Source organism: Carcharhinus amblyrhynchos, chromosome 11 (genome assembly GCF_965287045.1).
Source record: "Carcharhinus amblyrhynchos chromosome 11, sCarAmb.v2.hapA, whole genome shotgun sequence".
NCBI lineage: Eukaryota > Metazoa > Chordata > Chondrichthyes > Carcharhiniformes > Carcharhinidae > Carcharhinus > Carcharhinus amblyrhynchos.
Genome location: NC_137334.1, coordinates 69,997,269 through 70,573,984, shown reverse-complemented (window position 1 = coordinate 70,573,984; position 576,716 = coordinate 69,997,269). Strand labels below are relative to the sequence as shown.

The 576,716-nt window shown below is 42.6% G+C and overlaps 1 protein-coding gene, 1 non-coding gene and 1 pseudogene across 2 annotated transcripts; all 3 read left to right on the top strand.

Annotated features, from left to right (window-relative positions):
- Positions 1 to 63,897: 63,897 nt before the first annotated feature.
- Positions 63,898 to 64,017, top strand: LOC145350406 (5S ribosomal RNA; annotated as a pseudogene).
- A 423-nt stretch (positions 64,018 to 64,440) lies between these two features.
- Positions 64,441 to 64,623, top strand: LOC145350403 (U2 spliceosomal RNA). Its single transcript, XR_013888189.1, has one exon. It is a non-coding gene; the product is annotated as a U2 spliceosomal RNA (small nuclear RNA).
- A 147,679-nt stretch (positions 64,624 to 212,302) lies between these two features.
- On the top strand, positions 212,303 to 463,571 carry LOC145349754 (von Willebrand factor D and EGF domain-containing protein). The gene is made up of 31 exons (XM_080198288.1): positions 212,303 to 212,518; positions 261,159 to 261,343; positions 264,873 to 265,107; positions 274,808 to 274,873; positions 279,614 to 279,846; positions 292,577 to 292,666; positions 295,712 to 295,856; positions 304,940 to 305,157; positions 310,782 to 310,855; positions 329,281 to 329,554; positions 333,498 to 333,712; positions 336,291 to 337,225; positions 359,145 to 359,281; positions 367,240 to 367,401; positions 370,916 to 371,020; positions 373,576 to 373,690; positions 374,672 to 374,922; positions 379,356 to 379,575; positions 402,429 to 402,566; positions 427,029 to 427,193; positions 434,930 to 435,478; positions 436,901 to 436,996; positions 437,143 to 437,238; positions 445,141 to 445,236; positions 446,865 to 446,960; positions 447,178 to 447,273; positions 452,393 to 452,488; positions 456,365 to 456,460; positions 457,399 to 457,494; positions 459,804 to 459,901; positions 463,374 to 463,571. Exons 1-31 carry the CDS (start codon positions 212,419 to 212,421, stop codon positions 463,392 to 463,394), a joined length of 5,499 nt encoding a protein of 1,832 aa, XP_080054414.1. The 5' UTR covers positions 212,303 to 212,418; the 3' UTR covers positions 463,395 to 463,571.
- Positions 463,572 to 576,716: the final 113,145 nt, after the last annotated feature.

Sequence of the window (576,716 nt, the reverse complement as noted above, 5' to 3'; positions counted from 1 at the left end):
AATGGCGGGGCAGGCTCGAAGGGCCAGATGGCCTACTCCTGCTCCTATTTCTTATGTTCTTATGTTCTTATGTTCTTATTCAATCCCTGTACATCAATGATTTGGTCCAGTGACGATGAGAGGTTTGGTTGATATTGTCTGGGCAGTGATTGTGCAGTGTAATTGGGCCAGCTGCAGACTGTTATGTATGCTTTTTCCAAGTAAATGGAAAAAGTGAAACAGATTCGACCCTTCGTCTTGCATGTAAATTATAATCGTCTTAGTCTGTTTAAATGTTGTATCTATGAGTAGAATACACTCACAAAATCCTGTATTGTCAGGGCAGCTATTAAAACAAAATACAATAAAATAGTAATCAAATGAATTAAGCACTGATAGCAAGTGGATCCCACAGAAATTTGTTGCAAGTCTTTGTTCACATTTATCTCGGTTTTAAACCAATACAATTTCCTCTGTTCTTTTCGTAAACATTTGATCAATCAATTCATTAAATTATTAATTGTGTGCCTGTCAAGTTTGTTTTCATGCAATATGCAAACCTTTGAAGAGGAACATCGTTGTATCTCTTTAGGACAAATAATTATATAGGACATTATCTAAATATGTGCGGGTTAGGTTTGTTGGCCGTGCTAAATTGCTCCTTAGTGGTCAGGGAGACTATCAGAGTAAATACGTGGAGTTATGAAGTAGGGCCTGGGTGGGATTGTTGTTCAATAGGCTCAATGGGCTAAGAGGCCTCCTTCTGCAATGTAGGGATTCTATGCTTGACATTGGACAAATTATTTGAGCTCCAAGTCGCTTACAATGGTATTCTCAAACTCCCAACTGATGGCTATGATAATTCTGCAGCTGTTCATCAACTCAATCACTCCCTCATTTTCATCTTTGATACCCTCAATCCCAGTAAAACCCTTACTCTCTCCTAATCTAGTTGTTCACACAAATGTCAAGCTATTCTTGCTCTTTTAAGTTCAAGGGTTGCAGACATGAACGTGTACAATTGGTTTAGTCATTTATCACCAGATCAGGCTGGGCTGCAGCAAGCATTACTGTGGCCTGTTTGATGTCTGCCAAAACAGTTATAATTCACCATTAAATCTCTCAGCCCCTGTACTGCCTCTGTGAATTCAGCCGACATATCCAATATCCAGTTTATAATGAGCCATTATTTCCACTAATTGAACATTTGGAAGAACAAAGCCATTTAATTCACTACGCCCAACCTCAATTAACTCTATTCCCTTTTCATTGATTCAATCTCCATCCTTGGCCACTGCCTCAGGCTGAACAAGACTTTGCAACAAGCATGTTCTCATTCACACTGAGCAGAATTTCATAGAATCCCTACAGTGCAGAAGGAGGCCATTCAGCCCATCGTGTTTGCACTGACTCTGCAATAGAGCATCCCACCCAGGCCCTTTCCCTATATCTCCACGTATTTACTGCATTAATCCCCCTAAGCTATGCAGTTTGGGACACTAAATGACAATATAACATAGCCAATCCACCTAACTTGTATGTCTTTGGACTGTGGGTGAAAAATGGATCACACAAAGGAAACCCACGCAGACACAGGGAGAACATACAGATTCCACACAGACAGTGGTCAAAGCCGGGAATCAAATCCAAGTCCCTGGAGCTGTGAGGCAACAGTGCTAACCACTGTCCCACAGTGTCGCCATGAATCTGTATCCTCTAAAAGGTGTCTATTTCCACCTCTGTAAAGCTGAGCATTTCCAGGGCTGTCTCAAACATACATACTTTCAGTAATTCAAGTCAACTACTCCATTGCGTAACTTGTTGGCCACCTCACTCCCAGCCTCCATAAAATTGAACTCAACCAAAACTCCGATATCTTAACTTGCAGCATGTCCTATTCACAGATTGCCTGTCCTACATAGGCTGCCAGTGTTCAGATTTAAAATACTTATCTTTGTCTCCGATGCACTCCGTAGTCTCATCCTGGCATTTTCTGTAACCACATCCCACATCTCTGAGAAATCAAAGAACAAAGAACAACACAGCATGGGAAACAGGCCCTTCGGCCCAACAAGCCCGCGCCGCCATTTTAAAATTATGAGTGCCCTCCTCTACCCATGAACTTTGCCTACACCTATTGGGGAAGATTGAGGGAAGACTAGTTTAGGGACAATTTATTACACCAATCAGCCTAAGAACACGTTTTTGGGATGTGGGAGGAAACCGGAGCACCAAGAGAAAACCCATGCAATCACGGGGAGAATGTGCAAACTCCCGCAGACACCAGCCCAGATCCATGTACCTGTACAGCAAACAGTGATAGTCACTGAGCTGTCATGTTGCCCGTCAGATGGTCCAGTTTAAGCGTACACCAACGACGTGAAGCACTAGGCAACTCTCGAAGCAACATCCAAGAGCAGCCCTCGCACGACCCACCATGTGTATGCCCCTTGTTGGTCAACAAGGCAGACTGAATCTCCTGTGAAGTAAAAGAAAAGACATCAATAAACATGCAAAACTTAGACAGACATTTACAGAATCCCCAAAAGCACAGAAATAAAGCAAGTGAGCCATGAAATATGTTGGAAGGTCCATAGGAATCAATTGATTCCCAGGGATGTCCCAAATCTCTTGATCTTTATTTAGAAAAGTCTCCTGTATCCCTCCATCTGTAGTCCACTCATGTGCCTGGCTAAGTAAGCCTTAAACAACCCTAGCGTGCCTGCCTCCACCACCCTACTTGGCAGTGCATACTAGGCCCCCACCACCCTCTGCGTGAAAAACATCCCTCTAACATCCAAGATATACCTCACTCCCCCACCCCCCCCACCCCACCCTCCTCATCCTAAGCCCGTGTCCCCTTGTAATTATTGTATCCAACCTAGGAAAAAGCATACCACTGTTCACTTTATCTATACCCTTCATAAACTTATACACCTCTATTAGATCTCCCCTCATTCTGTCCTCAACTGTTCTCAAACACCAGTCTCCTGTGTATTCTTTACCGCTTCCCTGGTAGCTGTATCTTCAGCCATTTTGGGCCCAATGTTTTGAAATTCCCTCCGTAAACCGCTACCTCTCCATCAATTTCTCCTTAAATTTACTTTTCTGATCAAGCATTTGGCCACCCATCCTAATATCTCTTCTGATAGCTCAGTGTCAATATTTGTCTGATTGTGAAACTTCTTGAGACATTTCACTACATTAAAGACACTATATCAATGCAACCTTTTGCAAAAGGTTGAGAGTTAAATTACAAACATTGGGGATATAATTTGGTGGTAAATGAGAAAAAGTTTTAGGATATTTGCATGCTTCTTAAAATGTATAACCAATGTTTGTCATGCATTTCAATTAATGTCACAATTATAACATGAATACAAGTAACTTCATTGCAGTGTTAATGTAAGCCTACTTGTGACTAATAAACTTTACTTTTTACTTGGGCTGGAATTTTCATGCCAAGCCACAGCTGCAAGTGAGGATGGAGAATTTGATCCACAAATCTCTTTGATCTACAAATGTTTTAAAATTTATTCATTAGTGTCACAAATAGACTTACATTAACACTGCAATGAAGTTACCTGAAAGTCCTCCAGTCACCACACTCCAGCACCTGTTTAGGTACGCTGAGACAGAATTTTAGCACGGTTTATGGATCTAACCAGCACATCGTTTGGATTGTGGGAGGAAGCTGAAGCACTCAGAGGAACATCATACAGACATGGGGAGAGTGTACAGATTCTTCATAGACAGTGACACAAGCCAGGAATTGAACCCAGGTCCTTGGTGCTGAGGCAGCAGTGCTAACCACTTTGCTATCGTGCGGTCTCATAGGCTGTACTTTAGGTAATTAAAATGTAATTAAAGAGGAATACAAAACATGTTGGCCGGAATGTTACAGCTGTTCATACTGCCGGGATTTTCCCATCCCACGACAGTGAACAAAGATTTGACCGGGCACCAAATTATCCATCCTCGCTGCAGCAGAGAAAGGCCAATAAGATCACGCCTGTTGTTTCTTCAGAATGATTTTTACTTGGCTGAAAAAAATTGGAAACGTCAGATGTAGAGTTTTTTGCCACAGAGCAAATGCAAAGTCATTATATTTTAAACTATTGTTAAGTGCATCAATTGAAGTTAAGTACATGCAAGTGGAAGACACCAATCAGATGGTTCCTTGAGCACTTATAAAGGGATACTTACTGACATGAGTTGAGTGGAGTCAGGAGATACATACCTGTAAAGCTTCACTGATTAAATCTATTCCAGGCAAAAAGTTGATTTTGGAGTCATCCTTCACCAACTGGTTATCCGGAGTACAACTAATATTTAGAACTGGAATTACAAACCCAGGAATTACAATTTTCTATCGGGCAAAAATGAGTGCAAACTCACTAAAAACTTCATCACGGCTGATTTTTAAAATTCGCCATGAAATCTATAAATTCATATTTCCCTTCAACTGTGACTACCCTTTCACATGATAGGAACAATGGACATTTCAGAAGGTGGCACAGTCGTTAGCACTGTTACTTCACAGTGCCAGGAGCCCAGTTCAATTCCCAGCTTGGGTGACTGTATGTGGAGTTTGCACATTCTTCCTATGTCTGTCCAGGTTTCCTCTGGGTGCTTCAGTTTCTTCCCACTGTTCAAAGATATGTGAGTTAGGTTGATTGGCCATGCTGGGAATTAGCAGAGTAAATAAGTGGGGTTATGGGAATAGGGCTTGGGAGGGTTTGTGATTGGTGCAGACTCGATAGGCCCAATGGCCTCTTTCTGCACCGTAGGGGTTCTATGATTCTATGAAGAGGGATCTCCCTGAACCAGAGTACAGACACGATACATAGAAAATGAGCATTCTGATAACAGCAGCAAACAGCTTTTTGTGAACAAGGAAATTCACATACAAACTAAATAATTGTGACAAGCATGTTTAGAATTCTTTGACATCTCAGCTGTCTTCCTGCTCCCCAGTGCATGGAATGGTGTGGTAAAGGAACACTGAAAAATGCTGTTTTCTTCCTGAATATCGAATAATGTGCCCAGATGTGTGATTGAATGAGATGACAGGGAGATTGGTCAGAGAGCGAACTTTGGATATGGCCCATCACCCACATTGTTCAGACATTGTGCAGAGGAGGAACACCCCCATAATTTGATATAGTATCCACTTGTATGTATGTTCTAATTCATAATTATCTGGTTCATATGAAACCCATTTGCAGTGAATGTAAACTATTTCACTAAAATACAACAATGAAGATTTGGAAAAATGACATTATTGTTGGAATTTAATAGCAACTTTGAATTTGCCTCTGTCCAGAATGACCCTGTAGAGATAAGTTCTGATTCACATTTTAAATCAGTGGCACTCCATGCTGGAAGCAGAATGTTTAGCAACATCTAAATTCTCCAGTGAAAACTTTCTATTCGGAGGTTGGAAGTAGAATCAGGCAGCCTATTTTTTCTGCTTGCAGGTGGTTAGGTTGGAGCTGAAAAAGAAACCGAAAGAAGAACCAACAGGTAAAGAACATGGGGGGATAGAAAGCAATTGAAATGTAAGTTCATGGATGACTGAGTGATGAGCAATGATGAAAAAGCTGTGATGAACTTGGGTGACCTGTTACTGTGGTAAGCTTGATCTTGTCAAACAATGGTTAGCTGGGGGAGGGGTGGACACGGCAAGGTATTATTTCTGCACCATGAGCACAGATCATCAGACTGAACATGGAAAACAAAAGGTTCAAAGGGAAAATATGGCAGTGTGGCCCATCTGGATCAGCTGCTCTCTTCAGTTTATTTAGGCCTATATCCCTTATGGCAAGTCATTTTGCATTTTAAAACCTGACTGAAATGAGACTATGTCTGATGAGATTGGTGGAAGAATAATTTGCACAATGAAAATGTTATTAATTACAGATATAATATCTTAAGGTCACAAAGTTTTCAACTTGGTGGAACCATAAAAAAAAACAACCTTACTGTTGCTGTTGTAATCCAGTGAGAAGAGGACAGCTGATCCACTTGACCCAGCTCAAACTGTGTGTTTTATTACACTTTAGTTCTCCTGCTGACTCTAGCCATTATATTCTTTACATCCTCCTCCAACCCTCAGGCACCAGTGTATGTGGTGCATGACTGACTCCATGTAAACTGTGCAGCAATGGTTGGCTTTAACTGTCATCAAAATTTGGCAATTACTGTCTGCAATATCAACAGGCAAACACTTGATACATTTGAACAATATCCCTCTGTTAATTCCACAGAATAGATAACCCATTTAAGTAGCGGACAGGGGAAAGGCATCTGAATATGTTGAACATTCATCACTCACAGTAATTTTAAGGAACTTACCATTATTCCATACCAAGCCCGGAGACAACTGTTTAACAGCATTTTAATTGCATGTCGACATGGATTTGCTGCTCTTTTGTAGATGAGCTACCTCTAAACAATATAAAGTATGTTAATACTGCAGGGATTCCTCAGGGTATCGTCTTTGGCCCACCCACCTTCAGCTGCTTCATCAATTACCTTTCTTCCATCACAAGGTCAGAAGTGGGAATGTTCACTGATGATTGCACAATGTTCAGCACAATTTGTGACCCCTCAGATTACTGTGTCCATATCATCATCTTCTTAGGCAGTCCGTTGGGGTCGAGGATGCCTTGCTTCCCACTCAAAATAAATTCTCAGGTGACGGAGGTATCCAAAGCTTGATCTACAGTCTCTGTCACAGGTGGGCAGACGATAATGGAGGAACAGGTGGGGGTGGGGTGCCCAGGTTGCCATGTACTCCTCTTGCTGCTGATGTTTAGCTTCAGCTTGCTCTCGGAGATTAAACTCGAAGTGTTCAGCTCCTTCCTGAATGCTTTTCCTCCGCTTCAACTCGGGGAATTCCCAAGTGTCAGTGGGAATGTTGTATTTTTTCAAGGAGCCTTTGAAGGTCCTCTTGAAGCAGTTCCTCGGACGTCCCAGGCTCTCTTGCTGTGTTGAAGATCCGAATAGAGCATTAGTTTCTGGTGTCTCATGTCAGGCATCCAGATGATATATCCTATCCAGCGGAACTGATGAAGTGTGGTCAATTCACAACCTTTAAGAAAGAAATAGATTAAACCTTATCCTAGTGGAAGAACACCCAGCATGAATTAATGTTATATCAGATGAAGTGAGACGGGAATGAAGGGATAATATTACAAAGGTGGAAAAGGACAGTCTCAGTAAAGACATGGACACAAGATTGGAAGCTCATCTGGAATCAAATAGGACACGATGGTTGTGAGTAGACTGGCTGAATCAAATGGAATTACATAGAAACATAGAAAATAGGAGAAACAGTCAGCCATTCGGCCCATCAAATGAGATATGACAGGGAGATTGGTCAGAGAGTGAACTTTGGATATGGCCCATCACCCACATTGTTCAGACATTGTGCAGAGAAGGAATACCCCCATAATTTGATATAGTATCCAATTGTATGTATGTTCTAATTCACAATTATCTGGTTCATATGAAACCCATTTGCAGTGAATGTAAACTATTTCACTAAAATATAACAATGATGATTTGGAAAAATGACATTATTGTTGGAATTTAATAGCAACTTTGAATTTGCCTCTGTCCAGAATGACCCTGTAGGGATAAACATAGAACATAGAACATAGAACATTACAGCGCAGAACAGGTCCTTCGGCCCACGATGTTGCGCCGACCAGCTTTTAAAAAAAAACAACACTAACCCACTAATCTAAACCAATCCCATTTCGTCCATAAACCTATCCACAGATCTCTTAAACGCCCCCAAACTAGGCGCATTTACAACTGCAGCTGGCAGGGCATTCCAGTCCCTCACCACCCTCTGGGTAAAGAACCTACCCCTGACATCAGTTCTATAACTACCCCCCCTTAATTTAAAGCCGTGCCCCCTCGTGCTAGCTTTCTCCATCCTAGGAAAAAGGCTATCACTATCCACCCTGTCTAAACCTCTAATCATCTTATATGTTTCAATAAGGTCCCCTCTTAGCCGCCTTCTTTCCAGCGAAAACAACCCCAAATCTCTCAGTCTCTCCTCATAGGATCTCCCCTCCATACCAGGCAACATCCTGGTAAACCTCCTCTGCACCCTCTCCAAAGCCTCTACATCCTTCCTGTAATGTGGGGACCAGAACTGCACACAATACTCCAAGTGCGGCCGCACCAGAGTTGTGTACAGTTGCATCATGACGCTGCGACTCCTAAATTCAATCCCCCTACCAATAAACGCCAAGACACCGTATGCCTTCTTAACAACCTTATCTACTTGATTCCCAACTTTCAGGGATCTATGTACACATACACCTAGATCCCTCTGCTCCTCCACACTATTCAGAGTCCTCCCGTTAGCCCTATACTCAACACATCTGTTATTCCTACCGAAATGAATTACCTCACACTTCTTCACATTAAACTCCATCCGCCACCTCGCGGCCCAGCTCTGCAACCTTTCTAAGTCACCCTGCAAACTATGACACCCTTCCTCACAATCTACCACACCTCCGACTTTGGTGTCATCAGCAAACTTACTAATCCACCCAACTATACCCTCATCCAGATCATTAATAATTAATGATAAGTTCTGATTCACATTTTAAATCAGTGGCACTCCATGCTGGAAGCAGAAGGTTTAGCAACATCTAAATTCTTAGTGAAAACTCTCTATTCGGAGGTTGGAAGTAGAATCAGGCAGCCTATTTTTTCTGCTTGCAGCTGGTTAGGTTGGAGCTGAAAAAGAAACCGAAAGAAGAACCAACAGGTAAAGAACATGGGGGGATAGAAAGCAATTGAAATGTAAGTTCATGGATGACTGAGTGATAAGCAATGATGAAAAAGCTTTGACATTCAGTGCGATAAAGGCTAGTCCCCTATCTCAACACCATTCTCCCACTCGCCCCCCACACCCTTGACACCTATTGTGTTTAGATATCTATTTCCTTCTTAAATACATTCACTGATTTGGCTTCCACAAGTTTATGCTGCAGAGGATTCCAATGGTTCACCATATTCTGAGTGAAGAAATTACTGCGCAACTCACCCCTCATCCTGAGACTGTGACCACCCCACCCCCCTCCCCCCGCCACCCCAGCCCATTCTAGGCCTCTCAGGCAAAGGAAACAACACCTCTGTACCCAATTGATCCAACTCTGTCAGAACCCAGACTTTCCTGTCACTTGACATTTTAACACCATCCTGCTGGTGGCAGCACACTGGCACAGTGGTCAACAATGCTGCCTCACAGCGGCAGGGACTCATGTTCTACTCCCGGCTTGGGTCACTGTCTGTGCAGACTCTGCACATTCTCCCCGTGTCTGCATAGGTTTCTTCCAGGCTTCAGGTTTCCTCCCATAGTCCAAAAGACATGCTGGTTAGGTGCACTGGCCATGCTAAATTCTCCTTCTATGTACATGAACAGGTGTCGGAGCGTGGCGACTAAGGGATTTTTCCACAGTAACTTCTTTGCAGTATTAATGCAAGCCTACTTGTGACAATAATAAATAAACTTTAAACTTTGCTCTCCTGTCCACATGCCCATCCTTGGCTTTTTGCAATGTTCAAGTGAAGCCCAGCAAAAGCTGGAGATACAGCACCTCTTTTTCCGACTGTGCGCTTTACAGGTTTCCAGACGGAACTCCCAGGCCCAACTGCCACATTCTTCAGGTTGTCTCTAACAGTTGGTACTTTTGTTCTGCCATTCACACATTCCAATCACTTGATGGAAAGTTTAAGCACCTTTCTCAGCCTTTATCATCACTATTTACATTCCTTTCAATTATGGCTCCCCTGAACCCTCAAAATAAATTTTGTCTGATTTTCTTTGCCTTCAACTCTGATGAATGGTCATCATGACTCAAAACTTTGACTCTATTCTCTCTCCACACATGCTATCAGACCTGCTGAGTTTTTCCAGCATTTTCTATTTTTGTTTCAGATTCCACAGTATGTTGCCTTTATCTGTCAAAATTGTGTACATTTCAATTAAATCCCATCTCATTCTTCTAAACTCCATTGAATACAGACCTATCAGCCCAATCTCTCTTCTTACTACAATCTTTCCTTCCCAGGACATCAGTCTGGTGAACCTACTCCGCACCCTATCATATGTAAACATACAAAATAATCTACCGTTATTCATTAACACTCTTGCGCAGTCACAATGTATATAAAACATTCAAACATCTCTGTGAACATTCAAATATCTCCAAGAAAGATATATCTGATCTTGCATACAACAATAAACATGTAAATAGTTGCTTTAGGGCTGAATCACATCTTGCGCTCAAAGAATATTAATAAATCATTGAACTTTACTCTTGCAATTTATGACGATATCTCAACCTTTCTATGTGTTACTGCCTCAAAACACATCTCAATGATTCAACCAAGTAAAAATTATTTGACATTTCAAGGGTACTTGTATGAAAAGTGTCCATAGCAACAGTGAATTTTAATAGGAAAATAGACTAAAAGGTCAAACAAACCTATTGATTATAAAATGTTGAATGACACACAAGGCAATACATGTATTATTTAAGACATCAATACAGGAATTTTACGAAGATTACAGATTGTGATGTGTGAATGTTTGCTAACAATGCGAAATACAACTTGATGTTTTTCTGCTCCCCAGTTTTCCTGCCATGTCTCCTCTCCTCTTATGGAATCCTGACTCAACGCTGGGGCACAGTTCTGCAGTTTATGTAACTGTTCAGACAAGCGAAACATTTGTGAAAGTGCTAGCAGTCAGCGGGTCATAGAGCAATATAACATGGAAACAGGCCCTTCGACCCAACTGGTCTATGCCAAGAATGGTACCCTCCCAGCTCGTCCCCATTGCCCGTGTTTGGTCCATATCCCTTTCATCCTTTCCCATCCATGTACTTATCCAAATGCTTTTTAAATGTTGCTATTGGGGGTAGGAAGTTTCAGAACCTTGTCTGTTGTTTATATACTGGTTCAAGTACTTTTCATCAGGGCCACTAGAGAGTTATGTAAAACAGGAACATAAACTCAGCTTTCCTCTTCCCATCTCGGGAACTACCAAAAACATTTGTGGCCTTACTATGCTGTGGTAGAGATCAACAGCAAACTATCTGTCGCCCTCAGTTATGAATTGGTACTTTTCCACATTGAACACCACTTGGAAGCAGCACTATGGGTAGCAAGGGCACTTGGAGAAACCTCAATGTCCATCACTAAGAGGGGCTTGATATTTTAACACGCCATCCTGCTGGTGGCAGCATGCTGGCACAGTGATTAACACTGCTGCCTCGCAATGGCAGGGACTCGTGTTTGATTCCTAGCTTGGGTCACTGTCTGTGCAGAGTCTGCATGTTCTCTCCGTGTCTGCATGGGTTTCCTCCAGGTCTCAGGTTTCCTCCCATACTCAAAAGACTGTCATTATTGACTAAGCTGGCTGAATCTATGGGACATGGCTACCAGATCATAAGTCATAGAATCGCAACAATATAACAGAAGGTCATTCAGCCCATCAACCCTGCACTGACCACAATCCCACTTTAGCCTTACCCTTGTAATCTCTGCTAATCCCCCTGATCTTAAGGGACAACATAACCCGTACACATCTTTGGATGGGAGGAAACCTCACAACCTGCAGTAGGTGGTGAGGGAAAACAAGAGACAAAGACCTACCTGACATTTTCCTAACCGTTATGTTACAGATATATCTGTTCATTGGTAGGAGTGACCACACATATATTTTCACAATGAGAACATCATCCATCATGCTCTGTGGCATTATCACTGTGCTAAATGGGATAGATTCAACAGCTCAAAACTAGGCATCCATGAAGCACAGTAGGCCATCAGCAGCAGCAGAATTATATTCAATCACAACTGGTAACCTCATGGCCCAATGTGTCACTCACTCCACCATTACTATCAAGTGAGGTTCAAGGACAAGTCTATGAGAGCATGTCAGCAACAGCACCTGGCAAACCCAGCTATGACCGATGACTAAATGGATGTTAAAAAGCAGAAGCAGCATGCTATAGATACAATACCGTATTCTCACAACTGATGGATGAGACCCAAGCTCTCCATATCCATTCATGAATGGTGGTGAACAATCAAATAACTAACTGGAGGATGGGTCTCCTAAATAACTCATCCTCATGATGCGAAAGCACAGCATCTCAGTGCAAAAGGCAAAACTGAGACATTTGCAACCATCACGGTGCTGGAACAAATGAAATCAATGGGAATCAGGGGTTATACTCTCTGCTTGTTGGAATCATTGCTTGCACAAAGGAAGGTGGTTGTGGTTGTTGAAGGGCAATCATCACAATCCACGACACTGCTGTAGTTATTGCTCAGGATAGTGATCTCAGTCCAACCAACTATGTCTGCTTCATCAATAACCTGCTATCCATTATAAAGTAAGGAGTAGAAATATTCCTTGATGATTCCACAGTGTTTAATACCAAGAGCATCTTCCAAGATACCAAAGGAGTTCATGCTTGCAGGCAGCAAAACTGGGACAATATTAAGTTTTGAATTGATAAATGGCAAGTGACATTTGCATCACACAAATACCATGATGAGAATGAGAATGGCATTATTATCAGTGGATCCTTCACAATCAATATCCTTGGGTTTATCATTGACCAGAAACTTAATTGGACCAGCCATATGAATACTATGACTATATGAGCAGTTTGGAGAATGATAAAACTGCAATGAATAAACTACCTGCTTGGTTGAGTACCACACAACACTCAAGGGGGGAATTTTCTCACCATTCCTGCCCCATTACCGCTGCAAGTGAGAATGGAGAACTTGGAGCTCAGCCAAATCTCTGTTCATTGCAGAGGGACCGGAGAATCCCACTGGTGCGAACAGCTAGATAATTCCGGCCAATAAATACTATACCATCCAGCGCAAAGTAGCCCATTTGACCAGCACCCCATTTGTCATCTTAAACATTCACCAGTCTTGTGGATCACATAAGATGCACTGCAGCAACTAGCTAAGGCACCTTACAAATTTACTACCTCTACCTCCGAGGAAGACAAGGGAACACACCCGAATATCACTACCTGAAAATTCCCTTCCAAGTCACACATTATCCTGACCTGGGACTACTTTGCTGTCCATTCACTGTGGCTTGGTCAAATTCCAGAATCTCCCTCCCTAAAAGCAGGTCAGATGTACCTACAACATATGAACTGTAGCTGTTCAAGAATGTGGATCATCACCACCTTCTCAAGGGTAATTAGTCTTGGACAATTAATGTCAGTGATGCTCAAATTGCCTGAATGAATGGAATAAAAGTTAACACAAATGTGAAATGATGGCTGAGTGCTCCATTAACAACTGTTCAGGGTTGCTCAGGCATACAGTTCAGAAATAAAATCATTTTATTAATTTATATAATTATTTTCTAAATACAGAGGCAAAGTATGATATCTATCATCATTGGAGCCATCACATGTAGGGGCAGATGTCGAAGGAAGGCAAGGTGTAACAGCAAAATGTTGCCACTATTTTCTTCTGTCGAGTATTATTGAAACAGGAAACCTCACTATTTGAAAGTGTTCAAATAACCCACAAAGCGAAAAGCAGGCAAAATATTTGATAGGTTTTAAGGTGGTATCAAGACGTTTTGGGAATCGTAAAGGGCACTGTGAGATGTCAATGAGCACAAAAAGAAATCCAGATAAGACTCACAATATAACCTTGAATGAAAAGAATTGAGTGAGGAGCAATTTTGAATGCTATCTGCGATGCTTTATAAATTTAACATTCAGTATGATATGGTAAGTATTGACTGAATTAAAGGATTCACGGCCTATATTATTTGAGCTATAAGTAGGTCAGTTGATTCATAAGCAAGATTTTCAAACTTTGCATGAATGTTTTTATATCATAGACAGCACACAAAAACATTACAAAGGTTCAGTTTCCCCCTTAGTATAGAGTTAAGAACATAAGAACATAAGAAATAGGAGCAGGAGTAGGCCATCTGGCCCTTCGAGCCTGCCCCGCCATTCAATAAGATCATGGCTGATCTGTCGTGGCTCAGTTCCACTTTCCCGCCCTCTCCCCATAACCCTTAATCCCCTCTCTTATCAAAAACCCATCAACCCGCTTCTTAAAAATATTTAGCGAGGCAGCCTCCACCACTTCAACGGGCAGAGAATTCCAGAGATTCACCACCCTTTGAGTGAAGAAGTTCCTCCTCAACTCCGTTCTGAACCGCCCCCCCTTTATCTTGAGGCTGTGCCCCCTAGTCCTACTGTCTTTTTTGAGCGGGAAGAGTCTTTCCACCTCTATCCTATCCATCCCATTCATCATCTTATACGTCTCAATGAGATCTCCCCTCATTCTTCTAAACTCTAACGAGTACAAGCCTAGTTTATTCAGCCTCTCCTCATAGCTCAACCCCCTCAACTCCGGTATCAGCCTAGTAAACCTCCTCTGCACTCCCTCCAGGGCCAAAATATCCTTGCGCAGGTGCGGCGCCCAAAACTGCACACAGTACTCCAGCTGCGGCCTCACCAATGCCCTATACAGTTGCAGCAAGACCTCCCTACTTTTATATTCAATCCCCCTCGCTATGAAGGCCAGCATCCCATTCGCCTTCCTGACCACCTGCTGCACTTGCAGGCTGGGTTTTTGCGACTCATGCACAAGGACCCCGAGGTCCCTCTGCACCGTCGCCTGCTGCAGTTTTTCGCCACGTAAGTAATAGTCCTTCCTACCATTCTTCCTACCAAAGTGGACCACCTCACACTTGCCAACATTAAATTCCATTTGCCATTTCCTGGCCCATTCGCCCAGCCTATCTAGATCCTTCTGCAGACTCTCCACACCCTCCGCACAATTTGCCTTTCCCCCAATCTTGGTGTCATCAGCAAATTTCGACACCCTACACTCGGTTCCCTCCTCCAGATCATCTATATAAATTGCTATATTAATTGCTATATTAATTGCTATTGTTTGTACTATGAGATATGGTGTCCCTAGCCTCGTGCTATGGTTGTGCAATAGTTTGTGCTGCATCAAAGATTGTGAATTAACATTACCAAGGCCAAAAAGAGTAAAGCAATTAATGGAGAAGCAAATATTGGAAAATTTCCAATACAATTGTCTTTTTTTCTTTCTCTGATAGACTGTAGTCACTGAAATGCAGCAGTCTCAGTTCTACACAGTTCCTTCCATTCTTTGTTGCTATATAATCATCCTCTATAGAGATGCTTCAGAGTGATTTGGACAGGCTGAGTGTGTGGGCATATGCATGGCAGATGCAGTAAAATGTGGATATATGTGAGGTTATCCACTTTGTTGCAATAATAGGAAGACAGATTATTACTTGAATGGGTGTAAATTGAAAGAGGTGGATAATCAATGAGACCCTGGAATCCTTGCGCATTAATCACTGAAAGTAAGCATGTAGATACAGCAGGCAGTAAAGAAGGCAAATGGTATGTTGGCCTTCATAGCGAGAGGGTTTGAGTATAGGGATAGGGATGTTTTGCTACAATTGTACAGGGTTTTGGTAGTATTTGGTAGTACACTTAAAATATTGTTTGCGGTTTTGGTGTCCTTATCTGAGGAAGGATGTCTTGCTGTAGAGAGGGTGCAGTGAAGGTTTACCAGGCTGATTCCTGAGATGGCAGGTCTGTCATATGAGGAGAGACTAAATTGGTTAGGATTATATTCACTGGAGTTTAGAAATGTGAGGGGGTTCTCATAGAAACTTAAAAATCTTAACAGGATTAGAGAGGGTAGATTCAGAAAGGATATTTCCAACGGATGGGGGAGTCCAGAACTAGAGGTCATAGTTTGAGGATAAGGAATAAACCATTTGGAATTGAGGTGAGGAGAAATTTCTTCACCCAGAGGGTGGTGAATGTGTGGAATTCACTATCACAGAAAGTAGTTGAGGCCAAAACGTTGTCTCATTTCAAGAAGAAATTAGGTATAGTTCTTGGGTCTAAAGGGATCAAGGGATGTGGGGGGAAGGTGGGATCAGGATATTGAATTCGATGATCAGCCATGATCAAGATGAATGGAGCAGGCGCGAAGCACTGAGTGGCCTATTCCTTCTTCTCATTTCTTTGTTTCTATGTTTCCTCCACTTAAATTGATTGGCCATGTGAAATTACCTCTCAAAATGTGTAGGTTAGGGGGATTAGCAGGATAAATACGTGGGGCTACAGGGATTACAGGGCCTGGATAAAGTGCTCGGTTGGAGATTCGGTGCAGATTCGATGGGTCAAATGGGCTCCTTCTGCACTGCAGGAATTCTTGATTAATTGTAAGCAACAGAGGAGGAGAAAATGTAAATATTTTGAGCACTGCCAGGAAGGAGATGCATTATGACTGATTTGGAGATTTGACATGGTTTTAAACTGAAAGCAATGCCCTTTGTTTACTATAATACATAGGAAAGTCAGTTACACAAAAGCCTGATCATATATTTTGTAATTAAGAGCATTACATGTTAGAAACTATGAATGATGTCTTAAAACAAAATTTACTTTTCTGACAATGCTATTTTAGTTTTTTTTTTGAAAGAGCAACACTTTGGGATTAAGTACCATTCGCAAATTGTCCTTTACCTTCTAAAAAACAGGGTCAGAACTGTTTCAGATTAGCTGTTTGATAAAGACTTAGTTTATAATATTCCTAAAGGGATGTTAAGTTTCTCAGCCTTCTCTGGTGCTTTCCTTGACATATTAAAAAGAGATCACTTTTAATAAGTAATGTCTTTTGACTCATAAACTTCAACCTTCCGGAAGGTGATAGATTGACTGGACTTTTTTTTCCCACATGCTTTGAAAGAAACTGTACAGGCATATAAACCAGACTAAAAGTTGCAGTCACTCCTCAGTGGGAGGCTTAATTGTGGAACTGTCCAATATATTTTTTTGTCAATTTCCCAGCATTAATAAAATCATATTTCATGTGGACTTAGCACAGTCAGTATGTCAAAAATACAAGTGGCCTGGTTGCTAACTGTCACCTGAGAATGGAGGAGAATATATGGGATCATACAGGAGGCAGTTGATTCTCAGCGTGGAAGATGACACTAACCTTAATCAAATAATGGGATCTTTTGACTTCACTTTGCAACTTTCAATGTTTTGCAGTTTTGTCAATTTTGCTATGTTTTATTGACAAAATATAATATTAAAGCATATCCCACTTATTTAGACTAATGATATTCAAACAGGAGGAACAATAAGCTATGATGTACATCCATCATAAGTGTGCATAACTGGGCCATAAAACTGAACAAGTACTTATGTTGCAATTCATGGCAATTTGATCATGGAAGTCGCAACTTCTCAATCGAATCTTGCAGTTTTTCTGCTGCTGGCAGTTACTCAGGGAATTGAGTCTGATCAGATAGCTGACTCTTTCAATCTGGTTGCAAAGTTCACCTCTGCAAAGCCCTGGACCTTCCGTGATGTTTTCTTTTCCAGGAGTTCAGTACCCACAGGGAAAGATGATGAGCTATGGAAGGCTGCTCAATAAATTAGAGTTTGCTGAAGACTGAGAGCCTTGGGAGGCCCCAGATGGTACAGAGGCACAGAAAGGTCATGATGCAGAATGAGGCCATTCAGCCCATCGTGGGTCTGCACTATCCAAAAAAAAGGTAAAAAAGGAATGAGCTGCTTATTTTAATCCCATTTTCCAGCACCTGGTTAGTGGCCTTGACAGCCTCTTTCCCTGTCCCACTTGCTGTTGACTCTGGCATTACAGAAGCCAGAGGGAATTGACTTCAATATTTAAGATAAATTTCAAATTCCCACCAGCTCTTTCCATTATTCTGACTCCAATCTTCTTACTATTTATTTCACTTCATCATTGATGTCCCCTCATTTAGCTATTATTATCTTACTCTATGTTAAGTTCTCTTGAAAGGGAACTGAACATTCTTCTCTTTAACTGTGCCTTTCCTCTCCCAAACTAGCACTTATTTTAAAATTTCCCCTCCTGCTCAGCACATTGCACTCTTCAATATTAAGCTTATCAACGTGCATCACTGTGTTATGAGTACTTAGATTTGGAAGTTCATAGAATCCTTACAATGCAGAAGGAGGTAACTGGCACCAACCCCCTGACAGAGCATCCTATCCTGGCCCACCCCCCACCCCACACACTCAGTTCCCAATCCCCTAACCTACACATCCTGGTACACTAGGGGGTTAATTAGCATGGCCAAACCACCTAACCTGCAAACCTTTGGAGTGTGGGAGGGAACTGGAGCACCTGGAGGAAAGTGGCACAGTGGTTAGCATTGCTAACCAGGGACCAAGGAAGCTGGTTCGATTCCCAGTTTGGGTCATTGTCTGTGCAGAATCCGCATGTTCTCCCTGTGTCTACATGGGTTTCCTCTGGGCACTCCAGTCTCCTCCCACAGTCTGAAAGACACAGTGGTTGGGTGCATTGACCATGCTGAATTCTCCTTCAGTGTATCCGAAAAGGCGCTGGAGTACGGCGACTAGGGGAACCTTCACAGTAATTTCACTGCCATGTAAGCCTACCTGTGACACTAATAAATAAACTTTAAATGCACACAGCCACAGGAAGAACGTGCAAACTCCACACAGACAGTCACCCAAGGTCAGAATTAAACCTGGGTCCCTGGCACTGTGAGGCAGCAATGCTAACCACTGTGTTAATGTATCACCCAAGTTGTTTCTTATTAGTAATATAAAAAACAGCGCAGCTGTACTGTTCACTCAATATCATCCAAGATCATATCCATTTGTTAAATTATTTCAATAACTTTTAAATGAAACTGACAGTTGAAATATTTACATTTTATGGATGGGAAGAGTATATTACAAGATACCATGAATATGAAAAATAGGCTGGATGAACCCAAGGGTCTTTGCCAATTTGTTATTATTCATATGATGTTGTTATCTGTCATTATCATATTTTTGAATAACTTAAAGTTTGTGGTAATAATTGTTGGTCCAATGTAGAAAATCTATTTTTAATGCATTATTCAATTAAGCTATGTTAGGTTCCATACTGTAAGGGAAGTAACTGTTAATAGTGAATGTGTTGAAGGGTGGATCTTTCAATAATAAGTGGAGGATGATCTATTTTTAAAAGCTTTTGATAAAGCATTTTCTTCAGATGCAGTGCAGGTATATAGTTTCTGTAAGGTGCTCTGCCACATCTGAACTCAAATCAGACCCTAATGCAGCTCCTCCATATTGGATTATGTTTGAACAACTCTGAAATTCAAAATTTTTTACATCTGTTTCTCAGTGAATTTTTGAGTCGGAATTGGTAGGCGATGGCCGAGTGGAATTATCACTAGACCATTAATCCAGAAACTCAGCTAATGCTCTGGTGACCGGGGTTCGAATTCCACCACAGCAGATGATGAAATTTGAATTCAATAAAAAAGATTCTGGAATTCAGAATCTAATGATGACCATAAAACCATTGTCGATTGTCGGAAAAACCCATCTGGTTCATAAATGTCTTTTAGGGAAGGAAATCTGCTGTTCTTACCTGGTCTGGCTTACATGTGACTCCAGAGCCATAGCAACGTGGTTGACTCTCAACTGCCCTTGGGCAACTAGGGATGGGCAATAAAGCGATGCCCATGTGCCATGAATGAATTTAAAATTATATTAAAACAGACTTGATCCTGACAATGAAGGGGCACCGCTGTCAAATGCAACAAAGGTCCAGAAATTGAATGATCCTTGCCACAGAGCTGGGAGGCTGGGGCCGACCCATAATTGGACCTTTGACCTCATATCCATGACACCAGCAAGCTGCAAATGTCTTTGACAGCAAAGGAGGATATCAACTTTGGGCTGCTGTGTGGCAAGGAGTTGTTACGTAGAAGCTGGGGGGAGGTAGGATCATGTGAGTATGGGGAAAACAATTAAAGTGAGTGAGGAAGGGGACAATTAGGAGAAGGGGGCAACAATCAGGAAGAGTGAGGTGCTTAGATAAAGGGACGCAAAAGGGAGGAGGCCGCGTGGGGGAAAAGCAGCCAAGAGGGGCACGAATGTCGCACCTCATTCCAAATTCAGGTAACCTTTAAATCTTTTACCTTTTTGGTGGTTGCCTCGCATGCTCCCTTTTTCATTAAATATGTCACTGCTGCAAAAGATGATAGAAGTTTGCTGCTTAATAGAACTTAATTTACACTTGCAAATAGGCAATTGCATCAACTAGCTCTGATGCTGCCTGAATATAAAATAGAACATCAATCTAACAAGTTGCTTTCGGGTGACTCTTTGTAGTCCATTTAAACAATAACACGAGAAGCAATTCACGTCAATAAATCATTAACCTGAGTTGATAGACCTCTGTGCTCAATTCGGTTAGTTATGCAAACTCAATGTCCCTCATATCTATGCACTCTAAATGCATAAATATCCCTGTGTACAGGGTGCGCAGCACATAATTTATAAAAACATGTCATTAATGTTCCACAATGAAACTATATTAAAAAACAGTAAAATGATTAATGGATTTAATGTTCAGCAAATCCCACACATCTTGGCATTAAACTAGACCATTAACACGGCTTTTGAAAACTACTTGTTGATTTATTATCCCTCATGCATTTTTGTAAAATTATTTTCTTATGCTTCATTAGTCCTTCGTGTAGCAAGCAATTCCCTAAATTACTATGCGGGAGATGATCATCTACCAACCCCACTTCCTATACTGTTCTGCATTTGGACTGACTGAAGTGGTGCTCAGGCAAAGTCACAAGTTAGCTCTTATTCTGCACTTCACCCTCCCCCGACAACTGTGTTGCATTCAATTGGTGTTTAATGAACATTGACTCCTGACATGGTGAGATACCAAGGGCTTTAACCCATTCTCCCACTTTAAGAACTTACACTGAAGCTATAATCAATGGACTTCAGCCCATGGCAGAATCTCTACATTTAATGCCTTGGAACAAAAGGGCCTGAACTTCAATAGAGTGGCAATGGCAGTTGGATGACCACTCCACTCCTTCTCCCTTATCCAGAGTTGCACATTTTCCATTCAGACTTCCAACCCGGGCCTGGTGAGAAAGATGCAGCACAACAGACCTTTAGTCCTTCCAGCGTAGTGCAGCACGTCAGGGCAATGAATCCACGCCCCCTTTATCTTGGAATCCCTACGGGAGGCCATTCAGACCATTGAATTTCCACTGACCACAATCCCACTCAGGCACCACTCCCATAACCCACAATCTTACCCTACTAATCTCCTGACACTAGGGTCAATTTAGCCTGTCCAATAAATCTAACCTGCGCATCTTTGGACAGTGGGAGGAAACTGGAGCGCTCAGAGGAAAACCACACAGACACAGGGAGAATGTGCAAAGTCCACACAGGCAGTGATCCGGGACCAGAATTGAACTCAGGTACCCGGCACTGTGAGGCAGCAGTGCTGACCACTATGTCACTGTGCTGCCCTTTATATTGCATTAACTACCGTAAAGTGGGAAAGTTTAAAAATCCCGTCACTTTGAAGAGCCAGGGAGAAGATTACTTTGTAAGTGTGTACATTAGGGTAGTGGTGAGGGAGGTATTGCGTGGTCAGCAGGTGGGGTGGTTGGTCAGGAGGGTTGGGGTAGTCGGGGGAGGATTTTGGTGGTCGGGGAATAAGGTGATCGGGGAGGGGGAGCAGGAGGTAATAGATGGATCATTTGGTCTCAAGTGTGAACAGAGGTTGGGTGGGCAGTTGGGAGAACTGGGGGTGGTGGTGAGGGAGGGTCGTCAGGGCTAGTCAGTTGGTTGACATGGTAGTCGGAGTGTGGGGATAGTTGGGGGGGGTGGGGAAAATGTTCAGGGGCTAAGGGTTAGTCAGTGGGCAGTTGGGGATGTTGGTCAGGTAGAGAGGCCAGAAGACGTCCAGTGTGGGTTTGGAGGGCAGTGGGGGATGGGGTGTTGGGGGATAATGGCTGGGGTTAGTAGCATGGCTACTAGCATGGAATCCATCCCCCAACACCTTTTTCTATTCTATTCTAGTAGCATGGAATAAGTGGTTTCAATCCTCCTAACTTTACCTTGGTAACTACTTAACTGAGGGGGAAAATGAATGGTCCCTGGTGCAGAGGAATTGCCCATCAGAAGTTTAAACGATCCAGCCAATTGCCATGTGGTGTTTGCATGGGGACTTTTGCAGGTCCCCCAGTGCATAGTCTGGGGCATCTCCAGGGTCCCCGTGCTTTCCCGACCCCCCGGCCCAGGTAACCAAAGACTTGTGTCATTGCATCAGTGGATGTGTCAAAGGGCATCAATATCTGTGGAATAAAGGGTTAATAATTATGCTAATTCAATAATGATGTTTACAGAATAAAGAACAAAGAAGAGAACAGGACTTCCGGCCCTCCAAGCTTGTGCCAATCATGATGCCCTAACTAAGCTTAGAAATTTTACTTGTTCCGTATCCCTCTATTCCCTCTCTGTTCGTGCACCCATCCAGATGCCTCTTAAATGTTACTAATGATGACATAAGCATGATATCAAGTCTGTGTGCAGAGAACAATCATTCACCACAAGGTCTTGAAAAATCTAAATACTGACTGTTTCCAAGTCACTCATGGGTTAAGAGAAACCTCAGCAAGCTAGGAGAACAAACAAACAAAGGGAAGCCAGCACGTTGTGACAGCCCAAAACAGTACCCATGTCAGGATGATGGAATTCAGGCTCCAAAGGTGTGCAGGTTAGGTTGATTGGTCATGTTAAATTGTCCCTTAGCGTCAGGGGGATTAGCAGGGTAAATATGTGCTCGGGACTGGACGGGATTGCTGTCAGTGCAGGCTCAATGGGCCAAATGGCCTCCTCCATCACTGGAGAGATTCTATGCACTGCTTGGTCGAAGTCAAAGTCAGGTGTGTGGATAGTTGAAGCCATATTGACATTGTCACACACGATAGAGAGAATTGGAAGGGGAGAAAAAGGGAACCCAAGTGTTGATATACCAAGGGTTTGGATTTAAGAGCCAAGGGGTTATGCTACAACTATACTGGACATTGGTGAGACCACATTTGGAATATTGTGTTTAGCTCTGTCATCTCACTATGAGAAGGATGTGGAAGTATTGGAGTGCAGAGAAGATTTACCAGGATGCTACCTGGTTTGGAGGGTAGATCTAATGAGGAAAGGTTGAGGGAACTGGGGCTTTTCTTTTTAGAGCAGAGGAGGATGAGAGGTGACTTAATTGAGGTTTATAAGATGATGAGGGGGATAGATAGAGTGGACTTGCAGAGACTGTTTCCTCGGGTGGATATAACTGTTATTAGGGGGCACAACTATAAAGTTCATGGCGGGAGATATAGGAGGGATATCTGAGGTAGATTCTTTACAGAGAGAGTGGTTGGGGTGTGGAATGCTCTGCCTGCTGTGATAGTGGAATCGGACACTTTAGGAACTTTCAAGTGGTTATTAGGTAGGCACATGGAACATGCTAGAATGATAGGGAGTGGGATAGCTTGATCTTGGGTTTGGACATAGCTCGACACAACATCGAGGGCTGTACTGTTCTATGTTCTATGTTCCATGTTCTATTTTGTAAATTGTCAATTATGCACTGATGCTTCTGATAATTGTATAATAAAATGTTTGTTTCCATATCAGTGCACAAGCTGGAAAATTAAGAATACAGTCCTTTCATTGACACTGATATGTCCTTCGACCATCTGCCAACAAGGGAGGTAAAAAACTGCCATTACGCTGATATTCTCTAAATCATGCTGACTCTGTAATTTAGTGTGGGAATTGTGCTTCTGCCCTCAATCAGTGGAAGATCATCTATCAGTCCCATTATATTCTTTTGTAATATATCAGCTGCTAATTCACCATGAGTATAAAAGTACTGCCTCAGTATAGACAGGATTTGTCTGGCTTATTTCTGTTAGCAAATGAACTAGCTATAGTATTGAGCACTGTTCAAGATAGTTCATTACAACATCAACAAAGCAAAGTCATTTCCATTTATACTAAAGCTGTGGTGATGAATTTGTCACCCGTGTAAGTATGATGTGGTGTCACCTCCAATCTAAACAAACATTATCAGTGTTAAAATATTTATGTATACATTTTGGAATAACTTTTAGTACTTATTCTGTATTTTAGAATAATTTTTCAACCAAGTGGTTTGATAGAGAAATGTGATTAGCTACCAGATTGTTGGGGAAAGGGTGAGGCGGGAGTAATTAGAAAGGTTTGCTATTGGATTAGCCTGATTTTTGGGCCGGAGGGTAATGATTGGCTATTTGTTTGTGCCCATTCAGACTTCAGCAGCAGTGTTGGGCCTGAGTGGTGTTGTGGGAAATTTACCACTTTGGAGTCAGACTGGGAGGTGCAACAAAACAGTTTTATTTCGGACAAAGCTTTGGGAGAAAGCACTGGTACTCCACAGTATTACACAATGGTAGTTGAGCATCTTTATGCCTTTTAGACAATACATAGTACAGACATTAGCCGTTAACACATCATTACAAGTTGAGTTGGCAAATACAGACAATGACAGTTAACACATGGTTACGAACAGACAGGTACGGACATGAACAGTTATCATTGTAGATAGAATGGATACACTTATGCCGTATGTCCTCAATCAATGACTAGTTTTGATATATACATTTATGTATTTATGTTCCCATCAGTGGCTGATCTTATTATCAAACTCATTGTTCTGGGTCTTCTCTTATCTCAAGTCTTAAAGTACCTCAGGTCTGACCAGTTTCCTGCAGCAATTCAGATACTGCAGGTTTTAACTCTGTAACTGTCTGTGCCCAAAGTTAGTACCCATTTAATGTCCCTTTCCAGGGTTCATTTTGTGTGCCAGGTAACCATTTTGTGTCCAACACTAATTTCACCACAACAGAATTGTCACAGCCTTATAGGTGGCCAGGAATCTCTAAAGACCAGTCTCGGAGGAGACAGGTGGAGCACATAGCAAGGGAGGTCAGCTGCAGAAGTCCACTCCTGAGCACTTTGCAGCAGTGCCAAAAGAATGACCAAATGTGAACAGTGTCAGAGAACGCAACTTCTTGTGAGGTATCTGACCCACCCTACCACCATTTGTTCGTGCTGGTAAATGTACCACACCCTCATCACCAGCCCAGCATCAGTTCTTAGAACTCAGGACTCATTCTAACCCCCAGTCATTTACTCCACCTCATCCTACACACCATCCAAAGCTGCCAGTTTTGCATCCACATTTTGCTGTGGCAGGTTCATCATACAAACACAGTCCAACACAATCAATGATGTTCCACTTATCTCTTGCAGAACAAGATGGCATAAATAGAAAGGAATGGAACAGAACCAGCAGTGAACCAGGATGCCAGCATCTCCAAAACTTTATGGTGTAGATGGTTGTCTGCATTATGTAGACATCTGGCAGTGCTGAGAATATTGAAGATGATGGTCTATTTCTGCCTTATGCTGCCCCTCACCTCCCAGCTCGCTCTTGTCCTGCTGCCTGGCACAATAAGTTAGTGGCTGATGGTGTGGCCATCTTGCTTCGCATTCCACCACCTTTCTCTCAAACCAAATTTTCCTTTCTCAATTCCTGCTTTGACACACCTGCCCAACCACTAGATACATAGGTGGAAAAGGAAGTAGGAACTGTAACACAGTGCTGATGAGGAGACCCAATCACTAGATTTGGGGCAGAACTGTGACTCAGTGGTTAGCAGTACTGCTTCAGATAGTTAGGGAGCTGGGTTTGATTCCACCCTTGGGTGACTGTCTGTGTGGAGTTTGTACATTCTGCCCATGTCTGCATGGGTTTCCTCCCACAGTCCAAAGGTGTGCAGGTAGATGGATTGGCCAAGCTAAATTTTCCCTTCATATCCTAGGATGTGTTGATTAGGTGGATTTGCCATGGTCAATGTGTAGGGTTACAGGATTAGGATGGGAAAGAGGACCTGGGTAAGATGCTCTGTCAAAGAGTCAGTGCAGACTCGATGGGCTAGATGGCTTGCTTCTGCACTATAAGGATCTTCTCTGACATTCAGAGCTTCCAGCTCAGATTTTGGCACTGCATGTTCTGTGGAGACAAGATTAGAGTTGGGATCTGCACACAGCGGGCCCGATTTTACAATTGTGTCGCGCATGTTTTCGGGTGCAAAAAGGTGGTAAAGTTGGGCGTGAGGCCATTGACCCAATCTGCACCTTTATCTGCACAGTTGGCCACTTTACAGAGGCCCTGGAATGTCCATGATCAGATTCCTGCCCAAAACAGGTGCAACGGCAATTTGAATGTATTTGCATACATTTTAATTGAATTAATGAACTGCCTGCCCAACTTTGACAGCATTTTCCCCTTTACCACCGCGTTTTGCCAATCCAAAATGGGCATGCTGAATAAAAGTCTGTTTCGAGCGCTCCAGCTACTGAAGAGGTGAGTTCAGAGCCTCCAACGGCTCTTTGATTCAGATTGGTGGGGGCGGGGGGTGGGGAGGGGAGGGAGGCAGATAAGATGCATCTCTGGTGGTGGGGGCAGGGAGATCCAATCGCTCAGTGGTTGTCAGGGTGGGGGGGGGTGCGGTGGGAGGCCAGATGGATTTCTAGTGGCAGGGATGAGGGTCCAAGTGGGTCCGCTGCTACTCTGCAGACGATTGGTGGGGTGGAAGGGGACAAGGGGTCACGATCGGTCTGGGTAGCAGGTGGGGGTGTGGATAAGGGGGACAGTGATATCTGCGGGGGCCATCGCTCTCACTTTTCGTTCCTGGGCCACTTTCTCCGCTTTTCGCAGCTTGGGAACGATCTGACACGGGCATGCTTTTTCAAATTTTTTTTCTAACTGCGCATGTGCAGTGCAGTTCAGAGCTCTGATCATTTCGGGCACGCTAAGCCCTGCCCACAGCGTGATTCAGACTTGTGATTTCTTTTTCAGGTGAAGTGCATCGGGGGACACCAGAAAGCAGATTTCCAAGTCAGATCTGAATTGTGCCCAGGTTCAGCACTTAGAATGAAAATGACAAGGTCAGGCCCAGTGAGTCATGTGCAGAATCACCAGGCTGCAGTTAAAGAATGGATTGTTTGACAAATCATGGGACGCCAGGCGAGTTCTGTCACAGAAGCCTCAGGAGAAGATTTCAATGCAGTGGCATGCAGGACATTGATCGGAATGCACAACAAGATTCCAGGTGTTTTGCTGACCTGTCAGACAGCCTCCCGTTACCATCAAAGAGCAGGTGGAGTCAGGCTCCAAGTTGTTAGAGAGCTTGGTGATCTCCCTGCTGCCTCTACTCCATTTTCCTTTAGACCCAGAGGCACTGCGAGTGCTGCCGCCATACTTCTTGTGACCTTTGTACGGTTAGGTCACTATGACCCCACCCATTCTCCATCCAAAAACTCAACACCTCCATCAACATACCAGACACTTTGCAAAAGATAAAGTTATGGAAAAGAACCTGACCTGCAGTTTGGGTCCCTTTAAATAATACTTTTTCCAGCACTCATTTTGTGGTGGAATGTAACTTATTTGCAGTGTGATCTACAATTTTGTTACCATCACTTAAATGATGCTATGTCCACTGGTTAAACCATGCGAGATAGGATAGCACTGGTCTCACCTGCTGGGGTGGCCGGGTACACAGGTTTGAGCTGGTCATGCTGAGTGAGCCGCAGGTGCACATTGTCGGTACTAATGTCACAACTAGGCTCTGGGTGGCTTGATAGAAAAAAGCTGGAAACCATATTGTTGCCAACAAGTGAACATTACCTAGAAGAGGCCAATAAGTGAACATTAACTATACCACTTATAGAGGCAGACTTTAACTGGTCTCCATTAGAACCTTCTTCCCTCAGGCTCCAGTTCCATGTGATTTGGCACCATCAGCATCACTGATAATATACTCTAATATGCTACAGGCACAGTGTTCAACCAGAAAGCAGGGCTACGTCCCCGTCGCACTACCTCCAGCAGCACTACGGGAAGGTGATGGCCCTCGTGGTGCTAGACTATTAATCCAGAAACTCAACAAATGCTCTGGACCCAAGTTCAAATCCTACCATGGCAGATAGTGGAATTTAAATTCAATAAAAATGTACCTGGAATTAAGAATCTACTCATCACTATGAAGCAATTGAAAAAAACCTCTCTGGTTTATTAATGTCCTTTAGGGAAGGAAGTCTGCCGTCCATACCTGTTCTGGCCTACATGTGACTCCAGAGCCACAGCAGTGTGTTTCTCTCTCAACTGCCCTCTAACTAGGGCAACTAGGGACGGGCAATAAATGCTGGCCAAACAGCAATGTCCATGTTCCACGAATGAATGTAAAAATAACTATGCAAGGGTGGTATCTTAAAAGAAAAGGTGGAAAAGATTTATAATGGGAGTTATAAGAATGAGAGAATTTTATTCAAACCTGTAAGATCCTGAGGGGACTTAGCAAAATGGATTCTGAGAGGATGTTCCCCTTTGTGGGAGACTAGAACTAGTGGGACACTGTTTAAAGTAAAAGATCGCCCATTTAAGATGGAGATGAGGAAAAGTGTTTTCTCAGAGGATTGAGTCTTTGGAACTCTCTTCCCTAAAGACCTGTAGAGTCTGAGTCATTGAATATTTTTATGGAAGAGGTAGATAGATTCTAGACTAAAAAGGCAATCAAACCTATTAGAGTAGGCAGGAAAATGGTGTTGAAACCATACTCAGATCATCTATGATCTCACTGAATGGTAGAGAAAGAGCCAAATGACCTTCTCCTGCTCCCAATTCATATATTTGTACATTTGTGTGAAATGCATGTCTGTTTTTTTTTACATGACTGCCTGCACTCCCTCTCGGAATTAATCAATGTTTTCAAGTATCCTGTTAAATACATCTGTGCCAGAACATCTATAGCTGCAGGCTGACATATTCTGAAGTCTACTCAGGGCATACATGTGTGCTGAGTCAGTCAGAGAACACAGTAAAAGGGAATCCAGACTTGGAAGTCACTGTGCACAGTGTTTCCCCAAAGTATAAACAATGTACGTGAGTTGCTAAAAACTGCAATAAAAAGTTACTATGCAACATACTATCCAGAAAAGAAGAAATATCTTCTTAAAGCTAACTGCTGCATCAAAAAATCACTTGAGCAAATGTAATCATGAGGGAGAAAATCAGTGATTACAAAATGTATTTTAGCCAGCAGAACAATTTCATAGAATCTACAGTGCAGAAGGAAGCCAGTTGGCCCATTGAGCCTGCACCAACAACAATCCTATCCCAAGGCCTATCTCTGTCACCCCACATATTTACCCTCCTAATCCTCCTGACACTAATGGGTAATTTATCATGGCTAATCAATCAACCCACACATCTTTGGGCTGTGGGAGGTAACTGGAACACCCAGAGGAAACCCACACAACACAAGGGAGAATGTGCAAATTTCACACAGACAGTGACTCCAGTGACTTCGGTCTGCCTTGTTGATCAACAAGGGGCATACATATGGTGGGTTGTGCGAGGGCTGCTGTTGGATGTTGCTTTGAGAGTTGCCTAGTGCTTCAAGTCGTTAGTGTACGCTTAAACTGGACCATCTGACGGGCAACATGACAGCTCAGTGACTATCACTGTTTGCTGTGCAGATACATGGATTTGGGTCAGTGTCTGCGGGAGTTTTCACATTCTCCCCGTGATTGCGTGGGTTTTCTCTGGGTGCTCCGGTTTCGTCTCACATCCTAAAAATGTGCTCTTAGGCTGATTGGTGTAACAAATTGTGCCAAAATTAGTCTTCCCTCAATCTTCCCCAATAGGTGTAGACAAAGGTCATGGATAGAGGAGGGCCTCATCGAGGGCTGAAGGGCCTGTACTGCGCTGTAATGAGGGCACTCATAACGTTAAAATGGCGGCGCAGGCTCATTGGGCCGAAGGGCCTGTTTCCCGTGCTGTGTTGTTCTTTATTCTTTGTTCTTTGACTCTAGGCCAGAATCCAACCAGGTCCCTGCCACTGTAAGGCAGCAGTGCTAACCATTGTACCACTGTGCCACATTCTCAAGTTTCATTGAATTTGACGGTAAACCCAAGCCACTTTCACTTTAACTTTTTTAGGTAAATGTTGCACTGTGGTAAAATGGTTGTAGAAGGGCACAATTTGTCTTAAAAATGTAAGTGGTTGGAGGAGTTGCCTCTCCATTCCCTTGGTGCATGCATCATAAGGACTGACAACATGGAAATGTGGCATTTCCATCGTTCTTTGTTGGTCTCTCCTGTTATTCTTCCAATCATTGACATCTCTGGCTGTGCTTTGGCAGCTGCAGCTGGTGTTGATCATGGTGCATTTCCCTTCAACAAGACCAAATTGAACTGTTTTAGACAGTCTATCTGGCATATGCGTCTATTATCGGCTTTCAGCATATTATTTTGTTTTACTCCTGCCTGCTGTCTTTCCTCATCATTTGTCTGGTCCTGCCAGTGAACCAAGAATGCAAAATAATACCTTAATTGAAAAGAATTCAGACTTTGCATCTGATGTTGAGAATCTACATTTAAACTCCAGGGATTAGATTGACAGCCTACTTGGCATATCTGAAGTCAGAATTCTGCTGCTAGTAACATGAGGTTGTGGCATCATTCAGAAACGACGCTGTAATTTCACCTTCGTGTTGCATTTTGCTTAAGTCATCAGTGAAACACAGAATAAATGATGGTGCCTTTGGGAATCATGTTTTCAGTACGCTGCAGAAGTCGTTTAGCTTCAGGGAGATGGCTGAATCTTGGATTCAGTAATCCAACATTTCCCTGATTCATGGACACTTATTATACCACTGTCTTTTAGTTCAAATCTTAAGAGAGTGACCCCCATGAACTACTTTCCCCCATTTATATTTCACCTTGAGTACCATTTCTACAGGTCTGCTGGTGTTCATTATAAAATATAGGCTCCCAGTCATCATGCAGATATGCTGAGCATGAGCGCAATATCTGAGATCTTATATAATTTTTCAAATTAGCCCCTTTCAAATCATTCATAGTAAGCTTCCTCTTCATAATAGCAGATCATTTCCTGTGGGCAGAATCAACACCTGGCTGGCCCCACATATCTGAACTCTTTTTTTGCTCATTTGTGGGACATGAGCGTCACTTGGCTGTCCAGCATTACAGCTTATCCCTAGTTGCCCTTGATCAGAGGACAGTTGGGAGTCAACCACGTTACTGTGGCTCTGGAGGCACATGTAGGCCAGACCAGGTAAGGATGGCAGATTTCCTTCCCTAAAGGACATTAGTGAACCAGATGTGTTTTCTTTTCCCCCGACAATCGACAATGATTTCATGGTCATCAGTAGATTCTCAATTCCAGATATTTTTTATTGAATTCAAATTCCACCATCTGCGACGTTGGGATTCAAACCTGGGTCCCAAGAACATTAGTGGAGTTTCTAGATTAATAGTCTAGCAATAACACCACTAGGCTTTCCTTTCATAACTTGTATCATAACATAAGTCCACAGATGCACAGTATTGATTTCATAGTATTACAATATGAAGAGCACATAATAGAAAAGCAGTATAAAAGGTGATTTGTAGACCTACCCTTCCACTGGGTCCACAATACTATCAGTACACTAGTGGTTGTGTTGTTTGTAATGACCAAGGGGAGCCAATGTTGGAGGACCATAAATCTGCAATCAGTGGCATTTCTTCCAATGCCAAATTGTTTCAAGCATAACCATCAGGTGGCAGTGAAGGGTATAGAGTTGTTTCCCATTGGAACTCATCTAGTTCATGAAATATTCACAACAAAAACAAAAATGTGCATCTGTGTAACATCTTTAATGACACGAGGATGTCCCAAAGTGTTTTACAGATGTTTAATGTAGGGAAACGCAGCAGCTAATTTGTACATAGCAAGGATTGATCTGATTTATTACTGTAATGTATTGCGATAGTGAAAAGTATAGTTTCTTGCATGTTATATAAACAAAGCATACAGTTAATTGAGTATGGTGGGGTGGGGTGGGGTGGGGTGGGGTGGGGTGGGGGGGGGCAAGGAAAGGAGAAAGTGTGGAATGTAGTGTTACAGTTATAGCTAGGGTTTAGAGAAAGATCAATTTAATATAATGTAGGTCCATTCAAAAATCTGATGGCAACAGGGAAGAAATTGTTCTTGAATCCATTGGTACATGATCTCAGATTGTTGTTTCTATTTCCTGATGGAAGAAGGTGGAAGAGAGTATGTTCAGAGTGTGTGGTGTCCTTGATTATGCTGGCTACTTTTCCAAGGCAGTGGGAAGTGTACCTGGCCAAAGTCATCTACACAGTAGCACAGTGGTTAGCACTGCTGCTTCACAGCTTCAGGGTCCTGGGTTTGATTCCTGGCTCAGGTCACTGTCTGTGTGGAGTTTGCATATTCTCCTCCTGTCTGTGTGGGTTTCCTCCCACAGTCCAAAGATGTGTGGGTTAGGTTGATTGGCCATACTAAGAAATTGCCCCTTAGTGTCCAGGGATGCATAGGTTAGAGGGATTAGTGGGTATAATATATGGGGGTAGGGCCTGGGTGGGATTGTGTTCGGTGCAGACTTGATGGGCCAAAGGGCCTCTTTCTGCACTGTAGGGTTCTATAAAGGTCCTTCATATTGTAAAGGAAGAATGACTAAATCATCTTTTTCAGTGATGATGATTTAGTGTTAAATGTTGAGTTGAACACCAGGAAGAATTCAACCATTCTTCTTCAAATAGTGCCATGTGACCTTTCACATTAATGTAAGAAGCCAGATGGAACCTCAGTTTGTTATCTTAGTTAAAAGACTGCCTCTCTGACAGTTCAGCATTCCCTCAGTATTGCACTGGGGCATCAACCTGGGTTTTGTGTTCAAATCTTCTGAGGGGACCCTCTGGCTCTGAGACAAGAAATCTACTAACTGAGCTACAGCAACTAGTGGCTTGATGGTCACTGTTGTCTTGTTGACAAGACAGAGATGCTTCCCTGAAAGGTACAGCAAAGGGTGTCTTCGTTAATGAGCAATAAACAATGCATGCTCTTTCAAACGTAACAGTGTACAGCAGTACACTGGGGAGAAGCAAGTGTATTTCAAACCCAGCAGTTACAATTTTAGCCTAAAATTAATATGTATGATTAGTACCACTAGATATCCAGGAATTACTGATCTAATGATTTTGGAAAGGGCATGTTATGTGTTGAATTAATGGAATAATAGATGTATGGGAGTGTAGCAGGTCACAATTGAGGGCAGGAAGCTTCATTAAAAAATGACAACACAGGTCAAGTCTCTCAATCAAGCTGCTGCCTTCAATTATAATCTGCTCTACATGTGTTATTACAACTATATAATTTTTAGAAGAATATTTAAATTCTCTGGAGCTGTCCTTTTCCTTTATGTTCTTGACATTCACAAGTTTCACTGGCATTCTTAGGCAGTTCAGCAGGGATCAGACACTTCATAAATCTATCTGTAATTATGCCGTTAGATTTATTTCAAAACCTGTTTCATTTTGAAACGCCAGCCAAGCTGATTTAGTCAAGGAGTCACTGAGTTGTGCAGTCATTCGTAGGTTGGCTCCAAGTTCAATCTTAGCGTATTAGATTGGTACATGGCTACAGGGCAAAAGACACCTGCGGAATTGTATTTTAGAGGTGGGGGTAAAGGAGAAAATTGGCAAGAAGTAGAAAAGACAAACTATTTCCCTTCACACCAAGACTTTTAATTGCATTGAATTGCCTCAGGCAATGATCCATTAGAAAGAGTCTTGCGGGTGGGATGTGATGAGATGGAGGCTGGGGGAATGGTGTCACGAAATTAGCATTTTTTGAGAAGTACAGCTTAAATGTACTGAGTACATGAGAGGAGGTGAAACATGTTTTATAGTGAAGAAACAGAGCAATTTAAAATAGTAAGCTCAAGAGGCAAATATGGGGAAATGCACCAAAAAAAAAGACAGAAACAGAGCGGTTAAGGAGGATAGTGAAGAAAATTATAGAACTAAAAGAATGCATTGGAGTGTCAATGTTTTACAAAGGAGACAGTTTTAGGACTGGCTGATGGGATGATGAAAGAGGTGCTCAGTTGAAGGGCCTGGCCTTTATTCAATACAAATATTGAGTTATGATCACACATAGCCAGTGACACAGTGGTTAGTACTGCTCTCTCACTGTGCCAGAGACCCAGGTTCAATTCTGGCCTTGGGTGACTGTTTATATGAATCAAAGAACAGTACAGCACAGGAACAGGCCCTACAGCCCACCAAGCCTGCCCTGATCACATTGTCCTATCTATGCCTGTGCCCCTCTATTCCCTGTCTATTCACACAAGTATTGGGGCGGCACAGTAGCACAATGGTTAGCACTGCTGCTTCACACCTCCAGGGACCTGGGTTCGATTCCCGGCTCGGGTCACTGTCTGTGTGGAGTTTGCATGTTCTCCTCGTGTCTGCGTGGGTTTCCTCCGGGTACTCCACTTTCCTCCCACAGTCCAAAGATGTGCGGGTTAGGTTGATTGGCCATGCTAAAATTGCCCCTTAGTGTGCTAAGATGCTTAGGTTAGAGGGATTAGCGGGTAATAATATGTAGGGATATGGGGGTAGGGCCTGGATGGGATTGTGGTTGGTGCAGACTTGATGGGCCGAAGGGCCTCTTTCTGCACTATAGGGTTCAAATGGTTCTATAAGCCTTAAACGTTGCTAACGTGTCTGTCTCAACCATTTTGTTTGGCAGTACATTTCAGGCCACCACTCTGTAAAAAAAAACTTTCCCGGCACATCTCTACTGAACTTTTCCCCCCTTACCTTGAACTTGTGCCCCCTTGTAATTGTCATTTCTGTCCTTGGAAAAAGCTTCCAACTGTTCACCTTTCCTGTGCACCTCAATTTTATAAACTTTTATCAGATGGCCTTGTCAGCTTCGTCTTTACAGGGAGAACAATCCCAGTTTATTAAATCTCTCTTCATAGTTAATACCCTCCATACTAGGCAGCATCTGGGTAAACCTTTTCTGTACTCCTTCCAAAGCCTCTATGTCCTCCTGGTAGTGTGGTGACCAGAATTGGACAGAGTATTCCAATAGTGGCCTAACCAACATTTTACGTAACTTTAACATAATCTGCCAACTTCTATACTCGATTGCCTAGCCGATGAAGGAAAGCATGCCATATGCTTTCTTCACCACTTTTTCCACCCATGCTGCCACTTTTAAGGATCTGTGGACCTGTACTCCCAGATCTCTGTGTGTCTATGCTGCTGATTGTTCTGCCATTTATTTGATAGCACCCACCTGAATTGGATCTACCAAAATAATCTACCTCACATTTGACTTGATTAAATTCCATCTGTCATTTCTCCGCCCAATTTCCCAGCCTATCTACATCCTGCTGTATTCTCTGACAATCTTCATTACTGTCCGCAACTCCAGCAATCTTACTATCGTTCACAAACTTGTTAATCAGACCAGCTACATTTTCTTCCAAGTCATTTGTATACAGATTATAAAGAACTGAACTCCTAGCACTGATCCCTGCAGAACACCACTCGTTACAGATTTCTATTCAGAAAAACACCCTTCCACCACTACCCTCTGTCTTTTATGGCCAAATCAGTTCTGAATCCATCTAGCTAGTTCACCCTTCATCCTGTGTGATTTAACCTTTTGCACCAGCCTGCCATGAGGGACTTTGTCAAATGCTTTGCTAAAGTCCATGTAGACGACACCCATGGCCCTTCCCCCGTCAATCATTTTTGTTACCTCCTCAAAAAACTCAATCAAATTAGTGAGCCATGACCTCTCTCATACAAAATCATGCTGTCTGCCACTAATAAGTCTATTCAGTTCCAAATGTGTATAGATCCTATCCTTAAGAATCTTCTCTAATAATTTCACTATCACTGACGTCAAGCTCATTGACCTATAATTTCCTGGTTTATCCTTGCTGCCCTTCTTAAATAATAAGACAACATTGGCTATCCTCCAGTCCTCTGGGACCTCACCTGCGGCCAACAAGACAACAAAGATTTCTGTTAAAGGCCCAGCAATTCCCTCTCTTGTCTCCCTCAGTAACGTGGGATAGATGCCACCTGGCCCTAGGGATTTGTCTATCTTAATGCTTCTGAATACACCTAACAATTCCTCCCTTGTAATGATGCCTTGCTCTAGAGTGTTTACATATCCCTCCGAGACACCACCAATCGAAGTGTCGCTCTCCTTTATGGATATGAGTGCAAAGTACTTATTAAGGATCTCATTCATTCCCTTTGGTTCTACGTATAATTTCCCTCCTTTGTTCTTGAGTGGACCAGCTCTTTCTCTAGTTACGCTCCTTTTCCAAATTTATGTATAAAATGCTTTGAGATTCTCCTTAATCCAGCCTGCCAAGGACATTTCATGACCTCCTTTTACCCTCTCAGTTCCCTGTTGAGCTCTTTTCTAATTTCCCTGTATTCTTCACGTGCTTCATCCATTTTTAGCTGCCTAGATCTTATGTATGCATCCTTTTTCTTTTTGACTAGAGTCATAATTTCCCTGGTCATCTACGGTTCTTGAATCCTGCCTTTCTTGTCCTCCCTTTTCATAGGCACATGCCTGTCCTGGGCTCTGATCAACTGGTCCCACATGCCAGATGTGGATTTACCCCCAGCCTCTCCCAAACAAGAGCCTTCAAATACTGCTTAATCTTATAATTAGCCTTCCCCCAATTTAGCACCTTAACCCTAGAACAGCACTTGTCCTTTACTGTGAGTATCCAAAAACGCATGGAATTGTGGTCACTGTTTGCCACATGTTCCCCCACTACAACTTTGATGACCTAGCTGGACTCATTCCCTAGTACCAGGTCCAGTGTAGCCCCTCTCTCGTCTGACTATTGTTCCAAGAAACATTCCTGGATACATTTAACAAATTCCTCACCATCTGGACCCCTAGCCCAAAGGGAAAATTAAAGTCTCCCACTACAATAACCTTATTATTTCTACATTTGTCTAGAATCTGCTTACATAATGGTTCTACAAGTTCCTGTGGACTGTTGGAAGGCCTGTAGTCCACCCCTATCGTAGTGACTGCCCCCTTCCTGTTTCTGAGCTCTACAGATAGCACCACGTTACATGATTCTTCCTAGCTGTCCTCTGTCTGACAGCTAATGCACAACTAAAATAAAATTAATGATCTGAGTGGAGACTGTGCAGCAACTTCATACATTCCCAAACTAGTATTGCAACTCCCCCATCTCTTTTGTCTTACCCTCTGACTCGCCTTAAACACCTATATCTCGGAAGATTTATCTGCCAATCCTGTCTCTCTTTTAACCAAGTCTTCATTACCTCCACCACATCCAAGTCCTGCGCATGAATCAAGGCTCTGAGTTGATCTGCCTTACCTGTTATACTCCTTGCATTGAAGCAGATGTGCTCCAGATCTCCAGGCCGACTAAGTTATAGAAAGTGCTTCATCATTTATATATTAATAGAACTATCAACTTCAAAAAGTTAAAAACAAATGAAATATTTACGGTTTGGACCCAGAGGGAGTGCATGCCTCTCACAGTCAATGTGTAAAGTCAGCATGCACCTCACTTCAGGTTCCACTGCTTTACATATGTATCACTTCAGTCACATCAGTAGAAAAAAGTTATGGATATGAAAATCAGCAGAATGTGGCAACCTTGCATGTGGGCAACAGTCAACAAAATTTCTCATGGGCCGCACTCAGAACCCAGGTGGACTGCATGTTGAGTCTGGGCCATAGGTTGCACACCATCCATAGTACCACCAAATTAAGATATTAAAGTTGTTGCATTGTCACCACTCAGATCATTAATTTTATTTTATTTGGGCATCAGCTGCTGGTAATAAATCTATTGCAGTCATTTATAACTCCTCTAGGTACATTGTATGTCAATTTACCATCTCTTTTTACTTTGTACCAGCCAACCTTCTGTCTTTCCATCTCTCCTGCTTTCCAACCTACTGCAAACTTTCCATGTTGTTCTTCTCCTCTTTGCTCTCCCCCTCCCCCCACACCCTGCACCTTTTACCCTGCCTCTATAATTGCTTAAAACTTATTATCTCACTAACCTATTCCAGTTCTGATACAAGTTCATCAACCCAAAACGTTAACTTTGTTTCTCTCTCCTCCACAGATGCTACCTCATCTGCTGAGCATTCGCTTTTAGCAGTTCCTGTTTTTATACCAGATTTCCAGCATTTCTAGTATTTCGCTTTTGGAAAAGAAGTAGCCTTGAAACTTGACTTCAACAAAGCCAGATTGGGAAATATATGTTCTGAAATGGGGATGAAAGGGGGGTGGGGGGGGGTGTTGATTGTTAAAAATAAAGTGAAGAGTAAATAGCTCTGTTCAAATTCACGTTACCACCAGCTGTTGTATGCCTTCTTTCCAATGCTGTAACTTATTTGAAAATATTATGTGTTGAATGCCTTCAGTATCAATGGATAGGATTTTCCAGCTGTCTGTGCCCTAAGATGGCAAATTCCCAACCAAAGTCAACAAACTTTTAAATGGTATGCCAAATATTTCAGTCCCACCCACTACAATTCCTGAGGCAGGCAGGATGGGAAAATTCTACCCAACGGGCCTGATTTTATTATTGTGCTGTGCCCGTTTTCTGGCGTGAAAATTTGGTAAAGTCAGTCATTAGGCGAGTTGTGCGATCCGTGCCCACCTCCTCACCGGTTCCCCCTTTATGAAGGCTAGAAAATGGCCAGGATCGGGAATGTACCCGAAATGGGCATGACAGCCAATTTAAATGCAATTGCATGCATTTAAATTGACTTAATGGCTGCACGCCTAAACGGGAACTGCCACTAACTGGTGTGTTACTTAACTAGTCACTGGCACTTCCCCCTTTACCACTGCATTCGCCCATCCAGAATTGGCGTGAAACAGACATGCTCCATAAAAATCCAATTCGGGCACTCCAGCTAGTGGGGAGGTAAATGCCGAGTGTCCGACAGTCTCTGCTTGAGATGGGTGGGGGGAGGGGGATGTGCGTCTAATGGCTGTCTTCTTGAGATCGGTGAGGCGGAAAGGGGCGGTCCATTGCCACTCTGCCTGTGATCAGTGAGGAGGGAGTGGGATCTGCTGTCACTCTGCCTGTGAGCAGTGAGGGGGAAGTGCGATCCGCTGCCACTTTGCCTGTGATCAGTGAGGGGGAAGGGGGTTCCGCTGTCACTCTGCCTATGATCAGTGAGTGGGGGGTGGAAGGGGGGCCCAGTGCCATTCTGCCCGTGATCGGTCTGGATGGCAGAGGCGGTGGGGGATAAGGGGGTCAGTAGTAATGTGGGGGTGGGTCAATGCCAGTGGGAGCCAGAGGGAGGCATTATCTGACCTGGGAGGGATGTGGCAAGGGAGCCGCATTCCATCTTTCTTTTCTGTGCATGCGAACTTGGAGGCATCGATCGGAGCTGCAAGATTTCGGGTACATTAAGCCCTGCCCACAAGCTTCTGCAGCGCGATTTGGAATCGCTGATATTTTTTCAGAGTGCACATGGGGATGCCCGAGAACGGGTCTGAAAGTCAGATCTGAAACATTCCCAGTTTCAAGTCCGCCTAGCACTTAGAATCAAAATGGTAAAATCGGGCGCAATGTGTCCTGTTAATGTTGCAAGCAGACCTCTGCAAATATAAGGCTGACAGCACAACAATTGTGTTAATCAAAAATACCATTACCTTGCGCTTACATTGGCTTAAAGGAATATACGTATTATATATGGAAGTGGTCAGTTCAGTTTAATAGCATAGATAAAAGAATAAAAAGGTTGTCACATGGTGTGTTACTTAACTAGTTAGTGGAGCTTTATTAAATAGGTGTTGCTTGCTTAAGTCCAAGAAGAAAGAGGGGGAAAGATCTCCCAAATACTTTGATGATGTCACTACATAATCATGTGACACACCAAACAGCAATGCATTGGTTTACAATACATCACAAGATGTCCCTGATTTTTAAATTTAATTTGAGATGTGCATAAATTCTCAAGTAATACAATCTGCGCTCCCTGTCATCTGTTCCTTCAATTCCTTTGATCAGTTGTGACACGGTTGCAGTTAAATTTTAAATAGAAAAATTCATACTTGCTTAATCCGTGACCTCTGCCCTCTCCCCTGCACATCTTGTAGATATGCATGTGAATAGTGCACATCTGCTAAAATGTGTAGCACTTTGTACAACATTTACAAGGAAAAGCAAAGAAGGCTAGGTGATTGGTTTGCTAAAGTGGGTGCTATCAAGCTAAATTGTCCAGATGCAAATATACATTCAACTGGTATTTTTAAACATTTATTTCAGCTTTCAAACATTAATAATATGATTGTGTCAGGAAAGAAAAAAGGTTAAAATGTGTCGGTGCCAAAATTTTTCAGGTATTGAACCTTAGGTTTCAATAGTAAGAAGGATACATTAATTAGTTAAAATACTGCAGTATTTAGTTCTCATTGTATTTCACTGTGAGAACTGGGTGAATGCAGTAAATCACAATGTGCTATCCTGTTATAGTATGGCTTTTGTTGTGTAATTTTTTCATGTTGCATTTATGTATTTGAAAGTTGCCTGGACCCAAATGAGAAATAGTAACAGCGTAAAAAACTAACCTTGCCCAGTGGTTTAACAAATATAACTTTACCAATGTTAAAACATAGGTCACATTTTGCACTAATTATTCAGCTTATTAAAAAAGTCCTCTATTTTTCTCCATCCCTTCTCTCCTGGTTACCACTCTATAGCTTGCAGATTCCCTTTTACGCCCTTACCCAAGCTTTTGTTCTTCATGTGCAAGGCTAGACAGGGAGTGATATTGGTTGTCTGCTGTCTGTTTCTAGGATCCACAGATTAATTAACCATCTTTGTTAAATGGTCACATGTAGCAATCCTGAATGATTTTCCCCTAGAGAACTATGATTAATGTAACACCACTGATTTCAGCCCAGATGAGAGTTAACTGAAGACAGACCAGGAATGAAACTGAAAACTTGCTGGTCTGTATGGATCAGTTACTTACTGGCTTAGCTAGTAAAATAATTATGGGAAACATAATTAAAATTTTATGTGCTGTTTAATATTACTTCCTCACATATTCTCATTGTACACCAGTTCAAGATATTTGGAAATTTGCAAGAGTAGCTGGCTCCCCTCGTGTCAGGGTATCATGGATTGCATTCAAGCTGCCAACAGAGCAGTAGACCGCAAGTCATGAACTGAATGAGTTTCTAGTTTGTTCCAAACTATAGAAACAAGATCAAGCAAAATTTTTTACCATAGCTAGACATCTAGCAGGAATCCTTTATCCTACACCACTCTCACATCCCCCAGTATTCAAGCTTTCCATCAACACGACCAGGTAACTGTTGGGGGATAAGCGATACAAAGCTCATAACACATATTTAAACCCATCATACTTGGGCCACACATATGCAATCAATGCCACGGGATAACCAGAATAAATAGAGCACAGGATTTGGGCATCTGAACATGTCAGGGAACTCACGATGATAAGCCTCACAAGCAATTTCTCCTGCCATCCTGCTAGCGCTTATGTGGGTTTCCCTGAGATGCTCTTGGTAATCAGTGTTGGAGTGCTCATCCCTTTTAGGGCCTGGCAGCAGACGGGTGCACCTTGATTTTTGCTGGGCAAGACTGGCTTAACCAGCTTGCTGGCACCATAGTTGGTAATGGTAGAGAAGGAGGCAAAGGAGCAAATATGACTTCAGGGAGTAACTCCACTGTTCTTGCTGCATCAAGAACAGCTTCTTCTCTGCTGCCAGAGTTTTGAATGGACCTATCTTATATTAAGTTGTTACTTCTCTTCACTATATCTGTAACCATGACATTATATTCTGCACCCTATCCTTTTCTCCTCTGCACAGTATATTTTGACTGTGTAGCACGCAAGAAACAATATTTTTCACTGTATATCAATACATGTATCAATGAGAAATCAAATCAAATCATATCACTGTCCCTCCCATGAGATTGAGACTAATCACTTACTGTGATGTATAGCAGAGAAGATAATGGAAGATGAGTTGTTTCATTGAAAAAAGGCTTTCCATTCAGTCCATCAATCTGTCTAAGATGAGCACTGATCTTACATAAAGCCTCCACGTCAGTCTTTTGGCTTTCCACCATAGCTGCAAATGATAGTGATATTGGACCAGTTGTCACATCCCAGGATATGGCTCCATGCACCAAGTCAACAGCAAAATACATATGCTGTGCAAAATCACGTCACATAGGCTGGAATCGGATTGCTCCACACTTTAGTCATTGTTATCGGACAACAAATTTTATGAAATTGGGCACACAAAATGGAAGCAAACTAAAGCTATCCTCAGAGCCCTCCACTAAAATCACAAAGTAACAGACACCGATCAGTAGGCAAGAGCATGCTTTTAGAATGCAAATGAGGGCTAGCACATAAGGGAAATTGGACAGGATGGCACCTGCAGGAACTAAATTGAAGAACACATCCCCACCCCATCAAAATCAGCACTTCTAAACCAAACAACCCATGGAGACACCTAAAATTAACACAGTTAAGGAAACGTCCCTGGCCCCTCAAGCCTCTTTGAGATCAATAACACACCTATGGTTCAAACCCCAGAGATTCTAGACCATTGATAACCAACCAGACAAAAACGATTAACACACACTTAAAACAATTGCTCCAACACTTGAAGACATTGAAACAGGATGGCTGAAGTCAAATACTGTAAATAAAGGATTAGCATTTGAAACGCGAAGTTCAGCCATAACTGCAGCCCGTTGTGGGGGAGTCTTTAGACCACTTTCGGGACAGTCCGATTGTATGTCCTGACGGTGCTTCTCTGTCGATGTAAAAGAAATAAAGCTGTGCCATCATTGAACTTCACCCTGAGTCCGTAGTGGTCATTTTGCCCACTTACGCTAACAGTCATGATCTTTAAACTCTTTGGCAGGGCACTCTGTGCTACAACAGGTAATGAGAATCAAGCAGTTTATTTTCATGAGTGTATTCCTGAAATCCTCATTCTGACCTACTGTAATGATGAACACTACAGACTTCATCAGGGACACAAATTAATGAGGAAAACTGTACAGAGACCCGCAGCCTCATCAGCCACCCTATAGCTATGCTAGTTCCTATATGTCTTGTACATGCCTTGAGACTGTCTTCAATCTAAGAGAGAGATCCATCCCCCCCCTCGGGTGATTATCCACTCAGTCCCAATTGCTCCCTCAGCCTAGGTGACCCTCTTCTGTCATGTTGTCCTTGAAGGGACAATCATGACAAACACCACACCTGCTCCAGGAAACTGGGAGAAGACGTCAACTTCCAGCTTTCTGAAGTGTCCTTATCATGTTTATCTGCTGTTGCTTACTTGTGCTGGGGATCCCTGTGGCTTATCAAATGCAAATGAGATGATCTGATTCGGAAGGTCTACTGAAGAAGGAAAGTATTCAGTAAATGGTAGAACCCTTAGAAATATTAGCATTGAGAGGGAGCTAGGCACGCAGATCCACAGTTCCCTAAGGTGGCAACTCAGGTGGACAAGGTGGTCAGGAAGGTAAATGGCATGCTGGCCTTCATTGTTCGGGGCATTGAGTATAGAAATTGGAAAATCATGTTGCAGTTGTATAAGACTTTGGTTAGGCTGCATTTGGGGTATTGTGTACAATTCTGGTCACCACAATACTGGAAGGATGTTGATGCATTGGAAAGGGTGCAGAAGACATTTAACAGGATGTGGTCTGGTTTGAAGGATATGGACTATGAAGGAAGGTTGAACAAATTTAGATTGTTTTCGGAGGATGAGGGGGAACCTAATAGAGGTTTACAAGATTATGACAAGCTTGGACAGAGTGGACAGTTAGAGTCCACTCCCAGTGCCGAAATGTCAATTACTCAGTGGCATAAGTTGAAAGTGAGAGGGGGAAAGTAAAAAAGGGATGTAAGAGGCAAGTTTTTCTCACAGAGGATGGTGAATGCCAGGAACACACTGTCAGAGGAAATGATGGAAGCAGGTTCTATAACAACTTTCAAGAGGCATCTGGATACCTACATGAATAGGCAGGGAATAGAGAGATACGGACCACACAGAGGCAAGAAAATATTGGATTAAAGAGGCATCTGTATTTGCACAGACTTGGTGGGCCGAAGGGCCGTTCCTGTGCTGCACTGTTCTTTGTTCAATGCTTATGTCCATGCTGGGTTCTTGAGATCGCTAGAACACAAACATTCAGGCGAATTATCCACCTCCAAGATGGTGTCTTCAGAAATCCATTTGACTCCCATAAAGATCCGAGGGGTTTAGGATGACACTGGCATGCATTAGCAAGCAGCTGTTTTGAGAATGTTGCTAGACGTCTTGATGTTTGGTCAATCATTGTTGAGGTGAAGGAAGGGTTAAAAGTAACACGCAGACACACAGCTCAACCAAATCCTCAATCTTGTTTTCCCAAATGCTTGTGGCATTTCCCAGCCCCCAGGGTTTCTTGCATTTGGAAACCTGAAACATGCTCACCCAAAAGGTGACAGGCCAATGTAAAAATCTGAGAAAACTATGGGTGGGATTCTCCAGTCGTGCTCACCCCAAAACTGAAGAATCCTGCCTGAGGTCAATGAGCCTTTGCATGGTCCATCCCCTGCCCGCTATGATTCCCGTGACAAGCAGGGTGGAAGAATCCCACTCTCTGCACCTCCTCCCCCCACCGCCCCCCCCGCCCCTTCCCAGTCCCCCACAAAATATTCCTGTCAGATAAGGACATCAGGGAATAGGAACAAGGGCTGATTAGTGGAACTGAAATAAAACTCAACCATAATCTAATTGAAGAATGTAACATACTCTCGGAGCTGAATGGCCTACTCCTGCTCATATGTTCCACTGATTTACGGCTGTGAAGTGGGATACTTTGCTCCCAGTTTTACTCCTCTCTATAGCATCATATGTTACGTCCTCTTGCAGAATGAGAAGGGTAGAGTGAACAAGTAGCTATTGGATAAGTAAGGAGAGTTATTTAGGGCTGCTGTATATAGTGTATGTGTTGACAGCCAGAGGGAAAAAAAGACAGAATGAAGATCAAGGTAGGTAATGAAGCTCCCTGCTTAAAGCTGAATTTGTGGGATGTCAAATGAGGGATTGGAGGTTGTGCAAGTGTTGGGATATGGAAAAACAATGGTGATAGTGTAGGGTAAAAAGAGGAAGAGGTGTGTTTGTTTGGAATGAGAAAGAAAGGCGTCATGGAATGCATTTATAAACGCATGTTGAAGATGTGAAGGAGTTTGAATGTAGTTTGGGGCAAAGGGTGAAAGGAGCATTGCAGATGTCATTGAGAGATGGAAAGGTGAGCAGCTGAATGCATTCTTTCTGCTTTAATGAAGTAATTGAACCTCTTCCTACACTGAAGCCAGATTCTCATGGGGTGGGATGCTGGTGGTGGCATGGCTGCATGCTCTGACCCTGTTCAACCTTGATGGATCGTGTTCCCGGGAATGCTTCTGTTGATGCAAGGGCACCACCTCTTCCTCTTTATCTGATATCTTCCACCTGGATCTCCAGGGAGCCATCCGAAATTCTGGAGACAACCCTGCGACTCATACTGCCAAGATAATTATCTCCACATTGTTTGACTGAAGTCTTCACTTTAAGAGCTGTGCTCCCACTCCCAGTCTGCTTTAGGAGACTGCCGTAAATTGTGTGGAGAAAATAAGCGCACTGCCCATTTCTCTACATCACAAATTGGCAGTCAGTCAATTATAATGAAAAGAGGCCTCGCTGTTAAATTTAGCCAGGCCTCATGGTGGCAATGTCACTGGAAGAGCTCGTCACTCCCAAAACCCCACCTTCTTAAATCTCACCACGAGTTAAAATTGGAACTATACTTTCCAAACAGTATGTTTTCTATTTGGAGCTCTATGTTCACCACAGTAATAATTTATACCTACACTAATATGAGTCTTTTTTTCTCTCTGTTGTCACCTTTCAGGGTTTTCTAAAATCTCAGGCGGCTTGAAGTTAGAATTTGAAAATTATAACCAGATGTCTATTAAAATAACCATGGAAGAAGAAAATAAAAGTTTGCATGTTTCTGAGATAGGAGTAAGTTTGTACCCCTGCAGATTTGAGTTATTCACGACCCTTCGTTATTAACGCCTTTCATATATTATCTCAAAATGAAGGGTCACTTTATATTACACACCTCTGGAAGATTTATTTGTTTTGGTTTGCCCTGATAATTATGTGGCAGAAAGCATCTTTGAAGACCCCAGCAAATATTCAATTCCTCAAGCGCACCAGTTAAAAAACAAAACCCAGTTATCCTTAAATCAAAAGCCAGTTGCGTAAGTACAGTCGGTTAAATTTGAGTCTTTCCAGAGATCCCTACAGTTGATTTAAAACATTTAATGCAGTCACTTGTACTGGAATGCCTATTTAACCTTTACCATATAACATATGGATTTCTACTCTGTTCTCAAAAGACTCTTAATCACCCTTAAGGTTAAATGACCACATGGCTCCAAGGTGTTTCAATGCCCAAGGCATAAAGGTCAAAGCTTTCCTGTAGTGATTTGCTTAGAACCATATTTGATGCTGTAAAAACTAGCAACTCATCTGAGGAGCTATTTGTGGATGAATTCTATAATGTGCCAACTTCAGGTGTTAGGGTATCAGGTCAGAAGCCCCAAGATATATTATGAAGTCAGACAAGATCCCTACAATGTGCTATATTGGCATTAGTATGACAATATGATTTTTCACTCCAGGCACAAATCTACTAACACAATTCTTAACTGCTAACCCCTCACCATGAGTTCCAATTCAAGCAATATTACTCTTATAGACTTAAACCTCCTCTTTAAAATCAGTTAGCAAAACACAGGCTTACTTGCTTGTCTCAGGTTAACAGTCCTAGAGCTTTCAGGACATCTCTGGAGAGAGAGCTTAGAGAAACATCAGTTTCTTCTGGCAGTCCAAAGAGCAACTACTTATATTTCTTAAAAATGAAACTGAAACAGTGGCCGCAATTCTCCCAGAAGTGCTGAATTGATGGGAAAATTGTTCTAAGTCCTGACTGTTCTGATAGTTCAGCTTCTCACCCAAATCTCCACATTCTGCACACTGCAGAGATCCCAGTCGTGACTATCTTTAAAATTCCGGGGGGGTGGGGCTTATTCACGACAGAGTCTGACAGTTCTGGAACTCTGCACATGCGCAGTTGTCCCAATCTGTCAGATTCCCTGTTTGCTGGCCAGCTCGATTGCTGGCCAGCCCAGGACCCCCACAGTGCTGCCCCTCCATCACCCCCCCCCTTGGCCCGATTGCTGCCCCCACAGCAATTCCCGGGCCAGCCCTGACCACCCCCCACTCTGTCCCAGGGTGCCCAGATGGGCAGCCCACCTCCCCCAGCACTGGTGATCCTCCCCTCACTCCAGCAGGCCACCCCTCCTGCAGGTCTCCCTGGAGTCAGACACCCCCAAGAAGCATGCCCTCCCAGCTGACCACCACCCCAGCCCATTCCAATTGCTGCCCTCTCTTTATCCTAGAAAGATCCTGTCTGCAGAGTGGCAGCAGGAGCCCCACCACCACCCATCACCCGAGGCCCCACTCACAATAGGCCCCCACTCCCTTGGCACTGCCCGATGCCTAATAGGTGGTGCCATGCTGCCCCCAGGGCATGGGCACTTTGCCCCTTGGGCAGTGCCAGGACACAGGTTCAGGGGACACCACTCCCCCACCATCTGACCTCCCAGGGGCCCCTGATTGCCCCCCTTCATTCTGACAGGGTGGCCTGTTAGTTCCCCGAACATGGGGAAATATTGTAAACCACATTGGAATGAAGTACCCCTGGCAAAAAGGGAGATTCAATCGGGACCTGAAAATTCCCAATAATGAACTGCTAAACATACTTAAAATACATTAAAAAAAGATTCAAATTACTTACCTTTCCACCAGTTTCCAGCGTGCCCTGGCCTGTGACTGTTTGCCGGCTCTGGAAGATGCGCATGCACAAATCCCAGTACAAGGCCAGTGACGCGCATCTCATGTTGCGACCCATCAGAAAAATTCCCTGCTAGCTTAGTTCCTCCACATGACTCTTTGTACCTCATCTGAAATCCCAGGAGAACCCAAATAAACAAATAGTCCATTAACGCTACAAACAAACACATTGCTGAACTAAAATCAATTACTACATTCCACAGATTGTATTGAAAGTTACTTTCTGCTGGAGATACCTTCTTTTACTGTAACAGTCAAACACATCTATAATCTTCGGTCTTCACAGGTGAGGTTTTAACCATGTGACATCTGACTATCAGCACCTAATGGAGGGAAAGCCAAGAAGTTTTGATCTTCCATTGTCAAAGCTATCAAGATGGCATCAAGACAGGTTGTGTGTCCTCAGCACCTTCCTTGCATGATGAGTTTTGTTCATCCCACTTTGTTCTTGGCTGTTTCTAGTGTTATGAAGTCTAGTAGCCTATTACCCTTCTATTTTCCAGGACGTTCAGACAAACGCAGGTGGAAGTCCATCAGCCAAACTGCCTAACCATGCCCCACTAGTCATCTACTTTCAGAGACTGCTAGAAAGCTGGTCAATATGTAGGTCAGATGATTTCTGCAGCCACATGTCTTTCTACTAATAGCTGTTTATTTTCCGTTATAAGGAAAGATAACAATTAATATTCCACATGCCCCATTGTGACATTTCAAATAGCAGAGTTGAAATCCATCATGCATGTCCGCAGTCATAGAATCTGTCTTGATGCCATCTTGATAGCTTTGACAATGGAAGATCAAACTTGTTGGATTTCCCTCCATTAGGTGCTGATAGTCAGATGTCACATGGTTAAAACCTCACCTGTGAAAGCCTATGATTATAGATGTGTTTGACTGTTACGTTGCAGAATGATGTCATTTGGCCCATTAAGTCTGCACTGACCACAATCCCACCCAGGACCTATCTCAGTAAGCCACTATTTACCCTGCTAATCCCCTGACACTAAGGTCAAGTTAGCCTGGTCAATCAACCTAACCCGCACATCTTTGGACTGTGGGAAGAAACTGAAGCACTTGGAGGAAACCCACACAGACACAGGGAAAATGTGCAAACTCCACACAGACAGTGACCCGAGGCTGGAATTGAACCCGAGTCCCTGGCGCTGTGAAGCAGCAGTGCTAACCATTATGTCACCCCGCATTGTCCTACTTTGGAAACGCAAAACCCAGAGTGAAATTATAATTTAGTTGCCATCTTGAAGTTGGGCATTCAAATACACAGAAATTTCTTCCAGGTTTCGCTCCCACTATCACCTCACCCCGAGCAGAACACAGTTATTAGTGTGCCCATTGTATACTGTTTGTTCACTTTGTCTCCACCTGGCATGTTTTGGTGTACTCATAACTGAAACCAAATTAGAAATCAAAATTCAGATCTTTTTTAAAGTCAAATGTATCATGTTTACATATTTCAGAGCTTGCAGTTGCAGGAATCATTAGGCTGTAGGTGATATTGCTCATATTTTGTTGTATTAGAATGAACTTACATCAAATCTCCAGTATATGGCACTGTCGCACTTAAAGGTACATGATGTATTACTGAAAGTTTCTGAAGAGTTTTTTTCCCTGAAAGTTGTTTGTCAAATCTTTTTTGGAGATGGAGGATGGAGAAAGCCTGATGAATTGTGCATTGATGTTGTCACGGTGACGTCCAAACAGTACAATATTATCATCTTGTGGAGAATTTTCTCATGGCAAAAGGTTAGTCGCAAATCATTCCCATGAAAAAGTGCCTTTTTTTTAAACTAATGTTTACATCGTGTCCGAACATTTTAACCAAACAATAAAAGCTGAAATATTTCAAAAAGTGTTTACTTAGGTCTGGTCCCAATTTCTGAGCCAAGCCAGGCAGCAACTGCTTAAGGTATAGATGTTTAAAAAACAATTACTTTCAACTTCAATTGTGAAGATTCTATTTAAAAGTGAATTAAGGAAACTGTGTCAGCTGCTACCATTTAATTAACAATCACAAATGGAATTATGGACCACGATTCTTCCAAAAGCGCTGAATTGGCAGGAAAACTGTACTAGATCCTGACTGTTTTGTCAGTTCAGCTTCTCACCTGAATCTCCCCTCCCTGCGCACTGCAGAGGTCCCGCTCACGAATCTCATTAAAAACCCGGGGGTGACACCTATTGGCGCCAGAGTTTGACAATTCTGGAACTCTGCATGTGCAATGGCCCCGATCTGTCAGACTTCCCGATTGCTGGCCAGCCTGGGATCCCCGCAGTGCTGCCCCTCCAGCCCCCTTACGGCTTGATCGCGGCCCTCGCAACAATTACTGAGCCCTTCCTGGAGCGCCCCAATGTACAGCCCACTCCCCCACCCCCCTCATTACAGCAGAACTCCTCGCTGACCTCCTCTGGGGTCAGACTCTCCTCCCAGGAGGCAGGCCACCTCATCTGCCCCAGTCGCTGCCCTCCATCCATCCCAGACTGGTCATGTCTACAGAGTGGCAGCGGGACCCCCCCCCACCGATCATCCCTAGGCCCTGCACACAATAGAACCCACCCCTTGGCACTGCCTGATGGGCAGTGCCAAGGTGCGCCCTGAGCATGGACACTTTGCCCCTTGGGCATTGCCAGCATGCCCATGCCCAGGGGCACCACCTCCCTGCTGTCCAACCCCCTGCGGGTCACCGATTGCACCCCCTTCATTCCGGCACGAGCTCCTGTTAGTTCCCCAAACATGGGGAGCTACTTATCTAAACCCCGCCGGAGTGAAGTACTCCCGGTGGGGTGGGAGATTCAATCAGGACTGGTGAGTTCCCGACAACTAGATTTAACCAACATTTAAAATATATTTTAAAAAATAATTCAAATTACTTACCTGCCTTCCCGTCGGTTTCCAGCGGGGTTTAACTGGTGACCGTTCGCCAGCTGTGAGAGAAGCGCATGCATTCCTGGCACCGGCGCAAATCCCAGAACAAGGCAGACGGCACGCATCTCCCACCCCAACCTACAAGAAAAGTTGCGAGTCGCGATGGGAGAATCGCGGCCACGATTTTAAGCAATGAGTTCAATACTTTATCAATACCTTCAACGATTTTATTTTATACCTTTGTTTAGTTTTAGTTTTAGACCCAAAGGTAGGGGAGTCTAAGACTAGAGGGCATAGGTTTAAGGTGAGAGGGGAGAGATACAAAAGGATCCAGAGGGGCAATTTTCTTCACACAGACGGTGGTGAGTGTCTGGAATGAGCTGCCAGAGGCAGTAGTAAAGGCAGGAACAATTCTGCCTTTTAAAAAATATTTAGGTCGTTACATGGGTATGATGGGTATAGAGGGATATGGGCCAAACGTGGGCAATTGGGACTAGCTTAGTAGTTAAAAAAAAAGGGCAGCTTGGACAAGTTGAGCCGAAGGGCCTGTTTCCATGCTATAAACCTCAATGACTCTGAGGCCTCAGCTTTTAACTTCAGGATTGGATTAACTGTGTGTTGGTAACCATTTTATTTTACTGGCGTGTGATAATCAATACGAAAATCATGTGGCATCAGTATTACATTTTCTAGCTGAAAACGATGTAGATCCAAGGAATCATTTACAAAATAAAATTGGAAATGAAAATGATTTTCCATCCTGTAGTTAAATATTTCAAGCTGACCTTACTCTTGTATAAAAAAAGCACTCTTAGTTCCTCTAACAAATATGACACTAAGGAGTAATCCAATAAAAGAGGATGACAAGCCAAAAAAGGATATTGTGTGTCTGTCTTGAAACAAATTGAAAGAGATCTAAATACCTAATCAAAGAGGTAGCTCTTATGCAGCATGATAAATGTGATAAGAGAGTTGGGGGAGTTTTGGAAATACCCAGAATGTGGGACCTACGCACTTCAACACAGCTGCTGCTGGTGGGATGAGCCTACGGAATGGAGAGTTTGCACAGGTTGTATCACAGACGTAAACAGTGATGAGATTATGAAGGAATTTATTATTAGATGATAAAGAAAGGATTTTTGCCTCCCACAGTTAATTAGGTGTTTTTCAATTGTAGTCACCGCTATAATGTTGGAGGACAGCAGCAGTGAGTCTGTGGGATCAGGAAGAGTGACTGTTGTTGGAGAAACTCTGGTATGATCAGATGAATGGTGAACCAAAGCAAAGGTCATTCCCTCTGAACCAGGCAAGGAAACGGAGTTTGGGAGGAGACTAACTATATCAAAGACTGCATAATTGTTGAGGAGGGATGGATCAACTGGCCTCCTTCTGCACTGTAGATTCTATGATTCTATCTCCATTACAGATGAAAAGTTTAATGGGAATGCGCTCAGGACAGCAGGAGATAAATCTCAGGAATGAGATGAACTCTGAGATAGCATAAAGGAGATGGAGAAAAAGGAGACACCAATGTCAGTTCAGGCCAAGGAAATGTGAAGTCTAAAAGGAAGCCTGACTTACTGGAAAGAGGGGGTAGCAGCAAAAGAAGCTCATCAGATGGTCTCCACCTTTGTGGCATAGAAATCCATGAGCTCTTGGAATTTGATGGAGAGGGCAGGCGAAAGGGATTTAATGGCACAGAAATGCTGGGGTTGTTTTTGCTCTCGCGAGATTATCACAGATTCATTACAGCACAATAGGAAGCCATTCAACCTCTCATGTTTGCACCAGCTCTCCTTAGGAGCAATTTACCTAGTGCCAGACCCCGCTTTCTTTCCACAACCCTGAATATTCTTCCTTTTCAGCTAATTATCTAATTCCCTCTTGAAAGGATCAAGTGAACCTTCTTCCATCACATCCTCAGCCACTGTATTTTACATCCTAAGCCCTCACAGCATGTAAACATTTTTCCTAATGTTGCCAGTGCTCCTTTTGCCAATTATTATCCCTGGGGCTATCCTTATGAACCTTTTCTGCATTCTCTCTAATGCCTTCATATCTTTTCTAAAAAAAGTGTGGCATCCAGAACTGGATGCAATATTTTGTTTGAAGCAGAGATGGTTTACTATACCAGTTTTAACTTTCATATTCTCATTATCATCATCATCATCTTGTGTTCTCAGTTCAAAGATAGGCTGTTGGCTCATGATAATCTTACACAGTGAAATAACGGTTAGCACTGCTGCCTCACAGCACCAAGGACTCAGGTTCAATTCTCAATTCGGGTCACTGTCTGTGTGCACGTTCTCCCCACTGGGCATTGGAAAGGGGAAGTCCATCCTGCTGTCCTTGCTGCCAGACCACCCCCCGCCACCATGATCCCAATAATGCAACTCCCCTCCAAACATCACTAGCCTGTGTCTGAGTCCAGGTGATCCTAGTCCTCAGGTGAGTGCAGCACCAGCAGAAACCATTATCTTCCTAGTGACACACTAGTGACCTAGTGATGGTGGGTGGGACTTCTGGCTTTGGGGTCCCGATTTCAGAGAAGGCCTGTCACTGCCTGATTGTCAATTAAGCAGGCTTTCCCAAAAAGAGTTTCTCACCAGCTCAGGGTGATATTCCCATCAACTCCATTAAATACTGCCCAAAGATTCAATTCATTGAGGATGGGAAGTTACTGACTGCAAAGCTGGAAGAGGAGGGTGAGTACCTTAGAACAAAAATGGAGAGGTTGCAGAAGATTAGTGGAGAACAAAGGATTTGATGGAGCAGTGGGAAATGTGGGATAAGGTGAGGTACTCAAAGCTAGAGAAGATGTTACAGGAGTAAAAGGAGAAACCAAGGTATTATTTAGTGATAAGAACTAGGAGCAGGTGTAGGCCATTTGGCCCCTCAAGCCTGCTCCGCCATTCAGTAAGATTATAACTGATTTGATAAGGGCCACACTGCCACTGTGAGGGCAAGGCGACTACAAAAGATCATGAAACAAGTAACAGGTAGGGAAGCCACAATAAGGGACAAAGTCTCATGTTGCATTGGGTTTCTTGACCATGTATTCTTCTATCCTGTTCCTATTCCTGAATGACATGTGAAATCCGACCTGCTCTTGACAGTTCCAGAGCAACCAGTTAAGGTAACATATGCCTTGGCGGTGCATCTGCTTTTGATTTGTCAGCAAATGATATGTGTTATGAGTGATCCAAGGAGTAAATTTAAAAAATAGGAAAATGTATGTGTGTAATTTAAACTTCTCATCCTTTGAACAGTAGATAGTCTCCTGGAAGTAGAGTTCCACTGGTATTGTTCTGCTTTCAACCATTCTTGTGGCATATGTGTGGGCAGGCTGATTGACCCTCTGGTTTATCTGTCTATCCCACCCACTCTTGCTTCTATTTAGTGCCTCTTGACAAACTGATTCTGTGAGGAGCCCAAGATTGCAAACCATATTCTATCAGATCTTAATACTGTGCATAGGAGCATCAATTTGATTTACAACCATTTGCATAGATCTCACTTCCTTCTGATGGATTAGCATCAAAAATGTTGCATATTTCAAATCCCATTTTTGTTCTATGGGGAACATGAAATGATTACCTAGTGTTTTAAAGTAATTATGTAGTAGGTTATCAGAATTAAGAATTTCAAAATTGCAGATTTAATAAAATATACATTAATAATTGAGTCCATAGTTGTGGCACTGCATATGACAGCACTTTCCAAACCCACGACCACTTCCATCTGGAAGGACGAGGGCAAGATATGAACACCACCACCTGCATGTTCCCCTCCAAGCCATTCACCATCTTGACTTGGAAATATATTGCTGTTCCTTCACAATTGCTGGCATTGTAGGTCAACGCACAGATCATAGACTGCTGCGATTCAACAAGGCAGCTCATCAGCACCTTCTGAGGGCATCTAGGGATGGGCAATAAATGCTGGCCAGCCAGTAATGCCTATGTCCTACCAATGAATTAAAAAAAACTTATACAGAGGCATCAAGCCATTAGACAACAATGACAATAACTAGTCACAGTTCAAAGTTCAGTCAGCTCCTCTGGTGCTAATGAACAGTTCAATAAAGACCTCCTTGACTTCTTTGCAACACAATACTTGTGATAGAGGTAGCCCATGTATTGGTTCTAAAATGGATTAGACCTACTCCCTTTACGCTTTCAATTAAGCCTTCATGCTGGCATATGGCTGACAGCAAACCCAACTCCAGCATCTCCTCACCTACCCCCAAATGAAAATGATAATGGCTGGGATGGAGATGGAGTCACGAGTCCAGGAAATTTCCTAAACCCTGATTCCTGTCTACAGGTTTAAAATCTGATACATGGAGTTCATTGTTTTTCAGAGTCTCAGAGTGGATTAAGTCGAAATCAAATCATCTATGTGAAGACTGAAGCTTGAGAAAAAGTGGCAACATGTTCCAAAGAGTAACTAAACATTAACTAGACTCTGTATATATTAAGTTATTCAAGGGAGCACAGCTGACATTTGTTCTAATAATTGAAAACAACATGACTTATTCAAATAAACCTGGCCTATGTTGGAGCAAAAAATAAATAAACTGGGGGAGGAAGACAGTCACAACATGGATTAGAGAGACAGAATTGAATTTTTATACCTAAAATACAGCTCAACAAAACACTGGCAGAAAACCAAGAGTTGTGCTATTCAAGTCCAGAAAAACGGAAATAGATTTCCGAAGAACTTTGTTTTATTGAAATAAATACCAATAGTCCAAAGCATTTTACATAAAATAAAAGAGGCAGAAGGAAAGAAATGAGTCAGGGGTGAATAGTGTTAAAGATGACGGCTTATTCCACCCCCTCAACCACCCACCCACCATTCTCCCCAGAATAAGACAGACGTTGACAGAACAAAATGTGACCATTCATCCTCAGGGAGGGGATTACCACCTCCTCTGAATGTTCACCTTATGTTAGTTGATCCATATGAGAAGTGTTGACAAATATAAATATAGTCTCTAAGTAACATTAAGCACACTCTTGTAAGTCTAACTTATTTCTGCCTAAATCTCTCCACCTCTCTCTTGCTTTAAGATGCTGTTTGAAACCTACCTCTTTGACCAAACATTTATCCTAATATCTCACTGCGTGCGGGCTCCCTGTCAAATTTTGTTCGTAACTTTCCTTTGAAGTGTCTTGTGATGTTTTATTATATTAATAAACTTATGCAAAATTTAAATGCAAATTTTGATTTTACCTCAGAAGAAACAGCTGGCTTTGTAAAGTGCTCTGAAGAGTCATGCAGACTCGAAACATTATCTCCACAGTTGCTGCCAGACCCGGCTTGGGTCACTGTCTGTGTGGAGTTTGCACATCCTCCTCATGTCTGTGTGGGTTTCCTCCGGATGCTCCAGGTTTCTCCCACAGTCCAAAGATGTGCGGGTTAGGTTAATTGGCCATGCTAAAAATTGCCCCTTAGAGTCGTGAGATGCGTAGGTTAGAGGGATTAGCACGTAAATATGTGGGGGGTAGGGCCTGGGTGGGTTTATGGTCGGTACAGACCCGATGGGCCAAATGGCCTCCTTCTGCACTGTAGTGTTTTTATGAAATACTATTAATACTATTGTCCTGATTTTCATATCACGTTTGCAATGCATTATTTTATCAAATACTTTCTGGAAACATATAAATATATATCTTTTCTATTCTACTTAATTACTCATGCTCAATTTGCACTTGACAAATAAAAGCAAAACACTGCGGATGCTGGAATCTGAAACAAAAAACAGAAAATGCTTGAAAATCTTACATTAACGCTGCGATGAAGTCACTGTGAAAATCCCCGAGTCACCACACTCTGGCACCTGTTTAGGTACACTGAGGGAGAATTTAGCATGGACAATACACCTAACCAGCACATCTTTCAGATTGTGGGAGGAAACCGGAGCACCTGGAGGAATCCCATGCAGACATGGGGAGAACGTGTAGATTCTGCACAGACAGTGACTCAAACCAGGGATCGAACCTAGGTCCCTGGCTCTGTGAAGCAGCAATTTTACCTGCTGTGCTACCATGCCACCCTTGTAGTCTCTTCTAATGGGACTTCAACTGACAGGCATATTGCAGCAGCATCTCCATGCAGATCAGAGTTAAAATTTCTGTGGGTGACTTACAACATGCTGACAACCTAATGTGCTGACATGAAGAAGAGACCAGCAGAAATATTGGTTTAAAACTGGCAATATTATGAACCAGGAAATCGGTGGACAGGTCTCCCATTGGATTTCAACAGCTTATTTTCCTCGTTAAAATTCATTCCCATCACAAGGCGGCATGGTGCACAATGGTTAGCATTGCTGCCTCACAGCACCAGATTCAATTCTGGCCTCAGGTTACCATCTGTGTGAATTTTGCATGTTCTCCCCATGTCTGTGTGGACTTCCTCTGGGTGCTCCGGTTTCTTCCCACAGTCCAAAAATGTGAGTGTTAAGTTGATTGACCGTGGTAAATTGCCTCTTGCTGTCAGGAGGATTATCAGGGTAAATATGTAGAGTAACGGGGATTGGGGTGGGTGGGGGGTGTTGTCAGTGCAGACTTGATGGGCCAAATAGCCTCCTTATGCACCATAGGGATTCTATGATTATATGATTCTATGACAAGTGATGTTTATGCATGAATATATACAGTATACTCACTAAACTGAATATGGGTGATGTGCTTGCAATTTTGTTGAACTGTGTAGGATCCCATTTTTACCCAGTTTCCAATGAAATTTTTAACACATTTCCCACTCCACCCACACCTCCCCCCCCACCTATATTTAACACAGATTGTAAAAAAAACCAGAATTATTTTCAGCCTCCCAGTTGAAAGCCCTGTTTGTACATTTGATCTTTGCAAACTCAATGTTAATTTTCAAAAAATGTCAATCCAATATCTTTCGCGATTGGGTTAAGCCTAGAACCAGAATTAAGGGAAGAAATAGTATTGATGTTGGGAGTGTACAGTATGACAATCAGTATTTGAGAGAAACATAAAGGTTTCAACTGTAACCCTTCTTTAGAAATGAACTGATAGGTTTTTTGACTTTAGTCTACTTTTTCAATGATGTGCAGGTACAGTGAATGTGATGTCCAAAGATGTGCAGGTAAGGTGGTAAGGTCATGCATGGAAAATGCACAGGGTTACGGGATTGCAGGGATGGGACGGAAAGAAAGACCTGGATGGAGTTGGTGCAGAATCAGTGAGCCATCTGGCCTCTCCCTGCACTATCAGGATTCTGTGGTTCTGTGATCTGCCATCTAATAAATTAATGAATTGCTATATTTCAGATCATGAGCAATAATCATTTAATGTGGCAGCATTAGTGGTTAGCACTGCTGCCTCACAGCATCAGGGACCCAGGTTCGATTCCCAGCTTGGATCCCTGTCTATGCAGAGTCTACACATCTCCCCATGTCTGTATGGGTTTCCTCCCACAGTCTGAAAGACGTGCTGGTTATCTGCACTGGCCATGTTAAATTCTCCCTCAGTGTACCCGAACAGGCACCGGAGTGTGGCGACTAGTGGATTTTCACAGTAATTTCATTGCAATGTTAATGCAAGCCTAATTATGACATTAATTTTTTTTAATCCTTAGAAGTCCTTTTGCAGACTGTTTTTATCATGGTCATTAAACCAGTAAGATTCCAGACAATTCAGAAACACAGTCTCCAACCATCACACCCCCATTGTCCCACCCGCTCACCAGGTTTATAGGTTGAAAATGGAATTGTTAGCCAATTGTGGAACAAATTAACACTCCTCCAAAGTTGTCATGCAATGAGATCATTGAAAGGTCAAAGTGATATACAGTAGTCTGTTTTCCATCTTTGTGCATATTTTTGAAACAGTAGGTTCTATAATACTTCCATGCATGTGTTTGGTAATGTCAGTTGTCATCCAACTGTTTCTAATTATGTAGTGAATCAGATTAATTCATTCATTATGTTCCACCTGCTTTTCTTTATATTCCTGACTTGATCTCATCATAGTATTAACAGAGACCCACAAGAACGTAACCTGACATTTTTCCTTAGCCACATGAGGGTAATATATCTAACGCAGAAGCAGTGTACTTTGACAAAGGTTGTACTCTTAAATGCACAAGATAGGCTCATTTTAAGAAACTTCTTCTACTCCTTTGATCTCATCTTTCCAGAATAATATTTTAAAATACTGGTAGCGGAACAACTTGCAATGAAAGCTACAAACCAAAGCAGGAAATGTTTCCTAGCAATCCATCCCTTTATTAACTGTTGGAAGAATTAAAAGAAAATATGAGATTTGCCAGTAATAACTCTAATATTTCAAATGGCATTTTGAGAAATAATATATTGCTATCTATATGCTTGTCTAAACTTCATCCTGAAAGAGTGATGCTGTTCAAACAGGGGAGGCAATGGCCTCATGATATTATCACTAGACTATTAATCCAGAAACTCAGCTAATGTTCTGGGGACCCAGGTTCGCATCCCACCATGGCAGATGGTGGAATTTGAATTCAATGAAAAGAATCTGGAATTAAGAATCTATGATGACCATGAAACCATTGTCAATTGTCGGAAAAACCCACTCGGCTCACTAATGTCCTTTAGGGAAGGAAATTTGCCATCCTTACCTAGTCTGGCCTACATGTGACTCCAGAGCCACAGCAATGTGGTTGACTCCCAACTGCCCCTGGACAACTAGGGATGGACAATAAATGCTGGCCAGTCAGCAACGCCCATGTCCCACAAATGAATAATATAAAATGCTACTGTTCAGAATTTGGAATTTAACAAGGTTAACAGTGAACTTGGGATAGAAACAAAAATAACAGACAGGTAATAAGGTTATCAGGCATCTAGAGGAATATTGAGATTTGGGCCAGAATTTTCTGGCTGAACAGTATAACTGCTAACACCCATCTTGGGGAGAGAGGTCAGTTTGCCATTCAACAGCCAGACTGGTCAATATCTTCAGAGAGGCCAGTTCCATCTCTAATCAGAACACAGAGGCCTGTTCCACCTAACATTTGCAGCTATGGCAAAGTGCAGATATTCTCCTCTAAAAGAGATAGTTTCACACCTTTGCTGAACCAGCAAAAGATGATTTCTCAGATCTGATTATCTAAGCTGTATTGTGTGGTACCTACGAGTGGATTTGACTTATAGAGTTACTTCAGTGGCTATTGTTTGGGAAAAGAAATGTCTTAGAGTTCAGGGAACATGAGTATGTTATTGAAACAAGAGATAATTTTAGAAAAACGGTGTGTTTAGTTATGAATATAATTAATTTCACAGTGTTTACTAATCATTCTTGTCATGTGTTATTCTTTTCTTTTAGTTTAATAAATACTCTATTAATTGTTTACACAACAATGGGACTGGTTCCTCATTGGGTTATTCCTCACATTATTCAAAAGAAATATACACAACTAAGAACCGGTGTTTCAAGTTATCCTTCAGAGTTTTGAGGCTCGCGCAAGTAACATCAGTGGAGATTTTAACACCATGTGTGATTCCAGTTTGAGTGGCTGGGTACCTTTTCAGGTGTTGTGAAATAAGAATGTTTTAATATTATAGCATTAAGAAAAAGAGTTCAGATTTAATGGATTTTCTTGAAGAAAAGTCTGCTGATGGTTCTAACAGCCTAATTACAACCTAGAGATGATTTTGAATCAGGGAAGCAGAAACAGAAAAGGCAGTTAGGACAAATTATTTTCAGCGTTAATCTCTCTGACCAAAAATGATTTATTCCTGATCCCACATCACATTATCACATAGGTGTACCTGATAGAAGTATTTTTGGAGAAGTAATTTCTAAACAAAAGAAAAAATGATTGGCATCGTGTAACACAGTCAAATGAGTGGAATAAAGGCAAAATCTCAACTACCTTTCTTCCATTATGTACTTCCATTATGCTTAATTTCTAGGCATTATATCAGTTATCATTTCTCTTCCTTCCCATACTCCCTGGCTCAACTACCAACCTTTGAGGAAATCTGATTAAAAGCTATTTGTATTATTAACGCTTTCTGTATATAAATTTCATCGCAAGTTATATAATTTCCAGAAACTTAAAATATTAACCTGTGTCTACTACATTCAATTTTCTCCGCACAGTTAAGATAGAAACGCAGGAGTGGATCGAAAGCCCCTCAGCCTAATCCCATCGTTCAACATTATCTGTGGCCTTAACTCCTTATAGAACACAAAACATGATGGTATAGTGTTTAGCACTGCTGCATCGTAGCGCCAAGGATCTGGGTTTGATTCCAGCCTTGAATGACTGTGTACAGTTTGCAATTTCTCCCCATGACTGCATGGGTTTCCTCCCACAGTCCAATGCAAGTTGCCCAGAAACTCTAGTTAGGCCCAAATTAAAAATAAATAAAAAGGCCCATTATATGCCTTGAACAGACATCACAGCAATGATACAAAAAAAAACCCAGCAGAGAAACAGGATTAAAATACATTCCTTAAATCCCAGTCACATCACATGGTTCAATTCTTCTTTGTTAAAGGTAAATCTCCAGTGCATTTTAGTTCTGATCTTCAGGTAGTTTTGATGGCTTGAGTGGATATTATGGCACTATTCCTAATGTCCCGCACCAAGTTACTTCTCTGAGAACTTCTGCTGTAGACAGTCATATTTCATTTCAGTTTTGATATGAGATCTTCCTGTGTAAAGGTTGCCAGTCATATTTTGCTCCTTAAAAATAGTCAATGCATCGTGCAGTTCTTGATGAAGTTGGGAGACTGCAGAATGACTTGGACAGGTTAGGAGAGTGGGCAAAGAAATGGTAGATGGAATACAACGTGGGAAAGTGTGAGGTTATGCACTTTGGTAGGAAGAATAGATGCATAGACTATTTTCTAAATGGAGAAAGGCTTTGGAAATCTAAAGTACAAAGGGTTTGGGAGTCTGGGTTCAGGACTCTCTTAACATTAACCTGCTGGTTCAGTGGGCAGTTAAGAAGACAAATTCAATGTTAGCATTCGTTTCTAGAGGGCTAGAAGAAAAGAGCAGGAATGTACTGTTGAGGCCTGTAAGGCTCCAGTCAGACCCCATTTGGAATATTGTGAGCAGTTTTGGGCCCCATATCTAAGGAAGGCTTAATTCTGCTTCTATACCTTATGGTCCTCTGGTCTTATGACCTCTTCATTCCAAGTACTTTGACCATCTTAAGGTATGGTCATATAGAAAATTCAGAAGGCACATAGCACAGTGGTTATCACTGTCACCTCACGGTGCCAGAGATATGGGTTCAATTTCAGCTTTGGGTGACTGTGTAGAATTTGCAGTTCTCCCCGTGTTTGTGTGAGTCTCTTCTGGGTGCTCTGGTTTCCTCCCACAGTCCAAAGATGTGCAGGTTAGGCACATTGCCTCTAAATTGCCCCTTTGTGTCCAAAGATGTGTAGGTCAGGTAGATTAACCATGGCAAATGCATGGGGTTACAGGGATAGGGCCTGTGTAGGATGTGCTTTTGGAGAGTCGGTGCAGACACTATGGGCCCAATGACCTCCTTTTTCACTGTAGGGATTCTACGGAAAGGGAAAAGGAATGTAACAATGCAGTGCTCAGGCTTCAAGACCTTTGATCCTCCTACTGGCGGCAATGATTCGGAAGGATGGTTTTTGAAGGAGTATCAGCAAGTCTTATTTTGAAAGTTTGTTTTTCCCCATGAAATGCTCTTCCCCATGATTATTAATTAAGAACATCCACATAGAAAAGCAAGGTTCATTTCCCACACAAATATATTATGCCTCATAAATTTGGTTATCAATTTTTAAAATGGAGTGCCTGGGAGGAAAATGTTTTCAAAGGCAAAGCTTGAGAAAAAGAGTGACTACACATCAAGCCACCACTGGGAGCAGCATGCAGTGCAGAATCAGTTACCTTTTTGCTATTCATTTGTTGACCATGATGACTGGGCCATGTTTCTTGTAAGAATATCGAACATAAAAGCTTTGGTGCACATTTGCAATGAACCAGTAAATGGAATATTTAAATGAACTTTTTTCTTCAAAGGCAAGGTCAGGACTCCTGCAGCAAGTCCATAAATCAAAAGGTGACACTCTAGCATGTGGCACCGAACTCCAAGGTTAATAATTAACAGGAACAAAAGTGCTTTCACAATAAATAAACAGCAAGCTTACAAAACCATCTCGGTGAACTGTTCCCTTCTTTCAGTATATAGAAATGAGCTTTTTCTCATTGTAAAGCTTCTGTAGAAGCACCAAAGGTAGCAGGTTGCATAAGCATTTGACCACAAAAGAGCAGATAAAGTTGTTGGCTTCTGAAATCTTAAGATTCTAGTGGTATCAGGCTATGCAAGACATTGTTTTTCAGAGTGACTGAAGTAGTGTTGCATTTTGAAGCCAAGTTAACATTGAGCAAATAAATATTATCAGCCTCATTATCTACAAGATTGTCCAGAGATAGAAAAAGGCCTTAAAGAAATTTAGCAAGACTGGGACCTTGTAACCTGCACTAAAATGACAAAACTGGGAAAAAAAGAAATTTGAAGCATCAAATAAATTTTTACTGATCTACTTTTCAATTGTGCTATTGCTGTACACTATTATTGGAATACTCCTCCTTTGAGATAATGTTCAGACCTATTCAAAATCTGCCTCTCAGTTTCACAAAATGAAGTACCTGCAGATGAAAAAATGATTAAAATGAAGGCAGACTAATGTGAATCTGAAATAAAAGCAGTAAATGCTGGATAAAATCAACAGGTCTGGCAGCACCTATGGAGAGAGAATCAGAGTTGATGATTCACCTCTGTATGACTTCAGAGCTAAAGAAAGGGAGAAATGTGATGGATCTTATATGAACGTATGAATTCAGAGCAGGAGAAGACCACTCAGCCCCTTGAGCCTGCAATGCCATTCAGTAAGATCATGACTGATGTGATTGAAACTTCCACCACACAACCCTGCCTACTCCTGATAACCTTTCACCCCCTTGTTAATCAAGAATCCATCTAACTCTGCCTTAAAAATGACTCTGCTTCCATTGCCTTTTGAGGAAGAAAGTTCCAGATCCTCACGACCTGTGAAAGAAAACAATTCTCCTCATCTCTGTTCATCCTACTTAAGAAGCCTGCAGCCATGCTAGTCTGAAAATGCCTGATCGTATCTAATCTCCAGAAGTTAAGTAGACTCAGGCCTGGTTAGTACTTGGATGGGAGACCACCTGGGAATACAAGGTGTAGTAGGTTAGATTGCTTCTTGGCTCTTTGGCTAATATCATGTGTAGTATTAAGAACATAAGGAAATAGGAGCAGGTGTAGGCCTTTGAGCCTTCCCTGCCATTCAATAAGATCATGGCTGATCTGAAGTGGATCAGTTCCACTTTCCTGCTTTCTCCCCATAACTCTTAATTCCCTTGTCTATCAGAAATTGGCATGCTGTGCTTGGTTGAAGTCATTAGGTTACATTTCATTTGAAGCAATTTTTAAAAGCAGCATCTTGGCCTTTTAGCTAAGATGCAAATGAGATCAAGCCTTGGAGGGGGAGCTATGCCTACTCCAATCAGTTTGGATCATGTAGATCAAGCCCAAGACAGGAGGTGAGAGCCCTGTATTGTCAGCTTGGATCGGGAATGTCTCAACTTGTTGGGGCTCTGAATTGGACTTGATTGGATTGAATTGGAATAGAAACAAAAAAAAAAATCTGTTCTTATCAGCTTAACATCTGAAAGATCCCCTATCTGGGGACCAAATGTTAAGCAGATTTTTGGAACAGGGTGGTGGAAAAGGGGCTTGCTCCTTCCACCCCACTCATCAGCCTGGTCTTGCAGTGCCTCCAGGAACGATGCAGCAACAAGAATGTCTAGAAGCGGTGGAGAATGTAGAGCAAAATAGAAAGTCAGCGATAGGTGTGAGTTAGGAGAAATTGCGTGTTTAGAGCACAAGACAAAGGAAGTGTTAGTAGCAATGTTAAGGACAATAGAAGATGCTGATAATGGCATTAAGGTAAGATGGCAGAATGAGTTAATAGGAGAAAGGTCAGTGCTCAGTGAAAGTACAACTTGAGAACAAGTGACAGATGGCCCTGTGTGTTGGGGGAGGGTGCGGGGTGCGAGTTTAATAGGACAAGAAATTTTTGGTACTTAAAAAGAGTCAAGATAGAAATGAATTTTCTAGTTTAAAGTTGTTGAACTCAATGTTGAATTTAGAAGGTTGTTATGTGCCTGACTGAAAAATGAGCTGTTGCTCCTCCAGGTTGTGTTGGGCTTCACTGGAACACTGCAGCAGGCCAAGGATAGACATGGGGCTTGAGAGTGAGATGGTGAGTTGCAATGGCAAGCAACTGGAAGGCTGGGGCTATGCTTAAGGACTGAGCAAAGGTGTTCTGCAAAGCAATCATCTAGTTTGCACTTAGTCTCCCTAATGTAGAGGAGGCCGCATTGGAAACAAAATTGAAGGAGGTGCTTCACGTGAAAGGAATGTTTGGGGCCTTCAGCAGTGAGGCAGGAGGAAGTAAAGGGGCAATCCATCTTCCATGATTAAATGGGAAGATGCTGTGGGAAGGGGATGAGGAGTTGGGGGTGATGGAAGAGTAGACCAGAGTGTCAAGGAGGGAGCAATCCCTGTAGAATTTTGAGGGGGGACATTTTGGCTTTTGGGAAGGAGGTAGGACTGGGCTGTGCTGAGTTAGGAGACTGTGTGGTTGGAAGCTGTGGAGGGAAATTCTCCAGAGGAGATGAGGCCAGTGAGTACCCCGGAAACAATGCCTTAATGCTGGTGGTGGGTTCATGGTCCAGGGAAAATAATAATTGTCACATAAATCATTCCTGCAACTGTAGAAAAGGTAGAATGTCAATCTTGTGCTGCGCACTGAGTCAGCACGTTTCCATAGCATTAAAGTTTACCCTGTTTGATTTGTTTCATATACATTCTATTTAATTAATGTTGTGGGATTAAGAAAAAAAAGCATAAGCACATCCAACTTCAGTGGGATTGTAAAACAGGCAATATAGTCTCCTTTAATATGACTCGTCCAGTTTGTGTGACTGGTGCTGATCATAGAATGCTACATAGGAATCGTACAGTGAAGAAAGAGGCCATTCGGCCTACTAAGTCTGCACCAACCACAATCCAATCTAGGTCCTATCACCATAACCCCATGCATTTACCCTAGTTAGTCCCCCTAACACTAAGGGGCAATTTAGCATAGCCAACCCACTTAACCCACACATCTTTGGCCTGTGGAAGAAAACAAGAGCACCCAGAGGAAACACACACAAACATGGGGAGACTGTGCAAGCTCCACACAGACAGTGACCCAAGCTGGGAATTGAAACCGGGTCCCTGGCACCATGAGGCAGCAGTGCTAACCATTGTGTCACTGCGCCGCCAACTTGGTAGAGACCAAAATCTCAGCCTTTGCCCAGGTCTAGCATCTCCTCTAACTGTGGATATTAAACACTGAAGTAGTCAGATTTCCATTTCAATCCACCCATTTGTTCCATGACTTCCAGTTCCAAATCACTCTCTGTCATGGTAAAAGAGGATTATGGAATTCAGTGTTGGAATTCACTCTTTGTGCTCAGAGCAGCAGTGCAGTGCTGGTAACCAGACCGGTACCTTCAACAAAATGAAATTTATAAACCTTGTACGTGGCTTGAATGGATTATTGTACATGAAGACTGACAAGCCCCAACTTCTCAAGTATGAAATAACCCTTGTGTTCTACTGATTGCTTCAGTTAGCAGAGAAATGTTGTGCTGAGAGATCACAGTCTCAATATTAACCTCCCATGACAGGTAAGGGGTTTATGGTGGGAAATCCTGGCCCAAAATATGCACCACACACCTCCGTCCTGTTTTATCATGTTGGACTTAAGGGATCTGGGTTTTTTGCCATGGAGTGCCAGGATACTTAATTAGCACAGAGGCATAGAAGGTAGGTGCAGGAGTAGGCCATTTGGTCCTTCATGCCTGCACCATCATTCAATATGATCATGGCTGATCATGCACTCTCAATATCCCACACCCATTTTCTCCCCTTGATCCCTTTTGCCACAAAGGCCACATCCAGCTCTCTCTTGAACTTATCTAACGAACTGGCCCTAACAGCTTTCTGTAATAGAGAATTCCATAATATTCATTATATGTGTGAAACAGAATTGGAAGCTGCCATTGTAAACGCTACACAAGGACTCGCTTTTCAGAGTTAAGAATTCAAATTATTTAATTTTGTTTCCAAACCAAGTTCTACGAGCTCCTCATCAGATAATTTATTTTACTTGTACATCAGTTTATATCTTACAGTAAAGTAGCATAAAAGCAAAGGTTTCTATATCTACAGGAAGCTGTGGAGAGAGTGAGGGAGGCCAGAAATAACTGAAGGAGCCTCAAGGCTGGCAGCATAGTGGTTCTGCTGAATTTAGTGGCAGGACATTAAATTCAACTCTCTGAGCGAAGAAGTTCTTCTTCATCTCAGTCCTGAATATCTTACCCCTTGTTCTAAGACTGTGACCCCCCTACTTCTGCACTTCCCCAACATTGGGAACATTCTTCCTGCATCTTACCTGTCCAGGCTCATCAGGTTCTTATATGTTTCTATGCGATCCTCTCTCATTCTTCTAAATTCTGGTGTGTACAAGCCCAGTCAATCCAATCTTTCTTCATATGTTAGTCCTGACATTCCGGGAATCAGTCTGGCCTTTAATTTGGACTCCCTGAATGAAAATGGGAACCCAATTGAAACTGACGGTTGCGACCTCAGATTCTCAGAGGTCAGAAATCCCAGGAGTGCAAGAGAGGCGAAAGCTGCCTGCAGCATAACTGTCTTTTACAGCACTCATTGAGAGTCAGGAGGAGCCCACTTCCTCTGAAGCCTTTGGCTTTGCCCAACCCTGATTGGCAGCCTCCGCCAAGCCCACTGTCTCCTGATTATAAGCCTTCTGCTGTCCTCCTGATCACACTCTCTCTGCTTCTTCTTGGTTGCCTGGGACCAGCCCCAGCTGCAGCGTTGTGTCACAGGTTGTTGGCAACCTGGCCATGATCAGACTGTCCATCTTCCAGCAGCTGGGCAAGAAATGGAACAAAGAAGATGGTAATGATGTCCTGCCATTAAATTCAGCAGTAGCACGATGCTGCCAGCCTTGAGGCTCCTTCAGCTGATTCTGGCCTCCCTCACCCTCTCCGCAGCTTCCTGTAGATATAGAAACCTTTGCTTTTCAGGCTATATTATATTACTTTACTGTAAGATATAAATTGATGTACAAGTAAAATAAATCATCTGATGAGGAGCTCGTAGAACTTGGTTTGAAACAAAATTAGATAATTTGAATTCTTAACTCTTAAAAACGAGTCCTTGTGTAGCATTTACAATGGCAGCTTCCAATTCTGTTTGGCACATACGATGAAAAGTTAATAAAATATCTTTCTCATCACAAGTAGCCTTTCATTTCATAACTGTTAATTTAGAAACAACTGACTAATTTTCTGAGAGGTCAATCACCTCAGTAAATTGCCCCATCTGCTTCCTCAGTTAGCCCTCACACACCACATTTCAAAAACTTAAGAGGCTTGACAAAAAAAAGAGGCAATTAATATGTTTGATGACTTCCCTCTGGGAGGTTGGATGAGCTTGAATGCTCCCGGTGAGATGAGTACGTCCTTAGACAGTGTTCATCACTTAACCCCAGACCTCCCAGCAAATACGCAGTCATTCCTTCTTGAAGGAGCCAGCAGCATTCAATTTTCAGCTCCAGCTTCACTGAAACTTAATTTATTTGCTAATCTCTGTGGTGAATGACAACAGTATTAACCATTCACTGTCTCACAGCTGCTTGTTTGGGAACCTCAAACCCTACCCTATTTTGGGAGGGAGGTGGTAGCTACTTCCTCTGGGATATAGTCACGGTTGTGATAATTAATCATATGAAAAGTAGCTTGATTGATATAATTGCTTTCCATCTTGCTCCTTGCTAATGCTGTTGATTGTTTTTTCATAGAATACTGTGTGTTGCTTATTGAATGCTTTATTTTGCTTTCTCTTGTTTCTTAATTGGTAGTTTTCTTATGCCTAGTAAAATATAAGATAATTAATTCTTTTATTGCAGCGAGCATCTCCTTGCACTTGCACAGTTAGATGCACTCTTAATTATTTTGATTTATCTCTATCTTGGAAGATCCTCGCACATGTTAGAGTTTTGCCAAGATATCCACTGCTATTATTTTCTTCCATTGATTTCATGCAAATGAAAATCGGGAGAAATGTAAGTTAGGCTTGCTGACTTGCTCTCCTCTATCGATACTAGATTCAGCATAGTCTCTGCTGCTTTCGTGTTTCCCATTTTCCACCTTCTCCCAGATTAAGCACAGCCTCTCTAGGTTGAATGTTTATTCTGGGATCTTGATCCCACCTAGATTAAATGTGGGTCAGAAGTCCACAGATGCTAGTAGTGGAACCCAGAGGTCATTTTTAAAAGACGGCCAATTAAGTGGCTGCCCATGGGAGACTCATTAAATTAAGGAGAGTGGTGTGGCTTCCGAGACTGGAGGACCAATAGCAGACCTTCCAGCAGTCAAAGATGGACAACCCAGCCGTCAGAGGCACTGAAAAATATAGGTAAGGAGGAGGGCACCTGCACTTCCGGCCATCCAAGCACAGAGACTTGGTCCAGCCTATAGGCAATACTGTTACTTGGGTCAATCTCTTACCTGTCCAATTACAAAAAAATATGTTTCAGGCCACCTAAAGCGGTGTCTACACACCCACAGACTCTATCACAAAGCCTTTAGAGTGGCATAGTAATCTAAAGACTAAGTAAGAATTCATGGAATTCCTTGAGTGTAGAAGGAGGCCATTGAGCCTGCACTGACGACAATCCCACCCAGGACCTATCCCCGTAATCCTACGTATTCATTGCTAATCTCCCTGACATGAAGGGGAGATTTACCACTGCCAATTTAAAAACCAGAGCACCCAAAGGGAACTCATGCAGACAGGGGGAGAACATGCAAACTCCACACAGACAGTCACCCAAGGCCAGAATTGAACCCCGATTCTGTGGGCGCTGTGAAGCAGTAGTGCTAACCACCGTGTTACTGTGCTGCCCATGATCCAAATGACCTTTTAGTTGCTCTGTCAATGTATATAACAATGAAAAAGATATGTACAGCAAAATGGGCTATTTGGTTGTCGAGATCGAAAACTTGTCCTGATTTAGGTAATTGCAAATTGACTTTAAATAATTAAATGCAGATCCTTTCAAACTGAATCACTTGCGTTCTTAATAGTTACAGATTTCTGCAAGTCTTAAATCTTAATAGAGGCCTTAAATTGACAGATTGTCATGACAACTCAAAGCACTCGTGTATGAATGTATAAATGGCACTGACATCATGTAATTAGAGTAACGACACATATGCTAATCAGTGCTAATTTGTCCAGCAATTATAGCAAACTAATACATTTTAACTGTACACAAATAGCATCACAAAATATTTGAAATGCCAAACACATTACAAGTATAGATGGAGATCAACCAAACTGCACAGAGTTGCAAATGAGTTAATTTAGGTTTTTGTTGCTTTAAATTTCATAAAAAGAATGCCTGGAAATTGTGACATTCTAGCCAAAGAATGTCCATGTGTTACAAAGAATTACTGCATAGTTGTTACCTCATCCTGTAGCTGGTACATTTTACAATATTCTAAACAAATGTGGTGACATTGGAGTACTTGTAATTGTACCGTATTAAAAACATTCCAATCTAGATCATGTCATAAGAGATCTATGTAAATCTCTCCGGAACCTTAAAAGCTCTTTGAATGCACATAATATCAAAAGCAAACCCTTCTAGTTCTTGACAGACGACATTTTGTGGTGACTGGAGTTATCTTGTTAATGAAGATTTCCTGGATCCCACACACATACATCCCAATGGATCACCCAAAATTCCAAAACACAGCTGGGACCTGAAATGAAGGCTGATAATAATCCTGCCTCTATTGGTTTTGACTGCTTTAAGCCTTTGGGTTTGGGAAGGTCCCAGAGTTGAACTGTTTTAGGTAAGCATTATATATGTTTATCCTTCCCGCCACACATATCTACACTCATCTTGTCCACAAGAACTAGATGTATATACATTCAAAATGGTTTTACAAAATTAGGGACCAAAAGCCTTACCCTCTGATTTTAGCGTCTCTGCTGTTTGGCCATTCATAACTTCTATTTTCTCTACGGACTGCTATTAGCAGCCTTTCACCTGGTTTCTGTGGCTATGACTCATCTTTCATTCCCTCACCTTACAGAATAAATACTTTCCACTTTCTATGCCTTTTAGCTTTGACAAAGGGTCATCTGGACTCGAAATGTCAGCTCTTTTCTCTCCTTACAGATGCTGCCAGACCTCCTGAGATTCTCCAGCATTTTGTCTTTTAATCTCAGGTTCCAGCATCCACAGTAATTTGCTTTTATCAAATGAGGGCTCACTTAATGGATGTGGAAAGACAAGAAACCAAACAAGATGTCAGAAAACTTAACCAGTCCTCAAACTCATCATCACACATCATGGAATGTATATATCAATATAAAGTATAATCAAGAACAATTGCAATCATTTATAACTATTTAGGGAATAGTGCTCCAATACTCTGTGCTGGCATCCCTGCTGTTTAAGGTCTAAAGAAATGGCTGACCTTGATTTGCTGATGATTCTCATATGCAGGTGATCTCTGCAAAGAGACTTGGAGAGATTTAAAGGATCTAAATTTTTTCCCTGCTGAATGCAGCCAGAGAATACTCGTGCTCCCTGAATGTCAAACCTTGCAAAAGATGTGAGTGCTCCTTCCACCTGGAACATCAATTTTCTTCTTCAGCTGCAGCCACAAATGACCTTGCCTTCCAGCAAGATGGTCCTGTTCTTCCTGTTTAATGTCCACTTATCTCTTCTTAGTTAATATCTCTGAATGGAATCTTGTGTCCTTCACCATGGCGAATTTGGTGGTGGAAAGACAGTTACTCAGGCAGGTGAGGACTCCACCAAGTTCCCACCCCCCCACCCAGATTAAATCCATGGCTGGACAGCCTGTTGCACAACCTTCCCACCCACCAGCAGTTGAGGTAGTTAAGTAGACAATTAATGCTCACTTAAGGGACTCATTCTGCTGCCACTAGTATCAACCAAGGGGGAATCTTGCTTTGTGGCATTGTTGCTTGTTATCTTCCATGGTGGAGGGGATATCCTTTCTTTAGAGGCACTCAGTGCCTGAATAAGAGATGTAACATCTGAAAGGGGGCAATGGCCCAATAAGGGCTACACCCCTGCTGCTTTGCTGCCAATCCCTTTCCCCCTCTCTTGTGACCTGCCATCACTCATCTGTGCTTGGGACCCTCCTCAATCAGAGGTTTTGGATGGATGGCCTAAGTGTATAAATACTTTGGCTACAAGAACAGTTCAGAGGCTAGGAATCCTGCGATGAGTAACTCACCTTCTGACTCCCCAGAGACTCTCCACCGTCTGCAAGGCACAAGTCATGCAATACTCTGTTTCCCCTGGATTACTGCAGCTCCAATAACATTTAAGAAGTTCAACACCACCCAAGACAAAGCAGCCCACAGGCATTTACCCTCTCCACTACTGACAAACAGGAGCAGCAGTGTGTACCATCTGCAAACAGGAACTCACCAAGGCTCCTTTGGCAGTAATTTCCAAACCCACAACTGCTACCATCTGGAAGAACAAGGGCATCAGATGTATGGGAACACCACCACTTGAAAGGTCCCCTCCAAGCCAAATGTATTACTGTTCTTTCATTGTTGCTGGGTCAAAATCCTGGAACTCCCTCATGACAGGCACCTTGAGTTTATCTTCACCACAGAGACTGTAGCAGTTCAAGAAGGCAGCCTACCACCACCTCCTCAAGGGCAATTAGGGATGGACAATAAAGGCTGGCTGAGCTTGGAATATACGCATCCCATAATTTTAAAAAAAAGTGCAGCAGTGATCACCTGTCTGGGTGCTGGAATCAACTAAATCACAGCACAAGAACAACACTGAAGGATAGGAGAGGATGATATGCAAGTTAAAAGGAGAGACTGGAAATCCTGAAATTGAACATTAAAGAGTTTGAAAATGTCAAAGGCAAGTTGGTCCGCACCTGAAAGAAATAAGAAGACCTTAGCTAATGTTTCAGTCAGCATCCTTCACCCATACAATACTTATAAAGGATCAAATCTAATCCATCTTTTTCTTTCTAAACGTTTACAACATCACTTGTTCTTGTCTCCATATTCAGGTTTTCTTAGCAGGAAACAGTGGCATTTCCCTAACAGAAAGCAGATGTATCCTGACACAGCCAACAGTGAATCAAAAGAACAAGCATTAATAATGGCTTTGTTAGTCACACACCCTCCAGACTGGCACATCCATCACAGTTAGTTTATTGCTGCTGAGTCCATTTGCTGGAATTCCTTTCAAAACACATTGCGAGAGCACCACTGCCTGAAGAAGAACTGCAACAAACCAAGAAGAAGGCCCTCCATACTCTCAAAGATTCTGGGCAATTGGGAATGAAGCTTATAAATATTCCCTTCACAGCACTGCCCACACCCAGTGGATAGATAATGTTTAAGAGTAGGTCTCAGCTCCACTGCTTTTCCAATTACCATTTCATATTAATCGAATTTTCAATGACATTTACATAATTTTATTTCTTGCCCTTTGAACAATGTTGCTCACTGGAGATTCGGGGATTTAAGTGAGGAAAGCTCTGTACAGAATATTTGTTCAGAAGCAGCTGTCATCAGGCATGATAACAGTCCAAAGATTTGCAGGTTAGGTGGATTGGCCATACTGAATTGCCCCTTAAGTGTCCCAAGATGTGTAGGTTAGGGGGACAGCGGACTAAATATGTGGGGTTATGGGGATAGGGCCTGTGTAGGATGCCCTGTCAGAAAGTTGGTACAGAATTGATGGGCCGAATGGCCTCTTTATGCACTGTAAGGATTCCCATGATGTGTAGGTTAGGGGGGATTAGTGAGTTAAATATGTGGGTTTATAGGGATAGGACCTGGGTCGGATGCTTTGTCGGAAAGTTGGTGTAGTCTTAATGGGCCAAATGACCTCCTTCTGCACTGTAGGGTTTCCATGGATTCTATGACATCCCTTTGCATAGCTGCTGCTATGCATTTAGAACCAACTGCCCAGGCTTCAGGTCAGCAGTCAATTAGTTGAAGAACCTTTCAATAAACTTTGACAGTTGTGGGCAACATGAGCATTGGGCTGGGAATGCTGGTGGCAGTAATTGGCTGCTGAGTCCTGATACCCTCTTCTTCTGTGCCCTTACAGGTCTACTTTGATGATATCCTCTGTGAAAAGAACGTCGGAATCAAAATAGATAGTTGGATTACCGGATCATAAGAAATAGGAGAAGGATTAGGCCATTTGACCCAGTCAGTAAGTTTGTGGCTGATCTGATTGCGGCCTTAATTCCACTTACATGTCTGCCACCCATCCCCTTAACTCCCTTATCAATCAAAAACCTGTCAAATTCAGTCTTGAATGCATTAACTGATACAGCCTCCACCTCTCTCTGCTGCTTTCAGACCTATCTTTATATCTATAATGCAATTGGTCCCTTCATCCAAGTCACTAATAGAGATCATAACTAATTGAGGTTCCAGCCCTCATCCCTATGATATTCCATTGACTACAGTTTACCAAATGGGAAATGACACATTTATCCCAGCCATTCTAATATACCTTCCACACCATGAGCTCTTATGCCGGAACATTTTACGTGGCACCTTATCAAATTCCCTTTGAAAATCCAAATGCACCACATCTTCTTGTTTGCCTTTATCCACTCCATTAAAAGAATTCTAATATTTGTCAAACAGAATTTTCCTGTCACAAAACCATATTGGGCCAGAATTTCTGAGGAGTGGTCCAATTGCCACGCTGGCCCTTCCTTTTTTTTTAACAACCTTGGTCAGGAGCTGCACATTTTGCCCCTCCATTTTCCACCTCAGGTCTTCTCAGAAAAGTGTAGTGTGACGGGTTCCCAAAGCCTTCAGTCTAGTGCAACACCATCAGAGGAAAATAAGTCATCCCCCAATTTTATCTACAATATGGCAAGTAGTGCTGTTAGTCTAAAGATCCCAGTCACTTTGGGAGACCAAGAAGAAGGTGGATGTATAAGATGAGTGTATAAGATAAACAGGTAGAATGGGGAAGGGCAGGCTATGTTTGCGAGGGGCCAGGATGGTTTGGTTCATTGGTTGTTTGGTCAGTGGGGGAGAGGGCATTGTGAGGTCCTTCAGTGGGTAGAATGGGATGGATGGCTCAAATGGTCAGTCACTTGGATTGGGAGGTTAGTCAGGGACATCAGGAGAGTAGTCAGGGGTTGGGTTATTCAAGGAGCGGCAGGTAGTCAGGGGTCAAGAGGATATTTGGGGAGTTTCAGCATAGTAAGGAGTAGTTGGGCGTATCAAGACGACAGTCGGGGGGCGGGGTGGAAGTGTGTGAGGTTTGTCAGGCGTAGTCAAGGGCTGAAGTGTATTCAAAGAAGGAAAGTTAGTTGTTGAATAGTTGGTGAGTCTGGGAGCGTAATGGGAGTCTGAGTGCTAATCAGAGGATTGAGAGGGTTGACGTGGGGGTTGGGAGCTAGTCAGGGGTCAGGAGAGACTTTGGGAATGATAGGATGACAGTCAGGAGTGTGGGGGTTAGGGGTATAGTTGAGGAAAGTCTGGTTGTTTGAACAGTAGACAGGGTGCTTGGAGGATAGTTGTAGGGGTGGGAAGTTAATTGGGGTGGGGGTGATGGGGTTAGCTGGGGGGGGGACCAAGTGCTAGTCAGGGAGGAGGAGAGGTGGTCAGTACTATAAAAACCCAAGAGTTAGAAGTGGTTATACTCACTCTAACTTTCCCTGCGTAACTATCCCGTTAGGACAGTTGAAACCATCTTAAGTTTTTGATTAAAATTGATGTATTGGATGATTCCCATCGCAGGGTAATTGCCCATCGGAAATTTGAACTGAATAATCCATGTGTAGGAAGATCTCAGGGGGGGATTCACACCTTCTAGTGCACCACCTAGGTACCATTGCCCCCGTAACACCTCTCCCCCAGAGATCAGAGATTCTGGGCCATCGACTCTGCCTGATATTGTTTATGATTTTCTAAATGTCCTGTCGAATAATAATGGATTCTAGCATTTTCCCAATGACTGATGTTGGACCAACTTGCCTGTTGTTTGCTACTTTCTGTCTCTCTGCTTTCTTAAATAGAGATATTACATTTACAGTTTCCCAATCTGCTGGGACTTTTCCCGAATTTTAGAAGATTACAACCAACACATCCACAATCTCTGCAGTACTCCCTTGGAGACCCCAAAATACAGACCATCAGATCCAGAGGACCTGTTAGCCTTTAGGCCCATTAGCTTGCCTATATTTTTTTTAAACAATGATGGTTTTAAGCTCCTCTCTCTCTTTTGTCCTTGCTTTTCCACTGTTCTTGGGTTGCTTTTACATCTTGTACAGTGAAGACAGATACAAAATACTTGTTCAAAGTCTCTGCCATTTCATTGTTGCTCAATAATTATTCTGACCTCTCGCTCTCTCAGGAACCGATGCTTATTTTTGCTGTTTAGGACAATTGGATTGCACTATTCTTTTTTTTGTTCTTGTGGTTGCTTATTATGCTGTACAGTATAAAACAGATTCTTCAAAATCTCTGCCATAATTACCACCAACCAAATTAACAGTGTCCTTGTGGTGTTATTGAAGTGTCTGGAAGAATAGAGGCATTCATTATCTTCCACAGGACTTTTAAATTTCTCAAAAATTATTTCAAAGATTTAGCTGTGCCTACAAGATTAAGGGTATGTGGCTGTCCGATCTGTGTTTAATTACATTATAGAATACTGAGAGAAATTGTATTTTATGTGCGATATATTATCAGACCACTGACCTATCATTTGTTGCAGGAAGAACACAATAAACCCTTCTCAAATGTGATCATTTTAATGATTTGCTAAGAAAACAACTTGATAACATTTTGTCTTGGAAATAAAAGCATTATTGGTAGTTTGATCAAGGTAAAACAAAAAAATTCAAAACAGTTTGAATCAACTTGTTTCTGAATAATTCAGTGTTACATCCCAGAGATGAAGGAAGCATCAAAAGATTTTTCATATGAAAAGACTTCTTGGTTTTTAGACAAATATTACATAATCCGTTTTTGTGATTAATTTGGTAGAAGACTTTTGGCTTTGTTTCTTCTGGTCATGAATACATAAGGTTCACCACAGAGATCTGCACAACTAGCTGTGAATAAGGTAGAGGTCATTTTGCCTTTTGTTAAAACAATTTGAAGAATAGCTACTGTCAAAACCCTTCCTAAACGTCAAAATAGATTTCTGCAGGTAACCAAATAAAAAAAAGCAAGGATGTGATTCATGCCAGCAGGGGGCAGGATAGAGCTTAACATCACCAGTAAAGCCAGTTGCTGAGGTTTCGGGGTGCCATTGCACAGGTGCCCTGACCTCCTAGTGCACTATGTGCCCCCCCGCCCCCCCCACACACACACACCAATCACCGCCCTGCACATTGTTCCCCACCCCCCGATATGCTACCCTGGCTGATTGCCACCCCAGCCAATAACCTCCCTCCCCACCCACCTGATCACCAACCCGCCAATCACACTTCAACTCCTGATTGCCGGCCCAGCTGATTCCCTCCTCCTGATGGAGCTCCCCCTCACCTCCCACCTATCATGGTCCTGCCCCTTCAGGTCTTGCTACTCTGGTCCTGCCCTCTTGGCATTGCCCAGTGGGACCATACGTGATCCACACCAGTGGATCAACCAGCAAGCTTAAGGGGAGTGATTATTGTTATCAGGTGATAATATTCCGTAGTCTCTTGTAGCCCCTTACTTGTTTGTTCTGTTGGCTTGATGAGAGTTCCTTTACTCTACGAGTGATTTGAAAATGATCAGGAATTAGTTTCTCTTGAAACAATTTATTTAGAACTATTTACACCCAAGACAATTGTGGTGTACAGATTGTTTTCCTTTGGAACCTCAGGCCTTGATGTTATATTTACATCATCATTAACATCGTTGTATGAATAATATGACCATTTAGGTCAGACTCTAATACTGGCATCCAAGAATCAACTCCTGGCACAGTGCACTATTAAATCCAATTCATAATCCCAACTATTGTCCTAGTTCTCAGTAGATTTAACATTCCATCATTAGGATAAAGCCAGATTTAATCATTTAAGTACTGTGCGGTAACCAACAGAATTCAACCTAGGCAATGGCCAGTCAAAAAGCAGATGAGATGTTTTTACCTCTCAGAGTTTTAAAAATTCTTTTATGGGAGCTGGGCATCACCAGTTGGGCCAGCATTTATTGCCTACCCTTAATTGCCTATAAGGGGCAGTTAAGAATCAACTTGATTGCTGTGGATCTGGAGTTACATGTAGACCAGACCAGATAAGGATGATAGATTCCCTACCCTAAAGGCCATTAGTGAACCAGATGGATTTTTACAACAATGGTTTCATGGCCATCATTAGACCTATAACTCCAGACTTTTATTGAATTCAAATTTCACCATCTGCCGTGGTAAGATTTGAACCTGAATCTCCAAAGCATTACCCAGAGTCTCTGGAATACTGGTGCCAGTGACAATACCATTAGACCACTGCCTCCCCTAACAGTGTACTGAACTATAGCAGTTTTGGCAACATGTAATCCTGAGGCCTGACTAATAAGTTAGAGAATGTGAAAACAAGGAAATTAAAAGCCAACAGCAGTAAAAATTAAGATAAAACTGTCAATTTGTCATACAAAAACATTTAATTTGCAAATGCTGTCCTGAGCAAGTCTGGCCTACTTACAAAGCCAGTTCTGCCAAAATGGTTGTCTCTTACTCACCCTCTGAAGTAACATTTAATTGCCATTCAATTACATCAAATTGCTAGGGACCCGAGATGCGAGCTCATCATCACCATCTTAATGACAAATAGGGGCAATAAATGTCAGCCTTATCAGAGGCACTCCTCCAAAGAATGAAATTTGGAAACTTGGTAAAAAATTGTATTTCTGTTTGAAGAAACTGTATTTCTTGTGCTACAGCAGAGGAGACTCCGATGTGACTTAAGCTAAATATTGCAGAGCTTAAGATCAGTAATTAGCACACTTTAAAATCTTTCTTCAGAAGTTCTGAAGAAAGGTCCTTGACGTGAAATGTCTTTTTCTCTCCCCTTGATGCTGTCAGTACCTGCTGAGTACTTCCAGCACTTTGTGTGTTTTTTTCAGATTTCCAAAATGCACAGTGCTTTGCTTTTGTACACTTCAAACCTTCCAGCACTCTCTTCGTTGAGTACCACAAGCTTAATGCATTGTATCAGAAATGCTGCAGCCAATATAATTTACTTTATCCCTTTCATCAAACTGGCATTAAAATCCCCTGCTTAAACACCAATTACATAATTATGCTTTTGCTTTGAAGTCTGGTGGGAGTCAAAGTCTTTTGTAGTGGCCTAAGGCTATTCAATGCTGAGAGAAACCAGCAAAAAAAAGCTTAGAATGATCAAGCTAATTAGTCTTTGCAAGGCTTCCATATCAATAAACGAAAGTTAATCACAGGAAAATAGACCAAAAGGAAAACATAGATCTGTGAATTTTACATTCCATAGAGTTCAATTTTATCTGGCTGTCAAGATCTAAAATGGGGCAAAGATTTCCAATTGATTGACCTCATAGCAAATTGACCATTCGATACAAATTACTGCCACTTTGAAGACAGCATTCTGATTTCGAAATGATCATTGGCAATATTTTTTAATGTGCATTCACTTAAATCGTGAAAAAAATGAAAGCTTTGCAACAACAGGGGACATCTGGCAACTTAAAGCTGCCATTAAATTCCCAGAAAATGTCACTGCATTTTGTTGCATTGAGTTGGGTCTTCACCCTTAACAACCCTTTCTCAGTTGGACGGTCTGCAATTTCCATCATCACGGCCCATTTAAACTGTACATTATTGATTTTCTCAATCTCCATGTTCTGACTGAGCTGTGCAAGTCAATGCATGATCTGAAGGGCGATCACACCCTGACGATGTTTTCATTTCAATCTTTAATATAGAACTTGAGGAACATTTGAAGGAGTGAAACTTTTAAATGCAGTTCGAATGTCATTCAGGATTCTGTTGCTTTTGAAGTCACAGTTGATTTTAACCCAAGACTTTATCAGGCCAGGAGTGCATTTGGGAGGTTCTGTAAGATTCAACGTTGTGTTAAAATTTCCTGTAAATTCTTCGAACCTCTCTTCAGCAAATCATTACTTAATTTAGCAATTTCTGAGTGTGACACCAGCTTAAATTGTTTCTTATCTTCCAGCATTGTCTTTCCTTCTTTATGGGCAAGTCATCCATTCATTTCATCAATGGTGAGAATTTCAAACTGTGGAATAAAATTACTTAGTTCCCATAGAAGAAAGAGCGCACAGATGTCAGGTTGCTGTGAGGCTCTTATTTTATATAATTATCAACACATTGGTTGATCTCAGAGAAGTAAGAATTGAGTATAGAAAATTGCATTTGAGGATCTTCCTTCTTCTCCTCTGCACTTCTTCCACCACCGTCCCCCCATATCCAATCTCCCTTCCTTCTTTTGTTTGTCAATAAGCAGATTGCGCCAGTGTAATAGATTGCATTCTTAAATTGACAGTTTATATGAACATTTAAGGAAGAAAAATTGTGATTTAAAAAAGTCACATTAACAACTCATAAAATCAAAGAATCATAGAATCCCTACAGTGCAGAAGGAGGCCATTTGGCCCATTGAACCTACACTGACAACAATCCTATCCAGCCCCTATTCCCCATAACCCCACGTATTTATCCTGCTCTGACACTAATGGGCAATTTATCATGGCCAATCCACCTAACCTGCACATCATTGATTTGATTTGATTTATTGTTGTTACATGTATTAGTCTACAGTGAAAAGTATTGTTTCTTGCATGCTATATGCCTACAAAGCGTACCGTTCATAGAGCAGGAAAGGAGAGAGTGCAGAATGTAGTGTTACAGTCATAGCTAGAGTGTAGAGGAAGATCAACTTAGTGTGAGGTAGGTCCATTCAAAAGCCTAATGGCATCAGGGAAGAAACTGTTCTTGAGTTGGGCTTTGAACATGTAAGTAAATAAATATTGATCTGAATAAACTAATAGAGACAATTAGCTTGGGTTTGAATTTGACTGGTATCTCAGTACTTCAAAGACTATTCAGTTAATTAAGCAATCTGTGAGTTGTTGACTTAAACCTGATTGATTTCTCAAACACAAGATAAAAGCTTTGTGTGAGGTTTATTTTTTGATCATAACAATATTTCATGTACACTACCCTAATTATCATAGTTTTCAAAGGGAAGTATTTTATGCACCCTCTGATGATACAAGTGTCCACAGCTCAGCAAGAGAAACATCAAATGCCAAAATTCAATGGCCCTAAAATAGAGATAGCACAATAATTGAAGACCTCAAAATGAGGGTGAAACACTCATGGGAGAGAGGGAATTGAAGTGAGGATTTACAATTCAATCTAGCCTGGGATTCTAAAACACTCCAGACTCTACTCTCCAAATAGAAATGGAAGATGCTGAAAATATTCAGCAGGCCAGGCAGCATGTGTGGAACAAGACGGAGGCAGCCCTCTCTGTGGTCCATGTTTCCCTGTGGTGGATGCGGCTTGCCATTTGCTGCCAGCGGATCTCACCTATGCCTATGGCATTTTACATTGCTCTCCCATCCCATTGCCAAGGAACACCCCCATCCCCTCTCTCCTCCCACCAGCAGGGAGTCGTCTTCAGCAGGACTGGAAGGTCGCATTGGAGGAAATGGCTGAAAAATCCTGGAGGTTCATTTGGTAGCACAAGTCACAAGATTTCAGAGCACTGCTCCTTCATCAGGTGAGTGGGAGTTCTGTTCACAAACAGGGCATATAAAGACACAAACTCAATTTACAAAATAATGGTTGGAATGTGAGTCTTTACAGGTAATCAAGTCTTAAAGGTACAGCCATCCCCTACGGACAAGCCCTCTGCATACACAGGATCTGCTCAGGTGAGAAGGGTCGCACCAGACATCTCCAGATGCTGAAAGATGCCCTCATAAGAACAGGATATGGTGCTCGACTCAGCAATCAACAGTTCCGACACATCACAGCGAGAAACCTCACTGACCTCATCAGAAGACAAACACAGGACATAGCAGACAGAGTACCCTTCGTCACCCAGTACTTCCCCAGAGCGGAGAAGCTATGACATCTTCTCCAGAGACTTCAACATGTCATCGATGAAGATGAACATCTTGCCAAGGCCATCCCCACGTCCCCACTTCTTGCCTTCAAACAACCACACACCCTCAAACAGACAATTGTCTGCAGCAAACTACCTAGCCTTCAGAAGAACAGTGACCACGACACCACACAGCCCTGCCACAGCAACTCTGCAAGACGTGCTGGATTATCGACACAGATGTCATCATCTCATGTGAGAATACCAGCCACCAGGTACACAGGACATACTCTTGCAGCTCGGCCAACATTGCCTACTTGATACGCTGCAAGGAAGGATGTCCCGAGGCACAGCACATTGGGGAGACTATGAGGATACTTGAATGAATGGATGAATGAACACCGCTTGACAATCACCAGGCAAGAGTTTTCACTTCCTGTTAGGGAACACTTCAGCAGTCACGGGCATTTAGCCTCTGATTTTGGATTTGGATAAGCATTTTCCAAGGCAGCCTTCACGACACACGACAATGCAGAGTTGCTGAGCATAGACTTACAACCAAGTTCTGCACACATGAGGATGGCCTCAACCAGGATCTTGAGTTCATGTCACACTATCTGTAACCCCCACGACTTGCCTGGGCTTGCAAAATCTCACCAACTGTCTTGGCTGGAGACAATACACATCTCTTTAACCTGTGCTTAACCCTCTCTCCACTCACATTGTCTGTACCTTTAAGACTTGATTACCTGTGAAGACTCACATTCCGACCATTATTTTGTAAATTGAGTTTGTGTCTTTATATACCCTGTTTGTGGACAGAACAGAACCTGATAAAGGGGCAGCACTCCGAAAGCTTGTGTTTTGTGCTACCAAATTCATCTGTTAGACTTTAACCTGGTGTTATGAGACTTCTTACGTTGCTTACCCCAACCCAATGCCCGCATCTCCACATCATGAAAAATTCTGCCCAGATTTATTGTTTTAGATCAAGATAATCTTACACTGGACTCAGTTTAATCATGATGGAGAAATTATTTTTTGTAGTACAGTTACAGAAGGAAACAAGGAACTTTACAGTTAAAATGAATGGAATGGAAAAATAAAGCCTTCTGCTAAAAACGTATACAGCAATAAAGGACCAGTTATCAGTATAACAGAAAATATGATATCCATCAGTTAGCATTCACAAAAACAAAATTGGATAATACTTTTAGGTACAACATGTCTCTCAGAATTACAAAATGGTTCAAAGCTTTAATCCTAAATCAACAAATAGATCATTTAAGATTGTTCTCCTTCCTTTTTTCTCTTCAAAACATTTTTTTTCATCCCATTGTGTCCCTTCATTATTTTAAAGACTGATTCTCCTTTCTTCACAAAGAATATAGCCTCTTCAGAGAAGAGACTGCACAGTGTATGGGGCATAATATCACAGTGGTTAGTGCTGCTGCTTCACAGTGTTAGGGGCCCTGGTTCAATTCTGGCCTTAGGTAACTGTCTCCCCCTTTCTGTGTGGGTTTCTTCCAGGTGCTTTGACCTCCCACAGTCCGAAGGTTGCATATTAGGTGGATTGCCTCCCATTGTCCAAAGACGTGTAAGTTACATTGGCTATCCATGGTAAATGCAGAGATAGGGTGGGATAAGATACTCTGTTGGTGCAGATACAATGGGTGAAATGGCCTCCTTCTGCACTGCAGGGATTCTATGTCGCTAATCTATTTTAATAGTTGTAACATGAGTTTGCTTCCACACAAAGAAGAAGCAAAAATCTGCAATAATTCTCTCAAATGGCTGTGGATGCTAGAACAACTGGAGCATCCAAGGTTGAGATTTTTTTATTTGGTATGGGTTTCGGGGGATATAGATTTGCGATAGAAACTCAATGGGCCAAATGGTTCTGTTTCTAATGTTCCTGTAGTTTGTGTTTCTGAGTATCAATGCATTTTCTTGCTAGGGGAAGAGGTATAAATGTCAAGAATAAATGAGCAAGCTGGGGTTCTTTCCTCTGGAGAAGTGGAGACCTGATAATGCTCTTTAAACTTATGAAGACAGATGAGAAAAAAATTATTCCAATTGTGAGTGGGTCCAAAATGAGGGAGCACAAATATAAGGTAGCCAACAACATATCAAACAAAGAATTTACTTAGATGAATTTAAGAAGAATTTCTATACAGAAGATCAGGTAACACCACTACTCGCTGAGCACTAAAGGACATAGCTGCTAGACAGGGTCTGCAGCAGGTGGTGAGGAAACCAGCATACTTGACCTCATCCTAACCAGCCTGCCTGCTGTAGATGCATCTGCTCATGAAATTATCAGTAGGAGTGGCCACCACACAATCTTCATGGAGATGAAGTCCTACCTTTATGTTAAAGATACTCTCCGTCATATTGTGTGCTACTACCACTGTGCTAAATGAGATAGACTTCAAACAGACCTAGCCACTCAAGACTAGACATCAGTGACATGCCATGGGCCATCAGCAGCAGCACAATTATACTCAACCCCAAACTGTCTCATGATCCAGCATATCTGCTCTATTATTACCACCAGGCCAGGGGATTAACCATGTTCAATGAAAAGTGCAGGAGGACATCCCTGGAGCAGTACCAGACATACCTAAAAATGAATTGTCCCACACTACTTCAGCTCAACACAGCAGATTTTCTGAATTATACATTAGTACTTGTCTATATTCCTCTCAAATGTACCTGTGGTATTCACCCATACTTTATCGGAACATTTGCATTGTACTAAGGAATTAAATTCGTACTGTCATTATTCATGTCTTCACAAAGGAAATCATGAATAATGGACCAGAAATTCAGAGAGAAACGAGCGCTAGTGTGGAGTTGAAGAAATCAGCATTAGTGGAGAAATGATTTTGGAGAAATTGCTAGAATTGAAGATAGATAAATCTCCAGTTCCTGGTAACCTTCATCCCGAGTTCTTAAAGAAATGACCCTAGAAATAATAGATCCATTGGTAGTTATTTTCCAAAATTCAATAGACTCTGGACTGGCTCCAACAGATTGGATGGTTACTAATATAAGCCCATTATTCAAAAACAGAGGTAGAGAGAAAAAAACAGGGAACTATAGAGCAGTGACCCTAACATCAGTGGTGGGGAACTTGCTCGAGTCCATTAACAAGGATTTCATAACTCAGCATTTGGACGGCAGCCCATAATCAGACAAAGTCAACATGGATTTACAGAGTGGAAATTATGCTTGATGAATCTTTCTAAATTTTTTGATGATGTAACTAGTGGAGTTGACTGAGGAGAACCAGTGGATGTCAAATCTCTGGAATTCTCTGCCTGTTGAAGTGGTGGAGGCTACCTCACTAAATATGTTTAAGTCACGGGTAGATAGGTTTTTGACAGACAAGGGAATTAAGGGTTATGGGGAGAGAGCGGGAAAGTGGAACTGATCCACTTCAGATCAGCCATGATCTTATTGAATGGCGGGGCAGGCTCGAAGGGCTAGATGGCCTACTCCTGCTCCTCCTTCTTATGTTCTTATGTTCTTATTTATTTAGACTTTCAGAAGGCTTTCAACAAGATCTCACATAACAGACTACTGTCTAAAGTGAAAGTGAAAGTGAAAGGGATTGCAGGTAACATCTTGACATGGATAGAATGTTGGCTAAAAACATAGAAACATAGAAGATAGGAGCAGGAGGAAGCCATTTGGCCCTTTGAGCCTACTCCACCATTCACTAAAGCCATGGCTGATCATCCAACTCAATAGCCTAATCCTGCTTTTTCCCCATAACCATTGATCCCATTTGCCCCAAGTATTATATTAGCTGCCTCTTGAATGTATTCAATATTTGGGCATCAATTGCTTCTTGTTCTAATGAATTCCACAGACTCTTCACTCTTTGGCTGAAGAAATGTCTCCTCACCTCTGTCCTGGTCTATCCTAAAACCTCAGTTTGTGACCCCTGGTTCTGGACTCCCCCACTATTGGGAACATTCTCCCTGCATCTATCCTGTCCAAGCCTGTTCGAATTTTTAAGTCTTTACAAGATTCCCCCCGTCCCCTCATTTGTCTGAAATCCAGCAAAAACAATCCTAACCTAGTCAATCTCTCCTCATAGGTCAGTCCTGCCATCCCAGAATCAACCTGGTCAATCTTCTCTGCACTCCCTCAAGTGCAAGAACATCCCTCCTCAAAAAAGGAGTCCAAAACTGCACACAATACTCTCACCAAGGCCCTGTATACTTGCAACAACACATCCCTGCTCCTGCATTCGAAACCTCTCACAATGAAGGCCAACATGCCATTTGCCTTCTTTACCATCTGCCGCACCTGCATGTTTACCTTCAATGACTGGTGCACAAGGACTTTGGTCTGGCTGCAGACTCACTTCTCCCAATTTACAGACATTCAGGTAGTAATCTGCTTCTTGTTTTTGCTTCCAAAGTGAATAACCTCACACTTATCCAAATTATACTCCATCTTCCATTGATTAGCCCACTCACCCAACATGTCCAGATCATTCTGAAGGATCTCTGCATCCTTGTCACAGTTCACCCACCTATCCAATTTGGTATCATCTGCAAACTTTGAGATGTTGCATGTTGTTCCTTCATCCAAATCATTCATACATATTGTGAGTAGCTGGGGTCCCAGCACCGATCCCTGTGGCACCCCACTAGTTACCACCTGCTAACTTGAAAAGCAGCCATTAATTCCTACTCTGTTTCCTCTCTGCCAACCAGTTTTCTATCCATCTCAATACAAGTCCTCCAATCCCATGCGCTTTAATCTTGCATGATTATCCCTTGTGCAGGACTTTATCAAACGCTTTCTGAATGTCCAAATATACCACATCGACTGGCTCCCCCTTGTCAACTGTACTAGTCACATCTTCAAAGAACTTCAACAGATTTGTCAAGATGATTTCCCCTTCATAAATCCATGCTGACTCTGTCTGATCCTGCCACTGCTTTCTAAATGCTCGCTATAAAGTCCTTGATGATGGATTCGAGAATTTTCCCCACTACTGATGTTAAGCTTACTGGTCCATAATTCACTGTTTTCTCTCTGTCTCCCTTTCTGAATATTGGTGTGACATTCACTACCCTCCAATCTGCAGGGATTGTTCCAGAATCTATAGAATCCTGGAAGATGATCACCAATGCATCCACTATTTCTAGAGCCACTTCCTTAAGTACTCTGAGATGTAGATTATTCAGCCCCAGATATCTGTCCGCCCTTCAATCCCATTAATTTTCCCAGGACCATTTTTCTACTAATATTGATCTCCCTCAGTTCTTCCCTCTCACTAAATCTTGCATTCTCCAACATTTTTGGCATCTGATTTGTGTCCACTTTTATGAAGACAGAACCAAAGTATGTATTCAGTTACTTGGCCATTTCTTCATCTCATCATATACATTCCCCTGTTTCTGTCTATAAGGGACCTACGTTTGTTTGGTTAGCAGATAGGAAGCAAAGAGTGGACATAAATGGGTCTTTTTCTGATTGGCAGGCAGTGGCTTATGGAATACCGCAGGGATTTGTGCTAGGACGTCAATTGTTCATATTATGTATTAATGATTTGGAAATGGGAACTAAATGTATCATCTCCAAATTTGCAAATGATATAAAGTTGGGTGGTAGGGTGAGCTGTGAGGAGGATACAGAGATGCGTCAGTGTGATTTGGATAGGTTGAGCGTGTGGGCATATGCATGGCAGATGCAGTATAATGTGGATAAATGTGAGATTGTCCACTTTGCTAGCAATGATAGTAAGGCAGATTATTCGTTGAATGGGTGGAAATTGAGAGGACTTCGATGTCTTCGTGCATCACTCACTAAAAGTAAGCACATAGATACAGCAGGGAATAAGGAAGGCAAATGAAATGTTGGCCTTAATAATGAGAGGATTTGAGTATAGGAATAGAGATATTTTACTGCATTGTATAAGGCATTGGTAAGGCAACACCTGGAGTATTTTGTGCAGATTTGGTGTCCTTATCTAAGGAAGGATGCCTTTGCTATAGAAGTATAGTGAAGGTTTACCAGGCTGATTCCTGGGATGCAGGTCTGTCATATAAGGTGAGACTAAATTGTTTAGGATTATATTCACAGGCGTTTAGAAGCCTGAGAGGGGATCTCATCGAAATTTATAAAATTCTAACAAGATTAGACAGGGTAGATTCAGAAAAAAGTGTTCCCAATGATGGGTGTGTCCGGAACTAGGAGTCATAGTTTGAGGATAAGGGGTGAATCTTTTAGAACTGAGGTGAGGAGAAATTTCTTCATTCAGAGGATGGTGAATGTGTAGAATTTACTAACACAGAAAGTAGTTGAGGCCAAAACATTGTCTGATTTCAAGAAAAACTTAGGTACAGCTCTTGGGGCTACAGGGATCAAGAGATATGGGGGAAAGGGGGATCCAGATATTGAATTCAATGATCAGCCATGATCAAAATGAATGGCGAAACAGGCTCTAAAGGTCAAATGACCTACTCCAGCTTCTAGTTTCTAATAATCCCTTAATCAAAGATTTACTTTTGCTGTCACTTCACTTAGTGCCGACGTCTTTATGAGACATCTTCTACTTGTTAGCTTCTAAGTGGGTCATACGTGTGCGGTCTATAGTAGTAGAGCAAATACAATGTGCTATGAGCCTTTCTGTAGTAAGGTAACCTTGCACTTTATAAATTATGATTTGATATACTTTGAAAACTCAGTTCCATTCTGGTTGCTAGATGGCAAAAAATATTGCAGTTATGGAATGGAGAAAAGCACAATCATTGACAAAAGAATTAGATTATGAAAATCGATTGTGCCAGTTGTTCAGATTCTAACCAAGAAAGAGATGATTGGGAGGTAATTGAATTTCTGTTTTTGGATGAAAAAGAATTAGATGAAGAGTGAATTATCACTTTGACCACATATTAAACTCCTGTCTTCCCAACTGAATGGTGTCTTCTTCCATCAATATCTGAGGAAAGATTATATCTAACATGTGGTGTAAAGTGTTAGCTTTCCTGTTAGGGTCATGAATTTACCCACTGAATTCCCGAGAGGAAAAGAAGAAACATTGAAGTGAAGTGAGGAACTGTCAAGATCTTCTTTTGCCTACAGAAGATTATCAAAATGATTATACTTTCTGCTCCAATGGAGACCATGACAATTGCATATCTGTTATGTTGCCCTATACTTGAGGCTGAAGGATAAATGCTGCATTAAATCCTTCAAAATTAGCAGCTACAACATTGTTTCAGGAAAGAATGTGATCACGGTGCATATCAAACCAATTATTAGACTGTCATGTTGGCAAACAATTCAGCTTATGGTTGCCCTGATAACCTGTTTCTGAAAATCTACCATTGCAGCAGTGAGAGTCAACTGTGCACAGTACAGGTTTAGCTTCTTGCAAACCTTTTATAATTTTGCAATGTTGACAAAGTGCCAATGCCCAAACTGATTCCAAAGTAACTGGAGTGAAATTACATCTTCCAGTAATTAGCTCTTCTCTTTATTCACTCACCTGATGAAGGAACAGCTCTCCAAAATCTTGTGATTCCAAATAAACCCGTTGAACTTTAACCTGGTGTTGTGAAACTTCTTACTTTATTCTGGTGTTAGGTTAGGGTTTGATTTGGGATTCAGGTTATGTTTACATTGGGCTGGGTGTAAGCTGCAAGAAAAGGCCCAAGTCATTTTGATCCCTGGTTGTCATTTAAATACTACAGGCCTGACTCCTTCAAGGAACTGAGCGCACTAACATCGGGGCACACAGGTGGAAATGGAGAACCCCAAGGAGAAGATCCAAGGACAACTTACCTGGTTTAGGGAGAACACCTCTGCTCCTCCTGCCTGACATGGGTTTCAAAGCAAGGTTTCTTTCTTGTACTTATCCTGGCATCTGCAAGCCAAACACTGCCTCCTGGACTGGGTTTGACATTGGATAGTTCTCCCCAAGAATCCTCGTATTACAACACTAGAAACTTCCTCAGGCCACAACATTTGAATTTAAACTACTCCCTAACTTTTCTGCAGCAGGAACCTCAGTCAGTTTGAGAGTTGATGAAGATGAAATGGTGCCAGGCAGGAAAAGGATAAGCTTCAGCCTCCAAGTGAACTCTGCCTAATCTTAATGATATCCCTGATGCCATTCAGGTTCAAGTCAAGGCCATTCAAGCAGCAGCATCAACAATAGTACGTCTTACTTTGGAGTGCTCTTTAGTCTTCAGGTGCATGCAATGATGTAGGTAAAATGTGAACTGTCAACATTGCCAATTTTAGAGGGATTAAATAATGCAAGGTTAAATTTTCCATTGCAGCTTTTTGTTTTAAGCCAGCAAACTGTACTGCGACCTTTTCCCACATCAAACAAGGCTACCAGTGTTGGATCTTCTGGAGTAAGCCCATTAGTGAAGTGTACATAACAAACTCCTGGCTCAGACTGGGTCTCATGTCAGGAGCTTGCTCAATAGGGGAAAGGTGAATAGTTAGTGCAGCTCCAGCTTAGAGCAGAGCCTAAAAATATTTGAAGCAAGAATTTAAAATTGGCCATCATGTACACCCCGCTTCACGGTTACGGTTCTAGAAAGGAAGGTCCTGACCAGGGCATCCCCACTTCCCCCCATGGGGAGGTGCGGAATTCTCATTGAAGACCCAAATCCAAACATCCTCAAGAGTATGTGTGATTTCCCCAGACTGATCAGCGGTAAGACTCTCCTGCATCCACCAAGTAAATTGCACACTGTCTGCACCATATGCCACATACTGAATCTTCCTTGCAGCCTTTCCACAGTTTCACAGGCATTGCCGCTCTGCATCTTCCATTAATACCATATACTTGAAGACAAAAATGAGAACTTAAGACAGAATTTTCTATCACTGACTTTTAAAATAAAGCCAGAACACTGGGTAGTGAGCTTTGCACATATCAAACTGAAGAAGTACGTACTTGTTGCCCTCAGTGAAAGCACAAGTCATTGCAATATTTCTTCTCTTCATTGTCTTTTTCAAGGGAAATTGAGGGTGGGCAACAACTGCAGGACATGCCAGTGATGTCCACATCATGTGAAAGAATTATAAAAACTACATCAACAAAAATGGACCCAAAACAGTATGATACATTTACCCTCGATTGTTTTAACGTTTATTTGGGTGCACCTTCTAGGTTAGGCACATTACTCTAACACTGTACACACTCTCCAAATTTCCAGAATCGCAGTATATTTTTCCGTTTGCATTCTCTCCCTTCTTAGTACCTGCGCTGCCAATATTGCTGTCTGGTGTGCTGATAAAGGGCAGCCTTCCTCTTGTCCAAAAGTCATGTGAAACATAAATTCAAGCGTAACACACAGGTTTTATTTGCAGCCTGGGTCACTGTCTGTGCAGAATCTGCACATTTTCCCTTTGTCTGCAGAGGTTTTCTTCGGGTGCTCCGGTTTCCTCCCACAGTCTAAAAGACATGCTGGTTCAATGCATTAGACGTGCTAAATTCTCCCTCAGTGTACCCAAACAGGTGCCTGAGTGTGACAACTAGGGGATTTTCACAGTAACTTAATTGCAGTGTTAATGTAAGCCTACTTGTGGTGCCAATAAATAAATAAACTTTAAAAGAGATCATTTCAGCAGGGATCCCCCCACAGTCTGAAAGATGCGCTGATTAGTTGCATTGACCCAAACAAACGCTGGAATGTGGCAACTACGGGAAATTCACAGGGTGTTCATGGCAGTGTTAATGTAAGCCTACTTGTGACAATAATAAATAAACTTCAAACTTTAAATTTAAAATACTTTAACTTTAAAACTTTAACAATGTATTGCTACCCAAACATCATGTGAAGAGTTGCTTCACAACCAGCATTGAATTTATTTTCCTCTTCAATATGAATCTTTCCAAAACCATCCCAACCTCCCAAGTATGCCTAGTGGCTTCCATCACACAATATCTCAGCACCAGCTCAGCACGGGTAAATCTACTCTTTGGATATTTATCAGCTTAATGGCGGACCACTAGAAAGAGCAAGAATATGTTGCCCTGGCAATTCTTCCATCCTTTTGCAGCATTAAAGCCCGAGGTTCAGTTTTGACAGGGTTTCTTTATGATTATTGTACATACTGACATGAAACTGTCCAGAAATCCCTGCAGGGTCTGACAGCAACCAAGATTTCATCTGGGCAGGTAATGGATTATCAAAGCTGTAATCCTGACAGATACTATACAGCAAATGCCTCTGCAATGATCTCCTGAATGTCATAAGTCTTTCACACAATGTGACAATTCCTCATGTGTATTAAGTACAACCATCATGGAGTTCTTAGCAAAATTGTGTCACCATTATACTGGTTACCTGGCCTGCAAAGTCAGCTGCATTCTTTGGCAATAAACTGAAAGTTACTTCAAGTGGGCTAGTGGGTGTCTTGCCAACTGATTGGAGAACCTGTGGGGACATCTGTCAATTCCATGGGGAAAACCTAATAGAATCAAATATCCTTCAGACATTTAAGTGGCTATCATCAGGCCTTGATGCTCCCTAGTGGCGGCAGTCCAACTTGCGAGAGCTACCAATCATGTTCCTCATGCCACTAGCACCCTTTCAAGCCTGGACCTCTGTGGGATACAAGATTAAAGGTCAGTGAAGGGGGAATGGGGTGTAGGATGGTCATGGGAGTGTAGTAGGTGATGGGGGGGGAGGGGGAGGGAGAGGCGAGAATGGTGTGGGGTCAGTCATGCATGAGTCAAACTGACATCCTGCTACTTGTGGCTGGGAATCCTCTGTTGGCCCTGTCCAACAAAATTACTGGGAGCTTTTGGCTACCACCAAAAGACTGATGCGGGGCATCTCCCATAATAAGTGGGCCCAGCCCACGATGGTTTCCACCACAAGGGCTGCAAAAGTCCAGCCCATAATGTCAACTTGGATCATAGGTCATACTTTTACTTGGGTCAGAAGGCCATAGTTCCAAGCCTCACTTCAAGGTTTTGAACAGCAACAGCTTGCTGAACCACCCTTAATATAATGAAACATCCCGAGGTATTTTATACTTCATACTAAGTAAAGAACAATGTCTTAGAGCAACTGATACATTGTAATTGGGAGGGACACAACCTGCTTTATGGAGAACATTTATGGAACTCTTAGACACAGTGGTGAAGATAAGCCCAGATTGAAATCAGGGAGGAATCACATGACTCAGCCCCTGGGTCAAATATCCCGACTTTGAATTAATAGAGAGAGAATGTCACTGGGACAAAATGGGGCAATAGCCCCAGTCTTGAAGCATTGATTCCATTCTCTCTCCACAGATGCTATCAGACTTGCTGAGATTTTCCAGCATTTTTTGTTTTTGTTTCACCAGACGAGGAGAATTCAGCCCTGAAGAAGAGCCAGCCAGACTCATAACTTTAACTCTGTTTCACTCTCCACAGATGCTGCTAGTGTTTTTCCAGCATTTTCTGTTTTTATCAGCAAATAAAGTTTCGCTAATTATCTACCTTTATTTAGTGATACAAATATTTGATTTCACAATTCATGTTTAGGAAAATAACTTATAATTTAGGGATTGAATTTGAAACGTAAACAAGTGGAAACACTTGGGGCAGGATTTTCCAGCTGCGCTCACCCCAAAACTGGAAAATCCCGCCTAAGATCAACGGACAATTCCATGGACCATCTCTCGCCCGCTACAATTCCTGTGGCGGCAGGACAGGAAGATTCTCCCCTTGGTTGAGAAACAGACACAGAGGTAATCACAGTAACCTGTGTTTACTTAGTAAAGTCAAAGTTAGAAATGAGAATGCTTCCGTTTTAAAGATGTGGACAATTGAATTTGTCATTCTTCTGAATACAGTAGCTCTGTTCTTAAATTCTTTTAAGAAGCCTTTGTCTGCACTGGGTCACCCCTGGGTGATTGTAGTCAGCCAAAAGAGCCCAAACCATGTCAGGTGGGTTGGAAAGAGAAGGAGGCAGGAGTAATCTCACTTGGGTCTTCTTTCATTTATTCATTCTTGGTTGCGCAGAGAAAAGATGCGCTTACAACGTAAAATTGTTGGCTCCTCATGTTGCCTTCCTTCTCTAGTTGCCAGAGGATCAAAATAAAGAAATTGTCCATGAATTCAAAGGGTAACTGGATTTTCCCTTCATTTCTGGAAAGGTATTTTAGCCAGGATCCCATTGTCCAAGTGGCTAAACTTAATGGTCAGTCTGAGGTGATTGCCCTAATACCTTATTAATGAGGCAGGAGATATGGGTCCTTTCTGTTCCCCAGAGTCATTATCTTTGCTGGCTTTTACAGACAAACTGTCTCCATTTCAACTGGATTGGAATACAAAATGTATATCTTTACCAATTGGAGTAGCTATCTTGGACTGTGGACTCAAGTCACTTTTGGGCTGTGATTGAAAATATTTCCAGCTGGTGGATTAAAAATCATTATTTGACATAAACACATTTCCATGACAGTTTGGTTACAGAAACACATAGTCAGAGAAAGAAGATATGACAGGAACTGTGGAACAAGGGGACAGAGGGCTATTAGAAACCCAGTTGGTTTTCTGATTTTAAAAATTCAATCGTAATAGAAAATCACTAGCAAAAATGTAGTGAAGCCACTAACTTGACATGAGGAAGCCATAGTCACAATGTTTTGAAGAAAATTTGTAGAGTTGCTTAGTCAAAGCTGATGGAGGGATCCCTGTGAAATATGGTACTTCAGAGAACAGCTGAAACACTGAGGAGAATTCCAGAGAGCTGTGGCATACTTTGTTTGTTTTCAAAGGAGAAGTGAATGAACCCTCATGATCTCATAATGTGTAAGGAAACATTTGGATGGAATTAGAAAGCAAAAGGGGAACTGGATTTATATTCTAAGACTTGACAGATCATAATGTTAAGTTAATGCTTGCTATGTTTATTTTTTAATATACAATTCATTTTTGTTTGAAAACAAAATGTCATGGCATTGTTTATTTCAGGTGATAGCTGGGTGTTCCAATTTCTATTTAAATGTTAGCTGTCTTCACAAAGATTGTAACATTTGTTTGTAGGATTCAATTGTTTGGAAATTAGGTAATGAGCTTGTCTACATAACAAAACTGACTAAACTTCATACTAATTCCCATCTCCATTTATTTTATTTCATTGTGTTTCTTTTTTTCATCTCATTCATCTACTTTTATCATTCTTCTTTCTCACTTCCATTTTTACACTTCTCCATCCCCATTCTCCATCTTGCAACTCATGGTCCCCCACCCCTTTTTAGGGCAACTGCCATATTCCTCAGGTAATCTTTTAACGATCTGTCCCTTTGTTCTGTGATTCACAAGTCTGATCACTTAATGGATACTTTTACCACATTCCTCTGCCTTCTTCATCCTCATTTACATCCCCTTCGTCCCATGACAGACCCCTCCACCCCCATCACTCTCATAGTATGCCACTAGGTGATAAGCATAGGTATATTGTCAGATGTAAAAGGCATTTAATCTAATTATATACATTTGCTGATTTTCTTTGCTCTCAACTCTGACAAAGGATCATCCAGACTCAAAACTGTTCTCTCCCCACAGATGCTGTCAGACCTGCTGAGTTTCTCCAGCATTTTCTGTTTTTATTTCAGCTTTCAGCATCTTCAGTATTTTGCTTTTCTCAGTCTAAGTCAGTGGCTTTGGGTCATGCAGATGACATTATAGACACTATATAAAGCTAAATTAGTCTTATTTGACGTGGCATACAATTTATTTCACTATTAGCAACCGAAAAATAACCATGTTCCATGTAACTTTTGAGCGATTGATTTGTTCATAACTTAAGTAGTGACCAATATTTTAAACATGATCTCTTTAATAAACTATACACTTGTCAAAATCCTTCCAGAGAATAACAAAATACTTCATGGATGCATCCACTACTTAATATTTTCAGAACTCCATCAATAATTATCCAAAATTATTTTTTCCCATCTTTGTAAATCAATAAGGGAAAATGAGATAATATGTTCTCCTTGATGAAGAGTCACAAGGACTCAATGTTAACATTGTTTCTCTCTCCACAGAGGCCGCTCAACCTGCTGGGTTTTCCCAGCATATTCTGCTTTTATAACACATTCTCCTTCTTCCTTTAGAGAATGGATTAGGATCTAACCAATCTAATGTCTCTGCTGATTATAAGGATCATCAAAATCACTTTCTTTTCAAAAATGAAATTCCTCAACTTCCTGTTCTCTCTTTTTCTCCCCTGAAGTTATTGTTTCCCTGCTGAGAGTTTGGTCCTCTGCAACTGCTTCTGTTGTCAACGCCAAGAGTTTCCTCTTCTTGTATGAACTTACAGAACATGAGTGGGCTTTTGAACCATGCAAATTATCAGCTGACTTTGATCCTGTTCTCATATCCATTTTGCATTGACTTGCTGAATAATATTTGAGAGAATCAATTCCCTTTACCTCAGCTAAGATCAGCTACCTTAGCAGTGACTGAAAGGTCAGTGATGGCCTAGTGGTATTATCACTAGACTATTAATCCAGAAACTCAGCTCATGTTCTGGGTTTGAGACCTGGGTTTGAATCCCACCTCAGCAGATGGTAAAATCTGAATTCAATAAAAAACAATCTGGAATTAAGAATCTATTGATGACCATGAAAACCATTGTTGTAAAAACCCATCTGGTTCACTCACTAATGACCCTTTAGGGAAGGAAAGCTGCTATCCTTGCCTGGTCTGGCCTATAGATTACTCCAGAGCTACAGCAATGTCGTTGATTCTCAACTGCTCTTGAGCCACTAGGGGTGGGCAATAAATCCCACGAATGAATAAAAAAAAACCTGACACGCTTCTCAGCCGCTTATCTGTTTTAGGTTACTGAGATATTAGTAAGTATCCCTTAGTCCTCATTGCAAGTTGCATGTATACTGCTCTACTTCATATTTATCCATAATGAGCTTTTTCTATTATTCATTAGCTGATGTATATAATTAGATTAAACACATTTGATATCTGATAATGTCCCTATATTTATCACCTAGTGTCATAGTTTGGCAACATCAATTGTTGCATACTGTACAAAATGGCCTCCTTAACAACAATAGGGACCCAGATCACTACTCAGCACATGGTAACAGTTATTGAACCAGCTATAGCTTTTGCCATTTGTTCTCACATTCTTTTCTTTGCCTTTGCTAAAACAGCTAACAATCCAACGAGTTAATTTGCCATGAATCTTAATCTGTTTTATAAATCGTGCATGAAGAAGTTTATCTCGTGGGAGGTACCTTTGGAATATCCAAGTAAATTACTGTCGCTCCATTTAGCTTCACAGCTAATTTAGTTGATTCTTTGCAAAGAATTCCAGTGGCATGCAAAGACATCCTGAAGACTTGTTATCATTTGGTCAGATTTTCCCTACCTGAGCAAACTTATCCCCTAGGTTTCATTTCTAAATGCCAGCAAAACATTTGCTGTCCTTGGATGCTCAAGTTTATTTCCTGTAAGTTCCTTTCTTTATGAACCCTCCGAATAAGATATTCATCAATGCCTCATCTATTTCCTCACTCATCAATCATAATAAATTGACACCAGATGCTTATTAGTTGCTTTGACTTCATTTCTTTTTCCCAAGAGTTAATATGCTATCAGCACAATATTAATGTAAAGGACAAGTCATGTCCTTTTAGTCACAGCCTGTTAGAGAATATCAAGGATGCAACAATCACACTTGTCACAATTTGCACGGCCACTATGTCACAATAGATTTACAATCACCAGGCAGCTTGTTACAAAGTTATCGGTTTAGCTTTATTTAAAATAGAAACCAAAACCAAATAAAAGTCAACATTGCAAGCTTTCTAAAACAATAAAATAATTGAGCAGAGAATTCAATGTCTTGTCAGAAGATTTAGATGCAGCATAGGTTGCTTATCGCTGTGCTGATGAATCAAATAAATAAATCCTTGCACAAGTTAAAGTTGTACTTTATAGCGATTTTGCCAGTAAAATTCAAAAACTTATAAATTTTTTTTCAAAGATGGGGGCTAGAATTTTCTGGTTGTTCAGACCCTGCCAATACTACAAGTGAGGACGGAGAATTTGGCACTCAATCAAATCTGCGTTTACTGCAGCAAGGCCAGAAAATCCCGCTGGTGTGAACAGCTGGAAAATTCTGCCCGTTACATTTTTACTTTTTCTGTGAAATGTCCTGATTACAGAAGTGTCATAAACTTACAGATCAGCCATGATCTTATTGAATGGCGGGGCAGGCTCGAAGGGCTGGATGGCCTACTCCTGCTCCTATTTCTTATGTTCTTATGTTCTTACACATTGGAACCAACCCTTTCCTACCACACCAATTAACAGCTATTGAACTTTCTATCTACTTACTAGGAGCAGCTCAGTGGTTAGCACAGCTACCTCACAACTCCAGGGACCTGGGTTCAATTCCTGGCTTGGGTCACTATCTATGTGGAGTTTGCACATTGTCTACGTGAGTTTCATCCAAGTCCTCCAGTTTTCTCCCACAGTCCAAAGGTGTGCGGGTAGGTGGATTGGCCATGCTAAATTGCCCCTTCTTGTCAGAGGGACTAGGTAGGGGAAATGCATGGGGTTATTAGAATAGGTTTAGTTATATTTATTAGTGCCGCAAGTAGGCTTACATTAACAGTAAGAAGTCCACAACATCAGGTTAAAGTCCAACAGTTTTATTTGGAATCAGGTGAGTCACCTGAGGAAGGAGTAGTGCTCTGAAAGCTTGTGATTCCAATAAATCTATAAGACTTTAACTTGGTTCTGAGACTTCTTACTGTGACCACCCCAGCCCAACGTCACATCTTGGCTACATTAACAGTGTAAGGAAGTTTACTGTGAAAATCCCCTATTTGCTACACTCCGGCACCTGTTCAGGTACACTGAGGGAGAATGTAGCAAAAAAAATTGTACACAACCAGCATATCTTTTGGATTGTGGGAGGAAACCAGAGCACCCAGAGGAAATCCACGCAGACAGGGGGAGAACATGCAAACGCCACACAGACAGTGTCCCACGCTGGGAATCAAACCCGGGTCCCTGACACAGTGAGGCAGCAGTGCTAACCACTCTGCCACTGTACCGCCGGTAGGGTCTGGGTGGGATTGTGGTCGGTGCAGGCCGAATGGCCTCCTCCTGCACTGTAGGATTCTATGATCCTATCTTTGTTTTACCACAATGGGTTAACCCACCTCAAATCTCACATCGATGGAAAATCTTAGGTCCTGTTGAATCCTAACATTCATGACTTTAGCAGTCAATCGCTGCATATTCAGAATGATTAGTGGTCAGCTGGTGAAAAACATATGGAAAACTTTACACAGGAGTTTGCATTAACACATGATGTCAGATCTGGCAAGCTTTGTGAAATGTTCTCACAGGACAGGAGAATTTTAAACTGTGACAGATCACTGATAATACAGTTGTTCAGCAACACTACCTTAACAAAAAAAGATCTTACATTGAAAAAGGCCAACAAAAACGATTTTCATTTGTTATCACCAAATATGAAGTTTTATTCTATTTTTGATCGAAGGCTGTTGTGTTTAGTCATTCCCTACAGAGAAAGATCCAGTTGGAGTGTTTATTGTTGCAAGCTTTTAAAGGTTGTAAGGCTAGATGTTCTCGTTGTAAATATTAATAGATGATCGCTTCATGATTTTGAATGGTTTTCCTTTCTCCATTACTTTAGCTAAGGCATTTACTAGTCTTGTTTTAAATGAGTTAATGTTTAAAAGAAGGCTGGTTAATACCAAATTAGAATGACATGTGGACATGTGGACATTTTAAGCACTGGTACATGAAAAATGAGTGTGCAGGTACAGCAGATAATTCAGGAAGTATCTCTGAGGGGAAAGGAATATAAAAGCTGAGTAATTTTACTACAGCTGTGTGAGGCCTTGGTATGACTACATCTGGAGTACTGTGTGTAGTTTTGGTCTCCTTATTTGAAAATGGATATAATTGCATTTGAAGCAGTTCAGGAAAGGTTCATGGGACTCATTCCTGGGAGGATGGATTATCTTATGAAAAAACATTGAACAGATTGGCCCTATGCTTATTGGAATTTAGAAGAGTGAGAGGTGATCTTATTGAAACATACAAGATATTGAGGGAACTTGGCAAGATGGAAGCTGAGAGGATGTTTCTTCCTATGAGAGAGATTAAGGGGGACAATTGTACTAAAAAAATTCAAAGTGCCAAACGAGTCCCACCACCGCCTCCCCCCACCCCCGCCGCCCCACCACCGATTGCAGTAGCAGAATGTACAACACACCCCTCTGATCTGAGCCCTACCCCCTTTGCACTGCCCAGCGCTCAGTGGGAACTGCCAGTCTACCAAATTGGCAGTGCCATGATGCCCAGTGGGCTGTGCCAGGGTGCCAGGCTGGCAATGCCAAGCTGGAAATGCTCAAGGGGAATCTCCCATGCCTCTGACCTCCCAGGGAGGTCTGAATGAGCTCTGATCACATGATCCTATGCGGATCATCGTGGTGAGGATCTTCAGCGATGAGGACGATTCCATCCCAGGCTCACTAATAATATTTAAATTTGAATATTACAATCAGCCTTGCACCCTTTTGGGGCATGAGGCTGATCTCACCAGGTATCTGGTGCCGGTAGGATCTCAAGAGGTGAGGAATCAGGCAGGAATCCATCGGCTGGCAGAGTGAAATGGTAAGACTGTAGCCTGGAACTAAGCAGCATCATTTTATGTATTTAATATGGATTGTTTTCATTGCTGAGATGGTGGTCTATCGATAAGATCTTGAGGCTTGAGTGTTTAAACATAAACACTAGACTATTAATACAGAAACTCAGCTAATATTCTGGGGCACCCGAGTTCAAAACCTGCCACAACTGATGATGGAATTTGAATTCAATAAAAAATATTTGGAATTAGGAACCTATTGATGACGATGAAACCGTTGTCGATTGTCGGAAAAATCCAATTGGTTCACTAATGTCCATTAGGGAAGGCAATCTGCTATCCTCACCTGGTCTGGCCTACATGTGACTCCAGAGCCACAGCAATATGGTTGACTCTCAACTGCCCTATGGACAAGGGCAACTAGGGATGGGTAATAAATGCTGGCCAGCCAGAGACACACATGTCCCAAAATGAATAAAAAACTTGTATTAGTTGGTTTTAACTATGTACAATTCTAAAGATGGTCTTGCATGGAATGTTCCATGCGGGCACACTGTTTACCAAGTTCTGTTCTCTGACCAAGTGTATATGGCTACATACATGTCACTGTGGGCGGTGCCACTCATTAGTTCCAAGTTCCTCTGCTGAACACCTTTACATTATATTGCCTGCAGGCTCATGCCATCACAGGGGACGCATGTTGAGAATAAAAGATCTTCCTTTTAAGACAGAGCTGAGAATTCTTTTCTCCCAGGAGGTTGTTAGCCTATGGAATTCTGTTCCTCAGAAAGCAATAGAGGATGAAGTATTGAATTTGTTCACGACTAGGTTGGATAGATTTTTACTAATGCCAAGTATACATCAATCTTCTCTACCTCCAAAGCCCAATGGAATCAAAAGTTATGAGGAGACAGGAAAGTGAAGTTATGGCCACAATCTCAGCCAAATCTTATTGAATGGGAGAGCAGCTCGAAGGGTTGAATGGTTTATACTTGTTCTTTAGCCCTAGGGTTTATACACTAATATTATGAATAGATTATAGTCACCAAATCTTTACGATTGTCACTCTCTTAAAATTCCAATATGGATTTGACAAAACATGAGTTTAGAATACAGATTATAGGTGGAATTGTCTATTTATGAGACAAAGGGCGGGATTTTCCGGCAGTGCTTGCCACAAGACTGGAAAATCCCACCAGAGGTCCCTGACCTTTGCATGACCCGCGTCCTGTGGACACAATTTCCTGGCAGATGGGATGGGAAAATTCAACCCAAGGTGAGATAATGATTTCAAGGGGCATCGTGTTGCTTGGGATGGGGGGAGCTCATGCCAGATGTATGGAAGCTAATTAATTATGCACAAGTGAGTATCGGACCAAATCAGCTTGTGGACAGGGAGTTGATCCATTCATTCACTGTTGCCTCAAGGCAGTGCCCCATTTCACTCACCAGGCCCTTGAGACTATGATCAAAGGAGTGCAAATGCACAGTTATGTCCTGCATTTCAGTGAATGGTCCAGGAAGCACCCCAGCCTCACCTGTCTAGTCTGGGATTCAGTCACACAGAAGGCGTGACTGGCGACCATACCCAAAGCACCATCTAAGAAGATGAATAATTTAACCTGTTCCGCATCAGGTTAACTCAATCAACTCCCTCTAATATCAAACTTTCATCATGAAAATGGACACCTACTCTCTTCAGGGATCTCACACAATCATTTATGAGGGACGCCTACCGTCAATGAATATATCATGGAAGCATTTACATCACCACTATCTTATCTATCATGTTGTTCACATTCCACCCCCTGATCTTTTTTAATTTTTTTTAAATCCTACAATGCAGGAGGAGGCCATTTGGCCCTTCAAGTCTGCACCAACCACAATCCCACCCAGACCCTATCCCCAAAACCCTATGTGTTTACATTAGCTTGTCCCTGTTTCACTCATCAGGCCTAAGGGTCAACTAAGCATAGCCAATCCACCTAACCCGCACATCTTTGGGCTATGGGAGAAAACTGGTGCACCCGGAGGAAACCCATGCAGAAACAGGGAGAATGTTCAAACTCCACATGGACAGTGACCCAAACCGGAATCAAACCTGGGTCCCAGGCACTGTGAAGCAGCAGTGCTAACCACTGTGTCATAGTGCCACCCCTTTCTTGGGAAGGCTCACTTCACACAGGTGGTGTGCATCTTACCCAACCTCTGCTCCATCCCTTCTCATCATGAGCATTGATGCGATGGCGATGAATACACATTGCATTTACGCCACTTATCAGACCCGCCATTAACTCATCACTGGCAGAATCACAACCAACTTTCACACTAGCCGAATTCCGACTTTTTGCTTGTCACTGGATTCGCTGCTCCCACCTGCCACAAAATCCACAGTGGGCAGGATGGGAAGATTCCACCCTATGTACTTATTTGCCAGATTTTCCCAATGGGTACTTATTATGGCAACTAAAGATCTTGGGCCTGGTAGGGAGAGGAAATTGATTTCAAATAGGCATGCTCTTAGTGGAGAAGTTTAAATACCAACACTATTCTTGTTTTAATTTTCCACTTTATAGGATAATACTTTTCGCATGTTTTGTTTGAAGGAGAAAATAAGATAGAAGAAAGAATGATTTTTGTTCTTTTTATATTCACTCTGTGTGATGTTAACACATTACTAGAACTGATATCTTAAGATTATTTCTCAAGGAAGTCAAGCCACAAAGTTAAGAATTAATGTTTTTTATTAACTGTTAAATTATTTTAGGAGCACATAGTCAAATATTAAGTTTTGAGTTAATTAATATATTTGATAATTTGTAGCTCTGGTGAAGGGTCATCCAGACTCAAACTGTTGGCTCTATTCTCTCCCCACAGATGCTGTCGCACCTGCTGAGATTTTCCAGCATTTTTTCTTTTTGTATAATATATATACAAGCTTACTTGATTAAATAATTGTTCAAGATTACAAAGGAAGCTCATAGTTATAGTAATTCAATATTAACCTCTTGCTAATTTTGGATTTGCAGTTGAGTTGTGTCAGAGATTGATAAAAATTGAAATTAATTTTGTTAGTGCTCTTTGACAGCTGATTAGTTAATTATATTAAAAGCCAGTCAGTTGAATGGATTAAAGTATATCAGCTTTTCGTTAGCAATGTTGATAGCATTTATACAATGGTTGTCCTCATGAGCTGACATCAATCAGCTAGTTGCCTTGTATTCATCTGGGAGAACTTTAGCCTTCTGATATATCAAACTATTGAAGCTTTGTCTATGGAGATTAGGGTTAGAGTTAGGGCTAGGGTTAGGGTTAGGGTTAGAGTTAGGGTTACGATCATTCCTCATGAATCATCTGCTCTTGAAAGAATTCACCTTCCCAAATCTCTCTTCGGGTACCATGCAGTAAGAGGCCATTGATAACCATGAACTTGCATGTGTCAGTCCATGGTTATGTTTCGTAGGGCACTACAATAATTTTCTGTTGCCTTCTAGTTGGCCAGCTGGAAATTCTCCCACTCTTTACGCCTGCCACAGGCATATTGGAAGAATTTGCAGGTTGATAATCAACTGTTTGGCCACCTTATAAACTCATCCTTGCTGGACATAGAGTGTCAAAGTGGGATTTAAACTCAGGAGTTTCTGGCTCAGAGGCAGGGACAGCACCCACTGTGCCACAAGACCTTCCTCTTCCAAGTAGCAAACCTCCCTTGAATGCATGAGTCTGTGTGACATACTTCTAATTTTTATTGATGGGTATGTGGCATTGTAGTTATGCCATTGGACTTATAATCCTGAAGTATACAATAATATTTAAATTCAGCTACAGTAGTTAGACATTTTAATTTCATTGAATTCAATAAAATCTGGAATACAATCATTAGCATCACTAATGGTGACCATAAATCTCCTGTATTACTCTAAAAACCCAGCTCATTTGCTAATGTCTTTGTGCAGAAGGTGAAGCCGCATGGGATCAGAGGTGAGCTGGCAAGGTGGATATAAAACTGGCTTGGTCAAAGAAGACAGAGGGTAACAGTGGAAGGGTACATTTCTGAATGGAGGGCTGTGACAAATGTCGTTCCTCAGGGATCAGTGCTGGGACTTCTGCTGTTTGTAATGTATATAAACGATTTGGAGGAAAATGTAACTGGTTTAATTAGTAAGTTTGCGGACAACACAAAGATTGGTGGATTTGCAGATAACGACAAGGACCATCAGAGGATACAGCAGGATATAGATTGGTTGGAGATTTGGGCGGAGAGATGGCAGGTGGAGTTTAATTTGGACAAATGTGAGGTAATGCATTTTAGAAGGTCTAATACACATAGGAAATTTACAGTAAATGGCTGAACCCTTAAGAGTATTGATAGGCAAAGGGGTCTGGGTATACAGGTACACAGACCACTGAAAGTGGTAATGCAGGTGGAGAAGGAAGTCAAAAAGGCAAACAGCATGCTTGCCTTCATTGGCCAGGGCATTGAGTTTAAAAATTGGCACTTCATGTTACTTTACAGATGCTTAGTTAGGCCGCACTTGGAATATCGTGTTCAATTCTGGTTAACATCATCCTCTGATGGTCCTCGTTGCTATCTGCAAATCCACCAATCTTTGTGTCGTCCACAAGCTTACTAATCAAACCAGTTACATTTTCCTCCAAATCATTTATATATATTACAAACAACAAAAGTTCCAGCACTGATCCCTGAGGAACGCCACTTGTCACAGCCCTCCATTCAGAAATGCACTCTTCCACTGCTGCCCTCTGTCTTCTATGACCGAGCCAGTTTTGTACCCACCTTGCTAGTTCACCTCTGATCCCATGCGACTTCACCTTCTGCACAAGGGCATTAGCAGATGAACTGGGTTTTTAGAACAATACAGTAGATTTATGGTCACCATTACTGATGCTAGCAATTTTATTCCAGATTTTATTGAATTCAATGAAATTAAAATGTCCAGAAAGATGTGAAAGCTTTGGAGAGGGTGCAGAAAAGATTTACCAGGATGTTGCCTGGTATGGATGGCATTAGCTATGAGGAAAGATTGGAAAATCTTGGTTTGTTCTCACAGGAATAACAGAGCTTGAGGGGCAACCTGATAGAAGTCTACAAGATTATAGGAGGCACAGAAAGAGTGGATAGTCAGAAACTTTTTCGCAGGGTGGAAGAATCAGTTACTAGGGGGCACAGGTTTAAGGTGCAAGGGGCAAGATTTAAAGGAGATGTATGAGGCAGATTTTTTACACAGAGAGTAGTGGGTGCTGGGAACTCTTTGCCGGAGGAGGTAATTGAAGCAGATACAATGGTGACTTTTAAGGGGTGTCTTGACAAATACATGAATAGGATGGGAATAGAGGGATATGGTCCCCAGAAGGGTAAGGGGCTTTAGTTAAGTTGGGCAGCGTGGTCGCTATAGGCTTGGAGGGCTGAAGGGCCTGTTCCTGTGCTATAATTTTCTTTGTTCTTTGTTCAAAGGAAACCTGCTGTCCTTACCTGGTCTAGTCTAATTCTGACTCCACACTCAAAGCAACTCTTAGCTGCCCTGCAGAATAGTAAGCCATCCCGTTGTATCAAAACCATTATGGTGGACTGTAACAGTTCAAGGAAACACCCTTTGAAAGGCAATGAAAAATGGGCAATCAATGCTGGCCTTGTCTGCACCACCTACATCCTGTGAATGAATGAAATATCTAGCTATCGCTGTTTGGTTGTATCTACCTAAAACAATCTGATACATTTTATCTCTTTCTTGGAGATGCATTTCCTGATTATCTTGAGACACAAGTTACAGTAATCCTATACCTTCAATCAGAAAGGCAATTAAATGAATAGAATTAAACTAGGAGTTGAAGACGAAAGCCTGAAGACTAAAAATTGAGATCTGATAGCATCGTATTATCATATATCATATATTATGCCATGTCATTATCATATCTCTTTATAAATTATACTATGTCATATCATATATCTTTATCCTTTCCAATGAAAAAACATCAGTTTGTGAACCAAACTGAAAGAGACATCTCAGAAGAGTTCTCCCCAGGAAAAGTATCATTCTTTATAACTGTCAACTCAATGAAGCATCCCTGTGGCACTGTGGCATTGTGGTTATTACTGTTGCCTCACAGCGCCAGGGACCCAGGATCAATTCCAGCCATGGGTGTCTGTCTGTGTGGAGCATGCACGTTCCCCCCCTTGTGTCTGTGTGAGTTTCCTCTGGTTTCTTCCCACAGTGCAAATATGTGCTGGTAAGGTGGATTGGCCAGGCTAAATTGTTCTTTATTGTCCAATGATGTGTAGGTCAGATGGATAAGCCATGGGAAATGTGTGCAGTTACAGGGATAGAACAGGGGGAAGAGGACCTGGTTAAGATACTGTCTATCAGAGAGTCAGTATAGACTCGATGGGGTGAATGGTCTCCTTCTGCACTGTAGGGATTCTATGATTCTATGATATAGGGATCAAACAGGTGGATTGGTTTAACCTCTCAGACCATTGTCAACAAGGAGATTGCCTACAGGTCTGGATGGAGCAAACATCTTTACACCTTGTTCAAGGCCTATGGCCCTGATAGTTATTTCTACAATTAGTAAGGATCTTGAGTTTCTACAGGCTATTATGGTTTAATAAGCATTAGCCCTTCCCCCTCCTAGCAACCAATGCAGTCTGACTCAATTTGGGGGACACATTCAGAGGGTATTTGTCCTACAGTCAGCAATTCTAGTTTTGGACATAGACGACAGGATTTTCTGACCTCGCTCGATCCAAGACTGGAAAATCCTGCCCGAGGTCAACCTTAGCATGGTCCTGTTTTACCTGCTGCAATTCCCTTGGCAGATGGGACAGGGAAATCCCACCCCATGTTATAACTGACTGCTAGCACTTTTTTGGAAAATTAAACTCAGTTTCAGCTGATGAATCGTCCCCTGAATTCATGCACAATTTGCCATTTTCAAACCTTTGTCTATTCTGGACGTTACAAAGTCACCTTATGTCACAGCATTGGTGACACAGTCACGGGGAATAATCAATGGCCACTAAAGGAACAAGCAGAAAATAAAACTATCCCCGGTACGCACAAAAGGATAACAGCTCTGGAAGAGTAGGGATTTTTTTTATTGATTTTCTTTTTTCTCTCAAATTGAAAATTCTGCTGCACCCTGCAAAATAAAAATTGTTTTCCAGCACACTAAATACATCTGAAAGTTTTTTTTTAAGCAGAAGCCTTTTGAAGAAAGATTAGCTTTACATTCAATTTTAGAAGCAAGAGCATCAACTGCCAGCTGTTGTCCAATATAAGTAAATCTTCTGTCACCTCCAATTTTTGTAGAAGTCCAAATAGCTGACACTTCAAATTTAATTCCAGTTGGAGATCTGCTCAGGCACATCAATGGTAAAGACATCTTTGAAAGACTCCTTTTCTATCACCACTAGGACAGAGTAAACCAGCTGTTCACGCCCCACTGCAAGCCAGGATGGAGAATTTGGCATTCAGCCAAATCTCCATTCAGTGCAGCAGGGCCAAAGATTCCCGTTGGAGTGAACAGTCGGAAAAGTCCAAACTTGGTGTCCAATTTGAGATGGGTGGAGCTTTCCTTTCAAAAAACTAAGGATGTGATCTTATAATCTTGCCCCGCCCATCCTTCAGCAAGGCAAGGCAAGGCAGTGCGATCGAGTGAGAGGCGACAGATCAGAAATGTGCCCATCCCCCAATCATACTGGCTCTGTTTTGTCAGCGAAATTAGCTTTGCATCAGAAAGAGCACAAAGCTGATTTAAGCATTTTTGACATGATTTACATTTCATTAGTGAGTCTCAGACACTATTGTTTGGGTTCACTTGCACTTACCTCCTTGCTGGTCGAGCTTCACACCGGCAAGAATCACAGTTGGTCACCACTGGTGTGATGGCCTACTGGGGGAATCAGAGGCCATTTAAGTCCCTAGATGGTCAGCGTCAGGGCTGGGCAGTGCCCATGGGGCAATGCCAACCTGGCACTTTCCATCAGGCACCCTGGCAGTGTTCACCAGGCACCCTGGCACTGCCCACTGGGCAACAGAACTATGATGTGGGTATGCCGGCGTTGGACTGGCGTAAACACAGTAAAAAGTCTGACAACACCAGGTTTTAGTCCAACCTATTTATTTGATAATATTCTCACTAGCTTTCGAGGGGACAGCCTCTTCGTCAGGTGAATGGAGAGAATGGAGTGAATGGACAGAACTATACCAGGGGCAGTGTCAAGGGTGGGGCCTGAGTGGGTGTTGGGGCTGTGATGGGGATGCAAAGAGGGAATTGCGCAGAGGTAGTGACTGGAGAAGGGTGGAGCTCTGCAAGGCTGGTGAGCAGGCCTGTAGGGGGGTTATTGGTGGGTGGTGAGATGGGGTGTAGAGTGGCACAGTGAGCAATCAGTGGGGAGGGGCTCGATGTCTGTGGGGGAGATGGGGGAGGGAGACTAGCACTGGGATTATCAGCAGGGAGAGTGGATGTTGTTTGATGGGGTGAGGGTGTGGGGCCGGGGGGGTGGTGCAGGAGATCTCCCAGTGCACTTGGACTTCAAGGTGCCTGCACAATGGTGCCCCTAAAATTCAGATGCCGACTTCACCATAAGATCACGCCCTAAGTGTCATAACACCAGAAATACCAGGGTGCTCCACACCAGTTTCACCTCCATTTCACCTCCACCCATGGATGTCGGGACTCTCTGCCGCCTCCCTCTTCATTGGCAGCAAGTTTACCCTCCCCTGCATGGGTCACTGGCCTCGTGTCATCGGGGCCCTCTTAATGGGTCACCCTGCAAGACCCCCAGCATACACTGCCCAGCATGATCCACCCCTGCATGACTATCTCGCAGGACCCTCCCCTGCATAGATCCTCCCCCCCCCATCACTGAACCCCGTTAGGTCCCACCGCTTGGCACTGCCCCTGTCATACTGACAGTTCTCAACTGGCACTGCCTGGGTGTTCAGTGGTTACTGCCAGTGGGCACTTCCTGATGGGCACTGACCGCCGCCATCCCCCCAACCACCCAGGGGCTTCAATGGCCTTCGAGCCCCCATGGAGTGATGACCTGCCGGAGATGTGGGAATATTCTAAGAGGGGGTGCCGATCATGCGCCAAACTTTCTAATAAGGTTGAAATCCAGTCAATCGCATGCTCATCCACCCTGTGCCCCTATGTGCACACTCTGGTTTGTGCCAGTAGAAAGGAGCTGGGCTGATTGCAAACCATTTGGTGCCAGATGCGGAACCAATTTTTAGGACCTTACACTATTAGCCGGAATTTACATGACCTGCAGCAGCCACAGCAAGATCGGGAAATCGCTGCCAAAGTCTCAGCTAAAGTTTATCTATCATCAGCTCCCCTTGTGTGCAAGCTGAGCAGTTATCATTCCTAAAGAGAGCAGTGAAAAAGGTTTAGATCCTCTATTCTGGCAGTATTTATTCTCCTGTCAGGCTGTGATGTGGATGATCTTACCAGCTTCATATTAATACAATTCTGAAATTAAAGTGCTATAAATAGACCCCAAGATCAGTTTAGATCAGTGAATATGTAATGTTGTAGTGTGACGATGAGTACTCAATCTTGGATTTAGGTGTCAGGCTTCAGGCTTGATGTGAATTCACAGAAATAAGGATGAAACTGTGGAAGAATTGTACCATAATTTAAGATAAAGGAAGGCTCTGAAAGACTTTATTTACTATGTATACGTAAGTGGAATATTTTGGTAATTGAGTGCTGCTGCCTTGTTTTTCAGATAAACAAATGAAAATTCTTTGAATGGTGGAGTTAAATTTGTCCAGGTAGATGCCATTTTATATGGTGATCTTATATTTCAAAATGGTGACCAACATGGACGCCAAGTGTTATAATTGGATGCCATGTGGATACAGAGATTTGCACATATATGATGATTGATTGCTGGCAATATACAGATCAACAAGATCATGGCACGGACTATGTGCAATGCTGACATGAAGCCTGTACAGACGTTTTACAACTCCATGCTCCAGCCAGTCCTCCCACTTAACATCACACTATGTTACATTACTTGAAGGTCACCCATAATCTATCCCGCCAGCACAACATAAGGGCGCGTTGCTGGCTTATTTCTTCCAGCTGCTGGTCCACTTATGTATAAAGCACACGGCTGTAAACTTGGTCTGACGTCTCCAAGAATTGAAGATCAATCTCCAGAACACTGTTCTGATTTGATCTGATTTATTATTGTCACATGTATACAGTGAAAAGTATTGTTTCTTGCACACTACCCAGGCAAAACATACCATTCATAGAGTATATAGGGGAGAAGGAAAGGAGACATTGCAGAATCTAGTGTTGTAGTTACCGATAGGGTGAAGAGACAGATCAGCTTAATAGCTTAACATATATAATAGGTCCATTCAAAAATCTGATGGCAGCAGGGAAGAAGCTGTTCTTCAGTTGGTTGGTATGTGTTTTCAGACTTTTGTACCTTTTTTCCCATTGGAAGAAGGTGGAAGAGAGTATGCCTGGAGTGCATGGGGGTCTTTGATTATGCTGGCTGCTTTCCTAAGGCAGCAGGAAGTGTAAACGGGATCAATAGATGGGAAGTTGGTTTGCATGATTGACTGGGTTACGTTCACAATTCTTTGTAGTTTCTTGTGGTCTTAGGCAGAGCAGGAGCTGTACTTAGCTGTGATATAACCTGAAAGGATGCTTTCTATGATGCATCTGTAAAAATTGGTGAGAGCTGCAGTGGATATGCCAAATTTCCTTAGCTTTCTGCAAAAGTAGACATGACGGTGGTCTTTTTTTAACTATAGTGTCAGCATGGAGGGACCAGGACAGGCTGTTGTTGATCTAAACACATAGAAGCTTGAAGATCTCCAACATCTCCAATCCTGAAGAAAAATCATTGGAATAGGAAAAAAGATAATTTTGATTCCTCCCACAGTCCGAAAGATGTGCTGATTAGGTGCATTGGCCGTGCTAAATTCTCCCTCGGTGTATCCAAACAGGCACTGGAGTGTGGCGAGTAGGGGATTTTCACAGTAACTTCATTGCAGTGTTAATGTAAACTTGTGACACTAATAAATAAGTTTTAAAAATTTAAACTTTAAGCATCATTGTCGCTGAGTCAAAATCCTGGAACTCCTTTCCGAACAGCTTTGCACCATGGGGTGAGTTCCATGGCTGTGCTGACAGAGGTGACAACCTGTGTCATACTGGGAAGAATGGGCTGCAAGCTCTGCATGAAATCCTCTGCCAAATCAGAGCTGGAAGTTGCACCTAATTTGTGAAACTGCCCATTTCATGAACTGGGCACTATTAGAACCCATTTCATGAACTGGGCAAACCCATTGCATGGATCATGATGTAGGCAGTTTGACTGGCCATTTCATGAAATGGCCAGTGCTAGGTATGAGTTTTAAACTTCTATTTGTGGAATTGTTGCTTAAGTCTGAAGCAATGTATAAGCTTAACATTGTATACTAAATTGCTCGATAACAGCATGAACATGGCACATTTGAGAAAGCAAGTTTGTTCACAAAGGCACAAACCGTGGCTGGTGGAAGATTTAAAATTTAATGTAAGTTTCAAAAGAACCAGCTCACATCTGCCTATTTGACTTCAAAGCAAGTGACGGAAAATGTGAAATTTCATGCTGTAAATGAAAATAACATGGTGTTAACTTCAAAGGTTCATATGACAAGTTACACTTAACAGTTCATTGGTGACAAATTCATCTCACCTTTGTTGTCCCCAGATGAAAAAGTGATTGCATTCACACCTCTTGTAGAACCAGTATCTAATCTATACTTCCAGCATAATCCCTGTAGACACTGAAATGGATGGTTATATAGAGAGCTGTTTTGTGATCTGCTGAATATGAATAGATGGTCATTGCTGTTCTCAAGTGCGGGAAAACTGGACAGAAATCCCCAAGAGACTAATATCATATCCTGAAAATGCCTGTGCTTACATACAATTGTGTCAATACGGTTACAAGAGCAATGGTAAGTACATAGCCACCCAGGATGCAGTCTGAGGCATCATGCAACAAGTCCATATTGAAACTGGCCATGGTGGTGGAAAGAAGACTCACAAGAATCTTTCTGAAGAGCATGCAAACATCCCAGGGTCTTGTATAGGGCAGTGCATCTGTCACAAAGAAACACATTGCAGGCAGAAAATGGGCACGGCTTCCAGAAGTGTCACAAATGAATTACTACTTATCAAGACCTTGAAAGCTTGAAAGCAGATCTCCACTGCAATAGTGCCTGTTACAGTCATACAGTCATGTGACAATGTTGACCAGTGCTTAAATATTGTATTTGTGCTGTTTTTTTGGTAAACATTGATGTATGAGCTATTTGAATTGTTCGTATGTAATCTGAATGAAATATAACAAAATATAAACCAATGAGTTTGAAATGTTTGGATGCCACAATTAATCGAAAGTGTATGTGGAATGAAGGTACATTATGCACGTATGAATTGTTTCTTTTTTTGTGTTCTAATCAATGATGAATATACATCACTCCTCTATCTGCATGATTGAATATAGTACTAAATGATACATAGTCAACATTAAATTAAGCAGAGTTTATATTTGTGAATAAAATTTTATTTTATTTTTTGCAAATTTTGGTTATTTGATGAACTGGGCATGTTTCCCAATGCTTATTCCATGAACTGAGCGATCAAACTGCCTGTTTCTTAGGCACCCAGGTGGGCAGTTTGATAAATTGGGTGTAACACTGACACTTCAATGTAGATTCACATTGTACATACACATTGCATGTTTTCCAGTGTACCAAACATTTGATTTGGTATGCTCACCTGCCTTCTTCTGTTGTCTGGGCCATCTAACACCATTGCAGCTGAAATGCTTTACAACCTTACCCTCAGGCATCCCGACACCCCTCATATCCTTACCCCAGCTCTGGTACTCAGCGACTCGCCATATGCAGACCCTACTTCTGTCATATCCACTAAAGTACACATTGTGACAGTCTCTAAGCTGATGCTTGTGAGAGTAAAATCAAGTGATGGGATCTCTTCCGCATTTGACTGGGAAGCTTCCAGTTCTTGAGCATCTTAGGTAAAAAAGGAAAAGACTTTGATTTGCTGAGGAGAAAGGAGAGAGTAAGGAATTCATGCTTGTATCAGTTGCAGGATGAGGGAGGAGTGGAAAGAAAGAAGGAAGGTTAAGGCTGCGATGACCCTCATCCCGTCAATGACCATGGTTTAACAATGTCACTTTTCATTGTGGCCAGCAATGTCTTCTCCATAGGGGTCAAAATGTTCAGGCTGTCACCTCCTGTCATGCAGCATTTTTTTCCTGTAAGACGAAGGGACTTGTCTCTGAATATGCTGCAATATATTTGGGTTATGTGGCAGAATAGCTTTCAGTATGTATGAGTTGTGAGTGTAAGGTTTGTTAATGTCCTGTGAGGGTGAGGAGAAACAAATGAATTGAAGAATTGACTATTAACTAACAGAGATTATTGGTAGGTGTGTGATGGAATTGAGCAGCGAATAAAGTTAGTGATGTACTTGGTAGGATCTTCCAGATTGAACTTACCTTGACAGTTCATCTCGAATTATTAAATCCTTCCTCCACTGCATTTCTGTCCTTGAAGCGAAACTCCTGAAATTGATCTCTGCCATTTCTTCTTTCCATTGCCCATAAGCATTATCTAGAGAGTCTCCTGCTGCCTAATGGATTCAGGACAAATCTGTCTTTCAACCTCTTGCACCTCAGGCTAAAGTGCAAGAGCAGGAAACTTGGGTGCATACACTCACATAAACCATTCCTGGAAGCTATCAGATTCAGCTTTCAAAGGATCCCTCCACTTCTTACAGCCGCAATGCACTTCCCCTTTTTAAGGGTTTGTGCTTAGCTTCATCCATTGAGGATAGAGCTGCATTTCATTTATTTTCCAGAAACTAACCACAAAAACTTAATCCTCTCTTATAAATGACTTGACCAATTATTTCACTGAAAATGTACACTTTTTCCCTTTTCCCATACCCCAGCACGTCTTCCATTGCAGTGACATAACCTCTGAATCTTGTGAATAATGGCATGGAGGATCTATCAGATACATCCTAAGCCAGTAGCTGTGTACAGTTACAAATGTGAAATAATCTGCAGAGAAGGCAAAACAGCAAGTCTCACACTATTCTTATTACCTGGCGAGAGATATTTTGAAGCAGCTACAATTTCTCCACTAATTGCTGCCAAAATTAAATATATAAACAAGCTGCACTGTACTTCTCTATCTTGACCAATATCCCAAATAGTATATTTGATCAGAGGCTGTAACGATCTGACCTGGTTAAGCATAACTGTATCTTAGCAACAAAAACACCGTGCCTATGTTCCAGGTACAGACAACTCATGAGCAATGACACATCAAATATAATTTGCATATTCTGTTAAAAAGTATCCTTTTGTGCTTTTATATCAGTTTGCGAGGCAGCAGCATCTGAAGATGAGACATTGAGAGTGGGCACATTGCTTTTAATATTTCTAAGGGCATCGGGCTAATTTATTTTCTAAATGGACAAGTTTATGCTAAAATGTGCAAAAGTTGACTACAGATGGCAAAATTTAAGACTATCAGTTGTATTCAATCATGCATTGATGATGTGTTAATACATTGCCTTCGCCTGGGTGACAGATCTCCAATTGCTTGTGCATTATCTGAGCAGCAGCACATTGCTGATGAGAAAGTTGCCTTCAGGTAATATATGTCTCAGGGTGGCTAGCCTCATTGATCAACAAGTGACAACCTCAAGCATTTAGAAGATCCCTTTGCAATTTATTTCAATGCTAAAGTGCTACAATGGTAACAGCAAGTTTCATCATTGATTAATTAAATACGCGTTAGCTCGCAAGACCTCCAATAACCCAGCATCCTACTGCAAAAGCTCAACTTTGTAATTCCGCAGTCAAGTGAAGATTCTGCATTTTCTAATGCCAAAACAAACTTGTGATGAGCACCCATTAATGACACTTGAAGTTATTTTAAAACAGCTGCCTTTTTCACAAGTTTTTGCTCAGTAATAATCACAAATAACTATTGCTAAATCAAAAGCTATGATGCTCCCCAAAATAACATAAAATTAAGATTGATTAAATAGCTCCAAACTAATTTTGTTTTTATCACAGACAATAGGTAAAAGAAGCAAGTGTAGAATAGGAATATTTTAAAGTTTATAACATTTATTTATTAGTAAGAAATAAGGCTTATATTAACACTGCAATGAAGTTACTGTGAAATTCCCCTAGTCGCCACAGTCCAGTGCCTGTTCAGGTCAATGCACCTAATCGGCATGTCTTTCAGAATGTGGGAAGAAACCGGAGCACCCGGGGGAAACCCCATGCAAACACAGGGAGAACGTGCAAACCACACAGAGACAGTGACACAAGCCAGGAATCAAACCCGGGTCTCTGGCACTGTGAAGCAGCAGTGCTAACTAATATTGATGAGACTTTAAAAACTACCTTTTCTCTAAATAGTATCAATGTCAAGCTAAATAATCTACCTTTTTTGCTCTTCTAGATAAGGGTAGAGGACATAAACTTTAAATCAGTAAAAATTACTTCAAGCAAGTATTAGGAAGAACTATAAAGCGTGGTAAGTATTTGCCACAAAATGTCATGCAATATTAGAGACTAAAACATTCTGGACATTTATATTGCCTCGGCTGTGCCAAAGTCTCCCCCAGCATCCCCGAACAGGCGCCGGAGTGTGGGAAAGGGGATTTATATGGCATAATTAGAGAGTTCCATGCAGAAAAATGTCTTGTCCTTGACCTTACCTACACCCTGGAATTCAATCATTTTATTTTAGAAATAACCATTTTGAATGCCAATATCTGAAGCTAGGTTTAATTATGTGTAACATAAGGCAATGGAGATTAAATTAGGCCTTCATACACAAACTCCGAAAGCTGAGTTGAAGACTTGGCTCTTACCTCAGTGATGATAGAGAAGCTTTTTTATGTTTCTCTTAGAAATATGAAAATACTTTTTAAGAGGTTGCACGGTTTTAACTAAAATAACCATGAAAGAAAGTACTTACATAAAAAAAAAACAGAAGCGTGATAAACCAAAGATTTAATTCTATAATCCCTTTTCAGTGCAAGTACTGGTAGATAGGACGATAAAAGGGCCAGTGACATTTTGGGTTTTTATAAGTAGGAGATTGGAACACAAATATTGATAAATGTGTGCATTTGTGGCGTTGTGCACAATACTGAGTTCCTCATTATAGTTAAAAGATTAATGCCATAAAGAACATGCAACATAGATTCACCAGGAGGCTAACAGGGATGAGGAATTGAGAAGAGATTTGAGAAATTGAGGCGATTTTTACTACAGCAGGAAAGACCAAAAGGAATTATACTGGAGATTTTTAAATTCTGAAACGATTGGAAAAATTAAACAGGACGAGGCAGATTTCCTCTGGTTTGGAATTGACTGATGTGTGAGATAAATATAAAAATGTCACTCAGGGAGTAAAGAGATAAAGTAGAAAGAAGTATCTTCTTGCAGAGGGTTGTTCAAATATATTCCGGAGGGAGTCGTTAAGTCAAAGACCATTGCACTGTTTCGGGAAAGTGCAGCTAAATATTGGAAGTAAAGGATGATACATAGTTAAAGGCAGTAAGCTGTTCACAGATCTGATTGCTCGAACAAAGAGCAAAAATAATGGGCTGCAAATTACTTGGGGGCATGGAGGGCTTGCCCACCCTCCCAAGAGGCAAAGTTGACTTGCCAGCCCACTCCATAATCCTAATGTGCTGCGGGCAGGTAAATTGCCCATCCTTCCACCACTGAGGAGGAAGTCTCACCCTCAGGAACTGCCAGACAATCAAATTGGCTGGCAGCTCCAAGAGTTATGATGTAGAGATGCCGGCGTTGGATTGGGGTAAACACAGTAAGAAGTCTCACAACATCAGGTTAGAGTCCAACCAGTTTATTTGATAGTAATCTCACAAGCTTTCGGAAACGGTGTATGTGGAACCTTCAACACACCTGACGAAGGAACACCGTTTCCAAAAGCTTGTGAGGTTACTATCAAATAAACTGGTTGGATTCTAACCTGGTGTTGTGAGACTTCTTACTGTGAGCTCCAAGAGTCCCAGCAATGTCAAGAGCGCAATAATAGTTGTTGGTGGGATTGTAACATATCCCAAGATGAGAGGTCCAATAGATAATAAGAACATAAGAACATAAGAAATAGGAGCAGGAGTAGGCCATCTGGCCCTTCGAGCCTGCCCCGCCATTCAATAAGATCATGGCTGATCTGTCGTGGCTCAGTTCCACATTCCTGCCCTCTCCCCATAACCCTTAACCCCCTCTCTTATCAAAAACCCATCAACCCACTTCTTAAAAATATTTAGCGAGGTAGCCTCCACCACTTCAATGGGCAGAGAATTCCAGAGATTCACTACCCTTTGAGTGAAGAAGTTCTTCCTCAACTCCGTTCTAAACCGCCCCCCCTTTATCTTGAGGCTGTGCCCCCTAGTCCTATTATCCTTTCTGAGCGGGAAGAGTCTCTCCACCTCTATCCTATCCATCCCATTCATCATCTTATACGTCTCAATGAGATCTCCCCTCATTCTTCTAAACTCTAACGAGTACAAGCCTAGTTTATTCAGCCTCTCCTCATAGCTCAACCCCCTCAACTCCGGTATCAGCCTAGTAAACCTCCTCTGCACCCCCTCCAAGGCCAAAATATCCTTGCATAAGTACGGCGCCCAAAACTGCACACAGTACTCCAGCTGCGGCCTCACCAATGCCCTATACAGCTGCAGCAAGACTCCCTACTTTTATATTCAATCCCCCTCGCTATGAAGGCCAGCATCCCATTCGCCTTCCTGACCACCTGCTGCACCTGCAAGCTGGGTTTTTGCGACTCATGCACAAGGACCCTGATGTCCCTCTGCACCGTCGCCTGCTGCAGTTTTTCTTCACGTAAGTAATAATCCTTTCTACCATTATTCCTACCAAAGTGGACCACCTCGCACTTGCCAACAATAAATTCCATTTGCCATTTCCTGGCCCATTCGCCCAGCCTATCTAGATCCTTCTGCAGACTCTCCACACCCTCCGCACAATTTGCCTTTCCACCAATCTTGGTGTCATCAGCAAATTTCGACACCCTACACTCGGTTCCCTCCTCCAGATCATCTATGTAAATGGTAAATAGCTGAGGCCCCAGCACCGACCCCTGAGGCACTCCACTAGTCACCAACCGCCAATCCGAATAGCACCCATTGACCCCCACTCTCTGCCTCCTATTTGACAACCAGTCCTCTATCCACGCTAACACCCTACCCCCAACTCCATGTCCCCTGACCTTCTGCAATAACCTCTTGTGAGGTACCTTGTCAAACGCCTTCTGAAAATCAAGAAAGACCACATCCACCGGCTCTCCTCTATCCACCGCCCTAGACACATCCTCATAGAACTCCAGTAAATTTGTCAGACACGACTTCCCCTTAACGAAACCGTGCTGCGTCTGCTCTATCAAGCAATTCCCCTCAAGATGCCTGGATAAGAGCAAGTCCAGGCTCCTGGGCAGGGAGGGTTCAGCCAGTTCATAGAATCATAGAACCCTACAGTGCAGAAGGAGGCCATTTGGCCCATCAAGTCTGCACCAACCACAATGCAACCCAGGCCCTACCCCCATATCTCTACATATTCACCTACGCATCTCAGGACTCTAAGGGGCAATTTTTAGCGTGGTCAAACAACCTAACCTCCACATCTTTGGACTATGGGAGGAAACCAGAACATCCGGAGGAAACCCAGACAGACATGAAGAGAATTTGCAAACTCCACACAGACAGTGACCCAAGCTGGGAACCAAACTGAGATCCCTGGAGCAGTGAAGCAGCAGTGCAAACCACTGTGCCACCGTGCCATTTAGAAAGTATAGTGCTGGGCTATGATGAGCAGGCAGGCAGGAAGGAAGGGGGCTACTTTTTTAGGGGGGACTGCCCCTAAAAATCTTAAATATGCTCATTCCTTCCCCGCTTTTAAAAAGTTTGTTTTTATAAAAACACCCTGCCTACCTCCACTCAACTACCCACGCCAACTTTGTATGGTATGCACACTGTATTATCAGAACCAATTGGCTGGTTAACAAGCTTAACTGACTCTTGATTATTTATTTAAATATGGTGTCCACCTACTGTGTAAAGCAGGTGAGCTCAGGTATGATGGGAAGATGATGGGGTTGGCGTCTGCCGTATTTTATGTGAACTCCCCCCATCAAAAACAAGTGCGGAGGAGGGCACATAAAATCCAGCTCAATGTGCTGAACACCCTGGTCTATCATCTCATGGCACATTCTGATCATTCAAAGAACAATAAAAAGTGCAACTTCCTTCCAAATGAGAAGAGGAAATTTGGTTATGCACGTGTTAAATCAATTATACTTCAACAAGGAGCAGAAAAAAAAGGTCAAAGGCAGAAGAGATTATGAAATTAGAAATGCTTACTTCGACCATAACTGCAAAAGACCTTCAGAAAATCACGATCATTAGTTTGTCATCAGGAACTTTGTAGACTTTAGTAATTCCGGAGGCATTAGCTGGAAATAGATATGAATGTTATTGTCGATAAGAAATGCTTCTTAAGTTATGGGGAACCTCATTTATATGCTTCCACTTCACACAAATAATACATTGTACCCTTTGTAACTCTACGTACTGAAAATGCATTATCTTAATTACTCCATCAACGAGAGCTATTGAATGGAAAGGTATGGAAAAATTGGATGACAGGTCACCTTGGGCCATATGTGTTATCTAATTACAGGGACTTGAGAACAGGTTTCTTGGCCATTAGCCAGCACGTAACTTGAATAATCTAAAAAAGATATAAAAACATTGAAATATGCTCCCATTAAATATAACTCCTGGAACATGAGAAATATTTCTTATAATTTTATAATTTCTTATAAAATTGGACACTCTTTAAAATTGTTTAATAAGACATTGGATAGCAGTATTTATGAAGTATTCAAGTGTATGATTCTCAGAAAGGGCGATGATACTTTGCAGGCACTTTGATTTGGAGCCATTGGGCTCAAGCGAGACCAGAAGATCCCACCCAAGAACATTTCCATTGACTGCCCCTTGCCCACTCCAATTCCATGGCAAGTGGGGTGGTAGGATTTCGGCGATTATGTTTTTGATAGCATACCAGTTTGGCTGGAATTCTCCATGAATCTGGGAAGACCCACCATTGGATTAAAATCAGGTTCCACATCTCGGCTGGGTGGATGGTGCAACCCTGGGAATAATTTTTTGGGTGTTGGCCAATTCAGAGGCTGCCACAGGGATGACTGTCTGATCAAGGATGGTGACCCACACCTCAGCATTGTCAGCCGGTCAAAAGGCTGGCCTCTCAACAGCATCTGCTTCACCATCAGTAGAGGTGGCCACTATTGAAGCTTCTGGCAGAAGAAGAGGGCTCCTCTGTGTGACGGTGCACTCAGACTTTTTTTTATTGTGCTGGCAGGCAATGTCAGTAATATGCCAGTATGGATGGTAAGAGGTCTTTTAATTAAACACTTAACTGAATGAATTGTACACACACCTCCAGTTAGCAAGGTCTGCAAGATGTAACAGGCTACAAGTTGACGGCATGTAAAATCATCGGCTCCAATGCACCCTTGTCTGATGAGTTCAATGCATTCTATGTCCGTTTTGAGCAAGAGGTCAGCGAGAGCATGCCCTCCACCCTGGAAGCTTTGGATATATCTGAGGTCACCATTGCAGATGTCAGAACAGCTTTTGCGAAGGTCAACCCATGGAAAGCAACTGGCCCGGATGGGGTACCCAGATGAGCACTCAGATCCCACACAGATCAGCTGATGGGGGTATTTGCAGACATTTTCAACCACTCTTTACAACGATCTGCTTCAAGAAGACGACCGTCATCCCAATACCAAAGAAAAGCCAAGTAGCGTGCCTTAATGACTATCGTCTGGTGGCTCTGATATCCATCATTGTGAAGTGCTGCGAAAAGTTAGCCATGGCATGAATCAACTCCAGCCTCCTGGACTGCCTGGATCCACTATAGTTCACCTACCGCTGCAACAGGTCCACAGCAGATGCCATCTCCCTGGCCCTGCGCTCAACCCTGGAACACATTGGTAACAAAGATACCAATGTCAGACTCCAACTTATTGACTACAGCACAGCCTTCAACACCATTATTCTTAAGAAACTCATCTCCAAACTCTGTGGCCTGGGCCTCGGCTCCTCCCTCTGCAACTGGATCCTGAACTTCCTAATGCACAGACCACAATCAGTAAGGATAGGCAACAACACCTTCTCCACAATCATCCTCAACACCTAGTGCCCCACAAGGCTGTGTTCTCAGCCCCCTACTATCCTCCTTATAAGCCTATAGCTATGTGGCCAAATTCCCTGCCAACTCATCATAGTGGGTTGTATCTCAAACAATGATGAGACACAGTACAGAAAAGAGACAGATAATCTGGTGAACCAGTGCAATGACAATAATCTCTCACATAATGTCAACAAAATGAAAGAGATTGTCATTGACTTCAAGAAACATAGTAGGGAACATGCCCCTGTCTAGATCAATGAGGACAAAGTAGCAACGATTGAGAGCTTCAAGTTTTTAGGTGTCCAGATTACCAACAACCTGTCCTGGTCCTGACATGCCAACACTATAGTTAAGAAAGCCCACCAACACCTCTACTTTCTCAGAAGACTAAGGAAATTTGGCATACCAGCTACAACTGGCACCAACATTTACAGATGAACCCATAGAAAGCATCCTTTCTGGTTGTATCACAGCTTGGTATGGCTCCTGCTCTGCGCAAGACTGCAAGAAACTACAAAAGGTCGTGAAAGTAGCTCAATCCATCACGCAAACTAACCTTCCATCCATTGACTCTGTCTACACTTTCTGCTGTCTTGGCAAAGCAGCCAGCATAATTAAAGACCCCTGCACCCTGAACATACTCTGTTTCACTTTCTTCTGTTGGGAAAAAGATACAAAAGTCTGAGGTCACGTACCAACTGACTTAAAAACAGCTTCTCCCTGCTGCCATCAGATTTTTGGATGAACCGACCTTACATTAAGTTGATCTTTCTCTACACCCTAGCTATGATTGTGACACTACAATCTGCAGTTTCTCATTTCCTCCTCTATGAATGGTATGTTTTGTTGTATAGCACGCAAAAAACAATACTTTTCACTGTATGTTAATACATGTGACAATAATAAATCAAATCAAAAATCAAATTGCTGCCATTCCTGCCTCTGAGACTATCCTAAAGCAGGGAAAAAACATCACACTTCCCTCACAACATCTTTTGTGGGTATGCTACCAGTCTACCTGTTGCAGGAAGGCTGGTGAAATCCAGCCTATTAGATATTGGATACAGGGCAGGTATGAAAATCTGTCAAAGAACTAATATATGGTCCATATTCAAGAAAGGGGACAAGACAGGCAAATGCCAGAATTTTACCATCTAGCCCATGACAGGAATTGGAATGGGTGAGGTACGGACAATGAGAAAGTCCATTGACCTCAGATGGGATTTTACGGATTCGGAATGAGCGAGGCTATACAATTCTGCCTACAGAAACCAAAAGAGCTATTAGGGTTACTTGCATTTCATATTGGATAATAGTATTAATAATCAGGTATAAACTTGTAGACCATTTGTGCAACAATCTAGTTAACAGAGATCAACATTGATTTTACTTCAACAGCCTTGCCAAACTCCCTGAAGAAATGACAACTCAAGTTGAACTTCAAGTATATTGAATGTTCAATCACCTGTCAAAGTTTTGTGCCAAATAGGTGGCTGAGCTGAATTTAATGGGGAAAAACAAGGTTATTTCATGTTTTGCATATTGGATCTGCTGCTATACAATGCAGAATAGAATTTTATCCAATGGATAATGTACTCTAAAGCACTTGGAGACTTTTCACTTTCATAATTATCAATCCCTTGGCAGCTTGCCAGATATCAGGAGTAACGACCTGGATAACCAATCAGGGGCATTGCAGCTTGAAAGGAGCATCTATCTGCAGAGAATGATAAGTGAATGGAGGGCACATTAACACGAATGAAGTTGAAATAACAAACAGAAATAGCAGCCATGCCCAAAACTATGAATGGCCAGGGTGGAGTGGAATGGAATGGGTGTAGAAATAATGAGGGGAATCCTTCTACTGCACGACCTTTGTCTACACCTGTGACCAGGCAAGCAGGAAGAACCTTCAGTTCTGCGTAAAGCCATACACATGTGCCATTGTGTGCCCACCTCCAGGCAGTTAAAGTGCCCTTATGTTGGCAAACTGCAAGTTGATTGGAAAATCCTAACTGCCCTCATTCAAGTGTACTTAGTATGGATCTTAATGAGTCTAATCGTCTACCTATTTCATGGGAGCTGGTAGCCTTGCGGGCTGCAAACCAATTTTGAACAGAAAAGCAGCATGCTAGTCACTGCTGGTATTTCTAGGCTGCTTTCACCTCCATTCCCTATACTGTCAGGGCGCAATAGGCACCCCTTAGTTCCAGGATAGGCTTGTTTGTGGTTCGAACAAAGTCAGGAATCAAAAATTTGCAAAAATCAAATATTAAGTCCAAAACTCACATTGGAGAACATATATCTACGCAAGCCAAAATAATGCAACCAAAACTAATGCCAAGAAGCAAGGGAAAGAACTGGTCACACTGGTGTGTTTTATAAGGGGAAGGGGGAATGATTTGCTATTTCTTGGATTAGATTTCTGCAGATAATTTGAGATTGATAATGTAAGATCAGCGAGCTTACATCACATTGAAAAATACTAACAGAATCAGTAGACGGGAGACAATTCAAGATAGAAACATTCCTTTTGATTTCCATAAGCTGTCAAGTATCACAATCATTCTAAAAATATCTAAATTACGTGCTAGTTTGCTGCTGGTCTGTTATCTTACACTAATAAGCACAGTGCCAATGGCAAAAATAAGCAGCATATTGTAACAGCCACCCCATGGAATTCTGATTTAAGCGTAGTAAAGCACAGCATTTCTGTAATACTCAAATTGCCTTGTAATCCCACTGTAGATTGATCCCACCCAGAAGGTTTCAAAAATGTACTAATGATTTGTTTTAGGCTCTGAGGAATGTCCATTATTCCTGGCTGTTTTCCAAGTTGAAAGAAATGCTACTTCAAGAAAAATGTTTTGCAGCGTACACTCAACCATACTGCAGTAGGAAGGCAAAATTACATCTCTTAAAGTTCATTTATCAAAAGTAGAATGAAAAGCATTTTGTGCACAAGTGGTAGAGATGAAGAAACATAAATTAACTGAATAAGTCCTTTGCAGATTCCAAGTTCTGTTAGGATAAGTAATGGCATAGCTCAGGACTGTTGTGCACAATAATGGTTTTTATATGTTTCTGAAATGGCTGCCTATACAGAAAAAAAAAATCGAGCCAGAAATTGCTGGGAAGTTGTGACATTCAAATATCCCATAAGCAATTTGCAGAACAATGCAGATAATGCCATGAATTCAATTTCTCTGCAATTTGCTGTAGAATGTTTACTGCTTTGTCAGTAGTCTCGACAAAGACAACATAAGTTTGTTCATGCAGTTTGCTTATTGAACCCAAATACAATGATTTGTGACATTGGCCATAACTTTATCACCCCACCCGCCGCAGGAATCGGAGCGAGTGAGGGGCGGACTATGGGAAGGTCCGTTGGCTCCGGGTGGGATTTTCCGGTTTCTGGATCAGTGAGGTTGTAAAATCCCGCCCATTATTGTGAACTATTCATCGGATCCATACAGTGCAGAAGGAGGCCATGTGGCCATAGAGTTTGCACTGATTCTCCAACAGGGTATCTCCCCCCGGGCCCTTTCCAGATAACCACACATATTTACCCTGTCAATCCACCTAACCTGCACATCTTTGGACTGTGAGGGGAAACCGGAGTACCCGGAAGAAACCCACATAGACACGGCGAGAATGTACAAACTCCAAACAGACAGTGCCCCCCCAGGCCAGAATTGAACCTGGGTCTCCGGCACTGTGAGGCAACAATGCTAACCACTGTGCCCTCATGCCACCCTGAGTTCCTGCCTGAGTCATTTAAGGATCAAAATTAGCATCATTGTGGATACCATTATTAACATGATTTATAATCCAGATACTCAAAATTGTCAATCCCTAAAGACACTAATGAAGTTGAAGGTAATGAATTGTTCCTACAGGTTTTGTAATATTTATATATGTCTTGACACCTTGCGACATTTGCTTATGAACATCATGCACAATGATTAATCTCCTTGACATACGAAGAATAGGTGCAGAAATAACCTGGTGAATAGCGACTCTAAATTTAGATTGTCCAGGATTCCCCCATCAGAAGAACAAAAGGGTATGAACAAAAGGATTTTCCGATCGTGCCTGCCACAGAAATCAGCACAGGGTGGGACAAATAATTCAACAGACTGTTAAGAGATCCATTGACCTCGGGCAGGTAGGACCAGAAGATCCTGCCCATAGTTTCTCTGTATGTCTACATAGATGATTATTTTAATAGAAGCAACGTGCAGGATTATGAAAAAGGCAATAGAATGGAGCTACTTCATAAAGCTCATCCACAGAGCTAGTGCAAACGTGATGGGCCAAATGGTCTCCTTCTGCACTGTAACAAGTCTGGTTGAATTCCATCATGATTTAAACTGCAATCATATTATATGTTGTAATATTAAAACAGCCATTGATTAAATTATACTAGATGCAAAGCATATTTTAATCAAAAAATCAAAAATACATTTAAAAAAATTTATATCAGCATGTGAGCATCACTTATAGAACATAGAACATTACAGCGCAGTGCAGGCTCTTTGGCCCTCGATGTTGCACCCACCAGTGGAACCAATCTAATGACCCTCTAACCTAAACTATTCCAATGTTATCCATGTGCCTATCCAATGACCATTTGAATGCCCTTAAAGTTGGCGAGTCCACAACTGCTGCAGGCAGGGCATTCCACGCCCTTACTACCCTCTGAGTAAAGAACCTACCTCTGACATCCGTCCTATAATTACCACCCCTTAATTTAAAGCTATGTCCCCTCGTGTTAGCCATCACCATCCGAGGAAAAAGGCTCTCACAGTCCACCCTATCTAACCCTCTGATCATCTTGTATGCTTCAATTAGGTCACCTTGTAACCTTCTTCTCTCTAATGAAAATAACCTCAAGCCCCTCAGCCTTTCCTCATAAGACCTTCCCAACATACCAGGCAACATCCTGGTAAACCTCCTCTGCACCCTTTCCAATGCCTCCACATCTTTCATATAATTTGGCGACCAGAACTGTACGCAATACTCCAAGTGTGGCCGCACCAGAGTTTTGTACAGTTGCAACATGACCTCGCGGCTCCGAAATTCAATCCCTCTACCAATAAAAGCTAACACACCGTACACCTTCTTAACAATCTTATCAACCTGGGTGCCAACTTTCAGGGAGCTATGCACATGTACACTGAGATCTCTCTGCTCGTCAACACTACTAAGAGTCCTTCCATTAGCCCTATATTCTGTATTCCTGTTACTCTTACCAAAGTGAATCACCTCACACTTTTCTGTATTAAACTCCATTTGCCACCTCTTGGCCCAGCTCTGCAGCTTATCTGTGGAAGACCAAGCTTTAATACCCACCCCTAATCCCCTTGAGTAGTTGGTGGTGAGCCGCCTGTATGAATCGCTGCATACCTTGTGGTGAAGGTACTCATACTCTAATGTCAGGGAGGGAGTTCCAAGCTTTTGACCCAGGGGCAATAAAGGAACAATGATATATGTCCAAGTGAGGAATTGTGTGTGACTTGGATTGGAACTTGCAGATGTTGATGTTCCTATGCAGCTGTAGCCCTTATCCTTCTGGGTGCTGGAAAAGTTGAGAGGTGCTGTCAAAGAAACATTGGCACATTCCCATGGTGCATCCTATAGACAGCAAACACTGCAGTCGCAGTGCTCCAGTGCATGTTTAAGTTGGTGGATCAGTTGCTAAACTGGTGAACTGATTCATCCTGATGGGTTTAGGGGCATTTGTTACAGTCGAGTCAGAGATTTTTCTAGACTATTTTAAAATTGTAACAGATCTCCAATGGTGATACTAAAGGTTGCAACTGAGAAGCAGCACTGACACATCAGAGCATGGCCTTCAGTACTAGCTTGCAACTCAAACCCCATAATTGATATAAAGTTTAAAGTTTATTTACATTACATTAACACTGCAATGAAGTTTCCATGAAAATCCCCTAGTTGACACATTCCACTGCCTGTTCAGGTACACTGAGGGAGAATTTAGCACCTAACCCGCACATCTTTCGGACTGTGGGAGGAAAGCGCAGCACGCGGAGGAAGACCTTGCAGACACGGGGAAAAGTCCACAGACAGTGGCCCAAGCCAGGAAAACAAAGCCTCAAGAAGATATAGGTGTTTTCAAACAGAAACAAAGCATCTTGAGGGACAATTGAAAATACTTTCATGTGTTAATTACATTGCAAATTGTAACACCAAAGTGCAGATGAATGAACAAGATTGCAAGAAGGTCTGGCACCATTGCAATTTAAGTATGTGCACACGCCAAATTCCTTTGTAATAAAACATAAAATTTTGGATAAACTCAGCAAGTCTGGCAACATATGTTCAGAGAGAAACATTAATGTTTTCAGTCCATATAACTCTTTTCAAAGTCATATACACAACAACTTTGGCGTGTTGGAGTGAAGAAGTTCTTTCAAACTGCTCTAACTATTGGTTTAGATTGTTGTATCTCAGTAGGATACTGTAATTAGATAATTAAATAATGAAGTCCTACTTCCAAGAGGAACCAGATCATTAGGATATGAAGCACTTTCTGAAACATTTATTTTTAAAATGAGAAATGTTAGTAACAGATATATTAAAAAAAATCAAACTTTGGGCAGAATTTTCCCACAGAGTCATAACAGCAAGAATGATAGTGCGATCCACACTGGTCTCTCAGGCACGCTCTGCAACACAGCCGTTCCACACTGACTTTTTGGGAAAACTGGGACAAGGAGGATGGGCATGAAACACACAGGAGAGCCTGCTTAAGAACTCTCGGGTGCCTTCTACATGGGTACCCGAATTGCACCGTGCACTAGGAGACACCCTCCCTCTTCACTTGGATACCGGGACCCCCTCCCCTATCGGGACATGTTCTCCCCACCCCCTCCCAGGTCACTGCATTGGGGCCCTCCCAATGGGTCTCCCTGTCTGAGTCCTGACATGCCTATCGACTGTCACCTTCTTCATGATCCACCCCTGCACGATCCCCCCTGCATGACCTCCTGTATGACCCTCTATCATAGCACACTGGCATCACCCAATCAGGAGTGTCCAACTGGCACTGTCAGAGTGCTTTGTGGCCACTGCTGGGGTGTCTAGTGGGCACTGTCAGTGGCCAGATAGACACGGCCAAATGCAGACTCCTTGATGGGCACTGACTGGTCATGCCCCTGACCACCTGAATGCTTCACTGGCCTCTGAGCCCCTCGGCGTGGCCATCGCACTTGGTCTCTGCCAAGCCTGAACGCCAGAAGGTTCTGTGAGCTGGGAGTTGAATGGGCTAGGCATATTTAATGTTATTTTAAATATGCTAATCGGTCTTGCGTCCTTTCTAGACGCAGTCTGGATTATGCCATTAGAAAGAGACCAGGACAATCGCAAACTGTTTGGCACCGGGTGCAAAGCTGATTTTTAGGTCCATATGATATGATCCGGGACTGGTGAGATCTTCGCCAGGCAAGGCGAGGTTGGAAAATTGTCCCCTTTGTATCAGGAGATAGGCCGGGGTAAAGTCTTGCCAAGCCTTAATGAAAAAAATCATGTTTTGTTTCTCTTGCACAGTAGCTTGACAAAAAGAACAATGAAATAATGTTCCTGAACTTAACAAAGCTGGGAAAACTATGTTCAGCTTTTCACTCAACAAAGAGGGTTTATGAAAGCTCACCTCTCAAAGGTTTACATTGCACTGAAACATTTACAACAGATTTTCTTTCACTGAGAAGCCAATTAATAGCCTAAGGCCCATAGTGCAGGGCACCCCCAAAGTTTATTGTTCAGTTTGTTTTTTCAAAGAGAAACCTAATCCAATTTCTCATTCCCACATGGTTCATTAACATGCAGGATTGATAAAAATGATACAAATGGCTTGTGTGCCATTCATTGCTGTTTGAAATGTGCTGTAAAAATCTTAGGATACTATGACAACGACTATTTCAGTTATAACTTCTGTTCAGAATATAGAACTGTTGCTCAGTAACTGGAGAAGAATCAAGACTGATAAAAATAAAACAGAGGACAATGAACTTCCAGATATTTACCGCATATCATTCAAAAGAAGACTAGACAAAGCTTAAACTGTACATGCTCATTAATACAACAGTTTTCTGATGGGCAAATACCTGATGATTCTATTAATGGCTTAGAAAATGGTCTAGAATGACTTAGAAATGAGATGCGGAAAAATCTTTTCAGCCAGAGGGTGATAAGTCTGTGGAATTCATTGCCACAGAAGGGTGTGAAGACCAGATCATTGAGTGTGTTTAAGACAGAGATGGATAGGTTCTTGATTGGTACAGGGAATCAAGGGTTAGGGAAAAAATTGGGAGAATGGAGTTCAGAAACTTATCAGCTATGATTGAATGCTAATGCAGACTTGATGGGCCGAATGGTCTAATTGTGCTTCTATATCTTATGGTCTTCTTACGGTCTTATGGTCTGCCATTCTGCACTGCAAATATCAAAACCGAGCTATCAAGTTCAATTTTTCTCTTTCCTTTTGGTGAGCAGGCAATAGGTCAATATCCATTCAAGCAAAAAAACACCAATCAGGTGAGCAAATTAATTTCAGTCACTTGAGATCCATTGGTTCATTTCACTTCTGTGAATTAAACTAATAACCTGCCTTTGACAACTGTTCTAATGGAAGACCTGATTGACGCAAAAACACATGGAACATTTTTGGACTTCATTTAAGAAGAAATTCCAAACCCTCAAACAGAAATAAACACAGTTATTGTCATGAATTTATTGCCCCAATTTTCTTGTCAATGGAACCAGTGCAAACGGAAATTCGCTTTTGAAAAATAACAGCCACATTCTGCAACATGCCATTTTGTTTAAATCGCTGACTCAATTACAAAAAGAAACAGCTCAGAATATGTAACTTGCTGCGGCAATGGATAAATCAGTAGTTGAGATTTGCAGAAATTTGTTAGCTACGAAACTCAAAAAGGTACGAAAACAAACTGCTAACATTAGCAATTCTTCTGGTAATTTTCCTTTGGTGATTTGGGGAAAAGAACAGCTATATTTAATGACATATCCAAATACTGACGAGCTGCTTGTTGCACTTCCTGGGTGGATTTTAAGGCCTTCGGGAATGGGCTGGCAGAGAGGTGGGTGGAGTGTTAGATGGAAACGTGTTGGACTGGTCCCCAACATCATGACAGCACAGTGGCACAATAGTTAGCGCTGCTGCCTCCCAATGCCAGGGACCCGGGTTCGATTCCCACCTTGGTGATTGTGTGGCGTTCGCATGTTCTCCCCGTGTCTATGTGGGTTTCTTCCGGTGCTCCAGTTTTCTCTCACACTCCAAAGATGTGCATGTTAGGTGGATTGGCCGTACTAAATTGCCCCTGATTGTCTAGGGGACTAACAGAGTAAATATGTGGGGTTACATTGATAAGACCTGGGTGGGATTGTTCTCTGTGCAGATGGGCCAAATAGCCTCTTCTACACTGTAGGAATTCTATGATTTTATGATCATGATGTCAGATCCCCATGCTACCTGGGTTCAATTTCCAGCTTAGATCACTCACTATGCGGAGTCTGCACGTTCTCCCTGTGTCTGCGTGGGTTTCCTCCAGGTGCTCCGGTTTCTTAACACAGTCCGAAAGGCATATTGGTTAGGTGCATTGACCATGATAAATTCTCCCTCAGTATATCCGAACAGGCGCTGGAGTATGGCAACTAGGGGATTTTCACAGTAACTTCATTGCAGTGTTAATGTAAGCCTACTTGTGACACTAATAAATAAACATGCTAGCAGCCAGAAACATCCAAAGCAATATTGTCACTACATCATGGTGACGATGATATTGAGCCCTCAGCAAGTCTGACAGCATCTGTGGAGAGAGAATGGAGCTAACCTTTCGAGTCTAAACAACCCTTCGTCAGAGCCTTCATCAGAAAAATCCAGACATGAAGTGTCAATCAGACTCAAAACTGTGGGTGCGAACTTAATGGCCATCCACACCCTGCTGCTGCAGCAAGGACAGAGAATTTGGTGCCCAGCCAACTCTCCATTCACTGCAGCGGGATAGAAAATCCCGCCCATGTGTATGGCCATAACAGTCCACTCATCAGCTCTATTCTCTCCCCAGAGATACTGTCAGATGTCTTGAGATCTTCCAGCATTTTCAGTTTTTGTTTCAGATTCTAACATCTGCAGTATTTTGCTTTCATGACATTGAGCTCATTAAGCAGGCACTTTAGACTCATTTATATGCAAACGTGAGTGACTTAACGCAGAATTTGGGTTTGAAGACACGTGCCTGAGGGCCACGAGCCCTCAGACCACTGAATGGTAGCGGAACCAGTGTGAAGTCTCAGCTCTGTCTGTGGATGACAACCATAGTGAGAGTCTAGGTAGCCTCAATTTGTCTTTGACCTGAAGTGCAAGAAAGGGGGAGGGCAGCCCATGGTCAGGTGACAGCAGCAGTCCTCTAAGGGGGGTCGGGGATGCAATTAGTCTTCTAGTGGGCTCCCTGAAACAGAGCAAATGATTACGGTGGTATGCTATTAGTAAGGGAAGTGGAGAGTCATTTCAGCCACTTCAAAGGGAAATAACAAAATCTAGTGGAGTCGTGCAGTATCCCTCAGCTAGAGTCTATTGTATCTCATGACCTCCTGTGCTCTGCACAACCTGACACTGCAAAGGGGAAGCCTTGCAGCAAGAAGGTGTAGTTTTTTTGCCATTCTTCACCTGACAAAGAAAATTTGGAGGTGGGAGCTGAGCATACGGGTTAGGAACAAGAGCTCTTTCCAATGAAGGTGAGAGCACTAAGAGACATGCTAGGGAGACTTGAGACAATATCTTATTCACCCACTTCTTGCACACATGATACTCTTTCAATGTCTGTGAAATAAAGAGTCATCCTGACATTGCCCAAATATTTCTTCCTTCATAATTACCTAGTGCCCAGATTCATCAACACATTGATACAGCTGCAGGGCTGAACAACTTGCCCAGTCCCTGCGTTGGGAGACATGTAGCTGATATCTGGCAAGATAGCAAATGCATAAATGATCCAAGTCAGTAACTGCATTTGCTGAGAAAACCCTAGATTTCAATGTGTGCCAAATCACAACACACACGAATCCTTGGTGCAACTTACTGCTCAGATTAACCTGCTTATCATAAGATATAGATATCATACAAGATAGTAGCAGAATGAGGCCATTTGGCCCATAGATTCTCCTCCACCATTCAACCATGGCTGATAAGTTTCTCATTCCCACTCTCCTGCCTTTTCCTTGTAACCTTTGACCCCCTTGCCAATCAAGAACCTATCTATCTCTGTCTTAAATATGCTCAATGACCTGGCCTCCATAGCCTTCTGTGGCAATGAATTCCATGGATTCACCACCCTGTGGCTGAAGAAATTCCTCCTCATCTTGTTTCTAAAGGGTGGTCCCTTTATTCTGAGGCTGTGCCTTTGGATTCTAGTCTGGCCTACTAATGGAGATATCTTCCTCATGTCCACTCCATCCAGGCCTTTCATTATTCTGTAAGTTTAAATAAGATCCCCCCACATCCTTCTAAACTCCATTGAATACAGACTGAGACTCCGCAAATGCTCCTCACACATCATGCAATCAGAGAACAGCTTCCATGAGGGATGATCCCCATGACTGGAGCTGAAATAGAGGCTATTTTGACAGTACTTTTTATCATCTTGTATACTTAAATTAGATCTGCTCTTATTCTTCTAAACTCCATGGAGTATAGGTCTAAACTACCCAATCACTCTTCATAATACAAACCCTTCATCTCTGAATCAATCTAGTGAACCTCCACTGAACTGTCTCTAATGCCATTACATCCTTCCTCAAATAAGGGGACAAAAACTATACACAGTACTCCAGATGCAGTCTCACCAATGTCTTGATTAGTTGCAGCAACTCTTTCTTACTTTTATACACTATTCCTTCAGCTATAAATGCCAAAATTCCATTTGCTTTTCTTATCACCTGCTGTACTTGCATATATCAGTTTTCTGCAATTCATGCACAAAGGCACCCAGATCCCTCTGCACTGAAGCAAACACCCTGAAGTTCCTCTCCACTTAGATAATAAGCTGTTTTCCATTTTTCTGACCAATTGTTAACCTCGCACTAATCCATGTTAAACTCTATTTGCCACATTTTGGCCCACTCACTTAACCAATCTGTCTTTCAATAAGATTGTGACTGATTTGATTGTGACCTTAACTTCAGTCTCCTGCCTCTTCCCCATAACCTGTAAGTTTGGTGTCAATGTCTGTCTAATTCAACCCTGAATATATTCAATGACCCAGCCTCCACAGCTCTCTGTGGAAGAGACAATGGGATTTTACAGCCTCGCCCAAGCAAGACTGGGAAATCCCGCCTGAGAACAAAGGACATTTCCATTGGCTGTTCCTGTTTGCTCCAATTCCGTGGCGGGCCTCTGCGGTAGAATTCTAGTGATAGTCTAATAACTCTCTGCTGGCTGGCTAACTGGAAGCAGAGAATTGGCATAAATGTATCTTTTTCAGGTTGGCAAAATGTAATGATTGATGTGCTACAGGGATCAGTGCTGGGGCCTCAACTTTTTACAATTTATATTAATGACTTGGATGAAGGGATTGAAGGGGTATTTGCCACATTCGCTGATGACACAAAAGTAGACAGGCAAATAAGTTGTGAAGAAGACATAAGAAGACTACATAAAGATATAGACAGGTTAAGTGAATGCGCAAAGAGCTGGCAAATGGAGTATAATGTCGGAAAATATGAAATTCACTGTTTTGGCAGAAAGAATAAAAAAGAAGCACATTAGCTAAATGATGAGATATTGCAGAGTTCTGAATTGCAGAGGGATCTGGTGTCCTAGTGCATGAATCACAAAAGGCGAGCATGCTAGTCCAGCAAATAATTAGGAAAGTGAATACAAGTTATTACAAGGGGGATTGAATACAAAGAATTCTGCTTCAGTTACGAGAATTTGTGAGCCTACATCTGGAGCACAGTATTGGTCTCCTTATTTCAGGAAGAATGTAAATGCATTGGAAGCAGTTGGAAAAAGGTTTACCAGACTAATATCTGGAACGGGAGGGGTTACTGGGGGTAGGCAAGACTGTGGAGTCAAGGTTTCAATCAGATTGGCCATGATCTTATTGAACATTGGAGCAGCCTCGAAGAGCCAAGTGGCTTATTCCTGCTCCTAATTCAAGGTGTAAGCCTGGCATGCCTTTCAAACTAGCACCTACATCAGCATCTGGTGACACCGAGATTGGTGTCATGTGGCAATGTCTCTGTAACAGCATTGGATAGGACCTGCATCCTCAAGCCTTAATTAGGCAGATGGCACACGGTTGTGCTCAGCTGGCTGCCTTTCTCCAGTGTGTTGACAGCACCCTCTTCTGGGACTGGTGCGGAGACTAATGTCACATGAATTAAATGCAGCCCTTTGTGTGCCTTGTGCAATATTAATGCTGTTGAAAACATTTGCTGGTGCTTTTCATGACCTGAGGATATTCCAAAGCACTTTACAAGTAATAAAGTGTAATCACTGCTCTAATGGAAGTGTAGCATCCAATCTACACACAACAAGCTATTTCAAACAACAAAATGATAATGACTGGAATCAATTTTTAGCAATGTCAGTTGTCAGATAAATATTGACCAGAACACCAGGGACAACTCACTTGCTTTTCTTCAGATTGGGTCGATTATGTCAATCTGAGAAAGATGGTAGAGCCTCAGTTTAACATTTCAGCTGAAAGACGGCACCTCCAATGGCACTGAGCCATTGCTAACAATTCACGCTGCATGTTTTCCACAGCAATTGGACCAATGTTAAACCCAATGTACTCACTGTTATCTTTCAAAGAGCATGCCTAATATTTGAGAGTTCAATATTTTGCCAGTTTGGTCTCAAATCTCAAAGTATGTTAAACGAGTTAGGGCATGCACAATGCAATCCTAACTGACTTGTTGTACGAAAGAATTATTTGCACACATGGAAAATGTTTCTAAAAACCACAACAACATAAGAACATAAGAAATGGGAGCAGGAGTAGGCCATCTAGCCCTTCGAGCCTGCCCCGCCATCCAATAAGATCATGGCTGATCTGAAGTGGATCAATTCCACTTTCCTGCTTTCTCCCCATAACCCTTAATTCCCCTGTCTACCAGAAACCTATCTACCCGTGACTTAAATATATTCAGCGAGGTAGCCTCCACCACTTCAACAGGCAGAGAATTCCAGAGATTCACCACCCTTTGAGTGAAGAAGTTCCTCCTCAACTCCGATCTAAACTGCTTCCCCACTTATCTTGAGGCCATGCCCTCTAGTCCTGCTATCCTTTCTAAGCAGGAAGAATCTCTCTACCTCTACCCTATCTATCCCCTTCATTATCTTATACGTCTCTATAAGACAAGTTGTGTATTTAGCACATTGGAGGTTATCTTGCATCTCTTTCCGAGGACATCTCCAGTATTTACGATTCTGAATTCCTCTTGTCACTCTCAATTTTACAACCGTGTATGACAATGACAAGGATTCCACCCAGCATAATATAGTTTTCCATTGAGAAATTCTGGAAGAAAAATAAACATTAGCAATAAAATCAATACAAAAATTACTGTTCTTTGCCCTGGAGAATTTAACTGGATGCTCCAATTGGATTCAAGTTTGCAAATGACTGCTATGATGTGATAAACTAAATGGCAATGAAGTGTACATCAAAATCATCTCGAGGGGTGAAAGCTTACTAAAAAATGGCAGAGTTGTTTCGGCAGAGAAAGTTGGAAACATATCAGTTTTCTCTCCAGATCTTATGACACTGCCTAAAAAAATCAAGGGGATGCGCTTCATGCTGTCATGTAGGGGAGGCAAGACACCAGTACATCAGCAAAACCTGACTGCCCAGACACTGGGGAGCCATCTTCAAAGGATGACCTGAACAGCAATAAACCTCCCCCTCAGCCCACTATGGAGGCCTCAGGGGCTTTTGGGGCATTTCTCTGCCCACCCCTCGATCACTGGCCCTTTCCCCCACCCCTAATCACCAAACCCCTCACCATTGATCAATGACCCCTTTCCCCACCCTTCGGTCATTGCCTTCTCCCTATCAATACTGCCCCCCCAAGCACCTGCCCCGATCATTGGTATTGCCGGTGAGGAGCAAGGAAGACCTGAGATCAGAATTTCATCAGTGCGATTTGCGGCTTCCGGATCTTAAGCCCCCGCTGGCATTTGCATAGTACAGACTCACGATCAGCTCCTTTGTACAAAAAAGTGACAATTGGTGTGAACTTGCAATAAAGCAGTGGCAATGACATTGTTTTTGTATTATAGGGAATCTAAGTTTTAACATCTTTATGAATAGAGGGGAATCCAAAATAATTTGAATCAAAGTGGAATCTACTGCATCAGTGAAACCAAAGGCAATGTACAACAATGCCTGTTACACATAACAGATGTGTTGCTCAGCAAAAATTTAGAACTCACATCCATCTTTATTATTTGTTGACATTGAGTGAACTTGTCGACATTGACCGAAAAAGTCAAAATGTATGTTAGGTGTTGGGAATCTGACGGTTTTATTTCCATATATCAAATTTGAAGGTGTTTTGATTTCCTATCTAATGTTAACATTAGGCATCTAGATGGCCTCTTCTGACTTGAGTATTAAAGTAAATCTTGAACATATTAAACAACATACTGAAATGATAAGTGGATTCAGTATTCTAAGCATTGTGGACATAACATTATATGATTAATTGAACATGATGGAACAACACCTAGTGTTATGTGACAACCACCTGCTGAGTAGAAGAGAAAAGACCAAACTTCTAACTTCGATAAGGGCAGAATATTTAATGGCCCCATGGTCAAAAGTATTTCACTCAATGGCTTGATAGGCCAAATGGCCTTTTTCTGCTCCTGGCTTACAGCTCCAACAAATCAAGCTTAGCACCATCCAAGACAAAGCACCTGGCTAGCACCCTATCCAGCACTGTGGACATTCATTCCGTCCACTGACAGCCTTATCACTATTTCTATGAAGCACCACTTTCCAGCTACCCCCAGTGAGTAAGCGCATCACCCTAAAATCCTATTACAACCAATATGTGGAAACCAGGAAAATGGTCAGTCAAAAATGCATCAGTGGATCTCATAAAGGGTTAAGCGTGCACCAGGAAGATATTTTTGGAAATAATGACTGAAGAATCTATTCACCAAAAGTGCAGATGCTGCTGGGCTGCCTCAGTGTCAGCCCCAGAGATGAACAGCTGAAGAATCAGCAGATTCTAGAAGAGTACCAGATTACTGTCCTTATTCCATCCTCCATAACTCAACAGAACATTAAAGGCTGCGCTTCGCCCGTGAAGACCAGAAAGCAAACATTACAAACTTGCTGAGTGTATGCTGACTCCCTGACAGATATCAGGACATAAGCACATTTAGAAGTGTAAGTATATAATTGGACTGAACCAGGTCTCTCCGATGCACTGCTGAGGTTATGTATGTTGTGAGAAGGCCATAAATAACAAAGCTGCTTGGTAGAAAGAACAGCACTGAGTACAAAGTGACTGAATACAATAGGAGTAATTCTCCAATCAGATGTTTACAGCTGCATGATACTCGTTTGTTGTGTTTGTCAGCAAATCCTGGGCCAATGGAAAATTCCATATGGAACTTTTCTGTGGAAAAAGCTACCATCTCCTAACAACTTTTATTCTCTGTGGTACTGCTCTGCACGTGTTCTGTTGGGGAGACCAGCTATGTTATATTTATCAGTAATAAATCTTTATTTACCTTCACCAGAAATGAAGGTAATGTTTTCAGTTTCCTTAAGGTCATGCTTCTTTAATTCCAATGCTCCAAGTGTTTTGAAAGTTTAGAATAGTGTTGGACTTGGCAGTCAACTTGGGCGATTTCAAACTGATCCCTTGTCACTAAACCAGTTCCAGCTTGAGTTTTAATGGTCCAGGTTATTAGGAATGTGACTAAAAATTGGTTTGTTCTTAGTTTTGGGCATAGGGTGGTGGGACCCATGATGTGGAGATGCCGGCTGAAGTGGGCACAGTAAGAAGTTTCACAACACCAGATTAAAGTCCAGCAGGTTTATTTAGTATCATGAGCTTTCGGAGCTGATGAAGGAGAAGCGCCCCGAAAGCTTGTGGTACCAAATAAATCTGTTGGATTTTAACCTGATGTTGTGAGACTTCTTATTGAGCAGAGGAGTCATGGTTCCACCCTGGCCCATGCCATTGAGGCAGGCAGCATACGAACTTTCCATGATTGAAGTGTTCTACCAAGCATGACCTGTGATTGGCCATACACACAAAAGAGGGTCCAGCAGCATGTGTAGTTAGGACAAGTTTCTTTACCTGCACCACTTAAAGGCAGCTGGTCCCTCTTATTAGGGAGCTACACAAATTAGAAGGAAGTTTCTGCTAACTGTCTTCAAGATACTGGCTGGAAGCAAAACACCACAAATGGGGCTACAGGAAAGAGTGAAAAAACTCCAAAGTAAAGCTGGATACCTCTGTCCAGGAAGTCAACAGAAGCAGAAAGGCCATTTTTCTGCACAAGGCCAATAGGCCTCCTAGAACCGCCCTGCAAAGAAACTATAAGCTGGTAGCCATGTAGTTTAATTAATTGGTGGTGCCTTGTCTAAGCAGTATCACAAGATGTTCAATTACCTCATACGGGCGGTCAAGATCATAGAATCCTACAGTGCAGAAGGAGGCCATTCAGCCCATCAAGATGTAGTTGCTCCAACTACAATCTCACTCAGGCCCTATTCCCATAACCCTACCCTAGCTAGTTCCCCTGATAGTCCCCCTGATACTAAGGGGCAATTTACCATGACCAATCCACCTAATCTGCACATATTTGCGCTGTGGGAGGAAACTGGAGCACCCAAAGGAAACCCACGCAGAATGTGCAAACTCCGCACAGACAGTGACCCAAGCTGGGAATCAAACCCAGGTCACTAACACTGTGAGGCAGCAGTGCTAACCATAGCGCCACTGCGCTGATAAATGAATAAGATAAATGAATGCATTTTTACATAACATCTCCTAGCCATTCAACAACAACCTCTCATTTTGGTTCAATAAACTGCACCTCATTACACACCCATCAGCACCCCCTGGTAGTCAGGCCTAAAATTCAGATGCTGTGCCACATATACGCCTTCATACCTACTTCTTGCTGCTCTCTTGTATCTCCAGCTATTCCATTGTGGTAAGCACGTGACCCAAACACGTACAAGTATAGAAAATAGAAACAGGAGTCAGCCCTTTGGTCCTTTGAGCCTGCTCCACCATTCATCAATATTCATGGCTAATCATTCAACTCTGATCCCACTTTTCCCTCATTTGATCCCCTTCACCCCAAGAGATATATCTACTCCTTCTTGAAAACATACAATGCTTTGGCCTCAACTGCTTTCTGTGGTAGCGAATCCCATATGCTTACCACTCTCTGGATGAAGAACTTTCTCCTCATCTCAGTCCTAAAATGTTTACCCCTGACATGAAGACTCCTGGTTTTGGACACACCCACCATAAAGAATACCCTGTCTTAGAATTTTGTAGGTTTCTTTGAGATCCCCCCTCACTTTTCTAAACTCCAGTGAATGTGATCCTCATCAACCCAATCTCTCCTCATACATCAGTCTGGCCATCCCAGGACTCAATCTTGTAAGCCTTCCCTGTATTCCCTCTACAGCAAGAATATCGTTCCTCAGATAAAAACACCAAACTACACACCATATTCTAGGTGTGACCTCACCAAGACCCTGTACAATTGAAGCAAAACATCCCTGCTCCTGCACATGAATCCTCTCCCTGTAAAGGCCAACATACCATTTGCCTTTTTTACCACCGACCTCATCTATGCGCTTACTTTCAGCGACTGATGCACAAGTACATCCAGGTCTTGATGCATTTTCGCCTCTCTTAATTTATAGCCATTCAAATAATTTGTTTTCTTCATTTTTTAAAGTGGATAATCTCATATTTATCAACATTATACTGAATCTGCCATACAATTGCCCACTCACTCATCTTGTCCAAATCACACTGAAGGATCTCTGCATCCACCTCATAGTTCAGCCTCCCACCCAACTTTGTGTCATCTGCAAATTTGGAGATATTACATTTAGTTCCCTCATCTAAATTAGGGGATTTTACTCGGGAATTTTCACAGTAACTTCTTTGCAGTGTTAATGTAAAGCCTTCCTGTGACACTTGTAAGTAAACTTATATTAAATGTACATTATAAACTTATTGTGAACAGCTGGAGTCCCACCGCCAATCCCTGCAGTACCCCACTAGTTGACAGCCTGCCATTCAGAAATTGACAAATTTATTCCTACTCTTTGTTTCCTGTCTACTGACTAGTTTTCTCGCCATGTCAACAGATTACCCATTATCCTATGCGTTTAATTTTACTTATTAGTCTCTTATGTGGGACTTTGTTGCTAGCCTTCTGAAATTCCAAATAAACCACATTCACTGGTTCCCCTCATCAAGTCTAGGTTACATCCTTCGAGAAGAAGAAGATTTGTCAAGCATGATTTCCTTTTCATAAATCCATGCTGACTCTGTCCTGTTCTACCACGGTTGACCAAGTGTCCTGTTGTAAAATCTTTATTGTCGGATTCTAGAATTTTTCCCCACTACTGACGTCATGGTTGCCTACTCTATAATTCCCTGTTTTCTCTCTACCTCCCTTTTTAAATACTGGGCTACATTAGCTACCCTTTAATCTGTAGGAACTGTTCCAGAGTCTATAGAACCTTGGACCCTCAATGCACTATTTCTAGGGCCACTGCGTTAAACTTTCTGCCTGCAGGTTATCAGGCCCTGGGAATTTATTGGCCTTCAGTTCCATCAGCTCCCCCAACGTAATTTTGCTACTAATACTTTTCTTCAATTCCTCTCTCTCACTAAACCATGTTCTCCAAATTTTCTGATACGTTATTGCAACATTGCAGCGCTATCACTGACGTTCCTCTCACTCTTTTGCAGGATAGAATGACATTTAACCTGAGGGGATCAAGCACATCTGCATCACCTTAGCATACTGGAGGAGACTGCACTCTTTATCATGGAGCTTATTGTGTCAATGTCCTTTGCACCTGGCACTACAAGACCATTCTGCCTTTTTCTCATTTTGAAATCCTACCCCACCCACGTCCTGCTATATGGTATGAAGTCCACACTGCAGGTGGTGCAAACATGGGACTCTTGTTTTCCACCTCATCCCAGACCTCGCTTTCCAAAGTTCTGCTTCCAGAGGGGCAAAAGCTGCAGCCACCTGGTCACTGCTGCCTCAGGGAAAAGAGCGAGAGCTGCACTAGCCTTCTGGTGGCCCATCACTTGATCTAACATGTACAACAACCAGCTCAGGTGCAAGACCTACACGTACCCGGCTGCAACCAGGCTAGCAGGATAGGACGGTACATTTGTCTCTCTAGAGTTTGAGATTCCAAATAAGTTCTGCTGCAGGGGACTCAGCCTTTTGCTGGGGTGGCTTTCAGAAGAATGCTGGTGTGGGAGCATGAGGGAAGCCTGGCTCCATGGGCGTTTCATAGATCTTCAAGATTGAAGTGGGGAAATTGGAACAATTCAACATTAAGATTAATATCAAGATTAACAGTTTTGAAGTAGGCAAATGCAGTTATGGGCATTAATAACATGAAAAGAATAGTTATTAGAGTCCTTTCTCAGCATGGTCATGTGGGAAAGTTACAGTCGCAAATTTAAATAGTCACTATTCTTCAAAATTATTTATCATATTTGAAACTGCTGAGAAATGTGAAAGGAGCTAAAAAAAGAATCGAATTTCTCTTTCTTTTTGGATATTGCAACAGAACATCCAAAAATGTACATCGTGTCATGTGATGTGTATGTTCTCAGAAATGTTTGAAGTTAAACTCTCTACTCATTTGAGACTTTAATCATACAGGCAACAGGAGAGAATTTTGGAGACGTAACTCAGGAAATGTTTAATAAGTTATTGACGAATACTTATCAAAAGCAGTGTGGGACTTAACTAACATCACAGCTCTTGCTTTCTGGTGCAGCCTTGGGTGCAGGTTGACACCCGGGATGGGATTTTCCACTTTTGGGGTGTATGTGACTGGGAGGGTCATGCAGGGGTGGAGCATGAAGGGTGTCATTAAAGGAGAACCATCACTACATGAGACATGGAGGGCAGGATCTTCTGGCCACACTCGGAAACTCCCACCCGAGGTCAACAGAACTTTGCATGATCTGCACCCCCCCCCACACACTACAATTCCCATGGCAGGTGGGACAGAAAAATATTCCCCTCGGTCTTTGCTTTCTCCCAGTAACTTTCACTTCCCTATGCACAGCAGGCTCCAGTTTTCAAGCTGGCTACGCAACTTGATCAGTGAAAGCAGTTACTGGTTAACCTTCCCATGCCACAATGGCCTAAATGAGGAGAATCTATTTTCTAACTGGTTTAAGGGATCCATGACCAATCAGTGATTGGTCTAACTGGTGCATGATCAGTTTCTAATTGGTTTCATGAGGGTAATGGTCACCTATTCATTTCATTTCCCAATGTTCCCTGACATGGCCCTCTGTGGTGTCTCATTGAAGTTTGTTTCTGTTGTTGCTAAGTTCAAAGAATGTTTCATGATATCTTCCTTACACATGTGTTCAAGATAGGGGAAAATATGCCATCAGCCTTCCCACAATTGATACCTTGAGCTCATTGCCTCAGACTTTGTTTAACTGGTAATAAATCAGATGCCTATCAGTGATGGTTTTTAGTGGCCACTTTGCTGGGTGATGTCTTTCTCTCTGGTTATTTGGAATGAGTTACTTTACTTTTGAAACAAAGGATGGGGTGGTAATGTTGTGTATAATCCAAGAAGATTATAATGTGGGTAGTACTTAGAAGTTACATAGGGCATGCATAGAATATAATAAGAGAGAATGATTTTGATATCTGCTTTATTTAAGATAAAAGAGCATCTGATGTCTGGGAATATGGATTCAGCAGTCCAGATGTCTAATCGATCTATAGATATCAGTATGCCCTGCAGACCTTCATTAAAACAAGTGCTTATCAATGTGTCTTTGTTGAAAGTATTGCTTTGTCATAATATGTTTTGGTTGCATCTGTCAGTGTTTGGTATTAGTCAATCAAAAATACAGAACAGCGTAACAAAACTTGCTGAAATTACACAAAATCTATGTAAAATAAATATAAAATCAGTGTTTGGAAGTAATTGGTGTGTTAAATACAAAACAATACATCCAATTAATATATAAAACAGAAATACAAAAGCTAATTACGTAACTTAATTCTAAAATTTCAAACTCAAGGATGTTACATTTTCTGAAAGAAAGTGACTTCTTTTAAATATCACAAGTCAAACTGCACTAATTTAGTGCACAAAGCAGAATATTTTTACACATGCTTTTTCTATGTATGATAGGTCTTTGAATTTAGAGAACACGCCTGATACTTTTAATCACTAGGGAGGTGGATAGTTCGACACCAGTATTCTTCAATTATTCAAGTATTATTCAGTATTCTTACACCAGTGGCTTAAGGACCACATGTTGTTCCTCTCTTGTCAAATTTGAGTCCGATGTTAAGACCAAATCATGCGACAAGCTTGGTTCCCAGACTTCAGCATAAAATCAATCTGGGTTGACATGCTTTTATTATTTGACTAATGCTAAACTACAGACTGATTGTAAATGGTTATCAAAATTAAAATTTCTTGCATATGGCAATGACTTTGTAATCATTTTTATTGTGAATAGAATTACTGCTTTGCATAAAAATATTTCAAACTTGAGAATTATAGTGAAAATGTGCATATTAAAGTATTGTTCATAAAGACCAATTACATCAAATGAAAGGAAATATATTCTGCAGTGTGTAGTCTTGCCTTTGGCACATACATAAAATGGCATCCTTTTATCTAGTTCAATTTATAGAATCTGTTTTCATCCGTGCTCCAAATGGGGTTTGCAGAATATCATCAGCATGGTTTCAAATGGAAAGATACAATTCCAAGAAAACAGGCATTTGATTCATTGAAATCCTCCTTTATAATTTTCAAAGCATGATACTTCCTGCCCTTTTACAAAAATAATTTCTAAATTTAAGCTAAAAAGAACGTCTGGCAACATAAGACCACTGTTTTAAAAGCGATGATTTATCATTACTGAGCTTCTCAGTGTCATACAGTTAAAGGAGATTCTCGACTGAATAATGCAGAAATGCATTTCAGATTATATCTAGGAGAAAAACTGAATGCATACTGAACAACTGATATCAGGAAGTAGTACAACTGCCAAGAATGAACAAATGAAGTTCGGTATCATAACAGGAAAAAAGCAAGCTCTTTACACAGATAAATTGCTGCGTCACAAATGACAAACAATTGCGCCTATTCAGAACAGTCGAATAGAATCCCATGAATGAGCTGAGCTGAGAGCGGGTATGGGGTTGAGAGAGATGGAAGAGAAACAGGGACGATTTCAAGTCTAGCAAAGGGGGATTCCTTCTAAGAGATGTGGTTTGGTACATAGGAGAAAGAATGGGGTGGTGAAGTGGCAGATGCAGCTGAATGATGGCTCCTGCCTTGCACGTCATTAGACCTGAGTGTTTAGGGGAAGGAGAGGCACTAAAGGAGATAATTGTGGAGGATAGGAGTTAGTTGTTCCCTTAACTCAAGGATCAATCGAGGGTCACACTGACTCCTATTATCACCCTGAAAATGAAGCATACAAAAAACATTAATCAAATAGACAATCTAAACTCTTAAGGTGATGTAGGGCAATGAACTTGAAGAGAAAGAAAGAGCAAAAGAAAGAGAGAGCAAGAGAAAGAAAGAGCAAAAGAAAAAGAAAGAAAGAGAAAGAAAGAAAGAAAGACTTGCATTTATGCCATTCTTTTTATATCCTCAGATGTTCTAAGGATAGAAGTAGTCATTTCTTCATAGAAACCAGAGGTGTTCTCTACAGAAGAAAGTTCAATACATGGGATATTGACCAGTAAACTACTTCAGTGGTTTTGGTTGAGAAATAAATGTTGGCAAAGCCATTGTGAAAATTCTCCTTATACTCAAAATGCCCCTGGGGAATTATTTCACTTAGGTCTGAGAGACCAGGGCCATCAGTTAAACTGTTCATCTCAGATATGGCACCTTCAACAATCCAGCATTCTCTCAGTAGTGCACTGAACTGTCAACCTGTAGTATGTACTCAAATTGCTGGAGTGAGTGGCACTTGAGCTCTCAACATTTTGATTCCAAGGCTACTTGGAAGGGGGTCCCACTGAGCCACAGTAGACCTGGGAGGGACAAATAGAAGCTTCTAACATTACAGTTACAGAAAAGGGGAATATTCCCATTTTAAATCATTGCAGATGTCTCCCAATTGGTGCTCGATGAATTTTCTCCCTGAAACCTGTCCACACAATAAATAAAAATATATTTGCTTAGGTGTAGTTCATCAGCATACTCGATCAGGACTGTGAGCTATATCAAAATTGGCCTCTTGATAAAAGAAATGTGTATGGTTGGTAGTTTTGAAACCCCGCAGTTTCTGCAAAATGCAGGGGCTTTCATATTCACAGATGAGGGAATCTCTGATTGACCATTGAAAAATTATTTCAATAGCTTTACTTGTTCTTGTCCATTGTTTGCTACTGCTCTCTGCTGCTTACCACTGATCACTGCTATGTGAGGATACATCTTTCTGTCAATTCATTCAACTTTCCAGTCTCTATAGATATACATCCACAAGAAGGCCATTACTGATTTGTTGTTATTTCTTTTTTCTCCTATTTTTATTATTTCACAATCTATTTGTATAGAACAGTGCTAATTCACTGTGGGTAACATGGCACCTGAGCTAGGGATAGAAAACAAGATTAAATTTGAAAACATTGGCTCTTAATGGAAGGATGAAGGAAGGAAATTGAAGTGTTCTCTCTTGTGTTTGATATGTGCTAAACATGTAAACTTGTTAAATTCACAAGAATTTCATATGTGGTTAATCAAAGAGAGATTTGAGCCACCGTCCACTGGTTAATTGGAAAGCAATGCATTTCAATAAAATTGTTCACTAAAATTCTGTACTGCTGCATTCCCTGCACTCTGGTTCAAAGTAATAGTGTGGAGATGTTGGTGCTGGACTGGAGTGGACAAGATGAGAGGTCACACGACACCAGGTTATAGTCCAACAGGTTTATTTGAAATCACAAGCTTTCGAAGTGCTGCTCCTTCATGAGAAAGGAAGGAGCAGCACTCTGAACCTGGTGTCATGTGATATCTTATCTTGTTTCAAAGCAGAGCATTCCTTTCAAGGCAGTGGCTGTTGCTGCCTGAGTCTTATATAATGGGTGTTGCTTTCACAGAATTATTAGCAGAGGGAAGTCACAGGTGCAGTTGAATTGAAATCTCCTTCAAATTGGCCACACTGGGGCTATTATAAGTGGATTCTGAATTTCCTTATAAAAACAAATTGCCCCGGATGCTGGAATCTGAAACAAAAAGAGAAAACACTGGAAAATGTCAGCAGATCTGGCAGCATCTATAAGGAGAGAGAAGAGCTGACATTTTGAGTCTAGATGACCCTTTGTCAAAGCTAAAAGGCACAGAAAGTGGAAGATATTTATATTGTAGGGTGAGAAAATGAAAGATGAGTCATAGCCATAGAAACCAGGGGAGAAGACTGATAATAGCTGTCCACAGACAGAATAAAGGAGGTGAATGGCCAAATGGCAGAGGAGCTGTAAGCTATGACAGATGGAGATGTTCATGGGGTAGAGGTGGAAATGGGACAGAGGTAAAATGTAGAAAAGGGTAAGGGAAGGGGGATGAAGTAGGGGGAAGGAAAGAGTGGGAGAGAGGGAAGAAAAATGAAGAGAGACCATGAAGAAATAAAAGGTAGAGAACAGTAAAAAATAAGTAAAATAGAATGAAAACAAAGGGCGCTGAGATGGGGTAGAGCAGATCATCTGAAATTGTTGAATTCGATGTTGAGACTGAAAAGCTGTAAAGTGCCTAGTGGAAGATAAGATGCTATTCCCCCTGTTTACATTGAGCTTCACTGGAACATTGCAGCAAACCAAGAACAGACCTGTGGGCACTGGAGGAGGATTGTGTGTTAAAATGGCAAACAACCAGAAGGTCAGGGTCCTGATTGCACAGACCAAAGGTGCTCTGCAAAGCGATCACCCAGTCTACACTTGGTCTCTCTGATATAGAGGAGACCACATTAGGAGCAGCAAATGCAATCCACCAAATTGAAAGAGGCGCAAGTGAAACACTGCTCAACCCAGTGTTAGGTGCCATGAGTGACGGGGGAGGTGTTGGGTATATAGTGGAGGAATGGATTAGGTTATCTCGGAGCGAACAGTCTCTGCAGAATGCTGACAGAGGGAGTGAAGAGCAGATGTCTTTGGTGGTTGCATCATGTTGGAGTTGGTGAAGATGGCGGAGGATTATGTTTTGCATGCGGAGGCTGATGGGGTGAAATGTGAGAACAACAGGGACTCTATCCTTGTTCTGGGATGGAGGGGAGGGGTGAGGGCCGTGGCACGGGAGATGCGCTGCATGCTGTTGAGGGCCCTGTCAACAACTGTAGATGGGAATCCACTGTTGAGGAAAAAGGAGCACATATTAGAAGCATCAGTTTGGAAAGTGGCATCATCGGAACAAATGCAATGGAGGCAAAGGAGCTGGGAGAAATGGAGTCTTTACAGGATGTGGGATGTGAAGAGCTGTAGTCCAGATAGTTATGGGAGTCAGTGGACTTGTAGAGGATATTGATAACTAGTCTGTTGTCGGAAAGGAATGGAAGGGAAGAGCATGAGATGGACCAGGTGAAGGCGATGGAGGGGTGGGAACTGGAAACGAAGTTGGTGAATTTTCCGAGGTCTGGATGAGAGCATGAAGTGACACCAAAATAGTCATCGATGTTCCGGTTTTGGGAGGGGACCTGGATAGGCCTGGAACAAGGAATGTTCCACATACCCCATAAAAAGGCTAGCGTAGCTCGGACCCATGTGGGTATCCATCGCTACTCCTTTGATTTGGAGAAAGTTAGATGAGTTAAATGACGTTGGTGAGAGATAGAACGCGTTCAGCCAGGCAGAGGAGAATGGTGGTGGGTGGGAATTGTTCAGGCCTCTTTTCAATAAGAAGCAAAGAACTCTCAGTCCGATCTGATGTGGGATGGAGATGTAGAGAGATTGCACATCCATGGTGAATAGGAGGCAGTTAAGGCCTATGAACTGGAAGCTGTCAATATGACACAGGGCATCAGAGGAATCCTAGATGTAGGTGGGAAGGGAATGGGCCAGCTGGGTGAGGATGGAGTCAAGATAAGGAGAAATAAATTCAGTGGGGCAGGAGTATGCTGACACAATGGATCTGCCAGGACAGTCCTTTGTGTGGATTTTGGGAAATAGGTAGAAGTGAGCTGTCTGAGGTTGGGAAACTATGAGGTTGGAAGCTTGGGGGGAAGGCATCCAGATGAAATGAGGCCAGTGACAATGTTGGAGAAGATGGCTTGATGTTCAGTGGTGTAGTCACGGACCAGGGGAAGGGAGGAGGAAGTATCTGAGAGTTGGGGCTCAGCCTCTGTGAGGTACAGGTCAGTACGCCAGATGACAACAGCGCCCTCTTTGTCAGCAGGTTTGATGACAATTTCAGGGTTGGACCTGAGGGAGCAAAGGAGAGAGGGTGGAATGGGTGTGGCGGGGTGGGGGGGAGGGGGGGTGGGGGCAGAAACATTGAGACAGTCAATGTGCCAGCGACAGTTCCCAATGAAAAGATCGAGGGCGGGTAATTGTTCCGGTGGGGGTATCCAATTGGAGGCATTTTCGGCACCCCCCTCCTCCTCCAACATCTCCATCTGTCACAGCTTCCAGTTTCTCTGCCATTTGGCCATTCACATCCTTTATTCTCTCTGTGGATAGCAGTCTTCTCCCCTGGTTTCTATGGCAATGACTCATCTTTCATATCCTCACACTGCAGTATAAATATGCCTTTTAGCTTTGACAAAGAGTCACCTGGATTCGAAACGTCAGCTCTTTTCTCTCTAAATTTTTTCACATTGTCTGTAGCAAGGGAATTGGAAAAAAGATGAACATTGGACCATCTGTCAAAAGAAATTCTGTTGTTCAGATTATGGTTTAGTGAGAGCTTGTTGAGAAATTCTAACAATTTGTTTCTAACTGAGGTGTTGAGATGACGTGGGTCCAGATTTCAGGTTATCCAGCGGAAATTCGGTGACTGGGATTTAATTTACCTTGCTGTGTCTTTCCCTGTCTGGGAGAGACGGCTTTATCAAGAAGTTTTCCATTGCTGGCTCTTATCGGCTCCATTGAACTTCAGAAAGCACAAAGCAATTAAAGTTGAATCGACCCACCAGGCCTGCTTCATGCAATCAATATGTGCAGCAAACTCAGTGGATAAACGCGTGCTGCTATAGAAAATGAACAATTAATAATTTTGGAAGTAATCTTTTTACTTCAGTGGAGTGAACCCGAAGAAGTGAAAAAGAAACAATGGGGGTGATTTTCCCACCTGCGCAGATCGCACCAATCCCAGAAAATAGCACGCAGCTCTAAAAATCGGTTCCGCACCCAGCGCCAAATGGTTTGCAATCACCCCAGCCCCTCTCTACTGGCACAACCCGATCACACTTAGAAAGGACGCAAGGGTGATTAGCATGAGATTGACTGGATTTCTGGAATGCTCCCACCTCTTTGACAGGATGTTACACAGACGCAAACCTGTACTGGTCTCCATTAGCGGAGACCAGATACAATGGCCACACTGGGGAGCTCAGGAGCCACTGAGGTTGGTCTGGACATGGCTGGACAGTGCCCATTGGATACCCTGGAAGTGCCATCCAGACACCCTGGCAGTACCAGTGTGCCAGGTAGCGTGCCAAGGAGGTGGGTCCTAGTGAGGGTATAGCCTGAGTGCAACATATGATGGGGGAGCCTGAGTGGGGCTCTGATTGAGAGACTATGATCAGGGGGAGGTACAATGGAGGGGGGTGGCTTTGAAGGGGTGTTATGCAGGGGCGTTGTACAAGGTGGAGCATGAATGGTGTCATTAAGGGGGGCCCATCATTACGTGAGATATGGACTGTGTAACAATGACACATATGACCGGTAAGAAAACTCATCATCAATGCCTCTGTTACCTCTTCCAGATTCAATGGAAGAAGCATCGAACAAACACTAGTGTTCTTCTCAAAGCCAGCTCCACAAGCATCCAGAGAAAAATTCCATCTTGATGGACAGGCCACTATCTCTGTCCGGCAAAAGTTCATCTCGCCCACTCAGTCCTATTCTTCCAACTCTCAAATAGTCAATGTTCCAGGGGGAATAAAAATGCATCAAAGGCACTCTGATGTTCTCCTTGAAAAGCAGGCATTGATCTTTATGACTGGGAGGAATTTGCTACCAATCATTCAGAATAATGACAAACTGTCCATCAAGCTGTGCCATACTCTGAGTTCCAACACTTTAATGAAGGAGCAGAAAGGCAGCAGAGAAGGAAAATAAGGGAAGAAAATCCTGAACTCCAGAACTGTCCTGTGGGATATTTTTCCCCATGTGCCCTTGGATCAGCAGGTCAAGATTCAACCTGTTCAGTCACATAAAGATCCACAGCAGAAATTTGTGACCCTAAGTAGATTTCATCTTCCAATTGGTGACACCACAGCAGGAGCCACTGCAAAAAAAATTCTTGGCCATTGTGGAATATTCAATCATGTATAGGTGTTTTGGAGAACTGATCTGATGTATTATTGTAATATGTATTAGGCTACAGTGGAAAGTGTTGCTTCTTGCATGCTATACAAATAAAGCATACCATACATAGAGGACGAAAGGAGAGGGTGCAGAATGTAGTGTTACAGCCATAGCAAGGTGTAGGGGAACATCAACTTAATATAAGGTCAGTCCATTCAAAAGTCTAATGGCAGCAGAGAAGAAGCTGTTCTTGAGTCGCTTGGTACATGACCTCAGACATTTGTATCTTTTTCTTGATCAAAGATGGGGGAAGAGGATATGTCCAGGGTGTGGAGTCCTTGATTACGCTGAAACCAAAGAGAAATTGCTGAAAAATCTCAGCAGGTCTGGCAGTGTCTGTAAGGAGAGAAAAGAGCTGACGTTTCAAGTCCAGATGACCCTCTGTCAAAGCTAAAAGGCGTAGAAAGTGGGAAATGTTTATACTCAGGATGAGGAAATGAAAGATGAATCATAGCCATAGAAACCAGGAGAAGAGACTGCTAATAGCTGTCCACAGAGAGAATAGAGAGTGTGAATAGCCAAACGGCTGTGAAGCTAAAATGAGAGAGTAAACTGTGACAGATGAAGATGTTAGGGGGGGGGGGGGGGGGGGGGGGTGCAGAATGGACGAGACAAAGGTAAAATTTAGAAAGGGGGAGAAAAGGTAAAGAAAGGGGGATAAAGTAGGGGAAAGAGTGGTGGGGAAGAAAAATGAAGAAAGACAATAAAGAAATAAAAGGTAGAGAACAGTAAAAAATTAAACAAAATAGAATGAAAACAAAGGGTTTGAAGTTGTTGAATTTCTTGTTGAGATTAGAAAGCTGTAATGTGCCTAGCCAGAAGATGAAATGTTGTTCCTCCAGTTCGTGTTGAGCTTCACTGGAACATTGCAGCAGGCCAAGGACAAACATGGAGGCATAGGAGCAGGATTGTGTGTTAAAATGGCAAGCAACCAGAAAGTCAGGGTCCTGATTGCGCACAGACCGAAAGTGCTCTGCAAAGCAATCACCCAGTCTCTCTGATATAGAGGAGGCCACATTGGGAGCAGCGAAGGAAATACACCAAATTTAAAGAGATGCAAGTGAACCACTGCTTAACCTGGAATGAATGACCCTGATGGGAGTTATGTACAGACCCCCTAGCAGTAGTCAAGATGTGGGGCAGAAAATAAATCAGGAGATAGAAAAGGCATATAAAAAAGGCAATATTACAATAATCACACGGGACTTCAATGTGCGGGTAGACTAGGAAAATCAAGTATGTAATGGATCCCAAGAAAAGGAATTTGTGGAATGTCTAAAAGATCATTTTTCTGAGCAGCTTGTGACAGAGCCTACTAGGGAAAAGGCAATTCTGAATTTGGTGACGTGTAATGAGGCAGACTTGATTAGGGAACTTGAAGGAACACTTCAGGAGCAGTGGCCACAATATGATAGAATTTACCCTGCAGTTTGAGAGAGAGAAGCTGGAATCAGATGTAACAGCATTTCAATTAAATAAAGGCAACTACAAAGACATGAGGGAGGGACTAGCCAGAGTTGATTGGAAAGGGAGTCTAGTAGGGAAGACAGTGGGACAGAAATGACAGGAGTTTTGGGGGTTATTCAGGAGACTCAACAGAAATTCACCCCAAGGAGGAGGAAATATGCTAAGGGGAGGGCACGGCATTCATGGCTGATGAGGGAAGTCAAGGACAGCATAAAAGCAAAAGAAAAAACATACAAAGTGGCAAAGATTAGTGGGAAACCAGAGGATTGAGAAGCCTTTAAAAGCAAGCAGAGGACAACTAAAAAAGCAATAAAGGGGGAGAAGATAAAATATGAGTGTAAACTAGCTAGTAATATGAAAGAAGACAGGAAGAGTTTTTCAAACTATGAAAGGTAAGAGCAAGGCAAAAAAGGCCATTGGACCACTGGAAAATGAGGCTGGAGAAGTAATAACAGGAAACAAAGCAATGGCAGAGGAACTGAATAGTTACTTTGAATCAGTCTTCATGGTGGAAGACACCAGTGGGATGCCAGAGCTCCTGGAGAGTCGGGGGTGCAGGTGAATGTAGTGGCCATCACTAAGGAGAAGGTTCTGGGGAAAAATGAAAGATCTGAATGTGGATAAATCACCTGGACTGGATGGACTGCACCCCAGGGTTCTAAAAGAGATAGCTGATGAAATTGTGGAAGCTTTGGTGGTGATCTTTCAGGAATCACTGGAGGCAGGGACTGGAAAGTAATTAATCTAACATGCTTTTAAGAAGGGAGGGAGGCAGCAGATGGGAAATTATAGTCCGGTTAGACTGACTTTGGTCATTGGCACGATTTTAGAGTCCATTATTGAAGCTAAGATTGCAGAGTACTTGGAAATGCATGATAAAATAGGACTGAGTCAGCACGGCTTCATCAAAGGGAGGTCATGTCTGACAAATCTGTTAGAGCTCTTTGAGGAGGTAATAAGGAAGTTAGATAGAGGAGAACCAGAGGACATGATTTATTTAGATTTCCAGAAGGCCTTTGACAAGGTGAGGCATAGGAAAATGTTAAATAAGTTAAGAGCCCATGTTGTTAAGGGTAAGATCCTGGCTTGGATAGAGAATTGCCTGACTGGCAGAAGGCAGAGAATGGGGATAAAGAGTTCTTTTTCAGGAAGGCAGCCGGTGACTAGTGGTATACCTCAGGGGTTAGTGCTGGGACCACAACTTTTCACAATGTACATTAACAGTTGGGAAGAAGGAACTGAAGGCACTCTTACTAAGTTTGTAGTTGATACAAAGATATGTAGAGAGACAGGTAATATTGAGGAAGCAGGGGGGCTACAGAAGGACAGGTTAAAAGAGTGGACAAAGAAGTGGCAGATGAATACAATGTGGAAAAGTGTGAAGTTATGCACTTTGGAAGGAATGGAGGCATTGACTATTTTCTAAATGGGAAAATGCTTAGGAAATCAGAAACACAAAGGGACTTGGGAATCATTATTCAAGATTCCCTTAAGGTTAACGTGCAGGTTTAGTCGGCAGTTAGGAAGGCAACTGCAATGTTAGCATTCATGTCGAAAGGGCTAGAATACAAGAGCAGGGATGTACGCCTGAGGCTGTATAAAGCTCTGGTCAGACCCCATTTGGAATATTGTGAGCAGTTTTGGGCCCCATATCTAAGGAAAGATGTGCTGGCCTTGAGAAGGGTCCAGAGGAAGTTCACAAGAACGATCCCTGGAATAAAGAGCTTGTTGTATGAGGAACAGTTGAGGACTCTGGGTCTGTTGGAGTTCAGAAGAATGCAGTGGAGGGGGGTATCTTATTTAAACTTATAGAATACTGCAAGGCCTGGATAGAGTGGACATGGAGAGGATGTTTCCACTAGTAGGGAGAACTAGAACCAGAGGGTACAACCTCAGGCTAAAGGGACAATCCTTTAAATCAGAGATGAGGAGGAATTTCTTCAGCCAGAGAATGATGATTCATTCTCTGTAGAGGCCATGTCATTGAATGTCTTTAAAATAGAGGTAGATAGGTTCTTGATTAATAAGGGGACCAGGGGTAATGGGGAAAAGGCAGGAGAATGGGGATGAGAAAAATATTAGCCATATTGAATGGCGGACCAGACTCAATGGACCGAGTGGCCTAATTCTGCTCCTATGTTGTGTGGTCTTATGTGGTCTTATGGTCGATGCTGGGGATACCAGGCCTAGAAAGATTGCTCATATTGGTGTGCCTGTCCTGCTAGTGGATTTGCGAGGCAATATTGGTGATATCTCTCCAGGGCTTGGAGATATCTGACGTGCATTGTCTGTGTTTCTGATGCATATGGGAAGGTCGGGATCACAGCTGCTCTGTATACCATGAGCTTGGTGCTGGATTTGAGGTCTCGAGCTTTGAACACTTTGTTCCTCAGGAGTCCAAAGACTGCACTGTACATTGGCAGACTATGAAATTACCGCAGAAGCATGCAGAATATAGTAATAACTGACAAGCTCAGTATAGTTATGAGAACAGAAGATTTATTTCCATAGTGTAATAATTAAATGGAATAAATTACTTATTTTATGCATTTGCTACCTGCTCTTCCAATCCTCAGAAGACATGAATCATATCTCTTTTCAATCTTCTTCAAGCTTAGTTCCCTTAATTCACTCACCTAATTCAGAGTTTCAGTACAAAAATACTCTGGTGATTGTCTCAGAACCCTCTCCAGTGTATCTCAGTACACAAAATTAGATCTTACCAATAAACGATGCCCAGGTTGAAATTTATTTGCTTGACTTATACAAATATTCTCGAGGTTCATTGCAAGATTTCATCAACCTTAACAATATAACATTTCATGAATCGGCACATACAAACCCAAGTGAGGTTGGGACATGGCAGGGGCTATGGGGAGGAACATTAGCTGTGTTAGGTGCCGCATGTGGGAGTTCTTGGAGGCATCACATCTCCCGAAGGCCCACATCTGCGTCAAGTGTTTAGAGCTGCAGCGTTTGAGGGCTCGGGTCAGGCAACTAGAGGTGCTTTTAGAGGATGCGTTTCTGGTCAGGGAAAATGAGGAGTTAATGGCTAGGAACCATGAACAAGCGGAGGTCCCAGGGGCTGAGGAGCAGGATGGGTGGACAACTGAAGAAGAAGAATAGTCCTGGTCCAAAGACCACTCCAGTGGCCCCCCAAAATTCATCGACAGGGGTACAAAAGGATAGACAGGAGGGCCAGAATGCCTCAGAGGGAAGGAAGGGGGCTGGCAATGAGATAGTGGTGGGGGATGGGAGGGTCAAAGGAATTGACAGGAGGTTCTGTGGGCAGAAGCGTGACTCCAGGATGGTAGTCTGCCTCCCTGGAGCAGGGGTACAGGACGTATCGGAAAGGATAGAGGGAATTTTGAAAGGGGTGGGGACCCAGGCAGAAGTAATAATACACGTAGGGGAGTGGGACGTAGGAAGGCAGAGTAGAGCAGATGTACGCAGGCAATTTAGGGAGTTGGGGTCCAAACTGAAGAGCAGGACCTCCAGGGTGGCATTCTCTGGGCTGCTGCCTAGTACCAGCAGGGCTAGGAATAACGACATCACGCAGCTGAATGCATGGTGAGGGATTGGTGCAAGGTAGAGGGCTTTACTTTTGTAGACCACTGGGAAGTATTTGTGAGAGAAGGGCACCTGTACAGGAGGGATGGGGAAAATTTGAATGGGAGAGGGACAAATGTCTTAGCAGGGAGATTAGCTGGAGCATTTAGGCAGGGTTTAAACTAATAGGGAGGGGAGGTGGGGATGAGACTGATAGCTCATTAAACACTGGGGTCGGGAGTGAGTTGGGTGATAGGGTAGGTTTGGGTGAAAGGAAAATTATCAGGGGGAAGGAGGTTCTGAGTGGACCTGGTGAGTTGGACTGCGTCTGTTTCAATGCGAGGAGTGTGACGGGTAAAACGGATGAGCTTAGGGCCTTGATGTTTGTGAGGAAGTTAGATGTGGTGGCAGTAACGGAGACGTGGTTAAGGGAAGGGCAGGACTGGCAGCTGAATGTTCCTGGGTATAAGTGTTTTAGGTGTGACAGAGGAGGGTTGAAGAGAGGTGGTAGGGTGGCGTTGTTAGTAAAGGAGCACATCACAGCAGTGCAGAGGGAGGATAATATGGAGGAGTTAGGGATTGAGTCGCTGTGGGTGGAGTTGAGGAATAAAAAGGGAGAGATTACGATGCTAGGGGTATACTATAGGCCACCCAACAGCCCGAGGTCAGTGGAGGAAGGCATTTGCAGAGGCATTTTAGATAGGTGCAGAAAGAATAAGGTGGTTGTAGTGGGTGACTTTAATCTTCCTGGAGTGGATTGGAGGGGGCCTAGAGCTGGGGGTACGGATGGGGAGGAGTTTGTAAAATGTGTGTTGGAAGGGTCCCTGGAGCAGTACGTAACTAGCCTGACTAGGGAGGGGGCTATACTGGATTTAGTGTTGGGTAATGAGCCGGGGCAGGTGGTTGAGGTTGAGGTAGACGCACATGTGGCTAACAGTGACCACGTCAGTCTACTTTAGGATAAAAATGGAAAGGGATGAGTGCTGTCCGAAGGGGAGGGTGCTGAACTGGGGGAAGGCGAGCTATAGCCAGATTAGGAGGGCGCTGAGGGACACTGATTGGGAGAGGTTGTTAGCGGGCAAGTCCACGGTTGGTAAGTGGGTGCCTTTCAAGGGCAAACTGATAATGTTGCAGGAAAGGCATGTGCCGGCAAAGAGGAAGGATGGGAAAGGCAGGATTAGAGAGCCATGGATTACAGTGGGTATCGAAGACTTGGTCAGGAAGAAGAAGAGGGAGACATATGTTAGGTCGAAACAACTGGGAACGGAGAGTGCGCTGGAGGAATATAGAGAGAGTAGGAGGAAGCTTAAAAGGGGAGTTAGAAGGGCGAAAAGAGGGCATGAAATGGCTTTGGCTGATAGGATTAAGGAAAATCCAAAGGCATTTTACTCTTATATTAGAAGCAAGAGAGTGGTTAGAGGGAAAATTGGTCCTCTTAGGGACAAAGGAGGGGAGCTATGCATCGAGTCTGAGGGAATGGGGGAGATCCTGAATGAATACTTTGCGTCTGTATTCACAAAGGAGAGGGGTTTGGTGTTGTGTAATGTCTTGGAGGGAGCTGGAGATCAGTGGAAGGAAATATCCATTACGAGGGAGGAAGTGCTAGGGTTTTTAGGTAGCATAAAAACGGATAAAGCTCAGGGGCCTGATGGTATTTATCCCAGGCTGCTTAGGGAGGTGAAAGATGAAATTGCTGGACCTCTGACGCAAATCTTTGTCTCTTCCTTGGACACAGGTGAGGTCCCAGAGGACTGGAGGGTGGCAAATGTGGTACCGCTGTTTAAAAAGGGTATTAGGGATAACCCTGGTAACTATAGACCAGTGAGTTTGACATCGGTGGTAGGAAAATTATTGGAAAAAATCCTTAGGCAAAGGATGTATGAGCATTTGGAGCGTTGCAATCTGATTAGGGATACGCAACAAGGCTTTGTTCAGGGGAGGTCTTGCCTTACGAATCTGGTAGAATTTTTTGAGGAGGTGACAAAAACGGTTGACGATGGGCGAGCCGTTGATGTCATCTATATGGATTTCAGTAAGGCGTTTGACAAAGTCCCTCACGGTAGGCTGCTAGAAAAGGTTAAGGCACATGGGATACAAGGACAGGTAACTAGACGGATTGAAAACTGGCTGGGCAATAGGAGACAGAGAGTAGTAGTGGAAGGGTCCTTTTCTGGCTGGAGGTCAGTCACCAGTGGTGTGCCGCAGGGCTCAGTACTGGGACCTCTCCTCTTTGTAGTATATATAAACGAGTTGGAAGAGGGTGTACGTGGTGTGATCAGCAAGTTTGCAGATGACACCAAGATGGCAGGATTGGCAGATACTGAGGAAGATTGTCAGGTGACACAGCAGGATATAGATAGGTTGGTATATTGGGTAGATAGATGGCAGATGGAATTTAATCCTGACAAATGCGAGGTAATGCATTTTGGAAGGAATAATGCAGGGAGGAGTTACATGATAAAAGGTAGACCGATTAAGAGTATAGAAATACAGAGGGACCTGGGAGTGCAAGTGCACAAGTCTCTGAAGGTGTCAACACAGGTAGAGAAGGTTGTGAAGAAAGCTTACGGAATGCTACCCTTTATAGGAAGGGGTATAGAGTATAAGAGCTGTCGTCTAATGCTTCAGTTGTACAGGACGTTGGTTAGGCCGCATTTGGAGTACTGCATCCAGTTCTGGTCACCTTACTGCCAGAAGGACATGGAGACCCTGGAGAGGGTGCAGAGGAGGTTTACCAGGATGTTGCCTGGCATGGAAGGACTGAGTTACGAGGAAAGGTTGGAGAAACTGGGGCTCTTCTCCTTAGAAAGACGGAGATTAAGGGGGGATCTGATAGAGGTGTATAAAATAATGAAGGGAATAGATAGAGTCAACAGTGGTAGGCTTTTCCCTAGACTAGGGACAATTACGAGAGGTCACAATTTAAGGGTGAGGGGGGAGAAGTATAATTTGGATACTAGAGGAAGGTTTTTCACGCAGAGGGTCGTGGGGGTATGGAATGCGCTACCAAGTAGGGTGGTGGAGGCAGGCACGTTGGACTTGTTTAAGGTTTACTTAGATAGACACATGAGCGAAACAGGGATGGAGGGTTATAGTAGACAGTATTAAAAAGGGTCAGAGCCTCAGGACGACACTGGAAATGTAATATTACATGTTAATGTTTTGTCTCTTTTAATCCACAGGTGTCGGTCCACCTTGTTGTCAAATGAGGGGCATGCACATGGTGGGTCGTGCGTGGGCTGCTCTTGGAGGTTCCGGGAGTGGCCTAGTACTTCGTGCCGGTGTGTGTGCTTAATCCTGGACCAGCAGACGGGCACCACAACAGCTCAGTGACTATCACTGCTAGCTGTGCAGATACATGGATTTGGGCCTGTGTCTGTGGGAGTTTGCGCATTCTCCCTGTGGTTGCGTGGATTTCCTCCGGGTTCTCCGGTTTCCTCCCACACCCCAAAGATGTGCTCTTAGGCTGATTGGTGTACCAAATTGACCCGACACTATTCTCCCCTGAATCTGGCTACATTAGGGGTACCATTCACATACACACGGGGCAGGGTAGGTGTAGGAAAATGCTTTGTTAAAATGGTGGCGCGGGCTCATTGGGCCGAAGGGCCTGTTTCCCGTGCTGGTTTGTTCTTTGTTCTTTGAATTTGATATATCTTTTGATCATCTGCATTGATAGAGCAGGTGCGAGAAAGCACGTACAATGAACATATTGCAGGACTGAGCCTGATATATGATTTGTAAGTGACTTTGTTCATCTGTGATATTCCATCTGCAGTATAAGGGTGTGGCATGTATTGGGCATAATGTTCCCACAATTTGTCAGTGTCGGGCTTTGACTGAAAACCGGCACGTTTCTCTCCAGATACACAGTTGAGTTTTCAGGCCAGATCTGCTGCCACTCTGGGCAAAAAAATATTTGGGGACATGGTTTACTGCCATGTCAACCTGTGGAGGAGAAATGCCAACCTGTGCTGGGTGAAGTGCCAGGACAGTGCTAGGGCACTGCGCAGGCATGACCTTCTGTCACTGGGGACTATCCTTGCGCTCCTGGGGGATCGCCTCGACTGATTCACGCCTGTGTATGCCTGTTCAAAACCTCATCGACATACTGTCACGTCAAATTGAATATCTGAGGGTCAATAAGCTTGACAACAGGGCTAATTGCCCTGTGAATATTCAAAGATCAACTAAGCTTGTTATCAAACTTATTGACCCTCAAATATTCAATTTAATGCGGTGAGCAGGCTGCCTATTTTGCCTCCCCCCATGTCATGGGGGGTGAGCTTGGGGCAGGCAGGAAAATGGTGGAATGGACGTCCAACCCATTTTAACAGCCCCTGCCCCATACTTGGGAAATGTATCAGTCTATTGCATATAGAATTCAGCCCAGTAACTTCTTTATCCTTGAATCTAAGTTTCTAGAGTTGCATACACATTGGAACTTGATAAGAATTTGTCTTGCTTAACCAATCCCATTGTCTCAGCTATCATTCCTGCGTCATTCCATCTTGCTGTTGAAATCCCCATTCCTCTTATTAATTCCATCCCATCCCTCAAAGAAACAGTCTCTCCAGTCAGGGTAATTTTGCTGTTAGGTTCCCTTTACTCTTCCATTTTTCTTGTTCTCCACAACTAACCCCCCGTCTCCCCATACCCCTCACCCACCACCACCAACACCCTGGCAGTGGCAAGTTCGTCACATGCTCCAGTCATCCACCCACCCCATGTTTTAAGATTTATTTATTAATGTCACAAGTAGGCTTACATTAACACTGCAATGAAGATACACACAATTTAGCATAGCCAATGCACTTAACCAACGTGTCTTTTGGACTGTTGGAGGGATCCAGAGTCCCGGCGGAAACTTACGCAGACATGGGGAGAACGTACAAACTCCGCGCAGACAGAGACACAAGCCAAGAATCAAACTAGGGTCCCTGGTGCTGTGAAGCAGCAGTACTAACCAATGAGCTATCGTACTGCCACAATGTGTGTCAGGCATTGCCCATCAAATGAACCCAACAACAGACGCACTCTTTAAACTGACCAACCAAAACAGTCTGGACAAAAACTGAGCATTATTATGACAGATTCAGGCCAGAATTCTCTGACTGTTCATGACCCCCTGTTGCAGTTGCTAGTGAGAATGCAGAATTTGTCACTCAGCCAAATCTCAATTCACAGCAGCAGGATCAGAGAATCCCAGCTTCAGGCCAGGTTGGAGAATTCCAACCTCAAAGGAACAGAAGCTGTCCCTACCACAATCTCGATATCTGTTGCAATATAATAATTGAGCTGAGGTTTTCTCAAACTGCTTGTAGAAGCTGCCTTGTCGATAGGATAATAAAGCAAACATTAGTAACTGAAACCAAAAGAAATATTATTTTTTACAGGAGTTCCACTGATAGATGACAATGAAAGATGGTAATATTAGATGTTGGTCATGCATCTATAAATATTCTGTCTCGAGGTCAGTAGAAAGTCACATTAAAATTACTTTTTCTATTAGCCCATTCACAGTGACTTTGCCTCAGAGTATCTCAGTCAGGTGTGAGACCACTGAGACAATTGAGATGAAGAACAGCTAGATAAAGGCAGCTAGACTGTGGTACATCTTCATTGTGGACCAATTAAATTGTGTCTTAGATATTTTGCCCTGATTGCATAATGTAAGGTATTAGGACTGATTGACAATTGACTCCGTTTGAACTGTCGAGTATAGATCATCAGTGCTGCATTATAATGCTCAATCAAGCTGATTTCCAAAAAATAATGTAAATCAGCCATAAAGTGGTACATTAGGACAATGATCCACCTGATTGTGGAGTGGTAGGAAACTACTGAAATGATCGGTTATATAATGGTGCATTTAACCCAATCATATCTAGTCTGATCGTTAAAGATTAATGGAAGCAATTTTTTTAGTTCATTTTCACACACACATTTTTCCCTTTGGGGAACAGTGGTGGAAACCATATATACAAATGCCTATTGATTTTTTTTAGCACCAGGAGCCCCAATTATGCTGGAACTTGCAATAATTGTGTTTCACATTGTTCCAGGTATCAGCAAAATTGATTTGAAATCCACCTATTTACAATGCAACACACATTTCATTAGTAACTGGAACAGTAGGCCACAACTGCTGTCATTTTAGTAGCTTCTGTTTAGAAGGTCAGATCTAATAGGTGTTCATTCAGCAGCTCTGAGATAATCAGGTATTTGAACGTATATCTTATTTGCAGGGAAAGGATCCCTCAATAAGAATGCCTGTCACTTCTGGCAGGTGAAAAGAATATGTTCGAGTCTTAATTGTGCCTTTTTGTTTACTCACTTGGAAGCATGGGGATCCTTTTAATCCTTGCTGCTTTCCCCATGGCAACATCTTGGTTGATCAGAATTCATGCACAAACCAATTTTCTCCTATATTGTAAATTGTCATGATCATATGAAATTTGGATTTCTTTCATTTGTCCTCATGAATGTAAGATTAAATGTTTTGGCAAAATGTCTTTCTTTTCATCAAGTTCTGTAATACCAAGTGACTATTTTTTGACTATTGGAATGTTTGACTCGCTGTCCTCCAATCTCCATAAATTTAGGCTCATCCAAATTTCTTTTGTTTGTATCCTATTCACCCATCTACCCTGTGATCACTGACCTGCACTGGCTTCCCAGCTCCCCAGCCAAAACATTAATCTTAAAATTCTTATCTTTGTTTTCAAATGCTTCAATTGTTTTCACTTTCCTTACCTCAATAACCCTCAAGAACCCTGGATTTCCTTAGCTCAGGTCTATTGTGAACCCGACAGTATAGGTTTTGAAGAGAATCTTAAAATAGGAGAGAGAGATGGCGAGATAGGAATATTTAGGAAGAGAATTCCAGAACTTAGGCCTAGAGGGCACAAGATACAGCCATTAATGATAAAATGAAGGAAGTGTAGGGTCATGCTGCTAAACTGTCCCTTAGAAGCGTAGCTTGGAGGGAATTAGTAGGGTAAATGTGTGGGGCATCAAAGATGGGGCGTGGATGGGATGCTTGGTTGAAGAACCTGTGCGGACTTGATGGGCCAAATTGCCTCCTTTTGTGCAGTAGCACAGAGTCACCAACATTTGGTTGCCCTCTCAGGCCTTCTGGGCATCTCTCAGACCCAGTTTGCTTCAAGTTTCTTCCTCACAGCTCTCTCTTTAACAGGAAGCCTGTTTCTCTGCTCCTTTCTCTCAAACTTACTGAACAAGATCTGTTTCTTACCTTTGTCCTTGACCCTTGCCTGGACTGTCTTTCAGGACCTAGAACAAAGAAAATTACAGCACAGGGATAGGCCTTTCGACCCTCCAAGCCTGCACCGATAATGCTGCGCAACTTAACTGAAACCACCTACCCTTCCGGGGACCATATCCCTCTATTCCCTTTTCCCTGTTTCTGATCATTGCTTTGTTCCTGCCTGGAACCTTCTTCTAAGACCCTCTACTGCCACACATCTTGGTTTGGTGCCTTCTTTTTTGGTACCTTCTGCCTGTCCAATGCCCTGGGTACCTTCAGCCCAATGGTGCTCTGGTTCAGCTCACCTGACTTGAAATATGAGGGGGGGGGGGTGGGTGGATCCTCCCAAAAGTGTTGATTTGGTGAGAAAACTGTTCTAGATCAGCGCTGTTTTTTCAGTGCCGCTTCACCTCGAATCTCTGCACTCTGAGCAATGCAGAGCTCACAATCATGAATATCATTAAAAACCCCAGGGAGGACGAGGCCTATTCATGCCAGAGTCTGACTGTTCTGGAACTCTGCGCATGCACTGTGGCTCTGATCTGTCAGTCTCCCCAGTTGCTGGCCAGCTCGATCGCTGGCTAGCCTGGGATCCTCGCAGTGCTGTCCCTCCAGCTCCCACCCCCCCCGCCCAAATCACGGCCCGATCGCAGCCCCTCAACAATTCGCGGGCCAGCCCTGACTCTGTCCCGTTCCTGAGCACCCTCATGTCCATCCTACCCCACCCCCAAGCCATGTCAATCCCCCACCCCCTCACCCTGACTGACCCACCCCCTGGGAGGCAGAACTCCCCCCTCCCTCCAGCAGATCACCTCCTCCCCCAGTCCACCCCGATCATCAGTCTCTCTTCATCCCAGACCGATCCCCATGCAGAGTGGCAGTGAGATCCCCCCAACTCCACCAATCATCCCTAGGTCCCACCCACAACAGGCCCTTCCCCCTTGGCACTGCCCAATGCCCAATAGGTAGTGCCAAGATGCCCCCTGGGCATGGGCACTTTGCCCCTTGGGCAGTGCAGAGGGGCACAGATTGGCACTGTCAGGGTGCCCATGCCCAGGGGGCATCCCCCCACTGCCCAACCCCCCAGGGGCCACCAAATGCCCCCATTAATTCTGGCGGGGTCTCCCACTAGTTCCCCAAACGTGGGGAATTAATCTGAACTCTGCTAGCATGAAATACTCCTGGTAGGTGGGAGATTCGATCAGGACCAGCAAGTTCCTGATAATGACATGCAAAATATATTTAAACTACATTAAAAAAAGATTCAAATGACTTTCCTGTCTTCCTGCTGGTTTCCAGCACGGTCTCAACAGCGACTGTTCTCCCACTCTGGAAGATGCACATGCATTCCTGGTGCATAAGCAAATCTCAGAAAAAGGCCGACGATGTGATTCTCCTGTCCAGACCTGCGCAATAAGATGTGGGTCACAATGGGAGAATCAGGCCCATGGTTCCCAAACTGCAAATTTGTTTCAAGCCTCGGGTAAGTAGTGGAGTTTCCTAACAGCTACCACCAGCTAAGAAAATAATTATTGTGTTCTTGTAACTTTTGGGTCAAATGACCTGTAGCAGCCATCTTCTTTGGTTCAGCAAGAAAGCTATTTGTTTGAAACTAAGTTGCAATAAGGATAAAGCTCTGGAGTTCTCTTCATGTCTCCGGGTCCCAACAAAACATTTCTACACACACACACAGAGTGATAGAAGTTTGGAATTCTCATCAACAAACAGTAATTATACTAGATCATAAAATTGAGACTAATAGTTCTTCTGTTCGGAGAGGGCCTCACTGAATGGCAGGCCAGGTTCGAGTGGCTAAATGGTCGACTCTTCTTCTATGTTCCTATACCATTTTTGAAATGTGAGCCTTATTGGCAAGGCTGACATTTATCTCTACATACACTTAAAAAGATGGTGGTGGGCCACCCTCTTGAACCATCAAAATCCACATAGTGAGTGTACTCCTGCAACGCTGATCAGTCGGAAACAAAATCAGTTTTGTGGCCCAGCAACAAGGAAAAGCAATCTTTCAGTCAGTGAGATGTGTGAATTGGAAGGCACCTAAAATAGTTTAGCAAATACAGCTTCAGCCATCTGCCTAATATGGGCAAGAGTTTTAGACTCACTAATGTTGCTAATGTTCTCTTGAGGGCAACAGGCAAGAACTTTTAGTCCTTGCAGCTTCCACAGGGAAGCACACTGAAATAACTCATCAGAAGCTGGTGTCCCTTCACCGAACTTCGATTTACTAACATTGTAAACAACATTCAGGCAGGTACTTCCTCATACAGAGTATAAACTCTGCATGTTATGTACGTATGCAGGGCTCCCTGATTGGAAAAGATAAAAATTTTTAATCTGGGAGTTTGTATTCTAAGAGATCTGCATTCTGGGCCTTGTTAAAGTCATTACACACACCTTCCTTATACATGACTTCTCAGAGAACTGGAGCTAGTCAATTCGGGGTTTATACGTGCAATCTGAAGAATGGAGAACATTTTTGAGACTTTCATCTCCCCTAAACTCCCAACTACAACTGCAGCTGGTCATCCTTCTCTTGTTGCTGCCCTCCCCCTCCACTGTTCTGAAAAAAACTTGGCCACAGAGTGTAACATACAGGATAATAACCATAGTAGGATCCATAGCTGTAGGAACCATGGAAAGACGATGGTCTAGAGGTATTATTGCTAGACTATTAGTCCAGAAACTCAGCGAGTGTTCTAGAGAACCAGATTCAAATTCCATCACGGCAGTTGGTGGAACTTAAATTCAATAAAAAATGTCTGAAATTAAGAATCTATTGATGACCATGAAACCATTGCTGATTGTTGGAAAAACCCACCTGGTTCACTAATGTCCTTTAGGGAAGGAAATTTGCTGGCCTGGCCTGCATATGATTCCAGAGCCACAGTTGCCCTCAGGCAACTAGGGGTGGGCAATAAATGCTGGCCAGCCAGCGATGCCCATGTTCCACGAATGAATAAAAAAAAGTAGGTCAAACCAGGAAGTAAAGAGTGATTTAAACAGAACTGAGAATTTTAATTTGTTTGAGCTCTCCAATTGCAGCATAAAGACTTCAAGAGGATTCTTCATTATCATTAGGAGCTAGCATTTGCTTTAGGAAATTGTCCTTTAATCACACAATTATTTTCTCGGCTAACTGAAGCCTTCATGTTGTTTAATCCATCACCATTCAATTAGCTCATCTTCAGCAGTGCAAAACAAACACATAAAATCCTTGGTTGCAGGACAGCCAACATGAAACAACATGAATTTAATCTATTAAATTCAGAAAAAGGGGGACCATGAACATAACAGAAATTATGGACAAAATCAATTCTTGTTTTTAATCAGGACTATTAGTAATTTGTTTGTATTTTTAATCAATCAGTCTGCTTAAAGTGGAGCATGGATTCAATCTAACCTACACTTGGCAGGAATACTGTTTATTAGATTATAATATTCTGATGTAATCCTTGATATTGGGTAAAACTTTAAACTTAGGTGTCAACATTATTTACAGTATGCGACTGTACACAAGAATAAAGTTCCCACCAGTAATGTTGGTGCAATCCAGACAAAATCAGGTGAACCACCTCAAAAGATCAGAGAATTTTAAGCATGAGTTACACCCAAAATCATTTATGTTCTTGTTCTCCACTACCTTTTTCACTTGTTTGAAATCCAACTTGCTGGATCAGGCCCTGCCTACATTGGCCACAATCTCAGGTTAACCTGGCAAAATTGCATTTTTCAGGGAAGGCTGCGTTTATTTTCTTCAGTGCACAGGCACACATGAATCTGTTTTTTTGAAGTTTCATTTTCATATCAAATGTAACTAATTTACTGCGAAGGTGAAGAATGTACACAGATGAGGCTAGTAAATCGTTCAGTGTAGATTTGTAATGTAATTTTCAGTGATTTTAAATGAGGTTACACACAAATGAAAGACTAAGTGCTCCCATTAAAAATGCTTACTTGTGGAAATCCATTTTCAACTGAATTACTAAAATCACATATTTAATCACATTGGGAATTTTTCTTTAAAAAAAACAAAAAGAAATAATTACATCCCATTATGTTGTCAATTTCATCACTTCATTGAAGATTGAACATTTGCAATTATGCAAATTAATTCAATCAGAAACTTGAACTGTGACCCAACCAGTGCACTTTAGGTACAATTTCTTGATTACGTTTAATGCAGAAACTCTACCCCGTCGTATTCCATGCATCAATATATTTACCTTGGATTGAAACATTTTATTTTACTTCGAAGGTGGGAAAAGTACAACAAATTTGCTTTACATAAGAGCAGAGTAATTGACATTACAGTAAATATGCAGCTGAGTTCTATGTGGCAAAAACCAATATCATTGTACAGACAGACTTACACAGACAAGCACACATAACATAAATATAATCATAAATTAAAACTAAGAAGGCAATTTTACCAAAAGATGTCTAAATGCCGAACGAACACAAAAATGGGAGAGAATTGCGCCCATTTATTTGCGAGAGAAAAATTCAGAAGTTATGCTGTTTAGAGAAAAAAAATGAGGTAAAGTGTGATTCAGGAGAGCGTACAGAGTCTAATCATGCCAAGAAGCTGGCTGATGATTGCTTGAGGGTGCTGTTGACAGACGCATGATCTCGTAGTGCACTGTGTAAAGTGTACACAGTTAGTGCACGGGGTATCTGATATTCCTTCCAAACCCCCAATCACACACCCATCCCCCTGCCCCCAGACCATGGCCTCCCACTGTCAAATGTGACTCACCACCACTGTTCACAATAACCCCAGCCGATTGCTGCCCCCCCATTCATCCCCTGGCTTATTGCCATCCCCATTCAAAGCCCCCACCCTGCCCAATCACTTCCCGCATTCACCCCACCCTAGTCAATCGCTGCACCGGTAATCCCCGATTACAGAGTGCACAAGTCCCCTCAGGCTCTGCCACTTTGTTTAGGCCCCACCCCTTTCAATTAGGCCCAGCCCTTTGGCACTACCCCGCCACCCAGGGGACCTCAATGAACTTCCGCCCCACCGGTGAGGACATCATATGTGGTCCCCATTGGAGGGGATCATACGTGATCCTCGTCAGTGACGGCCTCTACTGGTGAAGCTATTAAGGCAGTGAACCCAGACGATTCTGCACCTGGGTCACTAATAATATTAAAATTAAGATTTAAACATTTAAATCAGCCTCACACCTTGCCAGGCACGAATCTGATCACATTGGCAATCCAGTGCTGATATCATCATGACAGCTGGGTACAAATCTGTTTTTCACCATTCTCATCATCTTACCAGCTGCACACACCAATCGACTGGTGTGATGAGCTGATAAGACCACCCCCTAAGTGTTACTGCTACCCATTGCATGCTCACTGCTTATAGTGGAATAGTTGGTTTGGTATCAACTTTTTTTTTGTATGAAGCTTAGATCGTGGTACAATTCATAAGGCAAGCTCAAAGAATAATTTTCAAAACAACTGTGGTCAAATATGTGCAAGACATATCAACCATTAGTGTTTATGCTATGTTATCAAACAGAGGAAAGTGGCATTCCCCAGCCGGCTAAACTATAATATTCGGTTAAACATTTTAAGTCTTGTTGCTGGCTGCATGGTGTAATGAGTTACAATGCTGCTCTTTCATCATTGAGAGCAGATTTGCATCTAAAATAAACTAATGTGATGAAGTTCTCCTCTTTCTTTAAGTTGTAAGGCTCTTATATAAATGGAGCTTTGCTGGGTTAATTCCAGTCCCTGGTGGGTAAGTGTTGGTCCACAGCAGAAAATTATCTACAATTTGGTGCAGGAAATGAGAACAAAATGTAAGAACAAATTGCTAGCCATTTGCTTTTCTAATTGGTTGAAATAGTCTTATCTCATGGCAGGTTGTAACTCATAGAATATTTATCCAAGAAAATAACAAGTACAGCTTAAGGACCGTAATATATCAGTTTTAAGGCATGGCAGATGGTAAATGCAAGCTGCTCAAATCCCAAAGGAATTTGAAGCAGCTGCCATCACTACATGTTTCGATTTGTATATTAAGAGGAAGTTTTCCAAAATCAGGAAATGACGTGTTTGACTAATTGTGATGATTTAATATCCAAGTAAATGTATCTCCTATTAATATAAATATATATTTTACTGAATGCACTTAAACACAAAAATGGTTTTACATAGTTAACATTACTTTAAACAGTTCCAAAAAATCTTAGCTAAAACTATACTCAGAACAAACCTTTCTTTCCTGATGCTAACAGTCCTTATATGTTTTTAAATCTATAGAACAATGTCCCATTGCTCTTGGGTGCCTCTGAGGCTGACAGTAATTAGTTCTCCAGGTCCAGCCTTGTCCATACTGTCTTCTGGGATATCTGATCACTATATCCTTTAGGAGAGCCAATATTCAAGTAAATGTTCAATATTCAAGTAAATTTCAGGGAGATCTAAGCAGCTACCCCCTCATACAGGCTTCAGTGTTTTCTTAAATGCATCCCTTCCCTTTGATCTCTCTATCCGCTAATATTTTGCACAGTCTCTCAGAAAATCCTTCCCTAGAACTGATCAAATGCCTTCCTTTACTTTATAGATCCTAGATTTTAACAAGCAAACTTACCCTATTTTTGCCTCACTTACACATAATTTTACAATTTTTGTTTCATCCTGCAGTCTCTCTATCTCTTTATTCAAGTGCACCGATCACACTCTCGCCAGTTTGTTTTTCAGTAAACGAGAACTATGACAGAAATATTACCAATATAAAAATATTATGATTCCTCATTTTTCTGACATCAGTGAGAATTTAAGAATAGGACAAAAATTCAGAAGATCTGTAAATAATACACATTTTGAATAAAACATTGAATAAAGCTGCAGGAGAAAATCAAATTAACGTAGATAGATTTACAATTTAACATAAAAAGCTCACATTTATCAAAATATGTTTGTATTATATATACAAAATATATATTGTATTGATTATTTCTTTATTTTGGTTATATTTTTAAATTGATGGTTATAAAGTAATGTTAGCACAATGACACAATACAAATTGAATTATAAAGACCAAGGGTTGAATTCTAATACAATCCACTGATGAGAATAATTCAAGCATTTCAACATAAACATGCACTTAATTTTGGATTAAAATGTTTTGCTTGACATCATGACTAATAAAGGCATCTCCTATTCATAATTTCAAATGTGGACGAAGTTCATATATAACTTCCCAGAACTGTATTTTATTTTTGCAAATGAACACACACAAAGTAACTAAGATGGTTGCCAAAGAGTCAGGCGGCCATTACAACTTTAACACGGAATATCTCAAGCTTCTAGAAAGTTCTGAATTGAATCTCACTGGGTGAGGACCTCATCTTTGAATGGATGTGCCTAGATACCACCCCTTTGAGATATTCACACCTACCATTGTTCAAAGTTTACTCCAAAATCAGTAGACCTGTAGACTTCTCGTCTCTAAGATCAATACTTCACAAAACCAAGCTGAAGAGATAGGTTATCTATGAGTTAAATGTGAAAACCCACCACTTATATCTCCTGCTATGCAATGATGGCTTTGGACTGCCAAACCATTCTGGTTGGATGTTACCAATATTGACTATGTGAAGGAAACCAGCTTGAGATATGTTTTATCTAAAGACCCAAAAAGAGACATGGGCATTCTGCAGATGAACAACAAAAGCCAGTGGCTGAAGAAAAGGCACTGTCATATTTGTTGTTTAAACACTTTAAAAAGGCTTTAAAAAAATCCCCAGCCTGACTCCTAAAACCCAGTTCACCTCTGAAGAAATTGAACTTCCTGATACTAAAGTCACAAGTACCTAATGTAAGGACTTGCTGAACATTCATTTCTTTGAGGCAATGGTATAGTAATCCCGATTTCCGTTGCCAGCTATCTGAACCCATCCAAACTGGAACTCAAGAATGGAGAAGACTTCCTTCTTCAAAAGAGAATGTGCTCCTATAATGTGAGCTGTCAAAGAGTATTTATCAATTGTAAGTGTGCTCTATTCTCATTAACTATGTATTTTGAGAGTGTTGGCAAGAGTGCTGAGTGATTGATGTAGCATTTAGACTCAGTGACTGTTTGAAAAAATAATCCTCCTTATTTAAACCCACAAAAGTCTGCTGCTAGTCCTTCAGAATGAGCACGTACTAAAGAGGGCTTAGAAACATAGGTTGACCTTTCCGAAACAAACACACTGGTTGTGGACAGTATGGCAAGGGAATTGGGGGTTTCAGTTTATCACTTCTCCCCGTCCACAACACTTGCAGTTATCTGCAAGTACTTACGCAAGAATTGGGATGATGGGGTAGGCCATTCGTAAGATTGTGGCTTCTCAAATTGTGGCCTCAACTCCACTTTTCTGTCTGTCCCCATTAACCCTTGATTCTCTTCTGTATTAAACCACTATTTAACACAGCCTTGAAGATATTTAATGACTCAGCCTTCACTGGGGAAGTGAAGTCCGGGGACTAATGACCCTCTGAGGGAAAAACACAGCTATGGCCATTTGGCCATTATTTTGAGGGTAACTCTCTAAGCTGGTAAAGAATTGTCAACTAGTATATCGAACCTAGAACATAGAACAGTATAACACAGGCACAGGCCCTTTGCCCCACGATGTTGCGCTGAACATCAGCCCAGATTAAATTAATCCCTTCTGCCTGCCCTTGATCTATATCCCTCTACTCCTGCATATTCGTGTGTTTATCTAAAAGCCCCTGAAATGCCCCGTTGTATCTGCCTCTTTTGTTTACTTTCAGAGTCTTAATAAATGTATTCCTCTGTTTCCATTTTCTTAATTAATTTCAAGTGTCATTTCTTTTAATCATAAAAGCTTTTAAACCAAGTAATAAAGAAAGACAATGCAATTTTAATTTTCAAAGGTTACTTTCCTGGTTCTTTATTACAATCACTCTAAGTGCAACAATTATTTGAAAATGGGTTCCACAGCATTCATTTAATCACCTCAATGAGTAATATTTCCTAAACCAATGAGTTTCTATAGCCCCAACTTCAGAAAGGCTAATGCTATGTGGCGACATAGTGGTACAGTGGTTAGCACTGCTACCTCACAGCGCCAGAGCCGGGTTCAGTTTCTGGCTTAGGTCAATGTCTGTGTGGAGTTTGCACATTCTCCCTGTGTCTGTGTGGGTTTTCTCTAGGTGCTCCAGTTTCCTCCCACAGTCTGAAAGACATGCTGGTTATATGCATTGACCCCAACAGATGCTGGAGCATAGCATCTAGAGGAATTTCACAATAACTTCATTGCAGTGTTAATGTAAACCTTACTTGTGACTAATAAATAAAAACTTTTTGTTGACAAATGGCTGTAAAAGCTAATTTATAGGAATCTAGATCAGTTTCTTCTTCGATATATCTGGGTGTGGTACATTTCTCTCTACATACAATTTATCTGGAAACCTATTTCTGATAGCGAGGAAACATTGGACTGTACCTTGGGACCTCATTAATTGGACAATAGATACATGAACTAGTAAAAACCAAATGGACCATATTTAGTCAGCACAGTGCCAGAATAAAAGGCCAGGAATGTACTCCTGGCCAATGAATAAAGCATTTTAATTCAGTCAAAAATCTAGCTGATTGATTTTTTTTGCCAGTAGGCTGTTTGATTATCATTGTAATTAGTTTACATAGCTCCTATAATTCATGAACAATGAACAATTGATCATTGAAACTGATGATCAACAAATTGCTTCTTTAATTTGGAAATGTAATTTTAGCTGTATTTGTTACTGAGAAAATTTTAAATTCAGCCACTCGGAAATGCAAGACTATATTAAAAAATACTTATAATCTCCAGTGTGCTATGATGCCAGGTAAAGCATGGTTTTGTCATTTAATTAAAACCTCCCTTGGGTAACATTCTTCATCATTGACATCTCACACCTCAGTGAACATGAAAATTCATAAACTGAAAGTAAAAGTTGGTCTAATTTTAAAATGCTGATCTGCAAACTAGAAGGCTTTCAGAAAGTGTTCCCAATGTAGTCGATTATATGATCACCATATTAAAATTTCACTTAATTGATATGAAAATGTAATTTCCACAAACACCTTCTCCAAAAAACCTCGATTGTCATTTGTGTGCGGCCTTCCGCCATGGGAGTAAACCCACCAATCAGCAATCTGCTTTTTACGCTCTACATTCCACTTTGGTTATCTGCCCTCCAGCTTACTGTTCACCTTCCTGTCAGTTATCATCCTTTTCATTGACTTTATTTGTTCCTCACATAGTTATCTCTGCTTCTTACGATGTTCATTAATTTTCCACTTGATTATCTGCCCCCTTGCGCAGTTTATAATCATCCTACTCTTTGTAATGTCTCCTTTTCACTTTCCTCACTCAATCTCAACAATTATTTCTCCCACTCACAATCTGCATTCACTTGGCTATCTGTCAACGTTGGTGCTTTTATTCAGCTCCCTGTTGCTTATCTATTCTTCACAGTCTTGCTTTTCTCTATTCATCTCTGTCTTCCTTCTCCCACTTGGCTATTCGTCCTCCTTCCTATGTTCATGTTACCTTCATCAAGCTTCTCTCCTGTCGCTACTGCCAGCCATATTGAGTGGCTATTTTTGCTTTGTCTAGTTCATTTCCTGCTTAGTTCCCTGTCCTCATTGTTTACATTTGTTAGTTACTGGTTCTAACTTCTCAAGGCTTGGTTGTGATCAAGTTTGGTTAATTTTTAAATTTTTCTCCCTTAAAGTCTTTTTCTCTTAAATATTCTGTCAATCACTTTTTGCCTCCAAGGAGGAAAACAATTTAAAAAACTGAACAAGGAAATTGAGACAGAAAATAGAGCAAAGGATTGTGTTACACTTTTGGAATGAGCAGTCAACTTATGGACAATTCTCAGATGCATGTTAAAGACAAAAAAAGTAAATGAATGTCCACTAGTTCAGTTTTTTTTTACTGTGTTTCTGTGTTGGCTGTAGAGGCATTTGGCTCAAATCCTAAAGGATAAAGGCAAAGTGGCTCATATTTTTACTTTTAGCGGGCATTTGGTAAGATGTCTCATTTTATCAAGAAGTTTTAAAAAGACTATAATGAAATGGATTAAGTAAGGTCAAAATGCCATGGCTGTTCTGGCAGACACCTGTCATAATTTCCTTGAAAAAGCCCATTTGTTGCTGAAAAATCGACCCATGCAGGACTTGCCTGTTCCAGTGTTCTCATCACTGGTCTCCTATTGACCATCATCCATTAATTTGAGCTCATCCAAAGCTCTGTTACCAATGCCAAGTCCTGTTCAGACATCAGTCCTGTGCTTGCTGGCTAGATTAGTTCTCAGTTCACTAATCATTGCACAATTCCCATCCTCATGTTCAAATCTCTTCATGGTCTCTGTCTTTCAGACCTCTGTAACTTTTTCCAGCTCTGTAAACCTGTGAAAACTGTGCATTCATCCAACTCTGTCCTTCATATTTCTCTCTCCTCATCTAAGACTCTCTGTAAAACTACTCCTTCAGCAACCTTTCACTTGTGTCAAAATCTCTACCTTTGTCTTGCTTTGTCTGATTATGACCCTGCAAAGCAACCCAGGTCATTCCCTCTGGTAAAGGCATTATATAAGTTCACCTTTATAACTTTAGCTCAGTTTATAGTGAATAACTTTGAATATTTCCTGCAAACAGTTAAGGAAAATAATAAAGTTATATACTTAAAATTATTAGACAATATCCATGCTTGGGCAAGAAGTGGCAAGGAACATTCTCAGACAACAACCATCTCTAACAACAGAGAATCTAACCATTGCCCGTTAACATTCAATGGCATTACCATTGCTCAATCCTGAGGGTTACCATTGACCAGAAGAAATTAAACTGGGCTAGTCATCAGAATACTGTGGCTACAAGAACCAGCAGGGATCCAGCAGTGAGTAATTTGCTTTATGATTCCCCAAGGGTGGTTCTCCATCTATAAGGCACAAATCAGGAGCGTGATTGAATATTCACCCCTCACGTGGCTAAATGCAGCTCCAGCAACACTCAAGAAGCTCAACATCATCACGGCAAAGCAGCTGCTGATTGGCATCCCATCCACAAACTTTCACTCCCTTTACCGCAGTGGTCACAGAGTGTATCATCTACAAGATGCATTGCTGGAACTCACCAAGGTTATTTAGGCAGAACCTTCCAAACCCATGACCACTAACATCTAGAAGGACAAGGAGAGCAGATACATGGGAAAAACACTGCCTGGAAGTTCGCCTCCAAGTCACTCACTATCCTGACTTGGAAAAATATTGCCATTCCTTCACTGTTGCTGGGTCAAAACCTTGGAACTCTTTCTCACAGCACTGTGGATGTACCTACATCACATGAACTACAGGAGTACAAGAAGGAAGCACACCCCTACCTTCTCAAGGGTAATTAGGGATGTGAAATGCATGCTGGTCTAACCAGTGATACCTATATCTTATAAATGAATGAAAAAAATGTTATAGCAATCTGGATTGCATAGGTAGGAATAAGACAGCATTTTACTTGTTGTGTCATATTCAATTAAACCCCACCAAAAATGTCAATGCCACAGCAGATTATCTGTAAATTGCACTTAAAAATGCTTCCACTTGTTCCAGCATATTGAAATTTTACTGTCAGGTTGAATTGAACAAGTATTACAGAGGAATGTGAGCAAATTTACAACTTCAGGGGATTTCATTACTGCAAACTCTGTAATACAAGCTGCTGACAAATTCCCTTCTCTATCTGAAATATCATTATAATCAGTAAAAATACCTGAAATCTAATAATACCATTTACTTTGTTGGCCCTCATTAAGTTTGAATAATAAGAGCTGACAGTAAATTAAATGTGATATGTTTTTGAAATAAGTGGCAAATAATTGGTAAGTCACTGGATTCCAAACCTCTCATTATATCCATCACAATACCTTACTCCTTAAGAGAACTCCATTTTATTTTCTGTTTCTCTTGTGTCTGTTTTGATGATGCTATTTTCCACAATGGCATTTCCAACATGTCTTTCTTCTCCCTTACATGAGGACTCTACTCTCCACCCCCTGTAACAATGGTTGACATTTAGGCCATGAACTGTGTCTGCATTTCTGCATTTCACCCCTTCCCCAATCTTCCAGAACCACAGTAGGATTCCTCTTGTCCTCACTTCCACCCACCAGTCTCCATATTCAAAGGATTATCCTCCTCCATATCCATCACTTCCAACATGATACCACTACCAAACTCATCTTCCCCTCCTCTCTCCCGCCAGCATCCCAAACAGACCAGCCCCCCAACCACCACCCCTCCCCCCTCCTCAGGACACCCTGGTTCATAAGAACATAAGAAATAGGAGCAGGAGTAGGCCATCTAGCCCTTCGAGCCTGCCCCGCCATTCAATAAGATCATGGCTGATCTGAAGTGGCTCAGTTCCACTTTCCCACTTTCTCCCCATAACCCTTAATTCCCTTGCCTACCAAAAACCTATCTACCCGTGTCTTAAATATATTTAGAGAGGTAGCCTCCACCACTTCAACGGGCAGAGAATTCCAGAGATTCACCACCCTTTGAGTGAAGAAGTTCCTCCTCAACTCCGTTCTAAACATCCCCCCCCTTATCTTGAGGCTGCGCCCTCTAATCCTGTTGTCCTTTCTGAGCAGGAAGAATCTCTTTACCTCCACTCCTTTATCACACCAAACGCTCATTCCTTTTTCATGGCATCTTCCCATTCAATCGCAGGAGATGTAAAACCTGACCCTTTACCTCCTCTCTCCTCACTGTCCAAGGTGCAAATACTCCTTCCAGGTGATGCAGTGATTCACTTGCATTTCTTCCAATTCAGCCTATTGTATTTGCTGCTTTCAATGTGATCTTGTCTACATTGGGGAGACCAAATACAGGCTAGGTAAGTGCTGTGGAGCATTCCTGTTCAGTTTGTAAGCAAACACAAACCTTACGGTCGCATGTCATTTGAATTCATCATCTTCCTCTCGTGCTCACATCTATATAATGTTCCAGCAAAATCAACATGCTGGAGGAATGGCACCTAATCATCTGATTAGGCACTTTACAGCCTTCTGGACTCAACATTGAGTTCAACTCATTCAGACCATGAACTCTGTCCTCCATTTCCAATTTATTTTGCCAAGTGTCCCCGTTTACTTTTTTTCCTGCTTGCACACTAAGCTGATCTTTATTCTGCTATTACCACCTACTCTGGTCCCATGCCTTGTTTCTTTACTATAACCAATCTCCTCCGCCCGCTAACCCATTGTTCCCTTTAGTTCCACCTGACTTTCGTCGCCTTTTTCAACAGCATATCACGCAGCACATTTCTACTTCCCTTCTATTTCAAAGAAGAGTCACATTGGACTCAGAGCATTCACTCTATGTCTCTCTCCACAGATACTGCCAGACATGCTGAGTTTTTCCAAGCACCTTTTGTTTTTATTTCAAATCTCCAGCATCCGCTGTGTTTTGCTTTCTTCTTATCCATCCATTTGGTGAATATACCTCCAATGGCTTGCACAAGCATTTCAGCTCGTGAGATTGTAAGTTGAAAACCATTCCCTTCCTATTTTCTGTTTTACACTACATACTGTGAAGTTTGTAGAGTGATATTTTTCTGATTGGGTCCACTTTTTAAGCAGCAAAATGCCATTGCTCCTTTTATTATTGCAGCTGAAGGATAGCTGATTCCCATGTACTTAAGCAATTATCTTCAAATCTCCCACTATAATCTACTGATTACACACCCAGTACATGCTGAAATGATTGAATGATCAAACTGACCAGGAAAGGATGCACAATTCCCCATGGTTTATTCTAATGCCCTGAACTGATCTCCTGAAGGATTGTGCCATCACAATCTCACAAAAGAACTTCAGTTATGCTTATAGACCAGAATATGTCTAGTACATTTATCAGCCTTGTGTAATGTCACTTCACACAACTCATTCTACAAGTGATTTGACTTATTATTGTCACATGTATTAACATACAGTGAAAAATATTTATACAGACGAAACATACCTTTCATAGAGAAGGAAACAAGAAAGTGCAGAATGTAGTGTTACAATCAAGAACAACGAAAATTGCAGCACAGGAACAGGCCCTTCAGCACCGACCATGCTGCCCGACTGAACTAAAAACCCTACCCTTCCGGGAACCATCTCCCTCTATTCCCATCCTTTGCATGTATTTGTCAAGACGTCCCTCATAAGTTACTATCGTATCTGCTTCCACTACCTCCCCCAGCAACGAGTTCCAGGCACCCACCACCCTCTGTGTAAAAAAATCTGCCTCATACGTCTCCTTTAAACCTTGCCCCTCGCACCTTAAACCTGTGTACCCTAGTAATTGACTCTTCCACCCGGGGAAAAAGCTTCTGATTATCCACTATGTCCATGTCTCTCATAATCTTGTAGACTTCTGTCAGGTCACCCTTCAACCTTCGTCATTCCAGTGAGAGTCATAGCTAGGGTGTAGAGAAAGATCAGCTTTATGTAAAGTAAGCTCATTCAAAAGTCTGAAAGCAACAGGGGAAAAAGCTGCTCTTCAGTTAGTTGGTACATGACCTCAGACTTTTGTATCTTTTTCCCAACGGACAAAGGTGGAAGAGAGAATGTCTGGGGTATGTGGGGACCTTAATTATGCTGGCTGCTTTGCCGAGACAGCAGGGAGAGTAGACAGAGTCAATGGATGCGAGGTTGGTTTGCGTGATGGATTGGGCTTTTGTAGTTCCTTGCGGTCTTGGGCAGTGCAGGAGCCATACCAACCTGTGATACAACCAGAAAGAATGTTTTCTATGGTGCATCTGTAAAAATTGCTGAGAGTCATAGCTGACGTGCCTAATTTCCTTAGTCTTCTGAAAATATAGAAGCATTGGTTGACTTTCTTAACTATAGTGTTGTCATGGGGGTACCAGGACAGGTTGTTGATGATCTGGACACCTGAAAACTTGAAGCTCTCAACCCCTTCTACTTTGTCCCTGTTGATGTAGACAGGAGCATGTTCTTCTTTACGCTTCTTGAAGTTGATGACAATCTCCTTCATTTTGTTGACATTGAGGGAGAGATTATTGCTGTTGCACCAGATTCTTTATCTCATTCCTGTACTCTGTCTCGTTATTGTTTGAGGCCCAACCCACTACGATGGTGTTGTCGGCAAACTTGAAAATCAAATTGGAGGGGAATTTGTCCACACAGTCATAGGTATATAAGGAGTATAGTCGGGGGTTGAGAACACAGCCTTGTGGGGCCCTGGTGTTGAGGATGATCATGGAGGGGGTGTTGTTGCCTATCCTTACTGATTGTGGTCTGTGAGTTAGGAAGTTCAAGATCCAGTAGCAGAGGGAGGATCCGAGGCCCAGGCCACAGAGTTTGGAGACGAGTTTCATAGAAATAATGGTGTTGAAGGCTGAGCTGTCGTCAATAAATAGGAGTCTAATACAGGTGTCTTTGTTATCTAAGAGTCCCAGGGTTGAGTGCAGCACCAGGGAGATGGTGTCTGCTGTGGACCTGTTGTGGCGGTAGACAAACAGGTAGTCTGGGACATGATTTGTGTCATAACTAGCCATTCGAAGCACTTCATAATAATGGATGTCAGAGCCACTGGCCGATGGTTATTAAGTTTGTTTTTTCTTGGGTACCAGGATGACGGTCATCTTCCTGAAGCAGATAGGGACCTCAGGTTGCTGTAAAGATGAAGTTGAAGATGTCTGTGAATATCCCTGCTAGCTGATCTGCGCAGGATCTGAGTGTTCAGCCGGGTACCCCATCCAGGCCAGTCACTTTCCGTGAGTTAACCTTCGAGAAGGCTGCTCTGACATCTGCAATGGTGGCCCCAGATATGGGTTCATCCAGAGTTTCCAGGGTGGACGACATGTTCTTGCTGACCTTTTGTTCAAAACGGGCTTAGAATGCATTGAGCTCATCAGGGGTGCGTTGGAGCCAACGATTTTACATGCCTTCATCTTGTAGCCTGTTATGTCTTGCAGACCTTGCTATTGTTGGTGAGGGTCGGTGTGGCTAGCCTGGGACTCTAGCTTGGTCTGGTATTGTCTTTTCACATCTTTGATGTATCTCCTTAGATCGTATCTGGCTTTCTTGTATAGGACAGTGTCACCTGACTTGAACACCTCAGACCTGAACTTCAGCAAGCAGTTGATATCCCTGTTCATCCATGGCTTTCGGTTGGGGAATACACGGGTTTGCTTCTTTGGCACACAGTCTGCTACACACTTACTAATGAAGTCAGTTACTGTTATGACATTATCGTTCAGGCTGGTCACAGAGTTTATAAATACTGACCAGGGCACTGACTCAAAGCAGCCCCGTAGGAGATCATCCGATTACTCAAACCAACATTGCACGATTCTTTTTGATGGATTCTCCCATTTCATTTTTTGCTTGTAAGCCGGGAGCAGGAGAACAGTCTTGTGGTCAGGTTTGCCAAAGTATGGGTGGGCAATAGAGCGGTAGGCATGTTTGACATTTGTGTAACAGTGGTCTAAGATGAGCTACATTCATAACCCTCTGGTGGAACAGGAGACACGTTGGTAATAACTTGGTAGCACACTCTTGAGCTTGGCCTGATTGAAGTCCCCGGCCATGATGAACAAGGTCTTGGGATATTTTGTCTCAAGGCTATTTGTAGTGGTGTTTATTTTGTCCAGCACGATTTTCACGACTGCATGGGGTAGGATGTAAACTGCTATCAGGGTAACGGAAGTGAATGCCTGTGGATGGTAGTAGGGGTGGCATTTTAGCATAAAATGCCACCTAGGTCTGGGGAGCAGAAAGTTACCAGTGTTGTTATATCTAGGCACCACAAGGTGTTGATTAGGAAGCAGTCCTCACCTCCCCTAGCCTTGCCTGAAGCTGTTGTATGGTCTGTTTGATGGATTGAGAAGGTCTTTGGTTGTAGGGCACTATCTGGTGAAGCAGGACTGAACCATGCCTTGGTGAAACAGAGTACACAGCAGTCCTTCAGTTCTCTTTGGAAAGTGAGTCTGGCTCTAAGTTCATCTAGCTTGTTTTCCAGAGACTGGACTTTACAAGGAGTAAGCTGTGGGGGGGGGAGCTTTGGGACCACATTGTTTCACCCTCACCTGCACATTTTCCAGACTTTCTGGAGTGTCTGCTTCTTTTTGAGCCTGGGAGACAGTGCGAATGGTTTGTGGAGTTTAGACTAGGGTGGTGTCCAATGAGGTTCTTCAATCTGGTCGGTGTGCGGATGGAGGATTTGTTGCCTTGCCTGAAGATCCTGTGCCGGTAGATGGGTCTGCGTGGTCAAGTATCCTGGGTCGCTGTCTGACTGCGTTTTGGCTTCGCCGGATGGTGGATATCCAGACCACGCACCGGCATAGACGGATCGAAGGCTGGTAAGTGGATGATGTCACTGGGGTCGTGGTCGCAGATGTGTCCGGATACCGGGGTCCACTGGCTCACTGTCAGCTCAAGGTTTTCCTTCGGAGGTCGGAGGATCTCTAGACAGCAAGTGAATTTAAAAGAGCAGTGTTAGTGATTGGTAGGCTGTGAGAGTTTATTTTTAGGAGTGTCAAGCGACTATAGAAGTGGGGACTGGAGCCTGCAGGAGGTCAAAGCTCTCCAGGTCAGAGGGGGCTGTGGGAGGTGAGGGCTCCAGCCTCAGGGATGCAGGTCTGCTCATTGGGGACCAGCAAAGTGAAGTGTTGACTAAAGGGTTTATTTGAATTATGAAGTGAGAGTGGGGAGGAACATTTGATGATCATGCCAGAAAGTGACTGATCACTTGTTCCTTTTCAAATGTCTTATCTCTTCAGTGCCAAGGTTTTGGTCATGTTTAATTCCTGTATCAATAATGATCCAAAATCCGCCGTGCCAGCAACTTAATTTATAATGCAGAAAATCCCGAGAGCTAATGTACCATGGGTTTCTTTGGAGAAAGTAAGCTATTCTTTTCAAGTTTGAGTTAATCCTCAAAGAAGCACATATGATATTATTCATTGTGTTGTAGCTGCCACAAACAAACGCACTGCATGACACTTGCACTCTTGTTTACGGCGCCTGCGTAATAAAGGACATCTGCCCTTTATCAGACTCTGCCAAGACAGGGGCCTGGCACATCTGGTGTTAGGAATATGTATCCTTAGGCAGCCTGGAGTGCACAGATGTATCAAGTTGGTCAATTATGCTTTGTTTCTTTATGGTGAATGGTGAAATACAGTTTTGTGAACTGTCTACAGGACTGTGTGCTGCTAGTTGCAGTTTGTGCCTTCTTATTGCTTGGCAATGCATGATGAGTTTACAAGGGGCAGTAATATGGTTTAAACGCATATGGTTCTCTTCAATGGAAGCTGTTTTGGATGTCCACGTGCAGAAAATCTGGAGTGTCATCAGCACTATCAGAACCAATAGGTATTGCTGAGGCCACAGCCAGCTTTGAGGATACAGCATTGAATGCTACTTGGAGAAGAGTGAGGTCAGACATCGCAGTGAGGCAGTCTGCGGTGAGTGGGAGGGGGGAATGCGGTAAAGGGAATAAGAAACAAGACAATTAAGAGCATTTCAAAATGCATTTTTAGCTGTTTCGTTCATACTTAACACAGTGTCACAAGGACTCAAAACTAATTCAGTGCGTTTATGATGTGTTCAGTTAAGTTATAAGATTGCTTGAAAACACAGATCTGTGATTATATTGAGGATTTAGCAGGTTTGTTTGAATAGCATTTCTGACAGCTAATTAAAACAAGAAGCAGGTACCGAACTTTTCCCTGAGCCGCGACTGAACCTGTTGCACCTTTCCCTTTAGCAGCAGATGGCAAAAGATGAACTCTCTTTTATTTAGGCAATCACTTTCACCAGGAATCTCCTCAAGGATTCTCTTGATTGGTCACCATAACACCAGCAGAATGTTGGCAGAGATCCTTTATGAATCGGTCATAACTATTTTGCCCCACAGGAAATTTCTTCACTTTTGCCATTGCCTTCCTCCTCGTGCTGTCACAGTTCTTCCAAATTTCCAGCCAAGTACAAGAAACCTGAATGGCTGCAGAAGGCTTGGTCTGTAATCTCACTGGATTATAGGATCATCTGATCCCAACAGTGCACTTACATTTATGCTTTAACTTCAGGAGCCGGGATTTTATGATCTCACTCAGGTGAGCTCGTAAAATCCCACCTGAGGCCAACGGAGAATTCTGTCCTATGAGCCTTGCTGGCCTTGGAATCGGAATTGGGGTGGGCGAGGCTATGGAGGTACTTCTCCAGAGTTTTGAGATGCCTGCTGTTTAAGGGCAAGAGTAGCCCTCAGGTGAGGGTGCTTAATTGGGCGAGGGCCAATTACATCCAAATTAGACAGGAACTGGGGAATGTGAATTGGGAGTGGCTATTTGAGGGCAAATCCGTGTCTGGCATGTGGGAAGCTTTTGAAGGCCAGTTGATTGAAGTGCAGGACAGACATATCACTGCAAAAATGAAGGATAGAAATGGCAGGATTCAGGAACCATGGATGACAAGGGAAATTGTACGCTTTGGTCAAAAGGAAAAAGAAAGCATATAATAGATCTAGGCATCTAAAAACTGATGAAGCCTTTTAGGAGTATAGTGAAAGTAGGAAGGAACTTAAACATGGTATTAGGAGGGCTAAAAGGGCCATGAAATATCTTTAGCAAACAGAGTCAAGGAAAATCTCAAGGCTTCTTATGCATACATTAGGAGCAAGAGAGTGGCAAGAGAAAGAGTCGGCCCACAGGAAGTGGGTAAGATCCTTAATGAGTACTTTGTATTGGTATTCACCAAGGAGAAGGACATGATGGATGTTGAGGTCAGGGAAAGGCGTGTGAACACTCTAGAGAATGTCAATATATCAAAGGAAGAAGTGTTGAGTATCCTAAATTGCATTAAGGTAGACAAGTCCCTGGGGCCTGATGGAATCTATCCCAGGTTACAGCGAGAGACAAGGGGAGAAATAGCTGGGGTCTTAACAGATATCTTCACATCTTCTTTGACCACAGGCGAGGTTCCAGAGAACTGGAGAATAGTCAATGTTGTACCCTTGTTTAAGAAGGAAAGTGAGGATAATCCAGGAAATTATAGGCTGGTGAGCCTGGTGTCAGTGGTGGGGAAGCTTTTGGAAAAGATACTGAGAGACAGGATATATGCACATTTGGAGGAAAGTGGACTACTAGTGTCAGGTAGCATGGGTTTTGTATGGTGATGGTCATGTCTCATCAACTTGAGTTTTTTAAAGAGGTGACAAAGATAATTGACAAGGCAAGAGCTGTGAATGTAATTTATATGGACTTCAATAAGGCATTTGAGAAGGTCCCACATGGCTGACTGGTACAAAAACTAAAATCACATGGGATTCAGGGTGGGCTGGCAAGATGGATACAGAACTGGCTTGGTTTTGAAGACAAGTGGTGGAAGAATATTTCTCAGAATGGAGATCTATAGCTAGTGGTGTTCCACAGGGATCAGTGCTGGGACTTTTGTTGTTTATAGTGTTTACACATGATCTGGAGGAAAATATGGATCGTGATTAGTAAGTTTGCGAATGACACGAAGACTGGTGGAGTTGCAGATAGTGCCAGGGATTGTTTGAGTATACAACAGGTTATAGATAGATTGGAGACTTGGGTACAGAAATGGCAAATGGCATTTAATATCGACAAATGCGAGGTGATGCATCTTGGAGGATCAAATTTAGATGCGACTTCTACTGTAAAATGTAGAACCCTTGAGAACATTAACATACAGAGAGATCTGGGTGTGCAGGTCCATAGTTCCGTAAATGTGGCAACACATGTGGCCAAGTTGATTAAGAAGGCATATGGCATACTTGCCTTCATCAGCCAGGGCATTGAGTATAAAAACTGGGAAATCATGTTGCAGCCATATAAAACTTTGGTTAGGCCACATTTGGAATATTGCATGCAGTTCTGGTCACCACACTACCAGAAGGATGTGAAAGTTTTGCAGAGAGTGCAAAGAAGGTTCAGCAGGATGTTGCCTGGTCTCAAGGGTGTTAGCTATGAGGAGAGGTTGAATAAACATGGATTGTTTTCACTGGAAAGACAGATGCTGTGGGGAGACCTGAGAGAGGACTACAAAATTATGAGAAGCATAGACAGGGTGGATAATCAGAGGCTTTTTCCAAGGTGGAAATATCAATTACAAGGGGGCAAAGGTTCCAGGTGAGAGGGGAAAAGTTTAAGGGAGATGTGCGATGGAAGTTTTTCATGCAGGGAGTGGTGGATGCCTGGAACGCACTGCCAGAGGAGGTAGTGGAAGCAGGCACATTAGCAACATTTAAGAGGCATCTGGATGGGTACATGAATAGGGAGAGAATAGAGGGATATGGACCCAGTAAGGGCAGAAGGTTTTTTTGGTTTTGGAAAGGCATCATGATTGGCATAGGATTGGAAGGCCAAAGGGCCTGTTCCTGTGCTGTACTTTTCTTTGCTCTTTGTTTTTTTTAAGAATTCTCATTGCAAAAACCAATATAATACTATTTCAACATGTTAAGAATAAAACAGAAATTTTCAATTTTGAGCACAATTAGATCAATTGCGAGCTAAAACACAGTGAGCATCTTTGGAGCAATGGGTCCAGTGCTTTGCAATAGAATTATATTGGTCCCATTGAGTCATTAGTAGGCTCTTTTATAGGCATCCAATTAAGGCAAATTAACAGCAAAAGGCAAATCTCATTATCCATTCATATGAGACCATGCTGATTATCAGTGTAACAACTGAAGCCTTTCAAAATTAGTGAACTATTATTAAATGAGTATGATAACTGAACATTATAAATCATTGCAGTGACTATATCCAGTTAGGCAGATTGGCCATACTAAATTGGCCCTTTGTGTCCCAAGATGTGTAAATTAGATGGATTAGCCATGGGAATTATATGGGGTTATGGGGATAGTGTGGGGGGGTCGGGGCCTTGATAGGGGGCAGGGGCTTAAGTGGGATACTCTGTCAGAAAGTTGGTGCACACTCGATGGACCAAATGGCTTCTTCTACACTGTCGGGATTCTGTGGCTTCTATATCAGGTGATTTTCAAAACATAATTTTGATCATTACAGAGAATGGTTGGAAAGCCAAGTCCATTCATCCTGCCATGCCCATGATATGATCATTAGTACTCCAATTACTATCACAGAAGTCGGGTGTGCATTGAAATGTCTTAGATGCGTCGACAAAACTATCAATGATATTATTTTTGTAATCTACAACGTATGTAATCGACAAATTCTAGCAGCTGGCATTGTAGATATAAAATAGATTTATTCCAGCTGGGAGGGATTTGTTTTGCTAAACTTGAAAGTAATAAAAGATAATTGATTTTTTTTAAATCAGCAGCATTTCGCATCTGTTGTTTATTGTATTTTGATGCAAATTTTCTGCTTTACAGCCCAAGTGAAGGATTATTTGTCCTAATATTTTGCCAAAAGAAATAACTTTTCATGCCTTATACTTCAGCAGATGTCCTGATGGTGCTGCAACTTCACAAATCATGCAAATTTGCTGTACATGTGTGATCTGGGTATAATACGTAGAAACAGCCTGAGGCATTGATATGAAACGATGAGGCAAGCAGATCACACTGAATTTATGTTATGAGCATTATGTTTATCGGGTCTGTGTGATTTATTGGCCTAGTGGTATTATCACTCGACTATTAATCCAGAAACCCAGGTAATGATCTGGGGTTCGAATCCCCTCACTGCAGATGGTGGACTTTGAATTCAATAAAAAAAATCTGGAATTAAGAGTCTACTGATGGCCTTGAAATCATTGTCGACTGCCACAAAAACCCATCTGGTTCACTAATGTCCTTTAGGGAAAGAAATATGCCACCTTTACCTGGTCTGGCCTACATGTTACTCCACAGCCACAGCGATGTGGTTGACAATCAACTACCCTTTAAAATGGCCTAGCAAGCTACTCAGTTGTATCAATCATTACAAAGTCTCAACAAGGAAATGAAACTGGATGGACCATCTGGCATCAATCTAGGCACAGGAAAAGACAATAGCAAAACAAATAGCAAAACAGTGTCGACTCTGCAAAGTCCTCCTGGCTAACATCTGGTTAGTGCCAAAATTGGGAGAGCTGTCTCACAGGCCAGTCAAGCAACAACCTGACATAGTTATTGCCACTGAATCATATCTTACAGATAACACCCCAGCAGGCACCACCATTACATCCCTGGATATCCCTGTCCCACTGGCAGGATAGCGGTAGCGGCAGCGCAGTGGTATACAGTCGGGAGGGAGTTGCCCAGGGAGTCCTTAATATTGGCCCCAGATCTAATGAAGTCTCATGGCTTCAGGGTAAACATGGGTAAGGAAACCTCTTAATGTTTACCATGTACCATCCTTCTTCAGGTTGATGAATCAATACTCCTCCATGTTAAACAACATTTGGAGGAAGCACTGAGGGTGGCAAGGGCACAAAGTGTACTCTGAGTGGGGGGTTTCAATGTCTACCACCAAGAGTGACTCAGCAGCAGCACTACTGATCAGGCTGGTTGGGTCCTAAAGAATATAACTGCTAGACTGGGTCTACAGCAGGTGGTGAAGGACGCAGCAAGAGGAAATAACATACTTAACCTCATCCTTAACAATCTGCCAGCTGCAGATGCATCTATCCATAATAGTATCGGTAAGAGTGACCACTGCACAGTCCTTGTGGAGACTAAGTCCCACCTTCACATTGAGAATAACCTCCATCGTGTTGTGTGGCACTACCTCCGTGCTAAATGGGACAGACTTGAAACCAATCTGGCAACTCAAGACTGTGCATCCATGAAGTGCTGTAGGCCATCTACAGCAGCAGAAGTACTCCAGGTCAATGGCAAATGGCTATGTTTTCAAACCAAGTTTGTGGTAGCAGTCATGTTGCAAAGACGTTGCAGAAATGCCATTTTCAACATTACTAAAGTAACCAGTGGCACCAAAAGTGCAAATTTGCATCACCTAATTTTCTCCGTTTGATCACAGAAAGAAAACCCCTCTTCATCAGCAAGATCACAACACTGAAAACTGCTTGTCAATAACATTATTCATTTTTGTGCATACAGAGAGAATTCCTACTGGTACTGCCTCTGCGCCCACAGCATTGCACATTTACTTGAGCTGGTTTAGATTACTTGCCAGAACCGCACCCTAGTCAAAGCAAGGTTGGTCCTTGCTACATTTTGAAAGGCAATGACAGCTGGTCATGAAACTTTCATCCGTCCCTGAGATATCCAATTTTTCAAAAGGGGCAGTTTTGTTATAACAAGCACCTTTGATTTGATTTATTGCCACATATTGGTGCATACAGAGAGAATTCCTACTGACAAAACATATTCTTCATAGAGAGGGAAAGGAGAGGGTGCACAATATAATGTTACAGTCATAGCTAGGGTGTAGGGAAAGATCAGTTTAATGTAAGGTAGATCCATTCAAAACTCTGATGTCTAGTTCCAAGGGAACAGCATCCTTGTCCCAATCTTCTGCACCACATTCCATTGTTGTTACTCATTCATAGAATGAATAACAATGATGGCAAAATGTATTGTCATTGAGAAGGTCGTGGTGAGCCCTTTTTAGAACCACTGTACTATGTGTACTGAAAAAACTCTCAAGCACTCTAAGGAAGGCAGTTCCACAATTATGACCCAGTATCGATAAAGAACTGGCAATATATTTCAAAATCGAATCAGGCCAACGGGATCCAATTGGCCTACTCCTTCTTCTAATATGCATGTTTATATGTTCATATGTCAGTACAGGTATAGTGTGTGACTCCTTACCTTTGCCCTGCTTTACTTCATAGGCATCCAACTGTGCATTTGTACTCACCTATTTTATGCAAATATCTGTGACTCCAGGAATTTGGACGAGGTGAGGGGTGCTGGAGGCCAGCAGGTGGAAGTACTGCTCCACCATGCCAGAGCAGATCTCAATAGTTTTCAGGCTTCATAAAATACTGTCATATGATGAGGAATAACGGGATAAATAAAGTAAGCTATAATAATTGTAGTGGTTAATGAAGGAAGGTGCAAAATTTGCCCATAAAACTCCAGTCGAACAATTTCATAGAACTAAAATGTTTGAAATAACTAAATAATATTTTACAGAAGAACATAAGAAATAGGAGCAAGAGTAGGCCATCTCGCCCTTCGAGTCTGCCCTGCCATTCAATAAGATCATGGCTGATCTGAAGTGGATCAGTTCCACTTTCCCGCTTTCACCCCATAACCCTTAATCCCCTGTCTATCAGAAACCTATCTACCCGTGACTTAAATATATTCAGCGAGGTAGCCTCCACCACTTCAACGGGCGGAGAATATTTTGTGATTTGTGTTTTGCTCTTTGCTGTTATTGGTTCTCTAAATCTCTCAAACATTTTCATTTTTAAAAGCCCCAATGCCAGGCATTTATTTTGGACAATACATACCAGTTACTTTGTCCTTTGTGTTTTCTAAAAATAATCATGCAGTTCTGATTCTATGGCTTTTTTGCATCCTATGTAAGAGATGACAATGACCTCCTGCATCAGCAATGCTTTTTTGTTGACTATTCTCTACATTTGTAAAGTTAGCTCATCTTGACACACTATAGCCAGAATTGCAACAGAAATGTGGAAAGAAAAACACCTTACACATATTTTATGTGCACTGTACAGATTACAAATGTGTATAATGTTCTGTATTGATTTTAAGCTGGATAAGCAGGCGAACTGTGCCAAGAAAATTAAATTGTATATATTATATATCCAGTACTCCTGCCTAGTGCTTTTCTCTATATAGGGATTAGGGATGAACAACAAATTGTTTCAAAGCCTTCAGGTGCCTTCGGGCATGAGGAAATCTGGCCCAACTTGCATAACTTCTACTGTCATCGAATCACTACAGTGCAGAAGAAGGCCATTTGGCCCATCGAACCTGCACCTCCAATAATCTCACCCAATCCCGAGCCCTGTAACCTCATGTATTTACCCTGCTAATCCCCCTAACCTACACTAAGGGGCAATTTAGCATGGCCAGTCAACCTAACCCACACATCTTTGGACTGTGGGTGGAAACCGAAGCACTCAGAGGAAACCCACACAGACATGGGGAGAATGTGCAAACTTCACACAGACAGTCATCCGCGGCTGGAATTGAACCTGGGTCCCTGACACTGAGGCAGTAGTACTAACACTGTGCCGCCCCCTATATATGTGCGACAAATGTGATATCTGAATAGATTGGTGACCACAAAGGTTAGTGACCAAACAGATGACTTATTGGAACAAATTAACTATCCGCAGAGGGCTAGAAGTGTGTTACCAAGTTACTTTAGCTCCGGTCTCAGATGGACGATGAAAATCTGCGGTCAGCCCCAGGATTCGCACACTTCGGCCCATTGGCCGATCGGGTCACATAACCACCCACAACCTTACCCCTAAAAGGGACTCACCACTATAATTGTATAAGGAGGCTAACTTTGCCAAGAAAATTAACTCATATATATCCAAAACTACTTATTACTTTTGTCTATATAAAGAATAGGGATAAACTATAAATTGTTTCAAAGCCTTTCAGTGATTTAAGACCTAATGGAATCTAATCCAATTTGCATTACTTCTGCTACATGTATGACAATCCCTACTAAGGATGAAGGTAAATTCAATGCTCCGTAGTCCCTTTGTGCAGAGTAACAAGTGTCCATCTGTGCATATCTGTCATAATTTTCTATGATCCATTGTTTGTCTTAAAAATTTACAGTATTTATTTGTGGTTGGAGCCAGAAATATTGTCTATCAAAAAAAAATGCACATCTTCTCCACTTACTTTCGACTTGAATTTACCCAGGAGAAGCTGTTGGCTGGATTTGGATTAATGGACCACATTAAGAGCGTGGTCGAAAAATCAGCAGAAATCTTCCATCTGCTCTATGAGACCCGCTCAAGATCATGGCCACTGTTGCCCCACCCTCCCAATGATTGAGTTCACTGGGTGAAGGGAATCCTGTCCATTGAGATCTACTGGCCAGAGGTCAGCAGGTCCTCATGCCGCCGGGACCAATGGGAGAGGTGGCAGTTAGTAGCAATGCGCTCACCAAACGCCCAGAAATATTTGTGAGACCCTCGGCCAAAGGAGAGGGAGGACAGGAGGTCGGCTGTGGATAGAAGAATCACAGGACAGAGGGGTAGGAAAATTGGAAGCAAGGACAGGGAGGCGTGTTTCAGTGGTCCCTCCCCTACTCAATGCTGGGTCCCTCAGTTGGGCACAGGATGTCTGATAGCAGGAGAAGTAGGAATAGATGTTTGTCTTTATATGGGATTAAGTATCTGGAATTGGTAAAAACCTTTGAATAGGCTTTCATTAATGGAAGTTTTTCTAACAATTAACTTTGTACAGTGAGAGCTGCATATTTATATAATGACAACGTGATAGGCTGCAGGAAAGGATGTCCCAAGGTATGGTACATTGGGGAAACCATTCAGACACTACGACAATGGATAAATGAACACCACTTGGCAATCACCAGGCAAAAACGTTCTCTTCCTGTTGGGGAACACTTCAGCAGTCACGGGCATTCGGCCTCTGATCTTCGGGTAAGCATTCTCCAAGGTGGCCTTCACGACACATGAAAACACAGAGTTGCTGAGCAGAGACTGATAGCCAAGATCCGCACACATGAGGATGGCCACAACCAGGATTTTGGGTTCATGTCACACTATCTGTAACCCCCATGATTCACTAGCTATCCTGGCTGGAGACAATACACATCTCTTTAATCTGTGCTTAACCCTCCCTCCACTCACATTGTTTATATTTTTAAGACTTGATTACCTGTAAAGACTCGCCTTCCAACCATTATTTTGTAAATTGAGTTTGTATCTTTATATGCCCTGTTTGTGAATTGAACTCCCACTCACCTGATGAAGGAGCAGCGCTCCGAAAGCCAGTGGCTAGAGCTACCAAATAAACCCGTTGAACTTTAACCTGGTATTGTGAGATTTCTTGCTGTGTTTACCCAGTCCAACGCTGGCATTTCCACATCATTAGATCAGTGGCAGGCAGTTTGCTCACAATACGGGGAGTATATCATTGTGGGTTCATGGGCAAGTCTCTTATTCAAAAGCATTCAGTGCCTGATCGAGGAAGCTGGCATTGAGAAGGAGTGACCCACTAAGAGCCGCACTCTGCCCTTGCTGTTGACCCGAAGTCCTCCAAACACAACCCCCATCTCTCCCAGCATCACTGACCTGTGATCTGGAATCCAGCGATGATACTTGACCATAGGTGGGTGTCATACAACAGCCATAGTTGCATCACTGGAGCTGTTGCAGAATAGATAGGCTGGCCTGATTGGTGGGTGGGGCATCTACCCCTGGGGGTCCTTGATCTCGGGGGAGGCCCTCTCATGTCCTATTTAGTGCCTGAGTGGCACATCATACAGTGGGCCTTCCCTGAAGGGCTGACATGGGGGTCTTCAAAAAGCTGGAAAGACCACCTGTGCTTCCATTAAATAGTGCCCCCAATTTATGCACAGTAAGATATCACAAAGATCAATGAGATAAACAAGCAGATATTTTTTAGTGATTTTGTTTGAGGAATAAATATTGGCCAGGAAAAGGGCCCTGTTCTTATTTAAATAAAGCATTGTCACTTTTATCCACCCACAAGAGCAAGCAGAATAAGAGTTTAACATCATAATATATAGCAATCATTAAGTATTGCATTGAAGTGCCTGTGTTTTGTGCTTAAGTCTTTGGAGTGGGGATTGAACACAATACGTTCTGACTTAGAAATGAGAATGCAGTTATTGAGCCAACGTTGTTATGAACATAATTTGAATATCCATTTTATAAGTTATTTTCCATTTAACCCTTTCACCATGCACTCTCAGAACAATTCTCTGTTCTGCCCTTGTCCATTCAAAGGTGGCATGGTGGCACAGTGGTTAGCACTGCTGCCTCACAGAACCAGCGACCAGGGTTTGATTCCCAGTTTGGGTCTGTGACGAGTCTGCATGTTCTCCCCATGCCTATATGGGTTTCCTCTGGGTGATCCAGATTCTTCCCACAGTCCAAAGAACATGATGGTTAGGTGCTTTGACCACGCTAAATTCTCCCTCGGTGTACCCGAACAGGTACGGGAGTGCAGTGTCCAGGGGATTTTCACAATAACTTCATTGCAGTGTTAATGTAAGACACTAATAAATAAACTTTAAACTATATTTTCTTTTTAAATGTTAAAGCTCTTATTTAACTATATTTGCTTCCTATTAAATGATGTCATGTTTAAGTGGATACAAAACAAAACTAGTATGTCAAATGGTATTACAGGTTAGTTCCAATTGAGTAAACTCCAAAACATTAGCTTTATGCTCACAAAAATGACCCAGGCTTGTGGTTCTCCTTAGAAAGACGTACTGGTTAGGTATATGTGAGATCATCAATGTAAAATATAATACATTAACCTCCCAATCTTAGCGCACCAACTTGTCTCCTGTACAAGATCACTTCCAGCGATTACCAATCAAGCATTCATACACACTGCCGAAGACACATGAATAGAAGAAAAACTTCAAAAGAAGAAAAATAAAACTGCAAAAGCAGTTAACATTTGACAAGATCAGAGAAGGCTAGCAATGCACTAAACAGCCAATACCTTTAAAAGGAAAATACAGGTTAACATTGGCTGCACACCTTCATCAACTTTCTTTTCCCTGTATGGAAGCAGGCTGATATTTCAGGTTTTTTTTTTGTTCCTCTTTCAAAGTGATTGCTGGAAGATAAGTTATCTATTTTGTGTTATCGACTGTTTCCAAGTTTTGGCTTTCTCTGCATTCATTCTGCATGTTGGTAGCTGGAGAGTGAGAATTAACTCTTTACTTAACTGGAACTTTTTCAGTGAAGCATTCCTGTCAACAGGTTATATGATTTTTGCTGCCATTTATTTTACACTTAGAAACACGTTGCAACAGTTAAAACAGAAAAAAATGTGCATTTTTTTGTTTCAAAAAGGCAGCACGGTGGTACAGTGGTTAGCACTGCTGCCTCACAGTGTCAGGGATCCAGGTTCAATTCCCGGCTTGGGTCACTGTCTGTGCGGAGTCTCCACATTCTCCCCATGTCTGCGTGGGTTTCCTCCAGGTGCTCCGGTTTCCTCCCACAGTCCAAAGAGGTACATTAACCATGCTAAATTCTCCCTCAGTGTCTCCGAACTGGCAGCAGGCTGTGGCAACTCGAGGACTTTCACAGTGTTAATGTAAGCCTACTTGTGACATTAATAAATAAACTAAAAAAAGTCATTGCCGTCCCACTGCAAAAACTGAAAGTTAATATCCTACATAATAGCTTAGCAAATATAGAGATCAGGAGAAACTTGGAAGCCTTATAGCAAGATGGAGCCAGTGAAACAAATATCCTAAAGTTATTCCTCTTCTAATGCTGTTAATATTGGGGAAGAGCAATATGTAAGAAGAACCAGACATGTGGTTATCTCACCGTGCAGTGTGAGATCAATTGGCTAATTATTTATCAGCATCTTGGTGTTTACCATGAATCTGTACTGCACCAGCCATATAAATACTGTTGCTACAAAAGTAGGTCAGAGACTGGGAATTCAGTGGTGAATAATCCACCTCCTGGCTCTCATAGGCTTGTCCGTTGTCTACAAGGCTCAAGTCAGGAATTTGATGGAATACACCCCACTTGCCTGGGTGACTGCAGGTCCGTTTGGCATTCAAAAAATTCAAAAACATCCAGGACAAAGCAGCCCACTTGTGATTGGTACTCCATTCTTAAACATTCATGACCTCCACAACCAATGTGCAATGCAAGCAGTGTGTACCATCTACAAGATGCGTTGCAGCCATTCACCAAGTCTCCTTCAAAAAGTCACCTTCCAAACCAATGATCCCTACCACCTAGAAGGACAAGGGCAGCAGGTGCATGGGAACACCACCATCTGCAGGTTCCCTTCAAAGCTACGCACCACCCTGACTCGGAAGTATATTGACATTCCTTGACTAATACTGCATCAAAATCCTGGACCTCCCTTCCAAACATCATTGTGGTGTTCCCATGCATGTACCTATAGCACAAGAAAAATCAAGAAAGCAGATCACCACCACCTTCCCAAGTGCAATTAGGGATAGATAATAAATGTTGTCCTAGCCAGTGCTGTCCACCCCCATGAAGAAAACAAAATTGGGCCTACAGCATCCTAATTTTAACCAAAAAAGAGTGGGAGGGGCTAAAGTTTTAAAGGAATGGAATCTTAACTAAAGCCCATCTACAAACTGACCCGTTGGCACTTCAAATGATAATGGCTTCATTGTTATCCAAACTTTCAACATAACTGTGATTGGATGAGTTTCCTCAGCCTCTGGTAACCTGGAGTTACATTATGAAGGTTTGTCAGACCCAGGAAGTGTGTATATCTATCTCTTGTATTTAGGGTGCCTGCCTGGACAACCTTTACAAAATCAGGTGGCTACACTCCCAAACCTTCCAACAAGACTCCCCATCCCAAAGGTCGATTTCCTCTGCCTCAACTCACTTTACATCCCCAAGGCCTTCAATCTCCTTTCCATGCTTACAAATTCCCACCATCTCCAGACCTCCATGCTGATCCCTTCCCAGGGCTCTCATTCCTTCCCCCAGGTGACCTGTCAGGTCCATGAATCAAGGAACAACCTCACCCTGATGGACTATTCCTGACCCCCATTCCCTGATTGACCGCTTCCCCACCACTCCAATCAACCTCCTCTTTTCTGCTTTCCTTATCAACAATCCATCTTGCTGAGATCATGAACAACTTGTCCTGGTCCCCCCAGTGCTGACACTGTAGTTAAGAAAGCCCACCAATGCCTCTACTTTCTCAGAAGACTAAGGGCCCGATTTTACCATTGTTTCCCACCCAAAAATGTGGTAAAGTCGGGTATGAGGCCATTAATGTGATCCACGCCCGTGTCCGTGCAGATGGCCACTCACCGAGGCCTGGGGATGGCCGCAATCTGATTCGCGCCTGAAATGGGCACAATGGCGATTTAAATGTATTTGCATGTGTTTCAACTGAATTAATGAATTGCCCACCCAACTTTCTCAGCATTTCCCCTTTTACCACTGTGTTCGCCAATCCAGAATTGTGCCAAGATGGATATGCTGAATAAAAGTCTGTTTTGGGCGCTCCAGCTGTCGAAGAGGTGAGTTCAGCGCTTCCAATGGCTCTCTGACTCAGATCAGTGGGGGTTGGGGGGGTTGGTCAGATCATTCTTTTGTGGGGAGGGGAGGGGAGGGGAGGGGAGGGGAGGGGGGAGGTGGTGCGTCAGATGTACCTCTGGTGGGGGGAGGTAGGGGGAGAGGGGGAGGCCAGATCATTCTCTGGGTGGAGCGGGGGTGGGGGAATGAGGCCAGATCATTGTCTCGTTTGGAGGGGGGTGGTGGGGAGGCCAGGTCACTCGCTGGTTTGGAAGTGGGGCGGGGACAGACGCAGGTAAGATGTATCTCTGGTGGGTGTGGAGGACAGATGGCTCACTGGTGGGAGGAGTGGGGGAGGCCAGGTTGATCTCTGGTGGGTGGAGACAAGATGTCCGCTGCCACTCTGCAGGCGGTCAGTGGGGGCAGGGGGAGGTAGGGGGTCACAATCAGCCTGGATAGTGGAAGCGAGGGTGGAAAAAAGGGGACAGTTATGTTGTGGGGGTGGGATGGTGTCTGTGGGGGCCATCACCCCCGCTTTTTCTGCTTTTTGCAGCCTGGGAGTAATCTGACATGGGTGCACTTTTTCAAATTGTTTTCTAACTGCGCACGTGCAGTTCAGAGTTCTGATCGTTTCAGGCACACTGAGCCCCGCCCACAGTGTGATTCAGACCTGCGATTTTTTTCCTCAGGCTAAGTGCATGTGGGGGTGCCTGAAAGCAGATTTCCAAGTGGGATCTGAATTGCGCTCAAATTCAGCACTTAGAATGGTAAAATCAGGCCCAAAGGCATGTCAGTTACCGACTTTTACAGATGCACCACAGAAAGCATTTTTTCTGGTTCTATCACAGCTTCATATGGCTCCTGCTCTGCCCAAGACTGCAAGAACGAAGCTCAGTCCATCACGCAAACCAACTTCCCATCCATTGACTTTGCCCACACTTCCCGCTGCCTCGGAAAAGCAGCCAGCATAATTAAGGACCTCACGCACTTCAGACATACTCTCTTCCACCTTCTTCCATCAGTAAAAAAATACAAAAGCCTGAGGACACGTACCAAGTGACTCAAGAACAGCTTCTTCTCTACTGCCGTCAGACTTTTGAATGGACTTGTCTCGCATTAAGTTAATCTTTCTCTAAAACCTAGCTATGACTGTAACACTATATTCTGCACACTCTCCTTTCCTCTTCTATGAAAGATATGCTTTATCTGTGTAGCACGCAAGAAACATACTTCTCACTGTATACTAATACATGTGACAACAATAAATTAAATCAATTCAAATCACTACCTTACTCTTGTTGTGGACGTACCATGTGCTGCATCCTTTCTTCACCAGTTCTCCATCTGATTGGAACTTGCGTTTCACAACATGATGACAACCATCAGAATAACCCAGATCTTTACAGAAGCTGGAGAGGAATTTTAAAACCTGGATGATTGGAAACAGCATTGTGACCTGATGAAGAAGACCAGAAGTGCAGATGAAGAAGGAGATAGATAACTAGATAAACGCTCCAAATAGTATTGGAAATGGAACGTCACACTGTAGTAGAAGGCTCCAATGAATCTCTTGTAGATCCAGGTTCAATGCCTAGAGGGTGCAGAGCCAGGTCTAGCAGGGGTGGACCTAAAAAACTTAAGTCTTGATCAGAACAAATTTCAAAAAGTTTTTAAAGTCAGCAACAATGAGAACAACCGTCATGAACAGCCCGAGTCAGTTCTTGAACACATGGCCAAGCTTGCTATGAACAAAGAAAAACAGATAAATAATTAATTAACAACTAATCAGCAGATAAAAGACACAGACTAAAGCCTGGTTCACAATGCAATAATACTTAGTAACTATGGCAAAGACTCGGAAAGGTTGATCCAGGGAGTCATTGCTAAAAATCTCAAACACCTAACGTTATTTCTGCAGAAACCCACCAAAATGGACAAGAACTGAAACTTTGCTGTGAAGAAGCCAATGGCAGCGCCATCTTGGATTTCTGAACAGCATTCAAAGCTGTACACACGTTTGATATTTAATGACCATTGATCAAAAATCAACTTTTCCAAACTAATTCAGACTCATGCAAGGACCAAACCCGATGTGTAATCAGAGGAAAAAATGTTTTAACTTAATGGAGAACATCGGGTCTAAGCAGGAATTGGAAGAAGTTCAGATTAACGCAATGTTCTCCTCACTTGGCGAACATGCTGATGAAGTAATCTCAGTCCGAATGAAACATTAAAAGCCTTTGACAACCTTCTAGGTTAAAGAGAGCACAGAGAGCTTAAAAGAGGGATAAGAAAATCCCCAGTAAAGCCATGAAAGGACTAAAGTCAAGTACCAAGCAAATCATACGATGGCACCGGAGAAACAGAGAACATTCAGGAAGTCTTAAAAATAAATCTTTTTTAAAATCCCGACACATTACCTGGACTGCAATATAAGGGGCAGTGCTGAGTCACTTGACTATGATTGAAAGCAAAGCAAAGCAATTGTGTGTTCCAAACTGCAAATAGATGAAGAAAAGATAGAAGCAAAATCAAAAATTCAAGATTTACCTTGTAGATCTAATTGTAGATAAAGACCAAGGAATGAGAAGGAAAAACACCACAACATTACCGAGAACCATGGTGTCATACAGGACATTAGTAAGGCCACAATTGGAATACTGTGTGCAATTCTGGTCACCCTATTATTGAAAGGATATTATTAAACTAGAAAGAGTACAGAAAGGATTTATTAGGATGCTACCAGGACTTGATGGATTGAATTATAAGAGGCTGGATAGACAGGACTTTTTTCTTTGGAGTGTAGGAGGCTGAAGGATGATCTTATAGAGGTCTGTAAAATGATGAGGGGTATAGATCAGCTAGATAGTCAATATCTTTTCCCAAAGGTAGGGGAGTCTAAAACTAGAGGGCATAGGTTTGAGATGAGAGGGGAGAGATACAAAAGTGTCCAGGGGGGCAATTTTTTCACACAGAGGGCGGTGAGTGTCTGGAACAAGCTGCCAGAGGTAGAGTAGAGGTGGGTACAATTTTATCTTTTAAAAAGCATTTAGATTGTTACATTGGTACAATGGGTATAGAGAGATACGGGCAAAATGTGGGCAATTGGGATTAGCTTAGGGGTATTAAAAAAATGGGCAGCATGGACAAGTTTGGCTGAAGGGCCTGTTTCCATGCTATAAACCTCCAAGACTCTATAACTGAAGTGAAATCAAGAACCTGGAAAGAGAAGAGAGCATATAAGTTCTCGATGGGCTGAATGGCCTCCTTCTGTACTGTAGGGATTCTATGACAAAAGAACATGAAGAGTTTTGGAAACAACTAGCAGAAGTGCAATTACAGAATGTGAACTTGAAGGATTGTGCAGAAGAATTATGCTCTCTTGTGCAGTGTAGAGAACCAATTATCATGTAAGAAAGGTGAATTTGATACGAAAATCGGGAACGCTGGAATGTCACTCACAGGAAGTAGAACTCTTGAAAGAGCACTTGAACTGTCTGAATGATGAACTGGTCAAAGCAAATTCAACAAAGGTAGATCATCAATTAAAACCCGGTGAACTTCAATCATGAGAAGGAAATGCCTGGAACAGAAGAATTAATTATTCAAGGCAACACCTCTGCACATTGGTACTCTGCCCTCATACGATATAAACAGTTAGTTTCACTTATGTTGGTATTCTTGTGAAATGTGTGCAAGATGCAAAGCTTTGTGATGTCTCCTTTTTCAATACTCAAGTTTTGTACTACCGAATGATTAATGTAAATATGTTGGGAAAACAGGAATACGTTGTAAATACATTGGATAAAGATAGTGGCAGGGGTTGTGGGAGAAGGTGCAATATAAGCATCAGGCACAGAAAGGGTTACTGTGGGATTGTACAACTTACACTGTGATGTAAAAGAACACATAACCCGAGTCTAGAGGGCAGCCTTGTACTGGACAGAGATGTGAGTAAAGGCAAAATTGGAGACAGTTTGTAACTTACACCTTAGACAGTATACATGTACATAGTTACTGGTTACCTTTGCATGGACTGTGTCCCTCTCACTCCAATTCCTATGGCAGGCAGGACAGGAAAATTCCGCCCTTAATGTTAAACTATACAAGATTGGGAACCTTTCCTTGAGACTTATCAAACTATACACAACTTCTTACAAAACAGATGAGCTGAAAAGCCTGATGGCAGAATGATAAGTGTTTGATTGCGACTTAATCCCATCAGCCATTGGGACAGGCTGCTTTGACCATTAAACTCCGTACTCGATTTCAAATTGACAACGTGTGGATTGTCCAAACTTCGGGGGTTCCTACACCTTCCTCTCCCACACCCACCCATCAGTAAAAATCCAGATTCTGCTTCTTCGGATCAGTCCTTTAGACAAATTTAATGGCACTTCAGTGTAAACTGCAACAACAACAGGCAAGAGCTCTGGTAATAAATCCTACCTGACATGTGTCTTGGGTGGTCAGACTGTCCTACTATGCCCTGAAGGTGATTTCAGCCTTGCATTAAATCCCCTTTGTAGTTCAGTCTAGTCAGTCATGAAATATGTCACTCATTACATGAGTTTATATAGATTACAGAAGTCCAAACGACTTTTTGATCTAAGCTGTCATGAGGTCAGAAGACAATCTGAGGAAATACCACTGACCTCCTTACCTGTTTGATGCAAAAAGGCTAGATGAAATACTCAATAAATTAGTACAGCATTAAAATATGTTTTAAAGATTATCCTTCATAAATACGAGACAGAATATATTCTTGTTTTATTTTATATGGATGAAAGTTTTGACAAAGGGCTATCCTGACTCGGAAAGTCAGCCCTTTTCTCCATACAGATGCTGCCAGGACTGCTGAGATTTTCCAGCATTTTCCCTTTTGATTTTATTCTATATGGCCTGCGCTTATCAAGAATTTCTTAGAGTTGGTGGAACCATTTTCCAATGGCAAGCATAAATAAAATTCCAAAAAATTTATGTACTTCAAAAATGTTTTAAAAGGCGATCATCTGGTTTTATAGAGGTTGTATATTGTACATTTGTACTGGATTTTACATACTGCCAATAAGAGGCTGAATTTAAAGTGTGATGTAATGACACTTCCGCATAAAGCTATTTTGTTCGTGCATTAATGTGGAATTGACAGGATATCTTTGGCATCAAGTTGCAGCCTGACATCTGAGCATTCCAAAGGCAAGCAAATATCACACACAGACACACACACTGCTTCATGCTCAATTCAGCTCCTGCATATCCTGTAGCCCAGTGTGTGACCATATTTCAAAAAGGAACAGTGGTCACCTGGACCCGGTGGACGGTTTTCGAATGTCGAGTGGAATGTTTTTAATGTTATGTGAAAGAATGGACATTTCTGCAGCTGTTAGCTTGACTGAAAAAAAGAACTGTTGTGGCAGTGGACCTTTTGCAACTGTTAAGTTGTCACTGCACCTGGGTACTGGTCAGACATTAGTCGAAACGCATCCCAACAAAGGCCAGCTGATAATGCATAGCTTTGGATAAACACCAGTCATTGATCATTATTTACAAAATACTGACATTTTTAAATTTCAATATCCAAAATTTTTGCAAATATTTTGAAGATAATAATAAAAAAAAACTTTGTTTCTGAACTTCATGTATTTTGAGACATTTTAATTGAATATATTTTATATATTATGAAAATATGTTGTGAATTAACTATTTTTCATGCAACAGTTTAAAATTGCTACGGCTTTTCAAATTCCAGATGGCATTTTCCTCTCGCCCATGACTTCAATGTTAAAGTTTTCGTCTGTTCTTTTTGGTTATTTAGAATTTGAAAGGCAATTGTGTAATGTATTAAACAATCTATTTACTCCTTGCTGACTTAATTTGTTTGCAACCAGCAAGCTTACATCCTCTGTCCATTCTATCCTTTCAATCCCCAGCTAAATGAACTAAATTCCACACAGTGTGTGGACAAATGATGGATTAGCAGGATGCAGCTTCTGGCAGCTGAGGTTAATTGACAAGTGGATCAGAATACCTCACAAGTGTGCAGCAAGCATAATGTTTGTTTGGTCAAATGTTCTTTGAAAGAACCGTTCCCCTGAAGATGGCTTCTATGAGCTCTGTCCTGAACCTTGTAATGTGAATTACAGCCCAGACAGAGAAAAACATTTGCACACATCAATTAAGGCAAGAGTCAATGTCCTGTTGCACAGTAAAACGATAAAATGGTAAAGTCACCATAGTCCCAGATGGACAATGGCTGACAGGTGGTGATTTAACCTGAGGATCACCACACTTCAAGCAAGGTTGAGAAAGTGGTGCCTTCATGAATAACCTCAGCCAGTACTGGAATTGAATCTGGACTGTTGGTGTCACTCCACACCATGAACCAGCTGTCCACCCAACTGGACTAATCTGACAGTGAATTAAGTATCAATCCAATATTTTAGCAGCCTTCCATCTTGCAAAACGATGATTTGTGCTGGGGTGGTGAATTCAGTGTTAAGCATCACATTGTGTGTGGCTCAGGAATCCCACCCTGGCATGGCAGTCTCTGCATCATTTTCTGCTGAGGAAGATAGAGGACTGAGAATGTGCACAATCTGCTGGCCTCTGTTTTCTATGGACTGGATTCTCAGCCAGCTGAGCTTTTCATTTCTGATCACCTCTTCCAATGCCCTTCTAAAGAATCTCCTTCCAGAGATCCTGGTCATCAGTGACTATCTCCCAGTTGTCATTGTCGATTTCTGCCATCTTCATATCTTACCTGCAACTGTTCTTACAGCAGAAGTATGGAAGTATAGGGTGCGACTCAGTCACCAATTGATTGCATTGAACATCTTTGTGTATATGACAATCATCCATCCAATGAATGTGGTCAAACCAGTGCAGGCATCATTGGCTATACTGATGAAATCTGTATAATCCTGGATGAGGTTATTCATGAATGCATGCCTTCTCCACCTTGCCTGAGGTGTGATCCTCAGGTTAAATCATCTGCAGTCAGCTCTCCTCCTTTAAGGGCAGAGACTAAGTCAGTTAGTTTTGTATTCACTGGAGTTTAGAAGACTGAGAGGGGATCTCAGAAAATTCTAAAAAGGTTAGACAAGGTAGATCCAGACAAAAAGTTTCCAATGGTGGGGGAAGTCAAGAACTATGGGTCCTAGCTTGAACATAAGAGGTGAACCTTTTAGAACTGAGGTGAGGAGAAATTTCTTCACCCAGAGGGTGGTGAATTGTGGAATTCACTACCAACGAATATAGCTGAGGTCTGATTTCAAGAAGAAATTAGATATAGCCCTTGAGGCTAAAGGGATCAAAGAATATGGGAGGAAGGGGGGATCAGGATATCTAATTCAGTGATCAGCTATGATCAAAAAAAAAGGCGGAGCAGGCTCGAAGGGCTGAATGGCCTGCTCCTGCTTCTAGTTTCTATGTATGTTTTGAGTTTTTGCTTTGGGCACAATGGTAATGCCAGGCAGAAATTGTGCCTGATTTGAGATAGGTTACCAGTCAACTCATTTGCATTCCGCCAAAATCAAAATCTGCCAGGAAGCAGCACAATCAGGTAGCATCTTAAAACATTTTGTTTTAAAAATATTCCTTGATCTATTTCAGAGCAGTAACTTGGTACAATGTGAACCAGGTAAAAAACTAGCCAAAAACAGGTTTATCACAAAAAATAAACATTTGTGATCACACCATCAATCAATTAAAAATTTAAAATATAAAAATTAAAAAGATTAAAAATATACCAGATAATTCTCTCGTTAGGTGAGGGTGACAGTAGTAAGTTCCTAATCAATAAATGAAAAGAATAATCAATTCAAAACCTTATCTCTTAATGCCCTTACGCCCATGAGATCCAACTTAATCCACAAATGAATTGTGTACAATTAGCAGAAACCCCCAAAGATGATTAATTCACCCTGGCAGCGTGACCAGTTTTGTGGGTGGGAGCTGCTTTCAGCACAAGATTTGTAAAATCTATGCAAAGGATTGCAGGAAACTTGTGTTGCACCGAGCCCAATTCAGTTAACATTTTGCGATCTTTCACGCCAGGTACTTCGATAATGAAGGAATTGCATCCAAAAAAACCAACACAGTGAAACAGAAACTCAGAGCCAAAGCTTTATTTCCCACCATTGCTTTCCCTTCCTTCTTTAATTTCCCTTTCATGTTCCATTCTTCCTCCCCCTACATTTTTCAAATAGTGTCACATTTTTGTTTCACATATTGGAGAGCCATAAAGCTCTTTGGAGTTAACTGGATAACTTAGAAAAATAGGCTTATGGATCACAATGTAGTATAAACCCATTCAGTGCAATGGAGACAGGGCACCAACTTTATGCTGTTTACTTATTCCTATTGCTTCTACCAGCAACCAGTGCACCTTTTGCTGTTCATTGGCTGCATGGGTCAGGAAGGACACTCATATCGACAGGACCTAGCACAGCCTAAAGAGAGTCTGCATCTTTTAAAATTTATTTATTAATAGTGAGACAAGTAGGCTTACATTAACACTGCAATGAAGTTACTATGAAAATCTCTGAGTTGCCACAGTCCAGCACCTGTTCGGGTACACTGAGGGAGAATTTAAAGATTAGGCATGTGTATGTTAATCCCTTTGGGAGAATGGAGGTCAGCACAATTCCCATGAGAAGTGTGAATACATAGGGTCGGGTTTTACAGCCTCGTTTATCTCAAAACCATAAAATCCCACTTGAGGTTAATGAACCTTTCCATTGTCTGCCTCTTGCCTGCTCCAATTCCCGTAGTGGGCGGCATAGTAGAATTCCAGACATAGAATCTTTACAGTGCAGAGGGAGGCCATTTGGTCCATTGAGCCTGCACTGACAACAATCCCAACCAGGCCCTCTTTTCATTACCCCATGTACTGACTCTGCTAATCACACTGTGTAAGTGATGTCATCACGCTGTTAAAGTAACAGGGTGCTATTTCCCCTTCCTAGTGTTTTTCTATTGGACAACATTTCAGTGTAGGAGTTACTCTGCTAGATGAAAATGGAAAGATTACTCAAACATTACATTTTTGTGCAGCACATGGAAACATCTGTGGAAATTGCCTGAGCGTGTATTTCAGTTGAAGAGTTTCAGTTCCCTGTGCAATTTAAGAAACGTAACAATTCACTATACAATTAAACTTTGCTGTTTCAGACATTTGCAAAAAGACAAACAGGCTCCTTTTCCTTAATAACAAGAGTACAGTGTGATCTGTGTGATACTTCATACAATTTAACATGGAGGCAATGATCTTTTGGTCTATTGGCACTCTATGGTTCATTCTCCTTGACATAGCAGAAAGATGTTTATATAATATCCCATTTTAACACTACTTTAAAATGCATCACAAAGGATAGAAACATGTTGAAATAATCCATGCACTGGCATTCACCGATGACCATGCTACAAATTTGGAAGTTAGATTTCTGTCCTATTTGCCTTGTCAGTGAATTTTAATGCTTCTTGGTTCTGTCAGCCCTCGTATTTCTTTTGCGAGGAGTTTCAAAAACCTGACCATTGCATAAAATCATAATATTGCGACATAATTCTCCCTGCTCTTACCCTCTTTTTATCTGTTCATCTTCCTGACATTTTCACAATGTATGGATGCCCAATCTTGAAGATTCTTTCTGAGACTCAATTCTCTAACATTTCACCAGTTTTCCATCTCTTAACATGTGTCAATGTGGAATTTATTGCTCCTAATGAACTGCTCTGACAAGGTGGTTGTGGGCTGTACTTACGAACTTATGCAGTCACTGCACTGAAGTTGTCCTTGCAAGTATGTTAAGCAGGGGATGGTCAGGACTTTGTTTCAGTAACAGTGAAGGAATGGTGACATATATCCCAGTGAGGGTAGATGAATCATAGAATTATAGAATCCCTATAGTGCAGAAGCAGGCCATTCGGCCCATTGAGTCTGCACTAGGTCCCAACCCTGCAACCCCACATATTTGCCCTGCTACTTCCCCTGGCACTAAAGGACAATTTGGCATGGACAATCCACTTAACCCACATCTTTGAATGTGGGCAGAAACCGGAGCACCCAGAGGAAATCAACACAGACACAGGGAAATTTTCAAACTTGACACAGAAGTGGCCCAAGAATTGAACCCGCGTCCTTGGTGCTGTGAGGCAGCAGTGCTAACCACTGTGACACCGTGTGTATTGTGTGACTAGGTGGGAAATCCTGAAGTATTGCAAAGATATCATTGCTGTTCTTTTCCCTAGTGACACAGGTCTTAGGGCTGGGAAGTCCTATCAATGTAAGCTTGGTGGGTCACTGCAGTGCAGCTTGTAGGTAGCATATCTTGCATTCACAGTCATGAGGGGAGGGAATGGACATTAAGTTCATGGGCATCGGTACCAAGCAAGCAGGGCTACTTTTTCTAGGAAGGTGTCAAGCTACTTGGATGTCATTTCAGCTGCACCCATCAGGGTGTGTGGTGAATATTTAATTATACTCCAGAATTGAGCCTCATAGACAGTGGAGTGGCATTGACAAGTCAGGAGCGACACCAAGGTACCCAGAAGAGCTGATCTAGGTAATCTTTTCTTTTTTCTAATGTTCATACTCTGAATTAAAACATATGGCACATTTTTCTGTAAAGCTACTGTAATGAATAGCGTAATATACATTGTTGGAATGTGTTCCAAGACAGCCAAGACTTCAAGGGGCATCAGACAATGTGAATTTGATCTTATTACAAGCTAATCATATTAAGCTTATGCATTATGGAAGGTGAGGCACAAAAAAGGATGATTTAACTAGAGATCAGCTGAGGTTATTGGCCTTTGCATATCTTAAGATTTTGACAATTACTTAAGTGAATAGTAAAGAATTTCTCTGTCCCAAAATACAGGTGGAGGTACCATTGCCAATGTATTGCACAGTACAAGGGGAGAGTTGGCAGCACATAAGCACAATGCATATAGTGTTTTCATCTCCGTACTAACTTTTAAAGAAAATTTGAAATTTCAATGATAGCTGAAAGAATAAGACAACAGAACTTCATGTTTTAAGACTTCTACTACAACAAACAGACTAAAAACCTCACAGTCTAAATACCATTGTTATACACATTTAAAGTTTAACTACAGAACTGAACTTTCCCTTCTTACTTTTAACATAACCAAAAATCCACTTCACAAATATACTTTACACTGTCCAATAAGTAGACATTCAATTTTCTTGAAATCAGTCCAAAGTGATTCTCAGGTGCTGAAAGATTACTTCCAGTTTTTTCCTTTCCTAGCCTGGTAATGTTTAAACCAAGAATTACCTTTTACAGTGAGGGTGTTTTTTCTGGCAATTCTTACTCAAACTCAAAGCCCAATTCCATGACAATGCAAATCACGTGGACTTTGTATCCAGGTAAAAATGCTGACTAACTATTCTTAAGATCCCAACCCTAGTCTATCTTGGATGTAAATTGACAAACTGAAGCATAATTGTCTATAACTTAACGTTATCAACACCTTCCTGGCACTTTGAAGGCTGGTTGTCTAATCATTGTGGATACAGATGCTATTGCCATTGTGTCCGAGTGTGAACATTTAGACTCTCTTTCCAGCAAAACAACCCAGGCCCCTCTTTAATCATGGTTGTTAATTCTGCTTTCAACCAACCGTTAAGATGTATCAGCAATAATTTCTCCTGTTCCAGGCATTTTCCACAATGCTTACGAGAGACTTCCGATGCTTGAAGTTTTGATTGATGATCTACTTTGAATTTGTTTTGACCGTTCATCATTTAGGAGGTTCAAATCCTCTTTTAAGAGTTCCACTTCCTATGAGTAACACTCCAGTGTTCTCGTCAGTTCTCATATTTCATTATCAAACTCATCTTTCATAAATGATAATTGGTTCTCTACACTGATCATTTTTTTCCTCAACAGAGGATAATTCTCCTGTGCCTTCAGGCTCACATTCTATAAATGTACTTCTGCCAATTGTTTCTGAGACAGTTCACATTCTTTTATGAGAATTTCAACTTTCTCTTGCCATTCTAAGTTCTTAGTTTTCATATCTCCATACATGTATGATGGCACAGTGGTTAGAACTGCTGCCTCACAGTGCCAGGGACCCGGGTTTAATTCCGGCTTTGGGTGACAGTGTGGAGTTTGCACATTCTCCCCATGTCTGTGTGAGTTTCCTCTGGGAACTCTGGTTTCCTCCCACAGTCCAAAGATGCATAGGTTAGGTGGATTGGCTGTGATAAATTGCTTCTTAGTGTCCCAAGATATGTAGATCAGAAGGATTAGCCGAGTAAATGCGAGAAGTTACGGGGATAGGATGGGGGAGAGGGCTGGTAAGATACTCCGTCAGAGAGTCAGTGCAGACTTGATGGGCTGAATGACCTCCTTCTGCACTGTAGGGATTCTATAATCTTTTTGGAAAGATATGTTCTTCCAAGTTTTTTCCCAAATATTCAATCATTTTCTTCAACTCTGTAGTCTCTTTTATGCACCTTTTGTTTTCCACCCCATTTATAGATCATTACTGAGACTTCTCTGAAAATTGGTTCTTCAGTTCTTTCAGAGAGACATTGAACTGATTTTGCTTCTCTGTAATTTTCCAGAGGAATGAACTTCGAGCTGAGGGTTCCTTGTAGCCTGTAGGTTTTCCTTTCCTTAATGAAGCTCAATTGCTTCTTCACTTTGACTTTTCTTGTAATTAAACTAAGTCTCTTTTTTTGTTCTTCTGTTCTTCCATTCTTTTGTTCAAAGCAATTTTCATTTTTTTGTGTTGCTGTAGGGTTCTATCTTTCTTTGGCATTGATTCTTGGAGGATGATTAGCTGTTCTTTCAATTGTTCTTTTTCTTGCTGATCTCTTGGCAACTCATGCTGGGCTTCAGTGGATTGCTTTCTCACCACTGCTAGCTCCTATGCAGCTTTTTCAGAAATAGTATTCAACTTACTTTCTTGATGTTCTTCCGGGGCACTTATTGATTCTTTGAGGAGTCTTTCGGGGCAATAATCTGTTTGAGTGCATTGTCTGTCTACAGTCTTGTCTGGCTGTACTTCTGGTTGTACTTCCAACTCCTTTTAAGTTTATTTATTAGTGTCACAAGTAGGCTTACATTAACACTGCAATGAAGTTACTGTGAAAATCCCCAGTTGCCACACTCTGGTGCCTGTGAGGGAGAATTTGGCATGGCCAATGCGGCTAACCAGCATGCCTTTCGGACTGCGAGAGGAAACCGGAGCACCTGGAGGAAACTCATCCCAATACAGGGAGAACGTGCAAACTCCACACAGTCAACCAAGCTGGGAATTGAACCCAGGTCCTTGACGCTGTGAGGCAGCAGTGCTCACCACTGTGCCATTGTACCACCACTTGTATTTGTCCACAATAGATTTTAGAATTGCTATTTGTTTCTTCTGCTTTTATGGAGAAACGATCTTGTTCTACCATACGATTCACACTTTGTCTTACTGCATTTTCCTCAATATTCAACATTTTGTTTCTTTTAAAGCCTGCTTGAGCCTCTGTGATACCCAGATAGGGGCAGCACAGTGGTTAGCACTGCTGCCTCACAGTGCCAGGGATCTAAGTTCAATTCCGGCCTTGGGTGACCATCTGTATGGAGTTTGCACATTCTCCCTGTGTCTGCATGGGTTTCCTCCAGATGCTCTCATTTCCTCCCACAGTCCAAAGATGTGCAGGTCAGGGGGATTAGTGGGGTAAATACTTGAGGTTACAAAGTTAGGTCCTGGGTGGGATGCTCTATTGGAGAGTTGGGGCAGACTTGATGGGCTGAATGGCCTCATTCTGCACTGCTGGGCTTCTATGATTCTACGGGCCAGAGCCTTTGGACTCCCAGACACGTGTTTCCCGCAGGCGGGAGGTGGCGCACTGTTTACGAGCAGCGGGATTCTCTGGTCCTGCTGTTGTTGATGGGAATTCTCATTGATTTCACCCCACACCTGCGAGAAACCTGCGGGCAAGGGGATGCACTGCCGGCAGGACTGGAGAATCCAGTGAACGGCCAGAGAATTCCTGCCTACATTTTTAGAATGAATTTGTTTTTGCTCATTCTCAGGATGTGGGTGTCACTAAGATCAGCATTTATTCCCATCTTGAGAATGGGTCACTTGCTAAGCCACATCGGAGGACAATTAAGAGTCAGCCACTCTGGTATGGAATCGGACACGATGAGTAAAACACACTCTCTGTGGTCACTATTTAATATAAATATTGTCCACATCACAGCTGGATTATCCATCTTAGTGTCATTTATCTTAGTCGAAGCCTCATTAACAACTTAAGTCCTGCTCCCTCAATGCCTCCACCATGTACAGGGCTCATCAAAACCACTCGCATGGATGATTGCTGCCACAAAGCTGGAAGATCCAATTAAGGTATTTGACTTGATTAGCAGGGGCCCTGTCACTGAACTCAGTATCATTGTTAGAAGTAAGGGATAGGCTCTTATTTTATCTGTTATCAGTAATTAAATTAGTTAATGGAATTGCACCATTCAAAATTGAGGACTTTTTAAATCACTTGCAAATCAGTATGGGAAAAAAAAGGAATGTTCTCTCTGTAGAAGTGGGCAACAGACAAAATTCCCAGTAAAAAAGTGAACGATACTATGTTCGTTTTCCTATCTTTAATCTGTTTTTTTTAAATGATGAACAGAATGAAATTTACCTATCTAACAACAAGTGGTAAAAGGGGTGTCTCCTTTTGAATGGGTACGCTGAGCTTCTGAACCGTATCTGATCCTGAACATCTCTACGGGCTGGACACACGAGCACGTTTTTCCTGTCTCGGGAAATGCTAATGTGGGAATGTTGTGAGCCCTCTGCAGGATTACTGCGATCTGACACCAGCCCGGGATTGCATGGCGCCGGCTGACTGCGCTCTCACTGACTTTCCGCAGCTTTTTCTGATGATGGGACCCCACTTGGAATGAACAAGGACTCTCAGCGGTTCGGGGGGGAAGGCTGCGGCTCAAATGAAAGGCTGAATTCACCATGGGTCTCCTGTCCCCTCTTCTCCTTCCAGCATCATCTGGTTACTATCATCTCTTTGGGCTTGTTCTACTCAACGTGTGCCTGTCTCTTGCCCAGTTTGGTAAGATTAAGTTTTTATTTGAAGGCGAGAATGTTCAACTTTGGCTTGGGTGTTTTTTTTTTAAAGAAACATATCTTTTTTGCACACATTTGCGTAGGAATGCGAGGGACGATTGATGCGTTTGCCAAAAAAGATAATTATTGGATCTGAAAATGCTTAATCACTCTGCATTATAAGAGTTGGCAGCTGCATTCTGCTGTCTTACTTTAAGCGGACAGGAAAGATACTTGAGTGTGTCAATTGTTAAGTTAGCCCTCTCAGAAGGTTTGAGACAGTTTTATGGCTGTCTTTTGTTGTTTCTAAATCTTGGGAGGTCGCTGGCGCAACTTGCAGACAAACAGGGGTTTGAGGTGGGGGGTGTGGGGGGGGCAGCTGAAGAGACTCAAAATTGCAGCGAGGAGGATGCGGGGTGTTAGATAAAGATCACTGGTTACAATCGAGGTGCTGATTTTACAATGCTATTGGTAGGGTACCTTGTCAGATTTCTTTTTGATGACGAACAATGTACATGCATATCAATTCTTTAAAAGAGTGCCCTGAGATGAAACCCAATGCATTTCCCCAGATTGTAAGTTGAATCGAACCAAAACAATGTCAGCGTGCTTGTCTAAGTTGCGGACCGGGCATTAGTCACTGCAGGCATCAGTTTTATTGTTATATTGACAGTGTTGTCAGCATTATAAAATCAGAGCTATTCATTCCAAGCATCTTCGGCTGATATGTGTATATTTAACACGTCTTAAATATATAATGTCTTTCCCGTATAGTCAATTGGTTATCCCTCGCTCAAGCTAAAACTATCGCACAATCAGATGAAAGGGGCTGTTTGATGTTACACAGCCAACTTTTGAGCAAACTTCAAGGTTTGGCATACGTTCACCTTCCCCGGTATTCAAACAGGACATGGCACTAATTGGTCCACTAGAAATTGTGGCTTTTAAAATAGGTTCATTTTTCTGCTTTAAAGTTTACTGATTAGGGTCACGAGTAGGCTTACATTAACACTGCAATGAAAAAATCTTCTGGTCGCCGCACTCAGATGCCCGTTTGGGTACACTGAGGAAGAATTTAGCATGGCCAGTGCACCTAACTAGTATGTCTTTCGGAATGCGGGAGGAAACTGGAGTACCTGGAGGAAACCCATGCAGCCGTGGGGAGAATGTGCAGACTCTGCACAGATAGTGACCCAAACTAGGAATCGAACTCAGGTCCCTGGTGCTGTGTGATAGCAGTGCTAACCACCATGACACCACACCACCCTGATGGTAAAATCTAAGTTTTTTTTAAATTGTACTCTTGTTTAAACTATGGAAATGTTACAACCATCAAGTAACAATAGAAAATATCACCAGTCATAAAGTTAATCATAACCAGTGACTGATAATCTAGTCTGTTCCATTGTCAGATAGAAATTTATGGTCATTTGTAGCTGAGTTTGACATATTTGTTGATTTACACACTGGGATCTTCCAAAGCATGTGTACTTATGGTCATAAAAAGAAAGGCAATGAAAATTTATGATACATTTGTTTAGCTTGATTGTAAAACAGCAGAGAAGAGAGATTCATATTGACCAACTATCTGTTGACACAAGACTTCATATACTTATAATAGAAACAATTTATTGTGCCCAATTCTGGACGCTACACTTCAGCAAGGGTGTGAAAGCTCTATGTAGGGTGCAGAAACATTCATGAGAATGGTTCCAGAGATATGAGACTTCAGTTATGCGTGAAGAGAAGAGGAGGCTGAGAGGACATTTGATAGAGGGTCAGGAAGATCGTGGACAGAGCAGCCAGCGAGAAATTGTTTCCATTGTTGTAGGAGTTCTAAACTGAAGGACACTGATTTCAAGGGAATGGCAAAAGAATCAAAGATGACTGAAGAGAGAAACATCTTTCTACAGCAAATTGGTAAGGAGCTGGAATACCCAGCCTTAAAGTAGGATAGAGAGGCAGTTCAGTGGTGACTTTAAAATAAATTAGAACATTGCCTGAAAAGAGGAAAATTCAGGACTGTGGGGCACAAGCGGTGCTGCATGGATACGATGGGTGAAGTGGCCTTCTGTGCTGTAACCATTTTATGGTTATGGCTGGGATTCTTTCTAACAAATTCTGAGTGTCGAATTCATGTGAAAACTGGGGTAATTCATGCTAACTTTTTCAGTTGGAGTTCAAAGAAGACCCTGTACACTGCTGCAGAGGTTATTAGCATTTATATCTTTATAAAGTTGTGGGCGGAGCCTATCCCTGCTGTCAGCACCGAGATCAACACGTGCAGTGGTCCCCCCAACTGCTGGCCTCCCCGCGATCCCCCCCATTGCCAGCTCTCTGAATCCCCCACTGGCCCGATTTTTGCTGGTTCCCTGCACCCCCCCCCCCCCCCCCCCCAATCATTTCCGAGTCAGCCCCAAAACTTCCCACCCCTGCCGGCCTCCCCCAGTCTATAGCCTCCGCTCCCTCTGAAAGTTACCCCTCTTTCCCCCTTTGGCAATGCCAGGGGGGCCAGCCTTGCATTACCAGGGTGCCAGTGCCCAAGGGGCACCACCCCACTGCCTGACCATCTGGGGGGTACCCTGATTGTCCCCCTTCGCTCCAGCCAGGTCAGAGATATGCAAGAGGAAAGGGAAAATCAGGGTGGGCGCAGGGGTATAATGACATTGGGATATTGGATCAGATTTGTCGCTGCCAAGTGGCTGGGGATGCAGAGGAAAATATTTTGATCATCAGCGGGACAGAACATGATGGCCTGAATTGTATTACTGTGTCCACCATTAAGTGAGGTTTTTTTTTGTTTATATCCAATTCAACCCAATCAAAGTCCAATTCAAAGTCTCAGCAAGTGAGACATTCCTGATCCAAACTGACAAGACAGGCATCCCACTTCCTGTCTTGGGCTTGATCGACACGATCCAATCTAATTGGAGCAGGCATTGCACCTCCTCCAAGGCTTGACCTCATTTGCATCTTTGCCAAAAGGCTGAGATGCCACTTTAAGAAATTGCTTCAAATGAAGCCTTAATGTAACCTCAGGACTTCAGCCAAGTGCAGGATGCAAAACTACACTTGATCTTAGCTAAAAGGCCGAGAAGTGACATATTACTTAAGAGAAGGGATTGGAATCTGGATATCTGTTACAATTGCTGGAAATGTACCAATTGCAAAAGGATCTACTGCCCAAACTCTCTTTCCCCTCCCCTAACCATAGATGCATACCAACATTTGAAGTCCCACTATACATTGAATGAAGCCAATATCTCAAACCAGTACATGAAGAGGGCAACTCTTTCATGACCAGCTGGATACTGTATTGATTTGAATCTGATGTGCAGTTGTTGGATGTAGGAGATATTGCAATCTAGGCTGGAAGAAAAACTATTGCATGGTACACGTTCATTTGAAAAAAAAAAGAAAAATTAGGAAGAAAGTTCAGCGATTATTTCCAGTTTGTGCCCCCAGCAGAAGGCCTCATCTACCAGGAGCACATATGAGGAAGTAGGAGTACAGTGGAGAAGTGGTTGTGTTACTTGATAAGTAATCCCTAAGCCTCGACTAAAAATCCAGAGAAAGTGGTCTGGAAGTTGGATTACATTGTAGCTACTTTACAGGCAGTAGATGCCTAAGGGTCCAATATAAGAGACAGAGAGTACACACATGGACCATACTGGAAATGCTATTTAAATTAGAACTCCTCTGTAGTGTCCTGGATGCACATCTGAAGCTGACATTAGGTAACTGTATATGGGGTCTTAATTCTAGGCAGCTTGGTGGCACAGTGGAGAGCACTGCTATCTCATAGCGCCAGGGACCTGGGTTCTATTTCAGCCTCAGATCACTGTCTATGTGGAGTTTGCATTTCTCCCTATGTTGGTGTGGGTTTTCTCCAGGTGCTCTGTTTTCCTCCCATTGTCCAAAAGAGTGCAGGTTAGGTTGATTAGCCATGCTAAATTGCCCTTTAGTGTAAGTGGGACGAGCATGGTGAGAGGGTTAGAATACAAGAGTAGGGATGTACTTCTGAGGCTATAAAAGGTTCTGGTCAAACTCCATTTGGAGTACTGAGTAGTTTTTGGTCCTATATCTAAGGAAAGATGTGCTGGCCTTGGAAAGGGTCCAGAGGAAGTTCACAAGAATGATCCCTGGAATAAAGAGCTTGTCGTATGAGGAGCGGTTGAGGACTCTGGGTCTGTACTTGTTGGAATTTAGCAGGATGAGAAGGGATCTTATTGAAACTTGCATGATACTGCGAGACCTGAATAGAGTGGACTTGGAGAGGATATTTCCACTAGTAGGAAAAACTAGAACCAGAGGGCACAACTTCAGGCTAAAGGGATGATCCTTTAAAACAGATGAGGAGGAATTTCTTCAGCCCGAGAGTGGTGAATCTCTGGAACTCTTTGCCACAGAAGGCTGTGGAGGCCAGGTCATTGGGTGTCTTTAAGACAAAAATAGAAAGATCCTTGATAAAGAAGTCGAGGACTATGGGGAAAAGGCAGGAGAATGGGGATGAGAAAAATATCAGCCATGATTTGAGTGGCAGAGCAGACTTGATGGGCTGAGTGGCCTAATTCTGCTCCTATGTCTTACGGTTTTATGGCAAATATGTGGGATATCATGGGTGTAGGGCCTGGGTGGGATTCTTGTTGGTACAGGCTCAATGTGCTGAATGGCCTCCTTTTGCACTGTCAGGATTCTATGATTCCATGAAAATTGAAAAATTAGATGGCAAGTGACCACAGCATACATCATGCACACCAGTCAAATCAACAGTTTCAAAAGGAACCACTAGGGGTTGCCATTCCAAAGACATTGTAAAGTGGAAATATCTCCACATTAGCATTACAGGTAACTGCTAGTCATTGATCGCCCCTTGCTTGATTCCCCAAAACCCTGTGGTCCTTGGCTTGTATCCAAGCCCACTGACCTTATTTCCTCACCTTGTGACCAGTGAGGTGGCTCTTGGTCTTGAATGGTGGAAACAGCTCGATAATAATACACTAAATGAGATCGGCAGTTAAACTTTGTGTTAATCTGTTGGTGTACTCAGTAGGAGCATGCAACACATGCTGCGCTCTGATCTCGATAAAGAAAAATGCTCATAGGTTGAAATGTCACTGTGGTAGTTTGTGAAATTGAATTCATTTTAAAATATCTAGAAATCACAAAGCTGTAAAATATCAGCAAAGGTGACAGATTATTGTGATTAATTTGCTAACATTCTTTTGGGAAGGAAATCTGCTTGCTCCCCTTACACAGTCTGGCCTAAAGTGACTCCAGTCCAACATCAACACCTTTGACTAATAGCTTCCTTTTCCAATGGTCTTAATAAGCTGTTAAGTTGTGTCCATTCTGATCACTGGTGCTTTAAGTGTAGTGTGCATGGCTTGTAAATGCCAGTCTTGCACACACTGTGGTAATGAATGAAAAATGTTCAAAATGAAGAGGCTAGATTTTCCACCGATCAAATGAATGGGAAGAGAGTTGGACTGCCAGCACATTAATGTCTGCTAAACATTTACAGCAGGCAAAGCTGTGAGCTGAAAAGGTGGAAATTTGAACTTTGAGTTTCGATCTAACATTAAGGGTATTCCGCACAATAGGTTATGGAGAATGGTTACCAAGCTAACATAAGATGGGTAAATGGGCAATTAGTAATAGCCACCGGTGGAAAGCAATGTTATGACAATGTGCTGCTTACCGCATTGAAAGATGATTATTCGGGTGAGTTGAAGGAACTGGTAGGAAGAGATAGTTGTGAATAGGTTTCTTGGCTGAGTGCAGATGAATCACACAGGACACACAAATCACTTCAAACATCTTACCAAGATCTCCTATTTTATTCACAATAGATCCACTAGATAATAATTAAAGTGACACCTTGAGCATGTCAAAGCACTTAACCTGACACAGCTGACCATGTCCAAGTGAAGTTTCACTGGTGGTATGAAAGAAATATCAAGCACTAGGCTTCGTTGCATGACACAGCTAAGTTGTCTCCAACTTGAAGTTCGTGCTCTATATGGCCACCCAATCTACTATTCAAAAGAGCTGACTTAATTATAAAGCAGATCATATTTCATACTGTACATTGCTATTTCTTATCCAGGCAGATGTTTACTGGTGTAACACAATGGTTCAATGTAAAACATGGTTGCACTGACAAAAAATGAACTGGTGTGATGGCATGTATTTGATTTGATTTATTATTGTCACGTCTATTGTTTCTCACACACTATAGAGGCAAAACATACTGTTCATAGAATATGTTGGGGAGAAGAAAATGAGAGCGTGCAGAATATATTGTTAGTCGTATCTATGGTGCAGAGAAAGATCAGTTTAATATTTGGTAGGTCTGTTCAAAAGTCTGATGGCAGCAGGGAAGTACGTGTTCTAGGGTTGGTTGGACTGTGTTCTCTGACTTCCAATTTTTTTCTGATGGAAGAGAGTATGTCTGACGTGCATGGAATCCTTGATCGTGCTGGCTGCTTTTGTGAGACAGTGGGAAATGTAGACAGAGTCAATGGATGGGAGGCTGGTTTGCGGACTGGGCTACGTTCACAACCACTTGTCGTTTCTTGTGGTCTGAGTCAGAGTAAGGTCAGAGGGGTTAGGCGCTGGTGGAATGAAGGTCTGGCTTCAGACTTGCTGCTCTTGCCGCTGAGATCAGTGGGGGCCGGTGTGTTGAAGGCCGCAGTTCCAATATTGCTATGCTGGTTGTCGGAACCGATGGGGACCAGTGGAGAGAAGGGTTGTAGTGTTAGCCATGGGTTCCACTTGGTTCCTCTGGGTCAGAAGTCTTTGGGGCCTGGATGATAGCCAAATTTGCAAGAGATTGAGGTGGAACATTATAAGAGAGTTTAAAAGAGTTAGAGTTTTAAAAGCATCGAACGAGAGTGAAAGATAGGATTAGAGGGTATGCTGGGGACAGCTCACAAGAAGTTACCTCGCTCCAGCACCATCTTGAAAAGTGAAGAGTCACCTTGGCAAATTTAGAAACTGAATTAATTAAATCCAAAGTGTTGTGGGCTGGCACCAGATAAAAATAATCGTGAAAGGTGCTGGACTATCGAGGAAAAATAACGTGGTTCAGTAACATCTTTCAGGGGAGGACAGCATGTGACTCCAGTCCCAAATAACCCAAGATCCTCAGTTGAACCAGGGATGGTAGATAATAACCAATGATGCCCATATCTCAAGAACATATTGACATTATAAGTTCCTTTGGTTAAGTAAGGAAGAATAAATCACCAAAAAGACAGGAAAGTCTTCCTCTCTCTCACCAGTGATATAAGTCTAAGCTAGATTCAAAACTGCAATGTCCTGTGACAAATTCAAGTATTCCTTGAAGAAGTTTCCAATATCGGACCCAACGTAGATATTACGATTCTTTAGAAGGATGCAAATATTGAATCTTGGTGGACAAGGCTGAGCTGGCAAACACCTTATTTTCAGAAAAAAAACACTGGAATTCAAATTACTTGCAAAACTAGCATCAAATTTAGTAAGCCAATCAACTAAATTAGAGTCACATTGAACCTGGAATAGCAGATGCTCAGGTTTTTGAAAACGTTACCTGATTGTTCCCATGGTCTCTGGTTTTGACATGACTAGTAGTAAAAATACCACTTTGTCTCATTAAGGTGAGACACAAGACAGGAATAATAGGTGAAGAGAGGAGAGGATTGTTCCTCAGTTATGGCTTTGATCTTGTGCCTTTGGGCCAGCAGTTTTTTTTTCTGAGTCATACTTTGGCTACTAGCTTTCTTGTGCTGCTTCATAAAAGGAAACCTGCAAAACTGGCCCATGTAAACAAACGGCCGCTGCGGTGTGGTGGATCTGAAATTGGCTGAGGGACAAAAAAGCAGAACAAAGTGGTAAGTGCTGGTTTTATAGATTGGAGGGAATTGTGCAACGGCGTCCTCCAGGAGTCAGTGTTAGGACTATTGCTCTCTCTGCATATTAATGATTTGAATTTGGGTATACAGGGGATTATTTCAAAGTTTACAGATGACGTGAAACTGGAGTTTAATTTAGATAAATGCGAGGTCATGCATTTTGGTAGGTTGAACAAGGGCAGGACTTACTCAGTTAATGGTAGGGTGTTGGGGAAAAGTTACAGAACAAAGAGATCTAGGGGTACAGGTTCATAGCTCCTTGAAAGTGGAGTCACAGGTAGACAGAGTGGTGATGAAGGCATTCAGCATGCTTGGTTTCATTGGTCAGAATGTTGAATACAGGAGTTGGGACATCTTGTTGAAGTTGTACAAGACATTAACAAGGCCACACTTGGAAGATTGTGTACAATTCTGGTCAGCCTATTATAGAAATGATATTATTAAACTAGAAAGAGTGTAGAAAAGATTTACTAGGATGCTACTGGTACTTGATGGTTTGAGTTATAAGGAGAGGCAAGATAGATTGAGACTTTTTTCTCTGAAGCAGAGGAGGTTGAGGGGAACATACAGAGGTCTCTAAAATAATGAGGCGCATAGATCAGCTGGGTAGTCAATATCTTTTCCCAAAAGTAGGGGAGTCTAAAACTGGAGGGCATAGATTTAAGGTAAGAGGGCAGAGACACAAAAAGGGGTAATAAAAAAAGGATACAACAGGGGTAATTTTCTCATGCAGAGGGTGGTGAGTGTCATAGAAACAGGTACAATTTTGTCTTTTAAAAAGGGTTTAGACAGTTACATGGGTACAATGGGTATAGAGGGATATGGGCCAAGTGCAGGCAATTGGGACTAGCTTAGGAGTTTAAAAAAAAATGACATGGACAAGTTGGGCTGAGATGCCTGTTTCCATGCTGTAAACCTCTATGACTCTGTCTCTATGACTCATAAATGTGATAAACAGTGAGGCAAATAGTAAAAGAAATCAGCAAGACATAGACAAGCAAGTGAAGTAGGCAGACACATGGCTGATGAAGCTTAATGCAGAAGAGTGTGAACTGGTTCATTTTTCTAGAAAGAATGAGGCAATGTAAAGTAAATAGAACAATTATAAAAGGGGCTGCAAGATCAGAGTGACCAGAGAATGTCTGCGTACGAGTCATCGAAGGTTGCAGGATAAAGTGAGATGAATACTAAAGGCATTGATTGACTTTCTAAATAAAGGTACAGTGAACAAAAGCAATTAATTTATGTCACCCCCTTAAGAAAATATTGCTTAAGCTTCAACTGCAGTGTTGTGGCTGATTCTGGGAACCACACTGTAGGAAGAATGTCAATACTATAGAAAGGATGCAAATGAGATTTAGAAACAGCTCCTGTCACCCATTATTCAGTGAGATCGTGGCTGATCTGTGACTTATCTCCACTATGTATCTGGATCCTCAAGCACTCTCTAACTCATGCCACTCGACCAGTGTCCTAACCAGGTCAATAATTTACCTTCAGCTAAACATTTGTTTTGAGGAACATTATTAAATGCTATTCTGGAAGTCTATGTAAGTGGCACCCAAAAGCATTGCCCTGTTCATGACACTAGTCACCTTTTTCATTAAGGTAAAATCAGGGTTACTGGGATAATTGACTTTTTATCAATCCATTCTGACTTTCTGTAATCAGCTGAAAGTGTTTAAGACGTTCAGACCCTCAGACTAGTAGTTTTGCAGCAACAGATGCTGGGCTAACTAGTTTATAATTCCCTGGTTTCCATAGCTATTAGTATGGAACCAAGGCTGAAACATTTCAGCTGGAAAGACCAGGGAAACTGAAGTTCTTCTCAGAGCAGAGAAAGTTAACGGGATGTTTGATAGAGGTGCTCAAAATCATGTAGGGTTTTGATTAAGTAAGCAAGCAAGGAAAAATTATTTTCCATGACTGTAGGTTGAGAACTGGAGGATACAAATTTAAGGTTATTGGAAAAAGAAGCAGAAATGGCAAGATAATTTTTGTTATGATCTGTAATGCACTGCTTGAGAGGATAGTAGAAAGAGATTTGGTGTTAACTTTCAAAAGTGAATTTGATAACTGCTTAAGGGGAATATTTTGCAGGGCTGGGGTGAAGTAGTAGGGTGGTGGGACTAATTTGAAAGCTCTTTCAAAAGTCAGCTGGGTGATACAGTGGCACAGTAGTTAGCCATGCTTTCTTCATGGCTAACTACCCTCACGGCTTGCCATGCTAACTACTGTGAGGGAATCTAAGTCCCTCACAGTGCCAGGGACATGGATTCAATTCCGACCTTGGGTGACTGGGTGGGGTTTGCGTGTTCTCCCTGTCTGTGTGAGTCTCCTCCAGGTGCTCCAGTTTCCTCCCATACGCCAAATATGTGCTGGTTAGGTGGATTGGCCAGGGTAAATGCATGGGGATGGGGTGGAGGGTCTGGGTGGGATGCTGTTTTGAAGATTTGGTGCAGACTGGGTTCAATGGCCTCATTCTGCAATTCTCATCTATGATGGACCCTATGATTCTATTTTTCACGATTGTTCCATGTCTCTGTAAAGAAGAATTTTGATAAGCTAATCTTTGCTCAATAATTTAGGCTTTTTAATGTTTGGGCTAAAATCTATAAATTGATGAGATTGCATGAAGCAACAATCCAATTGTAATAAATCTTATTTGTACTGTTTCTACCTTGAAGCTTTCAATTAATATTTCCTTTGCTCTATATTCTGTCTTCCCAACCATCATTATATTTCCCATAAGTGTAGCCTTGATCATTGGAACTGGCCAAACGCAATTCAGAAATCAGAACTGTTCAAAATGGTAGCCAGTTTGAATGTTAATGATCTTGAATAAGTGAAGCTTTCAGGATATATAAGGAAAACCTTTGGTGAAAATCTGCTTTTTGTGATGATAATAACGGTGACACTGCACAGTGGAGACAAAGGTCTGAAAGTGTTTTGTGACATGGGAATGTGCACACCTTGAAGTGCAAAGCAGCAACGTCACTGCAGCATGAAGAATAGGTAAGTCTTACAGCATGTCTTACAACCTGTGTGAAATGCGAATGCTTCAAATAAGTGGAATTATTAGACTGCAAGTGAGTAAAGCATTAGATTTCCCTTTGTTTGTCTTGTATTCATCAAGCCTGTAGCTCACCGCATTTATATCAAACCACAGTGACCTCAACGTTTCAGCATTCAGTGTAGTTAGTGCATGCAATACAGAATGAAGACCATAATAACAGAACATGACCTTGCTGATTATGTCTGTTATCTCTTGTCCCTTGTAGTTATCTTTGGTATCTGGCTATCTTTAGTCTGGCATTCCTAATGCATTTCTAAAAGATGGCATGTCAAATCAAAATGTGCTAAACAAAATCAATTCTTTATTAGAAAACATGTATTAAAGAGTGGGTTATGTCCCTGTCATTTTCACATTAAAAACCTATTGGCTGCTTTGAATGAAACCCAAAAACCTTCTTATTAACTCTTACTAACTTGCTAACTCTCACTAACTTAAGAATCCTTACTATTTAAAGGGCTTGATTTTCATCAAGGGGACGAGTATTGGGAAGTCAGGAAAGTTCTCAACCCTGGCCCATATTTGCCCTATTTTTTCACTGGGAAAGCAGGCAATGAAGAAGTCTTGCCCCCATCTTTGGAGGCAGGTGCAATGTGGCAATGAGGATTGGCGCATGGCAAGGCAAACAGGCTAGAAGGCTCATCTCCATTTACACTGAAATCAGGCCTGTTCTAATTATGACTTTTAGATCAAGAAGCCCTCACCCCAACCCCAAAAAAGCTCCCTGCTACTCCTCCATGCCCTCTCATATCTCCCATGCCTCTTTAATAGCCCTTTTATTAACCTGTTGTCTCTTCCATGCTCTTCCATAAAGTGGGAATAGATAGCACATGTAGAGGCTTTGCACAAACCTCTCAGCTTGCTCCATTTTAAAACTGTCAATCAACTAAGGCATTCATACTATCTATTTTAGAAAGGTTTTATCCACTTTAGACTACTTCATATCATATAAATAACATGCACACGCATCAAAGTTCAGGATGCTAAAATTAATGAAGATGTTAATCAATCAAAGCTTGCACTCCCCTTTAAAGCTGTATAAACATTGTCTGCTGTGATAATTGGAATATTCATTCTTGGAGCTCAGCCAGGCATTCATAAGGTCATTTGGAGAAAAAAGAATGTCTGCTTCTGTTGATACAGGTGTTGAGAGTGGGAGAGGGGGAGCTGGGCGGCTGGCAGGAAACAGTGAGTGAGAGGGTAGGGAGAGGAAAGCAATGAAATAGAAGGCTGGGAGAGGGAAGCAGTGAACAGGTGTTTGGGGAGGAAAGGGGCGAGCAGGAGAGTCAGGAAGGGGAGAAGTGGTCAACAGGGAATGGTAAGTAGAGGGCTGAGAAGGAAGTGGTGAATGGGAGAATTAGGGTGGGAGGCGGCAATTTGCTTTAAAATATGTTAAGCAACTATGTTAAAATGAGCACACGTGATTAGAATGTGCTTTAAACAAAGTATTTGTACATGCAAAGTGAAGTAGAGGAGTATGGAAGCAGGAGACGGATCAGAAAAATATCCAAAGGGCAGAAGTCCATAATCAAAAAGTCAGAATTCCGCCAAAAGTGTTTCTCGTCCCTGCTACATGCTGAGTAAAACTAGAAACCATTGTTCAAATGTTTCATTACAAGAACATAACATAAGAAATAGGAGCAGGAGTAGGCCATCTAGCCCTTCGAGCCTGCCCCGCCATTCAATATGATCATGGCTGATCTGTCGTGGCTCAGTTCTATATTCCCACCCTCTCCCCATAACCCTTAATCCCCTCTCTTATCAAAAACCCATCAACCCGCGTCTTAAAAATATTGAGCGAGGCAGCCTCCACCACCTCAACGGGCAGAGAATTCCAGAGATTCACCACCCTTTGAGTGAAGAAGTTCCTCCTCAACTCCGTTCTAAACCGCCCACCCTTTATCTTGAGGCTGTGCCCCCTAGTCCTACTGTCCTTTCTGAGTGGGAAGAGTCTCTCCACCTCTATCCTATCCATCCCATTCATCATCTTATATGTCTCAATGAGATCTCCCCTCATTCTTCTAAACTCTAACGAGTACAAGCCTAGTTTATTCAGCCTCTCCTCATAGCTCAACCCCCTCAACTCCGGCATCAGCCTAGTAAACCTCCTCTGCACTCCCTCCAAGGCCAAAATATCCTTGCGCAAGTACGGCGCCCAAAACTGCACACAGTACTCCAGCTGCGGCCTCACCAATGCCCTATACAGCCGCAGCAAGACCTCCCTACTTTTATATTCAATATTTGTGACACTAATAAGTAAAAAAACTAGACACACTTAAAATGCAGTGCCAGAATTGTGAAGCTACAACCTAAGGTCGCATACATGATAAGCATTGGAAGCAGCATTCTTCAGGCTGTTAAGCGACCCCACAATCAATGGATCAGATCAAAGCTGTGAAAATATGGTGCATCCAATTAATGGGCTATCAAGTAACTAAGAGAAGGAGGAACAAGAGGATCCCCATCCTAAATGACAATGAAAGCCAGGCAAATCAATGCAAAAGAGAAGGCTATGCACTTGGAATCATCATCAGCCTGAAGTGCTGAGTAGATGATTCATCTTGGCCTCCTCCTGAGGTTCTCAGAATCACAGATACCAGACTTCAACTAATTTGACAGAGTTATGGACCCTGACAATGTCCAGACAGTCATACTGAAGACTATTTGTCCAAAACCAGCAGCACCTACGGACAAATTGAAGCATCACTGTACAAACGTATGAATTAAGAGCAGGAATAGCTCACTCAGCCTCTTGAATCAGCTCCGCCATTCAATAAGATTACAGCAGAACTGATTTTAACCTCAACTTCACGTTCCTGCCCACCCCTAATAATCTTTCACTCCTATTTATCCATCTACCTCTGCTTTAAAATAATCAATGACTGTGTCAAACACCTTTTGAGGAAGAGAGTTCCAAAACTTCTGAGCTAAACTATTTTCCTCATCCCTGTACTGAATGGGTAACCCCTCATTTTGAAACACTGACCCCCGCCCCCCCCCCAAGTTCTAGATTCTCTCACAAGGGGTAACATCCTTTCCACATCGATCTGTTCAAGTCATAGATCATAGAATCCCTACAGAGCACAAGGGACCATTTGGCTCATCCAGCATGCATCAAAAACAATTCCATCCAGGTCCTATCCTCTTAAACCTACTTTTATACCCTGCTAGTCCCCTGACGTTGAGGAGCAATTTAACATGGTCGATCAACCTAATCTGCACATCTTTGGGGTGTGGGGGAAAACCAGAGCACCCAGAGGAAATCAACACACAGTAATGCAAGGTCAGAATTGAACCCAGGTCTTGATGCTGTGAGGCACCAATAATTGCACAGTTCTTCAGTTCCGTTTGCAACTTCCCAACTATTGAAGGAGTCCATATCCACATGCACCAAGACTTGCCCAATGTTCAGGGCAACATTGTCCTGAACATTGACCAACATGGCTGGTGTGGCAAGTAAATGGGGTAATGACCCTCAGTGCCATTATCATAGCTGAATCTTCCACCATCAACAACTGGGGGCTGCATGATGGCACAGAGGTTAGCACTGCTGCCAGGGTGCTCCATTTTCCTCCTACAGTCTGAAAAACGTGTTGGTTAGGTACCCAAACAGGACTGAAGTGAGGCAACTAAGGGATTTTTACAGTAACTTTATTGCACTGTTAATGTATGTCTACTTGTGGCATTAATACATAAACTTGAACAAACTTTAAAACTTTACCAGATATTTGACTGGAGCAGCCAAATAAATACTGTGGCTGCAAGAAAACAGGTCAGAAGTTGGGTATTCTCACCTGAATAACTCACCTTCTGATTCTCAAAACCTGTGCAGCATCTACAAGGCACGAGTCAGGAGTGGGATTTAAGTCTCTCCACTTGTTTGGAGGGATGCAGTTCAGCTGAGAAGCACAACAGCATCCTGGACAAAGCAATCTACATGATTGACACTCCATCCGTCACCTTAAATATTCGCATCTCCATTACGATTGCAGTGTGTACTATCTACAAAATGGACTGCAGCAACTCCCTAAGGTTCCTTCCATAGCATCTTTCAAATCTATAGCCTCCACCCACAAGAAGAGAAAGAGCATCATGCACATGGGAACAAAAACTTCAAGTTCCCTTCCAAGTCACACATCATCTTGACCATTACTGGATCAAAATCCTCAAACTCCTTCCCGAACAGCACTGTGGTGTACCTGCACTACGTAGGCTGCAGCAGTTCACGGAGGCAACTCACCACTACCTTTGCAAGGCTGTTAGTTATGGTGGACCTGTTTCTGTGCTGTATGGTTCAGTGGGTGGGCTTTTCTGGCCTTGCTCGCTCTGAAACCGGAAAATGCTGTCCTAGATCAATGGACCTTTCCATGGTCCACCCCTTGCCCGCTCCAATTCCCATGGTGGGCGGGAGGGTAAAATTCTGGCATGCGACTTTAACTGGAATGGGCACTGGTGTGCAAGTGATGCCTGCATTCCATGCTTAAAGTAATAAAGAAGTGCTGTACTGAGGGGGTGCTGTATTGTTGGAGGTGATGGCTTTCAAATGAGACATTAAATCCAGACAATGTGTGTATTCCCAGAAGAATACTGAGTTTGTTTTGAAATAGTCAAAAACCAATTTAGGTTGGATTACAGCTTGTTAAAACTACATCACAAATGTAAATCTAGTAACTTAATGATGTACCACCTTCTGCACTGTTGAGTTGGGCAGAGAATTCAATCACAAATCAATGGGATTTTAAACCATTAACTAAAAATAAAACTAATTTTGTTGAACAAGCATAAACTACTTTCCATGAGTGTTAAGCCATTATGCAAATACTGTTGACCACAAGTTGATAAAGATCAAATGAACATTTAATGTGGAACTGAGAAAACAAAGTCGCAGATCATTGATTTGTGAATCATTTAAATCATTTTCAAAGTCCTATGGGAACATAATTGTTTTCCTTTTTATTAAAAGGATGTGTTGTCTAATCCTTCCAAAACTAATAACAGTGAAGATCAAGGACAAAAGTGATTTGTAGAGATGATGCAAAGAAAAATTAGGAAGCCAATAACTTAATGAAAATGAGAGAACATTACAAAATCTGTATTTATGCACTCATTTTTTTAAATCAATTACACAGATTTCCAAAGGATCATGCTGCATTTTTCAAAGTATGGTAGCCTGCAGAACTTTTTTCGTATTAAAATATCTTTGATCTGATCTTACTTATTTAAAGTTAAATGATGGGAATCTCCGGTTGTGCTCACCCCAAAACCCGAGAACCCTGCCCAAGGTCATTTGAACTTTGCACGGTCTGCATCCCTCCCCCCCCCCCCCCCCCCCCCCCCCGCCCCACAAAACGCCATCCTGTGGGGTGAGAAGGGGGCAGAACAGAAAATTCTCCCCAGAATTTTATTTATTAGTCACAAGTAGGCTCACATTAACACTGCAATGAAGTTACTGTGAAAATTCCCTAGTTGTCACACTCCAGCGTCTGTTCGCGTATACTGAAGGAGAATTTAGCAAGGCCAATGCACCTAACCAGCACGTCTTTCAGACTGTGGGAGAAAACCAGAGCATGCAGAGGAAATCCACGCAGACACGGGGAGAACATGTAGACTTGCACAGACAATGACCCAAGCCGGGAATCGAACCCAGGCCCCTGGCTTGTGTTAACAGTAAGAGACTATTGCAATGCATCAAAACGTTGATTAGGCCAAAACCACTGGAGTTAATTAATCACTTTAAACAGGTGGGATTCCACTTGCCTTTCACTGTGAGGATGTGCATTTGGTATTACATAACACTATAGATATATATTGCACAATATCTTAATTGCTGTATGTCTGTACTGTTCTTTACAAGTAATACCTGTTTCCACACAGTGATCCATTTGAGACACTCTGCATTGTTTGATTTATGAAGCAAAGTTGAATGCCCTTTTGTGCATTTCACTTCTCTCTAGTCAGGGTGAATTTTCTCTTTAATTGCCCAACTACTGCAATGTGAAACCATCTGGGACTGACATTGCACTGTTGTACAAATGTAGCCCTGTACTCTTCTATTTATGATACGTAGATTCATGTGTAGGTACCTTGTTAATATACGTCAAGATTAATTTGTGATTGGAGATTAAATGACCTAAATCTTGAGTTAATTCACAATTGCCATTTTTACTCAAGTTCTAACACCTGTAGAATAGAAGTACATGTAGCAAAATCATTTGGAGTACGTTTGAAAACCATAGTGCATTGATCAACTTGTCATGCCTTCTTTCATGCTGGAAGCGTGAAATGCTGTGACTGATGTGCTTTCGAGAAACCATCCAACCTTGTGACTGGTCAGGTATGCATAGTCATGCCACCAGTTCCTGCTGCCCCCCCTGCACCCGCATTAATCACCAACTAATAAGGAGATCTGTGCTTTTGAGTGAAAATGGGAGCCTGTGTTTCAGTGGATGGGCACTAGAACATTGCACATACAGCCTGATTGACTTGGCCTTTTGTCTTCTAATTCTCCTGTTCTACTGAGCGCCCCAGTACAGTATTCTCAATCGTACCAGTTATTATGTTGCGGGGTGAAGGGGGGGCAGATAAATTTTCATCAATAAACTTTAGGGTTCATAAGAATATACGTGCTAATTGGAAATGGAAGCCATTAAAATGATGACTGCTAAATTATATTTCCTTTTAGTTATTACTGTGTGCTTTCCATGACTTTCAGGAGACATTTTGTCACCTAGATAATCTGGATGTTTGTTTTTAAAATTGGCATTTGTCATATCAGATAGTCTGTGTACAAGAATGATAGCATATAGGAACAATAGTTCAGATTGATGCTCCCACTCTGAGGTGGGCTGTTGCTACTGCTCCAGTAACTGTTCAAATTAACTCCGTACATTTGTGTTGGGCTGGATTGTTGGCTTCTACTTAGTAAATGCCACCAATCACACTTGTGACCACAAATTAATTGGAGTTTACCTGCATTTGCCGCTGGACTGATTTTGTTTTTAAGTTTCACATCACTATATATTATTATGGCAGTATTTCTTGATGCTGTCAGGAGATTACAGTCATACTTTTTGATTATTTGGCGGGACATGGGCATTCCTGGCTAGGTCAGTATTTATTGTCTGTTGCTAATTATCCTTGAGAAGTTGGTGGTAAGCTGCAGTCCGTGTGGCCTAGGTACATCCACAGTGCTGCTGTGAAGGAAGTTGCAAGAGTTTAACTCAGTGATAGTGAAATAATAGTGATATATTGTCAATGGTGTGTGGCTCAGAGGGGAACCTACAGAGAATGGTGTACATGTACATCTGCTACCTTTGTCCTTCTAGGTGATAGAGGCCATAGGTTTGGAAGGTGCTGTTGAAAGATCCTTGCTGAGTTGCTGCAGTGCACCTTGTAAGATGGTACACACTGCTGTCACTGTAAGTCAGTGGTGCTAGAGTGAATGCTGAAGGTGGTGGATGGAGTTCCAGTCAAGCAGATTGCTTTATCCTGGATTGTGTCAAGCTAGTTGAGTGTTGTTGGAGTTGCCCTCATCCAGGCAAATGGAGAGTATTTCATTACATTTCTGCCGAATGCCATGTTGATGGTGGACAGGCTTTATCTCATTGAGTGATTGATACAAGTGCAGTGTTCTTGGAATCCGTTTATCTTTTAAACAGCATTTAGAATTCTGATTTCATGGTTTTTTTTGTTAAAAGGCTCCTTGGGGTGTGCTCACTTTGCTCTAAGCTAAAAATGGTGGTTACCATGAACCAGAAACCTAACTGGACATGTAAATTCTGAGGACACAAGAGCAGATCAGAGGCAGGAGACTCTGCAGTGAATATCTCACCTCATGACTGTCCAAAGTCTGGCCCTCATCAACAAGTAAGGAGTGTGATTGAATATTCTCCATTTACCTGAATGAGTACAGCTCCAACGACACTCTAAAAGCTCAATGCCCATCCAACGCAAAGCAGCCTGCTTGACTGACACCTAATCCACCACTTTCAATCTTCATTGTCCCCGCCACCAATGAACAGTGGCACCAATATGTAGCATACATAAGGTACACAGCAGCAACTGCCAAAAACTCCTTCAACAATATTTCACCATTTTAGATGGACAAGTGCAGGAGATGCATGGGAATGGCACTATCCACAAATTCCCCTCCAAGTCATAAACCATGCTTTCTGGTTGTATCACAACTTGGTATGGCTCCTGATCTGACTAAGACCGCAAGAAGCGACAAAAGGTTGTGAATGTAGCCTAGTTCACTATGCAAATCAGCCTCCCATCCATTGACCCCCATCGATACTTCCTGCTGCTTTGGAACCTCAGCCAGCATAATAGAGGACCTTACCCACCCTGACATCCTCTCTTCCACCACCTTCCATTGGAAAAAAGATGCAAAAGTCTGAGGTCATGTACCAACTGACTCAAGAACAGCTTCTTCCCAGCTGCCAGCAGACTTTTGAATGAGCCTACCTTATATTAAGTTCATTTTTCTCTACACCTTAGCTATAACTTTAACACAATTAGACCACACGACAAAAGAGCAGAAATTGGCCCCTCGGGGCCCATCGAGTCTGCTCCACCATTCAACCATGGCTGATATTTTTCTCATTCCCATTCTCCTGCCTTTTTCCTATAACCCCTGATCCCCTTATTAATCGAGAACCTATCTATCTCTGTCTTAAAGACACTCAATGACCTGGCCTCCACAGCCTTCTGTGGCAAATAGTTCCATAGATTCACCAGTCTTTGGCTGAAGAAATTTCTCCTCATCTGTGTTTTAAAGGATCGTCCCTTTAACCTGAGGTTGTGCCCTCTATATTCTGTACCTTCTGCTCCATGAAGGGCATGCTTTGTCTATACAATATGCAAGAAACAATACTTTTCACTGTATGCTAATAGATGTGACAATAATAAATCAAATCAAAATTGTAATTCCCTCTCTGCTGGGTCAAAATCTGGAAATTCCCTTCCAATCAGCACTGTGAATGTACCACATGACCTGCACCTTCTCAAGGGCAATTAGGGATTGGAAAGAAATGCTGCCCCAACCAGCGATGCTCACATTTCATAAAAGAACAAAATGTGCCTAAGAACATTGTAAAACCACCAGAGCAAGTTTGACACACATTCTTGGCAACAGGTTACCAAAAGTTAAATTGCAATCTTGACTCTCATAACTGGATATTTATTAGTTCACAGAGTTCATACTATAGCCTAAATGTTGAGTTTGGAATGATGGCAAAGCTGTCAATATTTGCCTCTGGCACTGCGGTTGGGTTCCTCTGACACAGGAAAGAAAGCCAACTCTGTATATATTTAAAAACTTTATCCTTATTACTACTTATTACTTTTAAACTGATTTTTTTTTTGCTGAACACAGACAATTAAAATGGTTGATCCTCTTGAGGAAATTATCCCTAGCAATCTCTGGAACAAAATGACTGTTTTCTCAGTTTTGGAAGGTCACTTGTCGTTATGCCGAAAGAACTTCTAAAATACCAACTGGAACCTTACAGACCAAATTCAAAAGGAGCCACAGGCATTTGATTTATATTTGAGAAGCTAACCTTGCTAACAGAGTCCATGCATTATTTGAAACAATGGCCTCCAAAACACCAGACGTTCGACATGAATGCAACCCCTTTATAAGCTAAAGTGGCTGAGATATTATCAATTCTGAAATCAAAGCCAATTCCGGTCACATCCCTTGTTGAAATCACTGTGGTGAAGGAAGGTAGCATGACAATTCTCTAGCCTTTTGAGCAGTTTAACATTGTATTTCTGAGTTGTGAGGCTACCTTGCTGTTTAACAGACAACTGGCAGGCTGCACAGAAGCAAGCTCTGTCCAGATTGAACAAACCAGCCCATCCAGCCTGACTCAACTGGAGGACTTTGTATCATAGCTGACAGAACTTACACCATCTCTGGTACCTCCCTCATCTTGCGATGTCAATGCCGCCTAAAATAGTGAACTTTGCAAACACCAGTCTCCAGTTAGCCAACCATAAAATGCCTACGTAAAGGCTTCCACACTGGACTCTGACTTTGGGACTCTGGAACTCACATGAACCAATATTCAGTTTCTCTTGGTCCTTGTATTATAAAACCTCTTTTTCCTCTCTCCTTGTACTGTGTGATGCAGAGTGGGGCATTGCTAGCCCTCCTTTTCATAGGTTTTGAATGCTTGCAATCAACTAATCTGCTGAGTAACCCTAACTCAGATTTTCTGTGGGATTATTAGTAAAATCAAAGACCAAAGGGTGGACAAGCTACGCCTCTGCTTATTATTTACAAAAAACTAATTCAAAACTCCTTCAATTTATGAACATATAGCAAGAGGAAACTCAGTGCTGTTTGAGCTAACCCTGTCCTGACAATGGCCTGAAACTAACAACAACTTCTGGAGTCCACAGATGTGCAGTTGAGCATGGAAATCCAGAAGTTGTTATCAGTGATTTTATGTTTCCAATAAAATGTGCTGCTTTTTCATTCTTTACTGATGCATGGGGCATGGATGTCGCTGGCTGGCCAGCATTTAATGTCCTTGAACTGAATAGCTTGCTAGGCAATTTCAGAGGGCAGTTGCAAGTCAAACACACTGCTGTGGCCCTGGAGTCACACATAGGACAGGTACAGGCAGCAGTATTTCCTTCCCTAAAGGGCATTAATAAACCAGATGGGGTTCCAATAATCAACAATGGTCATCAGTAGATTCTTAATTCTAGATTTTTTTATTGAATTCAACTTCCACCATCAGCAGTGGTGGGATTTGAACCCAGGTCCCCAGAACATTAGCTGAGTTTTTGGATTAATAGTCTAGCGATAATACCACTAGGCCATTGCCTCGTCCCAGACTGCAATTAACTTGAAACCCCTGAACTGACAAGCGCTTAAACTTTTCATGCTATTAGTCATGCAGTTAAAAACCCTCGTAAAAGTTATACCTTGTGTATGAGGGGTAACCAGATTTCAAATGGTCTCCTAAATTGTTAATTATTGCAGAAAAATAGCTTCCATCCTGGAAAACTAATCTTATATTTTTGGAATGTCAAATTTCCCTGAATGGTTAAAAAATTACATTTTACATTATTTTATGAAGCTTGTTTACAATTTTTCAGCATTACTTAAGGCCCATGTGCATATCTCAATTATTTATAAATGCAAAATTTATTTTAAAAGTGAGTGGCATCAATACATTCTCATTCCTGGTTTACTGTCTGTGGGAGTACTTCAGTTTGGTTGCATACATGCTTGATGACATCACTGCTATTACATATTGGCTAAACCTATTCAAGAGCAACCTCGAGATCTTTGTGGGCAGATTTCATTGGGAAAAGTGGCAAGCACAGTTGTTTTGATGCCGATTGTGAATCCCTGGTGTATAACAGGAACGTTACACTTAATTTTTTTTAATGGGCAGATTTTAAAGATGCCTTTTGATAAATGGTATTTATGTGAGTCAATTTTAGCTCATAATTTTAACTTGGGTGCTGTTGGGGAAGGGAGAGAAACTCCAATGGATTCTTAAAGTAAAACAAAGTTTATTTATTAGTCACAGGTAGGCTTACATTAATACTGCAATGAAATTACAGTGAAAAATCCCTGAGTTGTCACACTCCAGCACCCATTTGGGTACAGTGAAGGAGAATTTGGCATGTCCAATCCATCTAATCTGCACATCTTTGGACTGTGGGAGGAAACTGGAGCACTTGGAGGAAACCCATGCAGACACAGAGAACATGCAGATTCCACACAGACAGCGACCTGAGCTGGGAATTGAACTTGGGTCCCTGGCACTGTGAAACCACAGTACCATCGTGTTATTTAAATAATTCAGCCATGCCTTGTGCCTGAAACATCATGGCTGGTGGAAGGGCGGTAGGCTCTGCCGAAAACTGAAGGGACTGGTCTGCAACCAGTTAAATACAAAGCTTATGGGAATAAGCCGGGAAAGTGGAGTTGAGAATTATCATATCAGATCAGTCATGATCTCATTGAAGGGCAGAACAGACTCAGTGTCATAGCATCTTCATAGTGCAGAAGGAAGGCATTTGGCCTGTTGAGCCTGCACCAACGGCTATCTCATCCAAGCCTTATCTCTGTAACCCCAGATACCTGCCCTGCTAATCCCCCTGACACGAAGGGGCAACTTAGCATGGCCAGTCAACCTAACCCGTACATCTGGAGGAAACCAGAGCACCCACAGGAAACCCACGTAGACATGGAGAGAATGTGCAAATTCCATACCATCATCCGAGGCCAAAATTGAACTCGGGTCCCTGGTGCTGTAAGATAGCAATGCTAACACTGTTGCCACCATGTCTCCCTCAATGGGCGAAATGGCCTTATTCTTTTCCTACGTCTTAGAGCCTGATGGCAAATTCAAAGTTATTGGGGATAGGCAGGAGATTATAGTCAGATCAGCTATGATTTTATTGAATGGCAGAGCAGGCTTAATGGGCCAAGTGGCCTACTCCTGCCCCTTGTTCATATGGAACCCTGCAACACCTATAATGAGAAATTCTATGGGATTTCCCAATGGTTTCTTCTACCATTTATCTTTTAATGTTAAGTATACTTGACATTTTTTAATTCCTTAAATTCAGAGTTTTATGCCAGCATTTTGCAAATTAATTTTAAATGCTTCAATACTTGACAATAGAGTTTGAGCCCTGCATGATTTTGAGTTCTCAATCTCATGGGAACTGGAACTGTGTTCACGTACCTACCTTCAGAATTTCAGAGCAACAGTGAAAGAGGCCTGTGAGCTGATTGTGTTCTCTCTCCAATGCTTGGTCTTACGTCCCTTAAGACATCAGAAAGTGAAGAGAAAAATAGGAAGAAAGCTCAATCAAAATACAAAGATAAAATGGGCTGCCACTTTACATTTCACATGTCCGAGATTAACAGATTTACGATTCCCCAAAGCAGGGTTATAATCATTCAGGTTTTCAATTTGGTATAATTTGATTAAGGCAATGTAAGTGGAGGAGATTTGCTGTGAGGGGTACCTTAGGGTTTTGAATACTGCAGGAGTGTAAGTTGAATGTTAATCAAAGGCATGTGTGGATCAGCATATCCTTCTATGTTGTAAGTAATAGACTTTTGAATTATGTTATTCACTAAATACTCTACCCAAAAAAAGGTGCTAATCCCTGTGGAGTTACACTCAAGGGCAACTTGGGATAGGCAATAAATACAGGCCTAGCCCATACACTAAATTAATAAATGAAGACAAAACACTCTAGCAGCTCTTAAAAGATACTAATGTTGCAATTCCACAAAAGCTGGTAGACCACTGGGTTGTAATTCACCAGCCTCATCAGAATATCTTACATTATATACTTAGTTTGTCACATTGTTTGTACCTTTGAGACTTCATTAGCTGTGAAGACTCATATTCCAACCATTATCTTGTAAATTGAGTTTGTGTCTATATATGCCCTGTTTGTGAACACAAGTCCCACTCACCTGATGAAGGGGCAGTGCTCCAAAAGCTTGTGGCTTGTTGCTACCAAAAAAAACCTGATGGACTTTAACCTGGTGTTGTGAGACTTCTTACTTTGCTTACCCCACTCCAACGCCAGCATCTCCACATCATGGTGATTTCAGGCAGCTCTGTGATCAACACCTGCATTCCTCCCTGTCAGCTGTAACTGTTTGAAGTGGCTAGGTCACATTAATTTCCATGCTCCCATGTCTTTTAAATCACCACACTACTCCATTTGCAGCAGAGATTTCCCTTTCTGTCAGAAGCTGTAGGTGTGTGCAGACCACTTTGAAGTCCTCCAACAGAAAAGGGATGTGAACTTCACTGCAGGGGGCAAGAGCATGTTGTTCCCCTCTGAACAGTTGTTAACTTTGCCCCAATGTATTCACACAGCTCTTATTTGAAGTCTCTGACCGTTCCTACAAAGCTGAAACCTTTGAAACCCTCTCTGTTTCATTGAAAGCATTTGGTCTCTTTCGATTTCATTGTGCAATGCTTTGAAATAGGCTTTCATTCACAACTTAATGGATTTCTACTCAGTCTCCAGTCAGCTGTGTTTATTTTCCTTTCCCTTTCCACTTGAATGCATTGCAAGCACTCACGTTGTTCCTAACCGCAATGTTTGCAAAGGCTCTAAACCTGATTTACATCTGCAGTTTCTTCAAAGAGAATAAATGTTTTCACTTCCTGTCTTGCAGACCACTTGTTCCCTTACAGGCTGAAGCTGGGAAAATAATTATGGGAAACAAAGAAATGGCAGAAAAATTGAACACATACTTTGGCTTCGTCCTCACAAAAGAGGGCACAAATAACCTTTCAGAAATGTTAGGGAACCAAGATTCTAGTGAGAAGGTGGAACTGAAGGAAATCAGTGTTAGAAAATGGTGCTGGGAAAATTGAGAACTCGCGGGGGGGCTGATATTGTACTTTCCAAAGTACTAAAGGAAGTGACTCAAGAGATAATGAATGCATTGATGGACATCTTCCAAAATTCTATAGACTGTAGATTGGTTCCCGCTATTTAAAAAGGGAGAAGAAAAAGGAAAAATTCTGACTTTTTTACTTATCTTTTCTTCTCTTATTTATAGAATTGCATTTTTACTCACACTATTTTCATAGAATCCCTATATTGCAGAAGTAGATCATTTGGCCCATTGATTTTGCACCCAGTCTCTGATACAGCATCTTACCCAGGACCTATCCAGATAACCCCACATATTTACTCCACTAATCACCTTAACTTAGGATACTAAGGGGACAATTTAGTATGGCCAGTCCACCTAACCTGCACATCTTTGGACTGTGGGAGGAAGCCAGAGCACCAGGAAGAAATCCGTACAGACTTAGGCGACAATGTGAAGTTTGCACATTTTCCCCAAGGCTGGAAGCGAACACAGGTCCCTGGAACAGTGAGGCAACAGTGCTAACCACTGTGCCACTATCCCACTATTTTCACTGCCCCCTTGATCACATTTTTTTTGTCCTCTTTTGCTGAATTCTTTAATGCTTGCAATCCTTAGCCTTGCTGCTTTTTTCTGGAAATGTCATATGTCTCCTCTTTGTTACTCTGCATCACTAGTGGGAAAGATGCTAGGGTCTATTATAACAGAATATTTGGAAAGCATTAACGGAATTGCACAAAGCCAGCCTGAGTTTATGAAATCATGCTCAACAAATCTACTGGAGTTTAAGATTTAACTAGTCGATTAGATAAGGGAGAATCAGTGGATGCGGTGTATTTGGATTTTTGGAAGACTTTTCATAAGGTCCCTCATAAGAGGTTATTGGGCAAAGCTAAAGCAGATGGTATAGTGGGTAATGTATTAACATGGATCAAGAATTGGTTGACAGCCAGGAAACGGAGAGTAAGAATAAATGGCAGTCAGTGATGAGTTAGGTCCCACAGAGATCAGGGGCTAGGCTTCGGCCCTAGCTGTTCACTGGACTTGTGAGAAGGATGCAAGGAGGCTTCAAGGTAATTTAGACAAGTTGAGTGAGTGGCAAACACATGGCAGATGCAGTATAACTTGGATAAATGTGAAGTTATACACTCCAATATGAAAAGCAGATAGGAAGAATGTTATTTAAATGATGATATATTGGGAAATGTAGATGCAGAAAGAGATCTGGGTGACCTTGCGTGCCAGTCAATGAAACTGGAGAGGTAGGTGCAACAAGCAATTAGGAAGGCGAATGATATGTTCATTTGCAAGAGAATTTGAGTTCAGAAGTAGGGGTGTCTTATTGCAGTTTCATAGGGCCTTAGTGAGACCATATCTGGAATATTTTGAGTAGGTTTAGTCTCCCTACCTTTTTAAATAAAAATCCATGCCATATTGGGAATACAGTGAAGGTTCACTAGGCTGATGTTGGAGTTGGCAGGATTGCTTAATGAGATTTGTTTGACGGACCGCATTCACTAATGTTTCGAAGGATGAGAGGAGATCTGATTGAAACGTATAAAATTTTAACAAGGTTGAACACACTGGATAAAGGAGGGTCTTTTTCCTCGTTGGGGAACCAGTTGGACTTTAACCCAGTATTGTGAGACTTCTTACTGTGCTTACCCTAAGTCCAATGCCGGCATCTTCACATCATGGGGAATCTAGAACCAGGGGAAGTGTTTTAAGATATGGGGTAGAATATTTAGGATTCAGATGGGGAAAAATGTCTTCACTCAAAGGGTAGTGAAGCTGTCGAACTGTCTACCACAGAAGGCTGTTGGGGCCAAGTCACTTCATGTATTCAAAGAGTTTTTAATATTTTAATGGCATCAAGTGGTATAGGGAGAAAGCAGGAATATGGCATTGAGATAGAGGATCAGCCATGATCCTATTGAATGTTGGAGCAGGCTTGAAGGGCTGAATGGCCTACTCCTGCTCTTAATCTGTTTCTGCCTTTCAAACAAGGAGGTTCTGCATCAGGGCAAAAGTCTTCCAGCCCAGCTCCTCTGCTGTAAATGTAAGACTTGCTGAGAGCACAAAGGTATTTTTCCAAATTTAAATTTCACTTGTAAATGGTTCACATGACATTGCTTTCACCTTATTCATTTTTTGCATCAGTGTTATTTGTTGAGCTTAGTCAGAAACTTAAATGCACAGGCACACCTTGCAGTCGGCATGTATTGATAGTTACAGGAGAGTTAGGAACATTTTCCTTGATTGTGAAAGAAACAGTGTTGTAGTTTGTTCACTGTTCATTGAATATCCTCCATGTTAGTGTCCAATGACTACTCTGAGGCACAGGGATGAACTTGCAGGCTCAAATGGTCCTCCCTTCTCTGCATTTTAAAGGACATTATGAGAGATTTCTATCAGCAGGAAATATTTAAAATGTAGCGAGCTGAACTCAAAGCCCTGTGCACTGCCAGCCTGAGCAAAGCTGTAAAATCCCAGCTGAAGTCTTTCTCACTTCACTTCCTCCATGCCCCCAATCCCACCCTCTGTCCTCCCTCAGATCCTTCTTCCATTCCTTCAGATACCCCAACCCCATCCTTTCAAACCCCCTCTCTGATTCACGCTTGCCTGTCCTGAGCCTCCATGCAAGCTACCAGTCTCCTGCTGCCCAACCTTATGCCACAGAGTTCAACAAGGAAAACCACTGACCTAAGACACAGCTTCACAAAGTGCATGTCGCCTTCAAGACAGACGTAAACCAGGTCCCAGAGGATTCTCATGTGCCACAGACTTTATTCCAAGGTTAGGACTTTATAGAAAACTGTTTCAAAGTAATGAGTATTTGTGGTGTGCAAATATATTTATTACAAGCACAAACCTACCATGCATTAGTGTGATTTTTTTTTTTGACATGCCTCAGACAAGCTGCTGATTGTGGGTGAAATATTTAAGGTGTCAGGCTCAGATTAAAATTTAGCGTGAAGCCCTCCAGAGAGAGTTTTCTCTCCAGGTCTTGACCTCTTAGATTTAAGAAAATGAGTCGGTGGGGTTTATGAAGTGCCTCAGAGGCTGGAGCCTCGTAGAGCTGGCAAGACAGATTCCACAGAGATCGTGGGCAGGATTTTCCGACTGTTCACTCCAAGGCTGGAAATTCCTGCCAGAGGTCAACTGATATTTGCATGGTCCTTCACTGCCCACTATGATTCCTGTAGCAGGTGGGAGGGGAGAATTCCACCCTGGGGCCCTGATCAGAACAAAAATGATACATGTCCCACCCACAGAGGTATTGGACCTTTCCACCCCACTGCCCCAGAAATAATCACCACCAGCATTTCGTACCCCTACCCCTGACAACCCTTGCTGGCATTCCCTTTTCCTCCCCTGAGAAGTATTACAGACATTCCCCCTCACTCAATGGACGTTCTCCTCCCTCCAACCCCCACACCCCGCTCCCAAACCCCCACCAAGGGTCTCCCACTAGGGCTAGTCTGGCATTGTCCCATGGCAGTACCAACCTGTGCCAAGGGATAGTTCCAGAGGGTGCTGCCTGGGCATGTCTCTCTTCTCTTCTCCCCCCGCCCCTGGGACTATTGAGCTCTGCACCCCTGGAGGGATCAACGGGAGTGTTTTTTGTTTGGCCAAACTTGTTAATGGTACTTAACTTCGTGAATATCCATTTAAATGCAGGTTTTGCCCCTTGTGGGCGTGAACATCGTGATGTCACTGGTGAGGGGCATGGATAATCAGGAAAAGCTATTCTCCCTGAAGAGAATGTGAATCTCTCTGGATTTTCTATCTGTGTTACCGAAGGGCTGGAGATCCCCTCCCCTTTAGTTCAGCATTTCAACACTCTGCCAAAAATCAAAGAGTCATATCCTGCAAAATTCAGCCACATTTCCCACTCATACGAATACCAGAAATTTCCCCCCCTTTGTTTGGAAACAATTGTGACAGCCTTGGAAGTGGGCTGTACAGTGGCACAGTGGTTGGCACTGCTGCCTCACAGCCCCAGTGACCGGGGTTCAATTCCGGCCTTGGGTGACTGGATGTGTGGAGTTTGAACATTCTCCCCGTATCTGCGTGGGTTTCCTCTGTTAGAGTGTGGGAGGAAACCAATGTGCAGATTAGGTGAACGGATCATGCTAAATTGCCCCTTAGATGCCCTAAATTAGGGAGATTGGCCAGGGTAAATGTGGGGTTAGGGTGTGGTCAGTGAGTTGGTGCAGACCCGACAATCCAAATGACCTCTTGCACTATATTCTACAATCCATCATGAGATTCAAAGAAAAATTAATGTTGTTTGGTTGGGTTGGATAATGGATGGCTATTGCCCAGGTCACCAGGGTAACACACTGCTCTTTTTTCAAATAGTGCCAGGGGCTCTTTTAAATTCCTAAATAAATTTTAACGTCTGATCCAAAAGACAACAGGCAGGATTTTTCTCCCTCACTGTGGTGTGTGTACTGCCAGCTGACAATGGGATCTTTATGGTCCCGCCATTGACAATGGTATTTCCCATTAAATGTACCCCTTGCTGCCAGGAGACTCGGCAAGGGTGCCCTGTCGATGGGACCATAAGATCCCACTGACGTGAACAGTAGTGAGGTTTTGATGAATAGCTCTGACAGTACAACGCTCACTCATTGTTATGCTCAATAGACAGGTTAGATTGTGCACTTAGCTCAGGAATGGGCATACTTGAACATTGAATCATCTCAGCCAAGTCCAACGAAGTTCTCACCTAAGCTTGTACCTTTCACTGGGAATCGCTTGTCAGTAATCTGTTTCACTTTAATTTTTCTCCCTCACCCCTTCAGAAGTTCTTCAAGCGGTATTGCTTTGAGAGTTTAGTCTGGAATCTACTTTCATGGGGACTATTGGTCATATTCTACAGGACATTGTAATTGGCTTCTGGAATTGTTTCTGGCCAATGGGAAGTCAGTTGAAGCCAATGAAAGAAAAAGAAACATTTTATTGGGCAATACAAGCATGCTACGATAATAAGGCAACATCGTTGACTCTTAATAGAAAGGTTTTTGCTTTTATTAAAGGCACACTGATGTCTTCAGACATGGATGCAAAAATAATTCGTTTAAGTGAGTCTGTAGTCAGTTAAAGGCACTTTTGATTTGATTTATTATTGTCACATGCATTAGTATACAGTGAAATGTATTGTTTTTTGCATGCCATACAGACAAAGTGCACCGTTCATAGAGAAGGGAAGGAGAGAGTGCAGAATGTTACAGTCAGAGCTAGAATGGGGGAAAAGATCAGCTTAATATAAGGTAGGTCCATTGAAAAGTCTGGCAGCAGGGAAGAAGTTATTTTTGAGTTGGTTGGTATGTGATCTCAGACTTCATCTTTCTCCCGGTGGAAGGGAGTATTTCCTGAGTGTATGGGATCCTTGATTATGCTGGCTGCTTTTCCGAGGCAGCGGGAAGTGTTGACAGAATCAATGGATGGGAGACTGGTTTGAGTGATGGATTGAGTTACATTCACAACTTTGCTACTCAGAACTGACTGCAAATGTAACACGCCATGTTAATGATGATGTGGGAATCTGATTAACATATGCAGAACCATCCTGTGCAGTAGGAGGCCATTCAATCCATTATGCCCGTGCTCCCTCTGTGGATGTTTATTAGCTCTTCTCCCCTGCTTTTTCCCAACAACCCTGCAATTCCTCCCTTTCAACTTATTTGGAGGGTGCTACTGAATCTGGTTCCACCAGCTTAGGCAGTACATTCCAGATCATAACAAGGTATTGTCTGGAAAACAAATTCTCACTACCTTTTTGCTTGCTGTCGGAAGCAGGGAAAGCTGAAAATAATGTGGCGCATTGTCTGATGTTATCACTGAAGAAGAGAGAAAGGAAGTAACAGCATTAATGAGCTTAACATTGCAATTCTGAGGTTGGTTAGTGTACATGCAAGTTCTGTATGTGTGTTTTTTTTTGCCTTCATGATGCCCAATATTTCATTTTAACTCCACTCGATATGACATTGCTTTGGAACAAATTATACACCAGAGATTACAAAGCAGGAGATATTGTTTTCCCTGTTGCCTGAACTGCAGCTGGCGAAATATAGATCTTCAAATTGTCAGTCATTTTTAGATAAATTTTATACATGCTTTTGGAAATTTTAGCTGATTAGTTCCCAGTTGGGAGTTTTGCACACTAGGATGTTGGGTGTTGTAAAACAATTCCGGTTTGGAATGCAAAAGTATAAAAATAATTTTCTATCAATCACTGTAAACCTAATTAACACATTGTGCACATATTTTTTGGAAGTTTATCAAGCAGACATGTTTTAATTTCTCCACTAACTATATGCTATTTGTATTTTTGTGGTATAGCTATATTAAAAAACACCCAGTTCATGATTTTGCATAGAACGGCACAGTGAAGGCTTGGCAACTCTTAAAGTCCATTAATAGTGTCACAAGAAGGCTTACATTAACACTGTCATGAAGCTACTGTGAAAATCCTGTAGTCGCCACCCTCCGGCCCCTTACTGTGGTTAGCACTGCTGCCTCACAGTGCCAGAGACCCAGATTTGATTCCTGGTTTGGGTCACTGTCTGTGGTGAATGTGCACGTTCTTCCCCACTCTGGTTTCTCCGCATGTTCCAGGTCCCTCCCACAGTCTGAAAGATGTGCTGGTTAAGTGCATTGGCCATGTTAAATTCTCCCTCAGTGTACCCAAACAAGCGCCGGATTGTGGTGACTGGGAGCTTTTCACAGTAACTTTCTTGCAGTGTTAATGTAAGCCTACTTGTGACAGTAATAAATAAACTTTAAAAAAAAACTGAGTTGCCAACCCTCCAGATTTGACCTGGAGTTCTTAGAATTGAAGATCAGTCTTTGGGACACGCTTCCGTGAGATTCTGGAGGAAAATTATAGGGACATTTAAAAAAGAAATTTGTTTTTCTCATATCACTCTTAACAAAAAAAGTTTCCTGTGGCAACAGCAACAATAACATCTCACATTTATATAGCACCTATAACCTCCTAAGGTTATAGAGGCATAATTGGGCAAAAATGGATGCCAAGACTAAGGAGACATTGGAAAAAGTGGCAACAATTTGGTCAGTAAGGTGGGTTTAAGAGGGCGTTAAAGAAGGAGTACGAGGTGGTGAGATGTTGGGAACTATAGAAATACGAAGTGCAGTGGCTGAACATATGATTATCAAAGTGCATCATGTAGATGGCACACACAGCAGTCATGTTGCATGGTAGCGGAGGGAGTGAATATTTAAGCTAGTGGATTGGGTGCTGAGCAAATAGGCTTCTTTGTTCTGGAAATGCATTGCTTTTGAGTGTTGTTGGAGCTGCCCTTATCCAGGCAAGTGGAGGGTATTCATCACATCTTGATTTGTGCCTTGCAGATGTTGGGCAGCTTTCTGGAGTCAGGAGGTGAGTTACTTGCTGCAGGTGTTTAATTGTCCCTCACGTTTGTGTTTTCTGTTCCTGATTTGCTTTAGTTACATGTCATAAGGAGATTTCACCATTCTCATTGTCCTGGTGTAGAGATCTGTTGTTGTTGTTTTGACTATTGTTGCCCCTCCTGGTTGTGTTAAGTTCCCTGACTTATAATGGGAAGTAAATCCCTGGTGAACACTTGCATCTCTGTGGTAAACATCTTTTTTTACTCTTCAGAAGTCCTGATTTTACTGTACCTCATTCTCACAAGATTTTCTGATCGCTCTTGGCAAAACCAGGTGTGATAACCCTGATCATTTAAGATATCAAAAATGTCCAACCTTGTTTAACATTCTTTGACAGTTTTCAAATTGAGAGAGACACAGAAGCTAAATTACTTTTCTGCTGAGTCTGTCACAGGCATCAACAATCCTTGGTTTTCCATTTGATGGAAAAATACTTGTTCAACTTCTTTGTGTTAATGATTACCTCCGATTGTAAATTCCCCTCTCTAATTTCTTAAAAGCTCTACCAACTTCCCCTTTTATGTATCATCCTCTTAGGATGTTTACTTGGATGTCGCGGTTACAAGCTCACCTGAACAGTTATTTGCAGCTAACCTTAAGCTCACTTTTGCACTGAGCACAGTCAGATTATTCAGTGAAGTCAATGTTTTGAGGCACTTCATTCATTTGTCATCGGTTAATGAAATAACCAGATAGGGTGTAGTTGGAGTTTGTTATCCTAACTCCAGCCAGATGTCCTGGCGTTCAGCAGCTTTCACATTTTCACAATCTACGGGATACCTTCAGTCTCTGAAGAGACCCCATTTTGGAGCTGTGCCGATTTTAGCTTTCCATTCCAAAATCTGTCTTTAAAATTGCACTGTAAGAAATTTTGAGTTTGTCATTAATTTGTGAATGGATAAATGGTTATGTAAAATGGGATTATCAATCACCAATCTGCCATCTTCCCCCCTCCCATCCTGCACTTTAAGAGGTCAGTGTTTTCTACTTCTGCAGATGCACTTGCACCTCGATGTACCTTGGAAAATAATGGTTGTTGCTGTAATTGTTAGACTTCACATGGCACCCACTTTCTTCTCTTCCTATTTTTCTAAGTGAAGGGACAGAGAAAAGAACTAGAAGAACTGCAAGGCTCTTGAGAGAATTTATTACAGCATAATGTCCCCTTCTGACCATAACTCCTGGCAAAATCTTGCTGCATTTCTTTTGGAAGTTATTTTGAGAGTCTGCCCTGATTAGAAATATTGCACCTCTTGGGAACTTGGCCAATATTTATCCTTCACTCCATATCATGGATCCAGGTTATTCAGTCATTGTTACATTGCTGTTAGTCGGAGTTCATAAATTAGTGTTGCATTTCCTACAGTACAACAGAGATGACACTCAAAAAAAGAATTGGCTATAACACGCTTTAAGACAGCTGGTGGTCAGGAAAAGCACAATTTTTTCTTTTGTGCAGTTCAGTTATTAGAACTGCATGAACACAAAAGGAGGTAATCAAATTAGCTCCTTCCAAAGACAGGATGCTTGATAGAATCTGATATTTTTTTACCTGATGAAATGAAGTCACAAATCTGAGAAAAATCATAAATAGTGTGAAACTCCAAACACAATCTGGTATTAATTCCAGGATATGGATATAACTGTATAAAGTACTGTCCTATCTTGTCTGGCTACATTCCACACAACAGTTGCATGGCTGCCAGAGCACAGGGGTTATCTTGTTCCACAGGGAATTTCATCATATGCGCGTGTATTTAATCATGCGTTACTTGCGAATGAGATCTGTATCTAACTCTTTTTTCAAGAGTTCATTTGCAAAGATGAATTAATATCGTTGGGAATTTATTCCACAAATCTAGTTAGAGGCTCAATAGGTGAAAATACTATTAGATCTTAAGATTCTTTAGCTTTTATCATGTTGTATTTATCTCCTATTATCTCATAATGGAGAATACAATTTGAAGAATCTGAATATATTTGTATGACTGATGTCTTGCACTACTTGTACGTTGTGCTGTTCTGTTGGAAGTGCATGATAGGCTGAATGGGAGATGTGGAAAGGTATGGTAAGTAAGGTGAGATGCGACAAAATTCCGAATCCCCGTCCCAACTCTCAATACAAAGTGTGTTCAAAAACTGCTCAATCTCTCAGAATCACAGAATACTACAGTGCAGAAGAGACCCTTTGGCTCATCGAGTCTGCACTGATGCATGAAAAGCCCTGACTTGCCCACCTAATCCCACTTTCCAGCACTTGGCCCATAACCGTAAATGTTGTGGCATGCCAAGTACCATCTCCCTCAGGCAGTGCATTCCAGACCATCACCGTGCTCTGGGTAAAAGGTTTTTCCTCATCCCTCTAAATCTCCCATCCCTCACTTTTTAACTTGTGTCCCTTCGTAACATACCCTTCAACTAAGGGGAACAACTGCTCTCTATCCACTCTGTCCATGCCTCTCACAATCTTGAATACCTCAGTCAGGTCGCCCCCTCAGACTTCTCTACTCCAAAGAAAGCAACCCAAGCCTATGCAATCTCTTTTTATAACCTCATTTCACTGCTGCAGTCATAAGAAATAGGAGACTCTCACCCATTACTTTGGGATGTATTTGATGCAAATCGCAGAGCAAGAAGGAGAGTGTACCTTCCAATAAGTAAATTTATAATCCATGTTTGCTTGTTGGGGTATTTGTTAGGTGGTGCTGATTTGATACATATCCAAGGGAATATCCTTCGATGTTCTTCCACTCGGCTTCTGAAGCAAAAGTAGAAGATTGTCAGAAACCACAATTATTCATTTATCCAGTATCTTTCTTGTTTCTTGTGGTTTACGTACTTTGTGTTTATCTCCCTTTTAAATCGCGTTGCTTCCTTGCCTCAACAGTGTACAGTTTATATTGTATACTACACAAGGTATTTATCCTAATGCTTTTTGTAACTCTTAGTTTATGTTTCATTTCCAACAATCATGTTGCACCAAATATTTCACCACAGGAAAGGTTTGCATAATCAAATGTCACCCAAAAGAATTCTCTGAGACACTGTTAAGAGGCATTCACTTACTCACTGTAACAATAACAGGCTCAGCAAACAAAGAACCTAAAATCCTTTAAGTAAAGTGAAGTTTATTTCTTAGTCACAAGTAAGCTTACATGAACACTGCAATGAAGTTACTGTGAAAACCCCCTAGTCACCACACTCTGGCATTAGTTCCAGTACACTGAGGGACAATTTAGCATGGCCAATGCATCTAACCAGCACATCTTTGGACTGTGGGAGGTCAGGTCCCTAGAGCTGTGAGGCAGCAATGCTAACCACTACCACCATGCTGCCTTTTTATAAAAATCCAAAAAATCTTGACAGCAAACCTTGTGTCCCAGTTTCTCTGATTCCTTTCCCTTTTAGAACAATGCTGCATATAAACCTCTTACTCCCCAAACATCTTGATTACCAACTGTCCAGATGGCATTCTCTGTTTTGAATGTGGTGTAAAGGAACAAAATGTATATATGCGCAAGCTTGTCTCTTACAGTTTCTGTCAGCAACCATCACACTGAGGCTCCACAAAAAAATGCACTTCTTCATACAGAAATCACTTGCATTTATGTAGTTCCTTTCATGGTTTTTGGCGATACTTCAGTGAGTTGTTGGCAGGTTTCTTGCTATGATATCTGCAATCACAAAAGCAAACTTGAACAAATTAAGGTTATCGCAGCTGTATATGAATTAAGTGTTACTTTGAAGGAAGAATGAAGAGGATCTGGATACTTCCCTAGTGCTTGGCTAACATTCTTCCTTCTAAGTAACACTGCCCATCTGATCAGCCAGCAGTGGCCTTCGTTTAAATTCACATTGGCAAGACTACAACTGGTATTCAGTGAATCTGTTACAAGATTGGATATTCTGGATGATCATGGCACGCTTATCCAAGTTTGGGGATGTGTGGGTTCAGGTTGTAAATAAAAACAGCATATGGAGTGGATAAAAGCAAGTTTATGCAATATTGCATTTTATTTCAAGAGATACAGAATAAAAGTGTCAAGATGTGCTGCTTAAATTGTTTAAAACCCGAGTAAGATCACATTTGGAGTTTGAACGCACCACAGTGGAAAGGATGTAGGATGGAATTCTCCAGCCACTTTCACCTCAAAACCCACCTGAGGTCAATGGACCTTGATATGGTCCGCCCCCAACCTGCTACAATTCCTGTGGGGTGGGGGGGGGGGGGCAGGATGGGAGAATTCTGGCTGTAGAGTCCGACGATGTGCAGATTAGGTGAATTGGCCATACTAAATTGCCCCTTACTGTCCAAAGAGATGTAAATTAGGGGGATTACAGGTTTACAGGGATGGGAGAGGTGGACCAGGGTAAGATGCTCTTTCAGAGAGTCAATGCAGACACGATGGGCTGAATGGCCTCTTTCTACACTGTAGGGATGCTACGATTCCGTGATTTGAGAGTGGAGGATGGACAGTGCAAATTCACTACAAAGCGGCCTTGCATGAGGAAACACATGCTGGAAAAACATTGATAAACTAGGACTGTTTTCAATCAAAGAGAATCGTTGAATCTTACAATGCAGAAGGAGGCTATTTGGCCCATCAACTCTGCACTGACCACAATTCCACCCCATGCATTTACCCTAGCTAGTCCTGCTGACACTCAGGGGCTATTTAGCATGGCCAAACCACCTAACCTGTGCGTCTTTGGACTGTGGGAGGAAACCGGACAACCCGGAGGAAACCCACGCAGACACGGAGAATATGCAAACTCCACACAGACAGTTACCCAAGCCTGGAACTGAACCTGGGTCCCTAACACTGAGGCAGCAGTGCTAACCCCTGTGCCCCCTTGCCACCCTAATCAAAGATGTTCGAGCAATTTAACTGAACTACTTAAAATTACGAACTGATGGTAGAAATGGACTGTCTCCAGTGGATGAGCAATTGAGTGAGGGGACATAGACAACAAATTAAATGGAAGAGATTTAGGACAGTGTGAGAAATGTTTAACACTGAGGGCTATGAGGCAGGCAATGGCATCGTCGTATTATCGCTAGATTATTAATTCCGAAACTCAGCTAATGCTCTTGGGACATGGGTTTGAATCCTGCCAAGGCAGATGATGGAATTTGAATTCAATAAAAAAAATCTGGAATTAAGAATTTACTGATGCCCATGGAACCATTGCCAGTTGTCAGAAAAACCCATCAGGTTCAAGAATGTCCTTTAGGGAAGGAAATCTGCTCTCCTTATCTGATTTAGCCTACACATGACTTCAGAGCCACAGCAATGTGGTCGACTCTCAACTGCCTTCAGGCAACCAGGGATGGGCAATAAATGCTGGCCAGCCAGCGACACCCATGTCCTATGAATGTATAAAAAAAGAAGGAATGCGCTACTTGAATTAATAAGTGAAGAAGATACCATGGGGGTAATTTTAACTCAGCCTGCCCACTGGGAAACTGATGAGGTTGGTTGAATACTGGTTTCACATCCCCTGTATTATTCATTGGAAGAAGTCTTACAATACCAGATTAAGGCCCAACAGGTTTATTTGGTAACAAACACCACTAGCTTTCGGAGCTGCTCCTTCGTCAGGTAAGTGGGAATTCTGTTCACAAACAGGGCATATAAAGACACAAACTCAATTTACAGAATAATGGTTGGAATGTGAATCTTTACAGCTAATCAAGTCTTAAAGGTACAGGCAATCACTCCACTGTCATTGTCTGTACCTTTAAGACTTGATTAGCTGTAAAGATTCGCATTCCAATAATTATTCTGTAAATTCATTTTGTGTCTTTATAATACCCTGTTTGTTTGTGAACAGAACCCCCACTTACCTGACAAAGGAGCGGCGCTCCAAAAGCTAATAGTATTTGCTACCAAATAAACAAGTTGGACTTTAACCTGGTGTTGTGAGACTTCTTACTGTGTTTACCCCAGTCCAACGCCAGCATCTCCACATCATGACTATTCATTGGAGTCAGCACAGAGTTAAGTGGAGTGCAAAACCGACATTCCACTCCATCCCATGGGTTTCCTTTCTAGAAGCAGTGAGTTTTGTTGAAATTTCCTCCCATGTCAACCTTTAAGAGTTGGGTAGATATGGATCTGAAAGAAAGGTTGGGCTGGAGATATGGAATGAGGCAGTCTGATAACATTATGTTGACTGTTTATCCATAGTATAAATAACAGCATGGACTCATTGGGCAAGATAGCTTTGTTCTCTGTTGTAATTTCTGTGTAACATACTAAAGTTTATGACTGACTACTAATTTATTAATAAAACAGCAAAAGGTGACAAAGACAATTTCTGTACTAACGTTGGGTTCTGGTTTACATTCACAAAGGATTGCAGTAACCTTTAAGATGAGAGTGCCGCAGTATGAAACAGATTTGTGAATATAATTATTAGCCCAGATTTTCTCATTCGTGATGGAATAGGATCACTTGTCAATGACCACATTTTGAAACTGTCCCTTTACGTTTGGTATTGGAATATTCAGATCCCAGCTCCAGTTTGGATCCATCGAGGACTGCCTAGGGGAGGCTGAGTGGCAAAGTGCATTACCGCCCGCCTGCAACACCCCCCCCCCCAACAAGGTTATAGTTGTGGATAATGGAAACTTAAAAACAAAATGTCGAATCGATAATCTGCGCTGAAACAAAATGAAGTTGAGATGTCAGGTGACCTCTCGTCTACCACTATATATGAAATTACACAAGGTTGGAAGTTAGCCTGTTTGTCTGGACAGGACATTAGAAATCAAATTACCTTTTGGGACATTCCATTGAGAAGATATTAAAATGCAACAGATCTTTCTATAGATACAGTAGCTGCTATTGTCCAGATACCTGCAGAAGCGAGTGCACAATGGATCTGCAGAATGAAATTCCACAGAATGGGTGTGAGGAGGTCCCATTCCATTACAATGAAATGCAAATGGCTGAAAATCAAATTCTATTGTGTGTCAATGCTTACATCGTCAGTAAACCTTTGCCTGAGTAAAGGAACATGTTCCGCTGGCAGAAACCAGCATATGACGGGGACATTTATTGACACACATCATGAGTGTTAGTCCCTCTGGGAGACAAGGCCAGAGGGAAGAAATCTTCCCCAGCAAAGGACACACCCTACCTAGAATCCACTAACAGGCAGAGATGTGGGCCTTGCCCACATTTTGAAGAACAAAGCTAGACCTTCACTGAAAGGGCTTGTTTGCACCTTGGGTGGAGCAAAGCCAGAAACCTGCAGCTGCAAGTAATAAGCCATTGGAAATTCATGGCCAGAAACTTCCAAGCTCAATTTCTTCAATAAACCATAAGGGAATAATCAGATCTGCAACATTTCAAATTTCCATCTTTGAAAACTCAAATATAATAGCTAAGGTCCGGACTTTAAAAATATCTGAAAACATGGTACTTTTGTAACCATCTCTCAATAAAAAAAATTTGGAATTAAGAATCTAATGATGAAGGGAAATTATTGGAGAGGATTCTTTGAGACAGGATTTATTCCCATTTGGAAATAACTGGACATACTAGTGAGAGACATGTTTTTGCCCAGGGGAAGTTGTGTTTCATTAACTTTGATTTGAGTTTTTCGAGAAAGTGACAAAGATGATTGAGGGTAAGGCAGTGGATGTTACCTATGTGGACTTCAGTAAGGCCTTTGACAAGGTCCCTCATGGCAGACTGGTGTAGAAGATGAAGTCACATGGGATCAGAGATGAGCTGGCAAGGTGGATACAAAACTGGCGCAGTCAAAGAAGACAGAGTAGCGGTGGAAGAGTGTGTTTCTGATTGGAGGGCTGTGGCAAGTGGTGTTCCTCAAGGATCAGTGCTGGAACCTTTGCCGTCTGTATTATATATAAGTGATTTGGAGGATAATGTAAGTGGATTGATTAGTAAGTTTGCGGACAACAAAGGTTGGTGGATTTGCAGAAAGTGATGAGGTCAGAGGATGCAGCAGGATGTAGACCATTTGGAGACTTGGGCGGAGAGGTGACAGATGGAGTTTAATCCAGACAAATGTGAGGTAATGCATTTTGGAATGTCTAAAACAGGAAATATACAGTAAATGACAGAACCCTTAAGAGGGTTGATAGGCAAAGGGATGTGGGTGTACAGGTACAGGTCACTAAATGTGGCAGTGCAGGTAGAAAAGGCAGTCAAGAAGGCATCCGGCATGCTTGCCTTCATCGACTGGAGCATTTGAGTTTAAAAATTGGTAAGTCATGCTGCAGCTTTACAGAGCCTTTGTTAAGCCGCACTTGGAATATAGTGTGCAATTCTAGTCACCACACTACCAGAGGATATGGAGGTTTTGGAGCGGGTACGAAAAAAGATTTCCCAGGATGTTGCCTGGTATGGAGGGCATCATATATGAGGAGAGGTTGGAGAAACTTGGTTTGTTCTCACTGGAACAACGGAGATTGAGGGGCGACATGATAGAAGTCTACAAGATTGAGAGGCATGTACAGAGTGGATAATCAGAAGCTTTTTCTCAGAGTGGAAGAGTCAATTACTAGGGGGCACAGGTTTAAGGTGTGAGGGGCAGGTTTAATGGAGATGTATGAAGCAGATTTTTACACAGAGGGTAATGGGTGCCTGGAATTCATTGCTGGGGGAGATAGTGGAAGCAAATACGATGTTGAGTTTTAAGGGTGTCTTGACAAATACATGAATAGGATGGGTATAGAGGGATATGGCCCCTGGAAGGGTAGGGGTTTTAGTTAAGTTGGGCAGTATGGTCAGTGCAGGCTTGGGAGGTGGGGCGGAGGTGGCGGCCAAAGGGCCTGTTCCTGTACTACAATTTGTTTCATCTTTATGAAACCATTGTTGATTGTCAGAAAAACCCATCTTGTTCACTCATGTCCTTTAGGGAAAGAAATCTGCCATCATTTTCTGGCCTGGCCGACATGTGACTCCAAAACCACAGTAATGTGGTTGACTCTCAACTACCTCTGAAATAGCTGGGCAAGCCACCCATTTTCAAGGGCAAATAGGGATGGGTAATAAATGCTGGCCAGCCAGTGACGCCCATGTCCCACCACTGAATAAAAAAGTAAAAATGTGTTGTGTGCACATGCGCATTTGTGTGTGTTTTGGCAAATTCATTAGAGTGCTGAGAAATAAACATTTATTTGTTTTTATAAACTTTTGAGAAAACCAGTCTTTTTCAATATTCTTGAGTCAGAGCACCCTTCCTTAAAAAAGAAACACATCTATCCATGACCAGTCATGAGTTGGAAAAAGAAGGGGGGAATCAGCCTTCTCTCTGTCCGCAGGAGATTGACAGAAGCAAATCCACTACTCTTCTTGGTGTGAATTGAAGACAAACTCCTTAAGGCCTGACTTTTTTCAGTTCATTGAATTGCAGAATTATAAATTCATTGTCACTCCTGACACCACTCACTTCCCTCTGTCATGTCTGACAATGTTCACCTTTCCACACCACCTGACTATGCTCAATACAACCACCCCCTCCCAGATCAAACCCCTGACACTATTCATCACTCCCTCCCTCTCCCCCATTAATCCTCAACATCACTCACTCTCCCAACATCAGCTGGATAGGATGGGGTGACGATTGTCGAGGATATGGCAGGAGGGTGAGGTTGAGCATTGTAGGGGCATGGGAAGGTGCTGTCAGAAGTATGGCGGTGTGGGTGGTTGAGCAATGTCAGTGGTGCAGGGTAGGGGTGAGTACTGCCAAGGTTGTTGGAATGATGAATGAGAGGGTAAGCGTTGTGAGGGTGTGCCCAGGGGTTGGTAATCATTGTCAGGGGCACAGCAGCGGGTGAGCATTGTATTGAGCAATGTGGTGGGGGCGAGAGTGGGTGCATTGTCAGGGCTGTGGGGGGGTGCAGTTGAACAGTTTAGGGGGTATGAATAGGGGAAAGAATTGTTGAGGATGCAAGACTATCATATGGTTTGCAGAGGGTGCTGAGCCTTGTTAGAGCATAGGGGATGTTTTTAGGCTTTTCCTATTCAGTTCCTATTGTTCTGCACCTGAAATTAACCAGAGGGAGGACTGGTTAAATACCTGAGGAAGTACAGTGCATCGAGCTCAGAGTTGGAGGTCTTCTCAGTGTCTCAGGAAGAGTAATAGCACCCACTGGAAATTTAAACTTTCCTAGTAATTATTGCGCATGTGCAGGGGTTGAAGTTCCAGCATTTCTCAAAACACAACAGGTTTGAATATCTGAACATGTGCTGCTGTTGCCAGCAGATGGTTCGACCCATTAAAATTGTAGTGGAGTTTTAAGACACCAGATGGAGGGATTATTTTGTCTCTGCTGTGATTTATTCATAAAAATGTGTGAAGTACTTTGTTTAATATGTTTATAGAAGAAGCACTTTGAAATAATAAAACGTCTCTAATGCATGTAATCAAGTGTATTTTTTCCAAGCTACTCATCAATAAATCTTAAACTGTTCAAGGAACCCTGAGTTGGATGAAATTCATTTCTTATTAAAACAGTTCCAAACCCTTTGATTTACGAATCCCCAAAAATCCAGGTGTTAAATTCCAGTCAGTAAGAAGAGTGTAATTTATTGGACTTTCCTTTGCAAGCACTCAAATCAGTGACATGTTACAGGTTTGATTCAACAGTTGGCAGTAGTCATAGGCAAATCTTGTTCATATTATAGTTATCGTGGAGGCAGTAGTATAGTGGTATTGTCATTAGGTAAGTAATCCAGAGACCCAGAATAATGAATGCTGTGGGAATTCAGTTTCAAATCCCACTATGACAGATGGTGAAATTCGAATTTAATATAAAATCTTGAATATATGAAAATAAGAACTAGGAGCAGGAGTAGGCCATCTAGCCCTTCGAGCCTGCCCTGCCATTCAATAAGATCATGGCTGATCTGTTGTGGCTCAGTTCCATATTCCCGCCCTCTCCCCATAACCCTTAATCCCCTCACTTATCAAAAACCCATCAACCCGCGTCTTAAAAATATTTAGCGAGGCAGCCTCCACCACCTCAATGGGCAGAGAATTCCAGAGATTCACCACCCTTTGAGTGAAGAAGTTCCTCCTCAACTCCATTCTAAACCGCCCCTCCTTTATCTTGAGGCTGTGCCCCCTAGTCCTACTGTCCTTTCTGAGCGGGAAGAGTCTCTCCACCTCTATCCTATCCATCCCATTCATCATCTTGTACGTCTCAATGAGATCTCCCCTCATTCTTCTATTTTGCGGCCTCGCTCGTCCAGAAACCATGAAATCCTGCCTGAGGTCAATGGACCTTCCCGTTATATGCCCCTTATCTGCTCTGATTCCTGTGGCAGATAGGGCAGTAAAATTCTGGTCTAAAAGTCTCATGATGACCATGGTTGATTGTCATAAAAAGTAATCTGGTTCACTAATGTCCTTACCTGATCTAGTCTACCTGTGACTCCAGGCCTATAGCAACGTGCCTACATGTATGGTCAATAAATGCAGACAGAATAAATAAGAAGAAGTCTGAAAAAAAAATCATGTTGGCTTTCAATTCAGATTCATGTTGTGGGATATTCATAGATACACTCAGCTGTACAGAATCTAGGACAAAACTTATCCAGTTATCCTGTTAATTCAAAGGCCCAAGTTTTCACTCCAGGGCCTCAGGAATTCCTAGCTCCGTGAACCCTGCCTTTCGAAAAGGTGACCATGAAAGGAAATGTGCTCCAAGGATACATCAAAGGCAAACAGGAACAGACAACGTTTGCTAGTCTTTCCAATGATAATCACATCCCGTGAGCAATTTTTAAAAAAATGCTGTGTTTCCTTTATCTAGCTCCATCTCAAATTGTTACGCTGTCACAACTGGGATTATTAATTACTAACTAGCGAGAATTTTTAGTCTAATTTATAACTGGAACTTAGGTTCATGATTTTGAGGGTTAATCCTTAAAGATGCAATTTCCTTGCTCTCACCTTGAGAGAGGAAGACTGACTGATGCCATTGAGACAAAGAGAAGATTGGTACATTAATGAGTTCACCTGGAGAGTTAATGAACCAACCATTGAAACTGTTATCCATAACCATCTGGGACAACAGATAATTTGTTATCTCATTTCAGTCTTCCAGCAGGTATTCACACATGAGATGATGGGAGGAAACCCTGTTCTTGCATACAAAGTATAATACATTGCGTAAACAATATGGAGTTTTCTGGTAGGAAGTCGTACATTGGACAGCGGAAGCTGCGTAATTGGCATGCTGTACTGGCTAAGTTACAATTAATGAAAGAGTCGAGATCAAAGTGACAAACTTTCTGTCTAGGGAGGCTGCAAAGAGTACTGAGGCACATAGTAAAAGTCAGTTGTGAAGACAGTTGCAAGAGATAAAGCTGGCTGTAAATTACTGTGAATATTAGTCAGATTTCAGCCATGGCTATTCCTGAAATAGAAAGAATATTGAGTTTATGGATTACAAGTAAGATAGCTTAGCAGCTGTTGGTGTTCTATACTACATGGGAAATGTTACAGTGAAAGTTCAGAGCCTAAAATTGACTGTTCAATTCGGGCGGCACGGAAGCACAGTGGTTAGCACTGCTGCTTCACAGTGCCAGGAACCAGTGTTCGATCCCTGGCTTGGATCTCTGTCTGTGCAGAATCTGTGCATTCTCCTGTGTCTGCGTGAATTTCCTCCAGGGCTCCAGTTTCTTCCCACAGTCCGGACGACGTGCTGGCTAGGTGAATTGGCCATGTTAAATTCTCCCTTGGTGCGTCTAAGCAGGCACTGGGGTATGGCACCTTGGGGATTTTCACAGGAATTTCATTGCAGTGTTAATGTAAGCTACTTATGACTAATAAAGAAACTTTAAATGTGTGCTGTGGCATACTAGTATTTTTGAGGTTACATTGATCTCCTCTGACCTTAGTACTCATCTGTACCATCTTTCAGAAGATTTAAAAAAAAGAGGAAGACATGCAGAAGATTACACAATTGTTATTTTCACAATTACATAAAGTTTAGATCCTCCTTTTTTTTTCCTGAATATATGGAAACAGAAGTGAGCAGAAGTGCCCCAGAATAGGGTAGCATAGTGGCACAGTGGTTAGCACTGCTTCCTCACAGTGCCAGGGACCCAGGTTCAATTCCAGCGTTGGGTGATTGTTTGTGTGGAAGTTGCATGTTTTTTCCATGCCTGTGTGAGCTTCCTCCAGGTGCTCCAGTTTCCTTCCACAGGCCAAAGATGTGCGGGGTTGGGTGAATTAGCAATGATAAGTTGCACCTTTAGTGTCTCAAGATGTGTAGGTTAATTAGATTAGCCATGGTAGATATGTGGGGCTACAGGGACAAGCTGAGGGCATGAGGGAGTGGGCTTGGGCAGAAAATTCTGTCAGAGTTGGTGCAGACTTGATGGGCTGAATGGCCTCCTTCTGCACTGTAGGCACTCTATGAAAGAAGTCAAGAAAAGACCAACTGGTCCACTGAGCTTGTGCCTTATGGCCAGGCTTTGGCCCCCATTCAGGCAACAACCCACCAGTGTTCGTTCAGCGAGGGGATCACCTAGAAGAAAGTCAGCAAAAAGCTTTAGGCCAATTCAGAGTAAGAAGTTCTGTGAATTTCGTCTCCAATCCTCAAGGACGATCTGACATTGGACCACAGTACTTGGAAGCTGTACCCTTCAATGTCCGCTTACTTTCTTTAGGTCACTATATTAGTGACACTCCAATGTTTGCGTGATTTCCCTTTTAAAAGTGGAATGCTTTCTTGTTACAGAAATACTCTCTAATAACTTGGGAACACTGAAGCTAATTGATCAATTAGGGTACAATGCCTCTTCCTCCTGTTATTTATTGGTTGTTCCCTCTATGATGGAGGGAAGCTGACGTTTTTTATAGCACATCTCTGAAACGATAGCGCTTCATTAGGTTGAGTTCAGAATCATGTGTAAAAATGACGACATGCATTTAGAATACAAACAGTTAACTCACTTGTACATATTTAAAATATTAATATATTTCCCGAAATCATTTCAACAGAATATGGCACCAATTACATGTCTTTACTGGAAAAGAGTAGCACTGTAGCACAGTGTTTAGCACTGCTGCCTCACAGCAGCAGAGACCCGGGTTTGATTCCCGGCTTGGGTCACAGTCTGTGTGGCGTTTGCATGTTCTCCTTGTGCATTTCCTCCTGGTGCTCAGGTTTTCTCCCACATTTTGAAAGATGTGCTGGTTAGATGGATTGACCCAAACAGGTGCCAGGCTATGACAACTAGGAGGAATTCACAGTAACTTCAATGCAATGTTAATGTAAGCCTTACTTGTGAATAATAAATAAAATAACTAATGATAATCTCCTGTGACCATTCCCACAAAGTCAAGGCAAAACAAATTTCACTCAAAGCATATTAGTGATGTTTGTGGTGATTAAGGCATATTTAAAGGCACATGTCGCATAGCTAGCAATGGAAGTGAGAAGTTTCAGGTGTAACTTTGTTACGGAAGAGTGGCACCAAAAAAGGGGTGTGTGAAATACATGCCAAGCTTAGTACTGTATGAAATGTATCTTTAATGTAATGTCTACTTCAAAGTGCTATGGATGGAGGTTGGCAGCAGATTGATCAAACACTTGACCACAAAGTATAAAGCTGAATGAGGAGATCAAGAAAAAGAAATATCTTGATGGCAGAATTTAAAAACAAAACTACCGCAAGTATTGCCTCATGATGAGTGGCAGAGCCTAAATAGACAGCTTAATATTTGGGCAGCAACAGACCATGAGCTTTTGTAAAGTTCTTTTATTAATGTCACAAGTAGGCTTGCATCAACAGCGCATTGAAGTTACTGTGAAAATCACGTAGTTGCCACACTCTGGCACCTTTTCGGTTACGCTGAGGAAGAATTTAGCATGGCCAATGCGCTTAACTGGCACATCTTTCAGACTGTGGGAGGAAACCAGAGCACCTGGGGAGAACGTGTAGACTCTGCACAGATAGTGACCCAAGCCAGGAATTGAACCCGGATCCCTGGCGCACTGAGGTAGCAGGGTGAACCACTGTGCCACCATGCCACCCCTGAATTGGTTGTGGTTAAAAATGTAATTTGGAGCATCGTATAGAACACTAAATATGAATTATTTAATCAATTGATTGAGCTTGTAAACTCTTCAACTGTGTTACCAAGATATCAAACTTACTGTCATGAAAAAGTTAATATGGTGGTGATCTACTGGTAACAGAATTAGCAGTCATCTGCCTATGCCAGTGTTACAAACTTTGGCGGTATTAACTGAAAGTAGCATTGTGGCTTCTGACAGTTTCATCTGCATTTTCTTTCAATCTTTTGAAAGGTATCTTCCTTCCCCTTCAGGCCCTCCCTGTGGCACCCACTATATAAATTGTGGCGATGTCTAAACCACTAATGAATTTCTGTTCAGTTGATTATTACAGTTGAGTTTTTAATATGAGCTGTGTCACACTTGGAGAATAAACCACCTAACTGCAGGAATGAAATCTTCGTGCATCTTTTTCATAGCAAATCCGGAGCCGCACTCTTGGGAGCTGGTCACCTTTCATCTCAAAACAGTACTTGAGCTGGGAGAGCTGTAGTCATTAAGTGAAAACAGAGGAATGAGGGAAGTTTATAAATCACCTTTTGTTATTATCTGAGCAACTTGGGCAAGGTGGTCAACTATATCATTCCTTTACAAGGACCATTCTCTTTAATGTTAATTGTGTTACTTCAGTGGTACTAGTAATGTTGTTTAGGAAATGCCTGATATGTGATATGACTATTTCTGGCAAATGGGATTTGTCATTTTCATTTTCTATGCTAAGGTTGTAAGTTCGGCATGAACAAACTTGTGCTCTTCGCTATTTTCCCTTTTCAGCCCCAGAATGCTCCCCAGGAGGGCATCACGTTCTTCGGAGCTCTTACCGCAGCATTCACTTTGATTCTATTGAGCTACAGCAGTTTGCAATCCAGGACCTCATCTGTGATCATTCCCTGACACCAGGATGGTACCGCTTCATGATCAGAGATAAGCCAGCAGAAATGCCAACCAAATGTATAGAAGTTAGTAGTATGTGTTATGCTCTTTCCAAACAATACTGCTAAAAGATCAAAACATATTAAAATGCAATATTTGGATAAATCTTTGCAGTTCATATTTATAAATGTTTGCTTTATGTTCAATACTTTTGTATTTAATCATTTTGAGCTTTTATAAGTGTAAAGCATGGGTAGAGAGAAAAATCAGATGGGGAGTACTGCCAGCATGTAAGCAGACCTGGCAGCATTTGTAAGGGGAGAAAAGAACTGATGTTTTGAGTCCAGATGACCCTTGTCAGCTTTGACCAAGAGTCATCTGCATTCGAAACATCCAGCTCTTTTCTCTCCCTAAGCCACTCTGAATCTCCAGCTCCATCTCCCCTTTTCAACCTGCTTCGAGTTAGAGACTTTCTTACACCAAGTGATGCACAGACAAAGGATGTGCTTATGTCTTTTTCCATAACTGCTTTTGTTTCCCTAAAACAGATTGCTAGCGCGTTGCCACAGCCTATAGCTTGGGGCATGCTGTTTTACATGAAGCATGGCTGGCTCACATGTTCTTAGTTGTTGATCAACCTGTTTGGCCATATATAAATACATATTCCATGGCCATCAAGTCCTGGGCTGGGATTTTCCAACCATTCAGACTGGTGGGATTTTCCAGTTCTGCTGACAGCGCACACCCACCGTGGGCTTCCCAATGGTGAGAGGTGCATTCAATGAGAAACCCCATTGACAATGGTGAGACTAGCAAATCCTGCCACCAGCTAATGGCAGGTTGCCTTTGTTGCCACGAACACGTGGCGGGTTACATGGAAAATTGTGTCCCTCGAGGTGGACGTGAACTCGTGACTGGCTGAGATACAGACCACCTCCTGGAACACAAGACTTACCCTCCTTCCTCCTTAAAGACCTCTTCTAGCCGCCTTATCTCCTTAAAAATCATAGAATCCCTACAATGCAGAAAAAGGCCATTCAGTCCATTGAACTTGCACCAACATTTCCACTCAGGCCCTTTCCCAGTAAGTTTGTGTATTTACCCTGCTAATCCCCCTGACACTAAGGGGCAATTTAGCACAGCCAATTAACCTAACACACACACCTTTTGGGCTTTGGGAGGAAAGTGGAGCACCCAGAGGAAATCCACGCAGACATGGGGAGAACATGCAGAACTCCGACAGTTACTCGGAGTTAACCACTGTGCCACCACACTGCCCTCCTTGCATGGCTTTGTTTAAAATATTATTTGATTATGCTTCTGTGAAGTTCATTGGGAAACTTTGCAATGCTAAAGGGCCTAAATAAATGCAAGTTAACCTTGCAGTTGTTGTAAGCTGGATTACTCAATTATATTGAACACCCTACCAATAAAACCTTTCAAACTGAATAAATAAAACGTAATCTAGTGAATAATATGTGAGGGGCAAAGAAAGCTTGTTTTGAGAATAAGAAATAAATTGAAAATATAAATCACTATAGAGAACACTTCGAAAAATTGTCTTTGGAACACAGAAGATACACTTGCGTATATAACTGAATGACCACCCCACCTTTTTTCCCCTCAGAGGAGAAATACAGTTGAAAGAGAATTTAAAACAAACCAGATAACAAAATCAAGAAACATGGATTTAACTCGAGCCAAGAGAGCACATTTTCACCTTTTGTCACATGGTTGTGAAGGTTGAATCAAGAGAAACAAAAAAATCAGACAGGAGAAGCTGATGTAGACAACAAAGCCTATCCAAACTAAATGAATGAATGGGAGGTCAGGCATGTCCACTTTTTTATAATAGCAAGTTACTGCGGATGCTGGAATCTGCAACCAAAAGATAAAATGCTGGAAAATCTCAGCAGGTCTGGCAGTATCTGTGAGGCTGTGGAGGCATTTGAACACAAGAACACAATTTTTTTAAACTGAGGTGTTGTTGGACCAGAAACCAACCTAAGAAATTGAACACATTGGTGATATGTGAATAGGATGTGGAGTCTGAGGGTATGGACAGCAGAGTTTTGAATGAGTTCAAATTTATGCATGGCAAAAGATGAGAGAGGCCTGAGAATATTGAAGTAAACAGATCTAGTGTTAACACAGGCAGAGATGAAGGTTTCAGCAATGGCCCAATGGTATTATTGCTAGACTGTTAATCCAGAAACTCAGCTAATGTTCTGGGGACCTGGCTTCAAATCCCACCACGGCAGATGGTGGAATTTGAATTCAATAAAAAAAAATTTGGAATTAAGAATCTACTGATGAACATGAAACAATTGCTGATTGCCGGAAAGATCCATCTGGTTCACTAATGTCCTTTAGGGAAGGAAACCTGCTGCCTTTACCTGGTCTGGCCCACGTTTGACTCCAGAGCCACATCAATGTGGTCCACTATCGCCTTCAGGCAACTAAGGATGAGCACCAAATGCTGGCCAGCCAGCAATGCTCATGCCCTATAAATGAATTTAAAAAAAGCTGAACTGAAGTGAGGTCTGAGATGAGCGATATTACTGAAATCGAATTAGGCAATCTTGATGATGGCAAGAATAGAGGCCAGAAGCTACGCTTGAGGTAAAATAGGATGTCAAGGAACAGAATGATCTTTTTTCAGCCTTGGAGAATGATCTTATTCAAATAAATTAGGCAATTTGACAAAATGAAAATGAAATATTTTTCTCTTTAGGAAGTGAGGTCACTTTGAAACCCTAAATCATTACAGAACTTGGAAGAGTTAAGTAGGATAGAAATTATAGTCTTGCCCAATATCTGGACCAGAGTAGTTCCACTTATTCCAATTCAGTGAATACAGTCAAGCAACTAGGGGATGGTGTTCCCGTGTCCTTTTCTTGTTTCCATTGCCATCAGAAGTTGTGGGGGAAAGTTAAAAGGAAATTAGAATTTACCTCATTCCTGAGAGGTAGGTAGCTTGGGTCAAGGTCTGAACTCCACCTTTGTCTCCAAGGATTCTAAATACATTGTGGCATGGTTAAACTCTTTACCTTGAAAAATGTGTTACCAGTTATAAAGCTGGAGAAACCATTGCTCATGGATTAATACATTGAACATGATTCATTTATATTTGTCTTCTGTTTAATCAAACTCCCCAACATATGAAATGAACTGAACATAAGCCTTTTACTATTAAGAGCTATAATTTTGAACTTGGCAAATCTATTACTTAAAGTCAAACAGAAAGAAATCCCACAACACCAATTTAAAGTCCAAACAGATTTATTTGTAGCAAAAGCTGCACGTTTTCGGGACAGCCTGTCCCTTTGTCAAGTGGCTGGGAATTTCGGGACAGCCTGTCCCGAAAGCTTGTAGCTTTTGCTACAAATAAACCTGTTTGGACTTTAAAATGGTGTTGTGGGATTTCTTTCTGTTTTACCCCAGTCCAACGCCGGCATCTCCCCATCATGACTTAAAGTCAATACATTGAACAGCACATGGTTCATATATTGTAAATGAATTGAATGCATCACAGCTATTTAGAAATGTTTTGCAAAACATGGTCCTTTATAGTTACAATTTAAATCTTCCTTGTAATATTTCATATCTTCTCAGATGAATAAGTGTGGCACACAAGCTCCAGTTTGGCTCTCTCTTAAAGACTCCAACTCGCTGCCTCGTCCTGGTGAAGTAAAGAAACTTACAGCCTGTGCTACATGGCAATTCTTCATGGGCAGCGCGAAGGACTGCTGTTTATTTCGGATCCCTGTCTCTCTTAGGAACTGTGGAGCCTTCTTTGTTTATTACCTTCAACCTACTCAGGGATGCATGGGTTACTGTGCAGTCGAAGGTTAGCAGATAAATTATCAAATTTTTGAACCTATTGAAATATCCTGTGAAGCCTTTAATACATGCACTCTTACAGAGCTCATTGTATATTATATACATCATTGCTACCAATTTACAATCAGCTGAGCAGACACAGCCATAATAGCCTCACATAAAATTAACTAATGTTCTTTAAATGAAACAAAGATGTTTTAATTGTAAAACATGGCTATTGGCTGCACGCTCAGTCGTACAAGATGAGGAAGTGGGGGGAGAGGGGGCGGAGGTGGGGGCATCACTCTGGAAGTACTGCCTGGCAGTGAGAAACAAGGTGCCAGACCAGGTCCTAATTGAAGTCAGCCATCCTTTGCAACCACAGCGTCAGAGCAGGGCATGGGCTGCATTCCAGTAACTATGAGGCTGAAGGTGGCATTAAACTGGTATATGTTTGACTCCTTCCAAACTGGAGCTGAAGATACAGGCAACATTTTGCAGCTTGTCATCTGCAGTTGCATAAGGGAGAGTACTCAATGAAAGGCAACTATATTTCACCCTACAGAAAGTAGCCAACAGATCAAATATGTGGTTTCCTTAGAATTGGGGACCTGCCTATGGTGCAGGGTGCCATGGACTGCACACACATGTCTTTGCAGACACTGCATGCCAACTCCCTTAGCAGTTGCCAAAGACGAAGTTGCACAATAAATCCACTCCATAAAAATATGGAACACAAAGCTAATTACAGTAATGGTGACTGTGAAATTATCATCGATTGTTGTAAAAACCCATCGAGTTCACCGCTGCCCTTTAGGAGAGGAAATCTGCCATCCTTACCTGGTCTGACCTACATGTGACTAGATGTCCACAGTGAAGTGGACTCTTAACTGTCCCCTGAAATCGCTCAGCAAACGCTTCAGTACAAGGGCAATTAGGGAAGAGCAACAAATGCTGACCTTGCCACTGATGCCTGCATCCTAAAAATGAATTTAAAAAACTTACTTTACAAAGAAGCTAAATGAATTCCCCTAATGAATGTGCGCATATCAGAAAGATGAATCTTGGTTCCCTCAAAGAGCAAAGAAAATTAATGCACAGGAACAGGCCCTTTGGCCCTCCAAGCCTGCACTGACCATGCTGCCCGACTTAACTAAGACCTTCTATCCTTCCGGAGACCATAATCCCTCTATTCCCATCCTATTCGTATACTTGTCAAGATGCCTTAAAAGTCACTACCGTATCCGCTTCCATTGCCTCCCCCAATGAGTTCCAGGCACCAACTACTCTGTGTATTTAAAAAAAAATTGTGGCGTATGTCTCCTTTAAACCTTGCCCCTCACACCTTAAACCTAAGCCCCCTAGTAATTGACTCTTCTACCCTGGGATAAAGCTTCTGACTATCCACTCTGTCCATGCCCCTCATAATCTTGTAGACTTCTATGAGGTCTCCCCTCAAGCTTCGTCACTCCAGTGGGAACAAACCAAGTTTCCCCAACCTCTCCTCATAGCTAATGTCCTCCATACCAGGCAACGTCCTGGAAAATCTTTTCTATACCCTCTCCAAAGCCTCCCCATCCTTCTGGTAGTGTGGTGACCAAAATTGAACACTATATTCCAAGTGTGGCCTAACTAAGGTTCCATAAAGCTGCAACATGACTTGCCAATTTTTAAACTCGATGCTCTGGTCAATGAAGGCAAGCATGCCGTATGCCTTTCTGACTACCTTCTCCACCTGCATTGCCACTTTCAATGACCTCTGTACCTGTACACCCAGATCCTTTTGTCTTTCAGTCCTCTTAAGGGTTCTGCCATTTACTGTATATTCCCTGTCTATTATATAGGAAACGCATTACCTCACATTTGTCCAGATTAAACTCCATCTGCCATCTCTCCACCCAAGTTTCCAACTGATCTATATCCTGCTGCATCCTCTGATGTTCTTCATCGCTGTGTCGTTTTGTGTCGTCAGCAAATTTATTAATCAATCCAGCTACGTTTGCCTCCAAATCATTTATGATTATGATTTATGATGGTAACACCTCATGCAAGCTTGACTTCCTATTGGATTTAAGGCTGAGTTCATTCAACAACCACAGGCCAACTAGTTTAGCTTTGGTGGAAAAGATTTTAGAAGTAAAATCCGGGGCAAAATGAACAGTCACTTGGACAAGGATGGGTCAATTATAGAAAGCCAGCTGTGTCAAAAGCAAATTGTATTTATCCAACTTGATTCTGTTTTTCTGATGATGTAACCAAGAGGGTTGATGAGGGTCTTGTGGTTTGTGTGAAGTGCATGGACCTCAAAAGCATTTGATGAATTGCCCCATAATAAGCTCGCTAGCAATGTTGAAAGTCATGGATTAGAAGGGAGAATAACAGCATAGCTACAAAGTTCACAGAGTGACAAGAGACCGAGAGTTGTGATGAGCAGTTGGTCTTCTAGACTGGAATAAAAAGAGAACAAAAAACAAAGAACAACCCAGCACGGCCCTTTGGCCCAACGAGCCCACGCTGCCACTTCAACAAAGCATTTTTCTACACCTACCCTGCCCCGTGTGTATGTGAATGGTACCCCTAATGTAGCCAGATCCAGGGCAGAATAGTGTAGGGTCAATTTGGTACACCAATCAGCCTAAGTGTACAGTAAGGCCCACAAGGGATCAGTACTAGTTCCTTGCTTTCTTGATCTATATTAATGACCTAGATTTGGGTGTGCTAGGCGTGATTTCAAAATTTGCAGCTGACATAAACATGGAATCTTTGAGAATCGCGAACAGGATAGTGAAAGATGTCAAGAGGACATTGACAGGCTGGTTCAGTGGCAGATGAAATGTAATGCAGAGAAGCATGAAGTGATTCATTTTGGTAGGAATAACAAGGAGAGGCACTAGAGAACCAAAGGTACAGGAAGAGAGGTGCAGGAATCGACAGATCTGGGTATACGTGTGCGAATTAATATATTTGACGGGGCATATTGAGGAAAGACATACCAGATGCTTGATTTTTAAAGGGGCATTGAATACAACTGCAAGAAAGTTATGGAGAATGTTTATAAAACACTGGTTTGGCCTAAACTGGATTGTGTCCAATTCAGAACAACACATGATGGAAAGGATTTGAGGCTTTAAAGAGGATGCAGAAAAAAAAAGATCCGAGGTGGCATGGTTGCATAGTGGTTAGCACTGCTGCCTCACAGCCCCAGGGACTTGGGTTCAATTCCTGGTTTGGGTCACTGTCTGTGTGGAGTCTGCACATTCACCCCGTGTCTGTCTGGGTTTCGTCCAGGTGTTCTGGTTTCCTCCCACAGTGCAAAGATGTGCGGGTTAGGTTGGCCATGCTAAATTCCTTGTAGTGTTGGGGGATTAGTGGGAAAAATGTATGGGGTTCCAGGAATAGGGCCTGGGTGGGATTGTGGTTGGTACAGACTCGATGGGCTGAATGATCTCCTTCTGCACTGTAGGGATTCTATGGAATGGTTCTAAGGATGAGAAACTTCAGTTAAATGGATAGATTTTGGAGAAGTCTGTGTTGTTCTGCTTAGAAAAAATGGTTAAGAAGAGATTTGACAGAGATGTTTAAGGTCATGAAGATCTGGACAGAGTAGATAGAGGAAGGACCAGGAGTCAGAGGACACTGATTTGAGGCAAATGATGAAAGAAGCAATTGTGACATGAGTAAAACTTCTTACGCAGTGAGTGGTTAGGATCTTGAATGTACTGGAATTAGATTCAATTGTGAATCTCAGAGCGAACTGGATAAGCACATGCAAAAATAAAAATGCCGGGCTGAGGAAAGGGCCAGGGAGCAAAATCAGCTGAGCTGCCTTTGCAGAGAGGCAGCATGAATACAATGGACTGAATGGCCTTCTCCAGTGTAACTGTTCTATGATTTTATATCCTAAAGACTGACAAATCAATGAGGGATAAAGGCTGTGTTACTTGTTTACTGTGTAACTTCTTAAGTGTTTGCTTGCAAAGTGTCTGCACTGACCCAGATAAAGCAGGATATCTTTACGGCCCCTTTACTGCTCTGTCTCTTACCCTCTGGTTTTGGTAGCTTGTTTTTTATCAATGATGTGGAATGTCCTGTTTGTATAAGCCTTCACAGCTTAAACAGCAGTAGCCTTTCCCTTCCTCAGCACTAGGTTTAATCACAATTCCAATTTGAGGGCATTTTCTCCTGCGTGTTCATGGAATGCTTACTCCTCCATGTCACAGATAATGATTCAGATTTTATGTGGCTGACAATAAAAATCATCACAAGGATTTATTTGTATAAAATATTATAACGCCACAAAACACTCACCTTTTTCTTTTGCTTTGTAAAGTGACCTCTGTTCAGTTAGTTTTCTGCTGTTATTGACATCAGTGTCATTATTTCTGCTTTCATGAATGGCAGATAAAAATTTCTGCAGACTGTGCCTATTGTTGGCATGGAGATTGCAATTCATTGGACTAAAAATTAGTTGTGGACTATTTTCGGGTCTTGGGATTTGGTGTTTGTGACCTATCCAAGCCCATTTGTGTTGAAGTCGGTAGTACACAGTCCTAGTGCTGATTCCTCAACTGCCTGATTATAGCATTGATACAAACAGATTCCATGTTGCTCGCTGCCTAAGCCAGAGACCAAACAGTTGACGCATCTCAGGTTGGGCAGTCAGGCTGCTGCTCTGTAGGCAGTCTGCTCTGAAAGGAAGCTGGACTCAATGGAAGGCTGTCTGTACTGAAAAAGGCTTCACATGAGGGCTGCACAAAGAGTAGAAAGATCCACTAGGTTCAAGAATGTAATGCTGTGGTCTTCGTCACCGAGGCGGACAGGACTAAAGAGGCCATGTATCCCTGTGAGGTCAAGAGGCTCTCAAGGATCATTGTAAGAAGGAAATAGGAGCAGGTGACCAGGGAGATCAGTGCAAGAAACCTGACTCCAGGGGTTTGCAACAGTGCCATAGGAAATTTAATGATCTCGTGCATGGTCAAGTTGATTGAAGACATCTTCAAAGGACTCCTTACCCACCACATCTTCACATTCAGCTCAATGCACCACACCTTGAATCACACCTGTCACTCAAGCATCAGCAGTCCATTGCACTCAGGATTCATGTCTAATATCTGAATACTCTGCATCACCTTCACATAGATCCCAATGCACCTAGAAACCTCCAGCTACTCAGGCACATTGCCCAAACACAGTGGAACACAATCATCGACATTCTTCTCTCCCTCCAGCAGAACAAAGTCTCCTATAACAAGTAGCAGCAACAAAGAACTGGTGGGAATAAGGATGGCTGCATCCCTTGTGCCCACAGTAAGAAATCTCAACCGGGATCTTGGGTTCATGTCACACTATTTGTAACCCCCATGACTTGCAACGTCTCACTTACTGTCCTGTCTGGAGACAATATATATCTCTTTTTAACCTATGCTTTATGCTATCTCCACTCACATTGTCTTCACCTTTTAAGACTTGATTAGTTGCAAAGACTCACATTCTAATCAGTATTCAGTAATTTGTGTATGCCTTTATATGCTCTGTTTGTGATCAGAACTCTCAGTCACCTGACAAAGGGGCAAACCCCGAAAGCTAGTGGTGCTTACTACCAAATAAACCTGTTGGACTTTAATCTGGTGTTGTGAGACTTCTTACTGTGTTTACCCCAGTCCTACGCCAGCATCTCCATGTCATCCATTGTGCCCTGCAGAGGGGATAGTTCTCCGCGTTGTGGGTCTGACTGTAACAGAACCCATGTTCTCTGGCATCACAGAGCATGGAGCCCAAAGGGTTATTTTATTTAATGCCTTTTCTCAAAGCCCAGCTCCCCCTTGGCCTGCTATCTTATTTGATGAACAAGCTGCTGATGGGGTGACCGTAGATCCTTTGCTTTTCTCGCCTTGCTCACCCCAACTATCCCCTTTCCAACCTTCTGTTTTCAGACATCTAAGCCTCCATCTACCCAGCCGTAGCACATCTGGGAGGAAGCAAGAAAACAGCAGCACAGAACTAGTGAAGAGCGATGATGAGTCACTTGCTCTGATCTTTGCAACCACTAGCTCAGATATGGGCACTGTGTGTGTCCATGGTCCCAGTATAATGTCAGGATCTGTACATGATCAGTTAACAGGCTCAAGTGGGCAGCGGCCAACACAGGGATTAAGGGCAAGAGGAATTAAGAGTATCTGGTGTGCAGCTCACTAGAGGGCAGGGTCACCCACAAATACTGCCAGGGGGGCTCAGTTGAGAACGTCAATGGGGCATCATAAGGGAGATAAGTGATGAGGATGCACACTGAGATGCAGTCAAGCCTGCCAGGCGATCTTCTGCTAATGTCTAAGAGTCTAGAAGAATCTGGCTCCAAGTTGGCATAGGGCATTACGCAAAGCTTGCCCTCTTCATACAGCACTCAAATGAATGCCTTCCCAGCATGAGGGAACTGCATTGAATGCATCTGGAAATGCTCAATGGCTTCCGACATCCGTAGCGCCAACTCCATCAACTGTAAGAGCCAAATTTCTCGGCTTGTAAGATTTAGTGAGAAGTTAGCTAGTATTAACTGTAAAATATATTTCAAGCTGTGATCTATAATGTAAACCATATCATCACAGCAAGTTCATGCCCACTAGCACAAATTCTGTTCAAATTACAATCTGTTTAAATTCTCTCGACTATTATAAATTAACTTAACCAATGCAGTCTATAAGGCCTGGAAGTGTTACTTTGAGATTATTACTATATAAATTCTGGATGTATTTGCATGAGGATATTTTTGAGTTATCATTAAAATAAGGGCCAAAATAATTTCACACTGACACTCTCTAATAGTTCCTATCTCACAGGATGATTTTGAGTGTTGTTTTAAATTTGTTTAAACAACTTTTTTTTTCCCCCTGTGGTAACTCCGATGACTTTGAATTATGACTCTGGGATGAGAATCTGAAAAGAGGACTTCATCTCTGGGAGGACATGGCTAAGATTCACCTGAGATTCACTTCTGGGAGGTCATGGTTAACCTAACCAATGTCTTCAGTCCTCATGTTACAAGTTGTGGGCCAGTGAAATAAATTATTTGTAGTGTCTCTGAATGGGTGCACTTCTGGCTATTTTAAGTAGTTGGCAAATATGGGCACTTCCTGGATTACAATATTATGTAAATAGTGTTAGTGCCATGATGGAAATATTGCACACGTGCTTTAGGATGTTTGGCACCCTTAAATGGTGGTCTTTCAACTGATTATCATTTACATGGGAAAGTGTGAAGCAGTAAATGACTTGGTTCATGTTGTGAGTTGCTCGCAGTTCTAGGCACCAGCCCTTAGGAAGGATAGATTGACGAATAGATTTGCAAGAATGATATCAGACATCTGAGCTGATGAGGAGATAAATAATTAAGATTGTATTCCCTGAAACTTAGAAGATTAAAGGGTGATAGAATCAAAGTTTTCAAAGAACTAAGGAAAGCAAAGACCAGAGAGAGGAACTATTTTCTTAGGTTGGAGAGTCTACGATTAGGGGTCTCTAATAATCTTGTTGAGGCCAGTTTTCTGTCACCCTCTATTTTCAATTGCCAGAATTTTTACCAACACCCCTGCTCTGAAATTAGGGTGGGCAAGGCTCGCAAAATGACATTCTGTTGGCTTCGGGCGGCATCTTATGAGCCTCGGGCGGGTGACGTGGTAAAATTCCAGTGTTCAGCGACTTCAGAGTGCAGATCAGCGCCAGGTCTACTGACTGCGGGCCTGAGAGGAACCAGCTGGCTTTAAAGCCCTCACTGCCCCTTCCCTAGTGGGTGACTCACCACTCATCTCATAGGGGAGCTTGTATTCTGTGAGTCCCACAGGGAAATCTACTGATGGGTATCATAACAGGGCCGTAGCCAAAAAATGAAAACTAGACCTCTTGAGTGAAGTTAGGAAACACTTCTCCACGTACATGGTGACAAATGTTTGGACTCTTCTGCAAATTGCAGCTAATATCAGTTCATTTGTTAATTTTTAATCTTGGATTGATAGATTTCTGTATTAAGGAATATCAGTCAATGGTGGGAATATGGAGTTTAGTCTCAGATTACCCATGATCTCATTGACTTGTGGAATGGGTTGAAGTGGCCTGCTCCTTGCCCCTATTTCTTCAAACCCCAAGTGACAAGAGGCGCTAATCTTTGAGAGGAGAGAATAGAGAAATGTCTGCCTGATTGCACCACCCTGTGAAGCCTTATCCTGTGGCTAGTCATCCTGCAAAAACTTTAATATTTAGGGGACCTGTCTATCAAATCTTCACTTCCTGAGAGTTGAAGAATAGTGAAGTGTTATGACAAGCATGTAGTCTCCTTTTTACCAATTATAGATCTTTCAATGACATGCCTGTCAGGACAACACAAACTAAGTCACAGCAAACCCAAATCAGTGAGATCGGCAAACTCTATTCGATGTCACTGTTCGCTAAAACTCACCAGGATCCTATCAGAGGTGAAATCGATGATTATGAAAAGAAACTTGAGGTATATTGCTATTCCAACAGAGGTAGAAAAGGGTAAGAGGAAAATTCACTGGCAATTTTGGAAAAAAAAGCAGTTTGATGTAGTGAACGGCAAAATATTAGTTGGACAGTCAGTGACAGGGGAACAACAATTTAGAAAGTTCACTGGAGAGTGAGGAGGAAGTTAATTATGCAAAAACTTATAAAGATATCATGGTATAATTGAGGTAAAGACCACTGCATACTCTTCTGGCAAGATTACATAGTTTGAAGCGGGGGGAAGAGCAGGAATAGTTTTGGATTTTACCAACAAAGAGCTGCAGTGATTCACTGGGTTAAATGGTGTCCTTCTGAGATGTCACATTGTATAATTCAGTATGGACTGAAACACCATGAGGGCCTTTCAATATACAACCTTAAAGTTCAGGCTGAAGGGACAGGCTGCTCATCAAACCAGAGGTATTCAGTTTGGAATTATCCCAGATCGTATACCTGATAGAAGATAGGTTTCAGGCTAAAACAAAATGTATGGCCAAAATTCTCCTCCATTCACACTGGCAGGATTTTCCATCTCACTCCTGTGGACTTCCTGCTGGCGTGGGGTGACATCAGTGGGAATTCCCATTGGCAGCAGTGGGACCAGAGAATCCCGCCACTTGCAAACAAACGACCACCTCCCACCAGCGGGAAACACGCGGCTGGGAGGCTAAAGAATCTCGCCCAATATATTTCATGAAGAATCTGTTCCGGATGTATTAAATAGCTTGATCTTTATTTGCAGAGAACAGAGCATCTACATTTTTAACATCCAACACGTTATGGCTTATTAGATGGTAAACTACACATACATATCAGAACTGTATGCCGACCATTTGGTATTATCAATCCCAATCCTCTAGGACATCAGCTTACTTTCGAATGGGGAATCCTAATTCCTTTCTGATGCAACGATGGGGGCTTTCCACTTTTTCAAAAGAAGGGACTGAGAATATTGCAGAATCTTTTGACAGACCCAAATCCAGCTACAGCTGGGACCTGCATCTTTGATGAATTCCTTTCACTTCCAGTTGTAACATATAGTTAGAATGATCTTCGAATTAATTGTGCATGGTGATGAATGAAGAAAAAATGCGAACCAAACGGGTAGTTTGATTCTTCAAACAGCTTCTGTTGTCTGAAAATAAAATAAATCAGAATGCTGTTCTGATAATACTGCTCTTACTAAATGTTCCACTTTTCTTCCCTGTTATAAACAGCAATCACCGAGGCAAAGTCACTTTCCTGTGCCCAAGGGGGTGTGAAAATAGATGGAACCTGTCAAGGTAATGATGGCTTTTGAAGATTTTTCAATATCACATCATGTCTGCAATGTTTGTAACAGGTCTGGAGAAATGTGAACCAGGTGAAGAGACCACACCAGGGTGCCCTGAGGCAAGGATGACATGGGTAGTGCCAAGGGGCAGTGCTGAGGTGGGGGGAGTCCTTTAGGATCCTTCATGGGTGGAGAGGGGGTTCCCGTCATCCATGGGGAGGTGGCATAGGTTGCTGTGCACATGGTGAGATGGGTGGTTCCATGTGTCTATGGAGGAGTGGTTGGGGGTGGGATGAGTGATGTTGCCCATGTTTGGCGGGGCGGTCTCCATGTATGTTGGCCAGGGGAAGGGTAGTTCTTTTTCCTAAACAGAAATTGGGTCATGCCAGTTTTCTTTCCTGAGCCAGCACTTGATGGAAAAACTATAAAATTCCATCTACTGTTGCAGGTCTGTGACCTTTCATCAGGACACAGGGTGGAATCCTCCTACGTCCATGTTGGCTGGGGGGTGGGGGGGTCGGTTGAATTCGTCAGGTGGCCCAAAAATTGGATAGATGTGGGCTGTGGGATTTTGCATTAGGGCCCACCATGACAGATCGGAAAACTCGCTGGTGGCTGGAATGAATGGAATTGCATCCTTCTAATGGGACGTAGATGGAAGCATGCCCAGAACCTTCCCCTCCACACTTGAGGCCATGAGGCCAGTGGGCGAACATACTGATCCAGAATACGTCTGGAACAACAAGATGTGCAAAAAATCAGGACTTACTTGAATGCTTGCAGTCTCCTCCAGAGTTCAGGATGGAGGTGGCCAGTGACCCTGGACTCTGAAACATCATACCAGTTGATGAGGCGCATATATATTAAGTGGCCTTTCAGCTTCAGTGTCAATGAAGAGGTCCATCTCTCAGTCTGGGGTGTTCCTGGAGTTCCACCATCTTTTTCAAGAGTTCCATCATCTTCAATGGTGGGTCAGTGATGTTGGGCACTTTGTAAATATGGCACCCAGATATGATGGCGAGATGTGCATCATCAAGCCCACCCCACCAGAGAATGTGGCACTAAGCTATCAGATGCATAATTAATTAGGCTGGGGCCGGAAGATATCGCGTGGTTTCCCATCAGCTTCCACAGCAAGAAACATTCCCTGTCTTTGCTCTCACCACAAGACGTAGTCCCAGATGGGAGAATTCAGCCATTTTTTTTGCTTGTGCTTTGCTGATTTAGAAAATGAACTTTAGACTTGGCAACAATAATCCATGTTGATAAATACTTGCAGTAAAATGAAATGTTTTATTCAAAAGTAAGCAGATTCAAATTAAAGAAAACTGTTTTTATGAGCAAAACAAACATTTTTGCCAGCAATTCACCACTTTGCATTTCTATTTTGTTAGCTCAGCCTGAGATTTGGCTCATTTACCAACACTGTACAGAGTTGGATTACCCAGGCATGGTGACCTTATAAAATTGGCTCCCGTATTTCTTCGCTTGGTAGCATTACATTACCAGCAGTGAATATGTTTAAAGTTTATTTATTAGTGTCACAAGTAGGCTGACATTAACATTGCAAGGAAGTTACTGTGAAAATCCCCTAGTCGCCACAGTCCAGTGCCTATTCAGGTACGCTGAGGGAGAATTTAGCATGGCCAATGCACCTAACCAGCACACCTTTCGGATTGCGGGAGGAAACTAGAGCATGCGGAGAAAACCCATGTAGAGAACGTGCAAACCCCACATAGGCAGTAACACAACTGGGAATTGAATATGCTGTGAGGCAGCAGTGCTAACCACTGTGCCACCCCAGACTATGGAGATGAATGATGTTAGTTCTGTGAGTAGGAGATTGGATCACGGTGCACCTGGCTGCATACATACATACAATCCAGGTGCTTCATGCGCTTGTTCCTTCCATTTTCTGTGCCTGGGGCATTGTACTTGTTTAGAAATTAAAGGTTGGAGATTTTTGAACAGGGCATTTTGTCTTTAGGTAGCGACAGTTGTAAATGGCTAGTATAATTTAGGGTTATGTTAGTGCTGCATTTCAGAATGAACTTTACTATTCAATAAATGGAAATTAAGTTAACGGAAGAACCAAACCAGTTTAGGGAAGAAACCATATGGTCTTTTATTGCAGTGCTTGCTGGATGCTTTCAACAGGTTGGAAATAAAGCAGGCACCATTATATGGGATGAGATGGAATTGTGTTCATCGCTTTAATAATGTCAGACAGGCCAATGACAATAAATTTAGTGGTGGAAATGCACTGTCATGAAAGTTTTTACTATCGAGAGCCTCAATTTGTCGCAAGCAAATAGAATTATTTGCTAAATTGGTACATGAAATTACCGTGAAAAATATTGAATTCTTTTCCATTACAATGACTTGTTCACGTTAAGGGGAATCGCAGTGAAGTAATGGGCTGGGGAATCATCCAGTAAATGTGGAAAGCTAACCTAATCTGTAGTTGCCTCCTGAAGTCTGGGGAAATGGCAGGGAGAAGCTTTTGCTGTCTCTGACCTACAAAAAAAATAACATGAATTTTATGCAGGATGTTTTAACATAGGGTGGGATACTCTCGGACCCGCCCACCACCAGGATTGTCCAGTCCTGCAGAAAGCCAGTGGTCTTTCGGTAGGTCGCTGCCTCTCCGTGCACACACACACCAGGTCCTGTCATGGTGGCACCAGAAAACTCTGGCCATAATAAAATGTCCCACAGCACTTCACAGGAGAATTTGAAACCATGAGGAGCTGTCAGGGCTGATGACCATATGCTTGGTCAGAGGGGTGGGTTTTAAACAGAATTTTAGAGGTAAGATGTGATGAGAATTAGGGAGAGGAATCTAGCAGCTGAAGATGCAGTGGCCAAAGGTGGAGTGATTACAGTTGGGGATGCTGAAGGGGATGGAATTGGAGGAGCAAATGTATTAAAGAAAATTAACTGGCTGAAAAGGATTACAATGATAGGGATGGGTGAGACCAGAGAGGGATTTTAAAAAGAAGATAAGAATTTTAAAAGCAAGATCTTGCTTAACTGGGAATCAGGGTAGATCAGTGGGCGCAGGTGGAGAATTGATTTGGGGGAGAATGTTGTTGGGGGCAATAGATGAATGGGGCACAGTGCATCTGAGCTTATGATGACCTCAGGTTTACAGATGGGAAGAATAAGGGAGACTAGCCAAGTGTCTGTTGAAATGGCCAAGTATAAAGGTCATGTAAGAATGGCTGAGGGTTTCAGCAGCTAGTGAATTATACAAGGATGGAGTTGGGCGATGTTAAAAGTGGAAATAGGCAAGCACAGGAATGGGGAAGAAGCTCTTTGGAACAAATGTGGCACAAAGTCTGGTTTAGTTATAGGGAGAGGACTGGTGTTAGTGGTTAGTAAATAGAGTCTGTGGCAGGGACTAGAGACAATGCGTGTGATTCTCCGATCTCGCCCTTCCTGAGACTAGAAATTCCCACCCACAGTTCATCAAAATGTCCATCCTGCTCACAATGATTCCCTTAGTGGATGGGACCAGAAAATATATTGCAATGGCTTCTTTCCCTCAAATGTTTAGTTTCAATGTCTCCTAATCTAGTACTGGATGTCAGATAAGCAGTCTGACAATTTAGAGAGAGAGAGTGAAAGAGCTGACAGAGGTGGTGATGAGGTACAGCTGGATGTGGCCTGTGTACATGTGGAAATTGACATTGTTTAATTGATACTGTTCATAGAATCCCTACAGTACAGAAGAGGTCAATTGGCCTACCGAGTATGCACCAACTCTCTGACACTGGGCGGGATTTTACAGCCTGGCTCAACCCAAGATTGGAAAATCCCACCTGAGGTCAAGAGACCTTCCCATTGTCCAATTCCTGTGACAGGTGGGGTGGGAGAATTCCAGTCAGTATCTTGAGCAGTCCCGCTCCCCCACCCTATCCCTGTAGCCCCACACAGTTCCCATGGCCAATCCACCTAACGTGCACATCTTTGGATTGTGGGAAGCAACCAGAGAAAACCCCTGCAGACATGGGGAGAATGTGCAAACTCCTCACAGACAGTCACCCAAAGCTGAAATTGAGCCCAGGTCCCTGAGCTGTGAGGCAGCAATCCTAACCACTGTACCACCGTGCCGTCCTTCTGTTTTCAGTTGAGGTCAGCATGGAGATGAAAAACTGGAAGGGAGCAAGGATAAATACATGGGGAAGATGAGGAACAATGTTGTGGGAGCAGGATAGGAAACTGGATGATTTTCTGGCTATGAATAGATGGAGAAGAATGGAATCAAGCAAGCCCAGCAATTGAGATCTTTCAAGAAACGTATGTGTTCACTACGTCAACAGAGGTGGCACGTTCTTTGCTAGCGGCGGGATTCTGGTCCTGCCACTGTCGATAGAAATTCCCATTGACGTCACCCCACACTGGCGGGAAACCCACAGGCGGGGGTGTGCTGCCAGTGGGACCGGAGAAGCCCGCCAGCGTGAATGGCTGGAGCGTTCCAGCCAACATCTTTTAATGCCATTGACCATTTTAAAAGCTGGCAATTTGTGTGGGGCTACATTTCTAAGTAAATGGACGAAATTTTACGGCCTCGCTCGAGCGAGACTGGAAATCCCTGCCTGAGGTCAATGGACATTTCTGTTGTTTGCCCCTCGTCCGCTCAAATTCTGTGGCGGGCAAGGCAGTAAAATTCCGATGGTACGTCAAACCAATTTGCTTGTCTTCCAACCATATTTGAAACATCTGTGCTTGTCATTTCTTTTTTCAGCTAGACTCCCCGATTTGCCCGACAAACCACAGATTACCCCAGAGCTAGTGGGCACCAGCATCCATCTGAAGTGTACTTACGTGAGCCCTGTGATGAACAGCACCGTGGGATATGTGGTGGTGTGGTCCCGGCTCTCTCCACACCGCATGAAGGAAGAGATAAAGAGGGACACGACCCTGCAGCTGTTCTCATTTGTGGAGATGGATGGGATGACTTTAAAACTGGGAGATACGGTAATGATTTCCAGATCCTTTGAAACAGAAGTCTGGCGTTCCACTGTGTTAAAGCACAAAGCATCGCTTTAAATTCTTGCTGGGGTTTCTCTGTGTGGCTTCATGATTAAAATGTCATAGCCAAGAAGTCAGGTTATTCCAAGAGTGTAATGAACGACAGTCAGATACACATTTATGCATCACACTCTTACAAATTCTGGGAACAGGAGAGTAGTTTATCTGCAGCAGAAAGGATGTTGTCTCAGCCCATATATCATTGTGCCACCAAGCGGGCTAGATTGCTGCCCACTCCTGATGGTTTGCAAATGCCCATTTAAAGTTAGTTAGCTGTCAGGAGTTGCACAAAAATCTTCAGCATTTCCCTTCCACCCTCAGCACCTTATCTTAATGTTATGCCCAATATTGCTGATTGGCTTTGAAGGAACTTTGGCATTTTGTTCAGAGCAATATACACTCAGAACTTTAACCCTGTCTGTTTTTTAGATGAGACCCACTGTGTGATTCCAGCATTTTCTGATTTTATATTGGATTTCCAGCAACTGACTTATCATTTGGCTTCACACGAATGGAAAATTAAAAAAAGCCCATTTAAAAAAACCAACTCAAGGACAGCTCTGAATATAGCACATGATATACGATTACATGGGCGGCATGGTGGTACAGTGGTTAGCACTGCTGCCTCTCGGCACCAGAGACCTCAGTTCAATTCCTGGCTTTGGTCACTGTCTGTGTAGCATTTACACATTCTCCCTGGTGTCTGTGTGGGTTTCCTCTGGATGCTCAGGTTTCCTCCCACAGTCAAAAGATGTATGGGTTAGGTTGGTTGGCCATGCTAAAATTGCCCCTTAGTGTCAGGGGCACTAGCTAGGGTAAGTAAATGCATGGGATTGTGGGGGTGGGGCCTGGGTGGGATTGTGGTTGGTGCAGACTCGATGGGCTGAATGGCCTCCTTCTCCACTGTAGAATTCTATTCTATGATGTTGGAAGTGCAGTGGGGGGAGATTTGTCATTATTTGAATACTGATGCACCCAACATTGCATCGCTTTTAGTGAAAGATTGCGACAATAATTTTGAGGAGTTTGTCTCGCACCTTGCTGGGCAAACTGGATCCTGTTCTCTGTTTTCTGAATCTGACTTGTTGAATTATGCTCATAGTCATTGTGGAACTGGATGTTACCCCCCTAATCCTGAAAGCTTTAACAGGAACAAGAACATCTGAATAGGAGGTCTGGGCCTGAATTTTCATTACGATAGAAGGGTTCAGTGCCAGAATGGTGTTTGAACCCCAATTCCAGAAGACTCACTATCGAAACTGGCACTCACCATGTTAAGAAGTCTCTCAACACCAGGTTAAAGTCCAACAGGTTTATTTGGTAACAAACGCCACTAGCTTTCAGAGCGTTGCCCCTTCGTCAGTTGAGTGGGGAGTTTAGAACCTGTACACCTTTAATAATTGATGTAATGGATGCTTTTAGTTTGTTGATAAGCAGTTACCATTTTTGCAGCCCTGTAGTTAATGAGTACTTTGCAAGTACAAAGTCCGTAAAGAGCTTTTTTTGTTTAAACCAGTGTTGGGAATCACAAACGTGCCATTTTGCGAAAGCTTTGTCATCAGTGATGCGGGCTGGAATTTTCCCGATTAAAAACCTAAGTGTCAGATTTGTGTGAAAATGGGGGAAGTCACTTTTTTTTTCAGCATATTTTCCAAAATGAATCTCCCACACTCTGTGCACTGCAGAGGCCATGAGCACAATTATCATTTAAAAACCAGGGGACAGGGCCTATTCCCACTGAAGAGGCTGAAATTGGCCCAATGAGTGGGACCCCACACATGTGAGCATCTTTGGGAGATCGCTAAAAAGACCCACCAGCATTGGCCTCTCACCCCCTTCTTCCCTATGGACATCGCTGGCCTCCCATTCCCCAGTGACTCTGACATCACTGGTCTCCACATCACTCACTGACCCGCACATCGCTGGCCTCCCATCCCCCCAGTGTCCCGGACGAACATCGCTGGTCTCCCCATTTTCAGCTGATCCAGACATTGCTGGCCCCCCCATCCCCCAGTGACCTGGACGTCGCTGGCCTCCCCATCCCTTGCACCCAACCCTCCACCCCACCCCACGTTGGCCTCACTGCTGTCTTGCACACAAATAACGCTGTGCTACCCTGCTTGACAGCATTCCCCCTTGTTGAATGAGAGCCTTGAACATTGCACCCCCTGGACACAGTACCTTGTTGAATGAGAGCCCATCAGCAACCTGGGAAATGGCTAACCCCGTATTGAAACCAGATTCCCTTTACATTTCCCACAACAATTTTTAACTAATGGGCCCATGACTGGTCCAAGCTGACTGCACCTGGACCCCCCTAACAAGCCAGAGCCATATGTAAGCTGCAATTATGGACACGCAGTCAGTCATGCCAGGAAGATGGCTGCAAAGAACACTGCCCTGAGGTTCTGCCGGGCTGAGAGGCCCACCTGCTGGACGCGGTGGAGGAGAGGCGCCAGCTGCGGTTCCTCACTCAGGGCCGTCACCCAAGGGGTAGCACTGCGAAGACATTGTGGGGGGAGATGGCAGCTGCAGTTAATGCCAGGGCTTTGACATCTCAGTGTCAGAAGAAACTGAATGACCTTCTTTGGACAGCAAGGGGGAGTGTGCATCCCATCCTGAACTTGAACATGTGCTGGAAAATCAATGTCAAACCATCCCCAGACACCGGTCTGAAAGGCATCTAACAACAGCAACCCCCCCCCCCACCCCTCAAGAACTGCATCCAATCCCTTCCCCTGCAATCAGCACCCCCCAGTGGTGACCCTTTTCCTCAAAATGGACGACACAAACTCCAAAACGCAGGCACATATTGCACCCCATGCTCTTCAATAGATCCATGCTTCCAATCCCCCTTATATCCCCACAGGACAAAAAGGCACACAACTGGTGAGAGAGGGCACAGACTGGTGGTGGTATGCCTGTGTGCGAGCAACATGCCTGGAGCTGGCAGGGGGTGACTCCACGCTTAGAATGATAACTGACAGCCAGGTTGGCATCTGGTATGCAAGTGAGCATTAGTTTAATCCTCTTCCTTAGTCTTTAAAGAAAGTGCTATGCTGCACAGGCTGCTTTCCTGTGTGCTCTTTGTTATAGTCCTGGACCCTGATACACCAGGCCGTTCGGGTATCGGTGTCCCTGCTGCTCCTCATGAAGAAACTGCCCAGGATACCTCGGACAACATCTCTGAGGGAGACCCTGGAGAATTCTCCAAGGGCAGTGCAGGTAATTTGGCACAGTCATCAACCACACAACCCACTAACACAGACTGTGGTCATGTTAGTGCTGAGTTCACGACCTAGTGTGCACATCACAGCCATTGATGCACCTTGGCAGGGGGTGGGGGGTTGCTCACATCCAAGGGCATGGGCACATGAAAGTCTGCTGGGGGTGAGGAATCAGCTGACCCTAATCCAGATGCCGGGCCTTGGACTTTGTTCGTCCCATAGCTGGTGGAGATGTGTCAGCAGACCCGGGAGCTGTGAACGGGTTGCCAGCAACCATGCTGCGACTGCTAGGCTGTTTAGAGTCGTCGAACAAAGTGCTGTTGCAGAAGGTGGTGCCGGCACAACATGGGAACCAGGCCAACACTGCAAGTGTGGCATCCGCAGTGGAAAGCCTGGGTCAGGGATTTGGCCTAACGAATCACAGGGTCCATGCCTGTGTCCTAGAGACACAGCGGGCTATGGCCGAGGATGTTGCTGGCATCTGGGAGGCACGTTGGTCTCTGGCCATGGCTGTCAGGGTCATGTTGAAGACAATCGGTAGCCATGGCTAGGGCTCTCACTGGCATTCAGGAGACACTGGTGACCATGGCTGTGGCCTTGCCAACTTGGCTCAGTCACAGAGGGCTAATGCTGAGGGGCTCCAGAGCCTGGCTCACTCGCAGAATGCTGGAGTGGAGGGGCTCCAAAGCTCGGCCAAGATTAAGGGATCACATTCCATGGGGCAGACGCATCTGGGCCTCCAGGACTGGCAGAGCTAGGTGACGCCAGAGCTTCTGGAGCTCAGTCCAGCTACCCTGGCATTTTATGGAGTATCCCCAGGGCCTGTGGGCACCCAGCAGGAGGAGGCAGGGCTGGAGCCTTCTATTCAGGAAACTATGGACATCCTGAGACCTTCCGACTTCCCCCCCCCCCATCCTAAAGGAATCGCACAGTGGCTGCAGACTGCAGCCTGGCCAGCAATCTGTTAAGGGCCTTATCCACCCCACAGGATCAGGGCACAGCACCTGAAGATCTCCTAAGAAGCTCCCTACAGAGAGCAGCAAATCATCAGGCCCTGCCTGTGTAAATCGCGCCAGATTGGCATCTCGCTAGAGAGGCAGGAGATGCTAATGAGAGCAGAGATTGTTGTCTTGGACCCACTAATCAGATGGTACAGTATGTGAATGCATGCAAATTTCCATTACACTGATTTTCAGCGTGGTTCCGTTGGCGCCAAAAACCTTGGGTTGGGAGACGCTATTTTGGGGCGGAACGTTTGCGTGAACCTCGTGAATCAGCCAACGTGATAATCTCTTGGCCCACTGCACTAAAAAAAAGCGCAGGACAGTAGGATGGGGGAGTCGCCCCCCACAATCTTCTTTATATCCAGTTAAAGTGGGAAATAATTTTTTTATTCTCCCTAGTTAATTGAATACAACAGAATTTGTTTTTACAGACACTGTGCGGATTATATTCATAGTCTGAATAGTTAAATCAAAAAGACTTCTGTAAATGTCTGTGCAAAAGTCAGTTTTGAATGGGCCCGGTGTAACTTTACACACAGTTGCATCTGCAAATCGCTTCAGGCTTGTAACATATGCATTTGTTCTTTTGCATCTGCTGAACTCTTTTACAAAATACTGAACACTGCGGGGTTTAATTCAGGGAAGCAGCTCCAAAATCACAGAGGCATAGATAAATTTGAATGACAGTTAATTTCTGTGGGAGTTGTACCACAAGGAAAAAAAAACCATAATTTTACAGTTATTTCTAACAGAAACTGCATCCCTCATCATGGCTATTTAAGCATTTAAAACCATTAAGGATCTTGAAAAATATATCCATGATTTTTATTTGCAGCCTTGCATTTTGTTGTTCTGACATTATTATTATTCAGTCTTGTCAATTTTATTCCCCATTTCAGGAATTTTTTACTTCAGCATGGGTTGTTGCCATAAAAGTTGTCTTTTGCCACATTGACATAATCATAGAATCCTACAGTGCAGAAAGAGGCCATTCGGCCCATCAGGTCTGCACTGACTCTCTGACAGAGCTTCTTACCCAGGCCCAATCCCCATCAATCCATGTATCTGCCCCGCTACTCCTCCTAAACTACACATCTTGGGGCACTAAGGGGAAAACTAGCATGGCCATCTAACCTGCACATCTTTGGGCTGTGGGAGGAAACGGGAGTACCCGGAGGAAACCCACACAGATTCAAAGAGAATGTGCAAACTCTACACGTCACCCAAAGCCGGAATTGAAGCTGGGTTCTTGAGGCTGTGATGCAGCAGTGCTGGCCAATGTGCTACAATGCTGCTCGACAATGTAGGGAACTTACTGCTAACATTTGAAAGAAAAATCTCTCCAAAGGTTCAATTAATACAATTTGTCATACTGCACCTAGGAAATGAAATTTTCATTAGTTGATGCGTTAGTAGTTGCTAAAATAATTTCTCTGCTACCATGATTATGGGACCCTTGACTCATTAAATGTGGAATTCTATTTTGCCTTAGAATTAACATGATTATCAAGGTTATCAATTATGTTGGTCGGGCCTTCACAGGTGGCGCTTTCTATACTCGTATTATAAAATGAATAGCTGCTTATAAGATTGTCCAAAAATAGCTTTGGTTAAATTTTGATCTTTGATTTGATTTATTATTCTCACATGTATTAACATATAGTGAAAGGTATTGTTTCTTGCGTGCTATACAGACAAAACATACCGTTCATAGAGAAAGAAACAAGAGAGTGCAGAATGTAGTGTTGCAGTCAAAGCTAGAGTATAGAAAAAGATCAACTTAATGCAAGATAAGTCCATTCAAAAGTCTGACAGCAGCAGAGAGAAAGCTGTTCTTGAGTCAGTTGATACGTGACCTCAGACTTTTGTATCTTTTTCCCGAAGGAAGAAAATGGAAGACAGAATGTCCAGGGTATGTGGGGTCCTTAATTATGCTGGCTGCTCTGCCAAGGCAGCGGGAAGTGTAGACAGAGTCAGTGGATGGGAGGCTGATTTGCATGTTGGATTGGGCTACATTCATGACCTTTTGTAGTTCCTTGCAACTCTGGGCAGAGCAGGAGCCACACCAAGCTGTGATATAACCAGAAAGAATGCTTTCTATGGTGCATCTGTAAAGGTTGATAAGAGTCACAGCTGACATGCCAAATTTCCTTAGTCTTCTGAGAAAGTAGAGGCGTTGGTGGACTTTCTTAACTATAGCATTGGCATGGAGGGACCAGGACAGGTTGTTGGTGATCTGGACACCTAAAATCTTGAAGCTTTCGGCCCTTCCTACTTCATCCCCATTGATGTAGACAGCAGCATGTTCTCCTTTATGGTTCCTGTTGTCAATGATAATCTCCTTCGTTTTGTTAACATTGAGGGAGAAATTATTGTTGCCACAACAGTTCATCAGATTCTTTATCTCATTCCTGTACCCTCGTCATTGTTTGAGATCCAACCCACTATGATGGTGTCATCAGCAAACTTGAAAATCGAATTGAAAGGGAATTTGGCCACACAGACACAGGTGTATTGGGAGTATAGTAGGGGGCTGAAAACACAACCTTGTGGGCCACTGGTGTTAAGGATGATTGTGGAGGAGGTGTTGTTGCCTATCCTTACAGACTGTGGTCTGTGGGCTAGGAAGTTCAGGATCCAGTCACAGAAGGAGATGCTGAGGCCTAGGCCATGGAACTTGGAGATGAGTTTTGTGGGAATAATAGTGTTGAAGGCTGAGCTGTAGTCAATAAATAAGTGTCTGACATTGGTGTCCTTGTTATCTAGGTGTTCCAGGGTTGAGTGCAGGGCCAGGGACATGACGCCTGCTGTGGATATGTTGCAGCAGTGGACAAACTGTAGTGGATCCCGGTAGTCCGGGAGGCTGGAATTGATTTGTGCCATAACTAACCTTTCGAAGCACTTCATAATGATGGATGCCAGAACCACCGGCCGATAATCATTAAGGCACCTTGTGACATCTAACTAAAAGGACAGAAAACAGTTTACTACCAATCGATTGCCACATGCCTGTCATTTCTGCACCAGTGTATGGTTGAGAGTAGAATCCACAGGTTAGATTAAATATCGGGCTTTTGTAAATTCTAAGGTGTACAGTTTTTTAACAATGGTCGCACAAATAGTTAAAATATTTTGGCTCTGTGATTGAGTTATAGGTATGATGGGGAGATGCCTGCGTTGGATTGAGGTGGGCAGTATAAGAAGTCTTAGAACACCAGACTTTAACCTGGTGTTGTGAGACTTCTTATAGTTATGGGTAAGTTTAAAAATACTGCTTAAGGAGACATAGAAAAGTAGCTGGTTAGAAAGCTGTCTTTTTGGCACGCTTTTGGGTGACAGTGCATCACTTTCAACATACTTGAAATGTAAGTCATGAAAGCAGAGAGAGGAGAAGAACACACCTTGTACAGAACTTGTTTGGTGATGGGTTCCTGGGTGGATTATGCCAAACTGTATTAACCAAACCTTTTGTGGGTTCTTTTCATTAATGTTAGCGATAAATTACTTTCCTTCCTTGTGTTGTGCCAATTTGGCAGAAAACTTAACTTTCATAGCAGCAACTCATGCTGAAGTAAAAAGTTCAAATAGCGCACTCGCTGAAAACTGGAATGAAATAGACAAGGCTGAATTATAATAAATGTCAGAAGAACCAGATGTCAGGCTGAAGATAAAAGTCTTGGATATATTTATTGGGATGTACAGCCCATGCTTCTTGGCTGCTACGAGTGGCCTTGGAGACTCAAAACAGCATCCATATGCATACATATATCTGGTCTGAGTTGCCCCACATGCTACCTTGGTAAAGGCATGAGTTGGTGCTCAGTGATTGTCCACTGGAAATAGTCAGAATACGCCGATCACTACATCGGTCTGCATGTAACCCAGCTTTAACACCAATGCTGCTATTTTCGAGCTCAACGCTGTTATAATTCAAGAAGTGCTTGGTGCTTTCCCATGGTTCTTCAAAGTTTATAAAGGCTGCAGTGATTGCTGTGGCGGCTGCTGAATGTCCTAACTAGTTGACTTTTCTATTAGAGCAGTACATGATTGGGGATATGAGCAGAGGTGACGGAAAACAGGCCATCTGGGAAAACGGGGGTGAGGGGGTAGAAGGACTCTCAGCAGAATTATATATTGTTCAGTGTGCTAAAGGAGCTGAAACTCAAAGTAGAACAGTGTTTAAGACACCTGTGCTTCAGACTGAAATCACTGCGGTCACAGTTGCTACCCTGCAGCAGGGGATGGACAGCATTGCCAATGGCTGTGAAGATGACTGAAATTTTCAGTATCAAGCTCCATCCATCTTGCATCTTACATAAAACTGTACCTTATTTGTAATATCCACAAAAACAAATATAAATTACATAAAATTATCTCCCTTTCTTGACATCTGGAACCAAAAGGCGGTAACACAGTGGCACACTGCTGCCTCACAGCGCTGGGGATACAGGTTCAATTCCAGCCTTGGGTCACTGTCTGTGTGGAGTTTGCACATTCTCCCCATGTCTGCATGGATTTCTTCCGAGTGCCCTTGTTCCTCGCGCAGTCCAAAAATGTATTGCTTAGGTTAATTGGCTAAGTTAACCCTCATGTCAGGACGATTAGCAGGGTAAGTATGCTGGTTTGTGGGAATAGGGTCTGGGTGGGATTGTGGTCAGTGCAGACTCGATAGGCCGAATGGCCCCCTTCTGCACTGTAGCCATTCTATGATTCTATAAAAAGACCGAGGTTATTACTGCTGTGGCATCCATCAAGCTCTTTCATCATTGGTGTTCACAATCATAATGGAAGCAGTCATGTTGCATGACAGAAATGTGAGCTTCCATTGCAGCACCCAGACAAGCTGTGGCTTCTGCTTGAGCATCTCAGAGCTGGGTCTCCAAGTGTACTAATGGAGTTGGCCAGAACCTATATGCTGAATGATTGCTCTTTGAGCTCTCTGCAAAGCCTTCCATTAAGCTTGACATTGAACACAGGCTTCCTGGCAGGCCTGGTCCATTCCCAAGCATTTCATTCTGCCTCAGTGAAATGCTTATCTGAGTCCTTGGCAGCAGAACTTTATGCTACCCTCTGGGAAGTCGTCGTCCAGGTATCCTTAACTCCCCCACCATCTTTTCCAATCCCCACCCTAGCCTCAAAGCACTTGACCTCAGTGTTTCATCATGTGCATATCCTGCCTTTTAAATTAATCTATAAATTATACACAGTGTCAGTAACTGAGCTGATGGTTGAGAGTTTGAAATCAAGTCACGTAGGCCCTGATTTTACCAGCACAGTTGCCCGAGGCTCGTAGGAGTGCGTCCCAGGCTCGTAAGAGTGTGCCCAAGGCCAATGTGGAATACTGTTCTGCGAGCCTCGCCCGCCCTGATTTCAGGGTGGCCGTGCTGGTAAAAATCAGGGCCATTATTTCTTCATCATAGCTGTCTTCCAGCTCTTCCACCAAGTTACAATTCTTGGCAGAAGGGTTGTGGTGAGGAGAGGTTGGGAAGCTAAAGGTGCATGCATACATCACCTAGATCTTCAAAATAAAAAGAGATTGTAGGATAAGGGGGAAACAGTACAGAGGAAGAAGAATTAGGTGGAAAAATGGCGTAATCTTGAATAGTTTCAGACAGGATTTTGACCATGATTTTGGTTATGTCACTCCAGTGATGGTGAGTGCTGTCTCTTCCATGGGGGTTAGGACATGCAAAACTCACAGGCTAAGCATGTGGAGGTGAGGTGGAGCTATGTATGTTAGGCATGAGCTGTGATTTTTAGCAGTTGCTGGTAGGTGCAAGATAGATTAAGCACTGTCTACGACTAGTAACGCAGTTGATAACAAATGGCATTTGAAGACGCATCCACTGACCTTGAACACCGTGAGGTCATTTATCTTCTTGCGGCATTGCATTTGGCTACTTAGGACTTGATTCCTGGCACTGATCTGGTGTCTGGTCCCAGAGCTTTCTGAAAGTTTGCTATGGAAGGCCTTCTGGATGCTTGTGAATAAATCATCTCTAAACTTCCTTAACCAAGCCCTCCATTTCTGCATTAGAAAATCTTGGAGACCTCTGCCTCGCATGTCATGCCATTATTACATCCTTTCTCAACATCAGAATGTGTTCCACAAAGATCCCCATGAGCTATTGCAACCACAATGCACCTCCCCTTTTAGAGCTGCAGGCTAGATTTGAAACGTTGCCAGTTTCTTGCAATTTTGCGCCCCTTACTCAGGCATACAGCAGACCACTAGCATGATTGCGTATTGCAATTTTGTTAATTTGCTGGTAGCAGGTAACTGATGAATGCTTTCTACATCAGAAGCAACTGGGTTGCAGGGTAATCCTGCAACCGTTCCCTACAATCATTTTCAGAGAAAATGGAATTTTATCCTGCATTAACGCCTAGTAAAAATGTCTGTGTTTTAAGTCAAGCAGGGAGAAACTCATTATGCATTGTTCAGGGGAGATTTATGGCATGTGCTTACTCCGAGTCAGACCTGATCTTAACTTTCAGACAGAAGGTTAAGCTGACCAATTATCAGCGGAAAGCTGATAGAAGCGGTATGGCTGATTCAGGAATGATGAATGTGAATATCCCACTATCATTTCAGTTCTAATCTGATGTAGCTGTCAGTTGATATGAGCTTCCTGGCACTGCAATGCTATGTTCATTTTTTATGAATGGAATGAAAGGAACGAGGCACTCAGTTGAACGAATGACAAGGTCACAGAGGTATATGCAAGCATTCAATTTTTCATGCACCTTCCAGTGAGGTTATGTTAGCCAATTGTAGAAATGCCTGCAGAACCAGGAAGTATTCATGACATCGTAAGTTGCTTTAACTTTTCTGACTCAGTTATTGGATCCAGTGAAGGAATGTTGGTTTGCATTAAAAGTTTTACACCTCAGTCTTACCCTTCTATTTAATCTAATATCATGATTTGGTTCAGTTTATTGTAATGACTTCAAAGAGGCTCTTGAGGTGGACCTCTTAAAGTATGAGCTCCTTGATGGAGGTAATGATTACCTGCCCAATCAGGGAGTCTCGCTGGCATATATAATGACACTCTGAATTCTGACTTTGTACCTGAAGCACTCTTAAGAGTGGAACTGAATTTGTAAATAACATAAAAGATTTTCAATAGTTGACCATCTACTTGAAGAGGACATGTTGGGTGGAATTTTCTGATATTTTTCCTAAGTGTCTCTTTCGGTGAGAAAATGGGAAAGAACCCTGACGGTGCCATTTGTGAGACTGCTGTGCATTCTGCCGCTTTCAGAGTAAACAATATTTTCATGGGTTTCTCACTGCATTTTCATGAGTTTCACACTGCAGGCAGCCTGTCTCAGATTCAGTCCTCCTGGTAAAACCTAATCTTGCCCAGTACTTGTCCAGTTCTAGTTGGGGGGATGGTTGTCAGAAAGATAGCACCACTTTTCACAGATGGAGCCCTCACCAAGCCCTTGGATGGTGTTGAGTAGAGGCATGACAGCCTATACCTGTGATTGTGCAGCAAGCAAGGTCACCAATCCCAGCTGGGAGGCTGTAGTTATGGTAGTGAGTGCTAGCTCACTCCATAAGGGGATGGGACTTCAGTGCCAAAAAGAAGATGAATGATTTTCTTTGTTCCGCCAAGATCTGTCATTCCCAGTCATCTCACGGATCCCCAACACTTGTCATGCCATGCTCACCCCACTCACCATGATCTCCCCCAGTTGCTGCTCTGCTCCTCACATCCCCATCCCCACTCCCACTCACCTTCCACACACGCCAGACTTCCTCACCAAATGTCCTGGCACGACTTCTCCCTGCACGTCTCCCCATCCGTCTCATTGCAGGACAACTGTTGCCTTCTGACTCCTTCAACAGCTCCATCTAAGTTGATATTTGTCGGTGGGAAAGATGATCCTGACTGGACATAGAACAGAGCGCAATGCAGGAAATCCCACCCATTATGAATATTCTGGCCTGTTATCTTGGATGTTTTGCAGGCAAGATCGTGTTTTGGTTCATGCCAGTTTGCCAATAGAAGCTGCATTTGCTGAGAACATGAATAAAGATCTTTGGAAACAGTCCTAGTTGCAAAAAGAGGTGTGGAGGGGGAGGAGGGGGTGGGCGGGGAGCGGTGGTGGGCTTCGCCAATTGGCATTCCCAATGGGGATCAGTAATTTTAATTTTTCTGGGCATATGGATATTGGTATGACTGGTTGGCTAAGCTAGAAGGATCACCATGGTATCATCCTAAATAGTATCAATTTAAACTATTTTCTTGGAAGGTTAATTAAGGTCAGGGTTTAGGCAAACCGCTGCTGATGTTGGAAACTGAAAGAAAGAAGCATCCAGACTCAAGACATTGACTCTATTCTCTCTCCACAGAAGCTTGTCAGATGTACTGAGTTTTACTAGCATTTTTTGTTTCAGGTCAGGGTTTATTGTTTTTTTTTGTTTCCCCCCCCCAGGTTTGCTGCAGCGTATCAACCTTCTTACGGGATTCTCCAGATGTACGCAGTTTGTCCAAGGATAGTGAACCATTCTTTGCTGGAATTAAGGTGAATTAAATCATCTACATATTTATTGTCATTTGGTAGTTCAAAGCTTTATGAGCAAAAAAAGAGACTTTGGAGCTTTTTGTCTTGCCCTCATCAGAACACATCTGAAGAATGACAGTGTAAGAGGGAAACAACAATTTATTTTGTATGAGAAGAGAGTGCTGCTTGTTTGGTAAGTGAAAGGTGATTGGTAGATGTGCTGCTTTGGAGATTGCACCAGTTGATGGTGATTTACAGTTAACTGTCTTTTTGTGGGAGGTCTGATGGCACGCTGGTTAGCACTGCTGTCTCAGAGCACCAGGGATCCAGGTTCAATTCCAGCCTCGGGTCACTGTCTGTGCGGAGTTTGCTTGTTCTCCCCGTGTCAGCATGGGTTTCCTCCCGGGTGCTCCGGTTTCCTTCCACAGTCCTAACCCGTACATCTTTGGTTGATTGGCCATACTAAATTGACCCTAGTATAAGGGGGATTAGCTAGGGTAAATTCATGGGGTTATGGGGATAGGGCCTGGGTGGGATTGTGCTTGGTGCAGACTCAATGAGCCAAATGGCCTCCTCCTGCACAGTAGGGATTCAGTGATTCTATGAACTACCAAGCATTGTTTGAAATTTAAACCAGGCAACTTGACCACACTGCGAACCCAATCAACAATCTTAAATTGGTTGTCAGCATAATTTTTAGCTCATCTAGAATTATTTTGGAAATGTCCATTCGTAGAATCACTTTTAATTTTGGGTACTGTATTTAAGTTTTGGTTGGGTACAGAATGTACCTTGCCCATTAATGCACCAATCTTTGGGATGTATAATTTACATATCCAGTACCACACTGGCAGTGAAATTCATACACCACATTATGCATTTTATGCTGGCAAAGACGTAGGTACAGATGAGACCCAACCAACCATGTTTTCAAAACATTAGATGTGATTTTGCGATTCTACATGATTTGCTAAATAATCCTCAGTGTAGTAAAAATTATGTCGATGATCACTTTAAAGTTGTCAGTTGGGCTTGTAGTGTGGCACATTTGTGTGTACTAGAAGCTACGTATATTAATACACAGGTCACTGCTCTTTGTGGACAGAACAAACAGGTATGCACATTGCGCCTGTTTGAGCTAAACAAAATAAGTGACAGCCATTTGCTTACTCATTCCTCAGGTCAATTGGTTGACCAAGCAGGGTGCAAAACCTAATGATTGCAAGATAAAAAGCTTCGACACATCTCTTTTTTTTCAGCAATGATCTTTATCTTGCTAAGGAATCTGACCATCTTTTCACACTGAAGCCATAATGAAATAATTAAAGGTGCTCTTTGCCAAATGTAAACTAAGGGTGGAAAAGGGAGGAATTATTCTGTGATACTTCTTGACTACCTATAAGGGCCTGTTGAAACTACAACATAATAAGGGTACGACATATTTAGGGTGCTGGGTAGATGGAGGAAGCAGGTGAAATTTTCTCATGGATATCTCACACAGAACTAGGAATTGAGGTCTTAAGTGTTGGCAAAAGGTTTCTATTCTCTAACTTATCAATAACTTCCTCAAGGCTCAAAACTAACTGTAATGATTGCTATAAAATTATCCAGTGAAGTACTAAGAAGGTTTTTAGAAACAAGTAAAGGCCGTCGGACTCGAGGAGTCCTACTCATTTCAGTTATCAATGCCCAACTCACATTTTCTCATTCTATCCTTCAATCTTCTCAGTTAAAAAACATATTGAATAGGAGACTCTTTGTTAAATAGGGGCAATTAATACAAGACCAACTAATCTGCAGTTTGAATATTATACTCTTGGGCACTTTTTTAGCAGAAATGTCAAGCTCATTGAGAGGGAAAAGAGGAGATTTGTTCAGATTATATTGTAAGGAGAGATTTTAGCTATGAGCAGAAACAAGAGCAGTTGTATTCTTTAAACTGTTTAAGGTTAAGAATGAAGGAACCTCAAAATTATAAGAGATTCTGATTAAGAAATCAATCTCTGGTTTGAGGTTGGTGAGTTGGTTTAAAAAAAACTCAAGATTATCACCAAAGAATGAAGGGACTAGTTAATTCCTTAATATTAATATTTACACAGGGGCTTTCTAAACATAGAGAATTAATTTTAAAATTCTTAACCTTGTTTTCAAATTCCTCCATTGTCTCATCTCTCCCTGTCAAGTGTAATCTCCTCCAGGCCCACAACCTTCTGTCACCTCTATGCCCTTTGAATTCATTTTTAAAATTTGTTCACGAGATGTGGGCATCGCTGGCTAGGCCAGCATTTATTGCCCATCCCTAAGGGCATTTAAGAATCAACCATATTGATGTGGCTCTGGAGTCGCATGTAGACCAGACCAGGTAAGGATGAGAGATTTCCTTCCCCAAAGGAAGTTAGTGAACCAGATGGGTTTTCACGATAATCAACAATGATATCATGATCATCGTTAGACTTTTAATTCCAAATTTTTGCTGAATTCACATTTCACCATTTGCTGTGGTGGGATTCAAAACCAGTCCATTACCCTGTGCCTCTGGATTTCTAGTCCAGCAACAATACCACTCTGCCACTGTGTCTTGTACAGCTCCTATTGTATTAGTCCAGCCATTGGTAGCCAACCTTTCTGCTGTTTAATCCCTAAATTCTGAAATTCTACCCCTCTTTACTCCTTCGAGATGCTCTTAAAACTTACGTTTTAACCAAGCTTAGTCATCCGCCCTATTGTCATCTACCCTTTCGTGGCTTTGACTTAGATTAAATTTTCTGTGATAATGTCCTTGTGAAGTGCCTTGGACGTACTGTTGCATTAAAGAAGCCACATGAATTCAGTCTGTTGGTGCTGATAAATTTGATCTCATAATTGCACTCTTGGAATGAAAATGAATAACTTCTAAAATGCATATTTTGGAAATAACCTCTGAAGTAATTAGTTGGAAATTAGTAATTAGTCCAGGAAACCCAGTATCTGGGGATATTTATAACTGCAGTATTTAAAATGTCTTGAGTTGAATTTTTTTCTCACATTGTCGGAGGTTGCCTTTTGAAATCAATTTCTTTCAAACAGTTTGAACCAGCGTCTTTGCAGATCGCAGAAGATGGCAAGGAGCATTCTTTGTTGATCCAAAGCACCATCCCTATCTCTTGTCTGGAAGATGGTCAGAGTCTAAATAATTGTAAAATAATATTAAAACTCACTACCAATGACACAGGTAAGACTTAAGCTTGTGAATGAATCCCGCAAATGGTGCATTTGTGTATCAAGTGCTGCGCGCAGTGGTTAAGCAACTAATGAAACATGCCTTCTAATTTAAAATAGATCTACAAAGAGAAATAACTGGAGGCTGTGTGCCCCTCATTTTTACAATCATAAATAAGTTATTTTGTAGCAAGTGTGATCTGTTTATTCTCTTTGCTGTTGTGTAGTTTTACCCTACATGATTGAAATGGTTAATCCATTCTCTTTGATCATTAGCTAAAATAAGCTACCTGAAAAGGAAAAGTGAAACCACAAGTTGTTAAAGCAGATTTTGATTATCCATGGAGTATGCATTTGCATCAAATGTATTTATGGCTGGACATCAGCCTTTAAGATTTTTAAAGCTCCTTTGCTTTCTCTGTGGACAATGTGAAAACACTTGTACATGTGAAAACTCATTTATTTTAATCCAAAACAGAAGCTCAGCCACTACTTTAGGATTAATGTATCTAAAGGTGGCATAAAAATAATGTAATACTTCATAGCATGCATCCTCTACTTCCCTGATAACAGCAAAGTAAGTGAAATGCTATCTGCACTGGTTTAGGAATTACAGCATGCAAATGCTTAACACGTCCATAGGAAATCTGAGATCTGAAATAAACGGGCTGAGCAATTTGTTAAAATAATGGACAGTGGGAATTTCATATGAAGCATTCACAAATGATGATTACACAGGCTAATTTCCAGGCTGTGTCCTTTAAGGACCTTGGGTACTGTAGCTTTGTTTGAACAAGACAGTGGGTGAGTAATCTCTCCCCATCCCCCACTCATTGTTTTACTGAAACAGTCCACTCAGGAGCAGTTCCTTTAATCTGGCACAATGTTCTTTGTTGTTCCTTTTCTCCCTCCGGCCATGGTTTATGTACAGAGCCACTAATGACAGTGAGCAGTGGAAACCTGATTGCCCTTTTCTGAATTTATAACATTGACACAAGAATCAATTAAAGAACACTTAAATGAAACAGAACCAGGCCTTATAAGTGTTGCGTGTTACAAAGGGTTTTTTTTGCAAATCACTTGGGTAGATACAGGATTGGAATTAGTTTATCGAAAATTTAGGAATTTTCATGATAAAATGATAATGCTTGTTTCCACATTTTGACTTGTGCCACACTCAACGGGAAGCCATTAAAGTTTGTGGTCTGAAAGCTAAGCTTGCAGTGGTATTTCTCGAGAGAGCGGGCACATCAGTTCTCATTTGCAGGCAAGAAACATTGACAGCTGTGATCATCTGGTGGACAGCACCATTTAAGTTGTGCCAGCAAATGAGCACAAGCATTATCGCCTTTAAAAACAGAAAATATCATTGACTTAAAGGGACAGATTGGCAGTAGGCACTCTCTACATCGCAGCCAGAAACAGCAAACTCCAGTAATCCCTGTTCCTGGGCCATATTGATATCCACCGCGACAAATGCATTCTTCTTTCAAAGTCAAAATTAAAAATAAATTCCTCAACTTAATGTTTTGCAATCACATCTGTTGACATCTAACTTTAACAGACCCGTCCCTCTAAACACAATGCAGAATCCAAAATACATTAGTAACACTACATTGTGATTGCCAATTCCAGCTGAATAAGCATCTAAACCAAGCATGGAGTCCTACTGTATCAAACCATATCTAATTCACTGCCACTGTGTAGAAATCCAGATCCAATCACGGAAATTATGTTTAAAACTTTCATCAGAGTTGAGACTGATCTTAATTTCTACTTTTAGCACCCAGAGCGCTATATGACAAATATAATAAGCGACCTATCAAGCATTTGTGGTTTGAAAGACTGAGCACTTTGCGTGCAATGATTTTGAGCAGTTGTTCTGTTATGGCTGCATTTGAGTTGCTCAATGCTTGATTACCTAGGCTGCAAAACAAAGGTTAAACTGGAGTGTACACAAATCTGGTTGGGCCAACAATCATCCATGCATAAAATGTCTTGGCAGTTAATGCTGCTGGCTCACCTCCCAAACAAAACAGCTGGGAAGCAGTGGAAAAGTTGAGTGCTTCGGGGAGCACCTGTTGAGCCCAAAGTAAACACGGTGGGGTGGGGCTGAGCAGGTTTATGCTTTGGGAGAGGGAGAGGGAGAGGGACTGTTGGTAGATCTAAACTTCCTTTTTGGGATCTGGAGGAGCACTCAAGCTTATCCTCGTTCCAAGAATGAAATCATTAAAAAGCTGGGTTTCTAGTGACTGAGACAAATTGCTCGCAGTGTTCTGTAGTTAATCTCCGACACCTGGATGGCAACAAAATTTAAAGGCAGAGAAAAGGAATCTGCATTCATAGAGAACCTCTCGCAGCATCCTTTTTTAAAATTTTGTTCATGGGATCTGGGTGTCGCTTGCTGGCCAGCATTTATTGCCCATCCTTGAGGGCATTTTAAGAGTCAACCACATCTGGAAGCACATATAGGCCAGACTGGGTAAGGATGGCAGATTTCCTTCCCTGAAGGACATTAGTGAACCAGATGGGTTTTTACGACAATTGGGAATAGTTTCACGGTGATCATTAGATTTGTAGTTCCAGATTTTTTTTTTTATTGAATTCAGTTTTCGCTATCTGCCATGGTGGGGTTTGAATTCGGGTCCCCAGAGCATTACCCTGGGATTACTAGTCCATTGACAATGCCACAACACCAGCACCTCCTAAAACACCAACAAAATACTTATGGGCAAGAATTTAGGGTCCAGGCAAGGTGTGTTTGTGATTCATCATCAAGCACCATAGCCATTCAAGTTTTTGTTTTTAAGGCTGAACATTATTCCTTTATTAGTTCTCATTCTCCCCGTGCATGATGCTGAGTGATGGAAATTGGTTCCACTCGATGACATTTGAACCGTATGCTAGAGTATGTTTGATTTTGGAGGTGTGCACCCATCCTGATGAGAATGTTACTTTGCTCTCCCGAGCGGCTGCCAAAGGTGGACTTTTTGAGTTTTTTTTATCCAAGTGACAGCTCAGGCAGGGAAAGCAGAATGTAACCTGTCGACTGCACTGCCAGCTTTTCCTACTGTGGTGTTAAACACTTAGGCAAAAGAAAATGAAGGAGTCGGGCCCCACAATGTCATACTAACAGAATGGGTTGGAACCTGCCAGCAACCTTAAGGGTGACCCATTGTCAGAATGATAAAAATAGATAAAAGGAACCTTGCTCCCACTCACCCCCTCCTCCCACACGGACCCCATTTGCCTCCTACCCACATGGACATGAAACCTCTGACACTTCCCCGAGGGGGGCAGTGCCAGGGCTAGTGCTGGCACAGTGTACTGCCTGGGTATGACCCTCCCTTCTGTATTCACTTTGCCATGGCCTGGCTCTTTTTGCCCATTCCATGTTTATAAAAACCCGTGCCGACATGACATCGTGCCAGTGGGCGAGGGAGACTTTCCTATCTGGGGGGAGGTTGCTGCGAGGAGGCCTGCTACGTATATTAAGATATATTATGATTTTGTATATTTGTATTATATTTCTTTGCATGGTGGGAACTCTGTTTAATCACTGGTGGAGCCAAGGACAGTCATACAGGGAAATCCTGCCAGTGGATCTCCCACTCAATCCTCTGCCATTCCTGCCTGCCAGAAACTGGGATGTTGTTGCTTGACAGAATCCCTCTGTGAACTCCTAGTCAATAGGGATATCTTCACACTACTGTGCAAATGATGTCTTAGGATTCAGAGTGAGGATTGAGCTTCATGTGATGGATACTTCTGTGGACTGTAATGGTACAGAAGTGATGCTCCAGCACTTTTCCTGAGTGCTTATCAGTATCTGTGAAGGAATTAAGTTGTCGTTGACTGCTGTCTTAAAGCCAACAAGGCCATGCCCCTCCCAGATGCCAAGGCAATGCACAACGTAAACTTGGCAGGATTTTGAGTCCAGAATAATAAATATTTGTCGATAATCACGCAATGCTAAACCATTCTCTGTGTACAATGCGAACATTACTCGCAGGTTCCTGTCTGTACTGTCGTGTGAGAGATCACTGAATCCTGATGTTTGATGGCATCCTGCAGCTTATTATCAAGATGCAACCTCTGCATTATTCATGTGTGAGAGCTGACATTTGGAGAGGTTGTGCCGTCCAGATATAGTTCCATCTTTAGATGGTCAAACACTAAGCACCGACAGACCTTTGTCTTAGAACCACCTTGCTAAGCTGCTGCCATACTGGCATGAGTGCATCTATGTATGCAAGAGCATTTCAGCCTCTTGAAAGCTGTCATGGCCACTAATGTTTTCACATCATTGTTGAAAGGACTGCACTATGTGTTGTTACTTAAGATGAGTGTGAGTGGAGTGCTTATCCCATTATACAGCTGCCACATGCTCCCTAGGAGACTGCACCTTCCAAGGATGCCTCCATCATTAGGGTTGAAGATGACATATGCTTCCTCCATGATTATTTTGAGATTGATGATATTTCATCAGATGGTGAAGGTGACAAGGAAGCTCTCATTGACTCTCCTGCCTTGAAGCTTGAGGAGAACTGTGCTTGTGTCAATTTGACTTCACTTTATTCCTCTTGGAATCTTGTAGCTATGAGATTGTCAAGAGCATGTCTTCCCTGTTGTGTGTGTGCGTATGTGTGCATTCACTTACTTCAAATTCAACCCCTTCAACTTTCTGCTGCTCTGCAGAGATACGTACTGCCTTCAATTGTCGCTTTGCAATGCTAGGTTGTACAGAGCCCAGCAATTAGTGATTATGTGGGAGACAGATTGTGGTGTGTACTGGACAGCCATACAAATTAGCACAAACATCTGGAATGTATCTTTAAGAAGCCAGTCTTCTCTATTAAGGAATTTGTGGCTGAATGTGCAGCATTGTATTTCTTTCAAGATGCACTCTTTGGACTGCGAAAGGGCTTAATTAGCCACGTCTTTTTTTGTGTGTATGTGGGGGGACGGTGGTGGTAACCCCTTATCACTGAGAAACCAACCTTTTATGCAGCAAAGGCCCTCAATGATCTGTGGTATCTGCAAGTGACTCAACGTAAAAGGGTGGTGGGAGCTCACTGAGCACCTAGCATGAACATGCATGATCTGCTTTCCATGGTCACAGGTTATCTGGATGTTTAGAGAGGTAAATCCCTTTTGATTAATAAATCTCACAAGCTGTTGCCAGGGAGTTCTCAGGGCCACATGTGTGCAGTCGATACCTCCCTACACTTACAGTAAGCCTGTGATCGCAGTACATCCCACAACTCTGGCATCCTGGCTTCCTTCATCCATGTGGACCTGCACACAATGATGAGCTTTATTGAAAAGGGCACCCATCACCTCCCTCATGCATTTATGTGTCATCGATTGTGAAATTCTGGAGAGGTCTCCCATAGAACGCCGGAAGAATCCGCTGGCAAAACATTGAGTGTGGTGGTGACCTTAAGAGAAACCAGTATTGGATGCCCCCCGGTCTGTGAGGTATGGGATCCACACTGAGAATGTGGCAAGCATGAACTACCACATTCCGAGACAAGTGAAGGCGTTTGTGGCACTCCCTTTCATCTCCATCTACAATCCTCTGTAGACTGCTGGTTGCACCAAATGTCTTTGTGGATTTGGTCCCTCCTTATCAGCATCTGGATTTTACTGGATCCCACTGGCTGCTGATCCTGAGAGTGCCAGTCTGTCCTGAGCTGTGCCAATCAGTGATGGCTCTCGTCCTCATTTGCGTCAAAACTATCAAGAAGGCGGTGTTGTCTGCAGCCTCCATTCTCAACTCTTCCTTGTTCCCAATGAGCTGATACAATTTGAGCAATCAATGGCAGTTCTGATGGATGGTCTGCCCCCATCTACAAGGCAGCTATGCATTCTCCAGCCCTTGGCTTTCCCTTGATCTGCACACCATATACACTAAGGCCACCCCTGACAGGATGCTATCACCCTGGTGGACACATAGGTGGTTGATCTTTCCCCTCAGATATGAATGCATATTCATAATGAGTTTGTTCATTATGTGCAAAAGTCCCAAGCCCTGGGCTGCACAGCCAGTCTTGCATTGGTTGTCCTCCAATGGCCTGTACAATAATTATGGATAAGCAGTCTTTGCACTTCTGTCCCAACTGCAAGTATGGTGACTTAAGTACCATGCCCAGTACAATAGGAAGATGGAGGTTTAGCTGCCTCTGTGTAGCAGACATGGCCATTGATTGGAAACTGCATCCATTCTGAAATGCCTCTAGTTATGATGATGGGGAACAATCCCTGGAATTATATACAGAAAAATTAGACTTTAAAAAAGACCTAATTTTTATATTTCACAAATGGACAAGATTCTAGCCACCAACAGGAATGGCTCCAGGGGCTCTCAGGAAGTGGTAGTCCTCTCTGTGGTTGTAGACAAGGTCATTCTAAAATAATCCAAAAGCTGATTACCACCTCTAGTAAGGACAAAGGAACGTAATGAGTATCTTATCCAAAAGCCCTGGGAACAATTACATGGATCAACTTGTGGACTCTAGTTCAAATACATAAAGATAGGGGTTAAAGGTAACAGAGAGTTGCCTGGTGTCTGTCTATCTTCCTGCCAGTGTGTGTGTGTTTGAAGGTGATACAGTAACTGAGGCAGAGCCTCTACAAAATAGCCAGCATTTGCAGTCAGCCAATAGAAGGGTCACAGCTGGAAAAAGAAATCCCTCGACTGAACTGCAGAATGCCTGAACTGAAAAATCAACTCCTGGAATCAACCTGTATTGGCCACAATATAGCATCTAATCCTTGCAAGGACTGTTATGTCTTACTTATCATTTACATTCACTATTGGACTCAATTCTTTCTTCAACTCCAAATGGATGTAAATACTTCTTAGTAGTTAATAAACTTAGCGTATCTTAACTCAAAAGTCTGGCTAAATTTCTCCTCATTAACCATAGCTATTGGGCCTATAAAGGATAGAGGGAAAGGGAACCTTATAAGATTAAACCTTTGTGGCTACCAGCAGAAGGTGGGTTGAATAAAGAAATCGAGCCAGTCATCCCTCCCACCTACATGATTTTGGGGATTTCCCAGCTGGAAAGGAACAAATCAAAAGGTCTTTCCTGGATTAGCAACTTTTAGGGAACCTTGCCTCGGGCTGGTTATAACACATTGTAAGGATCAGGTGCTAGTTAAAACTATTTGTCGCGCAGCTCTTAAACAAAGGATTGCTGCATGAGTGCTTACCATTAGAAAAGGAGCTAAGACCATTCATTCTGCATGAGAGCTGTGAGTCCAGCACTCAACTGAACCATGCTGTCCATGATTTCAGCGAGACATAAGATTGCCCCTTCAATTAGTCCAAAATAGCAATGCACAACCCTTGCCACATCATTATTGATCTTTGAAGGCAAACATAGTGCTTGATTTGTGAGTGTGGCCAACTTCCTACCTCCACCCATCACCCAACAACTTTTTCTTCCCATCCTTCTCCGTAGTCGCCACTGTCTTATTCCCATTCTTCCTGTCATTATCCAGCTTCCCCTAGTACCATTGACCCCATCATTATCCATGTTGATAATCCTGTCCTCCCCCACAAACCCTTTAATTCTGATGTCTCCATGCCTTTTGTCAAACCATCCTTCTGGAGGCCACTTGCAACCTGAATTTCTGGCACTCTACCCCCGTGAGACCATCAGATACTCCACCATGGCTTCACAATGACCAGGATTCAGACTGAAATGACTCCCCTGACTATGACAGTGCCATCTGCCTCACAGAGCCATGTCTTTAAACCCCAGGAACCAATCCCTTAGGTGACTGTCCATGTCCTACACAACATGCTGCATACTTCCATCACTGCCCAGAGGGGCATTCAGCTGCCCAAGACCGGGACCAAGCCCTGTGCCATCTAACATAACCTACAAAATCCCAGAACACTCTGTTCAAAATGCCCTGACACCATGCCTCAGGACAGTCTGTTGAATATACTCCCAGATACTATGCCCACAGTCTCTTAAAACTCTTTCCCTAGGACAGTCTTTCACTACTCCACTCTGCTCCACCACCTCCCACTCATGCTTCCTCTACCTTCCCCCTCCCTACTGATATAGCCTCTCATGCCTGACTTTGGAAAAGGTTGTGATATAAGCATCTGAAATCATGAAGCCTCACTCTTAAGGGTAGGCGAAAGAAGTGTCTATGTATCTCAAAGTCATTGTTGAACTGAACATAGAACATTACAGCGCAGTACAGGCCCTTCAGCCCTCGATGTTGTGCTGACCGGTGGAACGAATCTAATGACCCTCTAACCTAAACTATTCCAATGTTATCCATATGCCTATCCACTGACCATTTGAGCGCCCTTGAAGTTGGTGACACCTGAAGGTGTCCAAGTGCACATCGTTTATGTATGGTCAGGAAACAGACCCTTCTGGTGGAATGCTTAACTTGGAGGGGGAACACAATTCTGGTCAGTTCACCTTTTAATGAACATTCACGAGGTACAAGTGTGCGCCAGTATAGTTCCTGACAGAGATCAGCAGGATACCTAATCCACCTTTAACCTGTCATCGAAGTCAGATAAGCGACAATCCAAATTCATTTCCCACTGGCAAGAAGCTGACTTTTGACATTATGCCAAGTTGTGTACCCCAGCCTGGCATTGTTCTTGCCCTTGGCAGAAATGGAAAATTCCATCCATTGTGATCACTGCATCTATGAAATTTAAAATGTATTGGACTTCAGGGACAGTTACTGCGTTAGTAATTCCCTGTTTTTCTTTTCAGCGCTGAACATCAGCTCTTATTGTTATTGGCTGTTTATATGTTGTTATATTCAGCCACCATCTGTGTGTATACGACGAGAAGGAGCACAAATTTACACCAGAGAGAGAGCTCCCTTTCTTTACTAAATTAGAATGTCATGTGTTTTGGAAAAGAAAATCTTGGAAAAATAAGAAAGAAAATTGCGGAATAAGTTTTTCCACATCCTGCTTCAAATGTTGAAATGACTTGGATTAAATATTCGTCATATCTTCAACACCTACGTTTTCTGTCTGTGAAATCAAGCTCATGTCCGTTTGGCGTCTTTCAAAAATTCCATTTGTTGTTCTCTTTTCAGACAGCCTGGGATCCGCAACCCTGAATGTAGCCCTCTCCTCATGCCATGTGGATTTAGTACAGACACCTTGTATGACTGGCAGCTGCGCAAGAAGCTCTCTGTCTCTGATGGCTGTGACAGATTTTGCCCGAGATGGAAATCGTGTCAGCAGTATTAAGATTGAGCCTATTAAATCCAACAATCTCCTGTGGCGGGGTTACTCTCCAAAGGATGTAAAGGTCAGTCTCAAAGAAAACCCTTTTTAGTAGCTTGAACAGATCATTCTGTAGTTCAGTCTCAGTAGTCATGAACATTGGCATCGAGAATTAGCACATTAAATTGTGTATCATATGTGAAATTGGAACTGCTGAATTTCCCATTAAAACAACTGGAAAGCTTAATTTACTGGCAATTCAGATAACTTGCAATTCCAGAGATATATTAAACCTTGGCCCTTTTGGTCTTACCGTCGCACAGATTCAGAGAATGTTACACATAGAAGTTAGAGCATTAGGTTAATGCTTCAGCTCTGATGAAAAGTCATCCAGACCTGGAACACTCTTCTCTCTCCGCAGGTGCTGTCAGACCTGCTGAGAGATTCCAGCACTTTGTTTTTATACTAGGTTAATGCTGATGTTTTTCTCCACATGAGCTGCTTAATCTGATCCTCTGATTTTGTCCATGCTCCAAGGGGTTGCACAGTGGCAAAGTTGTTAGCTCTGCTGCCTCATGGCGCCAGGGACCCGGGTTTGATTCCTAGCTTGGTTACTGTCTGTATGGAATCTGCATGTTCTCCCCGTGTTTGCATGGATTTTCTCCGGGTGCTCCAGTTTCCTCCCACAGTCTGAAAGACGTGCTGGTCAGGTGCATTGGCCATGCTCAATTCTCCTTTAGTGTACTTGAACAGGCGCCTGAGTGTGGCGATTAGGGGATTTTCACAGTAACTCCATTGCAATGTTAATGTAACCCTATCTGTGACACTAATATTTAAACTTATACTTAAGCACTTTAACTCCCCTCTTGTAATATAAGAACAGAAGAACATTAGAACTAGGAACAGGAGTAGACCATCTGGCCCCTTGACCCTGCTCCACCATTCAATAAGACCATGGCTGATCTTTTTGTGGACTCAATCCCACTTACCCACCCACTCACTATAACCCTTAATTCCTTTACTGTTCAATAATGTATCTATTCTTGCCTTAAAAAACATTCACTGAGGTAGCCTAGACTGCTTCACTGGGCAGAGAATTCCACAGATTCACAACCCTTTGTGTGAAGAAGTTCCTCCTCAACTGAGTCCTAAATCTGCTTCCCCTTACTTTGAGGCTATGCCCCCTTGTTCTAGTTTCACCCACCATTGGAAACAACTTCCCTGCTTCTATCTTATCTATCCCCTTCATAATCTTTATGTTTCTATAAGATCTCCCCTTTCTTCTGGATTCAAGTGAGTATAGCCCCAGTCTACTCAGTCTCTCCTCATAAGCCAACTCTCTCAATTCTGGAATCAACCTAGTGAATCTCCTCTGCACCCTTTCCAGTGCCAGTATATCCTTTTTCAAATAAGGAGACCAAAACTGTACACAGTACTCCAGGTACAGCTGCAACATAATCTCGCTGTTTTTAAACTCCATCCCTCTAGCAATGAAGGACAAAATTCCATTTGCCTTCTTAATTATCTGCTGCACCTGCAAATCAACTCCTTGAGGTACCTGCACAAGGACACCCAGGTCCCTCTGCACAGCAGAATGCTGCAATTTTTTTACCATTTATCTAATAGCCCATTTTGCTATTATTCCTACCAAAATGGATGACCTCACATTTATCAACATTGTACTCCATCTGCTAGACCCTCGCCCACTCACTTAGATAATCTGTATCTCTTTGCAGATTTTCAGCATCCTCTGCACACTTTGCTCTTCCACCCATCTTGGTGTCAGTTGTGAATTTTGACTCACTACACTTGGTCCCCAACTCCAAATCATCTATGTAAACCGTAAACAATTGTGGTCCCAACGCTGATCCCTGAGACACACCACTAGTCACTGCCAACCAGAAAAACACCCATTTACCCCCACTCTTTGCTTTCTGTTAGTTAACCAATCCTTTATCAATGCTAATACATTACCCATAACAGTGTGCAACTTTAACATATGTAGCAGTCTTTGGTCCAGCACCTTGTCAAATGCCCTCTGGAAATCCAGATACACCACATCCGCAGGTTCCCCATTGTCCACTACACATGTAATGTTCTCAAAGAATTCCACCAAATTAAACAAACATGACCTGCCCTTCATGAACCCATGCTGCATCTTACCAATGGGACAATTTTTATCCAGATATCTTGCTATTTCTTCCTTGATGATAGATTCAAGCATTTTTTCCGATAACAGAAGTTAAGCTAACTGGCCTATAGTTACCTGCCTTTTGCCTACTTCCTTTTCTAAACAGTGGCGTCACATTTGCTGTTTTCCAATCTGCAGGAACCACCCCAGAGTCCAGTGAATTTTGGCAAATGTACCAGTGCATTTGCTATTTCTTCCGCCATCTCTTCTAGTACCCTGAATATACCCTGTATGTTTTTTATTTTTCCCAGTTCTCATCCTGCACTGTAAACACCAGACAGAAAAATCATGTCATGCCAAGGAGGCAGGCAGCATTGTGGGCCCCTACTTGGGTTGGACCATGCGCCCTTCTTCAATATCTATAAAGAATGCCATGCAATCTGTCCTGGGGATTCAACGTGTGCATAGAACCCACACTATACAAAGAGATTTGTATCCCAATATAATTTTATCAATCTCAGATTGATATAATTGTCCTATTCATCACAGGAATGACAGTCTTTGATAGACCCCATTCTTCCTTAACCACAATTGCCATTGCCTTCTGTTTCTTGTTTAAATAATTCATATAGCTAATCCATGGTGACATTGGCCAATTTTACATTTCATTTAATCTTGAAACGGTCCTGTTATTATCTTATTTCTTTCCTGTTTCGTTGATGTTAATTATGTTGTGGTCAACGTTTCCCAAGTGCTGTTTCTTGCATGGCCGACCAACTCTGTTTCATTCTCAAGAGTAAGGACAGTGTTTCCTTCCATGTCTGAACCATAACATGTCCACTGTCCTTTCTCAATCCAATCAGTTTTCTTATTGCAAACTGTATAATAGTAATTCAATCCCTGAGTTCTTTTGTAATTTGGATGTAAGTTTCTTGCTCAATATTTTTTCCACTGTTTGGCAGTCTACATCTATTTCCAGTAATGTAACCAACCCCTTTGCTATTCTTTAACTCGATTGAAAGGGATTAAGTTTGGGTCAATTTTCTGTTTATAAATACTTATGCTCTGGTGTTACAGTATTATTTAATTAATTAATGCTGCCGTTCCCACTGTCCTTCTTCACTCATGCCCACGATGAAAATTCAATGCCTCAAAATATTTAATTGCCAATTCGGACAAAGATGCAACCGCATTTCAGCTGCTGCTATTGTAGAAGGATTTTCTACTTTAAGTCATTTGGGTCCAATTTTACCAAAAATTCAGGCACGAAATCGCGGTAAATTTGGGCGTCGGGTCTGTAACGTGATCTGCACCTGAAACCGAGCAGATCCCACCTTTTACCCACACCCCATTTGATTCGCGCCCCAATCGGGCAGCCTGATGATTTAAATACATTAGCATGCATTTAAATCGACTTGATGAACCATGCTCCCAACTCTATTGCCAAATCCCACTTTACCATCTTCGGATCCATTTCAGATCTGCACTGTTATCTACCTGCAAAGTAAAAAATCTGAAGCAGATTCCTATTCTGCAGGGGAACGGCTGAAGCCCATCCTCCTTGAACACCCTTCGCAGACTGGCAGACCCGCCACCCTGCGATCTGAACCCCCTGGGAGGCAGACCACTCCCGGCAGAACCCCCCCCCCCCCCCCCCCCCAACCAGAGATCCATCTGCCTCCTCCTCCTCCTCGCGGAAGGCCAGGAAGCTGCTGCAGGCTGTCCAACGAGTGCAGTAAGAAGTCTCAGAACACCAGGTTGAACTCCAGCTTGGTGTTGTGAGACTCCTTGCTGTGCCCACCCCAGTCCAACACTGGTATTTCCACATCATTCCCAGCCAGGAAGATTGGGCAACTCCATTAAATACATTCCCATCTTTTCAGAGGGTTTCCCCTGCTGTATCTTCACATTGGAATTTCCCTCGTGCCAAAGAGATTTACAACAGGTTTTTAAAAATGGTAACCAGGTGAAGGGAACCTGCCAGGGGCACATAGTTAGTACAGCCCCTGGGTGGGACATGCCTGGGCAATATCCTGGCGGTATCCCTAACACTACCCTGGCAGTGGAGGCAAACCAATGGGGCAGTCCCGCGGGTTGCCCGTATGCATGTATGGGGGTTCCTCTTCTCTTTTTCTTTTTCTAATTGATCTTTTGGGGGAAAGGAGGAGTAGGTGTGCAGTAGGCCCACTTGTTAGGTCCAGCCCAGCTTCTCATTTGGACCACCTGTTACAATGGTGGTGAGGGCCAGCTCATGCCCTCAGTCCCTAACCTGCATATTTAAAGAGGAGCCCCTCCAGCTACAGGCAGGGGAATAAACAAGTCACCTGACATTGTCCGCTAAGTGTCCACAAGCAGGGCTTAAATCATCTCTAGTCTTGCCGTTCATCCTCCGATGGCACCGGGATCGTAGATGTATGGAGAAAAAGATTGTGCTTCATATCAACTCTGTAGAAACGTTTGCAGAGCAAAATTTGTGAAGCAATGTAGAAAAGCTTACATTAGAATATTGCAAACATAATGATGCTTGATGAATTGTAATATCATCATTGCCAACTTTAAATTGGGCAGTAAACCAGGCTGTGCGTTTGACAGATCTGCCTATTGAGATCAAGAGGTGCCACCTGAGTGAGTGCTGTAATTCTAAACAGACAGTGTTTAATGCCTCAAAGTGGATAAAGCTCCTGTTTAAAATGAAAGCTCTAAATATTTAAAGTGCTGCTGAGCAGGAATATGTTTTGTTGAATGTTACCAGCTGCTGTTACGTTTAACAGCGCCAGCCCTGTTTAACTGGTGTGTGAAACATTTTAAGCCGGAACATCTTGCACACTCATCTTTAGTTGTGTTAGACGGAGAGACCACCTTTATGCTGACTATTTAGACTGTGAAGGAACAACTGGAGTATTCCACCTAAGTGCTACCTGGTGACTGCTTTCCTGAGCAGCTGTGCAGTATTTATCTGTGTGGAACAATATGCCAACAGAAGTAGAATCTGTGTACTCAATTGCGTGAGCTTTGTGTAAACTTAAAATAGGATATGCTTTAAAGCAGAATGCTTTCAATCAAAATATTTGAAACTTCGTTTCTGGTGAAGGAACTGAAGTTATGAGAAAGCCACTAACTTACATTGTAATTACATTACAGTGGTTAGCACTGCTGCCTCACAGCACCAGGGACCCAGGTTCAATTCACAGCTTGGGTCACTGTCAGTGCGAAGTCTGCACGTTCTCCCTGTGTCTGCGTGGATTTCCTCTTGGTGCTCTGGTTTCTTCCCACAGCCCAAAAAACATGCTAGTTAGGTGCACTGGCAAAATTCTCCTTCAGTGTAACCGAACAGGCAACTGGGGGATTTTCACAGTAACTTCATTGCAGTGCTATTGTAAGCCTACTTGTGACACCAATAAATAAACGTAAAACCTTAGATCAAAATGTATTTGCGGATTCCTTTGATATTGTAATATGATGTTGTGGGCAGTTCAGTTGCATGTATCATTAAATCTAGGTGAGCGAGAAATATTAATAATTACTTAATATATATCCTATTCAATAATTTCTTTCCTTATTTATTTTTCTTCATACAGGTGATTGTTCAAGACATTCCAACGGGCAACTGTTACTCTTTCACTGATCCCCATATTATTACTTTTGATGGCAGGTCAGTTTTTAACAATACCAGTGTTGTCATTTTTTCTGATGATTTCTGTACTCAAGGTATAGGGTGCCAGTGCTGGGAATGGGACTTTTTTCTTCGTGTTGACACTCAGTTTCAGAAATGGGTACTGCCAATTTAGGTGTTCTCTGGCAATGATGGTTGGGACAGTAAAAAGTCTGACAACACCAGGTTTTAGTCCAACCTATTTATTTGATAATATACTCGCAAGCTTTCGGGGTTAGTCCCTTCGTCAGGTGAATGGAGAGTTCTGGCCTCAGACAGAGCATATAAAGCACAGACAGTTTAGAGATTACTGATTAGAATGCGAATCCTTACACCTAACCTGCTGTTCAAGACCTGAAGTGGCTGATAATGTGAGTGGAAGGAGCACTGATCACAGTTTAAAGAGATGTGTATTGTCTCCAGACAGTACAGTAAGTGAGGTTTTGCAAACCCAGGCACGCCGGCGTACCCACATCATGATGGTTGGGCACATACAGCTGGATGTTATGCAGAGGCAGTTGTCTCACTCACTGGCCAAGAAATCAGAGGTGAGCCCATCTCTGTTGGCTTAGGATCATCTTACAGTTGTGAGGCAAATCACTGCCTGGGGGCTCCCACCCCACGTGGGATGGCCTTCAAGAGCTGATGGCCACCCAGGAGTGGTGCCCACTTCTGGGTCTCAGTACCAAGAGCTATTGAGTTGCCCAAACTGGAGCAACCCCACCTGGGCGCAATGGGGTAGGCCCTAGGGAGGAAGGAACAGATGGGGATGGAGTGCAATCACAGACATCGGAAATAGGAGCAACTGTTAGCCATTTAGCGTCTCTAGCCTGCAGTGCCATCCAATATGATTAGGGCTGATTATCAATGCCGTACTCCTGTATTCTCCTGTTGTGGGCCAGAAGGAAGGTTTAAGTGGGTGGGGCAGCCTTTTCTGCTGCAGGGGGCCCTCCAAGACCAAGGCCCATGAGCACTTTCCTACTGCTGCTAGCAAAATACTAGTGGGAGGAGCAGGAGGAGGAATGGTTAGTTAAGGGCTTCAACTGGTCTAAGATCAGGCAAATCATCAGCTTCCTGGTAAAACATCAGCGGAGACAGATAAACGACAGATATGGCACCCATCTGATTTTATGCTGTCTGCCCCCATCCTCCCCCTCCCCATTGCCAGATGGTGGTGGAGGGGCAAGTGGTGTAAAATTCAGGTCACGACGGACAGCAGTCCTGGGGGTTTTGTACAAATGTGTTCTCCCAGTGATTGTATGACAATTCCTGGAGTGGAGTGCTCCACTCAAATTCCATAATCCTTTCAGTATTCTATAGTTGCAAATGTATTTTCCCTCAAAATGGATGATTATAGCCCTTGCAGTCATCTTTTATTGGATGAAACATGCAACAGCCTTAGATTTGCTTCTGCTGCCTGATCTTGCATCCTGCATAAACCCCTGCAGCCTGTACCCTATTGTGCCCCAAGCCTAGTGCCAAACATCCCTCGGCTTGTTGACTTCTATAGACTCGCAGTTGAGTAAAGCCTCAGTTTTAAAACACTCGTCCTTATTTTTAAATTTGTACACAGCCTCATCCGGTCCTCACTATGCCTGTAATCTCCTTCGGACTTAGAATCCTCTGAGATCTCTGAGCTGAGTAATTTGGGCCTCTTGCACATATCTGATTTTCATCACTCTACCATTGGTTATTATCACCACAATTCCCCCAGTAAGCCTTTCCACATATACATCTCTCTCTTGCTGTAAGATGTTTCGTAGCAGCTATCTTTTTGACCAGCCTTTTGGACACCTGTCTTAATATTGCCTTGCACGGCTCCCTGCCAGATTGTTTGTTAACCCTCCTATGAAGTGTCTAGGGATATTTTACTACGTTAAAGGAGCTACATAAACATGAGCCTGTTGTTGTGCACGTTAAAGCTCAGGAGAAATTGTGCAGCAACTAAAATATTTATTTTGAATTTATGGAGAGATCGTTGAACACAAACTAAAAGTGCAGCTGGGCAGAAACAAATACTCACAAAAGATAAAAGCAAATTACTGCAGATGCTGGAGTCTGAAACAAGAACGGAAAATGCGAGAAAATCTCAGCAGGTCTGACAGCATCTGTGAAGGGAGAATAGGGCCAGCGTTTCAAGTGTGGATGATCCTACGTCAGACCTCCAAAAGATAAATCGCTCAGTTACAGAAAAGGAACCCTTTGAATATTCAGATTTTTTTAAAAGTGACTTATTTTTCATCTCTTGATCAGAAATCAGAGTTTGAACTCTTATTAAAATGAATTCAGTGTGTTGTCACATATATCACAGTAGGTAAAGTCCTTGCCATGAACTACAACTCAGAAGGACACCAGTACTGCACAATGTTTGATATTTTTATCTTATCTAAGCAGCAACATACTGAGGTGTAAGGAAAATAAAGGGCATGGACCAGGAGAAGGAGATATAAGGAGTGACTGATAGCTTGTATGAATGTTTGAAGGTAGGTATTAAAGGAGGAGGGACAGGAGAAGATATGCAGAGGTTCAGGGAGGCAATCCTGGAGCATGGAATACATAGGCAACTGATAACAGAACCACCAGTTGTGAGATAAAGAAAAGAGAAGAGTGTACTTGAAACTGGAGTCACGGAAATGGAGTTTGGTTATGGAAAGAGGACGAGATGATGAATGGTAGAAGAAGCCTAATGTCATGAAGCACTTTGAAGGCATGGATGATAATTTTAAATTTGAGATTCCAGAAGCCAGTGGAGGTCACTGAATACAGGGTGCAAGAGCAAACCAGAGTTAGTCAGCCACAGAAGAGCAGAGCTTTGATTGAGTTGAAGCTTCACAAAAGGTAGAGGATAGTGAGAGTATTGGAGTAGACAAGTCAGGAGGTAAAGGTATGAATGAGGGTTTGAGTAGCAGCTGAGCTAAGGCAGGATAAAAGAAAGGACGAGTTGCAGTGGTGGAAGCAGGTAGGCTTCGTGATGAAGGTAGAGCCAGAAACTCACTTGGATTTCAATTGCACACCAAGAGGCATGGCCCTATACAGAGGTGAAGTTGTGGTGGGGGCCTACATTCCAATGCTGGTTCCAAGCAAGATTTGAAAGCCTCTGGAGTACAGAGTTACTAGACTCAAGGTTCCCCTCCAGATCCATTTGTGTTGTACGCTGTGGACAAAGGCTCAATTTATTGCCAGTTGAGAGAGGTGATACTAATCTCAGTAGCCTAAGGTGGATTGATGTCCAGGTCCAAATGAGGAAACCGTTTTCAAAACATGATGGCCAGGATTACCCAACTGCACTCGTCTGAAAACCAGAGGTTCCTGCCTAACTTCGCTGGACTTTTACATGATCCACCTTCCCTCCCACTAGAATTCCAGTGGCAGGCAGGATGGGAGAATTCCGGCCGTAGAATTTTTTTTACATTCACTTTTAGTTCTGTGGGTAACTGCCTATTCTTAAAAATAGTGAACTGGACGACCAAAGAAGCTATACTATGTATTTGAAGGTTATAATGACATTCCTGATTATAGAGTTAACTGTACTGCTATTAGTCATTCTGGCACCTTGCAGTGAGAAAAGGAGGACTTAATTTCAAACACAGTTTGTGTCAGGAATGCAGTATTGTTGCCTGACATCATTAACTATCTCTGGTACAGCAGTAGACTTTCAATGTGATGAGTGAGTGGAGAATTATTTATTCTTTGCAGTTGACAGCTTACATGTCGTTATCTTATTTATGTGAGCTGACAGCTGGGGGAAAAAAAACTCCACATATTCTGAGTGTTATCTGGCCTGTATATCACCTTTTATGAACTGGAATCATCTGTTCCAAAAATAGTTGTTTTTCAATAAGGAATGTTGGCGATTAAATTATTTTGCGAAGCGCTAAGAGATTAATTTTCGAAAGGAATTTAGACTTTTAGTTCTGTTCAGTTATCCAGTGTACTCTCATGTACAAAATACATACAACTGGCTATTGTTTTTGTGGCTGCCCGCACTTAATTTGTCCTCACATTTTACTTTTAATGTTTGGTTAAGAATGGATCTCAGCAAAGCTGAACAAGTTCAACAGATTGGACCATGCTTTTGCTGGCAAGATTTCTTTCTCAAATTTTTGAACGAAAATCTTTTTTTATTCATTCGTAAGACATGCCTGGCTGGCCAGAGTTTGTTGCCCATTCCTAGTTTCCCGAGGGTAGTTAAGAGTCAGCCACATTGCCATGGCTCTGGAGTCACATGTAGGCCAGACCACATGAGGACAGCAGATTTTCTTCCCTAAAGAACATGAGTGAACCAGCTGGGTTTTTCCAACATACGACAATCTCCATGGTCATCAGTAAATTCTTAATTCCAGATTTTTAAAATTGAATTCAGCTTCCGCCATGGTGGGGGGATTTGAACCAAGATCATTAGTTGGGCTTCTGCATTGATAATCTAGTGATAATACCACTAGGCTGTCACCTCCACCTGAGCTTGGGTGTGAAACCTTGTTCTGTGTTGCTGCTGGACGTAGCGTTAAAGAATCTAAACACCCCCCTGTTGGGGTGTACTGTGCCTGCAGCTGCTGCTTCTGAGGCCTGCATGGGGCTCCATGTTGAGAAAAGTGCTCGCATGAGCATCCCTTGTGGTGTCTGAAGTGGTGCCATTGTATAATCACAGGCCTACTGGCTGATGTGATACCCAACTGCCAGGCAGCTGCATTGGATGAATTTTCTTGTCACTCTCAAAAGAAGCAGCATTCAGCTGCAATCTGGGTACAGCCCTGGTGATGAATAAAGGACTAGATGCTCCAAAGTTCAGGTAAGGCCATTTTTAAGAACTTCTACTACTGTAATGCCTTTGAAAGTGCTGTTCCAAGTCCAAAGTTGTGCTTCTTAGTGTCTTTCCTAGTGTGAGGTTTTTATTGGACTGATGTAAAATGGCGACTTACAGAGAGATTCCCTCGTGATAGAGGTCACATGACTACAGCAGATAGGCCATGTAATAATCATGCAAAAGGGGGCCACTTGGCCCATTGAGCCTGCACCAACAACCATCCCACCAAGGCCCTATTGCTGTAACTCCACATCCTTAACCTGCCAGTCCCCTGACACTACGGGGCAATTTACTGTGGCCAATCAGCCTAAGTCGCAAATCTTTGAATTTTGGATTGTGGGAGGAAATCGAAGCACCTGGAGGAAACCTACACAGACACGGGGAGAATGTGCAAACTCCACACAGACAGTCACCTGAGGCCAGTATTGAATCTGAGTCCCTGTCGCTGTGAGGCAGCAGTGATAATCTCTGTGCCCTTGTACTGCTCCATATGTTGCACTTCAAAACACAAGTGCCCCCTTTTCATAACAAACAAAACATATGAACATCCCCTTTTTCCTAATGAACAAAAGACAAATTTGCATGCACAATCATGTGAGTTACCCAATTTACCCACCGTACACCACCCACTATTCACATGCATTAACTATTGTTTGTTCTACTAGTCAGCCTCTGAACCTGCTTTGCATATATAGTGTGAGAGTTTCCAGCTACCCTTGCCCCAAAACTGGAAAATCCAGCCCGAGGTCAATGGACCTTTGTATGGTACCCCCCCACCCCTGCCCACTATAATTCCCATGGCAGGCAGGACAGGAGAAGTCTCCCCCCCTGCCCCCCGCCGCCCTTAAAACATTTAGATGTCTTAATGGAATATGTGCATGTCACTATTGGCTGTTTGTTTGGATGATGTACCTTGTCCAGATAGTGTTGTTGGGGACCTGTAGTCCTCTGCAAATGAAGATAGTCCTACATTCTGTAAAGGTGATGAGATTCCTTCTCCCTGAGCAGCCGACTGCTATGAAGGAACGGTTTCACTAACTGTTCATTTTTGCCTGCAGTTAGGTCAGTATATGTGGTCATCATTTCCAGTGCTTGTGATTGAGGCGACAACTTCTCCATACATGCCCCAGTTCACCACGTGGGCTGATTCCTTTTGAAAGCTTTTAAAGTTTATACGCTGTCTGGTTCTCCAATGCTCAGCTCTGGCAATGGTTTGGCAGCCTTGTTAAAATGAAATTTGACTTGTTACCCTTTTAGCTTGATGTTTTTCACTCATGTATGTTTAATACTTCTGGTTTCAATAGCTTTTTACTGTTGGAAGTTTGGTTTTTGTATGACCTGACATTGATCTTTGGACAGGACCATTTGCCATGCCTTCAGTTGATGTTTTTCTCTACTCGAGTCTTGCCTTGTACATATCTATGTGAGATTTCTTCAATTTCTAGACGGTTCTTTTGGTGATTTTTCACTGCTGCCTCAGCTTTTCCATTTGATTGTGGAAAGTGTGGAGATGGTGTGTTGTATTGAATTTCCCATCCATTGTAAAGCAGCTAAATTCTTCATTCATGAACTGAGAGCCATTGTCACTCATCGCAATGTCTGAAATAATATAACAATTGAAATGTGCTTTCAGGCATTCCACTATTAATCCTGACATCATTGAAGTCTGGTGGCCTAACCTGTAGTGGTCAGAAGGGTTGTCTACAGCAGCAAGATAATCAGTTTGAGTTGTACGGAGAGGCTGGATAGACTGCGACATTTTTCTCTGGAGTGTAGGAGGCTTAAGGGTGATCTTATAGAAGTCTATAAAATAATGAGGGGCATAGATCAGCTAATAGACAATATTTTTTCCCAAAGATAAGGGAATCTAAAACTAGAGGGCATAGGTTTAAGGGAGAGGGGAGAGAATCAGAAGGGTCCAGAGGGGCAATTGTTTCACAGAGTGGGGAAGTGTCTGGAACAAGCTGCCAGAGGTAGTAATGGAGGCAGGTGCAATTTTGTCTTTTAAAAAGTGTTTAGACAGTTACCTGGATGTCATGTGCCATCAACGGCTCTCTAACTTGTTTAGCTTGGTTTGTTACCAGCATGAATGTGGTCTTTAATTTAGTTGCTTATATCTGGTCAGCAGAACACTTCTCTTGCCTTCCTAACACTTGATTCAATTCCTCGTTGGCTTGCATGGATACACTTTTGCATCTCTCCACTCATCTCCTTAGGAATGACTCTCCTTTATACAAGGTATCATACGGGGCTATCAGTTCATCTCGGGATATCCATTTTGCTCTTGTGACCACTGGTGAGTCTTTGCTGCTGTTAGGCCATCTTTTTATCACGACTTCTTTCAATTTTGAAGAGTTGCACCTTGTTGGATAGATTGCTTGATTTGAGCAAAGCTCTTGTCAGTCAGATTCGGTGTCTGTGCTAGGTTGATGACTCCTAGGACTTGTCAAACTGCAGCTGCACCTTGAATCTGGAAGATTCACATTCTGTCACAGAATCATCATTCTTTCTTCGTGTAAAGTCCTGCTCTCAACAGCATGTCTGCGATGTACATCTGTTTATCTTGCTTGTCACATTCACATAATATCGCTGTAAATAAATTAACATTATTTGCAGATGATTTGAAGCAAATTGAAGCTGTTTGAGAAAAATGCTTTGAAGTGGCTTGTGGTTAGACTCCATTGTAACTTTGTCCCTTCCAAGCAGGTATTGATGATAATGCTAACAAGAAAAAGCAATAGCCGGGCACTCTTTCTCGATCTGAGAATGGTGTCATTCAGTTTGTATCGATGCCCTGTATACAAATGTGACGAGTTGTTGTCTTTGCTGCACTAGAAATGCTCCAAGACCTGTCTTATTGGCATCACACTAATGTGAATGCACAACAGAATGAGCCATAGCTGACCATGTTCAGAAGTTAATATGATTGCTCCAGGGCAGTCTCATTGGCAGCACACTGCAGTTGGCCTTATCGTGACAGCATTGGTGTTGTCTTCACTAGCTCTTTGATTTTAGTGAACATTGTTTTTCTGTTTCCTTGCACCATTGCACATCCTTGGCAGTGAGCTTGTGTAATGGTTCACACTCTGACAAATTAGGCAAATACTTAGCTAAATATTTCACGAATCAGATAAATCATTACATTGCTTTCACATCTGTTGTTTGCTGTATCACTGCTACAACTCTCAGCTTATCAAGATCTGATGAAAGACCTTTTGCTATCAATATTTGACCGATGTGTTTGACTTGGGTATCTTCATAGAATCCTTACAGTGCGGAAAGAGATCCTTTTGCTACACTGACTCTCCAAAAAAGCAGCTTATCCAGGCCCACCCCCGTGCCCTATTCCTGTAACCCTGCATATTTACCATGATTAATCTACCTAACCTACACACCCTTGGATATGAAGGGGCAATTTAATTGCAAGTTTTTTTTTGTTCAGCCTCTGGCAAGTTCTCTGAGTCGTAATTAATTCAGATCATAGTCAGCTATGGCTTCTTCCATTGTATATCCACATCCGTGGACTGGTAGGTCATTCGCTATGGCTTCTACACTGGGAAGATCACTAACTATCTCCTGTTGTCTGCATTGTTCATTGGATAGAAGCAGGATGGAATACAATTTGTAGCAGTTCCTCCCCAGCAATGTTAAAAATGTGGTGATTCTTATCAGCTCTTGTTTGCTAATTAATTCTGTTGCAAACTTGTGGTTTTGCAATTGCATGTGGCAAAACCACTAGTTCTGCCACATAGCACTTTAATTTCAACAGGAGTTGGGAGGGCACAGTTAGAGCCATGGTTAGTCACCCGGAATTTTACTTACAACCTTCAATTTGAGTCTGCTTTTCCCTGTCATTTTTTAGCAGATTTGAACATTTGTGTGCCTTTGAGCTGTTTGACATATGTCTCCTTAGAATGTCTACCGACTTTGATTCAACTGGCCCAGAGCCTAAACAAAAGCTAATGGGCAACCTAGGCTAGTGAGTAGACCAGTGGGAAGGAAGTTTGAAATTAAGCCTGTTCATTAAGTACATTAAATACTATTAAGTACATTTAATACACACCAAATATTTCATAATGAGCTATAGAAAATATTCTGATGAATAGTCATCCAGACTTGAAACATTAGCTCTGTCCTCTCACCACAGCTGTTGTCGGAACCATACATAGCAAATAGAATAAAAATAATTAATTCATCCATTTTGTTTTGAAACCTTAATCATTTATACATTAAGAAGACTGATCAAGGTTGCCCACCAGTGCTGTAACCTGTCTTGTGAAGAGTCATCAAGTGGGGGCAGCGGAATGTGGGGGTGTGTGTGTGTGGGGTGGGGCTGCAGGGTGAGGGCATTGTCATAACTCAGCATAAATAGGCTCAGGGCTTGGCACTGTTCCCTATCACATTCTGCCAAGTCGGGCAATAATCCTAATCACTGTTTTATATTGGCGCACATTCTCAAGGGTTACCAGGGACGAGCAGTAAATGCTGGCCAGCGACACCCTTGTCCCACGAATGATTAAAAAGTAAGGTGGGTGTGAGATGGAATAGTTTGAACAGTAAAAGGAACGAGAAGCACGTCGGATCGATGGGGTCTACAGGCCATCCCCACATTGTTAGTCAACTCTTTTCCGTTCAGACACACCACAGAAGCGTCTGAGGATTTAGAGTTGAAAATTATTTATGTGGGTTTCAGCTGAAAGCCAGGAATATGACCAAGTCTGAAACTCTGTACCCGTGGGACCTGTTGTTGCTGGAAGACACATGTTTGTCTTTCAAACTAATGTAGCCAATCTTATCCCAAATGGCTGCAGTTGGAGCAGCTGTCTTTTTAATAACTTACACTTACTGAGGTCAAAGGTTGATCAGAGTTGGTTTGAATACAACAATATGGAGTTGCATAAAAATCATCCTGTGAAACAAACATTTCCTAAGCTTCAGCAAAACATTTTGGCACCAAGTGTACAAGTTACGAGGTTACATACTTAGCCGTTTTACGATAAGGTAAAGTACGGTTGAACGATTCACCTCTTTCTATTCCTTATTTGATAGTAGAAGGGTTTTGGTGACAGAGATATACTCACCAATAGAATAAATATTTGACGTTCACCGTCTGTGATCAGAAAAGAACCAATCCAACATACTTGAGTTTAACAAAGAAAGGGGTTAGCTTTATTGTCATTAAGCCTATCTAAGTTTTTAATAATAAAATACGCTTTAACTTGCCCACGCACCCACACACCCACAACGTTAACACATAGTAATAGTGTGGGAAGGGTTGATTAATTGAGTTAGAGTCCAGAGGAACAGAAGCCGTGGACGGTCCGTTATCTGGTGACTTGGCAGATTTGGGGATGAATCTGTGCTTCTGCTGTTTCACACAGAATCAGAAAATCCCTACAGTACAGAATGAGGCCATTTGGCCCATCAAGCCTGCACCGACAACAATCTCACCCAAGCCCTTCCCCATACTCCCACATATTTTCCCTGCCAATCCCCCTGACACTGAAGGTCAATTTAGCGTGGCCCAATCAACCTAACCTGCACATCTTTAGATGGTGGGAGGGAATCAGAGCATCCAGAGGAAATCCATGCAGACACAGGGAGAAAGTGCAAACTCCACACAGACAGTCACCCAAGGCTGGAATTGAACCCGGGTCCCTGGAGCTGTGAGGCAGCAGTGCTAACCAGTGTGCCATTGTGCTGATAGAAAGATGTAGCCAGTTGATTTGGCTGTACTTCTGGAGACAGTGGTGTGTGGTTGACATCTTTCAAGAAATCTCTGTCGAGCATCCCTGGGTGGTTGCAGTCAGCAACTTGGCTTCAAAAGCTTGTAAATGGGTTGGGGAGCAAAGAGGGACCTGCTTGTATCTTCTCCCATCAGCCTCGCTGCTCCTTGTCCTCTTGAGAAAGCAGAAGCTTAAACTCGCAAAGGTTGGGCTTGTCACATGACTGTCACCCAATGATTCAAACAGGATAATTATTAATGTATATATTCCTCATCAAAACTTAATCCTATCTGGGACACTCCTCTCAGCCAGGGTTCCATTTTTTCAGTGATTGGGTTTAAAGTATTCCCTTTCTAATTGAAGATTTAGAGCAGAATTTTCCTGTCCTGCCCACCACAGAATGGTAGCGGGCAGGACAGGACCATGCAAAGATCTGTTGACCTCAGGCAGGATTTTCAGTCTTGGGGAGCGCCATGAGAAAATCCTGCCCTTATTGTCTGGAAACCCCCTCTCAGCTCAGATTCCAAGCGATTTAAGTTTGACGATTCACCTCCAGCATTCATAGAATCCCTACAGTGCAGAAGGAGGTCATTTGGGCCATCAGGTCTGCACCGACCCACAATCCCAGCCAGGCCCCAATCCCACATGTTCACCCTGCTAATCTCCCTGACGGTAGGGCCAACTTACCATGGCCAATCAACCCAACACATACATCTTTTGACCGTAGGAGGGAACTGGGGCACCCAGAGGAAACCCATGTAGACACGGGGGAGAATGTGCAAACTCCACACAGACAGTGATCTGAGGCCGGAATTGAATCTGGATCCCTGGTGCTGTGAGGTAGCAGTGCTAACCTCTGCTACCGTATCAACCAAATACCTTGTTAATGAACACAGGATATGCATTTACTCATTTCCCAGGGTCTTTGCAGAGTGTCCGTATCTCAATAGATAGAGATATGGAAAGTTCTGTGATGCAAATTTGACAGCCAGCTCTGACTACAAGCTCAAGCCATGTTTAGTTCTTTTTAAATGTCCATTTCAAGTTAAAAATCATTATTTGACACAAAGCACATTGTTGTAAGCGTTGGGATGATAGAGCGAAAAAATGGATGATACCGAATGCACAAAGCCTATTATGTAATCTATTCTTTCCACAAATATGTTGCCTTCAGCTTTGATGTAACATCAGGCAGTAATAGAAAAAAGATAAATCTAAATGCATTCTATCTGAATGCATAACGCATTCACAGCAAAACTGATGACTTAATAACAGGGATGGGAGTGAATAGGTTTGATCGAATAACTGTTAGGGAGACTTGGCTGCAGAGTGACAAGGTTAGTAATTAAATATTCAAGGATATTTAACTTTTTGAAGAGACAGAGAATATGGAAAAGGAGGTTCGATAATAAAGGGAAAAAGGCAGTAGAGGGAAAGCTTAGAAAATCAAGACAGCATTTGTTGGAACTCAGGATGGAAAGACAGAAGAGAAAACTGCTCAGAGTAGTTTATTGGCTTTCTAGCAATAGTTGTGGTGAAAGGTAGAGCATAAATTAGGAAATTAAAAGTGCACGTAATAAGGGGGAGCTTTAATTTTCACAGTGACTTGGCAAACCAAATTTGCAGTAGTAGTGTAGAGGACCAGTTCATTGAATGTACCAAAAATAGTTTTCGAGATCTGTATGCTAGGGAATCAAGTAGGGATCAAGATATTTTAAATATAGTATTGTGCAATGAAACAGGGCCAATTAATGTAGTGAAAGGTAAAGCTGCCATAGCCCCAGGTGACCAGAGGCTGCTGTCCCCTCTGAGGGGGAGAGCTGAGTAATGGTGATTTAATCAGAGGATCATCACACCTCAGACGAGGGGCAAGATAGAGGAGACGAACATTCATGAATAACCTAATTAATAACCTTGTATTAAAGAGGACTTTGGAAATCGTAAACATGTCCCAAAATCTTGCTCTAGTCCATACCGGTGGGATCTTACGAGTCCAGTGATGATGCACCCCTGCTGCAGGTTTCCCGATGGTGAGGGGTGTGTTCAATGGGAAACTCCATTGACAATGACAGGGGCATAACATCCCGCAGCCAGCGAGTGTGCACTGCTTCCTAGTGCCACAGAACACGCCGTGGAAAGGGAGAAAAACTCTACCCATAGTATAAATTTTATATTGATTTCGAGAGTGATTTATTTCAATGCAAAAGTAAGTTTGTAAACCTGATTAAAGCAAACTACCTAGGAATGAGGGGCAAGATAGCTGTGCTAGATTGGGAAATGAAGTTAAAAAGATGTATCAGTAGATGCTGGAAGAACTTATTCCCTGGTTCAGGAATCTAGAACTAAAAAAAAGTTTGCGCTTATATAGCGCCTTTCATGGCCACCGGACATTTTGAAGCATTTTACAACCAACTAAATACTTTCTCAAGGATATTAACCTTTGTAATGTAGAACCTAGCACTTTTCCTGCATGTTCTGTGTTCTAACTAATTTGTGCACAGCAAGCTCCACAAACAGCAGTATGATAATGACCAGATAATCTGTTTCTTTTACGCCAACCAAGGGATAAATATTGGTCAGTATATCTCCTTTGCTATTCTTCAAAATAGTGCCATGGGATTTTTTTACATCCAGCTGGCCCCAGCAGAAGGTGCCTGAATTTAACAGCTTATTTGAAGTCAGTGCCTCGAATAGTGCAGTACTCCCTCAGTACCACACTGGAGTGCTAGTCTTGATGTACGGGCTAAAACCCTGGAGTAGGATTTGAACTCTGACCTAGAGGTGAGAGTGCTAGCAACTGAGCTACGGATGACCAAGTTGGGGAAGTTGTAGTCTCAATTAAGGAGTTGGCCATTTTGGATCATGGTGAGGACAAATGTATTCTCTCAGAGGGTTGTTGTGAGTTTTTGCAGCTCCCAACCCCAGAAGGCTGTGGATGTTGAAGTGTTGAACTTATGCAAGCCAAAGGTTTTTGAATATTAAGGGTATATAGGGAAATGGAGATAATGAGGAAATTGAAGTTGAAGATTCAATGGCAGAACAGGCTTGAGGAGTTGAAGCTTTGACTTCTACTCTTGTTTCTTATGTTCTTATGCCCTGTAGGGTTTTAAAGATTTCTGAACTGTATGAGCAATAAGGAAGGAAACATTGAAAAAAAACCTCTATGTTCAACTTGGATGTTGACCAACCTAAACCTTTAAATCCAAAATGGCTGGTGGCTTCGTCCTTCCAGAAATGAAAGAAGCTGCTCCCTCCTCGTTGTTCCTGTGGCAGAGGGCTGATATTAGTAATTGGCTTGGATTGTTTCGAAACAGCAAAGCTGTTTAGATTTGTGTTGCGATAATGCTGTAATTTGTCACAGCTGTTCAAAAATTTCAGCCGAGGTTCAAAACTCCCCTGGAGGACTTGCTGTTTTTGATATTTTGCAACATAAAAGCCTGGTAATGGGCACCCTGTTAATGGAAACAGTTGGTCAGACACTAATTAACTCCCATACATTCCACAGGATCTGCACAATACCAATGATGGGATAAAGGGAGATTTTGTTTTGCAGTGAGTCAAGCTTCTATTAGAAGCTTCTGCAAGATAAACAGCCCGTATTTACTGATTGTAATGATAGTGTTGAAACCCTCTATTAGTAGGTTCCAGGTACACCAAAGTTGCATGAGGTTGTGTTTAAATTAAAAACTTAACAAGAAGTAATTTGATTTTGCTTCTTAGCTTATTTTTCTGTAATCAGTTTGCACTGAATCTTTAGCCTGCTGACTTGCTACATACAGCAATAATTGGGAGCAGGCTCACTCTTTGAACTTCTTTTGACATATTTGGATTTTGTCCCCTTGTTTTAAACTGCCTGCATCCACCCCAGTCATTGGAGGGGTTCCCCAGGAATAATTTCCATCTGTGAAATCTTGCGTTAAGGTACTTAATCAAATTCTCAGGATGGAGTTGGAAGTGTAAAACCTTTTGAAAGGAGTGAAGATTTTCATTGATATTTGTTTAGCTGATGGTGAAGAGAAAGGTGATAAGTACATGTGAGTGGATATAGGTTTATGCATGTATATGAGTGGGTATATGCATTGCGCAGGAGGCTTTTCACTTCTCTGTAGCTGAATATATATAGACAGGTTGCATAACGTTGTTATAAAACTGACAATGGAGATGAGCGATACTGGGGGAAAAAAACGTAATGAAAGCAAGAGCAATAGTGTTATCCTAAGAAAAGTCACAGAACTAGGGGGTCATAGCTTGAGGATAAGATGTAGACCATTTAGAACTGAGGTGAGGAGAAATCTCTTCACCTGGGGAATGGTGAATGTGTGGAATTCACTACCACAAAGTAGTTGAGGCCAACACATTGTGTGATTTCAAAAATAAGTCAGATACAGCTTGGAGGGATTAAGGGATGTGGGGGAAGGGGGTAATCAGGATATGAATTTGATCATAATGGGTTGAAGGGCCAAATGGCATATTCTTCCTTCTAGTTTTCATGTTTCTAATTAAGGTGGACGGTAGAGTCAGGAATGTGTTGATGTGTAGCATGTTCAATAAAAAAACTGGACCTTACTGGAACCAGGGAGAATGTTTTGGGACGGGGAAATGAGTGGAGATTTGTTTTGTTCCTGTTTACTTCTGTTTTGAAGGTAAAGGTAGTAGATCAGTGCCATGTCTGCCAAAGGTTACATTGTGATTGTCAGACATGGATGTGCTGGTGCATTCACCTGGGAGGTAATAACTGCAAAGAAGAAGCAAATGGAGATGCTCAAAGCTGTAATGTCTGGAAACTGAAAGAGAGGGGTTGTAAAGTTATTGTCTGGGGTTTATTCATGCTTTTTTGGGGAAAACAAGGGAGCTAGGAATGCCATCCATCAGTATCCTGGGGAATCAGTCTGAAGGACAATATAAACCATTCTTTCTCCACTCTGCCCAATCTCTAATAGAAATGATTCCAGCTGCTGTATGCTGCAGATGTGAATTCTCAAAACAGTCCCTGCACACGCAGTGTAGTGACCAGTAAGATCAGCTAAACTCAGGAGTCACACTGAGGGGAGAGAAAAATAGGTGTCAGTGAAAAGGAAAGGGAAGAGACAGCAATGATAGAGACAATTTTAACCCAACTAGTCGGCTGAGAACTTAGCGGGGGGCCAGATGGAACATTGATCTTTTTTACATCCTACCTACTGTTAAGTTTTCAGTTGAAACATAAACTTGTGCAACAATAGTCTATGTAGAACCTAATAATAGATCTCAACACTATCATTGCAACAAGTAAATATGGGCTGCTTATCTTGCAGAAGGCTTCAAATAGAGACTTAACTAATAACTAACCACAAAACAAAATGTTCCTTTACCCCATCATTTATATTTCAGAAATCCTGTGGAATGAATAGGAGTTAATTGGTGTCTGATCAACTGTTCCCATGCCCCAGCCTTTTACATTGTGAAACATTTGATTTTATACCCAGCCCAATTTTATACTCCATTACAGCCAACAAGTGATTGCACCAGTGAGTAAAATGTGCAATCTGCCTGATCCCATGGATGTCCTATTGATTAAAATTGGGATGAAACAGGGACCATCCATAATAACCTAGCTAACTCTGTGAATAGGTAAAATGAAAGAAGGATAGTGGGAAGTATCCCCAAGGCCTATCTCCATGGCAACATGAATTACATGGGCCTTTTTTCTAGTTAGATTAGAACAAAGACCAAAGAACGAAGAAAATGATGGCACAGGGACAGGCCCTTCGCCCCACCAAGCCTACACCGACCATGCTGCCTGAATTAACTGAAACCTCCTATGCTTCCGGGAACCATATCCCTCTATTCCCATCTCATTCATGTACTTGTCAAGATGCCCCTTAAAAGTCACTACCGTATCCACTTCCACTACTTCCCCCCCGGCAATGAGTTCCAGGCACCCACCATTCTCTCTGTTTAAAAAAAAATCTGCCTTGTGCATCTCTTTTAAAACTTGCCCCTCGCACCTTAAACCTATGTCCCCTAGTACTTGACTCTTCCGCCCTGGGAAAAAGCTTCTGACTATCCAAAATTAGCTATCCTTGCGATCCCAACTTGCTTTATCTTGGAAATAATTGAATCATTGAAAGCATAACTGTTTACAACGCAACATTCTGAGCTCTTCTGGGCAAATCAATGGCAGATGCAGTATAATTTGGATAAATGTGAGGTTATTCACTTTGGAAGCAAAAGCATGAACCTAGATTACTATCTGAATGGCTGCAAATTGGGAGTGGGGAAGGTGCAGTGGGACCTGGGTATTCTTGTGCACCAGTCTCTGAAGGTAAACATGCAGATGCAGCAGGTGGTAAAGAAAGCAAATGGTATGGTGGTCTTTATTGCGAGAGATTTCGAGTACAGGAGCAGGGATGTGTTGTTGCAGTTATACAGGGCTTGGTGAGGCCACACCTAGAGTATTGTGTACAGTTTTGGTCTACTTTTTTGAGAAAGGGTATCCTTGCTCTCGAGGAGCAAAGGCTTACCAGGCTGATTCCGGGGATGGCGGGACTGATGTATGAGGAGAGATTGACTAGATTAGGATTGTTTTTACTAGAGTTCAGGTGAATGAGGGGAATCTCATACAGACTTATAAAATTCTAGCAAGACTAGACATGGTAGATGCAGGAAGAATATTCTCAATGGTGGGCGAGTCCAGAACCAGGGGTCACAGTCTGATGATTCAGGGTAGACCATTTAGGATGGAGGTAAAAAGATATTTCTTCACCCAAAGAATAGTGAGCCTGTGGAATTCATAACCACAGGAAGCGGTTGATGACAAAACATTGAATGTATTTAAGAGGTGGCTGGATATAGCACTTGAGGCAAGTGGAATCAAAGGTTATGGGGGGAAAGCAGGATTAGACTATTTAGTTGGATGGTCAACCATGATCTTGATGAAAGGCAGAACAGGCTCAAGACTGAATGACCTCCTCCTGCTCCTATCTTCAATGTTTCTATTGTGGGGCATTGGAGACTCAGATTAGAATTCTTGCAGAGGCAGCAGGGCTCTCTGTTAGCCAAAATGGTGAAGGATGCCTTACTCTAGAAATCCAAAGATGTGTAGGTTAGGTGGATTGACTATGCTAAATTGCTCCTTAGTGTCCAAAGATGTCTTGATAAGGTGGATTTGCCTTGGTAAATGCATGAGGTTACAGAGATTGGGCAGGGAATAGGCTGAATGGCTCCTTCTGCACTGTTGGGATTCTTTGGTTCCCTCCCCCAAGTCCAGACTCTAAACTCCTGAATGGGAAGTGAAAATCCAGCCTCCTTAATCTATCCACTGTTGGCAAATAGCTTGCTGCTATTGTCTCCAACTGTAAGTACTTTGCATTTTCTTCCAGTAAAACAATCTGGGCCCCCATTAATCTCTGATAGTCAAACTAGCCAGCTTGGGCAGCACAGTGATGAGCACTGCTGCTTCACAGCTCCAGGGACCTGGGTTCGATACCCAGCATGGATCACTGTCTACGTGGAGTTTGCACATTCTCCTCATGTCTGCATGGATTTCCTCCGGGTTCCTCCCACAGTCCAAAGGTGTGTGAGTTAGGTTGATTGGCCTTGTTCAAATTGCCCCTTAGTGTCCTGAGATGTGTAGGTTAAGGGATTAGTGGGTAAATATGTAGGAATATGGAGTTTGGACCTGGGTGGGATTGTGGTCATTGCAGACTCAATGGGCCAAAGGGCCTCTTTCTGCACTGTAGGGCATCTATGATGACTACCCAGGCTTGTTGTCCGAAGAGATCACATGACCCCATCATCTTACCTTATATGAAAGACACATAACAATCTTGCCAGTGTCATTATTGTAATATCTTATTGTTTTATTAATTCTGGATGGGTTCCAGTGGGCTAACGAATGTGCCATTGTATTGCAGGCGCTATGACAACCATAAAATTGGGACTTTCGTGCTGTACAAAAGCCTTTTGCGAGAATTTGAAGTCCATGTGCGTCAGTGGGACTGTGGCAGTCGCCACTATGCCGTGTCGTGTAACTGTGGAGTAGTTGCCAGGGAGGGCGATGACATCATTGCATTTGACATGTGCAATGGGCACTTTCAAGAGACCAGACCTCACCTGTCAGTCAAAAGTAGTGGATCAGAGCCACATCGTGTCAAAATAATGGACACGCACCAGGGAAAGAAGATCACTGTGCGTATTTTATTTTTTAATCATTACTCAATTGTTCATCTTAAAATATTTTTGTTTTTATTGATCGGGTACAAGTAAAGTTACAATCTAGCTCACAACATTTGAATCAGCAATAATTTTTCCAATCAGGCATGTCAAGACAAAAGACAATATCTCACAATACATACAGTCATTGGTTGTAACATTAATCATATATTTGGTTAAAACGCAACAAACATGTTAGAATTTTCACCATTTAAACCAGATCTTTTTGGTTGTATGGTCCCTTTCACATGAATTAGTAACTGTTGATCCCCACCATCTAAGTTATCAATACTCTATAATAACCATAATGTGAAGGTTATGCAGGCAGAGTGTTTTAACAATGCTTTTACAAAGACTGTGAGATGGGTATGCCTGTTTCTCATCGCAGAGTCTGTCTGTCCTACATATAATGTTTGAGAATGACACTCATATCATTCTCCATTTCCAGAGGGACCTGGACTTTGTTTTCTTTGTTAGAATAGAAAATGATGCTCTACAGATAGATATTTTTAGGATTGGTTGTAACATTTTTATCACTTCTTTCTCCGTTTCTGGATATTCTGCAGCAGCAGGTATTAGGGCGTTCAGGCTCGAAGGGGTTAATGTGTTAGCCTAGGGAAACAGTGCTGCCCACATAATGATGTAAGGGGCACATGGCCAGGAGACAAGATGGCAAATGCTCATGAGTGCTTTTGACTGAGTAACACCTGGTGGTCTTGGATACCTGTATTTAGTTATGTTCATTCAGTAGTCCAGTTACTGCTTAGACATTCTTATTTCCACAATCATTCCTCTGCTAGTCATAACCAACATACAAAACAGATGCACAGCCAGTGAGCACAGCAGAGTTTCACCAGCTTCTCTTCTGGTTTTCCACTTAGGCAACAAAATGGGTGGTGTGATGGAACAGTGGTTAGTGCTGCCACCACACAGCACCAGGATCCGGGGTTCAATTCTGGCCTTGGTGACTGTGTGGGTCCCTGCTTGGTGCTCCGGTTTCCTTCCACAGTCCAAAGATATGCAGGTTATTTGGATTGGCTATAGTAAAATTGCTGCTTAGTGTCCTAATTTTTGTAGGTTAGATAAATTAGCCATGGTAGACCTGTGGAGTCATGGGGATAGGGCCTGGGTAAGAAATTCTGTCAGAGAGTTGATGCAGACTCAATGGGCCAAATGGCCTCCTTCTGTAGTGTGGGGATTCTGTGAAGTGCCAAGCGAATGTTCAAAATGGATCACACATCCAATTGTACGCATCAGTTTACATTTCCAAAGTAAACACTTGGGAACTCTGCCAGTGTTACCGATTGAGCAATGTTCATTTTCTTTTCCACACGCACACAACTGCTGTTGTGCTTACATCCAGAAGCTCTGTTAATCCTGAGAACATAGCTGAAATTCTGTTGCTCAGCCTAGCTCTCCCAATCTGAGCTTTCTCCTCAGAAGTTGCAATCTTGTAACTTGCTTCACATATGACAGCAATAATAAGAAGAGTGCAATAATGCATTATCCCACAACCCCACCAACATTTTGCTGGTAACTGCGTTGATTTTGCAGACCCTCTGGAGAGTGTCCGTAGATCTTAGTTTGAGGACCACTGACTTATGGTGCTGCCACCGTGAAACAGATTAAATCTTCACAAATTGGTGGAAAAAAAAACGTAATGCTTATCAGCATTTTATGTTGCCTTACGGTGAACATGAGCCACCATACTTTGAACGACTGTTGGCAGTTAGTAAAAATTTGCTGATTATTGAAAAATATTTTTATCATTCTCTTTTTTTGCCCTATTCTGTGTTTTTTTTTCAATAAATTCTGGCTTAGAATCCACTAAATAAAGTAGTGGCACTTGAGCTGTTTCATTACCATTTAAAATATAGAAATGACCGTCACAGCATGATGGATGCAATTACACCATAAATACTTCAGTGGTTCAAGAAGGCAGCTCAGTGCCACCTTCTCAAGGGCAACTAGGGATGGACAATAAATACTCCCAACTGCTCCCTAAACAAGGGCAACTAGGGATGGGCAATAAATGCTGGTCAGCCAGCGACATGCATATCCCAAGAATTAATACAAAAAATGTCAAGCAGTAATAATGCTATCATGATAGTCATTTTCATTATGTCAACAAATATCTATTGAAACTGCAAGAACAGATATTTTTTACTATCACAAACATAGGCAGGCAGGTTTTTTTCCCCCAAGTTTTAAAGGATGGGGATCTAAATACCTTATCAGCTGGACAGTTCTACATATTTCATCCATCCATTGTAAGCAGTTGCATGTCCATCATAAAGTTGTGCAAATGCAATTCATGTTGATTGGTTTCATGCCCACCTTCCTTCCCTCCTGGCAAAAATGGGATTATTTTTAATTAATTCATGGGATGTGCACATTGCTGACTGGCCAGCATTTATTGCCCATCCCTAGTTGCCCTTGTTCAGAGGGCAGTTGGGGGTCAGCCACAATGCTATGGCACTGGAGTCACATGTAGACCAGACTGGGTAAGGACGGCAGGTTGCCTTCCCTAAAGGACATTAGTGATCCAGATGGGTTTTTCTGACAATCGACAATGATTTCATAGTCATCAGTAGATTCTTAATTCCAGATAATTTTTATTGAATTCAGATTCTACCATCTGCCATGGTGGGATACGAACCTGGGTCCCCAGAACATTAGCTGAGTTCTGGATTAATAGTCAAGCAATAAAACCACTAGAACATTGCCTTCCCATCTGTTGGAAAGTCTTTGGGACATCTAGATCTGAGTTCAGTTCACCGTTTTTAAAGGTCACTGGAACCTCCATGATCCTGTGAAGACCCCACCTAATAACCCCAAATTCAGGCTGCATTTACACCGTAACTCTGTGTTGGTGCAAAGCCTCTGTGTTGGTGCAAAGCCACTGCATTGACACAACCATCAAAAGATGTAGCTGTGGCAAATCTTAATCATATGTACAATGTTAGTCTTGCGTACAAAGCCGTTTGATAAAGCAGTGTGTTGCAATAGCTCTTAGGTGTGGAGTTGTAAAACCTGGCTGCTATATCAAGAGTTGTGTTATATCAGAGATCCTTATACAGTGAAACTTTTAAATACCTTAAAGTGAGTGGTTCCCCATTCATTCCCAAAGCCCCTTTTGGTGCCTATACTGACTTAGTACCAACTCATGCCAATCTAGGGTCCCTCATGCACCATCAATTGCCCATGTACCCTCTATGCCAACTATTCCAGTATCCACCATGGGCGGACCTCAGGATCCGTGCAATGATGAAATAAAATTCCAAATATCAATAGTGAAATTTAAACTTGACCAAATCTTTCTAACACTTTTCAAAGTTTTGCTTAGCATTTCCTGGTGTTTGGCAATTTGAGGGATATTAGTTTATTGGAATAGGTAGCGTTTTTTATGATAAAGCATTGACAATAGGACTACTTTAACAAGTATTTAAGGCAGATATAGCCTGTAAATATATCAGGCATTCATGGATATTTTTCAGGTAGTTTGATAGCTTACTGTTAGTTATGTACTGATTTTACAAGTACAGAATACACACATCAGAAGAAACTACACTCTGCTCCAACAAGAATTAGTTGTGCCATTCTAATATTTCATGGCTCTTGATTAGAGTGATTAGAGATAATGGAGGAAGAAAGCAGTACTTCTATTGGCATATGCAAAATTCAAATCAACCTTATGATCGTCTTTGACCAAAAAGTGATATCAGCAGATAATTTCCAATTTGATTATTTGTTGTAATTAAGCTAGATACTGCAACACATTTCAATTTTCCAACTTACCAAGAATTAGCCTTTTCTTTGTCATTTTGAACAGTAACTTATAACTACTAATCCAGCATACTTAAAGTGGCAAATGACATTTTGTTACAGCTGTTGGCTTTTCTGGTATCTATTTCCACAGATCATGTTCCCTTCAGGGGCATTTGTCCGTGCAGATGTAAGTGACTGGGGAATGAGTATTACAGTACGGGCTCCCAGCATTGATTTCAACAACACGAGAGGTCTTTGTGGGATTTTTGACCGCAAGAGTAATAATGACTTCCACAGTGCTGATGGAAATCCAATGGCGGCTGCACGCTGGAATAATGACCCGAACAGTTTCATCGAAGAATGGAGGTATGTTTTGGACCAAAACAGAAACTTTTGGTTTAACAAACAAGACACAATGCCAATTAAAAATGAAGCTTTATGTAGTATAAAGTGCTGGGTCACACTTGCTTCAACTAATCACTGCTGGAAATACATCACCTCTAACCATTAAATAAGAACAACATTGAGGCTAAGATGCACCTGTCCCAGATAAATGCTTCATATTGGAATATTTCAATTAAACACTAACCCTTTATTTAATAGTTTTACATTTTATTAATAACATCTTAAAAGCTTAAGAAATCAGAGCGAGGGTAAGCCATTCGACCTAAAGCCTGCTCTGCTTTTCAGTATAACCATAGCTGAACTTCTACCTCTACTCCAAGTTTCCATATTATTCCCATATCTCTCAATCCTTGATTATCCAACAATCCACCAAGTTCTTCTTGAATCTGCTCATCAACTGAACATCCACAGCTCATTTGGATAGAAAATTCCAAAGGTTCACAATCCTTTAAGTGAAAACATTTCATCTCATCTCTCCCGAAAAAGTCAACACCTTATTCCAGGATTGAGACCTTAGCTTTAGTCTCAGACAGGAGAAATATCTTCCCAGGATTTACCTTGTCAAACCCTTTAGAGAATTTCAAGTTTCAATACGGTCACTTCTCATTCTTCTAACCTCTAGGACATACTAGTCCAGTCCGCTCAATGGGCAGAATTTTATGGCCCCTTCAGCCATCAGGATTTTCCATTCCCGCTGAAGGTAATAGAAGTTTGACTGGCTCACTGTATTTTATGGCTCCGTCCCTGTTTCGACAGCACTGTAAAGTACTGCCCAATGTTTCCTCATGGAACAGTTATCTCATCTTAGGAATCAATCTAGTGAAGCTTCATTACAGTCAATCCAAGACAAGTATATCATTCCCTCGGTAAAGTGACCAATATTTACAGTGTACTTGAGGTGTGGTCTCATCAAAGCCTGATATGTTTCCAGTGAAACTTTGTCACCTTTCGCTTTGTCCGTTTTATAACTAAAGCTATCATATCATTTGCTTCACTAATTGCTCATTGTACCTACATGTTAACTTTCTGTGACATGTACAATGACAACCCAGGCTCGTCTGAATACCAACATCTCCAGCCTCTCACCATTTTCTTGGACTTTCACCAAGCTAGGGACCATTTTGCTTGGTGAACTATCTCTGAGACCTTATTCCAAATCCACACAATGTCAATTCAACCTGAACTTGGCAAGAAATTAAATGTAAGAAATTAATTTCCAATGAATAAAAGGCATTTGGAGTTCCACCCTTTTGTATGTGCATGACACTTGTTAGAAAAATGGTTTCGCAGACTGTAAATTACTTATGGCCAGTATCAGTCACCATAATAATCATGAAATATATTGGTGAATATTGCTACTCATTTTAGGATTAATGTTCACATTAATGTACAAATACTAAAAGGAATATAAATGCTTGTTTACCCAATAATTTACGTCCATTGAATTTACAATTCGGATAGTTGCACAGTTCAGATTTACAATGAGTTAAACTGAGATTATTCTAGCAGTATATTGTTGTTGGTGACGAATTCTGCTGCACACATTTCAACTATTTATGAAGATAATGAGCCTGTTAAAATCATAGAATTCCTACAGTATAGAAGGAAGTCACTCAGCCCATCGAGTCTGCACCAATAACAATCCCACCCAGGCTCTATCCCCACAACCCCACATGTGGGCAGCATGGTGGCACAGTGATTAGCAATGCTGCCTCACAGCGCCAGGGACCAGGGTTCAATTCCTGGCTTGGATCACTGTGTGAAGTTTACATGTTCTCCCCATGCCTGCATGGGTTTCCTTCGGGTACTCAGTTTCCTCCCACAGTCCGAAAGACATGCTGGTTAAGTGCATTGACCCAAACAGGCACCTTAGTGTGGCGACTAGGGGAATTTCACAGTAACTTCATTGCAGTATTAATGTAAGCCTTACTTGTGACTAATAAATAAACTTTTCATTTATTCTGGTAATGCCCATGACAAAGGGGCAATTTAGCATGGCCAATGTACCTAACCTGCACATTTTTGGACTGTGGGAGCAAACCAGAGCACCTGGAGGAAATCCAGACAGGCATGGGGTGAATGTGCAAACTTTACAAAGACAGTCAGCTGAATTGAATCTGGGTCCCTGGCGCTGTGAGGCAGTAGTGCTAACCACTGTGCCACCTTGCCACCCTGCTGTGCTACTGTGCTAGTGCTTTTCCTTCACATCCTGTTGTATGAAACAAAATGCTGAGATAGTTTTAGTGCACGCGGAGGCCTTTTGTATGACTTTATGGTTATACAAATATTAGTCGCCGTATACTTACTGATGGCAAAAGGTTACTGTGTTATTGCGCAGTTCTTGCTTATACTCCAACTAGGCATAAAGTGTTGTTAGCAACTTTCTACTCCTAGTAAGTAAGAGCTTGATCTAAAATAATAATCTAAAGTCATCATAATACTAGAATACATACCCTCAAAATAAATGTTTATATGTGGATCAGAATGGTGGTTTGAAAAGTATATTTATTATTTAGCTTATTTGGTGTGCTTTTTTTAGAATACATCCAGGGGAAAGTTTGTTTGACAGGACTCCACCACCCTCTGCGAGAGAGAAAAGAAGAAATTATTGCAATTGTCAAAAGGAATATACAATGTCTCTCCATTCATTTAACAAGCTGACCACTGGATCTGGTCATTTTCATCAATCACCACGTTGCCAGGACTATGCCAATGTGGATTTTACTTCATTGATTCCTTTTTTGGATATTACTGCAGAATATGTAAGCAATCCCGAACTGTCAATGTTCAAGGAGCATGATATAACCCAGCCTTCCGACAAGGCAGAGGGACATGCACATTTGCGAAAATATGTTCCAATACAAGGCCAACTGTTTACTCCTGCTGATCAGTCACTGGAGTATTCCAGATGGCCAGACACAGTTGATTTTATTGAACCAAAGGTTACACTGCGCAGAGGGAAAAGGCAGGGTTATTACGAATACCTACCAACATTCACATTCCAGAGCCTAAGTCAAACAGATCTGGAAAGCTTCACCTATTTTTTCCCAGAAGACCATTTATCTGAGAACCGGCCTGATGTGCAACCAACATGGCCGACTCCAAGTGGATTGACATCAGCCAAGGCCCTTGAGGTTTGCCAACAAGCCATAAGAAACTCTACCATTGGCGTAGTGTGTCACGATCTTCTTGGAAGAAGACTCACTGAGGCCGTGGACCTATGCATTTCAGATTTGCAACTGAAGGATGATCTTGCTTGGGAAGAAGGGATGCTGGCATTTCTTTACAATGAATGCGAAAGCAAACTTTTGGAAAATAGGGTGAAATGGTCCCTGGGAACAGCTGGTCCGCATGTTGATGAGATTGTTACAGCTCTCCGATGTCCTAATCTGTGCAGTGGAAATGGTCAGTGTACAGCATGGGGCTGCCAATGCTTTGCGGCATACAGCTCCTATGACTGCAGCATTTCTAATGGTAAGCATACAAATATTTTAATTGTGGTAACTTCTTGAACAGAACAATTGTCTTCAATGTGCAAACATTAAAGGTTTTTTAAAGTTTAACAAAATCAAACTCTTCTTTAAACAGAGCAGATCTCTCAATTGCTTGTTATACTGGAACAATCAATGGTCAGTGATAATGCTTTGCAAGTCATGCTGCTGTAAAGAGAGCAAATAGATCTGATTCATAAACCAGTCTAGCAGCACTATAACAGCCAAATGTAGGCTGCTGGAAATCACAAGTGTCATCTTTAAATCTGGAAATGTAAACCCTCTGCTTCCATTATATATTTTGCCATTTGAATAAATATCAAGATTAGCTTGTTCCTTAATTCTGTTGCATGTACTAGTTCAGATCAGGCTGGAATTCTGGCTCAGATTTTATCTTCTCCTTACTTCCTACTATTACACACAATGTGCAGATTTGTTTTCAATTGGATCAATGTAGGGAAACAACTGGACTTCTATCTCTCTCACATCTTATGATTCACCCATTTGGACTAATCTGCAGTTTGGATGGTCAAATGTAAACACTGCGTGGCCAGAATGACCTAAGCTTTGGTTGCAAAAGTTAATTGGTGAAAAAAGAAATGAATGTTTGGCTTAAAATCTGGCACTCAACCAGCCAAATTGCATCAAAGCTAAACAAAACTCTTCTGTCTCCTCGGTGTTTAACTGGAGGAAATTGCGTCTCATCAAAGACCGGATATCGGACAGCAGTGTTGATCAAGGGGAGGGTAGGGAGTGATCCCACAGCACTTCACAAAGTCTTAAATCAAAGAACAAATTTCACATATGAAATGTCCTGCCAAGCAAGTTAGAATTTTAATTATTCTGCAAGATGTAATGGATCCTATTGTACAATTTTGCACTAAGAATATTTTGTGGCACCTCTCTGAACTGTAACATGTTTGTGTCGTATCATCTTCATAAATCTGCTCACCAATTTATATATTTCTCCAGCAGTTTTATAGTCAAGACCTAGCCTTGGCTTTAGATGATTTCAGTTTCACACTGATATTTGTTGAAGCTGTAATCTCTTGCATGAAGAATTGTAGGCTGACCCTCATGGAAGCAATAGCTGTGCTTGCACATAGGTAAAACCTTTGCTCTCTGCTGGATAGAACAGATGTTGTCTTTTCAGATATTTGTACTTTACCTGAGATTATTTGATACCTGGGCAGCAGTTCCTGTTGAGCATTTCTAATGCATTCAGTTTCACATAGCTATTTGTGACTCTTCCAAGGCGGGCAGCTGGTGTTGGTTAAGTGTCTTTTAAGAAATGTTAATGCAAAGTTCAGTTGCGTCAGAAGCTTGGCTCCAGCCCAACATGCTGCAAATTGATTCCCTCTCAGTAACATGCGTTTGGGAAAACATGCCGTACATTTTTGCACTTTCACTCAATTTTTGTTTGAACTGTTCTGGCCAGAGATCAGAGACAGGGCAGGTGGGGATTTAAGTAGTGGCATTAGGTTAGGTGCAGCACAGCAGTTGCGTAGGTGAACAGAACCTTAGAATGAGATGTAGGTTGAACATAAAGATTGGATGTGGGCAAATCAACCATGTGCGTTTATACTGTATATTTCCCCTAACAAATCATCCCAAAGCACCAAGCAGGGGAGCATTTGAGGCAGGAAGCTAAAATAACACCTGCAGAGAAGAATCTTCAGCTGGCTATTGCAACCGTGGTGAAGATCAGGAGGCAGATAGGATCCTGCAATAAAGGAGTGTGGTGAGTGGTTCCAATGTTCACATCAGAGCCTTTAGTAACTTGCAAGCCAGCTAAATGTTATTTTGTTGAGATGTCAACTTCTTTCTCCTCCCAGTGGCGATGTTCTAGTAGGGTGACATTTTCACCCAGCATTCCAATGGCATCCCCATCCTAGTAAAAAGCCTGACAACACCAGGTTTTAGTCCAACCTAAAACTAAAACCTGGTGTTGTCAGACTTTTTACTGTGTTTACGCCAGTCCAACGCCGGCATACCCACATCATCCCCATCCTAACCAGAGTTGTACCTGATCTGCATAACAGGCTTCCTGCCACCCAGGGCCAACCTGTCACTGCCCAATCACTTCTGCGGCATTAGGTGATGACACTGGCAGTTAAATGGGCAAAAGTATCCCAAAGCTCAGTTGCCATCTTGTTACCCTCATGAGGCTTACAAAACAAAGATGCTGCCATTGAATTAAATGTGTAAAGTAAAATGTGTAAAAAATCATACATGCTAAATATATTTAAATAGAGAAGATTGTTTACTGTTGCACGTGATTCAACAAAAACTATTATATGCTGAAGGGAAAATGCAATTTGCTGTGTAAGGTCATGTGATTTGACAGAACAGTTGTGTTTTATTTGGAGTACCACATGCCTACTCCTCTGCTCATCTGTTACTCCGGGCAAGTATCTTTGGAGTGAAGTTATCTAAAATATATATAGCAAGCCCCTGTTAATAAAGTGTTTCAATAAAACACAGTTATTTAGAGTATGTGTTGAGAGAACTCAACTAACTGTGAACTATATTAAATGCATTATGTGCAAATGAAGTGCATGTAATTCCTACAGGCAATCTGTTTTTTGTGATGTTAATTGAGGAAATAATATTGACTAGGGTACTGAGGATAACTCTTCTGCACTTCTTCAAAATAATCTTCTAGCAATTTCCCTTAGACTAGCTGGCCTGTAGTTTCCTGCTTTCTGTCCCCCTCCCTATTTGAATAAAGGGGTTATATTTGCTGCTTACCAATCAAATGGAATCTTCCCCACATCTAGAGGAATTTTGGAAGTTTAAAACTAATGCATCCATTTTTATCTTTAGTCACTTCTTTCAAGACTCTAGGATGAAGACCATCTGGACCCAGGGATTTGTCAGCCAATGTTGGTCAATACCACTTCCCTGTTTGTTATAATTTTTCTGAGCTCCTCACTCCTGTCCTTTAATGATGTTCATCATACCAACAGGAGTACACCATTCAGCCCCTCAAACCTGATCCGTCATTCAGCGAGATCATGATTGATTAGCATCTGAACTCCATCCATCCATCTTGGCTCCAAATCCCCAAATAACCTTGATGTGGAGATGCCGGCTTGGACTGGGGTGGGCACAGTAAGAAGTCTCACAACAACAGGTTAAAGTCCAAGAGGTTTATTTGGAATCATGAGCTTTCGGAGCACTGCTCCTTCAAGTGAGTGATCAGGTCACTTGGTGACGGAGCAGTGCTCCGAAAGCTCGTGATTCCAAATAAACCTCTTGGACTTTAACCTGGTGTGAAATTTCTTACTGAATAACTTTGGCTGCTAAAAAATCAACTGATCACAAATTAAAAATGATGATCTCAGCTAGCATCTGCTGCTTCTTGTAGGCCAGATAAACGACACATGGTGAATTGTTGATGATTGATCAAACAGCTCATTAATAGAACCTGTCACATAACTCCAATTCCTCACATTCAGCTTTAATGTATGTTTTTGCAGGTTAGACTCTCCACAAGCTGCCTAAAAACATTCCCTTCTTGCCGAGGCTTTGCTGAATTGCTCCGGTCTTAGAAAAGTGAGATACGCTGTTGTGGGGAGAGTATGTGCATTTCATATTGAACAGTTCAAATTCTTAGCAACATGGATTCAAAGTAATTTAGCTTGGAGATGCTTAAAGTATGGTGATAAATTTCCATGCGTGTAAGGCATCCACTGTGGAATGAGATACTGTGATGCAGAGTATTTTATAATAAACTAATCCATCACACTACCAGCAGGACTTAAATGCTAATAAAACCTTCTCAAAGCATACATCTTTAATTTGCCATTGTAAGTAATGTGGCAATTTGTAGACAATCCTCATTTCTGAAACGAATCATAAGCAAATATGTTGAATGGTCCATTAGTAACTTATTCATAGGAACTATTTTAAATTGTGAGAATTGCGTACGTGGTTTGCCAAGAAGAATTAGGAGCTAAATTGGATAGCCTCGGAATCGGGTGCTGGGGTCACAATGCAGAATTAACCTGTGCTCATTCACTGTAATTAATGAGGCATATCAACTTGAAGTTGCCAGCTCAGCATCCAGCCAACTTCAGTTTCACTGTTGATTAGGTAGAGACCTCAGCACTGTTAACATTAGCCAGCATTGCTTCAAGCTAGTTCTTAAAGAAGGCACGCTTTGAGGCTGGCGTAGATGCTCGAGGGGCACAGTAGCACAATGGTCAGCATTGCTGCTTCACAGCGCTCGGGACCAGAGTTCAATTCCCTTCTGGGTCACTGTCTGTGTGGAGTTTGCACATTCTCCCCATCTGTGTGGGGTTTCCCCAGGTGCTGCGGTTTCCTCCCACATTCCGAAGGATGTGCTGGTTAGATGCATTGACCCAAACAGTTGCTGGACTGTGGAGACTAGGGGAATTTTGTAGTGATTTTATTGCAGTGTTAATGTAAGCCTTCCTTGTGACTAATAAATAAATAAACTTAAACTTTGCAGTCAGGCAGGTACGGAATCTGACCAATGGAAACATTGAATGAAGGATTTGCTTGTTGTATTTCCTGCGTGGCAGCCCTCTGCCCATCTCTGGATTAATACCAACGGCAATGGGATGAGGTCATCAAGTGCACATTAATTGGCCATTTAATGGTCCTAGTTGGCAATGGGGCAGGGTGTTTTTTTTTATTATTCATTCATGGGATATGGGCATCGCTAGCAGGCCAGCATTTATTGCCCATCCCCAATTACCCTTTTTCCAAGGGTAGTTAAGAGTTAACTACGTTGTTGTGGCGTGGAGTCACATTTAGGCCAGATCAGGTAAGGACAGCAGATTTCCTTCCTTAAAGGACATTGGTGAATCAGATAGGTTTTTCCGACAATTGACAATGGTTTCATAGTCATCAGTAGGTTCTTAATTCCAGATTTTTTTAATTCAAATTCCACTATCTGCGCTAGTGAGATTTGAACCTGGATCCCCAGAACATGAGTTTCTAGATTAATAGTCTAGCAATAATACCACTAGGCCATCGTCTCCCCCATGGCTGCCACCATCCTACCTAATTAAATGCCCTTGTGCCACCAATTGCACCATGGAGGAGGGCAGAAGATTTTGGTCACCAGCTCAGGAAGGGACACTCTCTGTAATTTCAAGGATAACCCTATTGCCTGGTAACTACCCTTTGCTTTGCTATGGTGACTCAAATGACTGACAGACATTGAAAGCATCATGACTGCTGCCAGGATACTGGGCATCAACCTACATGACTCTCCACCTACAGTTACACACCAGCTAGACTTTAAGGGAACAGAATCACTTTTGTTTCTGGTATAGAATGGAGTTCACAAGCAGTGAAGAGCTGTGTGTGCAGTCAACGGCACTCTGCACCATGTGGAAGATATCAGTCCCAGCAAAGCCTCATGCTCGCTCCATCTGTTTGTCTCTGGCAAGAGAGAATGGAATGTAATTAGCTCTCGCAGAAAGTCCCAGTGAACGCACAACAGCTGGTGGTAAGCTGTGGCATGTTGCTAATACCTCCAACTCAAGTCTCAAAAAGAAGTCAGATGCAAAAAGGTTCAGCTCCGTGGTCACCTTCACAATGATTAGCAATGCTGCCCTTGCTTTGCTCTGTGGTTACTATCATGGCTGCAGCAAGTGGCAGATTTCAGTGAGGACATTTTTGCTGAAACGTGTATGTTGCACAGGTTGTACATGGCTGAAATTCAGGCTAAGTACCCATGTTGGATATGGCCTTTAGCCCTTCTCTCTCTCCTTCTCTCCCCTCTTCCAACAGCTTGTCCTTCTCTGCATCACCCATCTTCATTCCCCACGTCATGCTGTATTCCAAGACAAATGGCTGCTGGTGAACTTATGTCAGGGGATAACTGGTTTGTGAACAATCCTTAAAGTCAGCAACAACCCCTGACATCCCTTCTCCCTGTTGACTTTTGCAGCTTGAAACAGCTATAGGAGGTACGATATATTTGTAGAATTATTGTACCGAGCAGAATAAATCACTTAGCTCGCCAATCCCTTGAAGCACCATTACTGAGGTGTTCCTTCAGCTGTACATAGGTAAGAAAGGGCATTTGCTGGAGTACTGAGCCCCAAAATATTTCTCAGTGCCAAATTGATGATTTCTGCTCTGCTTTCTGACAGTCGTATAGTCTGAGCGCTAAGGCCCTCACCAACATGGCATTTGGAGCAACCAGTTCAGTGGACTGAGGGCATTTGGCATCCAAATAATGAGTGCAGCTGATCAAAATTTGGTGCACAAGCTGTTTGGACTAAGATCAGCACTCTGTGAAATTAATGAAAAATAAGATTGGGCAAGGTGTAAAGGTCAAATTCCACTAAACTAATTAGATCATATATAAATATAAGAACCTATGAATTAAGAAAGGGAGTAGGCCATTTGGTCCCTCAAGCCTGCTCCACCATTTAATAAGATCACAGCTGATCTCATTAAGGCACAGTGTTTAGCACTGTGGCCTCACAGCACCAGGGATCGGGTTTGATCCCCAGCTTGGGTCACTGTCCACATGGAGTTTGTACATTCTCCCCGTGTCAGCGTGGATTTCCTCCAGGTGCTCTGGTTTCCTCCCACAGTCCAAAAATGTGCAGGTTAGGTGGATTGGTCATGCTAAATTACCCATTAGTGTCAGGGGGTTATCTAGGGTAAACGCATGGGGTAATGGGGATAGGGCCTGGTGGTCAATGCAGACTTGATGGGTGGAATGGCCTCCTTTTTGCACTGTAGGATTCTATGATTCTCATTGTGGCCTCAACTCTGCTTTCCTCTCTACCCCTTCATATCCTTTGATTCCCTTGTCAATCAAGAACCCATCTATCTCAACCTTAAAAATATTCAATGAGCCAACCACCCCTGGGGAAGACAATTCCATTAACTAACAGCCCTCAGAGAGAAATTTTCTTCTCACTTATGTTAAGTGGGCGATGCTTCAATTTTTATCAGTGCCCCTGGTTCTAGTCTCTCTCATAATGGGAAACGCTCTCCTTGCATCTACCCTATAAATTCACCTCAAATTGTATATGTACTTTCAGTAAGACCATCTCTCAGCCTTCTAAATTCCCGCTCACCTATTGATTTACAAGTATTTTAGGCAGATTATTTGTGTCTTCCACAGTGAAGACAGATGCACATTAACCATTTAATACCCTAACATTTCCTTTTATTAATTCCCCAGGCTCAGTCTTTAGAAGGCCCACCACAAGATAACCTTTTCCTTTTTAGATATTTGTGGAAACTCTTACTATCTGATTTTATGAATGGGATTTCCTGGCCGTTGATGCCCCACTGGCACTACAAGCAAGAATGGAGAATTTGGCACTCAGCCAAATCTCTGTTCACGGCAGGAGTATGCTGGCCCAGTGGTTAGCACTGCTGCTTCATAGCTCCATGGACCTGGGTTTCATTCCAGCCTCAGGTGACTGTATGGTGTTTGCATGTTCTACCCGCCTCTGCGTGGGTTTCCCCCGGATACTGTGATTTACTTCCACAGTCTAAAAATGTGCATGTTAAGTTGATTGGCCATGCTAAATTACCCCTTTGTGTCAGGGGGATTAGCAGAGAAAAACAAATGTGATGTTCTGGGGATAAGGCCTGGGTGGGATTGTTGCTGGTGCAGGCTGGCTGGGCCAAATGGCTTCCTTCTGCACTGTGGGGATTCTATCATTCTGTGACTAGAAAATCCCACTGGAGTGAACAGCTGGAAAATTTTGCCCTATACTTCTGATGAGTTTTCTTCCATATTTTTAATTCTCTTGCTTTTTTTTTGAGCCGTTCCTCATTGGTTCATAAATTACTTCTTTCTTCTTTATTGTTCTATCATTGGACGTGACCATTACTAATATGGCCACCATTTATTATCTTTGAACTGAGTAGCTTGTTGGGCCATTTTAGGAGGCAGTTAAGAGTCAACCACATCGCTGTGGATACAGAGTCACCTATAGGCCAGTCCAGTTAAGGACAACAGATTTCCTTCCCTGAAGGGCATTAGTGAACCAGATGGGTCTTACAACAATCAGCAAGAGGTGGCATGGTTACCGTCATTGTCTTATATTCCAGATTTATTAATTGAATTTAAATCCCACCAGCAGCTGACTTGGCAGGATTGAACCCATGACATCAAAGCAGTAGCCTGGGCCTCCAGGTGACATTGCCACAATGCTACCGTCCCCTGTGTTCCCCCCCTCCCCACCCTGTCCATCTGTCCAATCTATTGATTTACCACTCGCCTTCACAGAACTGTGCTTTTTCTTCTAATTTGATAGCATCTTCAACTTTCATAGCTAGCCACAGTTGGTACATACTTCCCTCGTGTCTTTCTTTCTCACTGCAGTATATCTTTGCTGAGTGTTATGAAATACCTCCTTCAATGTCTGCTACTGCATCTCTACTGTCTGACCAATTAACCTAATTTCCTCGTTAACTTAAGCCAGCTCTGTCTTCATACTCTTATAATTGTTGTTATTTAAGTTTCAAGTTTGATATTAGCTACAGGGATCAGTGATTGACTCATTGTTCTTCATTTTAAGTCTCGCCAGTAACCAGCATGCAACGCTCGTTAGTGCCTGTGCTCTGACAATGACACACAGATGAGGTCAAAGAAGCATGTTCTGATGACCTCAGCAAGATAATTATAGGTGGGTCTCACCAGGACAAACTCATTATTCTTGGTGAGTTCAATGCCAGAGTGGACCCAGACTGTCAAACATGGAGATGAGTACTAGGACATCACGGTATAAGAGGAGCAAACTCTAGTAACTAGCTCCTTCTCTCCTAGGGCTATGAGTTTGATCTAACCATCACAAACACAGTCCTCCAGCAAGTAGACAAACTGAAAACAACATGGATGCACCATGTGGCTTTGACACAATTAACTGGGAAGAACTCTGGAAGGTTCTTTATAAATATAGCTGCCTTTGAAAGTTGATCAATATCATTCGCTTGTTTCATGAAAACCAGTGTGATGCAGTGCCACCGGATGCCTTTCTCCAATGGCATCAAGCAAGGCTGTGTATTGGCTCCTGCACAATTTGTCAAATGCTCCTTGGCTACGTTCCTGCACACACTCGAAATTTTGGTACAGGACTACACATTCAATTCAGGACTGACAGCAAACTCTACAACTTGAAAAGGCTCAATAATTGTGAGCTCAGCAGCTCCTGAGTGAATCACTGTTCGCAGATGACTGCGCTCTCATAGCACATCTCTCGAGGAGTCAGCTGTTGTTAATTGCTTTGCCCTAGCCTTACAATTCTTTGTCCGAACGGTAGATCCGAAGATGACCTAAATCTTGGGTCAACCTACTCCTCATAACAGACACCAAGATCCTTAGTCACTATCAACAACACCACCCGTCTGTTCAGCAGAGAGGTTTTCCCAAGATGCTTGATGACACAATCAATCATCATCTTGGAAAAGCAAGTTCAGTGTTTGAAAAGGCTCATTCCCAGGCTTCAGAATGTCTTAGAATTAACATTCATGCAGTGGTTCTTGCATAACCTCTTGATGGGTGTGAGACTGCAACAAACTATTGGCATCACACAAAGCAACTAAAAATATTCTATCTTCACCATTTGAAATCAGTCTGCAGCGTCAGTTGGCAGGCCAAGATCCCCAGCACCAAGCTTCTTGCCAAGTGTTGCGTACCTGACTTTGAGAGTGACACAGCCACTTAAGAGGGATTCCTCAAAGTGATCCATGAGCTGAGAATTTGTGTAACCCCTTTTGGAATTTGAGTGATTCAACTGAAATGTAACTAGCAGCAAAACTTTAGTTTTCAAAACGATAAAGGTTCATTTATTGCAGAACTACTGTAAGTTGCTCAAGTGAAAGTAATAGTGATTACATACAGAGGATAAATACAGATAAATATAAAAAGTATTTATAAAGATAAAATTCAGTTCAGTTCTTTATGATTACATCGCAGGCCTCTGGCTTGCAGTTGATATGTTGGTTGTCTGGAGTTATGGGTTGAAGTCGAAGGAATTGCATCTAGCAGTTGTGATGGTTTTTGTAGTTGAGGTAATCCAGCGTTTGCCTTTTCAGATAGACTCAGTAGATTAAGAAGGTGTTGGGAGAGAGAAGGTTTCTTGTTCTTCGCTAGCTTTGTAGTCACGACTCTTGAATATTTTCTAGATTCTTCTCGACAGCTGATTTGTGGAACAAAAACTGAAAATGTTGGAGAGACTCAGCAGGCCTGACAGCATCTGTGTGGAGAGAGAATAGAGTTAATGTTTGGAATCCACATGACATCTTCAGAGCTAACAAAAAGGAGAAGTGTGTTGGATTATATACTGTGTAAGGGGGGGTGGAGCGACTAGAACAGGGTGAAAAGTCAACAATAGGTGAGAGATGGATAGGTTATAACAAAGGAGTGTATGTCACAAGACAGAAGAAACGTTAATGGCAGGAGGAATAGCTGGATTAAGTTTAGATGTCAGAATGTGTTAATGAGAGAATAAAGGTCAGTACTCAGTGAAAGCAAAGTGTAACAAGTGACAGATGGCCCAGGTTGGGGCTTGGAGGGTGGGGGTTCTTGCATTGGGAGAAAAGATATTCGGGATTTAAAAAAAAACAAGCTGGAGGAGAATAGTTACAGTCTAAAGTTGTTGAACCCAATCAGAAGATGAGGTGCGGCTCCTGCAGTGCACATTGGGCTTCACTGGAGCATTGCAGCAGGCTAAGGGCAGATGTGGGCAAGTCAGTAAGATGCTGAGTTTGCTTCTCGTTTCAATGTTTTTTTTGTCCCAGTACAAACAACCTCCCTCGTCTTCCCCCTACTGTATTAAATTGAGTCTTGGCCTAAAGCCACATAAGACAACATCAACATAGACTATAAACCGTTTTATGTTTTGCTGAATATTCATCTATTGGAGTGATGGGAGGAGAATCAGTTTGTTTTATTGTTTTTAGATTTAAGTTAAAAGCACTAATTTTCAGCTCACTCTCTTCCCACCCTCAACCTGCATACAAAATCCAATCACTGCTACCAGGGGGCTCCTTTACTATGAGGCCATTAATTTATCCTGCCTGATTTCATGCTGGTAGGTCTGGAATAGGCTGCTCTCTGGTTGTTTCTAGAACACCCTGCTCCACAAGAGGTTGTCCCAAAAACACTCAACTAATTTTCCTGGCGACCTTTGCCAATCTGATATTTAGGTCAAAATCGCCCATGAGTATCATAAGAACATAAGAACATAATAACATAAGAAATAGGAGCAGGAGTAGGCCATCTAGCCCTTCGAGCCTGCCCCGCCATTCAATAAGATCATGGCTGATCTGTCGCTGCTCAGTTCCACTTTCCCGCTTTCTCCCCATAACCCTTAATCCCCTCTCTTATCAAAAACCCATCAACCCGTATCTTAAAAATATTTAGCGAGGCAGCCTCCACCACTTCAACGGGCAGAGAATTCCAGAGATTCACCACCCTTTGAGTGAAGAAGTTCCTCCTCAACTCCGTTCTAAACCGCCCCCCTTTTATCTTGAGGCTGTGCCCCCTAGTCCTACTGTCTTTTTTGAGCGGGAAGAGTCTCTCCACCTCTATCCTATCCATCCCATTCATCATCTTATAAGTCTCAATGAGATCTCCCCTCATTCTTCTAAACTCTAACGAGTACAAGCCCAGTTTATTCAGCCTCTCCTCATAGCTCAACCCCCTCAACTCCGGTATCAGCCTAGTAAACCTCCTCTGCACTCCCTCCAAGGCCAAAATATCTTTGCGCAGGTGCGGTGCCCAAAACTGCACACAGTACTCCAGTTGCGGCCTCACCAATGCCCTATACAGCTGCAGCAAGACCTCCCTACTTTTATATTCAATCCCCCTCGCTATGAAGGCCAGCATCCCATTCGCCTTCCTGACCACCTGCTGCACCTGCAAGCTGGGTTTTTGCGACTCATGCACAAGGACCCCGAGGTCCCTCTGCACCGATGCCTGCTGCAGTTTTTCGCCCCGTAAGTAATAGTCCTTCCTACCATTCTTCCTACCAAAGTGGACCACCTCACACTTGCCAACGTTAAATTCCATTTGCCATTTCCTGGTCCATTCGCCCAGCCTATCTAGATCCTTCTGCAGACTCTCCACACCCTCCGCACAATTTGCCATTCCCCCTATCTTGGTGTCATCAGCAAATTTCGACACCCTACACTCGGTTCCCTCCTCCAGATCATCTATATAAATGGTAAAAAGCTGAGGCCCCAGCACCAACCCCTGGGGCACTCCACTAGTCACCATCCGCCAATCCGAATAGCACCCGTTGACCCCCACTCTCTGCCTCCTATTTGACAACCAATCCTCTATCCACGCTAACACCCTACCCCCAACTCCATGTCCCTCGACCTTCTGCAATAACCTCTTGTGAGGTACTTTGTCAAACGCCTTCTGAAAATCTAGAAAGACCACATCCACTGGCTGTCCTCTATCCACCGCCCTAGACACATCCTCATAGAACTCCAGTAAATTTGTCAGACACGACTTCCCTTTAATGAAACCGTGCTGCGTCTGCTCTATCAAGCAATTCCCTTCGAGATGCCTCGCAATTTCCTCCTTAATGACAGATTCTAACATTTTACCCACCACAGATGTTAAACTAACCGGCCTATAATTCCCTGCCTTTTGCCTGGCACCCTTCTTAAACAACGGCGTAACATTAGCCGTTTTCCAATCATCCGGCACTTCCCCAAAATCCAGCGACGTCTGGAAAATAACCACCAAGGCATCCACTATCACCTCCGCCATTTCTTTCAGAACCATCGTCATACTTTTCTCACAAACCCTAATTACATCTTCTTGTACACCCTGTTCGACAGTGTAGTTATCTTTAGAGAACTTATAAATTACTCATGTGACTTCTTACCTTTGTTCGCTATTTTTTATCTCTACGCTGAATCTACATTTTGATCTTTAAAACCAAGGTCAGCTATCACTGTTGCACATAATGTCATCCTTATTAAACTCCACCTTGTCCTCATTTCTTGTCCTTACTGAATGTCAAGTACCCTTGAATATTCAAGTCTCAACCTTGGTCACCTTATTGCCACGTCACTATTTATTTCTATCTCAGCTGACGATTCATCTGTTTTGTTACAGATGCTGTGGGCATTTAGATACAGAGCTTTTCATTCTGTCTTTTTTACTATTTTTTTTCAAACTCTAGCCTAATTTGCCTACACACTCCTGCCATGCTCGATTAGCATTCTCCTTATTGTTATTATTTATTCAGCAATTCAATTTAGCAGAAGGCACTTAGAAAAAATATTTTTTGCAGAGGTGGATTAAATTCGCAAGCGCGGTGCCATTAACATGTGAAATGTGAGACCAATGATTGATTCATTGTAAAATATGTTCCGTAAAATGCACATGAAACAAGAAGCAGCCTCTGAACATCTGAAGTAAACTGAGATTAGTTGCCCACTTTTGAATGCAATAATGATGTGATAAAGGACTGGATGGCTTTGTTCAGCAACATTAGTGAAAAAGAAGTATAAAACATTACCATTTTCACTCTAGAGGAAAATGCTGGTCATAAATTGGGGATGGGACGATTAATTTAAAGTTGCAGAAGTATTAATCTGTATCTACCAGTTCTTTTCTCAACAACTCTTTTCATCATATATTCTGAAAATGGGAAGTGATATTTTACATGATTGGTGTTGTCAGTCGGACGAGTTAGGTGTTGGTATTAACATATGTCAGCGATATTAAATTCAAGTCAATATACTTCATGTTGTGTATTACATTGCTTGGATAATGCTTTCAATTCATAATCTCATACGGTGCCCTGCACCATGAACAGCAGATCTATAACATTTCACACACTTGATCTCTCAAATTCACTCTGTGCAGAGTAGTCAAGGTTAAAGGGACAGAATATGTAATTACTGGTTGTCTGTCTGAGTGGACAATTTGGCCCAAAGCTTCCAGCCGCGACCAGAGGTATGATTGAAGATGCACGTCAGGACCCTGCAAAAACCCTGTCCTGCATGGAAATTTCCTGGGAAGTTTAATCTTCCAATGGGCAGTTTTCCTACTCCTCAGAAGCATGTGTGAATGCCTGACTCTGAGCATGAGTCTGAGTTAGATCCACGCGACTTGCCTGGAGAGCTTCCCAGGAGATGTTAGATAGATCCTGGTCTAACATCTGGACGAGAATCATAGAATCCCTACAATGCAGAAAGAAGCCATCTGGCCTATCGAGTCTGTGCCAAGTCTCTGGAAGAACATCCCACCCAGGCCCTCCCATCTGCATTATTCCTGTAACCCCATGCATTTGCCCCACTAAACCTCCTACCTTACAGATTTTTGGAAACTAAGTAGCATTTTAACATGGCCAAGCTATCTAACCTGCACATTTTTTGGTCTGAGGGTGGAAACTGGATAAAACCCACATAGGCACGGGAGAATGTGCTCACTCCACACAGACAGTGACCCGAGGCCATAATTGAACCTGGGTCCCTGAGGCAGCAGTGCAAACCACTGTGTCACCATGTTGTTCTTCACTCCATTCCTGATCCAAACGCCCACCGTCATCTATCCCACTTGACCATCCGATTTATCCCGATGACCAGATCTAACTACCTCCCTCTAACTACCCATCCAAGCCGATTACCACCAGACTATCCACTCAACCAGACCTGACTACGTCCCTTCCAGATCCAACTACCCTTCACTGACAGTCAGACATAACTAAACCTGGCCCAACTACACACTGAGCCAACTAACTCTCGACCAAATGATGACTCCCCTACCCTAACCCAAACCCGTAACCGCATACGTTTACCCTGGCTAATCTAACCTATACATCTTGGGACACTAAGGGGCAATTTAGCATGGCCAGTGTACCTAATTGGAGCACCCAGAGGAAACCCACACAGACACAGGGAGAATGTATAAACTCCAGACAGACAGTGACCCAAAGCTGGAATTGAGCCCAAGCCCTTGGCACCATGAAGCAGCAGTGTGAACCACTGTACCACCATGCCACCCATACAGGTGAATGCTTTGACAAGATGACCTAATTCTTGCCAACACCCATCCTCTGTTGAATTGACATGTCACACTTTCTGTACAACAGAGCAGAGTCGCTGAGCAAAGACTGAAAGCTAAATTCTGCACACATGAGGATGGCTTCAACCGAGATCTTGGATTCATGTCACACTATCTGTAACCCCCACGACTTGACTTGCCTGGGCTTGCAACATCTCACTAACTGTCCTGGCTGGAGACAATACACGTCTCTTTAACCCGTGCTTAACCCTCTCTCCACTCACATTGTTTGTAGCTTTAAGACTTGATTACCTGTAAAGACTCGCATTCTAACCATTATTTTGTAAATTGAGTTTGTATCTTTATATGTCCTGTTTGTGAACTGAAATTCCACTCGCCTGATGAAGGGGCAGCGCTCCAAGAGCTTGTGGCTTTTACTACCAAATAAACCTGTTGGACTTTAATCTGGTGTTGTGACATTTCTTAGTGTGGTTACCCCAGTCCAACGCTGGCATCTCCATATCACGAATTGATGTGGGACAGAGAGTTCTGTTCGGAATTATGATTGAATCAGCGTCAGAAGTTCCTGTTCCAAAACAAAACTCCTGTGTTTTTGTTTGCCCCTTTTTCTGCCAGTTTTCTTCCTTCATTGTGAAAGTTTTAAATCCTTATTGGGGGATCATTTGAGAGGAACCGCTTATCCTCCAATTCCTCATCCTTCTAGCCATTTTTTCATCTGAGTCTAGACAGTACATTCAGTAGACTCTTCCATCAAAGAAGGATCAGCACAATTAAACCTAATTCCATGATATAAAAGCAAAGTGCTGTGATGCTGGAATCTGAAACAAAAACAGAAACTGGTGGGAAATCTTAGCAGGTCTGACAGTATCTCTGGAGAGAGAATAGTGCCAACATTTTGAGTCTAGAAAACCATTTGTCAGAGCCCTAATTTCATCTTCCCTTAACGTCTATATGAACCCAATTCCAGCAAGGGATAGACATTAGCTAATTGAATTAATAAATATGTTAACATGAAGTATCGAAAAATTATCTTTACAAAATCATGCAGGGAAAAACAAGTACTCCAGGTTTAGCTTCACCAGTACCTTATACAGCTGCAACATAGCTTCCCTGTTTTTAAACTCCATCCCTCAAGCAATGAAGGACAAAATTCCATTTGTCGTCTTAATTACTTGCTGCATCTGCAAACCAATGTTATGAATTCACGCACAAGGACACCCAGGTCCCTCTGCACAGCAACAGGCTGCAATATTTTACCATTTAAGTTTGGGGGGTGGGGGGAGGAACTCCACTACCGGACAACCAGCTTCCACAGCTGTGGCCTGGCGACCATGACCTCCCAAGATTATTCACGGTACTTCCCCCCGCTACCCCCCATTCCTCAAAAGCGACCACATATAGGTCTAAAAATCCATTTCACACCTGGCATCAAACAGTTTGTAGCCCATTCAAATCCCAGGGCATAAAATTCACCGGCCTCTGGTGTAGCACGATAATGGTGAGAATCAATACTGGTCTTGACCAGCGGAAACCTGGTGCAGTGGTCATGCTGGGAAGCTCAGAGGCCACTGAAACTCCAGGGTGGTTGGGGCATGGGTGTACGGTGTCCATCGGACAGTGCCCACCTAGCACACTGGTGCCCATGGGGCAGTGGCCATCGATCAGCCCAGTGGGGCCAGTTGGACACTGCCAGTGTGCCGGGGTGGGGGCTGAGGGGGGACAGGGGAGTTGTGCAGAACGGTGTCCTGCAGTGATGGATCATAAAGGCGGTCTTGCGGGGGGAGCGTGTCAAGGGTCATGTTGGGAGGGGGGGTTGGTTTGTCAGGGGTCCTGATGTGGGAACATATCCGGGGCCAAGATGGGGGGGGTGCATGTGGGGGGTTGCTCAGGGATACACATCGAGAAAGCCCCAGTGCTGGTGACACGTATCAGGGAGGAGGGTGGGGCTACATGTGTTGAGGGGGTAGGGGTCCCGATGTCCTTGGGATGAGGGAGGAGCCTCCAGTGCACTCTGAGATTGGGGTACCTTTATGAGATGGTGCCTGTGTACTCAGAAGCCAGGGTCAGCAGCACGTTTAGACTCCGCTTCACCCCCAGTACTGGTATGAAACCCCCAACTCCCTGAAAGAGTGACTGAGTGAGGAAGGATTGTGATGTGGAGCATGATTGAGAGACCAGTGCTGATCACTCCACTCCATTATTCTCACCATTGTGACATTTGAAATTTTAGAATCTATCTCCTCTTTGTGTTGTGCCTTTCAGTTTTCCAAAGAATTGTATCCCATAAATGAAATTTGTTTCAAATTAGCATTCAATAACATTGTAAACGTTTACATTTTATTTCATTTTTCAAAGGCCAAAGGTCTCTTTCTGGGAGAATATCCCAGTAGAGTGCATTTGTTATTTGTCTCCTTTCTAGTAATTTGGGACTTGCCTGCCTTATCACGAAAAGGCTAGTTGGCGTTTGAGGGCAGGTTTCTCTTTATTTCTTCTATGTTAGTGACAGGTAGGTGTGAGTTGAAGTATGCAAATGCTAAGGAGCGTTTCATTGGTGCCCTTAATAGGACAGCGTTTTGTTCATGCCACGTGATTTGGATAATATGTCTCACGAGGGATATGTTTGTTGTAACATAAAGCAGCCTCAGCAGTGACTTTAATCAAGCTATTAGAGAGAAAAAAAATGAAAGCAAATCAGACAAGATAATTATACATGAGGAAGGTCATTTGAGAAACAGCGGCATCTATCATATTCATTAAAAACTGCAAACATTCATGGTAGTAAGCAACAGGCAGATGAGTTACTCTGTAATGTTTCCGAACAGTTATCAATAGTCACACTGGTCAAAGTATTAGTCAGTGACTGGCATCTTTAACATTTTGTAGAATTATGTTTGATATGTAAATTATTGAGGAAATGCTCCACTACCGGAACCCTACCATCGTTCACACCGGCAGGTTTTGCACAGTGGTGAGCACTGCTACCTCACAGCGGCAGGGACCGGAGTTCGATTCCCAGCTTAGGTCGTTGTCTGTGTGGAGTTGGGCTTCTGTACAGTATATAGTTGGGTGAATGGGCACGTTCTCCCTGTGTCTATGTGGGTTTCATCTGGGTGCTCTGGTTACCTCCTACAGTCCAAAAGACGTGCTGGTTAGGTGCATTGGCCATGTTAAATTCTCCCTCTGTGTGCCCGAACAGGCTCCGGAGTGTAGTGACTAGGGGATTTTCACAGTACCTTCATGGCAGTGTTAATGTAAGCCCACTTGTGACTAATAAATAAGACTGACTTTTATTTTATTTTCACAACCTGCAACAGCGAACAGAGATTTGGCTGGCCGCCAAATTCTCCAACCTCGCTGCAGCAGGAGTGTGGCATGAACAGCAGTTAAGATCATGCCCTGTGGCTGTGCAAATTCAACACATTCAGCTGAAGCTCAAGGCAGACATTTTAAAAAGCAACCGCATCCTAAATTAACACGTTTGCATTTTGCACCCAAAATCCTAAATTTTGAATTGTGACCTGTTTGAATGGCTATTTGTATTTTAACATTTTACAATATTTGGACAACATACTAGCACGTTTTACAATGTATGTTGTCTTTACATTTTTGTGTTGTTCTATACTTGCTAATTTGACTTTTTAAATATATTTGGAACAATTGTACACTGTGTATTTTCTGTGAACCTTGTGCTTCAACATAATAGTGTGTACCATTTACAGCTTGTTTATTAATTATTTACAGAATATTAGTTGAGCAGATACTGCCTGTATGACATTCCTGCAAATTAATGCTTTCACCAGAAGACCTCTCTTCCATTTGGAAAACATAATACAGACTCTGGTTGGACCGCAAACAATTACTTTGAGACAGCAATTCAATATTTTCTATTTTGCAGGCAATTTTGTAGAATACAGATGCCATTTACTAGACCTTTATGTAGTTGATTCTAGCGCTGTTCTGAACTCCTGGTGGTACTAAATTAATCATTAATCCTCCAACACTAACGGAGGTTTCTAATTCTTATGCAAATCAAAAAAAAATCTGAAATTTTGTGGGAGCAAATAATGAATTACATTCTTAGAAAATATTCATTTCAACTTTATGGCCTGGTTTTATACTGAGTTGTGATGATTCCATTGGAATATCTGAGTCCCAGGGAAAATAATGCTTAATTGAGAATTCTGGTTCTTTGATACATACTATACATTTTATCAATGTTTATTTAGATGAGATAAAGAAATTTCAAGTGCTTGCAATTTCTTTTATTGACACTTTAATGCACCTAGACAATTGACACTTCCATTGGGCTATAGTAAAAATAATTCTTTTTAAGTGGGAACTTATGAATGAATGGCTTTTTAAAAGCTTTTTTTTACACAGCCTACTCCACTATAGAGTTGATTGCTTCTATGCAGTGTACTGTTGGGTGAATGGACAAGTGGCATTGATGGGCATGGGGGTCTTGAGGGTCAAGAAGAAATTGGGGGGCATATCTTGGCATGGGTGACATGAAGGGCCATGGGGGTGGGTGGGGTGCATGAGTACCATGTATGGGGTGTGTGAGAGCTAGAGTGCCTTTCTGTTTTCATTATAACTGCAGCAAAATCCCACAGCACTGAGTCGAGCCTTTAAGCAGCCCACCTTGGCAATTGGCAGTCTCTATGACTGCCTCCAAACTTCTTCCATGGCAGCTGGGCTGACTGCTGCCCACGCCCACCCATCATCCCGACAGTGAAAATCTCATCCTCGCGAGCGCATTCTTCCAACACAGGCTGTATGAGCCTGGAATATTGTGCATTGATTAGAACAAGTAGCTTTTAATGAACATATATTTGCATAAGTTAACATTCACTTGCAGATCATTTTTGCTAAAGCACACAGAAGATGTGTACTATAAGTTTCAGGGCTGGGAATTAGTCTTGGCAGCAGTTCAGCCAACAGTGACCAGCTTTTATAATTGCTGTTCCACATTCGTTTCTGTGGAAGTCAATGGAACCTTACATTGGGCTAGGTGTATAACAGGCGACCACTACAAACTGCACGTGCTGGGATACTGTCCGAGATGTCCAAGGGCAGCACGGTGGAACAATGATTAGGAGTGGCACAGTAGCACAGTGGTTAACACTGCTGCCTCACAGCACCAGGGACCTTGGTTCAATTCCTGGCTTGGATTACTATCTGTGTGGAGACTACACGTTCTTGCTGCATCTGCATGGCTTTCCTCTGGGTGCTCCGGTTTACCCCCTCAGGACAAAGATATGTAGGTTAGGTGGATTGGCCATGGTAAATTGACCCTTAGTGTCAGGGAGACCAGATAAGGTAAATGCTTGGTGTTATGGGGATCAGGCCCTGGGTGGGATTATGGCCAGTGCAGACTCGATGGGCCAAATGGCGGCCTTCTGCACTGCAGGGATTCTATGATCTATGATCTGAGTTTCTGCCCCATGGTAAGTCAAACAGATGTATACTGTACCAACATGAGTGAAAACGTTACAAAGCATTTACCTGGTTAGTAAAACCAGTGAAAACAATTTTGAAGATACTGGGAATTAGGGCACATTTTTTTTGAGTAACTTCAGATGCAAAAGGCAGAAAAAAATCCAGACTTACCAAAGTTAAACGTGTCAGAATGCAAACAGACAACGGTTTTGTTGTTGCTGTGGTACTTATTTCCCCAAAGGTGTGGAGAGAAATCGCCTCTCATCAGTCTTTGCACCTCGTGATGAGGTTATGTTCTGTTCAGTACTTTTGTTCTGCGGAGTGTTAAATGGCTGCAAAGCCTCCATCCGAAGCAGTGATGAGCTTCCCCCACCCATCAACAATGTTGTGTTTTAAATGGATCCTCACGATCACCTGAAGCTGTGCATTAGAGTTACAACATGAGGTGGCCCATTGCTATCCATTTTCCTCACATTGTTTGTTATTCTGTGCTTTATTCGTGTTTAATAAATGGCATCAGGTATGGAATATTACCCGTCAGTGTGATCCATGAATTTGATGCACAACTCCATTCACACAGAAAATGGTGGCAAGGCTGCACTTCGATTGGCTAATGATCTGAGGCTGGTTAACAGGATCTTTTCTGTCCAGTTAAGATTGTACAGGCTTGTCTTTGTCAGTGTGCAAGCATTGTTCCAGCATTGTCATGACAGATAGCTTTCCTGTTAGTAGAGCAAGTACACCCATCATTCGTGATGTCCACAGCAACATGTTACACTAGGGTTTTGTATCCTGGACTTCATGGTTTACAAGGTTTAATTTGGATCAAGCTGTCACCGGAGTGTCCATTACCATAATCACCAGCTTTGTTTCTCTGCTGTATTACGGCACATGTTTTAAAGTTTAAAGTTGTCAAAGTTTATTTATTATTGTCAGAAATGTGCTTACATTAACCCTGCAATGAAGTTACTGTGAAAATCCCTTAGTCCCCACACTCCAGCGCCTGTTCAGGTACACTGAAGGAGAATTTTGGCATCGCCAATGCACCTAACCCGCACGTCTTTTGGACAGTGGGAGGAAACCGGAGCACCCAGAGGAAATCCCACGCAAACATGGAAAGAGAACATGCAGACTCCAGACAGGCAGTGACCCAAGCTGAGGAATCGAACCTGGGCCCCTGGTGCTGTGAGGAAGTAGGGCTCACCAAATGTGCCACTGTGTGGTTTTGAGCTGTAATCAGTTCAAGAAGTTAAGTTTAAAATTGAGATTATTAAAAATAAGTTGTGCACTTTTCATCATGTTGTGAAGGATGGAGCTCAGTTCAATTAATTGAAATTAAACTATTTGAAGCACTAATGAGCAAAATGTTTGCGCTGTCAGAATTGTTTCTTTTTCCACATATCCACTCAGTGTTCCCTTCAATGCAGATGATTGTGATTATTCTTCCCTTTTTCAGATCAGCCTCCTGAGATTACTGATCTGGAGAATAGTGGCCAGTGTGATATCCGAGTCTACGAGTGCAACAGTATCAGAGTATTTGGCCTGGGTTTCAGGGACTCTCCTGATCTCCAGTGTGAAGTTACTGCTATAAAGGTAAGGGATATATACAGCGATATGGGAATAATTTGATGATCCCCCTACCAGCTGGTTTGCAGTTGGGGCACCATAAATTCCCCTGGTGACCATCTCACTGGCCCCAAAACCTCCGCCATGTTCACAATTATTCAGTGGGAATGACGAGGTCCAGGATCAGCCATGATTTTGAAGCTAGCAGGGAAAAGGGAGGAATCGCCCTGCTTGGGCCTAGGGTAAGAAGCATTATCACCTCTCTCAAGAGCCCCCTTTCCACATCAAGTGCTCCCTCCCTCTTGGCCTCGCCATCAAGACCGCCAACCCATCTCCCCCCGGCCTCATCTCAAACCACTGAGAAGTTCTGCACCCACCTGATCAGGAACTCTGGGGGCGGGACATTCTGGCTGTGCTCAACCCAAAAAATCCCACCCGAAGTCAACGGACCTTTGCATGGATCTGCGTCCCGCCCACTACGATTCCCGTGGTGGGAGATTTAGGAAAGTCGAGGGATTGTTTCTAGGCCCAGTCTTGGCCACTGTTGCCACTCACACTGCTAAGGCTACAGAACTGCTGGCCAGTCAGATTGTGGCAGGACATGTGACCGATTTAAGAGTGCGGGACAGTTTCCATCCATGGCGTGTAAAATGGCTGTGGGATTTATAAGGAATATAGGGGGTGATTTTCCCATCCGGCTGTGCTCCATGGGTTCTCCGCTGAGCGTCTCCAGCAACTAGATTTCCAACATCATCAGCTCTGTGCCAGAAATCGTGCAGAGCTATATAATGTATGCAAATCCTCATTTAAATGCTACTTAAATAGTATTAGTGGGACCAACATTGAGTTCTCTGGGCCTGCTTATGTCTCCCCCTCTGCCAGGAGTGTTTCACCCCAGTGGAGCTTACCATAGCTCCCTACTTGCAGGCAGCTGGTGGCCCAACCCCACTGGAGTGAAGGGGAGGGGGGGCGTTTGAGGCCTCCCAGAGGGTTGAGCACCAGGAGGGTGCCCCCCCATGACCATTGCCACCATGGCAGTGTCAACCTGAGCCCCTGGCACTGCCCAAGGAGCAAAGTGGCAATGCCCAGGGGCACCTTGGCACTACCCATTGGGCATTGGGCACGGCCTAATGGGGCAGGACCTGATGGGGGAGTCTCATGGGGGTGATTGGTTGAGGTGGGGGAGGGGTCCTGCTTCCACTCTGCAGTTGGGTGACTGACAGAGGGAGGGAGGGGCTGGCCAAGGGAGTAGGTCTGCCTGCTGGCGTGTGTAGGGGTCATCGGAGTGGGTCTTCCAGCTAGAGGTGGGGGGGTGGTGGGCACGTGGGTCAGGCTGCTAGCTGGGGGGGGTGGGATTGGGAGATCGGGGCTGCAGAGATAAAGGGTTGCAGCTGGCCTGGGCATGTTCGGGCAGCCAGCAACCAGGCCATGGGGTGGGGGGGTGGGGTGGTGGGAGGGTCGGCGATGCGGGGGTCGTGGGACTGATCAACGATCGAGCTGGCCAGGTCTCAGGAGGCTGGCAGTGCAGGGCCATTGCGCATGTGCTGATCTTGGTGTTGACAGATCAGTGCAAGCACAGTGTCCTGCTCAGCACTAAGCTGCTGTCCTAATTGCATTAAATAGTTTTCATGAGTGCAGTTTAAAATCAGAGGTTTATAGCATGGAAACAGGCCCTTTGGCCTAACTTGTCCATGCTGCCTTTGTTTTAAAACCCATAAGCTAATCCCAATTGCCCGCATTTGGCCCATATTCCTCCATACCCATCGTATCCGTGTAACTATCTGAATGCTTTTTAAAAGATAAAATTGTACCAGCCTCTACTACTACCTCTGGCAGCTTGTTCCAGACACCCACCACCCTCTGTGTGAAAAAAAATTGCCCCTCTGGACACTTTTGTATCTCTCCCCTCTCACCTAAATCCTGTGCCTTCCAGTTTTAGAGTCCCCTACCTTTGGGAAAAGATATTGACTATCTAACTTGTCTATGCCCCTCATTATTTTATAGACCTCTGTAGGATCACCCCTCAGCCTCCTACGCTGTAGAGAAAAAAAGTCCAGTCTATTCAGCCTCTCTTTATTTCTCAATCCATCAAGTCCCAGTAGCATCTGACTAAATCTTTTCTGCACTCTTTCTAGTTTAATATTATCCTTTCTATAATAGGGTGACCAGTATTGCACACAGTATTCCTAGTGTGGCCTTACCAATGTCTTGTACAACTTCGACAAGACATCCCAGCTCCTGTATTCAATGTTCTGACCAATGAAACCAAGCATGCCGAACGCCTCCTTCGCTACCCTGTCAGCTGTGACTCCACTCTCAAGGAGCTATGACCACGTATGCCTTGCTCTCTTTGTTCTGTAACTCTGTGGGTCTGGAGTCACATGTAGGACTGATAAAGGCAATGACTTTCCCTAAACAGCATTAGTGAACCCGACGAGTTCTTAAAAACAATCAGTAGTAATTTTGTGGTCATCATCACTGAGGCTAACTTTTAATTCCAGGTTTTTATTAATTGATTTTAAATTCCACCGGCTGTTGTGGTAAAATTTGAACCTGTGACCTCAGCGCATTAATCTGGGCCTCTGAATTGCTGGCTTAGTGACACCACCATCCCCCTGGTCAGCAGGGTGGCCATCGGGTGGAGCAGGTTTGTTTATTGGGGGTGGGACAGCACATTGAGCCTTCATATGGTGAGGCAGAAGACCCCACCATCCAAAAAATCCTGTCCCATGTGCCCCTTTAGTATCTCTTATCCACAGAACAATTATAGCTGTAAACACGATTGAGCAATAACAGAAACTTCAGTCTGCCTCATAAACCGGAGAGTTTGTGACCAATTATAGGGTGATGAGCGCACTTTAAAATTAATTTCCATTGGGGTAGCATCTCCAAGCCAAATTTCTATTTAAGAAAATAAACTATTGACTTTCTTTCTGCAAGGATTTATGGGACAATAGATAACAAGACTTTTTTTTCAAGGGCATAGAAGTTGCTGAGTAGGTTTCGCTGCACAGCTTGTACACAGGCAGAATGAAACCAAAACCCAGTAAAGACCACATCTATTCTCCACTGTACCCTAGTTTTAGTTTGCAATATATCGCAGCAGTGCTTTCCTGATGTGAACTAGTAGTGAATGAGGCTCCTTCATTTATTTATTTATTATTGTCACAAGTAGGCTTATATTAACACTGCAAGTTACTGTGAAAGTTCCCTAGTCGCCACACTTTAACGCGGTTTTCAGTTACATTGAGGGAGAATTTAGTACGGCTAATGCACCTAACCAGCACATTTTTTGGATTGTGAGATGAAACTGGAGCACCCGGAGGAAAGCCACACAGACACAGAAAAAATGTGCAGATTCTGCACACACTATGGCTGGAATTTTACCAGCACGCCTGTTCTGATTCCAGGGGCAGGCGAGACGTGGAGAACAGCATTCTCCGTTAGCCTCAGGCGAGATTGTATGAACATCAAGTGGATGTGCCAGTAAAATTCTGTTCAGTGATCTGAGCTGGAATCGAACGTGGGTCCCAGGTGTTGTAAGGCAGCAGTGCTAATCACTGTGCCACCGTGCCACTAACTATGTTATTCATTTTGTAGTCTTTGGGGTAAGGATGGCTGTCTCATGATGCTGACCACACAGAAACATGTCATTGTGCAAGAATTGGGTGGATTGGCCATGCTAAATTGCCCTTTAATTCAGGGGGACTGGCTAAGGTAAATGTATGGTGTTAGGGCCTGGGTGGGATTATGGTCAGTGTAGATTCAATGGGCCAAATAGCCTCCTTCTGCTCTGTAGGATTCTCTGATTCTATGAATTGGCTCATTAAGTGAACCATTTTTATAAGTGACTTTTTGCAGTAAAACTCCTTGGCGATAGGTTTGCTGTGGGTTAGGTAGATATCTAACCTGCCATCTCACTAGTGTCAAAATATCAGGTACTGACTAAGAGCAAATAACTCACTGCATACAGATTCAAAACAAACTTCTACTGGTCTATATAACTTGATAATAATCATGAGGGATTTCAACTACCCTGAAGTTAGTTGGGTGGAAGTAGTAGATTAAGGGGATAAACAAATAGCTTTCTTCCAAAATTGGGTGTGAGAAGCCCAACAGACAATGGTCATTACTGGATCCAGAAATGAGGGAAAGGTTAGAGAAGATAAGAGAAATAAAAATAGGGAAAGCCTAGGAAAAATTGACCATAATATAATATTCTTTAAGATAAGAATCAAAATGAATATAAGCAATACAAAAACCAGGGTGATAGATTGGAGAACAACTGATGTTAAGGGGAAGCGAATAAGAGTAGAGAAAATTAAATGGATAACAGCATTATTTTTCATCTTTCGGGCATGTGGGTGTTGTTGGCAAGGCCCACACTTGTTGCCTATCCCTTATTGTCCTTGAGAAGTTTGCGGTGAATTGCCTTATTGAATTACTGCAGGCTTTAGAGTGTTAAGAGATTAATAAGAGTGCTAAGAGATTAATGTCTGGTCAGTCCCTGACAGTATCTGCTCAGTAGGAACCCTCAGGATGTTGACTGGGGGAATTCAGCAATGGTGATGTCATTGAATGTCAAGAGTAGATAGTTACATTCTCTCTTCTTGGAGATGGCCATTGCCCAGCATAAATTGTGTGTGTAAATGTTACTTGCCATTTATAAGCCCAAACCTGAATATTGTCCAGGTCTTGCTGCATTTGGACACAGACTGCTTAAGTATCTGGGAAGTTGATGCTCAACATTGTACAATCATCAGTGAACATCCCCACTTCTGACCTTATGACTGGGGAGAGGTCATTATCCTGAAAAATTCATTCAACAATGTCCTGGAACTGAACTGATTGGCTTCCAATAATCTCCTTTGTGCTAAGTATGACTCCAAACAGTGGAAAATCTTCTGCCTGATTTCCATTCACTTGAATTCTGTCAGGAATTGATGCCACACTCAGTCAAATGCTACTTTGATGTCAAGTGCAGTCACTCTTACCTCACCTCTGGAATTCAGCTGTTTTGCCTGTAGACTAAGGCTATAATGGGTCATGAGCCAGATGGCCCTGGTGGAACCCAGATTGAACATCAGGGAGCAAGTTATTGCTGAGTAGGTACCACATGGTAGCACTGTGGACAACCCATTCCATGATCAATAGTAAACTGATGTGTTCATAATTGGCCAGATTCAATTTGTCCTGCATCTTGTGGACAGTACGGCCAGAATTTTATCACCCCGCACACCTCAGGAATCAGAGCAGGTGAGGGGTAAAACGTAGAAAGGTCCGTTGACCTGGGATGGGATTTTATGGTTTTGGGACAAGCAAGACTGTAAAATTCTGTCCTATGTACCCTGGGTAGATTTTCACATTGTTGATTAGTTGCCTGTGTTGTAGCCATACTGGAACAGCTTGCCCAGGGTCACGATTAGTTCTGGAGCGCAAGTCTTCAGTACTATTGCCAGAATATTGTCAGACCTATTGCCGGTGTGGTGTCCAGTGCCTTTGGCTGTTTCTTGATATCATATGGAGTGAATCGAATTGGCTGAAGATTTGCATCACGATGCTGGGGATATCAGGGGAGGCTGAGATGTATCATCCACTCGAGACTTTTCTGGCTGAAGATTGTTGTAAATGCTTCCGGCTTGTCTTATGCATTGATGTAGTAGGATCCCCCATCATTAAGGATGGGGATATTGGTGGAGGCTGCTTCTTCAGTCAGTTGCTTAATAGCACACTATCGTTCACGACTGGATGTGGCACAGCACTGCAGAGCTTAGATTTGATCCGTTGGTTGTAGAATCACTTAACTCTGTCTATGTTGCTTTCACTGTTTGGTGTGTTAAAGCTTCACCAGATTAACATCTCATTTCTAGGTAGGCTTGGTGCTGGTCCTGGCATGCTCTCTTGCACTCTTTATTGAACCAGGGTTCATTTGCTGTTAACTTAGAACATTATTTATACCACAAACCAGGTCAAGTTTACTGGTCCTTAATCCTTAATGTTTAAAAAAAAAATCTCAGCTCAAAATATCTGTTTGCAACAAATGCCTTTAAAAATAGTTCTGCCATAACAGCCCACATGGAAACTTGTTGTATTTGCGGCATGATGGCACAGTGATTGGCACAGTATCACAATGGTTAGCACTGCTGCCTCACAGCACCAGGGACTTGGATTTGATTCCCAGCTTGGGTCGCTGTCTGTGCAGAGTCTGCACATTCTCCCCATGTCTGCATGGGTTTTCTCTGGATGCTCTGGTTTCCTTCCACAGTCTGAAAGATGTGCTGGTTAGGTGTATTGGCGATGCTAAGTTCTCCCTCAGTGTACCCAAACAGGCACCAAAGTGTGGTGACTAGGGGATTTTCACAGTAACTTCATTGCGGTGTTGATGTAAGCCTACTTGCGACACAAATAAATGAATGGAGGAGCCTCACTCACCACCAGGTCAGACCAGGAAAGCACTGCAGTGATTGTTCAATAAGTCCCATTGGTGGCACTTTTCCTTGCATTCAGGGTAAATATAAAATTTGGGCCTTGTTACTTTGAATTAATGCAAGCATGTATTTTGAACAATAAATGGAGGCCCATTCACGTGCTTGAGTGGATGTGAAAAACCCTGTGATACTATTTGAAGCAGCCTGGCCAATATTTACCATTGAACCAATATTCAAAAACAGACCATTTGGTCATTATTCTGATGCTGTTAGTGGGAGCTTGCTGTGCACCAACACCTCCCGTAACCCAGTCACTACATTTCAAAAATGCTTTATTAGCTGTGGGACGTCCCGAGGATGTACAAGGTGTTACAATTACAAGCTTGTTGTTTATCTCTTTGCTGACTCAAATTTATGGTGTTGAAGAAGTACCCAGCTGGTTCCCTCATTTAACATGTATTCATTCGTCTGTTGATCCATTCATCAATTATTTATAACTAATGCACAGAGTAAAATGTTGGGAAGGGGCATTAATAAAAGATCTTGTTAAGCAGATCCTGAAGATGAATAAATAGAGATAGCTTGCAATTTAAAAAAAAACGGATGCAACTCATGAAGGTGAAAACTTGTGTTGAATATGTTTAGTGCGTAACTTTCGGACAGTGTTATATCTGAACAGATGGAGTGTATGGGGAGCAGCTGCCCACCCATCCTGGCAGCATAAAAGCGAGAGCAATTTTGAAGCCCAAATCTAATTTAAATCGACCTGCCAAGTTCCCTGATCCAAATGGGCACCTGTGTGGTGTTCCGGATTTGGATAAGTGCTCCTGGTCACTCAACTCCACAAAAATTATTAAACTTATTGCTTCCGCCCTGGTAAAACTGGTTGGATATTGTGTGGTGACTGCTCCCATGCTCTGCATGAAAATAGATGTCCTATAAATAATAATAGGACCCCAATTTGCATATGCAAAGAGGAAACTGCCCTAGGACTTTAGCTATTCAGAACGAGGATGCAGTTAAAAATGACAGTGACGGGATGCATTGAAATTAGCAGGGCCTCAAGTCCACTGACCACAGTTTGAGGTCATCCCCACCTGGCTAAAGCAGTTTTTGGTGACTGAAAATCAAGGATCGCTTTGGATTGCAAGGTCTTCATAGAACCCCTACAGTACAGTCCACAGTCCCACCAGGGCCCTGTCCCCATAACTCCATGCATTTATCCCAGCTTGTTCCCCTGCCACGAAAGGGCAATTTAGCATGGCCAATCCACCTAACCCACACGTCTTTGGATGTGGGAGGAAACCGGAGCGCCCGGAGGAAATCCACGCAGATGCGTGGAGAATGTGCAAACGCCACACAGACAGTTACCCAAGTCAGGAATCGAATCCGGAACCCTGGCGCTGTGAGGCAGCAGTGCTTACCCTTGTGCCTCCACGCTGCCCTGGTTAATGCTGAGGACTAAAATGTTAAATTTATTGATAGTTTTTGTGCTACTGAAGGAACTTGCACGGGCATGATCATTCTCTTTGTATTTCCTGTTAATCTCGAGAGCAGTATGTGAATAATGAATGGATTCCAGGAGTTACCCAGATAATCAAGGCCACGTTCCTTAGTACCAAAGCTGTTGATTGTCAAATTCCCGTGCTAACGAGTATGGCAACGGAGACTGTGGACTTCATGTTTTCAGATAAACCCATTGCCAGGTGGCAGATCAAGGTAAGACTTGAAATCTCTCAGAACTAAAACACTCTAAAACTGAAAACTAAAATATAATTTAATAATATAAATTGATTGAAATTGGTGAATTATTTTTGGTTAACAAGTGGATTGAATAACAAGCTTCTGCTTATTGCTCACCTCCCCCCCACTCCCCGAGTTCGCGTTTCTCTCTCACTGATGAACGTGCAAGGTTGACCTGGCAACTCATTCGGTCAGAGAATGTGGCCCAAATTTTTGCTCTCCCTACTAACTGGGGAGAAGCTGCCCCGACCGGAGGATTTTTGTTCTGGTAGTGGAGGGTGCAGGTGCTATCTGGAATTGGGCTCCTGCCCCTGGAGACAATGCGGAGGTAGCCACAGGGGTTGCTGAGCACAGAGGCTTGGATCAGAATCTTACCATCTCTTTCACTGGCAGGATTTTCCCATCCCGCCGCAGTGAACGGAGATTTGGCTGGCCGCCAAATTCTCTGTCCTCGCTGCAGCGGGAGTGTGGTGTGAACAGTTGGTAAGATCAGACCCATGCTGTTTGAAGACCACAATGCTGCTCTGGGATTGTACAACAGTAAACAAAAAACAGCCCTCTAACTCTGTGTCCATGTTGGGGAAGGAGTAGAAGCAATTTGTAGTGGTTTATTTATTCAAATGACAGTAATAGATTTATTTCAGTTTTTTTTGATACAGTACGAGTCATTTTTGTACAAATTCAGATTGTGTAATTAAGTGAGAGGCACTAAATGGATAATTACTAGTGCATATATATAGGGACACTTGTCTCTCCTCCATCTGTGTGTGTGCCCATCCAGAGGAAGCCATGCGGTTTCCACTGGTGCACTTGATGCCCTCCGTGACCAATGGGCACTGCGCGGGCTGGGGTGCAACATCAGCTCCCAAAATTAAGTTTAATTTCAAATTTGTAAAGGTTCCTTTAAAGTTCTTTTTTACAATGCCCCTTTTAAGGATGATCATGTTGTTAATTTGATCATTACATCATTTGTTACTTTATTGGTACCTCCTAAAGATAATAAGGAACACTTCCTGCTGCTCTCCTGTGGTTTTGTCCCTATCGGGGTGTCCCTGGAGAGGGAGCCATGCTGTACCCACCAGTGCACTTGATATATCCATGCCACAAGAACTGGAGCGCATCATCTCCCTGCAAAATTTTATTTCCATTTAAATCTGTCAAGTTTCTTTTAAGAATTTTGTTTTTGTTACAGTGCCACTTTGAGGCACTGATCATTTGATCAGGTTTTTAATTCCTGCAATTATAACCTGACAGTCAAAAAATTTTGGAAAGTATTTCAAACTATGCACGGGGGGATATATATTTTGAAATATTTTCTGAAATTTTTTGATTGTCAGGTTCTTAGCTCCTGCGACTATAATTTTGACATTATCTCCCGAAGAGAATTCCTCTAATTCTGTGCAATGTTCAGGTGAAAACAAGGTGAAAGAAAGGATCCAAGGCTGCTCCAGAGGCAGATTAGCTGCACCCCACGTTGCCCATACAAATCACATTCATAATTTGGGGCACATTTGCCATGGAATATGAGAGAAGAGTTGCCAATACAACCTTCTTTTCACTATGGTTGATTTCCCAGGTTTAGTAATCTCCTTGAATCTTATTTCCAACCAAGTTCCACCACGGGGACAATTCTTCCAAATTCACCACATGACTCTGAACATTTGAGCACCTGGCTCATGGCTACAGGGACATCAACAATCCAGTTACAGATCACAAATGTATTATACAGGTCACTAATTGCTCACTAGAACACTGCAGTTTAATTACCTTTCTCATTGATAATTAGGCAGCACAAAGAAGATGCTGCATTATTTTCAGTTTGCAAGATTCTCCCAAGTCCATCCTCCCTTCCCCCAGACAGAGATCCATCTGAGCCCGCCCCCCTCCTCCGGCAGACGCCAGCAGAAGGTGATGCAGGCTTTCAAAGGACTGCAGTTCGGAAGGGCGGTGGCGGGAAACCAGCAATCGAGGTAGGTTGGGAGTGTGCACTGCCGAGGCGGGGGGGGGGGCCTGCTTCCCAGAGGGGTCCAATCACAGGGGGACAGGGTCTGCCAGGGGGATCTGCCGAGGGGGTCCTGCCTCCCAGGGATGGTCTGATCGTGGGGGGAGAGTCTGCCTGGCTGGTTAGCAGGGGGATTTGCGAAGGATGGTTGAGGAGGATGGGCTTCGGAGACTGCCCTGCAGAATAGGAATCGGCTTCGGATTTTTTCTGCAGGTCGCTTACAGCGTGGATCCGGAATGGACCAGAACACAGTAAAGTGGGATTTGGCGGTAGAGTTAGGCGTGCGGTTCATTAAATTGATTTTAAATCGTTGGGCCACCCGATTCGGGTGCGGACCAGATCCATGCCTGAATCAGGTGTTGGTAAAGCCGCAATCTGCTTGGATTCGGGTGCAGATCACGTTAATGGCTCAACGCCCAAATTTACCACGATTTGGTAAAATTGGACCCGAAAAGTGAGAAGTATGGCGTTCTCAGCAGAAACAGGTGGCTTTGGATATGTTGTTCCCAAAGCTTTCTATCAATCACAACTTCATTCTGTCATGCCTGGACCTGTGTAGACTAGAGATAGAGGCAAGTGGTTATGATTAGTTAATAATTCCATTATTCTTATCATGCAGCTACTAGGATAGTTTACGGCCAACTTGATGGCCTGTAGTCCTATTTTCAACTAGTAAGTTCCTATGTTTTTCTTCAGCCATATTAACGTTCAACCACACTGCAGATTTGTTCCATTCCTACTGCAGAACTAATGAATGTGAGCGTATGAATATCATCTCACTAGTGCGAGGGATCAAATCGTTCAAAGCAGGCTAGGGATCAGAAGACTCTTCTGATTTTTAAGGCCGAAAATCCTTACCACTACATTATGCGATAAACTAATCCAATGAGTTACTGGGAGGTCCCAAAAGATATATCGGAGCCTTCCCTGTTTAAACTGCAACCATTAATACAGTGCTGGAGATTTAACCTTTCCTCCAGGAAACACACCTTTCTTCAGATTTCTAACTCCCTGCCCCAATACTTTTTGCTTTAATTCTTTACATTTACTGCAGCCGTTCTAAACTGCTCAAAGTAAGCTTCAATGGTCATGGCTCGTAATACTAGAGGGGGGCTTAAAAATAAACCCACTAGAAACCAGAAGAATGAGCAATAGCTGGGATACAAGTGAGGAAAAGACTGAACACTAATTTGCAAAAAAAAACTTTGGATTAAATTTGTATGCTAAATTTGATGGCACATCCAACAACAGCAGTTGCTTCTAGGTTTTTGAATGAGCTCTGCACAAGAATCTTGGTAAGAGGCGCAACTAGGCAGCACTCTGTGGAAGCAATCACTGGTATTTGTCTTCTAAACTCAATGATTAAAAATATGTTTCTTGAATTTTCTGCTGCTTTGCATGGAGTTCATGTTGGTTTTCACCTTCCCAAATATCACATGATTTTTATAAAATTACACAGCTGAAAATGTTGTCATTTTTCTTTGACAGATTACGAATGATGGATCCTTATTCAGTGATTCAAAAGTGCTGACACTCTATGATGGTGTTTGCCAGATTTGTGATAGCACGCCTCATGGACTTTGTAAGTTGAAGGTAATTTCAGATTTCTGGATATTGATACAACAGAAAATGTGGCTTCTCAGTGTGCTGTTGCAGTTTCAATAGCAATTGGAATAGTCAGCTTTAGTCAGCTAAGAGTCAGGATAACACCTGGGAAGACCAGTTACTTCAAAGATTTCCAAAGCACACTGTTGTGAAATGCACACGCAAGAAGATTTGCTTCTCTGTTAGAACCAGAAAAGTTGTCTTGCTGTAGGAACATACAACACTTAACCTGATTAAAGGCCCGAAAATGAATGCAATTGACACAGCTTCACAATGGTGATAAATTCAACCTGGGGATGTGACTAGGGGTCTGCTTTTAACATCATGGGTGAGATTTTCTAGTCTCGGGTAAGCACGGCCGGAAAATCCCATCCAACATCAAAGAACTTTTCCATAGTCCACCCCTTGCCCCCTACAATCCCCATGGCAGGCAGAATGGTGAAACTCCACCCTGAATTTGGTTGATCTAGTTGCTGAATTTGGGCTTGAAATACAAACTAATTCCTGGCTATCTAACACAGAAGAAAAACGATATCATTGCAGAAATGTTGAGATATCGCTTAACTTTGTCTCATTTATTAAAAGTCTAGTACAATTCATAATTTTAAAAAGGCCCAGGTGCATCATTCCATAACCTTGATAACAAAATACCAGTTCCCCTGTTCTATTCCATTACACAAAATGACGGCGTTTTGAATTCGACAAAGGGCACAGTGTTTTGCCTTGCTTTTATTGCATCCGGTCAAAAATGTAGTTAACATTATAAAGCCAAACACAGTCATTATACCTTACAATTTAACCTCTGCCTCTTCTTGCCACTGGCTGTATCTCCATTCAGGGCAACTTATCTCTTTTTCTGGAATGAGCACTGCCCAACCCAAACCATCCCATTCCACCACCCCCACCCCCTTCACTCTGGCCTAATTATGGAGTTGCCCCCAGGGTGTTTAACATGCTTATGTCTCAATCTTTATCCTGACATTTGTTTAGTAAATGTGGGTGCAGCAGAGTTAGCCCAAATTGCAGGGTGCTGCTGGTTTAATACACTGAAGCTACATTCTAAATGTGGGATGTTGGCCTGCAAGAGCATTGAAGCACAATTGACTCGGTCACCTTGAAGTGTCACAGAAGGAGTAACCAAGCATTGTGCAACCATTAATTGAAACGGCATCTCGTTCTTTAATTAATCGGTTTTGTGCACAGCGAGGAGGACTGTACATGAGGCTGATAATGTAGATAAGGAAAATATTAAATCAGGTGCTGCCTGAAAATCAAACAGGAAAGTGCAGGAATAATAACTGGACATGAAGGGCAGGATTTTCCAGCCGGACTCAAACCAAGACCGGAAAATCCAGCCCGAAGTCAATAGGCCCTTGCTTGGCCCGTATCCCACCCGTTACGATTCCCATGGCAGGCAGAAGGGAAAATTCTGGCTGAAGTGCTGCAGAACAGCTGCAAATCTGTGATAAACAGATAAAAGTAGGAACACAGATTCGGTTAGAGGGTGAAATTAAGACAAGATTTGCATTTATACAGCATCTTTCACAACCCAGGACATTTAAGATGTCCAATCAATGAAATGCTTCTGAATAGTCACTGCTGTAATTTGGGAAAAAGGTTAAATTTACAAGTAAAGTCATATCTACAAAGATAAAATTTCTACAAAGATAAAATTTCTACAAAGATAAAATTTCTACAAAGATAAAATTTCTACAAAGATAAAATTTCTACAAAGATAAAACTTCCACAAAGGACTCTGGCACAGTGGATAACACTGCTGCCTCACAGCGCCAGGCGCCCAGGTTCAATTCCCAGCTTGGGTCACAGTCTGTGCGGAGTCCGCACGTTCTCCCCATATCTGGGTGAGTTTCTTCCAAGTGCTCCAATTTCCTCCTAGCCTGAAAGAAGTGCTGGTTCAATGCATTGACCATGATAAATTCTCCCTCAGTGTACCTGAACAGGTGCCAGAATGTGGTGACTAGGAGGTTTTCACAGTAACTTCATTGCAGTATTGATATAAGCATATTTGTGACACTAATAAGTAAGCTTTTTTATTAAATTCCACATGGTTAGATTGGTTTAATGAGTGTTTTTAAGCACATTTGTTGCTTAATATAATGATAATCAAATGTTGCAGTAATTGTGAAAGCAAAATACTGTAGATGCTGAAACTCTGAAAAAAAATGTGCTGGAAATGTGCAGCAGCCTTGGCACCAACTGTGGAAAGGAAAAAAAAGATAATGGGTGAGATTTTCCAGCTGCCCTTGCTCCAAGACCAGAAAATCCTGAGGTCAATGGATCTTTGCGTAGTCTGCCCTTGCCTGCGATGATTATCGTGGCTGGCAGGATGGGCAAATTCCGCCCAACATTTCAGGTTAGTGATCTTTTACCACACGATTCCAGCAATGGATCATTGACCTGAATTCTATCTCTCCTCAAATGCTGTCAGACCTGCTGGGTATTTCCATTGTTTTTTGCTTTTGTTGCAGTGATTGTGTTCATTGATCCTTGTCTCAAATTATAAATATCACTCTCATCCACAGGAAAAAACCTGTAATATAGATGGCCTATGCTATGGTGAAGGAGACACAAATCCAACAAGTCTTTGTTTACACTGTAGGCCTGACATTTCCAAGTTCACTTGGTCCATAAATGAAGGTAAGTTTAAATGTATAGCTTTTCAATTTGATTAAGGAGAACTTGGGTGGGATTTTCCATCCCCCACTGGGGCATGTTTTGCAATGGCGGAGGAAATTCGCCATTGGCCGATGGAGGGATCTTCCAGTCCCACCACTGTCGATAGGTTTGCCCATTGTTCACACCCTCTGTCACCAGGAACAGCTGGAAAATTTCAGCCCTTTTGTATTTTGTGGAGAGAAGATGTTTGTTCAGGTATCTGGGGATGGGGTGGGGTTGCTGTTGTTTTATTTGGACAAACATAGTGGCACACAGCGCCGTTAACTTTGATGTCTCATTTATTAAAAGTCCAGTACAATTCATAATTTTACAAGGTGCACCATTCCACAATCTTGATAACAAAATACCAGTTTCCCTGTTCTATTCCGCTACACAAAATGATGGCATTTTGAATTTGACAAAAAGCACTGTGTTTTGCCTTGTTTTTATTACATCCGGTCAAAAATGTAGTTAACGTTATAAAGCCTAACACAGTCATTATACCTCACAATTTAATCTCTGCCTCTTCTTGCTACCGGTTGTAACTCCGTTCAGCGCACCTTATTCTTTCTGGAATGAGCACTGCCCAACTCAAACCATCCCCCCCCCCTTCACTCTGGTCTAATTATGGAGTCGCTCCCAGCACGAGGAATACAGGTTCAATTCTGGTCTTGAGTAACTGTATGTGGAATTTACACGTTCTCCCCATGTCTGTGTGGGTTTCCTCCGGGTACTTTGGTTTCCTTCCACAGTCCAAAAACTTGCGGGTTAGGTTGATTGGCCATGATAAATTGCTCCTTAGTGTCAGGGATTGCAGGGTAAATACATGGAGTTACGGGGATGGGGCTAGGTGGAATTGTTATGGGTGGCTCGATATGCTGAACAGCCTCCTTATGCTCTGTAGGGATTCTGTGGTTTTATGATGCTATGAATCTTAATTGCTTTTTTTTATTTTTATTTAAGACAATCAGCCACCATTTTACCAGGTGACCACAGCTAAGCTCCAAACATTCTTTGGTGAAAATTTTGTTTACCAGTTCACTGCTGTGGATCCAGAAGGGTCAGCTGTATTATTCTTGCTGGAATCCGGACCACAGAATGGCAGCTTATCACCTGCAGGACTTCTGATCTGGAAAGTGAATTCTCAAGAGTCTGGCAACTTTAGCTTCACAGTGTCAGATGAGTGCAATGCACAAAACACATATTCTGTTCAAGTGAGTACAGAAAGATCCACTTTGTTGAAGAATGCTTATGTAGTTTTATTAACAATCTCAACCACTTTTGAACATTCGGGCTGTGGCATAGTGGTTAGCACTGCTGCGTTACAGCATCAGGGACCTAGGTTCAATTCCCCATTTGGGTCACTGTCTGTGTGGAGGCTGCACATTCTCCCCACGTCTGCATGGGTTTCCACTGGGTGCTCCGGTTTCCACTGGGTGCTCCGGTTTCCTTGCACAATCTGAAAGACGTGCTGGTTAGGTGCAATGGCCATGCTCAATTCTCCCTCTGTGTACCCGAACAGGCACCAGAGTGTGGCAACAAGGGGATTTTCACAGTAACTTCATTGCAGTGTTAATGTAAACCTACTTGTGACACTAATAAATACATTTTAAACTTAAATCTTTCCAGTCAAAAAATGTAACGGCCCTTTAAAATAAGGGTCGGATTTCACCGTCCCACCTGCCACAGGAATCAGAGCAGACAAGGGACAGACCACAGAAAAGTCAGTTGGCATTGGGCGGGAGTTTACAGTTTTGGGACAAGTGAGGCCATAAAATCCTGCCCAAGAATTTAAAAAATCGTCTGTAATTGCATCTTGTGTAACAGCCACTACAGTAGCAAATAGTGTCTTGAAGATACAGCTCCAAACAAGAGAGGATTTGATTTGATTTATTATTGTCACATCTATTAACATACAGTGAAAAGTATTGTTTCTTGTGCACTATACAGACAAAACAGACCATTAATAGAGAAGGGAATGAGAGAGTGCAGAATGTAATGTTATAATCATAGCTAGGGTGTAGAGTGTAGAGAAAACTTAATGCAAGGGAAGTCCGTTCAAAAGTCTGACAGCAGCAGGGAAGAAGCAGTTCTTGAGTCGGTTGGTACATGACTTCAGACTTTTTATCTTTTCCCCAATGGAACAAAGTGGGAGAGAATGTCTGGGGTGTGTGGCGTCCTTAATTGCTTTGCTGAGGCAGCAGGAAGTGTAGATACAGTCAATGGTTGGGAGGCTGGTTTCCTTGATGAATTGGGCTACATTCACAACATTTTGTAGTTTCTTGTGGTCTTGGGCAGAGCAGGAGCCATACCAAGCTGCTATACAACCAGAAAGAATGCTTTCTATGGTGCATCTGTAAAAGGAGCATATTTAATCATTACCAGGATCAATTATATACATCAGTAAATGTGACAGCACAGTGAAAATGCCCCTCTCTGTCTTGCCATCACTGTTGATAAAAGGTAGAAATGTACAAGGAGAATGGTAATATTTTCTTTGAAACTGTATAATTATGGTTACAAGACATATTCCTATTGAAGTCATATTTAGTCATAAATATGAAGCAAAATGAATAGATATTTATCAGGTTTTGATATGAGTACTGCATTATGAGTACAGTTCTAAAAATAATAGAATGTAAAGGTAGAGATAGAGTCATAGAGATATACAGCATGGAAACAGGCCCTTCAGCCCAACTCGTCCATACTGACCAGGTATCCTAAATTGACCTTGTCCCATTTGTCCTCATGTATCTGTCCATATGACTTTTAAATATTGTAATTGTATCTGCCTCCACAACCTCCTCTGGCAGCTCATTCCATATAAGTATCACCCTCTGTGTGAGAATGTTGCCCCTCAAGTCCCTCTTAAATCTTCCCCTCTCTCCTTAAACCTTCGCCCTCTAATTTGGGATTCTCCTATCCTGGGGAAAAGACATTGACTATTCTCCTTATCTTTGCCTCTCATGGTCTTAATAAATCTTTATAAGGTCACCCCTCATCCTCCTACACTCCAGGGAAAAAGTCCCAGCCTATCCAGCTCTCCTTATAATTCAAACCTTCTAGTCCCGGTAACATCCTTGCAAATCATTTTTGCACCCTGACATTTAGCATGGAGTTATTTGGGCTAATCCATAAAAGTAGATTAAATCAGATATGGATGATTTCAATTAATCCACCCAATGGGAAACTGAGGAGATCAGCAACGCTGGGTTTACGCCACTGCTCAATTTTACCCTTGACTGAAGTGAAAAGAGAGTCATGTTGGATAAGCCATTGCCCCGTTCACTTCCATTGATCTCCTGTTTGTCGAAGCTTGGTTAAAATTGATAGGGTTGCTGAAGGAAGATTGAAGTAAAACCTTCAGTGTCTGCAACAGAAAAGGTCATTGTATTGTCCAATTAAAATGCATTTTGGTGAGGTAGATATTTTGGTGACCTCACTCAGTTTGGCTCCTTGAACCTTGGAGCTATTATGCAGGAAATGCTTAGCTCAACAATGAGTAATACGCGCTACAATCAAGGCGCATGTCAGGCTAATGAATGACCTTATCCAGGAGAACATGGCCAAAAAATTGCCCCATGGCTAATTTTGAAGAGTTTAAGAAATTAACTCCTGAGCGAAACAAAAAGATGGACTGTATGACTATCTGTGGGTTGTCTTCATGCCTCTTTTAAAGCTGAACAATCAACTGTGTTCGCATTTCGTTTTGGTCTTTTTGGGATAATTTGACTGAAGTCTCCGTAACCATTGCAAAAGTCTGTGGAATTTTAAAAGTGAATTACATTCAGCACAATTTTTGCACTCATTTAAAAACATGGGCCAGAATTTTACCATCCCGCCCGCCATGGGAATTGCAGCAGGCGAGGGGCAGACCATGGATAGTTAACTGTTATCGTCAGGTTTTGATACAAGTACTGTATAGTGAGCTCAGTTTTAAAAACAATCAAATGTAAAGGTAGAGACAGATAGAGATGCACAGCATGGAAACAGGCCCTTCGGCCCAACTCGTCCATGCCGACCAGATTTCCTAAACTGAGCTGGTCCCATATGCCTGCATTCGGCCCATATCCCACAGTCATACAGTCCATCTTTTTGTTTCACTCAGGAGTTAACTTCTTAAACTCTTTAAAATCAGCCACGGAGCATTTTTTGGCCATGTTTTCCTGGATAAGGTCGGTCATTAGTTTGACATGCACCTTGATTGCAGCATGTATTACTCCGTTGACCTCGGGCAAGATTTTCCTGTCTTGGGGCAAGCACAGCTGGAAAATCCTGCCCAAGATGTTACAAGTAAACCCTGGTCATGGAACCAGCCATGGCCGCTGGGCTGAGTTCATCACCATTATGAATTTGTGTCAGTTGCACTCATTCATGAGCTCTTAGTTTTTCTTTTAAATGTAAGGACATTAATAGGAACATTTTAAAGTGTTTTTGATTGCAGTCTTTTTCATCTATTAGGAAACTGACTAGCTTAATAAAACTACCGAACGATTCTCTATACTTGTAAGCCATTTTTAGTAATTAATAATCTGATTATTCACAGATCAGTACTGATTTAAAATGCTTCTATTTTGTAATAATCCTTTTTTTAGCCATATGAAACAAATGGCACTGAGTCACCACTCTTAAATACACCAACAAATATTTTTAGAGCCTATTTTCATCTTAAATTGAAACAGTGGCCTATCATGTTGCCCCAGTGCTAGATTTTGAGTTTTGCAATTTAAAATGAGTCTGAGCAGAAATTAGAAAGCTAAATGCACCCATTTTGCCAACTGCACCCAAAGTGAAAACTCTCCTTCACTGTGATTTAAGTGCTCAAGCCAAGCGTCCAGCATCACTTCCCTTCAAAGGAAGTTCAGGTGGGTTTAGAAGGGATGATAAATCTGCATCTGAGGTAGTGGGGGAGGGGAGGGGATTATATCACTGGATATTTGATGGTTCTTACAATTTGTAGAGGTTGCTTTAGCAAAATAGGTCTATTGTCTGGAAAATAAATGGGACACGTATCTGGGGAGCTGCTTCACGTCGAACATACCTCCGCTCGCAGTTAGAAGGGTAAAATTCCAACCGCTAAAGTATTTTTTTTCACTAATCTATTCCTGGCATTTTATTAGGGTCTTGTGTGAGCCGTTAATTGTCGTATCTCTCCTCCTGTGAAGTAATGGCAACATGCACCCTGCTGTGTGGAAAGTAGACCACCAGCTGGCTGAGAAATGAGCAGCGTTAGAAATGCTTAGCCTGGATACTGCCTCCCTCTAGGGAAAGGATTATCATCAAAGAAACAAATTAATTGTAAAACAGGAAAGAGAGCTTTAATTGTTGTTGCTGCAGGTATATCTGCTGCCTTTTGATTTTTTTTCAACGAACCACTTAAGTTGTATCTCGCTTGGGTAACTTATGAAATGTGAAATGGCCACTGGCACACTTACCGCCATGATTCCAGTAAACCAGACCACTGAGGGGAGGGCAGGGAGGGGAGAATGACACAAATCAAACTGCAAACTCACAGAGGTATTGAAAAAAAAACTAAGTCTACTGTGTATATGTGTTTTATTTAAAAAGACACCTGTTTACAATTGTGAAGGAGTGTTGCTGCACTGCTGCCTAAGCTGTCTCAAGTGTTCCTCATTTTCCTTTATAGGTTGCAGTGAAGCCATGTGGCTGCATTAATGGTGGAACATGTGTTACAAATATCAATTTCCCCCCAGGAAGTGGTGAATACCTCTGTGTGTGTCCTGTTGGTTTTGAAGGGGAGCTCTGCCAGGAAAACATAGATGAGTGCAAATCAAATCCATGTGGTGTTGGCACCTGCGTGGATGGTCTCAACAGCTATTTGTGCAACTGTCCAGCTGGCCTCACAGGTAGGAAGCCATCTTACCACCTATAGTTTATATCATAACAAAAGTTAGATTAAAATCAAAGGGATGTGAGCATGTTGAATCAGCTGTAAAATTGATAGAAATCCAAAAGAGATCTGATTTTTTTTTAACCGTTTCATGTTACATTATCTTGCGGAATTCCATGATTACAACACTGGAGTTGCACTATAGTTAGATGACATACTTTTGAAAAAAAAGACATTTGCATTTGGAAACATAGAAACTCGAAGCAGGGATTGGCCATTCGTCTCAATGAGCCTGCTCAGCATTCATTATATTCATGGCTGATCATCAAGTTCAGTATTCTGATTCCACCTTCCACGCCCCTCCCCCCCTACCCTTCACCCCACGTATTCTTTAATCCCTTTTGCCCCAACACCTAATTTCTTCTTGGAGTCGGACAACGTTTTGGCCTCAACTACTTTCTGTGTAGTGAATTCCATGCATTCAACATTCTTTGGATGGAGAAATTTGTCCCTACCTCAGTTCTAAAAGGTTTACCCCTTATCCTCAGACTTTGATCCCTAGTCTGGACTCCCCCACCATCGGGAACATTCTTTCTGAATCTACCCTGTTTAACCTTGTTAGAATTTTATCAGTTTCTGTGAGATCCCCTCTCACTCTTGTCAACTCTAGTGAATATAATCCTAACTGACTTAGTCTCTCCTCATATGGCAGACCAATCATCCTAAGAATCAGCACCTTTCACAAGTACAGAACATGCTAAAACACCTTACAGCCCATGAAATACTAAAGTGTAGTTTCAGCTACAATATAGAAAATGCAACAGTCAATTCTACAGACAACTTCCTCATCTTGCAGCGTGATGGTGTTTGTTGAGGGATGATTATGTGCCAAGAGATCAGGGATAACACCCCTGGTTTCCCTCGAAATAGAACCATGGTTTCTTTTATGTGAGAGAGTAGACAAGACTCTGGTTTAACTAGGTGGTTATCTGCAGAAAGTTGTTCATCACATGGTAATGCCACCATTTGCATGTTTCATGCCAACCAAGTTTGGAACACTATTGCTTTTCTTTAATTGAAGCTAAATCAGAATCCTGGAAGTCACTCCCTAATATCACTGTGGGAGTACCCACTCTAGGTGGACTGCAACGGTTCGAGAATGTGGCTTACGACCATTTTGTCATGGATAGCTAGGGTTGGGCAACAAGTGCTGCCAATCCCACATTCCATGAAAGAATAAAAAAAGGAGCAATTTTAAAGGTTTAGTCAGATTTGAATCAGGCCTTACTTGTGATTTTCTGTGAATAGTGTGTACCATCTATTTACGCCAACTCTCTTTTATTGTCCTAGCACCAAAATACAAAGCCAGTAGCAAAGTGGGAAGTCTTTCAGGCGTTCACTTTGTATTTGAATTTAATTGTTTGCAAATGGAATTAGGAGAGGGCAAATACAATCAAAGACTGACAGGTCTTAGTGGGGGGAAATTGATGTCTACATTTCAATCTGTTTTGCAGTGATATACTGTCGTATCTGCCTCCATTAAAATAATGGTTCATGAAATAGAGTTTTCCTGAATTGTTATTTTCACTGAAGCAAGACTAAACATTATCAGATTAATAGCTCAGTAAAGCAGTCACCATTGCTCACCATCACAGACCTTCTCTATCAGAAAAGCACGATGTTAATCATTTGTTGATCATTCTCTTTATTGTTTTTTCTTCTTCCTTTAGTGATCACTCCCTGCATTAGCTTGGTCTCCCTTTTCCAGAACCTCCGGTGTCTTTAGATGCTGTGACAATAGGATGTGTCAAAAAAGCTTTCAAAAAAGTCTATTCATTGGTAACTTTCCACTGAGAACAGAGTAGAATCCCTACAGTACAGAAGGATGCCATTTGGCCCATCAAGTCAGCACTGACTCTTCAATAGAGCGTCTTACCCAGACTAACCCTGTAACTCTCTCACGTAAAAGAAACCATGGCACTATTTTGAAGGAAAGCAGGGGTGTTATCCTTGATCTCCTCCTGGCACATAATTACCCCTCAACAAACATCATGTTGCTAGATGAGGGAATTGTCTGTGGAATTGACTGCTGCACTTCCTACATTGTGACTGAAACTACGCTTTAGTATTTCAGGGGCTGTAATGTGTTTTAGAATGTTCTGTACTCATTGAAGGGTGCTGATTTCTAGGATGGCAGGTCTGCCATATGAGGAGAGACTAAGTCAGTTCGGATTATATTCACTGGAGTTGAGAAGAGTGAGAGGGGATATCATAGAAACTGATAAAATTCTGACAAGTTTAGACAGGATAGATTCAGAAAGAATGTTCCTGGTGGTGGGAGAGTCCAGACTAGGGATCATATTTACCCCACTAATCCCCCTAAACTACACATCTTGGGACAATGTAGCATGGCCATTCAACCTAACCTGCACATCTTTGGAGTGTGGGAGGAAACTGGAGCATCTGGAGGATATCCCCGCAGACACAGGGAGAATATGCAAACTCCACACAGTGACCAAAACCGGAATTGAACCCAGGTCCCTGGCACTGTGAGCCTGCAATGCTAACCATTGTGCCACCATGCACTAAAGAATTATTTTTTGAATAAATATTACTACAGGCCACTTGGAGCTCTATCATTCTCTAAATTTTTAAACTAAAGAGTTTATTTGACACATCTTTTTGTTACTATAGGATTCATTAGTTCTCTACTGGGTATAGTGAGTGTTTGGGTATGCAAGTGCCTTATCGTGTCACGGGAGCATTGTGGCCATGGGGTGGGTAGGGGGCATGCCTTGACATGTGGATGGGGAATGAGGTGGCAGAGATGGGGCATAGGCAGTGTCCGTGTGACACCGTGTGACACAGATGAGAAGGTGTAAGGGGTGAGGGCTAGAGACCCTTTTCTCATTATAAATGGGATGGAGCTCCACAGCACTAAGGCAGGCCTTTTAAACAGAAAACATAAAACATTTTCCAAGGTCAGCACACCCATCTGCACCGCCTCACCCAGAATGAAACTCCAACCTTTCCTGGCACTTTTTCCTAAGGAGGACAAGAAGAGCCGAGAATTTTCTCGACTCCTGCTATCTGCCTCAGGGATAAAAAATCCAGCCCAAACAGTCAAATCACGTGTCTTTGTGGGGTTTTTTTTTTCGGCAAAAGCTTTCCAGGCTGAATGTTTTCTGACAGCAGTTACACTTCTTCCCACTGTTTACATGGTTTAATTCAGCTTTTAATAGTCCTTAACCCAGCTGGATGTTTTAGGTTTAACAATGCAGAAACATAATTACATGCCACACTTTTCTTTCTAAGCAATGTGTCTAAGTAGGTTCTACTAGAAGTCGCATACACCACTTCAATTTTTGCTTTCCTGCATTGATTTTTAATTGAATTTTGTGGTCTCTGTTACACTGTAATTAGTATGCTAAATTTGTTACAACAGTTTGACAAATGGCAGAAACTACATTCACTGACAATTAGGATAATTTAATGGTATTCTGTCAGATTAAGTAGTCATAGCTCCTGCCTGTCAAAGTGAGATTGCCTCACACAATGACCAAGGTGTTATTTTCTTGGCCTAATCAAGATGAAGAGAAACTTTGCATAAGCCGGCACAGTGATTAGTATCGCTGCCTCGTAGCACCAGACACCCAGGTTCAGTTCTGGCCTCGGATCACTGTCTGTGTGGAGTTTGCACATTCTCCCTGTGTCTGCGTGGGTTTCATCCAGGTGCTCCGGTTTTCTCCCACAGTCACAAAGATGTGTGGGTTAGGTTGATTGGCCACGGTAAATTTCCCTTAGTGTCAGAGGGGCTAGAGTCCCAGAGGTTTACAGCATGGAAACAGGCCCTTTGGCCCAACTTGTCTATGCCACCCCTTATTTTGACCCTAAGCTAGTCCTAATTGCCTGCATTTGGCCCATATCCCTCAATACCCATCTTACCCATGTAACTGTCTAAATGCTTTTTAACAGACAAAATTGCACCCCCATCTACTACTCCCTCTGGCAGCTTGTTCCAGATACTCACCACTCTGTGAAAAAATTGCCCCTCTGGACACTTTTTATCTCTCCTCTCACCTTAATCCTATGCCCTCTAGTTTTAGACTCCCCTACCTTTGGGAAAATATATTGACTATCCAGCTGATCTATGCCCCTCATTATTTTATAAACCTCTAAGTTCACCCTTAAGCTTCCTACGCTCCACAGAAAAAAGTTCCAGTCTATGCAGCCTCTCCTTGTAACTCAAACCATCAAGTCCTGGTAGCATCCTAGTAAATCTTTTCTGCACTCTTTCTAGTTCAATAATATACTTTCTATAATAGGTTAACCAGAACTGCACACAGTATTCCAAATGTGTTTTACCAATGTCTTGTACAACTTCAACAAGACGTCCCAATTCCAATATTCAGTATTCTGACCAATGAAACCAAGCATGTTGACTGCCTTTTTCATCAGTCTGTCCACCTGTGACTCCACTTTCAGAGAGCTATGAGCATGTACCCCTAGATGTTTCTGTCCTATAATTCCCTCCAATGGTCTACCATTAATTGAGTAAGTCCCACGTTCGTTCAGTCTACCAACATGCATCACCTCACATTTATCTAAATTAGAGTCCATCTGCCATTCATCAGCCCACTGGCCCAATTGATCAAGATCCCATTGCAATCCTAGATGACCTCCTTCACGGTTCACTATGCCACCAATCTTGGTGTCATCTGCAAACTTACTATCCATGCCTCCTAAATTCTCATCCAAATCATTAATATAAATGACAAATAACAGTGGACACACCACTGGTCACAGGCCTCCAGTCTGAAAAACAACTCTCTACAATCACTCTCTGGCTTCTGTCATCAAGCCAATTTTGTATCCATTTGGCTACCTCACCCTGGATGTCATGAGATTTAACCTTTTGCAACAGCCTACCATGTAGTGTGTTAAAGTCCGTGTAGACAACATCAACAACACTGCCCTCATCTACTTTCTTGGTTCCCTTCAAAAACTTAGTCTAATTTGTGAGATATGATTTTCCCCTCATGAAGTCATGCTGACTGTCCTTGATCAGTTCTTGCGTCTCTAAATGCCTGTAGATCCTATCTCTCAAAATACCTTCTAACAACTTACCTACTACAGATGTGAGACTCGCTGGCCTGTAGTTCCCAGGCTTTTCCCTGTGGTCCTTCTTAAACAAAGGCACAACAGTTGCCACCCTCCAATCGACAAGCACCTCACCCGTGGCTATCGATGATTCAAATATCTTTGCTTGGAGATTTGCAATTTCCTCCCTAGCCTCCCACAGTGTCCTGGGATACATTTCATCAGGTCCCAGGGATTTATCTACCTTGATGTGCTTTAAGACTTCCAGCGTCTCCTTCTCTGTTATAAGTACACTCCTCAAGTTTCCCCAAGTTCCCTAACATCCATGCTTTTCTCAACAATGAATACCGATGAAAAATATTCATATAGGATCTTACCCATCTCTTGTGGATCCACACAAAAATGACCTTGTTGATTCTTAAGATGTTCTGCTCTGTCCCTAGTTACTCTTTTGCCCTTTGCGTATTTGTAGAAGCTCTTTGGATTCTCCTTTGCCTTATCTGCCAGAACAATTTTGTGTCCCTTTTTGCCCTCCTGATTTCTCTCTTAACTCTACTCCTACACCCTCTATACTCTTCAAGGGATCCACTTGATCCCAGTTGCCTATGCATGTCATGTGCCGCCTCCTTTTTCACCAAGGCCTCAATACCCTGAGTCATCCAGGGTTCCCTACTTCTACCCTTCACTTTCGAAACACTTTTGAAAGCCTTCCACTTACCAGACATCCCTTTGCCCTCCCACAGACTCCCCCAAGTAACTGTTGAAAGTTTCTGTCTGATACCATTAAAATTGACCTTGCCCCAATTCAGAATTTTAACTTTTGGGCCAGATCTATCATTCTCCATAGCTATCTTAAAACTAACGGAATTATGGCCACTGGTCTCAAAGTGAAGCCTCACGAACACTTCTGTCACCTGCCCTTCCTTATTTCCCAAAAGGAGGTCAAGTTTTGCTGCCTCTCTAGTTGGCCATCCACATACTGAATGAAAAATTCCTCCTGAATACATTCAATAAATTTCTCTCCATCCAAGCCTAGCAGGATAAATAAGTGGAGTTACAGGGATGGGGCTGGGATGTGATTGTGGTCAGTGTAGACCCAATGGGCCAAATGGCCTCCTTCTACACTGTGCATTCTGTGGATTCTCTGAATGGAAAATACTGCAGATGCTGGAAATTTGAAACAAAAACAAATAATCTGCAAGCATCATGGAGAGAGAAACAGGATCAATGGGAAAAATATTGGGGGGTTGTGGGGCCACAGACGGATCACAAACAAAGTCAGCATGGAACTGACCTGGCCCAAGTCAGCCCTCGTAATCATACCGCACTGCAGCAGGCTAAGCAGGGAAAGATACTTTCATCCCTCACTGGGGAGGAAGTCCTGCTATCAGTGGATATTGCCAGGGGCAGGAAGGTGGCTCATGGATCCCTGAGCCAATTAAGTCTAGGGTCTTGGGCTAGGAGGGAATGGGAAGTTTAGGGAGGGCTTCAGGGTTGGTGGATGTGGTTGATTTAATGGAGCAGGAAAGGAGAATTCCAACTTCCAAGGACTTCCCCCAATCTGCAAAGTGAACCCCCAAAGATAGAGCTCCCCCATTCTTCCCAACTTTGGAAAAGGTTTCTTAAAATAGCAGCCTGCCCAATCCCGCCTGACTGCCCACGCCAACCATTTTATATTGTGGGCAGCGTATTATCATGGTCAGTTGGCTTGTAACGAGCTCAATTAACATTTTGATTATATGGTGGGTGGATGGGGCTGCTGATTTCAGCACCTGCCTACCCCCCTGTATTATGGGGTTGATCTTGGCGGGGTAGAGCCGCCACGTTTTACATGCCCACACCACCTTCCCCCCTCACCGAAATCACACCCAGCATAGAATGCAACCCAATGTTTCAGACTGGTGACTTTGCAGCAGAACTAGAAGAAGTCGGAGATGTCACAGGTTTAAAATAAGTGCAAGGGAAATTGGTAAGGGGCTCGGGGAGAGCAAGAAGGGAGGGTCTGTGATAAGATGAAGGACAAAAGCGATCATGCTGCAAGGCAAAAGGGGTCAGTAACAGAGTAGGGAAAGCAACAACAGTTGGATCTTGTTGTCCTTTGCTACATTCTCACAGCAGCTCAGGCACTTTACAGCTGACAGCCATACAGACTCAACACCAAGTTCAACAATTTCAGATCATGACCACTGGCCCCACTGTGTTCAGATAGTCACTGTTAGTAATAATCCTGTTATTTCAGTTACACCTTCTCCAAAGCAATAGGAACAAGGAGATGATAGGACGATTGAGATCTTTGAATTGACTTGACCCTAGAGGGGGTGAGGACGACTTGGGTGGGGACTATTGAGGGATGATAAATGGGGTGGGAGCAAGCTGCCATTCTGCACTTGGGATGACTGAGAGAGGGAGGAAATGAGGGTGAATGGGGGCTGGCCATCTGGATGGGAAAGGGCCAGGGCAGCAGGAGGGGTCAGGACTGGTCATCAGAGGAGTTAGGACTGTCTGGGGAAGGGGGTTCAGGATTCCCTGGGAGGAATCGGAGAGATTGGAGGTAGGATGGGGAAGAGTGGGAAAGACTTGGTGGCTGGCCCAGGGAGCTCTGGGAGGTCAGCAATCAGGAGATGGGGGTTCGGCAGGCCATGGATGAGGGGGGTGGGTTGCGGGGCTGGCCAGCTATCTGGAGGCTGGCAATGGGGGGTGGGCAAGCACCAATCTGCACAGTGACAGATCGACGCATTTACAGAGGCCTCCTCAGCACTATGTTGCTGGCCTCACGGACAGGTATAGGTCCTGTCCCCAGATTTCTAGAGTGAATCATGCTGTGGCACCCAGTGATGTACAGATTGTTGGAGATTCATTCTGGAAATTATGCAAAAAATCCCAGCTGGATTTACTCCCATTTTCCCACACGTTGGGAACTTAGAACTTTTTGGGAGGATCCCGACTGCTGTTTTTTTTTTAGTCATTCGTGGGACATGAGCGTTGTTGATTGGCCAACATTTATTGCCCATCCCTAGTTGCCATTGCAGTGGTTCTGGAGTCACATGTAGGCCAAACCAGGTAAGGACAGCAGATTTCCTTCCCCAAAGGACATTAGTGAACCAGATGGGCTTTTCCAAGAATCGGCAATGGTTTCATAGTCATCGGTTGATTCTTAATTCCAGAGTTTTTACTGAATTCAAATTCCATCGCCTGCCATGGCGGGATTCGAACCCAGGTCCCCAGAACAGACTAGTGATAATACAGTTGGGCCATAGCCGTCTCTAGACATCTGTTATAGTTGTAGTTGGATGTGACTTCCTGTGGGATGTACAGGAGAACAGTCCTCTTACTGCAATTGATTTTGAGGTGGAACAAGGATAAAACCAATAATATACCACAGAAATGTTGTCTCAGTCAAACATTAATGCTAATGTTTAAATAACTGAAGGCAGAAACATACATAAAACAGTCACATATCTACACATTTTGCAGCTATACTTCAAATTGGTTTATGTCAGAAGACATCAGAGATGTTTATGGACACAATTGTGAATAGCTTATCAGCTTCTGTCACTATTACCAATTGGAGCAGTTGACCTTCTTCTTTTGTCTGGCTCTGTGCCAATATTTGGTAATTGTGACAATGATCTTTTTGAATTCTAAATTGAACATAGAATTTGCCCTACTTGTATTCTTGACATTAGCCCAAATTTTCATGGAGTAGGAAGTGTCCTGCACCTTAGCCAAAATGGAGCCAGTTCCAAGCTCGTATCCTGTACCCACCATTTTCTCTAAGGGAAGTGAACAGGAGCGGGACACCTCTCACAGGGCTATGGTTCACAGATTTAAAAGTAAAGTCCCCTTCACTCAGATGACATTTTCATCACCTAGAATTCTGATGCAATGCTTGTGAGTTTTACAAATTTGAGGAAAAGGTTTAAACCTACCAGAGTTCTTTGAGGAAGCCAGGTAGCCTTTTGAAACGGGTCAAGTACTCTGCTGGAGAGTTTAAGGAATCCTTTTGGGATTATCTAGAGTGGACATGGATGTGCGTAAAAGCTGGATAAGGACTGTGGAACTGTCGAACTATCATGCCAGTTTGCTAACATAGGCCTCAAGATTATCAATATTATTTCTTGATGGTTACTTCCATGTCCTATCCAGATCACAGTGGTGGGCTATATATTCACAGATGAATGACAGCTCTAAGTGGTTATGAAGGGATTTGTTCCCTTTGAGAGGCTAAGAATACAAATGTTTGTTTTAGAATGTATTAAGTACTCAAAGATATTTAATGTATTAAATAGCTGTTTTATCATAGCATTTTTAATATCATGGAGTCTGTAATAGATACTTAGAACTATTATTTTTTCATCTCAGCATGGCTCATGAGGTCAGCCTATGCTGCATACCAGTATGTTGGCATGGAGGGTTAAGGATAAAGAGTGGAGGGTTGGGAGAAGTGGTTGGTATGAGTTAGTACAATAAAGGGCAGTAGGGATGGCTGGGAACTAATGGGGGTCCTTACAGGACCAGAGGTTGGCATGGAGGGTATAGAGAGCCAGGAGGGTGAGTTAATAGGCAAAGGTTGGTTTTAATGGTATGAAGGAAATGGCAGTGGGTATAGAGGCATAGGTTAGCATGGCTGGGATGAGGAGCCATTTGGGGGTGAGTAGGAGATATGAGGTTGCATGGATGGGACATGGGGAGTATGTGGGGAGTTGAGGGTTGTGAGGGGTGAGGGCTAGAGGACTGTTCTTATCACAATTAAGCTGAAGTTCCAGAACACTGCAGCAGGTTTTTGAAGCAGCCCCCCCTTAGCACTCAACACCCTCTGTGATTGCCTCCGCACTGTTTATAAGAACATAAGAAATAGGAGCAGGAGTAGGCCATCTAGCCCTTCGAGCCTGCCCCGCCATTCAATAAGATCATGGCTGATCTGTCGCTGCTCAGTTCCACTTTCCCGCCCTCTCCCCATAACCCTTAATCCCCTCTCTTATCAAAAACCCATCAACCCGCGTCTTAAAAATATTTAGCGAGGCAGCCTCCACCACTTCAACGGGCAGAGAATTCCAGAGATTCACCACCCTTTGAGTGAAGAAGTTCCTCCTCAACTCCGTTCTAAACCGCCCCTCTTTTATCTTGAGGCTGTGCCCCCTAGTCCTACTGTTTTTTTTGAGCGGGAAGAGTCTTTCCACCTCTATCCTATCCATCCCATTCATCATCTTATACGTCTCAATGAGATCTCCCCTCATTCTTCTAAACTCTAACGAGTACAAGCCCAGTTTATTCAGCCTCTCCTCATAGCTGAACCCCCTCAACTCCGGTATCAGCCTCGTAAACCTCCTCTGCACTCCCTCCAAGGCCAAAATATCTTTGCGCAGGTGCGGCGCCCAAAACTGCACACAGTACTCCAGCTGCGGCCTCACCAATGCCCTATACAGCTGCAGCAAGACCTCCCTACTTTTATATTCAATCCCCCTCGCTATGAAGGCCAGCATCCCATTCGCCTTCCTGACCACCTGCTGCACCTGCAAGCTGGGTTTTTGTGACTCATGCATAAGGACCCCGAGGTCCCTCTGCACCGTCGCCTGCTGCAGTTTTTCACCCCGTAAGTAATAGTCCTTCCTACCATTCTTCCTACCAAAGTGGACCACCTCACGCTTGCCAACATTAAATTCCATTTGCCATTTCCTGGCCCATTCGCCCAGCCTATCTAGATCCTTCTGCAGACTCTCCACACCCTCCGCACAATTTGCCGTTCCCCCAATCTTGGTGTCATCAGCAAATTTCGACACCCTACACTCGGTTCCCTCCTCCAGATCATCTATATAAATGGTAAAAAGCTGAGGCCCCAGCACCGACCCCTGGGGCACTCCACTAGTCACCAACCGCCAATCCGAATAGCACCCATTGACCCCCACTCTCTGCCTCCTATTTGACAACCAATCCTCTATCCACGCTAACACCCTACCCCCAACTCCATGTCCCTCGACCTTCTGCAATAACCTCTTGTGAGGTACCTTGTCAAACGCCTTCTGAAAATCTAGAAAGACCACATCCACCGGCTCTCCTCTATCCACCGCCCTAGACACATCCTCATAGAACTCCAGTAAACTTGTCAGACACGACTTCCCTTTAATGAAACCGTGCTGCGTCTGTGGTGGGCCTGACTCCGTTTAGCACCTGCCTCTCCCGCGAAAGGTTTTCCCAAGCTGGGGTTTGGGGAATCGGGACATTTCTTGACTCTGTGGGGAGAGAAAATTTCAGGCCTCCGTTACAACTGTTTTGGACCTTATGTCAAATATATTTTCAATTGTCTCTTACTCCCTCCACGGGAGGATTGTACCTCTTCAGCTTCTGGAAGACACATTGCCAAGGTTGGAATTTTCCAATCAGCACTTTGACTTTGCTGCCCAACTTGCTGTGTTAATGGAGATTAAAAGACTGTATTGATTAGATGCTTTCATTTACCACATGTGGTAAGCCAAGCTGCTGCTTGTCAGTGTTCCTATGAGGGCTCTAATGGAAGGTATTGAATAACAGTATTAATATTAGAAAAGGCCCATTAGGCAGACAATCATCCCCAAAATGATCTATGCTCTTGGATGTAGATAAAATAACTCAGTGAACCTATACTTACAGCCCTTTAACATGAACATTAACAGTAGCTGCAGCCAGAATAGGACAGAGCTGCTTTGTTGATAGAATTGAAAGAACTAAAGAATATTTTGAGTACTATTTGCAAATCTCTGAATTGGATTGAAATTTGCTTTTATTAAAAGTGAAATAATCCGGAGCAGGAGTCTGAGACAAATAGAGACCTGATAACAGCTGAGAATTCATTCAGATCCTTCTAAACTGCTAACAGCTGCTCAGCCTGTTCTCAATTGCCTAGTGTGGCTGAGTTCTACTTATCATTTTCTGCCAGAGTTCTGGGCTTTTTTTTCATTCATGTGGTTAGATCCATAAACTGTAGTGTATTTTCTTTGCTTAAGGTTGTTTCCATAGCAAGAGGAAAAAGTGCTTAGACAAATAAGTACAGATTAGGGAGTCGGTGGTGTAGTGGACTAGCAATTCAGGGACCCAGAGTAAAGCCCAATGGACCCCAGTTCGAATCACACTACAGCAGATGGTGAAATTCAATAAAAATCTGAAATTAAAAGTAAGCATGAATCCATTGTTGATTGTCAAAGCCCATCTGGATCATTAGTGCCTTTCAGAGAAGGAAATCTGCCGTCTTTACCCGGCTTGATCTACATGTGACCCCCAGGTCCACAGAAATTGTAACTGACTCTTTTAAAAGAAAAGCCCTCTGAAATGGTTGCACAAGTGATTCAGTTCAAGGACAGTTATGGATGCGCAATAAATGTTGGCCCAGTAAATGACTCCCACTCCCATGAAACAATTTGATTTGGTTGGATTTTATTTATTATTGTCACGTATGAGTATATAGTGATAAGTATTGTTTCTTGTGTGCTATACAGACAAAGTATACCATTCATAGAGAGAATAGAGAAGGGGTAGCACCGTAGCACTGTGATTAGTACTGCTGCTTCACAGCACCAGGGACCTGGGTTTGATCCCAGCTTGGGTCATTGTCTGTGTGGAGTTTGCACATTCTCCTTGTGTCTGCATGGGTTTCCTCTGGGTGCTCCGGTTTCCACCCCCAATCCAAAGATGTGTGGGTTAGGTTGATTGGCCATGCTAAAATTGCCCCTTAGTGTCCTGAGATGCGTAGGTTAGAGGGATTAGCAGGTAAATATGTAGGGATATGGGGGTAGGGCCTGGCTGGGATTGTGGTTGGTGCAGACTAGATGGGCCAAATGGCCTCTTTCTGCACTGTAGGGTTTCTGTGATTCTATGAGAGAGTGCAGAATGTAATGTTACAGTCATAGCTAGGGTGTAGAGAAAGATCAAATTAGTGCTTTATAGTACTAACTCTGACAGCAGCAGGGAAGAAGCAGTTCTTGAGTCGGTTGATACGAGACTTCAGACTTTTGTATCTTTTTCCTGATGGAAGAAGGTGGAAGACAGAATGTCCAGGGTGTGTGGAGTCCTTAATTATGCTGGCTGCTTTGTCAAGGCAGTGGGAAGTGTAGACAGAGTCAATGGATGGGCGGTTGGTTTGAGTGATGGACTGAGCTACATTCAGAACCTAAAAAAGACATTTGACCCTCTTGCTATTCCTTGCATTGAAACATGTCTAACTGCTTCTTGATCAATTCCAGTATGTTTCTATCTGGTATAGTTACATCTATTATCCCTTCTCGGGTATTAATCATCCTTCAAGTGGCAATCTCCCAAAATCAGTATTGAAGTTGCCTTTTGCTCATTTGTATCCACAAATTTGTCTCATAGTTTAACTTAAAAAATTGCATTTGATTAACCTTTCCTATTCTACTTGGTTACGCATACACTTCTGTAAGATTTCTCAGATCTGCTGCTTTAAAAGCTGAAGCATCCTTGGTTCTACTAATTTTTAATTACGATTCAGTCCTCTGACACTTGTGGTCTCGAGAAGAATAATTCATCAAAGTAATTTGAATACTGTGCTGCTGTGCTTGTGTATTGTAGAACTAATGGTATGTGCATTTGAGGAGGAGATCATTCAGTTCACAATGCCTGCCTGGTTGTCATCTTTTCAATTTTGAAGTTATTCATGTTAATCTTTTCAATTGTCTCTGTTTACTTGGCCCGCGCCCTTCCATATTCTTGCCCCGTGCCCTTCCATATTCTTCCTTTACAAACGTTTATTGGATTCAATCCGATGTTATACTTGCTGCCTCAGTAGCTGCTCAACAGTAGTTAAAGCATTCCATGCTCTGTTAGTTCTACGTGTCAACAATAGCAATTGCCTTGGCATTTTCTCATGTTACTGAGGTTGTTCCTCCTTGTTATTGATTTTCCAACCAGTGGCAGTGGGAGGTGCATAGTTCCCTTTCTACCTTTTCAAAACCTTTCATACTTTTGTTAGCCCTTCCCTTCAACCTTGGGAATTCTTCTGAAAAAATATTTGATTTGATTTGATTCGATTCAATATTGTCACATGTATTGGGATATAGTGAAAAGTATTTTCTTCTTGCATGCTGTACAGACAAAGCACACCGTTAATAGAGAAGGAAAGGAGAGGTTGCAGAATGTAGTGTTACAGTCATAGCTAGGGTGCAGAGAAAGATCAACTTAACATGAGGTAGGACCATTTCAAAAGTCTGGCAGCAGGGAAGAAGCAATTCTTGAGTCAGTTGGTATGTGACCTCAGAATTTTGTATCTTTTTCCTGACGGAAAATATAATTGTGTTTTTGTTTCCACAACAGGTATGAATCAATTAGTCATCTGCTTGATTCAAAATATGGATTATGCATGTTCCAAAGAAAGTTTCTTGCACTGTGCATTAGCCAGGTACATAAGAGGAATGCTGGAATGGCATCATATATCATTATTCAGCAAATAAATAGCGCATCTTTTATTCTCAGAAGCCAAGGTCTTTAAACAAAGTAGTTTAGTGCACAGTAGATATATCAAGTGATTTAAAATCTTACAGCAGAGGTGTCAAATAATTTACACACATGCAGATTTAATAGTAAGAGCAGGAATATATTATTTGGCCCATCAATCTTCCACATTGCTGGCGGTATATAAAAGGAAAACCTTATAGACAATGTGTATGGATTTTAAACTTTAATTTTAAAGCGGAAAATTTGATTTCATTCATACTGCAACTTGGAACTGATGCCAGCTCCACTGATCTTGTAGGACCTTATTTCAGTAAAGCAGCAAAGTAATTTTCAGCCATGCAAAATTTAAATATAATTGCTGAATGAAAACTCTTAAGTGTGCCTCCTAGCATTTAGAAATTGCAAAACATAATTGGACCCATTCTCCAATAATTAACTTAATTTCTCCTCATTATCCACTAGCATTACATTTTTAGCACCCTCTCAAACCCACATTTGTTAATGTGCAACCAGCATCAAACTGACACAAGTTACTACAGCATACATATTCCCATATACAATCCTGTCCCAGATGTTGCGCCTCCTCCAGAACCAATTCACAAAATCATTGATGGGAATGTTAATAGTTAAAGAGAGTATGGGTCGAGATTTTGGAGAATTGTTACTGTCAGCCAAAATAGCAGCGCAGTGTGCCAACTTGTGAGTTAACTCAGACTTGTTTTGATGCATATGTGGAAACTCTTCCAGAGAGGAAGGTTGCTGCTTGCAGTAGTTAGATCAGAAACTTTTGGTCAGATTTTTGATCAGTAACATCACATTCCCAGGTTCTCTGGCGTTCTTGAAGATTGCCTTTGAGTGGAAGATGAGACAATTGTGGAGTGATTCATGAGACAGATTAAAGGCACAAACATGAACATCAATAAATGCTCAGTTCTCTCAGCTGATCTCTTCGCCCCCATTGGGAAAGGTTTTGTTGAGATACTAAATTTGTGAGTCAGAGGGGCAATGAGGCTGAAGACTTCAGGCAGTCAGTTGTTGAAAGACCTACAGGGGTCAGCAATGAGTTACAGTAGACATTGCCCTTATAAAATTCTTGGGCTTCATTGGTCAGCTCCCTCACAGATGTCATCAGCTAAGTTTAAACAGAGTATCATTTGTTCCTTAGCAACCACTCCTCCAAAAAGATCAGGGAACTTTAACTTTTTCAGGATGAAATATATAGTGGATATCAATGTTGTCCTTCATTGCTAGAGGGATGGAGTTTAAAAATGGTGAGATTACGTTGCAGCTGTACTAGGTGCTGGTGAAGCCACACCTGGAGTACTGTGTACAGTTTTGGTCCCTTACTTGAGAAAGGCTATACTGGCACTGGAAGGGGTACAGTGGACACTCACTAGGTTGATCCCGGAGTTGAAAGTGTTGGCTTATGAGGAGAGACTGAATAGACTGAAGCAACACTCATTGGAATTCAGAAGAATGAGAGGAGATCTTACAGAAATATAAGATTATGAAGGGAATAGACAAGATAGAAACAGGGAAGTTGTTTCCACTGGTGGGTGAAACTAGAAATAGTGGGCATAGCCTCAAAATAAGGGGAAGCAGATTTAAGACTGAGTTAGGAGAAACTTCTTCACACAAAGGGTTGTGAATCTGTGGCTACTTCATTGCATGTTTTTAAGGCAAGGATAGATAAATTTTTGAACAGTAGAGGAATTAAGGGCTATGGTGAGCAGGAGGGTAAGTGGAGCTGAGTCCACAAAAACATCAGCCGTGATCTTATTGAATGGTGGAGCAGGCTCGAGAGGCCAGATGGCTACACATTATCTGTAGTTGTGAAAGTGACTTCTGCCTCAACTTTTTTTTTGCCTCTGCCGTGAGATATATCCAAGATTTCCCAGATAGCTGTGCACAAGTTCATAATTCATAAGGCCAGTGACTAGTTTATTTGCTGTGGTCAGTAGTTAACTTTGTCTGCGCTGATGCTCATCAAAGTGACCAGGCCTTTTGGTTTGCCTCTGACTGGCTTCACGCAGGTGCAACTTGTCATTTACCACACACATAGGTGGGCAATCCCAATCTACCAAGAATGTTGATAAACCACATGTAATCCTTCCACCAATGTTTGGGTGACGTACAGTAACAAGAGATTGCTAATGCATGTGTGCGCCAGATTCCTAGGGAAGCGCCATGATGCTTTTATTCTGCAAAGGTCCAAGCTCCCTGATTTTTTTGTTTTGGAGGAGTGGTTGCTAGGGAACAATGGATACTCTGTTTAAACTTAGCTGATGACACCTATGAAGGAGCTGACCAGTTAAGTCCAAGAATAGAGCACAGTCATTATCACAGCTGCCTCACGGCGCCAGGGACCTGGGTTCAATTCTGGCTTCGGGTGACTGTGTGGAGTTTGCACATTTTCCCTGTGTGTGCGTGGGTTTCCTCAGGATGCTCCAGTTTCCTCCCACATTCCATAGATGTGCAGGTTAGGTGGATTGGCCATGCTAAATTGCCCCTTAGTGTTAGGAGAATTAGCAGGGTAAATACGTGGAGTTATAGGGATAGGGCCTGGGTGGGATTGTTGTCAAAATAAAAGAAAGCAGATTTAGGACTGAGTTGAGGAGGAACTTCTTCACACAAAGGGTTGTGAATCTGTGGAATTTCCTGCCACAGTGAAGCAGTTGAATAGCGTCCTTCTGCACTGTAGGGATTCTATGATTCTGATAACAATGGCCATATGGCCACAGGGTATTTCAGTTATTTAAGATAAGGTAACTTGGACCCAGACAGATCCTGAGGTGCCTTTCAGTCCTGCCTAGCCAGCGTCTCCAAAATGATCCTAGTGTTCTGCCCAATGCAGAAAGTAGGAGCTGCAGGACGAACAATGTGTTAGGCACACACAATCTGCAAAGGATTCCAATGACGATAAGGATGTCTCTGCCAAGGCAGCCTCTCGTATTGCTGCTCAAGGATTTCAATGTAGCTGTAGGGTTGAGTTAGTCATTATCACCATCATTACTACCACACCAATGTAACAGTCACATCTGATAGCCACTTTCCCCTCTCCATCAATTCCCAACTCCAGTGACACAACACAGTTCTCAAATCGATCGTTTGTTCATTGCACATCTGCACAGGAACCCCCATTCCCCCCTGCACTCCTCTCTGTGGATTCTCATCAATTCATGTCTTCCCATTCACCAACAAGCAACTGAAAAGGGGACCTCCCAGCAAGCAAGCAATGCCAGAACATGGTGCAAAGTAATCAGTTTAATGTGTTCTGAGCTAACAATGGAAAGTTAACAATGGCTTTGTGCATGGTACGTCATGTTTGACCAATCTATTAGAGTTTTTTGAGGAGGTCACCAGGAAAGTGGATGAAGGGAAGGCAGTGGATGTTGTCTACCTGGATTTCAGCAAGGCCTTTGACAAGGTCCCTCATGCGAGGTTAGTTAGAAAGATTCAGTCGTTAGGTGTAGATGGGGAGATTGTAAATTGGATTAGACACTGGCTCAATGGAAGAAGCCAGAGAGTGGTTGTGGAGGATTGCCTCTCTGAGTAGAGGCCTGTGACTAGTGGAGTGCCGAAGAGATCAGTGTTGGGTCCCTTGTTGTTTGTCATCTATATCAATGATCTGGATGATAATGTGGTAAATTGGATCAGCAAATTTGCTGATGATACAAAGATTGGAGGTGTAGTAGACAGTGAGGAAGGTTTTCAAAGCTTACAGAGGGACTTGGACCAACTAGAAAAATGGGCTGAAAAATGGCAAATGGAATTTAATGCAGACAAGTGAGGTATTGCACTTTGGAAGGACAAACCAAAGTAGAACGTACAGGCTAAATGGTAGGACTATGAAGACTGCATTTGACCAGGGGGTCTGGGAATACAGGTACAGAATTCCCTAAAAATAACATCACAGGTGGATAGGGTCGTAAAAAGAGTGCTTTTGGTACATTGGCCTTTATAAATCGGAGTATAAAAGTTGGAGTGTTACGGTAAGGTTATACAAGGCATTGGTGAGGCCGAATTTAGAGTATTGTGTACAGTTTTGGTCTCCTAGTTACAGGAAGGATGTAAATAAGGTTGAAAGAGTGCAGAGAAGGTTCAGAAGGATAGGATGTTGCCGGGACTTGAGAAGCTGAGTTACAGAGAGAGATTGAATAGGTTAGGACTTTATTCCCTGGAGTGTAGAAGAATGAGGGGAGATTTGATAGAGGTGTATAAGATTTTGATGGATATGGATAGAGTGAATGCAAGCAGGCTTTTTCCACTGAAGCTAGGGGAGAAAAAAACCAGAGGGCATGGGTTAAGGGTGAAAGGAGAAAAGTTTAAAGGGAATATTAGGGGGCAGCTTCTTCATGCAGAGAGTGGTGGGAGTGTGGAATGAGCTGCTGGATAAAGTGGTAAATGTGGGATCACTTTTAACATTTAAGAAAAACTTGGATGAGAGGGATGTGGAGGGATATGGTTCAAGTGCAGGGACTAGGCAAAAAATGGTTCAGCACAGACAAGAAGGGCCAAAAGGCCTGTTTCTGAGCTGTAATTTTCTACGGTTCTAATGTAACATTTTGTCGAACACCTATCCTTGTTGGTGCATAACTTTGTTGAACTACAAAGAATTTCCAGTTGGCTGAAAGCTCTCGAGGGAGGGAATTCCTTCTGGTGAGGTGCGTAAGACCCATGCTGAACTTAAGGCCACCCTCAGTGCATTATACCGGGGGCGGCCTTTGATCATGAGGGGTGAATGATCGACCACACCCACCTCTCACCCCACACCATAAAACCCAGTCTGATGTTTCTGCCATGCTGTTAAAGGTGCCAGATCTGTTGACATACGGAGTCTGCATGTTGTGGATTCACTTGATTGCGGAGACTGATATTTCACAGAGTTGTCCAAACATGGAGAAAGACACTTCCGCACCGTGACATGAATCTGCTTATACTTCAGCTGGACTTCTCCCGTGTCATTGTGGACATTGCATGTGGAAGTCCTGCCAATGCATCACAGATTCTCAAATCTGTGCTTTCCATCACCGCAATGGGCATTAATACTTCACGGCAAATCTGCACATGTATAATAACCATTGAGGAAGACATCAATCCTAATTTACTCACTGGTCAGGAAATGCCTATTGACTGGTAACATTTACAAAGCTTCACAGGATAGCAGCTTTAACATCGATGTGAGATTTATGCATCACTTAAGTTCTGGATTTCATGGCAGCTGTTTATGGAACTTTCCAAAAATGAGTCCCAGAAAGTCAGATATTCACACACATTAGTTGACATTTTACTGTGGGGAGCTGCCCAATCGCTGTACATTTATGGTAAAACCTACCCTTTCCTTAGCTCAGGGTGGGAGTGGGAATGGGAATTTACCACAAGTATAGGGAATGGGGATGATGCGTGATCAAAAATCTATAAAAGAAAAAATATAATCTCACCACTTAAACGGACCACACTTAAATAGAGCAAACCATTGCAATAACTATTGTTTTATTTCAAAAATATATTTTATTCATAAATAATCTGAAATAAACATTACAGAAAACACATTTCCAATCATTACAAAGTGAAACAGTCATATTTGCAGTTTCCTTAACTTCAATATTTTACAGTGCTCAGTTCCAAGACATTGCTTACATTACAATACAGTTCTGAGTTCTTTGTTAAACTGTATACGTTCATCGCATTTCACTGTGTGCTGCTTTTACAGGGTTGCACACAGTTCGGGAGGTTTTTTTTTACAGTTACTGGCCCCTCAGTCTGCCTTGGTTGAAAGGCTTTAAATGGTGGTCTTTCCCCATTGCGTTTTTGCAGGGGCTGCCCCAAGCTTGAGAGCATCCCTCAGCACATAGTTGCAATAACTATTATCATCAATTGTCATCAGTTATTTTGGGTAGAAAGAGGAGTAAAGTGTGGCCCACAGATCGTTCAGGTGTGATTGCCTACACTTCTCAGTTATGGAGCCACACCAGGGATTTAGTTCAAGAGAAACTGGTCCAAGTTGACTGATCTCTGCTGACAGAATCAAAGTGGGAGTTCACTGTTCTTTGCCATGTCTGTCAGAGAATATTACACAGAAGCTGTGGCCTAAATTGTACCAGAGAAAAAATGAGCAGAACAGAAGTACAGAGCAATATGTTCCAACAGTGTGTCTCTCTCCCCTGTAGCTGATTACTATGGAGCTGTACATGCTGCAGATCTGCTATTTGCTTGCTTAAATGTTTCCTTCAAAATTGGTCATTTTAAATGTTAAATTTCATTATGACCTTAAACTTACAACTGGGGGATGCCCAAAGTTGGCGCAGGTGGGAGGTGATGTGAAATGCACTTCTGCCCGAACTCGCATTGCTAATGCAATATTACACTGTCACCATGGTTAGCAGTGCTAACTACTGTCCCACTGTGGGGCAGCACAGTGGCACATTAGTTAACACTGCTGCCTCACAGCACCAAGGTCCATGGTTCAATTCCCGGCTTGAGTTACTGTGTGTGTGGAATCTGCACATTCTCCTCATCTCTGTGAGTTTCCTCCGGGTGCTCCAGTTTCCTCCCACAGTCAAAAAGAAAAGGAAATGAGCTCTTTCGGGGGTCAATCATTCTGGAGTTATGAGGGAACTGTACGCAATAAATATCAATGGAAAACTTGTGCCACATATCGAGGCAGCACAGTCACGCACAGACATCAATCTCCAGACACATTTGTTAACCTTATTTGAGCCCTGAATTTCATTCTGCCCTGGATCGAGGTGGCAGCTGAAATGTAAAGCGTCCTTTTCTTGATGCCTACCCTCACTGGCAGAGTTCAGTTTTTCACAGAGCGCTTTTGACGCTGGATGGCCAACTAACAGTTCTCCAGTATTTATATTTTTTAGGTTTATTTATTAGTGTCACAAATAGGCTTACATTAACGCTGCAATGAAGTTACTGTGAAAATCACCTCGTTGCCACACTCCGCCGCTTGGCCAATGGGTGTGCCTGCCAACCATAAAAGTAGACAGGCAATGTAAAATCCCAGTCAATCGCTGTTTAATTCATTTAAATTGGCTTCCTGATTGTCAGTGGGCATACTTCTGGCTCGTATGTGACTACCGACCCAAAATATTGTGCGAGGGCAGCATGAATTCAGGAGGCATGCCTGCTGTCTTCTTACATAATTTTACACACCTCCATTTGAGGTGCATGCCTGCCCGAGCAATGTAAAATTCTGGCACGTGTTTAAATTGAAACACTTTGTTAGCTGTCATTTCAGAAAAACTATGTTCACAAAGAAAATTACTGCCCTTGAAATGAGAATTTGTAAGTCCATTTTGGAGAAGCTCCCATTTTGATTATAGCACGAATGGTGAGTCAGAATGCTGGGGAATTATATGGAACACTCAATAGCTCCTGTGTCACAACACTCACAACTTCAATTTAGATAGCGTCTCCAACAAGGAAGACAATTCCAAGCTGATCACAATGTAGGAGTAGATGACAAATAGTAGAGGAGAGTTTGGAGACATGATTGAAAACGCAGTTAAACATTTTATGATGGCTTTTAAAGGCAACAGAAAAATCAGAGGAGTATAAAAAGCAAGTTGCAAAGAGTAATGTTTGCTGAAGACATGGGCAGTGAGATTGAAACAGAGAGAGCAAGGGAAGCCCTAGACACCAGAATTGAAGAGCACAGGCTGGGACATGGCAGTGGATAAGGTTGTAGAGCTGGGGCAATCATTGGAGAGGTGTAATGGAACTGAGATGAGGGTTACAATCGCTAATGATAAGGCACTATTTGGAGTCAAGTGTGAGAGAAGAGAAAATTAATGAAGAAATGATCACATATAATGAAAGATGCTGCATGGCACATTGGAGTGTTTATTGGATTTTTGTTTATATTTCAGATTTACTGCATTCACAGTATTTTGCTTTTTTTCACTAAATATACTTCTCTGATCAGTGGTTTCACGTTAGTACGATTAATGAATAAGTTTGAAAAAGACATAAAGCGACCTATCATTTCTTTTTACAAAACCTGGTAAAGATACCAGGGGAGATTTTCCCGTCCTGTCTGCCACAGGAATCGTACGTACGGACAGTGGGGGGAGCAGACCATGCAAACGTCCATTGACCTCAGGCGGGATTTTCCTGTTTAGGGGCGAGCGCAGCTGGCAAATCCCACAGCACGTATTTCCAACAAATCCTATTAATTATTCAAGCCAGAATAACTGAATAAATTGTGGCAAGGAAAAAATGATAGTTGGTGAATTTTCCTGGTGGGAGTCTTGTTTTCATATGTTATTTTTTTTCAAACACTCAGTTTGTCATCTGTTCTGTGTTGTATTGCAGGACTCGCATGTCAAGAAGATGTTAATGAATGCAAAAAAACACCATGTTTTCCTGGAGTCTCTTGTTTCAATACCTTTGGATCGTATAAATGTGGAAGTTGCCCAGGCAAAATGCAGGGTGACGGCCGTTCCTGCAAACGTGAGTATCATGTTGTATTGATTAATGGAAGCTCACAAAGAGCTGACATTTTTATAGGCAAGGTGCCATCCAAGTTCTTTCGGTTCCTGTAATCAAGTTCACAATGTGAATGTGATAGCTGAAACTGTAATTCAGTTTGGCTGCCGTTGCTTGTTTAGCCTGTAAAACGTCAAACATCTGCACAGCATCTGCACCAGAACTTTGAAAGGCTGCTCTGTGCAGATGTTCCGTGAATGGCGAGAAAAGAAACTCTTCCCTCCAAATGAGATATTTTCAAACCAATAAAAGATTGCGAGAGGGCAAATAGTGGATGACTGCTTCCCACAGTTAGTGAATGGATGTCAGGGACTAGAGACTCAGCATTATGTAAATATAGAAACCAGAAGCAGGAGTAGGCCATTCAGCCCTTCGAGCCTGCACCACCGTTCATTATGATCACAGCTAATCATCAAATTCAATATCCTGATCCCCCTTTCTCTCCATACCCCTTGACCCCTTTAGCCCCAAGAGCTATATCTAATTTTCTTCATGAAATCACACAACGTTTTGGCCTCAACTACTTTTTGTGGTAGTGAATTCCACACATTCACCACTCTCTGGGTAAAGAAGTTTCTCCTCACCTCAGTTCTAAATGATCGACCCCTTATTCTCAAACTATTATCAAACTAACAGTGGTTAGCACTGCTGCCTCACAGTGCCAAGGACCCGGGTTTGATTCTCAGCTTGGGTCACTGTGTGGAATCTGCATGTCCTTCCCATGTCTGTGTGGGTTTCCTCCAGATGCTCTGGTTTCCACCCACAGTCTGAAAGACATATTGATTAGATGCATTGGCCATGTTAAATTCTCCTTCAGTGTACCAGAGTGTGGCATCTAGGGGATTTTCACAGGAACTTCATTACGGTGTTAGTATAAGCCTACTTGTGACACTAATAAATAAACTTTATTACTGGAACATAGGAACAGGAGTAGGCCACTCAGCCCATCGAGTCTGTTTCACTACTTTGGATCATGTGTGATCAGCTGCCTCAGCATCACTTCCCCACGTTGTTCCCATATACGTTGATGCCATTAGTACCCAGGAACCTACTGATTCCTGTCTTGAGCATGCTCTGTCATAGCCTCCTCAGCTCCCTGGGTTAGAGAATTTCACAGATTCTGAGTGAAGAAATTTCTTCACATCTCAACCAGCTGGTTACTCTGAGACAGAACAAAGAGGCATATTCAAGAGGTAAAGAGAACTGAAGATAGACAATATACCTCCAGGTTCTAATGATTTCTATCCAAGGTAAACTTGACTGAGCAAATTGCAGCTACTCACTGACGTCTTTCAAAGCACACCAGCGCTGGTAACATTCAAATGGGTTGGAAAGTAGGAAATAGGAACACAGGAATTTGGAGCAGAAGTAGGCAATTTAGCCCTTTGAACTGCTCCACCACTCAATCAGATTATTGCTGATCTCTCCCCGGTCTCAGGTCCACCAACCTACCTGGTACCCAGATCCCTTATATATATCTCTTTCTTGAAACCATTTAATGATTCAGACTCCACCGTGCTATGGAGCAGCAAGTTCCACAAATTCAATAGCTCCTCCTCATCTTAGTTTTAAATCTCCTGCGTCTCAACCTATACCTGTGACTTCTTGTTATAGATTTCCCCACAAGGGAAAATATAATACAATCCCTGTAAAACAGGCAAGGTTTGAAGTATCAAAGTACAGACTGATGGGCATTACTCTTATTGTAGGAAAATTTTTAAGGCTTTGCCCGCAAAGTGCAAGGGATCATCTGGCAAAATAGGGGATGATTGAATGGACAATATATGGCTTGAGAAAGGAAAGAATGTGTTCCACCAACGTAATGGAGTTTTTTGAGCTAATGGCAAAATTTCCAAATAGAAATGAATGTCAGCTATATGAATTTTAGGTATTTTACACTACCCTGTAAACAAATTAATTTACAAGTTATGTGTTCATGGAATAAATGACACATTGTTAGATTGCATTGATGACTGCCTGAAAAGTAGACAGAGAAAGATTATGATGTGTGGGCAGTTATCAATGGAAAAGCATAGAGTTAGTGTCAGTGTTGCCGTGACTTATCATTTTTACAAATTACTTAGAGCTAATCATATCTTAATTATATGGATGACTCCAAATTCTTTGCATTGACTGATGATGTTAATCAGTTTGCGATAAACTAAACAGAACTGGACATACTGGGTGGGATTTTCTGCCCTAAAACCAGAAAACACCGCCCAAGGTAAATGGACCTTTCCGTGCTCCGCAGCCCCCAACTCACTACGATTTTTCCGTAGTGGGCAGGACGGGAACGTTTTGCCTGTTAGGTCAGTAAGCAGACATGGGCAGCTGGAGTCTAACACTTTAGTATAAAGGCATGAGATGATATAAATTATTTGAGGCTGTTGAATAATTGAGTGCTATCATTAATCAGCAAGTATCATTGTATCATGTCACTACCAGGTTGGTGAAAGGTAATGTCTTCTTTTCTGCCTATTGATACTAATTGCTGAATGTTGCAGACTGGCACATTCCAAGGTCTAGGACTACATGCAATACTTTTTTTTGTTTATTAGTACAATTTGCTGGCGTGATGCAATAGTATCATAAAGAAACATAAAGGGTTTGATGCCCTGGTCATTAAAACCATTTATTCCTGTTTATAGCAATAAAGAAAGGAAATTGTTGGGATGTATGGCTAAAGATATGACCTCCGAATGAAAGGAGTTGATTTTCAAGTTGTGCCTCGCTTTGATGAGCCTCCATCTGGAGCATTAAGCTCAGGTTTGGTCTTTGTATTACAGAAGAAATGTTAAGTAATTGAAGGGAGATCAGGGGAATGGGGTGTTGCAGGGTGAGGGGAGAAAGGGGGGGGAAGATGCACTTTCATTAATGAGCGCCATAACGGTCACTTGCAATGTATCCCCACATGGTAGACTGGGAAGGAGCTCTTAAGCCAGGAGTTTACAAATGTCAGCATTTGCTCTTGAGGCAATGGTGCTCTGATCTGTCAGAGGGGTAGATTTTCTGCTTATAGACCCTGTGGTGCAGGTCTCTCCTCTTCCTTGTCCATCCAGTCTATCCTGTGTGACCGGAAAGAAAGCTCGTGCTGCAGGAGCTGATGCTGGTGTTATTTCTGCTGCTGGCGCTGTTGTTATTGCTCGAGCTGTTCCTCTGGCTTTTAGTCAGAGGTGTAAGGTGGAGTTGTATAAACTGCTTCCATGCTGCAGCAAAGTTCAGCAAAAGGAGATGGGAGGTGAAGCGCCAGACAGTTGGCAGTCTCTTATGAAGCACAGAAAGTGCTTCCTGTGAACAGCAGCCTCTCATCTGACCATGGCCAAAACTCTTCAGTTTTACCAATCAAAGCCTTCCCAGCCTTCCAGTTTTGCTGAATAAGCACTTCACTGCTATGTCTCTGTGATCCTGGTGTGTTCCACAGAACTCAGGAAATAGGTCCACTACTTGTTGAATGCAGAAACAGATTTTAATTGCTCTTGTAATAATTAAATGCCTTAATGAACACAGTAAAATATCTCACAACACCAGGTTAAAGTCCACCAGGTTTATTTGGAATTATGAGCCTTCAGAGCACTGCTCCTTCATCAAGTGTGATGATCATAATCTGGGAATGTAGGTTAAAATAAATTTTAAAAAATTGTAGGTTGGGATTAAATCTCTAATATAGACAGACTATGACGGAGGCAATTCTGTTCTGTTTTGATAGTGGATCACTAGGAAAATTAATTAGAGGTGGAGGTGGAAGAGGCAATACATCATAATTTGCATGTCATCCCATGTGGTGTAAAATCTGTTCAGCTCGGTTTTCTGAAAAAAAGACGTAACGTGAAAAAATCTGGTGACGCAGTTCACAATTTGAGTTTACTGTTGGCAAATGCATTCAAACAACATTTGTGAATTAGAAGTCCTATCTTCCATATGCAATGATTACCAAGACACAAATCTGACCATTTCCTTCGAAAGTCCTGCTGTTTGTCAGAATTTAGTATTGGAGTCCATTTCAGTCATCCCCGGGACCTAGGGCCACACTTTGTCATCAGTCACTGGGGCTGTTGACCATATTAGGAATGGTGTCCCGCACACAGGAGCTGCCGACCATTCAGTCAGCCGGCCAGAGCAGCGCCACCCGAGACTGGTGCTGGGCCTGCACCTGGAGGAGGAGGGTGCGCTGACAGACATGCAACTTCACAGCTGGTTAACTGGAGCCTAGCGGTGCTGGAGCCAGTTAGGCAGACCCCAGCAAGGGGGGGTGGCGGTTGGCGAAGGTAGGTAGCACCATTGCTGCTTGGGGTCCCTCCATGGGCCAAGGGTGCCCAAAAAGGAGGGCTGCTTCCTGACCGGAGCCTGTTCAGGAATCACCAGGTATTGTTCCCGGTAGAGAACTTCACCTGCTCCCCCATTGCTGGCAAAATGCCAGAGGAAGGATAATAAGCGCCTTAATTTGCTCAAGTTTTGTGGGGGATGGCATCCATCAGCTTCCCCAAACAGGTAGGAGTCTGTACTTTCCAGTCATTCATGCTGGTGTGATCTCCTGTCCCTCCCCCAGTGCATCCTGGCTCCAGTGTCCCATTTTAAAATTAACATTCATGTACTGTCAACCTCAGTGCCACTTAGTACAGGAGCTCGCGTGTTGTCAAGGAAAGGAGCATCAGTCTTTATTCAGAGTGTATAATGGCTGAGTTCTCAATCATTAGTCCTCAAGGGATAGCAATGGCTAATGAGGGGCTATCAGCAATGTGACTCTGCACATCTGGGTTACCTAACCGATGGTGTCCCAAACAAATTCATGCACTTTAGGACAAGAGCCTTATGCTGGTCCGCAGTTCCTTCGTGGCAGTGTTTCTGTCCTTACGTGGTGTGGAGAAGATCCAGCCTGAACTCGCATCACTGTTCTTCCTGGCTGGAAGGTACTAGAATGAGCACATTACTAGGACATTGGTGACTACAGCTAAGATTTGACCTGAGTGAGTCATGAACACTTAAGACCCTCAGTGATGGTTTGGCTATTCATTCAGAAGCCACGGAATGGCTTATAGATTAGAGGAGGTGTATCCTGATGATCAGATTACAAAGATTTACTAATCTTGAAATGTTTCAGCGATAAGGGTATCCTGGGCACACCTCCTAGGTATCCTCACTTCCATGACATTATGGAGCTCATGTTGTCCCTCAGCATCCCCCTGAGCTTCTTGCACCTACTCATTTTCATCTTCTGAGGACGGCTCCTCTTCCTCCAGTTCACCCTCTGGCATTGCGAAGGGCACAGCACACTGCAGTGATGCAGTACATATTGCACAGAACTACCTGAGTGGTCCAGGGATCTGTTTCACATCTTCAGCAATTGCATTGTTCCTCATGGTGCCTTGCCCCTGGGACTATAGCACAACATAGAGGTTAGCAGCATTCCATTCCACATCTGAAGCCCTGTGAGGGTGAGAATATGTGACTACAGACAACAGGGACATTCACAAAGCACTGTAGTCCCCAATTGTTCAATGTCCATATGAGAGTGTTTGTGGCGGTGTGAGCAGTGTTTTAACTTTGCTCAGCTGGAAGCTGAGGGTAACACACTGAAGTCATGAACCAGTATTTAATTGGGCCGCCTTTATCCCCCAGCAACTACCCCTGCAGATGTTCTGGCCCTCAAAGAGCCCGGGCACCTGGGAGCAACTGAGGGCGAAGGAGTCATGACGCCTCTGAGGGAACCATATACAAATGTGCAGCATGTGGTTTTGGTGGTTGCACATCAACTCCATGTTGATGGAATGGAAGCCAATTCAGTTAATGAACATTAAAGGCTGCTGCCAGGGAGCTCATAAAGCCACATAGGCAGTCTCTTGCTTTCTGTATTCTCGGGAACCCAGAAATAGCTGTGAAGCCCATGGTCTCTGAGCCTAGCTAATCTGTCCACAGCAAAGTTCATGTAATGAACAGGGTCCTCCTGTATAGGACATTGGTCACCCCACTGAATGCACCAATGTGTTGCAGACTGTGAAATGCTGCTTTGGTCCCCCATTGCTCCCCGGAAAGATGCAGAGGCAAATAAATTGAGTGCTGCTGTCACCTTCAGGGTTATCAGCTATGAGAAGCCTCCAAACCCACGTGGCATCAGGCCTTCTCGGAGCTTGTGGCATATGTGGTGGACCAGATCTCCAGACAATCGTGGCCTTGCCCTGCACTGCCTCTCGTTCATCTCCAGAAAGGAGACTCGTGGACCCCTAGTGTTAGAAGTCATCTGCAGTCTGAGTCTCTGCCCCTCAGCCTCCTGCTGATGCTCACACTCTCTCTGGCCTTGTCCCACATGCAGTGCCCCCTGCTGGAACTGTGCACACAGATGCCTTTCCTTCCCTGCCTGCCTCGAATAAAGATTCACAGTAAAGCTCCCTGGATCACTAGATCATTTTTGGCTCCCCCCTGGAAAGAGATATTGAAACCCAGAGTGGGTAAAAGGGTGCTGAGTATAAAGGTGTTAATGGGAGAGCCATGAGAGGTTAGGCTGCTAAACTTTGGCACTTTAGATTGCATTGTTCCTCATAGTGCCTTACCCCTGGGACTGTAGCACAAAATAGAGGTTAGAGCGTTCCATTCCATATCTGAAGCCCTGTGAGGGGTGAGAATATGTGACTACAGACAACAGGGATGTTCACAAAGCATTGCAGTCCCCACTTGTTCAATGTCATGTAAACCATCCCTAATGTAGTACGCTGAAATGTATTCATCCCATGATCTGCCATGTGCATGCATCCCCTTCCAGTAATACATGTGGTAGCCCTTAAACCCCTTCATTTGCCTGCTTCCCTCCCCTTGGTCTTCCCTCTCTCCTTCATCCTCTTTGCCCTCTTCATCCACTTCCTTGCCCCTCTGCCTGCCATTATGAGTCCTCATCCTTCCCCCACCTTCCACCTGCACATTGCCTCACCACCCCCCAGCCCTATCTTTGTCTGCCTACCCAGCAAACCACCCCCCACCCCCCCCGCCCTCCCACACCTGGTCTCACCTCATAATCCAATTCAGTTGAACTTCGGATTTTTATGTGGTGGTTGCATGAGTCTCACAGCACAGTGCTGTCCAGATGGACAGAAAGCCCTGTACACCCCCCAGCTCCAAGCACAGTACTGATCCAACTTGGCGACAGAGGAAGATCCATGGGTCCAGCAGCATAGTGCTGTCCATGAAGATCAGCTTGACACGGAGATGAAGGTCAGGACTCTGTCAGCCCTGGCAGGATGGTGTACAGCGCATCAGAAATAACACAGCACTATGTCAGGGAGACTTTGCAAGCTGCTCTCACCTGGACGTCTCTGGCAAATTGGAAGATGTCTTATGCAAGCCAGGGTTTATCAATTCAGGTTGACATCAATGTGATTTCCCACTGATTGGATTCCCAAGATTGGAAAGCCTGAGAGGATTTCAGCTGCCAGCTGATTTATTGAGCAATCATGAAATGCAAATGGAATTTGTGTCACCAGACAGCAGGAAGATTGACCCACCCTTAACACACCAGTGGGAGAAAAGCATCGTGATTTTATGCCAGTGGGTTTGATTTCTTGGCTCCCGCCAGATTCAGTGTGCCTGCCCATCGTTAAACTCGCTATAGGTAGTTTCAGAAAAGTCTGCTCATTTTAGAGGAAGAAAAACAAAGACAATTTCTCCTTTGTCGTGTAGTACGCAAGCCATGAAGTGAGAGTCATAGGGTGGCACAGTGGTTAGCACTGCTGCCCCACAGCGCCAGGAACCTGGGTTCAATTCCACCCTTGGGTGACTGCGTGGCGCTTTCACATTCTGCATGGGTTTCCTCCAGTTGCTCCAGTTTCCTACCACATCCAAAGATATGCAGGTTAAGTTGATTGACTATGATAGATTGCCCCTTAGTGTCCTAAAATGAGTGAATTAGCAGGGTAAATATGTGGAGTTATGAGGATAGGGCATGGGTAAGGTGGCCTGTTGGGAGAATCAGTGAAGAATTGATGGGCCGAATGACCACCACCTGCACTGTAGGGATTTGATGTCTATTCCTAGGGCTCGTCCTGAAACTGTAAAATCCCACCTGAGTTCAACTCACCTTCCTATTGTCCACCCCTCACCTGCTACGGTTCCTGTGGTGGACAGAGTGGTAAAATCCTGGCCCTAGTGTGTATTTGTAAGAATTTGGGGAAAAAATTTTGGAGGTCCTATGAGGAGAGACTGAGGGATTTGGGGTTGTTTTCGCTAGAAAGAAGGCGGCTAAGGGGGGATCTTATTGAAACATATAAGATGATTAGAAGTTTAGATAGGGTGGATAGTGATGGCCTTTTTCCTCGGATGGAGAAAGCTAGCACGAGGGGGCATGGCTTTAAATTAAGGGGTGGTAGTTATAGGACGGATGTCAGGGGTAGGTTCTTTACCCAGAGGGTGGTGAGGGATTAGAATGCCCTGCCTGCTGCAGTTGTAAATGCGCCTAGTTTGGGGGCGTTTAAGAGATCCATGGATAGGTTTATGGACGAAAAGGGATTGGTATAGGCTAGTGGGTCATTGTTTTTTAACTGGTCGGCGCAACATCGTGGGCCGAAGGGCCTGTTCTGCGCTGTAATGTTCTATGTTCTACCACTTTTTCTTGCAGAAAAGAATAATCAGGCATTTAACTTTATTAATGGCTGTTTTAGAACAATAAGGCCAATTGTAACCTGTTCTTCCCAATGCAAACAGACTTCAGCGACCCAGAATTGGTAATAGGCCAAGTACTGCTATGTTTCTACTTCCATCTCAACCTCTGCCATCCTGCAGGATAGGGTCCTGAGATTGGTGGCTGGAGCACCCGTCTGTTTCAGTTAGAAAGCTACTTTTAATACACAAATCAGGGATCGAGCACATGAATAAAAAAGTCTGGTATCAATTTCATGGTGTGGAGATCCCGGCATTGGACTGGGGTAAACACAGTAAGAAGTCTGACAACACCAGGTTTAAGTCCAATTGATTTATTTAAACTCGCAAGCTTTCGGGGTGCAAACCCCAAAATCAATTTTATGGTACAACGGGCAGCGCAGTGGTTAGCACTGCTGCCTTACAGCACCAGGGACCCAGATTCAGATCTTGCCTTGGGTGACTGTCTGTGTGGGGTTTGTACATTTTCCCTGTGTGTCTGCGTGGATTTCCTTCAGGTGCTTCAGTTTCCTCCCACAGTCCAAAGATATGTGGATGAGGCTGATTGCCCGTGCCACATTGCTCCTTAGTGTGCCAGGATGTCTAGATTAGGGGGAATTAGCAGGCTAAATACTTGGGGTTATGGGGCTAGAAGCCAGGGGCTGGGCGGGATTGTTGTCAGTGCTGGCTTGATGGGCCAAATGGCCTCCTTCTGAACTGTAGGGATTCTATGATTCTAAGTGGGAAGAGGCTGCAGGCATGCTCTCCACCAATTTGTACTGGCGTGATCATGTCTGGTTCATAAAGAGTCTTAACTGCTGAAGACAGCTCTAAAAACAAGTCAGGATGTGTTTAATTTGTTTTTGGCCTGGCTGTCCTAGATCTACATAAATATTTCAACAATGGCACTGCTCTGCACGAGGTCCCTGCAGTTGATAAGCGTTGTCCAGTTTGGGATAAAATACATTCTTATAAGGGCAACTCTTTGTTCATTCTTGAACTCTGGGGAAGTCTAGGTTCATCGTTTTAACGTGAGGTGACCAGACTGTATAACAGTGTGAATCTGATACACAGGATTTCCAATTTTGCTTCAACTCTTTATCTTTTTTTCTCTTAAGATAAGGAGATAGGAAAAGCTCTGGGGAAACTTACAGCTGAAAATTGCCTAAATAAGCAAACAAATCATCAAAACCAAGCAAAGACACGGCAAATCATAATCTGATGGTGTTGTTAAATGGTGCAGCCTTTTTTACAAGTCTCAGCACAACAGTAAAATTGAACAGTGTGGTCCTTACAAAAATGATTTATTCTTATTGCAGTGACCTAATTAAAAAGGTCCAATATGGAACTTGACCAGTGTCAACATCAAACACTCCTAGGTCAGGTCTAATTTAACCAGATGCAATTTTCCTGCTGGATATCCTTATCCTTATGACCTTTATAGGAAAGAGCGGTCATTCGTACTATGGACTCATGCCCACAAGGAACTAATTGCCAGACTAGTTCAACTAATTTCACGCACTATTGTCTCGTGGAGGGAGGACCTTTCAGTGTGTAGTTAGATTTGAAGTCAGATCTCAGTGAGAAAAGGAAGACAATGCACACCCAGTCCTAATAGAGAGGAACGATAATCCCATCAGCCTGATTGGCCCTCTAGCCTGAAGCTAAAAGAACACAATATTAAACCAGTGGTGCAAGACCAGACCCTTTCTATACCTTCTGTTACCAGCCCTCTTCTAAAAAGCATTAGCTGTCAATGAGGCAGAAGCAGTAGCCCTCTGCTACTCCAATCAAGCAGTCATAACGTATGAATAAACTAGAGTGAGAGTTGGCAGCATACATTGTAAAGGAGATTTTAAGAACCTATGCAGTCTATCTTCATCCAAAAGAAGCAAATCAAAGCTGTAGCTAATAATAATGTTTTAAAAAGGCCAAAGAATTAAGACGTGTTAAAGGGAATGCAAACATGTCAGCTGAGAAATACTAATAGAAAGATCGTTTAATAATTAAAGACCCAATACTAATGTAGACATATCTTTAAAGAAAAGAGAATGTTGAGAAATTAATTACTTAATGGAATACAAGGGGAGATCTTGATTCCCTGAACACGGTAAAAACAAACTAGTAGCAGAGTTAAAATGGAGGCAAGTGGACTTTCTGCCCATTTCTTGCTCCACTGCCATTCTCCATGGGCCACGTACTGGGCAGCTGAGATACCCACCTGGATCAGAAGGGACGGTCAGTCTATGCAAATGAGATTGCAATGACATGCACAGGACCCCAGGAGCTATACCACATGGGCAGCCGTGGTTCAAAAAAGGCAGCTCGCCACCACCTGCTCAAGGGCAATTAGGGACGGGCAACAAATGCTGGCCTAACCAGCGAAGCCCATGTCCCGTGAATGAATAAATTAAAAAATTGGAATGCTTAGGGCACACTGGAAGGATGCCACAAAAAATCAAATCGGTAAAATATGGTGATACAGCAGAAAAGGCCAAAAAAGGTGTTAAAACTATTTTTGTGCAATCTCAAGAATCAGCAGTGGTCATCCTGGCTCCGGTAGAATAATGTTGGCTGCCTTGTTTCAAGCACACTCTCCCAAACAGCATCCTGCTGCACCATGCCCCCCCCCCCCCCCCCCCCCCCCCGCCACTGACCTTTTAAATATGTGTAACCGTGTAATTGTGAATTAAAGCTGTTAACTATTCTCTCTGCAGTCAGGCAGCGTAGCAGCGCAGCAGTTAGCACTACTGCCTCACAGCACCAGGGATCCAGGTTCGATTCCTGGCTTGGGTCACTGTCTGTGTGGAGTTTGCACATTCTCCCTATCTCTGCAAGGGTTCCCTCCGGATACTCCAGTTTCCTCCCACATTCTGAAAGATGTGCTGGTTAGGTACATTGACCCGAACAGGTGCCAGAGTATGGTGACTAGGGGAAGTTCACAGTAACTTCATTGCAGTGTTAGTGTAAGTCTTACTTGTGATTAATAAATAAACTTTAACTTTAAAGTCATTGTTTCAAAATGAGGCCATTGCACTTGAATCATATTTCTGATGTTCCAATAAATTATTCCAAATGGTTAATTTTTCATGGGATGTGGGCACCGCTGGCTAGGCCTGTATTTGTTGCCCACCCCTAATTACCTTTGAATTGCTCAACTATTTCACAGAGGCATTTAAGAGTTAACTACATTGCTGTGGGTCTAAAGTGATATGTTGCCAGACCTGACATTGTTACGACACAGAGGTTAATCTTTACTTTTGCTTCATAATCTGTTAAATTTGTTTGGGAAGGTATTAACTATTCTTCATTAACATTTAGAGGTTCATTAACAGAAAGACATGACACTCACTTTAAGTTAATAATTAACAAGTCCTTTGTTTAACTAACCAGAAACTTTAACTAAACAAGGAATATATCAATTGAAGTAAGATTTGAATGGAACACTGTTCAAGTAAATACAAGGACCATTCTTTACCACAAAAGTGAACACTAACTTAGTCACTCTCAAAAAAAACACATAAACAGGTTTTGTGGCTTTGGAAAAACCTTTGGAGTTCTTTGTTGATGTTGGTAAACTCTTTCTGATTTGATACCGTTCTGATAGATAGATGGATATTTCTCTTGAGATATTTCTTTAGCTGGTAAAGAGTCTTCTCTTGAGAGTTGGCAGCTTTACAGTTCAACTTAACTGAACTGAACTCTCTAGCTCACTGAACTGAAGGCAGGCAGTTGAGTTCCTATCCTGATGACAAGGACAACACGATGGTTAGCACTGCTGTCTCACAGTGCCAGGGATCCGGGTTTGATTCCCGGCTTGGGTCACTGTTTGGAGTTTGCACATTCTCCCTGTGTCTGGGTGGGTTTCCTCTGGATGCTGCAGTTTCCTCCCACAGTCCAAAGAAGTGTGGGTTATGTTGATTTGCCATGCCAAATTGCCCCTTAGTGTCAGGGGGACTAGCAGGGTAAATACGTGGGGCTATGGGGATAAGGGCTGGGTGAGATTGTGTTTGGTGCAGACTCCATGGGCCGAATGGCCTCTTTCTGTAGGGATTCTATGATTCGTATACATTTTCCTATACCATGATGGTCTGATGCTGTCAACAACAGCAAATTCAAATTTGATAGGCTCCTGATCGCTGAGTGTCTTTATAAACTAATACGCTGTCAATATGTAGCTGCCTGCAAAGTCTGTTACTAAGGCAACTCTGATGTTTGGTCCGAGTTACAATTGTTGCAATCTGTATACCCTGTATTTTAAACATTCAAGCGTTGAACACAAACCCAGCTTTTAAAGGGACAACACAATGTTTTTTCCCTCTAGCAATTTTACGATTCTTTTACAATTTTACCAATATTCTTTACATCTTTATTCAACTTCACAACAGTATAGACAGCAGTTTTCCTTCCCGAAAGGGCATTATGACAATCGTTTCATCATCATCATCATGAGACTTTTAATTCCAGATTTTTTATTGAATTCAAATTTCACCATCTGCCGTGGTAGGATATGAACCTGGGTCCCCAGGGCATTACCCTGTGTCTCTGGATTATTAGCACAGCGAAAATACTACTGTGCCACTGCCTCCCATTGTTCCATTAAAGAAATGGGGATGACGAGTCTCAGCAAGGTTGTCTCATTCAGAGGTAGGTTGATTATTATCAGACTCACCTAGGTTAGATCTGTGGTTGAAACATAGCAACTAGAAGCACGAGTAGGCCATCTGGCACTTCGAGCCTGCTCCGCCATTCATCTTGATGACGGCTGATTATCAAAGTCAATATCCTGATTCCCCCCCTTCCTCCCATATCCCTTAATCCCCGAGAGCTATATCTAATTTCTTCTTAAAATCAGACAATGTTTTGACCTCCACTACATTCTGAGATAGTGAATTCCATATGTTCACCACCCTCTGGGTGAAGAAATTTCTCCTCACCTCTAAAGGTTCTAAAAGATTTACCCCTTATCCTCAAACTATGACCCCTAGTTCTGGACTCCCCCACCATTGTGAAAACTCTTACATTCTTTCTGAATCTACCCTGTTAGAATTTTATAAGTTTGTATGCAATCCCCTCTCAGTCTTCTAAACTCCAGTGAACATAATCCTAAGCGACTTAGTCTCTCATATGATAGACCTGTCATCCCAGGAATCAGCCTGGTAAACCTTTGCTTGCTATAGAAGCATCTGGACACTTAAATATTCTGTCATATTCCATTCAAACTTCACTTTAACTCGCATCAGAAATGCAGAACGCCATTCTGTCGAATTCATCAAAGGCACAAAAATAAGCAACTTACTGAAGAATCTGTACCATAGAAAGAGTTAAAGGATGAATGAGTGGATGGTAGCGACAATTCTTTGGGCACTATGTTATCTTCTTAAATCATCTGCCTCTACTTGTGAGTATTATTGCTTTGTCCTAATGCATTAGAAACAGCTGCAGCTATCTCTGCTGCAGTTCTTTATCATTAATCACTGCCGTTCAGTCCACTGAATTTCAGCAATGGAGTTGCAGCCTGGATTCCCAAGATTCAGCTCCCTATGTATCACTCCAGCTGCAATATATCTTGTAGATCCAAAATGGCTGTTAATTTTTGTTTAAACAGAGTGTCCATTAGAGCATTCAGTATCATAAGTGCTGAATAATTTTAATACATTAATCAGAAAAATGTGAAAAGTTGTGAAGAAAACAGCAGAGGCGTTTAACTTTTGATATCATAGACCACTGTGAAACGATTGCTTTTAGCATTCTTCAAATGCAAGTGGCTGAACCTCTGAATACTGTTTTATTATACTAATATTAAAGAAATTGGTTCTGTTTTTAAATAACCTTCCAGCTGCAGTGATTATTACCTATAAAAACCGATTTCCAATCATTTGAATAATCTCCTAATTATCATGCTTACGTTTTGCCACTTTTGCTCCTTTTTAACAATGAAGGGATCTTGCCAAAAACATTCTAAGTGCCAAACCAGCATGAAAAAGGGAGAAATTTGCATTATTTTTTGGGGCAAGTTAAAAATGGAACCTTACCTCACTCTGTCAAAAAAAAATGAAGCCAAATCTGTTTTCTGCCAGCAGGGGAAGGGGATGAGGTCTAAGCTCACTGAAAGCCGACAGATAGCAGCAGAGGGCACCATTATTCTTGCTCAATGACAGCCTCCCCATCTATTGCTGGTTGGCCTCCGCAGCCGATCCCACCCATCCCCTTGCCCGCGAGGCTGATCTTGCCGGATATCCAGTGCCAGTAAATCGCAAGAAGCAAGAAATCGGGCATGAACCTGATTTCTCGCTCTCTCAATCTTACCTGCTCACCTCGCCTATTAGTCAGCAGGAAAGTTCGCGGCCTATGTTTAACTTCAGGAAGAAATGGGACATAAGATGGGTTCAACGGCAGGTTATTCAATCATTTACGACAGTTTGCAATACGTTGGCCTACATTTCCTGTTGCAGCAGGACACCAAATATCTCCCTTTAGTTAGACTAGATCTTTGAGTTCAGGTTTTGTAATAATTTATATGGTAACTTTCTGAAAGTGTGGTCAAATAACAGCAAATTGTGGGCAACAGGATATCCATGACTTGAGTGAACAAAGCTAGCATCTTGTTAACTCCAGTGTACATTCCTAATCAATCAAATTGAAGGTTTGAAAAATAAATAAAGGAAGGATTGAGAAGGAAATGTAAATCAGAATGAGTGAATTCAACGTCAAATAGGCAAATAAAAGGAGGAATAGAAATATGGAAATAGAAACAAGGAAGGAAAATTTAAAGAAAACGCATTTTTATAATGTTCAGCAATTGATATCTGAAGGAATGTGGCTCCACACTTGTAATTGTTCATTTTTAATGCTACAGGTTAGATTGATAGTAATTAAAGCTGCTCACATTATTAATTAGGGACTTACCCTTTCTGTGGCAATTTCAGTTTGTACTAACAGAGCTAATACAGTAAGTTCACGAGATTCAATGCATTTCAATGAAGAAGCAGAAAGCGAGATGGTGTTCATGTGTAGCTAAGTTTGGGACGCTACATGCGTAATGACTTTTGTACATTTGCATTTAAACATAGATATAGCCTTCACCTGAAGATGCTACACAATTACCGGTACATCTGCCCAAGTTTCACATGATCCCGCCCGAGGCCAATGGAGAATGCCGTTCTCCGAGCCAAGCCCGCCTCTGGAATCGGGGCTGGCATGCCAGTAAAATTCCAACCAATATGCGCATTAGTCTTAAGTCTCATCAATACCTGGAGAGTAAAATCGTAGAATCAAAGGATAGGACAGCACAGAAGGAGGCCATTTGATCCATTAGGCGTGCAAATGTATGAATTGAGAGCAGGAGTAGGCCACTTGGCCCCTTGAGCGTGCTCCACCATTCAATAAGATCATGGGTGATCTGATTGTAACCTCAATCCCAAATTCCTACCAACCCCGATAACCTTTCAGCCCTTTGTTAATCAAGAATCTATCTAGCTCTGCCCTAAACATATTCAAAGGTTCTGCTTCTGCTGCTTGTTGATGAAGAGAATTCTAGAGACACTCAACCCTCTGAAAGAAATAAAATTCTCCTCATCTCAACCCCTTATTTTTAACCAGTGACCCCTAATTCTAGGTTCTACAACAAGAGGAAACATCTGCTCCACATCCACCCTGCCAATATCTCCATCTGTCTTTGCTCTTTTGAAGAGCAATTCAATTAGTTCCACATCCCCACTTTTTCCCCATATCTCTGAGGATTAATTCAGTTCACTTTTGAAGGCTACTTTTAAATCTACAGTTAGATTTGTAGATGTAGATGTAGACAGTGCATTCCACATCCTAACCAACCATTGCACAAATCATTTTTTCTTCAGTTTCAATTCTAGTGTTTTTGTCAATCATCTTAAATCTGTGTCTCTGGTTATTGACTGTTCAGCCTCTGGAAACAGTTTATTTAGTCCATCTAAACTTCTTTAATTTAAATGCCTCTACCAAATTTGAACTCAGTTTTTCTGCTTTAGGGAGAAGGATGCCTGTTTCTCCATCCCTATTGACATAACCCGTCCCCGAAACCATTCTTGTAAACCTCTTCTGTAGCCTTGCCCAAGTCTTCTAACCCTTATTAAAGTGGAAAGAAATGAATATAGTACTCCAGCTGAGGCTAAACGTTTTGTATAGGTTTAGCCTAACTTTTTAGCTTTTGGATTCTGTGCTTCCCCATTTGTTAACTGCTCGACCGATTTGATTCCCATCAATGTTGTCAGTATTTTAAAGGCATTTGGAAGCCTATCCCGTGTTTATTAGATCAATATCTATATATACCCTTCTTTTAATTTTCAGGTATCCAAAAATGCAAAACAAGGCACTAAAACCATTGCTTAGACTTTCACAACACCCATTGTAACTAGCCTGTACTTCATTAATGCAGAATTTCAGACATTTCCAAAGTAACTGTTAACTGAGACTCATTGGGATTTCAACAATGAATAACACTTGATCACACTTTATTTTAGTCCCCTTGATAAAATATTATGAAAAATTTGAATAAATTAACTGCAAGGAATTTCAATGACAATTAAACATGTTTAATAAAGTAATGCCACAAGAATGATATTTTTTAAAATGCTGGAAAAGTAACTATTTCATTAGTTAAAGTATTGCTATATTTGTTTTTTAATAGTTGTTGTGAGAACTGTAGGATCTTATGGTTTTTTTGTAAGTTTATTTATTGTCACAAGTAGGCTTACATTAACACTGCAATGAAGTTACTGTGAAAATCCCCTCTTTGCCACATTCCGGTACCTGTTTGGGTACACTGAGGAAGAATTTAGCATGGCAAATGCATGTCTTTTGAACTGTGGGAGGAAACCAGAGCACCCAGAGGAAACCCACATAGACACAAGGAAAAATATGCAGGCTCAGGACAGTGACCTGAGCTAGGAATTGAACCCAGGTCTCAAGACCTGCCTCAAACCCAGGCCTGGGAGGCAGCAGTGCTAACCACTGTGCCACTGAGGGGCTGCTCAATCCATTTATGAGTAACTGGAAATAGGAAGAAGCATTGAGTGCAAAAGTTGCACTAATCTGTCAATTAATTTCAGTATAGTATTACAAAATCTTCTATGTCTCATACTTAAAATGCCTTATTTAATCAAATTACTGATTGATTAAGCTGAGACTTTTGAACACGAAGTCGATAAATGAAACAGCCCGCGTTAAATATTTCCATTTAAATATTGTCACAACCATAGTAAAATGTCTCAAAATGTTTCAAAGTTGATACAGATTTCATATCAAACAAAACTTGACAATTGTTCTTGGATCAGGAATGCAAAGATGGGAGAATCTTTTTCAGTTTATTTGTTGAGATTGCTTGCCCATTTCAGTGACCAGCCGTTTGTAACTGATCTTTCAAAATGGTGGCCCATAGTTTTGATTTCTAGTCCAGAGTGGCAGACTGGATTATAACATGGGCCCACTGCCCTCAGTGCAGAGGCTATCCAGGGCAAAAGCTGCTGAGCGCAGAGGCGGACTGGGCAGAAGGCCTACTTCTGTATTCTGTTGGATTTAATTGCTGAGCATCAAATTCTCCTTTCTCGCTGGCTGCAGGACGGAGAATTCCACCTCTGTTTCTGATTCCAACATCCAGATTGTTAATGAAAGTTGTGAATAGCAGTGGTGCCAGCATTGATCCATGTGAAACACAACTTTCCACATTCTGTCATTCTGAAAAAATACCCTTTATTCCCACTCTCTGGGTGGGATTTTCCAGCCACCTCGTGGCATGTTTTCTGTGGTGTGACAGCAGGCGGCTTGTCAATGACCTGCAGCAAGATCTTTCAGATGTCTACAATGCTTTGCATGGCTTGTCTGTCCCACCACCAGGGAACGCATTTGCAAGGAGTTGCCTTCAGCAGGACCGGAAGATCCTGCTGGTGGGAAAGGCCAGAAGATCTTGCTCTCTGTTTTCTGTCTTGAAGCCAGTTAGCAAGCCATTCTGCCACTTGTCCCTTGACTCCACGTTTTCTGACCTTATTCATTAGTCTATCAGGGGACAACTTATCAAAGATCTTGAACAACTTTAATGTAATCTAATAGTTGTGAGTAATAGGAGGCACCGCAGAAATGGAGAGATACAAATCTCTGAAGACATTAATCCCATGGCTTTACACTGAATCAACCTGATACAGGTCATTTTACCTGGCTATTGGTAGCAAATTATGTACCTAAGCACCAAGTTAGGGCTGTCAAGGATATTTGTTGGTCAGGCCATGCAGTATGATTTACCAATCCAGCTCCGATAAAGTTATAATTTCCATTGTCTCATATATTTGATTCGCACCATTATTAATCTAATATGACCTATTTGCATTTATAGTTTAACTTTTTGATTCCAACAAATCTATGAAATTGTTTCCACTCATAGATGAATAATCTGATATTAATCAAATTAAGAACCATGTATTATTTGGGTGGAACAAGACAATACTGCATTAATTAACATGGCATATTTATTGTGCGCACCTTTGAAAAGCCACGCTTGTTTTCTGATCGCTGTTGTTTAAATTGAAAGCATGTAGTTAAGAAACAATTCCTCTTCCACATGCATAACTGTAAATGATTAATGATAGCCTGTTAATATGAAGCAGCTTCATTAGCATTTGCTCACAACTACCATTACCAGATAAATGCAATAATGGAATCAAACCAGACAGAATCTTGGTTTATACTGGTTATTCGACTTTGGCGCCAGGGAGCACTGATGTAAAAACGTTTTGCAAACATTATTTTTTAAAGCTGCATCATCATTCTTACTTGAGGAGAGGGAGGCGCATGACTTGCCTCACACAGTATGAAAAGGGAAACCTTTTCTCATACAAGCGAATGTATTTTGAGAGCTCATGACAAACTTAATTTCCAGCTAAGTATTCTGAGCCATATGTTTTCAAGACATGTAGCTTGTAAAACTTCAGTTTTTTCACAACCACTTCTTTCGGGTTACTCTATCTCTGAATCAGTTTTTTTGATAAAGTAACAGATAGGGTTGATGCAGGTGGTATATTAGGAACTTTCAAAAGCGCTTGTTGAAGTTGCACAGAATGGATTGATTTGGGAAAAAGAAGTGTGAGGTATTAAAGGACTGGCAGTAACTTAGGTGTGCAGAATGGAATAGGAGGCAGAGTAAGGTGTTTCTTATTGACTGGAGGAAATTATGAGGTAGTGTTATATGTGAGTGACCTGGACTCGGATGTAGACAGCACCATTTCAATGTTTGCTGATGATACAAAGCTTTGCAACTAAGTGAATTGTGATAAAGGCAAAATGTTGCGGATGCTGGAATCTGAAACAAGAACAGAAAATGCTGGAAAATCTCAGCAGGTCTGACGTCATCTATGGAGAGAGAATAGAGCCAACGTTCAAAGCCCTTGAGGGTCATCCAGACTTTATGGGAGGGATTTTCCAGCCCTGGCCCCAAAACCAAAAAGTCTCACCTGAGATCAACGGACCTTTCCATGGTCTGACCTTTCATCCCCCCTCCCCCCGCCCACTCTGATTCCCGTGGTAAAAAGAACAAGAAAATTTGCCCTGAATCCTTGATTCTATTCTCTCTACTGGGTGGGATATGCTCGGTCAGAGATTTAATGGGCTGAATGGCCTCCTTCTGCACTGTAGGGATTCTGAGTCAATGATGTACTACATGCTGAAAGATTCATAGCAACAGGAAAGTGTAAGAAAGGGTATATCAGTGGATGAAAAGTTGCTGGGTGAAAGCTTTGTAATTACAGTCTGTTTTTTCACCAATGACATAGAGGTGACTCATGGGAAAAGATTTCAACAAAATTCAAACCTCTGGAATTTACTCTCATTAGGTTCAGTTCTTTGCTTCCTTCATGACTTTACATTTCCAAGATGATTGAAAAGCTTGCAGGGTTTATGCTTTATGGTAGCATATATGTTGAAGAAGTAGACACTATGTACTCGTATCTAAATGTGTTTGAGCCACTATGTTATGTGTTAATTGCAGCTTGTTTGACATCTGTGAAAAAGAGCTATGTTCAAAGGATCTGGTTGTATCCCTTGGCAACTGAGTTGTGAATAGGCATACAACATCCATAAGATTAAAGGGTTTTTCTGCTTTGAAGATGATCTATATTAAGACTCAGTCAATGAATTTCTATTGAATATTTTTCTGACAAAAATGTTCATATTTGAACTTACTTCTCTGCCTCCCCATGTTCCCATTAATTATGTTCCCTTGAAAATGCCAGAGATTGCCCTGAGAGTAATGAAATAACAGCTAGAGAGTATTGGAATGATCAAATCTCAAATTGTCAGTGGCGTGAATGAGATTTTCAGCAGCAGTTAGGCCGAAGCAGGGAGACAGTGGGCTGGATTGAAACCTCTCGCCACATCAATGGATAATAACAATGTCAGTTGGGTTATTTCTAAATACGGTGGATTCCTTGTTCCTGATTCACGAGGGACGGGTTACGAGGACTTGAAACTTCAATGTACACATAATCGCCTTGTCAAAGGCATGGGTGAAAGTTTCACCAGCAGTTAGGCTGATGCGGGCTGGATTGAGACCGCCCACACCCACCAATGGACCCAGAAGTCACCGGGACTGGGTCCATATCGGTTGGCTTAAACCAACCACATGGTGGCAAGCTCATGAATGGAAGTGGTGCATCATGTGGCAGGGACAGTGAGAAAAGGGCAGCTCTGACATCGGGAAGCCCGTGTCACCCAGTGGCCATGCTGGAGCTTAAAGGGCAACCAGCGCTGAGTAAGAGTTGGAAATCACCTTGCGGGCTTTTTAAGAAGGTTCCACAGTTAGAATCTCCAGCATCTCAATTTATGTTTGCTCCAGCACAAAAAGACACCACAAAGTCCAAGGTGAAGATTCCTCCACCGTCATACAAGGATGGCGCAGCAGTGGTTAGCTTCCCGGCTTGTGTCACTGTCTGTGCAGAGTCTGCACATTCTCCCCGTATCTGCATGGGTTTCCTCCAGGTTCTCCAGTTTCCTCCCACAGTCTGAAAGATGTGCTGGTTAGGTGCATTGTCCATGTTAAATTCTCTCTCTGTGTACCTGAACGGACACCAGAGTGTGGTAACAAGGGGATTTTCATAGTAATTTTATTGCAGTGTCAATGTTAGCTTACTTGTGACACTAATAAGTAAACTGAAACTTAAAGATCATCCGGTGGTATCAACAGGCTCAAGTGAGTTCTGAGATATAGAACATAGAACACTACAGCACAAACAGGCCCTTCGGCCCACAAGTTGCGCCGATCACATCTATACCTACCAAGCCATAGAACTATCTGTAACTTCCAATGCCATTAGATCCCATATACTCATCCAGAAGTCTTTTAAAAGACCCCGGTGAGTTCGCCTCTACCACCACCGACGGCAGCCAATTCCACTCACTCACCACCCTCTGAGTGAAAAACTTTCCCCTAACATCTCCTCTGTACTTGCTTCCCAGCACCTTAAACCTGTGTCCTCTCGTAGCGACCATTTCAGTCCTGGGAAAAAGCCTCTGAGAATCCACCCTATCTATACCTGTCAACATTTTATAAACCTCTATCAGGCCGCCTCTCAACCTTCGTCTCTCCAGGGAGAAGAGACCTAGCTTCCTCAACTTATCTTCATAAGGCATGCCTCCCAATCCAGGCAACATCCTTGTAAATCTCCTCTGCACCCTCTCAATAGCTTCCACATCCTTCCTGTAGTGAGGCAACCAGAACTGCGCACAGTGCTCCAAGTGGGGTCTGACAAGGGTCCTATAAAGTTGCAGCATTGCCTCCCGGCTCCTAAACTCAATCCCTTGATTAATGAAGGCCAGTACACCATACGCCTTCTCGACCACATCCTCCACCTGCGAAGCCGATTTAAGAGTCCTATGGACCCGGACCCCAAGATCCTTCTGCTCTTCAACCCAGCTAAGACTCCTACCCTTGATATTGTACTCCTGCATCCTGTTGGTCCTGCCAAAATGGACCACTACACATTTATCCAAGTTGAAGTCCATCTGCCACTTCTCCGCCCAGTCTTGTATCCTATCTATGTCACGCTGCAACTTCTGACATCCCTCCAGACTATCCACAACACCACCAACCTTTGTATCGTTGGCGAACTTACTAACCCATCCCTCCACTTCCTCATCTAGGTCATTTATGAAAATGACAAACAGCAAGGGTCCTAGAACAGATCCCTGGGGCACTCCACTGGTGACTGACCACCATGCAGAAAAAGACCCATCCACAACCACTCCCTGCCTTCTGTAGGCAAGCCAGTTCTGGATCCACAAGGCCAAAGCCCCTTGGATCCCATGCCCTCTCACCTTCTCAAGAAGTCTTGGGGGACCTTATCAAATGCCTTGCTGAAGTCCATGTAAACCACGTCCACCACTCTTCCTTCGTCAATGTGTTCAGTCGTATTTTCAAAGAACTCAACTAGGCTCGTAAGGCACGACCTGCCCTTGACAAAGCCAAGATGTCACAACGCCAGCCAGCTCCAGTGCTTGAGGTTGAAGAAGATCAAAGTACATAATCGCCATGTTACATAATTCCCTGTTTGATTTGATTTATTATTGTCACATGTATTATCGTACAGTGAAAAGTATTGTTTCTTATTAACTATACAGATAAAGCATATCCTTCATAAGAAGGAAACAAGAGAGTGCAGAATGTAGTGTTACAGTCATTGCAAGGGTGTAGAGAAAAATCAACTTAATGCGAGTTAAGTCCATTCAAAAGTCTGACAGCAGCAGGGAAGAAGCTGTCTTTGACTCAGTTGATACGTGACCTCAGACTTGTGTATTTTTTTCCTGAAGGAAGGAAGTAGAAGAGAGAATGTCTGGGGTGGGTGGGGTCCTTATCTTTAAGTTTCAGTTTATTTATTAGTGTCACAGGTAAGCTTATATTAACATTGCAATGAAATTACTCTGAAAATCCCCTCGTCATCACACTCCGGTGTCTGTTCAGGTACACAGAGGGAGAATTTAACATGGATAATGTACCTAACCAGCACGTCTTTCAGACTGTGGGGGGAAACCGGAGAACCTGGAGGAACCCTATGCAGGCAAGGGGAGAACGTGCAGACTCCGCACAGACAAGCCAGGAAGTGAACCCAGGTCCCCAGCGCTGTGAGGCAGCAGTGCTAACCACTGTGCTGCCGTGCCACCCTTGTGTGATGGTGGAGGAATCTTCACCCTGGACTTTGTGGTGTCTTTTTGTGCTGGAGCAACATAAATTGGCTGTTTTGCCAAGGCAACGAGAAGTATAGACAGAGCCAATGAATGGGAGGCTGATTTGCATGATGGATTGGGCTACATTCACAACCTTTGTGGTTCCTTGCAGCTTGGGCAAAGTAGGAGCCATAGCAAGCTGTGATACAACCAGAAAGAATGCTTTCTATGGTGCGTCTTTAAAAGTTGGTGAGAGTCGTAGCTGACATGCCAAATTTCCTTAGTGTTCTGAGAAAGAAGAGGCGTTAGTGGCCTTTCTTAACTATAATTTTGGCATGGGGGGGGGACCAGGACAGGTTATTGGCAATCTGGACAGCTAAAAACTTGAAGCTCTCGACCCTTTCTACTTCGTCCCCGTTGGTGTAGACAGGGGCATATGGAGCATACATGAGCAGAGAGACTGATGCAACTTGCAATTAATCACTCCATTTCACTTTCCAGCATTCCTGCTTTTATAATGGATGTAAACAGTTCTTTTAAAAAAGACTTAATCCAGTTTTACAACTTGGCAACGTTCCATAAAAGAAATTGTCCTGATTCTAAACTAGCTTTCTGCTTTTTATTTAGGCTTCACCACGGTCCCGCAGAACACAATTACTTGTGCTAATAAACCGTGCTTCCCGGGAGTTCAGTGTTTTGATCGGAAGCCACCTAATGTTGGTTTTGTTTGTGGTCGCTGTCCTGTCGGATTCTTTGGCACTGGGCGAACATGTATGAAGATCCCTCGGCATGGTGAGTTGGATTTTAGCACTGTAAACCCATGAGTACGAGAGTTGAACTCATAGATCTATTAGCAGAAAATGGGAATTTGGCCTGTCGTGTTTATGCCAGCTTTTTGCAAGACCAACTCAGCTAGTCCCACTCTCCTGTTCTTCCTCCATAACTATGTGTTAGGGACTAGATCAGAAACCCCAAGGTATGGTGTGAAGTTAGCCTACATCCTAACTTTTTCATTTTGGCATTAGAGTGAGTATAAGGTGTTTCACTCCAGACATGATTCAATTGACCCACTTGGAAGCTTTTACCAAAAAAACCTTTATTTTTAACACAGTTAACATATAACAAAAAAATTAGCATAACTTTTATCTTAGACATGACAAAACAATTCTTAACAGCAAGCTGTCTCTATTCTACCAATGTAGCAGTATCTCTCATAGACATAAATCCTACTTCAGAACCAGTTAGCACCAAAAAGCAGATTTGCTGCCATGGATGCTAGCTTTTTAATCCCACTGGACAGATACAGAAAGACATCTGCCTTCTGACACCCATAAGTGGTTTTCCCAGGTAGAGCTAACCTCAAACAGCAGAACTTTTGCAAGTCACAGTCTCCAGAGCAACAGAGCTATTTCTGCTCTCCACAGCTCCCACACAATAACTGAATTGGGTTGTCATTGTGAGCCTAGCCCTGCCCAGTCACATGATCTAATCAAGCCTGACTGTGAAAAAAAATCCCAGAGACAAACACTAAAATAACTACACTGCATTAGTCCAGATTAAAACAAGCATTCCTGCCATTTAGACACTGCTGCAGTAACAACAGGGCTGCTGGAAGCAGAGAAAACTGCACTGGTACTTGGAATTGTCTGCTTAAAAAAAATGCACATAAACGTGACTCAAATACATTTCTAAAAGGCACAGTATCGTCAAACCATACAGTTTTCTTTTCTCTTCGGGTGTCTTGAATTCCCATTTGAAAGTTTCAATTGAACCTGTCTCCCTGGTAATGTCAGGCAGTGTTTTTCTAATGTTGCCATTGGTTCTTCCACCATTTACCTTAAATCGATGTCTTCTGTTTCTCAAACCTTAACCCAGCGGTAACAGTTTCTCTCTGTCCACCTTGACCAGGTCCCTCATGATTTTGAACACCTCTATCTAATCTCCTTTCTCTAAGGTCTCATCCCTGCATCCAATCTTATAAATTTTTTCTGCACTCTCTTGAAAGCCTGAGACTAATGGTGGAATTTTCCCGTCGTGTCAGCCACGGGAATCGTAGCGGGCAGGGGTGGACCATGCAAAGGTCTGTTGACCTTGGTTGGTAATTTCCAGCCTTGGGGCAGGCGTGGCTGCAAAATCCAGCACCGAGTGTCCTTGATACTGGGTACACTTTCCGGTCCCATGTAAATAGCCACAGGTGGGACAGAAAATTTGGCAAACTATTTAAAGGTCCATTGACTTTTAATATCTGGTCTCAGGGCAGCTAGTGCCACCATATTACTGCTTTTAGTAACTTTCCTCCACATTTGAAAAAAAACAAAGTTAGGATCTATCAAGCCAGCTTTCACTCGGAGCTTGGAGCTTTTAGGATCGTAGCATTACCATAAACTTATTTACTATACAGTACATAATGCTGCAATCACTCAAAAGAGATTGGATAAATACATATGGGATCACTTATTAAGACATGAGAACACGTATACAGTAGTATAAAGCTTGAAGGCATCAAAGTTATGTGTGTGCATACTTTGCTCAAAACAAAAGTGGAACTAAAATTGGATCATGGTATATTCCTCTGCTAGTGATGTCATGCTACTATCTTTTAAAGGCCTATTACAACAATCACCTCCTTGCTGACCCAACTAAACCCCTGACTGCCCAGCTAACCTCTGCCTATCCCATCCTCCCAGCCAACCCAGCTTCCCCGGATCACCAATTTACTCTGGCCATAGAATTGAAGAATTCCCATAGTGCAGACATTCAGCCCATCGAGCCTGCACTGACGACAATTCCATCCTGGTTCTATCCCTGTAACCCCCCCCCCCCCATATATTCACCCTGTTAGTCCCTTTCACTCTAAGGAGCAATTTAGCATGGCTGATCAACTAGCTGACCTCCACCATACCAACCCCAACCCGACTACCATCTGACTAACTGCCCAAACCCTACCTAACTACACCCCTCCTCCAAGCCAAAAACACCCCTGATCAGCCGACAATCCCTGACTACTTGACTGCAACTCCCAAAATAGCCATGTATCCTTGAACTGACTAGGCTAACACCCCCGCCTCGCCCTGACCACCCCCCCCCCCCAGCCAGACCTGACTACTACCCGACTACCAACCCGACACAGCTGACCACTTGCACATCTCACCCACCAACCCATGTACCCCTCAACCGCCTCACCACATACCCCCTTCACCACTTTACCCACCGACCCCTTATCCACCCCACCATCTACCCATCTCACCTGCCTGCCCACCTACCCCTCTCATACCTCAACCACCAGACCTCATCCACCTCACTACCTACCTACCTGACCACGTACTCCCTCACCTACAAACCATTCATCCATCCATCTCTTCACTCACTCGTTCATCCACTCATCCATTCACTAACATGTATGAAAAAACTGGATCTTTGAGCTTACCAGACAGAATATAGTATCTAAAGCCTTGAAACGTGGGAATGTCCTGTCTAACCCTGACTCTATTGTGCTGCACTGGAGCTCCTCAGAGAGACACTGTGCTCTGAGTTTCTGTGGCACCCGTATTACATGCAGAATTGCCCCGTTACATGGAAACTTCAGGCCCATACTTCATTCGTCTATGCACAAATCTATATCCTTCCGATCCCTGCAGATTCATGAATCAATACCTTTTTTTTTTAAACGGTTTAGCAGTCATTGTTCATTGTTAATCGATATGAGTCTTTCATACGCTCTTTCCTCTGAAAATCAAAATCGTTGCTTTTTTTGAGAAAAATGGATGCAGTATTGAAAAAGGTGCCATACCACCCAGCACCTCCTCAAGAGCAACTAGGAATGGGCAATAAATGCCTGTTTTGTCAGTGAAGCTTACAAGACGAAGTTTAAAAAAAATTGTATTTTGGGTAGAACAGAATCATCAACCAATATCACAGTCATTACTGATCAGTACCCCTGAAGGCTCATCGACCGCTCAACTGTAAAACCTAAATGAAATACAAATGCACTTTAAATAATTGCATCGCATTTTTTTTATGATCTGATACACCTAGATTTAGAAATCTGTAGGTAGGCCTTTGAGTAACAGCAGCTGTACTACAACCCAGTTTGAATCAAAGTGGCACAGTTACAGGTCTGTATCGACTTGGAACTCGCTGCATCCATTAAAACCCCATCCAGAATAGATTGTTTGCAGATGTTTCCCATCTGTGTTTTTAATCCACTTACCGTGGTGACATGATATGTTTTTATTTCCGGATGACACACATTCTTTTTTGTTGTCACTTGCAAAATCCATTGTGGCCCGATGATTTACATTCTCTGCCTTGTATTTTGCGTTCACCGTTCCAGAAGTAAAATAGGGACCCGCTACGCTAAACTGCCCGAAATGGGGTTGCATCAGACTGTGTCAGCGTACTTTGGAATTGTGGATGAAATTACCGTTTTGACAAAAAAAAAATGAGATTGCTTGCTGAGAAAGCAGTCATTTCAAAATCACGTATTGATGCAGTTTTGTCAGTGGATCATTATTCAACAGTAAAAATCGATATTTTCAGTTTTCGCTAAAAGGGAAATAACATTGCTCAAGTTCAAACAGCCCAACTACTCCTATCTGTAACATGTTGTTGTCCAATCACCCGAGGCAAATATACAATGAAACGAGACATGCTTAGGTACAGGGCCCAGACCAATGGGGGGCCTCCTGCACTGGCCTGTGCAATGGACATCCATTCAAAGCCTGAATACTCTGCGTTTACTCATTCCGTCCCACGCGGGACGGGCTCATTCCGTCCCGCACTTGACTGTTGTATATTGATATCATCTGCTGATTCTTCCATCTTGTTGCTCATCGAGCAGGTTTGCAACCCAACCCAGGGCAGGCCAGCAACAGCGAGGCATTCCTGCACTGAACTGCCTCGTTCCGTCCCGCACTTGACTGTTGTGTATTGATCTCATCAACACACTCATCAACAAGTTCCATGTTCGGTCACCTCAAGATTCACCCGTCGTAATATTTGCCTCTTGTCAGAATGACGGTAAAGATGGCCAACTTGGATTTCAATTCAGCAATTATTTATCCAGGCGTGTTTTAACCAGTAAAAAAGCTTCAAATTTTTAAGCGATTACTAATGAAGCAATACTAGAAAAATGTTTTGAAGGAAATCCACTCGAACAACCCACTATTTTCAGGAAATAATAGTTCATTGACATCAATTTCAGCAAGACCTGCCAATGATTGTTCATGATGTGGAGATGTCGGCATTGTGCCTGTGGTAAGCACAGAAAGCAGTCTCACAACACCAGGTTAAAGTCAAACAGGTTTGTTTGGTAGCACAAGCCACAAGGTTTTGGAATGCTGCTCCTTCATCAGGTGAGTGGGAGTCCTGTTCACAACCAGGGCGTATAAAGACACAAACTCAATTTACAAAATAATGGTTGGAATGCGAGTCCGTACACATAATCAAGTCTTAAAGGTACAGACAACGTGAGTGGGGAGAGGGTTAAACACAGGTTAAAGAGATGTGTATTGTCTCCAGACAGGACAGTTAGTGAGATATTGTAAGCCTAGGCAAGTCGTGGGGGTTACAGATAGTGGGACATGAACCCAAGATCCCAGTTGAGGCCGTCCTTGCGTACGGAACTTGGCTATCAGTTTCTGCTCAGTAATTCTGCGTTGTCATGTGTCATGAAGGCCGCCTTGGAGAATGCTTACCTGAAGGTCAGAGGCTGAGGCATGGTATATTGGGGAGACCATGCAGACACTATGACAATGGTTGAATGAAAACCATTTGACAATCACAAGGCAGGAGTGGTCCCTTCCAGTCGGGGAACACTTCAGCAGTCACGGGCATTCAGCCTCTGATCTTCAGGTAAGCATCCACCAAGGCAGCCTTCATGATACACAACAATGCAGAATCGCTGAGCAGAGACTGATAGCCAAATTCCACACACATGAGGATGGCCTCAACCAGGATCTTGTCTGTAACCCCCATGACTTGCCAGGGTTTGCAAAATCTCACTAACTGTCCAGTCTGGAGACAATACACATCTCTGTAACTTGTGCTTAACCATCTCTCCACTCACATTGTCTGTACCTTTAAGACATAATTACCTGTAAAGACTTTCATTCCAACATAATCTTGTAAATTGAATTTGTGTCTTTATATGCCCTGTTTGTGAACAGATGTCCCACTCACCTGATGAAGGGGCAGTGCTCCAATAGCTTCTGGCTTGTGCTACCAAATAAACCTGTTGGGCTCCAATCTGGGGTTGTGAGACTTCTTACAATGATTGTTCAGTCATGTTTCGTAGAAAGTTCAAACCATCCTGAGTAGTCCATGCTTGAATTTCTGAAATGCAATGCCACCAGTTGCATCTCCTATTGAAATCTGGGGCTGGATGGATCTGCCCCAGTTTTGACCTATTTCTCTAGGTCAGTCACCATCTGCCAGGGCCCCAGATTTCCAGGGCGGTCCAAACAACGCAAAGAGAATAGTTGTGACAGAAGTGCAACCTCAAGCAGTCGCTCTCCTACCATTACATGATGTCTTTGAGATACAATGGTAAATTGGGTGGGTGCCAGGAAAGTCTAGACCTCACCCTCCCTCAGTGTCATTTACATACAAGCACAGGAAATGTAACCAGGTGGAACAGGAGTTAGATTTGGTCAGGTCAGTAGCCCTCGGTGCCAGGGTGATTACCATCACTTTTCTCATTTACTACTACTACTGTCCCACTGTCTTTAGACCAGATAGTTTTAACACGCGCAGTCACTGTGAAGGGATTGTGCAAATAGCCTAACACAAATTAACAATTTTTGACAAAACTATGTAGCATAGCTGATGATGGAGCTCAACAATTGTTTTTTTAATGTTCTAATTGGGGATTAAACATTCCACTTCTGAGGAAAAATGAACAAAATCTGTTTATTAAGTAATACAATGGTGAAATTGCAGGGAGGTATGACTAAGAAAGGTAATCTCATGTGTTGTGATCATTATTAACTAGCAGCCAGCCACAGCGCCCTAACAATAATCATTTAAAACCATTTAACCAGCATCAAATGTCAAGGTTTGATGCAGGTGGGAAGTGTTCAGTTTTTGAGCAAATTGGCTGAACTTCGTAGTTTTTACCAACCAGACTGTGCCTTTGTGCTGGTAAAACTCAACTGTGCAAAAACTTGAGGAAGTGGTGGAAGAGGACAGCTGGATGTATGTAAGGAGACAGCAAATGAACCAACACATTATCCCAGGTGAACATAGTCAGTTTATTCCCAGAGCTTTGCAAGAAAATAGGACCAAGGTAAGGCAGGAATATTACTATGAAATATCCACATTACGTGGACTGGAAATTGGAATTGAAATACACTACTGGTACAGACGGTAGTTTGAAAATAGTAGACAGGATTATGTAGTTTACAGTGATGGAAAAGTGAATATATTGCTGGGGATACATTCTGGATCTATGACTGTCTTCATTCCCCAGCCTGTCGCGCTTAAACGACAACAGAGTAGGACACCTGATCGGTTTTCAGTTCCAGATTTGATTCATTGAATTTTGATTTCACCAGCGGCTGTAGTGAGATTTGAACCAGTGTCAGTAGAGCTTTAGCCTGGGCTGCTGAGCCAATGATGTTACCATCACACCATTTTCTCACTCTTAGTGTTATGGTGGATAATTAGAACCAAATCACAAATGGCTTTCGATTTTTTTTTTCAAAAGCGAGAGCAGTGTTGAGTACACGCCTATCTGTGCCATCAGCTTCAAAGCAGGAAGAGCACCCAGATATGTTCAGAGCTGATCAACTAAGGCTTGTAAATGAGACAAAAGCAAATGACTGCAGATGCTGGAATCTGAAACAAAAACAAAAAAACTGTTGAGACCCTCAGCAAGCCTGACTGCATCTGTGGAGAGAGAATAATGGTGGCACAGTGGTTAGCACTGCTGCCTCATAGCACCAGGGACCTGGGTTCACAGTCTGCGTGGAGTTTGCACATTCTCCCAGTATCTGCAGGAGATTCCTTTGGGTGCTCCAGTTTCCTCCCACAGTACAAATGATGTGCGGGTTAGGTTGATTGGCCATGCTGAATTAACCCAAGTGTCGGGGGGATTGGCAGGATAAATATGAGTGGCTATGAAAATAGGGTCTGGGTGGAATTATGGTTGGTGCACACCCGATGGGCCAAATGGTCTCCTTCTGCACTGTAGGGATTCTATGAACCAAAGTTTTGAGTCTTTGTCAGAGCTCTCATAAAACAAGATTTTGTCCACTGGTCATTGCTTGGACACCCCAGGGTTAAAGCGGCTTTATCCTGACCATATGATACAGTAAACCTCAATTTAATGGCTTTTCACAAATAGTCCTGCCAGTGTCTACAATTGCCGGCATGGTGCTGATGGCCACCAGCATTTTCTATGCTTAATATTAAAAATGCAGAACAGCAAAGATTAATTCATTCCTTACATTCTCAAAGAGTGGAATATTAAATGGGGTGATTTGGAAGGTGCAATATATTCATCAACGTTTTTATTCCTGTTCCTCTAGTTTCCCCACAGGTTGCATCAAGATTTCGTCAGCACTGGTTTCCCACTTTGAGACCAAGCAACGGGCCAGTCAGACTGCAGCCAATGGGCCAGAAGACTACTCCTCGCCATGCTCCTGTAGCTAGCAGAGTGACAATGGATAAAGCGGTCACTAAAGCAAAACTCCTTCCAGCTCCCAAGACAGACAAGCCACACACGACTTTGGGTTTATCTTCTTCCATTAGCACTTCCCCACAGGACATTGCCACTGCTATTGCAGGTACTGCAGCCCTAAGCTCTGGAACCATATCTCAGATTGCTGTTCAGCCCAAAGTTCTCCAGAAGACAACCATGTTTTGGAGACCTGCTGTCTCTGCCCTGCGAGCTGTGACAGCGTCTCAAGCAGTGTCCATCAGCCACATCAGTAATGAGTTGGTTCCCACAGAGAAACAGATCACCTGTGCTGACATGCCTTGCTTTAATGGAGTGCCCTGTGAGCCCACACAGTTTGGAAGTTTTAAATGTGGACGATGTCCTTTTGGATACGTTGGTGATGGTGTTACATGCAAAGGTAAATGAATTGATTGCAATTTGCTGCGATCTACGGGAGAGGGTTCATATAGATCACAACTGTGCTTTCCATTATGTAAAATCCACGTATCGCAGAAGTGATTTCAAAAGTGCAGAAATAGTGACCACCTTTCATGACCATATACAACCTTACCCCGGGGATTGTCACCTGTTTGCCTCTACATGAAGACTCTGCTTCTTTAGTACTGGCAGATTGTTTATTCCCTGTTCACACAGCTCCACCACAGATAATTTCTCCCTTGGCCACCATTCCCCCACCCTTTGGAATTCCTTTCCTCTCTCCGTAGCTCAGCTTCTCACTCCCCTCGCAATTATATAAACACCTCCATAATACCTTAATCATTAAGTATGCTTCGCCATCCCAATTCTTCCTTTTTCCACTGTCTCTTTCTACCCACTGGCCACCAGCTTGTGTGATATGACTTGGAAATTGCTGCTCGTATTTGCACACAACCAAGGTATAAAGTCATGAATTTTCTTTTTAAGTTTATTTATTAGTGTCACAAATAAGCAATGAAGTTACTGTGAAAATCCCCTAGTCGCCACACTCCAGCACCTGTTCAGATACACTGAGGGAGAATTGAGCATGGCCAATGCACCTAACCAGCACGTTTTTCGGACTGTGGGAGGAAAGCAAAGGAAACCCATGCAGTAGAACGTGGGGAGAACATGCAAACTCTGCACAGACAGTGACCCAACCCTGGTCCCTGGTGCTGTGAGGTAGCACTGCTAACCATTGTGCATGTGGTGCGTCATTTATTTAAAAAAAACTTAAGAATTTTTTTAAAATGGTTTATAATTAATATAGAATGGATTATGTCATGGCCATTTCCCACCTACACCTAAAATCTCTGTCCACTGTGATCTCTGGCAGATCAAAACTTACAGTATGCAACTTTATCCTCTTCCCCCTTATCCCTTTTTTTATTTATTCATAGGACATGGGTGTCGCTGGCTGTCCAGCATTTATTGCTTATCCCCAGTTGCCCTTGAGAAGGTGGTGGTGAGCTGCCGCCTTGCAGTCCATGTGCTGTGGGTTGACCCACAATGCCGTTAGGGAGGGAATTCCAGGCTTTTGACCCAGCAGCTGTGACGGAAAGCCGATATATTTCCAAGTCAGGGTGGCTTGGAGGGGAACTTGCAGGTGGTGGTGTTCCCATGTATCTACCACCCGTGTCCTTCTAGATGAAAGTGGCCATGGGTTTGGAAGGTGCTGTCTAAGGATCTTTGGTGAATTTTCAGAGTTGTGCTTGCATTTTCTCTGCAGAAAATCCTGCTGAGTCGGAGTTTCTTCATGCCACCTACTATCAGTGACTATTCAGACTAATGTTACAGGAATAACAACCACGCTTGATGTTTAAAAAAAATGGTGGGCCCAACTAACATCTGTGGTATTTATTAGCCATATGCAGGTACCCTTGTGGTAAGAATATGGAATGTGCAGCTCCCAACACATGTCGTTGCAAGCCTGGCTACACCGGGTATAACTGCCACATAGGTATGAACTCAACTTTTCTTCAAAAAGGACCTGTACAAAGTGTCCTTAATTTGAAATATGTCAGTTTGCAATGTTACTGTCTGCCACAGAATGACTGTGGAATATTTTATTGCTGCACTAATTTTGTGTTGGCTTGTCTTTATTAGCAATCTGCCGGCCTGATTGCAAAAACAGAGGAAAATGCATCAAACCAGATGTGTGTGAGTGTCCCCGCGGATACAATGGCCTGACCTGTGAAGATGGTAGGAACCAATTTGTTTCATCTCCTCTCCACCTACAGAAGTGATGTATGTTGTGTGCCTGGCTACTTGTGCATCTGTCAATTTTGCTGCTTGGTAGAGTGGCACAGTGGTTAGCACTGATGCCTAACAGCACCAGGTACCCGGGTTCAATTCTGGCCTTGAGTGCCTGTCTGTGTGGAGTTTGCACATTCTCCCATGTCTCTGTGGGTTTCCTTTGGGTGCTCCAGCTTCCACCTTCAGTCCAAAGATGTGCAGGTTAGGTTGATTGGCCATGCTAAATTGCCCCGAGTGTCCCAAGACATTCAGTTTAGGGGGATTAGTAGGGTAAATATGTGGGAATAGGGGATGGGTGGGATTGTTGTCAAAGCAGGATTGATGGGCCAAATGGCCTCCTTCTGCACTGTAGGAGTTCTATGACCAATACAAAGATTGGTAGGATTCGCAAAAACAGTAATTCAAAGCGTTACTTTAACATTTTCTGCTACCTCCAGCCACCAACTGAGATTTCATGTACGTTTGTCGTAGCTAACACCAGCTACCCATCCACCACAACTCAGTCTTTGTTCCTCTAACCATGAGTGATAACCCATTGTAACTTTGCTTTGCAAGAATAGGAAGAAGCAGTCCAAAATACCCCACCATATTTTGATCAGAAAAGGTTAGCTCCTGGGTGATCTAGATTTTCTTCAGCTGTGATCAACGATTCTAACAAGACCCATTCACTTACCATTGATAATCACACTATTGCACATTGAAGACATGGTTCAGCTATCCAGGGTGGTCTAGGATATCTTACAATAGTTTGGCTAGGATTGTTATATGTAACAATAACAAGACGGAGGATGGCGTGGACAGGGGGGTGGAGTGGGGGAGATGGTCATTCTGAGATACTGCAGCAAACTCAAGAAGATGCAGAGGACTAACCAATCCCCATACATATTTGGGCAATTCTTATGCAGAGTATCTCATACCCTTCAAATCTAACAACCACATTAAAAACCTCAATTTCCCTTCACTAATATTCCACCGAATGATTTCCTTTCTACATAACACACAATGTTTCCATTCATGAAAGTAGCATCCAATATGCCAAATACAGTATCTTCTGTACAGACAATGAGGTGGAATTCTACGCCTCTCCCTCCTCCTCGCACCAGACCTGTTTTTGTCAGGGGGGCATGTCGGCTGGTTAGCCCACCCACCCATGAACTGACCCCCATAATACTCTAGGTGGGCAGATGTCTCCTCGGAGCCTATTGAACGTGGTAATATGCTGCCCGTGCCATAAAGATAATGTTGGCTAAATGGATTTCACTAAGGCATTTGACAAGGACAGACTGGTCAGGAAAGCAAAATAAGAAGTCTCACAATATCAGGTTAAAGTCCAACAGTTTATTTGGCAGCTCTAGCTTTCGGAGCCTCAAGGAGCTTGAAGTTCCGAAAGCTAGTGCTGCCAAATAAACCTGTTTGTTTGTTGTGTATTTATACATCTATGTTAGATATAGAATCCTTACAGTACAGAAGGAGGCCATTTGGCCCATCAAGTCTGTACTGATGAACACAATCTCACCAAGATCCTATTCCCGTAACCCTCATTTATCCTGCTAATCCCCCTGACATTAGGGTCAATTTAACATGGCCAATCAACCTAAGCCACACATATTTGGGCTGTCGGAGGAAACTGGAGCACCCGAAGGAAACCCACACAGACACACAGGGAGAAAGCGCAGACAGAGATCCAAGGCCAGAATTGAACGTGGTGCTGTCAGGCAGTGCTAAGCATTACCTTGCCATGCCGATCTTAAATGTGAGAAGCATGATTGGGGAAACTTGCAGTTGACACTAAAATTGGCCATGTTGTTGACAGTGAAGATGATAGCTGTTGACTCCAGAATGATTTCAATGGTTTGGTTCAGTGGGCAGAGAAGTAGAAGAAATTCAATTTAGAGATGTGTGCGCTAATGCATTTAGCGAGGGCAAACAAGCCTAAGAAATGCAGAGTAAATGGGAAGATATTGAGAGGGGTAGAAGTGTGAGACTGTGGAGTACATGTTGACAGGTCCCTGAAGGAGGCAGCACAGGTGAATATAGTGAAATATTTCCTTTTATTGACGAGGTATTGAATACAAAAATTTGGATGTAATGATGGAACTGTAAAAAAAAACTGGATAGGCCAAAGCTGGGATTTTGTGCACCTAGTCACCACATTACAAAAACAACATAATTGCCTTGGACAGAGTGCAGAGGAGAATTACAAGAATGTTGCTAGGGCTTGAAAATTGCACCTATGAGGAAAAATTGGATAAGCTAGGTTTGTTTTCCTTAAAACAGAGGAAGCTAAGGAGTGACTTAATTGAGGTGTACAAGGTTATGAGGGACCTAGATAGAATAGACAGGAAAGACCCATTTCCCTTGGCTGAGAGGGGAACTGCCAGAACTAGATCTACATCTGATGCGCTATAACCGATAATGCTACAGACCAGGTGCTTGAAGATGGGATTAGAATAAGTGGCAAGTTTCAGTGTGATGACATTTCTATAGTTTTGTAATGTTTGGCATTGCAAGCAGCAGGAGTGGAAAGGCCATTTCTTTGTAACTGACACACGAAAACATTTTGCCTCACCTACCCTCAAGTCCAGCCATCCACCTTCTCATCCCGTGTGTGTGTGTGTGTACACGTGTGTGTGTTATGTGCACACTCATGTGTGTATGCGTGCTAGACCTGAGTTGACCGTTGCTGGAGCAGGCTCAAGGGGCTGACTAGGCTACTCATACTCCTCATTTATACACTTGTACAAGGAGAACTCATTGGTTTCAGATCCCCACTCCACTCCTGATTTTCCTATCAGCAATACCTTCCCCCACATCTGTCACCATTTTAACTTACTCGTGCTCAACATCATCATTCAGTGCACATCAGTCTAGCTTACTCCCTGACCACTGATAAATACTGGTGAGCTAGGAGGAATGGAATATTTGATGGAGTGTGTTGTGAAGTGCGGTTTCTGGCTCTGGTAGTTGAGGAATAAATAACTTCCTGATAATTGGTATCCTCATCACTTCCAGTAGATGAGATAACCTGAGGACTTTATATGTTTTGCAGAACATTTATTGTAGAATACAATAAGAGCAGGAACAGAGAAAGGATGTCGAGTGTGCCATTAATTCTCCATCACTGACACATTCCATGGTCTTCTTTCCCAGGGCAGAATTTTATAATCAACCACAAGTGGACTCACAGGAGGGGAGGCCTGCAAAATTCTCCAGTCCTTCTCACCACCTAACCACCCACTCCTGACCTGGCAGCGAAATATATGGAAGCAGGCAAGGCTTCCAGTGGTTCACCTGCCCTTGTCCCAATTGAGGCCTTTAAGTGGTCAAAAAGGGCTGTTTCCCGCCACAATTTCTAAGCCACTGATGGGAGGGGTGGGGGGGCAGAGTTACTCAGGGGAAGTCCAGCAGGTTAGCTTGCTCAGGCCTTGAATAGGAAACACTATCTGTGGTCAGTCTTCTTCCCCAATATCTGCCCCCATCTCTCACCCCATCCATCAGGTGTCCCCCGAACCTCCATCCCAGACCTTTTCAACCTGGCTCCTTCCAACCCCAACCTCCATTAAGTGGCCTCCTCTCCTGGCCTGGCTGAGAGACCACCTCCATCCTGGACACATTGTTCCATGGGTCTTGGTGTAGTCCCACTAGGGACCACCACTCCTAGTGGCGCTGTAGTCAGTCAGATGACAGGTGGCTTTTGGAAGCAGGAATCTTTCCAAGATGTAAATGAAAGAAATTAAGTGGCCGTAGGGCAGCCGTGCTAAACTGTGGTGTGTTCTCCACCAACATTTTCAGTGGCAGAACAGAACAAATCCCACCATCTGAAAAATCCAGTCCCAAGATTCATAACTGTGAACTGTTAGAAATGTGAACTTTGGAAGTGTTACGTCTGCTGTTGCAACTCTGAAGAACTACAAGTTGTTATCCCCTTGACAAAGAATGCAAAAACTGAGGATTAAGTTTTATTCCAAAACATGTCTTAACCGCAGAAATCCAGCAACCGTCTTGGTTCTATCTATGACTCAGTTGGCTAATAGGTGTTTAGGGTAGGTTTTGTTTTCTCTAACAGGTCGTTGACAATCGGAGAATAGCAATTCCTTTTGTTGATATTAGGAACCCACAGTTTTGAAAGTTGTAGAATTTAATTGGCTGCGTGTTCAGTCCAAAACGTGCATTAATTCAAATACAAATTGGCACAAGAAGAAAAACATGAACAGATGGAAATAATGAAAGCAAGGAGAGTTTTTACTTTGTAATGTGTTCATTATATTGCCATTGACAGCCTTACTGGCTTTGGTACAATTCATTCACCAATGCTGTAATCTTACACACATCACTGTGTTGCTGACATAGACAAAGGCAGCAAGCTTACGAGCGCAGGGAAGCTTGGTTATTGATGCAGGGCAACTAAATCAGATACAAGAGTGGTTTTTTTTACCTTTTTGACTTCTGTGTATTCTGTTGTCTTTTCTGTTGGTTATTCTGAATTCACTCTCCTCCTTTCACTATCTGGAAATGTAGATATATCATTGCCGTCATCAGTCAAAGGAAACAGAAAATATGGGCTGTGATTCTCCAAAACTGCTGAATTACTGGGAGAACTGTTCTAAGTCCCAACTGTTTTGTCAGTTCAGCTTCTCACCCGAGTCTCCGTACTGCAGAGGTCCCAGTCATGAATGTCATTAAAAACACAGTTGTTTGTTGGGGGGGGAGGTGGCAGGCCTACTCACGCTGGAGTTTGACAGTTCTGGAACTTTGAGCATGCACAGTGGTCCTGATCTGTCAGTCTCCCCGTCAGCCCGATCACTGGCCATCCTCGTACCCCTGCAGTGCTGCCCCTCCAAACCCCACCATGGCCCACCACAGCAATTCCCAGGCCGGTCCTGGAATGCCCAATGCACAGCTCCCCAGCACACCCCCCCCAACCAGTAGTGGCGATCCCCCCCACCCCTCTCACCCTGGCAGAGGCAGACCCCCCTGTCCCCACCCCTCCCCGCAGAGGCTCATTGAGACGTATAGGAGATCTCATTGAGACGTATAAGATGATGAATGGGATGGATAGGATAGAGGTGGAGAGATTCTTCCCGCTCAAAAAAGACAGTAGGACTAGGGGGCACAGCCTCAAGATAAAGGGGGGGCGGTTTAGAACGGAGTTGAGGAGGAACTTCCTCACTCAAAGGGTGGTGAATCTCTGGAATTCTCTGCCCGTTGAAGTGGTGGAGGCTGCCTCGCTAAATATTTTTAAGACGCGGGTTGATGGGTTTTTGATAAGAGAGGGGATTAAGGGTTATGGGGAGAGGGCGGGAAGGTGGAACTGAGCCACGACAGATCAGCCATGATCTTATTGAATGGCGGGGCAGGCTCGAAGGGCTAGATGGCCTACTCCTGCTCCTATTTCTTATGTTCTTAGAGGCAGGCTCCCCCTTACCCCCCCCCCCCCCTGCAAAAGGACCATACCTTCCTCCCAGCCCACCCCAACCACTGTCCTCCATCCAGCCCACATCGATCCCAATTCAGGGTGGCAGCGGGGCCCCCTAGGCCCTGCCCACAATAGGCCCCATCCCCTTGGCACTGTTCCATGCCTGATGGACAGTGCCAAGGTGCCCCCTGGACATGGACACTTTGGGCAGTGCTGGGGTCACAGGCTGGCAGTGCCAGGGTGCTCATGCCCAGGGGGCACCAACCCCCTGCTGCCTGATTTTCTGGGGTGCCCCGATTGCACCCCCTTCATTCCAATGGGGTTTCCCGCTAGTTCCCCCAGTGTGAGGAACTAGTCTGAACCCCACCTAGACGAAGTACTCCTGGCGCGGTGGGAGATTCAATCAGTACCTGAAAGGTCCTGATAATTAATTAATCTACATATTTTTAAACATATTAAAATTAGATTTGAATTATTTACCTACCTTCCCACCGGTTTCCAGCATGGTCTGACCGGTGATTGTTCACTGGCTCTGGAAGATGCACGTGCGTTGGCACATGCACAAATCCCTGTTCAAGGCCGGAGACATGCAACTCCCATCCCAAACCGGTAGAAAAGTTGTGGGTCGCAATGGGAGAATCGTGACCATGGTTGCCTTCAGTCGGATGCTTTAGATGCATCTTTGCCACAAAAATAAACAAGCGATTGTTTTTACAATTGAATGATGAACAGATCCTTGACAAGTTGTACACTTTCAACTGCAACAATTGATTGAAGAAGGAATAGTCAAGTCCAAACTTTTCTGAAATTATTTGTTGCATCTGGGAACATTCGCTAGAACTCTACCACCTTCCCGGCAGGGAATCAGAGTGGGCAGTGGTTCAACAACATTGACTTCCGTTGACCTTGGCAGGAATTTCTGGTCTCTCTCAGAGTGAGGCCGTGAAATCCCGTCCTCTTGAATGGAGTTGTTTCTGAGATATCGAATGTGTAAATTCTGTCTGTCAAATTCACAGTGGATGAATCTTGATGGCTTATAATCTACCTGCAACTCTAGGGTTCTCTGATTTCAAATGATCCAGCCAAGAACTGGCAGTAACTATCCAATGGTTAGCACTGTTGCCTCACAGCGCCAGGGACCCGGGTCCAGTTCCCGCTTGGGTCACTGTCAGTGCGCAGTCTGCACGTTGTCCCTGTGTCTGCATAATTTTCCTCCAGGTGCTCCGGTTTCCTCCCACAGTCTGAAAGACACGCTGATTAGGAACATTGACCTTGCTAAATTCTCCTGAACAAGAGGCGACTAGGAGATTTTCACAGTAACTTCATTGCAGTGTTAATGTAAGCCTACTTGTGACACTAATAAATAAGACTTAAACAATGTGGATAGTGCAGCCTGGGGTTTTAAATGGCGTGGGAGTGCAATGGTAAATCACAGAACTGGGCCCCACTAACCTCTCTTTGTTTATTTCCTTGGGAGAAGGCCAGCATCTAGCATCCCTAGTTTCCCTTCAGATGGCTGCCTTCTTGAACTGCTGCTATCCATATGGGCTAGGCATATCCAATGTGCTATTAGGGAAGAAGTTCCAAGATTTTGACTTAGCACCCTGGCTGGAACTATCTTGCTGTTCTTTCACTTTTGCTAAGTTCTTTGAAGAGAACCTGGAGGTTATAATATCCCTATTGCACCTGCTGCCCTTGTCTTTCTGGGAGATAGACGTTGCGGGTTTCAAAGATCCAGTTGAAGGATATTTGGCAAGTTGCAGCAGTGCATCTTGTTAATGGTATACTCTGCTGCTTGTGTGTCCCAGTGGTGGAGGGAGATATTGGACTTCCTTCAGCTGAAAATAACAAAATCCACTGAGATTATTAGTGACAAAATCTTTTGTCGCTAGCAGGACTAGGTTAGGCAGCAAAGCAGGATGAGGTTGTTGAGTTGGACTTGATGAATAGCAGAGCAGGCTCAAAGGACCGAATGGCCGCCTCCTGCTCTTATCTTCTATGTTTCTGCTTATATTTCTCTGTTTTCCTCCAACTGATTCCCTTAATAATAACTGAAAATAGATGTTTCAACAGGCATCAAAAATGTCTTCAAAGATCCAACATCTGTTCTAGTTTTTGGCTTGGGTCACTGTCTGTGTGGAGTTTGCACTTTCTGCTCGTGTCTGCCTGGGTTTCCTCCGGGTACTCCAGTTTCTTCCCACAGTCTGAAAGATGTGCTGGTTAGGTGCATTGATCCAAACAGGCGCTGGAGTATGGCAACCAGGGGAATTTCATAATAACTTCATTGTAGTGTTAATGTAAGCCTTACTTATAAGCTTAAGTTTATTTTATTGATGAAGTTAATGAGACTGATGAAATATGTGACAATGTAACGCAAGTCAGTGTTCATACTAATGTTTTATTGTACTAACGATCTTTACTTCTAAATGCAGCTCTCTGTATGCCTCCATGTGAACATGGTGGATCTTGTATAACCAGAAATACCTGCTCTTGCCATTACGGGTTTGTGGGACCAAGATGTGAAACAAGTAAGTGAATTACCTGCTTTGATATTATTCTGAACAACAAAAACATTATGCAAGGGAATTTTATGTAAGATGGTCTTTCTAAAGGATAATCATATACCCTTTACAAAATGTTGTACTCAAATTGCGATACTGACATGGAATAATTTTCATCATTATCCCAATATAATTTTAAACCAGCAGTAAGATCAGAAAATCCTCTTAATTCATTGACAGACTTGATATTTGGAATAGACTCTGACGAAGGGTCATCCTGACTCGAAACATTGGCTCGATTCTCTCTCCACAGATCGGTCAGACCCACTGAAATTTTCCAGCAATTTCTCTTTCAGATTCCAGCATCTGCAATATTTTGCTTTTATATGATGTGGAATGGACTGTTCTAAGCTACGATCTTTTTTTGAGATTGGGTCCTTCTGCCTTAGACTCTTGGCATGGGACTTGATTCTTAAACTGCAGGCATAGTTGGGGATCTGTGTGACACTTGTTCATTAGTACTATTTTGAAACAGGTTACAGAGTAGGCATACAACTCTTAGGCATGATTCCACCCTCTGTCAAGAGCCTCAAACATGACTGACAAAAGTCAGTGGTAACTAATCATCTATGTCATACACTAGTATATCTCATCTGTGAACCCTTTATATGAAACCTCTGCCCAAGTATATTATTCTACTTCTTTAACATCAGCGTGAAATTATGGGTGGGTTTTCCAGTCCCACCATCATAGATGGGACAGGAAAATTTGGAAAGCTGATCAACTCTTCCATTTTTCCCTAGTCGCCGGTGTCTTGGACTGGAAAATCCCATCTGTTCAAGGTGAGGGGCAGGTGGTTTAGGGGGGAATATGAAAAAAATCTTTATAACCCAGGGGGTGGTGACAGTCTGGAGTGCGCTGCCTTGGGAGGGTGGTAGAGGCGGGTTGCCTCACATCCTTTAAAAAGAGCCTGAGTGAGCTTTTGGCGCATCATAACATTCAAGGCTATGGGCCAAGTGCTGGTAAATGGGATTAGGTGGGAGGTCAGGTGTTTCTTACATGTCAGTGCAGACTCGAGGGGCCTATTCTGCACTGTATGATTCTACGATTGCAGCTTATAGAAATATTGTTTGATTCACATGGGGAAAAACGTATTCAGAGATTTTCCGGGGGTGGATAAAATTGAGACAGTAGTCTATGGATTGTAGAAGGAATTGATTGAATAGGCTTCATGGCTTTTTCTCCTTCCAAAATGTATTTTTCTATTCTTACCTATTAAAACTATATATGGAGATGTCGGTGTTGGATTAGGGTGGGCACAGTGAGAACTCTTACAACACCAGGTTAAAGTCCAACAGATTTATTTGGAATCATAAGCTTTCAGAGCACTGCTCCTTCATCAGCTGAGTGATTCACTCATCTTCGCCATGAAGGAGCAGTGCTCTGAAAGCTCACGATTTCAAATAAACCTGTTGGGCTTTAACCTGGTGTTGTAAGACTTCTAACTATTAAAACTATACAATGATATATATTTTCTTTGTCACCTTAAGATGATGAAAATGTTTATTCTGGTGAAATTGTGAAGTGCTTCATTTCCTCCTGTCTTGGACATGTTGAATGCAATTGAAACTGAGGTTTTTTTTATATATTCACAGTGGTTTGCAATAGGCACTGTCAGAATGGTGGCAAGTGCACATCTCCTGATGTTTGCAAATGTAAAGCTGGGTGGTCAGGACCCTCCTGTGAAACAGGTAACTAGATTGTAAATTTGAATGTCAATCTGGACCTGTGCATTTCTGTGCTCACGTAAACATATGTCAGTGCTGTCCTCTGAAACTTTTACATATCCCTCCAAACAGAGCACTTGTGAGATTTAACTTTCCATTATGTTCTCCTTTGTAAATTGTGAGATGTACTTTCTTGTGTACCCCTTCACTAATATACAGATTAATTCCTCATTTTGTGCAGCTGTTTGCAGCCCTGTGTGTCTTAATGGCGGAATCTGTGTACGACATAACGTATGTGTCTGCCCTCGTGGTTTCTACGGGGTTCACTGTCAGAATGGTAAGTTCTCCCCCGATGGGTTTTAAATATTATTTAGCGCCATGCACTGTTCTGCAACCACGGGGTTTCTGCAAATGATCTAACTGCCAGAAATGCACAAAAGTGGTCTGCTGTACCTTCCTTTCCAACATTAAAGTTGGAATAAAAACATTCCATTTTGATGGCTTCAGAACAAGACGACCTCTTGTGAGCTGTGCCCAGCATACATTCTAATTCTATCTTTTCTTCTCGTTCAATGCTTCTAAAACTTTATTCTAACTCTTTTAAACTCTCTAACAGTGCTTTAATGTAATATCTTATGAACTTATGTTCGTTGGAGTTTAGAAGACTGAGGGGAGATCTTATAGAGATGTATAAGATAATGAAGGGGCTAGATAGGGTAGAGGTAGAGAGATTCTTCCCGCTTAGAGAGGATAGCAGAACTAGAGGGCACAGCCTCAAAATAAGGTGGGGGGGGGGGGGGGAGATGTTGCAGTTTAGATCGGAGTTGAGGAGGAACTTCTTCACTCAAAGGGTAGTGAGTCTCTGGAATTCTCTGCCCATTGAAGTGGTGGAGGCTACCTCATCGAATATATTTAAGTCATGGATCGATAGGTTTCTGATTGACAAGGGAATTAAGGGTTATGGAGAGAAAGCGGGAAAGTGGAACTGATCCACTTCAGATCAGCCATGATCTTATTGAATGGTGGGGCAGGCTCGAGGGGCTACTCCTGCTCCTATTTCTTATGTTACATTAAGTTGATATTTTTCTAACCCTAGCTATGACTGTCACAATACATTCTGCACTCTCTTGTTTCCATCTCTATGAATGATGTGCTTTGTCTGTAGAGTGCACAAGAAACAATACTTTTCACTGTATGTTAATACATGTGACAATAATAAATCAAATCAAACTTTTGACCCAAAGTCTTGTTTAGCTCAGACTCCTGAACAAGGGAATTTTGCTATAATAATTGACATGAGTTTTTAAAATGCTCTGGGATAGTTTCGACATGCAACACAGCTACGATTCAGGTGCAAGCTATGTCCATTTTCAAAAGTGCTTTGTCCCATTGCCACCACCCACCTCCCCCACCCCCCCACTGAGTTACCACTCAAAATTAATTTGTGTTAGCAGCAAAATCTGCCACCAATGAGTGCAGTCAGCGTTTTAAAATACTTATTTAAAGAAACCCTTGATATACTGGTAACTTGGTAAAATCTGATTAATACGGATGGATGTGGATACATCACAAAAAAGTAAGCACTTAAAATCACAGAGTGGAATTTTCCCATCCTGCCAGCCATGGGAATCATCGTGGGCGGGGGGCAGACAATACAAAGCTCCGGATGTGATTTTCTGGTCTTGAGGTGAGCATGGCCGGAAAATCCCAACCGCATTGTCAGTCCGCCACCTGTGAGTAACTCACTTCGAAATGACCAGAAGTTACAATACAGAACTATTTTCGAGTTGGGTTAGGGTGGAGTAGTAAGTTATTTTGCAAAAATATAGTGTTATAAACTTTCAAAACATTACTATTAGTGACCCTGCATTGAAAAGATTGAGCTTATTTTTTGGAGTCTCCCCAAAGGCCCCACAAGTTACTCGGGGATTTTCACAGCAACTTCATTGCAATGTTAATGTAAGCCTACTAATAAATAAACTTAAACACAAATGAGTCCAATTAGTGGGAACCCCCATTGGTGATTTAGTCATAGAACCATAGAACACTACAGCACAGAAACACGGCTTTTGACCCTTCTTGGCTGTGCCAAACCATTTTTCTGCCTAGTCCCACTGACCTGTACCTGGACCATATCCCTCCACACCCCTCTCATCCGTGTACCTGTCCAAGTTTTTCTTAAAATATTAAAACTGAGCCCGCATTTACCACTTCATCTGGCAGCTCATTCCACACTCCCACCACTCTGTGTGAAGAAACCCCCCAATATTCCCTTTAAATTATTCCCCCTTCATCCTTGACCCATGTCCTCTAGTTTTTCTTTTCCCCTAGCCTCAGTGGAAAAAGCCTGCTTGCATTCACTCTGTCTATACCCATCATAATTTTATACACTTCTTTCAAATCTCCCCTCGTTCTTCTACGCTCCAGGGAACAAAGTCCTAACCCATTCAACCTTTCTCCGTAACTCAGTTTCTCAAATCCTGGCAACATCCTTGTAAACCTTCTCTGCACTCTTTCAACCTTATTAATATCCTTCCTGTAATTAGGTGACCAAAATTGCGCACAATGCTCTAAATTCGGTCTCACCAATGTCTTATACAACATCACCATAACGTTCCAACTCTTATACTCAATACTTTGATTTATAAAGGCCAATGTTCCAAAAGCACTCTTTATGATCCTATCTACCTGTGACGCCACTTTTGGGAATTATGTATCTGTATTCCCAGATGCCTCTGTTCTACTGCACTCTCAGTGTCCTACCATTTACCTTGTATGTTCTACCTTGGTTTGTCCTTCCAAAGTGCAATACCTCACACTTGTCTGCATTAAACTCCATCTGCCATTTTTCAGCCCAGTTTTCTAGCTGGTCCAAATCCTTCTGCACGCTTTGAAAACCTTCCTGTCCACTACACCTCCAATCTTTGTAACATCAGCAAATTTGCTGATCCAATTTACCACATTATCATCGAGATCATTGATATAGATGACAAACAACAATGGACCCAGCACTGATCCCTGTAGCACACCACTAGTCACAGTCCTCCACTCAGAGAAGCAACCCTCCACTACCACCCGCTGGCTTCTTCCATTGAGTCGATGTCTAATCCAGTTTACTACCTTTCCATGTATACCTAGCGACTGAACCTTCCTAACTAACCTCCCATGAGGTTAAAAGGCCTTACTGAAGTCCATGTAGACAACATTCACTTTCTTGGTAACTTCCTCTCAAAACTCCAATAGATTGGTCAAACATGACCTACCACACACAAAGCCATGTTGACTCTCCCTAATAAGTCCCTGACTACCCAAGTGTTTGTAGATCTGACCTCTTAATATTCCCTCCAATAATTTACCTACTACTGACATCAAGCTTATTGGCCTATAATTTCCTGGATTACTTTTTGACCCTTTTTTAAACAACGGAATACGAGCTATCCTCCAATCATCCAGCACCTCACCCATGAATACCAACATTTTAAATATATCTGCCAGGGCCCCTGTCTCCTTCAAGGTCTGAGGGAATACCCTGTCTGGTCCTGGGGATTTATCTGCTCTGATTTGCCTCAAGACAGCAAGCACCTCCTCCCCTTTAATCAGTATAAGTTCCATGACTTCCCTCCTTGTTTGCTTTTTCCCATAGACTCCGTGCCAGTTCCCTTAGTAAATACAGATGCAAAAAATCCATTTAATATCGCCCCCATTTCTTTTGGTTCCATACAAAGCCAACCGCTCTGATCTTCAAGAGGACCAATTTTAAACCCTTACTATCCTTTTGCTCTTAATATACCTGTAGAAGCTCTTAAGATTATCCTTCATCTTGAGGATTGGGACTGCGCCCAAAATGATGTCTCTAAAACTAGCACAAAAGGTTGTAAAAAAAAAAATTTGAGAATGCACTGAATGCAATTTGTACTTAAAAAGTCGCACATTCTGAGCACCTGTTAATGCTGATATCAGAGGCAATAAGCCATGAAAAGCAGTGCACTAAGGTACAAATTACAGAACCATTTCATTTTTTGTGAAAAGCACAAATAAATTGTTTCTGTTAAGAAGTAAAGAATCTTATCTTCTCTGTTTCACTGTTTCCTATTCAGTGTTATATTTCATTATCAGCAAGTTTTGAAACGGTATTGTGCAGCATTTGCAAATATTGCGGTGCAAGTGGGAATTAAAAATGCTGACGTTTCATTGAATAACTTTACTTCCACCTTTTCAGAAATAGGGTGAAGCTGTTTGTAAGAACTATTTCAGAGACAGAAGCATCCAGGAAAATCACCCTTCAGAATGAGCCCCCTTACTTAGCAGTGCAAACCTTGAAAATCTCAAAATAAGTTAACAAGTGCACGAAGCAATCCAACTCTAAGGGCAGAATTATATGCAAAAAAATGAAGTCTTGAACAAGCGAGAAAATGGGAGAATTTCAGATTTATTTTTTGGAGCAAATTTAAAAAAGCAATCTTATGGTGCTTAGTCTGAAAAAGTGCCAGAATGCAATTCTCACCAATAGGGTAGGACGTGATACCTAATTTCGCTTGTGAAAGCTCTAGAGGCACCACTGTGTGGGCAACCCAATCTCCTGTCACTCGCGCCCCACAGACATCGTGACTCACTGCTGATTGCTTCCTGTGACAGTCTCCCCCACCAATCCCTCCACCAGACATCATCTGTTTCCTATCCCTCACTGCTGCTGCAAAATTCCCCCAACCCCCGAATCACCACCCAGACATTCCCCCAACCCATCCCGAACCACCCAATCGCTGCCCTGGACATCATCCCCCCCCAACCCCGACTGCTGCCTCGGACATCATCCCTCTACCCCCCTGACTGCCACCCACAATGATCAACCCCAAACCTCGCCACCCCCACTGTTTAACCCCACCCCTGTGCAGAGTTGCCCCTTTCCCTCCCTATTCCTACAGAGCTGCCCTGCCCTCTTAGAGCTCACTCTCTAATTAGGCAGTACCAGAGTGCTAGGTGGGAGTGCCAGGTTACCATGTGGGGGTTTTCCAGGCTGGCACTGCCCAGTGCTGACCTCAGCTACCCAGGGGGCTTAATGGCCTATGGTCCCACTGGCATGTCATGAATGCCATTCAGAAATGGCAGAAAACTGATTTCACTGACAAATCTGTGCTGATAAGATTGCGAGTGTGAAATACTGGGCAAGATCCTGATTTTTCACCTCGCCTGACCTTACCTGCTTGCCACACCGATTGACCGGCAGGACGAGCTGGTAAGATCAAGGCTTGAGTTGCAACAGGAAAGATGAAGCCATGCTTGAACAATGCAAGTCCAGTTCGGCACTGCAGAATAAATCCATCCATCCATAAGAGAAATAGAAATGTGTGCAAGTAATAACCATATTGCTTTGATTGAAATGCATCTTTATAGCAAAGAAGATGATTGAAATGGAAGTACCTATTGATAGCATTAAAATCCAATCTCTTCCTTTGCAGCTGTTTGCAATCCCCCCTGTAAGAATGGTGGTCACTGTATGAGAAACAATGTGTGCTCCTGTCTTGATGGCTATACAGGAAGAAGATGTCAGAAGAGTGAGTTCTAATCCCTGTTATGCTGCAAGTTTTCACAGCCAGATTCAATCAGCTCTGTTTAACCATAAGAAAGATGAAAACTCTGATCTCCGAGATCAAAAAGCATCAGTGAAGCTGATACTAAAATATGAGCTGCTAGTACTTGTTTATTACACTTGAAGTAATCGCTTTTGTATCAAAAGACATGAAGCATTTTTTTTATTCCTTCCTTACTACCTAATGTAGCACCTTTCCCTTAGGATCATTTTCTCCTCCTGTGTTGACTAGCTGCCTTTCTGGTGATTGTTACAATCCTGTTCAGGACAGTGAACATATAAAGGAGAAATCCCAACATCCAGTAATTAACTGACAGAACTGTGCCACAGGATTTCACATTTTCTTTTAACAAAATTAAATATTATGTATCAGAAGGAATTAAAACAAAGTAAGCGCTCTTAACAGTACGGCAAAGGAGATGCTTTATAAGCAGTATAAAGGCTTATGCTATAAACTACATTTCACTTTCTATTTCCCAATTCTTTATGGTCCATTAAACTTTTCCTGGGACCAACTCAAAAGGTGTGTCACCATTTGCTGGAATTCCCTTTGATTTCTCTTCAGCAAATCTTTAGGGGATTTTCACAGTAACTTCCTTGCAGTGTTAATGTGAACATAGAACATTACAGCGCAGAACAGGCCCTTCGGCCCACGATGTTGCGCCGACCAGTTTTTTTTTAAAAAAAACACTGACCCACTAATCTAAACCAATCCCTTTTCGTCCATAAACCTATCCACGGATCTCTTAAACGCCCCCAAACTAGGCGCATTTACAACCGCAGCAGGCAGGGCATTCCAATCCCTCACCACCCTCTGGGTAAAGAACCTACCCCTGACATCCGTCCTATAACTACCACCCCTTAATTTAAAACCATGCCCCCTCGTGCTAGCATTCTCCATCTGAGGAAAAAGGCTATCACTATCCACCCTATCTAAACCTCTAATCATCTTATATGTTTCAATAAGATCCCCTCTTAGCCTCCTTCTTTCCAGCGAAAACAACCCCAAATCCCTCAGTCTCTCCTCATATGACCTCCCCTCCATACCAGGCAACATCCTGGTAAACCTCCTCTGCACCCTCTCCAAAGCCTCCACATCCTTCCTGTAATGTGGGGACCAGAACTGCACACAGTACTCCAAGTGCGGCCGCACCAGAGTTGTGTACAGTTGCAACATGACGCTGCGACTCCTAAATTCAATCCCCCTACCAATAAACGCCAAGACACCGTATGCCTTCTTAACTACCTTATCTACTTGATTCCCAACTTTCAGGGATCTATGTACACATACACCTAGATCCCTCTGCTCCTCCACACTATTCAACGTCCTCCCGTTAGCCCTATACTGAACACATCTGTTACTCCTACCGAAATGAATTACCTCACACTTCTCCGCATTAAACTCCATCCGCCACCTCGCGGCCCAGCTCTGCAACCTGTCTAAGTCACCCTGCAAACTATGACACCCTTCCTCACAATCTACCACACCACCGACTTTGGTGTCATCAGCAAACTTACTAATCCACCCAACTATACCCTCATCCAGATCATTAATAAAAATTACAAACAGCAGTGGCCCCAAAACAGATCCCTGAGGCACACCGCTCGTAACCGAACTCCATGATGAATATTCACCATCAACCACCACCCTCTGTCTCCTATCTGCCAGCCAATTCCTGATCCAAGTACCTAGATTACCCCCAATCCCATACATCTGCATTTTCTGCAGAAGCCCACCATGGTGAACCTTATCAAATGCCTTACTAAAATCCATATATACCACGTCAACTGCCTTACCCCTATCCACCTCTTTGGTCACTTTCTCAAAGAACTCAATAAGGTTAGTAAGGCACGACCTACCTGCTACAAAACCATGCTGACTGTCTCTAATCAATTCATTACTCTCCAAATAACTATAAATCCTATCCCAATAATTCTTTCTAAAACCTACTTGTAACACTGATAAATAAACTTAAACTTAGTGTTCCAGCTATCCACCAAGGTACAAGATTTCATGGATGTAGATACATTAATATTTCACTATGTAACCCTCCAAATACTTTATTGACTCCATGACTCTGCCTTCCATGTCTCAAGCATGGGTCTCCCTGTGACAACTGCATAGCAAATTAAAACATCAGAAAATATCCTTTGTTTCCAATAGCCCACTGCCACAGTTTCAAATGGCCATTTTATGATTGTACATTTCTAGCCGTTAATCTTTTAAGTCAACATGGCCCAGTCTTTCAAATATGATAAACTCCCGGTTTGTTTGAATTGCATTTATTTGGGGTTTGCTTATCAGTTTCCTAACTAGATGCTGTCCCTGTTTTCTACAGTTAAAACTTTAATTCACAAAACTAAAAGTTGTATTCTTAAATATGAACCATGAACTAGATTGTCTTTTTCATCTTAAGACTAACCAGAACATTTGAGTATTATTGATTCCTTTCTGGTGGAAATCTCTTTGGACTTCTGCATTAACTTTAAGCAACACAATAAGTAATGGCAAATCAGCAGTGCTGTCACTTGGTTACATCTGGTTATGGGGAGGTGATGGCTTAGTGGTATTATCACTAGATTATTAATCCAGGAACTCAGCTAATGTCCTGGGGATCTGGATTCAAATCCTGCCGCAGCAGCTAGTGGAATTTGATTTCAATTAATAAATATATCCAGAATTAAGAATCTACTGATAACCATGAAACCATTGTCAATTGTCAGAAAAGCCCATCTGGTTCACTAATATCCTTTAGGGAAGGAAATCTGCCGTCCTTATCTGGTCTAGCCTACATGTGTCTCCAGAGCCACAGCAATGTGGTTGATGCCCTCTAAACAAGGGTAAGCAATAAATGCAATGCCCTATGAATGAACTTTTAAAAAATCTGTGCCGCATTAGGCTTTATTGTTGGTGTTTTAAGATGTGGTTTTACATGAGAGTTGCAAGAGCTTTACTGAGATCACAGTTCTAGTGCCAGGAAAGAGGATGAAACAGCTCCACACCTGACTTTGCTCATAGACCTGAGCATGTCAAGACATGTTGCTATGATAGGTACATAATTTCCTTTGAATAGATCAGTGGCCATTTGATGGATATGACCAATCAGGCTTTGGTCTGCCTGTCGGCAAATGCACTTTGATTGAAATGTTTGTGAAGGACCATCCAACCGAAGAGTTATATTGTACTTGGACCATCAGGTCTGCCGTCATAGTTTGCCCTTAAGAATAGCCATTCATCATCTGCCAAATCAAGGTATAGACAGTTCAATCTTCAGATGGAAATTAGCTGGAGGAATTGTCATTAACGACACTATTGAACAGAAAGTACAAAAGCAGCAGCAGATCAATTATCATTCCGGTTCATAAAATCAGGGTTTGAATCAGAAGAAAAATGCAGAAATGACCTTAAAACTACAGAGCATTTTTACTAGGTACTTAAATTTTTCATAACTAGGTCTGAACCTAGCAATTTGAGACACTCATTATATGAGCATCATTGCAACCAAATGATGTACTCCTTTCAGGCCTGGAAATAATGCAAGGGATGTTATGATATTGCAGCTTCTTTTAAAAATTATGAAACTGATACCTATTTCAGAACAAAGTGAAGCCTGAACTGTCACTCCAAAGGAATCACGTAACAAAGTTTATGTTCAGTTGTGCCTTGTGTTTGCTATTTTAAAAAAAAATGTTTTTGTTACCCAATACAGGATTGATAACTGAATATCCAATTATGGGGAAATGTGAGCGATCTGTAAGGACTAGCAGCACCAAAGTTTGTGCTGGGAGGGAAATGCTGTTTAGTAATTTGAAATGTTTGTCCATATTCTCCTTTGTGCAGGTGTCTGTGAACCAGTGTGCATGAATGGAGGCAGATGTGCGAGCCCAGATGTATGTGACTGTCCATCAGGCTGGAAGGGGCAGCGTTGTAATCAACGTAAGTGCACGCTGGAATGTTAGGAATGTAAATAACATGGAATTTGATTAAGTTGATTCTGATTTTCAAATATTGCAATTGTATTTGTAGAAACTGATAAAATCTGTTAATTTGGTAACTACAGAGAGGTCCATCCAACTTGCACCAATTTATTTCTGTTAAGTGAGCCAACTAGTATAATCCAATTAATTTGCCCACTTTGCATTTTGTTTAGAATTCTTCTTTTTCAAGTTCCTACTGAAAGTCTTACTTTCATAGCTGTTTTGTGGCAGCAAATTCCATATCTTAAAATGTGCAGACAAACTTCCTTTAATATTCTGTCAAATTCTTTTAGTTCTTATCTTGAAATTTTCAGCTGTCAATATATTCTCACCAAGTGGATATAGTGTAGCCCTATGGGTACGGTGTAGTGGCACAGTGACGCAGTGGTTAGCACTGCTGCCGAACAACTCCAGGGACCCAGGTTTCGATAACAGCCTTGGGTGACTATTTGTGTGGAGTTTGACACAGGGAGAATGTGCAATGTGGGTTTCCTCCAGGTGCTCCGGTTTCCTCCCACAGTCCAAAGATTTGCAGATTAGGTGGGTTGTCCATTCTAAATTGCCCCTTAGTGTCCCAAGATGTGTAGGCTAGGTGGCTTAGCCATGGGAACTATGTGAAACTACAGGGGTAGGACCTGTATAAGATACTCTGTCAGAAAGTCGGTGCAGAATTGATGGGTCCAATGGTCTCTGCTGCACTGTAGGGATTCAGTGAACCTATACTTATCATTACCTTCTCAAGTCAGCCATCAATTTTCTCAATGCCATTGAAAAAGGTAGAGATTCTCAGTAACAACTTTTTAGCTTTGAGGTTTGATTTCTCCATGTTTACTGAGTTCATCTCCAGAGTTACTCTTTTTTAATGAATAAATTTTCAATTAATTTTTCTGCCCCCAGCAATTTGTTTGCAAAAATGCCAGAATGAAGGAGAATGTGTGGGACCAAGTACCTGTCACTGTAAACCTGGCTGGGGAGGAATGCTGTGTCAGAACCGTAAGTAACTGAAGTTAGACAATTTTAGAGTTGCCTTGTTTTTATGTACCTAACCTTATCTTCACAATTTTCAACTTCATTGTGATGTGAAAAAAAAAACCTTAATATGGAAAGTTAGCTACCTGAACTTTATAAACCCTGCAGTTAATCTGAATAAGAGGCTGCCTAACCCCTTCTATCTTTGTGTCATGTTTGTGGATCAGAGTCTGTCTGATTTATAAAACCATAGAAGTCTAAAAATGGGCAGGTTAGTGGATTACCCATGCTGAATTGCCTCTTAGTGTCCAAAGATGTGTAGGCTAGGTGGACTGCCCATGCTAAATGTCTCTTGGTGTCCAGAGGTGTATAGGTTAGGTGGATTGGCCATGCTACAATGCCTCTTAGTATCCAAAGATGATAATTGCCTCTTAGTGTCCAAAGATGTGTAGGTTAGGTGGATTAGCCATGCTAAATTGCCTCTTAGCATCCAAAGATCTGTAGGTTAGGTGGATTAGCCGTGGTAAATGTGCGGGGTTACAGGGAATAGGACAGAGGGGAGGGCCTGGGTGCGATGCCCTTTCAGATGGTCTGTGCTGAGTTGATAGGCCAAATAGCCTCTTTCTGCACTGTAGGGATTTTATAATTCTAAGGTTGCAGCACAGATGGCGGTCATTCAGCCCAGCTTGGCTGAACAGGCTTTTTGCCCAAGCATTTCTAAATACTGGTTGTAATGATTCTGCATTTCAAATATTTATCCAATTCAAAGAGGGGCGGAAGAAGGTAGGTATGTGTGGTACATAAACACCAGCAGATCTGTTGGGTAAATGGCCTGGCTTTATGCTGTGAATATTTTTGTAAATCAGTTGTTCCTCCAGATCTGGAGCTGCAGTATTTTCTAAAAATACTTCTTTGGGGCTTCCAATAAATTTCTTCTGACATATTCTGCTTATTTGACATAGGTTTCAGCATGAAACTCATTGAGCTGCTCTCACAATGAGCTTCCATTATTGTCTAAGTATGCCATTATTTTTAAGGGACTTATTAAAACATGCAACGATTGTGAACTTTACTGATGTAACAAAGTCACAAATATTTTTATTTATTATTTATTTATTTATTAGTCAAAGTAGACTTACATTAACACTGCACTGAAGTTACTGTGAAAATCCTCTAGTCACTACAGTCCCGGCGCCTGTTTGGGTACACTGAAGGAGAATTTAGTATGGCTAATTCACCTAACCAGCATGTCTTTCAGATTGTGGGAGGAAACCCACACAGACAAAGGGAGGACGTGCAGACTCCACACAAACAGTGAGCTAAGCCGGGAATTGAACCCAGTTCCCTGGCGCTGTGAGGCAGCAGTGCTAACCACTGTGCCACCCTCTCTGCATTATATTGTCTCTTTCACCTCCCCATCTCCTACTCAGGTAAAAGGGGTGCGCAGTCAATTATTGGCATAGGACTTGATTCACTTCTCTTCCGTACTGGTCCAGCCCAAGTTTTGAACTGTTTTGAAATTAGGTGGAGTGCAACATAGCCTTGCAGTATGATACCCAAAACTCACCTCAGTAAAATGCCCCTGCACTGCTACGCACATGCAACTTGTTATAAAGAACACTTTAGGCAGGATTCTCCAGCCACGTTCACCCCAAAGCCAGAAAATCCTGCCCAAGGTCAATGGACCTTTGAATGGTCCATGGCCCTCCCCCCGCCACTATGATTCCCGTCAGGGACAGGATGGGACCACGCCTCCAACCCACTTTATGTTTTATTCCTGGGTTTCTTTGGTCAGTACTAGCAAAAATAATTGGGAGAAAAAGTGCCAGGAATTTTAATTTTAAATGGGAGCGCAGATCCTGTTAGGGAAGCAAAAGCCACTTCACTCTAGGCTTGTAGAACTGCATCTGATATAAACAGGAGCAGCAACATGGATGTCCAATTAACTCTGTGCCTGAGATGATGAAGCCACATCCCCCAATTGCTCCATAAAATTATCAAATATATAAAAGCTTATACTTAAAAAAAGTTTGTTAGTTGACCTCAACCAAGCCATGACAGAAAGATTACAGTTAGTTAAAGTGATTCAGGCATGAGATAGATTATTTGCCAAGGTTCTCTTTTGTGAGTGCTGCACTAATTACAGAAGTGTGTTGTGCGTTAGTAAAATATTATTCCATGTTAGTCCATGTCTAGAGATGGACAATAAATGCTAGCCAGCCAGCGACGCCCATGTTCCACGAATGAATTGAAAGAAGTCTCATCTAATTATGCAAGTAACCATCTCACAAATGGAAGTTTGGCTTCATATTTATCTCTGATTACATTTCCAGCAATCTGCGAGCAGAAATGTTTGTATGGAAGCAAATGCATCAGGCCGAATGTGTGCGCCTGCAGGAGAGGATACATGGGATTAGCCTGTGCCAGAAAGGTAAAGCTGGAGGTTAACTAATGAAAGATTGTTTTTGGCTTAACTGAGTTCCGAATGGAACCCCATTGCATCAATCTGTTAAATGTTTGGGGTTTCACAAACAGCTCTGTGACTTAGTGGTCCCATTTATTCCATCTCACTTTATATGTTACTTGGGTGTCTCTTTTGTCCATGTCTGTGCAACACTCCTCTCACTGATTACACTCACCAATGAAGAGCAGCCAGTTGGATGGAATACAAAAGGACTGAGAGTACCCCAGAATCAGATCCCAACATGGTTCACACTCTTGAATAGAGAGTTGGAAAATATTTTGATTTTTTTTGTTAATCTATTGAAAAAAGAATCATGCTCCAGATGATTAAGTTTAAGTTTATTATTAGTGTCATAAGTAGGCTTCCCTTAACACTGCAATTAATTTACTGTGAAAATCCCCTCGTCACCACACCCTGGCGCTTTTCGGGTACACTGATGGAGAATTTAGCATAGCCAATGAATTTAACCAGCATGTTTTTCAGACTATGGGAGGTAACCAGAGCACGTGGAGGAAACCCACGCAGACATGGGGGGAAACATGCAAACTCTGCACAGATAGTGATCCATGCCAGGAATCAAACCTGGGTCCCTGGTGCTGTGAGGCAACAGTACTAGCCACTGTGCCACCCTACGTGTCCTTTGCAGATGAATTTACCATTAATGGGTGCCAGAACAGAAAGCTAGTCAAAGCAACTCTGACTAAACCGATAGGCAAAGTTACTACCTTGCTGGGAGTTTAAATACAATTTAAAACTTGGTGCTACTTAAATTTTTTATGAAACAATAAAAATGTAACCATCGTTTTTGTTACATGCAAAATTTTGTCACCATGATTAAGAAATCCACTTTCATCCTTTCACTGAAAATTGCAATTAATCATTACTAAATGCACAATTAAGAAAATCACAGTAGCGCTGCAACTATTTATTACCAGCAGTGAAGCATTACAAGTGGGTTGGTATTTTGATTCATTCATTTCCTCGGGAAATTACTTCCTTTTTCTGTGTTAATGACTAAGATTTGAGCAATTTTCATGTGGATCTTTAGGGAGCGTATGCTTTGAGGCTGCATTGAAAGTTCATCTATATTTTAAAGCAATTGACGGGTGACATGAGGGGAGAAAAATGAAAACAGCGAGTTGTTATAATCTGGAGTACACTATCAGAATGAATAATGGAGGTGGATTTAATAATAACTTTAAGAAAGGAATTTTGAAGGGCATAAATTTGCAGGATTGGAGGAAAGAACAGGAGAGTGGAAGGAGGCCATTCGGCCCACCGAGTCTACACCAATAACAATCCCACCCTATCCCTATAACCCCAAATATCTACCCTGTTAATTCCCATTTAACGGGCAATTTAACATGGCCACTCAATCTAACCTGCACTTCTTTGGACTGTGGGAGTAAACCAGAGCATCCAGAGAAAACCCATACAGACACAGGGAAATGTGCAAACTCTGCACAGACAGTGACCCAAGCCCGTGACACTGAGGCAGCAGTGCAAACCACTCTGCCCCCATGCCACCCCAAATTGTTCCAATAGTTCTACCAAAGAGCCCAGCACTGGCGTGAATGTGTTGACTTATTCTGTGCTACATCATTCTATGGGAACGGCAGTTAAAGTGATGCCAAACCAACTGAAATCACAATTTGTGTAATGTTGCTGCATAAAGATAGTGACCAACTATCAGAAAAAATTTTCTAGGATGCTACTGGGACTTGATGGATTGAGTTATAAACAGAGGCTGAATGAACTGGGACTTTTCTCTGTGGAGCTTAGGAGGCTGAGGGGTGACCTTACAGAGGTCTATAAAATATTGAGGGGCATAGACAAGGTTGATAGGCAATATCTTTTCCCAAAGGTAGGGGAGTTTAAAACTAGAGGGCATAGGTTTAAGGTGAGAGGGAGAGATACAAAAGTGCCCAGAGGGGCAATTTTTTTCACACAGAGGGTGGAGAGTGTCTGGAACAAGCTGCCAGAGATAGTAGTAGAGGAGAGTACAATTTTACCTTTTAAAAAGCATTTAGATAGTTACATGGGTACGATGGGTATAGAGGGATATGGGCCAAATGCGGGCAATTGGGATTAGCTTAGGGTCTTTAAAAAAAAAGTGGCATGGACAAGTTGGGCTGAAGGGCCTGTTTCCATGCTGTAAACTTCTATGACTCTATGATTCTATGACAAGGAATCAGATTTCCGTTTATATAAGCATTCTGAGTAACTGTGACCAGCAAACCTGCCGTGTTTATTAGCCTCCAATAAAGTGTTCAGTGAACCTTTATCCAGAATACCTCGCATGGAATAACTAGTTTTGCTCTTTGCAGTAGATTTTATAAGCTTACTACATTTGGTAATAAGGTAGCTGATCACCCTCTTTTCAAAGGTGTAATGGGCATCAAATACTGGCCATGGCAGCGAAGCTTACTTCCTAAGAAAGAATGTTTAAAAATTGAGTATCAGGAGGTTGGTTTATCCCAATAACCAGCACACTTGGCCCAAACCCAGCAATGTATTAACAGCACAAGCTGAAGTGTGTTAGGAGACTTTCCTCCACTATTCCCATTGGCTCATCAATTGGATACTGACCTCTGCCAATCAGCCCATCCACACCAAGTTAATCAGGAATAAAATAAACATTTCAGCAACATTGAATTATGTTATAAAGTAGGACTTTAGACTGGATTCCCCCCCACTGTGCACTTTCCCACAGCAGGCCATTGGCTGTTGGTGGGGAATCTTCCAGTCTCTCCGCAGTCTGTGAACTTTTGTGTGGCTCGCCCACCTCTTTGGCCGTGAGGGATCGACTTCTGCAGATCCCGCCAGTAGGACGGGTCAAAAATCCTGCCCTCAGCGAACATCATTCTTTGTAGATCACAGTGACCAAGTAGGTATCATGATTCAGTTTTTAGGATGAGTGCGACCACTCAAGGGGATTGCTCCTTGTTCCATTCCATCCCAGTGAAGAAATATCTGACAGCACATTTTGCATGATGTATAGATGCTGGCGTTGGACTGGGGTAAACACAGTAAGAAGTCTCAAAACACCAGGTTTAAGTCCAACCAGTTTATTTGATAGTAAGCCCACAAGCTTCCAAAAACGGAACACTATTTCTGAAAGCTTGTGGGATAACTATCAAATAAACTGGTTGGACTTAAACCTGGTGTTGTAGCACATTTTGCAGCCAGCTATGCCCGATTAATGGATTTAAAATCAACTCATCTAGAGCTCCACTTGATTTTACAGTCAGCCCCTGTACTGGTGCCAGAAGCACCTTCCAGTTAATTAAAAGTAACATCTGGCCCCTTTATAATATCATTCAGCTATCCAAATACTTTCCTGATGGCTAAGTCTGTGTTAACATATCAATCATCATTCATGTTACCGGCTATGTTTGCATAATACTTAAGACTCCTGTTACACTCTTCTATATCGTAGCTTCCTGTTGGGCGAGGATAACAAGCTTGAAGTGTTAGAGCTGCATATTACGACCTGCGATAGGCTACAGCGGTGGACCACTCATTCACAAAAAAAAATCACTGTGAATTGGTGTGAAGAAAATATTACTGTGTCTGCATTTTCATATGAACACATCTCAGAGAAGTGAACTGGAACTGTTCTGCAAAAAAGAAAATTACCACCTATTTAATAATAATAATAATTGCAGGAAGTAAAGGTGTTAAGTTATTGTATAATTTTTATATATATATATATCTATATATATATATATATATATAATCAATTAAATGGAATTTTCAAGTCATGTTACAGGATCAAAGATTGTACTGTCCATTCTACATTTCTGTTGCCAGTTTTCCCCTGTAGTCTCACTACCTCATAAACAAAGTTCATTGTTTTCTCATGGGGCTTCAGTTCTCAGCGGAGATAGTCCAACTCTACACTGCAGTATCTGCAAGCTGCATGACCATTGACTCACATTATATTATTGTATCACGGCACCTCTCTGTCCATTGCTTTTATTGTGGTGGTGCTAATGCTTTTGATGCCCATACTGATTTTTATTCCAGTAAAATGCAACTAACATTGTGGTAGATTTGTCATTCTCCCTATATGCTTTGCACCCTTAAAATTTAATGGATTGTTTGTCCATAGCAAAGCCACCCAATTCAGCGCCAATTGACAATCTCTTCTAGAAAGAGCACAAAAGGTGCCCCTGTGAAGGTGGGAGAAATCGAACGGTCAGTCTAGTGTGGTGAGAGTAGTGGAAGTTAGGCACGTTGTTGGAGCAAAGAACGGGCTGCGCTGCTGCATCTGACAATCCCATCCTTGGTCCAATGGTGCTCAGACCAGTTGCCAACAGTAGAAAGGGTCCCACTCCTGATTACTAACATCCCTGAGCAGAACGTCAACAACATGTACTTTGGAAAATTGAGTCCTCATTGTCGGTGCCTATACTTGACATTTTGAAGAATGTACATTTTGGAAAGTGTAGGCAAAAGAGTCCTAACGAGCCTTTTGAGTCATCAGTAAGGTTCAGTATTTGTGTCAAGTTACATCATCCATTTATAACAAATGTAAATACGGTAGTGTATTTTAAAATGATCAAACGTCATTTTGTGAGCTATATTTACAAATTTGTTCATGCTTTACGTAGATGGTCAGGCAGGGGATAGAATTTCAGTGACAATCAGCCTTTCCAAAAGGTCAAAACCACTTCATAGCCATATAGTTATTCCACACCTGACATAAAATGAACAGGAAGCGTGACCAGTTTTGTTTCTTTGTCAAAGGGTTGACAGAGACACTCTAGGCCAAATGGACTCCCAAGCTATAAGATTACATGATTCTTTGCTCCAAACTAGTGCCTGAAGGAAGTAGGGGTTGTGCATATACAGGGTAGAGTGCAATGGTACGTAAATAGCAAATGATTTAATTTGAGAGAATAATTTAATCACAAGCTTCAGGAAGAGTCTTTCCTCTTTCAGCATTGCTGCTGCGTTGTCTCTTAGATTTCAACATGGCAGTTTGGTGCAGCTACACTCTGCATTTTGTTTAGGCTGCTAGAATTCAGTACAACACAATATTGCATGCATGGCATTCTGATACTAAATCTACTTACACGTATAAATGCACAGAAGTGAAAATATATATATTTATCTTTTCAAATGTTTGCCTGAAAAGGCATTTTTTTTTGTTATTTAACACAAAGGTAAAGTTCAGGTGCATACAATTCTGTCACTGGTAACATAAATTGGAGGTCAATGAATTAAAGATATCATACTGGCACTTCATTAAAACGCAGTGGGTTAATTGTGGTTTTATTTTCCTATTACTACGCCTAATAACAATATTGCCAAACTGGGAGTTCCCTGACTAGTTTGTACTACTGGTTATTATTTTTTAAACTTTATACATGTTATTCATTATATTAGGAGAACTGGAAACAAGCTTTACATGCAGTTAGAGTTCAGAAGAATGAGGGGAGATCTCATTGAGACGTATAAGATGATGAATGGGATGGATAGGATAGTGGAGAGACTCTTCCCGCTCAAAAAAGACAGTAGGACTAGGGGGCACAGCCTCAAGATAAAGGGGAGGCGGTTTAGAACGGAGTTGAGGAGGAACTTCTTCACTCAAAGGGTGGTGAATCTCTGGAATTCTCTGCCCGTTGAAGTGGTGGAGGCTGCCTCGCTAAATATTTTTAAGAAGCGGGTTGATGGGTTCTTGATAAGAGAGGGGATTAAGGGTTATGGGGAGAGGGCGGGAAAGTGGAACTGAGCCACGACAGATCAGCCATGATCTTATTGAATGGCGGGGCAGGCTCGAAGGGCTAGATGGCCTACTCCTGCTCCTATTTCTTATGTTCTTATGTTCTTAATGGCCACACATATGCCAGAATTTTACCATCCTGCCTGCCACAGAAATCAGAGCAGGAGAGGGGCGGATCATAGAAAGATCTGTGGACCTTGGGTGGGATTTTGTGGTTTTGGGGTGAGTGAGGCTGGAAAATCCCACCCATAGGGGCAGGATGAGGGGTATTTTTGTTCATTCAAGGGATGTGGGCTTCGCTAGCTGCCCAGCATATGTTGCGCATCCCTAATTGTCCTAGAGAAGGTGGTGATCTGTAGAGCTACCCACCTGCCAGCAGCAGCTAGCCAATTAAGGGGAGTTGCAGGCCTTTTAAGGCCTATTATCAGGCTGATGGCAATTTTCCAGTAGGGCTGTAGGGCCCTCCAAGGCATTGGGTATAGGGGCTTCCTGGAATCACTCCAGGCAACCTGAGACCTTCCTCATCTACCTGACCACAGTTATAGGTTTCCTCCCTTCACCATCATGGCCAAGCTGCTGAAAATATTTTTTAATTTAACTTTTCAAAGTTGCAGAGAGAGCATCTCAAGATGCCCTCTTTCTTGCTCTCTCATTCTCACCTAAATTACAGTCTTTCTGAGCTGGAAGGCTTCATATTAGCCTTCTGGCTTTATAGCGAGGCATAAGTGGTATTATCCAACTATTAATCCAGAAACTCAATGTTCTGGGGACCATGGCAGGTGGTGGAATTTGAATTCACTAAAAATGATTTGAAATGAAAAATGTACTGGATGACCATGAAACCATTGTCGATTATTGGAAAAATTCATCTGGTTCCCTAGTGTCCTGTAGGGAAGGAAATCTGCCGTTCTTACTTAGTCTGGCCTACATGTGACTCCAGGGGCACAGCAATGTGGTTGACTTTCAACTGCCTTTGGGCATCTAGGGATGGGCAATAAATGCTGGCCAACCAGCAACACCCATGTCCCATGAATGAATTCAAAAAAAAAGCCAGCTTACTATCCTTAAGTTGGATGGTGAGGCTACCTTCTCACCACTAATTGGTCAATTTGGCAGAAATCAATGCTGTGTGACTGTTTCTCACACACAAAATGAATTTTCTCATTCCACCAGCCATGGGAATCATAGCACATGGGACACGGGCTGTGCATCCATTTAACTCGGACCGGATTTTCCAGCCTTGAGGCAGGCGTGGCCGGAAAATCCTATAGTATCAACTTAAGTGCTGAGTGGACTAATTCTGATGATTAGGGCAGCTTCCTAAATTTGACAGTTTCTCCATTAGCTTTCAACAGCAATCATTGAGATCTAAAGCAATACATGGATATGTCTCCATAATACCCACTTTTTGTAACTATAGCTAACTTATTAATGGTTGAATGAAAATATTAGTTTTAAGGAATTTCTTTGTACAATTTACTTTTGTATATAGAAACAAAATTTTGTGTGTATCCTTATGATATTGTTCAAGTAAAATCATATTTGTAATATTTCTTCTACTTCATTATTGAAAGCTCTGAATGTATATAGACCTGGTGCCAAGACAGTTGTCTACTCTTCAAATAAATGAATAAAATGCTTTGAAAAAGTATCAACTGTTGTTTAATTCATTTTTGGCCTTCCAAGTATTGTCAACTTACGTGATGCTTGACTGAGGCAAATAGACGTTGTTCCAGGAAATCATGGTTGATAGCCCTTTAACCATCATCGAACTAATAGCATACCTCTATATAATTTCAGATATCCTATCCAGTCAGGAACTTGTTATATGATTGCAGCAAATCCATATCTACCACAAACAAGTGATGCTGATATCGACTCTTTAGTATACTATCACAGTTTGGGGAGGAAAGTAAATGAACCTGAATGGCAATGAAGAAATGCTTAATACACCAAGCTTATCATTGGAGTTGCCAACTATTGTTCTACAGAAGGCAGGGGGGATATTTATGGGCTTAGTATGGGCTGCAGGCTTCAGTTTCTGACCATTCCACAGCAAATACACTGAAAGAACAAGACAAATATAACTCAAACTTAATTGTGTTGTGAGGTGCTGTTCTCCTATTTGCACTCTTAAGTGCTCTGGCCGGTGGGCATGTTTGCTGCTGACATTAGCAGTACCTGCCAGATGGGATTCAGCCACCTTTACTGCTTAAAAATATGTATCATGTAAAACCGCCAGCTTGCACGGAGACCGGGGTGCCGTTTTTAAAGGACGCTCTGATCTCAGTGCTCAGAGATGGGCCCCCCGCCCCACCACAGACATGCCCCACCCCTCCCCCACCCTTTGACAAGGGCTACATTCCCAATACCTTAGCACAGTAGGGCAAGACCTCCCACACCACTAAAAGAACAGGCTATTCCCCCAACCACGCATGCATGAAGATGATTCAACCTCCCCTCTCCCCCCCACCCCAATTTCCCACAGAGCCACTACAAGATAGGGTCTCATCAAGCTACCTTCAGGCCTCACCCCTTTGCAATGCCAGACCTGCATGTCTCTGGCACTGACACTCTGACTTGGTGCCTTGAACTCCATAGGGATCAAGGAAGTAAATTCTTTGTTCATGTGCCTCTCTGTCACCGTTATACTGTAGAGGGAGGGTCCCTCAAGAGACCTAAGGAGGGCTAAGTGGGTTTGAACTGGGGCAAGGGGTTGACCTCGGGACTCTCCCCCAGGATGGGAGTTCTCTTGGTTAGACTATCTTAGCATGGTGATCTCAAGAAAGTTTCAGTTCAGAATTTTCATTCTTGTCCCTGTAATTGAAAACTTTGAGGTGGCCTGGTCACTTTATTATCTGTGCATCTGAGATACCTGGATGGTATCTCATACGCGAATGCTACTCGTTAGAGTTTAGAAGAATGAGAGGAGATCTCATTGAGACATATAAGATGATGAATGGGATGGATAGGATAGAGGTGGAAAGACTCTTCCTGCTCAAAAAAGACAGTAGGACTAGGGGGCACAGCCTCAAGATAAAAGGGGGGGCGGTTTAGAACAGAGTTGAGGAGGAACTTCTTCACTCAAAGGGTGGTGAATCTCTGGAATTCTCTGCCCGTTGAAGTGGTGGAGGCTGCCTCGCTAAATATTTTTAAGATGCGGGTTGATGGGTTTTTGATAGGAGAGGGGATTAAGGGTTATGGGGAGAGGGCGGGAAAGTGGAACTGAGCAGCGACAGATCAGCCATGATCTTATTGAATGGCGGGGCAGGCTCGAAGGGCTGGATGGCCTACTCCTGCTCCTATTTCTTATGTTCTTTATAGTGAGGGGGATAGAATATAAAAGCAGGGGGGTCTTGCTGCAACTGTACAGGGCACTGGTGAGGCCGCAGTTGAGTACTGTGTGCAGTTTTGGTCGCTGCACTTGTGCAAGGATATTTTGGCCTCGGCGAGAGTGCAGAGGAGGTTCACTAGGCTGATACCGGACCCGAGGGGGTTAGACTATTAAGAGAGACTATATAGACTAGGTCTGTACTCGTTGGAGTTTAGAAGGATGAGGGGGGATCTTATAGAGATGTATAAGATAATGAAAGGGATAGATAGGATAGAGGTAGAGAGAGATTCTTCCCGCTCAGAAACGACAGCAGGACTAGAGGGCACAGCCTCAAGATAAGTGGGGGCGCAGTTTAGAAACTTCTTCACTCGAAGGGTGGTGAATCTCTGGAATTCTCTGCATGTTGGGAGGCTACCTCGCTAAATATATTTAAGTCACGGGTAGATAGGTTTTTGACAGACAAGGGAATTAAGGGTTATGGGGAGAAAGCGGAAAGTGGAACTGATCCAGTACAGATCAGCCATGATCTTATTGAATGGCGGGGCAGGCTCAAAGGGCTAGATGGCCTACTCCTGCTCCTATTTCTTATATTCTTATGTTCTTATGGATGCCTTCAAAATCACAGGAGCACACCATTCTGCAGAAGGGAGTGCCCTTTTTCTCTCTTATAAGCACCAGGTGTGAGAATACCCCTTTGAAGTCCTCTGACTGCCAGGAGATTTTGGCTTTACTCAGGAGATTCTCTTTTGAACTCTGTATGAGCAGCAGGTAAAGCCGGCCATTTTGATCTGCTCTGAATGACAGCCCCAAAGCAGATCAGACAATGGGTGGCCAATCTGCCAACTTTCCCACCGCTGACAAAATGGCATAACAGCAGGAAGATATCAGGTTCAGCATTGTTCTGATGAAAAGTCATCAACCCGGAACTTTGGTCAGGGTTTCGAGGCCTCGCTCACCCTGTAACTGTAAAGTCCTACCTGACGTCAATAGACCTTCCCCTTGTCTGTCCCTCACCCACTCCAATTCTCATTACAGTCGGGACAGTAAAATTCTGGTCATTTACTCTCTCTCTATAGATTCTGCTGAGCTGCTGAGAATTTCCTGAGGGTTTTTTTTTTGTTTTTATTTCAGATTTCCAACATTCACAGTATTTAGCTTTTGTCTTCGCATTTTGCCTGTCTTGAAGGGGCTGGTAAAATGCAGTCCTTTAGAACAATGAACAAAGAGAGATACAGCACAGGAGTGGGCCCTTTGGCGCTCCAAGCCTGTGCCGATCATGATGCCCTTAAGAAACTAAAAGAAAAACCTTCTGCCTTTACTTGGTCCATATCCCTTTATATTTTTATACTGGTGGTTCACAAGTTGCGCAGTGATTATAATTTAAACAAATTACAACTACTTTTGGATGCCCTGGATATCTTCATTTACTATGGAGAAGAACCAGGATTAATCGCTGTGCCAGGCCCGGAAAATGGATCTTATTTATTTTTAAGCTGGTTCAAGATAGTGCTGAGTCCTCGCTGATGCTTAATGAACTCTGACAAAATACTCTGATCAACAAGAAAACCAAACACATCCAATACAAAGAGCTGAGTTTAGACTTTTCATATTACTGACTTTGCAATTTTAGTGGTTTGCATTGGAGTTAGTGATGGATGGGCTGAGCACAATCCAAGCGGACATGAAAACAAACTGAGGTTAGCTTGCTCAGCCCTCAGGATAACATCACATTACTGTATTACACTTCACCTTTGGATTCAAATGTTGAAGAGCTATCATGTGTGAGAAAATGGTTTTGACTATTACCCAATAATTCACGTCAGTAGACAATGGCCTTAAATCAATGATATCTGTGGGCAACAGAACATAGACTATTTTCTGGCCTAATGCTTTCACTAAATGATGGCTATGGGCTGCATTAAAAATGCTGGAAAATCATGTATTCGAGATACACATGGGCCTTAAGAGCTCAGTAAAGTAAATTCGAACACATTTTCACATGAAAAGATGAAATATTACCTCCAAGACCGTAAAGATGACAAAGTGTATCACTATAATAAGAACCAGTTTCAGTTATTAAAATGCATTATTGATTTCTTGCATAGAAGTGTCAACTGTGACACAATGGGTACATCCCCCTCCAGCAGCACTGAGCACAACAGTTTAGGCTGACACTCCAGTGTAATTTAGAGGTGGGGGGTATTACACTGTCAGAGTTCGCACAACTTTGATGAGACATTAAACCAAGGCATCATTTGTTCTCCCAAGTGGACATAAAATTTCCTATTGAACTATTTCAAAGAGAAAGGGGTTAACCCCTTCTCCCGCCAACATTCATCCCTCAGTGGACATCATTAAAACAGATTATTGGTCATTATCACATTGCTGTCCATGTGAGCTTGCTGTGCACAAGTTGATTCATGTTTCTTTCACTACAATCATTTTTCAAAAGTGTTTGATTGAATGGAAAGCATGTTGGGACATTCTGAGGCTATGACAATACGGATGCAAGATTTCTCTTTTTCATAATTTTCACCAGCAGTTTACTGTTTTAACCTAGAAGTTGTCAATATTGTCTGTACAATGGTTTATCTACTCGCTAGAAGCATATAAGACAACTGCAGAATTATATTGTTAGGAAGTATTATAAGAAAGAACATTCTTGGCAAAACCTCTCCCCCTCTCAGAACAGAGAGACAGCCAGGTCTATTTGCTTTTTTTTGTTAATAACTGTTCAAAGCTCCAGATTATTTTTAACAACTTTTTTTCACACATATTAAAGTAATAAAATTTAGCGATATGTTTGGCTAAAAGAACAAAATAATTTGAATACTTCAGCTGTAAAAGTTTAATGACACCTTTGCATTATAACTGCACAGTACTAATATTAAATGTGAGTAATTTATAATGATACTGTCCAGCTAACATCACTGGACCAAGATCCATGCATGCTCACAAAGTTCCAGCTACTGACTTGGAGTGAAACATTTATAAAAGAAATTAATAGTTTGAAGTTTTTATTTGACATAAATACCTGAGCTTCATTTGATTTATTTTGTGAGTTTGTAGTGGGTTTCACTGGCAGTATTCAGGCTTATGTTGGTGGGAGTCACCACATAGTCAACCAGCTCTGGGAATCTACAAGGTTATGAGGGGCATGAACTGAGTGGATAGTCAGAAGCTTTGTCCCCAGGATGGAAGAGTCAATTAGTAGACAGCACAGGTTTAAGACGCAAGAGGTAAGGTTTAAAGGAGACGTACGCGGCAAGTTTTTACACAGATGGTGGTGGGTGCCTGGAACTCGCTGCTGGGGAAGATAGTGGAAACAGATATGATGGTGACTTTTAAGGGTCATCTTGACAAATACATGAATAGGATGGGATATGGTCCTCAGAAGGGTAGGGCGTTTTAGTTCAGTTGGGCAACATGATTGGCGCAGGCTTGGAGGGCCAAAGAGCCTGCTCCTGTGCTGTAATTTTCTTTGTTCTTTGTTGTCTCATTTTGAAGTTCTAACCTACAACGTTTCTCAGCACTCACACCAAAGGGCTCAAAGTGAAAACAACTGCAATCAAAGCATTTTAACATCTCCCTGCCCGAGATGAATATTTCATCCAATCTATGCTGCTTGCAACGGACTGCACAACATTTTTGGGAAAACGGTAAGCTTTCAAATCCCTGGCTGTCTGGCACATTTCACAACTGCACCAAGACCACTGTCATCAGAAATAAATGATGGCTTGAATTTTCATCACAGAGATAGTGGGTAGTTGGGAAATTGCCCATCTCAGCCCACCCTGCCACCCTGGAGAAAATGCCACAAAAAAACAGGATTGTTCTTGGAGTCAGGCCGGTTGATCTGTGACAGAGGTTGGAGGCAGCCACAGAGGCTGCTGAGTGCAGAGGTGAGCTACTTAAAAAGCTTGTCACAATGCTGTGGAACTTTGTTCCAGTTACAATGAAAAGATAGGGAGCTCTAGCCCTCACCCATCCCCGCCCCTACCCCCCATCCCACACACACAACCCGCTATGCCATTTCTATCCTATCCCATGTCCCTCCCCACAGACCAGAATATTCCCCCCACCTACTTCCAATGTCCCTTTTGAGAGGTCATGGAGCGAGAGTAAGGGGGCATAGACTGGCACGGGGGGCTGGGGTTTGGTGGGGGGGGAAACATCAGAAGGAATTTTAGACCTTAGCTTTCAATTCAAAGTTTTCCTCATGTAGACTCTGATTCACCAGACCTCTGAGGAGCTGTGAGCCATGAATCTTTTAAGATTTGGCCCAACTCCATGAAAACTGGGGAGGAGTAGCTCATACCTGTCTCTGCAGTGGAGCCCGCCAGATCAGAAGTGTTGGGTGTGGGTTGTTGAACCAAACCAGCCCTGACCCTTAAAAGTCACTCCTAAAACTTGGAAATCTTGGGAATGGGGTCAAGAATCCTGGAAATGGCACGCTTGGTTTCATTGGTCAGAACATTGAATACAGGAGTTGGAATGTCTTGTTGAAGTTGGTAAGGCCACACTTGGAACACTGTGTGCAGTTCTGGTCTCCCTATTATAGAAAGGATATTATTAATCTAGAAAGAGGGCAGAAAAGATTTACTAGGATGCTACCGGGACTTGATGGATTGAGTTGTAAGGAGAGGCTGGATAGATTGGGACTTTTTTTCTGGAGCGTAGGAGGCTGAGGGTTGTTCTTATAGAGATTTATAAAATAATGAGGGGCATAGATCAGCTAGATAGTCAATACCTTTTCCCAAAGGTAGAGGAGTCTAAAACTAGAGGGCTTAAGTTTAAGATGCAAGGGGAGAGATAGAAGAGTGTCCAGAGGGACAATGTTTTGCAAGGAGCACGGTGAGTGTCTGGAACAAGCTGCCAGAGGTAGGAGTAGAGGCAGGTACAATTTTGTCTTTTAAAAATCATTTAGACAGTTACATGGATGAGATGGGTATAGAGGGATATGGGCCAAATGTGGGCAATTGGGATTAGCTTCGGGGTTTAAAAAAAGGCGGCATGGACAAGTTGGGCCAAAGGGCCTATTTCCATGCTGTAAACCTCTATGTCTCAGACTCTAGCACTGCAGCAGAACATCAGTAATGTTCATGCATATCTGATTTGGTCAAGTAGCCTTTTGTCGGACCAACAAGAGCATATCAATCAAACCAAGATGAGTTATGGCAGTTTGCTGTATTCCAGCTGTGTTAAATATGAACTTATTTGTAATGCTGCAGTTTGAATATTCAGTGATAAATGAATAGGTGTCAGTATGTCATTAATTTGAACATAAACATTCATAAACTGTTCCTCAACAGCATCTAAAAACAAAATTCAACAACTGGCAATAGTAAAAGTGCACAAGTCAGTTAGGCTGTGAGATGAAGGTTGCATTGACCTGGATTCTGCAGTAGAACTGATAGTGAAGCTGTCAGCATTCTCATGGCAAGAAGATGAAGTGGGGCCCTGGGGAATGGTGTTTAGGGCATGGTTGATGGTAGATGCCAAATTGTTCAAATCGTAGGAGGGAAACTTGAAGCAATAACCCCTCAACTGTGCTTGCAATTTGTACAGTATGACGAGAGTTTTGAAATCTGGAAAATTATGTCCTTGACACACAGGCTGGAATTTTACTGTCCCACCTGCCATGGGAATCGGAGCAGGTGAGCGGCAGACCATGGAAAGTTCTGTTGATCTCGAGTGGGATTTTACAGTTTTGGGACGAGTGAGGCCATAAAATCCTGCCCATTGTGGTGATTTTAACAAAGTAAATATTTATTAAAAAATAGAAGGTGAAAATAAATGTACTAGAAATAGACTTAACTAAGACAACGGCTTTACACAGTATCAGTACCTTAAATAGTATCAAATGATCTTAAATTAATTATCTTCAGAGCTAATTCTCCCCAACCTGTTCTAGACATTATAGATTTTAAGATCTATAAATATCCAGTAACTGTTACCACACAGGGCTGTTATATCTCTGGGATAAATCAACTAGCAGCCTGCTTTTCAAGTCAGGCTATGGTCACACACTGGAAATTAAACAACTTTTCCTGCTGTTTAATAACAGTCCCCTGCATAGTTTTCAGTATCACTTTAAATATGTCTTTACCTTTGATCTCTCCCTTATCTGACCCATCTTCTTGAGAATTGCACTCTCCTAGACTTAATTACCCCAATCTTTCTATTTTAGCTTTTAGAGTTTAAAAGATAACTCCCTTCATTCACCTTCTCAATTATACCTTTCTTTCACACTACGCAAACCTTCCTTTGAATCCTTAATAACCCACTCACATGTAGTCATGTTCTATACCCATTATTACCAAGTTGTCCAAGGTAAACATCTGCTTTCAGTGTTGCTAGACTCATCAACATATCAAATGCACTGGTTACATTTACATTGTCACTCTGTCCCTGCTTTAAACATCTTGCTCACATATTCCCACAGTTTTAAATATATAACCAGAACATTACCAGCAGATAATATTTCATTTTTTTAGATTTTCCTGGTGTGTTTTCATGACAGTAGGAGAAGGGGATGGGTGTCTTCATGGAGAGGGCATGGGGAGAGGAATACTTGTGTGGGAGTAGACCCCCATTTCCTGCCTAAGGCCTGAGGAGGATGGCCTGTTGGGGTATCATCCTCACCCCTGAACTCTTCTGTCCATAAGTGGCCAATAATTGGCCACTTAAGAATCTAAACTGGGGCATGGACAGGTAGGCTGCCCTTAGCTTCACTTGCACAATGCAAAAATCTGGACATCAGAGGCAAGCAAGAGAGCTGCAGGAAGGTGAACTGGGGAATTTTGTGTGTTCCCCAGCCCCATTCCCACCCTGGACTGCAATCCCACTGGATTGGACTGTAAAATTCTACCACATATTTCGCCTTGCCTTGTTGATGTCCCTGCAGACTGAACGGATAACATACCCTTTTTCGTTATTTACCTTGCTGAATAAACTTTTCTGTAGGTTTCAGTTTGTTGAATAAGAGCAACTAAGTGTTTAAGGGCATACTAAGTTCATAATTACCACGAACATTTTCGGTTGTTGCAGAAAAAGCTACTTTTATATTTGGGGAATAACAAATTTCTCCATAATAATAAAATAACCCAGACAATTTTAAAACAATTTTTAATGTTCATTTTTGGTCAAAAGTAATAAAACTGTCAATAAATCTGGAAGGTTATATAATTGTGAGTTTGCTAGGTGTAATGGAAAGACATGCTTGCAGTTATAGTAAAACTACAATGGTGACTTTTGATGCTTTTCAAGTAGCTAACAACATACTGATCCAATAGGATATACAGGAAAGATTGAACAGGCTGGGAGTTTTTTCTCTGGAATAAAAATCTTTCAGATTGGGAAATGATTTTAGTGGGGTTGATGGACAGAAGATGTTTCCACTTGTGCGGCAAACCAGAATTATGGGTTGTAAGTATAAAATAGTCACTAGTAAATCCCATAGGGAATTGAAGATAAACTTATTTGCACCAGGAGCAGTTAAGAAGTGGAATCATAGAATTATAGAATCCCACAGTGCAGAAGGAGGTCATTTGGCCCATCAAGTCTGCATCGACCACAATCCCATCCCAGGCCTATCCCCATAACCCCACGTATTTTACCCTGCTAGTCACCCTGGCACTAAGGGGTAATTTATCATGGCCAATCAACCTAACCCGCACATCTTTGAACTTATTACCAAAGCAGCAATTGTGGCAATTAGCATAGATACATTTAAGGGGAAGCTGGATTGAGAATGGAATAAGATCAGATAAAGAGGATGCTCATGTGGAACATAAACACTGGCTTGGACTAGATGGGCTGAGTGGTCTGTTCCTGTGCTGTATGTTCTATGTCATTGTTTGTGTGACTGATAATTCAGCTTCTACTTCAGTTGCCTGTATAGGTCTCACAATCTTCATGTCACTCTCTGTAAAGTGATGTTTAAAAAAAAAATGAAGAACAATCTTCCAGGTTTACTGCTGTGATGGAGACTGCTATATCAATGTGATCTGTTGTTAATTGTATTCTTTGATGATTACACTCTTGGAGGATTTTTGGGCATTCCCTTGACATGGCATCAGATTCAAACGAATGTCGGGAAAGGGAGAAATGTATGCCACAGGAATTGAAAGATCTTTGCGGACAGGTTTCTTTGACGTGAACCATCACTTCATTGTAGACTGCAAAATTCAGTCCATTAGCCTCATTAGCTGTGCCAAAATTGATTGGAAACCTAGGACAGGGTGGAAATGGAAGGATGGAGACTGAATTTAAATTGCAATTGATAAAAATTCCTGCATGCTTACTATTCCATTGTTTGATTTAATATTCAAGTTGCATCAGATCCTTGTTCCCGTCCCTTGAGCACTGACTACTCTCACCAGTTCCTAATGTTTTAGAAGTTGGCCTGCTCAGACATAGCTGTCTCACTCTATCAAGCTCACCCATGACCTGCACAATGTCAAGTTAGCTAAATTAAAGCTGGATCTTTGGATTGATGGATTACACACCGGTATATTTTAGTCTTGACTGTCCAGATGCCAAAAGGCAACTTAGCTCCAGCAGTTAAAAGAGTGGCAGCTTTGTCAGGCAGGGAGCAGCAATTGCAGGCTGGAGGCAGCTGAATGTCATCGATCTCCCGTTATTTCACATGTCCAATGATCGGTGCAATTGCGAGGGAATGATAATAAGGTGATTGGGTTGGAAATTCGCTGACATGCATGCTGTAATTGCTTTCGGATTTTCCACATGCAATCAAAACCCCCTCCCTCCGCCCCCACCCCTCCTTACAGTAAGTTGAACAGGTGAATGTTCCCACACTGGGGAGGCATTATGTTGAGCGTGTGGATGCCTGGGGTCTTAGCAGTTGCAGGGATTGTGCAATGTGCCTGCCTGGTGGTGTGACATGAACCAACATCCTCGGGGACCTGGGGTGGCGTGAAAATCAACCAACGTGACAGTTAGTTGATTTGATGTATTGTTGTCACATGTATCAGCACACAGTGAAAAGTATTGTTTCTTGCATGCTACAAAGACAAAGCATACCATTCATAGAGAAGGAAACAAGAGAGTGGAGAATGTAATGTTACAGTCATTGCTACGGTGTAGAGAAAGATCAACTTAATGCAAGGTAGGTCCATCCAAAAGTCTGACATCTGCAGGGAATAAGCTGTTCTTGAGTCAGTTGGGACGTGACCTCAAACTGTTGTATCTTTTTCCTGACAGAAGAAGGTGGAAGAGAAAATATCTAGGGTGTGTAGGGTCCCTAATTATGCTGGTTGCGTTGCTGAGGCAGCAGGAAGTGTAGACAGAGTCAATGGATGGAGGCTGGTTTGCATGATGGATTGGGTTACATTCATAACATTTTTTTTCTTGCGGTCTTGGGCAGAGCAGGAGCCATACCAAGCTGTGATACAGCCAGAAAGAATGCTTTCTATGGTGCATCTGTAAAGGTTGGTGAGAGTTGTAGCTAACATGCCAAATTTCCTTGGTCTTCTGAGAAAGTAGAGGCATTGGTGAGCTTTCTTAACTATAAGAACATAAGAACATAAGAAATAGGAGCAGGAGTAGGCCATCTAGCCCTTCGAGCCTGCCCCGCCATTCAATAAGATCATGGCTGATCTGTTGTGGCTCAGTTCCACTTTCCCGCCCTCTCCCCATAACCCTTAATCCCCTCTCTTATCAAAAACCCATCAACCCGCGTCTTAAAAATATTTAGCGAGGCAGCCTCCACCACTTCAACGAGCAGAGAATTCCAGAGATTCACCACCCTTTGAGTGAAGAAGTTCCTCCTCAACTCCGTTCTAAACCGCCCCCCTTTTATCTTGAGGCTGTGCCCCCTAGTCCTACTGTCTTTTTTGAGCGGGAAGAGTCTCTCCACCTCTATCCTATCCATCCCATTCAAGATCGGCATGAGGGGACCAGGATAGGTTATAGGTGATCTGGACACCTAAAAACTTGAAGCTCTTGACCCTTTCCACTTCACCCTCGTTGATGTAGACAGCGGTATGTTCTCCTCTATGCTTCCTGAAGTTGATGACTATTTCCTTCGTTTTAGAGAGTTGGGAGCCGGTGTGAAACGTGACTGGTAAAGCCGGGGAGCAGTTGATTGCTCTGCGCAGCTGGAAGTTGGGGGCTGAGAAAAGCCTGGAATCAGTAATTGCTCGGTGCAGCTTGGAAAGAGATTGGCAGCAGTCATAGGCAACTGGGGAGCTGGAACTCTGCCTTAGTATAATCACCATTGTGCAGCCTGGCAAATATCATGGGATACCTTCTCAGATGAAATGATTGAGTCATTGGGAGGTGACCACTTACCAAGGCAGTCTATGCTGGAGTCTGGTACTGCTAACACTGTTGATGGCACCTTCCAACTGACAATCATACGTAGACTGATGGGACAGTCATTGTTTAGATTGGATTCACCTTGCTTCTTGTGGACAAGTATTGTAGCTGTGCTAGAATCACTTGACCAGGGAAGCAACTAGTTCTGGTGTGCAAGTGTTCAATACTACTTCTGGGATATTGTCAGGGCCCATAGCCTTTGGTGTATCTGGTGCCTCCAGTGCCTCCAGCTGTTTATTGATATTATGTGGAGTGAATCACGTTGACCAAGATTGGTGCCGGTGATGCAGAGAAGGCAGAGATGAATAATCTAGTTGGTACGTCTGGCTGAAATTTGCAAATAGTTTAACTTCGTAACATTAGACATAGGAAGACCAAGACAAAAGCACATGTAGGAAAGGCACTAAGAAAATGGACAAGGGTGAATGCTTGTAGAAGTACAACATGGTATTTATTTTTGGAAGTGTTTTTCAGTATCTTTGGCTGTAGATAGTTCTCATATTATTTCACCTGTTTTACTATTTCAGAAATCTGACCAAGAGGACACTGTCATAAACGATAATAGAAGAATAGAAGGGTGGGCGGGCAAGTGCAGTCCCGGAAATTTTCAGGATGAGACACTTGTGGACTACTCAGCCATATTAATGAGTTCCTGGATACTTCCTTCCTTCCTCCTCCTCATTGTCCTGAGCAACTCACCCAAGGCCTGGAGGCAAGTGCTTTGCTGCCACAATTGCCAAATTTTGTAGAACGCAGCAGACCACCACAAATCACAAGGCATCCTCTAGTTAATTGTGGGGACTTCCTCCTAAGGGGTCCAGTATTTGAGAGAACTACTCCTGGTTGTAACGGCTCTCGTAGGCAAATAGCAAGCATTCAACAGCATGATGGCCTGTGCACAGCCAACAGTCGCAAGTTCAGTGAGTGAAGCCCTTTGATGCTCTCGTACATATCCCCATTGAGATATGCCTCCCCCACAGAGCTACTTGAGTTCAGTTGATGCCGGCTTGCACCATTGCTTCCCTTATCTAAGGGAAAATGTACCAGAATCAGAGGAAGTCCAGAGATGGTTCACTTGGGTTAATCCCAGGTATGGAGGAGTTTTATTATGAGGAGAGGTTGAGTAAGTTGGGCCTGTACTCAGTGGACTTTAGAAGAATGGGAGGTAGCCTTATTGAGACACATAGGAGTCTCGGGGGCTTGGCAGGGTAGATGTTGACTTGTTTCCTAGTGTGGGAAAAGCTAGGACCACAGGGTATAATTTCAGAGCAACCAATTAAGACAGAGATGAGAAGGAATTTCTTCTCTCAGAGGGCAGCGAATCTTTAGAATTCTTTACCGCAGAGAGCTGCAGAGGTTGGGTCATTAAGTCTGTTCAAGGCTGAGACAGACATTTTAAATCAATAAGGGGATCAAGGGTTATGGGGATAAGATGGGGAAATGGAGTTAAGGACTATCATGTTAGATCAGTCATAACCGCATTGAATGGCAGTACATACTTGATAGGCCGAATGGTCTAACCCTGCTCTTACGTCTTATGGGAATCCTGGAAAAGCCACAGATCTGCTCCTCCTATTTCTCTCTGCTGAGAGAGAAAATAATAAATTCCACTCCGCTTGCATCCAGCATCTCAAGTTACCTCCCTAAAACAGTGATGCACTGTAAGTGCAAAATGTTATTGATGCTTCCAGTTCTAGTCAGGAAGGATTCTGAGGTGTCAGGATTGGGGGTAATTGCACTCTCACTAGAATGTAACTGCAGGTTTGTTTGAAGGATGTGGCATAGTTCAGCCACCACCTCCTTGGTGAAATGTAACCTCCTCAGACTCAGCTCAATGCTGATGTTGGAAAAGTAAAAAGTCTCACAACACCAGGTTAAAGTCCAACAGGTTTATTTGGTAGCACAAGCTTTTGGACTGCTTCTTTAGGTGAGTGGAAAGTTGGGTTCACAAACAGCGCATATATAGACACAAACTCAATTTCCAAGATAATGGTTGGAATGTGAGTTTTAACAGACAATGCAAGTGGAGAGAGGTTAAAGAGGTGTGAATTATCTCAAGCCAGGACAGTTAGTAAGGTTTTGCAAGCCCAGGCAAATGGTTACAGATAGTGTGTCACGAACCCAAGATCCTGGTTGAGGCCGTCCTCATGTGTGCGGAACTTGGCTATCGATTTCTGCTCAGCAATTCTGCATTGTCATATGTCATGAAGGCCGCTTTGGAGAACGCTTACCCAAAGATCAGAGGCTGAATACCCTTGACTGCTGAAGTGTTCCCGACAGGAAGGGAACACTCCTGCCTGGTGATTGTGGAGCGATGTTCATTCATCAGGTATATAAGACACTGAAGGGAATAGACAGAGTCAATAGTGAGAGACTGCTCCCTAGATTGGTTACAAATACAAGAGGACATGATTTAAGGGTGAGGGGGGAGAGGTATAATTTGGATATGAGAGGAAGGTTCTTTACGCAGAGAGTTGTGGGGGTATGGAACGCGCTACCGAGTAGGGTGGTGGAGGCGGGAACGTTGGACTCGTTTAAGGTTCAGTTAGATAGGCACATGAGTGAAACGAGGATGGAGGGTTATGGTAGGGGTTATTAAATAAGGGTTAGAACCTCGGGAGACACCGGAAAGGCAGGCTTGTGATTAACGTTTTTGTCTTTTTATTCCGCAGGTGGAGGTCCACCTCGTTGTCAAACGAGAGGCATGCACACGGTGGGTCGTGCGTGGGCTGCTCTTGGAGGTTCCGGGAGTGGCCTAGTACTTCGTGTCAGTGTGTGTGCTTGATCCTGGACCGGTAGACGGGCGCCGCAACAGCTCGGTGACCAGCACTGCTAGCTGTGCAGATACATGGATTTGGGTCTGTGTCTGTGGGAGTTTGTGCATTCTCCCTGTGGATGCGTGGGTTTCCTCCGGGCACTCCGGTTTCCTCCCACGCCCCAAAGATGTGCTCTTAGGCTGATTGGTTTTACCAAATTGACACTATTCTCCCCTGAATCTGGCTAAGTCAGGGGTTCTATTTGTAGATACGCAGGGTAGAATAGGTGTAGGGTGATGCGGCGGCGCGGGCTTGTTGGGCCAAAGGGCCTGTTTCCCGTGCTGGGTTGTTCTTTGTTTCTTTGTTTCTTTGTATCTATTGTCGTAGTGTCTAAAGGAGCAGCGCTCCGAAAGCTCGTGCTACCAAATAAACCTGTTGGACTTTACTGGTGTTATGAGACTTCTTACTGTGCCTACCTCAGTCCAACACTGGCATCTCCACATCACTATGTAGGAAAAGTGTTTTCTAGGACCCCTAAGTGGGAGTGGCCAGGCGTTAAAAGTATTTCTCCTCTTCACCCAATACACCGCGTCTCCTCTCTGCTGCCTTTACTCTATTTCTGTCATATTGCAATCCAAGATGGATGAGAGTGAAAGCACACATTTGTTCAGAACTCTTTAAACTGCGCTGAACTCCTTCAAATTGTCATGATGAGTAAAGACATGCCATATCATTAACTTTCAATCAATACTTTTAAAAATTGGACGCAGCTATGTTGTTATGATGGTTGTCACAAGCCCTGTGACTATTGGCATTCGGACTGCAAACAGTACCAAATCTCCCGTGAATCCAATATTAAATATGGACATAGTTGAGGGTACTTCACAGTCATTGCATAACTCTTATGTCACATTTTTCAAAGATGGGCCAATACCAAAAGTCTATGGTGTTTCCAGACTGCTTGTTTCATGATGGGTAAAATGGATAATTGAAACTCAATAGGCAGCGTCATCTTCCCATTGTACCAGGATGGCCATTCCACCCAACTGTGATTGGATAGGCCACAGGGTGGTCACAGGACCGAAGGTGGGTTCAAGGACTGCATCTTTATGCCCCCAGGATCTGACTAATGGTTCTAAACTATCAGTTATCAGCCAGAGAACCAGACGCTGAAACTAGCTGCAAATAATCAGGCAGTCAAAATATTTAACCTGCTCCTGTTTCAAAGTTCACTTGAGAACCAACCTCCTAGATAGTTGACCACAAGGAACCTCAGAACCTGCTTTGAATCCTTTGCTTTACAACGTTATTATTTCAGCCTTAAATCATCAAATCAATTCAAGAAATCACAGGCCTGCCAAAGATGACTGTCGAATCTCTGTGTCCTCAAAACACCAAAATCAGCAGAGAACTGTAGTCAAATTTTGTGGTCAAAATTTTTTTCACGACCATACCATGTGTAAACATTAAAAGCAAAATCACTGAAAAATCGATATGTGAAGCAAACATTGCTGACTAGGCCTCCGGGTGAACGTGGGATAGTTGGTAGGAGAGATCAAAGTGAGAACATCTCATTTCCTATCCGGCTGGCATTTGATTTCACAAGGCGTATTTATGTGCTTTAAACAGAAATGAACCTAATACTAAGCACAAAACATGTCATAATAAAGACTGCAACTGTTTTTTCTATTAATACCACTAATCCAGCCCCTAGTCTACCATATCTCCTGCTTTATCTGTTTGTTCATTTATCGCTTATCTTCCACCAAACATTTAATCCTCTTCACATAAATCCATCATCCCTTGTGGTTCACAAGATGTTTCAGTAGAAATCATTATGTTCGTTATATGGTAGTAAAGGGAACAAACAAAGTGTTCAGCTTTCATCTCGTGAGGAAACAGCTACAAAATAACTTTCTAAATCAAGATATGAACAACTGATGTCCCACCATGGTCTGTAACATCATGGAATGTGTTTAACATTATGTCTGCCATACTATTTGACTTCAACCATAATTAAGGATATGGGCACGGCTTGAAGACATCACCACATCAGTATTGTAACAAATTGAGATATAGGAAAAACAATTCTACCTCTCTGGATCTTTGCCACATTTATCAGAACCAGAAGGAATGGTGGATTAAGACATCTTCTCCACTTGGAACCAAATTCAATCACATTGTGATTTACACAACATTCGTCCCAAAGCAATTCACCCTGGGACACAGTATCAAATTACCCAGGCAGGACATGAGAAAAGTAGACAATGGGATTCACATCCATTTAAAGCAGCTTTTGGTTTCAGGCAATTTCTTTTAAATCAATGGGGCTTTCAATCTGATTTACATTTCATTCAACTAATTAATTAAAGTCAGACTTTTACTTACCTGTAATCTGTGAATGAGGTTGAATTCATGACCTGTTACACCTGGAGATAAACTGTCACAAACCTTGCACCTTGCCATAACTCTACATTTTTGCTGAATTGTATTCAGGGAATCAGGATTAAATCATTACAGGTGGTATTGACACATTGCTTTCCACACTTTTTTGTTCAGGCATCAAGAAGAAATGTTAATGTTTCATGCCTGTGACATTTAACCACTGCCCCCACCCCCTCCACAGGAAACTAAAGGGTTGACTTTCCATGCAGAACCTCCCACTTGTCTGTCACAACTTCGGCAAGGTACCAACGATAACCTCGGGAAAATGATGTAACCAGCAAAGATCTACTCACTTAATCACTTGAAGAAAATCCCAAATGGCACAAGATGTGTATTGCCTGTTGCAAGGAATGGGCTAAATGGCCTTCACTGATTCCCTACTTTGCTGTGCTCTTAAACATAATTGTTCACTTAATATTTGCTTTGGCTTGCTTTCACTCACCGCATTATACAACAGGGGGACGTATTTTACACAGAGAGTGATGGGGGCCTGGAATGCACTGCCAAACAAGGTGGTTGAGGCGGACATACTGGGATCGTTTAAGACTTAACTAGATAGCTACATGAACAGACTGGGAATAGAGAGATACAGATGAATGGTCTAGTTGGGCACATGAGCAGCGCAGGCTTGGGGGGCTGAAGGGCCTGTTCCTGTGCTGTATTGTTCTTTGTTCTTTATAATTTTGATAAGGTGCCTCACAAGAGGTTATTACAGAAGGTCAGGGGGCATGGAGTTGGGGGTAGGGTGTTAGCGTGGATAAGGGATTGGCTGTCAAATAGGAGGCAGAGAGTGGGGGGTCAATGGGTGCTATTCGGATTGGCGGTTGGTGACTAGTGGAGTGCCCCAGGGGTCGGTACTGGGGCCTCAGCTATTTACCATTTATATAGATGATCTGGAGGAGGGAACCGAGTGTATGGTGTCGAAATTTGCTGATGACACCAAGATTGGTGGAACGGCAAATTGTGTGGAGGGTGTGGAGAGTCTGCAGAAGGATCTAGATAGGCTGGGCGAATGGGCCAGGAAATGGCAAATGGAATTTAATGTTGGCAAGTGTGAAGTTGTCCACTTTGGTAGGAATAATGGTAAGAAGGACTATTACTTACATGGTGAAAAACTGCAGCAGGCGACAGTGCAGAGGGACCTCGGGGCCCATGTGCTTGAGTCGCAAAAACCCAGCCTGCGGGTGCAGCAGGTGGTCAGGAAGGCAAATGGGATGCTGGCCTTCATAGCGAGGGGGATTGAATATAAAAGTAGGGAGGTCTTACTGCAGCTGTACAGGGCACTGGTGAGGCCGCAGCTGGAGTACTGTGTGCAGTTTTGGTCGCTGCACTTACGCAAGGATATTTTGGCCTTGGAGGGAGTGCAGAGGAGGTTCACTAGGCTGATACCGGAGTTGAGGGGGTTGAACTACAAAGAGAGGCTGAATAAACTAGGCTTGTACTCGTTAGAGTTTAGAAGAATGAGGGGAGATCTCATTGAGACATATAAGATGATGAATGGGTTGGATAGGATAGAGGTGGAGAGGCTCTTCCCGCTCAGAAAGGACAGTAGGGCTAGAGGGCACAGCCTCAAGATAAAGGGGGGCGGTTTAGAACAGAGTTGAGGAGGAACTTCTTCACTCAAAGGGTGGTGGATCTCTGGAATTCTCTGCCCGTTGAAGTGGTGGAGGCTGCCTCGCTAAGTATATTTAAGACGCGGGTTGATAGGTTTTTGATAGGCAAGGGGATTAAGGGTTATGGGGAGAGGGCAGGAATGTGGAACTGAGCCACTTCAGATCAGCCATGATCTTATTGAATGGCGGGCCAGGCTCGAGGGGCTAGATGGCCTACTCCTGCTCCTATTTCTTATGTTCTTATGCAGAGTTATGATTAGAGTTGTGTTTTTTACGTGTGTTCCAGAAGAGTGAACTTCATCCATGGATTCCTTGATATTTTAAATTAAATTTTAGGAACCACTGAAGGCGCAGCATAATTATGACTTCCCAGATTCACAAACTAAGCATCACGTGCAAAACTTACAGCCCTAATACTCACTGATACCAAATAATCCCATCCATCTTCTGATTGATACACAAGCAGTTACACATGCTAATGGCTTGATCATGTTGGAATTTAATCATTATAATATTTGCATTCAACAATCTTTGCAGAGAACATTTATAACCAAAACTTTCACTCATTAAGACACAATCTTAGATATGTGCATGTAAGGTGAGGATATCTATGACATTTATATAAGCATCAGTAGTCACAAAGTTGTCATTCCAGATATTTCATTAAAGGCAAAGAATTTGTAACCGCAAGCAAATCCAAGGAGTCAATCTTTTTGACTAACCAATTAAACTAAATCAAATTAACTGAGGGGCAAATTAAAAGGGGCAGCCCCCAAAATGTAAGGGAACCACCCAAAAAAAGGCAAAGTAGAAAGGAAAATTGAAGCATCAAAACAAAATGTGATTGAAGAGGTCGATAATACAACCCAGCCCCTGTGGTGCCCAATGGGCATGAAAGGCCTCAACCGTGCCCTCGGACACCACCTGCTCCTTCCCCAGGAACACCCAGCCACAAACGTAGCCGTGTAGAGGGGCAGACAGTCAGGTCGGACAGTCCCTCCGTCACCTGCACCTATTAATGGTGCAAATTCAAGGAGTCACTGAGCAACAGCAGCATGGTATCCAGCCTTATGAAAATGTACTGTCCCCCAACAACAACCCACCTCCCCTCCCTCCCCACAGATGGGCAGCTTAACAAGCAGGAAATGAAATTGTTGACCCTATGACATAGTTCGTTTGGTAATCCAGATGCGCTGAAGACAATCAAGTGGAGTGTGATTGTGAAAACAAGAAAAACCAGGGACTATCCTTCATTCCTCAGCAAGGATAATTGAGGAGCACAGTGAACTTTGGGGATGCGAGTGCACATGGCAAAATTCACACAGCAGAAAACATTTCTGGGTTTAACTAACAGCTTGGTTGAATGTTAGCTTCAGCAACTGAAGAACAACCAATTCTGTGAAGAGGAAAGCACAAATAAAGTCACACATCTCCATTGACTAGTGGGCCATCAGCATCCATTGAGTATGGAGGATGTTGACCTGTCAAGCTAAAACTAAGGGAAGGCCACAGGCCTGAAATGTTAACTCTTGCTTTTCTCTCTACAGATGCTGTCTATTTCCAGCATGTTCTGCTGTTCTTTCTTTTATGTTGTTTCATGGAGAATAATGCTAGAGAACATAGAGTTTAAAAAGAAGAGCTTTTTTTTTACAAGTGTGAATCCACTTACCTGGCTGCTTCTTCCCTGCCTGTATTCTGTGCAAGGGATTTATGACATCACTTCCTGTGAATACATTGATACAGCAGAGCTCAGTAAGCCAATAAAAAGGGATACAAATACCTTACACTTCCAGATTTCCAGCTTCCACAATATTTAGCTTTTTAGGTGTGAGGATGTCTTGGCCCAAGGTCCAAACTGAAAAATTGAAAAGTCAAAGCTCAGCAATAAAACAACAAGCTGGATTTCTAAAACAGGCTGGGGTACCTCACAAAGGAGATGCCAGGAAGTAGACACTAATCAGCCATGTGAAAGAATTAGGGGTGGTGAACAAAAGCATAACAAAAGAAATATGCTTTGATATGGGTTTTTAATCCAGAGGGAGAAATAGCAAAGAAATGAAACTTATTAATGGATATTATCTGGGAGATAAGAATGAGGCTTGCTAACTTTTGGTGCCATTGGCATTGAAACAGAAAAGAAAACTGAGGCTGGGTAGAATGCAGACTATGTGGCCAAGTCACACACTCAGTCAGTCTCTCACACTCACTTCCACATACTCACTCACTCTCTCACACTCACTTCCACGTACTCACTCACTCTCTCACACTCACTTCCACACACTCACTCAGTCTCTCACACTCACTTCCACACACTCACTCAGTCTCTCACACTCACTTCCACGTACTCACTCAGTCTCTCACATTCAATTCCACACACTCACTCTCTCGCAATCACTTCCATGCACTCACTCAGTCTAGACCAGCAGTCATTGTCTAAGAATACCGGATAAACCGCTTAGGACTGAGATGAGGAGAAATTTCTTCACCCAGAGTGGTAAGCCTGTGGAATTCTCTACCAGAGAAAGCAATTGCAGCCAGAGCATTGTGGGGACAATTTTCCCAAAAAAATTCTAAGTGCTGAATTCGTGTAAAAACTGGAGTAAATCACATTGCTTTTTCAACAAGACTTTCAAAATGAATCTCCCACACTCTGTGCACTGCTGAGTGCACTAGCGTAAATCACACCAGAAATCAATGAGCCTATCCCCACTGGAGAAGTTGGCAGGATAGCGCTGAGGGAGCCACTGTGCATGCGCCGATCTGTCAGCACCAAGATCAGCGAATAAGCGATAGCACACACTGCTGGCATCCCCATCGCTTGCCAGGTCGATTGATGGTCAGTTCCATGACCCCCATATCACTGGCCATGAGACCCCCCCAGTGGCCTGATCGCTGCCCCCACTGACCATGTACAGACCCGGCATGTCCTAACACCCTCCCCCACCTGCCTCAAACTCCCAACCCCCAACTCCGTAGCCCTGATCCCCCGATCCCCCATCAACGAGGAGCACTGACCCTCCCCTTGTAGTCACGATGTATCTCCTGCCCCCCACTGGCAGGCCAACCACTCCTCTGCCCCATTGGCCAGCCCGATCACTGGCCTCCCTTCCTCTGTCACTCAGCCCAAATGCAGAGGGGCAACGGGATGCCCCCATCCCTGCTAGAACACCTCCATCAGGCTCCGCCCCTATCAGATTCTGCCCCCATTAGGCCCCACCCTCTTGACATTGCCCAATACTCAGTGGGTAGTGCCAAGGTGCCCCATGGGCATTAGCACTTTGCCCCTTGGCAGTGCCAGGGCCCCAGGCTGGCACTGCCGTGATGCCCATGCCTAGGAGGCACCCCCACGGCATTGAAGCCTCTGAGAGGCCTTGATTGCCCCACTTCACTTTAGCAGGGTCGGATTGCCAGCTCCTCACAAGTGGGGAGCTATAATAATCCTCACTGTAGTGTAAGACTCCAAACTGTGGGGTGGGGAAGCTAGCAGGCCTGGAGATTTCATTCCCAAGCTCGCTAATTGGGTTGAAATGGTCTGGAAATTGTTATCAGCATAATTTACACAGCTCCACGTTGGAGCTGATAACACCGGAAATGTGGCGCTGGCACCCAGCTGGAAGCCCACTAAATGACCTCCACTAGAGTCTTCTGACCCGCTGCACTAAACAGCGCAGCAGAATGGGAGAATTGCCCCCTGTATGTTTACAAGAAGGAATTCAACATAGCTGTTGAGGCAAAAGGAATCAAAGGATATGGGGGAAAAGTGGGGACAGGTTATTGAGTTGGATGATCAGCCAAGATCATAATGAATGGTGGAGCAAGCTCGAAGGGCTAAATGGCCTCCTCCTGCTTCTATTTTCTGCTTCTCCCAGGCTCAGTGCAATCTCGCTTTCCCCAGTCTGCCAGAACTGCTCACTCCCAGCACCCGATATACTCGGCTCCCCACGCTCCAGCCTCACCATCGTTCTGTTCCCAGGCACTAGCCCCACCATATCTTTGCCTCCCTTGACCCCTCAGCAATATTGGTGTTTGCTACTCCTCCAATCAAAGACAGGTTCCCTGTCCCCCATTTGCTGCTGGTAGGCTCACTACTGGACTATCAGCAGCAAATATGGGAGACATAGAGCCTCTGATTGGAGGATTAGCTGAAAGCAGAAACTTCCACTGAAAGCTCTTTGACAGGAAATTTTGAGAAGTGGCTCCAGGGGTCACATCAAGGGGCTTTGTGGGCTGTGTCTGACCCGTGCGCCATACCTTTGCCAAGCCTGCCCTAATAGCTCTGTAATTTTCTCTTTTGCTTGACTTTCTGGGTGGGATTTTCCTCCCTTTCCCTGTGGTGTATTTTGCAGAGAGGGGGGTGAGGTCTCACTCGCTGGTAGGCAGACCTTATGGTCCCACCATTGATGCACCCCTCACCGCTGGGAAACCTGCGGTGAGGGTCAACGTGACCCCATTAAGATGGAGGCCTCTCTCTGGCAACAGCAGAGGAAATAATGGAGCCAGAGGATGGTGGGGCACTGCTGTGACAGACAATTCAAATGGTGATGATCTCTCAGGCTGCTAACATTCACCCCTGATAGATCCATGACCAAGTTTGGTAAGCTAGCAGTCCGGGATGGCTGGCAGCCCTAAATCAGTGCCAAGACAGCTCAAGTGTATGTAGGCACAACCCTGGATGAGATAGTGCCTCACTTGCCTCAAAAAAGCTTACATTTCTTGGTGATGTGGAGCTGCCGGCGTTGGAATGGGGTAGGCACAGTAAATAGTCTCACCAGGGCAGGTTAAAGTCCAACAGGTTTATTTGGTAACACAAGCTTTCAGAGCATTACCCCTTCATCAGGTGAGTGAAGGGGCACTGCTCCAAAAGCTCGTGCTACCAAATAAACCTGTTGGACTTGAACCTGGTTTCTTGATGAAGCTCTTTTTAACTGTATGCAAGACTCAGGTTAATGGAATCCGTCCCTGAAGCAATTGGGCCTCATAGGGTCAACAAGTGCAAACCCGCTGGAGCACAGCCAAATAGACCCTCATGGGGTCCTACAAAGTTTATATTTGACCTGCAGCCAACTGCAGAAGATCAACACTTTGGAAGCCAGCTGCGCTAATGAGGGCTGTATGGAATGTTAAAACCACTGAAGGTTGCAGTACAGACACAATAAATCTTTCCAGTTCTAAATTGTAAATAGTATTTACCCATTTAGCGAGAAACACTTAAATCAGTTTATTAAGCTTCATGACTGATGTCAGTAGGATTGCCGACTCTAGGTTGTTGTATTACTGGACCTTTCACCTCCAGCTGCCCCTCGATACAGCACCAATTTTATCTCTGATATTTTTTGAAACAATAAACAAAAGTGTTCAAAGAAGATTTTTTAAAAAGCATTCTGTTAATGTCTTTATAATTCTTTGACTGGCTTGATTACAGCAGCTTCCAAGAGATTAATCTGTCATTCTGAGAGATTCCAGGGCTGTACTGGAGACTTGCCAGCCCCAGGTGTCAGGAGATATTGGAATAGCAATGATTCAGCAGCATTACAATATGGGGAAGGGTGAAGTAAGCAGCTGCATAGAAATACTCTGGAACCCAAGGAGTAACTGTGAGTCATGAATAACTTGAGGTAAAAAATGAGATTATGTAAGTTTATTGAATAGAAGAATGGTGTTGCAGTTTGTTGGGCCAATTGGCACTGGTGCAATAGGCCAATATACACATTACTTTGATCACTGCGCAAGTTCTGTTTACTGAGGCGCAATGGGGATAATCAAGCTCTGGGAGATGGTTGGCTCAGTTGGCTGGATGGCTGGCTCACAGTATAGAGAGCACATCAGTGGCATGGGTTCAATTCCTGTACTGGCTGAGGTTATTCATCTTGCCTGAGGAGTGGTGATCCTAGGGTTAAAATTACCATCAGTTAGCTCCCCATCTCAAAGGGGATAGCAAACTATGGTGACTTTACCTTTTTTTTAAACTAAGCACCACAGCACACAGAAGTGTCACAAGGTTGATTCCTAGTCAGAGAGCTATGTGCTATTAAGGAACACTAGAAATGTGCCTCCCAGCCTCTACAGTGATTTTATTGAGGTATGTAAAAGAGTAACTGATGTGGATGTAATCTAGAAAATTACTAAACTGGAATGGCCTCACTCAGACGAGACTGGAAATTGACGCCCAAGGCCAACAGAGATTCCTGTTGTCAGATCCTTGCCCACACCAATTCCATGGCAGGCGAGGTGGTAGAGTTCCGGCCTAGGTCAATTTAGCTCTCATATCAAGAAGTTATGTTTCAAAGAGTAATAAACAGAAGAACTGACTATAGGTTAATGGAGCAATGGAGGATGCTAATAGAGAAATTTTGAGAGTTCATTCATTTCTTTTTGTGAGACTAAACCCAGTGTGCCATGGTTCTCCGAAATTCACTTTGATTTTTCCCCAGTGTTCCAGCTATTTCTCAAGCTTTGGGATATATGGGAATCCTTCCACTAGCTTTAGACTAAGAGGCCCTCCAACGTTCCTTCAAAACCTGAACACTGTGGATTTCTCAAGTTGAATGAGAGCCTCCACCATTCGGGCTCAATGATTTAAAAATTAGGAACACCTCTGGTTCCTCAAGGTCTCTGTATTCTTCATCCTGGTTTAAGAAAGGCACAGTCTGCTTTTTCCAGTCTCCTCCCACAACCACGGTCCAGCTTCTGGTCCCGCAGTTGCAATATAGATCACGACTGACTATATCTGCCATCTGCAAGCCCATGCTGCCTGCTGACTACTGTTTCTCTGAGCAACCACACACACACAAATCCATTAAAATGAAGGCCAGTGGAGAGTCACTCGACTCAAAATGTTAGCTTTGTTTTCTTTTCTTCATAGGTGTCCCCAGAACTGCTAGGCTTTTCCGGCACTTACTGCTTTACATTCAAATTTCCAGCATTTTCAATATTTTTCTTTTGATAAAACAAAGGAATCTTACAAACATACCATCCCCCCTCCCCACCACCATACAGCCCACTTCATGACAACATGGCAAACATTTGGATGCTAGTTTACATAATAATGTAAAGTAATTATCAGTCATCTTGCAAACAATCCATTGATCTATGACCCACATTAATTATTTATATTGCTAATGTAGTTAACCACTCTCTCCTCAGACTTTTAGTTCAACAGAAGACATGGAGGCTTTGGAGAGAGTACAGAAAAGCTTTATCAGGATGTTGCCTGGTGTGGAGGTATTAGCTATGAGGAGAGATTGAACAAACTGGGATTGTTCTCCCTGGAAAGACAGAGGCTGAGAGGCAACTTGATAGAAGTTTATAAAATTATGAGGGGTATGGATAGGGTGAACCACTGGAAGCTTTTTCCCAGGGCAGAAATGACAATTACAAGGAGGCACAAGTTCAAGATAAGGGGGGAAAGATTCAGTGGAGATGTGTGAGGCAAGTGTTTTACACAGAAGGTGGTGGGGGCTTGGAATGCACTGCCAGGTGAGGTGACTAAGGCAGATACGTTAGTGACATTTAAGACTTAGCTGGATAGTCACATGAACAGACGGAGAATAGAGGAATACAAATGGTTGGTCTAAATAGGCCAACATGATCGGCGCAGGTTTGGAGGGCAGAAGGTCTTGCTCCTTTGTTCTTTATTCCAAGAATGAAGTTTGTTTGGAAAGGAGCATTTAACTTCTCTCGTCTGGGAACTATGTTGGAATTTTATGGCCAGTGGGCTTTTCTATTTCCACCCAAGTCAGTAAATTTTTGAACGGTTCACTGTATTTTCTGACTCCAGCCCCAGCCCTACTACAAGAATGTCATAAAATTCTATGTGAATAAATCTCATATTGAAATAACTGTAGACGTCCTGTCCCTACCAAGAGCTCAGAGATGGGTCATTGGTTATTCATTTTATTCTCAGTTCCAACTCTGACTGTGTTAAATAAATACTTGCATTCCAACCATTATCTTGTAATTGAGTTTGTGTCTATATATGCCCTGTTTGTGAAACAAATCCTGCAGTCACCTGATGAAGGAGCGGTGCTCTGAAAGCTTGTGCTATCAAATTAAACCTGTTGGACTTTAATCTGGTGTTGTAAGACTTCTTACTGTGCCTATCACAGTCCAATACCAGCAACTCCACACCAAATAAACATAGGTTACCCTTGGAACTGCAATCACCCCAGGTCCATTTACCTTTTTCTTAACCAAGTGTTTCCACTTAAATACAATTCCTAAACTAAAAGTTACTTTCAAAAATATATGAATGAAAAAATTCAACATTTTCACAATAAAATTTGTAAAACACTAGAAAAATGGGTTCCTTGCCCTAAGGTTCCATTGACTTTTTCCAAAAGTTACAGCAAAAAATTGGGATAACCCTGTCAAAATTCAATAGCTCTCATTTTACATTTTTCCCTTTGTGTTTGAGATACGAAATATTACCACATAAATTCTTGTACATATGTACTAAATAGGGATCAAAATGTCAGCAGGAATTGTGCAATTCATGTAATCAAAAGCACTTCTGAAGCTGAACATTGCTCAGAAGGGAGGTTTATTGTCTAAGCTTTCCACATTGTAATCATCAGGGTAAATACAAGAATCCCAAATTACAAACAATTACAACAATTTATATCACAGGAGAAACAAGTGTTGATTAGTTATGAACAATTAGGGAGCGTACATTTGGATGAATGAGCCAATATCTGGGACATATTGCCTATTATTGCCTACATATTACCTATTATCGGGCAATGCACTGCCACTAACATTCATAGAATTTTATTTAGAGAAGATCATCTTTTTGGACTGATGGCAACATCTTCTGAGTGGAAAATACCACTTGCATCGCTGCCACATAATAGTAGTGTGAAACAGCTTCCCTAACCTGTTCTTCAAATTTTTGAGATACTTTGCTTTTCCATGTAATCGGAATGCCCAGTATACATCAACCATCTTGAATGAGCTAATACCTTCACTTACAGCAATTTAACATAATCGATCGAACTTGTAACATTGCTCATTTATGCTTGCCAGAAATGACATACATTCATACAAAGTGACCTGTTCTCCACCAAAGGCCTTGCGCCTTTTTTGAACTACGCAGGAGCTTGACAAGCCTATACTTTCCTTTTGCCTTTTCTATAGAAACACTTTGGCCAATCAGCACCCTTTTCTCCTGTATTATAAATCATCATGATCATTTGAAATTTGGAATTCTTGCATCTGTCTGATGAGAAAAAAATGAAAAGCTTCAGCGTTAATTGATAATATTCAAGTTCTGTACTACCTCGTGACTGTTTGGATACTTCTGAAGTTGCATCTGCCACTTGGAGACATTAGCTCAAAACCTCTTCAACACTGATAATTGTAACAGGATATGTTGAAATAGTTCAAAGGGTTGCACTGTAATCTTAACAGAAAGTGAATATCTCTCTCACAATTTTTAGAATATTACAGCATCAAAAAGATTGCCTGACATAGAATAACAGATGCTTAAAATTCGAAGTATAGCCAAATCATTAAGTGAACGTTGGCATCCTTGACTGAACTTGTCAGAACCTAATCAAGAGTGAAACTAGCTGTAGACTGCGTGGGTTCTCACATTGTGTGGATAACACGGACAGCTGCCATATCTGTAATGGTAATGCATCACTGCTCAAAAACATGTTTCTGGAAACGTTGCAGACATATGCTTTTTCAAAAGTCCAGCATCAATCTAGCCTTCATGCTCATAGACCAATTCTGGCTCACTTCACAGCTGAATTGGAAAGTGCTCACACACATTTTGTTCAGCTACACATTTTGTACAACAACGCACTTGAATGGGAAAAAATAACTTGGAAGTGAAATATTAACACTGATGTCATATTTCAGTTGAGAAACTTGTCTTATTTGAGTCAAGAAACTGCTCACCTTTAACTCACGGTTCACCTGATACCTCCCACAGTCTGCTTTTACATTCAAAACAAAGTATGTGAAATAAAAGGAAGCTATTCCTTATTTAAACCCTCTGTTTCACAGTCTAACAAATTTTCATACGACTAGAGTGACATTCACAGATTCTTGAATATGCAAGAAACATTTGGGAACCATGTCATTTAGTAACAGTGGGTCCTGCAATTGACACAATGGCATTATGAATAACAGTAAAAGGTTGCATGGTGGGAACATTTCATATGATAAGCTTAATTGAGTTTTTCTATCTCATTTACAGCAGAATTAATGACTCAAACTCATATTTCATCAAACGTAAAATCAGAAATTCCAGTTTCATTTTGAGGCTTGATATTAATAACACTTGAACGAGTCCGAGCTATCAGTTCATATCCTAGTGGTGTGTAAGTGTGTTTTTATTTTTTCTTTATCCTCCCCCTCCCCACCCTCACAGCCCTGTTTATTCATGGTGGGGTACACTTCACTCAGATGCTAAACAGATCTCACAAAGTCTCACAAAACCAACGGGATGAACGAGTACACTATCAAGGGCAGAAGTCTGAGTAGTGTTGAAGAGCAGAAGGATCTAGGGGTCCGGGTCCACAGGACTCTTAAATCGGCCTCGCAGGTGGAGGAGGTGGTCAAGAAGGCGTATGGTGTACTGGCCTTCATTAATCGAGGGTTTGAGTTTAGGAGTCGGGAGGTAATGCTGCAACTTTATAAGACCCTTGTCAGGCCTCATTTAGAGTATTGTGCGCAGTTCTGGTCACCTCACTATAGGAAAGATGTAGAAGCTATTGAGAGGGTACAGAGGAGATTTACAAGGATGTTGCCTGGACTGGGAGGCATGCCTTATGAAGTTAGGTTGAGGGAGCTGGGACTCTTTTCCCTGGAGAGACGAAGGTTGAGAGGCGACCTGATAGAAGTTTACAAAATGTTGAGAGGAATAGATAGGGTGGACTCTCAGAGGCTATTTCCCCAGGTTGAAATGGTTGCTACGAGAGGACACAGATTTAAGGTGCAAGGAGGGAAGTTCAGAAGTGATGTTAGGGGTAAGTTTTTCACTCAGAGGGTGGTGAGTGAATGGAATCGGCTGCCGTCAGTGGTGGTGGAGGCAAACTCGCTGGGGTCTTTTAAAAGACTTCTGGATGAGTATATGGGGTTTAATGAGATTGAGGGTTATAGATAGGTCTGTAGGTTGGTAGATGTTGATGTGATCGGCGCAACTCGTGGGCCGAAGGGCCTGTTTGTGCTATAGTGTTCTATGTTCTATGTTCTATGTTCTTCTTTTGGATGTGAGACTAAGTACAATGTTTAGCAAATATTACAGTCCTGGAGGATCATCGTCCTTTTCCAGGGTCCATCTTCTTTTTATCAACCATGAGTCATTGGTGTTGGATGCCTTTAAACATGACACCCTGAAATGTCAATGGGATGCATGTAATCCAGGCCACCCTGACACAGAACACTGTTTAAACTCCCAGATGCATAATTTTTGAGGTCAGGGCCAGATGTGTGGTATGGCCTCCTGCCATGCTCCTCATCAGGAAACACTCCCCCTGTCTGCCCCCACTCGATTGAGTCCCCAGTGGGAGAATTCCACCCAAGGTTTTGGCAACAATCTCTACGCTCATCCCATCGTGATCAGTTAACTTAGCAGAAATCAGGGATCAGGCCTGGGATTTTTCCAGTCAATATGCTCATGATTACACTACACCAAATTTTGGAAATAGAAAATTGATAAAGTTCCGCACGCATGAGCTCAGCCTCATCCAGGATTTTGAGTTCATGTCACACTACATGTAACCCCCACCATTTGGCCTGGGCTTGCAAAATCCCACTAACCATCCTGGCTTGAAACAATTCACACCTCTTTAACCTGTGATTATCCCTCTCCCCAGTCACACTGTCTGGACCTGTAAAGACTTGATTATCTGAAAAGACTCACATTCCAACCATTATCTTGAAATTATGCCTTTGTCTACATATGCTGTGTTTGTGAAACCGACCTCTCTACTCACCTGATGAAGGAGCCGTGCTACGAAAACTTGTGATTCCAAATAAACCTGTTGGACTTTAGCCTGGCATTGTGGGACTTCTTAGTGTGCCCACCCCAGACCAACACTGACTTTTCCACATCACTATCTCGTGCAACGTTTTTTAACAAAATTTTTTAACAAAATTTAACTTCATATCGAAGCAGTTCCGCTTGTTAGATCCTAGATCCAGACGTAGTTAAGTAGCTAGCACACTCAGTATAAAATTCTATCATATTATGGTCACTCTTCTCGAGAGGACCCTGTAGTACAAGGTTATTAATTAACCCTTTCTTATGACCCATACTGGTGGGATTTTCCAGCTGCGCTTGCCGCAAGACCAGGAAATCTCGCATGAGATCAACAATTCCTGCGGCAGATGGGATGGGAAAATTCCAACCAATTGAGCGTAAATAATGTGCCCTTCACTTAGCTCCTTGGCATACTGAGCTGGAAAACTATTTTGTACGCATCCTATGAATGCGTCCTCCACCATATCACTGCACATTGCACTTTGATCTTCTCTTCAAAGTTAAACAGACCACTTTTATTTTTGCTGTGTTTTAATGTACGAGCTATTTTGGATCCTTTACTAAGCTTCAGCATAAACTGTTATCTTGTCTACAGCAGGCAGTCAGGAATAGGATTAGGTCAGAATTAAGGAAGAACATAATTGTCAAGTAATAAGCTTTCCAAGTTAATAGACTGACCACTTCTCCCGCTGCTGCTGATAATTCTTTCCACATCATTTAATGTTAGGAAGACCATGAAGAGATGAACTGCTCAGCACTTCGCTGGTGTTCAGCAGAACACAAAACTGACACAAGACAGCTGTACAGGACAAAGCATTAATGCAACAAGTGTTTGCTGTGCCAGGTCATGAAATAATGCAGTAAACATCCTGCTTCTTTCACTGACAACAATCAGCGTAAATCACCCTGAAGAGGTTTATTAGCCAAGTAAAGGGCTGTGAACAGGAAGCAAAGAAACAAGACGTCACTTTAATCACATTCCTTACCAATTGTGTGTAATGTGGGCCAAGCCACTTCATTTGACACTTGTTTAGACATCATGCAGGTTGGGCATGAAATATAATTCACGTTTGCAGAACATCATACCACACAGAAAGCACCTTACACAAGTAAGGAAGTTATATATGTGGCAGTGGCTATTACACCGGCGAACATTGAGGCACTGATTTTCCCTCCTAGCTCGGAAATACAGTTGCTGGGCCTGCCTATCCAACCCGGGAGAAAGAGGCCTGAAAGGTTGGATTTTCATTCTGGGATGTTGGGCTGTATTAGACGTTGGGTCTGTGTCCCCGGATTGAGCGCAGAGGTGCTAAGCGCAGAGGAAGACGAGGCAGAAGGCCTACCTCAGTGCTCCAGCACATGGTCGCATTCCCCATGCTCCATGTATGCCAACCCATGCCAACTGATGCTCCCATTCCCATTGCCCCACATACCCTATGCTACCCTATGTTCAATTACACACCCCTCATACCAATAACATCCGAATGCCCTCTACCAACACCCAGGGGGCTGGCACAGTGGTTAGCACTACTGCCTCACAGTGCCAGGGACCTGGGTTCGATTGCCAGCTTGGGTCACCCTTTGTGTGGAGTTTGAATGTTCTCCCCGTGTCGACATGGGTTTCCTTCAGGTGCTCCGGTTTCTTCCCACAGTCCAAAGATGTGCTGGTTACATGATTTGGCCGAGCTAAATTCTCGCTCAGTGTACCTGAACAGGTGCCAGAATGTGGCGACTAGGGGATTTGCACAGTAACATCATTGTAGTGTTAATGGAAGCCTGTTTGTGACTAATAAATAAGCTTTACTTTAAAACTTTGTTGGTCTCTCAGACTATCAATGTCACTCTGTTCCCCTCAATCCACCTCCAAGGCTCTTCATACCCCAATAAAATCCTATACCCCTCTACACAACTCTTGTCACTCCTCAGATTATCAATGCCACCCAATGCCATTCTACCCACTCCCTTTGCCCCTCATATCACCTGTGCCACCAGTGACCTACTCATCTCCATGGCCCTTTGCCAACTTGGTGCCAACTCATGCCAAATGATGCCCCCCACCCACCAGCTTTTTTCCTATTTTCCCTCAAGCCAATTCACCTAGTATCTACCATGGATAATCCTTAGCACCCATGATAGAATATATAAGTTATTCCTTCAACTAATATCTTAAGAAAACCAACCTTTTTTATTCTATAACCATTTGAAGTTATTAGTCAAACTGCTCTCTTAACAGGGACCCCACTGTGATAATGTTAGGTTGTAAAATCAGTCATCTCGCACAAGTCCTAAAATGACAGCTCTCAAGCTTTTGTCAACAAATTGTCATGCCAAGAACTGTCGTTTTTAAACATCAAACCTCAAAAATATATAAAGCCCAGCAAAGTTAAATTGCTTATTGGCTTTGACAATTCTAATGAACATTGACAGTTCCAAAGACTGATCACAGTTTTCTGACGGATTGACAGTTCCAGTGAGTTTGTGTACAGTTTATACATGACCATGTGTACTTTTAAATTTTAAAGGGCACCCTGCCTGTGCCAAAGGGTGCCTTACCTCTCTCAAGTATATCCTCAGACCACATCCAAATGCATACCTTACTTCCCCTGACAACTCAAATGAATCCACTCGGTTCAGGTCTAATCTGCGTTCTTGGTGTTTCAGACATGTACCTTGCCAAAATCACAGCTGAATTATGAGGGCAGATGCCTCCAGGAACCATAGATGTGTAATTTAGAACCTTCCCCCATTTCCCCCTTCCCGCCCCATGCAAAAATGGCAAGAGCCGGGCTCAGGAGCAGGACTCCTACCAGCATTTTCAACCAGATAATGAACCTCTCCATCAGTGTGAAAATTCAGACCTGAATAAAGATTAATGATTTGAATGTGCAGTTAGCGTATTTTTCAGTGGAACTAGCTGAGGGAAGAATGTTGAATAGGCTTTCAGCAGCATTGTCATCAGAAAAACTACCAATCAATAGACTCTGTATTTAGAATTCAAAGATTGCTGTTTCCAAGAACACAACTGTCACTCATTACTGTTTAAGTTATTTGTGTCACAAGTAGGCTTACATTAATATTGCAATGAAAATACTGCAAAAATCCCCTAGTCGCCTGTTCAGGTACACTGAGGGGGATTTAGAATGGCCAATGCACCTAACCAGTATGTTTTTCAGTCTGTGGGAGGAAACCAGAGTGCCCAGAGGAAACGTGCAGACACTACAAAGACAGTCACTCAACCCAGGAATTGAACCCAGGTCCTTGGTGCTGTGAGGTAGCAGTGCTAATCACTCTGCCACCGTGCCACACTAGAGTGATAATCTAGGTTTTACATCTAACCATCACTATAAGACTCAAGCAACAATTTTTGAGACAGCAGCAAAAGATCTGCTAGTTGACTTAAGTTGATGTGCCTTAAGTTGTTCCTCTCAACATAGAGGCCTCAAAAAAAAGAATCAAAATTATAATAGGAACTGACATTGAGAACAGAAAGAACAAATGTTTTATGAAAAGATATGATATATAGCTACAATTAATTTAGAAACATTCAGTAAACGCTGGAAGGCTACCTTGCTGTGGAGATGGGTGACATTGGCAATCTGAAGGCCAACTTATATTGATATGAGTTGCATGAAGGGAACATGATAGCTCTTCAGGCTTACTGGAAAACATATTGGGCAGGATTCTCTGGCCGTTCACACCAGTGGGATTCACTGGTCCTGCTGCAGTGATGATGTGGAGATGCTGGTGTTGGATTGGGGTAAACACAGTAAGAAGTCTCACAACACCAAGTTAAAGTCCAACAGGTTTATTTGGTAGTAAAACCCACAAGCTTTCAGAATGCTATTCCTTCGTCAGGTGAGTGAAGAGTTGTCAGAGCTCTCCACTCACCTGATGAAGGATCAGCGTTCTGAAAGCTTGTGAGTTTTACTACCAAATAAACCTGTTGGACTTTAACTTGGTGTTGTGAGACTTCCTGCTGCAATGAACAGAGATTTGTCTGAGCGCCAAATTCTCCGTCCTCGCTAACAATGGAAACAGGGTGTAAACGGCCTGAAACTTCAGCCATTGATTTTGGGTCCATTTTTGAGTTCAGACATGGTGCTGCAGAATAAGTTGATGCTCAAACAGAGAGGCTCAAAAGTCAATGATAATTGCTTCTCTAGACTGCTCAGCATACTTGACATGAGCTACTGATCCAAGCGATCATGCCTCCATAGGCAACTGACACAAGCTAAGGAAGCAATGTCAGACAGCTTGACGCCCAGCAAAGGGCCTCAGCTACGTCCGAAGCGGGGGTAATTAGGGAAGGCTGAAAGGGAAGGGAGGGCCATTGCTCCTTCTATTATTGTCATTATTGCCTTCCTGTCCCTCCTGGCTCCACAGGAAAACACTTTTCATTGAACTATTAAATTTTCTTTCATTGGCAGCCAGTGAGGAACCCTGAGTAAGACAACTCCTAACTCTTACCTCCCATGACTCTCCACAAGACCAATACAGATTTCTTTCTACTGTGCCATTTTCGAAAAGAAAATTGGAAACTGAGATTGAAATCTTCAGAACGAGGAACAAGAAAATTAAGTACAACAAGAAAAACAACAAATATAGATGAAACAGAAAAAAACACAATTATTTTCTATAGATATACAGATCAATTATGTGAAACAATCATCAAGACATTTATAAAAAGCTTGTCCCAAGTGAATGAAGAGTGCAGGAAACCTGACATCAATGCTTTCCAAATGGGAGAGGCTGATGGAGGAGATTAGGGCAATTATCAGGAAACAGGATCATTATTATATACATTGGAGCAAAACACCAAAATTACAAAGAAGGTCAAACACTGAAAAAATAGTGCAAGCGAAGTAGAGAAAATGAGAATACAGAACACTCTTGAACTTTTACCTTGAGATTTCTTCATTTGATCCCATCCTTTTCTTTCATTAAAAATATAATGTGATGATTCTATGTTAGATTCCCCAAATTTATGGTATGATTGGTTAAGAGCTAATGACTTTTTGTTTAAAGTTGACCAAGTTTGAGATTCAAGACACTGGCTAAAATAATAAAGCCACAGGATTCCACAGGTTTTGAACAAAACAAAAGTAAAGTTTACTACGCAATATCAGAAAAATAAAACAATTTACAATATCTGTCTCCAACATGTAGGTTTAATGCGAGGTACTTGTGAAATAACAGGCAATTTGTGGTTGAACACACTCTACACTAAATGGCAAATGCAACAAAGACAGACCCCATGGATTTCTCATAAACCTCCCCGTCCCCCACCAGGTATCAGTAAACACTGTGAGTCAACCAATCTCATTATAACTCTGTCCCCCTCATGGGGAACTCCAAAGTCTCTGACATTTGAAGATTAAGCCTCTAAGTTCTCTGTATAGGGTTTCAATCTCATCTCCCGAAACACTTACCATGAAGTTCTGAGTCTTCATTCCAGGATCTACTTACTAGTATAATTTCAGCTCTTGAACAGCTCGTTAGTTTTACGGTGCTGGCACTACGCCTTGATTTTGCCAATCTCTAATCTCCCCAGCCACACTAAGCTACAAATGGCTTCCATGGTTTCTTCTAAGACCTAACATTTTCTAGCATGGGGCCAGTGACCTGCTATCTTCTCACTCTCTAGAATTTCTCCTGAGCCCTAACTGCACAAATCTATCAAACAACTCAGTGGACTTCTCCTGATTCTCAACTACACAGAGCCAGCTAACAGCAACACTTTTGCTGCCAAGATCCTACTGACAGCAGCACACATTTCAGTATTGCCTTTCCTCTGCTGCAGAGCACTCACTGCCCTAGCAAACATGGAGATAAATTGAAACTGTAGAACTTTGTTAAGCTCCACTCATCTCCATGGCAAGGTAGCCTTCCAATGTTTACTGAATGCTTTTAAATTAATTGTAGCTTTATCTCCCAAACTAAAATAACTCTATGGGCTGCATGTTTTTGCAATCAGTGTCGACCCCTTTGTCTCCAATTTTCCAGTTAAGTAATCCCACTTGCTGTCTTGTGATCTTACCTTTCTATCTGTTATCCCCTTATGCCTACATGGCCTCAATTTTTTTAAGTGTATTCAAGCTATTTTAGTTGTATTTAATCTATTTTCTACACTTCAGCTTTAATCATCCTCAAACTAAAAATTACCCCTGAAACATGAATTGGAATCATGAATTAGGCCTTTATAACAAGATGCTGACACTTGAGTGCAGTCGTGAGGGAGGTCTGTACTGTCAGAGGTGACACATTTCAGAAGAAACATTAAACTAAGGCCCTATTCTGAAGAAGAGTCATAGAGACGTAGAGATTTACAGCATGGAAACAGGCCTTTCAGCCCAACTTGTCCATGCTGCCCTTTTTTAAAAATCTCTAAGCTAGTTCCAATTGCCCGCATTTGGCCCATATCCCTCTATACCCATCTTACCCATGTAACTGCCTAAATGCTTTTTAAAAAACAAAATTGTACGCACCTCTACTACTACTTTTGGCAGCTTGTTCCAGACACTCATGACCCCTGGGTGAAAAAATTGCCCCTTTGGACACTTTTGTATCTCTCCCTCTCATCTTAAACCTATGCCCTCTAGTTTTAGACTCCCCTATCTTTGAGAAAATATATTGACTATCTATCCAACCTATACCTCTCATTTCTAGCTGAGCTATGCCCCTCATTAGTTTATAGACCTCTATAAAATCATCCCTCCGCCTGCTATGTTCCAGAGAAAAAAGTCCCAGTCTATTCAGCCTCTCCTTATAACTCAAACCATCAAGTCCTGGTAGCATCCTGGTAAATCTCTTCTGCACTCTTTCTAGCTTAATAATATCCCCTCTATAATAGGGTGATCAGAACTGCACACAATATTCCAAGTGTGGCCTTACCAATGTCTTATACAACTTTAACAAGATGTCCCAACCCCCGTATTCAAGATTCTGACCAATGAAACCAAGCATGCCAAATGCCTTCTTCACTACTCTATCCACCTGTGACTCCACTTTCAAGGTGCTATGAACATGTACTCCTAGATCTCTTTGTTCTGTAACTCTGCCCAACGCCCTACCATTAACTGAGTAAGTCCTGCCCTGGTTCAATCTACCAATATGCTTCACCTCGCATTTATCTAAATTAAACTCCATCTGCCATTTGCCAGACCACTGGCCCAATTGATCAAGATCCTGTTGCGATGGAGGTAACCTTCTTCCCTGCCCATTCCGCCACCAATTTTCGTGTCATCTGCGAACTTACTAACCATGCCTCCTATATTCTCATCCAAATCATTAATATAAATGACAAATAATAGTGGACCCAGCACTGATCCCTGAGGCACACTGCCAGTCACAGGTCTCCAGTTTGAAAAACAATCCTCTACAACCACCCTCTGATTTCTGTCATCAAGCCAATTTTGTATCCATTTAGCTACCTCACCCTGGATCCTGTGAGATTTAACTTAATGCAACAACTACCATGTGGTACTTTGTCAAAGACCTTGCTAAATTCCATGTTGACAACATCAGCCGCACTACCCTCATCTACCTTCTTGGTTACCCTTTCAAAAGACTCAATCAAATTTGTGAGACATGATTTTCCACTCACAAAGCCATTCTGATTGTCCCTAACCTTACATCTCTACATGCCTGTAGATCCTGTCTCTCAAAATACCTTCCAACAACTTACCCACCATAAATGTGAGACTCACTGGTTTGTAGTTCCCAGGCTTTTCCCTGCAGCCCTTTTTAAACAAAGGCACAACATTTGCCACCCTCTAATCTTCAGGCACCCCACCTGTGACTATTGATGATTCAAATATCTCTGCTAGGAGATCCATTATTTTCTCCCTAGCTTCCCATAATGTCCTGGGAAACATTTCATCAGGCCATGGGGATTTATTTACCTTCATGTGCTTTAAGACATCCAGCACCTCCTTCTCTGTAACATGTACACTCCTCAAGACATCACCATTTACGTCCCCAAGTTCCCTAACATCCATGCTTTTCTCATCAGTAAATACTGATGAGAAATTTAGGATCTCACCAATCTCTTGTGGATCCGCACATAGATGATCTTGTTGATCCTGAAGAGGCCCTACTCTCTCTCTACTCTTTTGGCCTTTATTTGTAGAAGCTCTTTGGATTCTGCTTCGCCCTATCTTCCAAAACAATCTCATGTCCTCTTTTTGCCCTCCTGATTTCTCTCTTAACTCTACCCCTGCATCGTCTATACTCTTCAAGTGATTCACTTGATCCCAGCTGCCTATACATGTCATGTGCCTTCTTCTTCTTCTTGACCAGGGCCTCAAAATCCCAGAGTCATCCAGAGATCCCTACTTCTACCAGCCTTGCCCTTCACTCTAAGAGGAGTGTGCTTTCCCTGAACCCTGGTTAACATACTTTTGAAAGCCTCCCACTTATCAGACGTCCCTTTGCTTTCCCACACACCCCCCCAATTAATTTTTGAATGTTTTAACTTTTGGGCCAGACCTAGCATTCTCCATAACTATTTTAAAACTAATAGAATTATAGTCTCTGGTCCCAAAGTGATCCCTCACTGAAACTTCTGTCACCCGCCCTTCCTTATTTCCCAAAAGGAGGTCACATTTTGCCCCCCTCTAGTCGGGCCATCTACATACTGAATAAGAAATTCCTCCTGAATACATTCAACAAATTACTCTCCATCCAACCCTCTAATACCATGGCTGTCCCGGTCAATGTTGGGAAAGTTAAAATCCTCTACTATTACCACCCTACTTTTCTTGGAGCTATCTGAAATCGCCTTACGTAGTTGCTTCTCAATTTCCCGCTCGTTGGGGGCCTATTGTGCAACCTCATCAAAGTGATTTCCCTCTTCTTATTTCTCAGTTCTACCTGTACAGACTCAATGGCCAAACTCTCAGTACTGCCGTGATGTTTTCCCTAATCAAAAGTGTAACTCCCCCTCCTATCCTACCTCCTGTTCTATCTTTCCTATAGCATTTGTACCCTGGAACATTGAGCTGCCAGTGCTGTCCCTCTCTAAGCCATGTTTCAGTAATTGCTATAATATCCCAGTCCCATGTACCCATCCATGCCCTGAGTTCATCTGCCTTGTCCATTAGGCCTCTTGCATTGAAATAAATGTAGTTTAATCTGGACTTCCTTTACTCTCTGCTCTGCTTTTGCCTGATCTGTCTGGTACGAGGATTACTGACACTGACACTGTGGTAGACAGAGGGGAACCAGTGGATGTGGTGTTTTTAGATTTCCAAAAGGCGTTTGATAAGATGCCTCACAAAAGGTTGCTGCAGAAGGTTAGGGTGCACGGAGTTGGGGGTAAGGTGTTAGCGTGGATAGAGGATTGGTTGTGTAATAGGAAGCAGAGAGTTGGAATCAATGGGTGCTATTCTGGTTGGCAATTGGTGACTAGTGGAGTACCATTGGGATCGGTGCTGGGGCCTCAACTGTTTACCATTTACATAGATGATCTGGAGGAGGGGGCTGAGTGTAGGGTGACGAAATTTGCTGATGACACAAAAATGAGTGGAAAAGCAAATTGCGTGGAGGGTGTGGAAAGTCTGCAGAGAGACCTGGATAGGCTGAGAGAGTGGGTGAGGACCTGGCTGATGGAGTATAATGTTAGCAAGTGTGAGGTTATCCACTTTGATAGAAAAAATAGTAGGAGGGATTATTATTTAAAAGGCAAAAAGCTGAAGCATGCTATAGTGCAGAGCGACCTGGGGGTCCTTGTGCACGAATCGCAAAAACCCAGTCTGCAGGTGCAGCAGGTGATCAAGAAGGTGAATGGATTGTTGGCCTTTATAGCAAGGGGGATAGAATATAGAAGCAGGGAGGTCTTTCTGCAACTGTACAGGGTACTGGTGAGGCCACAGCTGGAGTACTGTGTGCAGTTTTGGTCGCCGCACTTGCGGAAGGATATATTGGCCTTGGAGGGAGTGCAGAGGAGGTTCACTAGGCTGATACCGGAGATGAGGGGGTTGGACTATGAAGAGAGACTAAATAGACTGGGTCTGTACTCGTTGGAGTTTAGAAGGCTGAGGGGGGATCTTATAGAGACGTATAAGATATGAAGGGGATAGATAGGGTAGAGGTAGAGAGATTCTTCCCGCTTAGAAAAGATAGCAGGACCAGAGGGCACAGCCTCAAGATAAGGAGGGTGCAGTTTAGATCGGAGTTAAGGAAGAACTTCTTCACTCAAAGGGTGGTGAATCTCTGGAATCCTCTGCCCATTGAAGTGGTGGAGGCTACCTCGCTAAATATATTTAAGTCATGGGTAGATAGGTTTTTGATAGACAGGGGAATTAAGGGTTATGGGGAGAAAGCGGGAAAGTGGAACTGATCCACTTCAGATCAGCCATGATCTTTTTGAATGGTGGGACAGGCTCGAAGGGCTAGATGGCCTACTCCTACTCCTATTTCTTATGTTCTATGTTCTTTACTACCTAATGTGCCCTCTTTAACTTCTGTGCTCTCCTCAACCTTCTCTTCTGTCTCCTACTGCTTTGGATCCCACCCTCCTGTCAAACTAGTTTAAACATTCCCCAACGGCTCTAACAAATCTCCCCTTCCAGTTCAGGTGTAAATCATCCCTCTTGAACAGGTCACCCCAGAAGAGATCCCAATGATCCAAAAATCCAAATCCCTGCCCCTTGCACCAACTCTCAAACCAGTCACTCATCTGCCTAATCCTCCTACTCCTACTCTCACTAGCACATGGTACCAGTAGTAAACCATAAATTACTACCTTCGAGGTCCTACACTTTAGCCTTCTGCCTAACTCTCTAAATTCACACTTCAGGACCTCATCCCTTTTCCTACCCAAGTTGTTGGTATCAATACGTACAATGACCTCTGGCTGCTTACCGTCTCCCTTAGGAATGTCCTGCAATCCCTCAGAGACATCCTTGACCTTGAGAAGAGCAGGGAGTTATCCCTGATCTCCTGGCCAATATTCATCCCTCGACCAACATCACTAAAACAGATTATCTTGTCAGGATCACATTGCTGTTTGTGGGATTTTGCTGTGTGCACATTGGTTCACTTCTGTTGAGGCCTGAAAACAGTGTCTGGGGTGCATCTTGGCATGGTAGCACAGTGGTTAGCACTGCTGCCTCACAGTGCCAGGGATCCACATTCAATTCTCATCTTGGGTCACTGTCTCTGGAGAGTTTGCACATTCTCCTCTTGTCAAATTGGGTTTCTTCCGGGGGCTCCAGTTTCCTCCCACAGTCTAAAGATATGCAGGTTAGGTTGATTGACCCTAGTATCAGGGGAATAACAGGGTAAATGTGTGGGATTATGGGAATAGCACCTGGATGGGATTATGGTCGGTGTAGACACGATGGGCTGAATGGCCTCCTTCTGCACTTTAGGGATTGTATGAAACCTAGATACAGCCCCTTAAACATTCAAGTCCTGAGCCTGCATTAGAGTTAGCTTTCATATCTGATTAAACACTCCTTTTTTTCATATTTTTAATTACCCAAAGAGGAAATGAAAGGGTTGGGGATTAGGAAGTCATGGGGCAATTAGAACATAAGAGATTATTTTCATTTACATAGAATCATAACCATAGAAAAACATTGCAGAGCACTTCCTGGAGAAAATACACACCCAGCCAATTGTGATCAGCAGACGTGATCAAAAGGTCAGTCAGGAAGGTAGTTCTTAAGGAAAATTTTGAAAGAGGAGAGGTGGGCAGAGGTAAAACACCTCAAAAAGACAATTGCAGGAAGTGGGATCAAACTAATTGAGGGTATCTCCCACAAAAGAGAAGAGAATGAGCAAGGTCCTGATGGTTTTGAGGTTGAAAAAAGGTGTGATCCTAGGAGATAGAAAATAAAATGTTACATCAGGATAAACAATGACGTGATGGAGTGAAAGATAAGGCAATCAAAAGACTATCATCCTCCGCTTGAGTTTCGTTCCCTCTAAAATATCATTTTCTGTGTCTAAACAGTAATCCGATCGAGGATAGGTTTTTTTTTAAAAAAAGGCTGCGCTGCGGTGAAATCTAATTACAACTGCTACATGACAAAGTGAGACCCAGAACAGTGTGAATGCTGCTCATTAAATAAGGAAGACAGATAGCTGAATTAATTATACAGAAACTCAGGGATTAGAAATTAGCAGGGTGGGGGGCATTCTTCATTTCTGCCAAACCAGGAATGATTCGCTCCAGATTAAATTCAAAAGATTTGAATTATTCGAAGAGTTACATCTGGAGCGTCAATTCACAATTCTCCTTATTGATCCTGGTGAACTAAATTAATGCATGTTTACAGCATTTCTTCAGGTTTGAATCATGCTACCTTACAGAAAAGCTTTCAGAAATCTACCTACTTCCTGAAAGAACAAATGTATACATGAATATTAGCAGCGGTAATAGAATATTACATAACATGACATGATTTAATTTATATAAGTTCTCCTCATAAATATCATGGTGCTTTGGTGAGCAGAATTGGTCTGAAAGTTTGGAAATACTAATCCAAGGGAGAAGATAATAATCAGGATCATCTTTATGAAACAAAATGTACTTTTAAAGCTGAGAGGAAAAATAGGATGTGAAAATTGTTTTTTTTTGTAGTTCAAAACCATGGTTTTCGTGTTCAACAATCCATGGGAATTAATCAGTCACTGGACATTTAAACTGCCTGCCTTTACTGCCATCTTGTGGTGTGAGGAAAGAATGTTCTATCAGTGGGTCTGAGCAACCGTTTCATTCAACATTAAAACAGTTCCTCAATAGGATTGCACAACCATGGCCTAGGTAAAATATAGTATTAACACAGTGGCAAATGTAACATATCACACTGTAAAAAGTATGCAAGGTGCTCAACTGTCTTTTAGTTCACCAACTGTGATTTCCCTATTGTGTGGCCTGAAGGATATATCCAAAGCTGAAAGGTTTTTGTGGGAATCCAGGCTTCATTCTAACAGATAACAAGGGGTTATTATGCGAGTGGACTGCCTACAATACAGTGCTTAAAAGTAATTGCAGGCACCAGGGGGCAATCGAAGAAGCCTTTTTCTGTGCTTGCAGTGAAATTAAATGATTTTCCATTATCTGGGAATGGCGCTATCTGAAAGGCAGAGAGGTACCAGTTCAGGAAACTGCCATCTCGGAAGGGGAGATTGGGAAGGTGCGACTCCAATGACTTAAAGCAGTTGTATATTCAAATGCGGAAGCATTACTCAAAAGGAGGCCAGCCACCTCGATGCATCGTGTGCCTAATTTAGCTGATGATGATGACCAGTGACCGAATTGCAATATTGATTACTACAAGAAAGGGAGTCCAAATTCAGGCCTTTTGTTTTAAATGACAAGGGGGCAGAAATTCATCTTGGACAACATCCCTAAGTGGTTGCTAGTCATCTGCTGCCTGTTATAGGCCCCAGTTAATATTCAGTTCTGCTGAAGTCAATGGAACTGGTTTTCTGTTGAGGGCTACCAGATACAGCTGATTCAATCCCCTCAGTTTATGCTACTGCCCACAATGAATTTCTGCAGCATGACAGTAGCTCAAACAATGAAGGATGGGCTATTTAATGTTACACGTGCAACCAGTGAAGAAAAGATTAAATATCCACTCCTGGCTTCACATTTTTCTATATAAAAGAATATACTAAAGATTCCTGCTCCTGAGACAGTCACACATAATATATTTTCTTTCATGTTTTCTATTTCAATCAGTGTGAAGTTATAGAAGTGAAATAAAAATAGGAGCTAAAAAATTGAACGTTCTGAAGAATGGGTACGAACATGGTGATGTGCGATTTCCCTTAGTCCATTTAAAGTGATGCAGGCAATGAATGAACATGGTGCTGTTTGTTAAAAGATTCTAGTGTGTAGTCCTGCACTAAGTGTGCTGCTGGGTGGCTGCATGTCTCAGCAGGCAGACTTGGTTCATGTGGGGCTAGCACTGTTTAAAAGTGGCCTGCACTACTTGTAGTTAACAGCCGGGGTGTTACAACCATTCAAGCCAGTAGGACATCCCCATCACACTGCAAGGTACAGAAATTTGGCTGGGTGCCAAATTCCCCAACCCTGTTACAGTGGGAGTGTGGGGTGACTGGCCGGTAAGATCTGAATCTCTGAAAGGGAAGGTGTTTTCAGGTTAGTACTGGAACTCGTTGCAGAAAAGTGTCTGACCTCTAGGGAGTGTGGAAGTGATGCAACATGGCACAGAGTAAGCTCCCAGGTTTTCACATGCAATGCTCAAAGTCCTGGTGCAGGAAGTGGACAAGAGGAGAGAGCCTGAGTTGTATATTGTAAGCGTTTACTCACAGATGATTAAACCTGAACCTCACAGAAACAGATACAAAATAAATTGTGTAAAGATTGGCTCCAGTTCTGTCTTTCACCAACTGGCTTTCTGGAACAGAACACAGCCAAGTGCTGAGAAGGGAATGGAATCAGAAAAAAATGGACTAAAGTGTCATCCTGACAACCTGGATGCAGTGTCACAAGACATTTAATGATCTCACATGAATTGCCAAGATTAGCAGATTTATTTTCAAATGCCCAATCCTTCAACCGAACTTATATATTTATACACTGCTTAATTGACCACGTGCACTTCACCTACTCACATTCTCTATCAAGAATGAATCAGGTATCACATCATTACCTCACCTCTCCTTCATACACTTAAAGTTGCCGTAGGTTTCACATCCGCATGTCATAGATTGCACACGCTGTCAGCTAATCAAACATGACAGGCCCGTGACACCCCCAACAGCAGACTCGCTGATCTCATCCCTTGTGCATTTCTCCTCTCAGAAACCTAGGAACTGCCACCTGGCTAGACAAGTGTGGGGGATTATAAAGGCCGGGAGAAGCTGGGGATTGATGACTGAAGCACCACCGCCACTCTATCTGACAATTGCAGCCACCAGTTCAGATACTGATAACACTCAAGGGTAACAGAGGTGGGAGTTGCAAAAGGTGAAACATTGAATATGCGTGGCCTGTAGTCAGGACAGGAGAAAAGGGCACACAGATGCAAGCCTCTGGAGTGTAAGCTCACACAACAGTTCCACTGCTGAGGATACTGGTGAGGATATCAGTGGAGAAAAGACTGATAAGCATGCACACAGAAATGCTTGGTGCATTGATAGGCCTGCCAAAGTGCTTATCACTGCCATCGATGGGCAAAGAAGAACCCAGCTTGTCGCAGGGATTGGCGCAGAATTTGGAGCCCATCCTTTCTAGTCTGGAAGTGGTGGCCAACTCCATGAAAACACCCAAACATGGTACAGTCTCTGATGTTTCATTTTCCATTGTCACACAAGCTGAAACCACCCAGTGCCTGAGTGCTGCAGTGAGACCTTATACTGAGCTCATGAAATCTTAGCTAGTTGTCATGTAGGCTCAGACTGTGGCCATCATGGTTGTATTTGGATGATTGAGACTCTGCCCAGAGGAAATGTCAGTGGTCCCACTGAGCATGAACCTGTTGACCACTCTCAAAATGATTGTTCTGTTCTCACCACTGCCACTCTGCCATTGCCCTTGCCCTGCCCTGTCAATCAGCCAGCGCACACTGTTGCCACATGCTGAGCTGACGTAGTCAGAAGTCGGACTGTAGGGCACCCATAAAAGCCTTCTGCAAGCTTCTTCATTGAAAGCCAGCAGTCTTCTAGAGCCATTAGGGTAGCATTGTGATGGTCTGTCACAAAGGAAAGGTAAGGTGTGGGATGTTGCACAATGGGGACTTGGGATTGTGTTTGCTGGAACCAGAATGAAATCAGGTAATCACGGTCTACCAGCCAGAACATACATGTGCCTGCTGCTATCTCTCTCCCTTGTCCTCCTCCTTTTTCATTTCATCCTCTGTTTGAGCTTCTGCCCTTACCCCTACTGGCATGAGGTTCAGATCATGGGGGATGCAGCAGGTTACCAGGGATCGGTATGCATAGTCTGTTGAAGCACTGGAGAGAGCCGAGAAAGGACATCTTATGGAAACATATAAAATTATGAAGGGAATAGATAAGGTAGAAACAAGGAAGTTGTTTCCACTGATGGATGAAACTGGAACTAGGGGGCATGGCCTCAAAATAAGGGGGACCAGATTTAGGACTTGTAGATTAAGGGTTGTAAATCTGTGGAATTCACTGCCCAATGAAGTAGCTGAGGCTACCTCAATGAATGTTTTGAAGGCAAAGACAGATAGATTTTTGAACTGTAAAGGAATTAAGGGTTAGGGTGAGCAGGCAGGTAAATGGGGCTGAGTCTATGAAAAGATCAGCCATGATCTTATTGAATGGCGGAGCTGACTCTAGAGGCCAAATGGTCTACGCCTGCTCCTAGTTCTTAACCTCTTAAATTAGGGATGGGCAATAAACACTGGCCTAGCCAGTCACACTCTATGAACGAAAGACCATTTGTGATGGAAAGAATTTGATGTTGGATGCTTAATAGGAGTTTAGAGTCAAATGGGATGTTAGGGTGGCAAAGAATCTGATTGAGTCTGTGGGTGTGGAGGAGCATGGAATTAATGTTAAGGCTAAAAGATGTTTTCAGTCTTCCCAATGTTTAGTTAAAAAAAAGAACTTGCTTAAAATTTCTGAGTTGACAACGTTGGCAAGCTATCTGAAAATTCAAATAAGCACAGCACAATGTGCTATGCTCATTTTCTCTGTTCTCTCATTCCTATTTGATCTTTACCCTCAAACTGAGTCTCACAGATACAATACGAAAAGAGTGACAAAGGGCAGGACTCCATAAGGATCTTGGTTCTAAAGGATGTTTCTAATGTTGAAATGTTGACTTGTGCCTTTTATGCCTATTACACTATTCGACAAAAACAGGTAACTGAAACTACTTCTAATCTGCTGAGGTTACTCAGAGGACATTTGCAAAACAAACTGACCCAAATCATATCACCAAAGCTTCAAACCTTATCCCTATTTCTGAAATCATTGTGCCTATTTCTGCAGCCCTGGATTATTCCATGATTAACAAACAAAATTAGTAATATTTAAGTAGAATTGAATGTCAGAGTACTGCTGTATGTTACTTTCATAATGCACAGAAAAGGATAGGATGGTTCAAAATGGTTCTTCCCTTCTTTTTTTTTCTCTCTGCAATGTTTGGACAGTCCTTGTCAAGACAAGATTACAAAATAAATCAAAATATCCCCATTTAGCAAGCAGTTCACTTCAATCTCATAATGAATGTGTGATCCTGCCTAGTCATAAAAGGTTATTTAGAATCATAGAATCCTTACAGTGCAGAAGAGGCCATTCAGCCCATTCAATCTGCACCGACTCTCTGACAGATATCTTACCCAGTTCCTTTCTCCCGTACTATCGCCGTAAGCCCACACACTTTCCATGACCAGTCTATCTAACTTACACATCTTTTGACTGTGAGAAGAAACTGGAGCACCTGGAGGAAACCCAGACAAATATAGGGAGATTGCAGTTGTGTGAACAGGAGGTTGTGTCTAACAAATTTGATTGAGTTTTCGAGGAAGTGACGAAGATGATTGATGAAGGTTAGGCAGTGGATGTTGTCTAAGTGGACTTTAGTAAGGCCTTTGACAAGGTCTGTAATGCAGACTGGTGCAGGAGGTGAAGGCACATGGGATCAGAGGTGAGTTGGCAAGATGGATTCAGAACTGGCTTGGTCATAGAAGACAGAGGAAAGCAGTGGAACGATGTATTTCTAAATGGAGCGCTATAACAAGTAGTGTTCTTCAGGGATCAGTGCTGGATCTTTGCTGCTCATAACATATATAAATGATTTGGAGAAAAATGTAACTGGTTTGATTAGTAAGTTTGAGGACAACACAAAGGTTGGTGGATTTGTGGATAGCAATAAGGACCATCAGAGGATTCAGCAGGATATAGATCGGTTGGAGACATGAGCAGAGAGATGGCAGATGGAGATTAATCCAGACAAATGTAAGGTAATGCATTTTGGAAAGTTTAATACAGATAGGAAATAAACAGTAAATGCAGAACCCTTAGGAGCATTGATAGGCAGAAGGATCTGGATGTACTAGTACACAGGTCAGTGAAAGTATCAATGTAGGTGGAGAAGGTAGTCAAGAAGTCATATGCCATGCTTGCCTTCATCGGTCGGGGCATTGAGTTTAAAAATTGGCAAGTCACGTTGCAGCTTTATAGGACCTTAGTTAGGCTGCACTTGGAATATAGTTTCAATTCTGGTCACCACACTACCGGAAGGATGTGAAGGTTTTGGATAGGGTACAGAAAAGACTTACCAGGATGTTGCCTGGTATGGAGGGCATTAGATATGAGGAGAGGTTGGAGAAATTTGGTTTGTTCTCACTGGAACGACAGAAGTTGAAGGGCAACCTGACAGAAGTCTACAAGATTATGAGGGGCATGGACAGAGTGGATAGCCAGAAGCTTTTACACGGGGTTGAAGAGTCAATTACTAGGGGGACACAGGTTTAAGGCGCGAGGGGCAAGGTTTTAAAGGAGATGTAAGGGGAAAGTTTTTTACCCAGAGGATGGTGAGTGCCTGGATGGTGTTGCCGGGGGAGATAGTGGAAGCAGATATGATAGTGAGTTTTAAGGAGCGTCTTGACAAATACATGAATAGGATGGGAATAGAAGGATATGGACCCCTGAAGGGTAGGGGGTTTTAGTTCAGTGGGCAGCATGGTCGGTATAGGCTTGGAGGACCAAAGGGCCTGTTCCTGTGCTGTAATTCTCTTTGTTCTTTGTCCACATAGTCATCCAAGGCTGGAATTGAAACCGGGCCCCTGGCGCTGTGAGACAGCAGTGCTAACCACTCCGCCACTGTTCACACTGGCTGAGCTCCTCAAGCTGTGTAGTTGAACCCCTAAATGCCTTTCCATTCATCTATTTATTTTGGGGCAATGGGAAAGAAATGGAAAAGAAAGTGATTCCAGCATTAAAAATGCTGGTGTGAGTCAGACAAAGAGCAAGATTTGAAAATATTGTTGGGGAACTGGCAGGAATGAATTAAATTTGTTTACCCTCAGCATAGATTAAGAAGTGAATGACAGCCAACTGTCCATGTAATGAAGAAGGAGATAAGCAGAAGAGGTGGTTGGGTCCTGACAGTCAAACTAATTAAGGGCAAAGATTGAGCCCAACAAGACCTGTTGCTTAAATGACAACAACGAGAAATTTCTCAACTTGAAATCAGAGTTGAAAGAAAAAATATTGATCCTGTTTATTGAAATGGATAAACAGAACAGAAGAAGAGTAACAAAATAAAGGGAGACATAAGTCACTTCGGTACCTTTGTAATGTCATAAACTAACATTGGTTCTGTTGTGCAGAACCTCCCAATCGCTAATCTTCTTTATAACTTGATATGAAAGCAAAATTCACCAATAAGAGTTCTGTGAATGGAATTCTTCTCCATGATTAGGCTGACCTTTTTTTCTAGTTAGGTCTCTGTTAGAGTCTTAGAAGTTTACAGCATGGAAACAGGCCCTTCAGCTCAACTTGTCCGTGCTGTGCTTTTTTTACCACTAAGCTACTCCCAATTGCCCATGTTTGACCCATGTCCCTCTATACCCATCTTACCCATGTAACTATTATTATCACATAATTCTATTTGGCAATTGTGTCTCCAGTTCACCAACCTGATTTACCACACTCCTTCCATTTTTACACATAGGGCACAAAATTGAATCATTGAGGACTGGTGGTGGCTGTTCAATAGTAAAATGGTATCCTTGCAGATTCTATCACTTCTGCATGGTTGGCATCAAATTCCTTCTCAGTGAGGGCATTTGTGTAGATGTTAAATGCATGAACAGAAATTAGATAGATTGTGACTTTCTTTGATGTCAGATTTTCAATGTTGTTGCTTTAGTTAACAGCCTCCTTAAACACGCACAGCTATATATATGTTCAGCAGCACAAAGGACTGCTCCCTGGCAGCACTATTTAAAGCAGTCATCAACTATTTGCAGGTTTGTTGTTGATTATTCTCAACTAACTCTGTTTTAGTTGGATGTTTGGAGGAATCAGTAACTGTTGGTAAAATCTGCAGGGAGGGATAGTACACTTGGAGAAGGCATTGTTTGTAACTTCAGTGAATCAGATCATCTTACTTGCCCCCATTCATGGGTGTTCTAGTAGCAGACCTCATGGGCTGCAGCAGGTGCAGCGCAGAGGCAACAAAGAAGGCAAGCTACACACAGAAGAAAGAGGAGAAGGAGGAGAAGGCTTCCAAGAACACCTTTCCTCCCTTCACCTAAACCAAAAACTTTGCTTTGATGGCTATATTCCACCAAGGAGATTGCCTCAGAGTTCTGTTATCCATTATGAACCAGACCTACACTCAGAACAGGGTGAGGACAATATTGTCAGTAGCCATGGCTCTTGACGTCTATGTGACCTGGTCCTTGCAGGCTGGAACAGGCAGCTTAGCAAACATCTTGAAGTTTGATTAAAAAAGGATGGAAGATTTTCGTTCATAAAGAGTCTTTCATGACCACAGGATACCCAAAGTGTTTTACTCCCATTCAAGTATTTTTGAAGTGTCGTCAATGTTTTAATGAAGGAATTACGGCAGCCAGTTTACACTCAACCAGCAACCACAAAAGGCAATGTAATAATATCCAAATCATCTGATTTTATGATGTTGGTGAGGGATAGGTATTGACCAGAACATAGGGAATAAGTCCCCTGCACTACTTCGAAATGGTACCATAGGATCACTTACGCCCATCTGAGAAAGCAGCTTATGCATTGATTCAAAGTCTCATCCAAAAGCTAGGACCTCTGGCGGTACAGCATTCCCTCAGTATTCAGGGAAGAAAGAGGGTCTGCATGAACTGTGGAAGTGGAATGGTGGAGCAGGTGGGGGAAGGGGTGTGGGGGGGTAAAGAAAATGTGTTGCATTAATATGGAGGGGAGGAAGAGAAGAGGAGAGTGGGAGGCAGTGGCAGGGAAGCGCCAACATGAACATTAATGTCACCTCCTACACAATCATCCTCAACACCAGTGCCCCATAAGGCTGTGTTCTCAGCCCCCTACTATACTCCTTATACACCTATGACTGTGCGGCCAAATTCCCCTCCAATTCGATTTTCAAGTTTGCTGACGACACCACTGTAGTGGGCCGGATCTCAAACAAGATGAGACAGAGCACAGGAATGAGATAGAGAATCTGGTAAACTGGTGTGGCAACAAAAATCTCTTCCTCAAAGTCAACAAAACAAAGGGGATTGTCATCGAATTCAGGAAACATAATAGAGAACATGCCCCTGTCTACATCAATGGGGATGAAGTAGAAAGGGTTGAAAGCTTTAAGTTTTCAGGTGTCCAGATCACTAACAACCCCATCCCGACACGATAGTTAAGAAAGCCCACCAACGCCTCTACTTTCTCAGAAGGCTAAGGAAATTTGGCATATCAGCTACGACTCTCGTCAACTTTTGTAGATGAAGCATAGAAAGCATTCTCTCTGGTTTTATCACAGCTTGGTATGGCTCCTGCTCTGCCCAAGACCACAAGGAACTACAAAAGGCCGTGAATGTAGCCCAATCCATCACGCAAACCAGCCTCCCATCCATTGACTCTGTCCACACTTCCCACTGCCTCATCAAAGCAGCCAGCATAATTAAGGACTCCACACATCCCAGACATTGTCTCTTCCACCTTCTTCCTTCGGGAAAAAGATACAAAAGTCTGAGGTCACGTACCAACTGATTCAAGAACAGCTTCTTCCTTGCTGCTGTCAGATTTTTGAATGGACTTACTTTGCATTAAGTTGATCTTTCTGTACAAGCTAACTATGACTGTAACATTACATTCTGCAGTCTCTCATTTCCTTCTCTATGAACGATATATTTTGTCTGTGTGGTGCGCAAGAAACACTACTTTTCACTGTATGTAAATACATGTGACAATAATGAATCAAATCAAATCAATCAAAATCAGGTTAGCAGAGAAAATAGCAAAAATGATTAGAATAAAGAGGAGAAAAGAACAGCTCCAACAACTTGCAAAGGATGGGAGATTCATTAGTAATTTTAAAACAATTTCACAAACAGAGGTAGTGACAGAAAATGCAAATACCTGCAAAATATTTATTTATAAACAATAGAAGAAAATTTAAAAAATTGCCCATACATTTTGCCACCATCAGATTAAGTTTTTTTTCAATGGACCTGCTTAAGTTATTTTTATTGTAGCTCAAACAATTCTACATGATTTCTTATTCCTTACTCTCACCACTCCTTTGATAACAATCTCCCAGAGCTATAACTGATATTGATAAGAAATATACCAACACATGTACTTTAAATGGGCCAACTATGAGAAATCCCAAAACATTGCCGTGTGGCAGCATGATAAGACAATGGTTAGCGCTGATGCCAGGAATCCAGTTCAATTCCAGCCTTGGGTGATTGTCTGTGTGGAGTTTGCGTGTTCTCCCTCTGTTTACGTGGGCTTCCTCTGAGTGCTCTAATTTCCTCCCACAGTCCAAAAATGTGTGGGTTAGGTTAATTGGCCGTGCTCAGTTGCCTCTTAGTGTCAAGAAATTATCAGGGCAAATTTGGGGGAATATGGGGTAGGACCTGGGTGGGATTGTCATCAGTGCAGACTCAATGGGCCAAATGGCCTCCTTCTGCACTGCAAGGATTCTATGATTGGCAACTGGTAAAATTGTCAGCCATGGTGTGGTTCCTGTGGTAAAGCTTTAATATTTGAAATATAATGAAAGTAAAGCATTGGGAATCATAAGATTCATAACATTGTGACCACAGGAAACAGTGTGATCTGATAGAATCTACAAAATATTTACTGGGAAGGACAGGGTGGATAAGGGTAAACTGTTTCCACTAGCTGAAGACACTAGAACCAGGGGCTATAATCTAAACATTAGGGCCAAGTCGTACAGGAGAGATATTAGAAAATACTTCTCCATGCAGAGAGTGGCAGAGATTTGGAATTCCCTTCCTGAAATGGTGGTGGATGCTGATACAATTGTTAGGTTTAAGTCTGAGATAGACTATTTTTTATTGAATTGGGGATCAAGGGATATCGGCCTCGGGCAGGTACGTTGAGTTACGGCACAGATTAGCCATGATCTTATTGCATGGAGGAACAGGCTCAAGGGGCTGAATGGCCTACTCCTGCTCTTATGTTCCTATGTTCCTAAACAAATGTGGATGCTTGTGACTGTAACCACCTTTTACCTTTTGGTAGTGGAAAAACTGGAGTCTCATTGGTATTTCAACAATGGACAGAAGGATGTGGGAAATTCAGAGATCAAAAAGCCTCTTTATTCCTTCCAATTCTGTTCTCAATCAACATTTCTCCTTTCTCCAGTGATGCCACTGTTTGGACAGGGAAACTCAAGTTTGATTGCTATGCTTATAATTACTGTTGCAACAGATGCAAATAGAATTTGCATGCATACGCCAAGAGGGATTCATGCCTATTGTAATTAGTTCTGTGAATATTTGCAGGGCAGAATATTTTTTGATATGTGTGCGTGCTTCTGTTTTAAATTCATGAGAATTAAAGTTTATCCACTTACCAGTTCTCAAGATAAAACATCTACCCTGGACTTCACATAAAATTTTGTGACTTGCATTGGAAACTTTGGCAATGCTGTCATTTCACAATGTCTACCACTGAAGTAACCTTATATCCTCTATACGTGTTATAAATGTAGGCAGATATTTTTAACATGGGCTAAACATGGCATATTGGAAGCAAGCAAGCAACTACAGGCAAGTAGGATTAATAAATACACCTGCACTGCTCACTCATAAGCATGTAAGCAGTGTTCTCCAACCTTCCCTTAAAAGTCCAAATATTTTGTTTTTTTTTAATTTTGTTGAGTTACTTTTGCATTAAGAAGAGCATTGTGGGTCTACCTTTGAAGAGTATGCACGGTAGAAGGAGTTACCCCACACGTTTACTTGGGAGAAATTCTTATTCCAACTTTAGATAATGCAATGGGAATGTGCAGAATTACTGAAAACTACACCACCCAGAAAAGCCCCAGACTTGATAAGTGATTTGTGTTGCATTAGTTTCATTTCAACTGGAGAGCTGCTGAAATTCACCATCATATTCCCAGACCAAGAGGAGGAAGGGTTCCTATTCATGGTAGCTGTGTAGCAACCCTTCCTGGAGAGTCTCCAAATGCCATCATCAAATTCTGATAGGATCAGGCATGGCTGTGAAGGTCCTAATGGGTGAATTCACTGCTCTGATTCAATGCCGAGTCTAAACATAGGTAGATCACTGTCATACCTGCCAAATCACCACATTGTCCACAACACATTGTGTAAGAAGCGATGGTGACAGAAGCCCTTTGATTAATAAAATAGTAGCCTATTTTTATGTTCATACACACTTGTGCAGACAGCACTGGAAGGGCTAGAATTTTTAATCTTATTTCTGTAATCAGCTCATTATTAATGTTTTGTAATTTGTATCTTTTTTTAACAATTGTCAAAGAGGGCGGCAGATTTATTTGCTGAACCTAATACGGATGCTCTGCTTATTTATAGAATACTTGGAATTCAGATTTCATCCTCAGATCTTCAGATTTTTCTCTTCTTGTAAAATCCCACGTTGAAAACCAGCTACCAAATAAATCTTGATATTAAGGCCTGTGCAGTCTGAATGGATTTTTAAGTTCAATCATGATGTGTCAGAGTCCAAAATTCACATTTGGGCTATTTAAACGAGAGCAATGAATCTTAACATCCTTTAAAGGGAACTGGATAATTATTTGAAAAAAAGAACATTAAAGTCTGCCAGATTAGACTTCCAGCTGAAAGGCTCACACTGACACATTCATCACAAGTTGAGTGTACACAGGAACTGGAGATGGCCATTTAGCCCCTTTCAGCCTGTTCCACCGTGTTGGGTGAGATTGTGGCAGATCTGTGACCTAACTCCCTTGCCCCCTTTCCCTTGATGACTGATTAATAAAAATCTATCAATCTCATTTTTAAAATTAACAATTAAATGCACATCAATTGCTGGTAGGGGAAGGGATTTTCAGCTTCTATTACCTTTTGTGGGTAAAAGTGTTCTGTAATTTGCCTTGAAAGGGAGAAATAGAAATAAGAAATAGAAGCAGGTGTAGGCGAAATGACCCCTTCAGCCTTCTCCATCATTCAGTGTAATTGTGTCAGATCTTCTCCCTCAAATGCATTTTCTGACTTGATTCCCTTACCTTGCTACTCCTTGAAAGACCAAAGATGTATCCATCTCATTTAGCCTTAAGAAAAGTCAATGATGGAGCATCCACAATTCCCTGGAGTAGCCGATTCCAAAGACATTTCTCCTCGTCTCAGTCTTAAGTGATAATTCCTTGTCCGATAATGTACGTTGGTGTTCTGGATTCCCCAGCTGGAGGAAACAGCCTCTCACTCTACCCTGTCAGCTTCTCTTCAGAATGCCTTCCTACTTGCCACCTGTAGTTCCTGCAATAATATCTGTGTTCCTTGTGTAATAACTGCCAGGTTCTCTCTGAACATTTTTAGTCTATTGGGTGAATTTTATGCAGGGCATGGATTGTCCCCCTCCCTGACCAAAAGGTCTATCAGTACCCTAGCGACCAGAAACCTGGTTGTCCCACAGCCATAGCATGCTCACACAGCCTTAACTGACTTAGAGTGGGACTACCTCCCCCCATCTTGGACAAATGTCTTCCTGAGTGAGGTGCCAGCCAATTTGATTGTCCAGCCACTTTGTTGTTCCAGCAGCAGCAGTATTGAGTAGTAGCCATCACTGGAACTACAAGCAGTCCATGAAGAAGTGTCATTGATGAAAGGCTTCATGGGGGTTTTGGACAGATTTGCCCAGTGAGGAAAGTTAGGGATGGTCATGGGGACAGCAAGTTTAGAGGCAGGGGAGATATAAGGGAGGGGAAGGTATGATCTTGGGAGGGATACCTCTGATGGCCCGTTGAAGTGGTGGAGGCTGCCTCGCTAAATATTTTTAAGAAGCGGGTTGATGGGTTCTTGATAAGAGAGGGGATTAAGGGTTATGGGGAGAGGGCGGGAAAGTGGAACTGAGCCACAACAGATCAGCCATGATCTTATTGAATGGCGGGGCAGGCTCGAAGGGCTAGATGGCCTACTCCTGCTCCTATTTCTTATGTTCTTATGTTCTTATGAAATGCCCTCAAATGCCCTTCCTGTCTGCCCAGAAGCCCCTTTCTATCTGCCCAGCAGCCCATGCAGTGAAAGCTGCTGGACTGCTCGCCTTGCTTTTGCCTTCCCTTGCTGCATGTATTACAGCAGCAAAGGTGGAATAAGGCCCTTACGTGGCCATTAATTAGTTTTGTTTAAAATCAATCGATTTGATAGCAACTTTATTTCTGGGGTTGCATGCAGTAGCTCTCCCCAACACACACCACTCTGTAAAATTCAGTCCCATGTGTGGCCTAACTGGAGCTTTGTATCACTTCTCCCCATTCAACATCATTTTGGAGTTCTGCAAGCATGTGCAATGCCTCCAATTGTGGCACCAATGAGACCAATTTCTCATCCATCGATTACACAGATAATTCTAGTAATTCCCAAGTTTGGAAGTGACTCCCTTTTGATATATCCAAATGTGGTACCTGAAATGTGTGATACCCAGAGTTTAGCAAGTAACACCTTGCTTTGGAGCAGATTGGCTCCAGTGTGTTTCAAACTGTTTTCCAAATATGTTTACATTCTAACCAAAATCTAAATACTGACTTTGATATATCTTGATGATTTGGGTTTGGGTACACAGGCCTTCATTTCAAAGTTTGCAGATGATACAAAATTCGGAAAAATGTTGCAAACAATGAGGAGGACTCCTTAAAAAAGGACAGTGAAGAGGACTCAGGAGTTGATGCATTTTGGTAAAAAGATTAAGGAAAGGCAATATGATCCATTTTTTTAAGGGGCTGCAGAAAGAGGGCTCTCAGGCTGTATATACACAACATTCGATGGTAACAGGACAAATTGAGAGACAGTTAAAAGATTTGGGATCCGTGGTCTTCTTAATAAAGGAGTATAGAGTATAAAAGCAAGGCAATTATGTAAAGCACTGATTATGTTCAACTTTGGACACCACACTTTAGGAAGGACATCAAGGTCTTAAAGATGACACAATACAGAATTATTAGAATGGTGCCTGGATGAAGGGCTTCAAATATTGAAAAAGACTGAAGAAACTGTCCATTTTCATTAAAGCAGAAAGGGATCAGAGGACACTTAATAGAAGTATTCAACATCATAAGCTATTTTGATAGAAATAATAAGGAGAAGTTTCTCGTGGTCAAAGAATCAGTAACCCTGAAGGCTCAAATTTAAGGTGATTGACAAAAAAAATCATCTGAGACATGTGGAGACATTGTTTTACACATTGGGCTGTAGCGATCTGAAATACTTGAAGAGAAAAAGTTACAAGGTTGTGGGAAAAGACCAGGAACTGGAACTAATTGGATATCTCCGCCACGGAACCAGCACAGGACACCCATGAGCTGCTGGATTCCCACTGCGATGTATCTTCAATTATTCTTAATAATGTCAACTTTTCATGTTACTATTTAAATTGTATTGGGTTTCAGAACCAGTCAAGTGTCATGGTTCAGCATGTTGGAACTTTTTCTCTCTTCCCTATTGTTGAATTATTAACAGAATTATAGGAATTTATAAAAGTGTATTTAGTTAGTAGTGTGGTGAAGAGTTGCAACAGAGGCAACAAGGGCAACAGAAGGGAAGTTTGGCTGGCTGGATAAGACGTAGCAGAGGCACATCTATGACTGGGATGATGAAAATAGGCAGCCCATAAGTGGGTGAGTTAAAGAGGTGAAGTGAGGAGAGTGAACCCAGAGAAGCAAATGCAAGGACAAATGAGATCGAAGTTGAAATCACAAAGAGTGAGAAGTCAGATTGAGGGAGGAAAACATTGAGGATAAACTTCACATGGGTTTTGGGTGGACAGTAGAGAATGAGGAATCTTATGGAGAAGTGAGAAGAACACAACAAAGTGAGGCTATCGAAGAAGCAGAAGGCATGATTGGATTTGGAGGGTCACTGGGCGAGAGTTGGTGATAAGGATCACACCCAATAGTTGGTGGAAGGTACAACTAATGTTCCAAATTCATTATTATTCACAAATAAATTCAGCCTTTAGTGGGATGTAACGCTCAAAAATGCCCTGATAGATTGTACATATCGATTGCTCTGAAGTCACCTTTGTGAAATTGTGTTTCCAGATTAAACAAGATTAATAGTTATAGCATTCCTACAGTGCAGAAGGAGGCCATTCAGCCCATTGGGTCTGCACCAACCACAAGTCCACCCAGGCCCTATTTCTATAACCCCACATATTTACCCTGCTAATTCCCTAACATTGGGGTCAATTTAGCATGGCCAATCAACTTAATCCACACACCTTGGGACTGTGAGAGAAAATGCACACAGACACTGGGAGAACATGCAAATTCCACACTGACAGTGACCCAAGGCTGGAATTGAACCAGACTCCCTGGTGCTGTGAGGCTGCACTGCTAATCACTGTGCCACCATTCCATCTTATATTTTAACTGGTGTTATTTGTGTATCAAAATATGGTGCAGGTTTACACTCACAGTCGCACCTTTGGCCAAGAACCATTTCAGCCTGGCCATAATTGTCAGGAGATTTTAGAAAATAGCTGAGACTGATCATCATGTCTGTTTCAGATGCTGTATCTTACACCCTGTGAAAACAAAGAAAGACTTCAGTGTTTCTCTTCTCGCTGTGTTTCTGGTTTGAGATGTCAGTCCAGGCTTCACTTGCACAAACATGCAATGGGCAATTTTGATGGTCAGGCATCTTTCCACTGTCCTGGCATGGTAATATGCAAAGAAAAGAAACACATTTCCAATGAACGTATCGAACATATAGATGTCAACATTAAACATTACATTTACTTTTCATGTTCCATTTCATTTTGAAAGGGATGCAATTTCCTGTCATTTGGAATAACATTTTTAAAAAATGAAGCATGAATTCTCACCATTCCATGACTTTGGAAGAGGCCTCTCTGATGTTCCTTGAAAATAACAGGAGACTGTCTGGCTCCACTGGGAAGCAAGCATAGGTCACATGGTGTTGATCTAAGTTTCCATGGCAGCACCAAAACATGGGTTGGTTTCAATGTGCTGGAGTGGAAGCTGAGATGTTAGGCATTAGATGCTGCAATCTGGCCTGATATGTGAGCTGCCAATGGTATAACAATAGTTCTCTTACTTTACACTTGAGTCTGTTGGTGCAGTGATGAAATTGGTCACCACTTCCATGTTGGAGAGGTTTCAAGATCACACCCTCTGCTGCGTATACCTCCATGATTCCTGACAGTGACAGGTCTACCATGTGACTGGCATTTTGAGTCCAACCTCATCAATGTTCCCAGAAATGCCACTCCATGGAAATCCTCATGTAGGTTCCCTCATTTGGAACTTCACCCTTCGATGATCCAACAGATGTGTTATCCTTGCTGCTAGCCTATCTATAGCCCACTCATGCCCGGTGATTCGCCACATGCAGATCTCAACTCTATACCAGTCTCTAAGGTATGTGCAGTGTTGGTATCTGAGTTGGTGGTTCCAACTTTCTATGAACTGACAGATCTTCATCAGTGCCATGGTATTGCCCTCTCTCTTCCTCCTGTGGATATGCAGGTAGAAGTTCTTGAGTATCTGAAAGCATCAGATCAGAAGCAGGAGGTTGGTGTCGGGGTGAGGTGTAAAGAGAACTATCGTTACACCATTTACAGTTTGCATTTAAGACCAGATTGCAGCATGAGAGTGAGATGGAAGCTGAGAAGGGATTTAAGATAGTAACACACCATCAATCTGAACGTTTTCATGCTGTCAGATGCTATGGCTCTGTTGCAGTCAAGGAACATTTTCTCCATCAAGTTGGCAGGCTGTTACCACTGGAGTGGCACAGAATCAGTGTTGGGATGTCAGCTATTTACACCCTGTACTAATGACTTAGACAATTCTCACCATTCCGTGACTTTGGAAGTGGCCTCTCTGATGTTCCTTGAAAATAACACGAGACTGTCTGGCACCACTGGGAAGCAAGCGTAGATCACATGGTGTTGATCTAAGTTTCCATGGCAGCCCCAAAACATGGGTTGGTTTCCATGTGCAAAGTGATTGATGTCTCAAAGTTTGGTGGTAACATAAAGCTAGGTAAAAATGCAGAAAGGTTGCAAAGATATTGACAGGTTATGTGAATGGGCAACAAGATGGCAGATGGAGTATAATGTGGGGAAATCTGAGGTTATTTACATCGGTTATAAGGATAGAAAAGCAGAATATTTCTTCAAAGGCATGATAACCAGTTAATGTTGATCTGACGAAGGGTCATCCAAACTTGAAATGTTAGCTCAGTTCTCTCTCCAAGATGCTGTCCCACCTGCTGAGATTTTCCAGCATTTTCTGTTTATGTTTCAGATTCCAGCATCTACAGTGTTTTGCTTTTATCTGTCAATGTTGATGTTCAGAGAGATTTGAGTGAGCACATAAAAGGAACACAGGAAGTTAGCATGTTAGCCTTTATTTAATGGGAATTGGAATACTAGAATAGTGACATCTTGCTGCACTTGTACAGGACATTGGCAGATCACACCTGGAACACTATGTGCAGTTTTCATCTTTATAATGTAAGCAATAATATACTTGCATTGGAGGCCGAAGAGGGAAGGATAACTAAATTGGTCTCCAGGATGACTGGATTATCTTAAGATAACATCCATGTTAACTTTGTTTCTTTCACCAAAGAGGCTGCTAAATCTGCTGAATACTTCCAAAATCTTTTGTTTTTATACCTTGCATTATATTCCTGGCTAATCGTTCTTTTGGAGGGTGTCCTTGAGAGCCTCCTGTCCCCTCCCCTACAAGCATGGTGCCTCTCCTCCCATCAGCCTCCATGTATAAGGCCTTCAGTGTCACATTCATCAACCATGGAACCATGCTTCCATTTGACTGGTCTCCAATTCAAGCAGTTACAGAAAGCAGCCTCCTCACATTCAATGGTTTTTTCCCTTTAAGAGGGGCAGGTTGCCTTTAAGAGGTAGAATTGCCACTCTTCTCTTTTTTATTTACCCAAGTCCGGAGGCCCACATCTTACACACAATCTTTTGTCTTGGGCCTGGTGAGAAATGCACCGAGCTCCAGGTTCCAGTGGTTTTCCAGTGTAGGAGAGTAATGCTGAGGGACGTGAAGCCTCATTTTTATGGCACTAATCACCATAAAGCAGCTAGTTCAACAGTCCCAGCCACTTTGAAAAGCCAGGCAGAGGCTAAGTGTGTAAGGTAATTGGGATTAGGGTGCTTCTTGAGAGGGGAAGGTTGGGTGGTCAAGAAGGGTGTAGGAATGGTCAGGAGGGTAGGATGAATTAGGTAGTCAGCCACGATGTTAGGGTGATAGTGGGGGGTGGGGGAATATTTGACAAATGGGGAGGGTAGTCAATGGCGTAGTTGGAGTGGTCTTAGGGTAGTCAGGTGTTAGGAGTAGTTGGGGGTCAGAGGCAAGACAGGGACAGGGATAGGGATAGAAAGTGGTCGTTGATGCTGGGGTATAGTCAGAGGAATGGGATATAGTTGGGGAAATGAGAGGTAATCAGGAGGTGAGGGGAAGTTGAAGGGGTCAACAGAGTAGTCAAGGAGGTCCAGGGTGTAGTTGAGGGTGTGAGGAGCAGTCAGGGAAGTTGGAGTTTGCTGGGGAGGTTTGAAGGGGATTTGGCATTGGTTGCAGGATAATCCTGGAGTTGTTGTGAAGGGCAGTCGGGGTGTGGGAGGGGTGCCAGTAGTTATAGGGTCAGGAGGATGATAGGGAGTCAGGAGGGAATTTGGAAGGTGTGAGGGTAGTTGTGTGGGTGAGCAGGTTTTTGGGGATTTAAGAGGGTACCATGGGGGTGGAGCGTTAATCAGAGGGTTGGGAGGGTTGCCAATGAGTGAAGGGCAGTTGGGAGAGGTCATTGAGAAGGTGGTGGATAGTCAAGAGGTCAAAAGAGCAATCGATTGGTTAGTTGAGAGATCCTCCAGTAGGAGCAGTTGTTAGGGAGTTGCAAGGTTAGTCGGGTGGACGTGGGGAGGAGGGGGGGGGGCAGGGGAAGGGGGGTGGGGGGGTGTGGGTGGGAAGTGCAAAGACATAGTCAGGGAAGGAGGTTGAAGGAGTAGTCAGGGGCTCTGCGAGCAGGTCAGTACCATAATTACCCAGGGTTTAATCCTTCTAACCTTTCTCAGGTAACTCAGTGGCACAGTAGTTAGCACTGCTACCTCACAGCTCCAGGGACCTGGGTTCAATTCCCAATTTGGGTCACTGTGCGGAGTTTGCATGTTCTCCCAGTGTCCACATGGGTTTCCACCAGTTGCTCTGGTTTCCTCCCAAAGTCTGAAAGACGTACTGATTAGATGGATTGGCCATGCTAAATTCTCCCTCAGTGTACCCAAATAGACACTGGAGTGTGGCAACTAGGGGATTTTCACAGTAACTTCATTGCAGTGTTAATGTAAGCCTACTGGAGATGAATAAATAAATATTCTGTTCAGAGATCCATCAGAGGTCTCTAGTTTAGACCAGAGTATTAGATGATTCTCAGTGCAGAGGTGATGCCTATCAGAAGAATAAACTTCCCAGGTAATTCCCAAGCAGTCCTTGTAATGGGGATTTCTAAGTGTTGGGGGAAGGGGCATGCTCCAGCACTTCTTATGGGGTATCTCCTGGGTATGAACCCCACCACCCATGGGCAATGGAAGTTCTGAGCCTTAGCATTTTTCTGCTTGGAACACATGGAGATAAACTTTTCCCATGGTACTGCATTACTCGAGCTGAAATTTTACTGCCCCGCCTTCCACAGGAATTGGAGAGGGTGAGGGTAAGACAATGGGAATGTCTATTGACCTTGGACAGGATCTTACAGTTTCAGGACAAGTTAGGCCATAAAAGTCCCCAGGCCAGCATGGTAGCACAGTGGTTAAGCACTGTTGCTTCACAGCTCTGGGGACTTGGGTTCGATTCCTGACTCGGGTCACAGTCTGTATGGAGTTTGTACATTCTCCTCATGTCTGCGTGGGTTTCCTCCGGGTGCTCTGGTTTTCTCCCACAGTCCAAAGATGTGTGGGTTAGTTCGACTGGCCATGCTAAAATTGCCCCTTAGTGTCTTGAGATGCATAGGTAGAGGGATTAGTGGGTAAATATGTTGGGGTGTGGGTGTAGGGCCTGGGTGGGATTGTGGTCGGTGCAGACTCAATGGGCCCAATGGCCTCTTTCTGCACTATAGGGTTTCTATGATTCGATGATATATGTTAATGATAATGAAGTTTAGGTTTATTTATTAGTGTCACAAGTAGGCTTACATTAACACTGCAATGAAGTTACTGTGAACACCCCCGAGTGACCACACTCCTGCGCCATTTAGGTACGCTGAGGGAGAATTTAGCATAGCCAGTGCACCAAACCAGCACATCTTTCAGATTGTGGGAGAAGCATCCGAAGGAAACCCAGGCAGACACGGGGAGAACATGCAAAGTCCGCACAGACAGACAATGACCCAAGCCAGGAATCGAACCCGGATTCCTGGCTCTGTGAGGAAGCAATGCTGACCACTGTGCCACCAGATAGTGAAAAAATGTCAAGAATGGAGAGTAAACAGAAGGGTCAGTATTTTGAAAACAATGCCATCTTTGCAGTTTAAGTACTTGTATTTTCTGATATATTAGAATAACCCTATTTGTGAAATAAATATGTGTAATCTCGAAATTAAATTAAAACATTGCTGCAGCTTTAATTGTAGGCATGTCATGTTCCAAAGATTAATAGCTCCACCCGTCTAACCTTATACAGAAGCCACATGGGTCTGCCTATTTGTAGCAATCATTCAGAAAATGGCCAGCTGAACTGCCTGGGGATAAAGTGAACATTGATGTTTGTCAGCTTTTCTCTTTGGAAAAACTGGGTACTTCTAGCATTAGAAATGTTAGCTCTTTCTACCCTGTGGTGCACAACTTCCAGCTTAGGGCCAGAATGAAGTCTACAGCCAATATCCAGTCCTGCCAAGCAAAGCCTGTCGCTTCTGATTTCGAGGAAGTTGAAAGTGGGAGTGAGAGCAGTCAGAATGACAGCACTGGACAAAGGAAGAGGAAGATCCATTCAATCGGTATTAACAAACAGCGGCAAGCAGCGAATGCAAGAGAGCGGGACAGAACCCACAGCGTAAACACGGCGTTCACAGCTCTGAGGACTCTCATTCCCACCGAACCAGCAGACCGCAAACTATCGAAGATAGAGACTCTACGCTTGGCCTCCAGTTACATTTCCCATCTGGCAAATGTCCTTCTCCTGGGAGATGACTGTCTGGACGGGCAGCCCTGTCTAAAATATCAAGCTGTCATGCAGGGCAGTAATAGCGATGTAAATACCACAGCACCCAGACCTATATGCACCTTCTGTCTTAGTAATCAGAGGAAAACGGTGAGATTTCTGAACATGTTATTAGCTTATTTTGACACTTTGAGCTATGTCTTTGAAGTCACTTTCAAGTAATATTAGCACTGCAAAAATGTTTAGAAAATTGAAGTTATTGCCACACTTTTTTGCTATCTGCAATCTTTAAAACAAATCGAAATTTTCACCAAAGTCAAAGAATTGACAGAATTTTCTGCTACCAGAAATTTCTTTAAAAAATTAAGTCTAAGAATGCATTTAGTGGAACTTACTTTGCATAATTGTTCCATACATATATATTTTCAGCTTAGAGAAGGGGAAAAGCACCTTACTGTTTGACGTTTACGAGGACATCCGCCTCGATGAGATGCACAACTCCTACTGCACTGACTGTGAATAAGCGCAAAGGCAATTTGCTGCACTGATATGTTTACAGGATGCATTATTTATTGAAATATATAACTTTACTGTTCTAGATTTGTCCGTAAGAGGTTGTCTATTTACATTTTCTGTTTACAATGTGAATTTTCAAATCAGGGTGTTCTGTCAATGAAACCTAACACTGTGAGCAAAGCTGCACCTGGCATTACAGTTATTTTTAGGGACAGAAATGTTAAACCTCAGCATCTTCAACCTAAGGCACAGTTGTGGCGCTCAGACCAATGTCACATGATGTAACTTGAGCAAAGGCATATAGTATCTCCTGTCAGCATGGTCTTCACAACACATCAGCACCAGGTCCCAGCAGCCAATACCAGGCCATGTCCTTCAGTGCTAAAATAACAGGGGAAATGTCTGTCCACAACGAACGTGTTGCTGACCTCATTAGATTAGAGATTTAAATAAATCTGAATGTATTTTAAAGGAAGATTGTTTGCTACTAGCCTAAATTGTAACAGTGTTCCTAAATTTATACCGCTTAAAGGCGACTGTAGTTTCTTCTCCAACATAAAATGATACTGAAATATTGTGTACTACGTTGGAATAAACTAGTTTGAGGTGGGGATTCAGTGATATTATCGCTAGATTATTAATCCTGAGACCCAGCTAATGTTCTGGGGACCCAGGTTCCTATCCCACCATGGCAGATGGTGAAATTCAATTTTAAAAAGATCTGGAATTAAGAATCCACTGATGACCATGAAATTATTGTCAATTGTCAGAAAAACCCATTTGGATCACTAATGTCCTTTAGGGAAGGAAATCTACTGTCCTTACCTGGTCTGGCCTACATGTGACACCAGAGCCACAACAATGTGGTTGGCTGTCAACTGCCCTCGGGCTACTACGGGTGGGCAATAAATGCTGGCCAGCCAGCGACGCCCAAGTCCCACGAATGATTTTAAAAAAAGGTACTTTGGGAAATTAATGATTAAATAACAGCTTTCTTCCAACTGTCTGTACTGTAAATTGCAGTGTAACTACTTGATGGTTTTATTTTGATTAAATGCTGCTATTAAATTGGTTGGAGACTGATGGGGGAGGGGGGAAGGGGAGGCAAAGCTAGGTTTGCCTATTTTCTACACTGCACTCAAAGTGTTCAACTGCTCACTTGGACAGCAATACAGAATGGTGCAAAAGAAAAACCAGCTGATTTCAACAGCTGACTGCTGTATCCACCATGTTGGTGGGAATGATGGAAGAACAGGGAGTGTACATAGCAGCATTCCACCTGAAATGTAATTAATTTTGTAATGCACTTCTTCGAAGAACCATGATCTGTAGTTTTGCAATCAGAATTCCATCCCTTGAAGATAGGAATCATTTTTCAAGTTAACTGTTTTGCGGTACAGCATTCCAGCTGTCCTGTTGGCAACTTGGTTCGACATACATTTTGGAATCAACCAATTTATCAAAATGTTCTTCAACACTAAAGTGAGTGATGGGAGTACAAGATGCACCAGCTCACCTCCCTTCAGTGTCGTGCTGTTCGTTGCTGAGAGCAACACACAAATAAAAAAAGATGGATTGACCTTCTGCAATGAACTGTCTATGGATGGTGCAACACAGGCCATCACTCACTCACTCTAACTTGCCTTGCTCTGAGCTTGAAGCACTTCTTCCTCTCAGATCCAACCCCATTATCATCACTGAACCTGTTGAAAAGTGTAGCACTATTTCTGTTTGGTGAACCAACCTCTACCTTGCAGAAGCTGAAAGGCAATTCCCTGATACTTCCCCCTGCCTCCTCTGGACCGTGGCATCACCACTGAATATCATCATCATTTCCATAGCTGTCACTTACCCCATTACCTCTCAAGGTCCTCCCTCTACATCCTGCTCCAACCTAGCCAACTTCTACCTCCTTCACATAAATCGGACTGCACTATAGACCCATCCTATCATTTCATTCATGGAACTGGTATGTTCCTGTCTGGACTCGATTATTTCTTCCCTTTTGTACTTAGACTTGTGACACTTCTGATCCCCTATGTTATTTTATCAGTTTTCACCTTCCTGCTACTAAGTGTCTCCTTTTCACAGGATGAACTGAAAGTTCTCCATTTCTTCCTTAACAGAGGCCCAGCTACTCTCCATTCTCCAACCTTGACTGATCTCATCACATTAGAGAATCCATATGGGCCTTAGCCATATTTCCTTTCTCATGGGATATGTAGAACATTTTTTGTTCCAGACTAACATAGGTTATCTCCCCATCATTTCTTCCAGCCCAGAGTTTTGTGCCACTTCCTGCTCTCAAATTGAACTGGGAAAAGTTTATTCAATTTGCTTCCAGTTTTCACCTTTTCCTCATCTTCACATGGTTACTTCTGACCCTTGCATTCTTCTTTTCCCTTCCTCAATTTACCTCTCTCTATTTGTGGGGATAGTCAAACATTCACTGTCTTTCCCATATGGACTCTATTTCAACCTCTCACTTTCTCCAACATCTGGTGACGCTGCCTTGTTTCAGAGAAGTTTTCATATCTTTTCAATTGATGGGTTGCCTCTTGGGCCAGCGAATGTGTCTGTTCAAAAGTGAATTAATTAGTCACAAGTAAGGCTCACATTAACATTGCAATGAAGTTACTATGAAATTCCCCTAGTCGCCACACTCCAGCGTCTGTTCAGGTCAATGTGCCTAACTAGCATGTCTTTCAGAATTTGGGAGGAAACACACGCAGACAGGGGGAGAACATGCAAACTCCACTCAGACAGTAACCCAAACCGGGAATTGGACCTGGGTAACTGGTGCTGTGAGGCAACAATACTAACCATTGTGGCACTACGCCACCCATCTACTCTTAACCCTTCCTTTCCCTTACAGAGACTCGGAAAAAGGGTCACCTGTTCCACAACTTTCATCCTGTCAGAGTCTGTATTTAATGGATCACCCTCCATCATTTCCTCCACCTTCAGCATGATGTCACCACCAAACACAACTTTCGCTCCCATCCATCTTCTGCCTCCTGCAGGAACCGTTCCCTTAGTGACACCTGTTACATTATTCAATCACCTGCAACAGCCACCATCCCCTCACCCTCCATTTCCTATGGTACATTTTTAGGCAAGCATAGGAGAACCTCTTTGCCTCTTCCGTTCCCAACATCCAAGGCCCCAAATATTACTGCCAGTGACTCACTTGTACTTCTTTTGATGTATTGTAGTCGCTGATCACAATGTGATCTCCTCTATACTGGGAAAACCAAGCACAGATTTCACAACACCTCCACTCAGTTTTTAAGTGTGACCCCTTAGCCTCCATTCACCTATCGTTTAACACTCTATTCCTGCTTTGACCACTCTGTCTTCAGCCTGATACGCTGTCGCAATGATGTTTAACATAAGGTATAACTAACTACACCGCATCATTTGGTTAAGGACTTTTTTGTCTTTTTTTGGGCTCAGCACTGTTAGTTGCCGTTCATAAACTCTGCCCTCATCTTTTGGAGGTGACCACTGGTCCTGATTCTGTTATTCCCATTTACACCATTTATTTCTTTACCATCCCATTATCATTTCCTTTAGCCTTGCACCATCAAACCTTTTGTCATTTAATCCCTCCCATCTTCCACCCTGTCACAGACCTAGCCCTTTGCTCTTTACTCCAGCACCTTTCTCTTGCTTAAAACCTACTACTCAGCTACCTTTTTCCAGCTCTGATGAAAGGTAACCAACATGAAGAATCAACTGTTTCTTTCTTCACAGATGCTGCTTGACTTGCTGAATATTTCCAGCATTTCCTGCTTCCATTTCAGATTTCCCGCACATTTAGCTTTTAGCCCCATATTGATTCAATCCAATATCATGATCTGGATAAAATTAGCCCAGATTGGATGTACAAATAAAAACAAGTTCTAACTTTATTATGTATAGATGGAACAAGTTTTACTTTTATGCACAAGTCACCATGATTTATTTGTCACATGGTTTTATATTGGGAATATTATATATCTCAGGTAAATGTGTTTTAAAACGTCTGGTAAAATTTATATGTTCATTTGTATGAAAAAAATTAGCATGCAGTCTTCCTCTAAAGATAAGGTTATTTTCTTAAATGATACTTATTTAACAATTATGCAAATAAAATACTTTTATCCAGACTGACTTACACTTTAATTATCTTCGTCTGCTACATAGAAACAGAGAGGCCAGAATTTTACCACCTCACTTGCCATGGGAAGCGGAGCGGGCAAGGGGCAGAACGTGGAAAAATCCATTGATCTTGGGCGGGATTTTATGGTTTCGGGATGAGAGGCCAGAAAATCCCGTCCATAAACTTTACAGAATGGAAGGAGGGTCAAATCAACAAGAGATATCCAGCCTAATCCAGCTTTTATTGTGTTGCCCTATTGGTTATAGAACTTCAACTACATATCCAAGTGCTTTTTAAATGTGATGAGGATTTTTGCCTTTACTATTCATTCAGGTAATGAGTTCCAGAGGTCCCACCAATCCTCTGCTAACTACTTTAAATCAACACTCCCTAATTAAGCCCTAGTCAATAATATGCCACAGTTTATAATATGCCAATGAAATAGTAATTATTAATGTGTTTAACAAGATTACTTCATAGAATCATACAATCCCTACAGTGCAGAAGAGGCCATTTGGCCCATTGAGTCTGCACTGACTCTCTGACAGAGTATCTTCCACAGGCCTTCTCTCCCAATCTATACCCATAATGCCACACATTTTCTATGGCTAATCCAACTAACCTATGCAACCAGAACATGAAGGGGCAATTTAGCATGGCCAATTCACCTAACCTGCACATCCTTTGGACTGTGGAGGAAATCGGATCACCCAGAGGAAACACACAAAGACAAGGGGAGAATATGCAAACACCATGCAGACAGTCACTCAAGACCAGAATTGAACCCGGATCTCTGGAGCTGTGAGGCAGCAGTGTTAACCATCGTGCCACCATGCTGCCTTCCATACAATGGTTGTCCTAATTATGATATTTTTACTGAACATTCTGTCTTTGCTCTCTCTCACAGAATCCCAAAGTATATACCTCAAAGAAAACCTTTTAGTATTCATGCCAGTGATTGCTATCTTCCTGAAATCAGCCAAGATATAATTTAGGGTGCATTTTGTAGAGTGACAGGTTGTTTGTCTGCAGACGCAGTCTACAGTATTAAACAGTTTTAATTATTGCTTTACTTGTAGAGCTGTAACATTGGTTCACAAATGTGCTTGATTATTTAATGCATCTTAATAACAGGGAAATGCTTGATCGAGTGTATTTTAAACCTGTTGATTGACAGGAACAACAGTTCTGCCATCGCCCTACCATCAACAGATTAAAATGTTCACGATGCACTTCATAATTTGCACACCACATTTATTTCATAGGATTTTATAAGTCATCACGAGTAGTTCTTGTTAGGGGAATGAATATTGACTAATGTCAGATTCTTGTTTAAAAGCCACACAAGGAGTAAGTAAAGTACATCTCACAGAAAAACTAACTAAATAGACCCTCAGAGATTAATAAAATCCAGCACGGGTAAAAATCCTTTTAAAAAGATTGCAGATAAAAATATTTTAAAGGAATATTGCATTAAAATGAGGGCCACATACATCTCCTGCTTTTCAACCACTTAGTTAGAGGTTAGTGTTGGTAAACTCAGATGTATTAGCCCAAAGCTAATGGCTTTGCTCATTTAAATACAATCAAAGCTTTCACTGGTAATGCTAAGAAAAGCAAACATGGGTGGAATTCTACATTATTATAATGTTACATGGCAAGTCATAATATGCCAATGAAATAGTAATTATTAATGTGTTTAACAAGATTACCTCATAGAATCATACAACCCCTACAGTGCAGAAGAGGCCATTTGGCCCATTGAGTCTGCACTGACTCTCTGACAGAGTATCTTCCACAGGCCTTCTCTCCCGATCTCTTCCCATAACACCACATATTTCCCATGGCTAATCCATCTAACCTACACAACTGGAACACGAAGAGGCAATTTAGCAATCCATTATTTTAAGGTGCAATAGCATCAGAGTAAATGAGGATCTCTTTTGAGACACATGCTGTCAAGTTACCTTAAAAGCCTGCATCACATTACATTCTGATCAGCTGACATTGTTAGGCATAACTATTATAGTATATGCGTTGTGACTTGTCATCTGATGGCGGCATGGTGGCACAGTGGTTAGCACTTCTGCTTCACAGCGGCAAGGATCCAGGTTCAATCCCAGCCTTGGGTGACTGTGTGGAGTCTGTATGTTCTCCCCATATCTGCGTGGGTTTCCTCCAGGTGCTCCGGTTTACTCCCACACTCCAAAGACGTGCAGGTCAGGTGGATTGGCCATGCTAAATTGCTTCTTGGAGTCCCAAGATTTCTAAGATAAATGGACTAACCATAGTAAATGCGTGAGATTGCAGGGATTATTGGATCTCAATCAGGACTCCCAGATCAGCATTGATTCTCCCCTCTCACGCCTTTCCACTGTCATCTGGAACCCTCCTGTAATCTAAACCCTCCCACAATCGAATCTGGACCACACTTGATTCGAACACCATCTCTGTCCCCCCACCCGCCCCTCTCCCCATAAATCTCTCCCAATACATTGACAAATGGCCATCTAGACTTGAAATGTTGGCTCTATTCTCTCCCCACAGGTGCTGTCAGACCTACTGAGATTTTCCAGCATTTCTGTCTATGTCACCGATACACACTTACCTGCTTTCATAGCCTTCAACCAGGTAACCCACCAGCCTGCCTGTCCGGACAGGAGCTGAACTTAAACGCATGCAGTTAACATCTGCAAGGGAGTTCGGGAAATCCATCTTTCTGGGTTTCCCAAACTTAAAAAGTCCAGCCTTAATGAAACTCATCGCCAGGTTAAGATCCAGGTCACATTGTTGACAGGTTCACCTGACATGAGAGCTGATTAAATGGAACTTCTAAGATGGATGGGTAAACTTGGATAAACGTTCTTTTAAAATGTTCAAAAATAAAAACGTTTTAAGGGGGATTGGATTGCGATGAATTGCTAATGTTGTTCATCAATTATACAGTGGAGGATCTTAAACTTGAAGGGAGTAATTTTGACATATCGCACTGCTGTGAGTCTGACAGGAATGAACAGAACACGCTTCTTTCTCATTCGAATGGAACTGCCCAAGTCTAACTTTATATCAAATGCAGCTCAGCTTGGATTCTCCCAAAATGAAATATATGAGGTATTTAACAGCATAATCAATAATTAAAATCCTAAAAATGTGATTTTATTTATTTAAGACCAATACATTCAAAGCACTAAATGATGTTGTATATATTGCATGTGAGCAATTCTTGACAAGTTTGGTGGACTTGATAGAATCATAGGATCCCTGCAGCGCACAAGGAGGCCCTTCAGCCCATCAAGTCTGCGCTGACCACAATCCCAGCCAGGGCCTATTCCCATAACATATTTACCCTGCTAATCCTCTGACAATAGGGTCAATGGCCAATCAACATAACCCACACATCTTTGTGCTGTGGGAGGAAACCGGAGCACGTAGAGGGAACCCACGCAGACACAGGGAGAATGTGCAAATTCAACACAGACAGTGACCCGAGGCTGGAATTGAACTCAGGTCCCTGGCGCTGTGAGGCAGCAATGTGTGCCACCGTGTCAAGTAACATGCTGTACTTTGAAACAGAACATAGACAGCTTAGTTTTTAAGATCAAGCCCATGGCATCGTTAATATCATGGGATTAATTAATCAGCAATTTACTCAATCACATAATGATGGGTCAAAGTATTTTAACTTTGCATTGCTCTGTCACTCTTAAACACTGTATGTTTACATGAAAATGAACAAGAGAAAAATGTGCAGCAACACACAAATGCCGCTAAAATTAGACCAAACTTTTAATACATTTCAAATTGATAAAGAAGAAAAGTCTGCATTAAGTCGCCCCTTTCTTGACCTCAGGATGTTCCTGAACACTTTATAATCATAGGGTAGCCGTCCACACCAGCGGGAATCTCCTAACCTGCTGCAGTGAATGGAGATTTGGCTGAGCAGCAAATTCTCCATCCTCTCTGGCAGCGATGGTAGGGCATGAATGGCCAGAGAATTCTAGCCCTGAGGCACTTTTTTCGATGTGTTGTGATGAAGGAAATCTCGTAGACAATTTGCACTCAGCAAACTTCCATAAACAATTATGTGCTAATGCCCAGGTAATCTATTTTTCTGATAATGATGGAGGGATAAATATTAGCCAGCAGGTTAAGGACTGCTCCCCTGCTCTTTGAAATAGTGCCATGTGATCTTTTATGTCCACCTGTGAGTACTGCGCTCCCTTAGTACTGCACTGGACTATCAGCCTAGATTTCTGCGTTCAAGCCCCAGAATACCTCATTGACAATCTTCAAGGCCACATGCATTACACTTTTTTGATTTATATTGTTTTCTATAACACATAGTCATATTATGAGTTTAATTAAATGCAACCCCAAATACTTTGAAACTTACATGAACTAACATGCACACATTTATCGAAATATCTGATTTTCTATCAATTTATTCTGTCCTGGACAAGTAAAGCGGGTTTACTGTGGATGATGACAATAGTTTGCACATCAATGTCAGTGATGACAGCCTATGATTTATCTCCAATTAATAGAGTCTTTGTTATTCCAAATGAGTGCATGTACAAACCTATGTATTAGGGGCAGGAGTAGGCCACTTGGCCCTTTGAGCCTGCTTCATCATTCAAGAAGATCATAGCTCATCTAATCAACTTCACATTCCTGCCTATTCACTTTACACCCCTTTCCTCATCAATAATCTATCTTAAAATCTTAAAAATACTCAAAGTTACTGCCTTAAGCACCTTTTGGGGAAGAGAATTTCAAAGTTCCAAAGCATTCTGGAATTTTTTTCACCTCGTCTCTGTCTCAAATGGGTGGTCCCTTATTTTTAAACAGTGGCCCCAGTTCTAAATTTGCCCAAAAGAAGAAACATCCTATCCATTTCCACTCTGTCAAGTTTTAATTTTCATACAAATCCCAAAACAATTCTAAGCGTTAAATTTGTGTGAAAACTGGATGGAGTCACATTTTTTTTCAGTGGGTGGTCAGAGAAGAACCTCCCACGCTCTGTGCACTGCAGAAGCCACGGCATGAATATTATTAAAATTCAGGGGGTAGAGCCTATCCCCCTGAAGAGGCTGAAATCAGCGCCCTGAGAGGGCAACTGCGCATGCGCCAAATTGTCGGTGCCGAGATCAGCGTGTGCGCAATAGCCCCCGCACTGAAGGCCTCCTGATTAGTGGCCAGCTTGATTGCTGCCCAACCCTTCAACCCCAACAATGCTGCCTTTCCACCTTCCCCATGGCCCGATTGCTGGACCCCGACCATTTCTGGGCCCAGCCCCAACCTCACCTCCCAACCCATTATGATCTCCACCAACACCCTTCCCACCAATCACCCACTCATGACAGTAAACACCCTGCCATCCAGACACCTTCCACCCCACTGTGCCAATCCTCCCCCCCCCAAGCACCTGACTCTCCCCAACCACCCCGATTGTTGGCCACCCTGATCACCTCACTGATCACTATGCAGAGTGGCAATGGGAACCCCATCCCCACGATCACCCCCTAGAATCTACCCCATCAGGCCCTATCCACTACTTCCTGCCTCCCATATGCACTGCTCCGTTGGCACTGCCCCATGCCCAATGAGCAGTGCCAAGGCTCCATGCCCAATGGGCAGTGCCTGGGAATTGATAACTTGCCCCTTGGGCAGTGCCAGGGGGCACAGGCTGGCACTGCCAGGGTGCCAATGATGTGCAGATGCCAGCGTTGGACTGGGGTAAACTCAGTAAGAGGTCTCACAACACCAGGTTCAAGTCCAACAATTGGACTTGAACCTGATGCTATGAGACTTCTTAGAGTGCCAATGCCCAGGGAGCAGCCCCCAAGTGCCAGACCCCCTGAGGGGCCCTGATTGCTCTCCCTCTTCACTTCAGCAGGGTCAGGCTGCAAAAGTGGGGAGCTACTGCAGCTGGGATCAAATGAATGCCTTGAAGAGTATAGGGGGTGTAGGAGTAGAGTCAAGAAAAAAATCAGGAGGGCAAAAAGGGGGCATGAGATCGTTTTGGCAGATAAGACAAAGGAGAATCCAAAGAGCTTCTACAAATACATAAAGGCCGAAAGAGTAACTAGGGAGAGAGTAGGACCTCTTAAGGATCAAACAAGGTCATCTATGTTATCTATACAAGACATGGGTGAGATCCTAAATGAATATTTCTCATCAGTATTTACTGTTGAGAAAAGCATGGAAGTTAGGGAACTTGGGGAAAGTGATGTCTTGAGGAGTGTACATATTACAGAAAAGGAGGTTCTGAAAATCTTAAAGCGCATCAAGGTAGCCAAATCCCCAGGACCTGATGAAGTGTATCCCAGGATGTTGTGGGAGGCCTAGTAGAGATATTTGAATCATCGATAGTCACAGGTGAGGTGCCTGAAGATTGGAGAGTGGCAAATGTTGTGCCTTTGTTTAAAAAGGGCTGCAGGGAAAAGCATGGGAACTATAGGTCGGTGAGCCTCACATCTGTGGTGGGTAAATTGTTGGAAGGTATTTTGAGAGACAGGACGTACAGGCATTTAGAGATGCAAGGACTGATTAGGGACAGTTAGCATGTCTCACAAATTTGATTGAGTTTTTTGAAGGGGTAACCAAGAAGGTAGATGAGGGCAGTGCAGTTGATACTGTCTACATGGACTTTAGCAAGGCTTTGTCAAGGTCCTGCATGGCAGGTTGTTACATAAGGTTAAATCTCACCAGATCCAGGGTGAGGCAGCTAAGTGGATACAAAATTGGTTTGATGACAGAAGCCAGAGGGAAGTTGTAAAGGGTTGTTTTTCAAACTGGAGACCTGTGACCAGGGTTCAGTGCTGGGTCCACTGTTATTTGTCATTCAAATTAATATGGAAGAATATGGGAGGCATGGTTAGTAAGTTTGCCACCAAGATTGGTGGCATAGTGGACAGTGAAGAAGGTTATCTCAGATTGCAACGGGGTCTTGATCAATTGGCCAGTGGGCTGACAAATGGCAGATGGAGTTTAATTTAGATAAATGTGAGGTGATGCGTTTGTTACATTAACCAGGGCAGGACTTACTCAGTTAATGGTTGGGCATTGGGGAAAGTCACAGAGCAAAGAAATTTAGGGGTACAGGTTCATAGCTCCTTGAAAGTGGGTCACAGGCGGACAGAGTGGTGAAGAAGGCATTCAGCATGCTTGGTTTCATTCGTGAGAACATTGAATATAGGAGTTGGGACGTTTTGTTGGAGTTGTACAAGACATTGGTAAGGCCATACTTGGAATATCGTGTACAGTTTAGTTCACTCTATTATAGAAAGGATATTATTAAACTAGGAAGAGTACAGGAGAGATTTACTAGGATGCTACCGGGACTTGATGGCTTGATTTATAAGAAGAGGCTGGATAAAGTGGGACTTTTTTCTCAAGAGCCCAGAAGCTGAGGGTTGATCTCATAGAGGTCTATAAAATAATGAGAGGCATAGATCGGCTAGATAATCAATATATTTTCCCAAAGGTAGGGGAGTCTAAAACTAGAGGGCATAGGTTTAAGGTGAGAGGGGAGAGATACGAAAGGATCCAGAGGAGCAATTGTTTCACACAGATTGTAGCGAGTGCCTGGAACAAGCTGCCAGAGGTAGTAGTAGAAGCAGGTACAATTTTGTCTTTTAAAAAGCGCTCAGACAGTTACATGGTTAAGATGGGTATAGAAGGATATGGGCCAAATGCGGGCAACTGGGACTAGTTTAAAGGGTTTTAAAAAAAGGCAGCATGAATGAGTTGGGCCGAAGAGCCTGTTTCCATGCTGTAAACCTCTATGATTCTATATTGTAAACTCAGCTGGAGTGAAGCTGGGCTAGCGCTTAATATAAAACAGGATAGCAAGAGTTTTTATAAATATATAAAAAGGAAGAGGCTGGCTAGGGTGAACGTTGGTCCCTTAGAGGATGAGAAGGGGGACTTAGTGGTAGGGGATGGGGATATGGCAGAGGTCTTGAATAACTTTTTTGTTTCGGTCTTCACGGAGGAGGACGTGAATAATTTGCTGGATGTTAGAGATGGAAAGGTGGTAGGACTGGAGGGTCTCGATGACATTACTGTTACTAGAGAGGTGGTGCTCGACAGACTGGAGGGGCTGATTGTGGACAAGTCCCCAGGACCGGATGGAATGCATCCGAGGGTCCTGAAAGAAATGGCGGAGGTGATAGTGGATGCCTTGGTGGTTATTTTCCAGATGTCGCTGGATTCCGGGGAAGTGCCGGAAGATTGGAAAACGGCTAATGTTACGCCGTTGTTTAAGAAGGGTGCCAGGCAAAAGGCGGGGAATTATAGGCCTGTTAGTTTAACATCTGTTGTAGGTAAAATGTTAGAATCCGTCATCAAGGAGGAAATAGCGAGGCATCTTGAGGGGAACTGCTTGATAGAGCAGACGCAGCACAGTTTCCTTAAAGGGAAGTCGTGTCTGACAAATTTACTGGAGTTCTATGAGGATGTGTCTAGGGCGGTGGATAGAGGAGAGCCGGTGGATGTGGTCTTTCTGGATTTTCAGAAGGCGTTTGACAAGGTACCTCACAAGAGGTTATTACAGAAGGTCAGGGGGCATGGAGTTGGGGGTAGGGTGTTAGCGTGGATAGAGGACTGGTTGTCAAATAGGAGGCAGAGAGTGGGGATCAATGGGTGCTATTCGGATTGGCGGATGGTGACTAGTGGAGTGCCCCAGGGGTCGGTGCTGGGGCCTCAGCTTTTTACCATTTATATAGATGATCTGGAGGAGGGAACCGAGTGTAGGGTGTCGAAATTTGCTGATGACACCAAAATTGGTGGAAAGGCAAATTGTGCGGAGGGTGGGGAGAGTCTACAGAAGGATCTAGATAGGCTGGGCGAATGGACCAGGAAATAGCAAATGGAATTTAATGTTGGTAAGTGCGAGGTGGTCCACTTTGGTAGGAATAATGGTAGGAAGGATTATTACTTACGTGGAGAAAAACTGCAGCAGGCGACGGTGCAGAGGGACCTCGGGGTCCTTGTGCATGAATCGCAAAAACTCAGCTTGCAGGTGCAGCAGGTGGTCAGGAAGGCGAATGGGATGCTGGCCTTCATAGCGAGGGGGATTGAATATAAAAGTAGGGAGGTCTTGCTGCGGCTGTATAGGGCATTGGTGAGGCCGCAGCTGGAGTACTGTGTGCAGTTTTGGGCGCCGCACTTACGCAAGGATATTTTAGCCTTGGAGGGAATGCAGAGGAGGTTTACTAGGCTGATGCCGGAGTTGAGGGGGTTGAGCTATGAGGAGAGGCTGAATAGATTAGGCTTGTACTCGTTAGAGTTTAGAAGAATGAGGGGAGATCTCATTGAGACGTATAAGATGATGAATGGGATGGATAGGATAGAGGTGGAGAGACTCTTCCCGCTCAGAAAGGACAGTAGGACTAGGGGGCATAGCCTCAAGATAAAGGGGGGGCGGTTTAGAACGGAGTTGAGGACGAACTTCTTCACTCAAAGGGTGGTGAATCTCTGGAATTCTCTGCCCGTTGAAGTGGTGGAGGCTGCCTCGCTAAATATTTTTAAGACGCGGGTTGATGGGTTTTTGATGAGACAGGGGATTAAGGGTTATGGGGAGAGGGCGGGAATGTGGAACTGAGCCACGACAGATCAGCCATGATCTTATTGAATGGTGGGGCAGGCTCGAAGGGCTAGATGGCCTACTCCTGCTCCTATTTCTTATGTTCTTATGTTCTTATGAAATACGCTGAAGCGGTCTGTGATGCTAGTGAGCCAGGAGACTTCAGCCCTGGTCCTGCTAACCATACTTAAATTATATTAAAATGACCATGTAGATGGTTTTTGTGTCTCCCCACCGATTTCCAGCACAGAGCAGGCACCACCGGAAATCTGGCGCTGGGAGACGCAAGCAGGGCGCGAATGTTCGCATGAATCCCATGGATTGGCCTCGAGAATCTCCTGGCCTGCTGAGGGGACAATCGCAGCCCAAGGTTTTTCCACACACAGCACAGTACACCAAATGTCATGTTGAGTCAAGGGCTGATCTTTCCTTAGTTTTCTTTGCTGGGCTGAATACAGGGGACACTGATCATTTTAATATAAAGGCAAAAACGTCACCTGAAAATGTTGACTGTTGTTTGAAAATGCACATCAATTGCGAAGATATTGCCCTCAAATTGAAGACCGGGGCTTCCTTCCCATTCTCGATTGACATTCCAGCATAAACATCTCCGGAAAGGGCAGTTTTGTTAGTTTTGGTGGAATCAATAGAAGCTGAGTGAAAACTACATCAAGCCATAACTGCTTCCCATTTGAGCTGTCTCTAGGCTGTCGCTATCAAGGGAGATATCTACAGGTTTCAGTTTTATAATACTCCTGACCATGGATGACAGCATGAATCACTGTTAGATCAAGCTTTCTCAATTAGGATTTTATTCAGGCTTCCCCCCATCCAGTCTGAGATTCACATGGGAGAAATCATTGATGTAAAAATGATATGCAGTTCTTGGATATTTTAGTGCACTTTAAAATCATAATGGAATGATAAATTAACTAAATGTGCTGGCAACACCTTGCAGCAGAATGCCCAATTTTTGACAGTCCAACAATTTTGAACACTTTCTATCTATATAATGACGCCTAATTGGAGGCTCAACTGACCACTGAATACGTGAATGCATCTACATCTAAAACTATTCTCTCTGCTCATGCTACCATTGGGGAGAAAAGATTTTTTTTCCATTACCCAACAATTGGCTCACTTAGTATGTATTTTCCCTTTTGCAAACTTTGTCCCAATTTCCTGCCCTTACGCAGTGACATACGTGAGCATCCAGTTCAACACCCCTCTGAAACTTTGTCTGGCTGGCTGTAAAGGATGTGCAAATAAAGCCAAATCTTTTCGATAACCACGCACGCTCACTTCCAGCAGGATTACGGAATAGCAATCATAGAACCATAGAATTCCTACAGTGCCGAATGAGGCCATTTGGTTCATCAAATCTGCACCAACTCTCTGACATAGAATCTTACCCAAGTGCTTTCCCACACTCTATCTCTGTAACCCCACACGTTTATCATGGATAATCCATCTACTACACATCTTGGGACACTAAGGGGCGATTCAGCATGACCAAACCACCTAACCTGCACATCATTGGTCTGTGGGAGGAAACCGAATCACGTGGAGGAAACCCATGCAGGCGCAGGGAGAATGTGCAATTCCATACAGTTGCCCAGGGCCAGAATTGAACCTGGATCCCTGGCACTGTGAGGCAGCACTGCTAACCGCTGGGCCACCGTACCTCCCTCAAGAACAATCAAGGACAACCATAAGTGGAGAATCAAACCAGAGGGTTGAATTTGATGGGCGTTCATCTCCTGCCATTCAAAGAGTCGGCGTGTAACACATGAACATGCAAATAAAGAGCAGAAGTAAGCTGTTTGGCTCCTTGCAGCTGCTCCGTCATTCAATAAATTCATGGCTGATCACATCCCTGCCTACCCTCATCAACCTTTCACCCTTCTGTTAATCAAGGATCCTCAGCTTCTCCAACTGCCTTATGATTAATTTACGCACTGATGAGCCATTCAAATTGGTCAGCAATTCTCCAGTCCTTGCAGCAAGAGTGCTGTAGTGGACAGAAGAAGATCTGCACCAACTTGCCTGAGCTGGAGGATACATTAAGTGTAAGAGGTCTCAGGGTGGGGAGTGTATGAAAGGCCTGGAAAGTTGTGACGGGGGCTTTTGGGATCTTGGGGAAGATATCAGGGGGGAATGGACATCTGGAGGTCACTGGGACTCAAGAGGAGGGAACCTCAAGTCAGAAGACAGCATCTGGTTGAGGCGCCCACACTCACTCCCTTCCCACTAAAGATCTAACCTTGATTCTTCCCAGCCTTCCCCAAGGAGAATCAATGTTCCTGCCAGCCTAAGAATTGAGACTGGACAGGAAACGGCTCTTAAGTGTCCATTCATTGGTCACTCATAGAATAGAATCATAGAATCCCTACAATGCAGAAGGAGGCCATTTGGCCCATCGAGTCTGCATTGACCATAACTCCACCCAGGCCATATCCCCATAGCCCCACGTATTTATTCTGTTAATTCCCCTGACACTAGCTTTGATTTATCATGGCCAATCAACCTAACCCGCACATCTTTGGACTGTGGGAGGAAACTGGAGCACCCAGAGGAAACCCATGCATACACAGAGACAATTCAATGGAGGAAAGGGTGGGCTTTCCAGCTGAGGCCTTGCCCACCCAGTGTAAAGTCGCTAAGTTGTTGGGCTGGCAAGAACCAGGAAGGAATTCCATTCCTTTAATTTCACGCTCCCTCCCCTGCCAGTGGGGGACTGTAAAATTCAGGCCAGAGTCATTCTAAGAAATGCATTCAACCATGAATGAGTGTAGAGATGATGGTAGGTTTTCAAAAGCTCTATGATATATCACATTTTTTAATGCAAATAATTCTCAGCACTGTTGCAACTGGAACCTACACATTGAATAATTTGATGCATTTTTAAAATGCTCCATGATTAAACTAGTTGCAGATAATTTGTTTTTTTAATTCTCAAACATTAGAAAGTGATCACTAGTAAGTAATGTTGTCTTTAAATTAAAATTAATAAATTGTGCCTGTTTAAAAACTATTCTGATTGTGTAAAATCACTATTGCCTTCAAGAAATAATGCTCATTCAAGGAATAATGCTCACTTCTATGTCGTTTTCATTCAATCATATTTTCCCTCGTAAAATATCTAACTTTGATTCTCCCTTGCCTTACTTTCTCAGAAGACTAAGGAAATTTGGCATGTCAGCTACAACTCTCACCAACTTTTACAGATGACCATTGAAATGACCAAGTTGTATCACAGCTTGGTATGGCTCCTGCTCTGCTCAAGATCAAAGGAAATACAGAAGGTCATGAATGTACCCAATCCATTACACAAATCAGCCTCTCATCCATTGATTCTGTCTACACTTCCTGCTGTCTTGGCAAAGCAGCCAGCATATTTAAGGACCCAATGCACCCCGGACATTCTCTCTTCCACCTTCTTCCTTCAGGGAAAAGATACAAAAGTCTGAGGTCACGTACCATCCGACTCAAGAGCAGTTTCTTCCCTGCTGCTGTCAGACTTTTGAATGGACTTACCTTGCATTAAGTTGATCCTTCTCTACACACTAGCTATGACTGTAACACTACATTTTGCACTGTCTCGTTTCCTCCTCTATAAACAGTATGTTTTGTCTGTATAGCGCACAAGAAACAATACTTTTCACTGTATGTAAATACATGTGACAATAATAAATCAAATCAAAGTATTAATTGAGGGAAAGTGGGTAGCCTGTTTCAAAGTGGATCAGGTATGGGGCAGATGTTAATGGGATATCACTTTATTGGATGGTAGTGGCTGAAGGAAAAATGTTGATCAGGATACTAGGAAACCTTCTGAATCTTTGAATAGTGACCATGGGATCATTTACCTATGAAAGGCAGACAAGACTGTAATGTTGCATCCAAAAATAATGTAAAATCCCAGGCATGATTTTCCAGGTGCGGCTGTATTGCTTGAGCAGCTCAGCAGGCAGGAAAATGTCAGCGGGTGACAAAAAAACAGAAATTGCGATCAGCGTCTAGTGGGCATCAGTGCTGGCCATGTGGGAGGGTTGGCCTGCATCAGGAGGGCCAGCAATCAGGCGGGGGTGGTGGTGTGAGGTGCAAATCAACTGATTTCCCTGTATGGTGGGAGATCGGCACATGCACACTGGCCCCCTCAGCAGTTCAATGCTGGCCTCTCGAGTGGGATTAGGCCCCCGCCCCCTCTTACCAGCGTAAATCCCCCAATGACCTCTGTGCTGCAGAGTACCAAAAATTCTTTAAACTAAGCTCACCCAAAAAATGGGTCAGAAAAGCTCCTGTTTTCCCGCCCATTGGGCATTTAGTTCTTTTCTGAGAAAATTGTAGATGTCGATAACTGCACTGCCATGAAAAAGGGTAAGAAGCTCAATTATACCCGTAAGTGATCCAAACTACCAAGAACAATTTATCCATTGTCTTCTGCATTTTTCATCCACTTGAGGGCACTAGACAGTTGGTTTTAAACTGTAAAGGACAATTCTGGGTATGGAATCTGCAATCCAGGATCTTACTTGCAGACTGGCTGCGAAATCATAAACAAAAGGGGATGTTAAGGCAGAAGGTAATAAAAAAAAGTTAAATTCTGCATCTCATACCTTCTCATTATGATACAAATACCGATCATGCCACAATATGAAGGCACTATTAATATAAAATGCAGTCAGAAGTGGTTAAATTGAAATTGTGGTTCGGCTATGCTGGCTTTCCTTTATCCCCACTCGAATTGCATGAAGTATCTCAATTTTTGTGTCCAAGGAAACCCATTCACTGCAGATCAGGAGACTGGGCAGGAAGTCTCACTGGGATATTATGATAAAGCTGGTTGTAAGGCAAGACTGATAGTGGCTTTTGCTGTAATTTCCTCTGGGGATATGATCGGCCTGCTCTGGCCAACTTCTCACAAGCGCATTGGTGATAGAGCAACACACAGTCGAAGTGTTGAGTCACGTATCAGTTCTCCAAGGTATTGTGTCACAGTGAGAATTTTTTTTAACAGTTTTATTAATAGTTTCAAGGTACATGTGATTAAATTTTGGAAGAACCTTGTTGGAATTGCTACTACTCCAGGAACCCATAGAATTAAACTATAGTTATAAACTATTAACAAGTCTGCGGATGACACTAAGATTGGCGGAGTTGCGGATCATGATGAAGATTGTCAGATGATACAGCAGGATATAGATAGATTAGTAAAATACCCGGACAAGTGATAGATGGAATTTAACCCGGACAAATGCAAGGTGATGCATTTTGGTAGATCCAATTCAGGTAGAAGTTATAAAATAAATGGCAGAACCATCAGGCGCATAGACACACAGTGAGATCTGGAAGCACAGGTCCACAGATCAGTAAGAGTGGCAGCACAGGTGGAAAAGGTGGTGAAGAAAGCACAGGGTATCGAGAATAAATATTGGCAAATTATGTTATCATTGTATAAAATGTTGGTTGGGCCATATTTGGAAAACTACCAGAAGTATGTGGAGGCTTTGGAGAGAGTGCAGAAAAGATTTACCAGGATGTTGCCTGATATGAAGAGTATTAGCTATGAGGAGTGATTGAATAAACTGGGATTGTTCTCCCTGGTAAGACAGAGGCTGAGGGGCAACCTGATAGACGTTTATAAAATTATGAGAGGTGTAGATAGGGTGAACAGTTGGAAGCTTTTTCCCAGGGCAGAAATGACAGTTACAAGGGGGCATCATTTCAAGATGAGGGGAATAAGATTCAGTGGAGATGTTTGGGGATGTTTCTTACACAGAGGGTGGTGGGGGCCTGGAATGCATTGCCAAGCGAGATGGATGAGGCAGTTACATTAGCCACATTTAAGACACCGCGATAGGCATATGAACAAACAGGAAATAGAGGGATATAAGCAGTTGGTTTAGATAGGTAAACATAATTGGCATAGATTTGGAGGACCAAAGAGCCTGTTCCTATGCTATCCTGCCTCTTGTATACATTTGAAAATGATATTTTCTGAGGCAAGATGGGTTTTTTTGTCTCTTTCCATGTTCTTGCATGTGAAAAGCGTAAGATATAGAATCAGAATTAACCCATCTAGCCTGCTCCATTATTCAATCATGCTCCTCATCCCCATTTTTTTGCCTTCTCCCCATAACCCTTCAACCCATTACCAATTAAAAATCTGTCTAACTCCTCCCTAAATTTACTCACAGTCGCAGTATCCATCATACTTTGGGGTAGCGAATTCCAGAGATTCACAACCTTTTGGGAAAAGTAGTTCCTCTTCAGCTCTGTTTTAAATTTGCTACCTGTCCTAAGACTATCCTAAGACTATGACTTCTAAAATCCTTATCCTAAGACTATGACCTCTAAAACATAATTGATAATATTAAATAATAAGCAATTAATAAAAAGCTATCACACTAGATTTTTTGTATTTTTTCTTTTTTAAATCACAATATCATAAATCAGTAGAACTTAGACTATCATTTTATGTCAGTTTACGTTTATAAGGGAATACAGAACTTAAGTATTGTTGAAAAAGGAGACATGGTGTTGAAGCTTTTCAATCTGTACTCATCAGGACTCCAGTGTCAAATTTCAAAAATAATTTATACTGTATGAGAAAAAGGGGTGCTGATCCATTGGCAAGTCAATTCTGATTGATCAAGACTATTGCCATGGTGAATGTACCAAGGAGCTGTTGTCCTCCATGCCTATGTTTATTCAGCAAATGTGCGATGCCTGTACATGTTCTTTTTGCCTGCATATGAATGCACATAGCTTCTAGCAAACCAACATTGTGAATGGGACTGATCATTTTAAATTAGTTAATTTAGTTAAGTTGTGTAATTCTTAGCTCACTTGGGATTATTCAGCAAATGCTGCCCAATTGCAGAATCACATGTAATTTTGCAAGCACAGATTAGTTGAGTATGATCAGTGTTCTGCCTTTTGCAAACAGCTAAAGGGACTGTGCTGCTTGATATGATCTGCCATGTACAGCCAATGTACTTGGCATTACACCAGCATTGAAACAAGCACAATAACGAGTAATACTCTCAAAAACTTAGTGCTAATATTGTCCTGAAGTCTAACTTAAGAATATAAACATAAGAACATAAGAAATAGGAGCAGGAGTAGGCCATCTAGCCCCTTGAGCCTGCCCCACCATTCAATAAGATCATGGCTGATCTGAAGTGAATCAGTTCCACTTTCCAGCTTTCTCCCTATAACCTTTAATTCCCTTGTCTATCAGAAATCTATCTACCTGAGACTTAAATATATTCAATGAGGTAGCCTCTACCACTTCAATGGGCAGAGAATTCCAGAGATTTGCCACCCTTTGAGTGAAGAAGTTCCTCCTCAACTCCGTTCTAAACTGTCCCCCCCCCCTTATTTTGAGGCTATGCTCTCTAGTTCTGCTATTCTTTCTAAGCGGAAAGAATCTCTCTACCTCTATCCTATCTAGCCCCTTCATTATTTTGTAAGTCTCTATAAGATCTCCCCTCAACCTTCTAAACTCTAACGAGTACAGACCCAGTCTATTCAATCTCTCCTCATAAACTAATCCCCTCATCTCTGGTATCAGCCTGGTTTAACTTCAACAAAACCTGGTTGAGTCATTTAATCAATCTATCTCTCCCCAGTCTGTAATACCAGTCTAGAATGCCTCTTAAGTTTTCTTTGGAGATATCTGCTCTTTTTAAAAAAGTTATGTTCTCATGTTAAAATAAGACAAATTAACAAAGGATGCTGGGGTATTTTCATAATTTAGTGATTCAACATCAATGTCAAATGTGACTAGCTCAGATGTAGCATATGGATAAAGAGTGAAGCTCCCTCTGCATTGTCCACAGATCTCTTGATTCTAACACTGAAAACAGCACTCCCAGCTGTTCTACAAGCTTAATGACTTTAATCTGGCAATTGAGGTTGGCCTGAACTCCCTGATTAAAGGCCAAATTGATGGGCCAGTCAGGGAGCCTCTTGCTTTGCATATAATCAGGTGTGTCAGTTCCTCTCGGTCTCCTAGTGTAGACTGCTAACTGAAAGCACAGTGTATGCTGTTATCAGACTTGTAAATAAAGAGATTTTGGTGAAGGGACTTCTATCTCTGAGGACTTATTACAGCTATCATCAATATATTCTAGATTAGACAATAGCTATTCTGATTGAATTTTGACTGACATTTCTAGTATTTTGGAAAATTATGGAGAGGCAAATTAATTGGTCTTCTTCAAATGGCCTGTAATTTTCAATTTACTTTGCATGATTGTTATTAGTTATAATAGCTTGGTTCCTGCACATCTGATGGCACGGCAAGTAAAAGATCACCTCCATTTAAAAAAACTCTCCTTTGGGTGCCAGCCAGAGTGAAGATTAATTCCCTAGCTTTTGGGGTTTCATACTCAGGGTTGAAACATTAAGGTTTCCAGCAACCTGCTGGTATTCAGATTTTGTCTACCTCTCACCACATTTCTGTACTTTTAATTTGTTGGACATTACTTCTGATGATATGCTTTCATAATAAATTCATCAAAATCAAATCATGGTTGAATGGGGGCTTCAATCCAAGTGCAGTACAGAACACACTTGCATAAAGGGGTAGGAACAAGGGAAACCAGTCCAAAGGCCTAACTTATTTAACTTGGCTAATGTTCATGGGACTTGGGTTCGAATCCCACCATGGCAGATGGTGGAATTTGAATTCAGTCAAAAAAAAATCTGGAATTCAGAATGTACTGATGACCATGAAACCATTGTCAATTGTCAGAAAAACCCAACTGGTTCACTAATGTCCTTTAAGCTGCCATCCTTACCCGGTCTGGCCTACATGTGACTCCAGAGCCACAGCATTGTGGTTGACTCTCAACTCCCCTCGGGGCAACTAGCAATGGGCAATAAATGCTGGCCAGCCAATGGCACCCATGCCCACTGAGATGTCAGTCATGGGCACAATAGGAGATACTCATGAAGAACCAACGTTGATCAGTACAGACTCTTGCTGAGATGAAAGGAGAGTTATGGCAGTGGGGTGAGAAAACAATTCTGAGCTGGGTGAAACCAAATTCCATGGATCTAGTTGTGATTTAAGAGCAGCATTTCTGCATCTCCTCGTTCCACAATGACATCAGTAAGTACATTCTAACTTATTCTTGAGGAGAATGGGTTTTGGCCGGAAAACAACTGAGGAAACTGACCAGAGCCATGCACAGCACACAGTGGAATACTCTCAATTTGCTTGGATGAATGCAGCTGAAAAAACTCTTAAGAAGCTGAACACCATCCAGGGCAATTGGGATGGTAGGTTTAATCAACAATGCTTATCAAGTGACATTGGCTCAGCAATAACCTGCTCATTGAAGCTCAATTTGGGTTTGGCCAGGGCACTCAATCCCTGACCTCATTACAGCTTTGATTTTGACATGGATAATCTGACTGTAGGACTGAAAAGATAAGTGACTGCCCTTGCCATCAAGGCAGCATTTGAACAAGTGTAACATTAAGGAACCCAAACAAAACTGAAGTCACTGGGAATCAGGGGACAACTTTCCACTGGTTTGAGTAATACCTAGCATGAAGGAAGATGGTTGTGGTTTCTTGGAGGCCATCTTAGTTCCATGACATCAGTGTAGGAGTTGCTTAGGGCAGTGTCTTAGGCCCAACCATCTTCAGCTGCTTCATCAGTCACATTCCTTTCATATTAGTGTCTGAATGGGGATGTTCATTGATTGTTGCACAAAATTCAATACCATTCACAATACATTTGATACTAAAGCAGTCTGTGTTCATTTGCAGGAAGAGCTGGACAATATTCAAACTTAGGCTGAGAAGTGGGAAGTTACAATCACACTGCACTAGGCAGGCAATGACCATCTCCAACAAATTCGTATCTAACCATCTCCCCTTGGCGTTCGATGGCCTTACTTTCTCAAATCCCTTACTATCAACATCTTGGTGGTCACCATTGACCAAAAATTGAACTGAACCAGCCATATAAATACTGCAGCAAAAACAATCAGGTCAGGCACTCTATACTGAAGTATGCACCATCTCACCACCACCTTCCCAAAGGCTTTTAACAATTTACAAGGCGTAAGTCAGGGGTGAAATGGAATACTTTCCATTTGCCTGGATGAGTGCAACTCCAACAACACGCAAGAAGTTTGACACCACCCAGGACAAAGCAATCCCCTTGATTGACATTCACTCACTACCTTCTATATTCATTCTCTCCACTGCCAATGCACAGTGGCAGCAGGTTGTTACATCGATAAGATGCACTGCAGCAACACATCAAGGATCCTTCAATAACACCTTGTAATGTATCACTGAGAAGGACAAGGCGGCAGATGTATGTGAACACCACCAGCTAAAAGTTTCCCCCTGTGTCACACACCATCTGGATTTGGAGCTGTATTGCTTTTCCCTCATTGTCGCTGGGTCAAAAACTTGGATCTTCCTCTCTACCAACACTTTGGGTGTACTGACATCACACGGACTGCAGCAGTTCAGAAAGCTGGCTCTCCACCACCTTCTCAAGGGCAATAAAGGATGGACAATAAATGTTGGCCTTGCCAGTGATACCCAGATTCTGTGAAAAAAGCGGCAGTTGTGCCAATCCAATTTTGCACATGATGCCTCAAATAGACTATGGGTGGGGTTTTATGGCCTCGCTCGTCCTACAACTGTAAAATCCCACCTGAGGTCAACGGACCTTCCCATGTTCCCCCCTTGCCTGCTTTGATTCCTGTGGTGGGTGTGATGGTAAAATTCTGGCCATTGGGTTTCCTGTTTACACATGTTATAGGCCCAATGCCTTTTTCAAACACATGCCCTTATATCTATGGAGGAGCTTTTGTCAGTCGAGTCTTTTCACTGCGAAATGAGCACAAGCATGTCACACTGGAGATCAAGATGCTTCTAAATATGTTACATAAGCATTTCACAATCCATTTTCCAGATCAGAAGTTTACTTTACTGAGAAATATTTCAAAATTGCACTGCTAACCCAATGATAACAGAGTATATTTAATAGGTGGAAGATGCTTTAAAGTATCTGGGAGCCCAAAAGTAGAAAAGAAGCAGCACTTTTCTTTAAAAATGTTTCCACAATTCCCCATTAAGAAGCTTTTTTTACCTATCAGTTTCTCCTAAGAGTAATAGATATATGATAGAATATTCTAGTCATAGTGTTACTCAATTTCAGTGCCATGTTGATGTGGCATGAATTACTTGTTATCTGAAAGGAAGTGGATCTATAATGTACCCTGACCAATCTTTCATCCGTCTCCATGGATACTGTCAATACTGAATTTCCTTACAAGGTATAGTGTGCCTTGTATTAACTTTCTGTGATAAGGTGCAAATGATCTTTTCAAAAGCACCTGAAAAATCAAAAGCACCTGGAACTCTCATTTTGATGTGATATGACGAATTCTAAGGATTCGCCAATCTCATGTGGCATTGCGTCTGGTGATTCAACATTTGGCTGTTTCTGTTTTGCTATTTTTTTCTCCCTATTGTTCCACACTCTCTTCCTCTTCAGAAAGAGGCAGGGGGGGTGAGAAGGTTCACAATTCACTGGCCTCTGGTTTCCCTGAACCCTGTCTTCAGCCAGCTGAGCAATTTGTTTTTGCTCCCCTCTTCCAGTTAGGAATAGGCAATGAATGCCAGCCTAGCCAGCGAAGCCCACATCCAATCAGTCAGCTACCAGGGATCATGAATTTCAGCGACTGTCTCCAAGGTGTCAGTGTCAATACCAGCCATCTTCATATCTCACTTTCACATGTCCTTATGGTGGATGTTATGGATGGCCAGGAGGTTGTAACCCAGTGTCCAATTACGATATAGACGTCTTTGGGTAAGGGGCGTTATTCATCCAATGAACATGGTTAATCCAACATAGCCAACTTTGGCTTAGCAATAAATGTATGCTGATGAATTAGCATGTTCCAAAACCTCTGTGTTGATGAACTTATCCTGTTAAGTGATACCAAAGATATATCTGAGACAGCGAAGGTGAAAACTGTTCAGCCTTTATCTCCTACTAACATACGTTGCCCAGGTCTCACCACTGTAGAAGAATGTACTGAAGATTCAGACATGATAGACTCACAGTGGAGGTAATGGCCTAGTGATATTATTGCTAGACTATTAATCCAGAAACTTAGCTAATGTTCTGGGGACCCAAGTACGAATCCCACCACAGCAGATGGTGGAATTTGAACTCAGTAAAAATCTGGAATTAAGAATCTACTGATGACCACAAAACCATTGTCAACTGTCAGAAAAAGCCATCTGGTTCACAAATGTTATGTAGTGAAGGAAATCTCCCATCATTGCCTGGTCTGGCCTACATGTGACTCCAGAGCCACAGCAACGTGGTTGACTCTCAACTGCTCTCAGGCAACTAGGGATGGGCAATAAATGTTGGCCAGCCAGCACGCCCATGTCACACAAATAAATTTAAAAAACAGTATGGTGTTCTCAGTCAGGTAGCTGTTGTTCCACACCGTCTTACACAGCCTGGACAAAACAGCTGCAGTTTTTTTGATTTCAGTACCAAATGATAGATTGGGGGTGATTGTGGCATTTAGATATCTGAAATTATCAATACCTACTGCCTCGTACTGTCAAAGCTGGCAGATGGGGGATTGGGAGCATCCTAGACAATGACATTTGTCTTCCTCATGCTGACATTCAAATCAGATTCATTACGGACATGAGAGACTCCATCCATTTGCTTATGTAAGTGTCCCTCAGTATGAAATTCCAGTGCAGCTTCATCAATGTAGAGCAACTCTCCAATGAGGGCTTGGTCTACCTTTGTCTTGGATCTCAGACAAGTAAGGCTGAGCAGTTTTCTTTCAGCTCTGGTAGATGTGGATAACCTGTGGACAGCAACAAAGAAAAGGATATGCCAAAATGCCAAAGTGTCAGTGCCAGATCGCAACTTTGTTTGACCCCATTGCGGATTTCAAAGAGTTCTGATGTTGCCCCATCATTGCTGACTTTATCAATCATGAATTCATGGCAAGAGGGGAAAATATTAAGCAGCTTCAACAGCCTCTCAGTTTTCTCCAGCAGCTTAAATAGACAGGCTCTGCTCGTGTGATTGAACACCTTGTTGAGATCAATGATGGATAACTATCGGTCTCCTTTGTTCACAACATTTCTCTTGCAGCTGCCAGACTGACAAGGTAAGGTTTGTATGGTGTTATGTATTGGTAACAATGGCATCTCCGTGTTGCATGTCACATGATTGCATGATGACATTATCAGGGGTATTTGGGAGATTTTGCCTCTCTGTCATTCTGGACTCCAAGCAAAACCTAACTAATAAAGCTCCACAAATTGGCCACGTAACCCACATTATTTTACCTTTGCTGTTAAAGTGAACTGAGCAATTTAGAATACAAGAGTAAAAGACAAAATTGGTGATGAAGATGGTTTTCTTGAACAAATAGTCAGAAGAAACAATTCAGAGTTGGACCTTGAATCAAGGATCAATTTTCAGGAGATCACTCTACTATTGATTGAAGTGTGATAAACCTAACCATTGGAAACAAGTTTTTAAACTTTGCTAAGAGTCTATATTAACTTTAGAATTGATAACTGGGGGCAGGCACAGTGGCACAGTGGTTAGCACTGCTGTCTTACATCATCGGGGACCTGGGTTCGATTCCTGGCTTGGGTCACTGTCTGTGCAGAGTCTGCACATTCTCCCGGCCTCTGTGGGTTTCCTCTGGGTGCACCGGTTTCCTTCCGAAAGACGTGCTGGTTAGGTGCATCAGACTTATTTGTGGACTTTGAAATTAAGCAATTCAAAGACGATTACTCACCAAAAGCTCAGTCAGTCTAAAACTTGCTGCTGAGATTGCCATGTCCATGGAATTGGCTGCTGAAGAAGTTCCCAGATTGGAGCTGGCAGCTAAATACCATAAGATGAATACTGAGAAAAGAAGATCTCTCAACACGCAACTTTGCCATAGATATGCCCAGGTGGAGTATTCTCCTCAAGAAGGTTGGTGTCGAGAAAATAAATGCCCTAATTGTGGGAAGAAAGGTCACATAACCAAGGTGTAGTGGGCCAGACAGAATAATCAAACCTTGAAGATGGGTAAACACAAGAAAGCACCCAAGTCTACACAAAAGTCTGCAGAAAGACAATGAAGATATGCAGGAAGATATGAGCACAGAATTTTACCATCCTGCTTGCCAGGGGAATCAGAGCGGGTAGCTGGCCTGCCACCTTAGGCAGAATTTTACAGTTTTGGGACGAGCAGTAAAATCCCGCCACGGTGTCCATGGAGATAGAAGAACCAAAACTTGGTATATTATCAATGCAAGGCAATTCACAGAGATTTTGGGTCTATCCAAAACTGAATGGAGACAAAATCAAAATAGAAGTAGCAACCACCTCTCCCCGGCACCCCACCATTGTCCCCCTACCCCCACCGATCTCCAATCCTACCCCCACCGTCAAACTTCTATCAAATTAACTGAGACACTTATCTTCTCCCTGGTCTGCCAGTGATCTTTAAGTTTCAATGAGACCTCTAAATTACCTGGGAGCTGGACAATGACGCGAAGCCCCAGGGCCACACTGCACTACCAGGATCTGCTCAGCCTGAGACAGAAGCCCATTATTTTCTAGTGCAATTCACCTCTTCCTGAGCACAATGTCACTCACACTGCAAAGCTTGGTGCCAAAATGCCAAAAAGTAGTGATTACAATGGAAAGAAAGGAAAAGGAAAGAAGAGAAGGAAATTGAAGAAAAACTTTGCTGAACTTTTAATGACTTTTCATGGCCAATGAAGTGTCATCACTGTTGTAATGTGGGAAATATGATAGCCAACTTGAGAACTGCAAGCATTAAAAAAACAGCAATTAGATAATGACCAGATAATCTGTTTTTGTGATGTTGTTTGAGGAATAAGTATTGGCCTGTAAAACAAGAAAATCTCCCCCAGTCCTTTTCAATATCGTCATCGAATCTTTTACATCCACCTGAGAGAGAAGACAAGGCCTCAATTTGACATCTCATTCAAAGACTTGGAAAGAGAAGTCTTCTCCAAATTGGAAAGCAAAATCTTGCAAATGTACACCAAAATCTAATTGGTATGTACATTACGGGTGGAATAAGAATGAATCAGGTCTGCAATGTCAGCTGTGAATCAGTTGATAGCACATTTATCATGATTGGGAAGTTCCACTTCAGGGCTTGAGCGCAAAACATGAATCTGGCATCCAAGCATAATGCTGAGGGTGGAGGCATTAAACTGAGGTCCAGAATGGTCCCTCAAGTAGATGTAAAAAGTCCTCTGGCACTGTCAAAACAGAGCTGGAGTGTTATGTTTGGTATGGGGGGCAATATCTAACCCTCAATTAAGACCATAAAAAAAAATTACCTGGTCATTTCATATCACTGTTTGTGGGAACCTATTTCCAAGTTGACTGCCATATTTCCTACATTACAACAGCGACTTTCCCAAGATTAGATGTTTTAACCATGGAATAGGGCAGGTTGGTGGGCCTGGGTATGACACCATGTCAGGGAATTGGCATAGACTTGATGGGCTGAATGGCCTCCATCAACACTGTAGGGATTCTATGGCTACACTTTAAAATACTTCATTGGTTATGAAGTTCTTTGCAATGAAAAGCACTATATAAATGCAAGGCTTGAATTTCTGTTTTCTAAGTCACCATGCTTCATCCTGGAGTTTTAATCTTTCATCAGAACTGGTATATTTCACTAGAACTTTGCAACACATTCCAAGTTAACTTCATTCTCCAATTTTGCCACGGCTGGGCACGTATCCACACTGACAGCAACCAAAGATTAATATCTAGCACGCAGCACTGCAGATGTAATGTACCTGCATTAATTTGAAGTCACCATTAACGGGATGATTGAATGCTGGCATTGGCATATTTTTCTTTCAAAGAATATTTTGTAAACATTTGGCACTCCAAGTGAAGAATGTCAGAGTAGAGAATTAAACAGTTTTTCAGTGTCTTCTACCCAGTATCATCCTCCTGGCACTCTGAAGTTTATACAGGATGGTGCAGAGATGAAGGAAAGCACGTGAGACACAACCCACAACAAATCATTCTCCTTACGATTTTGCAAGAGCAATCCTAATTTAACAACAAGCTTTCTTCAAACTTCCACGGCGACCATCACTCCAATCACACTGAGTGAAACTGGGCCGATTGAGTGCCGAAACAATAGATGGGCATGTCTTTCACACTCCTGTCTGTTAAGAACTGGGCAGAAGGTGAGCAAATTAATATCCATTGTGTTGGAGATGGGGACAAGTTTGACATTTTCGTGCCAAAGTGAATAAATGACTATAACAAAGAACCATCTAATTATCTGCCCATCTGTTATATAGATCCAAACAGGTACATGATTAGTCATAGAATCAATGAAGCAGAGAATGACAATTTGGTCCATTGTGATTATGCCAGCTTTTTGGAAGAACTATTCAATTAGTCCCACATTCCTGCTTTTTCCATGTGGTTGTGCAAGTATTTTTCCTTCCAGTATTTATCTAATTCCATCTTGCATTTTTTTTTCCTCATGTCACCTCCAGTTCTTTTGCCTAAATCGATATCTTTGGGTTACCAATCCATCATAACTTAGAATGTCTCTATTAAATATCCCTTAACCTTCCCTGTTCTGGGGAGAACAGCTCCAGATTCTCCATGTTGCTGAAGTTCCTTATCCCCGGTTCCATGCTAGTAAATCTCTTTTGAACCTTCTTTAAGGTCTTAATATTCTTCGCAATGTGTAATGTCCAGAACTCAATGCACAATACTCCAGCTAGAGCATAATAAATGTTTTATAAAGGTTGACCATTCTGTCCTTGCTTTTGTCCTTTTTTTGGAAAACCAAAAATCCCATATGATTTTTAAAACAGCCTTCAAGACTCGTTCTACTAGTACCTTGTTCCACCACTAATCTGTCCATCAAATCAAACTTGAAAAGTTGCAAAAGAAGCTTCTACAATTCTGCATAAATATACAGATACATTACTAAGCTAGCTGCAATTTACACAGCAGCAGTCACAAAGATAAATTAGTATACCATCACTTCTTGACCTGGAACACACAATGCTGAAATTCCAATCCAACAATACAGATAACTAAAATTTAGCAAAAGGAAAACATTTATCCCAAGATAGATTTGAAATGAGGAGCAGAATTTCATTCTCTCCCCCACCACCCATCCTCCCCCCCAAGAGGTTAGAAAGACAAGGGCAGCAGATGCATGGGACATCACCAGCTGCAAGTTCCCCTTCAAGTCACATACCATCCTGACTTGGAAATATATTGCCGTTCCTTCGCAGTTGCTGGGTCAAAATCCTGGAATTGCCTCCTTAATGGCACTCTGGGTATACTTACACCACATGGACTGCACTGGTTCAACAAGGTAGCTCACCAGCATCTTTCATGGTGTAATTATGGACGGGCAATTAAATGCTGGGATGGCCTACAAAACTAATGTCCCATGGATGAGGAACATTTGAACATATCAAAGAGGAGGTGGAGAAGGCCATTTGGCTCATTGAGTTGCTCTGCCACTCAAACAGATCATGGCTGATCAGCCAGCTCTCATGTAATTTTTCTGCGCTACCCCAATGTTCCTTGATGTCATTAGTATCCAAAGGCTGAATAATAGGGAGAGGCGGACAGAATGTTCCTCCACAATTTAGTGCCATCTGCAAATATGGAAATTGTGCTTTTGATTCTCAAGTCCAAATTGTTAATGTAAATTGCAAACAGCAATGGTCCCAGCCAGCACTGATGCTTGTGGAACAATACTTCCCATCTGCTGAATAATCTATCCTTTGCTCCCACTCTGGTTTCTGTCTGGGAGCCAATGGCTGAAGATTCCTTATGTTATTTTTGCATTTCTCGATGTTCTGTTCTCTCCTTTAGTCAGTTTTCCATTATTTTTCCTTTCAGTAATCCTAAATTGACTGGTCTACAGTCCCCTGTTCCTCCTTCCAAAATATCAGAATGGCATTAGCTATCCACCAGTCTTCCAGCAATATTTCTCAGGTAAATATCTAAGCAAAACAGTGATTTGTATTTAGTTGCTTTGTAGCACAGATCTTGACTATTGCTTGTAAAAGAGCAACGCATGAAACTAGCTGTTTCATGCTGAAACTAAAGTGGAAACCCAAGCAGTTTATATGAACATACGAATTAGGAGTAGGTCACTCAGTCACTCAAAACTGCCTCACCATTCCATAAAATCAAATTCTTATTCCAATCCCTAATAATCTTTCACCCGCTTGCTTATTAAGACTCCATCTACCTCTGCTTTAAAAATATTCAAAGAATCTGCTTCAACTGCCTTTTGAGAAAGGAAGTTCTCAAGACTCACAACCCTCTGAGAAAATAAGTTCTCTTCATCTAAATGGGTCACCCCTTATTTTTAAACAGTGACCCCCCCCCCTCCCCTAGTTCTAGATTCTCCTATTAGGGGGAACATTGTCTCCGCACTCATCTTGTGAAGATTGCTCAGTATCTTGTATGTTTCAAACAAGTCATCTCTTACTCTTCTCAACTCCAGCGGATACAAGCCTAGCCTGACCAATCCTGCCTCATAAGATAACTCACCCATTCCAGGTATTAGTCTGGTAAATCTTTTGTGAACTGCTTCCAACTTATTAAAGTCCTTCCTTAAATAAGATGACCAATGCTGCATCCAATACTACAGATGTGGTCTCACTCATGCCCTGTATAACTGAAGCATTACCTCCCTACTTTGGTGTTCAGATACCCTCACAAAACATGATACTATTGTATTAGCTCTCCTAATTACTTGCTGTACCTGCATACCGATCTTTTGTGATCATGCACTCGGACACCCAGATCCCTCTGCGCCCCAGAGCTCTGCAATCTCACTGTTTAGATAATATGTTTTTAAAAATAAATGAACAATTTCACATCTTCCCACATTATAGTCCATTTGCCAGATCTTTATCCATTCACTTTATCTTCTGTCCTCTTCATAACTTGCATTCCTATCTTATTTTGTATCATCAGCAAATTTAGCAACCATACCTTCAATCCCTTCATCTAAGTCATTTATATAAATTGTAAAACATTGATGCCCCAGCACTGATCCCTGTGGCACACCACTCGTTACGTCTTGCCAACCTTGAAAAGGACCCATTTATACCTACTCTCTGCTTCCTGTTACCCAGCCAATCTTATATCCAGGTCAGAATATGAGCATTTATTTTCCACGACAACCTTTTCTCCTAATCTAATGGACTCCTTAGCTATTCATGTACTTAAAATATTCTTTCATAATGCATAGTTTTTCCCTTCTGTCATCTTTCATCCATGGAGTCTCACTAATAGTTAGTTTGCTTTTTTCATTTTAGCAGAATATACATTTCCTGCACTCTGTTAAACATTCTGTAAATGTTCCCAATGTTGTTCTACATTGTTGCTTGCCATTTATTTTCCAAAGTTCTATTTCCAACCTTCCAAAACCCATTTTTTTCTCTGAACTATTTACCTGGTTTACAGCATGCGTCACCAACCAGAACTTCCCAGTTGTTCATAATCTTTTGATCCCACTGGCTGTGTGGTGGAGAACCAATGAGAAATCCCATTGATAGCAGCGGCACCAGACAATCCTGCTACTGGCCAACAGCGCATTGCTTCCTGTCATAAGAAACATATTTAGGGGGGGCCAAAGAATTCCATCCATCATCTTTGTATTACAGTCACTGTTGCCACAACGTCCTTCTATTTATACTTTCCCTTATCTGCTGTCATTCATTCCCCATTGATAGATCCAATCTCAGCTTGTTGAGTCTTTTATATATTAAGTTAGAAAGGACTCTGAGATACATTGTTGTTACTCCACTCCCTTACCCCTTTACCTATCTCTTATGTCCAATTAACATCAACTAGTTGAAATCCCCCATGATTATTACTCTGCTTTACTCAATTCCTTAATTTGTCTACATACATCTTCCTCTACTTCCCTTCAACTATTTGCTGCTCTGTAGGCTACACCTATTAACATGATTGATCCTTTCTCTTTTACCTTTAACAACACGGATTCTGTTTTTTTCTTGCTGATTGCTGTGCCCCTTTTGTCTACTGTCATTATATTACATCAAGTAAGTGTAGTTAGTCCACAGCCCTTGCTTCCTTCTCCATCTTTCCTAAATATGTGACGGCCTATAATGTATAATTCACAATTTTAATTTTTTGTAGCCAAGTCTCAGGAACCCTTTTTATGTCTGCTTCCTCCTCACGTATGATTGCCTCCAGCTATACTTTTTTAAATCGTGGATAATGTGTGCACTGCTGTACAGATACTTCAACAGATTTAATAGGATTTCCTTGTCGCTCCTTGTGTGATCATTTTTTAGACTCCTATTCTATAAATCTATCTATTCCCTTGCCGCCAAAGTCCTCATTTATTTTACTCTTCCCTATGCTCACCAGCTACAGTACACCTGTGTTTTGCGACGAGCTTGTGTCACTCTCTGTGTGAAGTTTGCATGTTCTTCCCGTGTCTGTGTGGGTTTCCTCCGGATGCTTTGCCTTCCTCCCACAGTTGAAAAGACATGCTAATTAGGTGCACCTACCAGGACAATCGCTGTATTGTGGCGATTAGGGGAATTTCACAGTAATTTACTTGCAGTGTTAACATAAGCCTTACTTGTGAGTAATAAATTAAATGTACTATAATTTTAAAGAGAAATATTGCTTGATTGGAACTCATAGTGATAGATTAACAGTTAAGAATTGTATTTCGTTTAAGCATTATTCAATTATTAAAGGTTAAACTAATTAATTTGTTATAATTAGTCTCTGTTGTTAAATGAAGTTTATTTTGATAACAGCTTCCCAGTGTGTCAGTAGAATTGTGGCTGGAGTGAAACAGCTTATTCTTATACTAATGGCAAAATAGGAAATAGTTGGGGTCTAATCTGACTTCATAATACACCTTGGAGTTCTGATCTGGTACCCTAACAGTCTGGTTGTTAAATTTGCTGATGATACAAAGACAGGTAAATTGTGAAGAGGAAATAAAGACACTACAAGAAGTCAAAGATAGGTTAAGTGAGTGGGCAAAAATTTGGCAAATGGAGTATAATGTGGGAAAATGTGAAATCATTTTGGTAGAAGAATTAAAAAAAGCACATTATCTAAATGGTGAGAGATTGAAGAGCCGTGAAGTACAAAGGGATTTGGGTGTCCCAGTGCATGAATCACAAAAGGCTGGTATACAGCTACAACAAGTAATTACAAAAGTTATTGTTTATCGTGAGGGAAGTTAATTACAAAAGTAAGGATGTTATGCGTCAGTTGTACAGAGCATTGGTGACACCATATCTTGAGTATTGTGTTCAATATTGTGTTCAATATTGGTCACAAGACAGGTAAATGTGTTAGAAGTAGTTTATAGCAAGTTTACTAGGCTAATACCAGGAATGAGTGGTTGTCTTATGAGGGAAGGCTGGAGAGATTAGATTTGTATCCACTAAAGTTTAGAAGAGTAGGAGACAACTTGATCAATACCTTCAAAATCCTGATCAGTATTGACATGCTGGATGTGGAGTGGATGTTTCCTCTCATTGCTGAATCTAGAACTAGGGTTCACCATTCAAAAACATGAAGTTGTTCATTCAAGACAGGTATGAGGAGAAATGTTTTCTCTCAGAGAGTCGTGAGTTTCTGGAACTCTCTTCCTCAAAAGACAGTGGGAGCAGAATCTTCGAATTTTTTTTAGTCTCTTGTGGACCATGTGTGCCTCTGCTGGCCAGCATTTGTTGCCCAATTCTAGTTGTCTGATGGTAGTTGAGAATCAATCACATTGCTGTGGCTCTGGAGTTACACGTAGGCCAGACCAGGTAAGGACAACAGATTTCCTTCCTGAAAGTGAACCAGATTGTTTTTTCCAACAATCGACAATGATTTCATGGTGATCAGTAAATTCTCAATTCCAGATTTTTTTAATTGAATTCAAATTCCACCATCTGTCGTGGTGGGGTTCAAACCCAGGTCCCCAGAACATTAGCTGAGTTTTTGGATCAATAGCGATAATACTATTAGGCCATCTCCTCCCCTCTGAATATTTTTAAAGCAGAGCTACATGGATTCTTTATTAACAAAAGGGTGAAAGGATATCAGAGGTAGGCAGGAATGTGAATTTGAAAATCTACAAGCAGATTAGCCATGTTCTTATTGACTGGTTCGAGGGGCCGAATGGACTACTGTTACTCCTGATTTGCATGTTCATACTTTTTTTCTCTCAAAAGATTTCAAATCTGTGAAACTTCTTTCTCCAAAGTCTAGTAGAGACAAGGCCATTGTGTATTTTAAAGGCAGGAGTAGATACATTCTTGACTAACAAACACATCAAAGGGTTTTGGGGAAGGCAAGACAATGGAGTTGAGGCCACAATCAGGATCTTATTGAATAGTGTAGCACTCTCATGTAGCCTCCTCTTGCTCTTAATTCATTTGTTCTTATATAAAGAGGACATCTTGAAACATTTCCCAGTGACTCTGTCCATGAAGGGTGACTTCACTTTTGTCCACTCACAGGGTGGACTATGCAAGGAGTAACCAATCCCTGACCACCACAAGTTTTAAACACATATCATAGAAATCATAAAACCCTACAGTGCAGAAAGAGAGCATTAGGCTCATCGAGTCTGCACCAACCACAATCCCACCCAGGCCCTAACCCCATATCCCTACATATTTAACCACTAATCCCTCTAACCTATGCAACTCAGGACACAAAGGGGCAATTTTAGCACAGCCAATTAACCTAACCCGCACACCTTTAGACTCAAATGTCCATTTACAGAGTCCATATACAGAGGAGTATAAGAAAGTATAAGAAAGGTATAAGAGTATAAGAAAGACTATAAGAAAGGTGTATCTTTCTTTTATTCTTTGCTGTACAGCCAGCATGTCAGAAATTACCTGGGTATGCGATCAGCATTCCAGGTGCGAAGAGGGATTAGGATTGAGTTAAAGCAGAGAGCTGGAGGTGAAGTGCCAGTCTTTCTTTGGGTTAAGAGAAGGAGATTGTCGGGCAAGGTTGGGGACTCAGTGGAAAATTCAGTTTCTAGACAACTCGATGTTCAATTCTTCAATCTGATTGTTTAAAGTCAAGGAGCTGGATGGAAGAGGACATTTGTCCTCTGGTTTAAAAGGTAAAACATGAGCTGGATTGGGTGGATTCAGCTTCTGTGGGCATTTATAAAGTGAAGACATCATTGAAAAAAATCATTTTAAGGTTTTTCACTGACAGGTATTATACAATTCACCAACTATCAGTTTCAATAAAATTAGTTCGAGGATTTTGCAACCCCAAAACTTTTACTGGCTTTTTTTTTAGTCCAAACCCTTGCAACAGTTCAAGTGGTACAATCACAGCATTACAATCAGAGGACAACAATTTCTGGTGATTGGCAAAAGGAGGAATGGTGGTGCACTCATCAGTGCATTCCAGATCCCAATCACTCACTGCCTGAGAAAGGTTTTCCACGTATCGTCATTAACACCTCTATGATTAACCAGAGCTGGCAATCAGGGAGGTAGATGGAGTTGAGGCTGAAAGCACACAGGTTTTACAGAGCTGGCATTAAACTGGCATTTTTTTAGTCAATCCATATCAGGTAGTGTCACTGGACTAGTAATCCAGAGAATCAGGTTAGTGACCTGGCAACACAGATTCAAATCCCACCGTGACAACTGCAGTTTTAATCCAAAGAATAAATCTGGAATTGACAATCACCATTGTGACCATCAAACTACTATTGAAATCTGCCAGCCTCACCCAGTCTTGCCGGCAATATAGCTTTAAAAGGCTTAGTAAGCCAGGCAGTTCCAAGCCAACAATAACCTGAAAGGCATTGAGATATTTATCTGATTCCTTCATGAATTTGAAGCTCAGAGCTCCCTTTTGTACCAGGAGGTGTATTTAAACTGGGACCTTATTTGAGACCCAGTTGGTATGTGAGCATCAAAGATAAAAGTACAGGCACTGAGAAGATCACTTTGAGGCATCAATTTCATCTCGGCTGGAAGACCAAAGATGAAGAAGATTGCGACAAAGGGAACCAGTCGCGATCACCTCGCTGGTAGAGGCTGAGGGCATTGAGGACCTCGAGGAGACTGAGGGTAAGGGCTGTCCCTTGGGCAGTTCCAGCCTGGCACTGCCAGTCTGTCATACTGGCACTGCACACCAGACAGCCTGGCACTGTCCACCTGGCATGGGCAGTGTGAAGGGAAAGAGGCCAGAGGGGGTCCTACTGGGGCTAGCTGGTCAGTGGAGGGGAGGGACTCACAAATGGATAAGATCGCAGATTTGAACTCGCCCAGAAAACAGATTAAAAACTCTCCCATTTTCATGCTCGTCCTGGACTTAGAATTGTTTTCAAAAGATTGCTCCCATGGAGTCCAGAGGTGATAAGTGAAACTGATGGGGTGGGAGCAAGAAAGGAACTACTTTGCAGCAAGCAGATAAATGATCAGAAAGATACCAATGAAAAATAGAGATGCCAAAGGCCTCAGAAGCATTTGCTATAAGTTCAAGGAAGAGACCATGTATGTGCATAAGAAATTCCAGTTGAGGGAGACAAGGAGGAAAGAGATTTGTTAGGGCTCAGGAAGTGAGTTGAAGCAGGATTTGAGATGAGTAACAAAGCTCTGAAGAAGAGCCATATTGGACTTGAAATATTGACTGCTTCTCTCTCCATAGATGCTGTCAGACCTGAGTTTTTTTCCAACACTTGCTGTTTTTATTTGAGAGGACTGCCTCCAAACAGAACCTGAGGGCTGACGGGTGGCAGAAGAAATTGGTGAGAAAGGCATTCTCTTAACTGAGTGCCAGTGCAAAATATTAAACAATGTTAAAAGCAGATTTTGTTACACAAGTAACCTGAGGCATATCCCAATGATATGAAAGTTACATTAAAACAGGTCATTTAACTAAATTATGTAATGCCTGTAGACAGCGAACACATGAGGTAAACTTGTTATTACACATAGCTTTTTATTTGATACAATCCTTATCAGATCCACTTACATACCTGCAACTTCTAAAAGTAACAACAGAGATTTACAGCACTGAGATTTCAACTCTGTAAGTTAACGACAAAAAAAAGAATTATTTAAAGTGAGAGTTCAGCCGCTAAAAGGTGCTAATGCAATAATTTTATTTCAGCAGTTGGTAAACTATTGTTACTACCTCTTTAAACAGTAGATGAACATTGTGAAATAGAGCATCCATATTTAAAGTATATGAAGTAACAATGAACCCACAGGTGTTGAGGGTTCCAACTCTGACCAGGATAAACAAGTGAGAGAACATAAGATGAATCACATGCGCTTCATGATGAACATGTAAATACCACACAATGTGCACCAAATGTGTCACATCTTTCCCTTCAAAGAAAAAAGGGGCTTAAAACTGAAATATGCATAATGGAACTCATAAATTCAGCTGAAACAAACACAAATACAAACAGGCTCTAAAGAGTTCTTCAGTTCAGATGCAGGCTGGTGCTGTCTTCCAGAACAGTGATCATAATTGCTGCTTAATTGCCGGGATATTCTCGCATTGGAGTTGTTGTCACTTTGGAGACTGTGACCAATTAAGAGTTATCATAGAATCACTGCAGTGCAGAAGGAGGCCATTTGGCCCATCGAGCTTACCCTGACAACGATCCCACCAGACACTATACCAATAACACATGTATTTACCCTGCTAGTCCCCCTGACATTAATTTAGCATGGCCAGTTAATCTAGCCCACACATCTTTGGACTGTGGGAGGAAACCGGAGAAACCCACACAGGCACGGTGAGAACATGCAAACGTCACACAGACAGTCACCCAAGAGTGGAATGGAACCAAGATCCCTGGTGCTGCGAGGCAGCAATGTTAACCGCTGTGTCACTGTGCCCACCTAAAGAGGACCACCAGGCACCTGCATTTCAGAAAGGTCCTCAATCTCAAGAGTATTGTTTAGAGGCAACTTATCAACATAAATCAATTGACAACTATTCATACAGTGTGATTGCACAATGTAACTTCTCAAACCCACCACATTTCTGCAAATACCAGCAATCCAAGTATTCAGAATAGTGAGTTTCACCAGCACTGTATTGCAAGGGTGTACTGCTTGAAGTGATTTGACATATCCATTGTAGTAATATTGCTGCTGTTTCCTCATGCCAATGAATACACAAATGTCTTCCCAAGTTATGTATTGAGGCTTTAGGAACTTCAGGAAATAGTATCTTTCACCTATGTCCCATAATTGAATGTCTTGCCTACACCCTCACTTCATATGTTGCACCAATCTAAGGAGAGTTACAATCTGAAGCGACTCTGTGCATTTTGTGAAGAGCCATTTGATGATCTCCTTAGGTTACCTGTTTTGCCATTAGACTGCAGATAGGTGAGGACATGTTTAAATCTCCATGTTTTGACAAACACTGCACTTTCCAAAGATGTGCTTTGTGGATATCCGTCTGTTATGAGGATGTCTGGTGTTACAAATCTTGGTGTTCAATTAGAAAACTGTCTGTGGTAACTGAAGTCAGGTTAGAAACTTAATTAAAATTACTATAATAGTTATCCAAAAGTATAGTACTTCACAAAGATGAGTTTCAGTCTTCAACCAGATTTAGCTACATTTTCTTTTTGTACTAATGGTTCTTTGCTTAGAAACCTGCAATGAGTCAAACATACGGCACACTCTGCAATTTATTGATGCTATAGTGGACTCTAAGGTACAACTTTTTGTGCTGAATGAGCTACGATATTAATTCCTTTTCCTAGATAGCTGGTGCCATGAGTTATTGTCCCTTGGATCTCAATTTCTCTTGGGCTGTTAGATTACCTCAATAAGTCAAATAATGGGGAAAGACTATCAGATATCTCTTGGTTCATCCCAGAGCAGCCAGCTATGCCAAATGATAACACGCAGTTGTTTCTAAGTTGGGTCATTCACTGCAGCAAGATTAAGTAACTGCTTCATCTTGAATAGTTGATAAAAGCTAATACTCCACATGAAAGCCTTAAGTCTTTGGGATTTCAGCATATTCATAGTGTACCATTCATCTTAGGCACAACTAAGATCAAACTGATCCCTTAGGTTATCAATGTTACAATGATGCCCTGTCAGGTCAGGCCAGCCAGAGTTTTGTTTTGTTAAAGCCACTGAAACTCAATGCAGACAATGTTGGATCTGAAATACTGCCTTGATGAGCCTAATTCAGTTCACTTCCTCAGCTTGTCCTTGGATGTCATTAAATACACAAAGGTGTTTTAGTGTTAAACATTAGAATTGAATTCAAAAGTATTGAATTAGTGCTTGTTTTTGTTGATTTTGTATACTGTTTTGTATATAGGATGTTTTGCTAACTTCATCATTTTCAGTGTACTTAACATCCAGGTAGATATTTCTACCAACAAAGGTAGTCTTGCTAGCAAAGGTTACTGTCTAACTTAAACCTGCAGTCACTACATTAACCAGAATATGTAGCTGACCTCTATTGGGTAGACTTGAAACACCATAAGCTACAACCTTGGACTTAGGTGGTTCAACCTCTACTGGCTTAAAGTCTTGTGTTAGTTTTTGATATAGGTGACTTGGCATCACTTAACATTGTGCGTCCATGTCTATTTTGCAACAAGGGCATAAGGATAAATTCAGTAATTTGGATGGTGGAAAAGCTTTTAACAAGTTAACAATTTAGGACTGCACGGTGGCTGCCTCACAGCACCGAGGACTGGGTTCGATAACTGTTTGGGTGACTGTGTGGAGTTTGCACATTCTCCCCATGTGTGTGTGGGTTTCCTCCAGGTGCTCAGGTTTCTTCCCACAGTCCAAAGATGTGTGGAATGGCCATGCTAAATTGCCCCTTAGTCAGTGGGACTAGCTAGGGTAAATACATGGGGTTATGGGGATAGGGCCTGGATGTGATTGTGGTCAGTGTAGACTCGATGGGCCGAATGGCTTCCTTCTACACTATTGGATTCTATGGATTCTATGAATCTGGGACAAAAATCAGCAGTCACTTGGACATTAAAGAAGCCAGCACAGATTTTTGAAGAGCAAATTGTGTTTATCTGATTAATGTTTTTTGATGAGATACCAGGGAGGGTTGATAAGGATAATGTGATGATATGATGATGTAATGATATAATGTGACATTACGTCATTCATTTGCATTAACACATGGATATGAAATCAGCTAAATGAGAAAAAACAGAAAGTGGTCGCACAAAACTACATTCAGATTCAAAGAAAGTATACAGTAGGGTTTCCGAGGGGTTGGTATAAAGGACCAATGTTTTTTTTAACGCATGTTTATGACCTAGACCTTAGTGTACAGAACACTGTTTCAAAATTTGCAGATGACACAAACCTTGAAAATATTGTGAGTTGTGAGGAGGATGGAGATAGATTTCAAGAAGACTTAGATAGGCTGTTGGAAAGGGCAGGCATGAGGTCAATGAAATTTAATGCAGAGGTGTGATATATTTTGGTAGAAAGAACGAGTGGCAATATAAAATAAAGGGTGTCATTCTAAAGGGGATGCAAGAACAGAAAGACCTCGGTGTATATGTGCACAAATCATGGAAGGTCACAGGGCAGGTTGAGAAAAGGGGATCCTACATTTTATAAATAGGGGCATAGACTACAAAAGCAAGGAAGCTATGACAAACCTTTATAAAACAATATTTAATCTCAGCTGGAGGATTGGATCCAGTTCTGGGCACCATACTTCAGGCATGTGAAGGCATTCGAGAGGGTGCAGAATAGATTGACAAACATTGTCCCAAGGAATATTTTAGTTGTGTGGATAGATTGGAGATGGTGATGTTATTTTTCTTATAGAAGGTTGAGATGAGACTTGATAGTGATGTTCAAAATCCATAATTTTTCTGACGTTAGCGTGGAGGTAATGTGTAGTTCTGAATTTCCCAATCATTAATGAAGTGCCTGAGTTCTTCACTCATGAACTGAGAGGCATTGTCACTTATCGCAATGTCAGGAATGCCACCAATCTGGATATTACACCATCCAGTTGTGCTAACACTTTGATGCAAACCTCGCTGCATGAGGGTTTCTCCAAGTCCTGTTTCACTGGCATCACACTGTAGGTTTGTTGTTGACACCACAGTATCTCAGCACCATGCTGTCATCACTAGCTGTTTGATGCAAATGAAAGCTGCTTCTTGTTCCCTGTCCCAATGCCATTCTTTTCAGTGAGTTTGTGCAGAAGTTCACACTCTGATGACAAACTATGCAAGAACTCTGTTAGGTAGTTCACAGGTCCAACAAATCATTGCGCTGTCTTCAGATATGTTGGTGCAACATCTTGGATACAGCTCACACTTACCAGTATAAGGGCAAAGTTCTATTGCTATCAGCACATCTTCTGTTGCAGTCTTCTCTTGTTCAGTTTCAGATGATCTCTCGTGAGTGGTCTTGCTAGATTCTGATCACTGTTTGTGATGGTGCATCCATTGTATCTCAACTATCAGATCATCTACTCACTCCCGCCCCTGGAATATCATTGACTATCTCATGCTGTTTGCATTTAATAGTCTCCTGGAGCAGTAAAAATACCAAATGACATGTGGATCCATCTGTGCCTCCTAAATATCACCCAATTCATTGTCAGGAAAACTATTGCTTTCATCCAACTTCTCTTGCCATCATCTATCTTCTGCATCTACAGTGACAAAGACTTTTGCCTTGGCAGTTGTGGCAAGATTTCTTCACTGGTTGGCAAGGGGTAGTAAGGTGCCTTCAAATCTTTGTTGATGTCCTTTGGATCAATGCACAATCTTAGCTTTCCAGGTTATTTCACTGCTACTCTGCTGCTAACTCAGTCTGTAGGAGTTGTCACTTTCTTGACTACTCCTATTTCCCCAAGTTCCTTTATCTTCCTCTATCTTGTGGGCTAGGCTTGGGGGCATCTTGAATTTTCCCTTGTAGGAT

Coding starts and splice junctions, on each gene's coding strand:
- LOC145349754 (XM_080198288.1), top strand. CDS start 212,419: ATGGGTCTCCTGTCCCCTCTTCTCCTTCCAGCATCATCTGGTTACTAT. Junction 265,108..274,807: donor GGGTTACTGTGCAGTCGAAG/GTTAGCAGATAA, acceptor TGTTATAAACAG/CAATCACCGAGGCAAAGTCA. Junction 310,856..329,280: donor ATTATTACTTTTGATGGCAG/GTCAGTTTTTAA, acceptor ATTGTATTGCAG/GCGCTATGACAACCATAAAA.